At 41.2% G+C, this 576,716-nt stretch overlaps 7 protein-coding genes, 5 long non-coding RNA genes and 1 pseudogene across 81 annotated transcripts in view, besides 29 other annotated features; 6 read left to right on the forward strand and 7 right to left on the reverse strand.

Annotated features, from left to right (window-relative positions):
• Window positions 11,003-11,297: an enhancer, noted in NCBI's record as "tiled region #6534; HepG2 Activating non-DNase unmatched - State 24:Quies". NCBI's record gives its function as "activates a minimal TATA promoter and a strong SV40 promoter by Sharpr-MPRA in HepG2 cells {active_cell/tissue: HepG2}" and the evidence as "EXISTENCE:reporter gene assay evidence [ECO:0000049][PMID:27701403]".
• Window positions 11,704-12,064: a silencer, noted in NCBI's record as "fragment chr5:34621050-34621410 (GRCh37/hg19 assembly coordinates)". NCBI's record gives its function as "represses an EF-1alpha promoter that drives an FKBP-Casp9 reporter gene in an ReSE screen in both phorbol 12-myristate 13-acetate-treated (for megakaryocytic differentiation) and untreated K562 erythroleukemia cells {active_cell/tissue: K562 | K562(+PMA)}" and the evidence as "EXISTENCE:reporter gene assay evidence [ECO:0000049][PMID:32094911]".
• Window positions 39,868-46,932, reverse strand: RAI14-DT (RAI14 divergent transcript). Its single transcript, NR_183264.1, has 3 exons — window positions 46,752-46,932; window positions 43,185-43,542; window positions 39,868-42,483 (listed from the first exon to the last, which is right to left on the reverse strand). It is a non-coding gene; the product is annotated as an RAI14 divergent transcript (long non-coding RNA).
• Window positions 47,045-47,094: a silencer, noted in NCBI's record as "silent region_15966". NCBI's record gives its function as "represses an Ori minimal core promoter by ATAC-STARR-seq in GM12878 lymphoblastoid cells {active_cell/tissue: GM12878}" and the evidence as "EXISTENCE:reporter gene assay evidence [ECO:0000049][PMID:35858748]".
• On the forward strand, window positions 47,087-223,371 carry RAI14 (retinoic acid induced 14). Of its 23 annotated transcripts, NM_001145525.2 has the most exons (20): window positions 75,266-75,534; window positions 75,791-75,840; window positions 77,631-77,714; window positions 78,827-79,007; window positions 148,227-148,357; window positions 186,698-186,786; window positions 194,471-194,535; window positions 198,559-198,616; window positions 199,343-199,413; window positions 201,771-201,877; window positions 202,526-202,704; window positions 202,939-202,967; window positions 204,333-204,419; window positions 205,342-205,428; window positions 209,556-209,610; window positions 212,491-212,609; window positions 213,715-215,250; window positions 217,089-217,238; window positions 220,491-220,556; window positions 221,447-223,371. In NM_001145525.2, exons 4-20 carry the CDS (start codon window positions 78,963-78,965, stop codon window positions 221,522-221,524), a joined length of 2,952 nt encoding a protein of 983 aa, NP_001138997.1. In that variant the 5' UTR covers window positions 75,266-75,534; window positions 75,791-75,840; window positions 77,631-77,714; window positions 78,827-78,962; the 3' UTR covers window positions 221,525-223,371. The 23 variants fall into 23 exon arrangements, with proteins under 23 accessions (NP_056392.2, NP_001138994.1, XP_047273044.1 ...); XM_047417088.1 differs by lacking the exons at window positions 75,266-75,534; window positions 75,791-75,840; window positions 78,827-79,007 and adding exons at window positions 47,250-47,455; window positions 49,755-49,831; XM_011514019.2 differs by lacking the exon at window positions 78,827-79,007 and having other exon boundaries at window positions 75,263-75,474.
• Window positions 90,951-91,452: an enhancer, noted in NCBI's record as "H3K27ac hESC enhancer chr5:34700297-34700798 (GRCh37/hg19 assembly coordinates)". NCBI's record gives its function as "activates a minimal SCP1, AML or CMV promoter by ChIP-STARR-seq in naive H9 embryonic stem cells {active_cell/tissue: H9 hESC(naive)}" and the evidence as "EXISTENCE:reporter gene assay evidence [ECO:0000049][PMID:30033119]".
• Window positions 91,453-91,952: an enhancer, noted in NCBI's record as "H3K27ac hESC enhancer chr5:34700799-34701298 (GRCh37/hg19 assembly coordinates)". NCBI's record gives its function as "activates a minimal SCP1, AML or CMV promoter by ChIP-STARR-seq in naive H9 embryonic stem cells {active_cell/tissue: H9 hESC(naive)}" and the evidence as "EXISTENCE:reporter gene assay evidence [ECO:0000049][PMID:30033119]".
• On the forward strand, window positions 100,161-112,065 carry LOC124900960 (uncharacterized). Its single transcript, XR_007058730.1, has 3 exons — window positions 100,161-100,985; window positions 102,271-106,980; window positions 107,548-112,065. It is a non-coding gene; the product is annotated as an uncharacterized LOC124900960 (long non-coding RNA).
• Window positions 112,154-112,654: an enhancer, noted in NCBI's record as "H3K27ac hESC enhancer chr5:34721500-34722000 (GRCh37/hg19 assembly coordinates)". NCBI's record gives its function as "activates a minimal SCP1, AML or CMV promoter by ChIP-STARR-seq in primed H9 embryonic stem cells {active_cell/tissue: H9 hESC(primed)}" and the evidence as "EXISTENCE:reporter gene assay evidence [ECO:0000049][PMID:30033119]".
• Window positions 112,655-113,155: an enhancer, noted in NCBI's record as "H3K27ac hESC enhancer chr5:34722001-34722501 (GRCh37/hg19 assembly coordinates)". NCBI's record gives its function as "activates a minimal SCP1, AML or CMV promoter by ChIP-STARR-seq in primed H9 embryonic stem cells {active_cell/tissue: H9 hESC(primed)}" and the evidence as "EXISTENCE:reporter gene assay evidence [ECO:0000049][PMID:30033119]".
• Window positions 126,460-126,960: an enhancer, noted in NCBI's record as "H3K4me1 hESC enhancer chr5:34735806-34736306 (GRCh37/hg19 assembly coordinates)". NCBI's record gives its function as "activates a minimal SCP1, AML or CMV promoter by ChIP-STARR-seq in primed H9 embryonic stem cells {active_cell/tissue: H9 hESC(primed)}" and the evidence as "EXISTENCE:reporter gene assay evidence [ECO:0000049][PMID:30033119]".
• Window positions 126,961-127,461: an enhancer, noted in NCBI's record as "H3K4me1 hESC enhancer chr5:34736307-34736807 (GRCh37/hg19 assembly coordinates)". NCBI's record gives its function as "activates a minimal SCP1, AML or CMV promoter by ChIP-STARR-seq in primed H9 embryonic stem cells {active_cell/tissue: H9 hESC(primed)}" and the evidence as "EXISTENCE:reporter gene assay evidence [ECO:0000049][PMID:30033119]".
• Window positions 127,468-128,007: an enhancer, noted in NCBI's record as "NANOG hESC enhancer chr5:34736814-34737353 (GRCh37/hg19 assembly coordinates)". NCBI's record gives its function as "activates a minimal SCP1, AML or CMV promoter by ChIP-STARR-seq in naive H9 embryonic stem cells {active_cell/tissue: H9 hESC(naive)}" and the evidence as "EXISTENCE:reporter gene assay evidence [ECO:0000049][PMID:30033119]".
• Window positions 161,967-162,066: an enhancer, noted in NCBI's record as "active region_22465". NCBI's record gives its function as "activates an Ori minimal core promoter by ATAC-STARR-seq in GM12878 lymphoblastoid cells {active_cell/tissue: GM12878}" and the evidence as "EXISTENCE:reporter gene assay evidence [ECO:0000049][PMID:35858748]".
• Window positions 208,409-208,609: a silencer, noted in NCBI's record as "peak5222 fragment used in MPRA reporter construct". NCBI's record gives its function as "represses an SCP1 promoter by STARR-seq MPRAs in K562 erythroleukemia cells {active_cell/tissue: K562}" and the evidence as "EXISTENCE:reporter gene assay evidence [ECO:0000049][PMID:32103011]".
• A 4,934-nt stretch (window positions 223,372-228,305) lies between the features above and the next one.
• TTC23L-AS1 (TTC23L antisense RNA 1) lies at window positions 228,306-230,091 on the reverse strand. The gene is made up of 2 exons (NR_183259.1): window positions 229,942-230,091; window positions 228,306-229,776 (listed from the first exon to the last, which is right to left on the reverse strand). It is a non-coding gene; the product is annotated as a TTC23L antisense RNA 1 (long non-coding RNA).
• TTC23L (tetratricopeptide repeat domain 23 like) lies at window positions 229,923-316,441 on the forward strand. Of its 22 annotated transcripts, none has more exons than NR_169875.1 (16): window positions 229,923-230,122; window positions 231,424-231,498; window positions 253,657-253,813; window positions 255,196-255,321; window positions 257,651-257,828; window positions 259,664-259,772; window positions 270,940-271,067; window positions 309,123-309,234; window positions 310,599-310,642; window positions 312,976-313,046; window positions 313,298-313,347; window positions 313,454-313,527; window positions 313,760-313,810; window positions 313,892-313,993; window positions 315,606-315,734; window positions 315,985-316,441. NR_169875.1 is itself a non-coding variant. In XM_017009120.3 (12 exons), the coding sequence occupies exons 2-11, from the start codon at window positions 231,431-231,433 to the stop codon at window positions 287,608-287,610; spliced, it is 1,242 nt and encodes a 413-aa protein (XP_016864609.1). In that variant the 5' UTR covers window positions 229,923-230,018; window positions 231,424-231,430; the 3' UTR covers window positions 287,611-287,634; window positions 290,149-291,270. The 22 variants fall into 22 exon arrangements, 19 of the variants coding, with proteins under 19 accessions (XP_016864609.1, XP_011512286.1, NP_001373099.1 ...); NR_169876.1 differs by lacking the exon at window positions 229,923-230,122 and adding an exon at window positions 230,140-230,413; XM_017009120.3 differs by lacking the exons at window positions 309,123-309,234; window positions 310,599-310,642; window positions 312,976-313,046; ... (4 more) ...; window positions 315,606-315,734; window positions 315,985-316,441 and adding exons at window positions 236,246-236,432; window positions 240,944-241,067; window positions 279,214-279,296; window positions 287,529-287,634; window positions 290,149-291,270 and having other exon boundaries at window positions 229,923-230,018.
• Window positions 230,213-230,322: an enhancer, noted in NCBI's record as "active region_22466". NCBI's record gives its function as "activates an Ori minimal core promoter by ATAC-STARR-seq in GM12878 lymphoblastoid cells {active_cell/tissue: GM12878}" and the evidence as "EXISTENCE:reporter gene assay evidence [ECO:0000049][PMID:35858748]".
• LOC124900959 (uncharacterized) lies at window positions 232,917-260,219 on the reverse strand. Its single transcript, XR_007058729.1, has 2 exons — window positions 259,639-260,219; window positions 232,917-233,865 (listed from the first exon to the last, which is right to left on the reverse strand). It is a non-coding gene; the product is annotated as an uncharacterized LOC124900959 (long non-coding RNA).
• Window positions 257,347-258,546: an enhancer, noted in NCBI's record as "CDK7 strongly-dependent group 2 enhancer chr5:34866693-34867892 (GRCh37/hg19 assembly coordinates)". NCBI's record gives its function as "activates an origin of replication core promoter dependent on BRD2, BRD4, P300/CBP, MED14 and CDK7 cofactors, with strong dependence on CDK7, by STARR-seq in HCT116 cells {active_cell/tissue: HCT116}" and the evidence as "EXISTENCE:reporter gene assay evidence [ECO:0000049][PMID:35650434]".
• Window positions 273,836-274,278, forward strand: RPL21P54 (ribosomal protein L21 pseudogene 54; annotated as a pseudogene).
• On the reverse strand, window positions 296,019-306,263 carry RAD1 (RAD1 checkpoint DNA exonuclease). 2 transcript variants are annotated; one of them, NM_002853.4, is made up of 6 exons: window positions 306,175-306,263; window positions 305,454-305,720; window positions 304,229-304,337; window positions 302,313-302,571; window positions 300,017-300,115; window positions 296,019-299,707 (listed from the first exon to the last, which is right to left on the reverse strand). In NM_002853.4, the coding sequence occupies exons 2-6, from the start codon at window positions 305,649-305,651 to the stop codon at window positions 299,524-299,526; spliced, it is 849 nt and encodes a 282-aa protein (NP_002844.1). In that variant the 5' UTR covers window positions 305,652-305,720; window positions 306,175-306,263; the 3' UTR covers window positions 296,019-299,523. The 2 variants fall into 2 exon arrangements, 1 of the variants encoding a protein (NP_002844.1); NR_026591.2 differs by lacking the exon at window positions 304,229-304,337.
• Window positions 305,847-306,452: an enhancer, noted in NCBI's record as "NANOG-H3K27ac-H3K4me1 hESC enhancer chr5:34915193-34915798 (GRCh37/hg19 assembly coordinates)". NCBI's record gives its function as "activates a minimal SCP1, AML or CMV promoter by ChIP-STARR-seq in primed H9 embryonic stem cells {active_cell/tissue: H9 hESC(primed)}" and the evidence as "EXISTENCE:reporter gene assay evidence [ECO:0000049][PMID:30033119]".
• Window positions 305,847-307,058: a biological region, named in NCBI's record as "NANOG-H3K27ac-H3K4me1 hESC enhancers GRCh37_chr5:34915193-34915798 and GRCh37_chr5:34915799-34916404".
• Window positions 305,899-305,958: an enhancer, noted in NCBI's record as "active region_22467". NCBI's record gives its function as "activates an Ori minimal core promoter by ATAC-STARR-seq in GM12878 lymphoblastoid cells {active_cell/tissue: GM12878}" and the evidence as "EXISTENCE:reporter gene assay evidence [ECO:0000049][PMID:35858748]".
• Window positions 305,979-306,878: an enhancer, noted in NCBI's record as "active region_22468". NCBI's record gives its function as "activates an Ori minimal core promoter by ATAC-STARR-seq in GM12878 lymphoblastoid cells {active_cell/tissue: GM12878}" and the evidence as "EXISTENCE:reporter gene assay evidence [ECO:0000049][PMID:35858748]".
• Window positions 306,453-307,058: an enhancer, noted in NCBI's record as "NANOG-H3K27ac-H3K4me1 hESC enhancer chr5:34915799-34916404 (GRCh37/hg19 assembly coordinates)". NCBI's record gives its function as "activates a minimal SCP1, AML or CMV promoter by ChIP-STARR-seq in primed H9 embryonic stem cells {active_cell/tissue: H9 hESC(primed)}" and the evidence as "EXISTENCE:reporter gene assay evidence [ECO:0000049][PMID:30033119]".
• On the forward strand, window positions 306,470-316,755 carry BRIX1 (biogenesis of ribosomes BRX1). The gene is made up of 10 exons (NM_018321.4): window positions 306,470-306,656; window positions 309,123-309,234; window positions 310,599-310,642; window positions 312,976-313,046; window positions 313,298-313,347; window positions 313,454-313,527; window positions 313,760-313,810; window positions 313,892-313,993; window positions 315,606-315,734; window positions 315,985-316,755. The coding sequence occupies exons 1-10, from the start codon at window positions 306,498-306,500 to the stop codon at window positions 316,252-316,254; spliced, it is 1,062 nt and encodes a 353-aa protein (NP_060791.3). The 5' UTR covers window positions 306,470-306,497; the 3' UTR covers window positions 316,255-316,755.
• Window positions 313,472-314,671: an enhancer, noted in NCBI's record as "MED14-independent group 3 enhancer chr5:34922818-34924017 (GRCh37/hg19 assembly coordinates)". NCBI's record gives its function as "activates an origin of replication core promoter dependent on BRD2, BRD4, P300/CBP and CDK7 cofactors, and independent of MED14, by STARR-seq in HCT116 cells {active_cell/tissue: HCT116}" and the evidence as "EXISTENCE:reporter gene assay evidence [ECO:0000049][PMID:35650434]".
• Window positions 316,271-320,440, reverse strand: LOC124900961 (uncharacterized). Its single transcript, XR_007058731.1, has 2 exons — window positions 320,408-320,440; window positions 316,271-319,892 (listed from the first exon to the last, which is right to left on the reverse strand). It is a non-coding gene; the product is annotated as an uncharacterized LOC124900961 (long non-coding RNA).
• Window positions 319,994-320,463: a silencer, noted in NCBI's record as "silent region_15967". NCBI's record gives its function as "represses an Ori minimal core promoter by ATAC-STARR-seq in GM12878 lymphoblastoid cells {active_cell/tissue: GM12878}" and the evidence as "EXISTENCE:reporter gene assay evidence [ECO:0000049][PMID:35858748]".
• DNAJC21 (DnaJ heat shock protein family (Hsp40) member C21) lies at window positions 320,318-349,723 on the forward strand. 9 transcript variants are annotated; one of them, XM_011513965.3, is made up of 13 exons: window positions 320,318-320,675; window positions 324,574-324,667; window positions 326,469-326,592; window positions 326,903-327,025; window positions 328,085-328,389; window positions 329,617-329,768; window positions 331,855-331,942; window positions 335,626-335,784; window positions 336,481-336,562; window positions 340,302-340,436; window positions 340,929-341,101; window positions 344,685-344,760; window positions 345,312-349,723. In XM_011513965.3, exons 1-13 carry the CDS (start codon window positions 320,318-320,320, stop codon window positions 345,471-345,473), a joined length of 2,031 nt encoding a protein of 676 aa, XP_011512267.2. In that variant the 3' UTR covers window positions 345,474-349,723. The 9 variants fall into 9 exon arrangements, with proteins under 9 accessions (XP_011512267.2, NP_919259.3, NP_001335349.1 ...); NM_194283.4 differs by having other exon boundaries at window positions 336,520-336,562; XM_047416722.1 differs by having other exon boundaries at window positions 320,651-321,120.
• Window positions 320,474-320,543: a silencer, noted in NCBI's record as "silent region_15968". NCBI's record gives its function as "represses an Ori minimal core promoter by ATAC-STARR-seq in GM12878 lymphoblastoid cells {active_cell/tissue: GM12878}" and the evidence as "EXISTENCE:reporter gene assay evidence [ECO:0000049][PMID:35858748]".
• Window positions 320,574-320,773: a silencer, noted in NCBI's record as "silent region_15969". NCBI's record gives its function as "represses an Ori minimal core promoter by ATAC-STARR-seq in GM12878 lymphoblastoid cells {active_cell/tissue: GM12878}" and the evidence as "EXISTENCE:reporter gene assay evidence [ECO:0000049][PMID:35858748]".
• Window positions 320,802-321,447: an enhancer, noted in NCBI's record as "H3K27ac hESC enhancer chr5:34930148-34930793 (GRCh37/hg19 assembly coordinates)". NCBI's record gives its function as "activates a minimal SCP1, AML or CMV promoter by ChIP-STARR-seq in primed H9 embryonic stem cells {active_cell/tissue: H9 hESC(primed)}" and the evidence as "EXISTENCE:reporter gene assay evidence [ECO:0000049][PMID:30033119]".
• Window positions 320,914-321,083: an enhancer, noted in NCBI's record as "active region_22469". NCBI's record gives its function as "activates an Ori minimal core promoter by ATAC-STARR-seq in GM12878 lymphoblastoid cells {active_cell/tissue: GM12878}" and the evidence as "EXISTENCE:reporter gene assay evidence [ECO:0000049][PMID:35858748]".
• Window positions 346,455-346,628: a silencer, noted in NCBI's record as "fragment chr5:34955801-34955974 (GRCh37/hg19 assembly coordinates)". NCBI's record gives its function as "represses an EF-1alpha promoter that drives an FKBP-Casp9 reporter gene in an ReSE screen in K562 erythroleukemia cells {active_cell/tissue: K562}" and the evidence as "EXISTENCE:reporter gene assay evidence [ECO:0000049][PMID:32094911]".
• On the reverse strand, window positions 388,861-438,708 carry AGXT2 (alanine--glyoxylate aminotransferase 2). 6 transcript variants are annotated; one of them, NM_001438583.1, is made up of 14 exons: window positions 438,564-438,708; window positions 431,334-431,419; window positions 430,083-430,267; window positions 427,701-427,824; window positions 425,981-426,075; window positions 424,219-424,312; window positions 423,491-423,584; window positions 417,169-417,269; window positions 416,522-416,614; window positions 404,746-404,878; window positions 403,713-403,804; window positions 400,759-400,908; window positions 394,522-394,620; window positions 388,861-389,585 (listed from the first exon to the last, which is right to left on the reverse strand). In NM_001438583.1, the coding sequence occupies exons 1-14, from the start codon at window positions 438,649-438,651 to the stop codon at window positions 389,478-389,480; spliced, it is 1,542 nt and encodes a 513-aa protein (NP_001425512.1). In that variant the 5' UTR covers window positions 438,652-438,708; the 3' UTR covers window positions 388,861-389,477. The 6 variants fall into 6 exon arrangements, with proteins under 6 accessions (NP_001425512.1, NP_114106.1, NP_001425514.1 ...); NM_031900.4 differs by having other exon boundaries at window positions 431,334-431,422; NM_001438585.1 differs by lacking the exon at window positions 431,334-431,419.
• Window positions 394,166-394,215: an enhancer, noted in NCBI's record as "active region_22470". NCBI's record gives its function as "activates an Ori minimal core promoter by ATAC-STARR-seq in GM12878 lymphoblastoid cells {active_cell/tissue: GM12878}" and the evidence as "EXISTENCE:reporter gene assay evidence [ECO:0000049][PMID:35858748]".
• Window positions 439,515-576,716, reverse strand: part of PRLR (prolactin receptor) — a 181,732-nt gene continuing 44,530 nt past the window's right edge. For 3 of the 13 annotated variants that reach the window (NM_000949.7, XM_047417388.1, XM_006714484.3), the window contains 9 exons: window positions 508,820-508,881; window positions 480,310-480,422; window positions 476,967-477,099; window positions 475,229-475,398; window positions 463,334-463,503; window positions 460,883-461,024; window positions 459,538-459,637; window positions 458,975-459,044; window positions 446,461-456,861 (listed from right to left, as the gene is read on the reverse strand). In NM_000949.7, coding sequence (NP_000940.1) covers window positions 455,848-456,861; window positions 458,975-459,044; window positions 459,538-459,637; window positions 460,883-461,024; window positions 463,334-463,503; window positions 475,229-475,398; window positions 476,967-477,099; window positions 480,310-480,379 — 1,869 coding nt within the window. In that variant the 5' untranslated portion in view covers window positions 480,380-480,422; window positions 508,820-508,881 and the 3' untranslated portion in view covers window positions 446,461-455,847. Of the gene's footprint in view, window positions 440,168-446,455; window positions 456,862-458,974; window positions 459,045-459,537; window positions 459,638-460,882; window positions 461,025-463,333; window positions 463,504-475,228; window positions 475,399-476,966; window positions 477,100-480,309; window positions 480,423-508,819; window positions 508,882-526,055; window positions 526,150-543,545; window positions 543,733-576,716 lie in introns of those variants that run through there. The other 10 variants (NM_001204316.1, XM_011514068.3, XM_047417390.1 and 7 more) reach the window with 10 other exon arrangements.
• Window positions 480,231-480,732: an enhancer, noted in NCBI's record as "NANOG hESC enhancer chr5:35089574-35090075 (GRCh37/hg19 assembly coordinates)". NCBI's record gives its function as "activates a minimal SCP1, AML or CMV promoter by ChIP-STARR-seq in naive H9 embryonic stem cells {active_cell/tissue: H9 hESC(naive)}" and the evidence as "EXISTENCE:reporter gene assay evidence [ECO:0000049][PMID:30033119]".
• Window positions 508,201-509,400: an enhancer, noted in NCBI's record as "MED14-independent group 3 enhancer chr5:35117544-35118743 (GRCh37/hg19 assembly coordinates)". NCBI's record gives its function as "activates an origin of replication core promoter dependent on BRD2, BRD4, P300/CBP and CDK7 cofactors, and independent of MED14, by STARR-seq in HCT116 cells {active_cell/tissue: HCT116}" and the evidence as "EXISTENCE:reporter gene assay evidence [ECO:0000049][PMID:35650434]".

Here is a 576,716-nt window from a genome sequence, read left to right on the forward strand (position 1 = left end):
ATGTTTTAGAAGGCAAAAATTATTTCAAAATGTGAAACATATTGTCAGCCTAATTTACTGGAATATGCAGTAAGGCATTTTCTTTCTCTTCTTCAAATTGGCAGATTCTGTTACTTAAACCTTGTGTTAGATCTCTCAGTTGTGAACGAATGCATAAAAATAGCATTCCAGTCTATAGTTGGGTCTAAGCCAATTAATGGGAATGAGGAAATGACTCACTGGAGAGTCTGAGATACTCTGTCTTTTAGGATTTATATTATCCTTTCCCCAGCACACTCATTTAAGAATGGACTTGAGCAAGATCTCAAAAAGCAAAGGCTGTCCCCCTCACATGGATATATATGTTCTAGAGAGTCTCCCAGAGTGAAACAAGTTCCGTGATTAAAGACTCACAAACAGCTGGGTGTGGTGGCTCACGCCTGTAATCCCAGCACTTTGGGAGGCTGAGGCAGGAGGATCACTTGAATCCAGGAGTTTGAAACCAGCCTGGGCAACGTGAAAAAACCCTGTCTTTACAAAAAAATATATAAAAATTAGCTGGGCATAATGGTATATTCCAGCTACTCAGGAGGCTGAGGTAGGAGGATCACTGGAGCCCAGGAGGCAGGGGTTGCAGTGAGCCAAAATCCCACCACTGCACTCCAGCCTGGTCAACAGAACAAAGCCCTGTCTCAAAAAAATAAAAAATAAAATAAAAAAGCAGAGTGAGTTCTTCACCATGCACGCCACATCTTAACAACCATTCACTGTGGCAGAATTCTTTTTCAATGCCCCTTCACATTCTTTTCATTCCACAAGCGAGAGAGACATTAGGGGTGATAGTTTGAGGTTAACACCTCCCTTTAAACATCTTCTGGGTTCTGATTAGCAAATGATATGGTTTGGATCTGTGTCCCACCCAAATCTCATGTCGAATTCTATTCCCTAATGTTGGAGGTGGGGCCCGGTGGGAGATGATTGGATCGTGAGGGTGGATATCTCCCTTTGGTGCTGTTCTTGTGATGGTGAGTGAGTGTATTATTGTGAGGTCTGGTTGTTTAAAAGTGTGTGACACCTCTCCCTCTCTCCCTCATCCTCTTGCTCCTGCCATGTAAGACACCTGCTCCCGCTGTGCCTTCCACCATGAGTCAAAGCTCCCTGAGGCCTATGCAGAAGAGATGCTGCCAAACTTCCTGTACAGGCTGCAGAGCAATGAGCCAATTAAACCTCTTTTCTTCACAAATTACCCAGTCTTGGGTATTTCTTTATAGCAGTGCAAAAAATACAGACTAACACAGTGAGTTTAGGGCTACCAATTTCCTTTTTGACAAGCAGGGTGAATGCCAGCTGAAAACATCTGTAAATGGCAGAAGCAGAGAGAGAAAGAGGTGACACTAGTGATGAGGGGCTTCTTAATGTTCAACAAAGCAACACTGAAAATTCAGAACAACATAGCTTGAACCTACATATCCCTGGTGTGTTCTATACAGAGCACAAAGCTGTTCTTTGAGCTGGGTTTTGCAAGAAAGAGCTAGGGATCCTATTCAAGGGAGGCAGTCATTTAGGATAAGCTGAAACTATATAGTGGGCAGTTTCCTTTTTAAGCATGAGAAGAAAAGGCTTCCTTCATTTTAATCATGCAGCAAACCTCAGTGAAATGTGACAGGCATGGAGAGAAATTAGACCATTGAGAGAAAAATGGAAATAAACATGGTTTGGTTGGGGGGAGGTGAAAAAAACAAGGGAGAAAAAGCTAAGCAAAAAATCAAAACATAAAAGGAAATGTGTTGGAGTTGTTACAAAGGAAACCAAAAAGAGATGTGTACATAAGCTCTTAAGGCAAAGAAAAGTATGTAGGCAAGGGGTTGGAAAAAGAAAACAGTGGTGTGTAGACGAGAAAAGGAAAGAAGACACAAGATGAAAGCAAGAAAACAATATATACTATGGTTAATGGTAAATGGTTCATTTATATTTAATACATTTTTAAAAGGATAAGCCATCGTACCATGGGAATTCTAACACTGCCCACTGTAAAGGTTATATAATCCATTGCACTTTTGTGTAGGAAAATAAACCACAGACCCAAGCCACTAGTCCCTGAAAATGACTGCCAGCATGTCAGTGGGTAATGGTTCTTCCGGACATTAGAATGTATTCTTGGAGCATCATCTACAACCCACAGGGGAGATCTGTCTTTAAAGATGTTGTACATCACACATCCATTTAATAGGAAGCCTCTGTGCGATGGAAAATAATTTCTCAGAATTTTGATTCTTCTCTATATGTATAACCTCTATGCCACATAATAAAATCTTTGCTGATTTTTAAAAAAATGTGAAGGCTTCTATGATTGACTGAGCCTCTAAATTCCAGCTGTGCTTCTAGTAGGTTTATTTGTGTTTCCCTCTTACTGATTTTTTCCAGGAGCCCAGGTGCGGGCCTGTTTTATGGAGGAGGATTATTTATGGATTCCCTAAAGAGAAGTCTGATACACAAATAGATGTGGGGATTATGAGGCTCAGTGTTTGTAAACATCAAAAAGATTTAAGCTGAAATTTTAATTTACGGAAGAAGCTGGAGTGTGAGGAATTTACTTTTGAATGAGCTGACATGACATATGCTTCTCTATGTGACAAAAAAGAAAAATCTTAAGGGTAGCTGGAAGAGGAGAGGGATAGGGAACCCAAACAAGCCAATAATTCCTACTGATTGAGTAAGGAGCAAAAAAAAAAAAAAAAAAAAAAAAAAGGCTTGTTTTTTATTTTCAAATTACAGGACTTGGTTTTAGTGCAATTTTTATAAACCCTGATTCAGCACTATGCGATCACGCTGTTACATATAACCATAAGGTGCAATTAGAGGCTAATAGAACCTCTGGGCAACCTCTTTCTTGGTCGTAATCCCTTTAGGATAATTTTCGCCCCACAGCGGTTGACTAGACTACAAATTATAAAAAACTACATCCATTTGCACCCCATTTTATTGACCACTTGGGGTTCTAGAAACTCCCATGACAGTCAGGAAATTGCCTCTTCTAGGTTTCAATTGCAACCTCTCATCCACCCACAAAACCAAGTCCCCATAAGATTCTAAGAACGCTGCCCAAACTCATAAACGCTGCTGACAGGGATGGAGATTGGTTCAAGATTTCTGTGAGGCCACTGGACAAGTATCTCTCACTACATTCCTATCTTTTACTCAGAAAATTCACTTCTAGAAAATTATTCTAAAGCAATAGTTACGGATAATTTTGAAGGTAGCTCCACATCTGTTCGTCACAGCACCATTTAAAATAGCAAGAAATGATAATCAGTCTAAATATCAAACCATACGAGTTAGTTCGGTAAGCTATAAACTTTATTAAAATTATCTGACAGACTGTACGTGATGTAATAGAACATGTAATGACATGGGACCACGTTCTCAAAATCCTAAATGAAAGAAGCAGCAACTTTGTGATACCATATAGAGTGAAATAGATCATAATCTTGTTTTGTTTTTCTCTAAGGTATAGTCATATGCTGCATAATGATGTTTCTGCCAACTATGGACCTCATATATGATGATAGTCCCGTAAGATTAAACTGGGGCTGCAAATTCCTATCACCTAGTGGCGTTGCAATCATGATAATGTCCTAGCACAAAGCATTACTCATGTGTTTGTGGCAATGCTGGTACGAACCCACTGTGCTGCCAGTTCTATAAAAGTCTAACACATACAATTGTGTACAGCACATAATACTTGATGATAAACTACTATGTTACAGTTTATGTATTTACTATTCTACACTTTTTTTTTTTTTTTTTTTTTGAGACGGAGTCTCGCTCTGTCGCCCAGGCTGCAGTGCAGCGTTGCGATCTCGGCTCACCGCAAGCTCCGTCTCCCGGGTTCACGCCATTCTCCTGCCTCAGCCTCCCGAGTAGCTGGGACTACAGGCACCCGCCACCATGCCCGGCTAATTTTTTTGTATTTTTAGTGGAGACGGAGTTTCAGCATGTTAGCCAGGATGGTCTTGATCTCCTGACCTCATGATCCGCCCACCTCAGCCTCCCAAAGTGCTGGGATTACAGGCAAGAGTCACCGTGCCCAGCCTATTCTACACTTTTAATCATTATTTTATTATTTTATGTATTTATTTATTTGTTTTTGAGATGGAGTTTCACTCTGTTACCCAAGTTGGAGTGCATTGATGGGATCTTGGCTCACTGCAAACTCAGCCTCCCAGGTTCAAGCGATTCTTCTGCCTCAGCTTTCTGAGTAGTTCAGATTACAGGCGCCCACCACCATGCCCAGCTAATTTTATATTTTTAGTAGAGACAGGGTTTCACCATGTTGGCCAGGCTGGTCTTGAATTCCTGACCTCAAGTGATCCTTCCGCCTCGGCCTCCCAAAGTGCTGGGATTACAGGCGTGAGCCACCACACATGGCCTAATCATTATTTTAGAGTGTACTGCTTCTATTTTTTTTTTAAGTTAACTGTGAAACTGCCTCAAGCAGGTCTTTCAGGAGTGTTCCAGAAGAAGGCATTGTTATCAGAGGAGATGGCAGCTCCATGCGTGTTACTGGCCCGAAGACCTTCCAGTGGGGCAAGATGTGGAGGTGGAAGACAGTCATATCGATGATCCTGACCCCTGTGTAGGTGTAGGCTAATGTGGGTGTTTGTGTTTTACCTTTTAACAAAAAAAAAAGTTTGAAAAGTAAAAAATAAAATTTTCAAATAGAAGAAAGCTTATAGAACATGGATATAACAAAAGAAAATATTTCTGTACAGCTGTGCGATGTGTGTTTTTGTTTTCGTTTTTGTGTTCTTGTTTTTGTTTTTTTGAGACAGTCTTGCTCTGTCACCCAGGCTGGAGTTCAGTGGCATGATCTCAGCTCACTGCAACCTCTGCCTCCCGGGTTCAAGTGACTCTCCTGCCTCAGCCTCCCAAGTAGCTGGGATTACAGGCACCCACCAATACACCTGGCTAATCTTTGTATTTTTAGTAGAGACGAGGTTTCACAATGTTAGCCACACTGGTCTCAAACTCCTTACCTCAAGTTATCACCCGCCTCAGCCTCCCAAAGTGCTGGGATTACAGGCGTGAGCCACTGCACCCGGCCAGGAAAGAAACTATTTTTAATAAACTTTAGTGTAGCCTAAGTGTACAGTGTTTATAAAGTCTACAGTAGTGTTTAGTAATGTCCTAGGCCTTCCCATTCACTCACTTCTCATTCACTCACTCACTCACTCACTCACCCAGAGCAACTTCCAGTCCTGCAAGCTCCATTCATGGTAAGTGTCACCTACAAGTGTACCATTTTTAATTTTTGGATTTTGTGTTGTTTGTTTGTTTTTGTTTTTGTTTTGTTTTTGAGACAAGGTCTCTACTCTGTTGGCCAGATTGGAGTGCAGTGGTGCAATCACAGCTCACTGTAGCCTCAACCTCCTGGGCTCAAGAGATCCTTCCACCTCAGCCTCCCAAGTAGGCAGAAACACAGGCATGTACCACCATGCCTGGCTAATTTTTTTTTTTTTTTTTTTTTAGAGACAAGTTCTCCCTATGTTGCCCAGACTGGTCTCAAACTCCTGGGTTCAAGCAATCCTCCCACCTCAGCCTCCAAAAAGGCTGAAACTACAGGTGTGAAACACTGCACCCAGCTTCATTGTTTATCTTTTATACTGTATTTTTACTGTGCCTTTTCTATGTTTAGATATACAAGTACTTACCACTGTGTTACCATTGCCTTCAGTACAGCAGCAGCTGTACAGCTTTGTAGCCTGGGAGCAATAGGCTATACCATATAGTCTGGGTGTTTAGTCAACTGTACCATCTAGGCATGAGTAAGTACACTCTGTGATGTTCGCACAAAGATGAAATCACCTAATGGCACATTTCTTAGAATGTATCCCCATCATTAGGTAATGCATGACTCTTCATATATGTGTATATAAATATATATGTTCATTAAAACATTAACAGTGATCATCTCTAGGGAGTAGGACCATGAGTGATTTCTAAATTTTTTTCTGCTTATCAGTAATGAAATGTGTTTCTTGAATGTAATTTATAATGAGTAAAAAGATTAACAATTTTAAAATGAAAATGCTTTCTAAAATAAAAGGGCAAAAAAATCCCAAAGTTTGGATATCGATTGTTGGATATTGACCGTTTCCTGTCTGCCTGTGCAGCACTCTCAATCAAGAAACTACAGTTTGCATTCCTGAGGACATATCTTCCTGGCATTTAGAGTGGGGCATCAGGCCTCGCTGGCTTCAACTAAGAGAGAACCCCTCTGCCAGGTGGTGGACAGCATCCTCTGTTGCTCACACACAATGAGGCTTTAAGTCCACTAGGTCCTGCTCCCATGCTTTTTTGGATCTGTTAGCCTCATATTCACCTATCCCCAGGCTTTTTGGGGAAACCTAGAATCTGGTAGCATTCTGACTTGGCGGGATCACTGTCTCTGAAGCTGATACGTTAAGCCACCAAGTGGGACCAGCCACATAATTTTAAGGGATCAGGTGTTAAATGGAAACGTGGGCCCCTTTGTCAAAACTTACTGAGAATTTCAAGATGATGAGAGCAGAGCATTAATCAGGTGCAGGCCTTTCTGAGCATGTGGGCTTTTTCTACTGCGCAGGTAGCACGCCTATGAAGCCACCCTGGCACCAGCCTCCTTCTTATGTCCTATCAAGTATGTTCAACTATAAAATGCAAACAAGTTAGTTTATTCGTGACCCTAATCAAGAGAGGCAGTTGAAATGGGGCCAAGACGAGTGTCAGGTAGACAGGACTTATCTTCTACCATCCCAGGATAATGATGCCATTATGGCCACATTGTTCCAGAGTGTGTCTGTGTCCATTTATCCTCCTGGTACCCAGAGGGAGGAGAGGAGGAAGGGAGGAAGGGAGAGAGGGAGGGAGACTGCTGGGTGACCAGGGCAGAGGAAAGGAAAACTTTGCAACTATCAAATCATGCTCTTTTCTGCCCTCTACCCCACTAGAATGGCCAGTTGTGGGTCTCACACATCTTCGAAATAAAAGAAATAAACTTCCCATTATTTAGTAGCCTACTATCCAATGGGAGTATTATCTTGGCCAATTTGTTAACAAGTCAAATTAGAAATTTGTTACTAAGACGTTTTATTTTATTTTATTTTATTTTATTTTATTTTTTGAGGGTCTTGCTTTGTCACCCAGGCTGGAGTGCAGTGGCATGATTTGGGCTCACAGCAAGCTCCACCTCCTGGGTTCAAGTGATTCAAGCCTGGCTCATTTTCGTATTTTTTGTAGAGACAGGGTTTCATTATGTCACCCAGGCTGGTCTCGAACTCCTGAGCTCAAGCGATCCACCCACCTCGGCCTCCCAAAGTGTGGGGACTACAGGCATGAGCCACTGTGCCTGGTGGTTACCAAGACTCTGGTGGCAATTAAAGCTCAAACATTTATTATGCATTTATGCAGCGAACAAAATATCACATGTACTGCATAAATATGTACAAATATTATGTATCAATAAAAATAAAACAAAAATGAAAAAAGCAGTATGTAATTAGCACTTTCTCTTGTTCCAGTTTAAATGTTTCAGAAAATTCTAACAAAAAGATCACATGGTGAGTGGCAGAGCTTGTGCTGCTGGCACTGCAGAGCCTGAAAGTGTAATTGTGGGTCTTTGTTTCTGAAGGGCCAGTGAGTGGTCTGGGACATGCCACTTAATTGATCTGTGTCTCAGTCTCCTCAGTTGTAAGCAAAGATAACAATATTCACAGTATTATTAGGAGAACAAGATAAAATAATATGAATTAAGAACTTTGCAAATGGTCTCTTTTTAAAGCCTATACATAAAAGTATTAATGAGCTATTACCTTAAATAATAGCTGCTGGGACATGCTGGGAAATGAGCAGGTGCTAAATATATAGCCTGGTTTTTTTCTACAAGAAAATAGTTTGCTTTCCTGTATCTAGATTCACATTGTACACTGCACAAAATGTTTATTTAAAAAAGAAAATAACATCCCTTGTATTCTTCAGCCAAAGGTATGTGACCATCTTTTGTTCTGCAAATGTAACAAGCCTAAAAATACCTTCCTGTTAAGTATCATTATAAGAAACCATAGGCTAGGGAAAAGATTGCTGCTCATAGTTGTAGCTCATTTATTTCAAGTGCTGTTTTATGTTTCAAACTACACTACACCAGAAGGCTTCAGACGTAACCTTGGAATATGACTTAACTCATACTTAATCTGATTCTCACAGATACTTTTCCTGAGTACACACCTAGATAACACACACTCAGCCTCTGTGCACAAATAATTCCTGGATCATTTAGGGGTATCCAAGGTAGTATCAAAAGACACAGGCTGTGCTACCATCAACATTTTGAAACCTGGGAAAGAAACAACTAAATCTGTCCATGATGAGGCTACACAGGTAAACTGAAACATGGAGATCCTCTGCATGAGCGGTTCATAAAAATGCTAGTTATGGGCCGAGCACAGGGCTCATGCCTGTAATCCTAGCACTTAGGGAGGCTGAGGAAGGAGGATCACTTGAGATCAGGAATTCGAGACCAGCCTGGCCAACATGGTGAAACCTTGTCTCTACTAAAAATACAAAATTGGCAGGCATGATGGTGGGCACCTGTAATCCCAGCTACTTGGGAGGCTGAGGCATGAGAATTGTTTGAACCCGGGAAGCAAAGGTTGCAGTGAGCCAAGATCACACCACTGCACTCCAGCCTGGGTGACAGAGTGAAACTCCATCTCAAAAAAGAAAAAGTTTGGGGGCTGGGCGCGGTGGCTCACGCCTATAATCCCAGCACTTTGGGAGGCTGAGGCAGCCAGATCACGAGGTCAGGAGCACCCCAAATACCTGAGGGCGGTCAAGTGGGACACACTCTGAACTGGTTTTCTCCTCTGCAAAATGAGGGTCATTTATCTAAGAGCTCCACAGGTGTAAAAATTAAATGAGATCAGGAATTCACACTTCATAATTCTGTAAACTGTAAATATAAGGTATAGAGTGATTGAGGAAGGAAAAGAGTCTCATATTTGAAGGCTGAAATAGCATGAGATGAAGAAACTTTGAGCCAGTTTGGATAATCTGAAGGGGTGTGTGTGTGTGTGTGTGTGTGTTTACCTGTGAAAATTTCACAAGACATTTACAGAAGTTAACTGGCCCATTCAAACCTCCATTAAAAAACATACTTCTTTCTGAAGAAAAAAAAGAAAAAGATAAAAGCAATTGCATCAGATGAATAAAAGCATTTAAATTCCTTTTAAGGTGAACTATGTTTCTAGAATTTAGTGTTTCTAGTAATAAATATCAGAGGGACATATTTTGGAATTCTAGGTTGATGTAATATCCTGCCTTAAGAACTAAAAGAGAGCTCAAAGAAAGGCGAGTAAACTTGAACCACACTTGGAGTCAGTTATCTTAAAAAAAATCAGAAAATTTGTGAACAGAGATTCAAAATATGAGTTGCTATAAGTGACTTGGCTGAATAGTAAGGTATAGATGCTACAACCAGACTTTCAAAAAGGCAACTATTCATAGCAATATAATTTCCATGGTTTCATGTTGATCATTTGGTGCTGGGAAATTCTCATGGTGTGTTAGATCCTGTTTAGAACACATTCCTCTTATGAAAGCTGGTACGAATTTACAGAGGGGATTTTCAAATAACAGGGCTGGAAATGAGGGGACTTCCCAAAAGGCATGGGTTTAGAGTCGAGCCGTTTGGGAAATGGAGCAAGCTTTTGTTAAGTTCTGAAAGATGACAAAGGGCTAAATAATTTTAGGATTTCAGTTGTTTGACAAATATGCATTAACTACCTACTGCATGTTGGCACTGGGCTAAGGGCACAGAGCTGATCAAAACAAAGTCCCTCACTGGGCTCAGTGGCTCACATCTATAATCCCAGCACTTTGGTTGGCTGAGGCGGCCAGATCTCTTGAGGTCAGGAGTTCAAGACCAGCCTGGCCAACATGGAGAAACCCCATCTCTACTAAAAATACAAAAATTAGCCAGCCATGGTGGCACATGCCCACAGTCCCTGCTACTCAGGAGGCTGAGGCAGGAGAATCGCTTGAACCCGGGAGGCAGAGGTTGCAGCGAGCCAAGATGGCACTCCAGCCTGGGCAACAGAGCAAGACTCTGTCTCAAAAAAAAAACAAAAAATAGGCCAGACACGGTGGCTCACGCTTGTAATCCCAGCACTTTGGGAGGCCAAGGCGGGCGGATCGCAAGGTCAGGAGTTCAAGAACAGCCTGGCCAACACAGTGAAATCCCATCTCTACTAAAAATACAAAAATTAACTGGGAGTGGTAGCGGGCACCTGTAATCCCAGCTACTAGGGAGGTTGAGGCAGAAGAATTGCTTGAACCCAGAAGGCGGAGATTGCAGTGAGCCAAGATCGCACCACTGCACTCCAGACTGGGCGACAGAGCTAGACTCTGTCAAAAAAAAAAAAGTCCTTGTCCTCATGACATTCCAACTGTTACAGGAGACAGAACAATAAGCCAGAAAAAAAAAAAGAAGAAACAAATGAGAGAACTGCAATTATTAAAAAGCGCTGAGAAGAAATGTTCGGGGAATGTGGTGGAGGGTGATGGGAGAGGAATTTGCCGCACTGGATGGGAAGGATTTTCGGAAGAGGTAACATAGGAGCTGGAACCTGAGGGTAAAAATGGTGAAAACCCAGGGAATTCTATTTGGGCAGAGGCAACAGCGAGTGGCAAGGTCCTAAGGAGGGGAGGAGAGAAGGTGTGTTCCAGGAAGAGAGAGGAGAGAACTCTGGTTGGAGCCCAGAGGGCAGGGAAGAGGCTGCTGGGAGATGAGGTTGGAGGGGCAGTCACAGCCAGCACTCACAGGGCCTTGAAGCCTTAGATGAGGAGTTTGGGTTTGATTTCCGAGCACGATTGCCAGCCATTGAAGGGCCTAAGACAGGACATTGATTTCTGGTGTTCAAAGATGACTTTGGCTTTGGGTGGTTGGGCAGGGAAGGTGAGCACAGAGAAGAGGGGAAGGAAAGAGACAGGTTGAGGGTTACAGCAGTAGCCCAAGTGAAAATGCAAATGAACAGCAGAGGCCATTTAGGTGTCAGCCATATGGCCACCGGAAATCTGCTCTGTGCTGAAGCCATTAGCCTGTTTGAATCTCTCGTGCTCTGTACTGGCCGCCCAGCCTGTGACTCAAAGACTCCACTGCAGGAATACCCAACCTTTTCCTGACAATTTCCCAGAAACTGTGTCATGTTGGGAGTGTGTATCAAGAAGAGGCTGGCCAGTGATTGCTAAGAAAAGCCGTAAATGGGAATAATGGACAAAGTGTGGCTACAGTTTCAGGATTTTTCCAGCGCAAAAAATTCTAGAAACCCAGGGAGTGGAGCATGGTGGAAACCCCAGGCTGGAGATCCTCAGTGTCAGGTTCTGAGGTCAACGTGTAGATCAGAACCAACATGAGGGGCCTCTGCACAGTGTCTTGGGGTGGAGGGCGTGAGTGGGGGTGAACAATGGCAGGATCTAGAAATGCAGATAATTTGAATCCACCCGGAAGTGACTGCGTCTCTAACATTACCTTCATTTTTCCTTTGTAATTAACTTTAATTTATTTTTACTGGTTTGTAGACTACCCAGAGACACTGTGGGAAGATTTGTCAGATAGAATTCTAAAATTCTCATTCATTTCTTTTTATTTTTTATTTTGTAGAGACAAGGGTTTGCTTTGTTGCCCAAGCAGGTCTTGAACTCCTGGCCTCAAGTGATCTTCCTGCCTCTGCCTCCTAAAGTACTGGGATTACAGGCATAAGCCACTGCACCTGGCCTCATTTCTGTTTTTTTTGTTTTGTTTTGTTTTGTTTTGTTTTTTTGAGACAGAGTCTTACTCTGTCGCTCAGGCTGGAGTGCAGTGGCACCATCTCAGTTCGCTGCAATGTCTGCCTTCTAGGTTCAAGTGATTCTCCTGCCTCAGCCTCCAGAGTAGCTGAAATTACAGGCACCTGTCACCATGCCCGGCTGATTTTTGTAATTTTAGTAGAGACAAGGTTTCACCATGTTGGCCAGGCTGGTCTCAAACTTCTGACCTGAAGTGATCCGCCCACCTCGGCCTTCCAAAGTGCTGGGATTACAGGCATAAGCCACTGCACCCAGCCTCATTTCTGTATTTTCAATATACTTTACCTAAAGCTTATTTCACTGTAGGCTGGCAAGTTTCCTGGACAACATAGCATGAGAAAAGAATGTAAGTTTTGGAGTCAGAGAGGAATTTGCCCAAAGTCTGGCTCAGCCGTATTCTAGCTCTATTGTTTTGGTCAAGTCATTCGAATTCTTTCAGCCTCAGTTTCCACATCTGTGTAATGGGAGTCATAAGGATTATAAATAATAGTTGTAAAGTGCCTGGCTCCTACTAGACACCTGATAAATATCAGAATTATAATCATAGTGCCAAGGAAACATTACTTTCTCATATGAACTAGGGGACTTATACAAAATAAAAGAATGCCCTTTTCCACATCTGCAGGTTGTATCAAGTCCTGATATACACAAGTGGTCACACAAAGGAGTTCAAGGTTAAAGAATGAGGAGACTGAGCACCAACCCTTCCCTGGGTCCCTGCCGTTGGCACAACTCACAGCACTGCTAACAAAGGCTCAGGAACAACATCCTCATCACACCCATTCATCATTTTTCACCTTCCTTTTTGAGGTTAGGGATGGAAACTATTAGAGTTAGGAAAATGACTGTAATATTTTCCCCCAGTCATGATATTCTATCAATATGAAAGTTCCCAGAATATTCAACAGCCTCAGAGCTCACCAGGGTGGTAAGCCTAAACTTATTTGCTTTTAAAACATAAATGAAGTTGGTTCTGTAAATGTAACTTCTCACTGAGCCCAGAAATGAAAAATTCCAGCTTGTCACTGATCTCTTACAAAACTTGGAAGGAGCAATCTCCTTTCGTAGGCAGGATTCATATAAAACAGCCCAACTCAGTTCTTGTTTCTTTGTTTGCTCCATGTTTGGTTATAATTAAGTGTTTCATTCTTGAGGTTTCTTATCCACAGAGCTTCCCTGTAGAAGAGTTACCAGAGAATTATTTCTGCCTTTGCAAAGCAGGGAAGAGGTTCCCCCACCCACCTCTGTCTGAGCATTAAATCCCAGACACCAGCAGTTGGACTGAGCCCCACTTTCCAATCCTTTGATATTCCTTCCAATATTTTAGGGTGCAAGTCACCAAAACCAGAAAATCTTTATTGTAATTTTTTAAATTGCTGTTTGTTTAATTGATACCGACAACTAGTATTTCCTTCTTTAACTTTTCTATTTTAGGTTAGACCATGGAAGTTAAAGCAATGTGTGGAGGAAGAGTGTTGTGAGAAAAGAGAATATTAGAAGTAACTTTTATTTTTGGAGATTTTGAAAATAAATAGAGGGAAATGAGATAACCTCATGAAGGAAAGTAAGACTTAAGATCTGGAAGAGATTGAGTAGTTTCCTCATGTAAGGAAACCATAAACATGAAAGGTATCATGGTGACTTGAGTTGGGTTTTGAGAATGAGAAACTTGCTTTCCTCTCGGGCCTCCCCCACAAGTTGGGGAAGCCCACCTGCATTTTCAGGATGCTGGTCCCATGCCCAACCCAAGCATGTAAAATGGAAGAAATGAGCCCAAAGGGGAAGATTGGAAGCCCCAAAATGATCCAGGCTTTTCTCACAACTTAACTTGGTACATCGTGGCCCCAAATGAGAGCATAAAGTGAACCCAGACAACCATTTAAGTGGTAGACCTTGAAAAGAGCATGCTGGCTCCAGATTTTCTCACAGCAGCCTGCAGTTCTTCCCAAGGCTCTTTTCTGTGAGTTAGCTCATTCGAACTTCCTCCTAAAATGTCATGAGCTATCTGGGAGGAGTACATCGCAATGCCATTATTACCCATTATAATTTTAATTTGACTTGATTTCTCACATCATGGGTGCTGTGGACTGAATGTTTGTATCTCCACAAAGTCGATAAATTGAAGCTTTATTTCCCAGTGTGATACTATTAAGAGGTGGGGCCTTTGGGAGGTAATTAGGTTGTGAAGGATGAGCCCTCATGATGGGATTAGTTCCCTTATAAGAAGAGACATGAGGCCGGCTGCAGTGACTCATACCTGGAATCCCAGCACTTCGGGAGGCTGAGGTGGGAGGATCACTTAAGCCCAGGATTTGAAGACCAGCCTGAGCAAATATAGTGAGACCCTCCTCTCCATAAAAAAATTTTTTTGGCCAGGTGTGGTGGCTCATACCTGTAATCCCAGCACTTCGGGAGGCTGAGGTGCGTGGATCACAAGGTCAGGAGATCGAGACCATCCTGGCCAACATGGTGAAACCCCATCTCTACTAAAAATACAAAAATTAGCTGGGTGTGGTGGTACATGCTTGTAATCCCAGCTACTCAGGAGGCTGAGGCAGGAGAATTGCTTGAACCAGGGTGTCAGAGGTTGCAGTGAGCCAAGATAGCGCCACTGCACTCCAGCCTGGCAGCAGAGCAAGACTCTGTCTCAAAAAAAAAAAAAAAAAATTTTTAAGTTAGCTGAGTGTGGTAGCATGTGCCTGTGGTCCCAGCTACTTGGGAAGCTAAGGTGGGAGGATCACTTGAGCCTGGGAGGTTGAGGCTGCAGTGAGCCCTGATCACACCACTGCACTCCAGCTGGGTGACAGAGTGAGACCCTGTCTCAAAAAGAGGAGATATGAATACGTACAACTAATATATAATCAATTTTTTAATTATTTATTTATTTATTTTTATTTTATTTATTTGTTATTTTTTTTGAGATGGAGTCTTGCTCTATCGCCAGGCTGGAGTGCAGTGGCACAACCTCGGCTCACTGCAACCTCCGCCTCCTGGGTTCAAGCGATTCTACTGACTCAGCCTCCTGAGTAGCTGGGATTACAGGAGCCTGCCACCATGCCCAGCTAATTTTTGTATTTTTAGTAGAGACGGGGCTTCACCATGTTGGCCAGGATGGTCTTGATCTCTTGACCTCATGATCCGCCCACCTCAGCCTCCCAAAGTGCTGGGATTGCAAGCGTGAGCCACCGTGCTGGCCAATTTTTTTTTAAATAAGAGATATGAAAGAAATCACCTGTTTCTCTGCCACATGAGGAAACAGCAAGAAGGCAGCCCTCTGCAAACCAGGAAGAGAGCCCTCACCAGGATCCAAATTGGCCAGTACCTTGATGTTGGACTTTCTAGCCTCCAAAACTGTGAAAAATATTTTTTTGTTGTTGTTTAAGCCACTGGTTCTATGGTATTTTTGTTATAGCAGCCTGAACTAAGGTGAAGATTATGGGGGAGAGTATAAATAAGAGGAACAGTGGACTGCTGTGTTTTAATATCATTGGTAGGCATGGTCTGAGAGTGGCTGGCTGCAGAAGAGGCCCTGGACAGACAGGGGTTGTCCTGCTCAGAAGTGTGCACACTGCTGGTCTGAAAGCGAAAGATCATCCATCTCTCATAGGATTCACAAGTCAATCATTAAGCAAGCATTTACTGAGGACCGATATGATGTGCCAGGCACAGTTCCAGGCACCGTGAACCCAAAGAGTTCTCCAAGATACATTCCTCAGGTAAACAGGTAATTAGGCCACCACATGCTAAGTGGGAAGATACAGATATACACAGGAAGCTACAGGAACACAAGGTGTGGGACTGAGCCCAACTCAGAGGGAGTGCTGGAAGATTGTTAGGACAGGCTCCCTGGAGGAGGTGATAGCTGAGCCAAGGTATTTTCCATAGCAGAGATTACCATATTTCACCGATTATGAGATGCACTTTCTTTTCCACATTGTAACATCTCTAAAACTGGGATTCATCCCATAATTGATGGAGACTTGCCATAGCTCTGATTGTCATTACCTGCACACAGGTAAATTCGGTCATTTTGTCATCAATTCATTTGAGTTATTTGCAACATTAGTACTACGCAAGTGGAGTTTAATCGCCATTTAAAATATCTTCAAAAACATTAGATATAGTTTGGTGTTACAGCAAAAAAAAAAAGTCTACACAGAAAAGTATAGGAATAAAGGAGCTTACATTGGATATTAACAAAGCAGATATTTATGGAGGAATGACCAGAGTTGTGTATTTGTCACAAGTATTTTAATAGAATCAAGAAGAGAAGATACCCACAAGTATGTGAAGCTGTGTTATATTTTGTTACTAAGATACCAAAAAAAAGAATTGTCTATCACACACTAAGCAACACAGCTAAAGGCAGGAAAGTTGCCAAACCCAGAGGAATATACACAGGGAAGTATCAAATGAGCAAAGGCTGGTGGCACTAATTTCATGCACGAGCAGGACTGTTCTTAAAGCATTATATCACAGTTTAATGGGCAGAGTGGTGTTTTTCTTTTTTGGTGATAAATAAACCAGCCAATCAATGGTACCTTAATTTGATATATAGTGGGACATTTGGATCAAGGGACAGAAACCCACCCACTTTAACTTAAACCTAAGGCAGTGGTGTGCTAGAGCCAGCTCGTGTAAGCTCACAAAAGATGAGTATATATGCACAAGTCTACATGTAGTGATGTTACAATAGCGTAAAATAGATCATGGGGGGAGTATTTACATCTTGGAAACTGGCAAGTGCTACAAATCAAGGCTTTGTTATTTGTTTGTTTGCTTTTTAAGAGCTGTTTTACCAGCACACCACTGCCAGAGGGGAATTTGTGGATTATACAGGCATAGCTCACGGAAGCTTTACTAGGGTTTGGAACCAGGTAATGTAAAGTTATCAAGAACAATGACAAATCTTTTCTATGTTTATTTTCCTCTTGGTGTCTCTGGAGCCACATGGTGTCTCTTGTCTTCTTAGATCTCTTTGGTCTTCTCTCTCGGGAGAAAATGGCCACCTCTGGAACAATCAGGTTTGCGTAAAATCATACAGTCAGGCGTCACATAATAACACTGCAGTCACTGATGGACCATGTATATGACAGTGCTCCCAAAAGATATAATGGAGCTGGGAAATTCCTGTCGACTGATGATGTCATAGCTGCCCTAACATCTAGCACAACACATTACTCATGGGTTTGTGGCGATGCTGGTGTAAACAAACCTACTTTGCTGCCAGTCATATAAAAGTAGAGCACATACATTTCTATACAGTACATAATACCATAATACTTGATAATATAATAAACGACTATGTTACTGGTTTATGTATTCACTATACTATACTTTTTGTTGTTATTTTAGAGTGTACTCCTTCTACTTATTTAAAAAAAAAACAACAAGTTAACTGCAAAACAGCCTTAGGCAGTTCCTTCAGGAGGGATTCCAGAAGAAGGCATTGTTATCATAGGAGATGATAGCTCCATGCATGTTATTGCCCCAGAAGACCTTCCAGTCAGGCAAGATGTGGAGGTGAAGACAGTGATATTGATGATCCTGACCCTGTGTAGGCCTAGGCTAATGTGTGTGTTTGTGTCTTCATTTTTAACAAAAAAAGCTTTTAAAGTTTTAAAAAACTGTTCTTAATAGAAAAAAAGCTGATAGAATAAGGATATAAAGAAAGAAGACACCTGTACCTCTGCACAATGGGTTTGTATTTTTCTTGTTTTGTTTTTACACTCCTGCCCCTCCCCCAGGTTCTGTGTTTGTGTTTTAAGCTAAGCGTTATTACAAAAGAGTAAAAAAAAAAAATGATGAGTATCTCAAGTTCATTCTTTTTTTTTTTTTTTTTTTTTTGAGAGAGAGTCTCCCTCTTTCTCCCAGGCTGGAGTGAAGTGGCGCGATCTCAGTGTGATCTCAGCTCACTGCAACCTCTGCCCCCACATTCAAGCGATTCTCCTGCTCAGCCTCCCGAGTAGCTGGGATTACATGTGCCCACCACCACACCTGGCTAAATTTTGTATTTTTAGTAGAGACAGGGTTTTGTCATGTTGGCCAGGCTGGTCTCAAACTCCTGACCTCAGGTGATCCACCCACCTCAGCCTCCCAAACTGCTAGGATTACAGGCGTGAGCCACCATGCCCGGCTGAGTTCATTCTCAAAGGAAATTGGTTAGGGTGAAAAAGTGAGCTAGAAGTGTGTTTCAAGCTGAAGGAATAGAAAATACCAAGGCACTTAGAGTCCCTAGAGCAAAAATTGGAAACTAGGCATGGTAGAAGATGAGGCTGAAGAGGAGGGCAAAGGCCAAGCATGAGGGCCTCATATCCCATGTTGAGGAGCTTGGATCTTATTCTGCACATGACAGAGTTTCAAAGACCAAAGATATCAAGCCTGGGAGACCTGAGGTCTAGATCTATGTTCCCAGTAGGCACACAAACTCCTGCAATGTATCAAGCTGCAATGAAGAGAACTGTCAAGGCAATTGGAAGCTTGAAATGTAGACATGCCCATCAACTGAGTCGTTCCATAATGTGAGCAAGTCATTTACTCTCCCAAAGCCTCAGTTTCTTCGTCTACAAAATAGAGGTAGCTAATACCTACCCTCTCACTACCTCAAAGGGTTGCTGGGAAGGGAAATTACATAATTTGTGTAAAAACCCTTTTAGGAGAGTAAAACATGGTTCAAGGATAAGGTACCTACTCATGTGTAAAATGAGGGGGTTGGCCTTGATGGAATCTAATGTTCTTCAACTTCTAAAGTTTTACAACTCTGTTATTATCCTTATTATCTGATGATCATGATAAAATTATGGGGTTTATGGACCTGAAACACCCTCCTCTCATCTTGCCAAGAAAACTGAATGTGAAGCTCTTAGTCTGGGAAATACCACTTCCTACGTGGTTGTTTCCACAGAGACACCAGTAACCATAAAGTTATGCAGGAATGTGAACTGTTTGGGTTTGAATAGGAAAAGGAAATTGATTTATAAACCAGGAAGATAACCAAACCTCTAAAAAAGAACAAAGGTTTTCTCTCTGTACATTACATGTAAATATGTAACAGAATCCCCCATTTGGTAACCTCTCTGCTTTTTAAAATATTACATATCATGCTACACTGAAATGCCAAGTGACTTAACAGTAGCTTTAGAAAAGTGTGGATAAAACTTAGAGGTTTAGAATGATGAGATCCGGAGGCTTTTTCCTTTCCTAAATTGCCCTTCAGCCACAGTGTTTCACGTTCATTAACTCTTGTGTCTTAGAAAGGGAAAAAGGAAACAATCTCCTTCCTAAAGATATTTCATCCAATGTGGTACAGTTGATGATCAATAATAGATTGGAACCATTGCAACACGCCCAGAAGGCTTCTTATGTGTTAGGCACCAGGCTGACTGCTTTATTTGCATTCCCTCACGTAGTCCTTACAAAATCCCTAATGAACCATGCACTTTATAACCATGGCCCCATTATACAGATGAGACACTGAGGCTCAGATAGGCTAATTGGCTTGCTCAGGGTCCCATAGCCAGCAAGTGGTGCCACTGGAATTGAAAGTCACAGAGCCAGAATTCATCAACCTTGCTATCACCTTGTGATAGCTTGTCTCTGACTGTTTAAATGTGATTCCCTAAAAACAATTTTTCCAGAACAAAAATTAACTTCCTGACCCGTATGGAGGGTGGGGAGAGTGGTTGGAAAAGGATCACAATAGAAATAGAGGCTCTGTGACAATTAATTTGTAACAGTTAAGAAAGAATGAGTGGCATGTTCAATGTTCTCAGTAGATACAAACAATCAATGTTTTCCAGAACAAGCCAGCCTGAAACATCAGAGGCATTAAGTCTCAGGAAAGGCTCAGACTTTCAAAAACCCCTTTGCTCCATAAGTAGATGGCAGGCCTCCTCATCCCAGCTAGCAAGGATTTGAGAGAAGACAGGAATTCTTTATCCAAAACCTGGTCCCTCTCTTAGTGGTTGACCAAAATATCAATTGCAGCTGTTTCTTCCTATAGTCCAGAGTGATAACATTTGTGGAAAGTGAATGAGACCCTATGAAAAAAATTTTCTCCTTATTTTTCCAAGCAAAACCCTCTAATCAAATATCTTTCTTTCACATACATTTAAACAGACTTTTAAAATACACTCAGAGAAAACCAAAAAAATCACATTAGATACTCCTTTTCTTTGGTTAACCATAAATATTTGTGAGGCATAAAAGCCCATAGTAGAGAGGAAAGTAATAATGCAGCTCAATAATTTACTGCTATTTCTAGAACATAATTTCCAAGTAAAGAGATTAAGTGGCATGCATTTATTGAGCATTTACTAAGTACCTAGCTGCATGGGATTAAAAATAAGGGCAGTAAGATCTTAATTAACTGATGTCTGGGAACTGAATTTTGTAAAAACAAAGGACCAAACAAGATTTTGATATAAACTCTGCAAGCAAAACTGCCTAAGGGTAGGAAAGAACATTTTATTTTATTTTTAATGTAATTTAAATTTTTTTAAGACACAGGATCTTGCTCTGTCACCTTTGCTAGAGTACAGTGGCATAATCGTAGTTCGCTGCAGCCTTGAACTCAAGTGATCTTTCCACCTCAGCTTCCCGAGTAGCTGGGACTACAGGTCACACCTTTATGCCCAGCTAATTTTTAAATTTTTTATAGATATGGGATCTTGTCATGTTGCCCAGGGTGGTCTCAAATTACTGGCCTCAAGCAATCCTCTCACTTCCATGTCCCAAAGTACTGGGATTACAGGCATGAGCCACCACACAGAACCAGAAAGAACATTTTAAAGGGATGAAGATTTGCAAAGTGACCCTCTCTTACCGAGTTCGTCTTTGGGAGTTCTTCCACCTCATCAGAGAAATACCTGTATCTTTTCTCAAATTCTCTTTGCTTCTCTTTCACTCATCAGATACTGTAGTGGGCTCCCTGAAACTCTGGCTAGGAGCAGAGAATGCAAAGAGGCAATGGAGGCCACTGATGAGCTATGCTTGTAACCAGTATTAACATAAGCCCTATCACTGCCCTCCTCTCCCCACCTCCCCAGTCAAAACAGAATATGATAACCAGTCATTCACACTGATGAATGGATTGGCCAATTACAAATCAGACAAAGTTCATTCACACTAAAATGTGATCTCCACCATGTTTTGCATTTTAAGTCTGTTTCTTCCAACTTTGGGAAAGGAATTTCAGACACCACAAAGCAGGCTTTAGGATGAAGGAAAGGAGCCTAGAATCCCCCTGTCCTGCTTATCTAGCTGGCCCTGAAAGTCTCAGCTCAAGTGTCACCTCTTCAGAGAACCCTTTCACGACACTCTTTCTAATGTTGTTCCATTACATTAAACTGTTTTATTTTATTCACAGCACTTATCATTATTAGAAATTATCTTGTCTATTTCTTTATTGTATCTCTCTGTACTTTTCTCTAAATCGCACGACAGCATTGACCTTGTGCTATGATTTGAATGTTTGTGTCCCTCCAAAATTTATGTTGAAGTTTTGATGTGATTTTTCTATGTCCCCACCCAAATCTCACCTTGAATTGTAATAATCCGCATGCGTCAAGGGCAGGGCCAGGTGGAGATAATTGAATCATGGGGTTGGTTCTCCCATACAGTTCTTATGGTAGTTGATAAGTCTCATGAGATCTGATGGTTTTATATATGGGAGTTCCCTGCCCAAGTTCTATTGCCTGCCACCATGTAAGACGTGACTTTGCTCCTCATTTGCCTTCTGCCATGATTTTGAGGCCTCCTCAGCCGTGTGGAACTGTGAGTCAATTAAACCTCTTTCCTTTATAAATTATCCAGTCTCAGGTATGTCTTTTTAGCAGCATGGGAACAGACTAATACAAGCTTAATCCCCTGTGCAATGGTATTAGGGGGTGAGGCTGTTAGGCAGAGATTAGGTTGTAAGGGCTCTTTCCTCATGCATGAGATTAGTGCCCTTATAAAAAGGCTTGAGGGAACTAGCTAGTCCCTTTTGCATTTCCATCTCTTCTGTCATGCGAAGACACAGTAAGGTGCCCTCTTGGAAGCAGAGAGCAGCCCTGGCACCAGACACTAAATCTGCTGGCACCCTGATCTTGGACTTCCCAGCCTCCAGAATCATGAGAAATAAATTTCTGTTGTTTATAAATTACCTATCCAAAGTATTTTGTTATTGCAGCAGGAGCAGACTGAGACATCTTGTCAGTTTTGTTTCCCACTCTGTCCCCATGGCATATCATGCTGGCTAGAACACAGAATGCTATCAGTATCATTGTTGAAGGAAAGAATAGATGAATGAATAAACAAGTGAATACATTAGACAACCTGACTCAGTTCCTCCAGTATGGTTGGCATGGGTTTAGAGATCTGAGGGGTCAGATTTGGGTCTTTATGCCCCAGATCCAGAGCACAGATAAATTTTGATAAATAAAGTTTTATTGGAACACAGCCACATCCATTAGTTTACTCATTATCTATGGTCACTTTTGAGATCCAGTGATAGAATTCAGTGTTGCAACAGAGCCACATGATCTGCAATTTGAAAATGTTTAATATCTGGCCCTTTTAGAAAAAAATTTGCTAACCCTCACCCAGTCTCACCCCAGGAGAGCTGAACTGAAACTGTGAGAACCCCAGCTGGTGAGCTGTTGGAAATAAAGGGTCTAGTGCCTCTTCCTCATTCAAACATGTTTAGTCCCCTGCATTAATATGCACGATCTTTCAGAAAACAATGGTTTTTGTTCTTTCCTTTTTTTGAGACAGAGTCTCGCTCTGTCACCCAGGCTGGAGTGCAATAGTACAATCTCAGCTCACTACAACCTCTGCCTCCCAGGTTCAAGCGATTCTCCTACCTCCGCCTCCCAAGTAGCTGGGATTACAGGCACCTGCCACCACGTCCAGCTACTTTTTGCATTTTTAGTAGAGACGGGGCTTCACTGTGTTGGTCAGGTTGGTCTTGAACTCCTGACCTCAGGTAATCCACCCACCTCGGCCTCCCAAACTGCTGGGATTACAGGCATGAGCCACTGCACCTGGCAGAAAACAATTTTAAATAAAAAATCTTTTTATTTAAATTGTTTAAAAGTTTAATGACTTGAAAACAATCTATTTATTGTATTACTAGTCAAGATAGGCTAGGTTGTGCTCCAGTAACAAACAACTTGAAAATCTCAACAGCTTAAAAGGCCAAGTTCATCTCCTGCTCACATTACATTTCCCATGTGGATTGGCAGCGACTCTTCACATTGTAGTTACTGAGGAACCCAAGGTGGATGGAAGCCCATCTCTGCTCTATGATTTCCAAAAACGAGGTTGGGAGTGGAGACCATAGTGAATCGTACACAGAACTTTTAAAGCTTCTACCTGAAACAGACACACATCACTTCTGTTCACATTTTCTTGCCCAAAGGAAGACTATGGCTGCATTTCAATTCAACAGAGTGACTGTATAATCCTTCTACAGGGGTAAGCACTAAATATTTATGGAACTTTATATTTATTTACAGTTAATAATAAAGGTATTAACTTAAAGTACTTCAGTTAGGAGGAGAAGTACTAGTTTAGGACCACAGTTCTAATCCCCAGTAGCACTGGATCTGTGGAAATTATACAAGAATGAGGGGCCCCTTTCCTGAATCTCACCACCTGGGGTACCTCAAGAAACCACAGGCTCCAAGTACTATTGTCAAAAAAGAAACCACTAGAATTTGAGATAGGCTATAATATTCTATTAAGCATATTACTAACTTTAACATTTAAAACTCTATTGAGACCAAAATCATCTAGCAAAAACATTAAAACAATACTCAGTCATTTAGAACTTTTTGCATCGCTTTACATTTTTCTGTAGCTCTCAAGGATACCAAAGCTCTTCCTTTGTCTCCATGTAGTAGGAATCCTCTGCATTCCTTCACATCGCTGCAGCATAAGAAATGTTTGTCTCCCAGAATTTCCATATCTGGGGTAGGGAACTGTCTGGCCTAGGCTTTCGACGTCTTTTTAATCTCACTCTTAGGAATCAATGCAGGCCCTGGAGCCAAAAAAAGTAAACATCTGGGGCATGGATAGTTCAAGGAGCAGAGGTCACGGCACAGCTGGGAAAATTCGTCTTCTGTTCTTAGGGAGTCTGGGTGAGAAGAGCACAGGAGCGATTCTTTGAAAAGAAAGGGAGATCTTACTCAATGATCTGGCTCAACCCCAGGGGTGACCTTGGTGATGGCCAGGCAGGCAATATAATTGACCATTTGCTGGTGCAAAGCAGCCCTCCAGCCTCTTAGAGGAGTCCGAAGGGAGTACCTCAGTCTGTTGGGACCACTTTATGCCAGTTATTCAGAAAATGAATTTTCACCTGGAAAAGTGAAAGCTTTATATCCAGTGACAAAAAGCAGAACTTTTAGATGAGTATTGGAGGGGAGGTACGTCCTGAAAAGAGAAAAGTGAACTGTCTTAGTTTGCTATGGCTGTCATGACAAAAATACCATGAACTGGGTGGCTTAAACAACAGAAATGGATTTTGTCACAGTTCTGGAGCCTGCAAGTCCAAGATCAAGAAGCCAGAAGGGTTGGTGTCCTCTGTGGCCTCCCTCCTTGGTTTGCAGAAGGCCACCGTCTTGCTGCCTCTTTATATGATTATTCCTCCGCGCACATGTACCCTGGTGTCTCTCTGGGTTTCCTAATCTCTTCTTATGAAAATACTAGTTGGATTGCATTAGGGGCCACCATAATGGCCTCATTTTACCTTAATTACCTCTTTAAAGGCCTTATCTCTAAATACAGTTGCATTTTGAAGTATTGGGGTTTAAGGCTTCAACATATAAATTTGGGAAAAGGACACAATTCACCCATAACATGGACTTCTTGGCACATATTAAAAATAAACGGGGCTGGGCATGGCGGTTCACGTCCGTAATCCTAGCACTTTGGGAGGCTGAGGCGGGCAGATCTCTTGAGCCCAGGTGTTCAAAACCAGCCTGGGCAACATGACAAAACCCCATCTCTACAAAAAATAGCCAGGCCTGATGGTGCATGCCTGTAGTCCCAGCTAATAGGAAAGCTGAGGTAGGGGGATTGCTTGAGCCCGGGAGGTTGAGGCTGCAGTGAGCCAAGATCATGCCAGTGCACTCCCACTTGGGTGACAGAGTGAGACCCTGTCTCAAAATAAATAAATAAATAAAGTAAATTGAATCTCCTCAACCTGCTCACAAATCAACAAAAGATATTGAGTATGATTGCCCTAAATTTCCTACTCTTCACAAAAATCTCCACCAGCAGATCCTTCCCAACACTGTGTGTGTGTGTGTGTGTGTGTGTGTGTGTGTGTGTGTGGTGTTAATGTATTGTCAAAAAAACCAAACTCTAGGCTGGACACTGTGGCTCATGCCTGCAATCCCAGCACTTTGTGAGGCCAAGGCGAGTGGATCACCTGAGGTCGGGAGTTCGAGACCAGCCTGACCAACATGGAGAAACCCCATCTCTACTAAAAATATAAAATTAGCCGGGCATGGTGGCGCATGCCTGTAGTCCCAGCTACTCGGGAAGCTGAGGCAGGAGAATCGCTTGAACCCGAAATGCGGAGGTTGCAGTGAGCTGAGATCACACCATTGCACTCCAGCCTGGGCAACAAGAGCGAAACTCCGTCTCGAAAAAATAAATAATAATAATAATAAAAAAACAAACTCTAAAAAGGGGAGACAGGGCAAAATGAATGGCTAGAATTTAGAGATAAGCACCCAGAGTCATCTAACCGAGCTCTTTCTTTCCAGGGACCCATCAGCCTAAATAATTTTAAAGATGCTGCCAGTGGCATCAAATGTCAGCACAGTACTGCCTATAATTTTTATAACCGTAGAGATTTGTGTGATAGAAACAGGTATAAAGGATCCTCTGAAGAAGCTAAGGAGTTCCCAGAGTATGAGGATATCTTCCCATATTCTTCTGAAAACGTCTTTGTTTTGCCCCTAGTCTTGGATGACTGTTTAGTAGGGTATACAATTCCAGAGTGACTTATTTTTTCAGCACTTTGAATTGTTTCCTTGGATTCTGGATTTTCTTGCTCCTGTTGAAAGGATTGGTGTGTAAATTGTTGTTCCTTATTAGGAAATATCATCCTTTTCTCTGCTTCTTTTTATGATCGCTTTGTCTTTAGTTTTCTAAAGTTTCCTTATAGTGTTTGTAGTAATGCATTTGTTTTTATTTGTGTTGCCTATGACTTGGTATACTTCTCCAATCTGAGAAATCACATATCTCCCCAATTCTGAGGATTCACGTTTTTAAAAATTATTATTCTACTTTAAGTTCTGGGACACATGTACAAAACATGCAGGTTTGTTACATAGTTATACACGTGCCATGGTGGTTTACTGCACCCATCAACCCATCATCTACATTAGGTATTTCGCCTAATGCTATCCCTCCCCTAGCCCCCCACCTCCTGACAGGCCCCGGTGTGTGATGTTCCCCTCCCTGTGTCCACATGTTCTCATTGTTCAACTCCCACTAATGAGTGAGAACATGTGGTGTTTGGTTTTCTGTTTCTGTGTTAGTTTGCTGAGAATGATGGTTTCCAGCTTCATCCATGTCCCTGCAAAGGACATTAACTCATCCTTATGGCTGCATAGTATTCCATTCATATTTTTCAATAATGACTTGAGTGTTGCCTGTACTTCCTTCTGCCTATTCTCTCCTTCTGGATTTTCAGTTAGATGCATTTTGAACATCTAGCTTGTCCCCTTTGTCTGTTAGCCTCAGTTTCATAGTTTCCATGTCTTTACCTCCCTGTACAGTGTTATAAGTTGATTATTCAGCCCTCTCTTCCAATTTACTAATTATTTTAGTCCATTTGGGCTGCTATTACAGAATACTTGAGGCTGGGTAAAGAAAGAATTTATTTCTCCAGTTCTCGAGGCTGGGAAGTCCAGAATCAAGGCCCTGGAATCTGATGAAGGCCTTCTTGCCGCATCATCAGATGGTGAAAGGTAGAAGAACCAAAAAGGAGTGAACTCTGTGTCCTTACATGGCAGAAGAGCAGAGGAGAGAGAACCCACTCCCATAAGCTTTTTTACAGTGGCATTAATCCATTCATGAGGGCAGATAAGCACACATGACCTAAACACCTTCTACTAGGCCCTACCTCCTAACATTGTTGCACTGGAGGTTGAGTTTTTGTTGTTGTTGTTGTTGTTGTTTTGAGACGGAGTCTTACTCTGTTGCCAGGCTGGAGTGCAGTGGCGCCATCTCAGCTCACTGTAATCTCTGCCTCTCGGGTTCGAGCGATCCCCCTGCCTCAGCCTCCCGAGTAGGGGTTGAGTTTTTAACACATGAATTTGAGGTGACACATTCAAACCAAAGCACTAATTCTCTCTTCAGTTGCAATTTATCTGCCATTTAATCCATCTAGTACATTTTATATTTTAATTGTTATATTTTACATTTCTAGAAATTCTATTTGGTTCTTTTCAAAACTGCAGTTATTCTTGATGGTCTTTTGTTCATTCCTTAGAGTCATCATTCCCTCTGTTACTTCATAAACAGTTTAAGCATACTCATTTTACATTCTTTTTTAGATAATTCTATGCCCAAAAACTTCTTGGGGTCTAATTTTGCCCACAAATTTGTGCTGAGTGGTGGTTTATTTTATGGGAGCTTATTTTCTCGTGTGTTTGTAATTTTCTGTTCTTTGTTCATATAAAGTTCCTCTTAAATGTAGGAATCCTGAAGAGTCTGAGTTGAAGGTGCTTCCCACCAGATGGCAGGTATTGCGGTGTTATGAACTAGAAATACGTTTCAATTAATTGTTTTGAGAGAGAGGGTCTTGCTCTGTCACCCAGGCTGGAGTGCAGTGGCACAATCTCTGCTCATTGTAGCCTCAACTTCCCAGGGCTCAAGTGGTCCTCCCACCTCAGCCTCCTGAATAGCTGGGACTACAGACACATGCCACTGTGCCTGACTAATTTTTTTTTAATTTTTTATTTTTTGTGGAGATGGGGTTTTGCCATATTGGCCAGGCTGGTCGCAAACTCCTGGGCTCAAGGGATTCTCCCACTTCGCCCTCCCAAAGTGCTGGGATTACAGGCATGGCTTACTATTAAAAATAATTTTTCTACTTGGGGTTTCCTGGACCATGTCAGTAGTGTAGGCACTAAATATCCATGGGGATAGGCTTGGGATTATAAATTCTCAGGAAAGTCTCATTTTTGTTTTTGTTTTTCATTCCTTTGACCAATGCCTGAGACAAACACATTTCCTTGTTGACTTCCTTTTGCCAGAAGATGGATTTTATTTTCCTAACCCAACTTTTCACTTGAGGGAGTTGGTATTTGGGACCCCTAGCTCCTTCCTTTACCCTAATTCTCCCACTGAAAACCAGGTTCCCAGGATCAGCAGATGCTCTGTGCTTCCGAGTTTTCACACCATTTTATTGCAACATTTTATTTCCTTTGAATCTCACTTACTTTCTTAGAAGTGTAGTTGTGCATTTGGCCAAATGTTTGGTGTGTCTTATCCAGTAATTTTTTGTGTTTGTGGAGGGGAATTTTTTTCAGAATTTCGCCAGCTCTGTTGCTAGAGGCAGAAGGTTTTCTCAGGCTCTGGAGGCTGGAGCTTCTGCAACCACTTAGACCTTCATCAGTCATGTATGAAGCAACTGTGCTCTTGCTTCAGTTTAGGGGAACACAGTGCCTCCTTTCTCCTGTGCTTCTGTGAATGAGGTTCCAATAACCCAGGGACATAGTCTGTTGTAGTGTATTAGTCCATTCTCACATTGCTATAAAGAAATAAAGAGACTGGGTAATTTACAAAGAAAAGAGGTTTCATTGACTCACAGTTCCACATGGCTGGGGAGGCCTCAGGAAACTTACAATCTTGGTGGAAGGGGAAGCAGGCACATCTTACATGGCAGCAGTCGAGAGAGAGAGAGAGAAAGAGAGAGAGATGTGAGAGCAAGTAGGGAAAACTTTCTGACAAAATCATCAGATTTTGTGAGAATTCACTCACTATCACAAGAACAGCATGGGGGAAACTGTCCCCATGATCCAATCACCTCCCAGTAGGTCCTTCCCTTGATACCTGGGGATTACAATTTGAGATGAGATTTGGGTAGGAACACAGAGCCAAACCATATCATGTAGCAAACAGATCCTGAGGCTAGGACTCAAAAAACCAGAGTTCTGCCGGCGCAGTGGTTCTTGCCTGTAATCCTAGCACTTTAGGAGGCCAAGATGGGTGGAACATCTAAGGTCAGGAGTTCAAGACCTGTCTGGCTAATATGGTGAAACCCCTTCTCTACTAAAAATATCAAAAAGTAGCCAGGTGTGGTGGCGGGCGCCTGTAACCCCAGCTACTCAGGAGGCTGAGACAGGAGAATTGCTTGAACCCGAGAGGCAGAGGCTGCAGTGAGTCGACATTGCACCATTGCATTCCAGCCTGGGCAACGAGAGCGAAACGCCCTCTCAAAAACACACACACACACACACACACACACACACACACCAGAGTTCTAGTTTTGACTCTTCTCTGTAGACAAATACCTAAGACTCTCTGAAACTGCTTTTCAAATCTGCAAAATAAGGTAGTAATTATTGCCTTAGGTTTTTTTTATAAGTAGGAGGGTAAAAATATGACAAGAGGATGTGAAAGTACTTTGTTAACTCTAAAGAAGACTGGTATAAATGCAAGCTACTCTGTAACTGACCCAAGATAAAGTACCAAGCATTCTCTCTGAAGAGCAATACTCTATGCTCAGATATGCCTGCTCCTAGGGTAGTATCTACCTATTGAGGGTCTTCAGAATCATTTGCCAGGACTAAAAATATATCATATTTTAGTAAACACACATATTGTGTAATATCAATATCTTCCTTTTATTTATAAGCAACACAAGGCTACAGTAGTAAAAAGGAGGGGTTGAAAGAAAACGAACTCTTAAATATTATACAAATTGTATACTCTTGCACCTTAGGTGTTCAGCCTATCTAAATATTTGTGCTCATTTAGTTTCATTTGTTTTGTTTTCATTCCTTGAATTTCTTCCAGATCTTTTCACATCATTTGAGTACCTTAGGCCAGATTCATTAGAAAAACATCTGCCCATTTGTCTCACCTGGACCAAAGGAGCCCACTCTGAACATCTCTAAGCTTTCCCATTTGCCTCTAGACTGTGTCTTTTTCAATGACCTGCCCCTTTGGAAAGGGCAAAGTGTAGATGTGCAGTGGGCATCTCCACCCTCATCCCCCCACTGTTTATGTTTGCCTCTGCATTTTGCAACCCAAAAGGGTTTATTTTTTTCTCCAATGTTTTAAAGATTTACTACCCACAGTAGTTCCTTAGATGAGCAGCTTCACAGAGAGCAGAAAAGGTACAGTGTTTTCACTGTGTCCAATATAAATTGAAGATGTTTCTAGCATGTTAGGGGCACTCACTTTTGACACACTTTGTCCAGCTGTAAGTTCAGTAAATTTCATTTTTTTCTCTTTCACAAATTCCCTTGGAGGATTCCTTAAACAAGTCTCTAGGTGTCAAACTTCTTCCTTAGGTTTTCCCAAGGGCAAATATATTCATTCCACATTTCCTGCCTAATGTGTGCCTTAACCTTTGCCTTCCAGCTGTGTACACTTCATGAAGATGGTCCCAACATTCACTGGATCACCTGACAAGGCAAGCAAGTGAGCACTCTCTCCATACAGTTGTCTGTTTTGAATCTGGTGGGCAGAGATATCACACTTTTCTCTGTACCTCCTGGAGGACGGGGAGGAAGGATAATGACATGAAAAACATGAAAAATATTTCTTTAATGACTATTTTAGTGGCTCCCATCTCCCTGTAACAGAAATGTGCTCACAAACCTTTATCCATGCTAAGATGGCTAGATGCTTACCTATGGTGGGCTGTGACTTTTGTGTCCCCAGTGAACCACGCTTCCCAGCATTCATGCCTGTGTACAGCCCTTCCCATGTGGACCCTGGCCTTGGCCATGTGACTAATTTTTGTCCATGGGATGTTGGCAAGCATGATGTAGCAGAGATTGATAAGCACTTGCACACTGGGGTGCATCCTTGTGGAACACTCCTTCTTGGAATCCAGCTGCCATTTTATGAGGAAGCCCAAGAAACTATGTGAAGGAGAACTGAGGTCCCAGCCAACAATCTCTAGCTGACTCCAGCCAGGGACCACCAGCAGCTACTGAGTGTATGAGTGAGGCCATTCCACATCTTTCAGCCATCCCAGGATCCCAGCTACTACCACATGAAGCAGAATGATCAACCCACAGAATTATAAGAAATACCAAGAAAATCACAAATACCTCACCCCTGACATCATTGAGTCAGTGATCCAAAGCCACCACTTTTCAAAATATGAGGAAAACAAGCCCCTATTTTATTAAAACCACTGTTATCTCAATACAGGCAGCTGCTTTGGATGCTAATCATGTTTCAGTGACCACGTTACTAGCATGGAAGCTCTGTAGTATGGTGTCGTTCTCAACTCTGGCTGCACATAAGAATAGCAATCTCTGTGAGTGGAGAAGAGTTTACAGTACTTATATTTTGGTTCCTGTAGCTTCATAAGATTTCAACAGAGTATTATGCCTCACATTTTCTTTTTTTATTATTATTATACTTAAATTCTAGGGTACATGTGCACAATGTGCAGGTTTGTTACATAGGTTTACATGTGCCATGTTGGTTTGCTGCACCCATTAACTCTTCATTTACATTAGGTATTTCTCCTAATGCTATCCCTCCCCCTGCCCCCGATCCCATGACAGGCCCCAGGGTGTGATGTTCTCCACCCTGTGTCCAAGTGTTCTCATTGTTCAATTATCACCTATGAGTGAAAACATGCAGTGTTTGGTTTTCTGTCCTTGTGATAGTTTGCTCGGAATGATGGTTTCCAGCTGCATCCATGTCCCTGCAAGGGACATGAACTCATCCTTTTTTATGACTGCATAGTATTCCATGGTGTATATGTGCCACATTTTCTTAATCCAGTCTATCATTGGTGGACATTTGGATTGGTTCCAAGTCTTCGCTATTGTGAATAGTGCTGCAATAAACATATGGGTGCATGTATCTTCATAGTAGCATGATTTATAATCCTTTGGGTATATACCCAATAATGGGGTTGCTGGGTCAAATGGTATTTCTAGTTCTAGATCCTTGAGGAATCACCACATTGTCTTCCACAATGGTTGAACTAGTTTACAGTCCCACCAACAATGTAAAAGTGTTCTTATTTCTCCACATTATCTCCAGCATCTGTTGTTTCCTGACTTTTTAATGATCATCATTTTAACTGGTGTGAGATGGTATCTCATTGTGGTTTTGATCTGCATTTCTCTGATGCCCAGTGATGATGAGCATTTTTTCATGTGTCTGTTGGCTGCATAAACGTTTTCACTTGAGAAGTGTCTGTTCACATCCTTTGCCCACTTGTTGATGGGGTACTTTTTTTCTTGTAAATTTGTTTAAGTTCTTTGTAGATTCTGGATATTAGCCCTTTGTCAGATGAGTAGATTGCAAACATTTTCTCCCATTCTGTAGGTTGCCTGTTCACTCTGATGGTAGTTTCTTTTGCTGTGCAGAAGCTCTTTAGTTTAATTAGATCCCATTTGTCTATTTTGGCGTTTGTTGCCATTGCTTTTGGTGTTTTAGACATGAAGTCCTTGACCCTGACTATGTCCTGAATGGTATTGCCTAGGGTTTCTTCTAGGATTTTTATGGTTTTAGGTCTAACGTTTAAGTCTTTAATCCATCTTGAATTAATTTTTGTGTAAGGTGTAAGGAAGCGATCCAGTTTCAGCTTTCTACATATGACTAGCCAGTTTTCCCAGCACCATTTATTAAATAGGGAATCCTTTCCCCATTTCTTGTTTTTGTCAGGTTTGTCAAAGATCAGATGGTTGTAGATGTGTGGTGTTACTTCTGAGGCCTGTGTTCTGTTCCATTGGTCTACATATCTGTTTTGGTACCAGTACCATGCTGTTTTGGTTACTGTAGACTTGTAGTATAGTTTGAAGTCAGGTAGCATGATGCCCCCAGCTTTGTTCTTTTTGCTTAGGATTGTCTTGGCAATGCAGGCTCTTTTTTGGTTCCATATGAACTTTAAAGTAGTTTTTTCCAATTCTGTGAAGAAAGTCATTGGTAGCTTGATGAGGATGGCATTGAATCTATAAATTACTTTGGGCAGTATGGCCATTTTCATTATATTGATTCTTTCTATCCATCAGCATGGAATGTTCTTCCATTTGTTTGTGTCTTCTTTTATTTCATCGAGCAGTGGTTTGTAGTTCTCCTTGAAGAGGCCTTTCACATCCCTAAGTCTGATTCCTAGGTATTTTATTCTCTTTGAAGCAAGTGTGAATGGGAGTTCACCCATGATTTGGCTCTCTGTTTGTCTGTTATTAGTATATAGGAATGCTTGTGATTTTTGCACATTGATTTTGTATCCTGAGACTTTGCTGAAGTTGCTTATCAGCTTAAGGAGATTTTGGGCTGAGATGATGGGGTTTTCTAAATATACAATCATGTCATCTGCAAAGAGAGACAATTTGACTTCCTCTCTTCCTATTTGAATATGCTTTATTTCTTACTCTTGACTGATTGCCCCGGCCAGAACTTCCAATGCTATATCGAACAGGAGTGGTGAGAGAGGGCATCCCTGTCTTGTGACAGTTTTCAAAGGGAATGCTTCCGGTTTTTGTCCATTCAGTATGATACTAGCTGTGGGTTTGTCATAAATAGCTCTTATTATTTTGAGATATGTTTCATCAATACATAGTTTATTGAGAGTTTTTAGCATGAGGGGCTGTTGAATTTTGTCGAAAGCCTTTTCTGCATTTATTGAGATAATCATGTGGTTTTTGTCACTGGTTCTGTTTATGTGGTGGATTATGTTTATTGATTTGCGTATGTTGAACCAGGCTTGCATCCCAGGGATGAAGCCCACTTGATCATGGTGGATAAGCTTTTTGATGTGCTGCTGGATTTGGTTTGCCAGTATTTTATTGAGGATTTTCACATCGATGTTCTCAGGGATATTGGTCTAAAATTCTCTTTTTTTGTTGTGTCTCTGCCAGGATTTGGTATCAGGATGATGCTGGCCTCATAAAATGAGTTAGGGAGTATTCCCTCTTTTTCTATTGATTGGAATAGTTTCAGAAGGAATGGTACCAGCTCCTCTTTGTACCTCTGGTAGAATTCGGCTGTGAATCTGTCTGGTCCTGGACTTTTTTTGGTTGGTAAGCTATTAATTATTGCCTCAATTTCAGAGCCTGTTATTGGTCTATTCAGAGATTCAACTTCTTCTTGGTTTAGTCTTAGGAGGGTGTATGTGTCCAGGAATTATTTCTCCTAGATTTTCTAGTTCATTTGTGTAGAGGTGTTTATAGTATTCTCTGATGGTAGTGTGCATTTCTGTGGGATTCGTGGTGATATCCCCTTTATCATTTTTTATTGCATCTATTTGATTCTTCTCTATTTTGTTCTTTATTAGTCTTACTAGTGGTCTGTCAATTTTGTTGATCTTTTCAGAAAAACAGCTCCTGGATTCGTTGATTTTTTGAAGGGTTTTTTGTGTCTCTATCTCCTTCAGTTCTGCTCTGATCTTAGTTATTTCTTGTCTTCTGCTAGCTTTTGAATTTGTTTGCTCTTGCTTCTCTAGTTCTTTTAATTGTGATGTTAGGGTGTTGATTTTAGATCTTTCTTGCTTTCTCTTGTGGGCATTTAGTGCTATAAATTTCCCTCTACAAGCTGCTTTAAATGTGTCCCAGAGATTCTGGTATGTTGTGTCTTTGTTCTCATTGGTTTCAAAGAACATCTTTATCTCTGCCTTCATTTCATTATTTACCCAGTAGTCATTCAGGAGCAGGTTGTTCAGTTTCCATACAGTTGTGCGGTTTTGAGTGAGTTTCTTAATCCTGAGTTCTAATTTGATTGCACTGTGGTCTGACAGACAGTTTGTTGTGATTTCTGTTCTTTTACATTTGCTGAGGAGTGCTTTACTTCCAACCATGTGGTCAATTTTGGAATAAGTGCGATGTGGTGTTGAGAAGAATGTACATTCTGTTGATTTGGGGTGGAGAGTTCTGTAGATGTCTATTAGGTCCTCTTGGTGCAGAGCTGAGTTCAAGTCCTGCATATCCTTGTTAACCTTCTGTCTCCTTGATCTGTCTAATATTGAAAGTGGGGTATTAAAGTCTCCCATTATTACTGTGTGGGAGTCTAAGTCTCTTTGTAGGTCTCTAAGGACTTGCTTTATGAATCTGGGTGCTCCTGTATTGGGTGCATATATATTTAGGATAGTTAACTCTTCTTATTGAATTGATCCCTTTACCATTGTGTAATGGCCTTCTTTGTCTCTTTTGATCTTTGTTGGTTTAAAGCCTGTTTTCTCGGAGAGTAGGATTGCAACCCCTGCTTTTTTTTGCTTTCCATTTGCTTGGTAGGTCTTTCTCCATCCCTTTATTTTGAACCTATGTGTGTCTCAGCACGTGAGATGGGTCTCCTGAATATGGTACACTGATGGGTCTTGACTCTTTATCCAATTTGCCAGTCTGTGTCTTTTAATTGGGACATTCAGGCCATTGACATTTAAGGTTAATATTGTTATGTGTGAATTTGATCCTGTCATTATGATGTTAGTTGGTTATTTTGCCCGTTAATTGATGCAGTTTCTTCCTAGCATCGATGGTCTTTACAATTTGGCATGTTTTTGCAGTGGCTGGTACCGTTTGTTCCTTTCCATGTTTAGTGCTTCCTTTAGGAGCTCTTGTAAGGCAGGCCTGGTGATGACAAAGTCTCTCAGCATTTGCTTGTCTGTAAAGGATTTTATTTCTCTTTCACTTATGAAGCTTACTTTGGCTGGATATGACATTCTGGGCTGAAAATTCTTTTCTTTAAGAATGTTGTATATTGGCCCCCACTGTCTTCTGGCTTGTAGAGTTTCTGCCGAGAGATCAGCTGTTAGTGTGATGGGCTTCCCTTTGTGGGTAACCCGACCTTCCTCTCTGTCTCCCCTTAACATTTTTCCTTCATTTCAACCTTGGTGAATCTGACGATTATGTGTCTTGGGGCTGAACTTCTTGAGGAGTATCTTTGTGGTGTTCTCTGTATTTCCTGAATTTGAATGTTAGCCTGCCTTGCTAGGTTGGGGAGGTTCTCCTCGATGATAACCTGAAGAGTGTCTTCCAAGTTGGTTCTATTCTCCCCATCACTTTCGGGTACACCAATCAAACGTAGATTTGGTCTTTTCACATAGTGCCATATTTCTTGGAGGCTTTGTTTGTTTCTTTTTACTCCTTTTTCTCTAAACTTCTCTTCTTGCTTTATTTCATTAATTTGATCTTCAATCACTGATACCCTTTCTTCCACTTGATGAAATCAGCTATTGAAGCTTGTGCATGCATCACGTAGTTCTCATGCCATGGTTTTCAGCTCCATCAGTTCATTTAAGGTCTTCTTTACACTGTTTATTCTAGTTAGCCATTCGTCTAATCTTTTTTCAAGGTTTTTAGCTTCCTTGCGATGGGTTCAAACATCCTCCTTTAGCTCGGAGAAGTTTGTTATTACCAAACTTCTGAAGCCTACTCCTGTCAGCTCGTCAAAGTCATTCTCCATCCAGCTTTGTTCCTTTGCTGGCAAGGAGCTGCGATCCTTTGGAAGAGAAGAGGTGCTCTGATTTTTAGAATGTTCAGCTTTTCTGCTCTGGTTTCTCCCCATCTTTGTGGTTTTATCTACCTTTGGTCTTTGATGATGGTGACCTACAGATGGGGTTTTGGTGTGGATGTCCTTTTTGTTGATGCTGATGCTATTCCTTTCCGTTTGTTAGTTTTCCTTCTAACAGTCAGGTCCCTCAGCTGCAGGTCTGTTGGAGTTTGCTGGAGGTCCACTCCAGACCCTGTTTGCCTGGGTATCACCAGCAGAGGCTACAGAACAGCAAATATTGCAGAACAGCAACTATTGCTGCCTGATCCTTCCCCTGGAAGCTTGGTCTCTGCCTCTATGAGGTGTCTTCCCCTGCCTCTGTGAGGTGTCAGTTGGCCCCTACTGGGAAGTGTCTCCCAGTTAGGCTACATGAGGTTCAGAGACCCACTTGAGGAGGCAGTCTGTCTGTTCTCTGAGCTCAAACACCATTCTGGGAGAACCACTGCTCCTTCAGAGCTGTCAGACAGGGAAATTTAAGTCTGCAGAAGTTTCTGCTGCCTTCTGTTCAGCTATGTGCTGCCCAGAGGTGCCCCCAGAGGCCTTGCTGAGCTGCAGTGGTCTCCACCCAGTTCGAGCTTCTCTAGCTGCTTTGTTTACCTACTCAAGCCTCAGCAATGGCGGATGCCCCTCCTACTGCCAGGCTGCTGCCTTGCAGGCCGATCTCAGACTACTGCGCTAGCAGTGAGCAAGGCTCCATGGGCATGGGACCCGCTGAGCTAGGTGCGGGATACAATCTCCTGGTGTTCCATTTGCTAAGACCATTGGAAAAGCACAGTATTTGGGTGAGAGTGTCCTGTTTTTCCAAGTACAGTCTGTCACTGCTTCCCTTGGCTAGGAAAGTGAACTCCCCTGACCCCTTGTGCTTCCCGGGTGAGGCGATGCCCCGCTCTGCTTCAGCTCACCCTCCATGGGCTGCACCCACTGTCCAACCAGTCCCAATGAGATGAACCATGTACCTCAGCTGGAAATGCAGAAATCACTCATCTTCTGTGTCCATCACACTGGGAGCTGCAGACCAGAGCTGTTCCTATTCGGCCATCTTGGAATGGACTCCCCTATGCCTCACATTTTCAAGGGCACAGCTTGCTGGGCAACAAGGCTTGGCAAAACTGCAGAATAGCACCAAAGGACTAGATAGCTGGCTTGGTGTGGTGGCTCACGCCTGTAATCCCAACACTTTGGGAGGCCAAGGCTGGTGGATCACCTGAGGTCAGGAGTTTGAGACCAGCCTGTATAACATGGCAAAAACCCACCTCTACTTAAAATACAAAAACTAGCTGGGTATGGTGGTGGGTGCCTGTAATCCCAGCTACTGGGGAGGCTGAGGCATGAGAATCACTCGAACCTGGGAGGTAGAGGTTGCAGTGAGCTGAGATCGCGCCACTGCACTCCAGCCTGGGCAACAGAGCGAGACTCCATCTCAAAAAAAAAAAAGAGCTAGATAACAACATGAAGTCAGTTGCTGACTTCTTTTGTTGACCATCTGTCCATGAATATCAATATGCCATCTCTCCAATCTCTCCAGACAGGACAGAAGCTCCTTGAGGGTTGAGAACATCTCATATTTCTTTTTTGTGTATGTGTGCAATGTTGTATCTTACATACCAGTCAATAAATAAAGTTTCCATTTAAAACTTAGCAAATGGCATCTTAGAAATGTTAATCTTTGATCTATGACCTTTTTAAAGACAGTTGAATTAATTTCCATAGATACCACTCTCTTATTTCCCCTCAGACTTTACAACTGTCTTATGCTTCTCAATGTTAGTAATATTTACTGATATTATTTATTTAGTTCTTACTCTGTGCCAGACACTATTGTACAGGCTTCGTATATATTAATTATTTAATCTCCAAAATAACCCAAGAGGCAGGTACTAATGTTACCCCCATTTGGCAGATAAGGAAAATGAAGCCAAGGGAGATTAAGTAATCTGCCCCCAAAAACACAGCTACTAAGTGGAGAAACTGGGGTTTAAATTTACTACCTGATAGAGGACTTCTTGTTTCCCTTCTTAAAATAAATTCTTTCATTTTTTTTCTTTAGTCCATATTTAAAAACAAAGAGAAGAGTCAGGCACAGTGGTGCATGCGTGTTGTCCCAGCTACTTGGGAGGCTGAGGTGGGAAAATCCATTGAGCCCAGGAGTTTGAGACCAGCCTGGGTGACATAGCAAGACCCTGTCTCAAAACATAGTTAATAAAAAATACATTTTAGTCTAGACACGGGGGCTCCCAGGACTTTGGGAAGTCAAGGTGGGAGGATCGCTTGCACTCAGAAGTTCGAGATAAGCCTGGGCAACAAAGTGAGACCCTATCTCTATAGAAACAAACAAACAAAGTCCCACAAGGTAAATAATAACAATACTAATAAATAAATACAATATTTTTAAAAAGAGAAAATAAAAGTGATTTTCACCATGAATGCTGCCCAGTAGCTGACAACTGCTTGGGGGTGTAGAAGCCCACTCTTGAGGCCATGCTAGGAGAACCCCTGCCTGGGTGTGCCTTCTTTGTTCTCACTGACCATCTGCAGAACTGGTCTCACTCACACCATTCAAAAATTTATCCAAAATACCACTCTAAACTCTAATGATTTTCCATCCCTCTCAAACAAACATGCAAATCAGCTTGGCCAGACTTGGAGCAGAAGGCAGTGTGGTCAGGAAGGGAGAATCCAGATGAGAAGGAGCACACAGGATGTTCTCATAATTTACATTTGTTCATATGAGCATGTTATGTTGGATGTAAATGGAGAGCGTCCTCTTAAGACACACAGTTTAAGTAAAAATATTTCAAAATGCTTCCCAGAAACCCACAAAGCAAACACGAGACCCACTCAGACCTCTACAACCCTCTCTTTGACCTTGATCCCTGAGTCTTTTGGTGGCAAGTTTCCCAGGCTCACTCGGTGCCACCTTACTTTGTTTTCTGGTTCTCTCCAAGGGCTTCCAAAATTCCCTTCCCTGTTACATAATCTGAAAGGACAAACTTCCCTCTGGTTGGCCAAAAGTGACCTGGATATCCTTAACACCAGAATCTTCCCTCCCCACTTTTGTGGTCTATTATCCTGAAGTCAGTATGTCTTCTTGGCTTTTGTGTTCTCAGCCTTCCAGGAATCCACAAGTGGAAGTCGCATGGCCTCTCTTCCTGCTTCTGGTGGCTTCTGGGACCTTCCACTCTAAACTCTAATCATTTAGAAGGAATGCTATTCATGTGGAAGGAATATTTTCACAGCGGTCTCCCTGACTCCCACAGTTCCATCCCTCTCCTCTTTTCTGGTTCCATGTTCTGGCATGTCACAGTATAGTCAAGCACATTTTCACAGCCTTCATCTTTTTATTCTGGAACTCAAACCAGAAGTCTAAGACAAAAAACTACATGGCTCTTTTTGAAAGAGAAGGCAAAAAAAGAATAATAATTTAGATAGAAGAATTCTCATCCTGAATGTGAGAAACCTGCTTAAAGTGCATAGCTGGATAGTTACAAAAGTTTGTATTAAAGCAAAACAAAGAACTTGTGGAATGTTTTCAGTATCTTCACAGTAGGCCGGGCATGGTAGCTCACACCTATAATCCCAGCACTTTGGGAGGCTGAGGTAGGCAGATCACTTGAGGTCAGGAGTTCGAGACCAGCCTGGCCAACATGGTGAAACCCCATCTCTACTAAAATACAAAAATTAGATGGGCATTGTGGTGTGCACCTGTAATCCCAGCTACTCGGAAGGATGAGGCAGGAGAATCGCTTGAACCAGGAGGCAGAGGCTGCAGTGAGCTGAGATTGCCCCACTGCACTCTAGCCTTGGTGACAGAGTGAGACTCTGTCTCAAAAAAAAAAAAACTATATATATAGATATAGATACATATCTTCACAGTAGTACAGCCATATGTCTTAAGCATGACCAATCTGCTGTGAAAAGTGTCTCTTAAAACTGTGTTCATGGTCGAGTGTGGTGGCTCATACCTATAATCCCAGTACTTGGGAAGGCCAAGGCAAGAGGGTCACTTGAGCCCAGGAGCTTGAGACTAGCGTAGGCAACATGGTGAGACCCTGTCACTACAAAAAATAAAAAATTTAAGTGAACATGGTGGCATATACTTGTGGTCCCAGCTACTTGGGAGGCTGAGGCAAGAGGATCAGTTGAGCCCAGGAGGTCGAGGCTACAGTGAGTTGTGTGCCACTGTGCTCCAGCTTAGGTGACAGAGTGAGACCATCTCAAAAAAAAAAAAAAAAAGAAAAGAAAAAAAATGTTCACTCATACAGTACAAAGATAGATTTTTAAAACTATGTAGTCTACTAAGGATTTTAAAGAAAGCAAACAAAAAATGGAAGAATGAAAATGAATAACAGAAGCCAAATGGATACAGAGCCTTTGAAAAACATGAACAAAGCCGGGTGTGGTGGCATGTACCTGTAGTCCCAGCTACTGGGGAGGCTGAAGTGAGAGGATCACTTGAGCATGGGGTTGCAGTAAGCCGAGGTCGCACCACTGCACTCCAGCCTGGGCGACAGAGCAAGAACTTATCCAAAAAAAAAAAAAAAAGGCTGGGCGCAGTGGCTCATGCCTGTAATCCCAGCACTTTGGGAGGCTGAGGCAGGTGAATCACAAGGTCAGGAGTTTGAGTCCAGCCTGGCCAATATGGTGAAATCTCTGTCTCTACTAAAAAAAAATACAAAAATTATCCAGGCGTAGTGGTGGATGCCTGTAGTCCTAGCTACCCAGGAGGCTGAGGAAGGAGAGTCGCTTGAACCTGGGAGGCGGAAATTGCAGTGAGCTGAGATCATGCCATTGCACTCCAGCCTGGGTGACAGAGCGAGACTCCATCTCAAAAAAAAAAAGGAAAAGAAAAACATAGACAAGAAACCATTAATAGATTTGAAATAATTCATCAGCAAAAGTAGTACACAGATTTACTACCGGTGCACTATTTGGATAAGAAAGAACACAAAATATCTCATAAGCAGAAATTGACCTCAATGAAGAAAACAGGAATCTCAGAGGGCAGGTTTAACTCCATAATAGAAAACAAATGTACCAGAGAGATACCAACAAAAATAGCAACTCAGTTTAGAATCACTCTGTCAAGAAATCTTTCTGGAGCATCAACTTTTGCAAGGTCCATGGCAAGAACCACCCCACCCTTTTTACCTAATTTCCCTCTGCTTGCAATGCTAAGTCAAGAGCCAGATGCTCTGACATGGCTGGGACAACCAATAAAGCAGTGGCCCCATTTAATGATGATCTAGGGAAAGACTGTAAAATACCAATGCTTGGGCCCCACACCAGACCACTTTAGTAAGTATCCTAGGGTATGGGGCCAAGGCAGTTGGTGACTTTTAAAAGCAGGTGATTCTAAATGGGCTGCCAAGATTGTGATCCACTGTAGAGGAAGCAAGAAAAGCTGCACCTGGTGTACTTGTGGCTCCAAACACCACATTATTGCTTCTGACTCTGTGCTTTGTGGAAACCACTTCTCTTAGTCTTCTGATAACCCATTAACTGCCTTCTTGATGTTCATGAACTCCTCATAATACCCTCCTCCAGCACCGTAATTGGAGAATATTTTATGGAATTTCTGATATGCATAGCCGAACAACCAACTTGGCCATACTGATGGCTATTTGGATCTTAAAAATGTCCTTTTGAAGAAGAGAAGGCCACCAAGATTAGCTTTCCATTTTTATTTGCCTGTTCCAAGGCTGATGTCGCTTGGGTCCTAAGTGCTCTCATAGCAGTCTTCTGCCTGCAGAACGGGGAGAAGTAATGAGGTCAATATCAGAGTTTGTAAATACAGGCAGCCTGAAGACAATATACAGAGGAGTGTTTCAAAGGTCCACTCTGGTCAGGCATCCAAGCTTTGATTCTCGGCTCCACTCTTTCTGGTTTTACGACTTGGGCAAGTTGCTGGATCTACTTGAAACTCAGTTTCTGCACCTGTGAAAACAGGGTAATACTACATCCAAGTTGCTGTGAGGATTAAGAAAAATCTCCCACCTACTAAAATTTCAATCCTATGTTAGCTCTTAGCAGAGAGTGTTGCACAGCAGTTAAGAATGATGCCTCTGGAGTCAGCTTACCCTCGTTTAAATCCCAGCATTGCTACTCACTAGCTGAGTGGCTTTGGGCAAGTTACTTAATCTCTCTGTGCTCCAGTTCCCTCTTGTGCCCCAAAGGGATAATTATACCTACAGGGCTGATGTCATGATTAAATGACCTAACATTAGGACGACCTGACATCCCAGTTTGCTTAGGACAGTTCCAGTTTCTGCCTTTAGTCCTAGTGTTCTGGCTGGCTTAGAAGTTACCCATCCTCTTTCACTCTCAAAATTGTCCCAGATTAGACAATTAAGTAGACAGTCATCATAGTTAATATATACATGGCATAGAAAAGTACTTAGTATAGAATAGCTGCTAAATATGTGTTAGCTGCTAATATTAGCTCCTACAGCAGTACTAACCAATAGAAATATGTAAGCCATGTATACTTTTAAATTTTCAGCAACCACATTTCTAAAGGTAAAAAAGAAATAGGTGAAATTAGTGTTGAGATTTAACCCAATATATCCCAAAATTATTTCAATGCCTAATATAAAAAGTATTAGTGAGACATTTTTTTCATTTTGTAAAATACTAACTCTTTGAAATCTGGTGTGAATTGCATTTACAGCACAGCACAATTCAGACTAGCAACATTTCAAGTGTCCAGCAGCCATGTGTGGCTAGCAGCTAACATGCTGCCCAGCACAGCTCTGAGGATTTATATTCCTCCCGTGTGATGATGGACCAGAGAGTCTTACAGCCTTCTCAGGTCTGTAATGCCGAGTTTGAGATGCTTAGCTTCTCTGCCACACTCTGCAAGCAGGGCACTGATGCAGGTCTTCGGAATGTATTTATTGCCAAAGATCTTAGCCTCGTTTCCTCGGCAGGTGCCCAACCTCACTGAGAAGAATATTGTAGTAGCCTCTTACCCTTGGAGAAATCTCTGCTGACTCCCTGGCAAGTGGAAAAACCATGAGCCAATTAGTGTTTTGCAGGCTACTTCATTACTATGGTCTTACTAATTATGAAAAGGAATGCCAAGGTTATTTTATTAATTTTCCCATGTTACAGTTTTCTTCTATTTGGAAACATCCCCAGGAAAATACAAAAAGTGTTTTTTCTATGAATATTTGGACTTTTTCTGGTAGATTATCTCCCTCCAACCTTCTGATTGTGTTATTGCATTTTTATTCTATTCTCTGGACTGGGTCCAATATCTCCACATTCCTCTAAATCATGCTGCCTCTAACTAGACCCAGAAGTACAGTCAGCTCCTGACCAAACACCAAATAAAGTGGAGAATGACTTTTTGGCTGTGGTGTGATATCTATCTCTCCTTCCTCCTGCAGGGGCAGTTTCTTGTTATCCCAACAAGTCTTAGCTTTGGTTCCTCAGACTTGGGCAATCAAGATACTCATAATCTAAGAAGAACCAGTATTGATGAAGGATGAGCAAGGAAAAAGGGATGATATCATTTAATCTCAAGAATAAAAATTGAGCCCACTCAATCAATGAATTTCATTTGTGATGTCCTGGATGGCAACACTCTTTGGAGTTTACAATTGTATTGCTTTGACAAGACTGACCTGCTAGTGTGATCAGAAAACAATGTTTCGTCATGAAATGACAGGGCAGTTTTGCTTATGAAGGGTCTACAAACTAAGAGAATAGGTTTAGGATGTCAGAACTGAAAAAGATCGGGTATGGTGGCACATGCCTGTAATCCCAGCACTTTGGGAGGCCGAGGCAGGCAGATCGCTTGAGCCCAGGAGTTCGAGACCAGTCTGGGCAACATGGCGTAACCCTGTCTCTACCAAAAGTACAAAAAAAAAAAAAAAAAAAAAATTACCGGGTGTGGTGGCCCACACCTGTAGTCCCAGCTAGTGAGGTGGGACCTGGGGGCTGAGGTGGGAGGAAAGCTTCAGCTTGGAGGTTGAGGCTGCAGTGAGCCATGATTGTGCCACTGCACTCCTGCCTGGGCACCAAAGTGAGACAAAGATAGAAAGAAGACAGAGAGAGAGAGAGAAAGGAAGGAAGGAAGGAAGGAAGGAAAAAAAGGAAAAGAAGGAAAGAGAGAAAAAAGAAAACAAAAGAAAAGAAAGATCTTGGAGGTCATGTACTTTGATGTTCCCTTCTACTAATGAGGAAAGGGGGAACAGGGGAAGTTAAAACCCTTGGTGAAGGTCAAATGGCAAGTAAGCAAAAGAAATGGGTCAGGAAACCCAGTCTCCTTGCTCTTGGTGCTCATGGCACTACATATTACACTGCTGTTACCTTGATATTTGGATAAAGGAATGCAACATACTGCTCCTCCCAAAAGGTTTTACTACTTTACACAGGTTAGCTGGTCATTTTATTTTTGCTTCTTTAACTCAACCCCTTTCACCTGGGCCTAGTTCTCATCAAAGGGTGGTATTCAATGTATCCAATGAACCCAATTAGCATTTCTAAAACGCCTGGGCAACACAACCAATAAGAAGATGCTATTGAACCTCTTACTTCCCCACTAATCCCCCTGCAGTTGGCAGAACTTAGCTGCCATGCTCAGTCTACAGACTACAAAGTTGCTTTGAGTTTCAAAAGTGGGGATCTGGAAAAGGATCTTGGCACAGCCCAAAAAAATAAGAATACTTTCACAACGATCCCTCATCCAGAGTTAGACTTGCTGACTTTAGAGGGTGGGAGTGTAAACTAAGGAGAATCATATACAAACCACCTATGGGAATCTAAGAGGTGATAGGCTGGTAGGCTCTTTGGAGGTGGCTGGGACAGAGAAAAAAGAAGAGGGACAGGACCTCTGTGAATCAAAGTCAGATGTGCCTGCCTTAGACAATCATTGTTTAATGTTGTCTAATATTTTAACTCCTTCAAAATGTCAACTGTTCCTACAGAATACACACATGTCAAATTTCCAAGACAGCATCATCTACCTGTACCATGCTCCAAATCCCATCCTCCCAGCTGCCCCTACTTGAACCAGACTGACCTGCAAAAATAGAGCAGAAAACTCACAGGCAGTAATGTTCCCCTTAAATACCCTACAATATGTCATTAACAAGAATCACGATGAAACACTATTGTAGAAATTGCCAGCATTAAACCAAAAGAATGTTGGTCAGTTCATGTTTCTTTTACAGTGTGACTTTGTTTGAGAGGGATAAAGGACAGGAAGAGGAGTGTACATCTTGCTTTAGCTGTTCCTCACTTGGCTAAGGAACTTTTGCTGTAGGAAGTGAAGACCCTGCACCTAGTTACAAGGCTTTTGATGCTTGTTTGTCAAGTTCAACTGTTAAAGGGGAGATAGGCTCTTCCCTAGTAGGGAGAGGGAGGAAGGAAAGGGGGATGGGGCGGGGGGAGGGAACAGGTAATATCTGCCATATAAATATTAGTATGTAGCTGACACGTTATAAACTGAGCTGTTAGGGTGAATTTCAATTTTGTTGGAATCGACCTTTTTTCCCTCTTAAGTTCAATTGACTTACAGTAGATCCCAGAAAGAACTCAATACGTTATTTATTCTAGAAAGCTTTCTTCCCTGAGCAAAGGAGGCAGAGCTAACGAGGAGAAGGGAGGAGCTTAGGTGAACAGAACTGAAGTCACAGCTGGTTAGCATGACTAGAATGCATGGAAAAGCCAGCCCAAATTAGATGAGTGGGTAGATAGAGAGCTTTGAAATCCTTGGAATTAATGGTGGAGTCCATCGTAATTGAAAGGTCGGGCCTTAGTGGGCTGGGATAGGGAGAGAAGCTGTCGGGGACCTGGGGCAGTGAGCCTGTACCCCGTGGCTTCTCACACACTATTTTGAAGGCGTTCCCATGCGCAATCTCGCCTGTCAGTTCAGGCTGTAGGTTTCTCCTTTCTAACTCCTGAGCAGAACAACACTGAACGGTGGTAGTCTTGCCTTGCCACCCAATGAGTGCTAGAAAACAGTCACTTCAACCAATTGGTTCAGTCCGGAGAACGTGAGCACATTCTACTTTACTTTCTGTTCAATGATTTTGGAAAACAACCTTTTAGATTCTGGTCAGAAGGGGCTTGGATCCGTGACTTTGAAACACTCGCCACTACCACAAACGACTTTGGAAGTTAATCAGAAATAAACAGTATCTGGGATCTCATCCGTCCTAAACCCAGGGGTCAGAGCGTGGGGGGCTTCCACTAACTTCAGGTTAAGAGGATGAAACAGATCCGCGGAGAAGGGTCCCACGATCCCTGGAGACTAAAAGCAAGCCACGAACAGCCGGGACGCGCGGGCCGGGGAGATGCGCCGGGGGCTGGAGGGCGGAGAGCACCCCCCGCAGGTCCCGGCCAGAGCCCGGGGCCGGGTCACCTGACTCGCGGAATTTGGGGCCGCGAGGGGTGGAATGGGAGGGGAATGGTTAGCGCCTCCCTTCCCGCTCCCACTGGATCCAGGTCGGCGGGGGCCGGCGCCCGGCGGCCACGTGGTGGTGCTGCCGCTGCCCCCGCCCCGCCGGCCTAGCCCGGGAGCTCGGCGCCCACTGACCCCCGCAGCGGGGGAGGAGGAGGGACTGCGGCGCAGGAAGCCGAGCAGGAAGCGAGCCCGGCGGCCGCGTTTTCCTGGGGAAGCGGCGGGCGGGGTGGAGCAGCCAGCTGGGTCCGGGGAGCGCCGCCGCCGCCTCGATGGGGTGAGTGCGCGGCACGGAGTTGGGAGGCTCCCGGCGCGGGGTCCCGGGCTCGTGTCCCCGCCTTTGTGTCTGGAGCTCGGGCGCGGGAGGCGCTGGGGACGGCGCCCGGGCGGAGCGGCTGAGCGGGCTGCAGCCGGGGTCCCGCCACCTCTCCCTGGTCCACCGCCGGCAGCCCACTGTCTGCGGAGAGCAGATCTGGGGACAAGAGGAAGGAGAGGAAGGTGGAGATGAGGGTAGAGCGGGAAGACCCGGCCAAGTTAGGAGAAGGGTTCTTCCCGGGTCCTCCGCGACTCGCAGGCCGGCTGGGGCGGGGCGCGGGGCAGGGGCCGCGGCGGAGGGAGCGCGGGTGGGAATGAATGAGCAGACCCGGAGATGCACCCTGGAGTCTGCGCCGGGTCCCACCTGTTTCGCCCCGCGCGGCGCCTCGCTGCCCCCGCGTCGGTGCTGCTGAGCCCAATCCGCCTCCCGGCTGAACTTGGAGGAGGTGGGGAGGGAGGTGCGAGCGGGAGACTCCGGGTGGCTCCCAGGACGCGGGGTCCGCTATTGTTCCTCCTCTGACTCCAGGGAGCCCCTCGGCCGGCCCAAGGGCGGGGGCGAGACCCCTCTGGGCCTGCCCCTGCCCCCTACCTTGTTTTCCCCGCCGCAGCTCGGGGAGAACGGATGCTGGAGTTGGGGCAGACTCGGGGCCGCCGGGACTTCGGGAGTAAGGAGGACGTGGAGCCACCAGAAAGGCGCCCGCCATCTCCCGCGACCCCTGCCTGGTGGGGGGTGGGGGGTGGGGTGTCGTCCTCAACCACCTTCGCTGCCTTCTTGGGCAGGTTGGTGTCGGTTTAGTTTCTGCGGTTTGCAGGGTTGACATCCTAACTCCTTTGAGTTTCGCATCCCCCTTTTGTGGAGGGGGCTCAGAGCCTGGAGAAGCAACAGACGGGGAATTAAGGCAGATGCAGCCCAGCACAGCGTGGAGGGGTCCGAAGTGGCCTCACGGGGGCCTGAGCATGGCTGTCTTTCCAGGCTCCTCTTTATTTGCCAGGAGCCCAGCTAAGCCCAACTTTACTCCCAGAAATGTTGAGGGGAATCTGCGGACTCGAGGCCCCTCGCCTCGGGACCAGCGGCTTCTCTTCGCCGCAGCTCACGCATGATCGGGGTGGGATTCCGTCTTCCTTCCGGGAGAGGAGAATGCCCAGCTGCCTGGGATGGGGAAACGTTGCCGGATCTCTGGGGAATGTGGTCTCAAGGCTGCAGGGGCCTGGCAGAGAGGAACTGTCCATCACTAGGACATAGCCGAAGCTCGCCTTAGCGAAGAGAGTCTCACCTCCTCGGGCTTTGCACAGAGTTGGAGAAGAGGTCGGGAATCACAGGGAGGCTGGATTTTGGCTGCTCTGTCCCCAGCCTGCAGGTCCCTGTTCGCCCTGTGGCTCGGAATTTTATTACTGATGTATATAATCTGATAATCTTTTCTTAATGATGCCTAACAAGTGTGATTTTTTTCCCCCTTGGGTTTGTAAGACAGTTGATTTTATGTGAGGAGATTGATCCAGTTCTTATATTTTAGCCAGTGCTTGTCTAACAGAGATTGGGAGAGCTATCCCGTGCTGGGCTGTTGCACAGTTTTCATCTCCATTCACTGAGATGCTTCAGTAATGAATTTATTGTTTTATGGCTTTTTGGAGATGGTGGTGGTGGTGGTGTGATTATAACCCTGCTGGAAAATCTTATTACTGTTATCTGAATTGAAGAGACAGAAAGGATGCTGAGCCCCCTAGGGATTCCGTAGGGGAATGATGTAGTGTCCCGCCCACCAGTAGTGAACCTGACAGTGAAATTCTCTCTCCAGTCTGCTAGTTTTCAAAGCATGTTCTAGGCAGGTACACGTACTATCACCTAGGCTTTAAAAGTGAAGAAGCAGATTTGGAGGTTAAGAACAACTGGGCCTTGGAATTAATAGAATGCAGTGGACAACTTTTGCCTCTCCTTCCTCCACCCCCTCCCTCCCTTCCTTCTTTCCTTTTTTTTCATCCTTTAAAAATAAAAATAAGGGCCAGGCATGGTGCTTATGCCTGTAATCCCAGCACTTTGGGAGGCCGAGGCAGGCGGATCATGAGGTCAGGAGATCGAGACCATCCTGGCCAACACAGTGAAACCCCGTCTCTACTAAAAATACAAAAAATAAAAATTAGCTGGGCGTGGTGGCACGCACTTGTAATCCCAGCTACTTGAGAGGCTGAGGCAGGAGAATCGCTTGAACCCGGGAGGTGGAGGTTGCAGTGAGCTGGGATTGCGCCACTGCACTCCAACCTGGCGACAGAGCAAGACTCTGTCTCAAATAAATAAATAAATAAATAAGTATGAAATATTTCTAACATACATAAAAACAGAGTATAGTAAGCCATTTTGTCTTCTACTTCCTAGGTTTAATAGTTGCTAATATTTTCATATTTGATCCATACCTCTCCCCCCCCGGAAAAATAAACTATAACTTAAATATTTGATCTATTCCTACTCCTTTGCCTCCATCCTCAGGTAACCTCTAATGTGAAGTTAGCGCACACAGTTCTCAAGCATGTTTGGAACTACACTGTATCCACAAAAAAATACATGTGAGTTTGTGTTTAACATTTTACATAAATGGCATAATTCTACCTATGTATAGCTTGCATTTTTAACTTACTATGTTTTTGAGATACATGTGTTAATAGATCTTTATTCACTTTAGCTGTTACAGAGAATCCCAGTGTATGAAAAAAGTATAGTATATTTACTCCCTTGCCAAGAGTAAGTTAGGGTTTCTGGTTTTTCACTGTTTTTTGTTTGAGCTGCGGTCTCGCTCTGTCACCCAGGCTGGAGTGCAGTATCGTGATCACTGCTCACTACAGCCTCAATCTCCTGGGCTCAAGCAGTCCTCCTGCCTCATCCTCCAAAGTGGCTGGGACCACAGGCACATGCCACCATGCCTGGCTAATTTTTTTCATTTTTGTAGAGACAGGGTCTTACTATGTTGCTCAGGCTGGCCTTGAACTCTCAGCCTCAAGTGAGCCTTCTACCTCAGCCTTCCACAGTGCATGAGCCACTGTGCCTGGCCTAGTTTTTCACTGTTACACTTTTTCTGCTGAGTGACACTCTATTTCCATTTTCATTTTTATTTTTATTTCTTTTTACTATAACAGTTTGTACAATAAACATCCTGAGATGTTTTCTTGTGCACACATTTTTCTGTTACACACTTATTTAGTTAGTTGCTGGGTAATGAAGTTTAGGTAATATTGCATTTATTATTCATTCTTCAACAAATATTTAGGGTGCTTGTATGGTCTTGGCTATCTGTTGACTAAAAAAGTGAAACTGATTAAATTCTAAGAAGATTACATAGTTGGCTGGATTATTTTTTTCTTTTTTCTTTCTTTGTTTTAATTAAGAAAAGTGGGACTGGTGTAGTGTTGCATGCCTGTAATCCCAGCACTTTGGGAGGCCAAGGCAGGAGGATTGCTTGAACTCAGGAGTTCAAAACTAGCCTGGGAAACATGGTAAAACCTCATCTCTACAAAAAATACAAAAATTAGCTGGGTGTGGTGGTGTGCCTGTGGTCCTAGCTACTCAGGAGGCTGAGGTGGGAGGATTGCTTGAGTCCTGGATGTCAAGGCTGCAGTGAGCCTAGATTACACCACTGCATTGCAGCCTGGGCGACAGAGTGAGACCCTGTCTCAGCTCCCAGCACTTTGGGAGGCCGAGGCAGGTGGATCACCTGAGGTCAGGAGTTCGAGACCAGCCTGACCAACATGGAGAAACCCCGTCTCTACTAAAAATACAAAATTACCCAGGCGTGGTGGCGCATGCCTGTAATCCCAGCTACTCGGGAGGCTAAGGCAGATGAATCGCTTGAACCTGGGAGGTGGAGGTTGCAGTGAGCCGAGATCCCACCGGCCATTGTACTCCAGCCTGGGCAACAAGAGTGAAACTCCAACTCAAAGAGAGAAAGAAAAAGAAAAAGTGGCTCTTCATTGTAAAATTGAAGCATGAGACAAATCCATGGTGCTGTTTGGGATTCTTGTGCAGAAACCTTTTCTCAGCTACTCACTGGCCGTGTGACCTTGGATTACTCACCCAACCTCCTCTTCCTCATTTCTTTGGTAAGATTAAGGGGTAGGAGTAAGCATTTACAAAGGCACATTCCTGTTCTAAGAGTCTGTGAAAATGTTGCTGTGTTAGTGACGCATTTTTACCCTAATGGTAACCACTCAGGCTGAAAGGAGTTTAAGGCATTTAAACACATTGGCGTCCTCATTCCTTCAAATTGCTGGGCACATTCTTTTTTTTTTTTTTCCCTAAGTTCATGTCAGACACATGTTACACATGCAATCATCATGCTCGTGAATTCTGCAAAAGGATCACCAGGCGTCTTGCCTCAGAGCCTTTGCATGTGCTCTTCCCACTACCTGGAAAGCACTTCTCTTAGACGTCTACATGGCTGTGTCATCCCTTCAGGTGTTATGTTGAGACACCTCCTTCCAGTCCAGCCTGCAACCTCATCCCTGCTTTATTTACCTCCAAGGCACTTACCACCTTCTAGCTTGCCGTGTATAGGTTGAGTATTCTTTATTCCAGAATGCTTGGGACCAGAAGTGTTTCAGATTTTGGATATTTTTAAAATTTTTGGAGTATTTGTATTACATGGTTGAACATTCCTGATCCAAAAATTTGAAGTGCTCCGGTGGGTCTTTCCTTTGGTGTCGTGTAGGTGCTCAAAGAGTTTTGGACTTTGGAGCATTTCAGATTCAGATTCAGATTCCTGGTTTAGGGATACTCAATCTATAATTTATATCAGTATTCTGTACTAGATTATGAGCTCTACAAAGGCATGGGGTTTGCCACTCTTGTTTACTGTTGTATTCATGGTGTCTAGAACAATGTTGACCCCTAGCAGGTAAACAGATGTTTGATGAACAAATGGATATGCTTTTTGTTGTTATTTTTTCTCTGTGGAATTTCGCCTTTAACACTTACTGGATATCCTAAATGGTGCTGGTATGTGCACCATATCTCATATTTACAGATTCCTTCAGGGTAAGAAAACTTATGTCTTCTAGGGAAACCACTCCTTTTAAATCTATGTGATTTATCCTATAAGCCACTTAATGTCTTCAGACTTTTTTTCTCCCAACATTTTGCCTAATCCTGAATTTAGAGGAAAACATAAGTAACACGGTGCTTGGAAGCACACCCATCTTTCCTTTTGTGATAACCTGGTTTCCAATGCGATGAATGTGGAAGATGCATAACCAGTAGATGCTGACTGTATTCCACACGACATCTGCAGTAACAGGCCAGCAGCCATCCCAAGCAACATGAAGCACACTGCATTTCTTTCTTTTTTCTTGAGATGGGATCTTGCTCTGTTCTGGAACTCCTGGGCTCAAGTGATCCTCCCACCTCAGCTTCTCAAATAGTTGTGTCTACAGGCGCGTGCCAACACACCTGCCTAGTTTTTCTTTTACTTTTTACAAAGACAAGGTCTCCTTATGTTTTCCAGGCTGGTCTTGAACTCCTGGGCTCAGAAGGTCCTCCTGCTTCAGCCTCTTGAAGTGCTGGGATTACAGGCATGAGCCACTGCCCCCGGTCCACACTGCGTTTCTAAGAACAAACAGTGTATTTTGTTGGATTGTTGCAGAGTGTACATCATCATTGCCCTGACTTTGTGCTTTTATCTATGAGGATTTTTTTGGAGGGGGAGGAGGGATGTATTTTTCATGATGGAAGGAAAATGAGAACCTTAATCTGAAGATGTTGGAGCAACTAATATGTAGAAAGGTCCCTAGATATACTCTAAGAATTGCCACATCGTACAGTCCTTAATTCATGGCACAAAAAACATTCACTATTATAGCACTAATGCATTGTTTCAGTAGAAGCCAACTGAATTTTTTCTACCTTGCATGATGAGTATAGGAGTTGACAAAACAAAGCTAAATATATCAGAGGCCTCTTGGATGCATTTTATATGGTGATAGGGAAAAGGAGTCTAGATTTTTTTTCCCAGTGAACTATATTAGGTATACGATACTGATGATATCCTTTAAAACATTACTAGAATACTGAAGTACACCATTTACATTTCTTATTGTATCCTCTGTAATAAAATGATATTGAAAGAAATCAGTATATTATGGATCCAGATAGGGTTAAACTTTAAGCTGAAAATCATAAACATAGAATTATATGATTATTAGTAAAATGTTGCACAATTTAAACAGATTTTTTTTTTTTTTTTTTTTTTTTAGACACAGAGTCTCACTCTGTTGCCCACGCGGGAGTGCAATAGGGTGATCTCGGCTCACTGCAACCTCCGCCTCTCAAGTTCAATCAATTCTCCTGCCTCAGCCTCCTGAGTAGCTGGGACTGCAGGTACATGCCACCATGCCCGGCTGATTTTTGTATTTTTAGTAGAGATGGGGTTTCATGTTGGCCATGGCTGGCCAGGCTGGTCTCGAACTCCTGACCTCAAGTGATCCACCTGCCTTGGCCTCCCAAAGTGCTGGGATTACAGGTGTGAGCCACCATGCCCAGTTTAAAGATATTTCTTCCCTTTGTAGTTAGTCATGAGCTGAAAAGTACAGGTGGTTCAACAAAAGATAAAAATTGTTCATCAAATGTCAATTTTCTAGCTCCAGCCATCTACAATGAACAAAAAAATTAGCCTCGTCTTTGACATCAGGCCCACTGAGAGATATCAGCAAATCTAATCAGTATTTTAAAAAGTAACTTTTGGCCAGGCATGGTGGTTCACACCTGTAATTCTAGCACTTTGAGAAGCTGAGGCAGGAAGATCACTTAAGCCCAGGAGTTAAGAGACCAGCTTGGGAAACATGGCGAAACTTTGTCTCTAAAAAAATACAAAAATTAGTTGGGCATGGTGGTGCATTCCTGTAGTCCCAGCTACTCAGGAGGCTGAGGTGGGAGGATCACCTCAACCCATGAGATCGAGGGTTGCAGTGAGCCAAAATCTTACCACTACACTCCAGCATGGGCAACAGAGTGAGACCCTGTCTAAAAAAATAAATAAATACAAATAAAAAGTAACTTTACTGACTTAACCATGTGTTTAAAAACAAAGCAGTACCTTCTTCTGTTTAACTGAAGGAAGCATGCCTTGTTCTTCAATTTTATATTCTATGTGTCCAGTAGAGTATCTGCCACACAGTAGGAGATTAACATCTCTCAACTACTCCTGCCTCAGAGGTCATTAAGCCCCTCATGGCGGTCATCAGATATAGAGTTGTCCTAGTCTAGAGGAGAATTAAACAATAATCAAAAGGCAGAAATCAGCAACAAAGTGCGAAGTCGAAGTTCAGAAGATGTGAAAGAAACACTTTTCCTCCTTATCCACTCTTTGCGGAAGTTTGTGCATTGTGTCTTGATTGATTCACCAGCTGGGTTTTTGTGATCAGTGTCACCTCATCTAACCTTACTTGCGATCTAGGCCAGTCCCTTCTGTAGTGAATGGCATTCACTGGAAATTAGTCTTGCCGTATAATTCCATGACCATATGTCACACCGGGGCAAGGGGACACCTTTGGGAAGTTCTTCATGATTTGCTAATCCCTGCTTCTAAATAAGCAGAATCTAGTTGTGAGAAAAGGTGGTTGTAGTCCAAGAAGCTTACTGTACAGTGGAAGGAAATACATGGGCTCTTTTTTTTTCTTTCCTTATTTATTTATTTATTTTCTTAAATTGACATTTAGGCCAGGCACAGTGGCTGCTGCCTGTAATCCAAGCCCTTTGAGAGGCTGAGGAGGGCAGACCACTTGAGCTCAGGAGTTCAAGACCAGTCTGGGCAACATGGCACAAAACCCCATATCTACTTTAAAAAAAAAAAGTATATTTATATTGCAGTGAGCCAAGATCACACCACTGCACTCCAGCCTGGGTGACAGCGAGACACTGTCTCAAAAAAAAAAAAAAAAGGAAAGAAAAAAATTGACATTTAGTGAACACCAAAGCTTATTATCAAGGAACCAGTTTCCCTTACACTTATTTATTATATTACCTTTTAAAGCTCAACTTAATTTTTCATATCCATTTTAGGTATTGTTATCGATAAGATATTCTGTTTTCTTATGATCTAGATAAGTTCAATTTGCTTAATTAATTTATTTATTAAATTTTTTATTTCCATGGGTTATTGGGGAACTGGGTGTTTGGTTACATGAGTAAGTTCTTTAGTGGTGATTTGTGAGATTTTGGTGTACCCATCACCTGAGCAGTATACGCTGCATCCTATTTGTAGTCTTTTATCCCTCACTCCCTTCCCACCCTTTCCTCCTGAGTCCCCAAAGTCCATTTTGTCATTCTTATGCCTTTGCATCCTCATAGCTTAGCTCCTACTTATGGGTAGGAATGTACGATGTTTGGCTTTCCATTCCTGAGTTACTTCACTTAGAATAATAATCTCCAATCTCATCCAGGTCACTGTGAATGCTATTAGTTCACTCCTTTTTATGGCTAAGTAGTATCCATCATATATATATATATATGTGTATATATATATATATGTGTATATATATATGTATATATATGTGTATATATATGTGTATATATATGTGTATATATATGTGTATATATATGTGTATATATATGTGTATATATATGTGTATATATGTATGTGTATATATATACACATATATATGTGTGTGTATATATATATATACACACATATATATATGTATATATATACACACACCACAGTTTCTTTATCCACTCATTGATTGATGGGTATTTGGGTTGGTTCCACGTTTTTGCAATCAGTTTGCTTAATTTAGCTGTTCTTTTCAAAGAGATAATAACTCTAAAACTAACAAGCAGCATCTACCTCTTTTCACTTTCACTAAGTCTGTCCAGTTCCTTTTGCTGGCTGAAGTGATAGACACTCAGAAAACAGGCAGTGTTAACTGATGGAGAATAAAAGGCCAGAGAAGCCTCCTTTTGCACTAGGGCAGCACAGAGTAAAGTGTTTTCCATTTTTTTTTCTTTTTTTTTTTTTTTCTCTAAGAGGAATCCATTTGCAAACCAGAGAAAACCATCCAGCAGTGATTCTTAAATATTCGTGAGGCATAGATGGACACTTGCAAATCTGATGGGGGTTTTGGACCATTCTTCCTTGGAGAAACTGATGTATGTACAATGATGCTATAAATTCATAATTTTTATCAGTCTCATGAGTTTCATGGAACTCCTTGCCCTAAGGCCATTTATAAACCTCCTTGGAATACCCAGGTTAAGAACCCACAATGACCACCTCTCAAAGTTTGAGAATACAATTACAAGGGCTCTATTTTTCTATCATGTGCCGCTATTCCCCACCCCACTGCCACCCACAGTTCGAAAACCTATCATACATGAGTGAAAAGTAATAATTGTGGGTTTTATACTCTCAATTTGAAAACTAGTCATCGGTTGCTATGTCAACCAGTCAACATACTATTGACCATTTTTAGGATCTATTTCTATTGGATGTAATAAAATGCAATTTATATGCAATGAAAAGGTGGTTTTGTAATATGACTATTTCACAGAGACCTGATGAATTCTAAGGATGAGTCTTAAGTTTCTCACCCCAAGGAGTTGGGTCTGTTCTGTCTTCAGCTTTTGGTGGCAGCAGTTTCCCAGTTTTGCTGTTAACAGGAAGGAATGGAGATGTCCCAGGCCCCACCTGACAATTCTTGTAGTCTCACAGGAGATGTCCTGCGCCCCACTTGACAATACTCCTAGGCTCACAGTAGGTGTCCCAGGCAACCCCTGACAGTACTCCTAGGCTCACAGATGTCCCGGCCCCCCGACAGTACTCCTAGTCTCACAGTAGGTGTCCCAGGCACCTCCTGACAGTACTTCTAGGCTCACAGGTAGGCCTTTGGCTGCTCAGCCCAGTGGGGGAAATATCCCCAACTGGCTCTTCACTTTGCCTTTTTCTTCTTGGCCCCCCAGCCTGATGTGGCTGTCTTGATGGGGACCTGAAGAAGACAGGGCCACACTTTTAGTTGAGGAACTGACCCTCAGCTGGAAGCCTGCTCTTCTGGAGGAAAACATGCTTCTGTGGGAAGTATTGTGCATGGGGGAAGGGACTGCCACGTCAGCTGTACTCAGAACTGCTAATATCAGCATTCACCTTGGGTGACGTCCTCAAGCCATTTCAGTCAAAAACCAAGCAAAAAGGGCTGTGGATCTGCCTGTAACAGGCTGCCTGCCTGACCTGACAGAAGCTCTTCAGATGGGTCATTGTAATTGACTTGAGCACCTTCTCTGCCATAGGCACTTTGCTGCTGGACTGTCCTCGAATAAGGTCAGGGCTGGCCGTAGTCATTGTCAGGTTTCCCATTACCAGTATGTGTTGATGGGATAATTGGGTATTAGAAGATCTCTGGATGAATGACAAGCCCTGCCCTCGGGGACTTAAGAGTTTTAGCCAGGTTAGATATGGTCGCAATCTGCCACAGTACAAGGCGACTGTTAGTGGTGGGAATGGGGTGGCGGTGGTGGGAGGGAATTCTTTTCACAGATGAGGCTGAGGCCTAGAGAAATGGCCCCTTGGAAAGGGACAGTTAATGAGAGGCAGAGATGGATGAGACCCTGGTACTGGCTGCTCAGCACTGCACTTCTACACATTATACTTTTCTGTTTCTCTCACAGGTCAACAGTGACCTTGAGACTCCTGTATGTAGCTAATTATAATTGTTATTTGGAATTGATATCATTTTTCTATTTTGAGAAAATGTTCACGTTTCTCTTTTTTTCTGAGACAGGATCTCGCTCTGTCCCTTAGGCTGGAGTGCAGTGGTGCAATCTTAGCTCACCGCAGCCTTGACCTCCTGGGCTCAAGCAGTCCTCCCACCTTAGCCTCCCTGGAGCTGGCACTACAGGTGTGTACCACCACTCCTGGTGAATTTTTGTATTTTTGTAGAGACAGGGTTTCATCATGTTACCCGGGCTGGTCTCAAACTCCTGAGCTCAAGCAATCCGCCTGCTGTGGCCTCCCAAAAGTGCTGGGATTACAGGTATGAGCCACCATGCCCTGCCTGAGCCTTTTTTATTATTATTATTTTTTTTGCATTGGAAAAAAACTATTTAAAACATAGGCATAGAAATTATAGCCAATAACGGTATATTTACCATCCAGAATTTCCTTGGGCTACTTTTGATTTTTGAGGAAAGACTCCTAAGTCTTAAGTGCAGAAGACTTGTATAGACTTGGACAATTCACCTCGAAGAAGAGGGTAAAAATTGGGAGTTCCAGGGGAGGCCAATGGCATTGAGCAGCAGCACGAAGGTCAGAAAAGGTGCAGGACCCAGGCCCTTGGCTGTGAGAACCGTGTAACAAATGTTTGTCAGGCTTTGTTGGTGAGCTCACAGATTCCATGCTGAGGCTCTTAATCTGACAAGAATGCTCAAGTAATTTGAACATCTCCTCCCATGAAAGCTGACATATTGGTGATTGATCCTTTTTCAAAAATGAAAGGAATTACTTCTGTTGCCGAGACAGGAGAGGCATACACAGTGGCCTCTTCTCAGCCACCCAGAGGATGTGGGAACTTGTGAGACAGGAGGCTCATGGACAACCGGCTGCATTTTCTTTCTTCTCTAGGAAAGACAGCCAAGACAGGGGTGGACTCACGCGTATAATCCCAGCACTTTGGGAGGCTGAGGCAGGTGGATCACTTGAGGTCAGGAGTTCAAGACGAGCCTGGCCAACATGGTGAAACCCCATCTCCACTAAAAATACAAAAATTAGCTGGGCATGATGGCGCACGCCTGTGATCCCAGATTCTCGAGAGGCTGAGGCATGAGAATTGCTTGAACTCGGGAAGCGGAGGTTGCACTGAGCCGAGAGTACACCATTGCACTCCAGCCTAGGCAACAGAGCGAGACTCTGTCTCAAAAAAAAAAAAAAAAGGTGGGCCCCACGAAGGGTTCAGTGTCCTTTATTTAACATGTTAGGAGGCCATAGCACCAGGCAAGGTGCTGAGTATTTCATCTTTCTGTCTCCAAGCACAGGCCCACTTCAGACCCAGTTTCTATTTATCATGGGTGCAAGTTGATTCAAATGCTCTCACAACCTTCTTGGGTCTTTGTTTAAAGAAATAAAAAAATTTCTTAGATTTTCTTTGGAGTTGATATCATTTTTCTCTTTTGAGAAAAACATTTCACATTTTTTATGAGCTTTTTTAAATTGGGAAAAAAAAACTATTTAAAATATCGGCATGGAAACTGTCATCAATATCCATATACTTACCATCCAAGATTTTCTTGGAGTGTGTTTTTTGAGGAAAAACTCATGTCTGCCGCTAACTTCATGATGTATACAGCCACTCAGCAATCTTGATAAATTCCTAGGTAATTAGGTTCTTTTTTTTTTCTTGAGATAGAGTCTCGCTCTGTCCCCAGGCCAGAGTGCAATGGCATCATCTCGGCTCACTGCAACCTCTGCCTCTCAGGTTTAAGCGATTCTCCTGCTTCAGCCTCCTGAGTAGCTGGGACTACAGGCGTGTGCCACCACGTCCAGCTAATTTTTGTATTTTCAGTAGAGACGGGGTTTCACTATGTTGGCCAGGATGGTCTTGATCTCCTGAACTCGTGATCCTCCCGCCTTGGCCTCCCAAAGTGCTGGGATTACAGGCGTGAGCCACCACACCCAGCCAGTAATTAGGTTCTTTCTGTGCTATACAACTTTTCACAGTGTTGGGTGTGCTATTTGTTTCCTTTTGCAACTGCTTTTCTTCTACAGTCTCTAAAAGCCTAATGAGACAGGCACACGATGCACTGATTTCCTCCAGGTGATACCTATCTCAAGCCTGTCTCCCGGCCAATCTGTTGATGGCTTTGTTACTGTTTGTGCCTTGTTTGGCAACAGGCTTTCTTTCTGTCTCTTGTTTAAACCAACCCCTGATTATTTTTAAGTGCATAGTCCCTACAACAAAGGGTATTTGATTCTATGCCTCTTTGACCAAATAAATTGAAAGTAGGTGTTTATATCCACTGTGGCAAAAGAAACAAGGAGCAGCTCACCCTGTCCTGGTGATAAGTGCTACAGGCTCGGGTGGCAGGCCGCTGGCTGTGGGCGCTTTTGTGTGTGGCTTCCCGAACAGTAGCACTGTGCACCTCTGCCCCATTCTTGTCTCACTGGGTGATGTTTTTCAGGATTCCATTTGTATAATATCAGTGTTTAGATTGTCCTGAAGAATTGCAGTATTTTCTTTTTTATAGGGTAGAGAGAGTTGTGCAGGATGGAATAATTTCTTAAGGAACAGAAATGTCCTAATGTTAGAGAAGTACATAAGTATCTAAACGTTCTGCTTTTCCAAATTGTTGCCAAGACATGGAAACCTCCATCTCAGTCTGCTGTCAGCCCAGGCGAACGTAAAAATAGCCACTTCACTTGTCTATAATTCTCTTTATATTTTCTCTGTTATTGACTTTGTATCTTTAGCAAAGCTATATGGAAGAGGATTTGTTGACTCCGTGAATTTAATAAAGTTATTCCTTAAGCATATGCTCTACATGTGAGAACAAAGAAATAAAGATGCTACTCCATTCCAGTGAGGCAGGGGTGCGTGAGGACACACAGCCAGAAGGAATGGAATGCCTTTTGCAAATTGGTCCATTCGTATTTCCTAGAGGGACCTCTATGTGCCAGCAGTAATTCTGAGGACTCGTTCCGTCTTTGAAGGCAACTGAATTTTTTCTATTAAGTACTAAAAAGATTGGTCAGTTGGCCAGACTTTTAAAAATTACTGGTGTTGTCTCACGTGCAGCCCAGTGTCACGTGTTGGGCTTGGAACTTGAACCTTAGTTTAATCTAGCCTCCTCTATTTATAAGCTATGCCCCTTTGGCTAAATAAACTTTCTCTGCTGCAATTTCCTAGTCTGGAAGCTGAGAATAATAACAGTAGAATTTAATTCTGAAGTGCTTGTGGGCATTAAATGAGATGACATTCATTTATAATAAAATAATTTAAAAAATAAAATTTTGCAAAGTAATCTTTAAGGATAGCTATTGTGGCTGTTATTATCATTGCTAATGTCATCATGCTCTTTATCACCCTGCCTTTAAGGAACTGCTGATATATTGGCCAACATGATTATTCCTGCCATTATAATCTATAGCAATAAAGAGAGGTTGCCCCATATGTTATTGTTAACACATCTGCCTTGCATCTTCTGTTCAATTTGCAACTGTTTCTCTGTATTAGCATTCTCCCTATTTACCTTTCTATTATTATGTCATTGTGTAATGTGAACGATGTAAAGATGTAGTTCTTTTATTAGTCCCCAGTCTTATCTTATTCCAGATTGCATTAACAAGGTCCTCAGTCTCACCAGAGAACTTGTGTTGCTTCAACCGTAATCTAGACACAGAGTAGTAACGTCTTGGTTAAACTGAAAATGGTAGCTCTTAGCATGAAGCAATGGTATAGTTAATTCCCTATTGATGTTTTTGGAAAATTTTCAGACATGTTTTCTGAATAGTATATAACAGGGTAATAATTTTTTGTTTTTGTTTTTTTGGTTTTCAGCCTCCACTACAGAAAACTTGGGGCTAGGATAAGCTAACACAGTCTTACTTTGTTAGATGCTGTACAGCAAGTAAAAGCTATAGCTTCTTAAGAACAATAAGGAGGATAAACGTAGCCCCATGGGTGCACCTTGTCAGCCCTAATTGAGGATGGTCTTTTGGCACCAGGTAAAGGGGGTGAGAATACAGGAGAGTCCCTGAGTGGTAAACTAGCCCTTTCATAGCAGACATCGTCTTCTCGGCAGCAGGATAATAGTTGAGTTTGCACACACTAGGAGTCCATCAGCCTTTGAGTGAAATAAAATTGTGGGTTAATTATCCCTTCTACGTGTGGCAGAGTGAATCTTTTAAATTACTACTTTCATTGTTTAATTATTAACCTCCAGTATTTGTTAGACTTGTTTTGTGATCTTATGATAGTAAGTGAATGTTAAAGCTGGGAGCGTATACATTTTCTGCTTAATTTTACATCTGCTTTGTTAGTATTAATAATAAGATGCTATGTGCTTGAAGGGAAAAATCTTAATCATTACTGTCTAATAAAAATGCAAGCAAACCACTAATACAGGCCACATAAATCATAGTAAATTATCTAGTGGCCACAATAAAAAGTTTTTTAAAAATGAAATTAATTTTAATAATTTTATCTAGTGTATCCAAAATATTATTTCCAATATGTAATCCATATAAAACTTACTAATGATGGAGTTGACATTCTTTTTTACTAGTGTTTGAAATCCATTGTATAAATCCCATTTACAGTGCATCTCAATTTGCACTAGTCATATTTCAAATGCACAGATGCCACATGTGGCTATAGTATTGGACAGTACTGGTCTAAATAATATGTCTTCTTATAAAGACATATTATTCTTATAAAGAAGACATATTATAGGTCCTGTAACCCCGCTCCACCTGACATCTAGAATGTCCTCAATAAATGCATATTTGATTAAGCTCCTTCTTACCCAGTTAACTAGGATTTTGCCCTTAGCTTTAAGCATTTCTGTAGATAATTACAATAGCTTCATCACAAACTAATTACACATGGGATAATGGACATTTGAGTTTTGGGTTTACAAATCCATATCTCTACTTTTGTGCAAGTGCATTAACCCATGTGGACTTTTTATTTAAAAAAAAACTGAATGATTTTGTAGGCTGGGGTCCTATGGTCCATATTTCTGTATCACCTGTATACTTGGCTTCTAGTTAAGATTCAGTGCATATGACATGAGTAAGAAATTAGAGGCTTCTTTTCTCATAAATTGTAAGTTCTTGAGTAGCCTTAATGCTATTACCGTGTAAAACTCTTGCATTAGATGCAAGGTATGTAGGTTTGTGGATATGTGTGGGGTGTGGGGGGGGAGCATATTCAGTCTTTACTGGTTAATGGAAGCATTCCCCATCCTTCATGTTAGTGCTGTTTGCTTTTTATGCCTGCACACAGAAAGTGGTTGAAAATTGAAAGTCTAGGGTTTCAAATTTAGTTAACAGGAGTTTGTCTTTATCAGGCAGGAGGATCTAGCTGCCTCCATAGCCCAGGCATAGAACAGCCTGCAGTGTTCTGTGACAGAAAAATATCTGAAGGGCTTTTCTATTTGTAGTGTGGCAAATCCAGGCTGGCATGGCCCCTGGGGAGTGATGCCTTGGTTAGGTGGTATCTCTTCCAGGTGTCTTGTTTAGAATAAATTAGGGTGACAGTGTGTTTTCATATCATACCTTCACCACTATTCAAGGATTAACTGCTATTCATCATTAGGCATTGAGGTCTACTGGTCCAGCTGAGCCCCAGCACCCCTTCTCACCCCATACCCCAGGGAAACTTCCCCACCGTCTGTCCTTCTCACATTGTTTCTGCCTATCCTGAAGGTTTTGTTTTTCCTATTCCTCCTTAGCCTGTACTCAAGGGAAACAAGCTTCCTTGTTTCCCTCCTTTGTACTCCCTCAGTTCTGTGGAGTCAAGTCCCAGGAGAGCAGAGAAGATAGGGTCCAATGCTATTTCCAGACCCCAAGCACCATTTCCTCTTAGACCCAGCTGTTACAGTGGCTTTTTATTTCTTGAGGGTTTAAAAATCATTTAATGCTATTCACTTATAGTTAATTGTGATTGTTTTCATTGTTGGCCTGGTTTCTATAGGAGACCCAAAGAGCAGTACTTACTTTCAGAATGGAAATAGCCCAGAAGACTCACACTTGAATTGCCAGCAAGGTCTCCTTCAGTGACTGCACTGATGTTAGAGGAGGGTAATGAATGGAGGACTTATGAGGTGAGGCTGTGTGAGGGCAATGGGGCAGGACAGATCCACAAGCAGTGAATAGCCAAACAAGTGAATGATAAACATGCCCTCCTTAACCTGCAGATTCAAAGGGGACATTGTAGGTCATCCTATTATATATTTCACTTCTGTAGCTTCGTGAAGTAAATTTAGCTGCTGACTTCAGGAATGGGCTGAGCAGACCGAAATGCAACCTGCAATTGTGCTGTTGAAGATCTAGGCACCTCTTTTACTGTGGCATCTGAGTTGGGTCTCTGTCACTTGCAACCTAAGAGTACTGACAAATACTTTGGTGCCCGAGGGCAAGTGTCAGAGACCCAACTTGAAATAGCTTAGGCTAGAAGGGGCGTGCCTTGCCTTATGTGACCCCACATCCTGTGCCAAAAGAGTGTGGCTATAGCAGGGCCTCAGGGATCCCTGGAATCAGCACCCCTCAACCCCATTCCCACCCCTGCCTCTGTCCCCTCTCTCAAACCAGCTAGAACTGGGTCTTGGGCAGCTACCAGGCTCCTGGTTTCCCAATTCTCACCCAGAGAGGAAGGTCTACCTCCCCTCCCCCAACTCTAAAAACCCCAGAGTCTCTGAATAGCCCTGATGAGGAGACATTTCCACCTCTAGGGGAGTAGCTATTACCAGAATGACCTGGTTGGAGTGGGTGGGGAGGGTAGGAGGGAAGGCTGTGCCCTGTTGATCAGACCACTTATGGATCCACTACTGGAGTACCAGGCCACAGCGTTCTGCTCAAGGAAATGGGAGGCCTACCTTCATGTGAGCCAGCACCCCCTCTCTGTTGGACTGCAGACAAAAAAAAAATCCTTTTTTTGAATACACAGTGTTTGAGTAATGTCCAAATATGATAGTTGGGACAGCAGAAATAATTTCTGGACTTTCCTTCCACTCCCTTCTAGGGCATCAGAGTTCACAGAATCTATGTCATTAACATATTTATATATTCCTTATTCTGAAAAGTATTAAGACACTGGATGCCTGGGTAAGGAAAGAGATTCACAAGCCAAGTGACACCACTGCGATCATTGTAAATGACGTCTCCAACATTCCAGAATGTGAGAGTCCAAGTTTCCTTATTTCAAAACTGAGTCAAAGAACCAATGAATATGTAGTAAGCCAACTTCTGGCAATTCATTCTTTCTAGGTTAACAACAGGGATTAAATATAGCCATGAATAGAACCTGTTCTCTTACTCACTCTAAAGATATTTTTCATAACCAATTCCTTTGTATATGGGTCTCCCTTTTGCTTTTTGAATCGGATCTTTTGTTTTTTTTTTTTTTTTGAGGCAGAATCTCCTTCCGTTGCCCAGGCTGGAGTACAGTGGTGCGATCTCACCTGACTGCGACCTCCGCCTCCCAGATTCAAGCGATTCTCCTGCTTCAGCCTCCCGAGTAGTAGCTAGGATTACAGGCATCCGCTACCATGCCTGGCTAATTTTTGTATTTTTTAGTGGAGACGGGGTTTCGCCATGTTGACCAGGCTGGTCTTGAACTCCTGACTTCAGGTGATCCGCCCATCTCGGGCTTCCAAAGTGCTGGGATTACAGGCATGAGCCACCATGCTCAGACTTCATTGGATTTTTTTTTTTTTTTTTTGAGACTGAGTCTCGCTTTGTCACCAGGCCTGAGTCCAGTGGTGTGATCTCAGCTCACTGCAACCTCCACCTCCTGGGTTCAAGTGATTCTCCTGCCTCAGCTTCCCAAGTAGCTGGGACTACAGGCATGTACCACCACACCCAGCTAATTTTTGTATTTTTAGTAGAGATGGGGTTTCACCATGTTGGCCAGGATGGTCTCCATCTCTTGACCTTGTGATCCACCCACCCCTGCCTCCCAAAGTGCTGGGATTATAGGCGTGAGCCTCCCGTGCCCAGGCCACTGGATCTTTTTAAGAACAACTTCACTGAGTTAGAACTTACTTTCTGTAAAATTCACTAATTTTAGTATACAATTCAACAACTTTTAGTAAATTAACAGAATTTTACTGTCATCACCACCATCTAGTTTTAGAACATTTCCCTCACCCCAGAAAGATCCTTTATGGCATTTGCAATTACTTCCTGTTAGCGTTCCCAGCCCTGGACAACCACCAATCTACTTTTTGTCTTTATAAATTTACCTTTTCTGGATGTGTCTTAGAAATAGAATCCTGGCCAGGCGTGGTGGCTCATGCCTGTAATCCCAGCACTTTGGGAGGCACAGGCCGGAGGAACGTTTGAGGCCAGCAGTGCAAGACCAGCCTGGGCAACACAGAGACTCTGTTTCTACAAGAAATACAAAAATTAGTTGGGTGTGGTGATGCACACCTGTAGTCCCAGCTACTCAGGAGGCTGAGGTGGGAGGATCACTTGAGCCCAGGAGTTTGAGGCTGCAGAGAGCTATGATGGTGCCACTACACTCCAGCCTGGGCAACAGAGAAAGACTCTGTCTCTTAAAAAAAAGAAAAAAAAAAAGGAATGGAATCATATAATGTGTGGTCTTTTCTGTCTGACTTTCACTTAACAAAATGTGTTTGAGCTTCATCCATGCTTCACCATGGATCAGCTTGCTATTCCTTTTTATTGCTGGGTAGTATTCCATTATATGGAATTGCCACAGATTATTTACCTAGTTGACAAACATTTCTGTTTTACTTTTTCCACAATTACAAATGCTACTTCTATAAATATTCGGTCTTTGTGTGGACATATGTTTTCATTTCTCTCGTAGGTGGGAATAGCATTGCTGAGTCATGTGGTAAATGTACATTTAACTTTGTAAGAAATTGTCACACTGCATTTCACAATGACTATACCATTTTACATTTTCACCAATAATGTTTGAGGATTGGATCTCTATGTTTAAACTTGATGGGCCCTTTTGGGTTTCAAGATAGGTGAAACTTAAGGAATGGACTTTGGAGGAAGATGTGAAGGGGCTTACCCATACACGGTCACTTGGGGTCAGTTGCTGGGCACTCTGTGAGGTGGTTTTTCTCTTCAGAGGTGAACACGGTGGTGTGTTTAGACGGTGGTATTGTAATGAACATCAAAAGATAAGTAACACAGAACAGGACAAGCATTTTAGAGATCATCTTAAAAATAACCTCGATTTAAGGGATAATTGCATGGAGTTTCTTAGTCCTAGAGTGATTTTTATATTCCAGAGGTAGCTTGTTTTGATTAAGCCATGCTTTTTAAATTGAATGGAGTTAGGGCAGGAGGTAACCTTGGGACTTTTCTTTGGTAGGCTTATTGGAGCATGTGAGTCGTGGATTTGACAGACCAGAAAGTAGTGCTGCCAGAACCACAGCCAATTTTGTGTCAGTCAGTGCCGCTGGCTCTGGCTGATTCATAGACTAAGATCAATCCTGGTTGATGGCAGGTTTTATTCTCAAAGGAGAATGATATATTTGGTTTCCAAGAGAAATGTCGTCTCCTGGATAAAGGCAAGTTGTGAATATAGGAGATGAATGGTCTCAAAAGAGTTTTACTACGTGATCATTATGATACAGTATCTAAATGACATTTATGGTTTAAAAAGAATGTGCTCATTTATTTTCTTGGAAAAAAATCTGAGATTTTAAAGTATTTTAGAAAGGATTCATTGCCAAGATGACATTATTGTTATGTCTTTCCCCCCCTAACTTTATCTGGGCAGTCTTTTAACAAACCTGTACCTTTGTTAATTCATAAAAGAAAGTTTACTTGTTTATTCATTCATAACGTATCTGGTTTGCTGAATAAATAAGATTTATAAGATAGTAATCATAAAGCAGCTTTGTTTTGTATCCCCCTGTCTGAAAGTTATAATTGTGAGGTTAGTATATTCCTTGTCTCTGGATGAAATCTATGACATTTCTATTTTTTTTTTTTTTTTTTTTTGAGACACAGTTTCACTCTGTCACGCAGGATGGAGTGCAGTGGCACGATCTCAGCTCACAGCAACCTTTGTCTCCTGGCTTCAAGTGATTCTTTGCCTCAGCCTCCCCAGTAGCTGGGATTATGGGTGCGCACCACCACACCCGGCTCATTTTTGTATTTTTAGAGGAGACGAGGTTTTGCCATGTTGGCCAGGCTGGTCTTGAACTTCTGCACCCGCCTTGCCCTTCCAAAGTTCTGGGATTACAGGCGTGAGCCACCACACCTGGCCGTTTCTTTTTTTTTAAAATGGGGTCTCACTCTGTCTCCCAGGCTGGAGTGTAGTGACAATCATAGCTCCCTGTAGCCTCAAACTCCTGGGCTCAAGTGATCCTCTTGCCTCAGCCTCCCAAGTACCTGGGCCTACAGGTGCTCGCCACCATACCCAGCTAATTTACTTTTATTTTTGTAGAGATGGGGATCTCACTATGTTGCCCAGGCTGGTCTCAGGCTCAAGTGATCTTCCCATCTTGGCCTCCCAAAGTGCTGGGATTATAGGCATGAGTCACTGCACCCAGCCTCTGACTTTTCTGATTATTCTTAGATTTTTAAAAAAAGTTCTGCAGTCAGTTTCAACTGCTAAATACTCTTAATTCAGAATTTAGAGTCCTCAATGTTGGTGAAAAAGTAATCGTGGTTTTTGTTATTTTAATGGCAAAAACTGCAATTACTTTTGCACCAATCTAATAACAATAAAAAGTTGTAATTTGATTTAAAGTTAAATAGCTGTCCCTTTTCTCTTTGTCCCTACTTCACCCTGCTACCCGGCCTCCTGCATCTTCCTATCACAGTTTGAAATCCCTCTAGGGATCGCTGTATGGTAAAACTGGGGGTAGGGCAGAGGAAGATAAGAAGTTAGAGGGATAAAAAATTTTGTTTTGTTTTGTTTTTTTTTTTGAGACACAGTCTCACTCTGTCACCCTGCCTGGAGTGCAGTGGCACGATCTTGGCTCACCGCAACCTCCACTTCCCAGGTTTAAGCAATCCTCATGCCTCAGCCTCCCGAGTAGCTGGAATTACAGGTGCCTGCCACCACATCCAGCTGAAAATTCTTATTTGACTGGTACTACAGCATGATAGTGCCATGTTCTGAGTTTGACAGATGTTTGTTTTACTTTTAATTGTGGGTTATTTCTGGGAATGTTACGGACTGAATTGTGCCCCTCCACCCCATTTCTAAGTCCTAACCCCCAGTTTCTCAGAATGTACCTGTATTTGGAGATAGGACCTTTGTAGGGGTAATTAAGGTAAAATAAGGTCATATGGGTGGACTCTAATCCAGTATGACTGGTGTCCTCATAAGATGAAGCAATTAGGATGCAGACACACACAGAAGACCATATGAAAACACAGGGCGAAGGCGTCCATCTACAGGCCACGAAGAAAGGCCTCAGAAGGAAACCAACCCTGTTGACACCTTGATCTTGGGCTTTATTTTGTGTTGTTTAAACTACCCAGTCTGTGGTACTTTGCTGTGGCAGCCCTGGCACACCAGCAGAGGGGCCCCTTGGAGATCTCCCTCTTCTCACTCCATTCCTGGACCATCACTGCAGACCCCTCTTCTGCAGTTCCCTTGTTGAATGTCATGTGATTGCCTCCAGTTTGTTGCTTCTCCACCAGGGAATCCGCTTCCCTCTGCCCTCTTTGTCCTTCCAATCTACCCTATTACACAGAATCTAACACCACTTATTTCCCTCTATTGTGAGTTGCCTACTCATGCTCCATAGGAAACACATATTAATGCACAAATAAACTCCAGCACTCAGGCTGATAACAACACAACAGCAAGCTCTCCTTCATTTCCATCCTTGAAGCATAGGCCAGTTTCTCTCCATTTTAGATTTTTCAGGTGTGGATCAGACACCCGTCCAACCTCTTCAGCCCTGTAAGCCTCTCATGAGGTTGAGTAGGTGTGGTAGGAATCATTGCATAGCTCTCTCTAAAGGAAGACCCTCCCACAATCCACACACATTCTGACCCTTTTAGACCTGGATGTGAGTAAGAGCCCTGTTACCAGTTTTCAGCTGAATCCTTTGAAAATTTGCACCATGGGCTAAAATGACTGTGGTATGTCTGTGTTTCCAGCGTAACCGTAGTGCTCATTCATTCATTCATCATTGATTCATTCAGGCAGTGCAAAGTTTCACTAAGTGTTGACTATGAAGAGAGCCTTGCTGAGGCCAGAGGTGAAACCCTGACCCTGCTAGGATGGTCGTTTTCTGTCTTGAGGAGCTCCCTGACTAGAAGGGGAGTAAGGTCTCACATGAAATAACACAGCAGCCCTGTTGATTTGTGGGGGGAATCCCTGGCTTGCCCATAGTTCTAGAATCAGGCTGAGAAAATCTCTGTCCTAAGAATTTGCCTCCAGGGTACTAGCTGATGATCCTTGCTCTCCTCTGACCCTAACGTTGCATTATTGAAAATGGTCAGCATCTTCAGGTAGGCTTAGCACGTGACTGGGGGGATGCTGCACAAGGACAGCAGTAATGAGAAGGAAGGGGGCAGGTGGGAAGGAAAAAGGAGGGGCATCCTGGTAAGATTTCACAGGCCAAATGAGCTGGGTTTTTAAAAACCTTAGTGCTTTTCTCTTGTACATGGTGAAACCCAATTACTATGTTGCGTTTGTACAAATATCCCAATGACGCTAACCCGTGTCAGAGAGCTCACCCTCCTCAGTACACCTGGGATCCACGAGAGCCTTGCTGAGGTCAGAGATGAGGTCTAAAGTCTATCCAAGCACTTTATCCTATATCTTTGTTCTGCGTGTTCACCTGTAAAACATTTATTGATTATATGCCAATGGCCAGGGCTCAAGTTCAGGCAAAATGAAAATACTCTATTCCAAAGTAAGTAGGTAGTCTGAGATGTAAATTTTCAAATCGGCTTAAAACTGATAACACGGTTCTTGAATCTCTCACTCACACCCAGGGTCCAAAGGAGTCAGACTGGGGGAGGGTCTTTCTTTGCAGAGAACTATGAAGTGATTCCTACCACCCCTACTGTCTTAGTCCATTTTCTGTTGCTATAACAGAGTACCAGAGACTGGGTAATTTACAGAGAAAAGAAGCTTATTGGGTTCATAGTTCTGGAGTTTGGGAAGCCCAAGGACATGGTGCTGGTCCCTAGCAAGGGACATCTGGTGGCATAATGTGGATGCGAAAGAGACCACAAGAGCAAGCCTAGCTCACTTTTATAATAACGGGCTCTGGCAAGAACTAATTCACTCCCGTAATAAAGCATGAATCCATTCAGAAGGGTAGAACCCTCATGACCCAATCATTCTTAAAGTCTTCATCCCTTAATACTATTACATTGGCAATTAAGTTTCCAGCACATGAACTTCTGGAGGACACATTCACACCATAGCTTACGGGACCACTTGGGGAGATTGAACAGGTGTCAGACCCTTACCTGGAAAGTCTAAGAAAGGAGTCCCCTATCTTGTGAGAGAGATGGACAAAATGCCCTTTCCTCCTTCACCTGTCCAAATCCCGTGTTTCCTTTAAGTTCAGTTAGAACCCTGCTCCCATTTAGGAAGACTTCTCTGATCTTTTTCTAGCACTTCAAGATTCTCACTCTTTGAATTTCTACAGTATTTAACACCTACTTATAAGATGATTTTTTAATTATTCTTTATTCATATCCTCAGTTAGTTTGGAGTCCTCTGGGCCTACTCATATAAGCTGAGTGTTTGTATGTATTTAAAATTCTGTCTTTCTAGAACAGTACAAATCTGCTGTAAAGTAAATTGGGCAAGAGGGAACAGTACCCGTTGGGCCCTGCTTCCCATTTTTATGTTCTTCCAGAAGCAGCAACATAACTCACAGCATAGCCCTTGTCTGAGAGGCAGAGATTGAAGCAGCTTCCACCCACTGGGAGGAGTTTGGATGGCGTGAGGTACTGTGTTGTTAAGGTACCTTCATTAGGAAGGTTGGTCTGGAGAGACCTTTGACAGAATGTATTTGTTTTGCTGGATTGAGAGAATTGAATGTTTATATAGCTTTGGTTAAAATTCCATTTTTGTTGCAGAGAGATTATTGTCTGAAGAAATACTCAAGCACTTGAGTGAGAAGAGGTAGATGCTGACAAGGAGAGAAGGAGTGTATTTTAGTTTCTTATGCTTGTTCAGAACTTGGTCTGTGGTATGGATTTTAAGTCTGATGTCCTTTTTAACTTGGAAGAAAATGTCCTGAAGTCTATTTAGGGGCACATGTTAGTTAGTGTTCTGGTTTGGCTGAGAATTCTGTAGATGTATTCCTATATTCCGTGATGGAATATTATTATTATTTTTTTCGAGATAGAGTCTCACTCTTTCATCCAGGCTGAAGTGCAGTAGCATGATCATGGCTCACTGTAGCCTTGAACTCCCAGGCTCAAGTGACCCTTCCACCTCAACCTCCTGAGTAGCTAGGACTACGGGCATGTGCCACCACCCCCGGCTAATTAAAAAAATTTTTTTTTGTAGAGACTGGGTCTCGCTCTGGTGCCCAGGCTGGTCTTGAATGCTTGGTCTCAAGCAGTCTTTCCACCTCAGCCTCCCAAAATGTTGGGATTACAGATGTGAGTTGCTGTGCCCGCCCTGCTGCATTTCTTTTTTCATCAGTCTAGAGGTTTCTAACCTGGAATTTTCTTTCTTTCTTTTTTTTTTTTTTTTGAGATGGAGTTTCGCTCTTGTTGCCCAGGCTGGAGTGCAGTGGCACGATCTTGGCTCACCGCAACCTCTGCCTCCTGGGCCCAAGCGATTCTCCTGCCTCAGCCTCGGCAGTATCTGGGATTACAGGCATGCGCCACCACGCCCGGCTAATTTTGTATTTTTGGTAGAGACAGGGTTTCACCATGTTGGTCAGGCTGGTCTTGAACTTCCGACCTCAAATGATCCACCCGCCTCGGCCTCCCAAAGTGCTGGGATTATGGGCATGAGCCACCGTACCTGGCTAACCTGGAATTTTCTTAATCCTAAAGAGTGGAGAATGTAATAGAGATTATTAAGCTTTTAAAAAAAAAACAGCTTTGTTGAGATATCATTCATATACCATTCACTTCACCTCCTGAAAGTGTACAAATGAATGGTTTTTAGTATGTTCACAGGTTGTGCAGCCATTACAGCAGTAAATCTTAGAACATTTTCATTACACCCAAAAGAAAACCCCATATCCATTGTAAGGGTTTTTTTTTTTAAATACTCAAAGAAGTTTAACTTTTTTGTTTGTGATAAAGCTGTACAGGCTAATATCAAGGTTTTAAAATTCAGGCTAGGATTGGGAGTTAAATTATTTTTTTAAAGGGAAAATGAACTGATAATAAACAATGTTACATCCAGTCTTTCAAATGAGATGGAAACAAGCATGTACATCTCTGCTTTGCTCCATCCTCATTTATCAACGTAACATCCATTCTGTGATGAGTGGTGGCCAGTGATGATTGGTGGCCAGTGATGGATGCCATATTTCAGGGACTTATTTTGAATTAAATGGGTAATAAACTGACTAATATTTCTGCTCAGTGGGTAGGTGTGCTTTATTCTGTTTGAAATGGGAGAACTTAGTTCAGAGAACTTTTTCCATAGATGCATGATCCTTTTTGGTACATACTCGAATTAGGCTGTTGTGCAGCTAATTCAGCTTTGCTGTATTTCTTTTGAAGTAAGCATCCTGATTTAATGGCTTTTCCAAGGACTGCCTTTAGTGTGGCCTTGCTAACCTGATAGATGTCACTTTACTCAACATAGGTTGTAGCTCAGCCTGGGCTTTAGAAGTTTGGGATTGAAAATGAGACTGTAAGATCCCAGTTGGCCCAAGGAAGGCGAGTCCGTTTACTCATGATTCATCTTGAGGAAGAAGAGATGCTGAGACAGCTGGCACCTGGCGTTATTCCAGGGGCCACATTACTTTCCGCCAGCCATGGCTTCCAGGTGTTAGATCCTTTCATGAATACCAGGAAAGCAGTGATCTATTAATAACTTTACCCCAGCTACAGTTCATGCTTCTAGAGTTACCATTGTGTGGATTTCCAGAACTTCTTTTCCTTTGACACTTATCTTTATCATTGTGGAATTATGCCCATGGGCCACCCAGCTCTCACACACCCAAAGCCACGGACTCTAGGAAGACACTCAGTTTGGCGGTTAATCCCTTCCCTTGGGAACTTTTGGAATTATCACTTTATTTATCTAATCCTCTTCAAATAAGAGTTTGTATACTTTTCACTGCATGCTTAAAAAAAAAAAAGAAAAGCCAAAGACAAATACACAGAAAAACTAACACAACACCCACGAAACCCCCATGACCTCAAACAAAAATCTTACCCACTGTTGCCTAAGACTTTGTGCTCTCTGAATATGTGAACGAAGGAATGCTTTGAGTGGCTCTGCTGTGGGGAACTGCACAGTTTTGGGTTATCCAATATATGGCCTTCTTTTCTCCCTTTCCTGCTGGACTGATTTGTCCTGTTTCCTTAGTTATTAGTACTTCCACAAGAAGGGGGAAGGAATTAAATTTGAAGGGCGATTCCCACCTTTTTTTTTTTTTGAGATGGAGTCTCACTCTGTCGCCCAGGGTGGAGTGCAGTGGCGCGATATCGGCTCACTGCAAGCTCCGCCTCCCGGGTTCACGCCATTCTCCTGCCTTAGCCTCCCGAGTGGCTGGGACTACAGGCGCCCGCCATCACGCCCGGCTAATTTTTTGTATTTTTAGCAGAGACGGGGTTTCACCGTGTTAGCCAGGATGATCTCGATTTCCTGACCTTGTGTTCCGCCGGCCTCGGCCTCCCAAAGTGCTGGGATTACAGGCGTGAGCCACCGTGCCCGGCCGGCGATTTCCACTTTCTAGCAACAGTTGGCGTAGAAACCCTGGCCCAGCCAGCGACAGTTAGCCAGCGACAGTTGGGGAATATCTGTTTATCGTTATTTCTACTTTGATTCCTCAAAAGGTGATTCTGTTTTGACGTGAAAAAAACAACCCAACTTTGGTTTATGAACCAGCCCAACTCTGACAAGTGTGTTCCTGTTCCGCCTACATCAGTTCTAGGTTCTCTAACTTCAGTGTGCAGAAGATTCAACCAAGGAAGTTCCTGGGCTCTACCCCTTGAGATTCAGTTTTAATAGGACAGGGGCTAAAAGATTGCATTTAGTCCCCAGGTCCTTCTGATGTGGATTAACTAGGGGCTGACTTTGAGAAACACTGCCCTGGAATGTGCACTTGCTATTCAGGTACCAGCCCAGCCTTTTCTGTGACTAAATGCTTGGCAGTTAACAATGTATAATTATGGTGTGTGTCGTTTCCAAGGCAACATGCATCTGTCACTCCCGCTGAGGCTGGGAAGATTGAAAGGGGCCATGGAGAGGCTGCAGTCACAATGAGGCCTCCAGATTCATGTCATCAAAGTGCTTCATGATGACTGGATTTTCACACCATTTATCCAAGGGCCCTAGTCAATGGCAGCAGCAAGAATGAAAGTAGACACATTGGAAGCTAGAGAGTCACTGGGTGACTTTTGGAGGTAGCAACAAGCTCATGAAGAAGGCATTCAGTGGCTTGCACTCCCCACCCATCCTCTCAAGTCAGTTTTGTTTAGAATAATTAGGATGTGGGGGAATGTGAGAGGACCTGGCAAGGCTTCTGAAAACAGTGGTTAACTGTGGTAAACGTGTGCCTGCTATTCCTCAGTTCTCCTCTGGGATGGTGCTGTTAAAGGTCACCTGTTCTCACTTGCAGTGGGCTTGACGTGACATTTATTTAGCACTTACTATGTGATGGAAACTTTCACATAGATTATCTTGCCTTTTTGACCTAAGTGTATTTTCATTTTTTTTTAGCTACATGCGAAGTTTTCACATCTTGTACATTTCCAAATTTAATGAAAAAGGTAGAGTCTGTACATGTTTGCTGGGCACAGTGGCTCATGCCTGTAATCCCAGCTTTTAGGGAGGGAGAGGCCAGAGGATAGCTTGAGCCCAGGAATTCGTGACCTGCCTGGGCAATATAGTGAGACCCCATTCGCCACAAAAAAGGAAAAAAAAAAAAGATAAAGTCTATACATGTTTTAGCACAGGATTTGGCTTTTTGGTTTTAGTTGTAAAACTGTATAGGGCATTGCTGGATGGAACTGGAGGCCGTTATTCCAAGTGAAGTAACTCAGGAATGGAAAACCAAATACCGTATGTTCTCACTTGTAAGTGGGAGCTAAGTTATAAGGATGCAAAAACATACAGAGTGATACAATGGACTGTCAGGACTAGGTTGGGAGAGAGGTGAGGGATAAAAGACAACATATTGGTTGCATTAAAATCTCAGAATTCATTGCTAAGAAATTCATGTATCAAAAAACTACCTATACCCCCCAAACTATTGAAATTAAAAAAAAAAAAACTATATAGGGCAGTGAAAACATTCAGCCACTAGTCAGGCCTTAGGGTCTGGTTCTGAATCTCATCATGAATAGGCTTTGTGACTCAGGCAAGTTTCTAAACTTGTCTGAGGCTCTGTTGCTACTTCTGTGAAATGAGGCACTTAGACTAGATGAGCAATCTTGACTTTTGAAGGGTGGCAACTACCTTGTAGAATCCAGTGAAAACTCAGAACCTTCCTCCCTGAAAAATGTAAATGTATACTTGCTAAAAGATAATTACATTCCATTTCCAGGGGACCACAGACCCATGTTAAATGAAGTGATTGCTTAAGATTCAGCTCAACTCAGAATTGCTGAGTCCCACAAGACCCTGAGAGTCTTGCATTGTTTAGAGAGGCCCCCTGAGGAATGAGCTATTTGATGAGGGAGGTTTTGTTGTTCCTGGCATTTTTCACTAACTGCCCTGTGCATTCTGGGGAGGGGAGACGGGAACAAACACTGAGAAAAATAAATAGGGAATGAGTGGCATCTGGAATATGAACTGTTTTCCTCATCACTTTTCACAAGGAGGTGGATGGCATGATTGCAGCACAGAAGATATGTTGAGGAATGACTTGAACATAGAGATACAGCATTTTGTACAGTGACAGTTAAGCAGTAACTTAGACTTGCTCTACTTTTAATGTTTGAGAACTCACTGATATAGAAATCTAAGAAGGTCCAGTTCAGAGAAGCAGAGAACAGAATGGAAGTTACCAGGAGCAGGGGTGGGGATGTGGGAGTGGGGGGTTGGGGGAGGTGGATGGGGAGATGTTGGTCAAAGGATGCAGCGTTTCAGTTAAGAGGAATAGATGAAGAGATCTATTGTACAACATGGTAATTATAGTTAGTGTATTGTATACTTGAAAAATTCCTGAGAGTAGATTTAGAGTGTTCTCATCACAGTGAAATAATAAGTATGTGAGGCAATGCATATGTTAATTAGCTCAATTTAGCCATTCTACAATATATGCATATTTCAAAAGTCATGTTTTACACCATAAAAGTATATACAATTTTTATTTGTCAATTAAAATAAATATTAATAAGAAGGAAAAAATTAAGGTTTTGGTTAATTTGAAAATGTCAGAAGCTTCTAGGAAGTATATCGTAAGTGGAAATATGTTATTTACCACTCCTCAGCTGTTAACTGACCACCTTCCCAACGCAACCCTGCTCTGTCTCCTTCCCATGACCCAAGTTGTAATCCAATCAGGAGAGAATACCTTATTTGGAAACCTACATATGTCCTTTTTTTCTCTGCTTAGGTGTTGAAAAGTCTCCTCTAGAGCTTTGGAAGGCTGAATGCACTAAACATGAAGAGCTTGAAAGCGAAGTTCAGGAAGAGTGACGTGAGTATGCGGTGACTCACAGTCTGGCTGTTCCTTCTTCTCCATGGAGCTGCAGAAACGCTCCTCCCCACCTTGATAAGGCGCTGTTGGGTTAATAAACTACAGACACTCAAGTGCTCTTGGCCCCAGCTCAGGGTAGCTTCTGTAGATGGCATGCTCTAGGTTCCTTGCTGTTTGTGTGCATAGCTTTCAAAAACAATGTTTTTTTATTTTTATTTTTAATTTTGGGGATCTGTGCCTTGTAGAGAAAGGAACCGTCACATTAAACATCTTCAAAGGAAGAATCAGTAAAAACCTCAACATTTCTAAAGTTGCCAGAAATCCTGATTCAGAATGTCGTTTTTAGAAGAAGCTAGTCTCTCTCATGCGGGTGGTTTAGGAATGACATATTAGCATGGTTCATCTTTGGCTTTAGGAAACGTGTTCAACTCTCTGTTAAGGGTTTTGTGGTAAAATGGTATCTACTGCTGCCCGTACCTTTCCTCCCCCCGAATTCCAGGGACTCGTACTCATTTGTTATCTAACCAATCCATAAAAGACTCTGGATTGGAGGAAGCAGTTATGATGTCAGAGTTATGAAATAAAGTCTCCCCCAGGAGAAGAGGGAGAAAAACATAGCAGAGGGGTTGTACACGATAATATTTTTTTAAAAGGTCACCCCATAAACCCTTCTATGATCCCAGTCTTGTATTAGCTGCATTCCAGATACTTTGAGCAGAGTTGTGGAGTGGGAGAAATTAATGGAAGGGAATTAGATGGAAGCCAAGGTATGTCACTCTCAAAATGGGCTTGTTCAGCTATCATTTCAGGCGAGGTAATTAAAGATGAACCTGGATTTTATTGCTTTGCCGTGAATTATATTTTGACAGCTTGGCACAGCTGCATTTTTGCAATAAATGGAGGCTGTGTCTTTTATGGCTGATATGTAACTTGCATACCTACTTCTGGCTGAAGCTTATCTCCTGAGGCTGCATCATGACATGTAACTTACTGCCCTGATAAAACCCAGGCTAGATGAGATGCTTATGGGATGATGGTAAAATACCGACCCACTTAAAGAAAGAACTGGGAAGCGTTATGAAAAAAGTTGATCTTACCTTCTTATCCTTTAGGTAAATTAAATAAAACTCATAGAGTGCAAAGAGACTTCGACAAAGACAGAAAACTAGCTGTTGGCCAGAGTGAAAGTCCTGGTCATCCGACTTCCGAGAAACCTCCTTCAACCTCATCGTCTGCTGGCTGTATGTTATGCAGCCTACATATCTCCCGTGGCTTTCAGCTAAGGAGAAAAAGGCAATTAAATGGAAAATGTTGCCCAATTCAGCAGATAGGGGTTTCTAAATTTTGTGACCAGGTTAACAAATGTCTTTTTCTATTCCAAGGGAATCTAGGTAGCTTTCATTTACATAGGTTAAGATTATTTTTAGCAAAATTTCATCAGTCTAGACTTCCATATATATATGAACAGGGGCCCAGAGGAATGATAGGCACATAAACTTTTGGTTTAAAAATCAAAAACTGGTGGCAGTAGGGAGGGTGTTGCTGGAATCTAGTTAGAAAAACTGAAATATTTCCATGATTTAAAAAAATCCACTGTAATAACACTAGTAAAAGCTCTGGGATTTGGCAGCAGAAAAGGCTATGATTTTGGCAGTTAGTGCTAAGAGAAGAAATGTTGAGAAGCAGACCTGGGGGAGGAGAGCCTGGGGAGGAGGAAATTGGTATAATGGAGCCCAACAATTTCAAATGGCTCTCCACATCCAAATTGTTTCCCCAAGCACAGAACCGTACAGCTAAATGGAGGGAATAAAAAATGACAACAACAACAAAAACATTTCAAAGCCTAGTTTGTTAATCAACCATATGATAATAATGCTAATAATAATTAACCATTAGGAAGTATTAACCAAATGTCCAGAGGTATACTAAGCTTTTCATGTGAAATTCATTTAATCTTGCCACAAATCTTATGTGGTGGGTATTACTATTAAGCTCATTTTACAGACGAAGAAACTAAGGCCTTAGGGACATGCAGTCATTTGTCTGGGTTCTTAGAACTTTACGTTCTAGAACCAGTTTTTGCACTAAGGCAGTCTGATTCAAGAGCCCATGTTTCCTGAAAGAGGAATTTTGGGTGGAAAGTCTATTTTAAGAAACTAGGCAATCTGCTGGCACGGTGGCTCACTCCTGTAATCCCAGCACATTGGGAGGCTGAGGCAGGAGGATTCCTTGAGTCCAGGAGTTCAAGAGCAGCCTGGGCAAACATGGTAAAACCCCATCTCCACAAAACAATTAAAAAATTAGCCGCCTATGGTGGGGCACACCTATGGTTCCAGCTACTCGGGAGGCTGAGGTGGGAGGAAGGCTTGAGCCCAAGAGGTCAAGGCTACAGTGAATTGTGTTCACGCCACTGCACTCCAGTCTGGGTAACAGAGCAAGGCCCTGTCTCAAAAAACAAAAACAAACTGAACAATCTAGGGAGTAGCTTTAAAAGCGACTTAAACTCGGACCTAGGTTTGTGGCTCTGGACAAGTCTCTTACTCTTCTGAACCTCAGATTCCTCACTAGAAAAGTGGAGGAAATGATATTAGCCCCGTAAGACTGGGGTGACAGTTAAATGCATTAAATGAATGTTGGCCGGGTGTGGTGACTCACACCTGTAATCCCAGCTACTTGGGAGGCTGAGGCAGAAGGATCACCTGAGGTTGAGAGTTTGAGACCACCCTGGCCAACATGGAGAAACCCCGTCTGTACTAAAAATACAAAATTAGCCGGGTGTGGTGGTGCATGCCTGTAATCCCAGCTACTTGGGAGGCTGAGGCAGGAGAATAGCTTGAACCCAGAAGGCGGAGGTTGTGGTGAGCAAGAGATCACGCCATTGCACTCCAGCCTGGGCAACAAGAGTGAAACTCCATCTCAAAACAAAACAAAACAAAAAAACAAACAAAAAAAGAATGTCAAAAATCTTATGGCCTGGTGCTCAGGAGATGCTTAGTAAATATTTGTTTCTTCCTCCTAATTAGCAACCCGTAATAAAAAGTAGGATTCAAAAAGTTTACACGGTCTGGAGGGTAGAATACTCTGGTAACAGTTGCTGCTGCCGAACAGGGAAACTGAGAGCTGGGGAAGAGAGGCTTGTTTTTCAATGTATGCCTTTGATTTTGAAGTTTTTGATACACGTACATGTGTATCATGCATATATATGTATTGTTAAGGAAAAGCAAGCTTACAAACATTTACATTCAGTTGAATGAAGCAAATTATAATTTTTTTTTAACCTGAAATGTGTGGTCTGTCTCAAAATATTTTAAACCATTGGGCATCATATTCCTGCTTGTCTTTGTGTGAGGGAAAAGGAAGAAGAAAGGATTCTTTGTATTTCTGGGGGGTAGGAAGAAGATAATAGCAGATCAGGTTCTCGCGCTTGCATAAAGAAGACAGGTGACCCACTGGTGTGATCGCATTTCAGCCAGCCTGTGTCTGGGAGGTCTGTGGCCAAATTGGTTTGTGGCCACTGTGAGCAACACCCAGGAGTAAACATAGGATGAAAGTGGCCCAAGGGGGCCTCCTATGGATGGCCTTCAGGTCACTCTGTGACCCGAGAACCATCACTTGGGTAAAGATTGAATGGGAGTGTCGTTTCCGGAAGACTTGACAACTGGCACTGTGTCAAAGGCAGATGTGAGTTTGGTAGGGAATGAGCCTGACTCTGCGGGCTGTGGTTAGACAGTGACATTGTCCGGTGGTTTTGATTCTTAAATCTATTTGGGACCCTGCAGATAACCCACAGAGAATAAACAGCATTATGGAATTTCTATGGTGGATAACCTTTTTTACTTCGCATTTATAACTTTATTTTGGGAGTTCTTAAACTTGAGTTGTTAGATAGTAGATAGGATACAGGAGAAATGCAAATATGGTTGTTGTCTTTAAAAGGTTGATAAACCTCGGTGGGAGGAGAAAAAAACATATAGGAAATAACTAGAGCAAAATACAAGCAGTATAGAATATAGATACTCAAGGTATCTTTAAGATGATATAGCTAACTAGTTGTTAAGTTATAAGGCCTGGTGATAAATGCTGCAGATTTTGAGATGGCTGAATCACTGGGAATGGGAGAATTTGGGGAGCTTTATGGAGGTGGAGCTTCATGCAGGCCTTGAGGGATAGGTAGGAGTTGGAAGGATGGTTGGGAAGAGGGGGAAAGGTCAGAAGGTCAATCAGGGGAGACAGCTTGCAGCACAGCGGGTTAACTCAGTCTCAAAAATGGCCCTTGACATAGAAAATAGTAATATTAATAGTTCAGGAGCCCAGGAGAGTACCTGTGGCATGGCCCTGAGTATTTAAAGAAGAATACTATATAAAGTTTTCATCCTAGTTTTAAAAATGGATAGATTGACTTTTATGCTTATTAAGCGAGCGCAGAGTTCTCAGTCATCATTATTTGTATCTTTTATGACCATAGCTTGAAAAAGTGGCTTCTTTACCTCTTTAAATATTTGCAGCAGCTAGTATGTGGTTCCACATGGAAAAATGAGCTGTCGTCATGAAAAATGAGGCCAAAAAGGCTGGGATTTCCCTTTGCTAATAAAATGCTCAGGCTTCTGGAATTTCTTTGTAGATGCCAATTTTTAGTGACTTGAGTGAAATGGGTGGAGGTTGAGGGATGGGAAATGGGGTTGAAAGATCTTTGTAACACATCTTGAGAAATGCCACTCAAACGTGATCGAGGGCTTCACGGTTTACTTTGAGGGTGTGTGCTTAATTTTACGAAAGATTTATTCCCAATTATATATTTCATTGTAATAGGGAAGTAGCGGACATTCCATTAAAAAAATCAAAACAGCCAGTTTAAAGTGACAGTCTCCATGAGAGATTAAATTGATGGTATACCTTTACATAGCATCTACTAACTACTGTAGCTTTCAGCCAAGGAAATGCACACACCCCATGAATCTTAAAGAACCAGGCATATCCTGCTCAGACAGAGGTTTGAGTTTCTTGCCTATTAAGATAACAGTTGGCGGTGGGGTGTGGTGGCTCACACCTGTAATCCTAGCACTTTGGGAGGCCAAGGTGGGTGGATCACCTGATGTCAGGAGTTCGAGACCAGCCTGGCCAACATGGCAAAACCCCATCTCTACTAAAAATACAAAAATTAGCCAGGCATGGTGGTGCATGCTCGTAATCCCAGCTACTCGGGAGGCTGAGGCAGGAGAATCGCTTGAACCCAGGGGGTGGAGGTTGCAGTGAGCTGAGATCACACCACTTCACTTCAGCCTGGGCGACAGAGCGAAACTCCGTCTGTTAAAAAAAAAATAATAATAAAAGATAACAGCTCTCATGAGGATCAACAACCAACTCTACCAACGTATTTTTTTCAAGGAGTTTTTAGTCATTTATAATAAGTTTTTACAATTGCTCACTCCTCCTTTCGTCACCACACATACATGCACATACACACAATGGGAGTATTTAAAATCCAAGTCTCTGGCGTGAACCTGGGAAGCGGAGCTTGCAGTGAGCCGAGATCACGCCACTGCACTCCAGCCTGGGCGATAGAGCGAGACTCCATCTCAAAAAATATAAAATAAAATAAAATCCAAGTCTCTCTGTAGACATAGGAACTATGGCCAAATCTATTTTAAGCTAAGCCTTTTTTTTTTTTAATAGACATAATTTTAAAAAAATCAGCAATGACCCCACTGGGTGGAGGTAGGAGACTTTACTAAAGTTCTAGAGAGAAATTTGGTCAAATTTGTGCCGTGCTACGTGTTTTCTAGGTCTTTTCAGCCTGATTTAAATGGAGAATCTGCTCACTGCCTGATTTTGCCTGGTATTAGTTTGCTAGGACTGCCATAACAAAGGGTACCACAAACCAGGTGGCTGAAACTAAAGAAATGTATTGTCTCAGAGTTTGGGAGGCTAGAAGCCCAAGATCCAGGTACTGGCACGGTTGGTTCCTTGTGAGGGCTGCGAGGGCGAATCTGTTCCATGCTCTGACCTAGATTCTGGTGGTTGGCTGGCAGTGTTTTTGGCTTGCAGAAGCCTTGCCCCGATCTCTGCTTTCATCTTCAGGTGGCATTCTCCCTCTGTGCATGTGTCTGTGCCCAGATTCCTCCTTTACATAAAGACGCCACTCATACTGGATTAGGGCTCGCTATAATGACCTCATTTTAGCTTGATTACCTCTGTGAAAACCCTATCTCCAAATAAGGTCACCTTCTGAGGTTAGGGGGAGAATTAGGACTCCAACGTATGAATTTTTGGGAGGACACAAGTCAACCCTTAACACAACTCCATGCCCTTCCATCCTAGAACAGTTACACTGAAGCCCTGGCATCCCCCCACTGAGCTGGCACTGTCATAGACCTTAGCTCCACTGTTCATCCTTGGGACTGTTTTCAGCATCTAAGAGAGTGAGGCTGGAGCATCACAGTTTTTCAGTGGGTGCCACTGCATAATATTAATAGCAAGAGTGAACACGTATGGATGGCTGACCTTCTATTACAGGAATAAGGAGTTCTCATGTACTGAATGCTCACTAGGTGCCAGGCACTGTGCCAAGCCCCTTTGCATGCTCTTTGTCATTTAATGCTTACAAAACTCTATCCAGTAAAGACCATTGCTACAATGCATTTGATAGAGGAAGAAATGAATGTTGAGGACAGGTAAGTAACTTGGCCAAAGTCGCACATTTGGTAAATAACAGAGAGATGGTAACTCTCCTGGTTTTTCTGGATGGGAGAGTGTCGCATGCTGTCAACCGCAGCACACGCTTGCTAACAGGTTGCTGGTTCCTAAATTGTGAAGCTTCAAACTGCATAAAATAGATGTTACACTGTTGCTCTAAGCTTAAATAAGACCTCCACAGTGATTTTACATCACCACAAGTCCATCCATAGTGGCAAAGCTCACCAATGTCAGCATTATTCCTCCTGTGACAGGGCAAGATTCTTTGTTTCCTGAGAGCCAAATGCATTTCATTTCTGAAGGGAGGAAGAACAGATGCTGCTTCTGCTCTTCCAGTGGTGCCAGTAAAACATCTCTGTCTACGTGGAGCTCCACTGTGGGCTAAATGGGTCATAGCTTTATTCTATTTACCCCAGACCATAATTCTCAGTTAAACACAATACTTTTCCAGCTAGAAACCAATATGAAACCGAGGGCCTGGCCCTTAAACTTGGGGAAATCTCCTAGTCTACACAAGCAATGAGTCATTTAGACCATTATCTCTTACATCTTTATTCTGCATTAATTACCTGATCATTTTAAATGAAGGCTGTTGTTGTCCTACATGTTTTTAGTTTGACAAATTCTTCTATGAACTTCTCCTTGGGACTGAAACAGAAATTGCTTCTGAATCAGCCTGTGGATATTTTCAGTTGAGTTTCTACTTAAAGATCTTTGCTGTGTGGAGGTGGTTATTTTCAACTATATGGCAATACAGGGGCCAGCGTTGGCCAAAGGCTCAGTATGTCCATAAAGATGAGGTTAGTGACTAGACTTGGCTTTCTTTTTGTTTGAGTCCCTCCCTCCTTTTAAAAAAGGAAAGTCAGTGTGTCCTGGTCAACTTGATTATTCAACTATTAGAGTAGTTTTTATTGTATTCATGAAAATGCTTTCACTTTTTGGGAAGCACTGCCTGAAAGGATTTCATTTTTATTTTCTTAGGAGGCTGAATGATCTGATGGTCTCTAGCTGGCTCCTGCCTCCTGGGCTGCCCAGTAGGCTGGTTAGCTGGAAAGTGTAGAGGTTTATAACGTAAGAATAGAACAAGAAAAAGTTTAAGGAATCACATATTCTCCTTGGATATGTTTGTTCTAAGATGTATTTCCCAATGCTGAGAATGTTTCTGTAGCAACTTTTCAGATTTAGGCTATGGTTTTGGAAGGGGTTTTGATGAGATTCAATGTGAACTCATGAGTCTTTTCATTTTGTCTGGGTGTGTGTATGTGTGTGTGACAGAGTCTCGCTCTGTCACCCAGGCTGGAGTGCAATGGTGTGATCTCAGCTCACTGCAGCCTCTGCCTCTGGAGTTCAAGTGATTCTCTTGCCTCAGCCTTCTGAGTAGCTGTGATCACAGGCGTGTGCCACCATACCCGGCTGATTTTTTGTATTTTTAGTAGAGAGAGGGTTTCGCCATGTTGCCCAGGCTGGTCCTGAACTCCTGACCTCAGGTGATTTGCCTGCCTTGGCCTCCCAAATTGCTGGAATTATAGGTGTGAGCCACCGTGCCTGGCCTGTTCATTCTTTGAAGGGTTGCTTCATAACTGAGAAGCTGCAGGGTCCTTCTGTGAGGTCCCAATGGGTGTACTAATTAGGTATATGATAAGCTGTAATAACAAAATACCCTATACAGTAGTTCTAACAAGGTAGAAGTTGTTTTCTTCTGAAGTAAATGTTTAAAATAGTCTAAGAGCCAGTGGGGCAGCTCTGCTCCATAGATTAACCCAGGAACCCCAGCCTTTCTCTGGCGTCCTCTGTTACCCTCTAGAGCTGCTCTGTGCAGTGTGCTAGCCACTGCCCACATGTGGCTCTTGAGCATTTGAAATGTGCTAGTCCAAACTGAGGTGTATACTGTAGGTGTAAAATACACACTAAATTTCAAAGACATTGTACCAAAGAAAGACTGTGAAATATCATAATAATTTTTTATAATTACACACTGACATGCTACTATTCAGGACATAATTGGATTAAATGAATAGAATAAAATTTATTTCACCTGTTTCTATTTACTTTTTTAATGTGGCTACTAGAAACTTTAAAATCACATAAGTCTTTGGACAGTGCTGCTCTAAGAACCAGAAAGAAGGAAAGTGAAAGTAAAGCAGAAGCACTTTCCTTTTTTTTTTTTTTTTTTCTGTGACAGTGTCTTTCTTAGTGTCTTCCTTTGTGGTCCAGTCTGGAGTACAGTGGTGTTATCATAGCTCACTACAGCCTCAAACTCTTGGGCTCAAGCAATCCTCTTGCCCTGGCCTCCCAAATAGCTAGGACTACAGGCACATAACACCATGCCTGGTTAATTTTCATATTTTTTGTATAGAGACAGTGTCTCACTATGTTTCCCAGGCTGGTTTTGAACTCCTGACCTCAAGCAATACTCCTGCCTTGGCATCCCAAAGTTCTAGGATTACGGGAGTGAGCCACCACACCCATCTAGCATTTTATTTATTTTTTATTATTTTTTATTTTTTTGAGACGGAGTCTTGCTCTGTCACCCAGGCTGGAGTGCAGTGGCACAATCTTGGCTCACTGCAACCTCCGCCTCCCGGGTTTCTGCCGTTCTCCTGCCTCAGCCTCTGAGTAGCTGGGACTACAGGTGCCTGCCACCACGCCTGGCTCATTTTTTTATTTTTAGTAGAGACAGGGTTTCACTGTGTTAGCCAGGATGGTCTCGATCTCCTGACCTCATGATCCACCCGCCTCAGCCTCCCAAAGTGCTGGGATTACAGGCGTGAGCCACCACGCCCGGCCGCATTTTACTTTTTAAAGGATGTGAAACTGAAGGTGCACAAATCATTGCCCTCACAGGGAACTGGTTAGAGCTTGCCCCAACCTAGCTGCAAGGAAGGCAGGAAAACATATTCTCTTGCTGGCAGCCTCGAAACCAGTTAAGCCTCAAGGGAAAGGGGAGAATGGATACTGGGGATGATTGACTCAGCCACAGGCAGTTTCCACAGAAGGTCTTGTTTGAGACTTGGATGATAAAGGTGTGCACAAATGTTCTTAAACCTTAGTGACTTTTACAGTTTTGACTCTTTTTACGCCAGAAGTTAACTATTGATGGCTGCTTTCCCAGGACCCATTGTCCTATTGGTAGAAGTCTGTTGCAGCATGCTGCTGTAGGTGAAGTTAAATGCTTTTCAGTGTTAGAAATGGAAACTGCTGGCTGGGTGCTGTGGCTCACGCCTGCAATCCCAGCACTTTGGGAGGCCAAGGTAGGTGGATCACATGAGGTCAGGAGTTAGAGATCAGCTTGGCCAACATGGTGAAACCCTATCTCTACTAAAAATACAAAAATTAGCCAGGCATGGTGGCATGCACCTGTAGTCCCAGCTACTCAGGAGGCTGAGGCAGGAGAATCACTTGAACCTGTGAGGCAGAGGTTGCAGTGAGCTGAGATTGTGCCACTGCACTCTAGCCTGGCCGACAGAGTAAGACTCCATCTCAAAAAATAATAATAATAATAAAAAGGCCAAGTGCGGTGGCTCACGCCTGTAATCCCAGCACTTTGGGAGGCCGAGGTGGGTGGATCACCTGAGGTCGGGAGTTCGAGACCAGCCTGACCAACATGGAGAAACCCTGTCTCTACTAAAAATACAAAATTAGCTGGGTGTGGTGGTACATAACTGTAATCCCAGCTACTCAGGGGGCTGAGGCAGGAGAATTGCTTGAACCCGGGAGGCAGAGGTTGTGGTGACCCAAGATCGTGCCATTGCACTCCAGCCTGGGCAACAAGAGTAAAACTCTGTCTCAAAAAAAAAAAAGAAAAAAAAAAAAAGAAATGGAAACTGCTCTTGAATGTTAACAGCTGGTGACATTAGGTAACCAGTCAGGCTTTTCCTTTTATGTCCTGTAATATATTGGTGACCTGATCTGATAAGGTGTGGGATGAACAAGGGTTTGTTTTTAAGTACACCATTTTACCGTCATAATCTTGAGGTTGCTTACACAGATAGGGACTATCATGACCTGATCTCACAGCTTCATTGAAAAGTTTGGGAATGGTGTCAGCCTGTAAGTTTATGTTATAAGCTTAGCTTTAAGTTACTCTTTAAAGCAGTGTATTCAGTCAATATGTAATTTATAAAATTGTGCAATATGAGGATTCTTCATTATATTGATTAGTTTAATCTGAACCTACATGACATCTGACTCTCAAATTTTAGGCCTAGAATTCTGAGCAAAACTTTAGAACAAATCTAAAAGAATATTAAAAATGGTAGAATGTCCACTTCCTAGACATGTAACTTTATTAATATAACCTGTGATCTTATTCACATTTTTGGTTGCCATATTGTCCTTTTGGTTCATATTGGGTTTATTGCTGATTCTTTTCTCCCAGTGTTGCTTGTAAAGCCTCCCTTCCCCACCCCTCCCCTTTCTCCCTCCCTTTCCTCCTCCCCTCCTCCCCTTCCCTCCCTTTCTCCCCCCTCCCCTCCCCCTCCCCTCCCCCCTCCCCTCTCTGCCTCCCTTCCTCCCTCCCCTCCTCCCTTCCCCTCCTCCCTTCCCCTCCCTCTCTCCCTTCCCCTCCATCTCCTCCCCTCCCTTTAGTTTTCTCACCTGTAAACTGAGGCTGAGGCCAGCACTTCCCTTTAAAGCATCATCATGAGGATTAGGATAAAATCTGGCACAAAGAAACTTCTCAATAAATGGCAGCTGCTGATATTGGTTACCCCTGGTGCCTAGCACAGTGCCTGGCATTTGTAGTACCTAAAATTGTGTGTGTGATGGATGAATGGTCTCAAAACGTCCCATCTAGTTAAGGTCTTATGACTGACACACATGAAACAATTAAGGCAGTGCCAGGTTTGTGCCATTCACAGTGACTCTGGTGTGTGGCCATTCAACATCGCAGGAGTTTAGAGAAGACTTCATAGAAGGTGAGTTAGGGGCTGAGCCATCACGATTGGGTAGGTTGGGATTAACAGAGGAAACCAGTACTAATGAGTAGAGGTGGGGTGAAGAGACTCTAATGGAGAAGGATATATACATGGGCAAATAACAGAAAATCAAGTGTGATGGGAGGTATGGGCCTCTCTATACGTCATTGAAAGCCTGGAATGGGTGGGGTGGGTGAAATAGAAGAATGAGGTTTCAAGTTGATTACATTTTCACTGTAGGATGATTTGGGGTTTTGAGAGACCGTAACCAGAAAAGGGGGCCAGGACTAGGGCCAGGGCTAGGCTGGTGGCTGCTGTGGGGCAAGAACGACGGGATTTGAGTGTGCGTGGGGATGAAGAGCAAGCAGGGAGGGAGCCTAGATTCCCTGCTGATACACCAAGGAAAGTCTCTCCCTTGCACTGCCACACCCTGTCCTGCCGTGCCAGCCAAGTGTGAGTGCCCCTCATCTCCTGAGAAATCTGGCGTGGCCTTAGCATTTCATTAGGCAACTTGGTGGGAAGACACACTAGAAAACATGAAAGGTGAGATCTCTTTGATTAAACAAGAATGTTTGGGTACAACTATTTACCACTAAAATACACTTAGCTACTAGGCATCATTCTAAGCAACTTAACAAACTGTGATTTATTTATACCTCTCATTAGAGAAGTGCTGTATGTATTCCCAGTTTACAGATGAGAAAACTGCAACATGGTATCTTGCTATGTTGGTTTCCAAAAGTGGCTGTAACAAAGTACCCTAAAGGGAGTGGCTTAAACCAGAGGTCAGCAGCCTCAGCTCCTTCTGGGGCTGTGAGGAAGAATCAGCCGTGTCTCTCCCCAGCTTCTGGTGGTTTGCTGGCAATCTTTGGTGTTTCTTGGCTTATAGGAGCATCATCCTGATCTCTGCCTCATCTTTGTATAGCGTTTTCCCTGTTTGCATGTTTGTTACCAAATTTCCCCTTTAATAAGGACCTCAGTTGTATGGGAGTAGGGGCCCACCTTATTCTTAACTAATTACAGCTGCAGTCCCCCTATTTCTAAACAAGGTTACATTCTGAGACATTGGGGGTTAGGGCTTCAACATATGGATTTTGGGGGAAACACGATTCAGCCATAACTCTTGTCCAAATCACAAAGCTAAAGTAGGGTGCAGAACTTGCACCTGGGAACTCTGGGTGCGGAGCCAGTGTCCTGCCACTGCTGGTGCACACGGGTGTTTGCTGTCAGGAGAACAAAATATGATGATTCCAGCCGGCCAAGTAAAGGCCTGGACTTGAATTTCAAATTCCTCATTCCAATTTCCAGTGGAAACTGACAGATAGTAATCATGGGTAATCTTTGACCAAAACATGCTTCAGTGACAGGGACGCCTAGGAGCCAGGTACTGGATTAGCTTTCTGAAAGCTTCTGGTGCTAGAGATAAGGAGGGTGGGGAGAGGGGCGGAGAATATGGAAATCAAAGCGGTCAGACTTGTTTTGAGCTGGGTGGGGCCTGGAGAAGAGGCCCAAAGCGCAAATTGGGAACTGAGACTTCAGGTAGGTATGTTTTAAAATAACAAAAAGTACATTTTTTGTTTTAAAATAACAAAGGGTATGATTTAGCCTAGGTTGGCTGTGCTTGTGAAGGTTTGGTGCACAGTTTTCCCCTGGGTGGTGGTTTCTGATGCTGGGTTCAGGTCTTTGGGAGTTGTAGGTGCCTGGTGAATAACTGGAGGGCGGACTGTTTTGTAAGCTCTGGTCAGTGTTCAGTGAGTTAAGTCCAGCAGTCATTGGAGTCTATTGCTGTAGACTCTTGCCTTTTTAGGTGCATTTGGAAAATCCACCTAAGCCCTTTCCCCATGGTGAACAAGTGGCTTTAGGTGGCAAGTGGCAGTCTTGGACACAGTAGGACATGTGGGATACTTGTCCTTGCTCTCCCTGCAGTTCCAGCCCAGTTCCTACACTAGTCATTGTGTTGAATGAATGAGTGACTAAATGTAAAATGGAAATACTGACAGTTTATCGTCAACACCCTGTGGCCCCTCTCTGTTCAGCATTTACCACTTTATCCATGTAATGGACAGAAATAAAAGGTCAGTAGGGTTTTCTGGATGTGTTTCCTTTAGGATGCTCTGCATGCCCTCTTGGCCATGTCTGTGCTGTGTGAAATTAACAAGTATCATTGGAGGCCTTGGCTTGTTACCTACAATCTACCTGTGTGCTTATTTTGTACCCAGACTGTGAAATTATTTTGTATCTATAGCTCATTAGCTCAAGTGGTTGAAGAACCACACTAAAGAGCCACAGTTATGAATTTAGACCTTGTGTAGGCTAATTAACTAGCCTGTGTTCCTTGGGCAGAAAATTACCTAAATTTAGACCCAATTTAACTGACTGGCATCTGTGTCTGTGGTCAAAAAAGAGACTGACTTCTTAAGAGCATTGCAACTCCTTACCAGAAACATAAGAAAAGACAGTCCTTCGGTCCTGGTTTTGATGGGGCAGCTATGTCAACCTCATGTAAAGGACACTATTGAGGACGAAACTCTGATTTTTTTATCTTGCACAAATTCCTATGTAGGGGGTCTGGGGAGTCATGCCCTACAAACCATGAATTCCCATCAGATGGGTTTTATTTAACCCTATATATCATGACTTATTTTCCAACCTGACTCTGGCATAACATTACGAGACAAGGAAGAAAATTAAAATATTTTACCCTAAAATATGTTTATTTGCCATATTTTGAAATGGCCCTGCAAAGCTCCTTCTTTGTGGGGGGAAAATGTGCATCTGTAAAGAATCTCTGTTAACATAGTTACATCTTTTTCTTCCAGACCCTCCCAAATTCTAAAGAGATTAAGATCTGAATAGGAAACATGTGTCATCTGTTCCCTCTAAGGACAGCCACTGTAAGACTTCAAAAGAACTTTGGTCTCCACAATCTTTATCTTAACCTGAATGTTCCCTTTCTACCAATCCCAAGTCTTTAGACAAACTCAACCAATTGTCAACCAGAAAATGTTTAAATTCACCTACAGCCTGGAAGGCTGCTCCCCCGCCCGCCTTACAGTTGTCAAACTGATGTATTTCTTAAATGTATTTGATTGATGTCTCATGCCTCTCTAAAATGTATAAAACCAAGCTGTGCCCTGACCACCCTGGGCATATGTTCTCAGGACCTCCTGAGGGCTGTGCACAGGTCATGGTCACTCATATTTGGCTCAGAATAAATCTCTTCAAACATTTTACAGAATTTGACTCTCCCTTTTTTTTTTTTTTGAGACAGAGTTTTGCTCTTGTTGCCCAGCATGGAGTGCAATGGCATGATCTTGGCTCACTGCAGTCTCCACCTGCCGAGTTCAACTGATTTATCCTGCCTCAGCCTCCCAAGTAGCTGGGATTACAGGTGCCTGCTACCACGCCCGGCTAATTTTTTGTATTTTTAGTAGAGACAGGGTTTCACCATGTTGCCCAGGCTGGTCTTGATCTCCTGGCCTCAAGTGATTCACCGGCCTTGGCCTCCCAAACTGCTGGGATTACAGGCCTGAACCACCACGCCCGCCCAAGAGTTCAACTCTTTTCGTCAACACTATGATTTCATTATTCAGTTCTTACACATTTGTGAGTCATTTATCCATAGTTTGTCAGAAAGACTCTAGACAACCTCCTCCTAGCTAGGGAAGAAATTCTCCAGAATGGTCAACCAACTCTCAAGACAGAAACAAGTCTCAATTCCAGCTTGGCCAACACAGTGAAACCCCGTCTCTACTAAAAATATGAAAAATTAGGCTGGTGTGGTATGCGCTTGTATTCCCATCTATTCAGGAGGTTGAAGCAAGAGAATCGCTTGAACCTGGGAGGTGGAGGTTGCAGTGAACCTAGAACGAGCCCCTCACGCCAGCCTGGGCGATCAAGCAAGACCCTGTCTCAGGCGGGGGGCAAGTGAGCGGGGGAAGAAACAGGTCTCAAATATTTAATCAGGTTAAAAGCAGTGAATGTTCAGTATCCCAGGCTCTGTTACCTTAATCAAGCCCATTATGGACCCCGTTCACATTAGCATCTCACTTCTCTACTACAAACCTGTGCTTTATAAACAATGCTCGGGTTGGCCACTGTTATAATTTTGGACACACTTAAGGAAAGCTATGGCAAGTAAATAGTCTTTTTGTTTTTTTGAGATGGAGTTTTACTCTTGTTGCCAGGCTGGAGTGCAATGGCATAATCTTGGCTCACCATAACCTTCACCTCCCGGGTTCAAGCAATTCTCCTGCCTCAGCCTCCCAAGTAGCTGGGATTACAGGCATGCGCCACCATGCCTGGCTAATTCTATATTTTCAGTAGAGACGGGGTTTCTCCATATTGGTCAGGCTTGTCTCGAACTCCTGACCTCAGGTGGTCCGCCTGCCTCGGCCTCCCAAAGTGGTGGGATTATAGGCGTGAGCCACCATGCCCAGCCATAAATAATCTTTAAAAAGGAATTTATTGTAGTATTATTTATATTAATGAGAAACAAAGTGTAACCCAGATGTTGGGAGTAAACAAATTGTTATATCCACAGAGAGGAAAGTTTTAGAGTCATTAAAAATGTTAAGCTTAAAACTATGCAGCAACTGGGAAAATGCGTATAATAAAATAAGTGGAGAGAAATTCAAGTTACAAAATTGTACATTACATTATAATTACAACATATAAAAAATGCATATGGTATACATCAACACCTCTTCTTAGAAATACTAGGGAAATAAGGATGGGCATAAATATTTAGCTTTAAGGATATTCAGCATAAAAAAGACCTAAAAATTAGAAACCACTTAAGTAAAAATTTGTTGAGTATATTTTGGGTATGTATTCCACAACCATTTAAAATGTTGCAGAAATTCATTAAAGAAAGCTGTTTTATGTATTATTACTAAGAGACAAAAGCAAGTTCTAGACATGCTTGTGATGCTTAAAATGCTTTCAATGTGTTTCTATTTCTTAAAAAACAACTTGGAAGATATAAACAAGGGTGAGAAGTCTCCAAAGACAGATCCAAGTTTTGTGGAGCCTGAGGTTTATATAAAAATCTATGGGAATCCTTCTTTAAAAACATCTTACTTTTGCAAATTTTACAACAACAACAACAGAAAGAATATACTATGTGAGCATATTGGTAGGCCTTGCAAGGGGCCCTGAGGTTTAAGCTTTAGTTGCTTTATGGGAAATTTTCTCCTGGGCTGTAGGTCTGCATTTCGGGGGCATCCAGCACACTGCTTCAGATTCTAGCAGTTACCTTGTAGGCACTCAGCTGATAAAGATACAAGCCTCGTAAATTGCCCTAAAGAACAAGCTCCTTTAATGTGATGGTTCTTTTATTTACCTCAATTGAGTACATCCATCTTTGTTGTAGTTCAGTGTTCTCCGAGTGTGATGCCTGGACCATCAGTATCAGCATACTTGAGGAATTGTTAGAAATGAACATTGTGGGGCTCCACCCCAGAGCTACCTAATCTGAAATTCTGGAAGTGCGGCCCAGTGATCTGTGTTTCAAAAGCACCTTCCCACCTTAGGGGATTCTGATGCAAATTGAAGTTTGAGGTCTAATCCGGCTCAGTCGTTGCCAGCCCTCATTACAATACCAGGAAAGCTTCTTAAACTACTGGTTACTAGCTTCTGCATCCAGAGGCTCTGTGTCCAATGAGAGAGAATGTTAACTCACCATGGCAAGCAAATAATTTACAGATTATGGCACTTTGAATAGAAAGAGGTTTAAATGGATGGCTGTAGAGATGAACACTTCCGTCCGGGTACTTTGTCCTGTTTGTCTTTCCTAAACTCCTCCAGATAGTCAGTATCCTTAATTACTTGACTGAATAGCTGGACAGTGTTTTCTGCACAGGTCCACAATTATTATCACTAAGAGTTAGTTTGGTTGATTAGTTAACCTCAAATTCTGTATACCCTACTTAACTATCTTTAAACCCGCTGACGTTCTGTTTCCTTATCAGCAAAATATAAATTTTAGAAGAGTACATCCCTCTTAGGGATATTGTGAGGATTAAATAAGATAGAAATGCAAAAGATATTATTCACTTCCCCTTTTCCAGATACTCTCTAATTCTGTTCCCAGTTATATACTCCTATCTATCAAATCTTTTTAAAAAATCATTATTTCTTCCATTTCTCCATTCGATAAGCAGAATCTCATGAAGGTTTAAATGATGAAGAAATTGTTACCTTTATTTCCTTATAGGATGACTTCAGTTTTCTTGCCACACTTACATTCCGTAGGAAGTTGGAAAAAGAAATACTCTTTCTGTGAGGATGGGACAAAGATGTTAGCTTTGTGCTATCCACTCTTCTAGTCACTAGCTACATGTGTCTGTCTAGCATGTAAAATATGGCTAGAGCTACTAAGGAACTGAATTTTTCTTTATTTCTTTCTTTTAGAGACAGGGTCTCCCTTTGTTGCCCAGGCTGGACTCGAACTCCTGGGCCCAAGCAATGCTCCCACCTCACCTCCTGAGTAGCTTCGGACTATGGACACATGCCACCATGCCTGGCTAATTTTATTTATTTTCATAAATTTAAATTTAAAAACAGATACTCAATGCAAATATTGGAAAATGCTTAAGTTTGGAACAACTTGGGTATGTGAATTTGTTTTTTCAACTCTAAATCTCCTGAAATCTAAATAGATGTCAAGTATTTGCAATAAAAATGTAGCATGGGAATTGAGATGTACAGTAAGTTTACAGGATTTTTAAAACCTAGTATGAAAAAAAGTAAAATATCCCAATAAGAGTTTTCATGGTGATTTCATGCTGAAATCATCATATTTTGCCTATATTGTTATTTTAAAAATATATTATTAAAATTAATTTCACCAGCTTATTTGTACTTTATAAAATGAGGCTATCAGGAAATATAACATGTGGCATTATATTATATATCTCTTGGATAGCACTATGTTAGATCCTAAAAGAAAACTGAAGTGGAATGATACTGGTTACATACTGCTCTCTTAATTAACATAAACAGATGTGAGCCTTTATACCCAGGAGTCACCAGCCCCCCTGCATTTGCCTTTGTGGACAGATGTGTAACCAGTTTCCTTTTTTCTTTTTATTTTTTTTGTGACAGAGTTTCACTCTTGTTGCCCAGGCTGGAGTGCAATGGTGCGATCTCAGCTCACTGCAACCTCCGCCTCCTGGGTTCAAATGATTCTCCTGCCTCAGCCTCCTGAGTAGCTGGGATTACAGACATGCACCACCACATCCGACTAATTTTGTATTTTTAGTAGAGATGGGGTTTCTCCATGTTGGTCAGGCTGGTCTCGAACTCCTGACCTCAGATGATCTGCCCACCTTGGCCTCCCAAAGTGCTGGGATTACAGGCATGCGCCACCACGCCCAGCCCACTTTCTGTTTTTCTTTAGGTTTATGCAAACATCCCCTGTATTTGCTCTCTGTCCTCTGAAGCTGCTGATTTAACATCACTGATTTTCCGTATGGAGCATCTCAATGAAATGCATTTTTAAATGCTGTGATTTTGGACTTTCTGTGTTTTTTTTCTGTGAAGGTTTTCCTGGCATAGGAATGTAATTGTTCTGCCCTAGTGTTATTCTCTGTCCATAGAAGGGAGTTACCATTCTTGGAACTCAGATTTATAACCACTTTCTTATTTTCGTAATGCCTCCTAATATACTTTTTAAAAGGGACTTAACCTTCATATAATTCAGTTTTCCTTAAAATGTTTAATCACCCACTTTAGCAGCCTTGGCTTTGTGTGACTCATGGAATATGTGTATCATTTTATTTTTAAAACTTACTCATTAAACTGAGGACAATGAAGATTTCTTAAAAGGTAAATATAAATAGAATGTCACTTAAGGATTATTTTCTGCTTTTATATGGTTTTTCCCATATTTTGAGGGTTCTTGCTCAAAATATCTCAGGCTGACTAATGAATTTTAGGCTGATACTTAGACATTCATGTTAACATTTGAAAATGATACTCGAACCCGGAGTTTGGGACTTAATGGAAGAAATGTTTTATTTCGGAACTTTATTACATTGATGTTGGGCCTATTGTGTGATTATACTGTATCACAGGAGATTGCAGGCTTTTTATTCCTGATCTGTATAGTTTATTCTTTGTTGCTGCCTCCTATTACTGCAGGAGGGGTTTTCTCTGCTTGAAACACCAAGTTATCTGGACCATTTTAAGGGCACAGAAATAATACTTGTGCCCTTTTTGTATATGCCTCATGTGACTCCTTGACCTTGAACTTTGTATGATGGATGGCATTTCATGAAAAATAGCCCTTTTCTACCCCAGAAAAGTTTTTCATCTTCCTTAACAAGAGGCAATAACTGAGTCAAGACCATCAAAACTTGCAGCTCTTGCCCTACCCCGCATCAAATTGCAGCATATTGAGAGATGATAAATATGTAAAACATGAAGCCAGAGAGGCAAAGACGTCAGCTCAACATTTTACTGTTACTTTCAGATAGCATCAAAACTTGGCACATGATGTTGTGGACAGAACCGCAGGCTATATTTACTGATCTTGGTTCTGCCAATTACTTGTGTGTGACTCCTGCAAGTCAGTTAGCCTCCCTGGGTTTCCACATGGGTGAAATAAGATGCTCTTGGCTGGGCACGGTGGCTCACGCCTGTAATCCCAGCACTTTGGGATACCAAGGCAGGCAGATCACCTGAGGTCAGGAGTTCGAGACTAGCCTGGCCAACATGGTAAAACCACATCTCTACTAAAAATACAGAAATTAGCCCGACGTGGTGTCAGGTGCCTGTAGTCCCAGCTATTTGGGAGGCTGAGGCAGGAGAATCTCTTGAACCTGGGAGGCGGGAGGTTGCAGTGAGCCAAGATCACGCTACTGCACTCCAGCCTGGCGACAGAGCGAGACTCCGTCTCAAAAAAAATGCTCTCAAAAGTCTCATTAAGCTTTAAAATTCTGTATTTCCTGTTCAGGTCTCTTTCCAAGTCCCTCTGCTCCTCATCCATCTTTGTGTCCACTGATAATTGCTTCTGTAAGAGAGTACAAAAGCAGTTCATTTATTTTTACTGGAGTTGTGCAAAGTCCCCCAGGCATCTGGGGGAAAAAAACCACACATCTTAATTGAAGTGTATTCAAGTCTCCCCAGTACCTCGTCAAAATTTATCATCTTCTACTCTTCTATGACATTTCTTGTAATCTCTACTAATTGAGAACAAACAACAGGGAATCTGGTCCTACTGTAAGTTATGATTATAATAACCTTTCCTTGAAATAGACAGTTATTTTTTCACATTTCCTTAAGCACATGGCAGAGCTGTAGACAGGAAATCCTCAAGCCTCTGACCCTCTCTCCAAGGGGAAAATCAAAGCTTTGAAAAAATGGCAGAAGAAGAAAGAGAGGGAATGTTGATACAGGGGCGGGAAAAGAGAAAGAAAGGAAGGAAGTGAAAGTCTATGTCTTTATGTGTCTACTGTATTTATGAGTTTGCTTTGTTTCTAAAGTGGAGTAAGGAAAGGTTATCATGTCAAGAAACTAGATCGTATGAAAGCTAAGCTGCTCCTGAGTGTTATCTAAATATAAAGATATAATTTAATATACTCTTTAGAACCACATTTGAAATAATAAAACCTAAGTATAAGGGAACTTTGGGTTTTTGTTTTTTTTTTTTGAGACCGAGTTTCACTCTTGTTGCCCAGGCTGGGGTGCAATGGCGCGATCTCGGCTCACTGCAACCTCTGCCTCCCGCGTTCAAGCGATTCTCCTGCCGTAGCCTCCCGAGTAGCTGGGATTACAGGCATGCGCCACCTCGCCCGGCTAATTTTCTATTTTTAGTAGAGACAGGGTTTCTCCACGTTGGTCAGGCTGGTCTCAAACTCCCGATCTCAGGTGATCCGCCCGCCCCAGCCTCCCAAAGTGCTGGGATTACAGGCGTGAGCCACCGCACCTGGCCAAAGGAACATATTTTTAAGAAGTCTGCAGAGTTCTGACAGTATAATCATGTCAGCAGTTAAAAAATTGTCAACTAATTAGCCTGCGTCTTTTGTGAAAACAACAAAAAAAAATTTTTAGCTTAAATTTATTTAAAACATATTCCATAGGTTGTGGGTATCTTTGCATTTATATATTTGGATGTTTTGCCAAGTTATAACAGTGAAAATAAAATGTCAGTAGTTAAAAAACCGTGATAAAATTTAAAACCATGGGGGTAATTGATTATAAAAGACCATTATGCCACAGATAAAATAAGTTGCCTGAGAGCCTGCCTGGAGCCATTAGTTAAAACATTGCCAATCTAATAATGATAGAACTGGGCAGCCATGGTGGCTGATGCCTGTAATCCCATATCTTTGGGAGGCTAAAGTGGGAGGATCGTTTGAGGCCAGGAGTTTGAAACCAGTCTGGGCAACATAGCAAGACCCTATCTCTATAAAAACTTTAGAAGATAACTGGGCATGGTGGTACATGCCTATTGTGCTAGCTAGGCGGGAGGAATGCTTGAGCCCAGGAATTTGAGGTTACAGTAAGCTATGATCATGCTTCTGCTCTCCAGCCTAGGCAACAAAGTGAGACCCTATCTCAAAAAAAAAAAAAAAAAAAAAATTCATTCAGAAATTCAGTTTCTAATGCCAGGCTTGCCTGTAATCCCAGCAATTTGGGAGGCCAAGGTGGGCAGATCACCTGAGGCCAGGAGTTTGAGACCAGTCTGGCCAACTTGGCGAAACCCCGTCTCTACTAAAAATAAAAAAATTAGCTGGGCATGGTGGCATGTGCCTATAGTCCCAGCTACTTGGGAGGCTGAGGCAGGAGAATCGCTTGAACCTGGACGACGGAGGTTGCAGTGAGCTGAGATCATGCCACTGCACTCCAGCCTGGGCCACAGAGCAAGACTGGTCTCCAATTAAAAAAAAGAAAATCAGTTTTTAAAGTAAACTTTCAAAAGTCTGTAGCTACTTTGTGTCAATTCTGCACAAGATGGGTTTTCCTAGTATTGGAATTTTGGAGGGTCTGCCCCTCTCTGTTGACATTTGGAAAAAAACAAATCTTCATTCATATAATCTCAGACAGTTCTTAACCCCACTGCACATTAACATTACCTGGGGAGCTTAAAAACAAAAGTTATTCCTGTTCTTCACCCAACTCCCATACAACTGAATACAATTTTCTGGAGAGGAGCTGGGTTGGGTATTACTTAGGCTCTTTGGAAGATTTTCCTGAGCAGAAAATGTTTAGAAGCACTGATCTAGGATAATAAGCAATCATCTAGGAGGGAAGCCGTGTAGATATTTTGTTTTGATCTCAGAGGCATAAGAATGAATTAACCACTCCTCATTCCCCCAGAGATAATGTGTGGAAAAACTTGTTTTCAAACCATCCCGAAGAAAAGCAAATGTGATTTAAGGCCAGATTGTTTCCAAGTGGCCTTTTGCAGTTCCTTTGTTCTGCATTCAGACTGAGTTGTGCGTGGAAATAGTTTAGGTATTAGTCCATGAACATGGAATTTGACCTTGGTAAGGAAATACATCCTCCGCTTTCCTCACTAACCAATTGTATTCATTTGTTAGGGCTGCTGGAATAAAGTGCCACAGATGGGCGGCTTAGAACAACTGAAGTATACCTTCTTGGGTCTGGAGGCGAGAAGTCTGTGTAGCAGGGCCATCCTGCCTCTGAAGTCTCTGTAAGGAAGAGTCCTTCCTTGCTTATTCCTAGCTTCTGGTTTTGCTGGCAGTTGTTGGAATTCCTTGGCTTGTAGGTGCATTATTCTAGTCCTCTGTCCTTACATGGTCATCTTCTCCCTCTGTATGTATCCGTCTTGGTGTCTAAATGTTCCCCTTTATAAGAACAGTAATTTCTTGTAGTGAGACTGGCTTGTTCCCTTCCCATGGCATAGGCTCTCTGTCAGATATTACCTCAGTATGTGAAAGAACTTGCATGCCTCTTGCTTCTCAAGGCTGGATTGGACTGACTCTAGGGCCCTTAGCCTCAGGCATTTGCTGAGGGGCCACTAAGTGGGTGGAAGATTAGATTTTAGTGTTTCCAAACTTTGTTGATGATGAGAATCACATAAGTTGCTTGTTAAGAACAGGGATTCCCAGGTCCTCTCCTTGAAGATTCTGGTTCAGTAGGTCTGGGTAGAACCAGGGAGCTGCATTTCAGTGAGGATCTCCCTGCACCATCCCTCCACCACCCAGCTCTTGCAGGTGATTCTTATCAATGAGTGAGCTTCAGAAACATTGGACTAAGTGACTTCTGCTCAGCATGCCAAGACTGTAAAGTTTCTGACATGTGTTCTTCCAGCAGAAGAGATTTCTAGTAGACTATTCAATATCTTTCCTCTCCTTTCTTAGTAAAAGAACCTTATCTTTTATTTGGGATGCAGTGAATTCAGTTAAAAGAGTTTCCTAGCCTTCTTTGAACTACGTTTGACTGACTAGGTTTGACCTGGTCAAAGAGAAGTGATGGGGGGTGCTATGGACTGAATGTTTGTGTCCCCTCAAAATTACTCTGTTGAAATCCTAATGCCCAAGGTGACTGGTATTTAGAGATGAGGCCTTTGGGAAGTGATTAGGTCATAGGTTTCATGCGCGTCCGTGTGAAGAGACAACCAAACAGGCTTTATGTGAGCAACATGGCTATTTATTTCACCTGGGTGCAGGCGGGTTGAGTCCGAAAAGAGACTCAGCAAAGGGTGGTGGATTTTCATTAGTTCTTATAGGTTTTGGGATAGGCAGTGAAGTTAAGAGCAATGTTTTGCCGGCAGGGGGTGGATCTCACAAAGTACATTCTCAAGGGTGGGGAGAATTACAGAGAACCTTCTTAAGGGTGGGGGAAATTATAAAGAACATTCTTAAGGGTGGCAGAGATTACAAAGTACATTGATCAGTGAGGGTGGGGCAGAAACAAATCACAATGGTGGAATGTCATCAGTTAAGGTTATTTTTACTTCTTTTGTGGATCTTCAGTTACTTCAGGCCATCTGGATGTATATGTGCAAGTCACAGGGGATGCGATGGCTTGGCCTGGGCTCAGAGGCCTGACAACAGGGATGGAACCCTCATGAATGAGATTATTGCCCTTATTAAAAAGGCCCCAGAGAGCTACTTCATCCCTTCTGCCATATGAGGACACAGCAAGAAGACAGCTGTCTATGAACCAGGAATCAGGCTTTCACCAGACACCGACTCTGACGTGATCTTGGACTTCCCAGCCTCCAGAAGTGTCAGAAATAAATGTCTATTGTTTAAGCCACCCAGTCTGCAGTATTCTGTTACAGCAGCCTGAACTGAGGTAAAACAGGTGGAAGGCCCTGTCAAAGCATCCTTGTATGCTGCTGAAAGTTACACCGCCTCTTTTCCTTATTCTATTTTTTTTCCTTTTATTCTATTTTTTTTATTCTATCTGAGATGAGGAATTGATGGTTAGCATGCTTGCTGCCGTCTTGAACCTTGGGGTGATCTTGTTAAGTCAGTGGAACCTATAGATTGAGGGAGCCCCAATTTCAAATTTCCTTAGGGCTATCATGCCAGCTCTGGGCTGACTCCTCTAAGCCTCTCTTTATTTGTGTAGACTTATCTCTAGTTAAAACCACTTTATATGGGGTTTCCTTTTATATACAGTAGAACCTAATCTTTATTGATATATCCCCAAATTTGGAACTTTATGAGTTTCGTTTAAGTTATAAACATCACTAATCAAATCACCTAAATTCTGTCTTCAAGGTACATTTCCTGAGCCTAAAACTTGCCTTTCTTTCCTTAAGAGGAAAAGGAACAATTTGGAGTTTATATTTAAAAACTCTCTGAGTTCCAAGATGATTGGAACAAGTCTCAATGGGAGGAACAGGTCAAGTCACATTGTACCTTTAGTGTCTCCTGGTGACAATGAAAGGGAGCTTTCAGTTGACACGTGCATGAAGGAAGGAAGGAGTGCTGGGTGAGAAGCAGCATAGGACTAGAGGAAAGCAAGAGAGTGATTGCTTTTCGTTATACTTTCCTACTTTTCAAGTCTGTTTATTGAGGGAATTCAGTTGTAATGATGTGTTGAAAGTGCTTTTTAAATGATAAAATGCCTTATGTATGTTATTTACTGAGCACTGAGTTATATATAAGGATGTTCAGATACACTACGACAGTTTTTCCAAGTGACAACTGCTAGATATTAACAGGTGTCATAAGCAAGAAAAGTTTGTGACAAACGGGTTTGGGAAATGTCATGTCAGGTCTCTTTATTACAGGACTTCTCAGTGCCTTTAACGTATTAATGTACATTGTGAGTATCAAAGAAAAAGGAAGGTTGTGGGGAAGGGGATATGCCATGCGGTATTATTTTTTAATATTAAAAATATGGGTGTCTTGAAGAATAGAACAACCTTGGAGAAAGGCAGCTTTAGGAAGAATTATGTAAAGATGTAAGAATACATATTTAGTACCTACTAGATGCAAGGTTCCAGAGCATACATAAAATGAGACACATTGTCCTTGAATTCTGAAAACAAACACTTTTTATGGGTTGGTGGGGCGCAAAACATTTACATGTGGAAGAATAATATTTAGGATAGAATCTAAGTGCCACTTGTACCCAACATTGTACCCAATAGGTAACTTTTCAACCTTCATTCAGTCCCTGTCTTCTGAGAGCTTATGATGTAGGGCTGGTGAGGATGGTGGATAAGGATGAGGCCAAGGATAACATGGAGTGGGATTAGAGAACACAGGCAGTGGTGAAGAGGTTCAAAGAAGACAATTGTCACACCCAAGAGAGGGATTACGGAGGGGAAGGAGAGACTCACTAAAGGGAGGATCTCACAAGATAGGCAGAATTTCAAGAGAGATGGGATTGAGGTCATTTTGTGGGCTGAAGCTATCCTCCTACTTCAGCCTCCTGAGTAGCCGGTCTTGAACTTCTGGACTCAACAGTACTTTCTAATACTGGAGTTATTAGAAAAAAAAACAAACCCAAAACTTAAAAAGGAAGACCCTTATCCTTCACTGAGGATCTGTTTCTTTTTTAAAAAAATTTTAAACATTGTTTTATAAAGATAATGTCTCACTGTGTTACTCAAGCTGGTCTTGAACTCTTGGTCTCAATTGACCTTCCTTCCTCTTGACTCCCAAAGTATTGGGATTACAGGCGTGAGCCGCCGTACTTGGCTGAGGAGCTTTTTAATGGGAAATTCTTAGATGGCTTCATTGTCTATGGGTGTAATTTCCTGAGACAGTCCTACTATCCTGGTCTTTATTGCTGTATTTGAATTTCTTTTCTTTTCCTTTTTTTTGAGATGGAGTCTCGCTCTGTCACCCAGGCTGGAGTGCAATGGCACAATCTTGGCTCATTGCAACCTCTGCCTCCCGGTTTCAAACGATTCTCCTGCCTCAGCCTCTGAGTAGCTGGGATTACAGGCATGTGCCACCACGCCTGGCTAATTTTGTATTTTTAGTAGAGACAGGGTTTCACCATATTGGCCAGGCTGGTCTCGAACTCCTGACCTCATGATCTGCCCGCCTCGGCCTCCCAAAGTGATGGGATTTCAGGCGTGAGCCACCTCGCCCGGCCTTTGAATTTATTTTCTTTTGAGTAATAGGTACAGTTCTACTGTTCTACATGAAGAATGAGTTTACATTCTTCACATAAATTTCTAAGTGTCAACTTATAAAAGCTCTATTACCATATTTCTAATTTTTTTCTGTTCATTAATGTCATTTTAGACTTCTGTTTGATGGTTTCTGTTCCTCAACTCATTGTTCTCAGAATAGCCTTTGAAAGTCACATTAAACACAGATGAGATGTGCAAAATAACTTCAAATTTTTAGAGAAGAAACCACATAAAGGTGGCGTTGGGTTATCTGGGACAGGGATACGGAGGGAAGCAAAACTAAGTATATGTGCCTTCTAGTGGGCATTCCAGCAAAGAAGCCAGATTGATTTTCTATTTGATTTCTTCTGAGTGGTTTCACTCCTTGCTGGAGTCAATGTCATATGATCTTGATCATTTGCCAATATAAGTAAGAAATCTAAGTGTAATTATTGGACAGGAAGGGAAGCAAGAACTCTTCAGCTTTAAAATCCAATGGCATATAATAATAATTAACCCTGTTTTGTGGAATAAAATATCAGCAGGAATATTTAACATGAAGCATACTGTTTCCCAATACCTTCGTTGCATTGTCAAAAAGTTTTAGCCCCAGGATTCTGTTTTTTATTTACTGTTTCTGTCCACCTCTCTGCTAAGGAACTTGTTGGTCTGCTGATTCTATTAAGATTAGCATTGCAGTAGCCCAACCTTGAAAACAGCTATGCTGGAAGGATCAATGACTCTAGCCATCAAAGTGGACAAGGGAAGGGAACCTCACTTGCAGTTCCTCGGTCTACCTGCCCACCTCAGCTTCAGGGCCTTTTGATATGGTGGGCTAGAGGAGGTCCAAATGCTGGTGGGATCTCAACCTCACCTGGTGTCCAGGTGCTTGACACCATCCCAAGAAGGAATTCATGAGTCAGAAAATTGTAGAAGTATGGAGATTTATTGCAAAGGGAAAAGTACACCCTCAAGGGGCAAGGGGAGCGTGGGCATACTCAGGAGAGTTGTGCGTGTGAGGGGGTTTGGGGCTGCTACCTTTATGGGCTTCATTCACCAAGGTGGGGAATATTCATGAAAATTCCTGGAAGGTGGTGGAGATTTCTTGGAACTGTGGTGTCACCGTTTTTATACCAAATGTGGGTGTTCCTGAAACTATCATGGCACTCGTGGGGGAGTTGATTAAGTATGCTAATGAGTGCATAATGAGGTTCTAAGAGGAACCTAGGTCAGATCCAGCATCATTTTGGGTCCAGTTGGTCTTAGCCAGCTTGGTCCACGCCCCAGTATTTCAGGGTCTTATCAGTCCCTAGCTTCTGCAGGTAATTTCAACAGTTTCTTTTTACTAGTCATGTGAAACTCCTGCCTGGAATTTTCTGTTCTCCTGAACCACTCTGTATTATTCCTGTCTCGCTTTGACTTGGTGTTCCCTGCCCCAAAAGGCTCTTTGCCTGGTCTCTGCACAGTTGCTACCTAAAAAGTCTTTTCCTGACACCTCCCACCCCTCGAGTAAAATCACACATTCTTCTGGCTTCCTATTCTTTCATTTTAACTTTTTAAATACTTCTCACCCTTCATGTGTTACCTGTTTGTTCATGATGTATTTGTTTGTGAACTGTCTTCTCCCTAGAGCAGTACCCTATCAGGACTTAGGCTCTGGGGATTTCACTGCTCATTCTCCAGCCTGGCACATAAGAGGTGGTCAGTAAAACTGTCGAATGAATGAGTGAATGAGTGAATCACAGTTAACCTCAGTTATAAAGATGTAATCATCAGTCTTCCCAAAATTCTTACAATACTGGACACTTTAAAGGAAATGAGGCTTTTTTAAAAAAAGAAAAAGCATTTCCTGGCAGGAATTTATGTATTTGTATGCAATATGTGGGTAGTTACAGTACAGTGCAAGAAAAACAACCATATTTCCTGTCCTCTAGGAATTTGAAATCTGTAAAGAACTCTAACATTGGAAATGCCTGATAACATACATCTGCAGTTATTTGTGGCAAAAGACAAGGCAAATAGGCAAATATTCGGTATTATAAAAAATGCACAGATTTCAAAGGACAAGTATAGGTGGATTTACATGCCTACATCTTTTGAGGTGAGTGGAAATTTGTACATGATAATCTAGGTGAGGCTGAGGCTCCCTGGCTGTGACAGTTCCCTTTGGGCTATTCCCCTGTACCTCCTGGGTCAGCTGATCTGCCTCCATCCAGAAAAGATGCTGAGGAAAGTCAGGAGTGGTCAGTAGCTTTTGTCATGTGGGTAGCTAATTACAAGTTTTGGGTTAATTTTTTTTTTTTTTAATTGAGACAGAGTCTCGCTTTTGTTGCCCAGGCTGGAGTGCAGTGGTGCAATCTCGGCTCACTGAAACCTCCACCTCCTGGGTTCAAGTGATTCTCCTGCCACGGCCTCCCAAGTAGCTGAGCCTACAGGTGCGTGCCACCATGCCTGGTTAATTTTTGTATTTTTAGTAGAGACAGGGTTTCGCCATGTTGGTCAGGTTGGTCTTGAACTTATGACCTCAAGCGATTCACCCACCTCAGCCTCCCAAAGTGTTGGGATTACAGGTGTGAGCCACTGCGCCCGGTCAAGTTTTGGGTTAATTTCTCAAAATGTCTTCTCTCGCACGTTTCTTATCTTTTCACTCTTTTCTCCTGCTTTCTAGGTCTTTCTTCTTTGAGAGGAAAGGGAGAGACCCTGGTTAGGCCAGAAATCCATGGAGAAGAGTTTTCTTCCTCTTCTGCCTTCCACTGTGGTTGGTAGATTTTCAAGATTTTAGTGGAGATTGATGGAGGATCCTGCAGGCTGCAGCCTCATCCCCCTCACAATGTATTTTTTGTAATAGGTGAAATGCTGCTTCTTTATTATGGTCAGGAGAAATGTTCTCTCACTGCTGGTGGCCAGTATATAAATCTTAACTTGTATGTTTATATATTCAGCATTATGTATGTGTATGTGCGCATGTGTGTGTGTTTGTGTGTAATGGATTTTAGTTGTGCATTTAGTAGGATAAAACACATGCATTTCTTTCATTTATGACTTATACTGTGACTAATTGTGGTTCATTTTAAGACTATTTATTTTAAAGAGTTACCGCAAAAAAGTCTTTGAATTGTTGGCATGCTAAAGTTAATGATAATAAGAATCAAGATTTTGAAAAGCACACTTCTTAATTTCTTCTTTCCTCATTTAACCAGAGCTGAACAGCTTACAAGTAGAAATCATGGGTTTTGGTATATAGAAATATAGGCTTAAAAATATGGATGCAATTTTAATACAATGCAGTTTTATGAGGCGGAATATCTTAGTTGTTTGACCCTAACCGACTTCATTAGGATGTTGTAATTCCCCTCCTTTAACTTGCCCATTTTGGGCGGGGGGGAATCCTTGTGGAATGCAGTGATTCAAGAGCTTAAGGACAGCAAGAGAGCAGGGGTAGGGATGGTTACAAGGTAAGACGTGTAGTCCCTGAGCAAGGCCTCCTTAAGGATGTGAATTCTGATTACTGCAACTGAAGAAGACAGATGTGGGAAGAGAGTGCAAATCCCAGTCACCCCACCCATGCCCGTCTTTTGCTGGCTGAGGGGTGGCTCTGTGTCTTTTGCTCCACATCCCCTGTGAATGTGAGGGCAAAGAACTCTGCTGAAGTTGTTGGTCTTTTGTCAGAAGAAGGCTTTAAGTACTGGCATTCTTTCCTCATGAGCACAGATCCGGCTCCTGTTTCTCAGGGAGGGCAGTGAACTTGCTCTACATTCCTCATGGGTAATGAAGTTGTTCCCAAGCCTGTCACCACCACATCCTTCCAACCCTGCTCTTAAGCTTCTTTTTCAGAGGGAAGCAGAATGTTTACTCAGTAGGACATCCTAAAGGACAGAGGCAAGGCAAGGAGAGGATGGAGAAAAGCTCATTCTCTTTTGACCACAATCACTGTCACTGGCTGCAGGGTGTGGAAAATGGGAAGGCACAGTATATCATCATTTCCTCAGGACGGAATGCTGGCCAGTGCCCGATGGGAACAACAGCTAGCAAATTAGTGAATTGTGGCTGCCCATTATTTAAGAGAGAACACGTGGTAACCACCTTCAGTAAATAAATGCAGATGAATTTGGTGATTTACAACTCTTGTGTTTTCTTGTGGTAACACAGTTGTCCAACTGATCAGGCATGAATGTTAATTTACACACCATAAGGTACGTGGTTAGTGGTTCTCAACATTTTTAAACATGAGAAACCTGTTCTAACATACACAGAGTTCACAGATCTTTAAGAACTTTTAGCTGTTCTGTTATCTGTTGGTTGAGAAGACACATAATGGTGAGATCAAAATGTATTAAGTGGATTTGAATTACAATTATCATGGAACTTACTATATTTGAAAACTGTGTGTATGTAGCATATTACACACAATGGTGCTCAGGGATTCAGGATCTTTTCTCGTCCCCACCAAACTGAGGACCCTCCTCTGCCCTCCCCCGTTCTCAGTTCAGGGCCAAAGCCCCCAGGTTGGGATCTACTGGGAGAATCAAAAGATTGTGAATTTTGGGTCAGGCAGAGAGGGGATCAAATTTCAACTCTACCACATCCTGTATGATCTTGGGTAAGTTACTAAACCTTGCTGTGCCCCAGCTTCCTCGTCTTTAAAATGGAGATCAGTTCCTATGAAGACTTAACCTCCTAGGGGTTTTGGAGGAATTGAAGTTTTGTTGTACCATGAATAGTGCCTGCGCAGGAAAGGTGGCACTTAAAATTTTTTCCCCACTTCTTGCCTACTCTCCCCACCTCCAGGACAGATTCAAGACCAGTAATGCACAAGATGAAAATCAATAAGTTAATTCTTTCTGCCTCTGAGCATTCATTTAGCCGGTACTGTATGTTCTAGTTAGTAGAGCTATTTGACAAATGACTACTACTTTTAGTGGCGTAAAACAAATCTTTATTACACTCACCAATTCTCTGGACAGGGTACAACAGGGACAGCTCGTCTCTGATCCGTGTTGTGGAACTTCAGCTGGGCAGACTGAAAGGATGGGGGCTAATTACCTGGTGGCTCATTCCCTCAGCATCTGACGGATAATGCTGGCTGTCACCTAAGACCTTAACTGAGGCTTTTGGCCAGAACGCTGGTGCCCCATTGGCCCTGGCTTTCTCACAGCATGGTGGCTGGGTTCCAAAAGGAAACATCCTGAGAGAGCTAAACGGAAACCTCATCCATCCCCTGTCATGGTCTAGCCTTGGAAATCATACAGCATCGCTTCTGCCACCTTCCATCCATTGAGATTGTCACAACATCCCGCTCATATTCAAAGGGAGGAGAAATAGATTATGCCTCTTGATGCAAGGTGGTTCTGGAGAGTATATGGGAACAGAAATCTTACCGCACCCTTTGTGGAAAATCTCTGCCACGGTATGTGAGCAGTTTGTAAATTTATAGAAAGGGACTCCTTGAATGTCCTTGCACTGCTCTTCCCTGAGTTACCGTGGTTGCACGCTGGACTAAAAGCTAAGACCTTAACACAAAGACCTGAAATATAGTATCTGAACTCTGTCCCAGGGCACGTGTCACCTTCTAGCTTTGAACTGGAGCCTGGGTTTTCATCTAAAAGCTGGCTTTTAGATGTCTGGTCAATGGCATGTCAGTAACTGAACTCTGCGCTATATGCTAGGTGGTAATATCAAGGTGTAAGACGCACCAGCGAAGCCAAGGGCTGACTTTCTTTCCAATTCAAAGATATTTTTTGTGGTAACTCTTTAAAATAAAGTCTTAAAATCAGCCCTAACCTGATTTTATTTCTGGACAAGAGCCATATTACCTGTACCCCACTTTGTCTCCATTACTAAAAGTTCACCAATTACATTGTCTTCCTAAGATTTAAAAAAAAATTTAAATAATTATAGAAAAAGTTGTAGTGTTTGGAAAGCTACCTTAGAAGGAGAAGAATTGGCCTCTAGTTAGGAATGAGAATTCTTCCTTATGATATTATGACAGTTACTTTCCCCAGTAAATATTTATTTCTTCTCAGAGCTTATTTGCAAGTGAGATATACTTAAAGCTAAACAAACGATTAGCTCACAAAGTGTTAAACCAAAAAGAAGTTTCGCAGAAAAAGAATGGACACATAATTTTAAAAATGTATATGTATCATATAGTTTGATTATGTGTAAACCAAAAATTTAAGGGAGGATGATGGGTTGTTTATCATTTATATGGAGTCAAGTTAGTCTATAAAATGTTCAATCGCTTCCAGACTCTGAAAGTCATTCTATGACCCTGTCTCAGATTTTTTTTTTTTTTTTTTTTTTTTTTTGAGATGGAGTCTCGCTCTGTCGCCCAGGCTGGAGTGCAGTGGCGCAATCTCGGCTCACTGGAAGCTCCACCTCCCGGGTTCATGCCATTCTCCTGCCTCAGCCTCCCGAGTAGCTGGGACTATAGGCGCCCGCCACCACGCCCAGCTAATTTTTTGTATTTTTAGTAGAGATGGGGTTTCACCGTGTTAGCCAGGGTGGTCTCGATCTCCTGACTTTGTGATCTGCCCACCTCGGCCTCCCAAAGTGCTGGGATTACAGGCGTGAGCCACCGCGCCCGGCAGATTTTTTTTTCTACTTGACTAATAAAAGTAATAGCGCTTTCATGAGGTCTCACTGGGCTGTTTGGAGTATGTGAGGGATAACAGAGGTGAAAAGTTTTTGGAAATCTGCATGTGCTATTCACATGTAAAGTTCTGGCTTTTATTTTTTACTTTTTTTACTTATTAGAGCTAGTTCTCACTATGTTGCCCAGGCTGGCCACAAACTCCTGGGCTCAAGTAATCCTCCGCGCTCAGCCTCCGGAGTAGCTGGAATTACAGGAGTGCACTGTAATTTTTGTTGTTGTTGCTATTATTAGTCAGAGGTGGGACTCCATGACAGCCCACAGAGAGGGGAGGAACAAAGACCTGCCTTCCCACATGGGTTCTCTTCCCCTATTTCTTATATTTCCCCTTCTTCCTTCTCCTCTCTTAAGTCTCTTTCTTCCCATTGCCTTTTTTTCCTTCCCTGTCTTCTGTAAGGTCTTCGGCCTCCCGTTGTTGTCCATAGATATTGCTTCTGGTATCTGGACTCTGAATGCCTTGTGATCAAAACTATGTTGTTTATATAGATATGTGTGTGTATGTATGTAGATGTAGATGTGTATATATATATATATATATATATATATATATATAGATGTGTATGTATGTATATTGTATACATACATATAAAATATGTACATATATTTATGTACATAAATATGTAGATATGTAAAATATGTACATATGTTAAAAATAATACAAGGATCTCACATCATGCCTAGTCCAGAGCTCAAGAGGGATGTAGCAACTAAATGTATTATGACCATCTAGATTGCAGGGAAAATCATTAGCCAGGCTCAAAAAAGTAAACCTCTGCTGCTTTCTAGATTGAGCAATACACAAGATATTGTTCATGTGGCAAATCAATGCCAGCAATTCCGTGTCTGCCTTTATGGCTTGGACTTAGGGCTTTTATTTTAAATGATTTCTTATTTTCTCTGCCAACTGGTCTCTAAATATAAGTTCGTGTTTTTCTTGAACGGACACTTTTTTTTTTGAGGTGGAGCCTTGCCCTGTCACCCAGGCTGGAATGCAGTGATGGAATCTATGCTCACTGCAGCCTCTGCTTCCTGGGTTCAAGCGGTTCTCCTGACTCAGCCTCCCAAGTAGCTGGGCTTACAGGTGCGTGCCACCACGCCCAGCTGTTTTGTAGTTTTAGTAGAGCCAGGGTTTCACCATGTTGGCCAGGCTGGTCTTGAACTCCTGACCTCAGGTAATCCACCCACCTCGGCCTCCCAGAGTGCTGGGATTATTACAGGCGTGAGCCACTGTGCCTGGCCTTGGCTGGACACTTTTAACTGCTCTAGAAGAGAGCTGTTCTTTTGGTGTCTCGCCCTGAAAGTGAGTTTTATGTATGCCATGTAGTCTATATGTAGATCTTTTCAGATAGACCCTTTGTTATGAGCTGAGTTGTGGCCCCGCCCACCCCCAAAGTGATATGTTGAAATCCAAACCCCCAGTTCCTCAGACTGTCACTGTATTTGGACATAAAGTTAACATGAGGCCTTTAGGGTGGGCCCTAATCTAGTATGACTAGTATCCTTATACAAGGAGAAAATTTGGACTCATGAAGAGACACACACAAGGGATGTACATGCACAGAGAAAAGTCCATGTGGTGACACAGTGAGCAGCTGTCTGCAAGCCAAGGCAAGAGGTCCCAGGAGACATCAGCCTGCTGGGTGACACTTTGATCTTGGATTTCCAGCCTCCAGTCTGTGGGATTTTGTAATGGCAGCTCTAGAAGACTAACATCCCCTCCGGTTTTAGTGAAAATTTGTAAAGCATTGTTGTGTGATGTGGTGACAAGCAGAGAAATACAAACTTAATCTCTGCCAGGCGTGATGGCTCATGCCTGTAATCCCAGCACTTTGGGAGGCTGAGGCGGGCAGATCATTGGAGGTCAGGAGTTCGGTACCAGCCTGGCCAGCATGGTGAAACCCCGTCTCTACTAAAAATTCAAAAATTAGCTGGGTGTGGTGTTGTGCTCTTGTAATTCCAGCTACTTGGGGGGCTGAGGCAGGAGAATCACTTGAACCAGGGAGGTGGAGGTTGCAGTGAGCCAAGATTGCGCCACTTTGGGAATCCCAGCACTTTGGGAGGCTGAGGTGGGCAGATCACTGGAGGTCAGGAATTTGAGACCAGCCTGACCAACATGGTGAAACCCCGTTTCTACTAAAAATACAAAAATGTATAAATAAATTAAAAAAAATACAAAAATTAGCCAGGCATGGTGGTATGCACTTATAATTGCAGCTACTCAGGAGGCTGAGGCAGGAGAATCGCTTGAAACTGGGAGGCAGAGGTTGCAGTGAGCCAAGATTGCACCACTGCACTCCAGCCTGGGCGACAGAGTGAGACCCTGTCTCAAAAAAAAAAAAAAAAAAACCCACTTCATCTTATTTTATGGATCCACTGTGGAGTGATGGTGAGGGTATATATTAGAGTTCTCCAGAGAAACACAACCAATAGGATGTTTATCTATATACCTATATATAGATGTGTATATAGGATGTTTATTTATCTATAGAGAGAAAAAAAAAGGAGATTGATTGATTCTAAGGAATTGGCTCATGTGATTGTGGGCTGGCAGAATCGGAATCTGTAGGGCAGCCTGACAGGCTGGAGACTTCAAAGAAGAGTTGGTATTTCAAGTCAAAATGCAGTTTGGAGACAGAATACCTTTTTTGTGTGAGATCTAAGTCTTTTGGTCTTCAACTATTCGGATGAAGCCCACGTACATTATGGAAGGTGCTCCTCTTTACTCAAAGTTTACCGATTTAAGTGTTAATCATATCTAAAAAGTACATTCACAGCAATATCTAGACTGGTGTTTGACCAAATAACTGCACCGTAGTTTAGCCACCTTGACACATAACATTAACCGTCGCATAGTGGAGATGAGGAAGTGGTAGTCTGGGCCTACGTTATATAAGAATAGTGAAATTTCACCTGATTTAAGGAAAGCTAAATGTTAAATGTTAACAATGTGTTTTTACATGTATAACATCACTTAATTATTTGAATCAACCTTTTGTTTTAATACATGAGTGAGTTGACCATATATTTAGTTTTAATATACTCATCACCCATAAATTTCTGTTGATGATATAAGCATTACGTGTGATATAGGCTGTGGACTGGTATTTACATATGCTTCAAAATTTCAATACTCATGCTAGGAAATTGCTTGGTCTATGCTTTTTTGCCTTGGTGTGACTTTTTGCCTTAAGTATTATTATTATCTTTATTATGGCATAAAGCAGTATTTTATACACTAACTCCTTTTATTTATTTATTTTTGAGACGGAGTTTTCACTCTGTTGCCCAGGCTGGAGTGCGGTGGCGCAATCTCGGCTCACTGCAAACTCTGCCTCCTGGATTCAAGAGATTCTCCTGCCTCAGCCTCCTGAGTAGCTGGGATTACAGGCATGCACTACCACATCCAGCTAATTTTTGTATTTTAGTAGAGTCGGGCTTTCACCATGTTGGCCAAGCTGGTCTTGAACTCCTGACCTCAAGTGATCCACCTGCCTCAGCCTCCCAAAGTGCTGGGATTACAGGTGTGAGCCACCACACCCGGCCTAGTTGTTCCTTTCTAGAGGACAGATCCATATCCTTTAAATCTGCTTGATAAGATACCCATTTCTATCCAGATAATGAAATGTTTTGGTTATTAAAGTATGCCCGGTATTTGGGCAAAACTAGAATCTAATAAATTGTAACCCACAAATCATATGTGGGCTATCAGTGAACACTTTCCCCTAACTCCCCATGGCGTGACAGGAAGCCATGGAGAATAAGAGTAAAGTGATAAAACTGGCAAGTGGACCGAGAAATCCAAGCCATGAGAATTCTGAGAACAGAGAGCAAGAAACAGCTCTCTGTCAGCATTCAAGGACAGAACTGAAGTTCAAATAGGAAAAAAGGATGCTGCTTCAAGGATCAGGAGTTGATTCTCAGAGACTCTGATGCATTGCCTTGGTGTCTTAACCTGTAGCTTAGTTTTCCTTGGGACTTTGCACCACAATCCTACTCAGCTACCGTGGGAATTCTTGCTTGAAAGTAAATCTAGGACTATAGTTGTGGTAATATTTGAGCTTTACTTTTCTTCTGTTACTCTTGTCCATTTGATTGAGGCTAAGAAAACTGGCCCTCTGTTAAATTGAAGTTGCTTTTCTAAGGCAATAGGCTCTGGGAGAATGGAGAGGTGGGGTCTCCTAGGTTACCAAGCTTGTGCACTCCCATGAAAAAGCCTGGGTCTCTGTAAAATATGTTGGTAACAGTTAAAGCAGAAGCCATTGGAGAGAGAGAGAGGGAAAAAAAAAACCAACTTCATTATGATTTAAATTAATCTCTACTTTTTATTCTTAGATAGAACTAATTAAAGTTCTAATTATTTTGAGTGCTTTAAAACTAGGTGACAGGGTTTCCCTTTCTCTAAAAGGGATTGGAATTTTTCTTTAGGAACAAAATTGATGGGTAGTCTGCAAAAGGATTCAAATTGTTTAGAAATATATGACCATTATGAAGCATTATTTTCTGTCAGTGTCTATGATTTAGGGGTCGTAGAAGACCTGAATGTAATTAGTGATGTGGTGACTTTGTGAAGCTAGAAAAAAAAGAATTGAATTTTCATTCTATCTTTGAAGGAAGAAAGACATTGTGAGCTTAGAAGCAATAGAAGAAGTCACAAAGTACACTTAAATTAGAAAGCTTAAGTTTATTGTGTAGTGGATAGTCAAGAGGGAAGACTCTCCCACCCCCTTCCCTCTTGGTAGGCAAATACCAGACAGAAAATATTTGTAGCCAAAATGGCTACCAGTCTTTATTGTAAGCGCATCAACTCAAAGATAAAACAAGCAGAGGACATCAGAAGACAACTCACAGCTACTAACTGAACATGAAGAATACGTCACCGATAACCAAGTGCTGCAATTAAAATAAGATGCTGGCCAGGCATGGTGGCTCATGCCTGTAATCCCAGCACTTTGGGAGGCTGAGGTGGGTGGATCACTTGAGGTCAGGAGTTTGAGACCAGCCTGACCAACATGGTGAAACCCTGTTTCTACTAAATACAAAATTTAGCCAGCAGTGGTGGCGTATGCGTGTAATCAGCTACTTGGGAGGCTGAGGCAGGAGAATCGCTTGAATCTGGAAGGCAGAGGCTGCAGTGAGCTGAGATTGTGCCATTGCACTCTAGCCTGGGCAACAGGAGCGAAACTGCTTCTCAAAAAAAAAAAAAAAAGCCACAAATACATTACAATTTTAAAATGTGAATACTTTTGTTATTTGATAATATTAAGGAATTATTCTTAAAATATTTAGACGTTATACTAGTATTTTGTAAAAGATTTCAGAGAGGCCAGACACGGTGGCTCATGCGTATAATCCCAGTGCTTTGGGAGGTTGAGGTGGGAGGATTGCTTGAGGCCAGCCAGGAGTTTGAGACCAGCCCAGGCAACATAGCAAGACCCTTGTGTATTAGCTTCTTCCCACACTGCTATAAAGAACTATTGGAACTCAGTAATTTATAAAGAAAAGAGGTTTAATTGACTCATAGTTCCAAAAGCTGTACTGGAGGCATGCCTGGGGAGGCCTCATGAAACTTATGGTGGAAGGGTGAAGGGGAAGCAAGCACGTCTTCACATGGTGGCAGGAGAAAGAGTGAGTGAAGGGAGAGGTGCTACACACTTTCAAACAACCAGACCTCATGAGAACGCACTCACTATCACAAGAACAGCAAGGGGGAAATCCGCCCCCATGATCCAATGACCTCCCACCAGGTCCCTCCCCTAACACTGGGAATTACAATCCAAGGTGAGATTTGGATGGGGACACAGAGCCAAACCATATCACCCTGTGATACTTGGGTGAATTGTAATAATCCCCATGTGCCATTGGAGGGACCTGGTGGGAGGTAATTGAATCATAAGGGCAGATTTTTCCCGTGCTGTTCTCAGGATAGTGAATAAGTCCCATGAGATCTGATGGTTTTATAAAGGGGAGTTCTTCTGCACATGCTTTCTTTTTGCCTGCCACCATGTAAGATGTGCCTTTGCTCTTTTTTGTGTTCCGCTATGATTGTGAGGTCTCCGCAGTCATGCGTAACTGTGAATTCATTAAACCTCTTTCCTTTATAAATTACCTAATCTCAGGTATGTCTTTATTAGCAGCATAAGAACAGACTAATACAGTAAGTTGGTACTGCAGAGAATGAGGTACAGCTGTAAAGATACCCAAAAATGTGGAAGTGACTTGGGAGCTGGGTAACAGGCAGAGGTTGAGACAGTTTGGAGGACTCAGAAGAAGACAGGAAGATGTGGGAAAGTTTGGAACTTCCTAGAGAAGCCTTGTTGAATGGCTTTGACCAAAATGCTGATAGTGATATGGACAATGAAGTCTAGGCTGAAGTGGTGTCAGATGGATTTGAGGAGCTTGTTGGGAATTGGAGTAAAGGTCACTCTTGTTATGTTTTAGCAAAGAGACTGGCAGGATTTTGCCCCTGCCCTAGAGATCTGTGGAACTTTGAAGTTGAGAGAGATGATTTAGGGTATCTGGTGGAAGAAATTTCTAAGCGGCAAAGCATTCAAGAGAAAGTAGAGCATAAAAGTTTGGAAAATTTGCAGCTTGATGATGCAATAGAAAAGTAAAACCCATTTTCTGGGAAGAAATTCAAGTCTGTTGTAGAAATTTGCATAAGTAACAAGAAGCCGAATGTTAATCACCAAGTCAATGGGGAGGATGTCTCCAGGATGTGCCAGAGACCTTTGTGGCGCTCCCTCCCATCACAGGTCCAGAGGCCTAGGAGAATAAAATGGTTTCCTGGGCCAGGCCTGGGGCCCCCTTGCTGTGTGCAGCCTAGGGACTTGGTGTCCTGCATACCACCTGCTCCAGCCGTGGCTCAAAGGGGCCAAGGTACAGCTTGGGCTGTGGCTTCAGAGGGTGCAAGCCTCAAGCCTTGGCAGCTTCTGCATGGTGTTGAGCCTACAGGTGCCCAGAAATCAAGAATTGAGGTTTGGGAACCTCCGCCTAGATATCAGAGGATGTATGGAAATGCCTGGATATCCAGGCAGAAGTTTGCATGGGGGTGGGGCTCTCATGGAGAACCTCTGCTAGGGCACTGTGGAAGATAAATGTGGAGTGCGAACCCCCACACAGAGTCCCCACTGGGGCACTGCCTACTGGAGCTGTGAGAAGAAGGCCACTGTCCTACAGAGCCCAGAATGGTGGATCCACTGACAGCTTGCACCGTGCACCTGGGAAAGCCACAGACACTCAATGCCAGCCTGTGAAAGCAGTGTGGCCTGGGTGTGAGACTTGTAGTCACAAGGGATCATCTTAAAGATTTGGCTCCCCCTCTGGATTTTGGACTTGCATGGGGCCTGTAGCCCCTTTGTTTTGGCCAATTTCTCCCATTTGGAAGGGCTATATTTACTCAATGTCTGTACCCCCACTGTATCTAGGAAGTAACCAACTTACTTTTAATTTTACTGGCTCATGGATGGAAGGGACTTGTCTTGTCTCAGATGAGACTTTGGACTGTGGACTTTTGAGTTAATGCTAAATGAGTTAAGACTTTGGGGGGCCGTTGGGAAGGCATGATTGGTTTTGAAATGTGAGAACATGAGATTTGGGAGGGGCCAGGGGCAGATTGCTATGGTTTGGCTTTGTGCCCTAACCAAATCTCACCTTGAATTGTAATAATCCTCACTCCATGGGAGGGACCCAGTGGGAGGTAACTGAATCACGGGGCGGTTTTTCCTGTGCTGTTCTCGTGATAGTGAATAAGTCACACAAGATCTCATGGTTTTATAAAGGGGAGCTCCCCTGCACATGCTCTGTCTTTGCCTGCTACCATGTGAGATGTGCCTTTGCTCTTCCTTTGTCTTCTGCCATGATTGTGATGTCTCCCCAGCCATCTGGAACTGTGAGTCCATTAAACTTCTTTCCTTTATAAATTACCCAGTCGTGGGTATATCTTTATTAGCAGCATGAAAACAGACTAATACACCCTGTTTCTACAAAAAAAAAAAAATGTTTAAAAATTAGCCAGGTGTGGTGGCACCTGTACTCCCAGCTACAAGGCTGAGGCTGGGGAGGAGCTCTTGAGTTGAGGAGTTTAAGGCTGCAGTGAGCCATGATGGCGTCACTGCACTCCAGCCTGGGCAACAGACTCTGTCTCTAAACAGATAGACAAAAGATTTCAGAGATACACACTGAAATATTGAGAGTTGAAATTATAAAATGTCTGAATTTTGCTTACATAATCTAGGTTTCTACAGGGAATGAGTGAGGGCATCGATAAAATAAAGGTGAGGCAGATAAGTGAGTTATTTGATAAAGCTAGTGAGGCAAGGTGTGGTGGCTCATGCCTAGCACTTAGTAGGTATATGTGGGTGGATCCTTTGAGCCCAGGAGTTCAGAACCAGCCTGGACAACACAATGTCTCTACAAAAAATACAAAAATTAGCCAGGGGTAGTGGCACACACCTGTAGTCCCAGCTACTTGGGAGGCTGGGGCAGGAGGATTGCTTGAGCCCGGGAAGTTGAGGCTGCAGTGAGCTGTGATTGCACCACTGCCCTCCAGCCTGAGTGACAGAGCAAGTGCCTGTCTATACACACACACACAAGCTGAAGGGTGAATACATGGGGCTTCATTATATTCTTTCCTTTTGTTTGAACTTTTAATTTTTGTAATTTTTATAATAAAACACTAAAAATATTAAAAATCCTTGAAAGACCCCAGTGACTTCAAGAAAAGAGAGAAGCCACCAGACATTTTGTGCTTCCAGATGGAAGTACGCGCTACCTTCTATGAAGTATTTATTGTTGCCAAAATATTCAACTTGAATCTGGTCAGCCTCTAAATCCTATTGCCAATTAATGCGAAATACTGAAGATAGGAAAACATGTTAAATGTCATGGTGAGATAGGATCAGTCAGAATCAAGAGCATGAGCCACTCTAGAATCCACCTGGCTTCTTCAACAAGTAGATTAAAAGAAAAGGGGGTTGGGGCAGGAAGAAGAAACTCATAAATTAAGAGACTCATGAGACAGAGCCACCATTTGCAATGTATGAACCTCATTTGTAACCTGATTTCATCAAACCAAGAAAAATTCATGAGACAGTTGGGAAAATTTGGATACCAACAGAATATTTGATGTATTAAGGCACTAGTATAATTTTTTCTAAAGATGTGTTATTGTGTTCATTTTTTTAAAAAAAGTTCTCATTGTTTAGAGACACATACTGAAATATTTATTGATGCTGTGCTATGTGGTCTGGGATTAATTCAGATGATCTGGCAGGCAAGGGTCTAAAATGGGGTTACAGCTGAAAGGCACGAGACTGACATGAGTTGATAATCATTGAAGCAGGATGATGAATTATCCACTCTATTTTTGGATATATTTAAGTATTTCCATAATAAAAATACTAGTTTTCACCTATTGTTATCGTGGTAAGCATTTTCTACAGTGATTGATATCCAGTGCTCTCATACTTTGCTGGTGTCTTTATATGCACAAATGTAGTACTAGCCATGTCCTGTGTATCACTTTCCTAAAAATAACCTACATGTTAACAAATGAATGTTGAGTTAAATAAGTATAAAACTTTATGGAATTTTATGTATCTTATAAAATAACAATTTATTGGCCAGGCATGGATGGTGGCTCATGCCTGTAATCCCAGCACTCTGGGAGGCTGAAGCAGGCAGGTCTCTTGAAGCGGGAGTTCAAGACTAGACTGGTCAACATGGCGAAACCCCGTCTCTACTAAAAATACAACAATTAGCCAGGCTTAGTGGCATGCACCTGTAGTCTCTGCTACTCGGGAGGCAGAGACACAAGAATCACTTGAACCCGGGAGGCAGAGGTTGCAATGAGCCAAGATCCTGCCACTGCACTCCAGCTTGGGAGACAAACTGAGACCCTGTCTCGAAAAAAAATAAAAAATAAAAACAGGGCCAGGCATGGTGGCCCACGCCTGTTATCCTAGCACTTTGGGAGGCCGAGGCAGGAGGATCACTTGAGGTCAGCAGTTCAAGACCAGCCTGGCCAACATGGTGAAACCTAATCTCTACTAAAAATACAAAAATTAGCTGGGCGTGGTGGTGGGCGCCTGTAATCCCAGCTACTCTGGAGGCTGAGGCAGGAGAATCGCTTGAACCTGGTAGGTGGAGGTTGCAGTGAGCTGAGGCCGTGCCATTGCACTCCCAGCCTGGGCAACAAGAGTGAAACTCCATTTCAAAAGAAAGGAAGAAAAAACAAAAGCAAAAACAAGAAAAACAGAACAATTTATTGCCCCATAAGGCTACCTTTGATGTATCAGAGTAAAAGAAAGCAGGACAAAAATCAGTTATGCTAGAAAAGAGATAACTTAGGGAAGTTCACTTAAGGGAAATACAACAAAATGCTCTTTGTTTTTAGTAGAATATTAAAGTATGGGTGTGGATTTTTATCCCCCTTCTTACAGTGTTTGGTTATGTGGTTATGTTTTGTTTCTAAGGCCTTAAAATAAATAGATAAAAATGTATACTATAGTAAATTGAGAAAATATACTCATATACATATATTTAAATTACATACTTATCTTCACCTAAAATAAAGATACTTTGTCTAACAAAGTAATATTAGGGATTTATTTTATGTTTTAAGTGAATGATAAATTATCTTGCAATGATATACCTCAGATGAACTCTTCTATTAAACATCTGTGTATTTGTGCATCTACTTATTTACTTTAGAACGGGCAAGAGAAAATGGCCTTGGGACTTTTGACCTGTGGAAGTTTTGCATTTTCCAGCCTGGATATGTGGAGGCTGTGGGCAAAGCCATCTTACTTCCACATTGTTTTTCTGTTTCCCAGTTCCTGGGCACTCAGCTGCCTAAGTGCTTCTCTTTTGCAGGAACAAAAAGAAAAAAAGGTAATAAGCATCTCAGAACTCATCTGGGGAAAAAAAAATAAAGAAATGAATAGTTAATTTGCTGCTACTGTGATAAACTTTCTTTGTAAACATTGTCATCTCAACTTCTGTTTTGATAGAGGACAGTTGAAAACACTGTGCTTGCACTGGCTGGCTGAAGTTTACACTTATTCAAAGCAAGGCAGTTGAGAATTAACCCAAAAACGAATGACCTGACCTTCCAGGAGTCCTGATGCGGCCAGGGGGCCATGTGCTCAGGGAGGCTTTGCAGGGCAGTCATCCCAGGAGCTCGGTGGAGTGGAGGGAGAGGTCAGGAAAGGGAATGCCTCGGCCTCCTGCTGTCTGTTTTCAGTCTCCTAAAGACTCCTCGGAGATGACCACAGGCCCTGGAAATGGGAGTGGCCCCTGGAGTTGGGGTGGTCAGAAAAAGCAGAAGTGCAAGTCCAACATGGGATCAGCCAGCATTGGGCATGCCTAGGGACAATCAGTTGTCTAGGGACTGCCCAAGAGGCCTGGGCTCCCTGCTGCCAGGGAAGGTGGTGTTTCTGTTCTGCCATGGGTTTCAGCTGCAGCCAATGGACCCTTGCCCAGGAGGGGTTTTAATCACTACAAAGAGCCAGACAAATGTGGCCCATGGACTCGACAGTATATATAGAAAGAGCAATGGCAATGGGTGTGCAGAGTCACTGTCACTAATTTTACCAAGATAGTTCTAATCTTAACTTATACAGGTACTAGCTCTTACCAATAATCTTGCAAAATATTTACCATGCTTGATTTTTTTTTTTTTTTTTTTGACAGAGTCTTGCTCTGTCACTCAGGCTAGAGTACAGTGGCGTGATCTTGGCTCACTGCACCCTCTGCCTCCCGGGTTCAAGCAATCCTCCTGCCTCAGCCTCCTGAGTAGCTGAGACTACAGGTGTATGCCACCATGCCTGGCTAATTTTTGTGTTTTTAGTAGAGATGGGGTTTTGCCACGTTGGCCAGGCTGGTCTTGAACTCCTAACCTCAGGTGATCCACCCTCCTGGCCTCCCAAAGTGCTGGGATTACAGGTGCCTGGTACCTGCTTGATATTTAAAAGTCATATATATGTATACATATATATATTATATTTATGATATATATTTTAAAGTCATTTATGTATATATATAATATGTATATATATTTTTTCTCTAATAGGATTACTTCGAGGATTTTTCCCCAGTACACCTAGAAACAATGATAATAAGGCTATAATTAACACAAGGCAAACTATTCCTGACTTTCTCATAGCCACTATCCTCACTCTGTCCTGAGAGCCTGGAGAGTAACTTCTCTGTGTTGAGAAGCCTCAGTGTGACTTGTACTTGTGTTTCTGAGACACAAACTGATCTGCTCAGTTTATTTGTTTGAAGTGTATGTTGCTTTGAGAAAAAAGATTGTTTTATTATATTCTATTTCCATGATTTTTAGGAATGGATCAGAGGAGGAATATCAGAGCAAGATTCCATGAGAAATCTGAGGCACAAGGTTAAAGAAATTCTCCAGAATTATATATACACCTGGAATTTAACTTCCCAGAGCACAGGGCTTTGTAGTTCTTGTTCACAGGCCTGTCCAATGCATAGAAGGTGCTCAATGAATACTGCTAAATAAGCGAATGAATGAACAAGCCAGGATCTGAGCCCAGGTCTGTGTTAGTACTCGAATGCTCCTATTGAACATATGCATTTAACCATATTTGAGATGTAATTGATTTATTGAACTGCTCAAGTTAATGAGGTGTACATTTGAAAGGGTCTTTATTTCTCTCTAGTTGCTGATTTCAACCATGCCAGGTAGAACCTCCTTTTCCTGTCCCATCACAATGTTCAACCTCCATAAGCTTTCAGAGTAATCCAGTTCAAAAACTGAATCTCAAACTTGATTTAAATCTCTCTTTCACCTAGAGCATCTGGACCCTTCTCTAAAGCACCTGAAGGGAGAGAAGAGATAGAGGGCATTCTGTCCTTTTTCTCCTTCTGCCTCTTTCTCATCTGGGATCAACCTGTCTCCCGCAAAGGTTGGGGACAGAGAGGAAGCACTGGGGTCACAGGGAAGGTGAATGAACACCTCTCTGCTCAGCTGGATACAGATGCTGTCCTCTTATTGCTGCTCAGATGTTAGCTCAGTGTCCCACATCTCAGCTCCGTGACTCGGGCTCTGCCTTCAGTTGGAACTTTTCCCACTCTTCCTGCTGCCCTCCTACTACTGCAGGGGTCCTCTCCCCCAAGGGCAGCCATCTTGGTTGGGGTACAGGCAAGATAGCACAAGTCAGGCTTCATAACGTAGTGTCCCAGGAAACTCACTCATCCCTGCCGCTCCCAGCTGGGGGTACATAGGCTGCTTCTCTGGAGCTACCACCGTGCCACGCTTTTCTCTCCAGTTCTTTTCTTCTCTGTGGCTCAGAGGAACACAGAGAAATCAGCAACCTACTGCCTTAGCAGATGAGCAGCCAGTGAAAGTGATGTTGGTCTTCCCCTCTTTAGGCCCGCCCCCCTGGTCTCTGTGTGATTCCGTTGATGACCCCACCAGTTGGTGGGCAGGGGGTGGGGTCAGTGAACTGGGGGGGCTGGGGTGCCTGAAGGAACGAGCACTGCTCTTCCCTTGAGGGATTCTGATTGCCCGCTCCCCAGTGTTCTGATATAGTCTAGGAAGCTGGTATTAGCAGGGCTACCTCTGTTATCTTTTAGTAACTTCTAAAGGAGGTATATGACCCCCCTCTTTCTGAAGGTGGTAACTTTGTGGTTCGCTATCCTCAGCAGTAGGCTTTTGTCTCTAATGCTGGTGCAATAGAAGACATACCAAGGCTTTTATCTCAGCCCCTAAAGACTTTTTAGTAGAAGGAGTAGAAGGAAAAGGATTTCTATTGAATGATGTCATTAGTGATCTCAAAGATTAAAAAAATTATAAATGTATGAATTGGGGCATTAACTGGCAGGCCAGGAAGATTCCAGCAGTATTTGTGCATATCTCATTTATTCTTTCTTTTTTTTTTTTGACAGAGTCTTGCTCTGTTGCGTAGGCTGGAGTGCAGTGGCGCAATCTCGGCTCACTGCAAGCTCCGCCTCCCAGGTTCAAGCAATTCTCCTGCCTCAGCTCCCGAGTAGCTGGGATTACAGGCACATACCACCACGCCAAGCTAATTTTTGTATTTTTAGAAGAGACAGCGTTTCACCATGTTGGCCAGGCTGGTCTCGAACTCCTGACCTTATGATCCGCCTGCCTCAGCCTCCCAAAATGCTGGGATTACAGGTGTGAGCCACCACACCCAACCATCTCATTTATCCTTGAAGTCACACTATACTACACAGACATGAAGGTTGAAAGATGCTAGAGGTGGAGCTGCTTATAATGAAAACCTGGTGGCAACCTAGATGTTTAATATCGTTTAGCTTTAAAGAATGTTGATGCAGCTCTTTATTGATAGGAAGAAAGTTCAGCATATGTTACTTGGTGAGAAAACTGGGCTGTTGAGCAAAATATTTGCTATATGCATAGAAAAAATATGGACTGATAGAAAAAATGGGCAGGGTAATTCTTGAGTGATAGGACTGATAGTGGTTTCATTTTTATTTTTAAATTTTCTGTATCTTTGAAACTTGTTTACGGTGAATCTTGTTTATATATGCAAAAGTTTTGTAAAGAAATTATACTATCAAACTTAATGAAAAGCTAGAATATATACTTACACCAGGTCTTTAGCATTTTAGGTGTCCTATGTCCTTAATTACTGAAGATTTTTTTACATTTTTCATCATCTCTGAGTGTTAAAGTCTCTGTACGTAAAAGCTTTTAGTAAGTTTCACAATCTGGCTTATATTTCAACAACTGAATGCACTAAATATTACTTGGCATTTACAAATGCATGTGGTAATTTGGAAAAGTGCCTTTCTTACAACATAAATCTTCCAAGTAACTTTGAAAGTTGTTGTAGTCATCATCTTGAAAACTAGAAAATGTGAACACTCTAACTTGTATAAAGAAATTCCAAATGTTATTCATCTTATGGTCTATTTTGTAATTTGTTGGAATCATTGAAGTGCTTCAGGGAAATTAATTCGGCAGGGTTTATTTAAGTGCCTAGAGCTTGATAAATTAGAGTGGAGTTTTAGCATGCAGAGAAATGGTGCCGTCATAGGACTGCATCTTTTTGTCTGTACAATTCCAGTATCAGCCTATAAGCTCTGCGAGTTAGGAAACTTGGCTGTGGTTTTCCTGTGGTACTCATAGGACCTCACAGAGTGCAGAATACGTGATACAAGTGATCATGACAAAATAGTGAACTTTTACTCAGCAGTTAATATGTGCAAGGCACATACTATGGTTTTTATGCATTATCTCATTTAAACTTCACAGCAGGTCTCGATAGGTGGTTTTCAACCTTTTGGTAGGGGGCAGGGCTGGACTGTGCTTTGCAATGTATAAGAAAAATTCAGCTGGGCGCGGTGACTCACGCCTGTAATCCCAGCACTTTCGGAGGCCAAGGCGGGCGGATCACCTGAGGTCAGGAATTCGACACCAGGCTGGCCAACATGGCGAAGCCCCGTCTCTACTAAAACTACAAAAATTAGCTGGGCATGGTGGCGTGTGCCTGTAATCCCAGCTACTCAGGAGCTGAGGCAGGAGAATAGCTTGAACCCGGGTGGCGGAGGTTGCAGTGAGCCGAGATCGCTCCACCAGGCACTCCAGCCTGGGCAATGAGTGAGACTCCATCTCAAAATAAAAATCAAAATGGCAAGTGTTTTTTGTTTTTTTTTTAATTCCAAACTGCCCTAAATTTCCATAGTTATGGAAATGCTTTGTAAAGCCGTTCATTAAGTAGACTGATATTCAGGTTAAATTAGAGCATTTTCTTAAAAGTCTGTGTCAATTGTGGGTTAGCTTTTTTGTTTGTTTTTGACAGAGATGAGGTCTCACTGTGTTGCCCAGGCTGGTCTCAAATTCCTGAGCTCAAGGGATCCTCCTGCCTTAGCCTCCCAAAGTGCTAGGATTACAGGCATGAGCCATCATGCCCAGCCAGAATGTGGGTTTGAACAAATTGAGATAACAGTGAGAAAAAACACCAGAGTTCTTTAGGGTTACATCGACAACTTTCTTTGTAAGAATGATCTTTTCAATGTTTGCCATGTTTTACTTTGCTGTCTATAATGTGCAGAATTCCTGCTAGTGATTGAGTAATTCAGGAATCCCCAGTCCCTGGGCCACAGACTGGTATTTGTCTGTGGCCTGTTAGGAGCCAGGCTGCACAGCAGGAGGTGAGTGGTAGGCAAGCAGGCATTATCACCTGAGCTCTGCCTCCTGTCGGATGAGTGGCAACATTAAACTCTCATAGAAGAGCAAGTCCTACTGTGAACTGATCATGTGAGGGATCTAGGTTGAGTACTCCTTATCAGAATCTAATTGCTGATGATCTGAGGTGGAACAGTTTTCTCCCAAAACCATCTCCCCCGGCCCCTGGTCTATGGAAAAATTGTCTTCCATGAAACTGGTCTCTGGTGCCAAAATGGTTGGTACAGCCAGGATACTAAATAGAACAATTCAGAGGCCAGGTAAGCACACAGATACTCCTAATGTAGTGCAGGATGTGCTGAGGCTGAAGGTGCTGGCATTTATGCTGGGCTTGAAGGATTTTTGACAAGTTAAGGAAAGTAGTATTAGCGTAAAATTTTGAAGGAAGGTCTTGAGAACAGATTGGTTTTTAAAAATACTGTGGGTAATTATGGAGTTATTGGAATTACTACCTGTTACTCATTCCAAATAGATCACCACCTTTAGGAGAAAGTTCTTTAGATGTCTTGGCACGGTGGCTTACACCTGTAATCCCAGCACTCTGGGAGGCCAAGATGAGGATCGCTTGAGCTTAGGAGTTTGAGACCAGCCTGGGCAACACAGACCTCATCTCTACAAAAAAAAAAAATTTAAAAATTAGCTGGGCATGGTGGCTTGCACCTGTAGTCTCAACTACTCAGGAAACTGAGGTGGGAAGACAGCTTGAGCCTAGGAGGTTGAAGCTGCAGTGAGCTATGAGCCCACCACTGCACTCCAGCCTGGGTGACAGAGTGAGACCCTCTCTCAAAAACAAAAAACAAAACCAAAAAAAGCTTCAAAATTATCTGGATTCCTCAATCTGCTCTTTGCTGCTTCCAACACATTTTAAATTTGGCATATTTCTGATTTCAGATTGTTTTCTAGAGCAGTGTCATGGACATATTTTTTCCTGAATCTAATTGAAAGCACACATTAGAAAACCTGTCTGGTTTCTTAGAGTCATTCTGTTTTGCAGGAACAAATGTTCTCTGATTCCTCAAAGAACTTCTCTTCTTTTGGACTGCTAAAGCTTTTCTTAGGAACTGTGCCATTTCTGTCTGCTCATATTTATAGAGGGAGGGCTATGGAATTGAGGAATGAGATGGGGTCTATTAGAAGTTGTAAGATTTGTATTCAAATATTTTAGTCCAGGCCGACCACAGTGGCTCATGTCTGAACCCCAGCACTTGGGGAGGCTGAGGCAGGTGGATTGCTTGAGCTCAGGAGTTTGAGACCAGCCTGGGCAACACGGTGAGATCCCATCTCTAAAATTTAAAAAAACAAAAACAAAACCCCAAATATTTCTGTCCAAAATAAAAAAGCGGAAGGAAAAGCTGTAGTTATTGTTCTACAGTTTGCTATTTCTACACTTTGCTAATTCAGAATTCTGTCACCCAAGGAATATGTGCATTGGAGGTGACTGCCAGATGCTCTTTTCCTTGCCAGGAGCAGTGTGGAATTCATGGGAGCAGTGCCCTTTTCTTGCTGGGCACCTTGGCACTGGCTGCGCACACCTGTACTCTTGGCCTCCCTTGTTTGCTTGGTGTGCTGTTGGTGTGGTGCCTTTTGTGGTGACACCAAGTGGGAATCAGGTAGACTTGACATACCCTCACCATCACCCTTTATTCCTCTGAATTAGGAACTGTGAATGGGATTTTGTTGGGATCTCTTCCAGACATTTTCCTGGCAGACAAGAAGGCAGCTTGTTGACATCACTGGTCCAATTGGCCTTCCTTCAAATTTGTCCCCTCTGACTTAACACTCTAAGAGATATCCTGAAATTTCTAGCTTGAGGATACCATCTTACCACAGTTTCCTATGCAGATACAAGTTTTCCCTTAATTGTATATTCTGCAGTTTATTTTGATGGGACATCGATACATTGCTCAAGATATGGATGAATTTTCCCCTAAGTTCAAACCTCCTTAGTAGCTTAAAAATCAGTTATTCTCTGGATAAGTATGGTGGCAGCTGAAGCTTCTGGGCTTGTATACAGCCTGCGGTATATCTCATCTGTGCTGTAGACAGTCTGTAAATCTGGGTTTGGCCATGAAAGTATATTGTGAATATGAACATCAGCTAATTCTAGAGAAAAAGAAGCGCTATTCAAAATAACGGAGTGGAATTTCCCATGGGTCTTTGAATAATAACCATACCAGCTAACACTTACTGAATGTTTACCCTGTGCCAGACATGGTTTTCAATATTTTATAAATATTTGATTCATTTAATTCTCACAACAACCCTCTGATAGAGGCTACTCTTATTATCTCGTGTCTTGCAGTTGAGGCACACAGGGGCAACTAACTTGCCCGAGATAATAAGTGGTAGAGCGAGGCTGTGCACCCAGGTGGTCTGGCTTCTGGGTTCTTGCTTTTAAGCACTATATTATACTGCATTTCAAAAGGCGGGACTGAGATTAGAGATCTGTGGTCTTCTAATGCTAGTATAAAGAGTTTGGATTTGCTAGAATAGACAGAAGGGAGCCAGTTTATTCTCAGTAGTAGAGAGGTGTCAAGATGAAACTGTCAAGATAATAACATTCAAATAGTTGCAATGGAGACATAAAAAGGATATTTTGGGGGCAGTTGGGGCAAAAGGAAAAGTTGTGAAAGCTGGCTACTTCCTCAGTGTTTTAGTAGCAATATTATCTGTTAAGCCCAGTGTTCTGCTTGAGTCTTTTCCTCAGGCAAGCATTCATTCACTCAGTAAACATTTATTCATCACTAGCCTTGTGTCAGCCCTTGTGCCAGATGCCTGGGATACAGACGTAAAAGCCATGGTCCCTGGCCAGGTGTGGTGGCTCATGCCTGTAATCCCAGCACTTTGGGAGGCCGAGGCGGGCGGATCACCTGAGGTCAGGAGTTCAAGACCAGCCTGACCAACATGGTGAAAGCCCATCTCTACTAAAAATACAAAATTAGCCAGGTGTGGTGGCACACACCTGTAATCCCAGCTACTTGGGAGGCAGGAGGCAGGAGAATCCAAGAGACAGAGGTTGCAGTGAGCTGAGGTCGCACCACTGCACTCCAGCCTGGGTGACAGAGCAAGACTCTGTCTCAAAAAATTAAAATAAAAGCTACAGTCCCTGTTCTTGAGCTCTCAACTTATGTGACACTACTAGGTATACACCAAGTGACTTTCAGTAAAAAATGTAAGTGATAAGAAGTTGTGTATAGGATGCCCTGGAAATAAAGTTTCAGAATTTCAAAAGCATTCATATTATTATTTCATTGTTTTAACAATAAATAGACTCATTGCTTTTCAGTGTGTGGGGTCAAACTGCAGATTGCTGACAAATGTCTTAGATTAAGGCCTGAATCCATAGCACAAGACCACACGCTAGAGTTCCAGTATTACTTGAGTCGAATTTTCCTGCTTTTGGTGATTTGTGTGTGTGTTCACTGGCTACTTGGCATCTAGTTAAATCACAAAACTCTAAGCCAAGACGGTTTTGGAGAATCCCTTGTGATCTTTAAAAGGGTAATGAATGAGGCTTCCCATATGGGAACCTCAATGACTTTTCCAAAGTTCTCCATATCTGCCAGCATCCTTGGTTTGGCTCCTCTGTTGCTTTTGTTAAGAAATGTTCAGTTGCAGAGTTCAGCCTTCATGGGCTTGCCTTGGAGGCCTGTGTCTTCTGGGGGCTGGGGAGACCGTGATGAAGAGGGCCATCTGTGCACATGCTCGTCTGAAGCCCAGACCAGACTGATACTGAATGTCATGGCCCCTTGTCTCATGCTTTTAAAAAATGCTGACCTCTGCCTTTAGACACCAGGCAGAAGTGATTTCTTGGAACTAGATTTTTCCCCCTGTGGGTGGATATTAGCGTTTATTTTGGGCTTGCTATTATTGGAGTGTAGGAAGGCTATAACAAATATGCCCTTTCTTGAGAACTATAAGAGTTCTGTTTTAAATAAATCAGTGGTGTCTCTTGCCTGAAATATACTAAACTATCCAGACTACTTAAAATTAACCTCTGATAACATTAGACATCGTGCTCATATGTGTGTAGTATTTTGATTATTTAAGTCACTCTGTTTACTAAGGCTTCCAAACCCACTTACATTGCTTATAGAAACTTGGAATGACAATAATGAGTTTGGAGCATTGTGGAACATCCCCTCCAAGCCAGAAAAAATTCTATTTTAATGGAACAATTCATTCAAAAATATCTGGATAGATCTACCAGGAAGGGCATGGTGGAAGAATGTGAAAGTTTCTGCCATTAAGTACAATCTGTTTGGGAATTCAAATATGTTAAAATGTGCTGGCATCCCCTATTTTACAATGGAGAAAACAGAGGCATGCGAGGTTAAGTAACTTCTCCAGGGTCACACACATGGTAGAGCCAAGATTTGAACTCAGGAACCCAGAATCCAGGCTCTTAGCCCTACACTGTTCCCCTCTCTGTAAGCAGATATGAAGTGGGAGCACCATATACTTGGAATGCTAGTGTAAAGCTTTGTTGAAATAGATGGCAGGGAGCAACTTTATGCCTAGTTGGCAGAGAGATGGCCAGATAAAAATGGGAGGAAAAAGTACTCGTAGTTACAATGTAGAAGAGGACAGAATAACTTGGATTCCAGAATCAAGAGCTTGGCTGAGGCAGAGCATTTGTGTGGCTTATATGGCATGGCCCAGAGGGAGCGCTGGGCAAAGAGGGATTTAAGGTTTGAAACTGGATTAAGAAAAGCCTTGAATGGGGGCATGGAAGAGTGTGGGATCTCTTGTTGACCATGGACAGCCACGGATGGTTTTGAATAAGGAAGTGAGCCACAGCAGTGGACAAGAGTACATCACTATGAGGGAAGTTGGCATGGGAAGAGGGAAGAGGGGAAGTGAAGCAGGGAAGACAAGTTAAAAGACAATTGAAATGTCCTAAACAATGATCAGTGTCAGAACCTCTTCCATGGTTTTATGAAGAATCCACACGTGTCATTGTGCCCCAGGAGCTTGGCAAAGAGGAAGTGTCTAGCACGATGCCTGGCAAAAGTAGGAACCAAAAAGGTGTTTGTTGAACCAAATTGGACTGAATAAGAGGATTGGCCATAGGGATGGAAAAGAAGTCAATGCCAGGGAAACGAGAGACGTGGCGCTGACAGTCTTTGATGAGTAATTGGCTGGGGAGGTGGAGGGAGAAAAGATGAAGCTTCTCCAGCTTGGGTGGCCTCGTCGCTAACCAAGGCAAGGGGCTTATGACTCGGGGCTCAGCAAGCCTGGTTCAGGTCCTTTTCTCTCTATGGGGCATCTTGATTGCCCATTGGCATGTATTAAGTCTATATGTGCTGAGTGGTGTGAGTGCTGAGATTTAACCTCTCGTCTTGGTCAACATTTTAATAAATACAGGCGTGGTTAATATCAAGCCAGTGTGTCATCTTCATTGTTGGCAAGCGAAGAGTAATTTTGGCCGACAGTAGAATCGTAGGGAATACCTAAAAGCATTCATACTTTTTTCAGACACCTAGGTGATTCTAATGTGCAGCCTTGAGCCATATTCTTTGAGAAACATTGCGGTAAACAATTGCTTTTTTTTTAATCATAAAAATGTGTTTTCTTTAAGAAATGTGAAAAACATAGAGAGGTAGATTTAAAAACATTTGACGTGTGCAGCAGCCTTGAGCTAAGTGCCATACACTACTGCAGTTTGCTGTTTTTTGTTTTTTTTGTTTTGTTTTGTTTTGTTTTTTAAGATGGAGTCTCACTCTGTCGCCCAGGTTGGAGTGCAGTGGTGCGATCTCGGCTCACTGCAACCTCTGCCGTCCCAGTTCAAGTGATTCTCTTGCCTCAGCCTCCTGAGTAGCTGGGATTACAGGCGCCTGCCACCACACCTGGCTGATTTTTTGTATTTTTAGTGGAGAAGGTGTTTCACCATCTTGTCCAGGCGGTCTTGAACTCCTGACCTCGTGATCCACCCGCCTTGGCCTCCCAAAGTGCTGGGATTACAGGCATGAGCCACTGTGCCCAGCCTGCTGTTTTTAGTGTCTATACCCAAAGCACCACCCGGTGATTTTGAACAAACAGGAAACAAATCAACGTAGCGTGTGGTTCCTGCAGAAGGCTGCTGTCAGACTGCAGTCAGTAGGGGTGGAGTCCTCTGGGGATGTTTGTGCTGGTTGAGCAAACCCTCTCCATGTGTCACCGCATCAGTTTCTTAGGGCTGCCATAGCAGATTACCACCAGCTGTGGCTTAAACAATGGATGCCTCTCGCAGTTCAAGAGGCCAGAAGTCCAAAATTAAGACATCAGCAGGGTTGGTTCCTTTTGGACATTCTGAAGGAAAAACTGTTCCATGTCTGTCTCCTGGTTCTGGTGGTTGCCAGCAATCCTTGGTTCCTTGGCTTGTAGGCACACCACTCTAATCTCTGCCTCCATCTTTACATCGCCTTCTTCCTCATGTCTCTGCATCCTCTGTTCCATTTCTAAGGATACCAGCTGTCAGATTTAGGGTCTATCCCGAGTCTAGAATAATTTAATCTCTAGAACCTTAGTCAGTTACATCTGTAAAGACCCTATTTCCAATTAAGATTGCATTCTGAGGTTCCAGGTAGACATGAATGTTTGGAGGACACTATTGAACCCCCACAGTCACTTAGGACTTACATGTACGTAGGGCTAGCCAACACCAAGTATGGGAAGCTCTCTTGGACTCCTACCCTAACCTTGGGGTCCCCAATTTTTTTCTTAGTGTTCAAACAAGAAACTAGTCATAGGCAATTGAGATACCCTGGGCCTGGGGTAGACCCCAGCTTCATAGAAGATCCCTTCTTTCACATGTTGAACTAACTAGTTCCAAAAGGGTGTGTATGGGGCGGGGGTGCAGAGAAAATACAGATTAATTAGCACTCACGTAGAATTTATAACTTGAAGGACTGTTTCCATGGCATGTGAATTTCTTTAGCTATCTCTTTGCCCTTTGTTAATTCTTTAACATCTGTAAAGGGCATGATCAGGACAGGAGATTACTTTGGTCCTCGACTCTGACTATTTAGACACTTAAAGTGCACTTAAGCAGACTTTGTGGATGAAATCATTTTGTCTGGATACTTCATGTGAAATGTGTAATGTATCGCTTGGGTGAAGGGCAAAGCTCAGGAGTTGTGGCTGCTTATGATGCTCAGACACATGCCAGGAATACTTTTGGAGTGTCCTTGGATAATAGCCAGACCTGTCTCCAAGTGTCTTGTCTGTGGGCAAGGAAGCCTTGCTCAGACCCTAAAATATTCATTGTTACATGCGTACCTCCCTTTAAGCAATGAATGAATGTTTGAGTAGATCAAATCCTATATTTTTTTTTCCGCAAAAGCTTGCTATTCACAGAGGCCTTATGAACATGTTTATAAAGCAAATAATCTTGTTTTAAATGCTTTTGTGTAACTACAAATTTTATATTTAATACTGAGTTTTCTTTAGGTGTGGTTCCTGTGTTTAAAAGGCACTTATTCAGACCTCAGAGTTCCCAGTCTTGATACCAGCAGACTGAGGTCTCTCCCTCGCCCCAGTGACCACTGTGCTGTGATCTGCTGTTCTCTTCCAGTTGGCTTGGTTTTTTGGAAGTCTTCTCAATGTGATGGGCATATGCGGGAGGCAGGAAAGTGCAGTGATAAGAGCATTGGAGTGCAGGGTTTGAATTCCAGGTCTTCCACTCTCTGACTTTGTAACTTTAGGCAAGATGCTTATATTTTCTTTGCCTCAGTTTTCTCATCAGTAACATGAGGATAACAATATCTGCCTCAGGATGGTCTATCAGTTTCCTGTGACCGCTGTAACAAATGACCACAAACTGGGTGGCTTAAAACAACAGAAATGTATTCTCTCAACAGAAATGATTCTCGAAAATCAAGGCATTGGCAAGGCCATGCTCCCTCCCAAGGTTCTAGGGAAGAATCCTTCCTTGCCTCTTCTAGCTCCTGGTGGTTGCTGGCAATCTTTGGTGTTCCTTGGTTAATGGCAGCATAATTCCAGTCTCTGCCTCCATTATCACATAGCCTTCATTCTGTGTCTCTATGCCTTTGAGTCTCTCTCTCCTTACAAGGACACCAATCATTGGATTTTGGATCCAACTTAAACGAATATGACCTCATCTTAACTTGATGATGTTTGCAAAGACCCTATTATCCAATAAGGTTACATTCTGTGGTACTGGGAAAATGTGCATTTTCTGGGGACACTGTTCAACCCAGTAAAGGTGGTTATGGTGATTTAAATGAAATAAATTATTTATGGCACCTGGAAGGTACTAGCACATACTCAAAATTCAGCAAATCACAAGAAGCCACTTTGTCATAAGGCTTGACTCATTTTCTGTACAATCTCATTGCTCCTTTTTCATTTGACATTTGCTGCTCTTGCTTATACTGGGCCACCCTCATCTCATGCTTTTCACCATATTTTGGGGACATCTAAGTGGCTCCCTAATATTTCACCAGGATTTTTCCTTTCTGCCATCATTCTGGGAACTCTAACATTCACATCAATGACCCATCCAACACCTTGCCTCTGATCTATAGGACCAGTCCCTGGACCTTGTCCTTACCTGTCCCCAATCCCATAGTCATTGCAGGTACTCTCTCACTGCCACTTCTCACCCTTTGACCCTGGAATCTCTGCTTCACTCTCTGTCTTTTCAGTCTCCCATGATAGATCAAGCCAACTGCCCCTTTCTCCCATCCTACCCGATGCCTCCAGTGAAAAATCATGTGACCTTACCAAATGGTTTCTCTATGGAGTTACAAATGCTGCTCCCAGCTGGACCTTTGGAGCTGTTCAAAGACCCTTATATTTATTTTAAGCAGGTTTCCTTACTCACTTCCCCCCGGGAGCTATTGGAGCATTACCATGTGTAGGGCTTCTTGGCCCACCACTGACCGGGCTTACTCTGTCTCCCATTTCCCCAAGAAAAGGTAAAAGCCATAAAACACCAACAGTGACTTCTTCTCTGCCACTGCATCTCTGCTCATGCTCCTCTTCCTCTTTACTATTTCAGAGGTAGAACACGACCCCAATTCACAAAGATCAGCCTTCTGCCTTGGTTGAATCCTCAATTCTGCCACCTCCCAGCCCCTTTCATCACACCTCCTCCCCTTATACACCACCCCCTCCCCCCCCCGCCTTTTTTTTTTTTGTTTTTTTGAGATGGAATCTCGCTCTGTCGCCCAGGCTGGAGTGCAGCTGCGCGATCCTGGCTCACTGCAAGCTCCGCCTCCCGGGTTCACGCCATTCTCCTGCCTCAGCCTGCCAAGTAGCTGGGACTACAGGTGCCTGCCACCATGCCCGGCTAATTTTTTGTATTTTTAGTAGAGACGGGGTTTCACTGTGTTAGCCAGGATGGTCTCGATCTCCTGACCTCATGATCTGCCTGCCTCAGCCTCCCAAAGTGCTGGGATTACAGGTGTGAGCCGCTGCGCCTGGCCTTTTTTTTTTTTTTAACGGAGACAGACTCTCGCTCTGTAGCCTAGGCTGGAGTGCAGTGGTGTGATCTCGGCTCACTGCAACCTCTGTCTCCTGGGTTCAAGCAATTCTCCTGCCTCCGCCTCCCGAGTAGCTGGGATTACAGGTGCATGCCACCACACCCAGCTAATTTTTGTATTTTTAGTAGAGACGGGGTTTCACCATGTTGGCCAGGCTGGTCTTGAACTCCTGACCTCAAGGGATCTGCCCGCCTCAGCCTCCCAATCCTTATACCTTTCATGCTATCTCTGTCTCCACTGACTCCTTTGCTTGCCCCAGTGTATGAACACATTTAAACCCCCCTAAAAAGTTTAAACATCCTAAAAAGTTCCTGATATGTCTTGGCTGTGTCCCCACCCAAATCTCAACTTGAATTGTATCTCTCAGAATTCTCACATGTTGTTGGAGGGACCCAGGGGAAGGTAATTGAATCATGGGGGCTGGTCTTTCCTGTGCTATTCTCATGATAGTGAGTAAGTCTCACGAGATCTAATGGGTTTATCAGGGATTTCTGCTTTTGCTTCTTCCTCATTTTTCTCTTCCCACTGCCATGTAAGAAGTGCCTTTTGCCTCCTGCCATGATTCTGAGGCCTCCCCAGCCATGTGGAACTGTAAATCCAATTGAACCTCTTTTTCTTCCCAGTCTCAGTTATGTCTTTATCAGCAGCGTGAAAACCAACTAATACAGTTCCCTCCTTCATTTTCCTTTGAATTGCTTTGGCTTTCTCCTCTGGAGAGAACCAACTATATTGTAAATGGAGTGACTGCATATGTTTTTTAACTTCTTTGTTATTTTCCTTATCTGTAAAGGGCTAATAATAGTACCTACCTCATAGGGTTATTGTAAAGGTTAAATTGTAATATAGTACAGCTCCTCGCACTGTACATTTTAATTTTAGTAGTAATGGTATCCTCTTTGGGCTTTCATAGGACTGAGTCCACAGCACTAGTCTAGCACGGATAAACAATGACATAAGTAGCTATTGGGTATGTTTCTCTTCTCAGAAGTCTGAAGGCTCCTCAAGGAACAATATTCCTGTCAATCTTTCTATGCCAAGCACTTCACATAGTACATAAGATAAACACACACATACTCTCTCACTCTCTAAATAATGAATATAAGTAAATGAGTAGTTGAAACCAATAGAATTGGATGGGATAATTTTTCTCCATGAAGGAAAAAATTGGCTTCACCTATTTTAGGCTTATCTCTGCCCCCATGAGACTGTGCTTTGACTTCTTGTGACATGGTGGGTCTTTAAAATTATTTAATAATTTAAAATTCTTAAAGAGGTTAATTAATAGTAGCTCCCAAGGTAGAAATGAGAAAAACAAAGCCTTTCCATGCACAGCTCTGAACTGAGCCCCTACCATCCAGTGGGCAGTGGGCAAGGGGCATGGGGCTTAGTGGTGAACGAGACAGATGCTAGCCATTGCCCATGCCCTGGAAGTCTAGTCCAGTGGAAGGTGGACAGACCTTTACAGATACTTTGGAAATACTATTTAATTACAACCATGCCAAGGCCTATGGAAGAGAGCATGGGGGACCCCAGCAAAGAGAACTAACCTGGTCCTGGTGGCCATGAAGGGCTGGGGAAAAGGAAAGCAATGAGGAGGAGGAGCTTGCTGAAGTGGGTAGGGCAGAGGGACCAGCCTGTTTCTGGATGGAGGTGTTTATGTATTATGTACACGCCACAGCACTCGGCAGTTATGTAGAAAAGACCTCAGGAAGTGCTGACACTCTTCATTTAGGGAGAGTGATGGATTTCGGGGTGAATAGCAGGGACAGTGTAACCTGCATGTGTGAATAATCTTAAGCAAAAATGTAAGTAAAGGGAAAAGACATTTTAGATAAACTCATCAGGTATTGGTCTGAAGTAACGAACATTATCTGGAACACTCTTTTATGAAACTGCTGGTTAGGTGCTTGCCGTGTTGTATTGGTAATTTTCTGGTTGTAAGGTTTCACTTGTATCAACTTGTTGTTTATGCTCTCTACTAAATACATCCTGTATGTTTCAATCCTTGTGTCTTTTCTTCTCTCCTTTAATTTAAATATTACTTCTTGCAAGGACTGGTTCACAATCCAGTCAGGAAACTCCCTGCTTGCCCAGCTGAGAGTTGTCTTTCCTTGCTAGTGTGTCAATTCACCATTTTGCTCACTTTGCCACTTCTAATATCCTATTTTGCATTGTTGGCGTATTTCTGGTATTACCGTATTTGATCTCTGCAACTATATAGAAAATTTGGGAGCCTCATGCCTATAATCCAGCCCTTTGGAAGGCTGAGGTGGGAGGATCCCTTGAGCTCAGGAGTTCAAGATCAGCCTGGGCAACCTAGGGAGACTCCGTCTCTACAAATTAAAAAAATAAAAATTAAAAAAAAAAAAAGAAAATTTGGGAAAGGCTATACTGCATGTAAAACACACTTATTTGTTGAATAAGTGAATGAATGATAGGGATTAGATCTCACTTATCTGTGTAACAGCTATAGAATCTTCTTTATTACCCTGCACCTAGTAGATACATATCCGTAAGTACTGGTGGATATAGTCAACTGGGGAAAATATTATTTGAGACTGAAGCTTGCCTGTTCCTTGTACCCTTTCTTAAAATGATGAGGTGTGCGCAAGATTTTTTCCTGGACAATGTGAATCTGAAACCTTCCCAGTGAAAACAGTTTACTTTGTCTTTCGTCTTAGACTTGCTGATTATATTGGCAAAACAGTCTCCTCACCGAAAACTGGAGCAAGAAATGCAGCTTTTCTCAAGATAATCTCAGATAGATTCCTCCAGATGGCTGCCCGAGCAGAGGCACAGAACAAGAGCATTCTAATTGGTGATGGTTAGGGTTTTGGCATCTTTTCTCAAGAAAGTCAAAGAAACTCTCTTCCTGGCTTATTCTGTGCCACTGGATTATTTTGATTGAGTTGATATGTTTGAAAACTCAGAACCTCTTGACTAGCCAGATGTCTGTGACCACTGAGTTCCACTGGTTTTTCAGGTCCCAATGATTAAACCAAAATAAAAGAAGGTGATGCCATGTCTGGCCAAGGGCAGACACTGCCGGTTGCCAAATCCCCAGCGTTCATCACCCGGTTGACATGATGTTTGCTATTCTAGATGGAGGCAGGCAAGGCTTCAAAAAGGCCAAGCTTCAAGAGAAAACCTTTAAGTAAGTCAGTGTCATTTGGAAATGATTTGATGAATAGGAAACTTACCGGCCAGCCAATATCATTTGTGATATATTAGCAGGAATGTTTGGAGCCCATATTGAGGGTAAGGGCTCTTTCCCACATGCCGCCCTTCATAGCTGACACATTACACATGTCTCTGCAGCATAACATATGGCTTCCTGAACTTGCAAGTATGGCTTAATGTTCTCTGTTGAAATCGTGTCTGTTTAAACAGTCTCTTGGAAAAGTGAGCCATATTCAATAAAATCATTAATTTCATGTCTGTGAATGTTTCTCTAGAGCCCTTTAAAATATGATTTTGAAGGAGCATAGTAGAAAATTTGCATTAAGCTGTTATCAGCCTCTAAAAGGGTATTGGACTATCAGTCCTAAATTGTAAATATTAAAATATTCATAGAACATTAGTCAAGAAGGAACAGTGCAGCTCATCAAATTCCAGAAGAATCACCATTTTAGGTACCTAGTATGTGCCTGGCTGTTTATGTATGCTGCATCTGATTCTCAGGATAATTTACAAGTAGGGGGGATTTCCTGCCATTTATAGATAAGGACAGGGAGGCCCAGGGACACGGATGACCACCTAGAAGTGATGGAACTGGAATTTCAACTCAATAGCACCGAACTCTGAAGTCTGTCTCTTCTTTTCTACACCAGGAATTTTAAACTTGGGCTTAGGAGTGGGCTGGGTGGGGGTAGATATTTAGGCCAGAAATCATATGCAAGTTTTTGTGTGGATGTGCATTATTCTGAGGAATGTCTGTAACTGTACCAGATTCTCCAGGGGGTCCATGAGGCCTCCAGAAGATTAAGAACCAGATTTTGGCGCCACTCTGCCTTTTTTTTTAAGCGACGAGGAAACAGCAAGTGAGACTGAACCGTTCGAAGGCGTTTGACCTGGTGTTGACCAAAAACTGAAGCACAGGACTTCTTTCTAAATTCTGTGTGTATGTGTTTTGTATGCCTCAAGGGGGATGGTGAGGGAAGGAGAAGGAAATAAAAGAAATAAATCACATATGGAGAAAAGTACACAAAACCATGTACGTTCTAACAAGTAGTTATAAAGTGAGCATCTGAGGAGCTGCTAATCAGACCCTAAAACAGAGCAAGTCCCAGAATGGCCCCGGGTGTCCCTTCCTGATAGGATGCCACACCTTCACCCCTAATCATGACCCTTACTTTTATACTGACCTTATCCTTACTTTGCTTTATCATTTTTTTTTTTTTTTTTTTTTGAGGTGGAGTTTTGCTCTTGTCGCCCAGGCTGGAGTGCAATGGTGCGATCTCAGCTCACCACAACCTTTGCCTCCCAGGTTCAAGTGATTCTCCTGCCTCAGCATCCCGAGTAGCGGGGATTACAGGCTACGCCACCATGCCTGGCTCATTTTGGATTTTTAGTAGAGACAGGGTTTCTCCATGTTGGTCAGGCTGGTCTCGAACTCCCGAACTCAGGTGATCCGCCTGCCTTAGCCTCCCAAAGTGCTGGCATTACAGGTGTGAGCCACCGCGCCCGGCCATAATTTTTTTTTTTTTTTTTAATTTGAGATGGAGTCTCCCTCTTGTCGCCCAGGCTGGAGTGCTTACTGCAACCTCTGCCTCCTGGGTTCAAGCGATTCTCCTGCCTCAGCCTCCCGAGAAGCTGGGATTATAGGTGCCCGCCATGCCTGGCTAATTTTTTTGTACTTTTAGTAGAGACGGGGGTTTCACCATGTTGGTCAGGCTGGTCTCGAACTCCTGACCTCAAGTGATCTGCCCACCTCGGCCTCCCAAAGTGTTGGGATTACAGGTGTGAGCCACCTCACCCAGGCTATAATTTTATCATCTGTATATACATCCCTAAACACTATGGTTCCATGTTTCCTGTTTCTATCTTTATGTGCATGCAGTCATACTATTGTGGGTTTTCTTGTGTGTGTCTTGCTTCTTTCAACAGTACTGTTTTTAATACCCATCTGTGCTGTTGTACCTAGTTGTAGTTTGTTCATTTTCATTGCTGTGTGTTATTCTGTTGCTTGACGACGTGATAATTTATCCGTCGTTTGTTATTGGAAATTTGGGTTATTTGTAATTCTTGCCTGTTATGAGCGATGCTTTCGTTGACATTCTAATGCATGTCTTATACACAGGTTGGGGAAAGACCAATATTTACTCAGCTTTTATGGGAAACAAAATACCTAGTTCTACAAGAAAATAGTGAAGAATTCTTCTCTTCACAGGCCTGCTTCCTTAATGCCTTGTGGAAGAAGAAAATTCTTTCAAGTGAATTCTCCTGTTAGTCTTAACATAGGTTCCAGTTGTCCTCAAGTTAGCAATAAAAATCAAAGGATGCACTCGTTGAACCTAAGTGATTCCAGGGCTCCACCCCAGACTCCTGGGGTCAGAGTCTGCTAGATGGGGCTTGGGAGTCTGCAGATTTAACAAGCACCCAGGTGATTCTTGTGACTGGGAGACATCGCGTTCACCCTGATTGAATTTATAAGGCTGGGCTCCTTAGTTGGGAAGAGATTTGAAGAAAGTATTTGCATGATTAAAATCTTGGAAAATTGGCCTTTTAAAAAAGTTAAGGGAGTTGGATTTATTTAGCCTATAAAAAAACCTGAAACACGATTTAATAGTTGTTTGCAAAAGAATGAAACTTTTGTAAATGAAAAAACAAATATTTGCTAAGTCGAGAGTGATTTAGGCCAATCAACCTCCTGCTAAAATCAGCAGCAAATACTGAGCACCATGGGGGTAAGAAATGAAGACTGTTCTCAGGGCCTTCAGGGAGCTAAACACAGGAGAAAAACCGTAAGCTCTCGAACAAAAACCAGGATGCGATATTTCATCAAGTCTAGACTGTGGGCTTCGGTTGAGATGAGCGAGTGGATGGCCCCCAGGGACGCAATGGAGTAGAGAAACAGAGAGAGGCCACCAGGAAAGGGTGGAGAGGGCCCGCGGGGCTTGAGCTAGGCTTTCGAAATACGCCTTTGCTTAGGCAGATGGGGTGACAGAGCATTCTGAAGCAGTGGCTGCCAGTGTTTTTTCTTGTGATCCTCCAGTAAGAAATATCTATATTTCTTACATATATGTGTGTGTGTGTGTGTGTGTGTGTGTGTGTGTGTGTGTGTGTGTGTATATATATATATATATGTATCTTTTCTTTTTTTTTGAGACAAGGTCTTGGGTTGTCGCCCAGGTTGGAGTGCGGTGGTGCAATCTCGGTTCACTGCAACCTCCACCTCCCGGGTTCAAACGATTCTCCTGCCTCAGAATCCCAAGTAGCTGGGATCACAGGCACGAGCCACCGTGCCCAGTCCAGAAATGTATTTTATATCAGTCAGGATACACATACATGTAATAAATAAAAGCTTCATAAGACATTTAACTTTATTAAAGGTGGTACATCTGATGTTTTCTATTTTATTTTTTTAACATGTGAGGTTAACCGATAAACTATACAGCTTTCATAGAGTTGAAAACTATAAGAGGACCAGAAGCCCAGGGTGGAGGCAGAATCAGTCCTGTCCTATGGAGGGCATGCTAGTTAGAGGAGAGGATTTTCATGGAAAGTGGTGAGAGGTAATTTTGTTAGTTTGATGGTGGTCTCCAAAAGCCTTCTTTGATTCTAGAGTATGAATGAATTACTTTGGGATGTTATGATAAAATTTCAAACTTTACCTATTTATTTGACCAGCTCTACTTTTGGACAGTAGATTGACCAAAGTGACTTTTTGAGATTTTTTTTGATGCTTGGGGGTGGGGGTAGGGGAGAGGATTTGCTTCTGGATTCCAAAGAATGACTCAAAGTGCTTATTGAACATCTGTTTTGTCTCATGTTGTGATTGGCTATGGGAATTTTGGTATAGAAAATGGCACTGGAGCCAGGCACGGTGGCTCACACGCCTGTAATCCCAGCACTTTGGGAGGCCAAGGTGGGAGGATCACTTGAGGTCAGGAGTTCAAGACCAGCCTGGCCAATGTGGTGAAACCCCATCTCTACTGAAAATACAAAAATTGGGCCAGGTATTGTGAGTCACACCTATAATCCCAGCACTTTGGGAGGCCACGGTGGGCAGATCACGAGGTCAAGCGCTCAAGACCATCCTGGCTAACATGGTGAAACCCCACCTCTACTAAAAATACAAAAATTAGCTGGGCGTGGTGGCATGTGCCTGTAGTCCCAGCTACTCGGGAGGCTGAGGCAGGAAAATCGCTTGAACCCAGGAAGCGGAGGTTGCAGTGAGCTGAGATTGCACCACTGCACTCCAGCCTGGTGACAGAGCGAGACTCTATCTCAAAAAAAAAAAAAAAAAAATTAGCCAGGCATGGTGGCAGATGCCTGTAATCCCAGCTACCCAGGAGGCTGGGGCAGGAGAGTCGCTTGAACCCAGGAGGCAGAGGTTGCAGTGAGCCAAGATCGTGCCACTGCACTCCAGGCTGGGCAACAAGGTGAGACTCCATCTCAAAAGAAAGAAAAAAAAAAGAGTATGGCACTGGATAGAATAGTTTTATAGGAGAGGATGAGAGGATGTAGGAAATATCTCCGTGGGCAAGTTTAGGAAGGAAAACTGATGGCCTCTTTATCACTGTGCTTCTGGAAGGAGCATGATATGGCCAGTTGTGCATATCAGAGCTAATTGCAAGTATGATTAGTGGCCTGGCCCAGGACTAGACAACTCTGCTATTTGATCAGAATCCAGATTCCTGGATCAGACGTCTAATTGGGACCCTACTTGGCCTCTAGTTTTAGCATGCTTGTGAGAATTTTAAGAGCAAAACTCTTCTTAAAATTTTTTATTTTTAGAGATGGCGTCTCACTGTGTTGCCCAGAGTGGTCTCGAACTCAAGCAATCCTTCTGCTTTGGCCTCCCCAGTAGCTGGGATTACAGTTATGAGCTACCACGCCCAGGCTCTTACCTTCCCTCCTCTTTTCCCAACCTAGCTCTGCTTACTGTGAACCCCATCTGCAGCACTTCTTGAATGGTGTTGTGGATTATTTATTGAAGATTTGCTTGTGTAGCCATGTTCTCTTCATCTGCTCCAAGAGAAAAGTAAATTCTGGCCTGCACTGAAAAGAGGCTCTAGATAGAAGAGAGGCATTTCAGACCACTAGGAATGTTGCATTGACCTTGTCTTCCAAAGAGCAGGATAGGGAAGATCTCTCCTGCCATGTCTTATAGAAACTGAACTCCCTTAAAGATCCATGTGGAACGAATTTTAGGGAACCCCTGCAATCAGATTTTTCTCTACCTAAGAGTAGAGTGCCTTAGCAACGTTGAAAAGGAAAATCCTTTCATGCGGCCGTTCCTTTGCTTGAATACTTTCAGTCCTGTCCTCTGAGATTTGATCATATCCTTTTGATCTTCCCAGTCCAGTTTTAATTTGTTCAGTTTAGGTTAGAAAAGGATTTGGAAAAACAATACTTTTCTCTTTTAGGATTCTATAGGTAGGGATCATTGGTCCTAAATGTTCTTCCCTTTTTTCTTTGCTTGTAAAGTGCACTCTGGGGGAATAAGCTGCACTGTGTTTCTTGGGGCTTGATCATTTGCTGTAGTTGTTTGTACAGTTGTTAAGTTACGCTTTCTATTCTACTAACAAATGATGGTGTGAGGAACGCCATATTTCTTATGTTTCCCTTCAACAGGAAGCTTGATTGGTAACTAAAGACAAAAATCTCATTTCTTTGTGAGTAAATTGCTGTAGTAGGAGCGTGGCTGATGTTGGTCCAGACACATTCTTACTTTGTTAAACCTATGAGGAGAGTCATCAAGGAGAGCTGCACTGGTCTACATGGTGGCCTCTGGCTAACGTCACGTGAAGTCTCGAGGTTAAAAATTCACTTCTTCAGTAGCACTAGCCACATTTCCAGTGCTCAGTAGCCACAAGTGGCTCATGCAGTATTGACATTTTGGGCCAGATTATTCTTGGTGGGGGTAGGAGGACTGTCTCATGCATTTGTGCATTGTAGGACTTTCAGCAGCACACCTGGTCTCTACCTACTCAATGCCAGTAGCACTCTATAGACATAACAACCAAAATGTTTCCAGAGATTGCCAAATGACCCCACAGGGGCAAAACAAATCCTGGTTAAGAATCACTGGCTTTGTGGCTATAGTATTTGAAAGCCCAGATAAAGAACATTTCCATGACGGCAGACAGTCCTGTTCTAGAGTAATCCCTAGCAGAGTTTGGGGAATTTTATATAATAAGAATTTTGAGCTTTGGTGGAATCACAGTGGACATCCAGTCCAAAGCCTGGGGAAACTGAGGCACAGAAAGATTATGGGTGACTTCAGGTCACACAACATGTAAGTGTCAGTCTGGAGTTCTGGACTTCAAGTTCACGCAGCCCAGAGAACAAGCTGCTGATTTTTGTTCAAACCTGCTTCATTCCTACTGTGCACCTGCACTCAGTGTTGGTGGGGGAGGACAGAGTCCTAAAAACTGGGAATGGTTCAGTCCTGAGACGTTCAGAGATGCAAATTCTGAACACATCTCTTTTATCCCTCCCTGGCTTAAGGCCCTACATATGGGCTAGGGTTGGGAGGGTGACTGAGACATCTGATGGACAAAGACTTGTTGGGTTTCCTCATTTCCATCAGTACAGAGATTGGGAACATACTCCCGGGGCCGTGGAAGACTGTCATCCTGTAAAATTTCTTCTTTTTAGTTTTTAAATCTACAATATCTCCTCTGTCTGCTTCCTTTTAAGGGTCGATCGTAAAGCTGTTAATACGAAATACCTGGAGGTTCATCCCTTCAGAGGCTGCAAGGAAGCAGAGTCTATAGAAAGCTTTGGGAAGGGAAAAGGAGTCTCTCCCAGGGTGTGGTGTCCACAGCCGAAGGGGCCAGAAAGTGGGCTTAGCTCAGGGGCCGGGCGCAGGAGACGACTGGAAGGCAGCCCGGGCTTGCAAAGTGCCCAGAGCCTCTGATATGCTCAACATCTTTCCTTCCTCCCCTCTTTCCCTCATTAATCCCACGTGCTTCAACACCTCCCAATGACTCTTCAGTCACTGGTTCTATAATTCTCTCCCTCCTCTGCTCCCAAACCTTCAGTGGCTCACTGCTGCCTTTCATGTCTTTCTTAGTCTTATATTCAGAGCCCATCTGCTCTTATATAGAAATCGTCTCTTTCCCTCCTAAGTGTAGAAATCAGTTTTGCACATACGAGTGCCTTACTGTTACTGTGGTTTGCAGAATTATTCAGTTGGGGTTTGGCATTGACAGTGATTGAGGCTTTGCTCAAAGCTCTTTGACGTTTAAGAGCTTGCTCAGGAAGAAGTTTTGTTTCTGGTGAGACTTTGTTGAGTCGGTAGCCTGGACAACTACTTAAAATCAGTATCCAGCTCAAAATTCAGGGCCTGGTAAACAGACCAGAAAGAGAGGCAATAAAAGCAGATGAAAAATTATGTGTCTGTAAACCTCGGGTAACCTTGAGCTGCTGGTTTGGTTCTGTAACACGGTGGACAGAGTGAGCTGTGGATGAGGTCAAAGGCCAACGTGCTGAGGAGCAGCTGTCTAGTTCAGCGAGAAATTAGCTAATGTGTAAACTGGCCTTGAGGTCTTTTTACGTTGCTTCATATTCCTAGTGTTAGTTAAAAGAAGTAAATTTTATCTCAGAGTTTGGTGACTAGCCGTGATTTCATTGCACTATTTATGTTTTCTTTTGGGAAAGCGGCCTTCTTGGGTGTCTCCATGGTGAAGGGGAAGGTATTTTAAAACACACTCATTCGGGAGCAGGCTTTAATTTGAGTGACAGGAGGGTGGGGGCTGCGAGGACTGCAGCCCTGCTGGTCAGTGCGGCTGTGGCCAGTGTTGTTCATGACCTCTGTTTCTTCTCTTTCTCTACAGACCAATGAGTGGAACAAGAATGATGACCGGCTACTGCAGGCCGTGGAGAATGGAGATGCGGAGAAGGTGGCCTCACTGCTCGGCAAGAAGGGGGCCAGTGCCACCAAACACGACAGTGAGGGCAAGACCGCGTAAGCTGAAACACTGGTTTGCAGATATGCTGGTTCTGGGTTTTTGGGGTGTTCTCTGGAATCCTTAGTATCCATAGGGGAATTTCACACGTGCTCCCTCTCCACTCCCATGTTGAAATATGTAAGAAGATATTTTAATCTAGTGCCTTTCTCTCCAAATTCCAAGTCACATATGGAGCTCTACCTTGAATGGGTATACATGTTCCCAAGTATAAGCAAAGGTTTTACCTCCTAAGATTGCAACCAATTGTAGATGAGACATGAATTCTCTCTTCGATAAGAAATAGCATAAAAGAGAAAAAAGTATTTTCCTATAACCCTCAAACCTTACTGTGTATTTATCTTAAACTACTTGTTTATTTATTTGATCTTCCTTAACATAGATCATTAAGTACATGAGTAGTATGATTTTGCTTTATGGTTTGCTGTATGTAGTACTCTTCCTTGCCATAATTAAAGCTGTATATTTGATTAAGTATTTGTGTGTGTTTGTGCATGAGCATGTATTTGTTTATATCCATTCTTACGTTGGCAGTGTTGTGGAGAGAGCACTGACTTTGGAGCCAGATAGACATCTCACAGGAACTCTATCACTTACGAGTTGTGTAATCTCTGAACCTCAGTTTCCTTACTATAAAATGGAGATGGTATTAGTTAACTGTTAGAGTAGTTATGAGTATAAAATGAAATAATAATGTAGGTTGGGTGCCCTCAGAAGCAGGCTCTGAGACAAGGATTTAAGTGCAAGTAGTTTTATATCTTTTCTTTTTTCTAACATGTCAAATGATGGTTATTGTGTAATTACTGTGAAACACAAAGTGGTAATATATATTACTTAGGGATGTATACACACATACAATGCAAGTAATTTCTATAGCCGGTGATCCCAGGAAGCGTAAGAAAGGAAGAAACCTCTATTTTTAAGGTGTGTTATTGACAGGTTCCAACTTTGTCACTTTTTCTTGATGAGGATTCTGGGAATCTGTTTAGACCTAGAGCAGGGTTTGGCTATGTTACCGAGGCTAGACTTGAACTCCTGGGCCCAAGCAATCCTTCTGCCTCAGTCTCCCAAATAACTGGGACTACAGGCATGTGCCACCGTGCCTGGCTGTTGTCTGATTTTATAAATAAAGTTTTATTGAAACACAGCCATACCCATTCATTTAGGCATTGTTCGTGACTGCTCCCACACTACAAAGGCAGAGTTGAGTAGTTACAGCAGAGACTACATGGCTCACAAAGCCCAGAGTATTTATCTGGCCTTTTACAAAAAGGGTTTCCTTATCCCAGGTTTATAGTATGCCTCAGAGTTATTCCACCCAAGGGGTAAGAAACCTGGGGTATCTGTCCCTTATCTCCTCTCCCTCAAAGGTTGAGTGCCGACTGGGTACAGTGGCTCCCGCCTGTAATCCCAGCACTTTGGGAGGCCGAGGCGGGTGGAATCACTTGAGGTCAGGAGTTCAAGACCAGCCTGGCCAAAATAGTGAAGCCCTGTCTCTACTAAAAATAGAAAAATTAGCCAGGTATGGTGGCAGGCACCTATAATCTCAGCTACTTGGGAGGCTGAGGCAGGAGAATTGCTTGAACCTAGGAGGCGTAGGTTGCAGTGAGCTGAGACTGCGCCACTGCACTCCAGCTTGGGTGACAGAGCAAGACTCTGTATCAAAGGGAAAAAAAAAAGGTTGAGTGCTACTCTAGGGGACACCAGGGTCATGGCCAGAAAAAGTCTAAGGGGTCCCCAACTCCCAGGTCACAGACCGGACTGGTACTGCTCACAGCAGGAGATGAGCAGTGGTTGTGCAAGCAAAGCTTCCTCTGTATTTACAGCCACTCCCCATTGCTCGCATTACTATCTGAGCTCCGCCTCCTGTCAGATCAGTGGCAACATTAGATTCTCATAGTAGCACAAACCCTACTGTGAACTGCACATGCGAGGGATCTAGGTTGTGAGCTCCTTATGAGAATCTAATGCCTGATGATCTGTCAGTGTCTCCCATCACCCCCAGTTGGGACTGTCTAGTTCCAGAAAAACAAGCTCAGGGCTCCCACAGATTCTACACTACAGTGAGTTGTATAATTATTTCATTCTATATTACAATGTAATAATAATAGAAATAAAATACACAATAAATGTAATGTGCTTGAATCATCCCAAAACCATCCCCCGTACCTGGTCTGTGGAAAAATTGTCTTTCACAAAACTAGTCCCTGGTACCAAAAAGGTTGGGGACTGGTGGTCTAAGGGGATTTGGGAATGGCACCTTCAGCTGTAGGTGCTCTATATAAAGAGTGGCACAGCACCCAGCCCACAGTGAGCGCTTGATAAAGCCAGTCACCTACCCTGCTCGTCCTAGATTAGTGGTTTGCAATCTTGGCAGCTTCTGCGTTCGAATCACCTGGAGTGCTTCTTTGTTGTTGTTGTTGTTTGAGATGGAGTCTCTGTCACCAGGCCGGAGTGCAGTAGCGTGATCTCGGCTCACTGCAACCTCCGCCAGGCTGGAGTACAGTGGCGTGATCTTGGCTCACTGCAACCTCTGCCTCCTGGGTTCAAGCTATTCTCGTGCCTCAGCCTCCCGAGTAGCTGGGACTACAGGCATGCACCACCACACCCAGCTAATTTTTGTATTTTTAGTAGAGACGGGGTTTCACCATGTTGGCCAGGATGGTCTCGATCTCCTGACCTCGTGATCTGCCTGCCTCAGCCTCCAAAAGTGCTGGGATTACAGGTATGGAGTGCTTTTTAAAAATATTGATGCCATGTTGATCAGAATCAACCCCAGATGCTCTGAATCACTTGGTCTGGGGAGAGGCCCAGGAATCTATATTTTTTGTTCTGAGGTGTTTGGTGGTAAATGTTGGGGCTTTTGGTCTCCCTTTTGAATCACTACTCGGCCTTCTTTGTCCCTGTTCTCCCTAGTCCAGGTTTGCACATGTTTGTGCAAGACAACCTCTTCATGTCATCCCAGAGAAAGGGGAGAGAAAGGTTTATGATAATTTTGTCCAAGATAGTACTTACTAAAGAGAAGACAGAAAATTTAGATGAGCAGCTTAGCTACAATTGTGATCACCTTAACAAATTTGAACCTTTTGATCATAAGATATTTATTACATGTGTTCTCTTTATTTATTGTGGTAAAATGCGTATAACATAAAATTTACCATTTTAACCATTTTAAAGTATACAATGTAGAGGCATTAAGTATATTCACAATGTTGCACAACCATTGTCACTTTCTAGTTCTAGAACTTTCTAATCAACCCAAAGAAAACCCCGAACCCATTAGGGAGAAACTCCCCAACCTCCCCTCCCCTTCCTCTGGCAACCATGAATCTGGGTTCTGTCTCTGGATTTGTCTGCTCTGGATATTTTTTATAAATGCAATCATATAATATGTGGCCTCTTGTCTCTGTTCCTTTCACTTAGCATAATGTTTTCAAGGCTCACCCGAGTTGTAGCTTCTGTCAGTACTTCATTCTATTCTCTCTTCATGGTAGACATATACATAGCAGTTAGGTAAGAGTCACCACCTCCCTTTTGCAGATAATAAAACTAAGGCCCACATAACACAGCTCTTCCTGAATTTACCTTTTTGTGTGCATGTGTGTGAGACAGGGTCTCACTCTGTCACCCAGGCTGGAATGCAGTGGTGCAGTCACCGCTCACTGTAGCCTCAACCTCACAGGGTCAAGTGATCCTCCTGCCTCAGCCTCTCAATTAGCTGGGACTACAGGTATGCACCACTGCACCCAGCTAATTTTGGTTTTGTTTTGTTTTGTTTTGTTTTTGTAATGATGGGGTCTTGCTGTCTTGTCCTAGTGATCCTCCCATGTCAGCTTCCCAAAGTGTTGGGATTACAGGCATGAGCCACCATTCCCAGCCTTCTATTTTCTAGAGAGCTTTCGTGGTAATTTTGCGCTGGAATCTACAGTTGCCTGTCTGTCTAGAGGCTTGATTTTGGCCTTCAAGGTCTTTCCTCTGGCTCTGCCCCACTTACCTACATCCTGTCTCCCCGCTGTTTCTTCTGGAAGTGGAGCTGTCTGCTCCCGCCCTCCCCACAGGTCAGAACGTCCACCTGTGCACCCAGGTTCTATGTCCAATCCAAAATGCCACCCTCCCTGGTTCTCTTCCGCCTTTTTGACTTTTCTTCTCTTTGAAATACTAGAAATCTTGATTTAGAACCCATTATATTCGATTATTTTATTCTATTTATTTAGAGATGGGTCTTGCCATATTGCCCAGACTTGATTTGAACGCTTGGCCTCAAGTGATCCTCCTGCCTCAGCCTCCTGAGTAGCTGGGACTATAAGGCATGCACTACCACACCCACCTTTATTCTATTATATCAAATGAACAGGAACGACAACAGAAATGTCTCCATTCTAAGAAAACCTTTGTTTTCTGAAAGACTTGAATCCCGTAGAGTACAGTAAAGCTCCCTAAGGACAGGGATGGTACAATCTTATTGTGTTGGTCTTTCCCATTGTTCTAGGCCCAAAGGAGGCCTTCATTTGGGATTTGTGTAAATAACTTTTCAGTGTGTTCTTGTGGAGAAAACATTCTTTTTTTGCTGATAATATCTTATGGGTAAATTGCTTAGGGGTGAATTAACTTGGATTCAGAGGGGAAAGAATTCTTCTGGTGAACATCACAACCTGACTTGGCCCCCAAGCTTCCACGGCAATTTAAATAGAGAAGTACTCAACCTTTACCACCTAGAGAGCCAGGCAGTCTAGAAAGTCCCAACAATGTGGCAACAAAGGCAGCCATCTCCACAGACGTTCTCCAGAAGCCTCCATAACCCAAGGTCAATAACCAGATGGGTGGTTGGGTAATGCCTTAGACTTTTGAGTTTCTTTCTGGAGTATTTTCTTTCAGGGAAAGATGAGAATGCATGCCAGGAAATTTTCTTCCTCTAAGACTGATCAAAGAGGGGTTAAAAAAAAAGTAAAAGCAATTGAATGACTGGAATTCATTTAGGAAAAGAATAAAGGAAGGGTGGTGTCTTGGGTAGGAAGGGAACAAAATAGAGCAGAGCCAAGAGTTATAGCTGCAGCCTGTGTTTATGGAGTCAGGCCTGGCGTGCCTCTGCCCAGCTGTTCTCTTTCCATGGTGGATGTGAGGAAGTGGGAGGAGGTCAATGTCCTCAAACCTCTTACCGTAGAAGAGTCTAATTGTTTCAAGATGGGTTCCCTACATTTGGATGTGCATTTAATTAAAGTTATGTGTGTTTGTCTTACGAACAACCAGACTAAATAAAATCACTGCCGGCACTGTAGTATTTGAACAAATACCACCTGGGCATGTGTGTGTAGATATAAGGAGTGTGTGCATGTGTGTGTGTGTGTGTGTGTGTGTGTGTGTGTGTGTGTGTGTGTGTATGTGTCTGTATCATTTTATGTTGCCCACTTTTCAGAAACCTGATCTTTTTGGCTATGAAAGCAAGAATTTGTGAGAGTATTTTTAGATGACTCTGTGGAGCTTGACTATAAAGTGGGAGAGGCAGGCCTTGAACTTTAGAAATCACTATAATAAGGGCTTCTCTGGCTGGTGGTTTGTTGCACATTCTCCCTTCCTGTTTTCTCAGTATAGGGATGTATTAGATATTTTACACCAGCAGTTCAGTCTTGGAAATCGAGTTATACCACCTGATCAGCTCTCTCCAGTTCTTCTCACGTACAGCTGCCAAATTAATTTACCTAAAACCACTACATGTTATTTGTGCAATTGCAGCCTCCTACCTTCCCTGTGAAATCACCCTATGTCTTTTCTAAGACCTGTTGATATTTGTCAGAGTGATAAACTGAAGAATGTAATTGCTATATCCACTCTGCTTTGAGTCATTTTTGAAGTTGAGATAACCTCTTCTTATACTTTGCAAATATGCTTAAATGTTGTGTTTCATTAATCTAGTTGGGAGGTACTCCCTGGGTCCAAAATGTTCCAGACTTTTTCATAAGTAAATACAAAAGGAGAAAATATGCTCCTGGCCTCAAGATGCATAACACCTAGTCGGAAAGACAAGGCCAATGAAAATACTGGAGAATAATCAGATGCTAACCTGTAAAATACTGCATGTAAGGGGTTCAGGACAGAAGAGCTCATGAGACACTGGAGATGCTAAGAAATGCTTCCTGCCTGAAGTGTGATATGAGGTCGGCCTTGTAGAATGGAACCAGTAGTGGATTATACTGTAACCAGGGTGGATACAGGCAAATGGGGTTCAGGTAACAGCATGAACAGAGGCCACCCTAAATTGATTGTTTTGGTTTGGTTTTTTGAGACGGAGTCTTGCTCAGGCTAGAGTACAGTGGAGTGGTTTCGGCTCACTGCAACCTCCTGCTTCCTGGGTTCAAACTGTTCTCCTGCCTCAGCCTCCCACATAGCTGGGATTACAGGTACCCACCACCACACCTGGCTAATTTTTTATTTTTAGTAGAGGTGGTGTTTCACCATGTTGCCCAGGCTGGTCTCGAGCTCCTGACCTCAAGTGATCTGCCCGCCTTGGCCTCCCAAAGTGCTGGGATTACAGGCGTGAGCCACTGCACCCGGCAATCACCCTAAATTAAAACAGGAACAATGACACCATGGCCATGCTTTCTTTCCCTTCTTTAAGAGCTCATCAGAGCAACTTGAGTTCAGGGCCCCACTCACTAGATCATTGGTTCTCAGCTTGGCTCCCATTAGAATCACCTGGGCAGCTTTGACAAATGCTGAATTCCACCTGCAGAGATTCTGGTTTCAGTGGTATGGCGGTACTCCTGGGGATGGGGTTTCAGAAAGCACTTTAGGTGATCTGAATGGTTTGTCCAAACAGAACCACTGAGCAGGACAGGATACAGTGAGACCCTGCATTTCCTAGCCCAGAGCGTTCCAACAGGTGCTACATCGTGATACATTATAGGTAGGCTGAGGAAGGCCCAGGAAGCACAGGTGAATTTTCTCTCTCTCTCTCTCTCTCTCTCTCTCTCTCTCACACACAAATACATCCCTGTATACATGCAATATATGTATATAAGACTTGTACACAAAATAGAATTGCAATGAAAGGTACATTTTTGCTTAAAGTAAATTATATTAAAGTAACAATTCTCGAGTTTTTTTTTTAAAGGAAGCAGTGTTGTATGTTAAAGCTGAACTTAATTTATTGCAAAATTGTGCTTTAGAAGGAAGACTTATAACCAAGATTGTGGTGCAAAATTGATGAGAATAGATTTGGAAATTAGAACTACATTGGTTAAAATATTGGTGATATGGTTTGGCTTTGTGTCCCCACCCAAATCTCATCTTGAATTGTACTCCCATAATTCCCATGTGTTGTGGGAGGGACCTGGTGGGAGATAAGTTGAATCCTGGGGGCAGTTTCCCCCATACTGTTCTTGCGGTAGTGAATAAGTCTCACGAGATCTGATGATTTTAGTAGGGGTTTTTGCTTTTGCTTCTTCCTCATTTTTCTCTTGCCGTTGCTATGTAAGAAGTGCCTTTCACTTTCTGCCATGATTCTGAGGCCTCCCCAGCCATGTGGAACTGTAAGTCCAATTAAACCTCTTTTTCTTCCCAGTCTCAGATATGTCTTTATCAGCAGCATGAAAATGGACTAACATAGTAAATTGGTACCAGTAGAGTGGGGCATTGCTGAAAAGATACATGAAAATGTGGAAGTGACTTTGGAACTGGGTAACAGGCAGAGGCTGGAACACTTTGGAGGACTCAGAAGAAGACAGGAAAATGTGGGAAGGTTTGGAACTTCCTAGAGACTTGTTGAATGGCTTTGCCCAGAATGCTGATAGCGATATGGACAATAGGGTCCAGGCTGAGGTGGTCTCAGATGGAGATGAGAAACTTGTTGGGAACTGGAGTAAAGGTGACTCTTGTTATGTTTTAGCAAAGAGACTGGTGGCATTTTGCCCCTGCCCTAGTGATTTGTGGAAATTTGAACTTGAGAAAGATGATTTAGGGTATCTGGCAGAATAAATTTCTAAGTAGCAAAGCATTTAAGAGGTAACTTGGGTACTGTTAAAGGCATTCAGTTTTATAAGGGAAGCAAAGCATAAAAGTTTGGAAAATTTGCAGCCTGACTATTAGATAGAAAAGAAAAATTCATTTTCTGTGGAGAAACTCAAGCCAGCTGCAGAAATTTGTATAAGTAGCAAGGAGCCTTCCCAAGACCATGGGGAAAATGTCTCCAGGCCATGCCAGAGACCTTCACGGCAGCCTCTCCCACCACAGGCCAGGAGGCCCAGGAGGAAAAAGTGGTTTCATGGGCTGGGCCCATGGTCCCTGTGCTGTGTGCACCCTAAGGACTTGGTGCCCTGTGTCCCAGCTGCTCCAGCTGTGGCTGAAAGGGGCCAACATAGAACTTGGGCTGTGGCTTCAGAGGGTAGAAGCCCCAAGCCTTGGCAGCTTCCACATGATGTTGAGCTTACAAGTATACAAAAGTCAAGAACTGGGTTTGGGAAACTACACCTGGATTTCAGAAGATGTATGGAAACACCTGGATGCCCAGGCAGAAGTTTGCTGCAGGGGTGGGGTGCACATGGAGAACCTCTGCTAGGGCAATCCAGAAGGAAATGTAGGGCTGGGATCCCCTCACAGAGTCCCTACTGGGGTACCAGCTAGTGGAGCTGTGAGAAGAGGGCCACAATCCTCCAGCCCCCAGAATGGTAGATTCACCAACAGCTTGCACCATTCACCTGGAAAAGCTGCAGACACTCAACACCAGCCCGTGAGAGCAGCTGGGAGGGAGCCTGTACACTGCAAAGCCACAGGGGCGGAGCTGCACAAGACCATGGGAGCCCACCTCTTGCATCAGTGTGACCTGGATGTGAGACCTGGAATCAAAGGAGATCATTTCGGAGCTTTAAAATTTGATTGCCCCGCTGGATTTCAGACTTGTGTGGGCCCTGTAACCACTTTGTTTTGGCCAATTTCTCCCATTTGGAATGGGTGTAATTGCCCAATACCTGTACCCCCATTGTATCTAGGAAGTAATGAGCTTGCTTTTGATTTTACAGGCTCCTAGGTGGAAGGGACTTGCCTTGTCTCAGATGCGACTTTGGACTGTGGACTTTTGGGTTAATGCTGAAATGAGTTAAGACTTTGGGGGAACTGTTGGGAAGGCATGACTGATTTTGAAATTTGAGGATTGAAATCTCTCCACATGAGATTTGGAGGGACCAGGGGCAGAATGATATGATTTGGCTCTGTGTCCCTACCCAAATCTCATCTAAAATTGTACTCCCATAATTCCTACATATTGTGGGGGTACCCAGTGGGAGATAATTTGAATCATGGGTGTGGCTTCTCCCATACTGTTCTTGCAGTAGTGAGTAAGTCTCACGAGATCTGATGGTTTTAGTAGGGGTTTCCACTTTTGCATCTTCGTCATTTTTCTCTTGCCACCACCAAGTAAGAAGTGCCTTTCACCTCCTGCCATGATTCTGAGGCCTCCCCAGCCATGTGGAACTGTAAGTCCAATTAAACCTCTTTTTCTTCCCAGTTTTGGGTATGTCTTTATCAGCAGCATAAAAACAGACTAATACAATTGCTAAGATCACAGCATTTTTCATTTTAGAGCTATTTTCAAAGTTGGATTAAGTATATTGAGAACAAAGGATTTTAGACACTTAAATGGGTAATTGTTGCCCAGGGTCAAAGCTCTTTGGCTTTGCTTTTCCTCTCTCTGTTCCCTCCACTGGCTGGACCTGCCCCAAATGCAGAGGTCAGGAGAGCCTGGGAAACGTAGTTGGCTGTGATAGACAGCAGAGTAAGGGAGGGTGGAGATGGATCTCAGAACCCACAGCAGCGAGCGACCTGCACTCAGCCGCTATCACACTGGGGCTGCTGGAGCGGGAGATTCTCATGCTGAGCAGCAACCAGCCTGCTCAGAGGCTGGGGTACATGAGATCATTAGCGTGTGCCAGTTCTTTAGAAGCACTTCTGCTTTCCCTGCTCAGTTCCTGCCTTCCAAGATGCTGTCGCTGCCACCGCCACCGCCCCCACCACCCCCACCACCCCCACCACCCCCCACCCCATTCCACCAAGTCTGGCGTATCATTCAAGGCCCAATTTACCATCTCTTTCCTGAAGCCATTTCTAAAATTTCCTGAGTGAGTGCTGTCTTGCCACTGCCTCTCTGAAATCACCTAGGATTTGGTGGGTTTTGGTTTCCTACGTACTTGTCTGATTTCTGTTATCAAATTATCAAGGCGAGAGCCCAATCTTTCCTACTAAGAAAGGAATTGTTTCTTATTAATTATGTTAATACTGAATGTCCCAACACCGGGCTAGGTTCTCATGGAGAGCCTCTGCTAGGGCAGTGCAGAAGGGAAATGTAGGGCTGGGACCCCCTCATAGAGTCCCTACTGGGGCACCACCTAATGGAGCTGTGAGAAGAGGGCCACCATCCTCCAGACCCCAGAATGGTAGATTCACCGACAGTTTGCACCGTTCACCTGGAAAAGCTGTAGACACTCAACACTAGCCCGTGAGAGCAGCTGGGTGGGAGGCTGTACACTGCAAAGCCACAGGGGCGGAGCTGCACAAGACCATGGGAGCCTACCTCTTGCATCAGTGTGACTTGGATGTGAGGGACTCTGTGAGGGGGTCCCAACCCTACATTTCCCTTCTGCACTGCCCTAGCAGAGGTTCTCCATGAGCACCTAGCCCAGTGTTGGGGCATTCAGTATTAACATAATTAATAAGAAACAATTCCTTTCTTATTAGGAAAGATTGGGCTCTCGCCCTGATAATTCGATAACAGAAATCAGATAAATACCTAGGTAACAAAAACCGTGTCATTCATTCAGCCAACAGTTTATTCATTCAACTTAGAGATCTCGTCAATTTCCATCAGGTGTTTCCCATCTGATGCTCTCAATCACCCTGAAGTAAATTTACGAAGAGGGAAGTGGGGATCAGAGAAGTTCTGAAATTAGTACAAATCGCCTGTTCTACATACTGGAGTCTGGGGGTGTGTCAGTGAATACAACATAGAAATCATTTGCCCTAATGGAGATTTCATAATGCCCAAGTACCATTTCCAGACTATCCTTATGAAGCCAAACAATCCTGAAGAAAAAGAGCAAATGCTCTGGTTAAATGTCGTGGGCCCCGGGTGCGGTGATTCACACCTGTAATCCCAGCACTTTGGGAGGCCGAGACGGGCAGATCGCTTGAGGTCAGAAGTTCAAGACCAGCCTGGCCAACATGGTGAAATGCCGTCTGTACTAAAAATACAAAAATTAGCTGGATGTGTAGATGCACGCTTGTAATCCCAGCTACTCGAGAGGCTGAGGCACATGAATCGCTTGAACCTGGGAGGTGGAGGTTGCAGCGAGCCGAGATGGTGCCACTGCACTCCAGCTTGGATGACAGAGTGAGACCCAGTCTCAAAAAAAAAAAAAGGATGAGGGGTGGTTCCTCAGTCCTTGAGTATGTGATCTTCCATCTCAGTGTCCTCTCCCTCCTGTTCCTCAGAAGTAGTACTGCTGATTCTATTAATTAGCACATCACAGGCACTTAAAGGATAGTAATCCTGTTTTTTTTTATAGCATTCATTTTTTACATGCCAGTCATTTATTATACCTTTTGAGCAGGGAAAGGCAACAAATGTTTCCATCTCAAACTTTCTGCTACATCAGTTCCTAATAGAAGCAGTGATCAGCTATTGCAGCTGCTTTTGAAATCACTGAAAGCCGGGCAGCCCATCACTTTTCTGCTGAAAAGATTTGTCTCTGGGCCAATAGAGTTAATTCTACAGAGTAGAATTTAGTTTTTCAAGGCTTTTATAACTAAAGTTATAAGATAGTGCTGCCTTCCTTACCCTCAGTATAATCTGAAATGGGAATCCAGACCTTTTAATCCTATTGTTAGGATTGGCCTGCTGAAATATTCTGTGTGCGCTAAGCCTCATTTGAACTCAGTGACCTAGAATTTAGATATTGCAGCAAATGAGTGCCATAGAACACTTGGTAGGCTGGAATGGAATCCTAGACTTTTAGAGGAGAAAAGGCTTAGTAATTCTGTAGATCAGATGAGTACACTGAAGTAAGTGAATTTGAGTGGCTTTAAATTGTCCCATAGCTTGGGGTTGGCAGAGTTGAGACCAAAATCAAGGACTAATGACTTTTAGTTTGTATATATTTTTTAAGACAGACTCACTCGGTAGCCCAGGCTGGAGTGCAGTGGTGTGATCTCAGCCTCACTGTAACCTCTGCCTCCTGGATTCAAGCAATTCTCATGCCTCAGCCTCACGAGTAGCTGGGATTTCAGGCATGTGCCACAATACTTAGCTAATTTTTGTATTTTTTAGTAGAGATGTGGGTTTCACCATGTTGGCCAGGCTGGTCTTAAACTCCTCACCTCAAGTGATCCACCTGCCTTGGCCTCCCCAAGTGCTAGGATTACAGGGATGAGCCACTGCGCTCAGCTCCAGTTTATACTTCTTTCTACTGTGCCAGTGGTCCTAAAAATCGAATGTGTATAAGAGTCATCTCCCGGGTAGGGGAGCTTGCAGGGCTTCTCCCCTGGCGTCAGGACAGGATCCCGACATTGCGCATGTCCAGCCCATTCCCCGGTGATGCGGATGCTGCTGGCCCGGAAACCATACTTTGAGAACCACTGCACGACACTGTTGGGAAGCAAAATCGAGCTCATGTCATAAAGGACACAGCTTTCTCTCCTAAGAATGTAAATTACAACCTGAGAAAAATATCTGTTTATGCCAGTATATAGGTGTGCCTTGACGTGAGAAAACTCAAAAAGTTCAGGCTAAAAAAGCAAATTCAAAACTAAAGATTTACATGACCTAAAAATTAATTCTGTGTGCTAGGAAAATAAAGTCTCTGCCTTCATGGTACACACAGTCTAATAGGGCAGACAGACAATAAACAGATACCTCTTTACTATAATGTCAAATACATTCAAGAAAATAAAGAAGACATTGGACTGTGCGAATAAACCTGGAGAAGGAAGCCCTCTCAGCAGATTCCTGAATGGAGTGAGGGATTCAGCTGCGTACTTTTCTGCAGGAATGGCTCTCCTGGTGGAAGGAACTGCAAGGCAAAGGCCCTGAGGTGGAAGGACGCTTGATGTGCTCAGGAAACAGCAGAGAGCCCAGTGAATAGGGAGAGTCCTAGAAGGTAGGTCAAAAGGGAGCCAGGACACTGCGTGTAGAGCCTTGTATGCTACAGGAAGGAATTTACCTAATTTTAAAAATATGATCTAATATTAAAAATATTTTAATCCTGTTTTTTAAAATATTATTTAATATCATTAGTTTTTTTCTCTCCAGAAAGACATCATATAAAAAGAGTACAATAAAAATATAAGCAGTTTGAGGTGGTCAGGATACAAGGCTCCTGTTGCAGAACTGAGATGCTGAGGCTCTCAAGGGATTGTGGGAAAGTTGTTATGTACCATGAAGTATTTGAGTCTCTTCCTGATCACAGTCACTCCTTTCTTGGAAATGAAGATTTTTTAAAAGGAAAGAAGGGAGTCGTGGGTGTATTAGGGAGAAAATACCCTTGGGGCAGGGCAGTGATCTTTGACACATTTCCTAACCTCTCTGAGCATCAGTGCTTCCATCTGTGAAATGAAGATGTTGGACCAGTTATTCTTCTGCAACGTCCTAACACTCTGGTATTCTGGGGTGTGGCTAATGCTGGTAGGGTCGTGTATGGTCATTTCTTTGTGTGAGCGTTGGTGGCTTGCTTCATTTGGGGAAGTGAATATTGGTTGCAGAGGCAATGGAAGGAACTGATCATGGTAACAGACGCCCTGGTGGTGAAGAAGGCAAGAAAGACTGGTTTGAGAGAAATTTTCAGTGAATGAATATGCCTGAGAAATTGAAGTCTTGTAAAAGTAGCCAGTGAGTTTGTATTTCCTCCCAATATCTATTTCAGCCGGTAATCAGAAACCAGAATAATTGTGTTTGTTATTATTCTGAAAGATAGAAGGAGCTTTCTGGGTTATAACTTAAGAGTTTTTGAATAGCAACAGTTCAAGCCTCCTTTGGCTTAAGAGCCTTGAGAATTATCCCAGCCTTGTCCCATGGTATTTATTTTGGGAAGGTTTGCACAACTTGTTGAGTGGTTTGGTAGGAAATGAAACCTCTCTTGCAGGCTCTGTTTGCTTCTGTGCTTGGGTTATATCCCCATCTATTTGAGAGCCCTGGCAACCCTAATCTGTCCCACTGAGAACACTGTTTGCTTTTTTGCCAAATACTTCCAGATTTTAGTTTAAACTTTGATTTTTAAAGACTAGCACAACCAGTAGGTTATATTACATAGGGTGTCACTGTTTTTTGTTTTTTGTTTTTTTGGGACAGGGTCTTGCTCTGTTGCCCACGTTGGAGTGCAGTGGCACGATCATAGCTCACTGCAGCCTCAACCTCTCAACCTCCTAGGCTTAAGTGATCCTCCCTCCTCACCCTCTCAAGTAGGTGGGACTATAGGTACGTGGCACCTCACCTGGCTAATTTATTTTTGTACTTTTTGTAGAGATGGGGTTTCACCATGTTGCCCAGGCTTGTCTTGAACTCCTGAGCTCAGGTGATCCACTTGCCTCAGCCTCCCAAAGTGCTGGGATTACAGGCATGAGCCACTGCCCCCAGTTGTGTGCATAGTGATTTAACAAATGGTGCCGTTTCTCAGTAAAATGATAAAGAACCAGCTCTAATTGCAGAATGCCTGGGTTAGAATCCAGAAATTACTTGTAATTTCTGGGACTTTGGGCAAGTTATTAAGTTAGTGCAAAAGTGATTGTGGTTTTTGCCATACTTTTAATGGCAGAAACCACAGTTACCTTTGCACTAACCTAACAGCAAACTTCTCTGCCTCAGTTTTCCTCGTCTGTTAAATGGGAGTAATAAAGTTTACTCCAACCCCTCACAGGCTTGTTGTGAGGATGAAATGAGTTAAAACTTAAGATGTTCCTAGAGTGTAATGTTTCCATAGAGTACCTGCTATTATTATTGATGTTGTTGTTATTCAACTGCCTCAGATTGGTTTAGAAATGAGGGAACTGAAGTTAAGCACTGTAGCAACAAGGCAGCTGACCAGCCTTGTCACCTGGGCCTCCTGAATCACCCTCCAGCCTCCTGGCATGCTCCCTATTGTGCCTCCGTTGGTCCCTCCATCATTCATTCAGGCTGCCACCCGGCTGCTATTTGAGGCTGCTAGGGACATCAGTGAGTTGACTTTCTCTTCAGGAAAAAGAAAATGAGAGCGAGAGAAAGAGAGTGCACTACAAAACTCTTATTAGCACTGAAACCTTGGAATCTTTCCAAGTGACAAGAGTAGGGACATTCCAAATATCAATAAGCAGCAAAGGGATCAAAGTCATTTTGTGTAAATCTTCAGGCTGCTTATTTGTGCCATTTTGCTACATTGCTGCTGAAGGGCCCCAGCTGAGTTTTATAAGCAAATCTAAACATTTCCTATTGTAATGAAATGTAAAACAGCAGATTCCTTTATTTGTGGAACATATCCATAAAATTGTTTTTATGGCTAAGTTTGTTTTCAAACAAACTTTGAAACAATGGGTGCCTTGGCAAAAAACGATGGTGTGACCCTCTTCAATAAATAGTGTGGGAAAATTGGATATCCATATGTAGAAGAATGAAATTGGACCCTCCTCTCTCCCTATATACAAATATCAACTCACAATGGATTCAAGACTTAAATGTAAGACCTGAAACTGTAAAACTACCAGAATAAAACATAGGGGAAACACTTCAAAACATTGGTCTAGGCAAAGATTTCATTGCTAAGACCTCAAAAGCGTAGACAGCTATAACAAAAATAGACAAATCGGATTATATTAAACTAAAAAGTTTTGGCACAGCAAAGGAAAGAACAAAGTGAAGAGACAACCTGTCGAATGAGAGAAAAATATTTGCAAACTATTCATCAAGGAACTAATATCCGGAATACACAAGGAACTCAAATAACTTGACCATCAAAAAATAAATAATCCCATTAAAAAGTGGGCTAAGGACATGAATAGATATTTCTCAAAAAAAGACATACAAATGGCCACAGCTATATGAAAAAAAATACTCAACATCACTAAGCATCAGGGAAATGCAAATCAAAACCACAATGAGATGTTATCCTACCCCAGTTAGAATGACTATTATTACAAAGGAAAAATAACAGATTCTGGAAGGATGCAGAGAAAAGAAAACTCATACACTGTTGGTGGGAATGTAAATTGGTTAAACTACTGTGAAAAATAAAATGGAGCTTCCTCAAAAAATTAGAACTACTGTACATCCAGCACTTCCACAACTGGGTGTTTATCCAAAGGAACAGAAATTGTGAAGTCCTAGCTAAAGCAATCAGACAAGAGAAAGAAACAGCATCCAAATTGGAAAGGAAAAAGCCAAGTTATTCTTGTTTGCAGATGATATGATTTTATATTGGAAAAAAACCAAAGACTCCACCACAAAACTATTAGAACTGATAAACAAGCCTGGGCGCAGTGGCCCACATCTGTAATCCCAGCAGTTTGGGAGGCTGAGGTGGGCAGATCATTTGAGGTCAGGAGTTTGAGACCAGCCTGGCCAACATGGTGAAATCCTGTGTCTACTTAAAAAAAAAAAAAATAGCCAGACATTGTGGCACCTCCCATAGCAGGCACTGTGCCTGTCATCCCAGCTACTTGGGAGGCTGAGGAAGGAGAATCTCTTGAACCCGAGAGGCAGAGGTTGCAGTGAGCCGAGATTGCACCATTGCCCTCTAGCCTTGGTGACAGAGTGAGACTCTGCACAAAAATAAACAAACAAACAAAAAAACTGATAAGCAAGTTCAGCAAAGTTGCAGGATACAAAATCAACATAAAAAATCAGTAGCATTTCTATATGCCAACAGCAAACCATCTGAAAAAAAGTGAATCAAGTAATTCTATTTACACTAGCCACAAATAAAATAAAATACCTAGAAATAAAGTTAACCAAAGAAATAAAAGATCTCTACAATGAAAACTATAAAACATTGATTAAAGAAATTGAAGAGGACACACACAAAAATGGAAACATTCTTTAACAATATTGATTCTTCCAACCATGAACATGGAAGAATGTCCATACTATCCAAGCAGTCTACAGATTCAATGCAATCCCTATCAAAATACCAATGACATTTTTCACAGAAATAGAAAAAAAAAAAACCTAAAGTTCATATGAACCCACAAAAGACCCAGAACAGCAAAGCTATCCTGAGCAAAAAGAGCAAAACTGGAAAAATCCCATTACCTGACTTCAAATTATACTACAGAGCTATAGTAACTAAAACAGCATGGTACTGGCATGAAAACAGATACACAGACCAATAGAGCGGAACAGAGAACCCAGAAACAAATCCATACATCTACAGTAAACTCATTTTTGACAAAGGTGCCAAGAACATACATTGGGAAAAGGACACACTCTTCAGTAAATGGTGGTGGGAAAACTGGATCTCCATATATAGAAGAATGAAACTAGACCCCTATCTCTTGCCATATACAAAAACCAAAATGGATTAAAGATTTAAATCTAAGACCTCAAACTATGAAACTACTATAAGAAAACATCGAGGAAACTCTGTAGGGCGTTGGGTTGGGCAAAGATTTCTTGAGTAATACCTGACAAGCACAAACAACCAAAACAAAAATGGACAAATGGGGATCATATCAAGATAAAAAGCTTCTGCACAGCAAAAGAAATGATCAGCAAAGAGATAACCCACAGAATGGGAGAAAATATTTGCAAGCTACCCATCTGACAAGGGATTAACAACCAGTATATAAGGAGCTCAAACAATTCTATAGGGAAAAAAATCCAATAATCTGATTTAAAAATGGGCAAAAGGTACAGTTGCAGTGGCTCATGCCTGTAATCCCAGCACTTTGGGAGGTCAAGGTGAGAGGATTGCTTTAGCCTACGAGTTCAAGACCAGCCTGGGCAACATGGGAGCCCTCATCTCTATTTAAAATGAATGAATGAATGGGCAAAAAGATCTGAACCGACACTTCCCAAAAGACATACAAATGGCAAACAGGTGTACGAAAACATGCTGAACATCATTGATCATTAGAGAAATCCAGATCAAAACTACAATGAGCTAACTACTATGAGCTATTGTTGCACCCCAGTTAAAATGGCTGACATCCAAAAGACAGGCAATAACAAATGTTGGCAAGGATATGGGGAAAAGGGAACCCTCATACACTGTTGGGGAGAATGTAAATTAGTGTAACCATTATGGAGAACGGTTTGGAGGTTCCTCAAAAAACTAAAAATAGAATTACCATATGATACAGCAATCCCACTGCTAGGTATATACCCAAAAGAATGGAAATTGCTATATTGAAAAGATATCTGCACTCTCATGTTTATTGTAGCATTATTCTCAGTAGCCATTATTTGGAAGCAACCTAAGTGTCCATCATCAGATGAATGGATAAAGAAAATGTAGGACATATACACAATGGAGTACTGTTCAGCCATAAAAAAAGAATGAGATCCTGTCATTTGCAACAACGTGGTTGGAACTGGAGGTCATTATGTTAACTGAACTAAGCCAGGCACAGAAAAACAAACTGCCTATTCTCACTTATTTGTGGGAGCTAGAAATTAAACTCATGGAGATAAGAGCAGAATGATGGTTACCACAGGATGGGAAGGGTAGTGGGTTGGGGGAAAGTGGGGAGGTTAATGGGTATAAAAATATAGTTAGATATTAATAGAATAAATAAGATCTCGTATTTGATAGCACCACAGAATGAGTATAGTCAACAATAATTATTATACATTTTAAAATAGCTGAAAGAGTATAATTGAGTTGTTGGTAACACAAAGAAAGGATAAATGCTTGAAGTGGAGGATACCCCCATTTACCCTGATGTGATTATTCACATTGTATACCTATATTAAAATATCTTGGCTGGGCACAGTGACTCACACCTGTAATCCCAGCACTTTGGAAGGCTGAGGCAGATGGTTCACTGGAGCCCAGGAGTTCAAGGCCAGCCTGGGCAACATGGCAAAAACCTGTCTCTACAAAGAAATAGAAAAATTAGATGGGCATGGTAGTGTGTATCTGTAGTTGCAACTATTCGGGAGACTGAGATGGGAGAATCGCTTGAGCCAGGGAGATTGAGGCTGTGGTGAGCCAAGATTGCACCACTGCACTCCAGCCTGGGTGACAGAGTGAGACCCTTTATTAAAAAAACCCACCAAAACTCATGTGCCCCATAAATATATATACCTACTATCTTCCCATAAAAATTAAAAACAAGGAAAAGAGCTGGGTGCAGTGGCTCATGCCTGTAATCCCAGCACTTTGGGAAGCCGAGGTGGGAGGATCACTTGAGGTCAGAAGTTCGAGACCAGCCTGGCCAACATGGTGAAACCCCATCTCTACTAAAAAAATACAAAAATTAGCCAGGCATAGTGGCATGCACCCGTAATACCAGCAGGAGGCTGAGGCAGGAGAATCGCTTGAACCCAGGAGGCAGAAGTTGCCATGAGCCAAGATTGCACCATTGCACTCCAGCCTGGGCAACAGAATGATACACTATCTCAAGAGACAACAACAACAACAAGAAGGAATTCAGTATATCAAAAGGATATCTGCACTTGCATTATTTACAATTCACAATAGCAAAGATATGCAGTCAACCCAAGTGTCAATCAATGGACCAATAAATAGATAAAGAAAATGTGGTACCATATACACAATGGAATACTATTTGGCCATAAAAAGAATGAAACCCTGTCATTTGCAGCAACATAGATGGAACTGTGGGTTATTATGTTAAGTGAAATAAGACAGGAACAGAAAGACAGATGCCACATGTTCTCACTAACATGTGGGAACCAAAAAAACAAACAAAAACAACAAAAACCTGATCTCAGCTGAGCGTGGTGGCTCACACCTGTAATCCCAACACTTTGGGAGACTGAGGCAGGTGGATCTTCTGAGGTCAGGAGTTTGAGACCAGCCTGACCAACATGGTGAAACTCTGTCTCTACTAAAAATACAAAATTAGCTGGGCTTGGTGGTTCATACCTGTAATCCCAGCTACTCAGGAGGCTGAGGCAGGAGAATCGCTTGAACCCGGGAGGCAGAGATGGCAGTGAGCCGAGATCGTGCTATTGCACTCCAGCCTGGGCAACAGAGCGAGACTCCGTCTCAAAAAAACAAAACAAAACAAAAAAACCTGATCTCATGAAGACAGAGAATAGAATGATAGATATTAGAGCATGGGACAGGTGTGTGGTGTGTGTGGGGGGGGTGTGGATAAAGAGAGTAGAAACATAGTTAGAGCTACAAATGAATAAACCCCACTATTAGATAGACTAGGGTGACTATAGTTAGCAACAATGTCTTGTCTATTGTAAAGTATGTAGAAGAGAGGACTTTAAATGTTACCCATACATGGAAATGATAAATATTCAAGGTGATGGATATCCCAAATGCTCTGACCTGAATTATAATCTATGCATGTAACAAATATTCACATGTACTCCATAATAAGTAAAATATTTTGTGTCCAAAAAAATTTTAAACATATTTTTAAAAGGAAAAAATGACAGTGTGAAGTTTTTAACTTATTCTATGTTTAGTGTAGTGCTACTCAAACTTGGATGTGTACATGGAACCAGCTCGGGATCTTGTAAATGCAGCTTTTGATTCAGTAGATTTGGAGTGGTGCCTGAGAGTCTGCATTTCTAACATGCTCCTGTTCCCCAGGCCACTCTTTAAGTTAGCCAAGACTTAGGCTGTCAAAGTGTTATTTCAGCTACATCAGAATCTGGATAGTACCCTGGCCGGGCATGGTGGCTCACGCCTGTAATCCCAACACTTTGGGAGGCTGAGATGGGAGGATTGCTAGAGTCCAGGAGTTGGAGAATCTGGTTAGTACCTGCTATCCCAGGTAGTGACCAGCATCCCTGTCACTGGGCTTGAGTTAGGAAGTAGATAAAATGTTTTTATACTCTTCGCATCTCCACAGCTCCACTGCATTCTTGACCTATCTAAATGAAGATGTAGGCGGGTTTGGTGGCTCACACCTGTAACCCCAGTTTGGGAGAATCGCTTGAGGCCAGGAATTTGAGACCAGGCTGGGCAACACAGTGAGACCCCGTTTCTGTGATTTTTTTTTTTTTAAAGAAAGGAAAAAAAAAAACTATCTTAATGGTATAAATATATTGGCATATAGACTTTTGAATGACATTTCGTGTCTTTGAAAGGAAAGCCCACACTTCTTAATCCGTAACTCATTTTATGAGGCCAGCATCATCCTGATACCAAAGCCTGGCAGAGACACAACAAAAAAAGAGAATTTTAGACCAATATCCCTGATGAACATCGATGCAAAAATCCTCAGTAAAATACTGGCAAACCGAATACAGCAACACATCAAAAAGCTTATCCACCAAGATCAAGTGGGCTTCATCCCTGGGATGCAAGGCTGGTTCAACATACACAAATCAATAAATGTAATCCATCATATAAACAGAACCAAGGACAAAAACCACATGATTATCTCAATAGATGCAGAAAAGGCCTTTGAAAAAATCAACAGCCCTTCATGCTAAAAACTCTCAATAAATTAGGTATTGATGGGATGTATCTCAAAATAATAAGAGCTATTTATGACAAACCCACAGCCAATATCATACTGAATGGGCAAAAACTGGAAGCATTCCCTTTGAAAACTGGCACAAGACAGGGATGCCCTCTCTCACCACTCCTATTCAACATAGTGTTGGAAGTTCTGGCCAGGGCAATCAGGCAGGAGAAAGAAATAAAAGGTATTCAGTTAAGAAAAGAGGAAGTCAAATTGTCCCTGTTTGCAGATGACATGATTGTATATCTAGAAAACCCCATCGTCTCAGCCCAAAATCTCCTTAAGCTGATAAGCAACTTCAGCAAAGTCTCAGGATACAAAATCAATGTGCAAAAATCACAAGCATTCTTATATACCAATAACAGACAGAGAGCCAAACCATGAGTGAACTCCCATTCACAATTGCTTCAAAGAGAATAAAATACCTAGGAATCCAACTTACAAGGGATGTGAAGGACCTCTTCAAGGAGAATTACAAACCACTACTCAACGAAATAAAAGAGGACACAAACAAATGGAAGAACGTTCCATGCTGGTGGATAGGAAGAATCAATATCGTGAAAATGGCCATACTGCCCAAGGTAATTTATAGAGTCATTGCCATCCCCATCAAGCTACCAATGACTTTCTTCACAGAATTGGAAAAAAACTACTTTAAAGTTCATAAGGAACCAAAAAAGAGCCTGCATTGCCAAGTCAATCCTAAGCCAAAAAAACAAAGCTGGAGGCATCACACTACCTGACTTCAAACTATACTACAAGACTACCATAACCAAAACAGCACAGTACTGGTACCAAAACAAGAGGTATAATACCAATGGAACAGAACAGAGCCCTCAGAAATAATACTACACATCTACAACCATCTGATCTTTGACAAACCTGACAAAAACAAGAAATGGGGAAAGGATTCCCTATTTAATAAATGGTGCTGGGAAAACTGGCTAGCCATATGTAGAAAGCTGAAACTGGATCCCATCCTTACACCCTATACAAAAATTAATTCAAGATGGATTAAAGACTTAAATGTTAGACCTAAAACCATAAAAACCCTAGAAGAAAACCTAGGCAATACCATTCAGGACATAGGCATGGGCAAGGACTTCATGACTAAAACACCAAAAGCAATGGCAACAAAAGCCAAAATTGACAAATGGGATTAATTAAACTAAAGAGCTTCTGCACAGCAAAAGAAACTACCATCAGAGTGAACAGGTAACCTACAGAATGGGAAAAAATTTTTGCAATGTACTCATCTGACAAAGGGCTAATATCCAGAATCTACAAAGAACTCAAACAAATTTACAAGAAAAAAACAAACAGCCCCATCAAAAAGTGGGCAAAGGACATGAACAGACACTTCTCAAAAGAAGACATTTATGCGGCCAACAGACACATGAAAAAATGCTCATCATCACTGGCCATCAGAGAAATGCAAATCAAAACCATAATGAGATACCATCTCACACCAGTTAGAATGGCAATCATTAAAAAGTCAGGAAACAGGTGCTGGAGAGGATGTGGAGAAACAGGAACACTTTTACACTGTTGGTGGGACTGTAAACTAGTTCAACCATTGTGGAAGACAGTGTGGTGATTCCTCAAGGATCTAGAACTAGAAATACCATTTGACCCAGCCATCGCATTACTGGGTATATACCCAAAGGAATATAAATTATGCTGCTATAAAGTCACATGCACACGTATGTTTATTGCGGCACTATTCACAATAGCAAAGACTTGGAACCAACCCAAATGTCCATAAATGATAGACTGGATTAAGAAAATGTGGCACATATACACCATGGAATACTATGCAGTCATAAAAAAGGATGAGTTCATGTCCTTTGTAGGGACATGGATGAAGCTGGAAACCATCATTCTCAGCAAACTATCACAAGGACAAAAAAAACCAAGCACCGCATGTTCTCACTTATAGGTGGGAATCGAACAATGAGAACACTTGGACACAGGAAGGGGAACATCACACACCGGGGTCTGTCGTGGGGTGGGGGGAGGGGGGAGGGATAGCATTAGGCGATATACCTAATGTAAATGACGAGTTAATGGGTGCAGCACACCAACGTGGCACATGTATACATATGTAACAAACCTTGTGCACATGTACCCTAGAACTTAAAGTATAATTTAAAAAAATAATAAAAAAAGTAAAAGCTTATGTAGAGACAAAGCTGAAGGATGTTTCTAATTTGTTTTGCATTCACTCTGTTATATTCCTTTAAGTGCAGATTTCAGCTGATAATTAACCAAAAGAACTACCTCAGAGGGCTCACTGAGAAAGATCTAAACGTTTTACATCTGGACATTTAGGTTGTAATTCAAATTCTCATCTCTTAAATTTTGCAGAAGATAATAAGGCTTGGCTAGGATGTGGAGAAATTGGAGCTCTCATGAATTGCTGATAGAGATGTTAAATGGTGCAGCAGCTTTAGAAAACAGGTTAGCAGTTCATCAGAAAGTTCAACGTAGTTGCCATATGACTGAGCAATTCCACTCCTCGGTATGTACCCATTAGTACTGAAAAATGTGTCTACACTTGCTGAGACCAGCTTGATCATGGAGACCCTAACCCAGCAGCACTAGAGGAATTAAAGACACACACACAGAAATACAGAGTGTGGAGTGGGAAATCAGGGGTCTCACAGCCTTCAGAGCTGAGAGCCTCAAACAGAGATTTACCCACATATTTATTGACAGCAAGCCAGTCATGAGATTTACTAAAAGTATTCCTTATGGGAAATATAGGGATGGGCGGAAATAAAGGGATGGGTCTGGGTAGTTATGTGCAGCAGGAATATGTCCTTAAGCCACAGATCACTCATGCTATTGTTTGTGGTTCAGGAATGCCTTTAAGCGGTTTTCCACCCTGGGTGGGCCAGGTGTTCCTTGCCCTTATTTCGGTAAACCCACAACCTTCAGCGTGGGTGTCATGGCCATCACGAACATGTCACAGTGCTGCAGAGATTTTGTTTATGGCTAGTTTTGGGGCCAGTTTATGGCCAGATTTGGGGGCCTGTTCCCAACATGTCCCCCTTGTCTTTTTTTCTTTTTTTTCAAAGTGATAAAAGCAAAGGCAGCATTATCACGGTGAGCTACTTCTCCCAGGAGTCAGGTTCCGCATCTGCAGACTATACAGAGACAACACAGATTAAAAGCACAGTCATCATTGAAATCACAGAGCTTTTAAGTGTTTTTATGCATTTTAATGGGTTACTAGCTCCTAATGTGTCTGCAGCTCCTTCAAGCACTCCAGTTCCTGGCATTAAGTTCAGGTGTGCCTGGGATGCTTTAAATATTTGTTCTTTTAGTTTTGCAATATCCAAAGACAAATTTGTAGAGTGTCCTTCTAGATGCTTTTTTATTCTTTCCCAAAATTTGATCTTATTAACAGCTATTAATAGTGTCTACAAATCCTTATGTTTAGCTCCTACAGTGGGCCATATCATTTGAGGTTGAGGTGCCACTATACCTCCATGTTTCCAGATAATAGGAACTTTTGCCATATTCCTTATCATTTCTACCATCTGACCATTTTGTTCAGACCAGCTGAACATAGTGTGGCCATGACACACAGACTGAGAGGTGCAATTCAAGCTAAACATCTCCATAGGGGAATAATCAATGATGATTCCACAGGAATCGTTGCACAGCATGTCTGCCTGTTCTGCAATGCAATCTTCCCAAACAGGTACGTTCATTATTTCTGGCCAGGTCCAATTCTGTTTACAAATAGGTTTTTGAGGGTAGTATGCCTCAATTATAGGAGCAGATTTATAATGGTAAATACTGAGATCAGAAAGCATGTGTAACTGTGTCAGATCGATTATATCCAGGCATTATTGCCAGCCAAGATTGATAAATATGCCCAATAAGTATAATTGTTCTCTGTGTCAGCCCTTGCTAAAGGAATACTCAAGGCAGTGGTGATCACTGCTATCGCAGCTACCATTAAATTACTCATTGTGACTGGTTGTCCCGCTTTCCTCTGGTTTTCTTCTGCCATTTGTGACAGCTTCTTGTTCTGTCCTCAAGTAGGTGGCTGTGTTCAATGGGTGTTGCTCATGACAGTTGGGGTCCTCCTCAGCGTCAGTCTTGACATGGCTGCAACCGGGGGGTCCTCGGGATCCTCCTGGTATCTCTTCCTCGGCATCTGGCTCATGATAAGGTTTCAGGTATCTTGATGGTATCCAAATTGGCTGCTGGTTCTGGCCTGGAGAAACACAAGCATAACCTCTACCCCAAGTTATTATTTTACCTATTTCCCAAGTTTTTGTTATTGGATTTCTCCCACCAAACCAGTTGTTCTGCTTCTGTCTTTGCAGCTGGTTTCTGTAGATGCTGTTCAGCTGCTGACAGCATCTGGCCTTTAGGCAGGCTCAAAAAATTTTAAGTCAATAATACGAGATTCAATTGCATATGTGGTGTTCTGTACTCCCTGTTTTCCCCCCTTAGCTCTTGCAACTGCTGTTTCAGGGAGAGATTCATTCTTTCCACTATGGCTTGTCCTTGAGAATTATATGGGATGCCAGTAATGTGTTTAATATTCCATATAGAGAAAAATGTAGCTAGAGCTTGGCTAGTATAGCCTGGGGCATTATCTGTTTTAATAGAAGCTGGAATGCCCATCACCGCAAAACACTGCAAAAGGTGACGTTTAACACAGGCAGAAGACTCTCCTGATTGGCATGTAGCCCAGACAAAGTGAGAAAAGGTGTCCACACATACATGTACATAAGCTAGTCTCCCAAATGAGGGAACATGTGTGACATCCATTTGCCAAAGAGAATTAGGTTCCAATCCTCGAGGATTAACTCCTCCTGGAAAAGATGCGGAATGCACCATTTGGCAAGTTGGGCGTCGCTGGATAATAGCTTTAGCTTCTTTCATCATTTTCAATTAATTGTGTGTAATGAACCACATATGAAGAATCAGAAATCACATTAATGGGCATATTAAAAGCAGTCAATACCTCAATTACAGCTACAAGCTCTGCTTTTTGAGCTGAAGTATAGGGTGTCTGGAAAACTTTATCTTTTGAGCCAGAATAAAAAGCTTTACCATTACTAGACCCATCTGTAAAGACATTTTCAGCACCTTCAATTGGTTTAAATTTAGTTATACTAGGGAGGATCCAATTAGTTAATTTCAAAAATTGAAACAATTTTGTTTAGGAAAATGATTATTGAGAATACCCACAAAGTCAGCTAAATGGGTTTGCTGAGTAAGACTATTTATAAAAGCTTGCTGTATTTGTGCCTTTGTGAGAGGGACAGTAATTTTTCCAGGATCATATCCATGTAATTTAACAATCTGAGTTCTCCCATTTCCTATCATAGTAGTGATTTGATCCAAATAAGGAGTTAGAGTCCATGAATTAGTATGTGGAAGAAAAAACCATTCTACTAAGTCCTGCTCATGGACAATAACACCAGTAGGTGAATGCTGAGTTGGAAAAATTAGCAAATCTAGAGCCTTCTCTGGATCTATTCTATTTATTTGAGCTTTATAGACTTGCTTTTCGATTAGCTGCAGCTCTGGCTCAGCTTCTTTTATTAATTGCCAAGGGCTAGTGAGACTAGGATCTCCTCTAAGAATAGAAAATAGATTACTCATGGCATAGGTAGGAATGCTTAGAGCAGGTCGTATCCAATTAATGTCCCCTAGTAATTTTTGAAAGTCATTTAATGTTTTCAATTGATCCCTACCTATGGCTACTTTCTGTGGCACAATTGTAGTGTCATTTACTAAAGTCTCCATAGGTTGTATAACTGAATTAATGGCTCATAAATCAGTTAACATTCTCCATTTACCTTATTGTTTCTTAATAACAAAGACTGGAGAATTTCAGGGGGAAAATGTTGGAGCTATGTGTCCTTTTCCTAATTGTTCATTAACGAAGTCCTCTAAAGCCTCCAGTTTCTCTTTACTTAGCGGCCACTGTTCTATCAAAATTGGCTTATCTTTTAACCATTTTAAAGGTATAGGTTCTGGAGGCTTAACAATGGCCACCATCAAAAATGATATCCTAAACCTTGGTGGGAACTTTGTCTTTCTGCTTGAAGTGGTTCCTTCAAACCTTGCAAATTTTTTCCTAGTCCCATACCAGGGACATACCCCGTTTCATGCATCATATGTTGACTTTGAGGGCTGTATAATTGTTCTGGAATCAGAACTTGTACTCCCCATTGTTGTAATAAATCTCTTCCCATAAATTTATAGGTACAGGAGTTATAATTGGTTGAATAGTCCCAGGTTGTCCATTGGGCCCTTCACAGTGCAAAATATGACTACTTTGATATACTTCAGGGGTTACCAACTCCAGCTATGTTAAATTGAATGGGTTGAATTGGTCACGTGGACGGCCAGTGCTGTAGAGAAGTGATTGAAATGTCCACTCCTGTATCTACCAAACCTTTAAATTTCTTTCCCTGAATAGTTATTTCACAGGTAGGATGTTTATCAGTAATTTTATTCACCCAATAAGCTGCTTTGCCTTCTTTATTTGTGCTTCCAAATCCTCCTGTTCGTTTAATTTCACTTTTCCCCATTCCCACATACAGCACAATCAGGAGCTGTACTATATGCTCTCCTGGCTCTGCTTTCCAGGGAACAGAAGTAGATAAAACAATTTGAGTTGCCCCATTGTAATCAGAATCAGTGACTCCTGTTTGTATTTGTACCCCTTTTAAATGTAAACTAGACCTTCCTAGAAGTAATCCTATCATCCCCGCTGGCAAGGGTCCACAGACTCCTGTTGGGACCTTTTGCAGGGTTCCCGAGGCAGAAGGCTCACAGCTTTTGTGCAGCATACATCTGTGGCACTACCATCTGTGGCAGGGGACAGACATTGTAAGGGGTGAGGGAACGGCCTAAGCCAGAAATGCCCCGGTTTGGAACGGGGCCCGGGATGGGCCCCTCATGCCATTTCCCAAATTTAAAAGGAAAAGGCTCAAATGTAGCTATAATATTGCCCTGTTGATCTGGGGGGGTGTATCCTAACAGGGAACTGCCAAGCCTCTAAATCACCCTCTTGTCTAGCTTGCTGAATTCCTGCCTGAATAGAACTGAGAGCAGTCGCTCAAGGTGCTGCTCGAACAGTCACTGGGGCAACTACTTTTTGCCCAGTGTCCTCTGGAAAAGAAAGATCTGGAGGGTCAGGCCGTTCTTTTTCTTCAAAATAAGAAGGGGGTGCAGAAGAGTAGGGATGAACTTCTTCCTCCTTTGCCACTTTAGCTTTAGCTGGCAAACAAACCGGCTCTGTTACTTCTTCTGTTACTTCATTATACTCTCCTCCTTCCTCATCATTTGTGAAAAGGTTCCAAGGTGGAACGAACCAGAGCCCACACTTGTCCAGTTGTTACCCTGATGCTTCCGAGCTCCCCTTCCTACTCACCACTGGGATTGCTTAAAAGAGTACTTGGGTGTCCTCCGCTTGGTTCCACATTTTCCAACTGTTGCTCTGGCGACCCTTCGACCTGGGTTTGAGCCTCCACGTTGGGCACCACTTGCCGAGACCAGCTCGGTCGTGGAGACCCTAACCCAGCAGTGCTAGAGGACTTAAAGACACACACACAGAAATACAGACCGTGGAGTGGGAAATCAGGGGTCTCACAGCCTTCAGAGCTGAGAGCCTTGAACAGAGATTTACCCACATATTTATTGACAGCAAGCTAGTCATAAGATTTACTAAAAGTATTCCTTATGGGAAATAAAGGGATGGCCTGAAACAAAGGGATGGGCTCTTGTTAGTTATCTGCATCAGGAACATGTCCTTAAGTGCAGATCGCTCATGCTATTGTTTGTGGTTCAGGAACGTCTTTAAGCGGTTTTCCGCCCTGGGTAGGCCAGGTGTTCCTTACCCTCATTCCGGTAAAACCACAGCCTTCAGCATGGGTGTCATGGCCATCACGAACATGTCACAGTGCTGCAGAGATTTTATCAGTTTTGGGGCCAGTTTATGGCCAGATTTGGGGGCCTGTTCCCAACAGCCATATGACTCAGCAATTCTGCTCCTCAGTATGTACCCATTAGTATTAAAAAATGTGTCTACACAACCACTCGTACATGAATGGTGGGGCATGATAGTAATCCCCAGTAAAAACAACTGAAATGTCCAACAGACAATGAATAGATAAACAAAATGCAGCATATCCATACAATTTATTATTAAGGAAGGAATGAAGTACTAATGCATACTGCAACATGGATGAACCTTGAAAACATGCTAAATGAGAGAAGCCAGACACAAAGGAGCATGTATTATACAATCCCATCTTTAAAAGGAAATGTCCAGAATAGGCAAATCCATAGAAACTGGAAGTAGATTTGTGGTTTCCTGGGAGTTGGGGAAGTAGGGAAATAGGGAGTGACTGCTAATCGATACAGGGATTTTTTTGAGGAGGAGGTGACGAAAATATTCTAGAATTAGGTAATGATGTTGTTGCCAGCTTTGTGAATATACTAAAAGCAACTTAATTGTGCATTTTTAAAATGGTGATTTTTATGGTTTGTGGATTATAACTCAATAAAAAGATTAAATTCTCATTTATTTTGTTTTTTGGTCTTTGTTTAATTTGTTTTTATAGAATTATGTTTTTAGTATATACATTGCCTTTAATGGTTTATTACAGGGTTTCTTAACCTGGATACTACTGATTTTTTTTTTTTTTTTTTTTTTTTTTTTTTTTTTTTTTTTGAGACAGGGTCTCACCGTCACCCAGGCTAGAGTGCAGTGGTGGTGTGATCACAGCTCACTGTAGCGTCTACCTTCCAGGCTCATGCTATCCTTCCGCCTTAGCATCCCGAGTAGTTGGGACTACAAGCATGTGCTACCACACCTGGCTAATTTTTTAAATTTTTTTGTAAAGACAGGATTTGGCCATATTGTTCAGGCTGGTCTTGAACTCCTGGGCTCAAGCAATCTGCCTTCCTCCGCCTCCCAAAGTGCTGGGATTGCAGGTGTGAGCCACCACACCTAGCCCACTACTGATATTTTGGTTTGGATAGATAATTCATAGTTGTGGGGACCTGTCTTGTGCATTGTAGAGATGGTCAGCAGCATCTCTGGCCTCTGCAGATTAGATGCCAATAGAATCTCCCTCCTCTCCTTCTTCCCTAGTCCATGATAAAAAATGTCTCCAGACATTGCCAAATGTTCCAAGGATGGGGTGCAAAAGTACGCCCAGTTGAAACCATTGGTTCTCTTTAGTCTTCCTGCTAAAAGCCGAGCTCCATAAAGGCAGGAACTTTGTTTTATTCATTATTGTTTCCTTAGAACCATGTCTCACACATAGATACCCTAATATTATAGTAAATATATGAATGAGTACTTCTGGCTATAGAAGTAGCAGTACTTGTAAAAAATATATAACTATAGAAATATCAAAATGATACCATACTTGAGTTAATTCCAATGCCTTAGGATTAACATTGTTAAGAATACCATGTTTGGCTGGGCATGGTGGCTCACGCCTGTAATCCCAGCACTTTGGGAGGCTGAGACGGGTGGATCACTTGAGGTCAGGAGTTCGAGACCAGCCTAGCCAACATGGTGAAACCCCGTCTCTGCAAAAACACAAAAATTAGCCAGGCATGGTGGCACATACCTGTAATCCCGGCTACTTGGGAGGCTGAGGCACGAGAATCGCTTGAACTCAGGAAGTGGAAGTTGCAGTGAGCCGAGATTGAGTCACTATACTCTAGCCTGGGCGACAGAGTGAGACTGCATCTCAAAAAAGAAAAAAACTATGTTTAAAGAGGACAAGTAAGTTTTATCAACTTACTGCCCTGGCCCCCTACCCCATCCTAATCTGTAGGCTCTTTTTATTTAGAGTTGCCAGCTATCCAGGACACAGGCCATGAGAGGGCACCAGTCATGCTCTTAATGAGTCATGTGCTGGCCTTGGGCACCATCTGCTTCCTAAGCCTGAGATGACCCCACAGATGCCTTCCTGCCTGCCATCTAGATAGAGCGGCCCCAGCCCTTGAGGATGCTGACATTTATCAGTCACTGCATACATAAGAAGGGAAATCTACCCACCATCATCTACATATCAGGTTCTGTCACTGACTGGTCATGTTTTTCTACCCAACAGAACCTAACTTTCCACTTGAGTATCTTATTCAAAGTTGGCTATGCTTCTGGTTCACATTCCGAGGCTAAATGTTAATGGCTTGCTGCTGCCAAACCCTGCTTTGGGGATGATCACTTCCGTGAGAGGTGCCAAAACGTTAGCTGCTCAAGTGTGGGCGTTAGACAAGGCTGGTCTTGGATGGTTTATTGTGGTTTGCTACTTGTCTACAACTTTGTTCCCAAGTTTCCATTCAATGGAAACACACATAGCTTTTGCCCCTCCTTTCCCCTCTCTTCGTTTTTTAAGCAGTGGTGGTTCTGATTTAACTTCTGCTACTTCTCCTTTCTGAACATTGAAACAATCCCTTTTATCAAGCAACATGTCACAGACTCTGTGCCATGCTTTGTGTTGGTGAGGATACAATAATTGGTGGCATGTTTTGAGTGTTTATTTCACGCTTCACCCTTTATGAAGTGCTTTTACACATAATTCTTGTATTCGTCAACAACCCATTTTACTGATGTGGAAACTGAGATAGAGCCTAATAAGTAAGGAAGCATAGATTCAAACCCAGATAGTCTGAGCCCTTAAGGTTACCAGCACTACCTCCTTAATATCCTGCTTCTTGTTATACTTTACCATCTGACTAGATGTTTTTGTCCCTCTTCTAAGCTTTGATAAAGCTATAAGGTTGGAAGCTTTAATTTTTCAAAATCACAGACATTAGGAATAAGAACCAGAGACCCTGAAGTTAAAACATTAAGACTTGATATCCAAATTAGATACAGAAAAGAAGTTCATAGTGTGGTTTTCCCACCCTGCTCTTCTGTACATTGGTGATTAATAACTGCTTCTAGGCATAGGGTGGGGGAATGAGACAAAAGGAGGCAGGGCTCCTATTTCTAGGAGCTTCCTTTCTCTCTGAGGGGAATAAACTGAGTGAGCCTGCTCTTTCAGTTGGTTGTTTGAGTGTAAGATACCCAGATTGAATACATAAGTGCTTTCATAATACACAGGAGATGGGTTGTTAGGGAACTGCCAACAAAGTCATTTCGTTGTCTGATTTGTGCCTATTTCTTCTGCATTTGCACAGCTTTCATAAAAACAGGACAAAGCTAAAAGAGTGCACTGACCATTTTGGTTTTCTTTTATGTGATAACTCATTGAGCAAACTCTTTCAGGTTATAGATGCTATGTTCCAAGTTAAGTAGTAAAATGATTTTCTGACTAAAATTATGGCAATGATTCACTACTTTATTATATAAAAAGTAAGATATTTTAAAGAGTTAGAGCAAGCAATAGAGATCAAAATGACTTTCTAGATAGTTATTCTTTCTTATTTTGCATTTTTTTTCTAAACCTAGCCTGCACATTTTTTAATAGTAGAATATGGTACAAGGTATTATATATATAAGATGTATAGTGTGTATATGGGTGTGTGTGTGTGTATATATACATATATATATATATATAGTATATAGTATAGAATATTTAGTAAATTTTATTTTACTTCTAATTCATTACTGAAGAACCCTCATTATTACACAGGATATGCCTACAGAACTTATTGAGAATTTCCCCATTGTAGACCACAATTCTAGCATATACTTCAATGAGTAATATGTCAGTGACTCTGATAAAATTAAGTAATTCCATTAGAGTCTGCGTCAAGTAGAATGAATGAAACCTCAGCATGATGGGAGGGTTCAGGAGCTGATACATTTTTGTATTTTCTGAGAGTCTTAATTACATTTTACAAATTACATGGATGGTTGGGTTGGTAAGAAGTATGTGAATTTTGATGGCTTTTTAATTTTGTTTTTGTAGCAGTTGTTTGTATCCATGTGTGTTGGTGCCCATATGTATTGTTTGGGGTTTGGTTATTCTCTCAAAACCAAGTTACCGTAAAAAGTTTGAATTTTAATATTTCTTTATTGAGTAGTGGGACCGTCTAGACTGTGTGCTGGCTCTTACTAAAGTCATTTGTTTTTCTTACCCGTGGAGAGGTGTATTCTTGAACCCTTTAAACGGGTCTCTACTTTGGCCTAAGACCATATTAGAAAACTTTTTTGAAGTCACTTATTATATGCCATATAATTAAAAAGTTATATGGTATATTCTCCCATTACATTTTAGCCACAATGCCCGTATATTAAATAAGCAAACAAACTATATGTGGCAATTAAAACTTAAAAAAAAAAGCCTGAATTGGCTCTTAGAAATATTTAATCAAGTAGTATCCACTAGAACTTAACATTTCATCCTGTGGATCATCACACACAAAATACCCAACCCTGCTGTCATTCAGGGTCCTAGCAGGAACAGGTAGCATCAAATAGGATAATTGATGAGAGCTTAAGAAAGGAACTATTTACAAATATGTGGCCAGATTAGGGGAAACCAGTAAGGTTGGGAATGCCGCCCAGGATTCTAACAAGAGTGAGAATCTATTTCTACTCTTGACCTAAAGGGGCAAGGAGGGAAAGCTGCAGCTGTGGCTGTGGGAGAGCCGGCCTGCAAAGCTGTGGCCTTCACAGAGGAAGACAGCCACTGCCGAGGTATGGCTAGGGAAGGAGGGGAGGAGATGATGCCCTGAACCCCATCGTCATTCTCACTGGGCAAGCCCAACCAGGAGCCAAAGCACAGGGCAGCCCATTGGATGCAGTTCATTAGGGGACTGCCTCTGGGTAGAGGGCAGACCTGGAGGGGCAGAGAGAATGCACAGCGCTAGTGACTATCTCCTCAAGAGCAGACTCACAGACTGTGTTTCCTGGCTTTACTTCCATTTCCCAGAAGCGCATACCCAGTGAGAGGAATGATGATACACAGTGGAGCTCCTTATCTGGAGAGTCTGGAGAAATGAATCATACACTTCTAGCTAAAATGATCAGTTTTTCCCTTTCCTGCTTTTCTTTTCTTTTTTCTTTTTTTTTTTTTTTTGAGACGGAGTCTCTCTCTGTCGCCCAGGCTGGAGTGCAGTGGTGCAATCTTGGCTCACTGCAAGCTCCGCCTCCCTGGTTCACACCATTCTCCTCTCTCAGCCTCCCGAGTAGATGGGACTACAGGTGCCCGACACCACACCTGGCTAATTTTTTTGTATTTTTAGTACAGACGGGGTTTCACTGTGTTAGCCAGGATGGTCTCGATCTCCTGACCTCGTGATCCGCCCACCTCGGCCTCCCAAAGTGCTGGGATTACAGGCGTAAGCCACTGTGCCTGGCCCCTTTCCTGCTTTTCAAGATCATTCCTATGCCTGTGTGTTTTAGAAAGCAGAGCAGAAGCTTTTGTGTGACATCAGAACACAACAAACACCTGGATGTTAGAATTTTCTTGCAGAAACACCTTGAAATAATGTTTAACTGAATCACATGAACTAGCAATGGTTTTACTAGCAAAAAATATGGTATTAGATGCATGCAGTGTAAAATCAAAGCCAAGACTATCTATCCTTATAGAATGAGCTGTTTCTAGTTATTTATATTTGTTTGTACTTTGTCTGTTTTATCTGTAAAAGCAGTAAGTGATGCAGCTTTAGGTAAAATACATGAAGAGAAAATAATGAATTTGGAAAATTCTGTCATTCTGTTTTCTCAGCAGGACACAAGCATTCTGCAGCATAATAGTTGGAAAGTCCCCAGAATAGAGAAAAAAAGTCACTTATTGATCTAAACTCTCAATGGGAGAGGGAGGACAAAATAAAATCTCTCGCTATCACACGATTTATTAAAGCGTATGCAATGAAGCTTTAACTAACTGGATCCCTGAAAATGTATTTCAGCCATCAAATATATAAATTTAGGTTGATATCAGGGATTTTCTTTTACAAAGCTATGTCTAAGAAAATTCTTTTGTGGGACTGGAAATTGAGCGCAGCTTCCTAACACCTCACTTCTGCCTTGTATTGATCGTGGGCCTTCCAAGTGATGATCCTGAAACTCTGCATTTCCCAAATCATTTGTAGAATATCATAACACGTTCATCAGACTGCATTTACCAATGTACAGGAGTGGCCTACAATAATGCTTCACTGTCAGATGGTCTGCAGTTCCAGCCACCCATAAAAGACTATGTAATCCAGAGGTAATCCAAGAAGCCTCAGAGTAGAAAAAAATAAAAATATCACATGGGGAAGGGGGTTAGTAACTAAAAGGGGCATATGGAGAACTTCTGGGGTGCTAGCAGGAGGGTTTTGGGGTCTCTGACCACATTCTGTTTCCTGATTAGTATGAAGGCAAAATATTTCAGTTGCAAAAATTTAGCAAGCTGTACAATTATATGTGTAGCTTTCTTTACATGTTATATTTCAATCAAAAGTTAAATGTAGATAAATATAATTGATTGATTGATTGATTTGGGTGTGTGTATATGCACATGGGCAGTAGACACTTCCTGGTATGGTTATTTTTAGAATGGGATATGGCTACTCTCTTATTTAGATACTTTTGATTTAGTTTTCCTCTTGTCATAGGAGATGGCATAGTGAACAGCTTAGAAACAAACACAAAGACATTAAGAAGCTAAATATTAATCAATTTTAGGGCTTAGTAATCCAGGGGCATTTCAATTAGTATCCCTAAACATGCAATTCAATAATTGAGGAGACTCCATATTCCCAAGAGCAATTAATTATGTTACATGCACTATTACTAAGGCTGGGAAACTTTTAGAAACCTTCCACCAAGATTAATAAAAGACTTACTGCTTAAAGGTGGACTTATTGTAAAATGAAGCTATTCCAACAATGTTGAGAAGTGGAGGAATTATTGCACTGCCAGTATAGTTTGGTTAAGCTATATTGAATGAGGAATTCCATTTAAACAAGTCACTATGGCCAGGCATGGTGGCTCATGCCTGTAATCGCAGCACTTTGGGAGACTGAGGTGTGTGGATCACATGAGGTCAGGAGTTTGAGACCAGCCTGGGTAACATGGTGAAACCCCGTCTCTACTAAAAATACAAAAATCAACTGGGTGTGGTGGCACATGCCTGTAATCCCAGCTATTCAGTAGGCTGAGGCAGGAGAATCACTTGAACCTGAGAGGCGGAGGTTGCAGTGAGCCAAGATCATGCCACTGCACTCCAGCCTAGGCAACAGAATAAGACTCCATCTCAAAAAATATTCAAAAACAAAAAAAAGTCACTACACTCCCAAATCATTGTATGCAAAGTTTTATTGTAATGTGAAATCACTTATAAAATAAATTTTGACTGTAAATAGATATTACACATAGATTGCTGCACAAATACAGAAATAGTTGCGTGAGTAGAGCCAGGTAAGCTAAAATAATTAAACGTTAGAGCCAAGGGAACCATTAGAAATTATTTGACTTGATCCCCAGCCTTTACAATGGAGGAAATTTAGGCACAGAGAGGTTAAAATGACTTCCCAAAACACACAGATAATTATGTTATGGCTGATTTGCAACTAGTACTGAAGTATTCCTATTTGTTGATATGTCCCCCTCACTCAGCCAGGTTATTAAGAGGTCTGGAATCAGACCAACTTGGGTTTAAATATCAGCTATCGGACTTTCCAGTTGAATGTTACCCTGGATTTCAATGATAGATCCTTCCCAGCGAGAAAATATTATCTGGGCATTAATTCAGAGGTACAGACACCAAGGGACTTCATGAGAGGTATCCTGAGGGCACATCCCTAAAACAGGACTGACTCAGGAGAAGAACTAGAAGGCTCATTAACCTCTCTATAGGATGGCAACTGAGAGAAGGGAAACCTGCCCAAATTTTGCAGCCATCTTGGCCTCTGGGCCTGACCACCCAGTGGAATTGTGCTTTGCTTCTTTCTGCATGCAAAAGTGCCCTTCATCCCGGGATCTGGAGGGATGATTGAATTGGCATTTGGATGTTATCCCTTCTTCTAGTGACCAGTCTAAACATGCTGATCATGGTTTGTGCTCCCAAGTTTCACTGAGTTCTGGAGTCTTAATGGTGGGCTTTCTCTAATGCTGTTTGCACCAGAGTATAGACACTTGCCATCTAATGGAGAAAGTAATAGAACTCACCTTAAAGAGCTGTCATAGGAATGAAAAACAATGCATAAAAGTGTGTAGTCAGATGCTTGACCCACATTAGGCACTTACCAAATATTGCATGCAACTATTGTTACTCAGATACAACACAACAGTGGGCATTGAGTTGTCCAAGAACCTTGGCCACTGTTTGACTTAGACAAGATTTTCTTTTTAGAGCATATCACTTTAAAATGGTGAAACAGCTGTGGTGAAAACACTAGACAATAGGAAAACATTGATAAAGACATATTACTTAGAAATTCAACCTAGTTGGGACTTTCTGATTTGTTTCATCAAGAGACAAATATATGGCTGAATCTTACTTTTTTCAAGCCTGGTCTTTGGGGTTGGAAGATCAAACTCCTGCTCCATCCCTTAACTAAAGCTGTCAACGAGGAAATTATCAGACCATCCTGAGCTTCTGTTTCCTCCTCTTTAAAGTGAGATTGATAATAATGCCTAGTCAGTGGGTGCTTGTAGAGCTCAAGGAAGAGAAAGTGTACATGAAATGGCGGGGGGCGGGGGGGAAACTCTGTTGGAGATGAACATTAAAGAGTAGAAATCTCAAGGAGATTGTGTTTACTTCTCTTTCCAGTTTCCATCTTGCTGCTGCAAAAGGACACGTGGAATGCCTCAGGGTCATGATTACACATGGTGTGGATGTGACAGCCCAAGATACTACCGGTATGTGGTTTTTAGTCTCTTAAGTCAGCAGGCCAGCACCAGATTAGGTATCAAAAAGTAATACATATTCATTATGGAAAATTTAAGGCCAGGTGTGGTAACTCATCCTGTAATTACAGCACTCTGCGAGGGTGAGGTGTGTGGATCACTTGAGGCCAGGAGTTCAAGGCCAGACTGGCCAATATGGTTAAAACCCATCTCTACTAAAAATACAAAAAAATTTAGCCAGGCATGGTGGCATGCACCTGTAATCCCAGCTACTCAGGAGGCTGAGACATGAGAATCACTGGAATCCTGGAGGCGGAGGTTGCAGTGAGCCGAGATTGTGCCACTGCACTCCAGCCTGGGCAACAGAGCGAGACTCTGTCTCAAAAAAAAAAAAAAAATTAGAGTCTACAGATAAAATTTAGAGTCCAAAAGAAGAAAAGAGAATCACCTCCAATAGCAAGACTCTGACATGGTTTTGTTGTATAGCCATACTTCTGAGTTTTCATCTTTCATGTGGTTAGTCAACTAGAGACTGTATGCTTCTTATCCTCATTTTTTATATTATTTTCTAAGATTATATGTACAGACCAAGCAATAGTCCCTAATTTTTGTTTTTATGAATCATTGTGTGAGGTGATGAGTGAGTTACTCAGGAGCTCATTTCATCAACTGAGATAGGCTCTGTAGATGGAAGCCTTGAACTTCATCTGGACCAGCTGCCCACGATTCTCACCCCTTGCTGTACTTCAGGGCATCCAGTTCACCTGGGAACTTGAAGGAAGGGAAAAGAGAAGAATAAACAGTACACACACACACAAACACACACACACATACACACACACACAAATATATATACCTACACTTTACCCTCTGAGATTCAGATTCCATTGTCTGGAAGTTGCCAGTCAACTGGTATTTTTTTAAAGCTCGCTGGGTGATTCTAATGTGAAGCCAGTGTTGACAAAAGATGAACAAGGCAAATGGAGAGAAAAGGTAGCGTAGTCTTACCTTGTATAAAACACTGTCCTATAAGAAGGAGCCCCTGGGGTCTCCAGCCTGGGATTCTGCCCCTGCTGGCCACCCCAAAAGACCAAAGCAACCACTGATGGCTTTTCATTTTTCGATTGTACTCGAGAATTTTTGGCTTCTAATAGGTTTCTATTAGTGTTTACTGGGATACAAAATTAGCCTAACTCCATTGCCTTTATCTAGGCTTTTCGTGAATCCGTAATGGATCCCTTTCTTTTCTCCCATCCCCAAAATTGGCCTCTTCAGACTAGTCATCTTGAGGGATCAGCCAGGTATTGCAGGAATGCTATTATTACTCAAAATATGGTTGGGAACAGGTTTAGAATTGTTTTCATTGTGTGAGGACTTAAAAAAAAGAATCTCAGTGGTTGGGAATCTTTATCCTTTGAGAATAGGGTTTTTTTTTAGGGCAAACCTAAGAGCCCTAAAAAAATTTGATGTCAAGTCAGGTGAATGATGTTTCAAACTGGTAAAACCATTTTTGGTCAAAAATAGGGAGTGATTGAAATAACAGAATGATTTTTCTGAGCAGTTCCACAGAAAGTTCCAAAAATATTTTGAGAAATGGCAACACCAATATAGGGGGATAAATGGTTTCCTTAAGTGACTGCCTTGAGGGAAATACTAATTTATGTTTTTCCAATTAAAGTCATCTTTAAACTCAAGACCCAATTATTGTGTTTGTTTTTAAAGTTCATTGTCATTGCTCTTAAAGTTATGCCATAAAACCACATGGTGCAGTATGATTTGCTAAAATACCCCTAATGAGATGTATGTCCTCTTAAGTAGGAGAAGTTTCCCTCTAAGAAACCCATAATCTGAAAGCATTAGCTCAGAGTGAATAAACTGGTGCCGTCACACGGTTTTGTTTCATTGTACTTGATATTAAGAAATAGATTAGACAGGACTGTAGTTATTTTCAGCATAACCAAAATCTTCCCTCACGTCTTTTTATTGTAGGGAAAAATAAGTTGGTTTTTTGTGTGTGTTTTTTTGTTTGTTTGTTTTTGAGACGGAGTCTTGCTCTGTTGCCCAGGCTGGAGTGCACTGGCACGATCTCTGCTCACTGCAACCTCCGCATCCCAGGTTCAAGTGACTCTCCTGCCTCAGCCTCCTGAGTAACTCAGATTACAGGCACCCACCACCACCACGCCCGGCTAATTTTTGTATTTTTAGTAGAGGCGGGGTTTCACCATCTTGGCCAGGCTGGTCTTGAACTCCTGACCTCAGGTGATCCACCCGCCTTGGCATCCCAAAGTGCTGGAATTACAGGCGTGAGCCACCAAGCCCGGCCAGAATAAGTTTTTTTTTTTTTTTAATACATGCTTATTGTAGAAAAGTTGAGAAATATAGTAAACTATAAAGAAGAAGATAACTCAAGTTCCTACTCCTATCAGAAAGAAAAAAAATATTTCTATTTTGTTGTATTTCCTTCCAGATTGTCCCAATACATTTTTACATGCCTGAGATCACATTATATAATAAATTCTATATCCTGCATTTTAATTTATTAAATATCCCGCCAGTTTCATTTCCCCCATTAAAGGCTCTTAAGAAGCATAGTTCTTGGTGGCCTCATAACACCCTGTGGGTAGAGCTCATATTTACCACCAGAGCCCTAACCCAGTTCCTGAGAGGCTGGTGCAGTGCTGAGCAGGAAGACCTGGATGCCCCAAGGCAGTGCCCACTTCCTGCAGACTGAGATGGTACCACTCTCTAAGAAGCAACACTGGAGGGAGTGCTGTGGACACAGCCTGGATATTTCCCAGGATTCGCCAGTGGGAACCAATTGAAATTGGTGGAATCCACAGCACTTTGGGGCCACAGGACATTGTCCAAACATTCCATGGGTTGAAGATGTCTCAGAGCTCCCGTCACTTCCTTCTCACCTGATATTTTTAGCCATGATTCCAGCACTTCCCTCCTTGGGCTTCATCGTTTTATTTTGGCCTGAAGGAGGTACCAGCTTCTTCCCATGATTTCTTGAAAGCATGCAAAGAGAACACGGGAACAAAAGAAGAACACTGCATGGAAAAAAGTGCATCTAGAAAAACACTTCTCATTTTTTTCTGTCCCAATAAACAGGTTAAATTGTAATGGCTTTGATTGCCCATGCCTGTGTCTTACCTGTTGGCTATAATACCCACCTATTCACTCTCCCTCTCAAGAAAGCATATCTGAATACAAGGGAAGGATGAGGTTACGTTAGTAACAGTGCTTAGTGGTCATCACTAGTCCTAAACGTTTGTTGTGGTGGTTAGGGGATGAATTAAATGGCTTAGCTTTTACAGGTATTGTCTTTCCATGTGGAACCTACCTTAAGTTTTGCCACTTTATTACTGAGATGCAGTCACCTTCAATCTGAAGATCCAGTGAGAACTGGTACAAAGATCTGTTACCATAAATCCTGCCCTGTAGAATTTTTGAAAAAAACAAAACACACACACAGACACACACACACACACACACACACACACACACACACACACACACACAAAACCACCTTTCAAAATCTATTACACTGGCTCTTTTTATTCTTTTTATCCATGATTAATGTCTTCAGGATGGTCAAATTGGTATAATTTCCTACTTTTTAAACTTTTGACTGAATTTAAGTTATAGAAGCAAGAATCTGTTAGCATTTTTTTTTTTTTTTTTTTTTTGACACGGAGTCTCACTGTCTCCCAGGCTGAAGTGCAGTGGCACGATCTCGGCTCACTGCAAGCTCCGCCTCCCGGGTTCACGCCATTCTGCTGCCTCAGCCTCCTGAGTAGCTAGGACTACAGGCGCCCGCCACCACGCCTGGCTAATTTTTTGTATTTTTAGTAGGGACGGGGTTTCACCGTGTTAGCCAGGCTGGTCTTGATCTCCTGACCTCGTGATCCGCCTGCCTCGGCCTCCCAAAGAGCTGGGATTACAGGCGTGAGCCACCACGCCCGGCCAGCATTTTTTAAAGCTATTTTTGCAGATGAAATACTTGGAAGTCTGAGAATTTTTATGGATGCTTTACAAGCAATTTTAAGAGCAAAACCCTGTCAGAAGATAAGGCCTTGGATGTGATTATAGTGCAATATCAACTGTCATGTCATTTTAGATTGATACTACTTAATTCTTCCCTGTTTTTTCTAGCTATCTTAAGAATTGAATACATGGTCATAGTCTGAGGTAGTTTTAGGGAAAGGTGCCCTGTGGCCAGAGCAGTTGGGCCATTCTACTTAGATAGCCTTTAAGTAAAAGGGTTCTTAGACTACTTGTAATAGTCCAAGACTCTTAATTTATAAATATCACTAGTCTTTTATTTGCAGGTGGAATTCTGCTGGAAGGCACTTAGGATTGCCCTTGTTATTTGCCCACAGGGAAATTGCTTCCTGATACTCTAGACAGATCCACAGCTATATGGGAGTCAGAGATGCATTGTCTCATCATAGTTGGATTCTGTCACTAAAATAGTATTTCGTCCAGAAAATTTTGCATTTGGAGAGAGAATTTGGTGTTAATAGTAGCAATGAGAGACATCTTACTTCAGTGTTATAGTGTTCAGGGAATGATGCGTCATTCGGATTTTGAGACTATTTTTAGTGAAAAATACTTTTCTGCTGCTCGTTAGAAAAACATCACAGGGCTGGGGAATAAAAGAATTTTTGCTTCTATAGAAACCCGGCACTTCCAGGTATGACTAGAACACTTACTCAAAGTAAAAAGAAAACCTGTTATTTTATAGTAAGTTGTTTACATCTCCCAACCATCTTGTCTTTGGAGAACCAGGTCTTTTTCCAGTGGGTGTTGCTTATGCAGAACAGCTTTTGTTCACAGCAGGGACAAGTTAATGCATTGCGTACACGACATAAACGGTCTCCATCTTACAATCAGGATGTGTTCCAAACCTTCATTTGTAAGGCATTTGTTTAAAACTCAGAATGTGCTTGTCCACAGAAACAGTGGTATAAGTGATGGTTGGAGGGCCAAGCTACTCCACCAAAGCCTATTTAATGCATCATGTAACTAAACTCATACACAGTTATGCTTCATACACTCTGGAAGGAGGGATCTCATATAATATAACAGGAGGAGGAGGAAGAGAAAATCTTTGTCTTCTTACTTCCAAGAATCTCTCTTCCTTCATTTTTAAATTTTGTTCATCCTCCTCCTTTTGGGAGGGGACAGAGGGATTCCTGTCTCTCAGTATCCTATGCTGATGAAACAACTCTCCCCCACACCTACCCTAAAAATCTCTCCGTACAGCTGAATTCAAAATAGAAGGAATCGGATCATTTGACTTTACACATTTTTATGCCATTCACCATAGCCCTATGGCCCACTAGTTTTTAAATACAGTGTTTCCTAGCTATATGATTCTCTAATTAGTGAATTTCTGGTCAGTGTTACAGACTGAAGACTGATTTAGAAAGAAAAATGGGGCCGGGCGCAGTGGCTCATGCCTGTAATCCACACTTTGGGAGGCCAAGGTGGGTGGATCACCTGAGATCAGGAGTTCGAGACCAGCCTGGCCAACATGGTGAAACCCCATCTCTACTAAAATACAAAAATTAGCCAGGCCTGGTGGCACGCACCTGTAATCCCAGCTACTTGGGAGGCTGAGGCAGGAGAATCGCTTGAACCCGGGAGGCAGAGGTTGCAGTGAGCCGAGATGGTGCCACTGCACTCCGGCCTGAATGACAGATAAGACTTTCTAAAAAAAAAAAGGTATTTGGGGCCTGGGCCACCATCATATAAAGAAGTTGTTGGCCAGGAATGGTGGCTCACGCCTGTAATCCCTGCACTTTGTGAGGCCGAGGCAGGAGGATTGCTTGAGGACAGGAGTTTGAGACTAGCCTGGGCAACATAGCAAGACCCCCAGCTCTACCAAAATTTAGCCAAGTGTGGTGGCATACACCTGTGGTCCCAGCTACTAGGGAGTCTGAGGTGGGAGGATCACTTGACATCAGGAGATCTTGGCTACAGTGAGCCATGCTTGTGCTACTCCATTCCAGCCTGGGCTCAGAAAAAAAAAAGAAAAGAAATTGTTCCTCGAAGTCAGTGGTTCTGATGAACTGGGCTTGATATTGCCCCCCAGGGGACATTTGGCAATGTCTAGAGACATGTTTGATTGTCACATTTGGACCTCTAGTGGATAGAGGCCAGCGATGCTGCCTAACGTCCTGTACTGCATAGGACAACCATCCACAGCAATTATCCAGCTTATAAGGTCAATGATGCTAAGGTTGAGAAAGTGCATCTACGGCCATACCACCCTGAACACGCCCGATCTCGTCTGATCTCGGAAGCTAAGCAGGGTCGGGCCTGGTTAGTACTTGGATGGGAGAAAGTGCTTTAAACATGTCCTAAAGTATGGGAGTTATCTACAGGTGTTATATTATGTCAAATAGCTTGGGAAATCCAGGATTAAGAGTTTACTAGGTGTGGTGGGGTGTCTGGTAGTGGTCAGGTCCTCTGCTCTGACCCTCTCCCCAGGTCCCCCCATCCAGACATTTGAAATTAGCATACCCTCTAATTCAGATGGACAGAAATGTATTGAGAGCCTACTGTGCAGCAGCAGAGTTGTCAATACTAGAGATACAGCAGGGAATCAACAGGGGTGTCTGTCCTCACCAAGCTTATATTCTCATGGGGGAAAAATAATTAACTATATAAGTGTGTGTCTGTATAGAGAAAGAGGTAAAAGGGAGTGATAGAAGCTGCTAAGTGCTATGAAGGATAAAGAAATAAAGCAGGGAGTGGGGGTAAAAGAATTAGGGAGAAATTGGAATTTGAAACGAGAAAGTCAGGAAAGGCCTCATTGAGAATTTTACAACTCTCTCCCTTCTGTATAAGAACTTTGAAAATCAGAAAACTCCAGGTAATTTCCATTCAGGGCTGGAGTACATTGAGAGGAGAGGGAAATGAGATGTCAAGAGTAGGGGCTGAAGTGTGTGGATCTTTGATGTATTCTGCTGGCTTGTGGGTTGCCTTCACTGGATTCCTCAGCCTGTGGTGGGCATAGCCTGGCATGGCTCTTATAGACACAGGATGTTTGGCAAACATATTGACAGCTGAAAGCAGAGCTGCTGAGCTGCATTATCATGAATCCACCGCAAGTGTCTAGCCTGGAGCTGCTTTTCACCCCAAGACAACAGCAGTTGGAACCTGTGAATGTCATCCAGTAGGTGGGATAGGGCATGGGGGATGCTCGATTCTTCCCACTCGCAAGAATAACAGTTCCAGCCCAGGCACAGTAGCTCATGCCTGTAATCCCAGCACTTTGGGAGGCCAAGGCAGGAGGACTGCTTGAGCTCAGGAGTTCGAGATCAGCTTGCGCAACGTGGCGAAATCTCATCTCTACAAAAAATACAAAAATTACCCAGGTGTGGTGTCATGCTATTTGGGAGGCTATACTCCCAGCAACTTGGGAGGCTGAGGTGGGAGGATCACTTTAGCCTGGGAGGTTGAGGCTGCAGAGAGCCATGATCGCGTCACTGCATTCCAGCCTGGGTGACAGAGTGAGACCCTGTCTCAAAAAACAAAAAAACAAACAAACAAAAAAACACAGTTCCGTCTTTTTTGGATAACAACCTATTTCCTTATAGCTGTCTTCTCATATATAAGAAAGAGATTTTTTTTAAAGTGTGGCCTTTTTAAAAAAAATTATTATTTGAAAAAATCCATTTAGGACACAGCGCCTTACATCTCGCAGCCAAGAACAGCCACCATGAATGCATCAGGAAGCTGCTTCAGGTAAGCTGGTGACAACTTAGAATTATAAATGTGTCGGTTTTACAATTTGAAAGTAATCATATTTGTGAAAGAACAAACACACCCTCCATACACACTCCTTTAAATACTGTCCCCAAACCTGTGTTTCCTAAGAAGCTTCATGATTGAAATGATAGCCAAGGAGAAGACTGTCTCCATAGCAACTCCACTGGCAGAGAAGAGGATCTAATCAAAATTGGAGTGTCTTTTTTGGGATCTAGCCTTTTTCTCCCCTTTATTTGGTTCCTTCTTTTCTTTGCTGAAGGACTTACACCCTCTAAATAGTGTAAGTTTTTAAAACATCGGTTTCTAAGCTGTTGGAGATCCTTACCACACAGGATCTCCAGTATCCTAGTATTGTGAAATCATCAGTAGAATGCAGCTCTTCTTTGAGAAGCAAACTTTCAACCATTATTTCCTCATATGTAACTTGATGAGCTTCAGTTCTTGGGTTTTGTTTAAGTCCTTGGTTTTATTCTTCTTTATAATTTTCAGCCAACTCCCTGGTTCAATAATCTTGCCAGGAAGTTTGTAATGATCCCTTAAAGTGACAACTTCCATAAATCTTTAAAGATGAATATTTAATGAACTCCCAATAGCCATCCATACGGTAACATCCAGTTGTTGCCAGTCAAAATGCAAACTGGCTGTTTTCAGGAACAGCATAGAGCAATAAAATACGTGTTTGCTTGTACTGTCTGTTCTGTTGAACTGTTGTCTTGGCCTTCACAAGCACTATTTGGGACCCAGCATCTTGCTTTAATTTGGCTTTGAAATTCTAATGCAGAAATGTGATCACATTCTTCAACTTGTCCTGTGCTGTTGATCACACAGCTTCTTGTCTTGCGTTACATGATGCAAGCTATTGCCAGTTCCAAGAATGCTTAACCTTAACAGGTCTTTGAAGCTAAATTCAAGAAAAATAGATTAATGTCTGTGATGTTGTATTATGAGGCTTCCCTTTGAAGACAACTAAAATAGAACTTTTCTTACCTGCCTCTTCTGGGACCAGACACTCTGGATAAGTGAAAATCATTGCTCAAGCTCTCTGCCTCCATATCCTTGGCCCTACCTCAATTTTTAAGTAATTGATTTATGTTTTAAATCTCCATTCCCATTCTGGCTTGGCTATCCAGACTTTGCATCTGACTCTGATTTTAAGGAAGAATTAACCTGACAAGCTGGATGTTCTCGTGGGCAAGAACCAGATATTCTAGTCTCTAATGTAATCTTATATCTGGTTATGCAAATGGATTGGTTTTTCTTCGGAATCTTTGAAGCCTTTAAACAGTTCCTTGTGCTGCTTTAAAATTAGGCCAAAGCATGGTAAGTCGTAACTTAATCTCCATTCTTCTTACCACGAAAGGGCAGACATTTCACTAGCGTGGTAGTGTGTTATTACCTCCTCTCACTGCCAAACCATTCAGATTGTTCTTCTTCCTGGATGGTGGTTAAAACCTCAGCTGTGTCCTCCTGTTGGGCTGTTTTCCCAGGTCCTGTTCCTCTTTGCACTCTAGCCAGTTCTTCACCTCTTGTCTCAGTAGCCCAGGCTCTCTGTGCTGTGATCCCCATTACCTCCTGCTGCCCCCCACTCCTATACTCTCTGCATTTATGGATCTCCCTGGGCTCTCCAGGCTTTTGCTCTTATTGCCCGTCTGCTGGAGCCATTCCCCCTCTCCAGTGGCTACCAAGGTAAAGTTCTTCCTTCTCACGGCAATGAGCACAAATAGAGCCTTTTGAGATTCTTCAAATAAGCTCTCTCAGGCTGGGTGCAGTGGCTCACGCCTGTAATCCTAGCACTTTGGGAGGCTGAGGCGGGTGGATCACCTGAGGCCAGGAGTTCGTGACCAGCCTGGCCAACATGGTGAAACCCCATCTCTTCTAAAAAATACAAAAATTAGCCGGGCGTGGTGGTGCATGCCTGTAATCCCAGCTACTCGAGAGGCTGAGGCAGGAGAATCACTTGAACCTGGGAGGTGGAGGTTGCAGAGAGCCAAGATTTCGCCACTACACTTCAGCCTGGGTGACAGGGCGAGACTCCATCTCAAAAACAAACAAACAAAAACAACAAAAAACAAATGAGCTCTCTCCCTTCCCGAACCCTCAGCTATTCCTCCCGCCCTTTCTCATACTGTGTTTCTTGGGCACTGTGCACCGTGTCAAGCAGTGACAAACAGCAGCCCCTATCCCAGTGGAGCTCCCAGTCTGGTAAACAATCCACAAATAAACATTACAGATTGCACAGCAGTAAAAAGGAAGCTAACGGGTTACTGTAAGAGAGGAATCAGAGGTGGAGGTTCATGGAAGGCCTCGTGAAGGAGGTGATATTTAAGCTGAGACCTCCCAAGGATGCAAAGAGCCACAAGGAAAGCATTCTAAGCAAATGGTACAATGTGTGCAAAGGACCTGAGGTCACAAAGGTGCTGGCCAGGGAGGGAAGAATGCCAATGTGTGGGCCTGGGGCAGAGCAAGTAAGGAGGAAAGCAGCACAGGATGTAGGGCCTTTTGTATGTCATGATGGGCTTGACTGCAGTTCATCCTAAGTACAGCATGGAAGTGTGAGGGGCTTTTAAGTAGACAGTGAGAGTCACAGTTTTAAAAGAGAATTCTGTTTCTTTAGAGAATTGATAAAAAGGGGAAAAATGCAGAACTGGGGAGACGTGCCAGGAGGCTACCTTAGCTGTTCAGGTGAGAAGACGCTGTCCTAGAAAAGGGTGTCGGGAACAAGAAAGGGAAGAGGGTAGAGTGGAGGCGAGTTTTGGAGAAAAAAGTTGACAGGGCATGGTGGTCCACTACATGTGGGGTGAGGAAGAGGGGTCGGGGAAGGGGGTGGAGGATGAGGAGGAATCAAAGCTGAATCGCTGGTTTCTGGCTCAATGTCTAGACTGATGATGATGCTGTTGATGGAGAAGGCAGTCAGGGAGGAGCAGGTGGGGCACGGGGGAGGGGAAGCCAGAGATTTTGGCTGGGCCTTTGAGATGCTAATAAGACATCAGAGCAGAGATGTGAAGTAGGCAGTGGGTTATCAAGCCTAGCGCTTGAAGATGACAACTTTTGTGTATGAGTAAGAATACAGGCCCTAGCCCAGCCTGTCTGAGTTTGAATCTTGGCTCTGCCATTTACTGCGACTTGAGCAAATTATCAACTTTTTTGTGCCTCCGTTTCTTCATCTGAAAGTGGAAGTAATGATAGTATCCACCTCGTGTTGTTAGGGGACATAAAGCAGTTCTTTGAACAGTGCCTGGCACGTGAGAGCTAATACTTACATAGCACTTATTGTTGTCACTGTTAGGACCTCCGCATTTGGGAGTCACTAGCGTTCATTCTTCTAGATGATATTTCAGGTTGTGGGTGTGGAGGAGCTTACCAGGGAAAAGAGCTTAGAGGAAGAACACTGAGGAGCCCTGAGGTTTTCTGTTTGGCTAGAGGAGGAGCCGCAAGAGGAAAAGCAGAATAAGATGAGCCAAGCAGGGCTCTAGGAGCTGAGAGGTTGGAGAGAGGAGGACAGAAATGTTTATCGTCATTGGAAACATGAAGGTTTTTGGTGACCTTGACCAAGGCCATCTCCTTGGACTCGAGAGGGGACACCCAACTGCAGTGGTTTTGGGAGTGAATGGAGGTGAGGGTGCGTGGACTGCATGTGGGTAATCCTTAAGAGAAAGCTGGTTTCGTGAAGGGGGACAGAAAGGGCAGGAGATGGGGGAAAAGAAAGGATTAAGATGAGAGAGCCTAGAGTATGTCTATTAGCTGGTGGGGTGCTGGAGTGATGAGGGAAGGAGAGGAACAGATAGGTGAAGCAGCAAAGAGGGGAGAGTTTGCCCATCCCAAAGACATGAGTCTCCTTCCCCATAGGAGACTGTAGGCCCCTGGAACACAGCAGCTGGGGCTTATTTATGTTAATAGTCTTCCTAATAAGTCACATCATACCTTGCAGGAAAAGTCTGAACTGAATAGAATTGGGGCAGGGTATTTTATTATATGGATGTATTTATTTTTGTCTTATAGTCTAAATGCCCAGCCGAAAGTGTCGACAGCTCTGGGAAAACAGCTTTACATTATGCAGGTAACTTTCATTCTCCTATTTGTCTTCTTCTGCCATTAGAAACACCAACTTTTCTTTTTCCTTATTCAGGCCATTAACCTTCCATACTATTCCTGGTGCTCTTTTCTGTCATCATTTCTAAACATTCCCATTTTACTCTGTTTGTAAAACATACACAGTTTTACCGAGGCATATGCCTAGAATTCATCAATTCCTTTGCCACCTAACCACTGAAAATTATCACGATTAATATATTTTAACTAATTTAAGGTTTCTTTTTAAACTAAGAGATATTCTAAGCATTTGTAGATTTCAGGTAATGTGTGATACAGACTTTTTGATTTGAGGATTATTATGAACATCAGTCAATTTTATTTACTAATATTTTGTTTAGTATGATTACACAACTTGAAGTGACAAACGTTGACACTGAACTATGAGTGATTAGATTTACACATGTGTTTTATTGCTAGTTGTGGAAAAGCTAAGTCCTGTGAAAACCTGAGCCAAATATTTGCCTAAAGGCAACTGGCAGTCATTGGCTTTAGGCCTGCATAACTCTGAAATTAAGCAGTAATTTTAAACACCTCACTCCTAACCTTCCTAATACCATTTCTCTTCAATGCAACTAGAGTGAATATATGTAGAGTGGGTAGAACATGAACATTTCCTTCCTGAAGTATCTGATACCCCTGGTTGTGAATAACTGTGTGATTGGCTGTGGTATTTATATTTTCCTTCCCCCAGCGGCTCAGGGCTGCCTTCAAGCTGTGCAGATTCTCTGCGAACACAAGAGCCCCATAAACCTCAAAGATTTGGTAAGTACCAGGTGGTCACTAGAGGCAGAGGTAGACATTGGTTTCTAGAGCTCAATGGGATACCTCTAGAGTCACTGAGACTTTAGACTAGCAGTCTCCAACCTTTTTGGCATCAGGGGCTGATTTTGAGGAAGATAATTTTTCCATGGATGGGGGTGGGGATGGTTTCAGGATGAAACTACTGCAGCTCAGGTCATCAGGCATTGGAGTGCACAACCTAGATCCCTCACGTGCTCAGTTCACAATAGGGTTTGTGCTCCTATGAGAATCCAGTACTGCTGCTGATCTTATAGGCAGTACTGCTCACTCGCCTGCCACTTACTCCCCGCTGTGCAGCCAGATCCTAACAGGCCACAGACTGGTACTGATCTGCAGCCCCTGGGTTGGGTACTCCTGTTTTAGACAACTAAGTATTGGGCAAATTCTATTGCTTTTCAACCTAGATTCTCTTCTGCAAAATGGATTTATGTATTACTCTTAACCCTTTTCCCATTTGCTCCAAGAATACTCACCAGTGGCGTTTGGGGATACAGCATTTACCTCAAGATAACTTTGCCACGAAATATCTCATTTTTATTATTATTATTTTCCCATCACTCTAGTGTATTGACTTTGGAAACAAAAGACATCATTCTGTTTATAGCATTCTGTTTTTAGTAGTGGTATTTCCATTTACAAAATGTAGTAATTCTCGACCACTGAAAATGTCAAATCCTAGAAAACGTAGCATTCCTATGTGTGATGTTAATATCGTTCTCAAAGAGATCTTGGCTGAAGATTCATTTGATGAATCCGATTTTTCTGAGACAGATGATTCTGGTGTTAGTTCTGTTTAGAAATAACTCCAAGAACAGTTTTTATATTTTATTTTCACATTGAAAATCAGTCAGATTTTCTTCAGCCTCAAAGAGTGTGTTTATATAAAATTAAATGAGCTCTGGCAGAGAGCTGCACTTTTTTTTTTTTTTCTAAACTGGGAAGAAGGTTAATTAGCTTCTAAAACATTAGTAAAACATTTTGCAGCATATATTTCCTATATAGGTATATTTATTTCTACGGCTATACATGTTTTCTACCATCAATGTAATTACAAATAAAGCTTAATTTCTTGATTTTTAAAAATAAGTCTAAATAGAAATTTTACTACTTTCTTTCTGCACTTGGATAACTTCTACGTAGAATCTCCCAACTTTGAAGACCATTACTAGGCTATTTTAACTTCACCAGGCTACTTTGAGAATAAATTTATATACCTATCACATGGTTCTGTCATGGGGTTATATTTCATGTTGCAGCATGAGAACTGACATGCATACACTTATATTTGATGGAGATGCTGTGAAGTGACTAGATAGAATCTGTAAATAAATTCATATTCCTTGAAGTTCAGTACTTCCTAAGCAGAAAGTAGTATAACTTCACAGAGATAGTGCCCAGAAATCTATCTGAAATTCTTTATGACAATACTCAATCTTTAAGTAGCACTTGTATTTTTAAATAGTTGGATATATTGTAACATCTTTTCCCTTTGCCTATTGAATGCTTCTACCTTAAAACTCACTGTCGATGGATTTATAGGGTATATTCCAGAAAAAAAACAAAATAACAACTTCTCTTTATGGTTTGTGTCAGACCTAAGATTACAAAAAATACTTATGTATATTCTTCTAGTATTTTTCATCATTTGTTTTATATTGTAATGTTTAAATGCTTAATCCACCTGACATAGTTTGTATATGAGTTGGAGACCTAGATTTCCTTTTTCCCAAAGGGGTTGCAATTGTCATGACATAATTATTCTTTCTATCCATTTCTTTATCTAGTCATGTGTTAGTAACAGACATAGGCTCTTAATTTATGTTATATTTTGATACATAGCAAGATTACTAAAGGGTACACTTTCGGTAAAAGTGGAATGGCAGGATATATAATGATTAGTGCACTGGGAATAAGCTGCCTACAGGGCAGTGGGATCTTCTGGTGTCGTGCGGAGACACGCCCTTCCTTTCTCCAGCACCGTCCCTCAGTATACCCGGTACACTTGCCTTGAGCCTTTACACACTTTGTGTTCTGTCCTCTCTCACAGTCACCCAAACAGTGATAGCCAAGGGCATAAGCAGCCGCAAGAAGCTGGAGCTCCTATGTAAAAGCTAGCATTCAGTAAAATTCCATAACAAGAGTTGTGCCAACATACAATCGTGACTCTATAGGGGTACAGAATATCAGGTTGGACCAGATACTAGATCAGCAGTCAGCAGTCCAAGTCAGGAGAAAAATGTGCAAAAAACAGGGGCTGACTTTTGCAATTCTGGCATTTTGTGCCTGAGGTAAAATCTAAATCTGAATTTGTCTCCTAGGATGGGAATATACCGCTGCTTCTTGCTGTACAAAATGGTCACAGTGAGATCTGTCACTTTCTCCTGGATCATGGAGCAGATGTCAATTCCAGGAACAAAAGTGGAAGGTACTCCAGAATTAGGCAGAAATCATGTGACTTCAGTGATACCCACATTCTGAGAGTATTTCAAAATATCACAGCTATATTTTGGATCATTTGTTATAAGGGATTTTTAACTTCTTACCTTTTTAAAGTTCTACTGTTTCTGATAATCAAGAATCTATGTTGACTTTAAAGCAATTTTCCCCAGACATCTGTGGACATCATTGCTGGCTAAGTCTGTGAGGAGACTATTAAATGCTAATGTGAATAAACAATTTCCTGTGACTTTCTATGCAAAATAAAACAAACCTATTGGTTGTTTTGGAGAAATGGTCTTAGAAATATATATGTTATTTAAAATGCTTGAGGTAAAACAAGGATAAGATTCATGCCAGTCATATTAAATCCCATCATATTATGCCAAATAGTATAGAAGATTGTGTTGTTTGACAAAATGTGGTTTAATGTTTTGATTTAATCTGAAGTTTAAAAAAAAAAAAAACCACCTAATTTCATCTTGATTGCATTCCACTTCGAATTCCCTGAAGATTAAGTGTAATAAAGGTTTAACTGCACTTAATCTTCTTTTCTCTTTTTTTAAGACAACTGATTTCCCAAGAAAGACTTTTTACATTCTCTTAGTACTAATTTTGTGTCTCTTTTTTCCTTTAGAACTGCTCTCATGCTGGCCTGTGAGATTGGCAGCTCTAACGCTGTGGAAGCCTTAATTAAAAAGGGTGCAGACCTAAACCTTGTAGATTCTCTTGGATACAATGCCTTACATTATTCCAAACTCTCAGAAAATGCAGGAATTCAAAGCCTTCTATTATCAAAAATCTCTCAGGATGCTGGTATGTAAAAGAAAATAGCCAATGTTGTTTTAAGTTTATCCACTCCATTTTCCCCAAAGGATAAAGGAATGTGTGCAATATGATATATTTTATTATTCTTTTAAACATATTCTTGAAAAAAAAAGGAGTGTTAAAAAATATTGTATATGGTGTATGTGTGTGTATCCCCCCACCCAAAGTGAATATGAATCATTATGCTTCTTATAGTTCTTTTTTTCACTTTTTCCTCTATAGATTTAAAGACCCCAACAAAACCAAAGCAGGTATTTATCTTTGGGGGAGGCTTCTATGTTTCATTTATGCTTGTGGGAATTTAAAAATGTTCAGATTTAACCACTCTGGTCCACTAGTAAAGTAATAAAGACTATATTGAAAATACTTAGGGACTGAAATATCTTTGAATAAATAAGTCATTGTTATAAGGTGTTAAAGGTTGCCAGGCCGGGCCGGTGGCTCACGCCTGTAATCCCAGCACTTTGGGAGGCCGAGGCTGGTGGATCACCTGAGGTCGGGAGTTCAAGACCACCCTGACCAACATGGAGAAACCCCGCCTCTACTAATATTACAATATTAGCCGGGCATGGTGGTGCGTGCCTGTAATCCCAGCTGCTCGGGAGGCTGAGGCAGGAGAATCACTTGAACCCAGGAGGCAGAGGTTGCGGTGAGCTGAGATTGCACGATTGCACTCCATCCTGGGCAACAAGAGTGAAACTCCGTCTCAAAAAAAAAAGGTGGTAAAGCTTTCCTTAATAATTTGCTTTATTTCAAAAGCATGTAACTTTAAACTTGCTACTTATATGTTCATCTTTTTCTGAAATGTACTAACTCATACTTCCTATTGGTGTGAAAATGTTTGATGTGGCTTAAACTCTGTGACTGAATAACACTGTTTTAAATACTTGTAATATCACATGAGCTACAGAGCTTCAGCCAGAAAATGTTAGCTATTTAATGAAAATAAGAGAATTTAGCCTTTTCTTTTAATTAGGGTTTTTCTAGAACGTCATGTGGTGTTACACAAAGTAGAAATTGAGTTTGCCCTGTTATTGTGTAGTTTTTTCTAAAAATATATTGTCACTATCTGTTTTTTTGATGAACAGTATATGTTTGGTTGTTTATTTATTTACACATCTACGTTCTTGAAGAAATCATAAACAGCAAATACTCAATACTAAATTTATGTGCTAACTGTATTACTTACCAGTAACCTTCAAAAATGAAGTTATCCCTTTCCCTCATATTTATAGTCTTTAAAAAAAGGAATGGAAGTAATGCAGACGTGTGGGAAATACCATTGCTTTTCATTAATACAGAAAGCTGGCTGTGATTGTATTCTGGATTCTAAGTTGTAGTAGACCTCAACCTCTACTTTCCCAGTTCTCCACACCAACCTAATCTGGTTTTGTCTCATGTGTTTTTATTTTCTTGCTATTAAAGCATGGGCTGCTAGGAGAATACTTGTGCATGCATATTATTTATTTTTATGTTGGTAGCAGATTTCAGATTTTGATAAAGTAAGAAATGTATGAACTTTTGAGGTTTTTCTCATGTGTTTGATAAAGCTACTTGCCCAGACTTTACTAACCAAACTAACCCACCTCCATTCTTTGGACTGTGATAACTTTCAGCATGACCAAGTCTCTAAAATAAGCTCAGAAAGAAGTGGAACTCCAAAAAAACGCAAAGCTCCACCACCTCCTATCAGTCCTACCCAGGTAAAAACAAAAGCAAACCAACAATCAATAAACGCACCACAAGAAAGCCATAAATTTGTCATTTTGTTTAGGCCAAAAAGGAATGTTTTAGAACTGACCTTTAAGTGCATATTTAAAATTTTCCTTAGCAGTTTTAAATTACAAATTGTGGTAAGAAGGATTGATGATTAGTATGGAAATAATGTTGATTCTTATCTATTTTTAAAAAAACAGTAGAATCGAATAGCCTCTTTTTGAAAAGTCTCAAGGAAATTTCTCAAAATCTTATCACAGAAACTTTCCCTTAAGATAAGTTCAATTTATTTTTAGTTCCTTATGTTAAAAGATCTAGTAAGGACTGGGAGAATGAGTAGCCATTGAGGCAATTAGTTGAAAATGAATTTCAGTTCGTTTCTTAAAACATTGCTGCAATACATTTGCCTTTTTAATTGCTTTTAAGGTTGGCTAATATTAAAAGTAGTTTTCATTTCTGAGCTTTATAGTGACGGTTGCATAGAGGAGGAAGCTCAGTAATCTATGTAATGGCAGGTAAAAACACATCGAAATTTGTTATTTAAAAATTCATAGGCCATAAAGAGAATAATCCATATTTAAATAGTAGAGAGGAATAGCTCATCTCATAAGTATTTTTTAAATGTATGTTAGCATACTTATTAATATTCTTAACCTGCAATAGAAGTTTTATAGATTTTTAAAAAAGTGATTCTAATATAGGAGCACAGTTATATTCTGTAAACTTTCAGAAAGTATTTGAAGTAGCTGAATTGCACTGAAAATATTCTACCCGTGAATTAATTGATGCCAAGGATACTTACTGTTAGATTTCATTGCATTGGTTAAACAGGTTGATTCTTCGGCACTGGAGAAGAGGAGTTTGAAGATACATTCTTTATTAATGATTTTCATTTTGTTTCTTTTTTAGTTGAGTGATGTCTCTTCCCCAAGATCAATAACTTCGACTCCACTATCGGGAAAGGAATCGGTATTTTTTGCTGAACCACCCTTCAAGGTATTTCCTTTCTGTATTCAGTTTTGTTACTGTATTTTAAGATACATGATAGACTTGCTTTAAGTTATATAACACTGGGAAAAACAGAATATACTTCTGAATCATTGGTTCACAACCTTTTCACCATGAAGTACCCCTTGATTATTTTTTCTGGCATGGACCCCATAAAGCAAGAATGTGTACAGCTAGTTTGTATCCATAATAATTTAAAATTTTTAAAAAATCATTGAGTGAATAAATTAAATTTACAAACCAATAATTGATTTTCTTCATTTAAAAAAAAAAGAGACAAGAGGGCTGGGTGCAGTGGCTCACACCTGGAATCCCAGCACTTTGGGAGGCCAAGGTGGGCAGATCACCTGAGGTCAGGAGTTCAAGACCAGCTTGGCCAACAAGGCGAAACCCTATCTCTACTAAAAATACAAAAACTAGGCCGGGGTTGGTGGCTCACGCCTGTAATCCCAGCACTTTGGGAGGCTGAGGCAGGTGGATCACGAGGTCAAGAGATCGAGACCATCCTGGCCAACATGGTGAAACTCCGTCTCTACTAAAAGTACAAAAATTAGCTGGGCATGATGGTGCGCACCTTTAATCCCAGCTACTTAGGCGGCTGAGGCAGGAGAATCACTTACACCCAAGAGGCAGAGATTGCAGTGAGCCGAGATCGCGCCACTGCACTCTAGCTTGGCAACAGGGCGAGACTCCGTCTCAAAAAAAAAAAAAGAAAAGAAAAAAATACAAAAATTAGTTGGGCCTGGTGGCAGGCACCTGTAGTCCCAGCTACTCAGGAGGCTGAGGCAGGAGAATTACTTGAACCCAGGAGGCAGAGGTTGCAGTGAGCCAAGATCGGGCCACTGCACTCCAGCATGGGCGACAGAGCGAGTGTCTTGTGGTGGGGAGCAGGGACAAAGTTTACTTATATGGAATCTAAAAAAGTTGAACCCATAGAAGCAGAGAGTAGAATGATAATTGGGGGAGTGGTGGGAGGTATTGGGGAGATGTTGGCTAGACGGTACAACATTTCATCCAGATAAAAGGAATAAGTTCAAGAGATCCATGGTACAACATGGTGACTATAGTTAATAACAATGCATTGGATTCTGAAAATCACTCAGGGAGCAGATTTTAAGTGTTTTCATCACAAAAAATGATAAGTGTGTGAGATTAATTAGCTCCATGGCCTTTTCACATTATGTACGTATTTGCAGACATCATGATGTACATGGTAAATACATACAACTTTTATTTGTCAACTAAAAAATAAATTAATTTTTTCAAAAATAAGGTGTGGAAGTTACCAGCTTCTACCTGTTATTCTCCTCATTCTTTCCTGAATGCAGAATATTGAGGAAATGCCAAAAATTATATTTCAGGAACTTCTCTATTTATAATGAAATATTCTAGATTGGATCCTGGGACAGAAAAAGGCCATTATTCGAAAAACTGGCGCAATTTGAATAAAGTTGTAATTTAGATAGTAGTAATTTACCAATTGACAAATGTATAATGGCTACATCTGTTGTAAACATTAGAAGAAATAAGTGAAGGTTTCTATCTTGCAACTTTTTTATAAATCTTAAATTGCTCCAAATACAAAGTGCTAAAGTTTTTTTAAAAAGAGACAAAGATAAGAACTTACTAGATAAGCAGTCTTCTTACCCAATTAAGTTTATATTAATTCCAATCAAAGAGACAGAAACTTGTGTTATTCTCTGTTGTCTTACTGAGAATTGTATAGTTAATTTTTTTCCTGACTATAAAAGTAATATGTATTTATTTTACAAATGTTAGAAAATCCATTAGGTTTTATCCACCTGGTTCTGTAGATTTGTGGTTGCAAAACATTTTAAGGAAGTGGGAGGATATTTCCATTTAATATCTGTTTAATATACTGAGAAATTGTACTCAAGGGGGAAATAAAATTTATAATTGTTAACATGAAATTTCGATATTTTATATTTACTTACTTTCCCTTATTTAGAATTATTAAAGATGTTTTTTTTTAACTTGGATACACATTAATCTGAAACAGATTCTATCAACCTATCATTTCCCTCACTTTAGACTTTACTAATAAACTCTTCAGATGAATTTCTATGTAAGACAAGGCAACTATACTCTTATAGTTAGTACGATAATATCTTCTGATATGACTGTGCCTCAAAGAAGCAGTGCAATCCGAAGAATATCACAAATTATGATTTTTCAGAGGTAGAGTATAAGACTGTCATTTCTGAAAAAACAACAACAAAAAAAAACAAGATAAAAAGTGACATTTATTCCTACGTTAGCTTAGGGAGGAGACAAAAGTGATATCTAGGCCAGGCTCGGTGGCTCACAGCTCATGCCTGTAATCCCAGCACTTCGGGAGGCCAAAGCGGGTGGATCATGAGGTCAGGAGATCGAGACCGTCCTGGCTAACACAGTGAAACCCCGTCTCTACTAAAAATACAAAAAATTAGTCAGGTGTGGTGGCGGGCACCTGTAGTCCCAGCTACTGGGAAGGCTGAGGCAGGAGAATCGCTTGAACCTGGGAGGCAGAGGTTGCAGTGAACCAACATTGTGCCACTGCACTCCAGTCTGGGCGACAGACACTCCATCTCAAAAAAAAAAAAAAAAAGAAAAAGTGATATCTATTTAAAATGGCTAAAGTTTAAAAAGACTGATACTACCAAGTGAGGATTGAGGATGTTGCAGAACTAGAACTCCATTTCCTGCTGGTGGGAATCTAAAATGGTATAACTATTACCAGTTTGGAAAGCTGGAAGTTTCATTAAAGTTAAATATAAACCTAATATATGATCCAGCCATCCACTCATAGGTGTTTACCAAAATAAATGAAATTGTATGTTTAGACACAATCTTGTATGCAAATGTTTGTAGCAGCTTCATTCACAACCTCCCCAAATTGGAAGCAAACCAAATGTCCATGAACAAGTGAATAAAGATAATGAGATATACCCATATAATGAAATATTATCTGCCAATAAAGAGGAATGAACTGTAGTGCAAGTAACAACATAGTTGAATCTGAAAAGTCATCATGCTGAGAGAAGCCAGCCACCAAAAAATTCATATGGGATGACATTCCATTTATAGGAATTCTAAGAAATGTGAAAAAAAGAGTTGTGGTTGCCTAGGAATGATGCGGGCAAGGACTGGTTGTAATGAAGCATGAAGAAGCTTTTAGGCATAATGAACAGATTCTCTATCTTGACTATAGTGTTGGTTCCATAGGTATACATCTGTCAAAAACTCTTCAAATTGTAAACTTGGCTGGATGCAGTTTATTATACGTTATATAGTGGAAAATATAAAAACAAGTAAATTTGTTATAAAAGTGAAAGGACTGCTTTTTGTAAAGATAAGCACTTAACTAAAAATAAGCTACTTTATTATTTAGCATTTGGGCTTTTACAAAGGTATCTCTGCTGAAAAATTCTCTTATCATTGACTGGCTCATTCGGATGCCACATTGTAATTTTTAGCAAGTCACTGTAATGTTTTGAAATGAGATTGTGGCTTTGAAGTTCCAAGAATTTTTATGGTATATTAACAGATATTCAGGGACAAAGCATTAGAGAAAATCTTTAGGGAATCTATTGCCAATCTGAGACCATATGATATTTATTACCATTTCCCTTAGAAAAGTTAATAGTAACTTTAATAGCAGATAACTTATAAAATGATAAAGCTAAAAAATCTGCTTTAAAATATTTCAATCAATGTATAATGCAGACATATAGAACTTCTCTTTGACTTCATTACGAAAGCACTATTTGCTGTCTCAGTTTTTAGTACATAACTCACTAAATTAGCAATTACATAAAATTATTGTGATCTTAAATATATTTGCATTGTACTCACTAAATGAAACTTCTGAAAAATATTTAGAGAATATGCCCTCTGGAACTTCTAATGTTTTAGAAATTAAACTTAGTAGATAATTGTCACTTTTACTCATTTATAGCTTAAAATATCTTCTTTCTTCGAGATTTTCTAGCTGCTTTTCTAGTAGGATCATACCAGATCTGCTCTGCGTAAGCTCAAGGAGGAAAGTCTGCTTGATTCTTTTGTGTAATGTTACATTTAGAAATGTTCTTTAAGTCATTTTTGTGTTTCAATAGGCTGAGATCAGTTCTATACGAGAAAACAAAGACAGACTAAGTGACAGTACTACAGGTAAGACAAGGAAGCATCTGTTTTTTTTTTTCCTTCAACCAAACTATTTCATGTCCATTTAAAGAGAGCAAAGGCCAAGCTGGGGTACTGTGTAAAAATGTCACAAGCCAGCATGTCCACACAGAGCTGCCAGTAATGCACAAGCTGAAGCGCTCTGTACTTCAGGGTGCCTTCTTCACCTGCATTTTAAAGAGTCTCTGAATTTGAATTTTGAAAAATACATCTTTATTTTCATTTGTCCCAAACTACATGTTAGCAGTTCGTTCAATTATGAGTACAGGCAATAAGCCTCAGTGGTATTAGCAGACCAGTGATTTTGTCACCAAGAGAATTCCTATCACCTTACTGTTATTGCAGATATCTTGAAATATTTACAATATTGCTACTAAAAATTATGGCAGTTATTAGACCTGCTGCCAGATCTTGTTATTGTTACCAAATAAGCTCTTAAGTTACTGTAGCCTATATATTTTATCTTACCCATTTAAAAATATCATGTTCAGATGAGGTCCATAGGCTTCTGCTGTCTGCTAAACGCGTTCTTTGCAGCTGAGCAGCACATTATTTCATGAAGGGAGAACCCACCATGCCACCTCCATGACTGTCCCCATCTAACTTTTCTACTTTGGATTTCAAGTAGACACACGCAAAGACAAGAATGTTCATGAAGTCATATGTAATCATATTGTCTTTATGATCATAGGGTTTAATTCATTGTGTCTCTTATAAAAGAGTGCCTCCTAAGAATTTACCCTTTAAGAATGTAATATAGTACCTTCAGAATCCATTTAAAATGTAGAAGAGACAATTTCAAAGGTCCACTTTTGCTCCAGCATTCAGTGTCTTAATCTGTTGTGTATTTCATAGGTGTTTGGAGCCTTTAATTTGCAGAACTTAGAAATATTTTTTATTTATGTATTTATTGATTTATTTTAGAGATGGGGTCTTACTGTATTGCCCAGACTGGTCTCAAACTCCTGAGCTCAAGCGATCCTCCCACCTTGGCCCCCCATAGTGCTGGGATTATAGGCATGAGCCACCACACCCGGCCCTAGAAACATTAAACTTTCTAATTTCTGGCAGAGATCAATGTTAATATAACTAAACAAATGTTACATTGGGTACTTTAAAAACCATTCACTGTATCTTAGAAGTAATTTTTATTTCTTAGAATTGCATTTAGGCTCCCAGTTCCCTAGTTCATTCCACACTCACCAGACTTCATGTCAAGGAAACTCAGCTGTGATTTAGGCATCAGACTTATGATGAGAAGCAAGGATTTCTATAAAGAAAGGTCATTTTGCATCCTTCCAAGTTAAGATTAAAGTTTTCATCTTTGCATTAAATGGCTGTGAGAAAATAAAAAGCATAGCATTAAAAATTTAGATCAGTGCTTTTCAAAGTGTGGGTAAAGTATTTACTAGCTTATAATAATTAAGGAGTTTGAGCTGGGTGTGGTGGCCCACACCTGTAATCCCAGCACTTTGGGAGGCCGAGGTGGGCAGATCACCTGAGGTCAGGAGTTCGAGACCAGCCTGGCCAATGTGGCAAAACCCCGTCTCTACTAAAAATACAAAAATTAGCTATTACATAAAATTATTGAGATTTTATGTAATAGTTAATTATTGAGCATGCCTGTAGTCCCAGCTACTTGGGAAGCTGACGCAGGAGAATTGCTTGAATCTGGGAGGCAGAGGTTGCAGTGAGCCGAGATCGTGCCACTGCACTCCAGCTTGGGTGACAGAGCAAGACTCCATCTCAAAAAGTAATAATAATATTAAGTTTGGACCAGAAATTCACACAGTTACTTCACTAAGCACATTGTTTTGTTCAGCTGACATATCTTTTGTAGGACTTTCTAGATGAAGGAAGCAGTACATTGCATTGCATTCTGGAGGAAGTTTGCTATCTCTGTGAGCACCTTGAATAGCACTCCTTAAGTTGCAATTTCAGCATGATAATCAGTAGGATGTCCGAAAGTTGTGGTTTACCAACAGGGATTACTGTGGGATTCAGAGAAGAGAAGATAGTTTCATGCTAGGGTGGTCTTTGAATGCTTTAAGGACTGGGCAAAGTTTGACATGATGCTTAAGAATTCTCTAGGCAGAGAGATTCTGCAGGGCAATCCTGTGGATAAAGAATGAAAGAATCAGCCGTGTGTTGAGAATGTAGAGGGTGTGATGGGAACCATGAATCTGAGGAAAATAGGAATCTAGAAAAGTAGCAGTGTCATGAACCTGAAGAAGTAGACTGGAGCCAAATCATAGAGGCCTGAACCCAGATAAAGGAATTTGGAGATTATTTTTGGAGGGAAAACAATTAAAGCACTTGACCCAGAGGAATGACCCAATCAAAGTATGTTTTAGGAAGACTGGTCTGACGTTGCTGTGCAGGCTACAGTTTCACTGGGAAGAAGAGAGAGGCAGAGATTTGTTGGGAAGCTGTTTGCAGAGTTTCCAAGTAAGGTGATAAAGTCTTAACTACAGTAATGGTGGTAGGGGGAAAGAAATAAACCAGATTCCAGAGACATTTCTAAAATGATTCACATAACTGAGACTTACAAGGCACAGGGAAGAACCAAAAACAACCAAGATATGACACTTAAGCAAATGAATAGGAAATATATGACCAAATTCATCAATTTTCAGATTGCCTTGTGTACACATGTATCTAGTATTGTGCTAGCAATACCACAGTAAGGAAACCCCAGTTTCCTTTCTATATAAAATGAAAATTTTAGTTCACCCATCCAGCTGCTAGGGCGTTTTATAATTAGGGCCAGGAAGAAGAACTGGATTAGGCTAGGAAGTGAATTTGTCTCAGGTTAGAGAAATAAGAGTTTAATTGTTTTATATTTTAAATGGCTTTCTCTTTCCCAAGGTGCTGATAGCTTATTGGATATAAGTTCTGAAGCTGACCAACAAGATCTTCTCTCTCTATTGCAAGCAAAAGTTGCTTCCCTTACCTTACACAATAAGGAGTTACAAGATAAATTACAGGTATATAAATAGATTGCTATCATGGACTATTCTGTAGAGTCAAGCTCTTGGTCTTTTCAGTAGTCAGATGTATTTTGTTTTAAATGTGTACATTAGTTTCTTTTTAAATATTAGCTTTAAGCATCTTATAGTTTCAGATTATTTGTTTCATGAGAGTGTTATTCATTAACTCTTTCTGTAAATTATTCAACTGGTAAATTATAAATAATTATACACATAGTATGATCAGTATTAAATATTCTATATGTTTAATAAATTATATAAATAAAACAAAATTTATAGAAAAAATTCTATATAAAATATACTATATGCATAGAATGATGCATAATATATAATTTTATATTTTGATTTTATATATATTAAAATTTTACGTTTTAAATTATATATGTATGTGTGTATGTATATATATATATATATATATATAAAATATTATCCATTTAGTAAAGTTGATCATTTAACAGGTTTAAGTACTTGATAAGAAATGGCTGTACCAAAAAATAAGAAGAAGAAATAGCTGTACTATATATCCATTACCCCTCTTGGCAAGTAGAATGATATAAGAAATAAAGGAAATTTTTGAATTGGAGGCTTTGTAGAGAAAACAATTTTAGTGTTTTCAAAGTGACACAAATCGTCTGTCCCAATAGAACCCAAAGCAAGCTTTGTGTCATTAGTCCCACTCATGTCCCAGACTGTCTTTTTTCATGGCATGAGAATACACAGGCAAAGTGATCATGCTACTCTCCCGTACCAAAGTTGCGGATTTACTCCTCTCATTCTAGTTGCTTGCTTAGCTAACCACGCCTTTGGTATCTTTTTTTTTTTTTTTTTTTTTTTTTTTTTTTTTTTTTGAGACGGAGTCTTGCTCTGTCGCCCAGGCTGGAGTGCAGTGGCGCGATCTCGGCTCACTGCAAGCTCCGCCTCCCGGGTTCACGCCATTCTCTTGCCTCAGCCTCCCGAGTAGCTGGGATCACAGGCGCCCGCCACCACGCCCGGCTAATTTTTTGTATTTTTTTTTAGTAGAGACGGGGTTTCACCGTGTTAGCCAGGATGGTCTCAATCTCCTGACCTTTGATATCATTTAATTCTTGCTTTTTTTTCCTAGGCCAAATCACCCAAGGAGGCGGAAGCAGACCTAAGCTTTGACTCATACCATTCCACCCAAACTGACTTGGGCCCATCCCTGGGAAAACCTGGTGAAACCTCTCCCCCAGACTCCAAATCATCTCCATCTGTCTTAATACATTCTTTAGGTAAATCCACTACTGACAATGATGTCAGAATTCAGCAACTGCAAGAGATTTTGCAAGATCTACAGAAGAGATTAGAGAGCTCTGAAGCAGAGAGAAAACAGCTACAGGTCGAACTCCAATCCCGAAGGGCAGAACTGGTATGCTTAAACAACACTGAGATTTCAGAGAACAGCTCTGACCTCAGCCAGAAACTTAAAGAAACTCAGAGCAAATACGAGGAGGCTATGAAAGAAGTCCTTAGTGTGCAGAAGCAGATGAAACTCGGTCTTGTCTCACCTGAAAGCATGGATAATTATTCACATTTCCACGAGCTGAGGGTCACGGAAGAGGAAATAAATGTGCTAAAGCAGGATCTGCAGAATGCATTAGAAGAAAGTGAAAGAAATAAAGAGAAAGTGAGAGAGTTAGAGGAAAAACTGGTAGAGAGGGAGAAAGGTACAGTGATTAAGCCACCTGTGGAAGAGTACGAGGAAATGAAAAGTTCATATTGCTCTGTTATTGAGAATATGAATAAGGAGAAAGCATTTTTGTTTGAGAAATACCAAGAAGCCCAAGAAGAAATCATGAAATTAAAAGACACACTAAAAAGTCAGATGACACAGGAAGCCAGTGATGAAGCTGAGGACATGAAAGAAGCCATGAATAGGATGATAGATGAACTCAATAAACAGGTGAGCGAGCTGTCACAGCTGTACAAAGAAGCCCAGGCTGAGCTGGAGGATTACAGGAAGAGGAAATCTCTAGAGGATGTCACAGCTGAATATATCCATAAAGCAGAGCATGAGAAACTGATGCAATTGACAAACGTGTCCAGGGCTAAAGCAGAAGATGCACTGTCTGAAATGAAGTCTCAGTATTCAAAAGTGTTGAATGAGTTGACCCAGCTCAAACAACTGGTGGATGCACAAAAAGAGAACTCTGTCTCTATCACAGAACATTTGCAAGTGATAACCACGCTGCGGACTGCAGCAAAAGAGATGGAAGAAAAAATAAGCAATCTTAAGGAACACCTTGCAAGCAAGGAAGTGGAAGTAGCAAAGCTGGAGAAACAACTCTTAGAAGAGAAAGCTGCTATGACTGATGCAATGGTACCTCGGTCTTCCTATGAAAAACTCCAGTCATCCTTAGAGAGTGAAGTGAGTGTGTTGGCATCGAAATTAAAGGAATCTGTGAAAGAGAAAGAGAAGGTCCATTCAGAGGTTGTCCAGATTAGAAGTGAGGTCTCACAGGTGAAAAGAGAAAAGGAAAATATTCAGACTCTCTTGAAATCCAAAGAGCAAGAAGTAAATGAACTTCTGCAAAAATTCCAGCAAGCTCAGGAAGAACTTGCAGAAATGAAAAGATACGCTGAGAGCTCTTCAAAACTGGAGGAAGATAAAGATAAAAAGGTTGGTGAAACTGTATTGCTGTTGGGTTTCTAGCAATAAGTCTTAGTCTCTTTGGCTTTTACTATATTAAATATTTCTAGTGTTGGCACTAAACTGGAGTGAATGCTCAGAGGCTCTGCACATGAACTTTATCTGTCACCAAAGCCACATTAAGAATAGTTTGTTGGGTCGGCCGGACGTGGTGGCTCACGCTTATAATCCCAGCACTTTGGGAGGCCGAGGTGGGTGGATCACTTGAGGTCAGGAGTTCAAGACCAGCCTGGCCAACATGGTGAAACCACGTCTCTACTAAAAATACAAAAATTAGCTGGGCGTGGTGGCACACGCCTGTAATCCCAGCTACAAGGGAGGCTGAGGCAGGAGAATGGCTTGAACCCAGGAGGTGGAGGTTGCAGTGAGCCAAGATCAGGCCACTGCACTCCAGCCTGGGCAACAGAGTGAACAGACTTCATCTCAAAAAAAAAAAAAAAAAAAAAAGAATAGTTTATTGGGTATTTGTATTTTAAAAACACATCTGCTGGGCATAGTGGCTCACTCCTCTAATTCCAGCAGTTTGGGAGGCCATGATGGGAGGATGGCTTGAGACCAGCCTCAGCAATATAGTGAGACCCCATCTGTACAAAAAATTTAAAAATTAGCCAGGCATGGTGGTATGAGCATGTAGTCCCAGCCACTTGAGAGGCTAAGGCAGGAAAATCACTAGAGCCCTACAAGTCAAGACTGTCATGAGCCATATCAACACCACTGCATTCTAGCCTGGGCAACAGAGTGAGACCCTGCCTCAAAAAATAATCAATAAGCAAACATCAATCTTCGGCCACTTCTCCTTATACTAAAGCATTTTCATATATCTGTCCTTTAAAAATCATTTTACAGAAGCTTTGCCAGTATTGGGGATCAGAAGTGAACCTGCAAACTGGAAAGTATTTGTGATCCACCTCAAACTTCAGGTTCTTTTTTTGGATTCAGAACAGATTCCTCCATAATATGAAACTAAAATACTCCTAGACTTAATCCTGTTTCCCTAAGGTCCATGAGCTTCCCCTCAAGTCACTGTAAAAGCTACCCTCGCCGGTCCCTCCTTTGACAGGTATATAGGAGAGGAAGGGGGAGGAATGTGGGGAGCCGGCAATTTGAGATGGCGCTGGACACAAGAGATGGTGCTGGCCGTGCTGCTGGAGGAAGGAGGGAAGCAAAGGGGAAGTTCAGGGGGATGGTTCCACGCCTCAATCGGCTCTGCATCTCTAGTCCCCTGTCTCGGAGGTTCCGAATAGCATTCATGAGAGACTACTTGTCTTTATTCTTTTGTAATGAGTGTTTCAAAAGAGCTTTATCATCCAGGGGAACAGGGATTAGGGAGTGGTGGGGTACGGTGAGGAGTTAGTTGTGTTTACTTTAAAGAAAGACGTCCAGAGATATCAGGCTTCCTAGACCTTATTCCTGATCACCCATGTCAGCAGTATTGGACAAAATATAGCTGTCTCCAAATAAAAGCGGAAATCCTAATTCTGATTTTTTTTTTCAATCATACCCATTTTAAGAGTAAAAGTAGGAAACCAACATCACAGCTTTTGTTACCGCCATCACCAAAACATAATATGTAATTCAAGGGCCTTTATCTGAACCTAATGGATGTAGCGGGCTTTGTTAGTTTGCCTGATTTTGTCATCCATTTCATTTTATGAGTTTTTTAATTTAAATGTATTAAAAAGGAATTGTTCCAAAGTCTTAAGTCCCAGAGGCCAAAAGAGATGACTATGTTTGAGGCTTACAAATATATGAAATTTTGCTTTGTAGACATGTTACTGTCTGCTAATACCATTTTCCTTTGCCCCTAGATAAATGAGATGTCGAAGGAAGTCACCAAATTGAAGGAGGCCTTGAACAGCCTCTCCCAGCTCTCCTACTCAACAAGCTCATCCAAAAGGCAGAGTCAGCAGCTGGAGGCGCTGCAGCAGCAAGTCAAACAGCTCCAGAACCAGCTGGCGGTGAGTGGGCTTGTTTCTGCTGCCTGGTTTGGGGTGGAGGGCCTGGCAGATTTCCTACCATCTCAGCTGCTAGGGCAAGTGGGCGTGAACAAAAAGATTCCCAGCCCAAAGGAATGTACTTCAATGAGCAGTTGACTGATTTCTTCAGTGAGGGCAAAAGAGGGAGCCACTGGTGGAATTCCTGGTCGTTATCAGCAATGCAACGGGTCAGATATTCACTGGGAAGGAAAGAACCGACAGGACAGTAGGAGGAGGCTATGTGCTCACTCATACCCTAACTTTTTACCCCTTCTCCTTTTTCTGCAACAGTCTTTCCCCATCTCTGGCAGTGGCAAGAGCTTTTTCTTGTTAGGGGCCAGGATCTCTAGTAGTTGCATCTCTATATATCTGAAGCTGCTTCTTGGCCCCTCTCCTTATTTCACCCAGGAAAGCCCTTGCTTATCTAAATTTGTTTCCTGGGTCCATTGTAACAAATCACCACAAATTTGGTTTAAAACAACATGAGTGTATTATTTTACAGTTGCATTGAACTGAATTCCAAAATCACTTTCACTGGACTAACTTCAAGTTGTTGGCAGGGCTGGTTCCTCCTCGAGACCATAGGAGAAAATCAATTTCCTTGCCTTTTCCAGTACCAGAGGCTGCCTGCATTCTGTGGCTCATGGCCCCTTACTCCATCTTCGAGGCACATCACTCCAGCATCTGCTCAGTCTTCCCATCTCCTCCTTCAGCCTTTGATTTTCTTGCCTCCCTCTTATAAGGGCTCTTGTGATTACATCTAAAGCCCACCTAGATAATCCACGATAATCTCCCTCTCCATCTCAAACCCTTAATTTCATCTGCAAGATGCCTTTTGCCATATAAAGTTTAACATTCACAGGTTCTGGGGATTAGGATGTGGACATCTTTCAAGAGCCATTATTTAGCTTACCACAATATCTGTTAAGGTTTGAGTTGGCATGGGTACATTCCGTTTTCTACCTAAAGTCCAGGGTTAGTCTGTCCTGGACTGTCTCTAGCTTCCATATACAAACAGAACATGGATTTGATGATTTCTTCGGAATAGACCTAACTGTAGTGAATTCAGGTTTCTGCAGTCCTTACTCTGGCTGGCCACAAAGTTCAATGCTAGCTTTGGAGGAAACAGCTCTAGAAATGGTGGATACTTAGGAGAAGCTGCTCTTTACTGTGTTCTGCAGGTCATTCTTCTCCTGATAAAATGGTATTACAGACTTGTAGATAAAGTGCTATTGGTTTATACAGTAATTCTTATAATTACGCAACATGTGTTTGTTGAGCTCTTACATCAGTATTATACATGGGGCTGATGATATAAAATGAGTAAGACTCAGTCCCTGCCCTCAAGGAGTTTATACTCTATATAAGTTATCAGCAAAGAGATGCCCAGCATACCGTGGGCATACAAAGGAAATGTGTCTACCCAATCTTGCTGAGTCATGAAAAGGTTCCTACGGGAGTTACACTTGTGCTGAGTCTTGAAGGCCTGAGTAAGAATATGTTGTTACTTAGCAAGGACTGACATATGGCACTAGCTGGCTTTTGGGAACCTTGGTGAGAACCATTCCAGTGGAGTGGGGAGGAGGGTAGAATCTGGACCGCAGTAGACTGGCTGCTAGAGAAGTAAGTAAGTAGATAGGTATCTGGTGGGGCTAACCAGTCGCAGTAGGGGTTGGGGGAAGCCTGAAGCAAGCTTGCTGGAAAGATGGGAAGTGGTGGTTAGGGTGTGGGATGCTTTCAGTTGAGATTTCAGAGGTGGTAATGATAGAGGCAGGGCTACAACCATGACAGGAGTTGCTGAACTGAAGAGGAGCATGTTATTAAAGCTGAAGTTGAGGAACTGAGAGGTCCAGGTGTTAGATGGATCATTCACACAGATATCAAAGCCAAGCGAATGATGACAGAGGCAGTGATAGAAAGGAAGCCAGATCAGAAGATAAAATCATAAATAATTGAGTAGAGGTTGCTGAAAGGTGGGGAGGGAACAACACAGAGAAATGCCAAATGTGCCTTCTTATGATGTGAACTTAAAGGACGGGTTTTAAAATGTCCCTTAATAACAGGAAAGATACCTCATACTCTGACACTGATGGGGGGAAGGAAGAATGGGTATTATGGACTTTTGTACATTTTTGAAGTAATCCATATATGATGGTCTCAATTTTCATGATGAATTAGGAGGACAGGTTCTTAGAACAAGAGTTTCAGAGATAAGACCCTTGAAACAGCCACTGAGAGGAACTGGAGTAATAGCTCAACAAGGAGAAATAGAAGCATCAGCGGCTGTATTGAGGAACCACTGGAGATTGGGGCCACCACCCTCTTTGCCTTCTTAGTACACTGATAGCTAAATAATTGAGCTCCCCAAGGATTATACAATGCTGGCCATATAGTGGGTAATCAATAATTCCCTTAAAAATAATAGGCTTTAAAAATTAAATTAGTACATATTTGGTCATTGTAGAAAAGTTGAAAAATAAAGAAAACTCTAACAAGTTCCTATAAATAAAAATTTTCCATAATTCAATAACTCTGAGATAATCACTTTTTACATTTGATATATTTCCTTGCAGTATTTACATTTAATGTAGCTGTATTTGCATAAGTATATGTACATATATACACACACATATATACATATATACACACATATATAGACACACATACACACACACACACATACACACACACATATATATATATATTTTGAGACAGAGTTTTGCTCTGTCACCCACGCTGGAGTGCAGTGGCGTGATCTCGGCTCACTACAACCTCTGCCTCCTAGGTTCAAGCGATTCTCTTGCCTCAGCCTCCTGAGTAGCTGGGATTACAGGTACTGACTACTACGCCTGGCTAATTTTTGTATTTTTAGTAGAGACGGGGTTTCACCATGTTGTCCAGGCTGGTCTCAAACTCCTGACCTCAAGTGATCCACCCACCTCAGCCGCCCAAAGAGCATATATTTTTAAAACCAAATGTGGGGTGATAATAACTCCTTTTTATACAGTTTTTTCTAGAGTTGACATACCAAGACTTTTTTCCCTAAGATGATTGACAAGTATTCAGAAATACACAAGCCAGTAAGGCCACAACAATTTTAGAAGCTTCCAGTGCTAGCATAAAGTGGAGGGGACCACTTGGGTAGCATTTGGCTGCAGCTTTCTCATAGTTTTTTGTTTTTGTTCTTTAAAGATCTCTTAAGCTCATTAATAATGTGAAATATTCCCTTTCTAGGAATGCAAGAAACAACACCAGGAGGTCATATCAGTTTACAGAATGCATCTTCTGTATGCTGTGCAGGTATGGTTATGCCCCTTGAAGTATCTGGACATCCTAAAGAAATACGGCAGCAGATGTTGACAGAACTCCCATCATTTAACTAGGAGAATGAACAAGAATTAGAGGAGAATCCTTTTCACTGGAAAGCCTGAATATGCCTTTTGCATTGCTTTGGATTCTGTGTCAGGAGCCTTGTGCCCTGTTTACCAGGAACAGCCCCATCTTTTAAAGCAGGGCCTCACTCTGTCATGCAGGCTGGAGTGTAATGGCATAATCTCGCCTCACTGCAGCCTCGACCCACGGGCTCAAGTGATCCTCCCACCTTAGCCTCCCAAGTAGGTGGGATTACAGGTACCCACCACCGTACCTGGCAAATTTTTGTATTTTTGTAGAGATGGGGCTTTGCCATGTTGCCCAGGCTGGTCTCAAACTCCTGAGCTCAAGCAATCCACCCGCTTCGGCCTCCCAAAGTGCTGAGATTACACGCATGAGCCACCATGCCCCACCCTCCCATCATTTATTGAGGAATGAGGGATGATGTGGTCCTCCACTGGGAAGACGGGGGCTTTATTTTCCAGCAATGCTGATCTTCTTAGTTACCAGTGCTGCCTTGGCTCTATGATGCTTGGTGTTCTGGCTGCTGGACTCACATTTGCAACTGAGACCCCAGATAGCTTTTGCTGAGGGTTTTGGTAGACACTGCCACCTCATCTTCCAGCTGGATAAAGGCAGGGCCCTTTCTTTGACTCAGTTCCTCATAGAAATTTGGGAAATGATAGGGCTGACATTCCTGTGAAAGATGTGGGAATTAGCCCAGGTCTTCATTGCAGTCAGCCATCTCATTCCCCAGAGAAGAAAGTGCCATGGCTTAATTTAGGTTCTAATGAGTATCTTGTGTTTGAATATCCTAGGGCCAGATGGATGAAGATGTCCAGAAAGTACTGAAGCAAATCCTTACCATGTGTAAAAACCAGTCTCAAAAGAAGTAAAGTGGATTCCTTGGCAGGACACTGCCCCTTGTCATCTGTCTTTGTGTTAGATCCAGAGTTGTCGGCAGCCGCTGCCATTGTTCTCATTCGTGGTATGCACTGTGGCCTAGCGTAGCTTCTTCCCTTTCCAAAGGTTTCTGAGGACTTCTCCCAGGAGAAGACTGCCCGCCTCAGAACTGCTTAGAGACTTCAAACCAGCAGAGGTGAAAGTCCCTGTCATCCCTTCAGATTCCAGAGCTGGGATCAGCCATGCCCAGAGGTCTGGTCCTGATGCTGGCAGGGGGGCCCCCTCCTCCATCCCTGACTGGCTGAGTGGCTTTATCACCACCGAGTGATGTGCTGAGGCCTCCTGCAGTGAATGCTCCTTCCATTCCTGTACTCGGGCAGTGCCATTCAGCACAGGAGAGCTCTTTTTGCCTTTGGCTTTCAATTCCAAAACATGATTTAATTTCTAACTAAATTAGTATGGCACTAGTTATGAAGTATCTGCTTAAAACCCTTCATCATGATATCCTGTGGATTTAAAAACTCTAATTCCATGTTTTCTTCCCATCTGCCTTATATATCTCATCACCCTGCTTATCAATATTCAGTTTGATGAGCACTATTAACTAAAATATGAAACTTAAAAACAAAAGCAAGTTGTCCTTAAAAGTTCTTTTTTTAAGTAAATTGTTGACATACTGCAAATTTTCTATGCAAACTTGCCTCCTGCTGTTATCTGTGAAGCTCAGGAAATCCAAACATTTGTGTTTCAACAAGGGACAGTAAACTGTGTGTTTACAGCCAAAAGAAATGCCTCATAGTTCTTAACCTCAACTTTTGTAGAAGTATTTTTTTCTCTGTAATATTTTTATTGGCTCATAAAGATGTTTTCATATCTGAACTCCTAAATAAGTGAAATTACAGTAGATTATATTAACAAAATACTTTTTAGGTAGCCATGCTTGAGACTTTTTAAAAATATAACTTTTTCCTTAAAGTTTTCAGCTATAGCAAAAGGTAGTTATGTATGCCAGACCTAATATGAGCTGCCACCAACACCCCTAGAACTTTCAGCCATGGTGTCTTCAGAATTGTAGCGCATTTCTGAATCTAGCAAATCCTCCTTTTACCCGTTGAATGTTTTGAATGCCCTGACTCTACCAGCGCCCATAAATGATCTCTAGAAGGACTGTTAGTACCAATCTGTTTTTCAACTTTGAAGCTAAAAACCCTGATATGGTAATATTATGGTGCATAGCAGAGGTCTCGGAAAAAAAATATTTCTGTTCACTTTACTTTCAGGTTAAAAATGTTTCTAACACGCTTGCAACTTCCCTTATGGCATTAATCTTGTTGAGGGAGAGAGACAGAATCCTGGACTCTCCAAAGTATTTAACTGAAAGTAGGGCCTGCTCTGACAGGGCCCATGTCCCACAAGGCTGCTTGGCCTCAGTGGGTGCTTGGCTGTGCTGGATGATATGTTGATCTGTATTGGATAAGGACCAATGACAGCAAAGCAAAAATGGCTTTAAAGCTTGGTGTTACTTTTCTTAAGTTGTTTAATTATAGTTAAGCAATTTCAAAAATGCTCCAAAGAAATGTGAAAGGACCTTTTGTCACAGCACTTCAGAAAATACACAACAGCCCCTTCTGCCCCCGCACAGAAATGCTGCAGAGTATATAAAACTTGAGACATTTTTGTAGGATGCCTGACGAGGTGTAGCCTTTTATCTTGTTTCCGGATGCATATTTATTACGAGTACTCTGGTTAAATATTGAAAAGTTATATGCTGTAGTTTTTAGTATTTTGTCTTTGTAATTTACAGAAGTTATTGGAGAAAATAAACTTGTTTCATTTTGCATTTCTGGTGTTGATTTTTGGTGTATTCAGAAGCATATCTGCGTGGCTTCTGAAGATCAGTTCAATAGCATTTCAGTGTAATAGGTTTTCTAGTCTGTGCTATGCTCAGCTGGTATGAGTTGTCCGCACTGTCTCACACAAAGTCTCACATCATTTCCTTTTCCCAGCTCTTGGATTCGCCCTGAGCTCTGCCCTGAGTATCAGCCGCTTTGGGGCAGTTGAATCACAGTTGCCTTTAATTCACAATTGCCTCTCATTTAATCTGCAGTCTGTTTAACTGTTTGGAAGCCTCCGCTGGATTTTTTTTCCCTCTTGCTTCTTGCTTTTTTTGAAAAAGTAATACATACATATGTAAAAAAAAAATCCAGATACATTTTCCTGCCCCATTACAAAGACAATTCAATTAATTCCTGACAAAACTCTTGTCAGGTGAATTCTGGCAAGGTTAAAATCATAATTAAAATTGTTGCAGGTTATAATCATAATCAAAATTACATGAAATAGGTACAGCTACTTAAGAAGTTAGCATTGTTTATCATACTCCAATGTAACAAGGCCATTTCCCTTCACTTACAACATGATTCCACCTCTACTTCAGTTTCATTGTGCCTTCCTACTATACCCTGAAACTTTATTTCAAAGAAAGCATGTGTGTGATACTCAACTGAACCTTTTATTTCAACTGTGGCCAACCAGACAACTCAGAAGGTGACTTCATGGGGACACTCAGCTGGAGAGGAAACTGAGATAAACCCAAACCAGTCATCTCTGATGGACAGAAACGCCTCATAAGGCAAAATTGGGATATGAAAAGAAACTCTCCTGCCTCCACAATTAGATAGCAGCTGAGATTGTAGGACAAATGAAAGGAACCACAAATAAATCTTTCTCTTACTCCCCAATCCTTAGTGCATCTACCCAGAAGCAACATCTAGTAAGTTTCTTCGGTGACCTGAGACATTCTCTGTCTATATGTACATGTAGGCATGTATTTTTCTTTCTTCTTTAAATATCTTGGATATTATTCTCTGTCAGCATACACATCTCATTCTTTTTAACTGCTGAATAAAATTGCATAGTATGGTGCTATATTTTATCTTGATAATTCCACATTATGGACATTTAATTGCTTCCAGTATTGCAGCTACAAAAATGATGCAATTGACTATCCTATGTATGTATGTATATCTTTACACGTGTAAGGATTTTTTGAATTTTCAAATTGCTCATTTTTACATTAGCTTCCATCAAGATATGGGCAGAAAAAAAATGAATAGAATATTGTTCGTATCATCACATTGAGAAAGAATGGCCTTTCCCTTCATGTTGTTTGAATAAGAGTCATTAATTTGTTTTCCTTACATACACTTTAAGACAAACTCCAAAGCCTTTAATAATTAAACCCACCCATCTTCAGATAAACACATGATACGCTGTGAGGGGAAAACACTCCCTGAACATGTTGAAGCACAACATTTTGCAATGCAGCATAACAAGAATATTGAGTGCTGACAGTAGCAGAAACATTATGCAACAAAGATTGGGGTCATTTTTTGAGCAAAGTTAAGCAGCAGACTGCAAGGCCAAGAGTGAGCTGGAAAAAGCCACAGACCAAAGAACTAGGGCTTTCACAAGAGTAGCAATTTTCTATTCACCAGATCAGGGCAGAGATTTGTCAAGCATTATGGGAGCGTGTGACATATTTGAGAAACAAAAGAACAAGGACTCAGCCATAGGAGCTGGGCAAGGGAACAATCAACATAGGTTCCAGCAGATGGAAAGGCTCCTTTGAGAAGTAAAGCCCCCACGAGGCGAGTAGGAGGAAAGCAGAGACATTCCTGCATACTTACTATAAAGCAGGCTCTAAAATGGGAAGAAACAGCATATTCAAGAACCGTAACTGGATGTACCAGATTATAAAGTGGAGGATACATAAGAGTATTAGTCCGTTTTCATGCTGCTGATAAAAACATACCCAAGACTGGGCAATTTACAAAAGAAAGGTTTCATGGACTTATAGTTCCACGTGGCTAGTGAGGCCTCTCAGTCATGGTAGAAGGCAAGGAGGAGCAAGTCACGTCTTAAATGGATGGCAGCAGGCAAAGAGAGAGCTTGTGCAGGGAAACTCCCGTTTTTAAAACCATCAGATCTTGTAAGACTTATCCACTATCACAAGAACAGCATAGGAAAGACCCACCCTCATGATTCAATTATCTCCCACCACGTTCCCCCCACAACATGTGGGAATTCAAGATGAGATTTGGGTGGGGACACAGCCAAACCATATCAGTAAGGGATGGAAAGAAGCAGGACACAGTCAAATGATGCAAGCTGCTAACAGCCAGGAGAAGAGGGCTCCTTATGTGTCACCTCCATATGTTTTTAAAACCATGCATTTAAGTTACACACTCTAGTAGGCAGAATAAGTCCTCCCAAAGACATCCATGTCCTAATCCTCAGAACCTGTGAATATGTTAGCTGTGAATCTAACCTGTGAATAAGTTACATGACAAGGAGGAATTAAGGTTGCTGATAGAATTAAGCCTGCTAATCTGCTGACCTTTAAATAAGATTATCCAGGTGGGCCCAGTATAACAAGAGGGGTCTTTTAAAAATGGAAAGAAGGGTCAGAGATTTGAAGATGCTGCATTGCTGCTGGCTTTGAAGATGAAGAGAACAAATCAAGGAATGCAGCCAGGCTCTAGAGGCTGGAAAAGGTAAGAAAAAATTTTCTCCTTGAGCTCCCAGAAGGAGCCACCCTTGCAGACAGCTTGTCTTTAGCCCAGTGACACCCATTTCAGACTTTCAACCTCCAGAATTATACAATAATAAAGTTGTGGTTTGTTAAGCCACTGAGTTTGTGGTGACATTACAGCAACAATAGGAAACTGATACACACAGGGAGAATCTCTACTAATGGAGTTCCTAAAGGTCATTTGTAGTTTATGTGTTTTTTTTGTTTTGTTTTTCTTTTTTAACACTGATATATCCCAGGCACTGTGCTGAATGCTAAAGGCTCAATGATAACAACTCCTGCTCACGAGGAGCTCATAGCTGGCCAATCAGGGCCTGCTACCTAGCAGGTATTCTGTATTCACTGAGTGGGTAGATGAATATTTAGACGGATGAATTGCCTATAAGGCCCTCCATGACCTGATGCCCCACCACTTTACTGACACAGTCTTTTGTCTCTTTCCTCCTCATTCTTACTACCCTTGGCTGTTCTTTGACCCCATTAAACTTGTTCCTGCCTCAGGGCTTTTGCACTTGCTGTTAACATCTTAGAATGTTCTTCTCCTAAATATTTGCACAATTTGTTGCACGATTTGAGGTATCTTCTCAATGTCATCTTGTCAGAGAGGCCCTGTTTAACTACACTATGTAAGATGGCACACCCCTCCCGCCATGGCCACATCACCTTCTAAATCCCTTACCTGGTTTTATTTTTCTCCATAACTGTTTATCATGTTTTCTTTTTCTTTTTTCTTTTTTTTTTTTTTTAAGATGGATTCTTGCTCTTGTCACCCAGGCTGGAGTGCAATGGAACAATCTCGGCTCACTGCAACCTCTGCCTCCCACGTTCAAGCAATTCTCCTGCCTCAGCCTCCCAAGTAGCTGAGATTACAGGCACCCGCCACCACACCCAGCTAATTTTTTACTTTTAGTAGAGATGGGGTTTTGCCATGTTGGCCAGGCTGGTCTCGAAATCCTGATCTGGTGATCCACCCGCCTTGGCCTCCCAAAGTGCTGGGATTACAGGCGTGAGCCACTGTGCCCAGCCCACTTTTTCTTAAGGTGACTCTTCTGGCTAAGGGAGTCAGTGAGTCCTGAAATCCAGCCCACTCTCTGTTCCCAAAGCTGTACTCCTTAGCAGGGGTCTGAGTCTGGCTGGAGGAAAAGGCTTTTTCCAAATTCATACACTGTCACTGCATACTCCCTAAGCCTTCTGCCTTTTTGTAACTTGCAGAGACACCATACTGTTTACTAGCAGCTCTGTTTTTCTTCATCTAGTAGAATATAAATTCCTGGAAAGCAAAATCATTATCTTATTTGTTCACTTTTGCTTTCCTACTGCTTAGAACATTATCTGGCACATAGTAGGTATTCCACAAATATTTTTGTCTGGGTGGATGGATAGATGTATGGAGATTGGAGAAACTTGCAAATAAACAGAAGTGCCAGTACAATGTGAGAGTCATGATGAGATTGTGGACAGGGTACTGCGAGGGCTCAGAAGCAAGGCATCTAACCCTCTCTTGAGAGGCCATAAAAATGTGTTCCAAGCGAAAGTTTATTTGGATTTCCTTGCCTTAAATTTCACAGTTCCTGGGATAAGAATAGCTTGGAGATAATCACATTTGATTTGGGGTTGTTAGAGCCTAGAAAAACCCCCCATACTGCTTCCTCTATGCAATTTCTGCAATAGCAATGCTTGCCACCTCTACCTCCGGATCAGGGGAGGGAATGTGAATACACACGGTGGAAACGCACTATCCACTTAGATTAGTGGGATGCCATTCTAGAGTTAGTGAACAAACCTAAAAGTGTATATACTACAACTAAAGCTTACATTTGGGGGACAGGGTTAACATGACAAGGAAAGAAATACCAAAAAACTTCAAGAGTCCTCAAAGTTCTGGCTGGACGGTGGCTCACACCTGTAATCCCGGCACTTTGGGAGGCTGAGGCAGGCAGATCACCTGAGGTCAGGAGTTCGAGACTAGCCTGGCCAACACAGTGAAACCCTGTCTCTACTAAAAATACAAAAACTAGACAGACAGTAGTGGCACACATCTGTAATCCCAGCTACTCGGGAGGCTGAGGCAGCAGAATTGCTTGAACCCGGGAGGCGGAGGTTGCACTGAGCCAAGATCACACCACTGCACTCCAACCTGGGCCACAGAGTGAGACTCTGTCTCAAAAAAAGAAAAAAAATAGTCGCCAAAGTTATTTTATTTTGATTTATAATTTTTACAGATGCAGGCAACATGCTTCCGGTCAGAGCTAATGAAATGGAGGCCGAATTAGAGCGTTGGCTTTAGGAATGGGAATTCAGTGCCTGTTCTGGTTCTTCTCTCCACAATTATCAGCAAAAGCAAAGGTTTAGAAAAGAGACATTACCTTTAATATACTTAGAAACAATCTCACAGCCATTTCCTAGAATGAAAGAACATTAAAACCTTTCAATTTGATGACCAACTTAACAAGGGGTAAAAGAAATAAATGTTGGAGAACAGGAAACAGGTTCTTCCTTTTTACTCCCATACATGTTAAATACTGTTCATAGAGTCACAAAAATCGTTTACCCCTTACAGAAACCTGGAACCAGAAGGCGCTTCAGAAAGCAAGTGGTACAAAAACTTTCACCGTATAGGCAAGAAAATTGGGACCCACTGGCCGTGACTCGGCCCAGGCTACAGAGTCAAAACCAGAACCTTGACATTCTGAAATCAGGTTCATTGCTGTCATCATTGTTCCATGCTGAGAGTTTTCTTAGGAAAAAGAATAAAGTGGGGGAATCTTTCCAAAATTGTGACTATGGAGCTCGAAAGTACAGATTTAAATCTTGAGTTAACAGACCATACAGGTTTTACTTAAGAGATATTCAAGCAAACTCATTTAAATAACTCCTCCAACCTAACTCCAAAAAGGCTTTCTTGGCAGTCTTGGATCAATGGCAATTAAACTTCCAGCCTAGAGCTGGAAATAACAAACACCAAACGTAAACACCATCTTTCACATTCTCAATGTTCTCCTTGTCTCTCTACCTAGTCTGCTCTTTTCTGAAAACAACTGGGACACATTCACTCCAACTTGACTTGCCATAGGCCTAGTCTATGATAGGGTTCATAATAACATCCTTCAACATAGCGTTGCAAGAGCTGGCGCTGTTTCTTTGGGTATGGCCACAATTGCCTCTGCACCTTGTGTGTATTACACACACTGTATTCCATGCCAACGAAAGGGTAAGATATGGCTGCATTATTTAGGGCTAAGTGCTAAATAAATAATGAACAGCTAACCATTAGCAGATCTAGTAGTCGATTTCTTACCCTACTCTCTTCCTGCAATCAGCTTTCCTAACCATGCCTAGCTCCAATCTTACTGGGTAACACAGACGGTGCCAGCACAGTCAACAGCCATATCTAAGCCTTTCCTCTGGGGTCCATAAAAACAAAACTCCCGAGGAGCTGTGGGGGTGCACCGTGGCCAGGATCGTCGCCGAATACAGCCCGCACACGTCGCAGCTTTAAATAAGTAGGGCCGTGGGGCCCGGCGCTCCCTTCCATCCTTGGACGGAATGTATCTTCTCTTCCTACGCCTTCACCTCCGAGGGGTAAGGTCTCGTGAGATACAATATGCAGAGGCCAGTTTTGGGGCGAGCCGGAGGCCGGGCGCGTCTAACCTGCGGGGAAGGGAAAGCGGAGGGTAAGGCAAGGGCTGCTGTAGGCGCCAGACAACAGGGACTCTCCGAACCGGAAGTGCCCCGCGTCGCCATGGCTACAGGCGCTCCCAGCAGAACCCGTAGCGTTCCGTTCCCATGGCAACGGTATTGTCTCCTTGGCCGGACCTGGGCTGCGGAAGGTAACTGGGGACGTCGCAGGCTGTGCAGCTTTCGCGAGGCACCGCTTTGGCGCCCGGACCGAGGTGCGCCAGGGTCAGGAGGCCGACGCAGCGGGAGGAAGCCGCGCCGTCGGGCTCAGGGAGCTGGGAGGCTGGTTCCGGGGCGTGGTTTCTCCGCCTTGAGCCAGGTGCCCTTTGCGCACTCGCGCGTTCTCTTAGAGCCTCCGCGGCAGAGAGGCTCTCAGAGCTCGACCTGCGGCGTCAGGGCTTACAGACTTGCCGCAGAACCACAGCGGGAAAAGAGGAGCGATTCGTCCTTGAGGGGCTCAGGGCCGTGCGGAACGTCATAGGAACAGAGTCCGGGAGTTTGAGAGATCAGAACTCTTTGCTGTGGGCATAGTGTTTAAAGTGGAGGTTAAAAAGAGAAATTAGTGACTCTCCCTTTCTGATTTTCGGATAATGGATGCTCTGGAGCCTGGGTCAGAAAGCCACTCAGGGCTCGGTGGGAATTAGTGATTCTGGAGGGTGAAAGGAGAGGCGACTTGGTGGATGTTAACATTCAATAAGTAACTGCGTTCGATTTGGGTTTGATTTAAGCGACTGGCATAGCCTTCCTTGAGAGTTGAATTTCACAAATACTGTATTTAGAAATCACATTTTTCGTTTTGTGCTTCCGAGGTTTCTCCTATCATCTAACAGCAACAACTAAAACAGACACATGAATTTCATTTTATTGTTTTATTTTATTTTGAGACGGAGTCTCGCTCTGTCGCCCAGGCTGGAGTGCAGTGGCGCGATCTCCGCCTCCCGGGTTCAAGCGATTCTCCTGCCTCAGCCTCCCGAGTAGCTGGAACTACAGGCGTGCACCACCACAGCCGACTATATTTTGTATTTTTAGTAGAGACGGGGTTTCACCCTGTTGGCCAGGCTGGTCTCGAACTCCTGAACTCGGGTGATCCACCCGCCTCGGCTTCCCACAGTGCTGGGATTACAGGCGTGAGCCTCTGTACCCGCCTCGTGACCCCTGTACTAGAATCTGCTATTAATTAGTGAAATGACCCCGGGGGGGGGGGGGAAAGCAGAATTAACCAATACACTGGCTGTGCTTCGTTTACCACTGAGAGTTGGTTGCTTTGCTTAAATCCAACACGCCGTCAGACCTGCAAAAACAATATCTGAGTTAAGTAGGTGACCATAGTTTTGATGACCCAGGAACTGTAAATGTGCTTGCTTTGAGACATAAAGGCCAGGGATTTTGGAGAAGTAGGGTGGAGTTGAAATTAGGGGAAAGAAATTTAACTTAGACATTTAATTTGGCAAATGTCTGTTTTCCAGCGGTCTCCATATCTAAGTATGCGTAGTCTGTGGATTTAGGATGGGTTATATATTTGAGCAGTTTTAGTTTAATGTTAATAGCAAACCAGAGGGGGAAAATAGAACAGACACCCAGCCTTTTCTCTCAAAGCTGACCTTACCTGATTCTTGGTAGGAAGAAGATGCAAGCCAGCCCCATCCGTATCCCAACTGTTAGCAATGACATCGACTGGGATTTCTGCTTCCATATGTAAGTATCACAGCATTTTGACATCACAGGTACTTACTGGGCTGAAACACTGGGACCTCCTGCTTAAGGCAAACCTGGGTGAGGAGCTTTGCATGAGAAGCGTTCACGACCAGCCTGACCAACATGGTGAAACCCCGTCTCTACTAAAAATACAAAAATTAGCTGCGCGGTAGTGGCACGCGACTGTAATCCCAGCTACTCGGGAGGCTGAGGCAGGAGAATAGCTGAACCCGGAGGCAGAGGTTGTGGTGGGCTGAGATTCCATCACTGCACTCCAGTCTGGGCAATAGAGACCCTGTCTCAAAAAAAAATAAAATAAAATAAAAAAGAAGGTTGTGTTTCTGATGTGCTTTAATAATGATTCTGCTATAATATCTGTTTGTATTTACAACCTATGCATGATAGAAGATTGCTTTTTCCCGACTTAAGGAAATTTTAAAAGTTTTTAAAATAAAAATAGGTTAGTTATAACAAGATTGGCAAAATTGTAGAGAGTTAGCTATAACAAAGTTAATGAGAAAATTTTTATGAAATAGAGTAAATAAAACTTTCGTATCGTCTAATACTTATTGAGCACATACTATGTGCCAGGCTCTGTTCTAAGTACCTTAAACGTCTTAGCTGATTTAATCCCCCCAAGCCCTGTGAAGGAGTTACTGTTATTGGTACATTTTATAGATGAGTATGAATCAAAGAGATGTTAGGGAGTTTGCCCAAAGTTGCAAAGCTAGTAAATGGTATTTAAACTGGGCATTCTGACTCTAGAATCCATTCTTGTTTTGTTTTGTTTCGTTTTTAGAGACAGCCTTGCTCTGTCACCCAGGCTGGAGTGCAGTGGTGCAATCACGGCTCACTGCAGCCTTGGCCTCTTAGGCTCAAGAGATCCTCCCACCTCAGCCTCCTGAGTAGCTGGGACTACAGGCACACACCACCATACCTGCCTAATTTTTACATTTTTGTAGAGATGCGTTCTCATTATGTTACCTAGGCTGGTCTGGAACTCCTGGGCTCAAGTGATCCTCCTGCCTCAGCCTCTCAAAGTGCTGGGATTACAGGCATGAGCCACTGTGCCCAGGTAGAGTCCATTCTTTAACCATTCTCTATAGCAGGGTTTCTCGGTCTCTGCACTGTTGACATTGGGGTTGGATAACTGTTTGTTGTGGAGGGCTGTCCTATATGTTGTAGGATTTTTAGCAGCATCCCTGGCCACCATCCACTAGATGCCAGTAGCACTAGCTCCAGTTGTGACAAGCAAAAATGTCTCTAGATGCTGCCAGATTTCCCCTCGGGGCAAAGTCATCCTTAGTTGGGAACCATTGCTCTATACCAGTGTCATCAAATAGAAATATAATGCAAACCACATATGTAATTTAAAATTTTCTGCTACCCATATTAAAAGGTGAAATGAAACACATGAATTTAATTTCAATACTATATTTTATTTCAATATATACAAAATATGCTAAAATTATTAATGAAATATTTTATCTTTTTATACTCTTTAAAATACAGCACATATTTTACATTTACAGCACATCTTAATTCAGACCAGCAATATTTCATGTGCTTGATAGCCACATGTGGCTAGTAGTTACCAAGTTGGATAGCATTTTTTTTTTTTTGAGACAGAGTTGTGGAGCACCAGATTCTGTTGCTGTTTGGGGGGCCCCTATGTAACCTGCCACAATCCCTGGTGGACTGAACAAAGGAGGGGTGAATGTGGGAATAAAAGACAAGAGACAAAAGAGTATACTTGGAAGAAGGGGTCAGGGGGCACCTTGCCTCTAGTGGACGAAGGCCCTGAGCTGTACACAGCCCTCTGTATTTATTAGGCAAAAGAGATGGTGAGAAGGGGGGTGGAAGAAGGGGTCAGCTGCTTAGTCCAGAGTAGGCTTGCAAGACTTCATTCCTCAAACAACAGGCTCTAGATGTCACAGTAGATAACCTCAGCGCTAGGGAGTGATTGCCTCCAGCAAACCCTCTGTCGGCAGGAGCACTCGTGAGTTTGCTCACATCCTGCATTCATGATAAACAGTTTGCTGTTTGATCATATCGTCTCCAGTGGAATGCTGAGTTGGTCACATCCCATGGGCCTTCGGCTCCCAGCACAGAGTCTTGCTCTGTCACCCAGGCTGGAGCGCAGTGGTGTGATCTCAGCTCACTGCACCCTTCGCCTCCTAGGTTCAAGCCATTCTCATGCCTCAGCCTCCTGAGTAGCTGGGATTACAGTCTCACTGTGGTATTTTTTAGGAGATACAGGGTTCCACCATGTTGGCCAGGCTGGTCTCGAACTCCTGACCGCAAGTGATCCATGCACCTCGGCCTTCCAGAGTGCTGGGATTAGAGGTGTGAGCCACTGTGCCTGGCCTGGATAGCATAAGTTTAAATTCATAAAATATCTTAAGGTTAAGGGTTATATGACTATAAAAATTGAAGTTCATAAAAATGTCAAGTTCACAGTAAAATATCTGGGAAATAATCGGATAATTTATATCGAACATTACTAATCAGAATTCCTATTCATGATGGTAACATATGGAATCAATTATAAACCTGGCAAGGCAGACCTTCCATTCAACCTCCTATTCTTTTTATTCTGACCATCCTTTGAGATGTCTGACTGGTCAGGATTCTCCAGCCATCTTTCTCACCTTCTATAACATGATGTTCAAAGCTAGTTCAGGGATTTACATTCTCAAATCATTTGTCAAGACCTCAATGTTTCTCATTCCTTTGAAGTCCCTGAGGTTGAAGCTTGCCACCTTTGGTCTTACCTTAATGTTATTCAAGGCTTAATTTAAAATATTTCGGGCTTATAATTTTTACTATCCATAATTAGCAATCTGGTGACTCCAATAGATTTAACTTCTGCTCTAGGTCTGTGAAATATGCAGCTTAAGCAAAATTTGCTATTGAGATATGATCTCTTTTTTTTTTAACTGCCCCTTGCAGAACAGGGCTAGCTCATAGGCAGCATGCCCAGAGTCAGCCGACTTATGATCTCTTGCCACAGATTTCCTCTCTCCTCAATATTTTTCAAACATTCTAAAGACTGCACATTCTTTTCTCATTCATTTATTCATCATTTAACAGGCCATTATTTGTTTTTACTATGAGCCAGATATCAGGTTTTCAGAAACAAATGAGGCTCAGCCCCTGCCGTATTGGAGTTTACTTTGCCAGCAGGCAAAGAAGACTCAGAAACAAACCAAAGAAACAACAATAAAAAAATCAAACAACAATAAAAAAAAATCACAGTGTACTAGCAGTTTGGGGGAAATTTTTGAAAGCCCTTTGGAGGCTGCCTTTATTGCTACTCCAGTGAAAGACTTCCAGGAATGATGACATCTGAGTTGTGTCTCGAAGGAGGAGTATGGAATTCACCAGGCAGAGAAAAGGAAGTTCATCACCTGTCTTCTGATCAGGTCACATCCCCAACCTTCCCTGGCTGTCCCATCAAATTAGCTTGTCTACTGAAAGCACACTCGTCTGTGGGCAGAAGGCAAGCCTGCCTGCGCTTGGGCCTCAAGAAATGTTGCTTCCCTATCTACACAACCTGGTTTGCCCACGTGCCTCTTGATAAGTTAATTAGAATAGAACTCTAGAAGGATATTAGCATGTCATTTTTCAAACCTGGTGTAAAAGATTACAGTTGGCATACAGCTCTTAAAGGTGGCACAGACCCAAAGAGTGAGCAGCAGCAGCAAAAAAAAAAAAAAAAAGGTTACACTTGGCAGTTATTTTCTTCTTGTGCTTTTCTGATTTTTTTTTTATTTAAACATTGAACATTCACTCTTTAAGCTTTTTGTGCTTTTCTGAATTTTCTTTTTATTTAAACATTGAACATTCACTATTTAAGCAATCAGTGGAAAAGAAAAGTAAATTTTATTTTAAAAACTACTCAGTGGCTGAACTTTTGAGTTATTGTGAGTATAAAGATGAGTCCTTTGGGAGACTTATTTATACTTAAAATTTCTACCGTTGCTCCTAAGATCTCAAAATTCTGTTTCTTCTGTAGCACTTTATTGATTTTTCTGGTGATGTTAGGATATAGTTCTTTTTAACACAACTAGGGATATTTCTCCTCTGAATCTGCACTTGATGTAGCGTGGGGTTCCCTCCCTGTCTCTGGTGGGACCCGTGTCCTCTTTTCTTGGCCACCACATGTTGAAGCTTTTAAGATATGAGAAGACATGCAAAGTCCAGCCTCAAAATGTTGGTTTCCTTTCCCTTATTTCATTGTATCCATTTTCTTTCCTTGCTTGGATCAGAATTTTAGAACACAGATATTCCTGGGGATCCTCCAGTTCAACACCCTCATTTGTAGAAGAAGAAGCCCTGTCCTGGAGCTAATGATATACTAATAGCTAACATGAAAGGAACACTTAGTGAATGTCACACACTGTGCTGATTTATGAGTATTATCTCATTTAATCCCATAACCTCATCAAGTAGGCATCCATATTCTCATTTTACAGAGAAGTAAATTAATAACTTGGTTAGGGTCATGTGATTAGTAAGCAGCAGAGCTGTACCTCTATAAATCGGCTTCTTCTGAACTACCACATTGCTGTCTTAATGCTAGGCTTTGAGGGCGACGTGAGTTTACTGCCTAGCTTTATTCCTTCCGGTTTATGTTAGAAATCATGTCCCTATCCCCTAGTTGGGAGAGCTATGCCCTTCAATTTTACCTTGTTTGAGATGGAGAAGGTTAAATCCTGAATCCTTGCCTCTCTCATACCTACAGGTCACAGCAAACCGAGATCCCAGCTCACCAGCAAACAGATGAGTTGTATCCCACTGGTGGGTGTGGAGAGAGTGAAGAGGAAACTAAAGCTAAAGAGAAGGAGAAGGCCATAGACTGTATGTCTCATCCCAAAGAGAAATTAGCCCAATCCCAGAAGAAAGTAGCTCAGCTGATTAAGGAAAAAATGGTAAAACAAAAAACTCACTAAAATTTTGTTTCCATTTAAAAATATGTTCCTGTTTAGAGAAGCTTTGCCTTCGATGCAGATTGAAGCATATGAAATAGAGGAAGGTGTCATATTTCTTTGTAAGTAGCAGAAAACAAAGCAGAGCCTACTTAGGTAGCCAGCCCACCTTCTGGTTCCATGCATGGTTCATTGTCTGTTCCTCCTTGGGGCATTTCTGGTCCTAGCTTTAAACTAAAAATTAGGCCAGGTGCAGTGGCTCATGCGTGTAATCCCAACACCTTGGAAAACCGAGGCGGGAGGATCTCTTGAGGCCAGCGTGAGTAACATAGTGAGACCCTGTCTCTACAAAAAAAATTAAAAATCAGCCAGGCATGGTGGAGGGAGCCTGTAGTCCCATCTACTTGGGAAGCTGAGACAGGATAGCAGCTTGTGCCCAGGAAATTGAGGCCACAGGGAGCCCGTGATTGTGCAACTGCACTCCAGCCTGGGTAACAGAATGAGACTGTGTCTCTAAGAAAATAAAGTAAAAATTTGAAAAACCTAAAAATTATCATTTGATTGTTTTTGTTGCTGTTACCTTTAACTTAAAATTAAAAAAAAAAATAGCTGGGCGTGGTGGCTCACACCTGTAATCCCAGCACTTTGGGAGGCCAAGGTGGGCAGATCACCTGATGTCAGGAGTTCAAGACCAGCCTGGCCAACATGGTGAAACCCCATCTCTACTAAAAATACAAAAATTAGCCAGGCGTGGTGGCGCATGCCTGTAATCCCAGCTACTTGGGAGGCTGAGGCAGGAGAATTGCTGGAACCCAGGAGGCAGAGGTTGCAGTGAGCTGAGATCATGCCATTGCACTCCAGCCCGGGCCGACAACAGCTAGACTCTGTCTCAAAAAAAAAAAAAAAATATATATATATATATATATATATACACACACATATATATACACACACATATACATATATACGTATATATACAAATACATATATGTGTGTATGTGTGTGTGTGTGTGTGTGTGTGTGTGTGTGTGTGTGTGTATCCATCCTGGAAGGTTTCAGGATGCTATCTCTTAGGTAACAAAAAGGCTGGGATAGTAAGGCAGGAGGTTGAGAACAGGTAGGCAGGCAGGTCTAAGCTCTGGCCTGGAAAGGATATGGGTAAGATGCCCTTGGTTACAGTGGAATCATAAACAAACCAAAGGGCCAGAAACAGAAGGTAGCAGTGGAGGTCAAAGATTCCAAATATGCATTTCTAAGAGCAAGTCAAAGACTTGAGTCAAAGATCTCAGAGCAGGTTTGTAAGCATGAGTATTCAAAATCCAGGAGACTGAGACAGCAAGACGTCGACTCTCATTATTAGAACACAGGCACCAGCCTGCTTCCAGAGCATGATTTATCAACAGAAGAGCTTGTACCTTGACTTCCTGGCTCCTCCTAGCCAAGGGGAAAAAAGTAATCTAGAGAGGTTTCATTTTCTATCATTTGCCTCTGAAGTATCTCTCTAGATGGATATTTGTAAATTTATCTCTGTAAATGACCCAAGGACCTTGCAAAGGACAGTCATCCTGGCCTGGACCCATTAGTGATTCACAAATCCAGGCTAGAAGGATCATTTCTAAAAACACACAAGTACCATCTGCCATGGAGTGTAAGTGGGGGTTTTCAAGGCTTAAAAACTCCTTGGCCAGATTGGATAATGACAAAGATTTAGATCTTAGGAGAGAAATCTGACTCAAATCCCAAGCTCATCAAATTGTATAAAGTGAACAGGTGCAGTTCTTTGTATATCAGTTATAGCTCAATAACGCTGTTTTTTTTTTTTTTTTTTAAATCAAACCCAACCTAGTACTCCTAGCCCTGAAGGGCAGGGGATGCCACATCAGCAGCAGAAGTGCTGGGATGACATCTGGAGCCCGTATTGGTTGTCCCGGTTTCTCCAAGTCAAGGAGTTCGAGGATGAATATACAATGTCCAGAGCCAAAGCTTTGGTCTCCCATTCCAGTGATTTTTTCATGGCATGATGCTTCTTCCTCGAAAGAGAACTTAGTATTTGCTGTGGTCAGCCCATGGTGAACTCTAAAAAATGCTGACTAAATGGATGTTTTGGAAGCATCAGGGGAAGTTTCCTTCTACCATTGCTTGCTTCTGTATATTTGAGCAGGGGGCAGGTAAAACATGAAGTTGGGTAGGAGATAGGAATCAGTAAGGAGTGTATTCCTTGGAATAACCTATGGTACTGCTGTATCTTATCTAACATTACTCTTTAAATGGGTTACTTTGGTTACCTGTACATTATTCTTCAAACGGGTTACACTTAGATCTGACCTAACAACACTGAATCATTTGGACACTATTTTTTTTTCCTTACAGTAACTCCATGAGGTAGATGGTACAGGTTTCCAAACCTCAGAAAAGGAAGCTGAGATCAAAGTGGCCTGCCCCAAAGCAACACAATCAGTAAACAAACATTAGAACCAGGGCTGAAACTTTAGGTTTTTGGTTCCTTGAAGTGCTATTTTCACTTAACCAGGAAAAAAATGCCTGACCCTATCGACTCGTTCAGCCAATAATGGCTGTGTTTGTAAAGTCACTGAAATATATGACTTGAAGATACAGTTCGGTGATTTCTTAGAGAGCTCTACCTGTCATTTCTATAGGGGTAGAGGATTATTTTCCCCAACCCATCTTTAACCTTGCTAATAAATGATTCATTCAGCAAATATTGAATGTGTTACACCTGTGTGTACTGGGCAGATAACAGCGAACATGAGGAATAAACTTCTGTCCTCAAGGGACTTATCTTCTATTTGGGGAGATAATAGACAAACAATAGTAATAGCTAATAAAATATTAGATAGAAGTAAGTACTATGAAGAAAAAGTAAAATAGGTAATGGGATATTGAGTGATGAAGTGGTGTCTATTTTAGATAAGGTGGCCAAAAAAGGCCTGTTGATAAGAAAAGTGAAAATGAAATGAGAAAGTGAATGACATGGAAGAGTGTCCCAAGCAGTGGGAGCAGCACGTGCACAGCCCTACATTGGAAGTTAGCTGGTGATGTTCAGGAACCGCTGGTCAGTGTAGTTCTAGCAGACAGAGTAGGAGGAAAGGGTGGTAGAAAATGAAGTCCAGAGGTGATTGGCATTGGGTCAGATTATGCAGAGCCTTGGAAGCCATGGTGAGGACTTTGAATTATATTAAGAAGAAAAAGCGGGAAGCTGTTGGAGGATTTTGAACAGGAAAGTCATGATCTAATTTATATCTTAAGATATAAACACATAAAATACGTTTTAAAATCCATAAGTTTCTAATAATAATAACAAGCTATTTGATCACAATTAGAGGATGCTAGTGAACAATTCATTTTTCTGAAAGCTAGTAAAGGGCAAGAATAAACCATGTGTCCTGCCTTTCCAACATGAACTGTACTATTGGGTAACCAAAGAGTGGAGGAGGAGAAATTCTCCTTACAGAATTATTCCAGCTAATGTATGAAGAAGGAATGATAGAATTAGTATATTTGCATTTTATAATCTTTTGTTAATTTTCCATGTAGTTTTCCTAATATCAGAGAAAAAAAAGAAAAAACAACCAGATAGTAGATGTATTCTGCTGGAAGAACATACCAGTAGCCATGAAGTCGTTTTGTAAAAAAAAGAATTCAAAGCTGAAATTAACCAAACTTCTAAACCCAACTACTAATATAAAGGCAGAACAGAGAATGGAGGGACATGATGAGACACCATGAGGACGCAGTCATCAAAATTTATGTCTGTGGGAAATACTAGACCAAATGACTCAGCTTTTTCAAATAATTCGTAAGAAAAAGAACTAGAGATGGAAAAGTAACCTATAGATGAAAAGAGACTGATCTCACAGTGTGGACAGTCAAACAAATTATTTAAAAAATTCCATTTCTGTGATTAGATAAGGAATTATTGTTAATATTTTGGTGAGATAATGATTTTGTGGTATGTTTCTAAGTCCATATCTTTTAGAGGTATTTACGAAATGTTAACAGAGGCAACAATGGAATGTCTGATTTGCTTCAATTTAAGGTGAGGATGGGTGGATGAGGGGTCTAGATATGAAACAAGATTGGCCAGGAGTAGATCACTGATCACGCTACATATTCATTTTTCATGCTGTCTGTTTTGTATATTAATAAAGTTTTTCATGATAAAAGGTTAAAAGAAGTCACTCTGGCTATTATGTAGAAAGTAGACTGTGAGGGCCAGAGAGGAAGCAATTGGAAGGGGCTGCTGTGGCCAGCCAGGTCAAAGGTGAGGGTGGCCTGGACTAGGTACTCATGGCAGAAATGAGGAGAAGAGCTTGGTTTTAGGATTTAGGGGGAATGTGGATCCAACCAGACCTGATGGATTAGACACAGGATGAGAAGGAAAGAGAAGAGAAAAAAGATGACAGGTGAATTCAGTCCTGTGTTCCAGTGATAAGTCCATGGGGTAGAGACTTCTCTTCCTTTCCAAAAAGTATAATCACTTCTGTACTCTACAGAATACTCAAGCAAACAAGGAGCTGATTCGATGTGTCATCCTTTCTCGGATTATTTTTGGGGACCATCACTGGAAATGTGCACGAGCTCTGGCCAACCTAGCTTATGGCTACTTGACACTGAGAGGTACTTGGTTTTCCCAGCTGGGTTTGGGTGGCCAGCCTCTGAAGGCTGAACTGACCCACACAACCTCAGTGAGGATGGGCATGACTAGGAGGGCCCCTTCTTGCCCCTAGCTCACACATTATCAGGAAGGAAAGTCCATGGATGAGGGAGACAGTGTGCAAGGATCTAAGTAATAAAGATAATAATGATGATGACAGTTATTGAGTATTTAGCATGTGCCAAACTGGTCTCATTAGTCCTCACAATATTCCTTGGAGGGAGATACTATTAGTAACCTCAGTTTATGGATGAGGACACTGGAGCACAGTGGGCAAAGGGCAGTATCAGGGGTTCCAGCCGGAGGACAGTAGGGGAAGGACAGGCAGGGATGTACACTCAGCATCAGGGAGGCAGACCCAATAATGGGACTTGAATTCCAAAGGTAGAACTCAAGTTCCTGGAAGGTTTGGCTTAGTGAAAGGTAGGACCCTCATCCTAGAGAAATGGTACTTCTGGAAGGTACTCTAGTATAAGAGAATAAGACAAGAATCTATTTGCTAAAACTGAACCCAAGTGAAAGTTCCTTGAGAGTAGAAAGTTTGTAGTACAGGCTGAATAAATATTGGGTGATACACTGAGGCGAGAGCGCATTTCAGGAACCAGGGACATAGCCAGCTCAAGACTCTCTGTTCCTTGACCAGCCATGTCCCCCTGTGTGGTCTGCATACATTTTCACCGTGGAACTCATTGTACTGTGCTCATATATGCTTTAAATGCTTCTTCCTCTGACATAGAAGCTCCCTCAGGGCGGGACTGGTCTCATTTGATCTAGAACAGTCCTTTGTACACAATATGGTTTGGCATATTACTGCTTATGAACTGAGCCACTGGCCTAGGGGTTGTTCAAGTACCTCTGGGACCTCAGTCTGAAGGGGGGCCTAACTTGTAATACAAATTAAATGCTTTATGGGCTTAAGTGATTTGAAGGCTACAGGAAAAGGGAAGCAATATATTTGGGCCATAATGAGGCTGGATATCAGCAAAGCTTTTGAAAAAATTAAAATTGAGTTCACTTCTCAGTTATTGATCTCAGAATATATTCTCCTTCTTAGGGCTCTATAGGCCCTTTTACACCCATTTATTTTTAATGCAACTTTAGATTCATTTATTGATGTGGCAAGATCACAGGTAGCTGAGATCACAGCATTAGGACAGTGATGCTGTGGGTCACAGTGGGGGCACAGCGAGGCCCTTTTATGCTTTAAGAACACGTGTTGTGTTCTGAAAGAAGGTGCTATGGCTAGGGAGAGGAGAATGTCCTTATGTACTGGCAGAGCAGGCAGCCACCTCTATGAAATTTCAGAGTGACCAGGAAGGATCTTCCCCTAGTGGCGTTCCGTGCTTCCTTACTTGGAATCTCTCTATTCCCATCAGACTGATTTTCTCAAAAACTTACTGCCTTCATGATAAGAGTCAAATTTAGGGATTTACTCCTTCAGTACTTATGGAGTTCTTGTTATAAGCCTGGTGGCACTTGCAGTCAGTGCTGGGGATACATAAATGAATATTGGTGGTCCCTATGCTCTAGGAGCACACAGGGGTCTTATGATAGGTACCATTCTAGAGGTAGGAACAAAATTCTGGGGAGGCAGTTCAGTGGTATTGCCATTGAGGAAAGTCAGGGAAGGCTGCCGAGAGAAAGTGATATTTGTCCTGTCTTTGAAGAATGAGAATAGGTTTATCAAGTAGATTTTTTTACTTTTTATATTTTTATTTTTGTAGAGATAAGGTCTTTCTACGTTGCCCAGGCCGATCTCAAATTCCTGGCCTCAAGTGATCCTCCCACCTCAGCCTCCCAAAGTGCTGGGATTACAGGCGTGAGCCATGGCACCTGGCCCCCAAGTAGATTTTGAGGGGAGAAGTAGAGAGTACAAAGTTGGTCCTTTATATATGTTGATCTAAGGCATAGGAAGTGAGAGGAGGGCACTCTGTATAAAACTCGTTACACAGAATATTGTAGCTTCTCTGTAGACCCAGGGGGTTAAGGTAGGACGGAAGACACCTTAGGACAGACAGCTCATGTTTGGAAATGGGACTGAAAAGGTAATTTGGGCCCAGATATCAGGGAGTGTGGAGAGTTATTAAAAGGTTTGAAGTGAGGTGGTAATAATCAAGCTTGTGTTATAAAATGAGAGACTCCAGGATGGGTTGGACTGGGTAGAGAAAGAAGAGGCAAAGACCAGTTAGGCCGTTATCCTGCCCAGATGAGAGTCGATGAGGGCATTGGGTATGGCAGTTGGAATGAAGAAAGATAACCTAAAATGTAGAATGGGTGACATTTAGTGCCCCATTCAGTATGGAGTGGGAAGGACAGGGAAGAATTGAAGTTGAAGTAGGCATGACCTGGACAATTAGCTTAAATCGAGAATGAAAGGGAAAGACCAAGTGGTGGGGTGTATTAGTCTGTTTTCATGCTGCTAATAAAGACATACCCAAGACTGGGTAATTTATAAAGAAAAAGAGGTTTATGGATTCACAGTTTCATGTGGCTTGTGAGGCCTCACAATCATGATGGAAGGCCAAGGAGGAGCAAAGGCACATCTAACGTGGCGGCTGGCAAGAGATCATGCAGAGGAACTGCCGTTTATAAAACCATCAGATCTCATGAGATGTATTCACTATCACCAGAACAGCATGGGAAAACCCTGCCCCTGTGATTGAATTACCTCCCACTGGGACCCTCCCATGACACGTGGGGATTATGGGAGCCACAATTCCTGGTGAGATTTGGGTGAGGACACAACTAAACCATATCATGGAGGAAGGGGGAAGAAGCTACTGAGTTTGGTTTCTGAAAGCAGGTCTAGAGCTCAGGAAAGATGTTAGTCTGGGAGAAATGAGCACATAGGAGCAAGTTGAGGCCATAGGAGTGGATGAGCTTGATCAGAAGTAGTGTGTAGTGGCTGGGTGTGGTGACTCATGCATGTAATCCCAGCACTTTGGGAGGCTGAGGTGAGTGGATCACTTGAGGTCAGGAGCTGGAGACCAGCTTGGTCAACATGGTGAAACCCCGTCTCTACTAAAAATACAAAAATTAGCCAAGTGTAGTGGTGTGTGCCTGTAATCCTAGCTACTCGGGAGGCTGAGGCAGGAGAATTGCTTGAACCAGGAGGTGGAGGTGGCAGTGAGCTGAGATCGCACCACTGCACTCCAGCCTGGGCGACAGAGCGAGACTCTGTAGTAGTGTGTAGAAAGAGAGGGGAAGAGAATAGAGGACTGAAGACTGGAGAGCAAGAGCTTTAAGAATGGGTAGGGTAAAGGGGGGCCAGCAAAGAAAATAGAAGACTCAGGAGGACCCGTGTCATCAAAGCCAAGGGAGGAGAGAGGGTTTTGAAAAGAAGTACAACAGTGGTTTCAACAGTTCAGATGGTAGAGGAAGGTCAAATAAGGTAATGGCTGAGGAGAGACCCATGGATTTGGCGGTTGGTAGGTCATTGCAACTTGGTTTGGTAGAGACAAGTACACTCCTTGGGCCCTGGGAGAGCCCAGATTCACAGAGACTAGCTAAGGGTTTTTCACTGGAATTCAAACTTGAGGTGATGAACTTGAACTGAAGAGGAAGGCATTTGAGAGGGAGATTTCTCTGAAACTAGGCAAGGCCAGATGCTGCCCTCTCTGTCTTGCCTTGAAGATGACTAGGGTAGGTCTAGAAGGAGGTTGGCCTAGATCTTCTGAAATCAATCCCTTCCATAATGAGCCACAAACTGCCTTTGAGTTTTACTTTTCCAATTAGATTCCAAGTTAAGTCAAGATAAGTGAACAGGTTATACCACAAAACATGGTGATAAATCCTTTTCTCCCTAACTGACAGTTTTTCCTGCTGCATGAATAGAGAACTACGTTGGGGCAATAAGTTGGAGGAGACACAAGTTTTCCTGTACGAGAGACTTTTTTGTTTGTTTTTCCTAGATGGGAAAGGCAGCTTGCTGGTCAGATGAAGTGTCCACATGGTATAGTGGAGCCTAGACTTGAACCCAGATTTTCTGATACCAGCCTAGATTTTTTTTTAGAATAGGTTGTGACTGTAAGCTTTCTTTGAGAATAGCCCAGTGCCTCTTTGCTTTCTTCACTTAAGCTTTTATTTCAGTTTCTTCACTTCAGCTTTTTTAGTGTCTGGTCCATGGAATAAGTAAGGCTTTGAAAAATGGCAGATCTTCAAGAGAGATGAAGTGCTTGCTCAGCTCCACTCAGTGTTGTTGTCATTCATCCTCTAACTGCTTTAAAGTGGACAGAATATATAAGCTGGCCTCCTGTGTAGGCGGATGTGTGTGTCTGTGTGCGTTCATGCCTCACTGCACCCATTCATGTTTTATAGTCATCAGCCCTGCTTTGCTCATTTCACTTTGAGCCTTTTCCAGCAGCCAAAAGGCTAATTTCTCTCAATAAACAGTCATTCAGTGAGTAGTGAGAAACTTGTATATGTGAAATGCCATGATGAACACTTTGGGAAATGTAACATAAAGAAGCCCTCAAAGGTTTTACAACTTAGTGTGGAAGGTGAACTACCTGGGGACATAACTATGAGGGAAGGCAGTGTAAGGTAAATGCCATGTAATTGATTTAAATAATGGGCTTCGGGAAGGTTGAGTGAAATCATTTCTGGCAGAGATGATAGATTCAAGGGGGAGGTGGATTCAAGGGTTGTAAAGAAGGAGTAGGGTTTGGGTAGGTGGAAGAAGGGGTGGGCATTTCTGATGAAGAGGAAGGTGTGGGCCAAGGCATAAGGAAGGAAAGTGCCACGTCTGTGGAGACAGCAGTAAGCAGCCTTGTCTGGCTAAGGTTAGGACTGGTAAGATGAACCTGGAAAGGAGAAGGGTACATTGGGCAGGCTAAGGTTAGGACTGGTAAGATGAACCTGGAAAGGAGAAGGGTACATTGGGCAGGCTAAGGTTAGGACTGGTAAGATAAACCTGGAAAGGAGAAGGGTACATTGGGCAGGCCATGGTGTGGTTTTAAATACAGGCTAAGGAATTTGTAATTTATTTGATAGGCAAAGAGCACTAGTGGAGATTTTCCAGCAGGATGATAAAAATATCAAAGTGTACTTTTGGCAGGGTTAATCTAGCAGTGATGGAATGGAAGCCATCTCAGTCATCTAGGTCTAAAACTAGGCTGCCAGAGAGAATGGGTGAGAAGGTAAGGATTCAAGAGTCTACGAACGACAGATACACTTATTTTTAAACCAGAAACCCACTTCTGGGAATCTTTCCTAAATACACACTGATAACATGGACAAGATTATTCTTTGCAGCATCATTCATGATAGGAAAAGATTGGAAACAAGCAAGTATCCATCAATAGGAAACTAGTACATACACACAGTGGGATATATGGAGTTTTAAAAAGAACATGAGGAATCTCTATATCCTTCTAGGGAAAGATCTCTTTAGGGAAAAGAGAATGCACAATGCAGTATGGTGTTTATAATACGCCTCTTTTTGTGTAAGAGGGAGTAAGAAATGAGAATGTAGGCTTATTTTTATATAAAAAACACCAAAGGGTACACAAGAATGAAACAAAAAAAGTTACTTAGAGGGTGGTTGGGGACAAAGGGAACAAGATTGGAAGTGAGACCTCTCAGTGTTTACTTTTTCTTATAATTTTTAACTTTTCAACGATAGAAATGTGTTACCTATTCAAAAATGATTATTAAAAGACAGAGACCATTAAGAAGGAGTAGGCAGGACATGGTGTTCGATTTGGGGTTGAGTGACAGTGAGGCCCAAAGATGACCATGATGTTTTGGGCCCCTGAAATTGCCATTTTCAGAGAGAAGTAGGTCAGAAAGGAAGTGGACTGGGAGAGGAATGCTGAGTCCAGTTTTTGATGTATAGATTTTGAATTGCAATAGAGAATCCACAAGTTGAGAATCGCTAATCTGAAAATCTGAAATCCAAAATGTTCCAAAATCTAAAACTTTTTGAATGCTGATGTGACGCTTAAAGGAAATGCTCACTGGAACATTTTGGATTTCAGATTTTCAGATTTCAGAGATGTTCAACTGGTTATCTGCAAATAATCCAAAAACCTCCCCCCATCCAGAACAAAATCTGAAATCTGAAACACTTCTGGTCCCAAGCATTTTGGATAAGGGATACTCAACCTGTAATACATTTTCACTTGTGCTGGAAATTTGGGACCAGAACTTGGGAGGAGAGAAGGAAAGGCATAAGCATGGAGGAATGTTTGAGACCAGAACTAAAGAGGGGAAATGGTAAATTATAAGCATGGAAGCCAAGGTTGAAGTAATAGGAGTTGATAAAACTTCCAAGAGGGAAAGAGAGAAGTGGAAGAAACAGAAAGATTTGGAAAATGGACACATTAATGGTAGAGAACAAAGGACCTTGATAAAGAGTTAGCAAAGAATCAATTACAGAAGGTTTATAAAGGAGAAGCAGGTTGGTGCAGTGCCTTGGGAGCCAAACAGGTAAGGGTATCTGATGCTGCAGTGAAATGCGGACTGAAAAACTGCAGTTGGATTCATTTATTAGGATGTTTTTGAGGGGACCTCAGAAGAACAGTTTCCCCATAGTGGTTGGAGGAGAAGCCAGATCCCAGGGATGAAGGGAAGCAATAGGGACCGGAGGCTAGTGAAGATGATTTTACAAGAGAAGGAGATGCAGGAAGATTTTAGGCAAAGAGGAAGGAGCCAGTTAGAAGAGAGGGTTTAAAGATGTTTTTAATGGAGTAATTGATGGAATGGGATTCACAAGAGAATGTGAGGCTTTTGCAAAGCAGAGTGTATAAAAGTTGGTTCGCTTGTTAAACAGAACAAGTGACACTAGAAGTGGACCTCTATGGCCCACTGCCCTGGTGATGATCCTAATGAGCCTAGTGATCCAGCAGCTGAGAAAGGGCAGTCGGAGATCACCATGGTAGTTTGGTAACTAGTGGTGAACTGTTTTCAAGTGTTCAGGAAGGAAAATATGGTAACGTGGACAAGCAGTTTTCTGAAATTCTGCTTATTAATGAAACAGTACTTTAGTCAGCCTATTATTACTGGGAATCTTCCAGGTACTGGGGCTCTGTTACAAATGTTGCAAAATCCAGAAAAAGAAGCCTAAGTCATGCTTTCTTTGTCTAGTTGGTTAAAACAAAGACACAAAAACTGGTACAGAAACAACAGGGAATGATAAAAACCGGGTAATCTGACCCACAAGAAGCCTGATACCTACCTGAAGTGAGTCTGCATTTGAGAATGCAAGCCTTTTACAAAGATTCTGTAAACAGTGCTATGAAAAATGTTGAAAATAAGTACAAATATAGTAAATTACTCAATAAGAGAAATGGACCTTGGTAATAATAATAATAATGGCTAATATATCTTCAAACTCACTTCATTCAGGTACTATTTAATCCTTTTTTTATATTAAATTAATCCTTGCGACAACTCTACAGGATATATTTTCATTACCATTTTGTAGGTGAATAAACAGGCACAGATAAAGTAACTTTTTCAAGTCATAAGGATGTTCAAGTCATAATGACTAAACAAGGATTTATACCTGGAAAGTCTGGCTCTAGACCCTGCTCTTTTAATTACCGTGCCACAGTAACTGCTTAAATATAGATGCTGATCAAAGGTGACTGCTTTCTGGTGACAATAACAACCTCCAAAGATTGGGTAGCTCTGAGCAGATTTTCTCTGGCCTGAGTCAGTGTAGCAGAATCGATGATAGAATCCCAACCCAAACTAAAGCAAAATGATTGATATGTTTGTTGGACAATCTTTGGACTCATTTTGCCATCTCATCAATATTTCCTTGTAATTTCTGAATCTTGGGCTCCAGAAGCAGGCCTTGCTGCCCCTCTGCCTTGTACCTTGAAAACTGCTGCACTGTCAGTGCAGGTAGAAGGGTGGTATCCTTGGCTTGGGAGGGCAGATACAGAAAAGTAACTTGATCTATGAAGCATCCTTCATAGATATATACAATAATAAATCTTATATACAGAGAGTTTTTACATGAAAGAGGACGTACTTAGACTTAGTAAATGTAAATTCATTTCAAAGTGTTGCTGATACTGAATTCATAGTACTTTTGTCATTATGAATTTTTTCAAGTAGTATGTGCTATGAAAATAATTATCACAAGTGGAGGAAGCCTTGTGGTTTTTTTAAAATATAAAAAGAGCTCTTTCATACTTGAAAAGGTTGGAAAACATTTGTCTAGGCCAGTGGTCTCCAAACTCAAGAGACAGCTCCCTTATCACTAAAAGAAACTTAAGCAAACAATCAATTACTTTTTATACATGTATTTTAAATAGATTGTGTACAACAGTATTGATGTGTTATGTAATATTATAAATAGTAATAAAAATAGAAAAAGGCTTCAGATAAAAAAAAAATAGAGAAGTTTTGATTTCCCCCTCACACTCTTACGGCATCTTGCATACCTGTAGAGTTCATGCACTCCACTTTGGAGATCAGAGAGGATTCTGGGAAGGTGAAAGAAGTTTTTTCCCTTTAGGGCTTAAAATATAATAAATTGTTTTAAATCAAGATCCTTGTTCAGTTTGCTTAAGCCCCTTGTGGCTCAGCTTTTCCATCAGAAGGCCCACAATGTGGGGCCTAGTCGTGTGAAAGCAAGGAACTCTATGATTGATTAGCTGCTGAGCAGAGAGGAAAAGTATTCCTCCTGGGAATTGCACAACCAGCATGGGATATTTTGCAGGGAGGGTGCAGGCTTTCAAAAGCCTCAGGGACTGCCTCAGAACAACTTTCTTGAGTGGTAGTTGTTTTATTTGACATTCACAAGCCCAGAAGGAGTGTCCGCTCATTTGGGGTGGTTTTTAGTAGCTCCTGCAGTTTCACCTTTCTTCTTCCTAAGGACCCAGGGAACTGTCTGAATTTGGTTTTTATAGTCCTTAATGACACACTCCTAACGGCCCACCTACTTGTGGAAAATGACCTGCTTGATCAAAACACTTTCTCAGTTTTCTACTTTGTTTTCTTGGTCTAAAGTAGCCATCTCGGCTTCCAGTATCCGAAGCAGAGTTTTCTGTGACCTAACTAGTGATGCTGCCTTCTTCCTCCAGACCTGTGAAGACTCCCTGTTACATAACAGATCTAATTCCCCCTCCTCATCTGGGCATCTGCTATGGTTCGAGCATGTCCACTCCAAAGTTCAGGTGTTGCCACTGTGATAGCATCAAGAGGTGGGGCCTTTCAGAGGTGATTAGGCTATGAGGGCCCCTCCCTCATGAATGGGATTAAGGCCGTTATAAAAGAGGCTTTTTGTGGTGTTTGGTTCTTTTTCTCTTCCGTTTTTCATCATATGTGGATGCAGCAAGAGGTCCCTCACAAGAAGCTGGCGTCTTCATCTTAGACTTTTCAGCCTCCAGAACTGTGAGAAATTTCTGTTCTTTATAAATTACCTGGTCTCAGGTATTTTATACCTGACATACAAATTAAGACATCATCCAAGATTTTTTACATATTCAATGCATAGCTTATACGTTTTTCTTTTTTTTCTTTTCTTTTCTTTTCTTCTTCTTTTTTTTTTTTTTTTTTTTTGAGACGGAATCTCACTCTGTTGTCCAGGCTGGAGTGCAGTAGCGTGATCTCGGCTCACTGCAAGCTCTGCCACCCAGGTTCATGCCATTTTCCTGCCTCAACCTCCAGAGTAGCTGGGACTACAGGCGCCCGCCACCACGCCTGGCTAATTTTTTGTATTTTTTTTTAGTAGAGACAGGGTTTCACTGTGTTAGCCAGGATGGTCTTGATCTCCTGACCTCGTGATCCGCCCGCCTCGGCCTCCCAAAGTGCTGGGATTACAGGCGTGAGCCACTGTGCCCGGGCTGCTTATACGTTTTTCAATTCAGAGTTTCCCTTCAGTCATCTTTCTACCTTCCCTAACCATCCTGTATCCACCCAACCTCATCCCCCAGTGCAGCACACATACATACACACACTTGCTTGTTCTGTCTTCAAGGCCTCAAGCTATTTAATCCAAGGGGAAATCCCTCCTTGTATCAGTCAAAATCCTATCCACTCTTGAAAAACAAGATGAGTCCTACTTCTTCGATAAAGATTTTACTAACTATGTATTTCTCCAAGTGTGGTCCTCAGACAACCTTGCATTATTACCAAGATTAGTTCTTACAAATGGGAATCCTTGGTTACCACCTGAAACATGGTTGCTTGTTTTAAATGTGTATTCTTGGTTCTTATTCCAGAACTTGTGAGCTGTAACTACTGGAAGTGTGGGACAGGAATCTGCATTTTAATAGGGTGCTTATAATGCACAGTGCAATTTGAAGGCCACCCTTAACTTAGGACACAGCCCTCTCCAGAGTCCATTTTTCTCTTTAGTTGAAACCTATGGAACAGATATTTCTGAGTATTCTGCAGAGACTTCTTGTCTCTGGATCACTTTTATTTATTTTTATTTTTGCAGTTTTTAATGAAAGGTGTATATAGGGATACTTTCCCCCTACATCTTCTCGAATGTTTCTTCCTCATATCTACTATTTTTCTTTCCTACTAGGTGAGATTTGGCTTTCTGCTCAAGGATCTTTTTCTGTTCTTTTCCAGTTTTAGCCTAGTGATAGCTGCCTTGTTGGGGTCAATGCCCACATGGATAGTTGTGCCGTTAGCCTTTTCCCACTGCACCCTGTCAGTATAGATGCCCTTTTTTTTTTGAAACAGTCTCACTCTGTCGCCAGGCTGGAGTGCAGTGGTGCGATCTCAGCTCACTGCAGCCTCTGCCTCCCAGGTTCAAGTGATTCCCCTGCCTCAGCCTCTCTAGTAGCTGGGACTTCAGGTGCACACCACCATGCCCAACTAATTTTTGTATTTTTAGTAGAGATGGGGTTTCACCATGTTGGCCAGGGTAGTCTCAATCTCCTGACCTTGTGATTCGCCCACCTTGGCCTCCCAAAGTGCTGGGATTACAGGCGTGAGCCACCACGCCCAGCCAGATGCTGTATTTCTTCTGGTAAACCTGGATTACTTTGCCAGTTTGCTGACCTTTATAGTGTCCTTGCACAATCTGAACTTCATCATCCTATTTGGGGGGCATGGATCAAGCATTGTACTTTTGTCTCAGCTCTTTGGAAAGAGGGAAGACATAATCTTGTGAATTTGGAAAGGTGCATTTGAAATGCTTTTTTATGGTTCTTGCTTTGGTCAGAAGTCACAAAAGAACTGAACTTTATTTTGACGACTGCTGCTTATATAATGGTTGCAAAAGGGAGAAGGGACCTGGGTCACCTTTAGAACTCTCCCAGGGAAGACCATGTTCCCTTTCATTGCTATAACTCATTCAGGAGGTGCACTTAGAACACATGAGGGCTGCAGGTATCAAAGACAAACTTTTAAATTTATCCTTATTGCCATTGACTTGCACCCATTCTGTGAAACTAGGCTTCAGGAGCCAAAGGCAGCTTGCTGAGTAGGACTGGGGCTGGTGGTGTGAAGTGAGGATTAGGGGCACAGTGGCCTACTTGGCAGGGGTGAATGTGTTTACCAGCCCCTAGGTACCTGCAGAGAGAGGGCTGAAAGTGAACCCTACCTGTTGTTTTCAGTCTTCCCAAGTCTACCTCTGTTGACTGGACAAATAGCAGCTTGAGTAAGTGCCCAGGAACACCAGCAAAAAACAAGGGGACAAATGAGATGTGGCTGGAAAGGGGGATGCCCTTTCACCCTTCATGCAATGCATATTTGAGGGGAACCTGGTGCTAAATCATTAGATAACCTGCTTCTGGGTTAGGGTTTTGTATGTAGCAGAGCAGCTCCCTCACTGCAGTCTATGGAAAGTCAGCCCTGGACACAGGTTTGTATTTTTAAATCTTTAAAAAGAAAAGAAAAGAAAAAACAAGGGGAAAAACCCCACCAGTTCTGTCTAGCTGGGGTCTGGCCTTGCCTTTGTCTTCTTAGTTTGGGGCCTCCCTGCATTTAGCAATTGCTTTCTTTTTATGTGTGTTGTGTGACCAGTTAGTATCACCAGATTCATCTTAGATTGAAAAAAAAAATCCCCAGATGGAAGTAATTGCATTCATAAGCCCTTGTATTTATAGAATGCCTTTTCCAGAACACTCAATGCACAGCATTCTATGGCATAACCTACTTTGGTCCTGGACTATCTCTGTGTGTTTGGTAAGGGTCAGCTTCTATAATTATTATTGTTGTTCAACAGTTGGAGGATGGAGAAGCGTTGTGGGTTGAAAAGGTCACATGGCATTAGTAGTAGAATCAGGAATAGGATACTCACCTTCCATTCCTGTCTCTGTCTTGAGTTCCAAACTGAGGTACGAAGGCTAATGTTGAGAGGGCTGAATAAGAACCACTTGTGGTGCAGATTAAAATTAGAGATTCCTGGACCCCAATTCTCTAGAGATTCCCCACTCAGTAGGTCTTGAGTGGGGCCCAGGAACCTGTATTCTTTACAAGCATTTCCAATAATTCTGATTCACAGCCAGATTTAGGAACCAATGCTATAGACCATACGACAACTGCACTGCCCACTTTATCCCCTCCCAGGAATGTTTTTGACTGAAGCATGCCTTTTTAATGTCTGTCTTCTTGCTCCTCACCCTCTAACTCCCCCAGGCCTCCCAGTTCAGGCCAAGAAACATGCTACATCAGCCAAGAATACACTGTTGACCTGGAAGGCAAATACGACCTCAAATAAGGAGAAAGAGGAAATCCTGGAAGCTCTGGTCAAGCTGTACTACACTCTGGGCGTGGCCTGGCTCCTGCAGAACCGATATCCTTCCATTCCTAGCTGCGTTTAGTGTTCGGGGCCACAGGCCACACATGCCAGATGGGTCATCTCATACAGGAGGGTGGGAGATGGAACCAAGGCCTTGTAGATCTGTTCCAACATCAAGGCCCTCCATGAGCCTCTCCTCTCCATCTAGAAGGGTGTGTATTCTCTTCCTATGTCTATTCATATAAGCTCTGAGTTGAGCCACGGAAGAGATTTCACTAGTCACATATTACCTAGCCAGCTGAAGGTTTTCTGAGTCTGTTCTGCTCTTCATTGAGCACCCAAGAAAATCAGTGTTAGCAATGAGGATGAGGGTGGTGGTGGTGGTGGTGGTGTAGTGATGGAGAGAATGGGTGATAATTTAAAGCACAATTTGGCAAACTAGGCTGCACATTGTAATCCCCTGGGGAGCTTTAAGAATTTCTGCTGTCTGTTCCTGCCCCAAAGATTTTGACTGAGAGGCTCTGAGGTACATCTGTTCATTGAAATTTTTAAAAGCCCTCCAGAGATTGTAATTTGCAGCCCAAAACCACTGATTTAACTGATTCTCGATCATTTTAGTTTTTTGAAATGCTCTTGTGGATACTGCCCATGAGGCTGGAGGCCAAGCAAAATAGACAAAACAAGTAGTTCTATAAATCCCCAGAGGGGTACTGTTATATGTGCCTTTCCTCAGAACTGGGGATTCTGACAGCCTGTTGTACCATCTCCACTGGAAAGATGTTAAGGGCATTTGATGTTCACGCATCATCATGAGCACTCTTTGAGCCTATGTGTCCCCAGTCTCCTCTCTACACATCCCCCTCTCTACTTTTTTGGTCCTAATGTTCAACTTGCAAAATCTGATATGTGGCCTTCCTCTGTTATACCCTTAGCAGGGGGCTATTGAAAATGTGGGAAATAGAAGAATGTTTGGGAATTAAGGGGATTTTTGCTTTTCTGCTGTTTGCCTTTGGCCCAAAACCTGCTTTGCTTGGACTTTCTAAATGACCCAGAAAGTTCCTTTCAGCGTAATTAGTTCCTCTCTTTTACCATTCACAGGAACAGGCTTGGGAAAAATGAATAACTATTGTCATGCAGTAGATGCCTCTAAAGGAAATCGAGTGTAATTTACAGTTTCCGCTCACTCCTGCAAACACTGCCTACCTACTCTAGTCTTGGATTCAGGCAACCACCACAGGAAACCCAAGCCCCTGTTCCTTTTCTAAAGAATTCTTGCTTCTTGACAACATAATACATGGAAAATAAAGAACATAGTTAAGTACCCATTTTTAATATTGCTTCACTTTTCCAAGAGCCCCTTTTGTTTCCTTATCACCTGCTGTCCCTGTGCAGTGGATGTTAGTTTGAGTGCTTGCCATTTTCCTTGACTATTTCACTGGCAGAGAAGCCTATTTCAACCTGCAGAAGGCAGAGAGAAACATGAAGGAGCTGAAAGAATTATATAAAGGAGGTGTTTGTGAATTACAAGTCTCTGAGAACGACCTAACACTTGCTTTGGGCAGGTAAGATCTGGGCTTGGAGAAGCTGAGGCTTTTATGAATGAGGCTTGGAATTACATGATATAAGGGAGAAAAATATTTAGAGCAAAAAAACCCAGAAACTCAAATGATAATAAAAGAGGCTCATATTTACCAAATGGATACACTGGGCATTTTGTGTACTGCCCCATTTAATCCTCACAACAGCCATTGAGGTAGTTGGTATGATTATTATTTTATTAAAGGGGGGTGGTCAAGGAGACTGAAGCTGAGGTTAAACAAATTGTCCAAGATAACATAGCTTGTAAATATTGGATCTGTGATCTGAACTCACTAACTCTTAGTCTTCCTTATACTTGCCTCTCACACTCACTCTAATATTGTATTTTTCTCTGAATTGCCACCTATTTTTGTCATGACATGTGACATTTTAGATGAAGGAACACTTAATGAAGACAATTAACTGGAAGCTGTGAAAGCCATGCACAGCATGTACATTTTTAAGGAAAGTTCTGTTCCATATGAAAACAAAGTTCATGGAATTGGTTTAAGCCAGAACAAGATTTAACTGTCTTGCTGTTGACTTAGGGATCCTCTGAGAATCAGAATATTTAGAAATGAATGTGGGCCCATCAGATTATTAGAAGAAAAAGAATAAAGAGTTTACTGTTCCCTAGATTTTTCAAATATCTTTACATCCTTGAAAGCAATCTGTTTCCAAAACTGTAAGCACTTGGCACAGTAGGGTATATGACTGAATAGTAAGTAAATGAAATACATGCGTCATGTCTGCGTCCTCTAAACAACCATGAATCTAGAAGTCAGATGGGAAATGGGGAGATGTTGGAATGTCCAGAACTAAATCAAACTATTGACTTAAGTCCACAGGGCAATAAATTACAGTCTGGTGAATGTCTACTCCTGTCACATAGGGCCTAAAGTTTTTCTGCCTTATGTGAAAGATAGTCTTATTCTTTTTTCAGAAAAACTCTGGTGCTCATTTTGTTCATCCATTCTCCAGTATTTATTGAATACCTTTTTTATGCATGTCCTGTTCTAAGTGTTAGAGTGCCTACTAAGTATAACTACATACTAGACACTGTTCTAAGTGCTTTACATAATTTATTTTACTTAGTCCACATGACAGCCAATGAGGGTAGGTATTTCTATTATTTTCATTTAGATAGTTTTTCATTCTGCCACTCAGGCTGGAGTGCAGGGTGCAATCAGAACTCACTGAAACCTTGAACTCCTGGGCTCAGCCTCCTCAGTAGCTGAGACCACAGGCAAGACACCACCACACCTGGCTTACACATATATTTTTAATTCAACTTAGGAATACAAATATTGGAGTCAGGAGGAAGGAATATTGATTGTATATCTACTATATGTTAGGTGATTTTATACTTAATATTATTCTTCACAACAAACTTGCAGTATAAACTCAATTGTTTTATTTAGAAGGAAATGTAGGCTTATAGAGTTTGAGAAAGCTCATAATTACCAGAACCAGCTTTGAACTACCCATGATCTCATTTTACCTTGCTGTCTCTGGAAAGATAAACCTCAATGAGATATTGTTTTATCCTCATTTAAAAAAATTATATTCCCAACTTTGTTGTGGAAAATTTTGAAAATACAGACAGGTATGAAGAACGAATAAGCCGATTGTGATACCACCACACAGACGTAACTGCTATGAACATTTTGAACAGATATATATGGATATCAATAACTATATCTCTATGTGGATCACAGTCTAAGTGCAGCTTTATATCTTTTTCCTTTTAGCACATTTTTAATATCTTCCCATATCTGTCTAAAAAGAAAACATGACTTTTAATGTCTCTAAGGTATTTTATTGTATGATATGCTATAATTTATTTAATCACTCTCTTGGGGGAATATTTACATTTTTTTTTCTATCCTCATTTTTAACTGAGGAGGAATTCGCCAAATTAAATGGAACAAAACAAAGCAAAAACTTTCTTTGGCCTGAAAGAGAGGGAATCAGAGGTAATAAAATTTTATTTTGATTTTAGAAAGTCTATGTTTATGGGTGAATTATCCCATCTTGTGAATTCCTGGAAGCCATTTTTCCATTTGCTTTTTAAAAAAAATTAGACAACAGCACGACATAGTAATGGGTTTAATGAGTGGTCGTCAATGAAATCTGATGGGTAAAATGCAGGATAATTGGAGTTTATTTACAGCAAGGCTAGATTTTTGAGCCAGCTACCAAGATGATGGGCCTGTGAAGGCCAAATTCTTTAATTCTTGGAATCAGTTCCTTTTGTGTCTGCAAAGTAAGTGGCCTCTCTGTGACTTTCTATTTTCATCCCTTTTCTTGCAGAGCCTCCTTGGCCATCCACAGACTGAACCTAGCTCTGGCATACTTTGAAAAGGCAATTGGCGATGTTATTGCTGCCAAGGGTGATAGGACGTCAGATCTGATCAGCCTGTACGAGGAAGCTGCTCAGATAGAGCAGCTGAGGAGGAACCACAACCAGGCCATCCAGTACTTGCAGCAGGTCAGTGGGTTGGCCAGAGCCCAGGCTGGGTTGCCTTGTTTGGCCCCAGGCTTGGTTCTCAGGGCCAGGGAAGCATGGGCTTCTCAGAAGAACAAGGGCTGGAATTGATTCTGTTTTAACCCTGACTTTCCTCCAGATCCACCTAAGAGCCCTTGATCAAACCTTAAATGACCAGGCCAGAGAACACTGACTCAGGTGGGCGAATGTGCTGTGTCATTGGCTGTGCAGACAGCACTTCCCCCTCCCCCTCTTATCTCTGTTGGTGCTGTAAAAAAGAAGCAAAATGTGAGTCTACTCCAAGGAAAAAAGATACAGGGACAACCGAACTTAAATCTTCAGCAAAAACAAAAGGCCTTTTTAAATGAAAAATCATGGTATTTTAGGGTAATGCTGTCATTTGTACTTTAAACTAGTCTAGCTGATTATATTTCCAAACCTAAGGTTAAACTAACAAAAGGGTGTTTCACTTGGAGGTAACTAACTTGACAAATGCCCGGGGGAAAACAAAACAAAACATAGGAAGGAATGGTGAGTCTATTATATTAGGGTACTTTTATGTATCATGTACTTGAAGCTGCTAAATTCACCTTTTCTCTCTCCGAAGGAGAATGCTGCCTGTGGCTTCAGGTATCTCCCACAGTGACAAACATCAAAATACTGGATATCCTGTATCATAGAAAAGGTGCAATGCAATCTAACAGTATACATGAAAACAGACTCTGAAGAAAAGGCATTGCAAACAATCTGACAGTCCACAATTATAAACATCACACAGTGGAGAGATGTCAGAGAATGCTGCTGTGAAGGCAGGGAGTCCACTGCTTACAGAGAAAGCCAGTCTGGTTTTTGTGTTCAAGACTTTCTCAAAGCAGTGGTCAGATCAGAATGAATAAAACAATAAATAGCAGTGTTTCCCAAAAGCACCAAAAGATAAGAGTTAAAATGTATGGAATGCTTTTTCTACGTTCCCTAGAGGATATATCGATTCATTTAATCTGTACAATAGCTCTATGAAGTAGGTACCATTATTATTTTATCTCATTTTAAGGATGAGAAAACTGACGCACAGAGTTATAGCTAACTCAGCTGACATTGTATAGCTAAGAAATAGTAAAGCAGGGATTTGAACTCCACATCTGACCCTACAGCCTGTATTCATAACAACTCTGCTCTGTGTCTTGGCTCCAAAGTCTTCTCTGATAACCCCTCAGCTCTTTGAAACACCTCACAGTATTTGGCCTATGAAATATTAAGCACAGGTGGTTCTTTTGTGGCTGGTGGGTGTGGACTCAATGTTTTTCTCTTTCTCTTTTCTAAGTGTTACTCCTTCCATTTTAGCACAAATAATATAAAATCTAACACTTTTTTAGTGCTTACTATATGCTGGGTGGTGTTCTAACCACTTTACATATATTAACCATTAATTTATTTAATATTTACAACAACTTTTTATAACAAATACTATTCTTATTATCCCTGATTTACATTTACAAGACTGCCTTCAAGACTGGAGTTCAGTCCAGTGAGACTGAGCTAAGGTTATGACTTTATTTTTGCTATGAAATCTAATAAAAATTATACTAGCCAACATTTATTGAGAACTTACCACGTGATGAGCACCGTGCCCTGTGCTTTGCATATACCATCTCACTTAATCCTTCCCAAACCCTAATCAGTGGGAATTATATATTCCTTCTACGAATGAAGGTGAAATTACTTGCACAAGACTCATAGCTAGGAAGTGGCAGAGCTGGGACTCAAACTCACCTCTCATCTAAATCCACAGTGAACACTGTCATTGGGTGCTTACCTTGTCATGATTTTCTTTATTCCAGGCTCATTCTGTCTGTGTTTCTTTGTTCACTGAAGTCAGCCCCAAAACTGCAGAAATGAGTGCGTTACTGGCCAAAGCTTATGCCATGTCTGGAGAGGCCCAGCACAGGGGTAGGTAAAAGAGGTAGCCTTGAAGTTATTTCCCAGTCACATGAGGGAAGCACATTGGCAAACAGCCTATCTAAGATTCTAATTAGCTATTTATTCCTGTAATGGAAAAATTAGGTGGGTCACAGTCTCATACAAAATCAATTACACATTAATTTAAACCTGATAATATACCCCCACATTCGTTGGAATGTCAGTAACAAATAAATCATCTGATTTCTACATCCTCTATTTATTTTGAATCTCAGTGAGATTCACCTTCTTAACTAATAGATATCACACATACTGTGAATGTGGCCTGTGCAGTATCGGTTGATAAGGACATCCAGTGATAAATGGGTAGAGCTTTACCTCCTCCACTTTCAGTCTCCTTGACTCTTTTCCTCTGGCTGACAAGAGAGAATGTTTGTTAGCAGAATTTTCTTGACCCATATTCAATAGTTAGATACTGGGGGTTGCAGAGAAAGCCAACTGATTAATTTATGCTTCAACAATAGTTCTTTGTCTGGCAAGGTCATCTTTTTGAAAGTGGGTGGCTTTGGGAGAGACACAAATGAACCAATGAGGGAGGACAATGTATCATTCTGTGCTGGCTTGATCAGATTAATGGACACTGATGGATTCAGTGGCCTGTCAGGAGGAATTTAGGCTTCATGAAGAATATAATTTGATCATTTTAAAACTGTCTATTTTCTTTGCTTATAAAAGTAACCTTTTTGTGTATGTTATTTTCCAGTTAGAGAGAGGGACAGAATTATAGAGAAAGCTTTCCATCCTACTTTTTTCAATGCTTGTATTCCCCATGTCATTAAATAAACATTTTTTTTCAGTTTGCAAAAGTTTTGATCTTTTAATTATTTTTTAAGCATAAACATCCATTGAAGACTTCCTGATTCTTTGTTTTTCAGCTAATCCTCTTTCTCCTTTTAAGATTTCCTCGTCTATATTCACAGTATATATTCTCCATACAACTTGAGCTTTTTAAGAGTAGTCTTTGTGGTTACAAGAAATTTAGTCTGTAAATATGTACAAATTTTAGCTTTTTTTTAAGTGAGAAAAAACAAGCGTTTATGTTTATAGAGTTGAGAGATTTCAAGGCCACCTCATTATTTTCTTATATACTAATTTTTAACTTTAAAAATATAGATTTTTATATTATATCATTCACTAAATTCCAGGTGGATTAACATTTTATGCACCAAAACTAAAAAAGTAAATTAATGAGAAGAAAATACAGTACTGGAAAACAAATACTAAAATTAAAAATTGGAGGAAAGAATTTTTCTAAGCACACAAAGACATACCATAAAAGAAGAGTTTGATAGATTTCATTACAAAAAGGTCTAAAGTTTCTATCTGTCACAAAGTACCATAAATAAAAGTGAAAACAGTGTAGTCAAGATGAACAGATAACCTGAATAGACCCATAACTATTTCTTTTTAATAAATTTGTAGTTTATCTTTTAAGAAAGAAATCTCCAGGCCCAGATGATTTCACCGGGGAATTCTGTCTAGCATCTAAAGAAGGAATAGCACCAATTCTACATAATCTGTCTCAGAAAACAGAAGAGGAGAAAACACTTTCTATGAGGCCAGTATTACCCTGATATCAAAACTGGGCAAAGACATTACAAGAAAAAAGATGACTACAGTTCAAGACCTTTCATGTGTGTAGATGAAAAAAGCAACAAAATATATAGCAATATATAAATAACATACCATGATCAAGTGAGATCCAGTGTGTTTAGGGTGGTATGGTCACAGACCTCCGTGATCAAGTGAAGTTTTTTCTTAAGGATGTCACACTGGTTTAATATTCAAATCTCAGTCAGTTTACCTCTACCATATTAACAGTCCAGTCATGGAAAGCTCATGATTTTATCAGTTGTTGCAGAAAAAGCATGTGACAATATTCGACATCCATTCATGATGGAAGGAACTTCTTTAATCTGATAAAAGGCATATACCAAAAACCCTGCAGCTGATTTCATGCTTAGTGGTGAAAGACTGAGTACCCCTTAAGATCAAGAACAAGGCAAGGATGTTCACTCTCACTGCTCCTATTCAGCAGAGTACTAGAAGTCCAGCAAATGCAAGAAGGCAAGAAAAATAAAATGGTCCCTATTTGCAGTCAAAATGATTGTCTCTGTAGAAAATGACAAATAATCTACAAAAATCCTAGAACTAATATGTTTAAGTGTAGCAAGGTCACAGGATACAAGGTCAATGCACAAAACTTAATTGTAGTTCTATATAGTAGCAATGAACAACTGGAAACAAAAATTTAAAAAAAATCACAATAGCCCCATCCCTGCAAATGAAATATTTAGGTATAAATCTATCAAAATATGTACAGTATTTATGTGCTGAAAACTACAAAACTGATGAAAGAAATTAAATATGACCTAAATAAATACACATACTATGTATGGATTGGAAGACAATATAGTAAAGATATCAGTCTTCCAAGATTGATCTGCAGATTTAACATAATTATAATCAAAATCCCAACAGAAGCATTTGTAAATATAGACAAGCTGACTAACATTTGTGTGAAAAAGCAAAGAAATTAGGATAGCTAAAATGGTTTTGGAAAAGCATACAGTTGGAGGAATCATAGTACTTGATTTTAAGATTTACTATAAAGCAGTAATCAAGAGAATGTGGTATATTGGTGGAGGGACAGATACTAATAACATATCTCTCTATAATCAGACACCAATAATATCTCTAACAGAGATAGAGTTATTGGAACACAATGTAGTACAGAAATAGACCTGTATAATTATGGCCAATTAATTTTTGATAAATGTGCAGAAGTAATTCAATATGGAAAGGATAGTCTTTAAAACAAATGATACTGCAACAACTGGATACCACATGCCAAAAAAAAATTGGACTCTTACTCATGCCATACACAGACATTAATAATGGACATTGTCCTAACTGTAAGAGCTAAAATTTATATTTACATAGAAAAAAATAGGCTTTAAAAAAGTACCAAGGCCTGGATACAAACTAAATACAGAGGCCAAGGTGAGAAGATCACTTGAAGCCAGGAATTTTATACTGGCTTGGGCAACATAGTGAGACCCCATCTCTACCACAAAAAAAAAAAAAAAGAAGAAGAAGCTGGGTGTGGTAGCATGTGCCTATAGTCCTAGCTACTCAGGAGGCTGAAATAGGAGGATTGCTTGAGTTAAGGGTTCCAGTCTACAGAGAGCTATAAGCGTGCCACTGCACTCTAGCCTGGGTAACACAGTAAGACCCTGTCTCTAAAAATAATAAGACCAAAATTCATGTGGAAAATAAGTTTAAATCATACTAGTAATTACAAAAATAAAAGCAAAGTTACTCTTTTTGTCTAACAAATTGTCAAAATTTTAAAAAATGATAACACCAGGATTGATGAGATTTGATAAAAACTCTGGAGAGCAATTTGGCAGGATGTCACACATTTTAAAATGGTATGTATCTTTAAAAATGCAAGATCAAAATTTCACCCATCCTATGTGAAAATTTTAAAAATTTAAAAATATATAGCAGTTGGCAAATTCATAACTAGTAGGAGTGAGTGTAAATTGATATTAAATTTGGAGTCTAATTTGATAATATCTAGTAAAATTTAAAAGGAAACATGAATAAAGATGTTCACTGTGTCACTGATTATAATTGTAAAAAATAACCCAAATATATATATCAATAAGTAAAAGGAAACTTTGGTGTATTCACTACATGGAATTTTGTAGCTGTTAAAAGAACCGGACTTGGGCTGGGCGGAGTGGCTCACGCCTGTAATCCCAGCACTTTGAGAGGCCGAGGCAGGTATTTTGCCTGAGGTCAGGAGTTTGAGACCAGCCTGGCCAACATGGTGAAACCGCGTTTCTACTAAAAATACAAAAATTAGCCGGGCTTGGTGGCATGCGCCTGTAATCCCAGCTACTCAGGAGGCTGAGACAGGAGACTTGCTTGAGCCCAGGAGGCGGAAGTTGCAATGAGCCGAGATCGCGCCATTGCACTCCAGCTTGGGTGACAGAGGGAGACTCCGTCTCAAGAAAAGAAAAGAAAAAAAAAAAAGGACCGGACTATATCTGTAGATATCAAGGTTAATTTTTTAAAAGTATTAAGGAAAAACAGTTGCATTTTTAGGACATACAAAATAATACTATTGTTTATAGTTACATTTAGGTAAACATTAAACTACAAAGTAAGATTTCATTAAAATGTAAACAGAATATGACTTTGTGAAGAGATCTGTAAATCATATCCACACATACATGCAGTCACACAAACTGTATAAAATGGTCATAACTATTTGATAGTGCTGGAAGTAGATAAAAAGAACAAATTGCAAAGCATTTATTTTGAAAAAACTGCTGGAGCTTTGAGTAAAGAGAAAATCAGTGGCCCTCCTGCCTGGGGCTGCTTCCATCCAGTGCCCCAGGTCGGTCCATGAGAATTGCAATGTTATCACCACGGGCCGCACAGGAGAACCGGCAGCTTTGCTGGCATTGGAGGCAGACTTAATATGATGAAAGGGATAAAAACACACAGGTTTATCAGATAAAGGGGGCAAACTCTGGAGGAAATGAAAAGAGGATCGCCTGCATGTTGACACTAGCCTGAAGTTGCTGTTCTGGTTGGTGTGAGTGGCATCAGAAATTTTAATGGGGAGACCACAGAAGGGCTAAATGAGCTCTCCCCACATCCCTGGATACCCACAAAACTACATACATGTGTAGGGGATACTTGAAAGCCTAATAAAGAGTAACAACCAAAGAAGACTTGAAATGTGTGAGAGCTTGGAATGCATTTTTGTCTACATACAGAGCAGTTGACAGGATGGGCGACGTATAGGCTGAAGGTATTTAAGCACAACCTCTGCCCAAATCAGTAGGTCAACACTAAGCTATGCAGACACAGGAGTGAACCCCAGAAATCCAGATTAAAAATAATAAGCACTAAAATCTGAGCAGAAACTTCTGGTTTCTGGTCTGGTATATAAGGAGTTTGGAAGTCATCACTTTATCCAAACAACAAGTAAAAAGCAAAATGAAATATTAACTCCTCTTAGATCTGTCACAGAGAACTAAGGTCACATGGCAAACCAGTGCCCCACAAATTGGAGAGACAGCAAAATAAAGAGAATCACAATGTACCAAAGTAGAAATCTATCTCCACAGGAACCAGTACCACAGACTTGACGTAAAGAAATATTAAAAGAAGTTCTTCAGAGAAAAGGAAAATGATACAGAAATTCATAGGCACATAAGGAAAGGAAGCTCACTGGAGAAGAAATGTGATCATAAAATAAAAAACTCATTTTTCCTATTCTTAATCTAACAAATAACAGTTTGTTCAAATTAGGAGCAGAAGGCAGGGATTAGGATTATTTTGTTATTATAAGGTACTATATAGTGTTATTTGTAAGTGAACTTGGAATGATTGTAAATGTATATTGAAAACTCCAGGGCAACTACTAAAAAGAGTTTTTTAAAAAAGTGTAACTGATATGCTAAAAAGAGAAACTGGAATATATGAAATGCTCAATTTAACAACAAAAGGAGCTGGGTGCAGTGGCTCATGCCTGTAACTCCAGCTACTCAGGAGGCAGAGGTGGGGGGTTTGCTTGAGCCCAGGAGTTTGAGGCTGCTGTGAGTTATGATCACACCATTGTACTCCAGCCTACGAGACAGAATGAAATCTTGTCTCTAAAAAAAAAATAAATAAATAAAATTTAAAAAGCAAAACCACAAAAGGTAGGAAAAGAGTGAAAGACAAAAATATGAACAAAGAAAAAGGACCAACAAATAGAAAAGTAACAATATGGTAAATGTTAATCCAACTATATTAACAATTATTTTAAACATCAGTGGTCTAAATAAGCCAATGTAAAGAAAGATTTTCAGAGTGATCAAAAAACAACGCCCAACCATATGTTGTCTACAATAAATCCACTTTAAATATAAAGACACATAGATTAAAAGGAAATGGATGGAGACAAATACACTATACTAACATTAATCAAAAGAATGCAAGAGTAGCCGTACTAGTTTCAGCCAGAACAAACTTAGTGCAAGGAAAGTTATCAGGGACAAAGAGGGGCATTACATATGATAAAGGGGTCAGTTCTCCAATAAGACATACAATCCTTAATGTGTACGTGCCTAACAAGAGTTTCAAAATATTTGAGGCAAAAACTGATGGAACTGTAAGAAGAAATAGATGAATTCACTATCATAGTTGTACTCTTCAACACCCCTTGTATTAGTCAGGGTTCTCTAGAGGGACATAACTAATAGGATAGATACATATATATAAAGGGGAGTTTATTAAGGAATATTAAACTCACAGGATCACAAAGTCCCGCAATAGGCCATCTTCAAGCTGAGGAGCAAGGAAGCCAGTCCAAGTCCCAAAGTCTGATGTTTGGGGGTAGGAAGCATCCAGCACAGGAGAAAAATGTAGGCTGGGAGGCTAAGCCAGTCTAATCTTTTCACATTCTCCTGCTTGCTTTTATCCTAGCCACAGTGGCAGCTGATTAGATTGTACCCACCCAGATTAAGGGTGGGTCTGCCTCTCCCAGCCCACTGTCTCTAATGTTAATCTCCTTTGGCAACACCCTCGCAGACACACCCAGGATCAATACTTTGCATCCTTCAGTCCAGTCAAGACACTCAGTATTAATCATCACACCCGTGTATCAGAAATGGACAGATACACAGGCAGAAAATCAGTAAGGACATAATCAAATTCAACAGCACCATCAATCAACTTAATAAAATTGACATCTATTGACTACTGTATCCAAACAATAGCAGAATGCACATTCTTCCCAAGCTCACATGGAACATTCACCATGATAGACCACATTCGGGGCCATAAAACACACCCTAACAAATTTAAAAGAAAATGTACAATGTCTGCTCTCAGACCACAGTGGAATTAAACTAGAAATCAATAACAGAAAGATACCTAGAAAATCCCAAAATACTTGGAGATTAAACAACACATATCTAAATGTGTGGGATAAGAAGAAATCTCAAGAGAAACTTTAAAATGTTTTGAATTAAGATTTTTTTGAAAATGAAAACAATGTAAAAATTTGTGGGATGCAGCAAAAGTAGTGCTTAGAGGGATATTTATAGCATATTAGAAAAGAGATCTAAAATCAGTAATCTAAGTTTCTATCTTAGGAAGCTAGAAAAAGAAGAGCAAATTAATTCCAAAGTAAGAAGAAAAAAATAATAAAAATTACAGTAGAAATCAATGAAATTGAAAACAGCAAGTCAATGAAGAAAACAAAACCAAAAGCTGATTCTCTGAATAGATTAATGAAATTGATAAAGCTCTAGCCAGGCTAAGGAAAAAAGACAGGACACAAATTACCATTATGAGAAATGAAACAGGAGACATCACTACAGATCCAATGGACATTAATAGGACAATAAAGGAATATTATGAAAAACTCTAGGCTCACAAATTCAATAACCTAGATGAAATAGGTCAATCTTTCATGAAAGATACAATCTGCCAAAACTCACATAAGAAAAACTAAGCCATTTGAATAGATCCATTTCTATTAAAGAAATTGAATCAATAATTAATAACCATCCCATGTGGGTTCACTAGTGAATTCTACCAAACATATAACAAATTCTTGACAATCTCTTCCAAAAGATAGAAGCAGAGTAGCCATTTTTAAGTCAATCTATGAAGCCAACATTACCCTAATTCCAAAATTAGACAAAGATATTAAAAGAAAACTATAGATCAGTGAGATCACATGGACACAGGGAGGGGAACATCACACATCAGGGCCTGTCGGGGGCTGGGGGGCTGGGGGAGGGATAGTGTCAGGAGAAACACCTAATGTAGACGACGGGTTGATGGGTGCAGCAAACCACCAAGGCATGTGTATACCTAGTAACAAACCTGCACATTCTGCACATGTACCCCAGAACTTAAAGTATAATAAAAAAAAATTATCAAGATTTAAAAAAAAACAAAACTGCAGATCAATACATCTCATGAACATAGAGGCAAAAATCCTTAACAAAACATCAGCAAGTTGAATCCATCAATGTACAAAAAGAATTATACACTACAGCCAAATGGGATTTATCGCAGGTATGCAAGGCCAGTCCAGTATTTGAGACTCAATCAATGCATCACACCAACAGGCTAAAGAAGAAAAATCACATAATCATATCAATAGATGCAGAAAGAGCATTTGGGAGAATCCAACACTCATTTATGATTAAAAACTCTCAGCAAACTAGGAATACAGGGGGATTTCCTCAGCCTGATAAGTCACATCTACAAAAAACCTGCAGCTAACACCATTGTTCTTTTTTTTTTTTTTTTTTGGTTCTCCTTTGACTAACACTATTATTCTTTTTTCTTTCTTTCTTTCTTTTTTCTTTTTTTGAGACAGAGTTTCGCTTTTGTTGCTCAGGCTGGAGTACAACGGTGTGATCTCAGCTCACTGCAATCTCTGCCTTCTGGGCTCAAGTGATTCTCCTGCCTCAGCCTCCTGAGTAGCTGGGATTACAGGCACCTGCCACCATGCCTGGCTAATTTTTGTATTTTTAGTAGAGACGGGGTTTCACCATGTTGGCCAGGCTGGTCTCGAACTCCTGACTTCAGGTGATCCACCCACCTCGGCCTCCCAAAGTGCTGGGATAACAGGTGTGATCCACTGTGCCCAGCCAACACCATTATTCTTAATGGTGAAAAACTAGAAGCTTTTCTAAGACTGGGAACAAGACAGTTTCCTCTCACCACTCCTTTTCAGCATCATAATGGAAGACCTAGCTAATGGAATAAGAGAAGAAAAGGAAATAAAAACTATACTATAATATTTGTGAAGGAAGAAATATAACTTTTTATTTGCAGATGACATCGTCTGATTAGAAAATTTGAAAGAATCAACAAAAATATCTGGAATTAATAAGTGATTATAGAAAAGATTCAGGATACAAGTTTAATATGCAGAAGTCAATACTTTCCTATATACCAGCAATGAATAAGTAAAATTTAAAATTTAAAACAATACCATTTACATTAGCACTCCAAGAAAATTTAAAACAATACCATTTACATTAGCACTCCAAGAAATGAAATAATTAGGTATAAATCTAGCAAAGTATTTGTGAAATATATGTGAGAAAAACAACAAAACTCTGATGCAAGAAATCAAAGAACTAGCCAGGTATTGTGGTGTGTTCCTGTAGTCCTAGCTACTTGGGAGGCTGAGTTAGGAGAATTGCTTGAGATCAGGAGTTTGAGACCAGCCTGGGCAACACAGTGAGACCCATCTCAAAAAGAAAAAAATAGAAATCAAAGAACTAAAATAAACTAAGATATCTTTAATATCTATTCCATGTTCATGGATAAGAAGACTCAATAAAAAAATATAAAGTTCTTCCAACTTGATTTATAGATTCAACTCAATTCCAATAATAATCTCAGCAAGTTATTTTTTGGATATTAGCAAATTGATTCTGAAGTTTACATGGAGAGGCCAGAATAACCAACAACATGGAAGAACAAAGTTGGAGGACTAACACTACCCAACTTCAAGACTTACTAAAAAACCACAGCAATGAAGACAGTATAGATGAGAAATCATCTTACTGTAGTCACAGTGGCTATTATGAAAAAGACAAAAAAACAAAAACAGATGTTGGTGAGGGTGCAGAGAAAAGGGAACTCTCATACACTGTTGGTGTGAATGTAAATCAGTACAACCTCTATGGAAAACAGTACGGAGATTTCTCAAATAACTAAAAATAGAATGACCATTTGATCCAGGAATCCCACTATTAGGCATCTACCCAAAAGAAAAGGAAGGTATATATCAAAAAGATTCCTGCACTTGTATGTTTATCGTAGCACTATTCACAATAGTAAAGATAACAGAATCAGTCTAAGTATTCAGCAGTGGATGATTGGATAAAGAAAATGTGGTACATATACACAATAGAATACTATTCAGTCATAAAAAAGAATGAAATCATGTCTTTTGCAGCAAAATGGATGGAACTGAAAGTCATTATCTTAAGTGAAACAAGCCAGACACAGAAAGTCAAGTATCAAGGTTTCACTCATAAATGGGTGCTAACAAATGTGTGCACATGGGCTTAGTGCAGTGTTAGATAATGGAGACTCATAAGGGTGTGATGTGGGGTGGATGATGAGAAATTAATGAGTACAATGTATGTTATTTGGGTTATGGATACTCTAAAAGCTGTGACTACTATGCAATTTATACATGTAACAGAATTGCACTTGTACTCCATAAGTTTACACACAAGAAAAGTATGGTATTGGCAAAATTTTCCCATTGTTTCTGTGTATTTTCTAGATTGATATAAACGTATTATGTTTGGAAAGACACAACATTAAAATTAAATTTTCAAGCCATAACAACTATATATTTAAAATACTTATAAAATCACAACTTACTCCCTCCCAGCACCCCCCAAACAGGAACCTTAGTAAACATTACTATCAGAGTTTTATTTAGCTAAAAATATAGTCTTGCAGTATACCTGGGAGTTTAATATGGTAGTTATTTGTAGTATTAGCATAATAAGATTATTCAGACAGAAGCTTTCTTTTTTGCTACAAAAAATTCCATGGATTTTATAAGGAGAATAAAAACCAAAACATCATCTGATGTCATTAAATCACATTTTAGGGCTCGGTGCGGTGGCTCATGCCTGTGATCCCAGCACTTTGGGAGGCCGAGGTGGGCGGATCACGAGGTCAAGAGATTGAGACCGTCCTGGCCAACATGGTGAAACCCCATCTCTACTAAAAATACAAAAATTAGCCGGGCATGGTGGCGCACACGTGTAGTTCCAGCTACTCGGGTGGCTGAGACAGGAGAATCACTTGAACCCAGGAGGCAGAGGTTGCAGTGAGCCGAGGTTGCACCGCTGCACCCCAGCCTGGCAACAGAGTGATACTCTATCTCAAAAAACAAAAGAAAACAACAACAGCAAAAAAACCACACATCTTAGACTTTTAAAGAGTCCTTATGAGACCTGGCTTGAGAACAAGCATGGACTTTAAGCATGAAAATGTCAATTGAGCCAAAGCTGATATTAGACATTTGTAAAGGTTAGCAGCTTGCCTTAAATAATTGTTTCAATTTTTCCAGATGCTGTTGAGATATATTTCATAAGAAGTATCAATGCATATCGAGCAACATTGGGCTCAGAGGATTTTGAAACACTGAGCACCACTGAAGAATTTTGCAAATGGCTTGTCCAAAATGGAGAAAAACAGGTAAATATGATCAATGCATAAACAGAATTGCTAGTTTGTTTATTAGATCACAATAGCATTTTTCATCTTACAATTCAGATACTGGAGATCAGATAGGTCCCAGATAAAACTAGGCAAGAACCACATTGTTTCATTCTTTGCTAGCATTAACCGAATTATTTTTTTTTCAGATTGGTTTCATTCTTTTGATGAAACTGAGCAACTCTGTCCGACAAGATTTAGTTTGTACTTGGAAACTGCAGAGTAGGCTCAAAGTATTTTAGAGGGACTCGATATTGATGGCAAAAGAAAATTGGCAGCCATATGTTTGCTTCTAACGGTTCCCTCTCTGACAAACTTTTTTTTTTTTTTTGAGACAGGGTCTCTGTCACCCAGGCTGTAGTGCAGTGGGGCGATCTCGGCTCACTGCAACCTCCGCCTCTTGGGTTCAAGAGATTTGCCTGCCTCAGCCTCCCAAGTAGCTGGGATTACAGGCATGCGCCACCATGCCCAGCTAATTTTTGTATTTTTAGTAGAGATGGGGTTTCTCCATGTTGACCAGTCTGGTCTTGAACTCCTGACCTCAGGTGATCCACCTGCCTTGGCCTCCCACAGTGCTGGGATTACAGGAGTGAGCCACTGTGCCCCACCAGCATTGCCTTTCTTGTTTGAAATTTTACAGCTATACTTTGTTGTGTAATGTTATGGTTCCCTTTCTGTAAAATGTTATTTTTGGTGATCTAAATAAAGCCTGTCTTGTTTGGAGAAAAAAATAAGAATAAAACTAGGAATAATACACAGGGCTTAGGTGGCTTGGAATATTAGTAAAAAAATATTTTTCTTGTATCTTGATACATGAGATCCTTCAAATCCAGCACACATGATCTCTGGCATTGTAAATTTAATATTTTAAGTCAAAATTGGCTTCCATCTTCGGATCTAGCTACTAGTTCTTTTCTTTTGCAGTAGTGGTTTTCTCTTGATCTGATAGGTTTTTATTAGCCACAATCTTGTTTTCACATTTAAAAAGTTATAGAGAATAATTGTTATTGCTGACCTTTTTACTTAGAAGTCCCATGAGTCTAAGCTATCATTCAAAACCTTTTGACTTGAACTTTATATATTCACTGCAGCATGAACACAGTGAAGACCTTTGTCTGTCATAAGATCCCACATGACTTTGATCTGACCAAGCCAACTTTATACTTCCTCAGAAGAGTGAGAAATATGGATAGATTTGACATGGTCTTATTGGCCATGTAAAAACCAGTTTAAGAGTAGAGTTACAGGCACATAATAAGTAAAAATTTATTTCCAGGAATGAAGAACAGTTTTTTTTATATCATATCTAAACATTTTTTATAAATGATGACGTTTTCTTTATTTCAATTTTAATTGCCATTTGTAAAGACAAAAACCTTATAATGATTTGCAACCTTTTTTCTGTGGCCATGATATTTTCTGTTGGTTTAGAAGACTGTTTTTTTTTTTTTTTTGAGACAGAGTCACTCTGTTGCCCAGGCTGGAATGCAGTGGCATGATCTCAGCTCACTGCAACCTCTGCCTCCCAAGTTCAAGCGATTTTTGTGCCTCAGCCTCCCGGAACAGCTGGGATTACAGGCGCCCACCACTACACCCGGCTAATTTTTGTAGAAACGGGGTTTAATCCTGTTGGTCAGGCTGGTCTCGAACTCCCACCTCAAGTGACCGCCCGCCTCGGCCTCCCAAAGTGCTAAGATTAGAGGCGTGAGCCACAGCACCCGGCCGGTTCAGAAGATTAACATGAGATCCCAATGCCATGGGTTGATCTAATAACTTTCTTTTCAAAGATGTGAAAATACGTTACCAGAATTTAATACCTTATCCTTGTTATATTCTGGTGCAGTGAATACCATGACCTTGGTTGTGACAAACCACCAGTACCACCACCAGTACCAATGCCTGATAATCCTCCACTTCTAACCAAGTACTTTCTAGTATACCAAGCTCCTGGACAAAGCCACCAAAGGACCTGAGTGCCAGGTGGCTCCAAATCTAAACCATAAGCAGGACGGACTATGGACAAGTCAGCTTTACCATTAGGAAGCAAGTGCCATGAGGGCAGGAATTTTTGTTTGTTTTGTTCACTGCAGTGTCCTCACTGCCTGAAACACTAACTGGCACATAGAAGATGCCTGATAACTTTTGAATGAAACTGCTGAATTTTATAACACATTTCCCATATTTAAAAGTAGCTCGTTCTCCTGCCTCCAAGCTTCATGTGAGGCTCTAGGCCTGTCCTAGAGGACCATAACAGAAACTCACAAGACTTGGGAATTGTTCCCATGGACTACACACACACACACACACACACACACACACACACACACACAATATCTTTTGATAAGTAGTTTAATCTGCCATGGATAAAAAATAAAACTCATTCATCTGGAACCACCTTCTTCCAGTAATTCATCAAAATGACAATCACGGCTGGGTATGGAGACTCACACCTGTAATCCCAGCACTTTGCGAGGCCGAGGCAGGAGGATTGCTTGAGCCTAGGGGTTTGAGACCAGCCTGGGCAACAAAGTGAGACCCTCATCTGTAAAAAAATTAAAGAATTAGCCAGGTGCAGTGGTGCATGCCTGTGGTCCCAGCTACATGGGAGACTGAGGCAGGAAGATCACTTGAGCCTGGGAGGTTGAGGCTGCAGTGAGCTGTGATCATGCCACTGCACTCCAGCTTGGGTGACAGAGACCCTGTCTCAAAAAACAAACCAGAAACAAACAAACAAACAAAACAGAGAAAAGAAGAGAGGCACCCCTTACATGTTCTCTAGGGCTTTTAGAAAACATGAAGATGTTCCTCTGGTCACATACATGCAAATCTATAAGAAAGGTGATACTGTGGAAATCAAGGGAATAGGCATTGTCCAAAAGGGAATACCCCACAAGTGTTACCATGGCAAGACTGAGAGAGCCTACATTGTTATCCAGCAAGCTGTTGGTGTTGTCAACCCAAGATTTTTGACAAGATTCTTGCCAACAGAATAAATATGTGTTTGGTGCATATTCAGCACTCTAAGAGCTGGGATGGCCTCATGAAACTTCTGAAAGAAAATGGTTAGAAAAAAAAGGAAGTCAAAGAGATAGTTCCCTGGGTTCAACTGAAATGCCAACCTACTTCATCCAGGGAAGCACACTTTGTGAGAACTAATGGGAAAGAGCCTGAGCTGCTGGAACCTGTTCCCTGAATAGCTAGATTCACTCAAAGGAAAAGAGAGAAGACTAAAATAAATAAAATCAGAAATGAAAGAAGAGACATTAAGCTGATGCCACAACAATTAAAAGGAATATAAGAGACTACTATGAATAATTATATGTCAACAAATTGGATAACCTAAAAGAAAAGGATAAAATTCTAGAAACATATTACCTACCAAGACTGAATCATGAAGAAATAGAAAATCTAAGTAGACATTTAATCAGTAATCAAAAACCTTCTTACAAATAAAAGCCCAGGACCAGATGGCTTCATTGGTGAATTCTACCAAACATTTAAAGAAGAATTAATATTGCTAATTCTTTTCAAACTCTTCCATTTTCTGGAAGAGGAGGACACACTTTCAAACTCTTTTTATGAGGCCAGCATTACTCTGACATCAAAGCCATAAAAAGACACTACAAGAACACTACAGGTCAATATCCCTGAATGCATATAGATGCAAAAATTCTCAACAAAACACTAGCAAACTAAATTTAACAGCACATTAAAAGAGTCATGCACCATCACCAAGTGGGATTTATCCCTGGGATGTAAGAATGGTTTGGCATACAAAAATCAATCAATGAGATACACCACCTTAACAGAATGAAGGATAAAAGTCAGATGATACTCTGAGATGCAGAAAAAGCATTGGACAAAATTCAATACCTTTTCATGATTAAAAAGAAAAACTGCCAACAAAGAAGGAATAGAAGGAAATTACCTCAACATAATAAAGGCCATACATATATGCAAAGCCTACAGCTAATACCATACTTAATGGTGAAAAACTGAAAGCTTTTCCTTTAAGATCAGGAACAAAAGAAGGATGCCCACTTTTGCCACCTCTATTCAACATAGTACTGGAAGTACTAGCCAGAGCAGTTAGGCAGGAAAGATAAATAAAAAACATCCAAATATGAACAGAAGTAGAATTATTTCTGTTTGCAGAATGACATGATGTTATGTAGAAAACCCTAATGATCACATACACACACACACACACACACAAACACACACACACAACCTGTTTGAACTAATAAACTCAACTAAATTATAGGAAACAAAATCAGCATACAAAAATCAGTTGTATTTTTATATGCTAACGTTGAACAATTTGAAAAAAAAAGTAAGAAAACAATCCCATTTACAATAGCATCAAAAAGAATAAAATACTTAGGAATAAACCAAGGAGGTGAAAGACTTATACACTGAAAAAAATAAATAGGAAAATAACAAATTATATGCATGCTTTCCTACTCTAAAAAATGCAAAAATATTACAGTAGTAGCCTTGAGATTCCTGATTTATTGGCAGTGTTCTCTGGAAAGCAGCAATTGACATCCCTTTTATGTTTGTTGTTCTGACATGCCACATTAGGGATGATGATTACATGTTCAACCCAATTATGAAGAAATGTCTGTTACATCTGTCAACATAGATAATTCAGGCAGTGAGTGGGTGATGTACAGTTCTTGAGGGAGCCAGCAATAATACCTCTTCACCTTCCCTAAAGAAAGCACATTGGGAAGGCAAATGAGTACAAGCACCTTTGTCCTATGAATAATTTCCAGTGCATACTTAATTTATTTTTGCTGTATAGTAAGTAGTTAACAGTGAGAGCTTTGCTGAAAGACAATTAGCCTAGACCTTTTAAAAATGTCAATGTTATGAAAGACCAAAAGGGCAGGAGAACTGTAACAGATTAAAGAATCATGAAAACTAAATGCAATACATGATGATTAGATGCTAGATTTTAAGGAGGTGTAAAGAACATTACTGGAACAATTGGGAAATTTGAACATGGAGCTTGTATCAGGAAACGCTGTTGTATTGATGTAAGATTTCTTGAATGATAATGTTATTGTAGATATGTAGGAAAATGTTCTTGTTCTAAGAAGACACATGCTTAAGTATTTAGTGGTGGCCATATGCGATGGCTCATGCCTGTCTGTAATTCCAGTAATTTGGGAGGCCAAGGCAGGAGGATCACTTGAGCCCAGGAGTTCATGACCAACCTGGGAAACATAGTGGGACCCCATTTCTACAATAAATAAATAAATAAATAAGCTGAGCAGAGTAGTGCACAACTATAGTCCCAGCTACTTTAGAGGCTGACGTAGAGGATCATTTGAGCCTGGGAGGTCAAGGCTACATGAGCCCTGATCACACCCCTGCACGCCAGCCTGAGCAACAGAGTGAGGCCCTGTCTAAAAAAAAAAGAAAGAAACCATTTAGGAGTAAAGTATCTTGATTACCTACAACTTATTTTCAACAAAAATATGTGTGTGTATGCATGTATATTTATATATAGAGAGAGACATTACTTTTTAAGAAGAGAAAAATAAAGCAAACGTGGCAAAATTGTAGCAATGTGTGAATCTAGGCGAAAATTGTATGGGTATTTATTTTACTATTCTTTTAGCTTTTCTGAAGGTTTGAAAAAAATTAAAATAAAAAATAGGTGAACAAAAAGAGTGAGGGCTGTGGAATTCAGACTGCCTGGTGTTGGAATTCTGACACTGCTAATCATAGGCTCTATGATCTGGGGCAAGATCCTTAGCTGTTATTAGTTTCCATTCCTTCATCTGTAAAATGAGTATAATAACAGTTCCTCTCTTGTAGGGCAGCCATGAAGATTAAATAGTATTATATGAATTAACTATTATTAATTACAAGCTTGGAACTTTAATTCTTAATACAAATTACTTAGGTGACACATCACAACGGACTGATCCTGGTGGGTTATGTCATTGTTGGGTACAATGCCTTCTCCATAGAGCTCAGGGAACAGAACCAGCATGCTCCTTCGGAATTGCCAGGCTGATTTAAAAAAAAAAAAAAAAAAAACGTTTTATCCCTCAGGAGGCTTACAGACTGCTAAAGGCTTCATTAAAGTCCCAGGTATTCAGCTACAGTGACTATAGCAAAAATGTGGCTGAAACTTTTCATAATACGGGCAGGATCTGCTTTGCCAAAGGAGAGCCCAGAAAGGCAATTCAGCTGCTGAGGAAGGCGACTTTTGGCTGGTTTCGTTACATTTTCCCCTGGGCTTGTAAGCAGGATGTGAGGAGGGATGTATGTACATATGTATGCATGTATATATGTATTTTCCCTTCCCTTCCATTTCATTCCATCTCTCCTTTTCTCTTTTTAAGTGATGTGTTATCTTTTGAAAATTGTCTGCTTTGTTAGATATGCTGAGGGAGAATATGATACAAAAACTTTAGTTGAGTCCCTATCTGGACAAGGGTCTTAAAAGAGTAACACCCTAATCTTGAAATCCAAGTATGATAGTGGCAGCATCTCTTGAAAGCACTTCAAGGTTGAGTGGAATTAGTAATACCTTGTTTAACCATCCATACCCAAGTACTCATTTCCCTTCCAGAGAGCTCATTCCCTTGCAGTGGGGTGTGGCAAGAGGTGTTCAACCAGTCAGTGTACTGACAGAATGAATCTAAAGGCTTAGTAAAATAGGTGGGGATGTCTCTACATAAAACCTAAGTTTATTCAAAGTCAGAGGAAAAGTTGGTAAAGATCAAGTAATACTCAAATGAGCAGAGGGTGGAGTCAGAAGCAGTCTACATCAGGTTCGCAGGGAGTTTCATCTGATTTCAGGGTAACCTAATGTGATCAGAAAATAGTAAATAACAGAAGAAAGAGGAACTCATTTTGAAGATTCAGAGAAAAAGCCCCCTGAATGTAAGTTATAGGAGCCAGAATAGCTTTTCCAGGGAAGCATGAACACGCGGATGACATCTGGGTAATGGGGGCAGAAGCCTGAAAGGAGAGAAAACTTTGAAATGAAAAGATGACAATCTGAGGATAAGAAATGAGATGAAATGGAAAATGATGAGTGAAATGAGCAGGGGTTCCAGGGAAACAAGTCTAATAAAATTCAAATCCACACTGAAAATAATGAAGACTCTTAACATGGAGTGATACTGGAGTATTGTTTCTCAAATCTAGAATTGCAACACAGTAGGAAACAAAACAAAACAAGCAAAAAACAAATTCCTGAGTCTCACCCCAGACCATCTGAATTAGAAGTTTTAAGAATTGTGTACAGAATCTGTTTTTTTAATAGTTCGTGAGGCAGTTTTAATATCCTGCCAATTTTAAGAATCAAGATTGATAAACTTAAAAAGCTCTCTTAGAACGCAGAGTGAAAGAAGAGAGGGGTCTCATGAGAAAGTAGTTGGTATGCAGGACAAAGTAGAGATTCAGCCAAATAATTGTATGTATTTCTGAAGAAATTATGATTGGAATAGAAGCTGTAATCAGTGATATCATTGAAGACAAATGTTCTGAAATAAAAAAAGACCATAGCATATACATTGTAAGGATTTACCATGTTTCACACAAAGTCAGTGTAAGGAGAGGCTCATTTAGATTTTTACCTGGCAATAAATTTTTGTTGGCATGTGCAGTAGATGGAATGCTTGTGTCCCTTCAAAATTCATATGTTGAAACCTAATCTTCGATGTGGTGGTGTTTGGAGATGGGACCTTTAGAAGGTGACTAGGACTCAAGGTGGAGCCTTCATGAATGGGATTAGTGCCCTTTTAAAAGAGACCTCAAAGAGCCTCCTTGCCCCTTCCACCATGTGAGTTTACAGAAAGAAGATGGCTGTCAATGAATCAGGAAGTGGGCCCTCACCTGACACGAAATGGACTAAGACAGCATGGCTACATCCTCCATTTGTAATAGGGATTCAACTTGCAGATTTAGGATGCCATAAGCCTAGGTAGGGGCTACATCTTTGTTATCAGCTTAGGAAACAAATGAAATGTAGTGCAGGTGTTTGAAATGTAAACTTGTGACAAGATCTCAGTTCCGCTGGTCCTTTCCTGAGTTTGGTTTGCAGTTAAGGTGCTTGCTATCTGATTCTCTTTAACCTGTTGTTTCTCACCTCACCTAGTGTCTGATGATTCAAATCTTTGTATATGGAGGTGAACACAGTAGAAGTAGGGAGACAAAGAGCCTCCTTACCCTGTGGCAGAGGTGAGTTCTGGCCCTGGCCATCAGCCATGTCATCAATGTGGATATATGCATGGCATGGCCTCTCCCAGTTCAACCAGGTAGGGGTGATTCACTTCTATCAGTCTTGCTAGTAAGGCAAAATCCTACCTGTGTATGAATTTGACCAAATCCTATACTTGGGGAAATTAGTTGATTTCTTACAGTCTCATAGAACCCAGTATTAATAGGGTCTGCTGCAGTAATATTTAGTATTTATAATATCCCTTTCAATGCTGAGCATTATAGAAAAGCCCCGCAAGACAAGGTTGTTGTTGATCACAGTGTGATAGTTATGATATGGATTCAGAGAAAGTAAATGAGTACCTTAAAATAATTTTTCTTGCTGAACATACAAAGTCTAGGTCCCTAAACATAAGGCAAGTTTTTTTAGGATACAGTTGTCTCCAAAGTTAATAATGACAGAACCTCTTCAGATTCTTTTTTTAAATGTTTAGAATTTAAGTCAAAGAGAGTTTTGTATAGACTTGTCTCAGTCTTTAACCTTGACGTTATCAATGACGCTTATCATTGACATTTGTTTGTCTCAGAATAGTATTGACCTCGAACTGTTCTCTTCTAAGAGGGAAGAGAACAAAAACTTGTTGAATTTATACCAAATTCATAAAACTGAGCTAGGTCCTATTCATAAAGTATTTAATGTAATCCTCACAAATACCCGGTGTGATAGCTCTCATTTAACAGAAGGGAGCTTGATGTTTTATAATGGAATTTGCCTAAATTCACTCAGTCTTGGAGATTTGGACTCAAATAAGTGTGACTCTAAAGGCCATGTGTTTTTCCCTGAGAGCCCTCTAACAGAGGTGCATTGCTGCTGAGAGTTAGGACCCTGAATGTGTTCACCAGCGGTGGCTGATAATTGGTCCCCTTCTCAACAGGTTCACTATGCTAGACAGGTGGGGAAGATCATGCCATGGAGAATACATTGAGCCCTCCTATCCACACCCCCTTCAGTCAGAGCCACACCTGAGGTGGGCCCCACAGGAGACTATCTCCTGTTTTATCATTACCCAGAGGAGGATGTTCTCCAGCCTCTGTCAATAATTCCTGTGTTACAAGGATACAGAGGATCAGCCACAGGACAAAATGGGGAACTTTGCTCCCTGCCTGTTGGTGTATATGAAAGCATGTTTTCTTAATCAGTAACTGTAAAAATATTAATAACTATAATGTAGAAGTTTTTCCATTTCCTTGGCACTGTATTATACATTTAGATATACTTTTTCTGATTTATAAACCACATTATTAGGTGGGGTTTTTTTTTGTTTTTGTTTTTGTTTTTTTGAGACAGAGTCTTGCTCTGTCGCCAGGCTGTAGTGCAGTGGCGCGATCTTGGCTCACTGCAACCTCCACCTCCCGAGTTCAAGTGATTCTCCTGCCTCAGCCTCCCGAGTAGCTGGGACTACATGCGTATGCCACCACGCCCAGCTAATTTTTGTATTTTTAGTAGAGACGGGGTTTCCCCATGTTGGCCAGGATGGTCTTGATCTCTTGGCCTCGTGATCCACCCGCCTCAGCCTCCCTAGGTGAGTGTTTTTATCTTCCATGTTCAGGTGATGAAACTGAAGCTCAGAAAGTTTGGGTATCTTGGCTGGGCATGATGGCTCACACCTGTAATCCCAGCACTTTGGGAGGCTGAGGCTGGTGGATCACTTGAGCTCAGGAGTTCAAGACCAGCCTGGGCAACATGGTGAAGCGCCATCGCTACAAAAAATATAAAAATTAGCCAGGTGTGGTGGCATGTGCCTGTGGTCCCAGCTACTTGGGAGGCTGAGGTGGAAGGATAACTTGAGGCCAGGTCAAGGCTGCAGTGAGCCGCGATTGCACCACTGCACTCCAGCCTAGGTAACAGACTGAGACCCTGTCTCAAAAAAAAAAAAAAAAAAAAAAAAGGTTGGGTATTTTGTTCATAAGATAGCTGGTAAATGTAAGATTTGAATCCGGGTTGATCAGATTTCAAAAATGCCATTTCACTAATGTAATACAGATTCTGACTTTGATGAATTTGAGTATACGTATGAGGATACCTGTTCAGCAGGCAAGGCTCCAGAACCCATTTTACATGTGGGAAAACTGAAGTTTTATGATTTACTGAAGTTAACTCACCCAGGAAGAGACAAAGGTAGAATTTTAATCTGGGTCTCTCTGACTCCAGGATCTGTACTCCAGGAAGTGTAGCTTACAATCTGAAGACAGACTGCCTGGAGTTTTTTTTAAAAGATGAGGTCTTTCTGTGTTGCCCGGGCTGGTCCAAACTTCTGTGGCCGGTCTTCTTGCTTCTGCCTCCCAAGTAGCTGGGATTATAGGCATCTGCCACTGCACCCAGGATTGCCTGGATTTAAAACTCAGGCTCCATCACTCAGCTCTCTGACCTAGGTGAAGTGACTTAACTCCCTCAGCCTCTGTTTATTCATCAGTAAAATATTAGTACTTTCCTCAAAAAGTACGTTTTCTGAAAGTTAATGAGATGATAAATAATACAAGACTTAGATCAGGGCCTGGAAGGTCTTAGCAGGTCTTAAATGCCCAATGAATGTTGAGATCTTAATAACAAAATAGTAATAATAACAATTCTCTATCTGAAGTACAAGAGATAATATGTCAGAATGTTAAAATAAGAGGCTTCTTTGTATCACCGTATTATTGTTTTATATTAAGAGTAATAGGTACAGAGTATACATTACTGGAGTCTGACCTGTGATCTTAACCTGCCTTTTCCACTCACAAAGTATGTGACCTTGGGCAAATGACTTAACCTCCTTGAACCTTGTTTTCCATTGCTAACATCCAGATCATAGTAAACCACAGAGAGTTGTTGTGAGTTTTAAATAAAATCATGTCTATAACATGCATAGTACAGTGCCTGGCAGAGTATGCGCTCAATAAGTGTTCGTAAAACACCCTTCCTTCCCCTTCTTCACAGAAGATTGCCTTTTGCTTTCAGGGCAACAGTTCAGAATATTTGAAATCAGAGATGATTGTTAGCCACTATTACCATAGGTTAGTTTTGAGATTTTGAATCTTTGAACATATCTAAAGTATATTTTGTGCTCTGAAGGTAATAATAATGAAACTAAAAGAACAAAATGTATAATTTCAGAGAAAAAATGCATGATGTTTCCTCAAAACTGAACAGAAGTTCTACTCAGCTTGTATTTAAAAATAGACACTTCAGAATATCTGGAATGAATCTAATTCTTCGGTAGCCTGAGGTTGCTTTGCCTTCCAGTATTTACTGTGTCTTTTAGGTGATCTGAAAAGATTCATAGAAGGAGGAAAAATTAGGAGATCTAATTCAGACCTTAGGTGGTATGAGTTTCTTTAGGTACTTGGAAATTAATTTTTCTTTCTGTAAATTACAACGAAACCAAACCTACCAAGAAAGTCCATATAAGGGGAAAAGAAGAGTCTTTTAAGGACTTTGCTGTGGCAGAAGGTTTTTCTTTCCCTGAAACAAGCCCATATCTCATTCCTCAAGAACTGCTGAGCAAAACCATGGGGGTAACTGCCAAAGCCAGATGTCAAAACCTGGTACAACGATTGCTGTCTCTTTGCAAACTTCAGCATCTTGCTGGAGTAATCAATCCCAGATGTCCTGGAACTCTGCTAGTTTTCCGATGTACTCTCCTGCTTCTTACCTCACCTCTTCCGGAAACTCGTTGACTACACTCACTGGACTTTCATTGCTAGGAGCCCGAATTCTTGGCTTTTGAAGCCTCTGCAAAAAAGCTAAAGTAGAAATGGCTCCTTGAAATCAGAGTTAATTTCAAGGTTAAATGATAGTTGCAAGGGCCTCAAATAAAATTTTGGTGTACAGAAAGGGCATACAAAAATCTCAGATTTAAACTTTCAGGTTGGTTAGTCTAACTTTTACCTAAATGTAAAATGTACTTCTTTTGTACATTTCTAGCTCATTTAAGCACTAGAAATACTAGTATGTTTAAGATATAGTCCCTTACGTGAAAACAGACATGTATGACCAGATTACAAGTTAGTCTGTAGTAAGTCTTTAGTAGAAATGTAAAGGAAAAGGGCAAGTAATAAATCATGAGGTTAGAAATGTGGGTGGAAACTCTGCGTAGGTTGGGGGATGGGTTGCAGGTTCTTCGAAGAAAAGTAGCCATTAGCAGGTAGACAAGAAGCTAGAGGAGAGTATTCCAAGTTGCATGAACAGAAGCATAGTGGCGTAGATACCCGATATTGCTGAGGAAAAGCAAGTGGCCTCGAGTGGTTGTAGTTTAAGGTACCTAAGGAGGGACGTGCTGGACATGAGTTTGGAAAGACAGACTGGGGTGAGATTATGGAATTTTTATGTACTGCGCTAAGGCATTTGGGATTTATTTAGTAGACAGAAAGCAACCATCAAAGAGTTTTGGGTAGATATGACATGATCAATTATTAGCTTTAAAACATTAACTCTGACAGCAATGAGAAGGATAGATGGTACCTAGGGAGAAGTGGGGAGAGCAGTTAGGAGGTAGATCTGATAGTCCAAGGGAGAGATGTTTAGACCCTTAATTATCTAAAGCCGTAGTAGGAAGAACGTGTAGAGGACAGATCGAGAAGCTATATGGAGTCTGTATTGACAGACCGTGGGACCAGTCAGATGTGAGGTTTAATAGAGGCAGGAATCAAAGGTAACTTTGAAGTTTCTAGCTTGGGCAACTGGGTGAATGGCAATGCTATTAAATAGTATTGGCAAGAGGAATAATCTTGGAGGATTTCTAGGGCGCCTGAGGGAAGATGGTTTCCACTTTGGATATGTTTGCAATACCCACAATACATTCACCTGGCAATGGCTGTTAAGTTGTTGGCTGTATGGGCCAGGAGCTCAAAGAAATGATTCTGAAGCTAATGGAATGGATAAAATAACCCATGGAATACATACATGTGAAACAAGAAGGCTTAGGAAAGAACTTTGGAGCATGCTTACACTTATTTCAGAGAGAATATAATATGGTGATTTGGTAGCAGAACAGCTGGGGCTCAAATTTGAGCTTTCCCACTTATAGTGAGACTTCCTAAGGCTTACTTTCTTCATCTGTGAAAATGCACAGAAATAGAGCACTTCATTTTAAGTGCTTTACTTAGTGTATGGCACATAGTAAGCTTCTGTGAAATGTTAATTATTGTAATTATCATTATTGTATTATTTAGGGATCACGCAGAAAGAGGAACTGAAAAGGAGTCTCTGAAAAAGTCCTTGAGAATTAGGAGAGTCAGGAAAAAATAGGAAATCAGAGGACAAAGTTTCAATGAAAGAGAGGCCAGTGTCATTGTTACGAAAGACACGAGGAGACACTTCAAAGAGGAAGAAATGCATATGACCAATAAACACACACACACAGATTTCCAATCTCAGGCAGGATTCAAAACATAAAATGCCATTTTTAACCTATCGTTTTTGTGGTAATGAAAAATACAGGCAAGAAAACCCAGCTCTGTCAAAAGTATGGGGAGCTCAGCCTTCTCAATACTCTATTTATATGGGACTGTATCTTGATTGCACCTTTTTGGTGGATATGTTGGGAAAAGTTAATAGAATGTTTAAATGCCTGTAACCTTTGACTCTGAAAGACCACTTCTAAGAATTTGTCTTTTGAAATCCTTACACAAAATATGTATTTATAAATATAAGTATATATACAAATATACACCTATACATACATAAATATATCTTTTAGATTTGTTTATAATAGCAAACAATGGGAAAAAAATGTCTACCAGTAGAAATACTAGTACATTTTTATTGCCATATAATATGGTCATTCAAAGGCATGATGTAGAGCTTTAAGTGTCATGGAAGAATATTCCCATATATACTGTTAGGGCTAAAAATATGAAAAGTACACATTAGTGAGCAATATATATAGCATAACTCATAAGTATATGTAAATATGTAGTTAGTGCAAAGGACAGTAATTATCTCTAGGACAGGATTATGGAGGACTTTCAAATTCTATGTTATGTATTTCTGTGTCATTTTACTTTTTACAATAAATATTGTGATGATAAAAAAGATACATTTTAAGAGTATGGTATATGTGTCAAATATTAAGAGAGTGCCATGTAGTGGTAAGGAATGGACTAGTGCCAGATGGCCTGGGTTATAATCCCAGCTCTGTCTTTAGCTGTGAGATCTTGGACAAATCGCTTTACTTCTCAGTTTCCTCATCCATAAAATGGGGATGATAATAATATAATATCTACTTCATAGGGTTGTTATGAATAAATAAGTTAATGTAAGTAAAACTGCAAAGAAAGGTGCCTGGCACATAGTATGTGCTAATTAGAGATGATGAGAGTGTTAATGATGATGATGATGATGATGATGATGATGATGTTAATGGTGATGATGAAGATGACAATGATTGCAGATGGAAAGGGAAGGATGACTAATCAGAAGCCATTATATTGGCAAATAGAAAATAATCACTGACATCACTGATATTAGCATGAGCTGTATTTGTAGAGAAGACCTTTGAGATTACTGTTTGTCCAGTACCTGATTAAATACCTCCCATAATCAGGAATTTACTCATTATCTCTCAAAATGGCCCCTTCCTTCCATTACTGGACAGTTCTGATTGTTAGAAGAATGTAGTAGTTAAGGTCATAGACTACATTTAAAGTTAGACATATCTGTGTTTGAATCCAGGCTCTACCACTTTCTATGTGCCATTAGGCAAGTTATCTTAAGCCCCACTTTTCTCTAATGAGGATTAGAATAGTATCTATAATGTAGAAACATAATGAAGAGTAAATGAGATTATTTACATAAAGCACTTAGCACAGTATCTGGTATACTGTTAAGTGCTCAATAAATATCAGCCATTTTAACAACTCTACCTAGTCATCAAACTTACTGGATGTATGAAAGCATGAAGTTATCAACTTTATCTTTCTATCTGTCAGATGTCTCTGGAACAGCTGCATACCGAAAAGTTATTTTGATATACCTTTTGATGGGTATAAAGCTGTAGAAACCAACAGAAGGAGCAGGGAGAACCATCCTTTTCTCCTCATAAGAGGGGAGTAAGGAAGGTGCCTCAATGCCTATTAAACTATTAGTGATATTCAGTCCTCTTGGTCATATGAACAAAATGGAACAGCCTCTTTTGGGCTGAGGGGCTGGAGAAGGAAAGTAGGGTGGAGATGGGGATTTGGGAGGTGATTATTTCCAGAGAGAAGTGAGCAAGGAAAAAGAAAGGAGGTGATATGCTGCAGTACATTTTGTATCAGCCAGACCAGTCTTGGGCAAGACCTTAGTGATGAAATGTATGTTCCATAAGCTGGGTTGTTTCCAGGCTGCTGCATTCATCTTCTTTTCCTATTATTTATTAGTAAACATTCCAACACTCCATCTACAAAATTAAGGAGGAAATATCTGGCCAAACCTTGGTATGAGTGAGTGAGGAGCACAATCTGCTCCACCAGAGCCAGGTAGCCAAACAAGGGGCAGCAGCTTTTCCAAATCAGGATTCTAGGACTAGCTGGAGGCATTGGGGCAGGTAGAGAAGTGAAAACTCAGAAGCCTTTAGTTCCCTGCTTGAGGGTCTCTTTTATGGGGAACAAGGGCTGCTAAGCCACAGTGAGCCAGCTCAGTGTACCTTATCTTTAGCAGAGCAGTGGGGAGCTCTGCAATCCCCAGCTACTCTGCCACGCCCACAGAAATGGTCTGATAGGAGAGGATAGCATGGAATAGGGCAGGCAGAGCTTGAGGTTCCAGAGCAAAAGGCTGGGTTTGGTGGAGCTTGATTATTAGTGTTGTCTGCCCTGGGGTACGGGTGGGGGAACAGCTGGACTTCTACCACATACTTGCTGTTCAGGTATAGAGAAAGAGCACTGTACTCTGAGTCAAGGCACCTTGTGTGTGAATCCCAAAAACCATGCGACCTTAAGTCACTTAAACATTGAGTCTCAGTTTCTTCATCTTCATTCATTCCTTTAACAAACATTTTTTGAGCACCTACTAAGTGCCAGGTGCAGTTAGAGCTGCAGGTGGTAATAAAGATAAATAAAACATGGTCATTAATCTTAAGGGGACAACATTCTAGTGTAAGAGAAAACATGAAGAAATAATAACATGAAATTTAAGTTCTGGAATAGCATTCTCAGTGCAATGAAAGGAGAGACAATCTATGAGAATTGGAAAACACTTCATAGAGAGGGTGACATTTGAGCCATTTCTTAAAGGACAAGTAGCAGTTCATCCAGATGGAGAAGAGAAGCCATTCCTGGAAGAAGGAACTCTACATACAAAGGCACAGAAGCATGACAGAGGGCAGTGTATGGAGGAATGGTAAGTACTTTACAGCTGTTGTACAGGGCAGCATGTCCTGAAAGGGGCTGCAAGAAATGCTGATTCCAAGGGATGTGTGCCAGTTCTCTGGGGGAGGAAGAAAGGCTCTGTAGCAGAAAGACAAAAATCATTTAAGGAAAAAAAAAAACAAAAAAAACAGGTTTAAACAAAGTGACACAGGTTACTTTTCTGAAGGGCTTCTCAGGACTTTTAATATACAAAACCTTCGGCTGGGTGCTGTAGCTCATGCTGTAATCCTAGCACTTTCAGAGGCTGAGGCAGGTGGATTGTCTGAGCTCAGGAGTTCGAGACCAGCCTGGGAAACACAGTGAAACCCAGTCTCTACTAAAATACAAAAAATTAGCCGGGCGTGGTAGCATGCGCCTGTAGTCCCAGTTACTCGGGAGGCTGAGGCAGGAGAATTGCTTGACCTGGGAGGTGGAGGTTGCAGTGAGCCGAGATTGTGCCACTGCACTACAGCCTGGGCAACAGAGCAAGACTGTCTCCTAAAGAAAAATAAAAAAAAAATTAAACATTAAAAAAAATACATATATATACAAAACCTTCCTTATTGGCATGTTGGGAACAAATCAGGTTTTTAACATTTTTATTTTTATATTTTAAATTTGTAGTGACGAGGTCTCACTATGTTGCCCAGGCTGGCCTCCAACTCCTTGGCTCAAGTGATCCTCCCGCCTCAGCCTCTCAAAGTCCTGGGATTACAGGCATGAACACACCATACCTGGCTGCAAATCAGTTTTTTAGAAACCATTGTATTTTACATACCTAAAGTCTTTTTGAAATGATCAGTGATTTAAATTTTGGCAAATAAAACCTTGCCCTGTCTTTAGAATCAAAGTAGAGAAACTAAGGTTTGGTTTTGTTGAAAGCAAAGGGTGTAGTGTATACTTGCCCTGAGGGTATACATGAATACTTTTGCAGTTTGGTAAGGAATTTTGGCCCCACTTTAGGACATAAAGTCTTTATGAACTATGATTATCTCATCAACTATTTAATCTGATCATAGAAATATGACTTCAGTGCATCCCTATGAATTAATCTTTTTGATTCATGGTGGTTAAGAGCTGTAGTTCTGGAGACAGGCAAGCCTGAGTTCAAACCCCAGGACTACCACTTTCTAGCTATGGGCAATCCTGGTTTCTTCATCTATAAAATGGGGATGAAGTATAGTACCTATCTCAGTGTTGTTGTGAGAATAAATGAGATAATGCATTATATGTAAAGTGCTTAGCAGAGTGCCTGGCCCCATAGTAATCATGTACTAAGTAACAGCTATTTTTAGTTTTACTGAAAGCTGGTCTTTGACTTTATTACCTTCTACTGGCACCACTGTTGCACGAAGCAAACGGAGATAGGGGCTGAATATTTTGAAAAGCTACTACCAAGCTGATGTGGAAAATATTTTGCTGGTTAACATCTCGAAAAAGATATAGACTTATCAGGTTCTGGAAACACTGTTAGTCTCATAGACAAGCAGTCTGACACAGTCACCTAAACTCAAAGATAATATATACACTATGGAAATCAGTTGTCCTTTCAGGTTTCAGACAAGGGGAATCCTGCCACCTTGTGGTGCGACAGAAGTAGGCCCGAGGCTGATTCCCACTTACTATCCCTAGCAGAGATGCAGCCCTCTTACAGTTCTTTGCCCACCTCTGAATTTATGAGACCCCTGGGCAACTAACTTAATCTGTGCCTATTTCTTCAGCTAATTTGGAATCTCATTATCTCCTGGTTTACTGCAAAGGAAGTTAAAGTGCCAGATAGCTTTCTATATTTTATACAGTCCAGTAATAGAGAATGAGCCTGTCTTTAGTGCAACTTGCATAGAAACCCCAAGTTCATAAAATTTTGTATTTCATATTCTACAGAACAAATATTCTTTTCAAGTAAAAAAAGGGCTATGAAAACCACTTTTTTCAGGCTTGAGGTAGAAATAGGAGGTGACTAAAGAACACTTAATAGTAACTGTGTTTCTGGAGCAGTCTTTTGGATCATAATACATCAAATTCCTGCTCAGCTCCTTCAGTAATGGGAAATCAGAGGACAGACATCTCAACGGCTAGAAACAAGCAAGAGAGATCTTTCACAGGGCCTCGGGCTGTAAGTCTCCGAGCTCGTGAGAAGAAACCACTTGAAAATCATCAACTATATAAAAGGCCCTAAATTAGATAAGTTTTCCACCTGGGATTTAAACAATCCAGGTGGCTCAAATATCCCTGGTTTGCCATCTGAATCAAGGGAAGAGCTCCCTGCTGTTTAGGAAGAAAACCCGAGACTCTAGTAAGATTTTAGAGGCCTATTAGAAGAGCCAGCATTTTGAGAGTATAGTCATGTGGTGGAATAATGGTGACACAGTCGCCTCAGGCTAAGTTCAGCCTTTGGCTCAGGTAAGGCAATGAGATCTGCTGCTGGGGGAGGCAGGGCCAGTTATGGAGGAAGAGAAGGCAAGAACCAAGAAAAATGCTCAAATGGTTTTCTCCTTTCCTCTAGGTCTTCTGTTATCAAATTGAAAACCTCTATACAGGATAGCCAACAATAAAGACAACCTTGTTGATGATAAAAATTCTCGACCACAAAATGTTTCTCAACACTGATAGCAGTGGCAGATCTAAAACAACGGTTTTTTATTAAGGACTCTGGGAAAAAAAGGTCCACTTAGCAGCAGCATTCCAGGTGAAATACCCAAGAGCCATTAGAAACTAGGATCCTGGCTGGGCGCGGTGGCTCATGCCTATAATCCCAGCACTTTGGGAGGCCGAGGCAGGCCAATCATGAAGTCAGGAGATTGAGACCATCCTGGTCAACACGGTGAAACCCCATCTCTACTAAAAATACAAAAAAAATTAGCTGGGCGTGGTGACACATGCCTGTAAACCTAGCTACTCGGGAGGCTGAGGCAGAAGAATCACTTGAACCGGGGTCGGAGGTTGCAGTGAACTGGGATCATGCCACTGCACTCCAGCCTGGCGACAGATAGAGACTGCGTCTCAAAAAAAACAAACAAAAAACAAACAAACAAACCCAACTAGGATCCTGATCTATGACTTGGGGGAAAGAAATCTTTTAGTCACATGCTTTAAGTTAGTTTTTTGTGTCACTGGAACTCCATTACCTTCCATTTCCCTTTTTCTAACTCTATTCCTTTCAGTTCTGACTTTTTAAAAAATTCTGCGATACCTAAGGAGTTTATTGGTGAACACTTTCATGTACTACAGTTGACCACTGAACAATGCAGGGGCTAGGGCTGCCAATGCCTTGTGCAGTCAAAAATCTTTGTATAACTTTGGATTCCCCCAAAACTTAACTGCTAATAGCCTACTGTTAACTGGGAGCCTTACTGATAAGCTTAACAGTTGATTAACACATATTTTGTATGTTATATGTATAGTATATAATATATTCTTACAATAAGTAAACTAGAGAAAGGCAAAGGTTATTAAGAAAATGATAAGGGGCCAAGTGTGGTGGCTCATTGCCTGTAATCCTAGCACTCTGGGAGGCAGAGGAAGGCAGACTGCTTGAGCCCAGGAGGTCGAGGCTGCAGTGAGCTGAGATTGTGCCACTGCACTCCAGCCTGGATGAGAAAGTGAGACCCTGTTCAAAAAAAAAAAAGAAAGAAAATAAGGAAATACATTTACATTACTGTATTTATTGATTCCGTTAAGTTTACATTGTCTGTTTACAGAAAGAATCCTGGGACTGAAATGAGGGGCATCCACAGCCACAGACCTCAATCTTTGATACATATCAAGCAATTCAGCTTTTTCTTGTAATGTCATGACTTCTACTTCTTGAGAACACTTCCAGCATCACTAGTGGCACTTCATATGGGTCCCATGGTATTATATGAGGTTTATGGTGCACTAAACATGATGAAAAATACTTAAGAATCTCGAGAGAGTACTTTTTTCTGCCACATGAAATTTACTGGAGAGTTGAACTGCTCATGCAGAGATGATTAGCATCACATAGCGTTTTGAGTGGATATTCACAACATCTGCGCGCACTGCCGCAGCAGTAGGAGGCAGCTACAAAATGATTGCAGTACAGTACGTACTCCAGTTGGTTTTATGTGGCTATGATTTAACCTTGCATCTTTACATTTGTTTACATTTCTCTGGACTGTGAATGGCACCATGTACTGTATATGTGTGTAAATTTTGAGAAAATTTAGCTTTTTATAATAGATTTGTGCATATTTTGTAGTAGCAAATGATAAAATAGACTAGTATATACATATATTTTATGCATTCATACCTTTTAAAATGTTTAAAAATATTTCTAGGCAACGCAGTTTGTGTTTTTTCAAATTGTCAAAAAACTCCAAAAAAAAAAACTTCCAATGTATTTATTGAAAAAAATCTGTGTATAAGTGGATTTACACAGTTCAAACCCATGTTGTTCAAGGGTCAACTGTATTTGGAGGTGTTTTTAGTCATAGCCTGTTTGAGGTCACCAAAACTGCCTTGGGAGGAATAGTTTGAACCTTCTGAAACACTTACCCTGATCTGATTTACTGAACTCGTCATAACATGTTCAAAGTCAGAAAGGACCATTTTATTTTATAAAGAAACTGGGGACGGCCGGGCATGGTGGCTCAAGCCTGTAATCCCAGCACTTTGGGAGGCCGAGGCAGGCGGATCATCTGAGGTCAGGAGTTTGAGACCAGCCTGACCAACATGGAGAAACCCTGTCTCTACTAAAAATACAGAATTAGCTGGGTGTGGTGGCGCATGCCTGTAATCCCAGCTACTCGGGAGGCTGGGGCAGGAGAATTGCTTGAACCTGGGAGGTGGAGGTTGCGGTGAGCTGAGATCATGCAATTGCACTCCAGCTTGGGCAACAAGAGCAAAACTCCATCTCAAAAACAAAAACAAAACAACAACAAAAGAAACTAGGGACAAGAGAGTGATTTGTTCAAGGTCAGCTTGGTAATTATAAAGCAGACTTCCTGGATCACAGATGATTACTCTTTCCATCCCACTCTGCTGCCTCCACCAAACTGGATTAAAAAGGCTTGTTTTAGGAACAGAATACTCACTGTGGTTGTTTATGAAGAAAATCCTTAGACTCTGAGCAAGTGTATATCTAGCGAAAGAATTTGCAATCTTGAATAATATTCCTTACTTTCTTGTGAATTTAGCGACAGAGAAATCTCATTTGGGTTTGCACTATAAATAACTTTAATTTTTCTCTCTTCATCTTTTCCCAGTTGTCTAACTTGATTTAATACAGCTCAAATGGCCGGGCGCGGTGGCTTAAGCCTGTAATCCCAGCACTTTGGGAGGCTGAGGCAGGGGGATCACCTGAGGTCACGAGTTCCAAGACCAGCCTGGCCAACACGGCTCTCTACCAAAAATACAAAAATTAGCTGGGCATGGTGGTGGGTGCCTGTAATCCCAGGTGCTTGGGAGGCTGAGACAGGAGAATCACTTGAACCTGGGAGGTGGAGGTTGCAGTGAGCCAAGATTGTGCCATTGCAGTCCAGACTGGGTGACAAGAGCAAAACTCCCTCTAAAAAATAAATTAATAATAATACAGCTCAAAGACCCTGTGTCTTTGGGGATCCAAGTGTATCACTATCAACATCTATATCAACGCACTCAGTGCTTACAGAACCACATTTTGGTTCTTCATTCAGGAAATTATTTCAGTCATTTGTTCAGCCTGTAAAATCTAAGAATCAACCAGTACCCAAGGTATAGTGAGTTGTGTTCTGCTGTGGCAGAAGCACACATATACTAACTAAGCCAAAGCCTTGTCCACTGACTGGTAGGCCTTCTCCTGGCAGTTGCCGACTAACTCCCAGGATGCTTTAGGGTTGGCACTCAGGATCAAGGTCCCACATTGCAGACCTGGCTGAAAGCAGCTATATATTCCATTGCCCTTCTCTGTGGTGCTTATTAACTGGTCACTTGGCCTATCATTGTTCATTTTAGCCCTTTCTGGAGATGGGGCTGCTGTTCTTCCCCAGAATATTCTGAATTGATTACAGTAGCATCAGAAGAGTTGCTTCCATTTTCACATACGTAGTTGAAAATAGCTCTTCAACAATGACTGACATTAAAAAAAAAAAAATACCAGAAAGAAATGGCCATTCAGACTCCATTTTGGGTGGCACCAAAATTTATAAAATGTTACTATTTTGCAATCCTAAGATCTCCAAACTGACAAACCTATATCAATAAACAGTAGCATAACACTGTGAAATAAAATTTTATGGTGTACCTGTTCCTGCATTTGGATTGTTTTTAATGTTTAAAGTTTTTCTTTATTGTCAGTGTAAGGTTGCCATTGTCTGAGGTTTTGATATTAAAATGTTTTATAAAATGGTGGTGATACTGAATCATATAATTTTAACATCCTTATACCTAGTAAAATAAGTTGGCACCTATGTTGGTCCCCAAAGTTTTTCCCAAAGGCATTTTTAGAGCAGTTTTAGGTTCATAAAAAAAATTAAGGGAAAGCTAGAGATTTCCCATTTACCCCCTACCTGCACACATGCCTAGCTTCTCCCTTATCAACATCTCCCACCAGAGCGGTACATTTGTGACAACTGATGAACCCACACTGACACAGCATTATTACCCAAGTCCATAGTTTACATGAGGGTTCACTCTTGGTGGTATACATTCTGTGGGTTTGGAAAAATTATAATGACATATATCCACCATTATAGTATCATACATATTAGTTTCACTGCCCTAAAAATCCTCTGTGCTCTGCCCAAAAGTTTTAAAATTTTACTATTTTGGTGAAATCCCAAAGTCTTAACAAGCCACATTAGAAATATAAAGTTGCATTCTCACTGCAAAACCACAGAAGCTACTTTCTAAATTCAACCAATCTGGATAACCCAATCCAATCAAACACCTGACATTTCTAACAGATCTGAGCTAACATACAGAGCTCTTACAATTCTTCTGAATTAGCTAACAAGCACTGACATTTTTGAGGTGGATGAGGATTAGCTATTTTCCAACAATCTCTGTACCAAGTTAGAAAAAAAAATAATTCAAGCCCAGATCAAGCTGTCTCACATACAGATTTCAATAAATATTGTTATTTTTATTTTATTTTTTGTTGAGACAGGGTCCCACTCTCCTGCCAGACTGGAGTGCAGTGGCATGACCATAGCTCACTGCAGCCTTGAACTCCTGGGCTCAAGCAATCCTCCCGCCTTAGCCTCTGGAGTAGCTGGGACTACATGCATACTCCACACCTGGCTAATTAAAAAAAAAAAATTTTTTTTAGAGATGGAGTCTTGCTATGTTGGCCAGACTAGTCTCAAAACTCCTGGGCTAAAATGGTCCTCCTGCCTCGGCCTCCCAAAGTGCTGGGACTACAGGTGAGAGCCACCACACCTAGCTCAATAAACATTTTTTAGCAAGCAAACAAAAAAGTTTATGTAAACGGCTGGGTGTGGTGGCTCACACCTGTAATCCCAGCACTTTGGGAGGCTGAGGCAGGAGGATCACAAGGTCAAAAGATCGAGACCATCCTGGCCAACATGGTGAAACCCCATCTCTACTAAAAATACAATTATTAGCTCGATGTGGTGGCATGCACCTGTAGTCCCAACTACTCGGGAGGCTGAGGCAGGAGAACCGCTTGAACCTGGGAGGTGGAGGTTGCAGTGAACTGAGATCGCACCACTGCACTCCAGCCTGGCAACAGAGTGGGACTCCATCTCAAAAAAAAAAAAAAAAGTTTATGTAACCTGTTCTGTATGTTCAATGACGTACTACCTGCTGATTTGGTAAGTTCACCCACCACTGCATTAAAGGTCCACTTAAGGCAGGCTTGACAATATTCCAGAAATAGTACTGTCCTAACGTAGTCAGCCACGGCAACCAAAATCCTTGGACAAAATGGCAGGAAGCAAGACCATTTTGGAATCAAGTGTCAGGCACCATGCCTAAGGGTACAGGCCACAGGGTTTACTAGATTGTTACTTCCTTTTTACTTTAGTATGAGGAAATACTCTGAAATAATTTAGTAAGTTCACATATCCTGAATACCTCTAGTTTTGCCAGTGAGAGCCACTACTAGTATCTATTATAATGATCAACAAGCTATGAATTTCAAAAATATATTTCACACATTTACTCTGCTGATTATCGAAATCTCTGGACGTGACTGAGATACAGATACGAAAAGCACTTGAAACCGCTGCTTTTGGTGTTTCTGTTTAGAACACTAGCTGTCCACTCCTGAGAGGGAAATTCTGTTAAAGCTAATGACTCCTCCTGGGGTGCTTGTAACCTGATTCTAGTATAAAAGCAGCACTGCCTATTCCAAAGAGAATGAAAGCAAATTACAAACATAATTGGGAAAAGAAAAAATACTATACACTCCGATTTCTCAGGACCCAATAGATTTTATTTCAGGTGGGGATAAGGGACAAGCAATGTGAAGACAGGGAAGGAAAGAAGGAAGTCTCTATGTTCTGAAGGACTGCCTACCCCACTGTTGAGAGTGCCACATTCTGCCCTTTTAGCAATTTTAATTAATTTTTACTAGGACTTTGGTAACACCACAGAAACCCTGTGGCTTCCTGTTAAAATGACTGTGTTACATGCCTTATTTTTATTAAAGTGGAATTTAACAAATACTTTTATTATTTTGAAGCATTTCATCAATTCTCGGTGGAAGCACTACATCATCGAATGGGAAATCAACAAATGAAAAATGAAAAAAAAGATTATCCATTCACAGTAAGCACCATTTTACTAGAAAGAGAGATAAACTTCAAAAAGACAGAACTAAAAGTCTTTAAATATAAGACTGTATTCTTCTATATACTACACATCAATTTGTAGTGGCACCAAAGTGTCGCCTGCTCTGCCTGAGGGAGCACTCCCCCTAGTGATTTTCCATAGGAAATAAAGTTAAACTTTTATTAAAGTAAAAATTCCTGGGTCAATTAGAACACAAATAAGGAGGAAATTCTTTATAAAATAAGTACCTTGATGTTAGGGTGACTTAGAAACAATTCATTAGTCTTTGAATTCTAAATAGCTGAAGACATGCAGCTAAAACAATAATTTTTATTTTAATTTTTTTTGTTTTTGAGACGGAGTCTTGCTCTGTCACCCAGGCTGGAGTGCAATGGTGCAATCTCGGCTCACTGCAACCCCCGCCTTCCAGTTTCAAGTGATTCTCTTGCCTCAGCCTCTCAAGTAGCTGGGATTACAGACACCCACCACCACACCCAGCTAATTTTTGTATTTTTAGTAGAGGTAGGGGTTTCACCATGTTGGCCAGGCTGATCTCGAACTTCCTGACCTCAGATGATCCCCCTGCCTCGGCTTCCCAAAATGCTGGGATTACAGGTGTGAGCCACCACTCCCGGCCTAAAATAATAGTTTTAAATGTACAAAAATATCCATCCTTACTGAGCTGATTTATATTTGTTTTAAATTCTTTTTAGATTCAACTTTTAAAAAATACATTAGGCCAGGCATGATAGCTCACGCCTGTAATCCCAGCCCTTTGGGAGGCCGAGGCGGGTGGATTGCTTGAGCTCAGGAGTTCAAGATTAGCCTAGGGAACATAGTAAAACCCCATCTCTACAAAAAATACAAAAATTAGCAGGGCATGGAGGCATGCACCTGTAGTCGTAGCTATTTGGGAAGCTGAGATGGGAGGATTGCTTGAGCCTAGGAGATTGAGGCTGGAGTGAACTGTAATCCTACAACTGTACTCCAGCCTGGGCAACAGAGCAAGATCTTGTCTCCAAAAATAAAAATAAAAAAACTGAGATCAAAATAAATTTAGAGCTAAATCATCAGAATTAAGTAGTGACTAATAAGATGCTAAAAGAAAATCTGAAATTGGAGAGTCTTTCATCTAACAGAGTTACTAAATGCCCATTATATGTTAGGCGCCGTTCTTTGTTCACACTAGTAACAAAAGACAAAAAATAACTATGCTATTTCACATTTAACAGTCCTTAGAATGTTGACTGATTAGATATTTTCCCAAGTATCTTTTAGGTTTGTTCTGTTCTTGGTGGTTATCTAAACAAAAAATACTCTGACAACATTTAGTAAATTCATTTGTTTCCTTCTTGAATACAAACATTTTAGAAAATTCCAACTTCTTTTGTAGTCACTGCTAAATTTTGTATGCTGAGATTGAGACACTTACTAGTTATCAGGTGCTGACCCTGGCCACCTCCCAGAATTGTCCATATGCCTGGGAAGCAGTGCCTGCCATTGTGCTGGAGTAGCCTCCTTGCAGCACACTTTGCTGTAATACTCTCCAAACCAATTTTCTCTAATGCTATGTGACCTATATTAAGGTAGGGCATTCCAATATATCCTCCAATTTTGGTGAATACAATTGAATGGTTCTCAACAATGAATAGTTTGGCACACTTTTATTTGGGGGAGGTGGGGTGGTCACAATGACTAGCATCAGTGGGTAAGGGCCAGAAAGGCTAAATGAATCCTGCAATGGGATGACAGGTTTTTATCCTAAAGAACTGTCTCACTCAAAAGGCCAATAGTGACTGTCCATGGAGGGACACTCAGCTGTTGTCACCTGGTACAGTAACAAAGACAGAAGCTTCACTTTACTCATGTAATTTTTTCTACTAGACAGGAAGATAATTTTTGCATTTTATTAAATATATTTATATGCCACAAAAATTATTTTAGTGACAACTACCAGGAAAGTACAAAATCACTTAATAACTGGTTTTCTACACCTTGATTTGTCAAGAAACTCATAAGCAAATGGAAAGTAGTAAGTACTGATTGCAGTTACTTACAGCAAACAGTTTTGAGAAGAAGAAGAAAACCTGTAACACTGAAAATTGCTTTATATCCCATTCATAGATCTCTTCAAAAGGTCTACTTTAAAAATAAATCACATAAAGAATTGTTCAGACTTGTTTGGTGATGCCTCAACTTCAGAACATTTGCAAGGAAATCACATGTAAAAGCAATCATCTCATACAATTAAATGCTATTAAAGAAAAAAAAAGTTTCCTTTAAAACAGTGGTTCCCAAAATTTAGCAGGCATCAGAATCTCCTGAGGGAAGCTTGTTAAAATACAGAATGCTGGCCTCCTCCCCAGAGTTTGCTACAAGTTTGCAGGCCATTCTGATGTTGGTGCGGGCACAACACTTTGAGAACCACTACTTTAAGATCTAGTCTCTAGAATTCAAACTAATAAGCAATGCCCATATGCCTTTGCTTTTTCTAATAATAAATAAATAAAAGATCATTTCAGGTAGCTGCATCAAACTTTAAGCCTTTAGACTTTTTTTTTTTTTTTTTTTGAGGCAGAGTTTTGCTCTTATTGCCTAGGCTGGAGTGCAATGGCGTCATCTCAGCTCACCACAACCTCCGCCTCCCGGGTTCAAGCAATTCTCCTGCCTCAGCCTCCCGAGTAGCTGGCATTACAGGCATGTGCCACCACGTCCGGCTAATTTTTTGTATTTTTAGTAGAGATGGGGTTTCTCCACGTTGGTCAGGCTGGTCTCGAACTCCTGACCTCAGGTGATCCGCCCACCTCGGCTTCCCAAAGTGCTGGGATTAAAGCCACCACACCCGGCCACCTTTAGACTCTTGAAATGTTACGCTGACTCACAATTATTCCCATGAGTTCAAAAGACAGAACTAAAGGACAGTCCTGAATAATCTATGACTACAGGAAAACATTTATTTACATGCCCTCTACAAAATGGATTTACAAAACATAGTAACTATTAGGGTACATGACCTTGCTCCTATCTTCCCCATTGTGCTTCTTCTCTATAGAAAATCCAATATGAAATGACAAAGAGTACTGTACTCAGAATAAGAACTTCATCTATCATAAATGTACACATAAATATCAGTGAATTGTCATACTCAAGACTCAGATTCAGGAACTTCTTCATCAGGGCAGCAGTAATATTCCACAAAACATATTTGTCCATCTTCATTTCTAATCATATACTGTAATGAAAGGAAGCCTCTGTTATCTGTCCGAATAGATACCTTACAAGATAGGACTAATGCCTTTGTAGAGGGTTTCAGTAAGGAAATCTTGTATCTGTAGAAGAAAAAATAAAACGCTGTTATATCAACACAGTGAACACTGCTCAGAACTCCCAAGTAAAGGATAAAAAGTAGCAAATCTAAGAATAAAATCAAGTACTTATCCAATTTGCTAATATTTTCTGTTTTAAAATTCATTCACTGTTAGAACCCTACATCCCCTAGTAAGTCCAGCACTCTACTATTCATTTTTATAAAATGCTGTGCATTTTAATTAACAGATTGAAAGTGTTTTTATTTAACAGAAATCTGGTATTTAACCTCCTCTTTATCACCAATGACAACCTCTATATTAAGAACTGACCTGTTGACTTGGGTCTGATTACAATGAAATGCTTCCATCAAATCAGAATCTTTGGGATAGTCAAGGTGGGAACTTCCTGCATTTCCAAAAGTAGATAACCTATAGAAAATGATTACCTCATTTATTCATTCATCCAAAAATAAACCACATTAGGATCCAAATAAAGAAAACACTTCCTTAAGAAATTCATACTAGTGGGTGAAACAGACATGTACACAAATGCTTATAACACACGATAACAAGTACCATAATAAAGCTCCCACTGGAGTTCAGGACAACTAATCAATGGGTTTGAAGAAAATCAATTGTAAAAGGAAAAGGGTAGGGGACACTTTAATTTCATTACCCTAATCCTACTCTGAAAATGACTTTTCCTCATCCTTAAGTCAGAAATATATAACAGGCGAGAGAATTGAGGACTCATGGAAGACCTTGATCTAAGTCTACTGCAACCCTTAGGTCTGTTCCCAATCCTACACCTAGGAATTACAGCTTTTCTGTATCTTAGACTGCTCTTAAGGCTATTGCATGGTTTTCCTCACTTGGTAATACCAGAAGTTATTTGTAGACAATTTATAAGTGTTAACATGCTGATTTAATTTGCAAGAACTCCTGGAACATTTGCTGCAGGATTAGCACGTTGCTAAGTATTATATGAGCATGGCGATAAGATCCAGGTTGGTTTTCCCTAAGCTCCATTTCTGCCTCCCATCTTCCAGGTGTGGTTTTCCTGGGGTCCATCTTTTCTTTCTTCTAATATAATCTCTCTCTCTGACCCGTCTCATCCATACCCAGCCATGATGATGGTTCCCAAATCTAAATTTCCAGTCTAAATGGATCTCCTGAGCACCATAACTACATATCCAGCCACTCCCTAGTGTCGCAGGTACTTAAAATTTAACATATCCAGGAAAAAATTTCAACTCCTACCTCCCTACCACCAAATTGTTTCCCATCCTGGAGATGAAAGATACCATGGTCCATCTCGTTACCCAGGCTGAGAGAGATCACTGAGGAGATCCCCTGAAATACTGTTTTAAGTACCTGAATTTTTTACTTCATTCCACTGCTAAAGTAAGGTTTCCAATTTCCATTTTGGTTAACTTTCTCAGACCTTGAGCCAAATTTTTAACTCCCCAAAGTCATGACAAGGGCCTGTGATTCTTTTTCTTTTCTTTTTTTTTTTTTGAGACAGATTCTCACTCTGTCACCCAGGCTGGAGTGCAGTGGCGCAATCTCAGCTCACCGCAACCTCCACTTCCTGGGTTCAAGTGATTCTCCCACCTCAGCCTCCCAAGTAGCTGGGATTATAGGCACGTGCCACCACGCCCAACTAATTTTTCTATTTTTAGTAGAGACAGGGTTTCACCACATTGGCCAGGCTGGTCTTGAACTCCTGACCTCAAGTGATCTGCCCACTTCGGCCTCCCAAAGTGCTGGGATTACAGGTGTCTGCCACAGCACTTTTACAGCCGGGCCTGTAATTCTTCTAAAGTAGTTACAAAAAGAATACCTTATTCCTTTTATTCCATATGTATTTAGGGGCTTTAATATTCTGAAATATTTCAAAAAGAGAATATTTAGATCCTCTCTCTAAATTGCTAGAATCTCTGAGTCTAATCCTGAAAAGAGACTTGTGTTAAACTATCAAGAACAGCTTTTTTGACATTGTACTCCTGCTGAAAACTGCCCTCCCTTGGGAAGCCAGCCTTGAGCAATCCTCCCTAAATCCTTATACAGCATTTCCCAGGTATCTGTGTGTGCTATCTTGGTACTTAATGGTTTGCTGTTTCACATTTTCTTGGCTTCACCTTGGTTTTAAGCTGTTCTTCCCACAATGCTTAATAAGATGAATAAGCACACGGTAGGTGATCAACAGATACTTAGTGAATGAATGAGCCACGTGTAGAAAACATCTTCTTCTGCATCCTGAACTAACTTGAAAAAGATACCATAATACAAACACCCTTTCCAAACACTTAAACCCAATTTTCCTCATGATGTAACCTGATCTATGAAAGTAAGGAGTAGTACAATGAAAACACCACCAGTTTATAAATTAGAGGACTGGGCTTCTCATCTAGATGCCACCACCACCTAAATATGAAATAGTGAGTTAATCTTCCTGGGTCTTAAGTTTCTTGATCCATAAAATTATGAGGTAAGAGTACAAGCTGTCTAAAGTTGTGAAAACTCTAAAAATGTGGATAATAAAAATTTTGCATCCTAAGCAAATGTCTAAGTGGGAAGATGGAGTACAGACCACATTAACTATAACTGCACTGCTCTCAAGTACCTGAAATAAGGCTTGTCAGGAGACATGGTAATTTGTAGGACTTCACTCGTCATATCCAATTCAGAAAATGCTTCACGGAGCCCCTCTGACTGCAGAATAATTTTATTAATAACATTGGTGCTGCAGAAATCAAAGTCCAGGGTCTCCTCAGGTTCCTGTGTATTGATTTTGCAGACTGTCACCACTCCTCCTTCTTCCAGGAACAGCATCAAAGGGTAACCATAACCTTGGTAACACATTCGAAGTGCAGTTAAAGTCCCTGCAATGGAAAGAAGTCATACTTGGCCTTAGCTTTATAGTTCTGGGTTCAGCTTCTCCTCGAAATGATACATAAAATTTCTCAAGAATAATTTATTCCGCCCAATTTCTCACATATATGTATCTCCTCATAAAAAGGGATGACATCTTCCCTGATGACAGTTGTGTGTAGAGAATTCCAAAACTACAAGAAAATTGGGAACCAGAACAAAATGTAACATAATTCTTTGGAATCATTTTCAGGTTGTCATACACACCTCAGAAATAGCTTGTTGATTTTATATATGTACAATTTCAGGGTAGAGAATCTATATGGATCAACACAGCAAGTAACTAAATTGCTGCAGAACAGGGTATGCTATTCCTTGAAGGTTCAATGTGTGTAACAGTGGATTGCTGTCATCTGTACTGTAACGTCAGTGTACTCACTATGACAAGGATCCTTCCAACTTTTCCAACTGGGAGATATTCTTTATATTTCCTCGAATTTAAAAATCAAATTGAGAGAAAAAGAGGGTTGTTAATGGTGGTGTAAATTTTAACTCTGCAAACCACTAGAGGGAAGGAGGAATATGACAGGATATTCAAACTCCTTCTCCTTACTGGATTGAGAGCCACAGTGAGGAATGGAAGATGACAGATGCTTCTGTGAAAAACTAGCTGGAGAACACTGTATTAGAAAATGTATAATTAATAATAGTGGAATTGTCTGTGGAAACGTAAAATACATTTTTCTGGAGAACTATATTGAATTTTTCCTAGCTAATCTCCAGGTTGCTTTCCTATGAAATAAAATCATTCTTCTGGGGATTCCTTAGTTTTATACCCACAGCAATTCAATTTCACCATTCTTAAAAATTCCCTTAACAAATAAAAAAATATATATTTTAAAGAAAATCATTCGGCAACCGGTTGCGGTGGCTTATGCCTGTAATCCCAGAACTTAGAGAGACTGAGGCGGGCAGATCACCTGAGGTCAGGAGTTTGAGACCAGCCTGGCTAATATGGTGAAACCCCATCTCTACTAAAAATACAAAAAATTAGCCGGGCGTGGTGGCACGTGCCTGTAATCCCAGCTACTCGGGAGGCTGAGGCAGAAGAATCACTTGAACCCGGGAGGCAGAGGTTGCAGTGAGCTGAGACTGTGCCATTGTACTGCAGCTTGGGCAACAAGAGAGAAACTCTGTCTCAAAAACACCACAAAATCATTTGGCAAAATAGACATAACTTATAAAATATGGCTTAAAAGAAACAAATTTTGAACATAGTAAACTAGGAGTCAGAACTGGCTTTTGTTTTTCTCTGCCACTAACTAGCGGAGTAATTCTGGACAAGTTAGGAAAAAGAAGCAATTAAAACATTTCACAATGCTAAAAATATTTAAGACATGTCCAAAGTATTCTTTTGGCCAGTTCGAATTTACAATCCCTCAAAGCCTTGTAAATTAAAAAAAAAATGCAAATACTTTTACAAATATGAAAAGAATTATAAACACACTTGCAATTAACATTGTGAAATGTTAGAACCCATGACTGTGGCCACTGAAAAATGAATTGGCATTAGCTTTCTGAACCAATGTTTATGTTCCAAATAACTTCCTGTATTTTTCTGACCACTATGTATAACACTTTTATGTCTTTATACTGATCATAGTTTACCTGGCATAGGACTTGATCCAAAAATAGATAAACAGTCTAAAAGGACAGTTAAATTAATTCGAAAAGTAACAGACTCTTCCTGAACTTTAAACTCCTGAAATATTCCAGCCTATGAAAAGAGTAAAAATGAAAATTGTTACATAAAAGAATAAAAACTAATAATATAAGGTCCTAGATTTCACTTTATACGTTTAAAAAATACAATACTGTGCTAATCCCATGAGAATAATTTCTGATTAGCAATCAAAACATCTTAGAGACATCCTTTGAAGCATCCTTATCTCCATTCCTGGATCTAAAACTATCCCTCTGTGACTCTCCCTTGTCTCGTTTTTGTGCCTATCACTACTGCTAAGGTCACTTGGAAAATAGACGAATGACTTGATAATGCATGAGCAACATTAGTTTCAACTTTTATTATGATTTTTTATTGATACGGGGGTCTCACTATGATTACCCAGGCTGGTCTTTAATGCCTGAGCTCAAGCGATCTTCGTGCTTCAGCCTCGGTCTCCTGAGCAGCTGGAAATACAGGTGTGAGCCACCATACCATGCCCCTGCATGAGGACAAGAACCGTGTCTTATTTACCTCTCTATCCCTGAGATCATGCTGTGCACTTACGTGTTAAAAAACGCTTAGTTGAACTTGCAATCCTATCTGAACCACACAAATATTACTTTGGAAGAACAAAAATTCTATTACAACCAGTAAAGGAAAAAAATACTCTTTAGTAATAGCATATCGCAGTGGAAAAAAGAGCATATATTCTGGAAACAAATATTCAGCGTTCTTATCCCAATTCAGCCACTTACCAGCTGTGGGACTGTTGGCAAATCACTTAAAATTGTGCCTCGTTTCCACATATATAAAACGGGAATAATAACAGAACCTACCTTACAGGACTATTGTTAAGATTAAATAAGTTAAACAATAAGAAGACTGTAGCCTAGCCAATAGCCTAGTTTAATAAACTTTAGTCATTACTAACCATTATCTCTGTAAAACAAGATGGGAAAAGAATTTGTTACCGGGAGAGAAAAAAAATTCAAGTAATGACGTTTTGTTCTCTAACTTAAGACTATTATTTATTTATTAAGTTATTTATTATGACTATTGACAAGTTATTATGACTATTAAGTTATTTTGTCTACTGAAACCTTCCGATTTCATTAAATTACATTTAGAGTATCTATGGCACAGGCTTAAAGGCGCCTACTTCCATACCTGAATAAAAGCATTTGCTTGCACACACTTTGCATTTTCCACTGTTACTTTGATACCATTTTTAGTTGCGAAACACGTGGCATGTTCTCGGAAATGAATAGCTTTCAAGATAGTGGAGAGATTCCTAACGTTGTCAAGGCTGGCCACAAGGCTGTACTGATCATCCTCGTCTTGGATCTGTTGGGTCAGAAGGGGCATCGTCCACTGCGCATTCGGCCCCGAGGGATGCTCCTGGGGCCAACAACTTCTCGGCGGATCGCCAAACACCTGAAGGGATTAGACAGTAAAACTCCCATCAGTGCTGGCGAGGTCCGGCGAGCTCCACCTGCGCTGAGAGGTGGAAAGGGGCTGGGAGGCTGAACACGGCTGACCAGGCCGAACCCCACCTATGTCACTTAACTATCTTTGTAATTCTGGAGGAAAATTATCTAAGCTACGGTTTCCTCGTCTCCGTAAGAGGACAATAACGTGAAAAGTTGTGAAGAATGAAGACACGCAACTGACACGGTATCTCCCGGCCAAACAGGAGCTACAAATCCGCGGGGAGTCGGTTTTGTGCAGCCCGCGCCACCAGCCCCGCCTCCAACAAAACAGGCGATGGCGGGGCGGGCCCGGAGTGTCCAGATAATCCTCCAAGAGTCCCAGACAACCCCATTCACCAGCCCGCCCGCGGGACAGCATCGCTTACTAGTCTCGGGGTCCCCGAGTGCGGAAACCCTACCTTTGCGGTGGGGTCTGGACGCCCGAGAGCCCTTCTCAGCAAAGTCCCTGAAGAGGAGCGAGGCGGCTCCGAGGAACCGCGGAGGAAGTGAAGCCAGTCCCGCCACTCTTCAGACCGGCCCTCCACCTCGGCCACCGTCACCACAGAGCTGAAGGAGGCCTAGAGAGCCGCGCGTGCCGCGCCACCGAGACCGGAAGGAGGCGGCACAGACCTGGAGGACGACCGCGGAGCTGAGCGCTTAGAGCCGCCGAACCATAGAGATCGGAAATAGGAGCGAGCGGCAGCGCCGGAAAGGAGGCCAAGAGCGCGGGCGGCGAGGCAAGATGGCGGCAACCAAGAGGAAACGGCGTGGAGGCTTTGCAGTTCAGGCGAAGAAGCCAAAAAGAAACGAAATAGATGCGGAGCCGCCAGCTAAGCGGCACGCCACAGCAGAGGAGGTGGAGGAAGAAGAGAGGGACCGGATCCCAGGCCCCGTTTGCAAGGTAGGAGGGGATGTCCCCGGGCTACACCTGCGGCGGCGGCTCTGTGCGCCTTTTCTTGGGTTACTTACTTGACTACAGCCTTGCTTAATTTCAGAGTAGCCCGGGTGTTAACGGTAGGTCGGTTTTAGCAATTCTCCCGGCCAGACTGGGCACGGAGTTTGCAGCTAATCCTTGTGCACGTGGCCGTCTTCCTGGAGGCGGCGGGTTTTAAAACCTTTACCCGGCCCACGGGGAAGCGACTTACAGGGTGCTCAGATCCAGCGTTCTTTCTTACTAGTTGTTCAGTTGTTTTTTTTTTTTAATGTTTTTGGAGAGTAGTGCTTTTCCTTGGTTATTTCTCGCTATTATTTCTCCAGTGATTAGTATGCCCATATACTGCCATAGTCAGCCACTCTCAGTCAGGGATCCTGAAGTACGTTAGGGGAGCCTTTAAAAAGTTGTTGCCCTTGGGACTGTGACTCTGACTTGTTAACCAGGTCATTAACTCAAGAGATACTGAAAAATAGACTAGGTAGTATGAGCTTTACTTGTATTCAACAGACATTGAATGTGCCATGCACTGTACCAAGTTAGGCTTCCTTTGGGTTTGAGATTGCAAAGATGACTAGAATGTGACCTCTTCCTCCTGAAATGTTGGAGTTTAGGAGGAAACTTAAGAATTCAAATAAGTTGATGGTTTTTATTCAAAAGAAGTGCACACAAGTTGTTAGAATTAGCTTTCATTCAACTAAGAACTCTTCTTAAGCTAGACAGAATACTGTGAACAAGGATTATCTTTGACATTAATTTTTGCGTCCTCCGCACTTAGCATAGTACTCTAGCGCGGAGTAGGTGATAAGTAAATGACCCCGTGTGGTGTGATGGCAAGCTCTAAGAAAGAAGTGAGCTCTGTGGAATGAAAGATAAGTGTAAATTCTAGCCCCGTTATTAACAGCAACATTCTGTGCTCTTTTCTGACCTGCAGATTGGGGGGCAGGGGGAGGGAATATTTACTTTTTATGAAAAATAAGCTGGACTTGTACACTTCCAGTAAATGTTAGTGTTCTCACTCTTCCCTTGAGCTAGGTAGTATCTATAATCTGAGCCATACTTCGATACATTCTATGGAAGTGCAGGAGATATAGATTATTTTTACCCTAGTATAATAAGATAAAGAATCATGAAGGATTTAGCCCGTAAGCTGCATATCAGAGGAAGTGTAGAATTTTGACATTCAAAAAATGAGAGGGAACACTCCAAGGGAGAAAAAAAAACCGATGAAAGACTTTGAAGTAGGGAAATGCTGAAAAATGTAAAAAATAGAGCCAGATTGGATTGCATTAGGCTTCATTTGGGGCAATAATGATGTAGACGTGAAAATCTATTTTAAAATTCAGTGTCAAAGCTATGTCATTTGAACTTTGTTTAGAAAACTCTGGGAAGTAAGGATGTGATGGAAGTATTACTTTAAAAATGGTCCAGCGTGGTGGCTCACGCCTGTAATCCCAGCACTTTGGGAGGCCGAGGCGGGTGGATCACTAGGTCAGGAGTTCAAGACCAGCCTGGCCAAGATGGTGAAACCCCGTCTCTACTAACACTACAAAAAAAAAAAAATCAGCCAGGTGCAGTGGCGGGCACCTGTAATCCCAGCTACTCGGGAGTCTGAGGCAGGAGAATCGCTTGAACCCGGGAGGTGGAGGTTGCAGTGAGCCGAGATCGCGCCACTGCACTCCAGCCTGGGTGACAGAGTGAGACTCCATCTCAAACAAACAAACAAAAAAAGTAAACTGTTGAAAAAGCTAGTCAACCATATCTATTGGAGGTGCTCATGTCTGGGAAGGTTAGCCATTTAGGAGTTTTGCAGTTAATATAAGACTCTAAGTAAGTGCAGTGTGAATAAGAAAGGATTAAGAGTTGTGGGAAATTATTATGAGACATCTGTCATGGAGAGCACAGAAATAAGAGGGCTAAGAAAGAACTTTTAGGGTTGGAAGGAGGAATTGGAGAGATTGAAGTTGAAAAACAAAGAAACCAAGGAGGGCATTTCTGGGTGGCAGATGTGGTCAGTGAATGTTGGTGAGAGATGAAATTAAAGGAGTCAGGATGGTTTGACTTGGTTATGAGCTACTTGGAAGCTCATAAAAAACAAACAGGGCCAGGTGCGGTGGTTCTTACCTATAATCCCAGCGCTTTGGGAGGCCAAGCCACTTGAGCCCAGGTGTTGGAGACCAGCCTGGGCAACATAGGGAGACTCCCATCTCTACAAAAAAAAAAAAAAAAAAAACTAGCTGGACATGGTGGCACATGCCTGTAGTCTCCAGCTACTGTAGATGCTGGGGTGGGAGGATCACTTACTTGAGCCCAGGAACTTGAAACTGCAGTGAGCCGTGAGCACTTCAGCCTGGGCAACAGTGTGAGACCCTGTCACAAAACAAGATCAGTTCAGTATAAGATTTTAAAATCTTTTAACATTTTCTTTTTCTTTAGGGAAAGTGGAAAAATAAGGAACGGATTCTCATCTTTTCTTCCAGAGGAATAAATTTTAGAACAAGACATTTAATGCAGGACTTGAGAATGTTGATGCCTCATTCTAAAGCAGGTGCCTTTATATCATATACTTTAGAAATTTCTATCTATAAACTTACCTATTTTTATGTTTTCACTTATTTTATATATTCTTCATTTGTTCAGTGTTCTCACGAAAAAAACACAATGCCTTTTATCCTTTCAAGTGCCACAATTTTTCCAGTTAACATTTCGTAAGAAATTCTTTAGATTTCATTAGGTAGATTCTTTACTTTTTAAAACAGGTGTCCTAATATTATTGAAACATTTCTTGAAGGTCCAGGAATGCCTTCACTGTAATGCTTCTGAAGGTCCTGAGATAGGTGGGATGGTTTGTCCTAAGTGCTAAGGACTGCCACATGTTGCTTTTTGGGCCTTTTTTTTTTTTTTTTTAACTGTTTTTATTGAAAAATGGACCTGGGATAGAATTCAAAGCACTTTTTAAGTTGGAGTCAGAGCCTATTTCTAAATGCCAGGTTATTTATTTATTTTTAAGCAGTGGGTTATTTTACAGGCAAGAACAGTATGGCCGGGCATGGTAGCTCATGCCTGTAATCCCAGCACTTTGGGAGGCCGAGGTGGGTGGAACACTTGAGTCCAGGAGTTCCAGACCATCCTGGGCAACATGGTGAAACCCTGTCTCTACAAAATAAAAAAAAAAAAAAATGAAAAAAGTAAAGTAAATTAGCCAAGTGAGGGGGTCACTTGCCTGCAGTCCCAGCTACTCAGGAGTCTCAAGCAGGAGGATGGCTTGAGCCCAGGAGTTCAAGGCTGTCATGAGCCGTGATTGCGCCACTACATTTCAGCCTGGGCAAGGAGCAAGACCCTGTCTCAAAAAAAAAAAAAAAAAAAAAAAAAAGTTTGGAACAGTGGAGTGGCAGCGCCATCATATGGCTGTTGTTGTGCTTATGTTGAGAGGTGCTTTGGGGTTTTTTTGTTTTTTGTTTTTTATTTTTAAAATTTTAACTTATTTTAGATTCAAGGAGTATATGTGCAGGTTTGTTACACGGGCATAAAGTCAGTTTTCTTTGACACCTAAGATTAAAAAGTGAAAGATATTTTCATTGAAACTGGTTTCCTTTAACACAGTCTTTGGTTTGTGAGAATTTTCCCATTTTTGAAAAGGATTCCTAGAATACCTAAATATTGAGAAACACTGCTTACACTATAATTTCTAATTCTTACAGACTATATTTTACTTATTTTCTTTACATTTACAAAGAGTCAAGATTTTTGAGCGATTGTTTCCAGCTCTTGTTTTGAAAATTAGTAATAAAATCTCCTTTAAACTGAAGAGTGTAAAAACACTTTATTTTCTGGATAGCATATGTGGTTTGATTGAAATAACTTTGAAATCACCTTTAATTTACTTGCTTTTTCTTTTTTTTCTTTTTCTAGATACTAAAATGGATCGTAAGGATAAGCTATTTGTGATTAACGAGGTAATTTTGGAAAGTAATTGCAACAAAATATTTTTAAAATGTTAACAGTGGCTTATTTCAAAACTAAGTCATTCAGTGACTTTAAAAATTATTTTGTAAAAACTATTCAGACACATTTTATTAACTCTTCAATAACTGGTCTTCCAAATTTTTATCTCTCACAGTTTAGTGCTTCATTCATTTCTGTTTGTTTTGTCTGAACAAGCATATTGAAATTTCCTCAGGAGAAGGATTATGTCCCATTTTTTAACCCTGTAGTGTCTAGTATTATGCTAAATCCATAGTAGGTACTCAAAAAATTATCAGTCAACATATATAAAGTAAAATAAGTCCATTAAACATATATATATATAAAACCCACATGGTAAAAAGTGTTTTGCCAGTATTAAAAGTGATTTGTGTGGAACTGGCTATTAAGGTATTACAAACTGAATAGGTTACATTTTCAAAGTATTGTTTAAGATACTACACTTAGGTATTTTTTTTAACCTCTGGAAGCACAGAACATAAATTTACATTTTAAAGCAAAATTTTCAAAACTTAGAAGAATTAGGATCATTTTTTCACTATTAGCCTTCTTTAGAGCACAAATTTTTGAACCTCTGCTGTAATACCACATTATTCTATGTGCTGTAGAAACTGTTCAACAGAGCAATGTCCCTGTCATTATGGAACTTACATTCTAATGGAGACAGGCCATAAACAAGGTTTATAATTTCAAGTAAAGACAGGAGAAATAAAGCAGGTTATAGGTTTTGGACAGCTGAGGCTACACCGGAAAAACCTGTTCAAAGGGATGGTGTTTAATATTTGAGCAGAGACGTAGTGAAGGAGAAATATGGTAAAAGACCATCTAGCTAGAGAAAATGGCAACTACAAAAGCCCAGAAGTGGCACAAACTTCCTATTTTTGTGTTTATTCTAAGACCAGTAAGAAACAAAAGTTTTGTTTTTTTTTTTTAAGTTGTTAGGGTTTGTTTATTTGTTTAACTGGTTTTGGAGACAAAAGTCTCTCTCTGTTACCCAGGCTGGAGTGAAGTGGTATGATCTCAGCTCACTGCAGCCTCTGCTTCCTGGGTTTAAGCAATTCTCCTGCCTCAGCCTCCCGAGTAGCTGGGACGACAGGCACACGCCAGTATGCCCAGCTAATTTTTTGTATTTTTAGTAGAGATGGAGCTTTGCCAGGTTGCTCAGACAATTCACCTACCTCGGCCTCCCAAAGTGCTGGGGTTATAGGCATGAGCCACCTCATCCAGCCATAAGTTGTTAGGTTTAAAGTCTTAAATAATGTGGAGTTTAAGAGTACTATATTAATTAGAGTTTATGAATACTACAGTAATACAAGCCTTCACTCCTGTAATGTTTTTGTGTCTTCTCAAGTGTGACTTTTGTAAGCCTTCAAGACATTGAAGTTTAATTTGAAATAGGTTTGATATACTTAGGCTTTTCACCCAATCCCTTAGTGATTTTATAGAACCAAATCACCAGAAATGATAGTATAAATGAAGAACAACTTAAGTTTTGTGATCTTAGAATCAAAAAGCTAAAAAGTTAAAAATCAAAATAATCATTAAAAAGGATGTTTTTAGTTCTATAAGTACTGCATTTTCATAAGATTGGCTAAGAAGATTGATTATGAAGGATTAACATAAGAAGATTAGTTGTGGTATGCTTTATCCGTAGGGCATCTATTTTTAGTCTTTGTAGTTTGTCAATGGGACTATGGGCAGAAGAGGTTCCTGGCCAGGTGAGGTGGCTCACACCTGTAATCCCACCACTTTGGGAGGCTGAGGCAGGCAGATCACCTGAGGTTGGGAGTTCAAGACCAGCCAGACCAACATGGAGAAACCCCATCTCTACTAAAAATACAAAATTAGCGGGGTGTGATGGCACAGGCCTGTAATATCCCGGCTACTCCGGAGGCTGAAGCAGGAGAATCATTTGAACCTGGGAGGTGGAGGTTGCGGCGAGCCGAGATCGTGCCATTGCACTCCAGCCTGGGCAACAAGAGCGAAACTGCATCGCAAAAAAAAAAAAAAAAAAAAGGAGGGAGGTTTCCAGTAATCAGAAGTGAGACCATTTTAGATGCTAGGCCCAAAAATATGATAGATAATTTCACCCAAGATATGGGCAGAGCATCTAGTTTACCTTGGGTAGAATACCTAAGAGGAACTTTAAAGGTTCCTTCTGTGAATAAATACATGTTTAGGCCTTTGTAGCCTATTAGCCTGGTTAGGTATTTTTGAGATAATCTGGATGATATTAATCACATATAATTACTTTAGTTCTCATTTATATTATCTACTTCATTTTCCTATACTTTGCTTCCTTTAGGTTTGTGAAATGAAGAACTGTAATAAATGCATCTATTTTGAAGCTAAGAAAAAACAGGATCTCTATATGTGGTAAGAGAATGTATTAAGATTTTGGTTAAACTCATTTAAGTGGATTTGTTCTTTGTACCTTTTATGTTATAGACTCCTAGTGTTTCATGTTAAGGGTTGAGAATGAAGCAAACTTTTGATTTCACGAAACTTGATACCTTTAAAGAAAATTAAATGTATAAATATTATAAGCATATTATTTATGGTGAATAGGTGGTAAGCATTGACTACATTTGCTAATTAGTTGAAAAAGCTTACTCCATATCTTTCAGGCTTTCAAATTCACCTCACGGACCATCTGCTAAATTCCTTGTTCAAAATAGTAAGTTGACTCAATAAATTTTTTTAGATGAGGAAATTAAAAGTAATCTTTTGAAATAGTTGTGCAAAAGTTACAACTATTTTTGTTTTTGTTGTAATTTTTCTAGTTCATACCCTCGCTGAACTGAAGATGACTGGAAACTGTTTGAAAGGTTCTCGGCCCCTTTTGTCTTTTGACCCTGTAAGTTTCTCATTCAGTGTATGAGGTCTAATTTTCTTATCTGGCATGGTTGTTTTTAGTAGATATAGTTGTGTTATTCAATTTAGTTTCACCCCCACCTTGGTTTTATGGATTATCAATTCTTTCAGGTACATTTATAATGAGGTTATAGCCAAGTTATAGAAACAAATGAGCAAACAGTTTTAAACAAGGCAGTCTACTGTTAAATAATATGCTTACCTTATTTTTATAGGCTTTTGATGAATTACCACATTATGCTTTGTTAAAAGAACTCTTAATTCAGGTAAATATCTTTAAAATTAGCTATCCAAAATATACATGATATATCTTGGAATAAGGAACTAACATACACTTTTTTAACTAGATCTTTAGTACACCACGGTATCATCCCAAAAGCCAACCATTTGTGGACCACGTGTTTACTTTCACCATTTTGGATAATAGGATATGGTTTCGGAACTTTCAGGTAAGCTTTACTTGATTTTTAATTATACCTTTTTTTTAATTGAGTTTATTTATTTATGTTTTGAGACAGAGTCTCGCTCTTGTTGCCCAGGCTGGACTGCAGTGGCACAATCTTGGCTCACTGCAACCTCCACCTCCCGGGTTCAAGCTTCTGCTCCCTCAGTCTCCTGAGTAGCTGGGATTACAAGCACCCATCATCACGCCTGGCTAATTTTTGTAGTTTTAGTAGAGACGGGGTTTCGCCATGTTGGCCAGGCTGGTCTCAAACTCCTGACCTCAGGCCATCTGCCCGCCTTGGCCTCCCAAAGTGCTGGGATTCCAGGCGTGAGCCACTACACCCGGCCTAATTTTTTTTTTTAGAGATAGAGTGTCGCAGTGTTGCCTAGGTTGGCCTTGAACCTCCTGGCCTCAAATCATTCCTCCTCAGCATCTTGAGTAGGTGGGATTGCAGTTGTGAGCCACTGTGCCTGGTCAATTTTTAGTTAAACTTTTAGATAAGGATATACAGGGTTTGCATACACAAAAAATGCAAATAATTCTTTTGTTTTAAATAGCTTCCTTTTCCCTAAAGAGATTGCTGCAAGTAACTATGTACTGTCTTATATCTTAAGTGAGCTCTACCTACTTCTATTCATGACTGTTAGTTGATACAGAGTATGGATTTCCTAATAAGCCATTATATATTTAACTTTATAGAAAGGGAATAACTTGAAGATCCATGAGATACTTGGGTTCCTAATTTGTAGAAAGTGCTGTAAAGGATACAGTAAAATAGAAGTTTCTCTCTCAAAGCTTAGAAGTTTCTCTCTCAAAGCACCTCAAAGGTTAAGACCTAGCAAAATGTAATTGCTCTAGAAGGCATTCAATGGCAGCGGTTAGATGATGAGTCACACAGTGACTCATTCAGGAGAAAAGAGGAGGTGACTCTAGAAATCTTGAAGCAGGAGTTTGGCACGATAAGTGCAGAAAGATGAAGAGGTGGAAGAGAACAGCAAGAACAAAATTTTAGACAGTATATGACATAAACTGAGCTCTTTTCTGCATATTTTATATTGGATACCTGGCATGTGAGTTGAACACATCATCCTAACCTCTGAGGGTAGACATGCCTGAACTAATAGATAACATAAATATTTGTTGTTCGGAAGTTGCCTTTTAATTCCATAATCAGTAGCTATTAAATAAATTTGACTACATATCCTTTTAATCTAACTTGAATTAGATTTATAAAAACAATTTAGGGATTGATTTAAGTTTCAAGAGTTCCCCCATAATGTGCTTTAATACATTTTGTTAATAGTGGTTACTGTTTTAAAATCCTGTTTAACCAGTTTTTCAAGGATATATGCATTGTGACAAGCAAGATGTGAACCAAAATCTAATTACTCAATTTTAAAAGAACTCACTGAAAAAACATTTTTCCATGACAACTTCCTATAAGTACTAATAGATTTCAGAAAATATTGATGATTTGCCATTTACCAAGTTTCACCCCCACCTTGATTTTATGGATTATCAATTATTTCAGGCACATTTATAATGAGGTTATAGCCAGTATACCTTTTGGGAATAACGTAACCAAACCAAAATGAAATGTTTCCTTTTTATTAAAGATCATAGAAGAAGATGCTGCTCTTGTAGAAATAGGACCTCGTTTTGTCTTAAATCTCATAAAGATTTTCCAGGGAAGTTTTGGAGGACCAACTTTATATGAAAATCCTCACTACCAGTCACCAAACATGGTAAGCGGTTGTGTCATTCAGTAGTCTTCAATGTACCAGAACCCTTTGGCCAAAATGATTCTGTGAAGTAATTGCTGTTTTATTACCTGTGAAACTGAATTTGGTTTTTGCTGCATAGAAACTTGGAAATTACTCCCTTTTTTCATGACACTGGCTGAAAGGATATATGGTTCATAACTGAAAGTCTTTGCCTTATATAAAATGTTTATTTTTATTTCAAAAGCATCTAATCTTTTTTTTTTTTTTTTAGCATCGGCGTGTCATAAGATCCATCACAGCTGCAAAATACAGAGAGAAACAGCAAGTGAAAGATGTGCAAAAACTGAGAAAGAAAGAGCCGAAGACTCTTCTTCCACATGATCCCACTGCAGATGTTTTTGTAACACCAGCTGAGGAGAAACCAATAGAAATACAGTGGGTAAAACCAGAGCCAAAAGTTGATTTGAAAGCAAGAAAGAAACGGATTTACAAAAGGCAAAGAAAAATGAAACAGAGGATGGACAGTGGGAAAACAAAATAAGTCAATGGAAACCTGATTTGTTTTTCAGTTACTTTATATTTATTTTGTATTCAATGTGTAAATACTTTTATTATCTAATACTATCTTACGTCTAATTAGTGTAGCATTTACAAGAAAGAAAAATTAAGATCTTAAAATCAGTGATTATCTTTTTCTAAATAAAATATCACCAGAATTCATCAGTTAATTTCTGATTTCTTTTTGAAGTTTGTGTTGCTAAAAATGTAGCACACTTAATGTAGCCTGTTCTCTTGGGTTGGAATTTTTGGTTTAGCAAAGCTGAAATTCAGACATTTATTAGGTCATATTATTTGTAAAAGCATTCAACACTTCAAGAGCATCGGTTGTGGATGGTAAAGTAGGAGTAGACTGGTAGAAAGGAAGGCATCTCACTGAAGTTTACTCAGTCATCAGTTAATGAAGCCATGGAAGAACCAACCCCTGATCTGTCACTTCAAAAAAGAGTATATTAAAATGTTGAGGTTTTGAGAATCAAATGCATTAATGGCTGTGTTGAAAGCACTTTGTAAATTTTTTATTTTATTATATTTTATTTGTGAGACGGAGTTTCGCTCTTGTTGCCCAGGCTGGAGTGCAATGGCGCGATCTCGGTTCACCGCAACCTCCACCTCCCTGGTTCAAGTGATTCTCCTGCCTCAGCCTCCCGAGTAGCTGGGATTACACGCATGTGCCACCACGCCCAACTAATTTGTATTTTTAGTAGAGTTGGGGTTTCTCCATGTTGGTCAGGCTGGTCTCGAACTCCTGACCTCAGGTGATCTGCCCACCTCGGCCTCCCAAAGTGCTTGGATTACAGGCATGAGCCACCATGCCCGGCCAAATGACATACTTATTTTAGAAGCAGTGTGTATAGATTACTTATTTAGAAAACTAATAGTAAAAGGAGAGAAAAATAGGACAGTTGTTAAAGGGGATACCAGAACATTTGAATTTTTCCCCACATGAAAGAGAAACTGCCTATTGTGTAAGGGGGCACTAGGCTTAAGATCTTATGGGTAAATTAGTAACGGAAAGAAAAGATTCTGAGTACCAGTGACCATGGAGGTAGGTGGCTGCTGACATGGACAGATAGAAATACAATAAAATATATATCTAATGAAATGACACATGCTGTTTCATCACCTGCTTTTTTGACTTCACACTGATTGTTTTTCTATGTGTTTGTTCCACATGTTTACTTGCTAACTGTTAACTGTAGTATTCTGTGTACCATAGCTATGTAATCAGTATTTTCAGTTTTTCCTCTTTTTTTTGCTGGTATCGATGCTTGTAGTGAATACTTATATAGATGTGTTACATGTCTTTTTACACAACACTTGGTTTCCTAGAAGTGCAACTTAGGTTAAAGATTATGAACTCTAGGCTTTTTGCTTGTTCCCTCCACCACCATAACCTCACTAGAGGCTATTAGAGGGTTCATTTCCTTGTCCCCTTACCAGTTTCACTATGCATGAAAGAATCTGTCAATTCAATAGGTTAAAAAAAAAAAACCACCTTTTTTTTTTTTTAGTTACTGGTTTATCCTTTTTGACTGGACTAATCATGTTTGTTTTTCTGTGGTAGGATTGTCTTTTACTGATTCTATAAGTGCTTTTATATAGTAAGTTTATTATAGAGATCTTTCCTAGTTCACTTACATTTTAATTTTATGTCTTTATTATTTTAAGTATTTAGGCAGAATGATCAATATTGATGGTTTTTTTTTCCTTAAATTTTTTGCTAAGAACGGCCTTCCTGAGTGCTTAATTGGCCTTGAAATAGTCTAAATTAGGAAACTTGAAATCTTGAAGTCATCTAAATTATGCAGGTAATTCAGGTGAGAGGATCACTTGAAATACTTGTATGTGACTAGGGCCAAATCTAGTTAAATGGAAAAAAACCAAAGTGGCCGTTATTTTATTTAGGCAGTTGAATATAGTCTTGGATAAAAATAAGACAGCCGTATTCAGAATTTGTTTTTAAACACCCACATCTCAGGAACAAGTTAATTATAGGTTATAAACTAGATCAACAAATTGTAAGTTTTAGTAGAGATACAAACTTGTACTTTTGATGTGTGCATTGTGGAGTTTTGGTGTAATTTCCAATTTCACAATTTTCAATTAACAGTTTCCATAATAGAGATATCCTTATATCTCAAATTCCCTTTCACAATTATATGGATATCTTATTTGAGAATTCTTCTGGAATGGATCATCTCTAAAGTCTGGTCATTTAAAGGGCACCAGTTTAATAAAAGATGTTCCTTTATTTATTAGCGGCAGGGTCTTGCTCTGTCACCCAGGGCTGTAGTGTGGTGGTGTGGTCATAGCTCACTGCAGGCTCTAACTCCTGGGCTCAAGTATTCCTGCCTCAGCCTCCTGAGTAACTAGGACTACAGGCCCACGCCACCATGCCTGGCTTTTTTTTTTTTTTGTAGAGACAAGTTCTCGCTATGTTGCCCAGGCTCGTCTTGAACTCTTGGGCTGAAGGGATCCTCCTGCCTCGGCTTCCCAAAGTGCTGGGATTACAGGCATGAGCCACCACGCCTGGTCAAGATGTTCCTTTAGACTGAAATTTATATCCAGCATAGTTACCTTTAATTATACAATGTTACAGGCAAAAATCCTTCTTACTTCAGAAGGTAAAAGAAGTAAGTGATTCCTACAGGCTGTATCCAAAACCAAATCAAGTTGGAGGGAGAAAATACTCCAAATTAAGTTGGAGGGAAAAAAATACTTTCCCTTTCCGTTTTTTTTTTTTTTTTTGTCCCTCCCTTCCCCCCGCCCACCATCCCAATTCTGTTCTCAGGAGGGGAAAGGTTTCATTCTCCCCCAAACTCAGACTTCTCAATCCTTATCCATTACCAATTTACCAACTAACTGAGACTGTGTAGAATCTTCCTCTGGAAAAAAGGGAAGTGTATGAATTCTGAGTAGTGAGTTGGTTGGTCAGTGGCGTGTGAAGTAACCTGATGAAGCTTAGCGTGGGTTTTTTATTTTACTGGGGGCAGCATATTGGGGAAGAGAAGGATAACCTTACTAAACCGCTTGGGTACGCCAACCCTGTGCAATAGATATTAGCAACATAGCTAACCATACATGGTTAGTAAATACAACCCACACCTAACTGATGCATGTAAACATTCCACATTACAGTGAAATATATTGGTGTATTAATGCATTTTAATAATTATGGTATTATTTTGATACCTTTCAAAGTGTTTGGAATAATTGTGCAGATAGTCAGATCAACCAAAACCTACCAGTTAAATACTATCCTTTAACTGCTTTCTTAACCTAAACCAATCTTGGAAAGGTAGGATTAGAGGCCAGAAAGTTAGGATTAAAGTGTGTTGGATGGATAGATCAGCACAATTTCATCCATGTTGGTGGTAAGGCTTTTCATTAAGTGTGTTGATGCTTCCCTTTTAAATTGTTTCCGCTTAAATAATCTAACTGTCCTTTCTCAAGCATATTGGTCAAGATGATCAATACCAGATATCTTAAGTGGCAGCTGAAGAGAATTAAAGAGATTAAAAAAAAAACCTGATATTCAGTCCAACCGAATTCTGCTACTGTATTAGCTGAGGAGGCTTGAGCCAACCACTTGACCACTTGGAGTCTGAATCGCCTTATCTATAAAAACGGGGATCCATTGAGAAATTATAATCAGATATTTTCCAGAATCCTCTCCCATCCCAGCTCCTATCTCCCCCTTCAGCCCTCAGGTCGGCTGCCACTCACACTGACCGCCATCTGTGCCCCTCACAATGACACCAGCGTGGCCCTGCCTCCCTTCCGCGCGGCCCCGCCTCTCGCCCCGCCGAGGCCCCGCCTCTCACACCAAGGTCCCGCCTTCCTCCTGTTCTTCCCGGCCAAGGCCTACCTTCCTCCCACGCGGCCCGCCTCTTTCCCCGCCAAGCTCCCGCCTTTCTCCTGCGCGGCCCGCCTCTCTCCTCGCCAAGGCCCCGCCTTCCTTCCTCGGGGCCTCGCCTCTCACCCCGCCGAGGCCCCACCCCCTCCCGCGCGGCCCTTTCCGGCACAGAGCCCACCCCTAGCCCATGCGAAGCGGCGGCCGCCGGCACCGCCCCCGCCGCGCTCCCGCTTGCCGCAGCCTGCGTCGTCTGCCGCCACCGCGCGCCTTCACTGACCTACACCACCGCCGCCGCCGCCGCCGCCGCCGGGCTCGCTGGCTGGCCCGGTGCGGGCGGCGGACTCCCGCCGGAGAGGACTGCCAGCGCCGCCGCCGCCGCCGCTTCGGCCCGGGCCCGGGCCCCGACCCCGTCCCGGGCCCCAGCGCCGGCCGCCCGCCCGGTCGGGCGATGAAGTGTCACTATGAGGCGCTGGGGGTGCGGCGCGACGCCAGCGAGGAGGAGCTCAAGAAGGCCTATCGGAAGCTGGCCCTGAAATGGCACCCGGGTAAGTACCTGTCCCGCAGCCCCCGCGGCCACTCGGAGAAGCCCGGCCCTCCCCGACCTTCCCTTCCCCCGGGCGGACTCCGCGGAGCCAGCAGAGAGGGACCTGGCGGCCTAGGAGCTCCTTGCCCCGCCCGGCCAGTGCCCGGAGCCGCCCTGCCCGTCTCGGTGGGCGAAGCGCTCTGCCCTGGCGCACCCCGGCTCACACCCCATCTCCTCATACCCGCGACCCCGGCCCCGCATCGCCACTGTAGGGGGAAAACTGCAGTCCAACAACCTCACTTGCTCCCGCTACCGGGTCGCAGACACCACGAGGGAGCAGTCGGGAACTCGGAACTCAGACCTGCCCCAGGCTTGCTTTTCCCTGCGTCCCTTGCAGCGCAGCCTCTCGGTGTTTTTCCTCCGCTGCCCTCCACCTCGTCCGGGAATCCCAGATACTTCAACCTGATGTATGGCTCTTTTCGTTTCTTAGTTAAGAAGTTAAGACACGGGAGCTAGTAAAATATCTTTTCAATAGGGATGCGCTTTTTTCGCTGTTTTTTTTTTCTTTTAATAAGCTGTTTAAGCAGACCTTGTACTTCACTTTGGACATGATTCTGCCGGGGAAGGTTTTAATCAGGCGGCTTCCCCAGTAAAGTTTGTATGTTTACTTAGAAGTATCCTTCCTTTGGATGTTTCATTGGTCTGTAATCCAGGCCTGTGTGACTTTTATGAAGTAATCTGATCTTCCAGGCTGGGAAACTAAGAGAGTAGTTGACTTTCAGCTTTTTGAGGTTCATATGAAGAGGCTTTCATATTAGCATTCATCAGTAAACACGGTTACAGAGTATCCAATATATGCAAGTCACTGCACTCTACTAAGTAGATTTGGAAATGCTGAGACAGGGGTCTTAGAGTCTTGTTAGGAAAACAACTTTCTGCCTTACACAAATGAAAAGTTAAATACAACTGCCAGAAAAAAATCGCAACATACATAATTGGTGGTTAGATTAATGGAACAACTAATATATGCTCCAGGAATTCAGGGAGGGAGTTACCATTTTGTATTGAGTCTTCCCCTTCTCAGAGGAGTTTGGACTGGATCGTAGAGGAATGCAATTTGGAAAAGTGAACTCAACAGTATGGAGGATAGCATGGTGGAGGACAAAAGATGTTCCGGGGGACAGTTTGACTGAAGGTGGTGTGTATTGCAGGTCTGAAAAATAGGGATTATGAGAGGAGTGGAAGGAAAGGTCAGGGACCCAAAGTCAAAAGGGAATGGCTATGGTGATGGAGTGAGAGATAGAGGTGTGGGTCTGTTACTTAAAGTTATGCTTACCAACAGAGGCGTGAAAAAATGTGATTATAAATATATTAGAAGAGCAGAAGTAAATGAACTGATGTTCATCATAGCAGTAAGTCAGAAGATACAGCCAAAATTAATAAATGTAAAAATAGTGTAGAAGTATATTCTTAGAGTTTGGGTTAGTGTAGAAGCATATTCTTAGGAGTTTGGGTTGTTACTGTTAGAAATCAAGTTAGGAATTAGAAGGAAGTTCGGAATTCCTTGACTTTCTAGGTGGGAAAGGGTAAATGAAGTAGCGAATGCTGTGACCAAAAGCGTATGTAATTTTCTGAAGAGTGATTTTAAATCAGATTGTATTTCTTGAGTACAAGAGTAGTTTGAAATCAGATTGTATTTCTTGTAATCTTGAATATTAGCCCAAGGACTGTGAAATTTGCTTCGCTAAATAAGGGAGAGTTGTGGCTGGTTTTATTAAGCTGCCATGGGAGAGTACTATGAAGGCAACTTAGTGGATTGAAGAGGGCTGGAGACAGAAGTTAGGGAGAGTCCGCAGTGGACAGACAGGTAAGGGCCCAAGCCAGGCTTGGGGTCAGCGGGAGGGGGAAAGCGCAAGGGGAGGAGATGTTGGGAAGGAAAAATGACCAGATTTGGTGATTAATTAGAAATCAGTGCTAGGAAGAAGCATGCAAATATGACTAAAGTATCAGTTAACTCCTTTGAAACCAAACCTGTTAGGAACTGAATGCAAATATCTTCTCTAAATATCATCATAATTTATGGCATCAGTGTGATGGTATCTGAGAATGGGCAGCAGGAAGCCCTGAAGAGCCATGTTCTAGGGCGGCAAAACTATTTGTAGATAAGACATTGCTGTCATGTTTTCTTGTAACTTCTTAGAAGGGAAGTATTGAGCTGTAGCTTAAAGAACTTTAGTGTGCTCCGGCCAGGTGCGGTGACTCACACCTGTAATCCCAGCACTTTGAGGGGCTGAGGTGGGCGGATCACCTGAGGTCAGGAGATGGAGACCATCCTGGCCAACATGGTGAAACCCTGTCTCTACTAAAAACACAAAAATTAGCTGGGCGTGGTGGCGCACGCCTGTGGTCCCAGCCACTTGGGAGGCTGAGGCAGGAGAATCGCTTGAACCCAGGAGGCAGAGGTTGCAGTGAGCCAAGATCGCGCCACTGCACTCCAGCCTGGTGACAGAGCGAGACTCCATCTCAAAAAAAAAAAAAAAAACGAACTTTAGTGTTCTCCATAGTCAATTCAAAATGCTTTACGTTCTGAATATATTAGTTGTCTATTGCTGTGTAACAAATTACCAATACCTCAGGGCTTAAGACAACAAACAACAAAAACAGCAAGCCTATGTTGACTATATGGACTCCCACAGTTTCTAAGGATGAGAATCTGGGAGCGGCTTTGCTAGGTGGTTTTGGCTTTCTCATTGTCTGAAAGAACCTGCTTCCAGCTCACCAACTCACCAGCTCACCAACCACCAACTCATGTGGTTGTGGCAGGCCTCAGTGCTCTGCCGGCTATTGGCCTCCTTCACCCCATGAGCTTCTCCAGCTTCTCCATAGGCAGCCTGAGTTGCTCATGCTATGGCAGCTGGCCACTCCCAGAGTGATCAAGAGAGAGGGAAAGCCCAAGGTAGAAACTGCAGTCTTTTATAACCTCATCTCGGAAGTGAGGTACCATTACTTCTGCCATCTCCTGTTGGTCACACAGACTACCCTTGCTGACACAGAAGGGACTGCACAAGGTGTGAATGCCAGGAGGCGGGGTGCTGTCTTGCAAGCTGGGTACCACCCTGAGGCAAGGACGCTTTCTGAATTCCATGGTTCAGGAAGCACAGCTAAGGAAATAATAACTAATTAGTGTATATTTTTTAAACTTTATGAGATTTCTTTTGATATACATTGATGAGAAAGAAAAAAACAATGTCAGCACTAAACATAATCTAGTACAAAATAAGTCTTTCTAGAACTGATTTTATTTATTTTACTCCTTTTAAAAGTAAAATTTATACTACTCAGGTTTTTCCTTTTGTGGATATCCAGTTGACTTGTTTTACTTTTATTTTATTTTATTTTATTCATTTTAGAGATGGAGTCTTGCTGGAGCACAGTGGTGCAATCTAGGCTCACTACAACCTCTGCTTCTTGGGTTCAAGTGATTCTCCCACTTCAGCCTCCCGAGTAGTTGGGACTACAGGCATGCGCCACCACACTGGGCTAATCTTTTGTATTTTTAGCAGAAACGGGGTTTCACCATGTTGACCACCAGGCTGGTCTCAAACTCCTGACCTCAAGTAATCCACCTGCTTCGGCCTCCTAAAGTGCTGGGATTACAGTGGGCGTGAGCCATCACGCCCAGCCCAGTTGACTGTTTAGTGATGTACCAAGGCTTAGGGAAAAGCCTGAAATTTCTGCTTAGATTGTTGCTTTTAACAAATCCTGATTATTGACTGTTACGTGGAGTCTTTCTGCTTGGCCCTGGTTGTTTCTTGTTTTGTGCACGTCTCATCTGTTTGTGGCATTTCTGATGGAAAATGTCTTATTTAGATTCTGTCCTGTACGTTTTTGATTGACTTAAATTTCTGTGACTTTAACAGATAAAAATCTGGATAATGCCGCAGAAGCAGCTGAACAATTTAAATTAATCCAAGCAGCATATGATGTGTTGAGTGACCCTCAGGAAAGAGCATGGTGAGCATCACGCTGTCCTTCCCATCCTAGTTTATGATGTTGGGAGCAGTTATCAATATAGGTGGTTGTTTTTTCAAATTTAGTACATTAAATGGTTTTTGGTGTGTTCTGAAACATCTGTCACCTAGTCATCACATAAAATCTAACGTTTGGGTCAGAAGGAAGCTTGGAAATGATTGCTCCAATTATCTGATATCATAGGGGGTGAAACAAAGTTTGGTGATATTATATAGTTTTAATTTTGATACTTTAGGTGACTTCTCATTAAATACCCTTTGGTGTATGATAGATTTACTGATATCAGACAGGTAGAAGGTTTTCGTTTTTTGTTTTTTTTTGAGACGCAGTTTTGCTCTGTCACCCAGGCTGGAGTGCAGTGGCGCAATCTCAGCTCACTGCAACCTCTGCCTCCCAGGTTCAAGCGATTCTCCTGCTTCAGCCTCCTGAGTAGCTGGGACTACAGGTGTGTGCCACCACACACCTGTATTTTTTTTTTTTTTTTAGTAGAGACGGGGTTTCAGCATGTTGGCCAGGCTGGTCTCAAACTCCTGACCTCAAGCAATCCACCTGCCTTGACCTCCCAAAGTGCTAGGATTACAAGTATGAGCCACTGTGCTCAACCAATACAGTGTTTTAATACAAGAATGGTAATCCTCAAAACTACTTTATATGAAGAAATTGAATTAAGCTTCTGCATCTGTGACAGATATTACTAATGATGGTGTGATCATTTAAAATAATTTCCAGATGAAAATTACTATGTTGAAGTTCTGAGTTTTCAGATTCTCAATTAACTTTTTGCTACAAGGAAATAGGTTTTAAGCTTTGACATAACTGTGCAAGATCCTGCTCTTACAAAGAGCTACTGTGCAAGTCATCTTTCTGTTAAACAGTGTACAACCAGGTGGTTGTCAAGAAAGAAAGGCTGCAAAGAAAATTCTTACAAAATTGTGTTTCATAAGAAACTCAGAGAGAGGATCCTGAACATTTCTCTACTCAAGGAATTTGGAGATCTGGTCTTAGAATTGCTTTTGCCTTCTTCCCAGAACTTTGAAATTCTTTCCTGACTTCCTTTTGCCTACTCTCTTCTCAAGATCTTGGGTTGTTTTCTGATCCTTGGGATTCCTTTGTCTTTTTAGTCAAAGCTCTTGCCTAGTAACTCTCTTTTTACCTGGAAGCAGTACCGTGTAGTGGCTAGGAGCTGGTCTTCCCAATGTAGGAGACCTGCTTCTGAATTCAGACTTTGCTGGTTACTGGTTTTATTATTATGGATGACAAATTATGTAATATCACTGAGCTTCCATTTCCTTTTATATCAGATGGAGATAATAACTGCCTTTACAGAGTTATTATGAGAAGCAATTGTGTGTGTGTGAAGCTCCTAGATTAAGTTGACATAAATTTAGGAAGATTCTTATTCCAGTGCATCTTGGTAAATTTCCAAATCACAGATGTGTAATGATTCTGTGGGCCAGATTTCCTATGTCCTGTTTTATGTTTCTTTCCTGTGGAAGTACGGGACTCAGAGACAGTCATGGAAATTCCTTGGCTTTTTAAATTCCCCTGTTCATGTGGGCTAGCATTGTATAATGTATCAGAAGTTGCAGGCCTAGTTATAATTAACAGTTCTGTGAAAGATTATGAACTCTTTTCATGTTAATATTTCATTAAAAATTTTTGGTTATGGATTGGACATATCAACAACCAAAAATGTACAATAATAATATTCAAAAGGAGCAAGAAATCCTTTTGAATTCTTACTTATTCAGCCTTCACAATGATGCTAATTTTTGTTTTTCAGGTATGATAATCATAGAGAGGCCCTACTTAAAGGTGGGTTTGATGGCGAATATCAAGATGACAGCTTAGATTTGCTACGCTATTTCACCGTTACCTGTTATTCTGGTTATGGAGATGATGAAAAGGTAAGATAAATGAACTCACCCTTGATTTCTCATCAAGTACTTCATTAAGACTCACATACAAAGAGAATTCTTAAAACTATTCTGTAATAGAAAGTGAAGCAGTGTTCATTTTGAAAACTGAAGATGCATTGCCTTCATGTTTAAGCTGTCAGTGTATAAAAACCTCTAGTTGAAATCTAAATGTATTGCAGGGACTGAACTTTGTCCCAAAATTCTTCAACATTAAAATTTTTCATTTTGTATTTTAAAATCTTTTTCTGTGATCAGGCTGCAAAAGTATTAAGAATTTGTTTTTGTTACTGTTTTTTAGGGATTTTACACGGTGTATCGTAATGTTTTTGAAATGATTGCCAAGGAAGAACTAGAATCTGTGTTAGAGGAAGAGGTTGATGATTTCCCAACTTTTGGAGACTCCCAGAGTGACTATGATACGGTAAAATAAAAATGCATTGTTCTATAATTAGTATTTATCACTGTGTCATTTTTAAATTTTATTTTACTTTTTGAGATGGTCTCACTCTGTCACCCAGGCTGCAGTGCAGTGGTATGATCATATCTCACAGCAGCCTCAAACTCCTGGGCTTAAGCAATCCTCCTACCTCAGCCTCCTGAGTAGCTGGGAACACAAGTGTGCGCCACGACATCTAGCTAATTTGTCAATTGTTTTGTAGAGATGGGGTCTTGCTAAGTTTCCCAGGCTGATCTTGAACTCCTGGCCTCCCTCCTTGGCCTCCCAAAAGATTGGGATTACAGGCATGAGCCACAGCTCCCAGCTTCTCATTTCCTTGTTTTAAAACAATTGGTTCTAGTTCTCGAACCTATCCCATGACCTCTCTTTGTCTCTCTTCCTTTCTGAAGTAGCTTTTCGATCTCTTGCAACCTTCCCCCTTTACTTTTCCCTTTTTATTTTTTATTTTATTTGTTTATTTTTTTTGAGATGGCATTTCACTTCTGTTGCTCAGGCTGGAGTGCATTGGCACCACCTCAGCTCACTGCAACCTCAGCCTCCCGGGTTCAAGCGATTCTCCTGCCTCAGCCTCCCAGGTAGCTGGGATTACAGGCTCCCACCACCATGCTCAGCTAATTTTTGTATTTTTAGTAGAGACAGGATTTCATCATGTTGGCCAGGCTGGTTTCAAACTCCTGACCTCAGGTGATCCACCCACCTCAGCCTTCCAAAGTGCTGGGATTACAGGCGTGAGCCACCATGCCTACTTTTCCCTTTTAATTTACTAATTGTTTACTGATTATTTACTAATCACCATGGTCCCATCTAGTGATTAGTAAGGCTATTTTTATTTTCTCATTAAGTTTATTTTGAAGAGTGATTTTTTCTGGAAAGCCTTAAAAGTACTGTCTTCTCCAGAGATTATTAGAAGTGTTATATACATGAAAAAAGAAAGGTAAAAGATGTTTCGCATCAGTAATATTTACTGCTTTTCTAAAAAAAAATCTTAAAGCGCAGAAGTTAATCTGTTTTCTTTGTCACTAGGTAGTCCATCCTTTCTACGCTTATTGGCAGAGTTTCTGCACTCAAAAGAATTTTGCATGGAAGGAAGAATATGATACACGACAGGCTTCAAACCGCTGGGAAAAACGAGCCATGGAAAAAGAAAACAAAAAGATTCGGGACAAAGCAAGGAAAGAGAAGAATGAGCTTGTCCGTCAGCTGGTAGCTTTCATTCGTAAAAGAGATAAAAGAGTGCAGGCGCATCGAAAACTTGTGGAAGAACAGAATGCAGAGAAGGCGAGGAAAGCCGAAGAGATGAGGCGGCAGCAGAAGCTAAAGCAGGCCAAGTGCGTAGCGTGCGTGGGGCCCTCTTCTCAGTATCGGTGGGGGTCAGAGGCAGCACCAGAGGTACCTTACATGTTCATGTTGGGTTCAGTCATCAGCCTGGCTTTATCCTGCTTTTTCTTCTTTTTTAAATTGTGGCATTGGATAGTGTTTTTTCATCTACTGTGTAAAAATTATTATTATTTTTGGGACAGTGTCATTCTGTCACCCAGGCTGGAGTGCAATGGTGCGATCTCGGCTCACTGCAACCTCCGCCTCCAGGTTCAAGTGATTCTCCTGTCTCAGCCTCCCAAGTAGCTGGGATTGCAGGTGTAATATGCCACCATGCCCAGCTAATTTTTGTATTTTTAGTAGTGACGAGGTTTCACCCTGTTGGCCAGTCTGGTCTCGTACTCTTGGCCTCAAGCGATCTGCCCGCCTCAGCCTCCCAAAGTGCTGGAATTACAGGTATGAGCCACAGTGCCTGGCCTAAAATTTTTATTTGAATTGGATATTTTCCTTCAGAGACCCTTTACATTTGAGAGATCCTTTAGACTTTTGTAAAACTTAATAATTTTAATTAATAACTAGCGTTAATTGAATTCTTCCTCTGTGCAAGGCCACGTTCTAAGTGCCTTCCTCACAGCAATGCTGTGAAGTACTTATCCTCCTTGTTCTTCTGAGGAAACAAGGCTGACAGGCCTGAGATCACAGAGCCAGTAAATGGTAGAGTCAGGAATTGAACCTGAGAATTCTGACTCCAGACTTTCCTGCTTTAGCCACCGTGCAGTACTGCCTTTTGGTCAGTGTACCCTGAGATACTCAGTTCATTTTAGTTCCTCTAAAGTTTTGTTATTAAAAAGTTACTGTAAATGCATTGTGTCCAGAGCATTATAGCATACTTTTAAAAATTATTCACTTCTTAAGAATTCTACTCATCCCACCCTCATCTTTTGAAAATTAACACTTTACCTACATGACTTAAAATCATCTGAAGACTTTTAATAAGTTGCTGAGTTTCATGTTTCAAAACCTGTTATCTACTACTGGAGCAATTAAAATTAACCATACAACAGGTAACAGGTTTAAGTGACTTTGCCTTGGTTTTAACTAAGCACAGGTTTTAAGTTTGTAAGCGTGGATAGGTTGGGAGCAAGCTCTCTAGTGGGAATGGATTTTAAACCTAAGTAGTAAGTGAAAACCATGCAGAGGCGTGCTTGTCGCTGTGAGACTGTGCTGTATGTGTCTAGACTGGTGGAGCAGTACAGAGAACAGAGCTGGATGACTATGGCCAATTTGGAGAAAGAGCTCCAGGAGATGGAGGCACGGTACGAGAAGGAGTTTGGAGATGGATCGGATGAAAATGAAATGGAAGAACATGAACTCAAAGATGAGGAGGATGGTAATATTATTTTTATTTTATTTATCTTTTTTGTTTTTTAAGTGAAGCTGGAAATCTCCTTGCTTATTTGACATCTCCCAATTTTTAAATGTGGCAAATAATTAAAAATAATGTTGTATGGGCCAAAGGTAGTCGGCTGAGCTAGTCTAATTCAAGTAATTTGATTAACAAATTCTTTTCTGACCATGTCCTAAACAGTGTGTACTTCTAGCTGCATAATATGACAAATGGACATGTTTACAAGTGTGACTATTTTTTTTTTTTTTTGAGACGGAGTCTCGCTCTGTCGCCCAGGCCGGACTGCGGACTGCAGTGGCGCAATCTCGGCTCACTGCAAGCTCCGCTTCCTGGGTTCACGCCATTCTCCTGCCTCAGCCTCCCGAGTAGCTGGGACTACAGGCGCCCGCCACCGCGCCCGGCTAATTTTTTGTATTTTTAGTAGAGACGGGGTTTCACCTTGTTAGCCAGGATGGTCTCGATCTCCTGACCTCGTGATCCACCCGCCTCGACCTCCCAAAGTGCTGGGATTACAGGCGTGAGCCACCGCGCCCGGCCAAGTGTGACTATTAAAGAAAATTCAACTAAGTGATAGGTCAAGTTTTAATAGTAACTATTTCTAGAAAAGCTGATATTGCATGAGAATCTATGTGTTGTGTATAAATTCTTCCTCTCCCTTGTGACTTTATAGAAGGGCTCCTCTTGGTGTGCCAAAATGTTGTTTTTTTTTTGCCGCTATCATTAGAGCACAGGTATTTGACTACCTTAAAAGGCAAGGATTAGGCATTTTTGAGAATAGCTGTATATCTGATTTTCCCCACTGTCTCTATAAAATTGACCCAGTTTTACCTTATCTACAAATGTGATTTTTCAGATTCGTAGCCCAAATAATAAAATGATAAACTTTTATTTATTCAAAATGACTAGGAAGTGAAGCGTTTTATTAATGAATCAGAAGTAATACTTTTGAAAGTACTTTGAAAATTATAAATCACTCTATAAATGTGAGGTGGCCTAATTTCCATCGAGTTTTACAATTTATAAAGTCCTTTCACGTACAAGCTCTCACTGGATCGTCACACAATCCCCCTTACATGGAGGTTTTGCTCATGGAATCGTCTCTGTTTTGCCGTTGTGGAAACTAGGACTCTGAGAAGCTATGAGATGTGCCTGAGAATGTATGACCATTTTTAGATCCAGAGTTTTTGCTTCAAATCCAGTATTGTTAACTATTCGATTAATTAAAATTTCACATACATGATATATTGAAAGTCTACAATACCATAATGGAAAATTAACACCATATATTAAACATTAACACTAGATAGGGTATATTTTGATCATTTATGATTTCAATGAGACAGTCCTTCAAAATCATACTGACATCACTTATAAATAACCAACATGTAGAATATGGAAGATACCTTGAGATATTTATTGGTCCTATAATAAATCCCAAATGACAGTTTACATGTTTGTTTCTTCAAAAATAGAATACGGATTTGTGAAAATAATTTCAATTGAGCTTTTTAGTCAGTTGGTTTTTGTGGACTATACTGATAGTAATTATTCAGTTGTAATAAAGCCAAAAGCTTATTAAAAAAAAGTTTATAATGTTAAACTTTACATGTAATATGTTAACTTATGGCCTATCCGTCTTACAGTGATGGAATGTTATAAACTTATAAACTAAGTTTATTAAGTATTTAAGAGTAAGTCACAGTTGTAAATGTGTTTGGACCAAATCTTGCTCAAGAGGTAAACTAAGAAAAGACCTTTTTTGAAAAACTGCTTCGTGGTAGAACTATGAAAGTGGGATTTAATTTTTTAAACTTAGCTGACATCCAAGACTTTAAAGATGTTTTATATCTTCTTCTAAGTAGACTTAGGAAAAGAACTTGAAAGTTAAGGTGCTTTATTTGGAGCCTTTCCTTATAGTACAGTGCTGCTTTTAAAAAGCCAACTCAAATCCTTAGGATTATTTTTTTTTAGGTAAAGAAATAAAAAAATTTAATTTCTAATTTGTTAGCATATTTTAGATTTGTGCTCTGATCAAAGAGGGTTCTTACTGTAGGCTTCCCTGTCATAGGTAAAGACAGTGATGAGGCCGAGGACGCTGAGCTCTATGATGACCTTTACTGCCCAGCATGTGACAAATCGTTCAAGACAGAAAAGGCGTAAGTTTATTAATTTAATTTAATTTAATTTTGAGACAGGGTCTCACTCTGTCACCAAGGCAGGAGTGCAGTGGCACAGTCATGACTCACCACAGCCTCGACCTGTTGAACTCAGATGATCCTCCCATGTCAGCCTCCCAAGTAGCTAGGGCTACAGGAACCTGCCATCATGGCCAGCTAAAAAACTGCAGTTACTTTTGCACCAACCTAAATATTTTCTTTGGAGATGGGGTTTTGCCATGTTGTCCAGGTTGGTCTTGAACTCCTGGATTCAAGTGTTCCACCTGCCTCAGCCTTTCAAAGTGCTAGGATTGCAAGCGTGAGCCACTGCATCCAGTTAAAAGGAGTAAGTTTAGTATCTCTGAACTTGTGTTTTCTTTTTTTTTTTTTTTTTTTTTTTGGAGACAGAGTCTCACTCTGTTGCCCCGGCTGGAGTGCAGTGGCACGATCTCAGCTCACTGCAACCTCCACCTCCTGGATTCAAGCGATTCTCCTGCCTCAAGCTCCCGAGTAGCTGGGACTACAGATGCAGGTCACCGCACCCAGCTAATTTTTGTATTTTTAGTAGAGACAGGGTCTCACCATGTTGGTCAGGCTGGTCTCAAACTCCTGGCCTCAGGCGATCCACCCACCTCGGCCTCCCAAAGTGTTGGGATTACAGGCGTGAGCCACAGCGCCTGGCCCTTGTGTTTTTTTTTGAGGTGAAGTGTAACATTTTGAAAGTTCTAAAAACAATGTGCTTGTAGCAGTTGATAACTAGCCCCACATACTGTCTCGGGGGATTCCTTTCCAGCAGGGTAGAAAGAGGTATTTGTACCTGCCATTAAACCTGTTGTACTGATTGTCACTCATCCCAGTATTCCTATAGCTGCTTTTAAAACACATGCACTGTCTCCAGAAGCATTGCTTGTTTTGGCAAAGAAGACATAGTCACATGGGCAAAAAGTCTAGACCGTGTCTAATCATCTCCCTCCATCATTGGTGTCAGACTCACTTCCCACCATCATTGTCCCATGCAGGCTGATGCTGCCAATATAGGGGCTTTAAACTTGTCTGGCCCAGAGTATCTTTGCTGAAGTGGAAGAACTTTATCTTAGGGGAACAATGATGAAGAAAGAAGTATTAAAACGGATACCATTATTATAAAGGAGGGAGGAAACAACACGGGAGAAAATGGGAGTAGAATCAGCAAGGGAAAAAAAGCAAAATGGGCAATCAGAGAGAAAGGAGGCCAAAGGATGAGAATGGCGCTGTGAGAGTCATAAATGGTATTACCATATGACCTCAGGGAGAAATGACAGAGTACTAGGGGAAGTGGAAAGAGGCAGAAAAATTAGAAACAAGCAAGAAAAAGGTCAACAATGAAGGAGATTAAAAATTTTTTTTTATTTGGAAATGACACACTTAAAGGTAAATTGCAAGAAGAGAATATAGTGTGTCTGATTGACCTGTTACTAACGTTTTGCACAATTTGCATGTCCTCTTTCTCTCTACACGCTCAACACACACACAGTATTTTTCTGAATAATTTGAAAGTAACTTACATATATAGTGTTCCTTTACCTCTAAATACTTCACTATATCTTAAGAATAAGGTTATTCTCGCTGGGCGCAGTGGCTCACGCCTGTAATCCCAGCACTTTGGGAGGTTGAGGTGGACAGATCACCTGAGGTTGGGAGTTTGAGACCAGCCTGACCAACATGGAGAAACCCCGTCTCTACTAAAACTACAAAATTAGCTGGGCGTGGTGACGCATACCTGTAATCCCAGCTACTCAGGAGGCTGAGGCAGGAGAATCGCTTGAACTCAGGAGGCGGAGGTTGTGGTGAGCCAAGATCGTGCCATTGCACTCCAGCCTGGGCAATAAGAGCAAAACTCCGTCTCAAAATAAAAAAAAAAAGTAAGGTTATTCTCTTATGTAACCATGCTACAGTGACCAAATAAAAGAAATTATTAACATTGATATGGTATTTTTATCTAATTTACTACCTGCATTCCAATTTTGCCAATCAATTATTTATTAATATAGAATTTTTCTCCAATACAGAATGCAGTCTAAGAACATAATCTGGAACAGCTTGTGTTGTCTTTTATGCTGTTTACATTTTAGAAGTACACTGTTTTCACTTTTTTCATAGAATTCTTCTCATTTTGTCTTTGTGCATTTCCTCATGATTAGATTCAGGTTATGCAGCCCCAGGAGGGACGCCGCACAAGCATGTTGTGCTCTCAGGGATTCATAGCTGGAGACACGTAAAGTCCTTCTACCCCTCATTTGTCGTGATAATTTTCATCACCCAATCAAGGTGTCATCTAATTTTACTACTATACTACTAATTTTACTATAGAGTTAGTATTTTTTCCCTTGCAACAGGTTTTCCCTTGTAACATGTTTAATCTGTGAGGAGACACTTTAAAACTATGCAGATATCTTGCTTCTCATAAAAGTTTTCCTCATAGCTTTAGCATCTGTTGATGGTTTTAGCTTGCGTCAGTCTTTTTTATGATGGTTGCAGAATGATGCTTTTCCAGTGCCAGTACCCCCTCAAGTTTTTATCAGTTAGCACTTGGCCTTCTGCTGTAAACAGGAGCCTTCCCTTTTATCCATTTATCTATTATCAGTTTGAATTTATTTCTTTTTTTCAGTGTTTTATAATTCATTACTGACCTTTTCATGCTCAAATTTTTCCAGAATTGGTTAGTGAGCATTCCTTCAAACCACCCTTGTGTCCTTTTGACATGTGCTTATAACTTTTTTGGAGGACTTACTTTCAGACACAGGATCTTCCATTATCTCCAGGGCAGCTTGGTCTCAAGGAGAATTTTAGTAGGAAAGAAAAACAGCAACTAAAACTATAATACCAAAAGCCTGAACAGATGAGATGAAGTAGATAGTTGACAAAGTTTCCTGCTTTTTAGTTGATATAACTCTTGTAGCTTATGTTGTCAACCCTGTTTTGTTGAATGCTTTTTAGTTGCCTGTAGGTGTGCTGAGACAGACATTGCCAGCAGGGTTTTGAACACAGGGATAGAGATGTGTCTGAATGTACGTTACGGTGGTGAGAGTGAGAAAGGAGACCTCTCCTGAGAAGGTGAAAAGCAGCTGTTGAAAAAGCAAGAGGCAGTAAACTGCTCTTGTATTTCAAGCCTTCCCACCACCATTTCTCTAGTCCAGGGGGCTCTTCCTTTTAACATTAAAATGTGTGTCTTCTAATTTCCCAGTGATCCCTCCAAGTCTGTGGGATGGCCTGGAATGTAAAAACACTTAGCAAATACTTAGTGATTAAAAGAAAACAATGGCGGAAGCTTTAAGAATTGAAAAATCAAAATAATAAGTAGAGAATTTGTCCAAACCTCCCCCTGCCGACATTCCCCCATCCCCAGAAAGGAAGAAAATGTATGTAGATAAAAGGACAGAGAAAGACAGGGAAAGCTGTGGTACGGAAAGAAAGAGTGTGGCCACGAGCTTCCAGTATGCTCACTGCCAAGGAATCCTGACACGTTCTGTTTCTCTGTATAAAATCATGAACAAATAAAAAAAAAGAAAAAAATAAATAGAATCAGAAACGTTTTGCTTAGTGGGAAAAAAGCTAATTTTATCTTGGTTGCAGTTATCCAGCAACATTATCTGGACACGTGAACTAATTTTAGCGCAGCTGCTCACGTCAGATTGCTCTTTCAGCATGAAGAATCACGAGAAGTCAAAGAAGCATCGGGAAATGGTGGCCTTGCTAAAACAACAGCTGGAGGAGGAAGAAGAAAATTTTTCAAGACCTCAAATTGATGAAAATCCATTAGATGACAATTCTGAGGAAGAAATGGAAGATGCACCAAAACAAAAGTACTTCTAAATATTAAATGTCACTAGAAATACTTATCACATTCAGAGATTGCATTAAAAGGTTTTTTTTGAGATGGAGAATCACTCTGTTGCCCAGGCTGGGGTGCAGTGGCGCAGTCTCAGCTCACTGCAACCTCCAACTTGTGGGTTCAAGTGATTCTCCTCCCTCAGCCTCCCAAGTAGCTGGGACTACAGGCACACACCACCACGCCCAGCTAATTTTTGTGTTTTTAGTTGAGACAGAGTTTCACCATGTTGGCTAGGCTGGTCTTGAACTCCTGATCTCAGGTAATTCACCTGCCTCAGCCTCCCAGAGTGCTGGGGTTACAGGTGTGAGCCACTGCGCCCGGCCTTAAAGGCTGTTTTATCCCAAGGAAGTTATTCTAACTAGAAAAGATTGTCTCCATATTTTCTAGTTAATGGAACTTTATAGTGTTGAAGTGGATACAGACGTCAACTATAATATTTATAGAACATATTATCACTATATTAAAAGCAGTTTTTATACCTGGCAGTTGATAAGCTAATTACTATCCATTGAACTACAGCCTTGTGTTATTCTCTAAAATGACAATGTGAATACTTTATTTTCCTTTTAATGCTTTAAGATATTAAATATTTTTAATCTTTTACTTCTGTTTTACTACTTTATCACTAGTGTTTCAACTTTTTTTTTTTTCCACTTACTCTTCACAGAGTCAAGTATTTGACATTTCGATTTATATTTGCTCTTAGGCTTTCTAAAAAACAGAAGAAAAAGAAACAGAAACCAGCACAGGTATGTTAGAAAGGTTTTGTTAACATTAAATGCCAACGATAAAGTTGCAGTGCTCTTATTTATTCAGTGTAGTCTGTGTTAAGGAGAGAAACTTATACTCCATAATTTTATGTTGATTGTAAGATTGATTAAAAAGGAATTAGAAATATTTTCCTTTTTTAGTGCTTCCCCCCCCTTGTATGTATGTAATAACAAACTTAATTATGACTGCCAGTGTGTTTAACAAGTATGCATGTAGAATTCCCCTGGTATGAATTAGCTGAATTTTCAGTATTTTAAAAATCTGAATACATCTCACAAAAGGCTTTTAAGTCAAGACAACAATTAAAATCTTGAAATAGGAAAATCTGGGATTGGTCATTTTTTTATCTCAGTTTATTCTGCCAACAACATAAACATTGCAAAAGGAACATTTGGTTAGAAACTTGTAATGATTGTGAGTCTTGAAAAAATGTTTCTATTTTTCTGAAGTTTAAGTAATTTAAATATTTCACAGCTGAAGTCCAAATTCATTCTCTGTCTTAAGGACTATTTTTAAATAAAATGGTATTATGTTGTTATACCTATAAAAATAAAGTGAATTTGTCCATTTTACCAAGGACATTTGGATTTATGGCATTTTAGTATAATCTAGTTATATTAACTTACATTAAGTATTAAATATTTTTAAGAAAACACATTAATGCTTTTTAATAAAACTTCAGATTTGGTTTATTTATCCAAATGGTTATAATAATATATTTAATAGTCTTTTTTAAAATCAGTTTCCTATTCAAAAAATGATATATGACACATGAGTTAATCACTTAAAATTGTAATTTGGAACTTTTTGCTTCAGTTATAAAACCGCATAGCAAATATGTGTTCTTTTTATAAATTGACATCTACCATCATCCATCCAAACACCTTATAATTATTAGTTTGGAACACTTTCTCTTTCCTTTGTGTATGTCAGTACCATTACAGTAAGGACAAAATAAATGGAGAGAGATTTATGTTTAACCTGAGCCTGTATTACCTTGATTAATGGAGCATAGATTCTATTGATTGCAACCATAAACACATACGTTAGTATTTTCTTACTGATGAAAATGCTTCAAATGAACACCCCATCGTTTCTCTCAAAAGCTATATTCCTTTATAGCATCTCTCGTTTATGATTCCTGATTGTAGCAAGTTCAGACCTAGCTTGATGTAACACTTTTCCTGATATTTTCTAAGCTCTTTTTGAAGGGAAGGGCAGTGTGGAGAAATGTACTGATAGATTTAAGAGCAGACGGCAGCAAATAATGAGTATCTTGAAACTTGAGATTGGGGAAGTTTTCTGTATGGCCAGAAAAATTCCATAACCAACAAGGAATTGTACAAGAAAACCCTCCCAGATTAAAACTGAATGTAAATAGAAAGAAATGACCCTGACTGACAGGAAAGAAAATTTAATTCAAGTAACTCAAACATAGTACTCTGACTGAATACCTTCCAAGGGATATAGTTGAAAGATAAAATTAACTGCCAAAAAAGTAAGTCCTGAATTTAGTATGTTTTTTGGTGGTATTGGTGTGGTATTTTTGAAAGTAAATGAGTATATTTTCACCAATTTCATAGAGGAGGCATTGATGTGCAGAAATGTTGAAGTATCACGTAGTTAAATTTTTCTGTTCTTTGTTAATCACATATTTAATGTTGTGTCTAAGAAAATGGTTCCAAGACCCATGTCATTTCTTTCCCCTATATTTTTTCTAAGAGGTTTGTTAGTTATTTTTATGTGTAAGTATTTTATTTAAAATATTTTTTGTATATGATTCAAGGAGAGGATCCAGCTTTATCAGTGTAGACATGCAGTTTTCACCATGTTTTTTTTTTTTTTTTTGAAGAGATTATCTTTTCTCTATCATGTGCTCATGGCAACTTTGTGGAAGATCATTTAATCATATATAGAAGAGTTCATTTCTGTGCCGTATTCTGTTCTGTTATCTGTTTTTCTGTCTTTGTGTCAGTACCACATTGTTTTTGTTATTGTAGCTTTTAATATGTTTTGAAATCAGGAAGTATAATGCCTCCTCTTTTTCGTGAGTGCTTGGCTAGTTATAGTTCATAATCAAATTTAAAAATTTTAAGCAATAGTTCTGTAAAAAAAAATCCTGTGCTATTGGGATTTTTATAGAAATTATATTGAATTTGTTCACAATGTAGGTTGTATTGACATCTTAATAAAATTAAATTATTTGATCCTTGACCCCTCCCCCAAAAAAAGGAATTAAATGAATAAATTGTAGCTGGGAACCATATTCTTTTTGTGGGAAGAGGGAAATACAAATATAAATTGAGGAAAAGAGAAGAAGAATACTGTAGAGTTGGATTGAAGTGGAGATGTTGGTATGAGCCCATGATTTAAAGAAAGTAAGTGTGTGAGCAGTGTGCATTGTGAGGACCTAGAAGCAGTGACACCCCTAGCAGTGAGTACACCTAATGCACACGTTTTGGTTTTTAAGTTCACTTTTCCATGAAAAGGAAACAGGCTTGCTCTTTGGAGAAATACCTGATTTCAGGGCTGAGACTAGGAAAGTGGAACGTGAGCCTAGAGCATCTTATACTAGAAACTAAGGAAGTGCTCAAAAACTGATGGGGATACGTTAGAAGTACTCAAGATCCAGCTTGCGGGGCCTGCCAGTTAGGGAAAACTTGAGTCATCAAAAGGAATAAGGGTAATAGATCTTCATACATTGCATTTGTTAAAAAGAAATTTATGTATCTATATTGACTTTTAAAATAGTGAGAGCTGGCCAGGTGCGGTGGCTCACGCCTGTAATCCCAGAACTTTGGGAGGCCAAGGCGGGTGGATCACAAAGTCAGGAGTTCAAGATCAGCTTGGCCAACATAGTGAAACCCCATCTCTACTAAAAATACAAAAATTAGCCGGGCGTGGTGCCATGCGCCTGTAATTCCAGCTACTCAGGAGCCTGAGGCAGGAGAATCGTTGGAACCTGGGAGGCTGAGGTTGCAGTGAGCTGAGATCACGCCACTGCACTCCAGCCTGGGCAACAGAGCAAGACTGTCTCAAAAAAAAAAAAGTTGGAGAAAGGAGATAGGAAAGCTTTATTATTACAGAAAAATATTAATTAGTACAAGTGCAAATGACACAAGTAATAGAGGGAGAAAATCACTCTTCTACATCCACCAGTATATAAATGTTTCAGGCAAGAATCATTAATAGATGCCAAGTATATTCGGTAAATGGTCATGGGGACAGGATATTCACACAGTCTCAGAGTCACACTCTGCAGATTACTTATTAATTTAAAAAGGGAAAACATACTTTACAGTTGAAAAATCTGGCAATACCACCCTAACCAAATGATCAAACTTAATAATATCACTGAAAAATGACAAACTCATTTTGCTTCCCGGGATTATAGTATTATGCTAGAAATGTTTAACCTGAATCTGATCATTTGGAAACAACCAAACAAAGCCAGATTATGGGACACTCTACAAAACATCAAATTGTCAACATCATGAAAGACAAAAAAAAAGTGGGGGAGCTGCTCTAGAATAAAGGAGATTAAAGGTACCTGACAACTAAATGCAACATGTGATCCTTGATTACACCCCCTATCCTGTATATCCCTATACAGGAAAAGGAGTAATTGGTAAATTTGAATGTGGGTTGTGTAACAGATAATATTAGCATTAGATTCTTGAGTGTGAGTATTGTGCCAGAGAATGTTTTGATTCTTAGGATGTACCTGGCAAAGATTCATATCTGCCTGCAGCTCACTTTCAGATGGCTTGGGGAAAAAAGTGTGTGTTGGGAGAGAGAAGAGATGGAGAGAGCGAGCACAAATGTGCCAAAATGTTGCTTGAAAACAGACAGGTACGCTTAGGATATGTTTGCCAGGCGTCTTTCTTTTATAATGCCTGTTTGTTGTTGCCATTGTTTGTGACTGTAGAAGAATAGTTGCTCATTGCTTATCATTTGGAATATGGAAAAGTATCATCCTTAATTTTACCTGTAGAGATTACTTAATAAAGAATTAAATTGTGATTACACTATGTATAATTTTCTTTCTTCTACTTTTGCTAATATGTTGTAAGTATTTTTTCACATAATTGAGTATCTTTGGAAACATGATACTTAAGCACTTCAGAATTTTTCTTCATATATTCAGCCATTCACTTTTTGAACATTTGGATTCTTTTCAGATTTCCCTTAATTTACTATCACTGTAATGAGCATCCATGTTCTTAACTTACCTGCTTCTCCTTTTTATTTCCCGAAGGTATATAACTATTTGGCAACATAACATAAAAAGCTAGTAGTAGTATTATATTTATTTTGTAACGGCACATATGTTTTATTACCTAGAATTATGATGACAATTTCAATGTAAATGGACCTGGAGAAGGAGTAAAGGTTGATCCAGAAGATACTAACTTAAATCAAGACAGTGCCAAAGAATTGGAAGATAGTCCCCAGGAAAATGTCAGTGTCACAGAGATCATTAAACCATGTGATGATCCAAAAAGTGAAGCTAAAAGGTAAGTCAAAGTTGCATATTATTTGTAAATTACTGAATATTGATAGTAAGGATGTAGCTTTTCATATATCAAATAAAATCTTCTTTCCCATGACTGACCAGGTAATTTAGATGTATCTGTACATATTTATGTATAGATACACACACACATATGTATACAGATGAAGAGCGTTGAGAAGAGGATGCTAGAGGAATGTGCCCACACACATCTCAGCAGCATGGCCAAAATCAGAAAGATGTCACTTTGATCCAGTTCTTGTTTACCTTATCCTGCTGTGGCGCTGATTTTGTCGTGGATCATTAACACTTGACACTCACATGAGAACAAGACTCCTGCTGCGTCCCTGGAGTGTCACTAAGCAAATCTCCATGCTCACGACAGCAGCCTGTGTTGGGCCCCACCATGTTGTGAGGACACATGGCAGCAGCTGGGGCCCTTCCTGCTCAGAGGAGCCCTGGACTCTTGGTGCTGCACAAGGCCATGGTGTGGACTAGGAGGAGGTCTCACCCAAGGGAGGTAGCCAGTCCTGTTCTCTCCTTCCTCCTCTTGTCTGACTTTCTTTTCCCCATCCTCCTCGGTTCCTCTAGAACAGAGAATCATTTCTTATTTCTTGAGGAAAGATCTGATAGTGAGGAGCTTCAAGTTTCTGTCATTACAGAACCCTGAAAAGAATTAAAGTGAGAGAGCAAAGTGGGAGCATGACGTGAAAATGCTAACACTGGAGCAACAGTGATGGGGTGGGGAGTGTGTGTACTTCGGAGTTTAAGGCACTTAGTAGTAGGAAGGAGGAAACAGATGTGGGTGAGACCTACAGTATGACTCTGGCTATAGAAAAAGGTATATAAAGAACTACACAAACTGGTAATGTTGAAGCTTTGAAGAACTTTGGAGAGTTGAAGCCTAGAAAGGGAAATTCACATGTATTTCACTCTGACACCAGGTGTTTGTTCCCTTTCTACAAATGGGGAAACTGAATTTCAGGTTAATTGTCCAAGGACAAAAGCTATTGAGTAGAAAGGCTGACACTTCATTCCATCTGCCTGACAACTTGAAGGCACCCAGATCATCTGACTCCATGGAGCCTGTGTGTCCTGTGGGATGGGCACAAAGAGTGGGCCAGGAGGTGGGGCTCTGGGCCCCTGAACCCCTTTTTCATCTAAAACTAAAATGTTTTCCATGTTACTTCTTTTTTTTTTTTTTTTGGAGATGGAGTCTCGCTCTGTTGCCCAGGCTGGAGTACAGTGGCGCAACCTCGGCTCACTGCAACCTCCGCCTCCTGGGTTCAAGCAATTCTCCTGCCTCAGCCTCTCGAGTTGCTGGGACTGCAGGCATGCACTGCCACGCCTGGCTATTTTTCTGTATTTTAGTAGAGACGGTTTCACCATGTTGCACAGGGTGGTCTTGAACTCCTGACCTCATGATCTGCCCGCCTTGGCCTACCAAAGTGCTGGGATTGCAGGTGTGAGCTACCGTGTCTGGCCTCCATGTTACTTCTACATGAGAATTGATCTGGGGAGGAAGAAGGGTTCTCAGGCTTGGGCAACCACTGATATAGTTCAGCTCTCTAATTTCACTGATGTGAGGAAAGGATTCAGAGAATTCAAGTGACTTCTTCACAGCTGCAGAATGGCAGAGCTAAGATAGATACATTATACCCAGCACCCTCCCCACACCACTCTGCTGTCCCCTGGATCCAGGGCCTTTATGCTGGCAGCTCCTCTGTTGCTTCTCTGGAGTGGTGTGGACACTGGCCACCTACTGAGAAGTGTTTTTTTAAAAAATGTGTGTGTGTGTGTGTGTGTGTGTGTATAGTATTTTTAAAAAATAAAGGTCTTAGATATCAGCTTCAGAGATGTAACTGTCTTTCATAATATAAGTGATGTTTGCCAGGAATATTATCCTAAATTTGTTAGACATATTTCTGACATATCTGTGATGATAGTTTGAAAATTAGTATGTATTATTTGTTGCCTTTTATGCCATTGTGTCCTTTTCTTGATGTTTTCAAAGCTGGCTGAATCCTACACAATATGTTACACTCCTAATCTGCATTTTTTAAATGCATAGGCCGTTTAACTTAGCACAGACTATTGGCCTCTGCTTGAAGAATAGTATACCTATAAACTGGAAGCATTATCATCACTTACTCATTATAACCCATCCTGTCTGTTCTGTACAGTATAGTTGGACCCAGATTTTTACCCTATGAATTTGGTTAGCACAAATGGGGGAAAGTATGAAATGCCAAGGAAAATTGAAATTCATGTAGGAGATGAGTAGAGGAATGTTCAGGAGTTCAAGCAGAACAAGAGGAACCCAACTATACCGTTTCTGATCTAAATGGTATGGTGGGGAAAAACCATCAGATCAACAGAAAGGACATAATTTTTAAATAAAAGTAACTTCCTTATATTGAGCAAATTTAATTTTATGAAAAATGCATTACAAAGTCTTTGTTTCACTCATTTCTCTGTGCGACTATTGAAGTGTTTGTTAAACTGGATCACGTCCAAGAAGTTAATGTTAGGCCAGGCAGGGTGGCTCACGCTTATATTCCCAGCACTTTGGAAAGCCAAGGCGGGTGGATCACGAGGTCAGGAGTTCGAGACCATCCTGGCCAATATGGTAAAACCCTGTCTCTACTAAAAAATACAAAAATTAGCTGAGTATGGTGGCACGTGCCTGTAATCCCAGCTATTCGGGAGGCTGAAGCAGGAAAATCGCTTGAACCCGGGAGGCAGAGGTTGCAGTGAGCCAAGATCGCGCCACTGCACTCGAGCCTGGGTGACAGAGTGAGACTCCATCTCAAAAAAAAAGTTAATGTTTTTGGGGAACCACACTTCATGTCAGATCATTTATGATTACCGTTGGTTAGTTTTGAAGATGGTTTGCTCCTTTAAATGGAGTATTAAGTGCTTTGTGCTTTTTTTTTTCCCCCTGAAACAGTCTTACTCTGTCACCCCAGCTAGAATGCAGTGGTGCAATCTTGGCTCACTGCAGTCTCCACCTCCTGGGTTCAAGTGATTCCCCTGCTCCTCCTCCTAAGTAACTGGGATTACAGGTGCCTGCCACCACGCTCAGCTAATTTTTTATATTTTTAATAGAGGCGGAGGTTTCACCATGTTGGCCAAGCTGGTCTCGAGCTCCTGACCTCAAGTGATCTCCCCGCCTTGGCCTCCCAAAGTGCTGGGATTACAGGTGTGAGCCACCGTGCCTGGCAGTGTTTTTATGAAAACACTGTATAAAACATTCTGTATAAAACACTGTATTAAACACTGTATAAAACATTTATCTCTGTATAAAACATTCAGAGATATTTTAAGGACCTTGTTTTAACTTTGTTTCAACTGTTTTAAGGAAATTCCTTAATTTTTGTGCCAAATTTGATATTCAATTTGATTTCTGAAGTTGCTTTTTAAAGATGTTCATTTAAGATGTAAAGATTATTTAAATTGCCTTTAAAATTAATGAATTAACTTTTAAAGTGCAGTTCACTTTTTTGAGTGTTCTAGAGAGCACTCAAATAATGATGGTTAAAAGGAGTATGTTATTTTTGGATTATGCTGAATTATTTATTTTCCAGTGTTCCTAAACCCAAAGGAAAGAAAACCAAAGATATGAAAAAACCTGTCAGAGTACCTGCTGAACCACAAACAATGGTAGGTCAAAATCATATTCATATCTCTTTAGCATATCTTGCTGTTTAAGCAGTATAATGATCTAAAGATGGAAATGTGTATTTGGTGAGCCATTCCGCAAAGAGCCTGCAAAGATGTGGATCCATCAACAGTTTTGTTTGATATAATGTATCTTTTTTTTTCATTAAAATAAAAAGAAGCACATTGGAAATGCTAGACTGTACCAGAACAGTTACTGTTGTTTTCTATTACTTTTCAATCTAAAGCCTTGGTGATAAGAATTACATGTGTCAAGTTCTGGAGATTAATTGTGAAGCATAAACTCTTCCTCTTTTTTAGTCCATGAGGTACATGCTATTGAAAGTCTCAGGACCCTTAAAGTTAATCGTGTTGATTAGTGGGATTTAACCTCCAAGAACATCTGCCTTTGTTGAACGTGTTTATTACCTGTCCACTCTGTTAAAACATCTTTATTTTACAATTGTTTGATGCTTAATCTTGATATTAAAACCTAAAACACTACTTTCAAGTGATAACGCTTACTTTTATTTATGATTTTTTGCCCTTCTCAGAGTGTTCTTATCAGCTGTACAACCTGCCATAGTGAATTTCCATCTCGGAATAAACTTTTTGACCATCTAAAGGCCACAGGTCATGCAAGAGCACCTTCATCATCGTCTTTAAACAGCGCAACAAGTAGTCAAAGCAAGAAAGAGAAACGTAAAAACAGATAGAGATTCTGCCTGTGCTTTTGTTTGACTGTCTCTAGATTTTGAAACCAAAAAACTGAACTGAAATCATCTAAAGAGTTAAAATTTCAGTGATCTGCAATTAATTACATTGTGGAAGATTATTTTTTATCTTGTAAAAACACTTTTTTGGTTTAATATATATTTTTAAAACATTTCACTAGTGATTGAATTCTACTTTTGCCATCTGAATTGACTTGAATGTCTTAAAACAGGTAAATACTGTAAAGTGTGTATTCTTGATGTTTATTGGCTCATGTGGACAGAAATGTACAGGGAGAATTACATTATTTTAACACACAGAAGTGCAACTTTCTGCTTTATTTTCTGAATTTCACATTACTTTTACTTAATGCTTTTGTGTTTTGTTAATACTTCATAATATGTGAAAAACTCGGATCTTTTAAAAAGCATCATAGATCATTTTTCCATATGACACTGGTTCCGATTTTAAAAATTATTTTTAAATAACCGATTATTGATTACTGTATTTTTTTTCTCAAGAACAGTGATAGGTAGAAACTAATTGAACATTTGGTAGTCTTTCAAGAATAGTGTCTCTTCAAGGTTTTACTTGATTTAATTTGATATTTTACTGGTTTACCAGTAAGGTGTATTGTTCAGTTTTTTGCTCCGATTTGAATTGTGGAGGTGGAAGCAAATTAGTTTACATGGCATGTCCTCCCTAGGCACAGTGACAGCTGTAAAGTATGACGGAACAAGGTAGCAGATGGTACAGAATTTATACTATTTAAGAAGAGATGTGGTGTTCTTCATTGAGTTTTTTTCTTCACTATTTTCAGAAGTTTTTGTTCTTTTTTTTTTTTCCATCACTCAGTGGAGAAAAGCTTTGTTAATGAAAGATTTTGTGATAGAGCTGATGCTTATACATCTATTCTATAACAGTGATGAATATTAACACAAAGGAAATATGGAGAACTGTTATAACTGAGTGTTAGAACAGTCGTGTACATTGATCAGTATTGAGTCCATTTTTAGGATGGATTAGTCAGTTCTTTTCATTGGTCTTGAAAGTAATTTTGGCTGGTCGCGGTGGCTCACGCCTGTAATCCCAGCACTTTGGGAGGCCGAGGCGGGCGGATCACGAGGTCAGGAGATCGAGACCATCCCGGCTAAAACGGTGAAACCCCGTCTCTACTAAAAATACAAAAAATTAGCCGGGCGTAGTGGCGGGCGCCTGTAGTCCCAGCTACTTGGGAGGCTGAGGCAGGAGAATGGCGTGAACCCGGGAGGCGGAGCTTGCAGTGAGCCGAGATCCCGCCACTGCACTCCAGCCTGGGCGACAGAGCGAGACTCCGTCTCAAAAAAAAAAAAAAAAAAAAAAAGAAAGTAATTTTAAACTCACTGGCTTGAAATGTGTGCTTTCTGTACAATGAAGTTATTGCTTTCCATATATCCTTGAATCTTCAGATTAACGAAATGAACAAATTTTCGGTTACAGATCAGCTCTCAAACACTAAAGTCCTTAATGGCAAGGTCTTTTCTGATAGCTTCATGGATAGTATTGATGATCAGATTTCTTCTGTGTTATTGTCTTAAAAATAAGCATTTGAACCTTAATTTAAATTCTTTTCTTTTCCATTTAGAGATATGTTTTTTTCTTTACCTTCATACCTTTCTATTTCTTGCTAATTTCTATCACTAATTCCTTATAATTGTCCCTGCTCCCCTTCTTGATCTCTTCAGGGGGAATACTAGGCAGTTTTGTATCTTCTGATCTCGTACCCTGAGACTTCATCTGAATGTGCTCTGCCGCCTTCTTATCTGAACTAGATGAATTGGCCATAATTATGAATAGGAATATTAATGAACCAGAGGACATACTAGTCACATGTTATTATACACTAAAAAATAGGAAGTCATCTTGAAAGGCAGTTAATGTACTGCAAATGTCCCTATGACTTCTTTGCTTTCTCTTATACCAAACATGCAGGTATTTAATTTGTTTAATGAGGGTTGAGTGGAGTTATGTGTCGCTTTTATTCGGATTGACGAAAATCAACCATAATTTTCAAGGGATCTTCATGGGTTGTGACTGGAAGCTGACCTTAGTCTTGCGTCTCATCCTTTATGATGTTGAGAAATCATCTAATTTCTCAGAACTTTTTCTTATCTCTAACACAGTTATTACCATAATAATATTGTCTCCATTTATCATACAGGATCATTATGAAAGTAAAATGAAGTAGTATATATGAAAATGCTTTTTAAACACAAAAGCTTTATACAAAATATTGTTGAATTTAAATAAGGTAAATCTTTTTTAGTTTATATATTTGCAGACTATACATGTTGGATTAAATGGGCAATTAAGTTTTATAGGAATTTGCTTCCTAAGTCTACTTTTGAAGAGGAAAACAGGAACGTACCATATATTTTGCTAAGGGTAAAATATTTTTGGTGAATTGCAGACATTTAATTTCACTTGTCTGAGGTAAAACAATAAACTAAAATACATGGGCATGCATCTTACACTGATCTTATTAGAGGTCAGTGCTAAGTACCCATCTTGATTGAAGTTAGCTCAGATGTGGAGATTCATAGAATGAGGGTCCAGGAGAAGAAAGTTAGGGGAAATCTCATTTTCTTTCTGTAATTCATTCAGTGGTGCCAAAGCTGGGGGTTCCCTACAATGGCTATTTAGACTTTCCCTGCTTCAAAATAAGAGCAGTATCCTTAGCTCTAGCCAAGCATTTTTCTAATTCCTGCCTTTGGTCACAAAGAAGGAAAAGCAGAGCTGTGAATGAGTTAGTGGAGGTCAAGTCACATCAGAGTTCATGACCTAGTGATTGCTGGTGAAGTAATATTGGAATTTTGGTACCATGAGAAGACTTATAAAGGATTTCATCAGAAGTTTTCATTTTTTCTAAATCCTCCCCTACAAAATTTTCAGATTGGAAATTACTCTTGTATTTGTAGAAGATTGTCTCTAAAATTGTGGTTTAACTCACGCAGGAAGTAAAATTCCTATAGCAAGACATAGTTTCATTTTAGAGGACCCCCAAAATCCCGTGAATTCTCTGGTGATGATTCTAGCCTAACCTTCAACATAAAATAATGAAGAGAACTTTTAAACTTTTTTATGAATTCCTAAACATTACCATTTATGTGGCAGAAGTTCTGTTCCCTATAATCTGCAATGCTGAAGTATCTCTATTCAATTCCCTTCCTTATCTGTTAAATTTAATGTCTTTATACTAAAAATATAGGCTCTTGGGATTGGAGAGGAAAAATTAGAGGTGATTTTCAGATTTCTTGTTCTATGGAAGAGGAAGCTGAGCTCAGGGAGATATGAGCTCCACAGCCACAGCTGGTTAGGGGCGGCTGCCAGTAGAACAGGGCAGATGCCTGGACTCCCAACTCAGTAGGCCTTCTGTTACACCTCAAAATGTGTTACATGGGAAGAAAAAGATTAAGAAAAAGCAAGATAATTTTGAAGAAGGACGAGAGGAAGAGGCATGAACTTGTCCTAACAATGTCAAAGAATATTTTAAAGGTATACCAGTTAAAGTAGTGTGTGGCTGGTGCCAGTAGAGGTCAGTCAAGGGATCCCTGACGAGAATAAAGAGCCCAGAAACAGGTCCATGTTTATATGGGAACTTGATTTTTGACAGATACGGCAAGCTCTATGGGGAAAACAATATGTACTACCTTATACCCTTCCCCAAAAACAAAGGGATTAAAGACCTAAATATGAAGACAAAACTTTTAAATGAGAATCTATAAGGTTATTTTCATGATTTTGCAAATGGGAAGGATTTCTTTAAAGCAAGACACAAAAGCATACACAGGAAAAAATGATGCATAAAAACATGGCTTCTGTAGAACAATAGAGACTGTAAAAGAACAAGCTACAGACAAGGAAATGTTTGCAATGCATGGAACTGTCAAAGGATTCGTATCTGGAATACATTAAAGAAGCAAAAGAACCTCATACAAAAGTCATTGAGTAAATGACAGCCATGCATTAGAACAGCAATTCTCAAAACTTTTGGTCTCAAGATCCCTTTACACTCTTCAAAAGTGAGAACCCCAAAGAGTTTTCATGTATGTGGGTTAAATCTATTGATATTTTCTGTTAGAATTTAAAAATTATGTTAAAAAAATAAGAAGAATGACTATTTTTCAAAACAAAAAATGAGAAGAGTGGTATTGTTTTACATTTTTACAAATCTCTTTAACATTTAGCTTAATAAAAGATAGCTGGCCTCTCATACCTGCTTCTGCAGTCTATTGCTGTGTGTTTTGGATGAAGTATGTGAAGGAGAAAATCAGCCTCACATGGATAGGTAATCGTTAAAAAAAAGGGACCTTGCAGACCCACTGAATGGGTCTCGGGACCGCTAGGGTCCTTGGACCACACTTAAAATTGCTGCATTAGAAAAATGGATGAATTATATGAACAGAAAAAGCCTGAATAGTCAAAAAAAATGTGGAAAGATTATTACTGTCCTGATAATCAGTGAAATGTGACCTAGTTTTTTCATGCTTTCAGATTAGCAAAAGGTAAAAAGTCACAAGATCTAGTGTTGGTGAGAATGGAGCAATAGGAACACATTCACTACTTTTGGAGTAAAAACGGGTTCAATTTGATGATGTCTAAGAAAGTGAGGTTTGCATACTCTGTGACCCAACAATTCTAGGTATACACTTAAGAGTCTCACTTCCCAAAGTGTGGGCCACAGAGCAGCAGCATGGGCTTCACCTGGGAAGCTTGCAACTCTCAGGTCCTGACCTGGACTTGCTGCACCAGACTCTGTGGTTAAGATTTCTTAGGTGACTCATGCTCATGAAACCTTGAGAAGCAATCTTCTAGAGAAACCATGCACATGTGTACAAGGAGATGTACAAGAAGCCTCACAGCTGAACTGTTTGTTTCCAGGAAAAGTTACCTAAATGCTCATGAGCAAGAAAATAGATAAGTAAATTGTGGCCTATTTATAGATGGTAAACAATTGAGCAATTAAAATGAATGAACTTGATCTGTAATGTGGATGGCCCTTGAAGAAATAGTGAATGAAAATAAGCTGTCGCAGAAGATGAAATGCATGCCATTTATACAGTTTTTTAAAAAAACTATGTTGATTGTTATTTATAGAGAGAAAGTATAGAAACATAATGAGAAAGCAGTTGCCTTGAACTCAGAGGAGAGTAGAACTGCTTGTGGTTGCAAAAGGGGTCTCTTCTGTTTCAATTTTTTTTTTTTTTTTTAAAGATCTGAAGGAAGATGTAAGCATTTGTTAAATTCTGGATGGTGGGTCCATGGGGATTTGTTACTCTGGTTCTAACAAAATACTTCAAGTATCAAGAAAAGTACAGATGAATGTCTCACTTTGCTAGCAGAATATACACTTGAATGAAGGGGAAGATGAAGGGATTTAAGTTCTACTTTTTATTCTTGGCATACTCATTAAGCACACTGGCAGAGGCTATGGTCTCTCAATATTCATCCTCCCTTTTAGAACTCTGATTTTCAGATAAGTGCAAGGCCACCCAGAATATAAGGATTACTTTCCCAGCCTCACTTGGATTCAATCAGATCTGGCTAGTGATCTGAGCAACGTTTGGGACATGTCCTTAAAGATAGGAGCATGTCTTTATTCCTTCGCCAGCCAAAATGCAGAGGTAATGTTTGGAGCTCTGGCCCCTATCTGGGATCGTGAAACCACAGAGGGCACAGCAACAAAAAACATAGGAGCTTCTACTCTTGACACCTCAGAGGGACACTAGGAGCCCCAGATTGTCTACGTCTGCACTGGAGAGAAGAAAATTTCTACGTTTCTGAAGCCACTGCTGTTTTGACCTGTCACAGATAACAAAATCCTGACTGATTCATGTTTCCACATGTGTACAGTTAGCTAAGTGAGAGGTCTAGTTTAAACAGGGGCGAGGGCATGTGGGCATTTAACTCTCAGATCTTGCATTGAATTCCAGTCTTGTGTTAGCATACGATTTTAAGCAAGTCATTTAAACACATTGAGCAATGTTTTTTTAAATCTGTAAAATAGAGGTGAGACCAATCTGGCAGAATTGTGAAGATTAGAGTCTTAAATGTGTGCACAGTGCTTGGCACGTAGTAGGCATTCAATAACTTAGCTTTTGTTTACTTCAAAAGTTTCACAGTATTCTTGCTTCATTTAACTGTTCACTTTGTTTTCTGAAAGAATCCCAACAATGGAGTAATCTGGAGAGGTATCAGTGATTAAATTGATCCTGTACTGTATTTTTTTTTTTTGAGACAGTCTCACTCTTGCCCAGGTTAGAATGCAGTGGCGTAATCTCCACTCACTGCAACCTCCACCTCCCATTTTCAAGTGATACTCCTGCCTCAATCTCCCAAGTAGCTGAGAGTACAGGCATGCCACCGTGCTACTTGGGAAATTTTTAAGTAGAGATGGTTCCACCATGTTGGCCAGGCTGGTCTCGAACTCCTGGCCTCAAGTGATCCACCCGCCTCGGCCTCCCAAAGTGCTGGGATTACAGGCCTGAGCCACCATGCCTGGCCCTGTACTGTATTTTTTAAGATACTGTTACATATATGAAATTCTTCTGGCTCAAATGGAAGAAAATTTTTAAAGGCTAAAGCTAGAAGCTGTCTTGAAGATCAGTGATCCTTAATTACCTTAGAAGGCTCAGTACATTTTTACTTTGCTGTTAAAACTAGTTAGAGGGCCCCACATCAGTGATGTCCTTTTAGATACCATGTGCCTTCTGAAAATAGAAAAGGGTCAAATTAAATTATTCTTTGCACTGCAAATCATTTGAATGTTACTTAGGGAAAATTTCTTTTCTAACAATTTCTGAAAATGAAAAGGCCGTAGAAACTCGGCATTTAGAAAAAGTGGTATATAGTTTATAGCTCTCTTCAGATACTTATTTTCAAATTAAATAAGAACTCATACTTTTGTGAGTCCAAAGGTTACAGTTATCTCAGCATATTGTGAAGCAGAATTCCCAACCGTTCCATCCAACAATGGAATCGGTATCAGGATGTGGTTAGCTCCCTGTACCAGCGAGTGTACAGTCAGAGACTGGCCAGTCCCCTTGTTACAAACACTGTAGAAGAATGTGACAGCAGCTGCTGTGGCCAGTAGATTGTCTACCTGTAGTTGCAGAGAAGCCCAAGAGTTTGATGATGAGGCAGCAGATTTGAAATCTTTCTACTTTTTTTTTTTTTTTTTTTTGAGACAAGGTCTCACTCTGTCACCCAGGCTGGAGTGCAGTGGTGCGATCTTGGCTCACTGCATCCTCTGCCCGGGTTCAAGCGATTCTCAAGCCTCAACTTCCTGAGTAGCTGGGATTACAGGTGCATGCCACTGTGCCTGACTAGTTTTTTTTTGTATTTTTTGGTAGAGACAGAGCTTCACTATGTTGGCCAGGCTGGTCTCCAACTCCTGATGTCAAGTGATCCACCCGCCTCAGCCTTCCAAAGTGCTAGGATTACCGGTGTGAACCACCATGACTGGCCTCTTTCTACTTTTTTGACATAGGCTTTTACTGCTATAAAACCTCTCTCTTAGCACTGCTTTTGATGTATCCTATAGGTTTTGGTATTTTGCATTTCCATTTTCATTTGTTTCAGTTTTTTAAAAGTTTATTTAAGAGCATGTTGCTTAATTTCCATGTGTTTGTATAGTTTCCCAAGTTACTCTTGTTACTAATTTCTAGTTTTATTCTGTTGTGGTCTGAGAAGACATTTGATATTATTTCAATTTTTAAATTTTTTTTTTTTTTTTTTTTACTTTTTTTGTGGCCTAACATATTAGGAAACCTTAAATTTGTGAAAAAATGGAATTAAAAGATTTTTAAAAATGTAAACTATATTTCTCAAAAGAAGCTCCTTTCTGGCCAGGCGTGGTGGCTCACGCCTGTAATCCCAACACTTTGGGAGGCCGATGCAGGCGGGTCACTGAGGCCAGGAGTACGAGACCAGCCTGGCCAACATGGCGAAACCCCATCTCTACTAAAAACACGAAAATTAGCCGGTTGTGGTTCTGTGCACCTGTGGTCCCAGCTACTTGGGAGGCTGAGGCAGGAGAACCACTTGAACCCGGGAGACAGCGGTTGCAGTGAGCTGAGATCAGTCCACTGCACTCCAGCCTGGGTGACAGAGTGAGCCAAAAAAAAAAAAGTCTCCATCCTGTTCAAGACACTTTTGTAAGTGACAATACCAGCCATTTAGTTCAACCCTAAAGAACTGAGGAACCTGGGAATTTAACCATGTCAATGCAGTCTTTTTTCAATATTAGCTGAAGAAAAATAGATGTCTTTTAGATTTTTTTTTTAAGATTAGCAAACAAAAAAAAAGAAGGAGCCAAATCAGTACTGTGAGGTGTATGCCTAATAATTTTCCATAGAAACTCACAAAATTCCTCTTACTAGTTGGAGAAATCATCAGAAGCATTGCGGTGGAGAAGGACTCTCTGGTGATGCTATCCTGGGCATTTTTTGACTGAAGCTTTGGCTAACTTTCTCAAAACACCTTCATAATAAACAGGTGTTATTATTCTTTGGCCTTCCAGAAAGTCAACAAGCAAAATTCCTTTACCATCCAAAAAAAACTGTTGCCATGACCTTTGCTCTTGACCAGTTCACTCTCGCTTTGACTGGACCACTTTCACCTCTTGGTAGCCCACTGCTTTGATTGTGCTTTATCTTCAGGATGGTACTGGTAAAGCCATGTTCCATCTTTTGTTATAATTTTTTGAAGCTAGGCTTTAGAATCTTGATGCCACTTAAAAAAATTCTGTTGAAAGCTTTGCTTTTGTTTGTGCCTGATTACAGTGCAATGGTTTTGGTGCCCATCTGGTGAAAGTTTGCTCAACTGTAATTTTTCAGTCAGAGTTGGTTGAAGTCTGAAACAATTGAGATGTCTGTGGTGTTGGCTATCGTTTCTTCTGTTAATTGTTGGTCCTCTTCAGATAGGGCACAGACAAGATGAATTTTTTTCCTTGCACATTAATGTGAATGGTCTGTTGCTGCAGGCTTCATCTTCAAACTACCTTGTCCTTTCTTAAAATGAATTATCCATTTATAAACTGCTAATTTTGTTGGGGCATTGTCCCCATAAACTTTTTGTAAAACATGAATGATTTTATCATCTTCCACCCAAGCTTTACCGTAAATTTGATGCTTGTTCTTCCTTCAATTTTAGCAGAATTTATATAGCTCTGATAGGCTCTCTTTTCAAACTGATGTCTTATCCTTCTTAGTGCCTCAAACTAGATCCTGTTCTGCTATGTTACAGTAAGTTAGTACAAGTTTTAGTGCAAAAAATTTTGACATCCATGTATAGTTTCCTCACGATATACATTTTTTCATGAATTTTGATTACCCCTTGTGTGGTCTCTTCTGGAAAATGTTCTATTTGTTGATGAGAAAAATGTATATTCTGCAGTTGTTGGGTGAAATGTTCTGTAAATGTTTGTTAGGTTGTTAGATTCATTTGGTCTATAGTAAAGGTTTGTGTGTGTGCTTTTTTTGTTTGTTTGTTTTTTGTTTTGTTTTCTTTTTTGAGACAGGGTCTTACTCTATCACCCAGGCTGAATTGCAGTGGTGCATTCATAGCTCATTGCAGCCTCAACCTCTCAGGCCCAAGTGATCCTCCCACCTCAGCCTCCTGAGTAGCTGGGAACACAGGCATGCACCACCATGCTTGGCTAATTTTACTTTTTGTAGATAAAGGGCCTCCCTGTGTTGCCCAGGTTGGTCTTCAATTCCTGGGCTCAAGTAATTTGCCCTCCTTGGCCTCCCAAAGTGTTGTGATTACAGGTGTGAGCCACCATGCCCAGCCTCTAGTGAAGATTAAGTCCATTTTTGTTGCTAATTTTCTGTCTTGATGATCTTTCAAGTGCTGAAAGTGAGGTGTTGGCTTCTCCAACTATTATTATATTAGAGTCTATATTTTTAGCACTAATAATATTTGTTATATATATTTGGGTGCTTTGGTGTTGGTGCATATATATTTACAATATTATATCCCCTTGCTGAATTGACCCCTTTATCATTATATAATGATATGTGATCATTGATGATCATTGTATATATTATTATATGACATATATAATAATATAACCTTCTTTCTTTTTTTGTTTTTATTTTTTTACTTAAATTCTATATATATTTCTTTTCTTTGTTGAAACAGGGTCTCAGTCTGTTGCCTAGGCTAGAGTGGAGTGGCATGATCATGGCTCACTGCAGCCTTGATTTCCTGGGCCCAAGCAATCTTCCCACCTCAGCCTACTCAGTAGGTGGGACCACAGGCATGTGACACCATGCCTAGCTAGTTTTCTTATTTTTTGTGGAGATGGGATTTCCCTATGTTGCCCAGGCTGGTCTCCAACTCCTGAACTCAAGCAGTCCTCCTGCCTTGGCCTCCTAAATTATTGGGATTATAAGCATGAGCCACTGCATCCAGCCTTATATTTTCTAATAAAAGTATAGCTCCTCCTGCGTGTTTTTGGTTTCCATTTGTGTGGAATATTTGTTCCATCCCTTCAGTCTATGTGTGTCCTTACAAGTGAAATGAGTTTCTTGTAGGCAGCTTATAGTTAGATCTTGTTTGGTTTGGTTTGGTTTGATTTGATTTTTTTTTTTTGAGACTGAGTCTTGCTCTCTCGCCCAGGCTGGAGTGCAGTAGCGCAATCTAGGTTCACTGCAACCTCTGTCTCCAAGGTTAAAGTGATTCTCATGCCTCAGCCTCCTGAGTAGCTGGGATTACAGATCTGCACCCCCACATATGGATAATTTTGGTATTTTTAGTACAGACAGTGTTTCACTATGTTGGCCAGGCTGGTTTCGAACTCCTGACCTCAAATGATCCATCCGCCTCAGCCTCCAAAAATGCTGGGATTACAGGTGTGAGCCACTGCATCTTGCTGGGAATTGTTTTATTAATTCATTCAGCCAGTCTGTATCTTTTAATTGGGGAATTTAAGCCATTTACATTCAAGGTTGCTATCGACAGGTGAGGACTTACTCCTGACATTTTGTTGATTGTTTTCTGATTGGTGTATTCTTTGTTCTCTTCTTCCTCTTTTATTGTTTACCTTTACAGTTGGTGGATTTCTGTAGTGAATATGTTTGAGTCCTCTTTCTTCCTCATTTTCTTTCTCATCTGTTCTCTCAGTGAGCTTTATACTTTCATGTGTTTTCGCGATAGAAAATGTCCTTTTGCTTCCAAATGTAGGACTTCCTTAAGCATTTCTTTTAAGATCTGTAGTGGTGATAAATTCCCTCAGTTTTTGCTTGTCTGGGAAAGACTATTTCTCCTTCATTTTTGAAGAATAGCTTTTCTAGGGATAGTATTCTTGGTTGGCAGGGTTTTTTTTCTCTTTCATTTGAATATAGTGTCCCATTGTCTCCTAACCTATAAGGTTTCAGCTGAGAAATACACTGTTAGTCTGATGGAAATTCCCTTATATCTGACTTATGTGACTTGATGCTTTTCTCTAGTGGTTTTCGGAGTTCTCTCTTCATCTTTGATTTTTGACAGTTTGATTATAGCATGCATTGGAAAAACATCTTTTTGGATTGAACCTACTTAGAGATCTTTGAGCTTCCTGTATCTGGATGTCTATATTTCTTGCAAGACTTGAGATGTTTTCAGCTATTATTTCATTAAATAGGTTTTCTATGACTTTGTCCATCTCTTCTTCTGGAACTCCTAAAACTTGAATATTTTTATGATTTATAGTATTCCGATATATCACATAGGCTTCATTCTTTTCTCTCTCTTGTTCTCTTTTTTTTTTTTGTCTGAATGAGTTATTTTAAAAGATCTCTTATCAAGTCCAATTTTTTTTCTGTTTGATCTAGTCTATTATTGAAGCTCTTGATTTTATTTTTTAATTCATTGAATTATTCAACTTCAGGATTTCTGTTTGGTTCTTTTTTATGATACCTATCTCCTTGTTGAATTTCTCATTCAGCTCATAAATTGTTTTCCTGATTTCTTTGTATTGTTTATCTGCATTCTCTTGCAACTTGCTGGATTCCTTTAAGATCATTATTTTGAATTATTTTTTAGACAAGTCATAAGTTTTATTTGGGATCTGTTGCTAGAGAATTATTGTATTCCTTTGGAAGTGTTATGTTTCCTTTCCTTTCCATGTTTTCTGGTGTCCTTATGGTGATTGCTGCACATTTAGTGTTACTTCTTCCAATTCTATCTATTGACTTTCATAGGGAAAGTCTTTATTCCTATACATGTATAATGGTGTTGGTTGGGAAGGGTGCTTTGGCTTTGCTTCTGGGTAGGCACATTAGCGTAGTCTTCATAATGACTTCTTTGGCTGTAATCAGCATCAGTGATAACTGTGAGTTCTTCATTGGCTTAGGTTGCACTTGTTGGTAGAGGCTGGGGCAAGGCTTTGTTGGGATCAGGGACACTAGGCAGCCACTCCTCAGGCACCAGTAGTGGTGGCAGTGAGTCAGATGTGCCAGTCTTCACATGCCTGGGTAGCATACACAGATACCAGTGGTGGCTGGTCTGGGTGGGCTGGTCCTTGAGCCTCCAGGTGGCATGCTCAGGTGCTGGTGGTGGCAGTGGTAGGCTAGGCAGGTAGGTCCTTGGGCCCCTGGACAGTGTGCATGGCATTGGTGGTGACAGGCTTGAAACTATCATTGCAAAATTATGACTGAGACAGTAAAAGAGATCTGACCTAACCAACTCCATCTTGCTTCTAACCTCCAAGCTGTCCTTGTTCATTCTTGGGCATAGGCCAAACTAACTTTGGGAGGAACTTAGTTTATAGTTTATGGTTGAAACATAGATGATAGCCCTTTCCAAATAAGCCCCCTTCCTGCCTGGGGACCAGACTGCCTATGCAGGACTAACAAATTAGCCACGAGATTAGAAATTATAGTTTAGGAGTCATGCAGCTGGAGACTGCAATATTCTAAACCTCCCCAGTTGCTCCTAGGGATAATGTAACTATTGTAAAACCTAAGATCAGAGCTTGAGATATTTTGCAGACTTTGTACTCACTGGATCAGCTGGCACCACCCAGATCGATAAACTGGGTCATCTGGTCTTGTGGCCCCCAACTAGGAACTGACTCAGTGCAAGAGGATAGCTTCAACTACCTGTAATTTCATCTCCAACCGGACCAATCAGAACTCCCAACTCACTGCCCCACTGCTCACCAAACTATACTTAAAAACTCTGATCCCTGCCAGGCACGGTGGCTCACGCCTGTAATCCCAGCACTTTGGGAGGCTGAGGCGGGCAGATCACGAGGTCAGGAGATTGAGACCATCCTGGCTAACATGGTGAAACCCTGTCTCTACTAAAAATACAAAAAAATTAGCTGGGCATGGTGGCGGGCACCTGTAGTCCCAGCTACTCGGGAGGCTGAGGCAGGAGAACAGCGTGAACCTGGGAAGCGGAGCTTGCAGTGAGCTGAGATCGTGCCACTGCACTCCAGCCTGGGCGACAGAGTGAGACTCCGTCTCAAAAAAAACCAAACCAAACCAAAACAAAAAAACAAAACAAAACAAAAAAAACTCTGATCCCTGAATGCTCAGGCAGACTGATGTGAATAATATAGTAAAAAAAACTCTGGACTCTTGTACAGCCAGCTCGGCATGAATAACTCTTTGTCTATTGCAATCCCTCTGTCTTGATAAATTGGCTCTGTCTAGGCAGCAGGCAAGGTAAATCCATTAAGTGGTTACAGTATTGCTGGAGGACAACCCTTGGACCCTCATACAGTGCATGCACATGCCAGCAGTGGCAGTGGTGGCCTTGGTGGGCTAGTGTCCAGCACATGGAGGTACTGGTGGCAGTTGGGGTGGGTCCATCCTGGATAGTGCATGCATGTGCTGGTGGCGGTGGGTAGGGTAGGACTATCCTCAGGCCTCCAGACAGTAGGTACAGGTGGTGGCAGTGAGCAGGAGGAGCTGGTCTGTAGGCCCCTGGAAGGTGTGCATGGGCGCTGGTGGGTGGCAAGCAAGGCAGATTGATCTCCAGGTCCCCCAGTGGCATGCATGGAGACTGGCTCTAAAAGGGTTTTAATCACAGCACTTTTTTTGTAAAAGAAAAATATTCTAAATAACCTAAATACCCATGGATAGCTAATAAGTTATGATACAGCTACAAAATGATTTGCAAGATATAGTATTAAGGTAAAAAAAAGCAGGATGTATTTGTGTAATATGGTGGTCGAAGGACCACTAACAGTGACTATCCATGGTGAGGTAAACTGGGTGATGGAGAGAAGAGATAAGGGCTGGAGACTCTTTTGCTATATCACCTTTTGTGCTTTTGGAATTTCATACCAGCTTCACATATTGGTTATTTCTAGAATTTTATTATTGTGGTAGGCAAAATTTAAAAATTCCCCTCACCTGAGAGTTCTTGTCCTGGAACTCAAAAATATGATTAAAATATCACCCCTCTAATTGTTACGTTATATGGCACAGTTGACCTTAAATGGGAAATTACCTGGAAGACCCATGTAGGCCCTGCAAGTGGGCTTTGAGTCATGTGGGCAGGCAATTCTGGGGTTCTGGGTATCTGGATTATGGTCTAAACCACAGGGCTTTGTGGATTCCTTGTTCCCTAGGAAGGGACATGGCAAAAGGAAGGCTAAGTGGGGGCTCTGGAGGAGGCAAAATTTCCCTTTCCTCTTAGGCTCTCTGGCTAGGCTTGAGAATTAAATTGACATAAGATAGATGAATAACAGAAAAGCATACATACTTTATTTAGTAATTTTTACTTGTACATGGGAGCCCTCACAAGAAAAACGAAACTCAAAGGAGCAATTAGGGCTGAAAGCTTACCTAACAGGCTGGACAAAGAATAGTAAAGTTTGAAAACATGACAAAGAGGTTTGGGGTAGAACACTTAATTGTGGAAAAGTGGCTAGGCAGATAAGGGTTAGTTTAATAAGGTTTTTTGGTACCCGTTTCTCTCTCAGCTTTGACACCCCATCTCTGAGAATAAGAGTGTCTTCCTTCCTCCTGGTCAGGGAGGGTACCTTTCACATGAGAGTTTTATCTCTTGCTTTGAGGAAGAAAAAGGAAGATCAGAATGCCATTCTTGCACCTGCTGTTTCTTAAGTGCCTTTAACTCAAAGTAATAGATATGCCAAAATGGCACATTTTGGGGTGGCATGCTCTTTATCCCTACAAAGCCCGGTCAGGGACCCTGCTACCTGAGCTTTAGGGCAATAGTGTTTACATGACTTCTTTTCCATGAAGCTTTCCTAATATCTCCTCAGCCTGAGTAAGTTTTTCCTCCCCTGAACTCCTTTATCACTTAATTCTTACCATATGTTGCCTCAGGAAGAAGACATTGAAGCTTTTAGAAGGATAAACTCTACTCATGAATAGTTGCATCTCAGGAACAGGAGTAGAAGGGGTAGACAACATGTGTTGTAAATTTCAAAACAAACTTTCAAAAAGCATACATTGCTTCCCATTGTCAGGAAATGTTTCATATGTGTAAGTCACGACTTCTGTACTAGACTGTAAGCTTCTGAGGACAGCAGCATATTGAATCCTTGTATCTACTATAGGACCTAATATGTGTATAAGGATGCTTAATGAATATTCATGAAGTGTATGTGAGTAAGTCAACCTGAGACAGAGAATTCTATCTGCATCTGTGTCAAATAGTATGTTTTTGATGCAAGAAACAAAATTTCTAATGAACTTAGTTAATAAGGAAGTATATTATCTCCCAAAACAGTTAAAAGAAATTGTGCAGGCTCTGGAAACAATCCATGGGGGCTCCAGTTCCATTTGTCTGCTAATATATTTGTCTTCCCTATCTCCTGTGCTATCTTTGTCCTCAGGCAGCCTTCCCTCATGGTCAAAAAATGGATGCCAATATCAACTGGGACAGAATATTGTCCTCTCACACTGTCAGGAGGGGGCTTTGGAGTGGGGGGCTCAGAAAAAGAGAGAGAGAGGGAGGGAAGGAGAGAGAGAGGAAAAACCCTCTTCACCCATCATGAAAAGTCCCTCCTTTCAGTCTGAAAGGGCCAACTTGAGTCACAGGGCCTTTGAAACCTGTAGCCATGGGAATGCCCCAGGAGGACTGACTTCCCACAAGTGGGATGGCATTGCTATAATTGGCTTAGAGTATCCAGGAACCTACCCTGGAGTTGGGGATGGAGTTAGCTTTTCCTGAGTCACTTGGGGAACACTGAGCCAAATCCCAGATCTCTTAGCAAGAAACCTGAGCAAAATCTCGTTATCTTAGGAAGGAGGAAGCAGGAGAGTGGACGCTGGGAAGGGAACCATTAGGGTAAACAACACCATCTAAGAGAGATTAGTCTCCCTCCTTTGCTTCCTTTCTTACCTGCCCTAACCTGGATCTCCCAGGATAAAGAACTAGGACCTTATCTTAGCTTCAGTAAAAGGGCTGTTTTATTATGGTGGCCAAGAGAAATGAGGGGGACTCCAGGAGACAAGGAGAGGCTTTGTAGATAAACCCTTTCAAGGCTACAAAGTAAAAAGAGAATCACTAGAGGAAAGTTCCTGAATTTTTAGGCAGGAGATTAGGTGGTATCCTTGGTAACAAATGAATCAAGTGAATTCTGCAGAACAGGGGATGTTGAATGTAGAATCTGAGCATTCCCACCCTTAGGTTTTTGTTTCTCACCAAGAGGCCAGATCACCTCCCTGAGCCAGCTCTGCAGACAGGACCAACTTCATGGGCATGCGACCCATGCAGACGGTCACCCAGGGCCTGTGCTCAGAAGGGCCAGCCCTTGAGTTTGACTTAATGCTCTTTCGTCACCACTGGCAATTTTTTTTTTTATTGTACTTTAAGTTCTAGGGTACATGTGCACAACGTGCAGGTTTGTTACATATGTATACATGTGTCATGTTGGTGTGATGCACCCATTAACTCATCATTTACATTAGTTATATCTCCTACTGCTTTCCCTCCCCCCTCCCCCCACCCCACGACAGGCCCCAGTGTGTGATGTTCCCCTTCCTATGTCCCAGTGTTCTCATTGTTCAATTCCCACCTATGAGTGAGAACATGCAGTGTTTGGTTTTTTGTCCTTGCGATAGTTTGCTGAGAATGATGGTTTCCAGCTTCATCCATGTCCCTACAAAGGACATGAACTCATCCTTTTTTATGGCTGCATAGTATTCCGTGGTGTATATGTGCCACATTTTCTTAATCCAGTCTATCATTGATGGACATTTGGGTTGGTTCCAAGTCTTTGCTATTGTGAATAGAGCTGCAATAAACATACCTGTGCATGTGTCTTTATAGCAGCATGATTTATAATCCTTTGGGTATATACCCGGTAATGGGATGGCTGGGTGGCAATTTTTAATTTTTGAACATAAGCCCCCACATCTTCATTTTGCTTTGAACTTTGTAAATTTCATAGCTAGTCTTGCTTGTAGGCGAAACCACTCAGTTTCTCTATAAGGAGGTGTAACAAATTCTGCCCTCATAGTTCAAAATACCTTAGCTAGCACACAATAAAATTTGGGGCAATAAATTTGAGTTTTGTTTTTTTTCCAGTTTGTTGGCTTTTTTTAAAATTTCAATAGGTTTTTGGGGAACAGGTAGTGTTTGGTTACATAAATAAGTTCTTTAGTGGTGATTTCTGAGATTTTGGTGTACCCATCGCCTCAGCAGTGTACAATTTACCCGGTGAGTAGTCTTCTATCCCTCACCCCCCTCCCACCCTTTCCCCCAATCACCCCAAAGTCCATTATATCTTTTTTTTTTTTTTTTTTTGAGACGGAGTCTCACTCTGTCACCCAGGCTGAAGTGCAGTGGCACGACCTTGGCTCATTGCAGCCTCCGACTCCTGGATTCAAGTGTTTCTTGAGCCTCGGCCTCCTGAGTAGCTGGGATTATAGGCGCACACCACCACACCCAGCTAATTTTTGTATTTTTAGTAGAGACAGGGTTTGGCCATGTTGGCCAGGCTGTTCTTGAACTCCTGACCTCAAATGATCCACCCACCTCAGCCTCCTAAAGTGCTGGGACTACAGGTGTGAGCCACTGCGCCCGGCCTCATTATATATCATTCTTATACCTTTGTGTCCTCATAGCTTAGCTCCCACTTATGAGTGAGAACATACGATATTTGGTTTTCCATTCCTGAGTTACTTCACTTAGAATAATGGTCTCCAATTCCATCCAGGTTGCTGCAAAAGCCATGATTTTGTTCCTTTTTATGGCTGAGTAGTATTCTATGGTATATATATACCACATAATAAATTTGAATTCTTTTCTACCAGGCTTCCTGATGAGTTTGCAGGTTTTAAAGTACATTATATGCTATGCTGTGTAGTTCTGCTGGTGAGTGCAAAGGCCTAATGATGTGTGGTGTGAAATTGCATTTCAATGTGTGTTCTTTTCCTGCACTCTGTTTTCTGCCCTCATTCCTATCTCCCACTGCATCATCTGAGCCTTAGCCACTTTCTCCAAGGAGTGAGAAAGTGTGGAGGATCAGAGCAGATGTTTCTCTATATCTGTAGAGATAAAGCAAGGTACAGGTAGGTGCTGGGTCAGCAGCATTTGCTTCCTACACAGAGACAAAGGATTCCATGTGATGCACTGAGTTTGAACACAGTTCCTGTGCTTAGCATTGATTTGTTCCCATAAGCATTTGTGAACAACTCGTAGTACCTTGTTTATAGTAGAAGCTCCATAAATAAAATATTAATTAATCAATTTGTTATTTACTCATACATACATTCATTCAACACATTCTTACTGAGCATCTACTGTGTGCCAGGCACTGCTTTGCTTAGCTGTAAGAACATAAAGATAAAACATACAGTTGCAGGCTACAAGGAGTTCCTTCCCTAAAGGAAAACAGCCCTGTGATGAGTGAGGAGGTCACAGTGCTCCATGGAAACACAGAAAGGGCACCTTACCCCAGCCATGGAAAGTGGAGGAGAGGGAGAAGTAAATGCAAGGGGGAGAGTCATAGAAGCCTGGGGTGGGAGAACATCCAAACTGAGACACTGAGAGTTTATGTTTCTATACAAAGAAAGCTTTTTTTTGTTTTTTTTTTTTTTGAGATGGAGTTTCACTCTTGTTGCCCAGGCTGTAGTGCAATGGCATGATCTCAGCTCACTGCAACCTCTGCCTCCCGGGTTCAAGCGATTCTCCTGTCTAAGCCTCCTGAGTAGCTGGGATTGCACGCACATGCCACCACGCTCGGCTAATTTTTGTATTTTTAGTAGAAACGGGGTTTCACCATGTTGATCAGGCTGATCTCAAACTCCTGACCTTAGGTGATCTGCCCACATCGCCCTCCCAAAGTGCTGGAATTACAGGCTTGAGCCACCGCGCCTGGCCATAAAAAACAGTTTTATTGAGATATGATTCCCATACATACAATTCACCCATTCAAAGTGTACCATTCAATGGCTTGTAGTACATTTAAAGAGTTGTGAGGCTGGGTGCAGTGACTCACGCCTGTAATCCCAACACTTTGGGAGGCCGAAGTGGGTGGATCACCTGGAGTCAGGAGTTCGAGATGAGCCTGGCCGATATGGTGAAACCCCGACTCCACTAAAAATACAAAAATTAGCCGGGCATGATGATGCATGCCTGTTACAATCCCAGCTACTCAAGAGGTTGAGGCATGAGAATCGCTTGAACCCAGGAGGCAGAGGTTGCAGTGAGCCGAGAATCACGCCATTGCACTCCAGCCTGGGTGACAGAGGAAACTCTGTCTCAAAAAAAAAAAAAAAAAAAAAAAAAAAAGTTGTGTATCCATCACCACAATCAATTTTAAAGTGTTTTCATTACCCCAGAAAGAAACCTTGCATTCCTTAACTGGCACCCCTTAATAACCCCATGTCCCTCAGCGGTGCCAGGCAAACTGATATACTTTTTTTTTTTTTTGTCTCTGTCGATCTGCCTATTCTGGACATGTCCTATGAATATAATAATACATCATGTAGTTCCTTTTGACTGGCTTCTTCCACTTAATATAATGCTTTCGAGGTTCATTGATGTTGTACCACCTCAGTGTTTTATTCATTTTTATTACCCAGTATGATTTTGTTGTGTGGATATACCAATATTTTATTTATCTACCTTTCAGTTGATGGACATTGGGTTATTTCCACTTTTTAGCTATTATTGAATAATGCTGCTATGAACATTTATATATAAGTATGTGGATATATGTTTTATTACTCGAGTATATACCTAGGAGTGGAATTGCTGGATCATATCATAATTCTGTGATTAACCATCTGAGGAACTGCCAGACTGTTTTCAAAAGCAGCTGTCCCATTTTACATTCTCACCAGCAGTGTACAGGGGTTTTGGTTTTTTACATCCTCACCAAAATGTATTATTATCTTTTTGATTAGACATCTTTGTGGATGTGAAGTGGTATCTCACTGAAGTTTTCATTTGGATTTCTTTGATGGCTAATGATGTTGACCATCTTTTTGTGTGCTTGTTTGCTATTCGTATATCTTCTTTGGAAAAATGTCTATGCAAATCTTTTGCCCATTTTTGGAGGGTATTGATCTTTCTGTTATTGAGTTTTAAGTGTTCTCTACATATTCTAGATACAAGTCTCTTATTAGATGTGTGTTTTACACACATTTTCCCCAATTCTGTGGATTGTCTTTTCACTTTTTTGATGGTGTCCTTCCTTTGAAGCACAAAAGATTTGAATGTTGATAATATTCAGTTTAGCTACCAAACTGAGTTTTGAATGATGAGTCAGGGAAGTGAGGACAAGAGGGAATAGCATTCCAGGTTTAGAACAAGCGGTAGTGCAGAAGCACAAAGATGTAACAGCATAGTTCATTTTAGTCATTCTAGGTAGTTTGGTTTGCCTTGACAAAAGGGCTGTGGGTGAGAAATGGTGGACAAGAAATCAAACTCATACAAAGTGGTCAACCATGTGAAGATACTAGATTTTATTCTATAATCAATAGGGATCACTAAAAATTGTTAAGTAGAAGATATGAAAATCAGATTTGCAATTTAGAAAAATCCCTCTTGTGGAGAATGCATGGGAATAGAGTAATGTTAGAGATAGAGAAGTCAGGGGCACTGATCATGGTGACAAATGATGACTTGAACTCCAGCAGAAACAGTGTAAATAGAGATTAAGGAATGATTTGAGAGATACAAAGGAAATAGAATGGAAAGTACCTGGAGGCCATTGAGATTTGGAGGATGAAGGAAAGAATAAAAAATGATTCCTCAGTTTTTGATCTGGGTGGCTTTGTTAAGAAATACAGCTAGGGAAGATAGTGGAAGGGAATGGGAGTGAAGAAGGTGGGTTCAGTTTTGCAAATGTTGGGTTGAGGTTCCTGAAGAATATCCAGGAGAAGATAGTGTTGCAAGTTGGTTTCTCCCAGAAGCTGACTCTGGAAGGGAGTTAGTATGCAGAATATTTATTAGGGAGTCTTTTTGGGACCACCCTGTGGAAAGGAAAGGAAGGAAGCAGGATTGGGCAGAGGGAGAAGTCAGGTGACAGTCCTGGCCCAATGAGAGCCCTGACAGATGGCTCATCAGCATTGTCCTTTGATAAGCTGAGATGGCTGAGCCTGTATATACCTGGCCGGATCATCTTGGGAAGGATGTGAACTTGGGCAAGGCTGCTCTCTGTGCTTGAGGCAATTCTTAAAGGAGCTGACAGCTGGAGGCATTTCCTGACCACACCGCCTGCTGCTGGGGCAACAAGTCCTTTCTTAAAAGGGAATCTGCAGGGTCCACGTCAGTGTCTTTTGCACATATGCAGTAGGCAGCCCTGTGTGTGTGGATCTGGAGAAAGGTACTCACAGAAGGTGGGCCTGGGACAAAAAAAGAGAGTTGGAAGTGGTCAGCATGCATGGCATTCTTGGTGTCACATGACTGAATAGCATCCCTGAGGCAGAGAGTGAAAAATGAGAACAGAGTGGACGAATGCTACTGGGGTGCTTTCGAACACGCATAACAGAATTCCTCATTTAAAATAGCCTAAGCCATAGGGTTTTCTGTCTCAGATAACAAGAAGTCTGGAAGTGGGCAGTTCTGGCATGGTTCATTTGGTGGCCTGGGAATGTCACCAAGGACCCAGGTGGATTCTTCCATCTGTTCTGCCATGCTCAGCATGTAGGCTTTTATCAGACTTGTCCCATCACAACCACAAGATACCTGCCTCCATTCTGGAAAGGAAGGGCAGGATAACTGAAAAGGAAAAAACTCACTGTTTCCATCTGCATACTCACATTGTCTACACACTCAGGAACACCAACTGCGTGGGTTTTTTCCATACCAACCAACTCTCGAACTATCTGGACACCAACTGGACATCCTATAATTCACTCCTGACATTGGAATTAGCACAGACCCCACAGGTTAAGGACTCGGTCCCACAAGACTGATCCCCACTTCAGACACCAGGTGCAAGTAATGAGTCTCCAGGTTACTCAATTTTTGTCCAACTTAGCTGTAATTTGGGGGTTCCCACAAACCCCTCTTCAGGTTTGATAATTTGCTAAGACATCTCACAGAACTCAGGGAAACAAGTTTACTGTTTTATTACATAAGAAAGGATATGATAAAGAATACAGATGAACAGCCAGAAGAAGAGGTGTACAGGGCAAGGTCTGGAAGCGTCCAGAGTGCAGGAGCTTCTGCCCCTGTGGAGCTGGGGTTCCACTAGGAGTGTCATCAAGGACCCAGGTGAATTCTTCCATCTGTGCTGCCATGCTGGGGTGTGCTACTCTCCCGACATGTGGATGTGTTCAGCGACCTAGAAGCTCTCCAAACCCTGTCAAACCCTGCAGCCATGATCAGTTTATTAATTTCTAGCCCCTCCTCCCTCCCTGGAGGATGTAGGTGGGGCTGGAAGCTTTAAACTTCTAATGATGGCTTGGTCTTTCTGGTGACCAGCTCCCATCCTGAAGCCATCCAGGAGTCCACCAAGAGTCACCTCATTAGGACAAAAGATGCTCTTATCACCTTGGAAATTGCAAGGGACTTAGTAGCTCTGTGCCAGGAACTAGGGTCAAAGACCAAATAATAGAAAAAAAGGTGCTCCTAGCACCTCTATCACTTAGGAAATTATAAGTGTTTCAGGAGCTCTGTGCCAGGGACCAGGGATGAAGACCAAATGTATATTTCTTATTATATCACAATATCACAATAACTTTAGTCATTTCTCTCTTTTCTTTTTTTAAACAGGAATTGGGTATGAAGGGAAGTGGAGTGTCTTTTCCAGAAGCTTCCCACTCCACCCCCAGCAGCCTTCTCCTTACATCTCATTGGCCAGGGATAAATAGGACTACCATGGTGGTTAAGGATTTGCCCTTGGGGCTGGGGATGAGGCAACCTCCGCTTAGGATGGATACCTGAACAGAAGTGGGAACAGGAATAAAAGTAGATAAGTCTGTTGAGTAGGCAGCCACCAGTGTCTGCTACATTGGTTAACACTGATTTTCAATGGAAACAGAAACTGAAAAGGTAAGGGAGACCAAGGGAGAATAGTCAGATAACTAGAAAAAATAGAATTATGAAATCCAAAGCAAGAGGGAATTTCAATAAGGAAGGTACAATCAATTGTGGCAAAGGCTGTAGAAAAAGTTAAGAAAAAAAGCTGTGTAGGACCGATGTGTGCCCACTGGACTGGGCAATTCAAAGGTTACTGGATGTGCCTGTGAACCAGTATCAGTGAAGCTTGCAGGCAGAAACCAAATTACAGTAGATTGAGGGAGGGAAGGTATCAGGACAGAAAATTATTAACAGAATGGGGTTGTTGATGGCAGGCAGAAGGGGAGAAGTCAGAAAACCCCCTGGACAAGGTAAGGCTATAGCAATAAAAATAGATCAGTGATTGCTGGGGCTGGGGGCAGAGGAAGGGGGTTCATTACAGAGGGGCCCATGAGCATTTTAGAGGGTTATGGAAAGATTCTATTCTTGAATTAGGGGTGGTTACATGCCTCTTTGCATTTGTTGAAACTTGAAGAACTGTTCACTTTTTTAAAAGGGTGCATTTTACTTTACATAAATTATGCCTTAATTTAAAAAATGAAAAAAAGAACACGACCCCCACAGCTCCTCTCATTGGGGTCTGAGCCCCCTCTTTGAAAACTGAGCAGTTTGAATGACCACTGTCCCGACCACAATGTCACTCTGCCCACGATGCCACACCCTGCCCAGACACAGTAACCTCAGAGATACACCTGGCAGAGTCAGTGCTGAAGAGCCTGCCCATGAAATCATTCAGCACTGGAGGGAAAGTGGTCAGTTATAAATACTTAGTGGAGATCATTGTCTGTTTTGACTCCATTATCCATTTCCAAATAAAAACTTCAGCTTATTAGACCCAAGTCTAATTTTTTTTTTTCTTTTTTGAGACGGAATCTTCCTCTGTCACCCAGGCTGGAGTGTAATGGTGAGATCTCAGCTAACTGCAACTTCCACCTCCTGAGTTCAAGCTATTCTCCTGTCTCAGCCTCCTGACTAGCTGGGATTACAGGCACCTGCTATCATGCCCAGCTAATTTTTGTATTTTTGTAGAGATAGAGTTTCACCATGTTGGCCAAGCTGGTCTCAAACTCCTGACCTCAAGGTGATCCGCCCACCTCGGCCTCCCAAAGTACTGGGATTACAGGCATGAACCACCGAGCCTGGCCTTAATTTTCTTTAACATTTAATTAACATCAAGTTTAATTCTCTATTTTAATTCTTTGTCATCCTATCAGTATTAACACAGCGATACTTCGGGGAGAATTAGACAATGCCCTCCTCACTCTGAAGTTTTCACCCTTTGGGAGGGGGCCCTAAAATATCATTATATGTTTATGTTTTTCAGTGAATCTATTTTTTTGGAGTTTTAGAAATTTTTATATCATCTCACCCCAGTTGAAATGGCTTGTGTCAAAAGGACAAGCAATGACAGATGCTGGTGAGGATGTGAAGATTGGGGAACCCTCATACACTGCTGGTGAGAATGTAAATTAGTAGAGCCACAATGGAGAACAATATGGAGTTTCCTCAAAAAGCTGAAAATAGAGCTACCATATATCCAGCAGTCCCACTGCTGCATATATATCCAGAAGAAAGGAAATTAATATGTCAAAGAGATGCCTGCACTACCATATTTATTGTAGCACTATTCATAATAGCCAAAATATGGAATCAACCTAAGTGCTCATCAACAGATGAATGGATAAGGAAAATGTGGCATATATGCACAACTGAATATTATTCAGCCATAAAAAGTAATGAAATCCTATCATTTGCAGCAACACTGATGGAACTGGAGGCCATTATGTCAAATGAATAGCCAGGCACAGAAAGACAAATACTGCCTGTTCTCACTCATAAGTGGGAGCTAAAAAAGTGGATCTCATGATGGTACAGAGTACACTGGTGGTTTCCAGAGCCTGGGAAGGAAAGGGAAAAGGGGGTATAAAGGGAAAAAAGGGATGTAAATATATTTATTACCATTGAACTGTATACTTGATAAAGATAAATAGTTAAAAAAATACACACTGACAAATATAGGGAGGAATTGTTAGGGAAGGAGAGCCAGAGTAATACCATTTTAAGTTCAGCTCCATCTTGAGAATAACAAGGCACATTCCTTGCCAGTCATGACCCATAGCCATAAGATGTTTATAGTTGAGGAAAAGCCTAAAGATACCTATAAGGATATACTCCTACAACAGCAGAAAGTCCAGATGTCCCAATACCCATAGCGGTATATGCTTCCAAGATAGTTACAGTTATGCTTTGATGTATTTACACAGTAGAATGTCAAGGACAGTTTTCTTGAAATCAGTAGAATAATAAATTTGTCATGCTGTCTGCCCACCTGCACATAGACACAGGTTAGCTTAGCATTTACATAGACAAAACCCCTATATAAGAAAAACTTAAAGATGAGGCGTTTCTCTGTTTGTTTTCTGAGGATGCCCTACTCTATATCTGAGTAGCTTTCAGTAAACTATCTCTTCTCACTGCACTCTGCAACTTGCCTGAAATTTCTTCCTGCATGAGATCCAAGAACTCTCTCTTGGGGTCTGGATTGGGACCCCTTTTTCCAGCAACAGAATGACATAGAAAGTCCTTATAGACCAAAGGCTACCACTGCTAACTTTCTGGTGTTTTTCTTGTATATCGTTTTAATCCAATATCATATATAATTTCGTTCAAAATGGAATCCTATACATTCCGTTTTAAAACTTGCTTTTTTTTTCATTTCTTGTGTCTTTCTCTAACTCCAATGGTTTTAAAAACCAGACAAAAATATTAAACAATTAGCTAACAAACCTTAAAAAAATGACCTAAAGCTTCATTGTTAAAAAATGCATAGTAACTTTATTAAGCAAAAGTTTCCTTTCATCTTAATCATTTATCATTAGCACCTGGCATTTACGAATTTCATCACAGGGTGAAAAACAATGTAATCATTGGGTACACATGGACATAAAGATGGGAACGATAGACACTGAAAACTACTAGATGGGGGAGGGAGGGGGCAAGTGCTGAAAAACTACCTATTGGGTACTATGCTCACTACCTGGGTGATGGGATCATTCATACTGCAAACCTCAGTGTCACACAATTTACTCATGTAACAAGCCTGCATATGTACCCCCTGAATCTGAAATAAAAGTTGTAATTATTATTATTATTATTATTTTTTGAGACAGAGTCTCGCTCTTTTGCCCAGGCTGGAGTGCAGTGGCACGATCTCTGCTCACTGCAAGCTCCGCCTCCCAGGTTGAAGCCATTCTCCTGCCTCAGTCTCCCGAGTAGCTGGGACTACAGGCACCAGCCACCACGCCTGGCTAATTTTTTGAATTTTTAGTAGAGACAGGGTTTCACTGTGTATCAGGGAACCTGCCCCAATAGTCGCGTAGGTTCTTTTCTATTTTCCCTAAGCATCGGCCGGCTTGAGAAATAAAGGGACAGAGTTCAAAAGAGAGAAATTTTAGAGCTGGGTGTCCGGGGGAGACGTCACATGTTGGTAGATTCCATGATGCCCCACAAGCTGCAAAAACTAGTAGCAAGTTTTTATTAGGGACTTTCAAAAGGGGAGGGAGTGTGCGAATAGGTGTGGGTCACAGACATTAAGTACTTCACAAGATAATAGAATATCACAAGGCAAATGGAGGCAGGGCGAGATCACAGGACCACAGGACCGAGGCAAAATTAAAATTGCTAATGAAGTTTCGGGCACCATTGTCATTGATAACATCTTATCAGGAGACAGGGTTTTGAGAGCAACCGGTCTGACCAAAATTTATTAGGCAGGAATTTCCTCTTCCTAATAAGCCTGGGAGTGCTATGGGAGACTGGGGTCTATTTCACCCCTACAGTCTACAGACCATAGGAGATGGCCACACCTGGGGTGCCATCTATAGGCCTATACCCCCAGGTGCATATTCTCTTTCCCAGGGATGTTCCTTGCTGAGAAAAAGAATTCAGCGATATTTCTCCCATTCGCTTTTGCAAGAAGAGAAATATGGCTCTGTTCCGCCTGGCTCACTGGCTGTCAGAGTTTAAGGTTGTCTTTCTTATTCCCTGAACAATTGCTGTTATCCTGTTCTTTTTTCAAGGTGCCCAGATTTCATATTTGTTCAGACACACATGCTCTACAATTTGTGCAGTTAATGCAATTATCACATGGTCCTAAGGTGACATACATCTTCCTCAGCTGACAGGATTAAGAGATTAAAGTAAAGACAGGCATAGGAAATCACAAGGGTGTTGATCGGGGAAGTGATAAGTGTCCATGAAATCTTCACAATTTATGTTTAGAGATTGCAGTAAAGACAGGCATAAGAAATTATAAAAATATTAATTTGGGGAACTAATAAATGTCCATGAAATCTTCACAATCCATGTTCTTCTGCCATGGCTTCAGCCGGTCCCTCTGTTTGGGGTCCCTGACTTCCCACAACAACTGTGTTAGCCAGGATGGTCTCAATCTCCTGATCTCATGATCTGCCCATGTTGGCCTCCCAAAGTGCTGGGATTACAGGCATAAGCCACCACGCCCAGCCAAAGTTGTAACTATTTTGAAGAAAAACAATGTAATCTAAGAGCAGACTGGCAGAATGTCGACCAGCCATCTTTGGTACATATTTGTTGAGGTTTTCTCTGTGCCAAGCCTATGCCTGGTAGTGTAGAGCATTCAAGAAAAGCCCGAGATATTTATTACTGCCCTCAAAGAGAAAGTCTTCCATATTCCCAGATCTGAGAAATTTCACTCTCAAGTTTCCCCTGTCATGAGCAGCACTCTGGTGTCCTTACAGTCACTTGCAAGCATGCCTGTTCTCAGCAGACCTTAAGCCTCTGTGCTGAACAGTCACAGGGCTTAAGGACCTTCAAGAACTCACTTCAGTAGTTTCCAGGAAAGACTATATTGAGGTCCTCTTACTGTGCCCTGCTGCTGCTTTAAAATATCAGAAAGTGGAAAATGGTAGTGTGGATGTGGACCTTCGTTTATCTATCTCAAGCTTGTCCAACCTGCGGGCCGTGGGCTGCATGCTGCCCAGGACAGCTTTGAATATGGCCCAACACAAATTCATAAACTTTTAAAACATGATGAGGATTTTATTTTTGGCGATTTTTTTTTTTTTTTTTTTTAGCTGATCAGCTGTCCTTAGTGTTAATGTATTTTATGTGTGGCCCAAGACAATTCTCCTTCCATTGTGGCCCAGGGAACCAAAAGATTGGAAACCACTGATCTATCTAGTTCAACCTGCTCATTTTACAGATGAAAGAACTTGCTTTAGGGAGATGATCCTCCACCTACTTTGTTAGGGTGCTTGGTGAACAGTGATCATGAACCAGGCATTTTTGCTGGTATTTATACTCATTTATATATTGATTGGTATCTTTCCTTGTTCCAAGAAGGATTTAAGACCAAATGTCTGGCATTAAGAAACCCACACGTAAAGAAAACAGATGAGCTCTCAGTGTGTGCTACTGAGAACATTTTTTCTCACCTAGATAGGAAGTGGGGCTATTTTCTTCAAAGCAACTAAATCTGTCATTTATTTATATTTATTTATATATTATTTATACAATATGCTATTATTTATTTATGCAATCAAAATCTCTATATTAATCCTTCCCTCTGCCCTCATTGGAAGAAATATTCTGCATACATGAATATATCCTTTAAAAATTTTAATTAAAAAAACTTGTAAAACTTATCATTTTAAGCATTTTAAAGTATACAATTCAGTGGCATTAAGCACATTTGTAATGTTGCACAACCATCTCCACTATCCATTTGCAGAACTTTTTCATCATCCCAAATAGAAGCTCTGTACCCATTAAATAATAATTTCCCATTCCCTCCTCTCTCTAGAAATGAAGAAACAGTTTCTCCATTCCTTCTCTCTATTATACTTTCTATCTCTATGAACTTGCCTACTCTGGGTACCTCACCCATATTAGTGGAACCGTACAATATTTGTCCTTCTGTGACTGACTTATTTTACTAAGCATAATATTTTCTTTTTTTTTTTTTTTTTGAGACGGAGTCTCGTTCTGTCGCCCAGGCCGGACTGCGGACTGCAGTGGCGCAATCTCGGCTCACTGCAAGCTCTGCTTCCCGGGTTCACGCCATTCTCCTGCCTCAGCCTCCCGAGTAGCTGGGACTACAGGCGCCCGCCACCGCGACCGGCTAATTTTTTTTGTATTTTTAGTAGAGACGGGGTTTCACCTTGTTAGCCAGGATGGTCTCGATCTCCTGACCTCATGATCCACCCGCCTCGGCCTCCCAAAGTGCTGGGATTACAGGCGTGAGCCACCGCGCCCGGCCAAGCATAATATTTTCAAGGTTCATCCATGTTGTAACATGTATCAGAATTCCCTTCCCTTTTAAGGTTGAATAATATTCCATTGTATGTACATAACACATTTTGTTTATCCATTAATCCATTGGTGGACATCTTGGTTATTTCCACCTTTTGGCTATTGTGAATTAGGCCGCTATGGACACGGATGTGCAAATATCTGTTTGAGACCCTTTCAATTCTTTCGTGTATATGCTCAGAAGTGGAATTCCTGGATCATGTGGTAATTTTATGTTTAACTTTTTGATGAACTACTGTACTGTTTTCCACAGCAGAAAACATTACCACCAGCAATGCACAAGGGTACAATTTCTGCACAGTTCACCAACATTTGTGATTTTCTGTTTTTTGATAATAGCCATTCCAATAGGTGTGAATTGATATTTCATTATGGTTTTGATTTGCATTTCTGTAATGACTAGTGATATTGAGTATCTTTTCATGTGCTTACTGGCCATTTGTATATCTTTAAAAAAATGTCTATTAAGTTCTTTGCCCATTTTTAAAGGATTTTTTGGCCGTTGAGTTGTAGGACTTCTTTATATATTCTGGATATTAATCCCTTATGAGATATATAATTTTTTTTTTTGAGACAGAGTTTTACTCTTGTTGCCCAGGAGGGAGTGCAATGGCATGATCTTGGCTCATGGCAACTCCGCCTCCCAGGTTCAAGTGATTCTCCTGCCTCAGCCTCCAGAGTAGCTAGGATTACAGGCATGGGCCACCACATCCGCCTAATTTTGTATTTTTAGTAGAGACGGGGTTTTTCTATGTTGGTCAGGCTCATCTCAAACTCCTGAGCTCAGGTGATCCACCAGCCTCAGCCTACCAAAGTGCTGGGATCACAGGCATGAGCCACTGCACCTGGCCCAGATATATAGTTTGAAAATATTTTCTCACATCTTAGGACTGACTTTTCATTCTTTTAATGGTTTCCTTTGATGCACAAAAGTTTTAAATTTCAAATATGCTCAATTTATCCTTTTTCTTTTGTTGCTTCTGCTTTTGGTGCCATATCCAAGAAATCCTTGCCAAATCCAGTGTCATGAAGATTTTCACCTGTTTTCTTCTAAGAGTTTATCCTAATCTTTGCTCCTATATTTAAGACTTTAATCCATTTAGGTTATTATATATAATACGGGAAGGGTCCAACTTCATTCTTTCGCATGTAGATATCATTTTACCAATACTATGTGTTAGAAAGACTGTCCTTTCCCCATTGAATGGTCTTGGCACCCTTGTCAAAAATCAATTGAACATATATGTGAGAATTTATTTCTGGGGCTTCTATTCTATTCTATTGGTGTATATGTCTGTCCTCATGCCAGTGCCACACCGTTTTGATTATTGTAGCTTTTTAGTAAGTTTTAAGATGAAGAAAGTGTCCTTCAACATTTTCAAATATATATTTCAATTGTGCATCTAGACAGCATGCATTTCTGAAAGATATTTTCACAAGTGGCAAAATCTGAATCTTCAAAACTTTAATACAGAAATTAAACTGTTTTCCTTTTCTTTACTCACTTAAAGGATTGAATGAAAATATATCTATCTTACTTCTTTCTACAAAAACCCACCACAAACTCTCCCCATGATACCCTAGAAGAGTTAGAGGAGTCAGGGAGGAGTTGATTCTGAGTTCACAGATTCTCCTTGAGGAAATATGAGAAGCAGTGGCAAAGTAGAAGGAGGCATCACTCCTGGTCAGGGAAGGAGCTCCCTGCTAAAAAGAAGAAGAAGGGTGGGATATCGGTAAAAGAAGGAAGGTGGGTTTACTGTAAATGGCTCTCAAGGTTTAGGAGTTGACGCCAGGGATTTTTCAAAAATAAAAAGGGCACTCCTGCTCAGGTGCGTGAAACTAGCACAGAACCACCTGAGGAGTGTGAATCAGGGTCCCACTGTGGCAGGTCTTGGTAAGTACAGGTGCCCAATGGATCTAGCTAGAGACCACCTCAGCTGAGATGATGGTTATAATAACACACCTACTATTGTACACTTACTATATTGATGTCCCTTATCCCTAATGCCATTTTAGGAAGAACAAATTAAAAAACATATTTTCTTTCTGGCATAATTTCCACTCTCCTCCTACCTCCTTGCTTTTAAAAAAATTTGCTTCAAGTAGCAATCAGTGATGCCTGCAAGTTGCAGCATTGCACTGGAGCAGGGAAAGAGATAATAGGAACAGTCAAGTGCTTAGCTCTTGCATGGTTGAGGATGACAAAAGACATTGGATCAAACAATATCTCCCACAGCCAGGAGTTAATATGCCCTTCAGAGAGGAGGGTGAGAATGCAGTAGGTATCCAGGGGAAAATGTTCAGGCAGTTGGTTGTTGACTATATGAGTCTGTAAGTTCAGGAGGAGGTACCCTGAAGGAGTACTTAGAATCCTCAGCATCTAGACAGTAAAGCCATCATGGAATCTGATGAAATCACTTCAGATAAAGTGTACAGAGAAAGGGAAAAAAAGAGGTCAAGGTAAAATCCCTGGGGCACACCAGCATTTGGGGAGTAAACTAAAAAGAAACTAATAGTTAAGAATGGAAAGGATCTAAGAGGTAGTAAAAGAATGTGTAACTGCCTGATGGCTTCTTCCTGCCTGCTGCACAAATAAAGACCATGGCATTGCAGTAAAGAAAGAGTTGAATAGACACAAGGCTGGCCATGACATGTGGGAGACAGAGTTCATACTCAAGTCAATCTCGTCCAAGTCTTGTAGGTTAGGGGTTTTTCAGAGGCAGGTTAGGGAATAAAAGAAGGGGGTGGCTTGGAAATTGGTGCTTGCTGCTGATTGGTTGGGATGGAGATTAAATCATAAGGGGTTGAAGCTGCCCTCTTGAACTGAGTTGCTCCTGGCTGGGGCCATAAGAGCCATCAGGTCCAAGTGGAGCCATGAGTGTCAGATATGAAAAACATCTGAAAGGATATCTCAAAGGCCAGGCTCTAATAGTGATATGAACTGCAGGATCCCTGTAATAATGGCTACGCTTAGCAAAAATCAGACTTCTTTTCTCCTCCAGCCTGATGGCCTTTCATTAGGTTTACAAAGGTGGTTGAGTTTTGAGGAAGGACTCTTATCATTTACACTATAACCTAAATGTCTTCCAAAGTTAGCTTGTCCCAAAAGCCCAAGGTTAATTAAGGGAAAGGCAAGCTAGGGGTAGTTTAAATCAGATCCATTTCACTGCCATAATTTTCTCACTGTCACAATTTTTGCAAAGGTGATTTCAAAATAAAAGACTGTAGAACCATTAAAAAAAAAGTAGGGAGGGAGAGAATTTCTGGAATAATGTGACAAACAGTCTCAACTGTCACAGAGATGTCAAGTAGGATGAAGGCTGAGGCATTTCTGTTGGATGTGGCAATGAGAGGGTTATTCGGCACTTCTTGCAAGAATTGGTTCACAGGAGCCAGCCTGCAGAGTACAGAGAGAGTAGGAATGAGGGAGTGACATAGCAGAGCCCCTGACAGTTTTCCCAGCAGCATCACTTTTTGAAAGGAATATATGTTTGAAGAAAGTGTTTTCTTTTTAAATGGGAAAGACAAGCACATTCATAGGTAAGTCCCAGAAGGACATAGAAGTTGAAAGTCTAGTAGAGAATGAATAATTTATGCAGCAAGGGCCAGGCGTAGTGGCTCAGCCTGTAATCCCATTACTTTGGGAGGCTGAGGTGGGTGGATCACTTGATGTCAGGAGTTTGAGCCGAGCGTGGCCAACATGGTGAAACACTTTCTCTACCAAAAATACAAAAATTAGCTGGGTGTGGTGGTGCACACCTGTAATCCCAGCTATTTGGGAAGCTGAGGCATGAGAATCACCTGAACCTGGGAGGCAGAGGTTGCAGTGAGCTGAGATTGTGCCACTGCACTCCAACCTAGGTGACAGTGGGAGACTCCATCTCAAAAAAAAAATTATGCAGCAAGATCCTGGAGAATGTACAGGGAAAGGCAAATGTTTACATAAACAGAAGCCTGACTGTGAAAATGAATATAGGCTCTGTGAAGGGTGAAGGGGGCATCAGTTAGTGAAGCCTGGGACTTGGTGGGGGTACTCTTGCAGAGCCCTGCGAGAGGTGGGGATACCAGCAAGACTGGGGAGATGAAGCAGATAGCTGGGAAAAGGCAGGGAGGCACCAGCTGGTGCCACAAGCAAGAGACAGACAGCAGGATGGTAGTAGCAAGTGTTACCCAGGAGAGTGATATAATGTGAATTCCTGTGGACACTTTCATTGTTTTTCTGATAAATTAAATGCAAAATCATTTATTGAGGGTGAGAAGGACAGAGATGTGAGATGGGGTCTGAGGAGTGCAAAGTTTGCAATACCCCCTCGGGGAATGAATAAGAGATTTCCGGGAAGCCTATAGATTCTTCCTGTGGTTATGATGACCTTCTCACAATTCATCTAAGAATGGCTTCTTTTTCTTTCTAAAATAATAGTTGGTACTTAATTACCTAATATTCTAAATATACATATATGTCTAAATACATATTTCTAACTGTGTATATTTCTAAATACAGTCATGTGCTACCTAACAATGTTTTGGTCAACAATGGACTGCAGATAAAACAGTGGTCCCATAAGATTATAATGGAGTTGAACAACTCCTGTCACTCTAGTGCCATCGAGCTATTCTAGTGCAATCATCACTCCCCTGTTTGTGGTGATGCTGGTGGAAACAAACCACTGCACTGCCAGTCATATAAAAGTGGGGACTAAACTCTGACCTGTTTTTTTCTTCTCTTGCCCAAATTCCTATCTAAGGGGCCTGGGGAGTCATGCCCCACAAACCATAAAGTCTCATCAGAGGGGTTTTATTTAACCCTATATAATGTGACCTGCTTTCCAACCTGACTCTGGCATAACATCACACGACAGATAAGGAAGGAAATCAAAATATTTTAACCACAAGTATGTTTCTTTGCCGTATCTTGAAATAGCCCTTCAAAGTTGTCTCTTGTAGGGAAAAACCTACATTCTGTAGATAATTATCTTTCCTTTTTCCAGGACTTTTTCCTGATTCAAAGAGAATCAACTGAGTCTGACACCGTTTTAAATCTGATAAGAAACATTTACAATCTATTCTCTCTGAAGCCTGTTACTTGGAGGCTTCATCTGCATAATAAGAACCTTGGTCTCCACAATCCCTTTTCTTAACCCAGACATTTTCTTTCTATTGACTCTAGGTCTTTAGATAAACTCTTTTAATAAATTGCCAATCAGAAAATCTTTGAATCTGACTATAACCTGGAAGCCCCCACTTCCAGTTGTCCCACCTTTCCAGACTGAACCAATGTACATCTTACTTATATTGATTGATGTCTTATGTCTCCCTAAAATGTATAAAACCTAGTTGTAGTCCAACTGTTGGAGGTGTTTGAACCAGAGCGACTCCATCTTGAACAGGGGCTGGGTAAAATAAGGCTGAGACCTCCTGGGCTGCATTCCCAGAAGGTTAGGCATTCTTAGTCACAGGATGAGATAGGAGGTCAGCACAAGATATGGGTCACAAACACTTTGCTGATAAAACAGATTGTGGTAAAGAAGCCTGCCAAAACCCACTAAAACCAAGATGGCGACCAAAGTTACCTCTGGTCATCCTGACTGCCCATTACATGCTAATTAATAATTAATTAGCATGCTAAAAGACACTCCCACCCATGCCATGACAGTTTACAAATGCCATGGCAACATCAGGAAGTTATGTTGTATGGTCTACAAAAAGGAAGAACCCTCAGTTCCAGAAATTGCCCACCCCTTTCCCTGAAAACTCATGAATAATCCACCCCTTGTTTAGCATATGATCATGCTAAACCGTAAGTATACTCATAGAAATAATCAAGAAATAACCGTAAGTATACACAGTTGAGCAGCCCATGCTGTTGCTCTGCCTATGGAGTAGCCATTCTTTTATTCCTTTACTTTCTTTTTTTTTTTTTTTTCTTTTTTGAGAAGGAGTGTCACTCTGTCGCCCAGGCTGGAGTGCAGTGGCACAATCTCGGCTTACTGCAATCTCCACCTCCTGAGTTCAAGCAATTCTCCTGCCTCAGCCTCCCGAGTAGCTGGGACTACAGGCACACACTGCTGTGCCCAGCTAATTTTTTTTGTATTTTAGTAGAGACCGGGTTTCACCATGTTGCCCAGGCTGGTCATGAACTCCTGAACTCAGGCAATCTGCCCACCTCGGCTTCCCAAAGTGTTGGGATTACAGGGGTGAGCCACCGCGCCTGGCCCCTTTACTTTCTTAATAAACTTACTTTCACTTTACTCTATGGACTCACCCTGAATTCTTTCTTGTGTGAGGTCCAAGAACCCTCTCTTGGGGTCTGGATCAGGACCCCTGTGCAGTAACATGACCACCTTGGGCACATGTTCTTGGGGTCTCCTGAGGGCTGTGTCATGGGTCATTGGTCACTCCTATTTGGCTCAGAATAAATCTCTTCAAATATTTTACAGTTTGACTCTTTTCGTTGACAAAAGTCTAACACATACAATTATGTACAGTACATAATAGTTGATAATGATAATAAATGACTATGTTACTGGTTTATGTATACTTTTAAACACTATTTTAGAGTATATTCCTTCTGTTATTAGAAAAAAGTTAAAACTGTAAAACAGCCCCAGGCAGGTCAAGTCCTTCATGGGGTATCCAGAAGAAGGCATTGTTATCATGGAGGACAACTCCATGCCTGTTATTGCCCTTGAAGATCTTCCAATGGGACAAGATATGGAGGTGGAAGTCAGTGAAATTGATGAACCTGACCTTGGGTAGCCTAGCCTAGTGTGTTTATCTTAGTTTTTAATAAATAACTTAAAAAAATTAAAAACAGACATGTTTATAGAATATATAAAATATAGACATGTTTATAAAATATATTCTATGTTTATAGAATAAAGACATAAACAAAGAAAATGCTTCTGTAAAGCTGTGCAATGTGTTTGTGTTTTAAGCAGTGTTATTACAAAAGAGCCAAAAAGTTAACAAAAAGTAAGTTTATAAAGTAAAAACAGTATAACAGTAAACTAAAGTTAATTTATTATTGAAGAAAGAAAACTTTTAAAAAGTTTGTGTACCCTGAGTGTACAGTGTTTATAAAGTCTACAGTGGTGTACAGGAATGTCCTAGGCCTTCATGTTCACTCACCACGCACTCACTGACTCACCCAGAGCAATTTTTAGTCCTGCAAGCTCTGTTCATGGTGAGTGCCCTAAACAGGTATACCATTCTTTATTTTTTATGCTGTATTTTGACTATATGTCCTCTATATTTAGATATGTTCAAATATACAAATACTTGCTATTGTGTTACAACTGTCTACAGTGACAGAATAGGAACATCACCATCTTGGACAAGCACTGCCATTCTAAAGTTCACCTTGATCAAAAATCACCTAAATCCAAAGGACATCAGCCTAATGGCTAAGGTCAGCATGACCATAAACCACAAATAACATCTCCAACCAGAAATATTTCAGACCTCTCCCCAACCACAGACATGCCAGACCTGAGATAACCCCACTCTGGCTGGAAAGATGTCAGCCCCAAGATAACCTCCCCTCTGCCTGGAGACATTCCAACCCCGCCATAAAACTTCTCCCCCACACAGAAACATTCCAAGCTTGTGATAAGGCCCCTTGCCCTAAAAACAATATATACTGTTAGTCTGTAAGAGAGAATACTCCTGACCAAAATCAGACAGAAGTCCCTCTCAGGTTTATTTCTCTAAAATAAACCTGTTGACTGTTGAGCCACATTTCATGTTTCTTTCCTGTTTCTTTAACTCTTACATACAGTATTCAGTACAGTGACCTGCTGTACAGGTTTGCAGCCTGGGAGCAGTAGGCTATACCACAAGGCCTAGCTGTGTGGTAGGCTCTACCATCTAGATTAGTGTAAGTACGCTCTGTGATGTTCACTCAGTGACAAAGTCATCTAAGCATGTATTTCTGAGAATGTATTTCCAATTAGACGTTACTTTTTCCCTTTCTCTGAGGAGCACTGTGTTAGGCACTAAGCATAAGAAAATAAGAGAAGGTCGCCCTGCCAGTAGTTAGAATTCAGTTAAGGAAATAAAACATATGCACAGAAATAAACATTGGCTCAAGATGGTGACAACCAAGTGCCAACTAAGGGAGTTTCTGGGTGAAAAGGCAGAGAATCCTAAGGAGAAAGTTATTATTGGAGAAGCTGCCAGTGTATTCTTTAAATCCTCACAAGGGTTCAAGGGGGTCCATATGATCGTCTTTTTGGATACAAGGAAGCTTCAGCTCAAATCCAATGGAGACTTTGTGTGGATTCCTTCCACTGCATCATGTTGTCCCCTCCAATTTAAAAATTTGTTTTTTCACTAGCTGCTGTCTGCAATGACCATCCTGACCCTGTTCTTGATTAAACTGTGTTTTTGAGATCTTTTCTAGGGGTGTTTTCCACCATGGGTTCATCTCACAATGTCTTCAGATCTACCAAACACTCCCTACATCTGCCACCAATCAGACCTAGGTTTATCTCCTTTATTTTCATTGAACCAAAAAGGATTAATATAATAAACCTTTTGTTTCTGTGACTTCACTCGTTTTAAGTTCAGTGGTCCTTTGGTTTCTGTTGAGATACTTTGGGGTGTGTATTTTACCATCAGCTTTTCCATGGGGCAAAGCTGTGCCATTTTTACCGATTGTGTCTCAGTTGGAAATGAGCGTTCAGCTTTAATTAACCAGAGCAAAAAACTGATGCAGGGCCCAGCAGTCTTCAACACCACTTCTGAATGATGACTATGATGCTCTGATTTCAACACTCTGATGAGGAAGAAGCAAATGCTGCCATGTTTTCTATTGTCTTTTGTTGTTCCTTGCAGGAAAGGTGAGACTTAAGTGAAACTTAAAGGTGGAAGAAGAATTAAGTCCTCCCATAGTTTAGAGATACCTTTTGAGATTAGCTTGAATTTCCAGAAAGTTAAAAGTTACACCGACATACAAGTTGGAGTGTTACAATACAAATAGGACTGTATTTTATAATAATAAAGTATTACTAATTTATAGGTGTTATTTTACAATAATTAGTGTTGTATTATTACAATAATTAGTAATATAGGTGTTAATTAGTATTACTAATTTATTAAATTTATTTAATTAGTATTACTAATTTATTAAATTTATTAAATTAGTATTACTAATTTATAGGAGTATTACTAATTTATAGGTGTAATTTTACAATAATTATTATTACTAACGATATAAACAAAGCTCAATATGATGGGCTTTTAAAAAATTACTCCCAGCTGGGCGCAACGGCTCATGTCTGTAATCCCAGTACTTTGGGAGGCCAAGGCGGGCAGATCACCTGAGGTCAGAAGTTGAAGACCAGCCTGGCCAACATGGTGAAACACCGTCTCTATTAAAAAAATACAAAAATTAGCCAAGTGTGGTGGCGTGTGCCTGTAATCCCAGCTACTTAGGAGGCTGAGGTGGAAGACTCGCTGGAACCCAGCGATTGCAGTGAGCCGAGATCGCGCCACTGCAATCCAGCCTGGGTGACAAAACGAGACTGTCTCCAAAAAAAGAAAAAAAAAATTTACTCCCTCCTGAGTAGATTGGCATCTGAAGTGTTTTTAAACAGTTGCCAACATTTTAATGCATATTCTAATCACATGATTGACTGTCAATATGTTCCTTGTGTGAAAAAAGTTTACTTGAGCTGAGTGTTCATTATCTTCACTTTAGACAGTCTTAACAAGAAAAAAGTTTTTAAAAATCTTGGCAACAATGTGGGCTCCTTGCCTTATGTAAGCTGGCTCGCATCCCACTGCCTGTGGGGAGAGCAGAAAAAGGAAGGGAGAAAAATGGGGGTGCTAAACCCCTGCCCACGACTCCAAATGGAAAGAGGGAGGAATCTATCATGATTATAAGCCAGTGAAAGAAATGAACGGCCATATGCATTCTATGGCCACATTTTTTGCCCTTCCTACTCCCATGCTTCTGATGATTTGCTCATCTTTAATCTCCAACTGCTTTTCAAGAAAGAGTTGCAGTTTATTCTGATGAGCAGGAACTGGGGTACAGCCATGTAGCCTTCGTAGTCAAGAAATGAGACTCAGGACCTGGCTACCTTTTGGAATTTCATTTCTGACTTTTTGACATTAATATGTCCCTTGGACATAGGAAACTAGCAGGATATACTGTTAGGTATATAAAAGAGTCTGTAGGACTCAGGGAACCACAAGGAATACGTTGTATGAATTTACCTGAATGACTAAATCTCCCAGCTTCCTACTTCCTGGAGAGGATGTCCTGGCACTAGCAAGGATCTTGGCCAGAGACATTTGTTGTTGTTGTTACTGGTTTTAAGTTTGAGTTTCATTGTTTCCTCTTCATATTTTACTAAATTCATAAATTGTGTTTTCAGTGTTCTTCCCTTTTCCTTTATCTTAGAGGAAAAGGAATGTTGGAAGTAGAGGGCTCTGAAGAAGAACTGGAAAGTAAGTGTTGACTTTCTTGTTCAATCTCCTTGACCCTGTAATTTTCACTGGCAAAGAGAAGAACATTCCAGGCAGAGTGAACTACAGAAGCAAAGAACTAAGGTGCATGACATGGAAAGAATGGTGGAAATAAATCTCAAAAAGCTTGTTTGGAGACAAATTGTGAAGGCTCTGGAATGCCATAATAATTGGAGTTTGGACTTTGTTCTCTGGGCAATAGGAAACCCCAAATGCTTCAAGAGACAAGAGACATGATCATATTTATTTGTTAAGTAAAGGACTTTGGTATCAATGTAGAGGAAGGATGGGAAGAGGTCCAGGATACCAGTTAGAAGGCAGTTTAAATAGTTCAGGGAGATGATGGTCCAAATTAAGGCAGTTTTGGTATAAATGGGTCATACTGGAAAAAATTATGTCAGAGAAGGTATTCATGAGACTTAGTCATATAAAGGGCAGAAAGATAACTTGGGGGAAAAATGATCTAAATCATTATGAGCCTGAGATTAAAAGGGTACCATTAATAAAGAAGGGATTCTTGGAGGAGGTATTTAGTAGAGTTTGTGTTAAGTCTGTTGAATTTGAAGTGTTCCTGTGACATCTAAATGACAGAGTCCAGAGAGCTAGAATTTTGGGGTTAGAGCTCAGAAAAACGGTTGAGACTAGAGATAAATATTTGGAAGTCTTCAGCATAGTCAAGATAGGTGAAATTTCAGAAGTGGACAAGGTTGCCTATAGGGAGAGAGTATAGCATGGAAGAAGAGACAGCTCAGGACGGAACGTTATAGTTGAGGAGTTGCCAGAAAAGAGGCTGAGAAAGCCATCCGAGATAGAAGGACCACACTGCAGAAGCTAACGAAGGAAGTAGCAATTGTTCAGAAAGACCGTTTAAAGGAAACATTAAGTTTCGATTATAAAGAAGTCACCAGGTGCCTTCTGAAAAGGCATTTCCAAGGAATGAGAAACAGGAATGAAATCCTAGTGGTTGGGGCTTGGGTAGGAGGCAAAGACGTATAAGTGAGGCACAAAAACTGCTCTTGAGAAAGATTTTGTAGTGAAGGAAAGAGGAGAAATGTGGCTTGAAAGGAAGAAGTTTCTATTTCTCTAGGTCATTGGTTTGCAAAGCACTTTTACATCCACGGGGTCACTTTATTTCCAAGGCAACTCTGGAAGGTAGGAAGGGCAAATAGTTTATACTCTTGGGAACAAACCGAGGTTAAAAAGAAGTTAAAAGGCTGGCCCAAAGTCAATTATAGCAAATAAGGGGAAGAACTGGATTTAGAATTCAGGTCATTTGACTCTTATTCCAATGATCTTTCTACTGTGCCCAAACAGAACATTTCTAGAGTATTTGCTCTATTTGGATATTGGATACTAGGCAGCATTGAGCTCCTTGTTAAAGGGTTTTGACCTCGTCTGGGGTTAATGGCAAGCTGCTGGAAGGTTTTATGCCAGGGAATGCTATGTTTCAGTTAATGCTTAATGGAAACAAATCTGGCAGTGAGGTGTAGGATGTGTCAGCAGAACAGACACCTGGTGGTGGGGGGGTTAGAAAATGAGGACAATTAGCTTCAAACAGAAACACAACTTTTGATACGCATTCAATCACATGCTGAGAAAGTGATTTCCCTTCAGGTCTCCAGACCCTATTCTATTTGTATTCTTCAAGAGAAGGTCTCAGTTTGCCAGTGTATTTTTAACATGTTTCAAATACCCTCTCTCTCTCTTTTTTTTTTGAGACAGACCCAGGCTGGAGTGCAATGGCACGATCTCCGCTCACTGCAACCACCGCCTCCTTGTCCGCAAACAAGCTTTTTGAGCTTTGTTTCCACCATTCTTTCCATGTCATGCACCTTAGTTCTTTGCTTCTATAGTTCACTCTGCCTGGAATGTTCTTCTTCTCCTCTTTACTGGTGACAATTACAGGGTCAGGGACATTGAACAAGAAAGTCAATACTTACTTTCCAGTTCTTCTTCAGAGCCCTCTACTTCCAACATTCCTTTTCCTTTAAGATAACGGAAAAGGGAGGAACACTGAAAACACAATTTAGGAATTTAGTAAAATATGAAAAGGAAACAATAAAACTCAAACTTAAACCTCCCGAGTAGCTGGGATTACAGGTATGCGCCACCACACCTGGCTAATTTTTGTATTTGTAGTAGAGACAGGGTTTCACCACGTTGGCCAGGCTGGTCTTGAACTCCTGAGCTCAAGTGATCCGCCTGCCTTGACCTTCCAAAGTGCTGGGATTACAGGCATGAGCCACCTCACCTGGCATTTTGAGTACTCTCTAATCTCCCTTTTGAACAAAGAAAGAACAGGACTCAGGCTGAGAATCTTTGCAAAAACTTGCATCTTGCTAAAACTGAATTACATTGTTTTCTGTTCACTCTGTTTTTATGGTTACTTTCTACTTACGACAAGTAGGATTGATTTATCATTTATTGTAATTACAGAAAGTTTACTACACATCTTGGTAAAAAAAGTCAAATTGGCTGGCTGAGGTGGCTCACGCCTGTAATCCCAGCACTTTGGGAGGCCGAGGCAGGCAGATCACGAGGTCAGGAGATTGAGACCTTCCTGGCTCAATCTCTACAGTGAAACCCCATCTCTACTAAAAATACAAAAAATTAGCTGGGCGTGGTGGTGGGCACCTGTAGTCCCAACTACTAGGGAGGCTGAGGCAGGAGAATGGCCTGAACCCGGGAGGCAGAGCTTGCAGTGAGCTGAGATCGCACCACTGCACTCCAGCCTGGGCGACAGAGGGAGACTCCGTCTCAAAAAAAAAAAAAAAAAAAAAAAAGTCAAATTAAGGAAAAATAAACCTAAGACAAATGGTGTGCCTCTATGGAGAAATTATATAACTGTGTATTCTAATGACTAAAGTTTGGGAAATTATGGTCTTGGAGAGTATTGCAATAGGAGTAATAAGGGTTCAGACCACAGTGGGATGTGGTAGTAGGTAAGGACCAGAAAAGAAGGCTCTGACAGATGTTTTAAGGGAGTTAAAGGAGAGGGAACTTGTTCTTTCTTTGGGAGTATTTTCTGCCTCATTTCTCAGTATGCTTTTGACCGTAACAGTGAAAAATAAAAAAGCCTTATACAGAACAATGAATTTATTACCTCAAATATCAAGAGGCCCTGAGGTAGGGTGGCTCCAGGAATGCTTAAGTGAGTGCTTCTTTGACATCACTAAGCACTTGGCTTCCATCCATCTTCCAACCTCACCAAAAAGGGTTGTCCTCATGACTACAAGCCGGCTGACATGGTGCCAGGAATCTCGTCATGAACATATGGTGTTCTCAGCGCAACAAGAAGACATCTCTTCTTGAACTGAAGAGTGAGGGTGAAGAAAACTTTCCCTGAAGGCACCTCCACCAAAAGATTTTTCTTCAAGATTCACTGGACAAAAATACATCACATATTCATGCATAAACCAATCACTGCAAAGGGGAATCAAATTACCATACCTAACATAAACTAATTAGGATTTATTCTCTGAGCTAGGGAGATCCTTTCCCTGAAGAATGGAGTTCTCAAGATAAGAGGGGCTCTGCTAACAAATATGGTTGGTAGGCAGTCAACCATGACTTTTACAGCTCCTGTGGAGAGCTGCAGGCTTTCTCTGGATACCAGTGGTTCTGAAATTCTTCAAATTCACCCTTGAACATACGTGGCAAATTCTTGAGACTTGTGGTTTTATTTATTTCTGACAATGTTACTTAGCTCTTCTTTCCATGTGTTGGGTTAAGGCAGAACGAAATACTTCTACTGCAAAATCAACTTCTGGTTTAGTGATGCACATTGAGGGCGCAATGCGAAATGTCTGAGGAGACACCAAAAAATAAGAAAACAAATCATCAGAGAATCAAATATGACTTTGAGGAAATGCACTAAACTAAAAATCCAAAACCTTGTGTTTAGGATGTTTCTCATGTTTCTCTCAGTTTGGTTCCTCCTCCATCCCCAATGCTGAATCCAGGCCATTCACCCTCCAGTCTCCATACAAACCCTTGTACAATTTGGCTCTGCCCCTTTTCCTTTTTGTCATACATTTACCTCCTGGTCATTCTACACCTTCACTGAAGTCTTAGGCCCCTCGCTATACTCCATTTCTGCCCAGGGTGACTTCCATGTCCATATGTGCAACCCAGCAAACTCACTTCTCACTGCCCTTATTGCCACAACTCCCAGAATCTTTATGTCCACCCTTCTGCAACCATTCATACCCATGGCCAATGCCATGAGCCTCCTCTTCACCAGGAACAACTCAATTTCTGATTCCCACTACAGCTTTCCTTTTCATGAAGACTTCAGAATCCTCATTCACCCATTGTTTTCAGGTCTATTGCTCCACTCAGGTCTCCTCCTTCCTTTCTACCCAGCTCAGAACGCAGAGTTGAATGAAGTAGGCTCACACTTGCCCCTCATTTTGCTTGCATTTCTACCCTTTTTCTGCTGCACCCACACCACAGCCAATCCCAGCGCTAATGAAATATTTTATTGAATGGCTTTTTTCTAATCTAGATGGCTGAGAAGAGTTAGAGAAAAATCACACAGCTAGGCTGAGTGATGCCGCTAGATATTCAGGGTCTCCAACTTCTGTGGGTCACCCCAACTTTTCTTGTTCATTGTCAGCGTCCTTTCTCAATCTAAACCTTTATCATTCCTCTCAATTTCCTTACTCAACTCCTGCGCCTCTCCCTCTATTTCATAGACAATCATGCCTCATACTTCTCAGAAAATTGAAGCTGCCACGCAAGACAAACTTGTTTGCTCTCACATCCATTTTTATAAACTTTCCTAAAGGCTCAGAGAACAAGGTGTATTTGCTGTTCAACTCCAAATTGTCCACCTATGCCCTTGACCCTGGATTCTCCCATCTCCTTCACTCCAGGAAACGCCCCTTCAACTTCCCCTTAGCCTATAAACAAGCAGGCTTAAAGCTCTCATAACCCCAATCTAGACCACACCAAATACAAATCTTTGTTGACCCCCTTGTCCCCTATGGCTACCTCGCAAATGCTTTCTTCCTGCTTTTAGCCACATCACTAAAAAGACTGGTTGGTGCTTATTGGCCATTATTTATTACTTTGCCCTTCCCCCATTCACATCTCAATTGGTTGCAGTCTGACTTCTGCCTCATCAACCACTCTACTAAAGTTACCTGCAAGTGTGGAATCCACTGGTCATCTTCCAGCCCTCATTCTCTCTGGCCTTCTCTGCACTTGACTCTTTGGAATTCCCCCACTTCCTGAACCTCTCCTGTCTCTTTCTTCCATGACTTCACACTCTTCTTATTCTCTTCATACCTGTCCACGCTTTCTGCCTCTACCTGGGCAGCTTTTTCCTTCTCCTGCCTTTTATTATTATTACTGTTATTATTTTTATTTTATTTGAGACAGAGTCTCACTCTGTCGCTCAGGCTGGAGTGCAGTGGCACAATCTCGGCTCACTGCAACCTCCGCCTCCCAGGTTCACACAATTCTCCTGCCTCAGCCTCCTGAGTAGCAGGGATTACAGGTGTGTGCCACCACACTCAGCTAATTTTTTATATTTTTGGTAGAGACAGGGCTTCACTATGTTGGCTAGGCTGGTCTCAAACTCCTAACCTCAAGTGATCTGCCGCTTCGGCCTCCCAAAGTGCTGGGATCACAGGCGTGAGCCACCGTGCCCGGCCTCTCCTGCCCGTTAAAAGTCAGTGTTGTGCAGGTTTCTATCTTCATCTCACTGAGCTTCTCATCTAGACATTAGACTTCCTGGGAGATTTCCTCATCTCACTGTGTAAATGCTGATGACCTATAAAACATGATCTTCAGTCATTTCCTCCGAGCTACAGACTTCTACAGATGGTCCCTGACAGAATATTTTTGACTTTACAATGATGGGAAAGTGATACACATTAGTAGAAATTGTACATCAAGTATCTATACAACCTTTCTGTTTTTCAGTTTCAGTACAGTAGTCAATAAATTACATGAGATACTCAACACTTTATTATAAAATAGGCTTTGTCACATGACTTTGCTCAACTGTAGGCTAATGCAAGTGTTCTGAGCACATTTAAGGTATGCTGGCTAAGCTATGATGTACAGTTGGTTAGGTGTATTAACTGCATTTTTGACTTAAAATATTCTCAATTTAGGAGGGGTTTATCAGGAGGTAACCCCACTATAAGTCAAGAAGCATCTGTAGATAGAGTGAGATGTTTATGAACACCTTGAATGGAGCATGCTCAAAGCTGGACTCATTCTTGCCCACTCCAAACCAACATGAGAGCTTCTTCCTCGACTCTCTCTGGTTCTTCATATCCACAGTCTGTGCATTTTCCAGGATTATCCTCAGAATATCTCCTCTATCTCTACTACCACAGCTCAGGTTCAAACAGCCTCCTTGGCTCCCAGAGGGACCCCCTGTCTCCAGTCTTGTCCCCTTAGATTTGTCTTCCTCAGAGGACAGATTCTGAAATCAGACTACCTGAGTTTGGATCCTGGTTCTGTCATTACTTAACCTCTCTGTGTGTCTTTTCCTTTATCTGTAAAATAAGGATAGTAATAGTACTTATTTTATAGGCTTGTTGGGAGCATTAAATGAGTCAGTTCATGCAAAGTGTTAGGACAGTGCCTGACAAGCAGGAAGGGCTTCATACCAGCTCCACTGACTACTCAAGCCTTTGCACCAGCCACATCTGTGTGGTGTGATGTGGTGTGCAAAATTAGTTCTTTGTACTCTGCCACATTTCATGCACAGTTTGGTTGTTTATCTCATTATTTAAGATTCTGCTACCCAGAAAGCCTGGCCTAGAAGTCCCTTCTCTTTCCCCCTTGAATATCTTTTAAAAAATATTTATAGATGAGCTTACTACATTATATTGTAATTTTCTATGTATTTGCCTTTCTCTCCCACCAGCTCCACGAAGGAAGGACCAGATCTTATTTATCACCGTATTAGGTTGGTGCAAAAGTAATTGCAGTTTTTGCAATTAAAAAAAATCACAAAAACTGCAATTACTTTTACAGCAACCTAATAGTTTCAGTTTCCAGAATGACACCTGTTGCTTAGCACATAACAAATTTTGCCAAATAACAAAGGAAGAGCTAAGCAAGTACACAAGTATCTCATGTCTTTATAAATTGCATGTCTTACGATTCATAATCATTAAATTATGTTATCTGGTTTGTACAGAAAAATATTTATGACCTGGACTAGAAAAAAAATCACAGAGCACATCCCAGCAAAAGTGCTCATTCTGGCTTTGTTGTTTGGGCTGGGAGAACTTTAAGTCTGTTTTGTTTAAAGGGGAAGGGGAAGTTGGGGAAAAATTGAAGATGCAAGAAAACATGGGGGTTTCCTTGAGTGAAGGTGGAGGGAGCTTGGAGAAACAAGCACACAGATGGAAGATCTAGATTTGAAAAGGAGAAATGCCTCATTTCTGGAACCTTCAGGGAAGGAAGTGCTATGATCTGGACATTTGTGCCTCTACCCCTTGAATTCCTATGTTGGAACCCTAACTCCCAAGGTGATGGTCTTGTGAAGTGGAGCCTTTGGGAAGTGATTAGCTCAGGAGGGCAAAGCCCATGAAGGCCCAGGGAGCTCTCTTGCCCCTTCTGCAATGTGAGGTCACAGCAGAAAGATGGCCGCTTAGAAAGAGCGCCCTCACCAGACACTGAACTTGCTGGCACCTTGATCTTGGACTTCTCTGCCTCCAGAACTATGAGAAATGAACTTCTATGATGTATAAGCCACCCAGGCTATGGCGCTTTGTGATAGCAGGCTGGGGGGGGGGACTAACACGGGAGGAAAGAATAAATGCGGGGACCGATGAGTTTATATAGAGGTTTTGCCTGATAGTTTCAATTTTATCTGAGAAGTATGAGGCAAGAAGCAGATATTTCAGTATCCACTGAAGTTGTGAGAGGCAGGGATGGAGCAGGGAAACTGGGAAGGATGAGGAATGTTTAAAATGGGAAAGAAAGTTAACAAAGGACAGGACAAATTAGGGAGGAGCAGAAGTTACCTTCTCTCTTAAGTCTCCACCCTGTAGCCCATCCCTGGGGAGAGGCTGTTGCTGTGAGGGGCAGCCTCTCGGGCAGTGTGTGCAGGGCAAGCCAGGGTCCTGACTGTGGAGCTGGGCATGGCTTTTCAAGGAAGGGAGTGGGGAGGGCTCGACCTCTGAATCTCCCAGCCTAAGGGTGAAGGACACTGGCTCTGGCTGATTTTGAGTTTGGCAATGGGGGCTATGCCCAGGTGGTCCTCCATCTCTCCGACAGGCGTCACCCGGGCCTGCAGGTGCTGTCGTGTTGCTCCCAGCCACAGAGGCCACTAAGGCTTAGCAGGGTCACCAAGTCAGAGCCCTGGGCTGAGCTAAGAACGGCCAGAATTGCTTTCACAGGGGTTAGAATTAATTATACAGGAGATAGATTATTTACTGCATGACTGTGATGTTTATCATCCATACTGTTAGTTGTCCGCTTTGACCATCCTCTGTCTGCCTCTATCTTTACCCCAAAGAGCCGCGACAACCAAACCATTTTCACTCAGCGCCCCCTAGTGGCCTGAGAGCTGCACTGTCTCCGCCTTTTTTTTTTTTGTACCCGAGCTTCATCCCTAGATGACATGTGGCTGGGTACCTCGGCACAGTTGTGTAAAAACTGCAACCAGCATTAGGACATCTTCACAGCTGTGAAGAAACTGTGACCAGCATTAGGAAATCAGAGAGACTCCTACCTAGAGCGATAGGTAAAAACCAGTCTTTCTCTTACCTGAGAAAAAATGCTGCCTCTGCCAACGAGGAGTCCCATGTGCTTGCAGTCCTCATGGATCTGATTTACTTCTTCACGGGGAAGAGGCCGACAGCTTATCTGTAAATATATTTTTAAAATTCTTTCTATTTGGTGTTGGAATGGTTAAAGGAATTATTTGCAAGAGAGGAAAAAAGAAAAACCCTTCAGCCATCAATGCCCCTCTTTTTTTTCTCTCTCCCTCTTTCTCTCTGTCCTCTCCTTCCCCTGTAATTAAATGAAGCTGCTAATTGCTGAACCAGATTTTTGGAGGATGTTATTTAAAATGTTTGTTTCTAATCCGAATTCATCCCAAATTCCCAAAAGACAAAATGAAGTTCTGTGCGGATAGCCAGTGAATCTTAGCTTTGCTAATGGCTGCCTTGGGAGTCTGGTTCCTTAATAGCTAAATTTGGAGTCTGTTTTATGTGGAAATTTTCCTTAACTCTTCACTTTGTTCTGCCCATGGAAAGGGCTCATTTCAAAGGCCAGGAAATGGCTCAGAAGTTGTACAAAGGCACCAGCAGCCTGAGCTTTCCCTGGGCAGCGCAGTGGGACAGCTGAGGAGGGGCCGGTTTGTCCTAATTTCCCTGCTTGTAGGACTTGCTCTTTCTCCCCCAAGACTGCATCCTCCAGGGTTAGGAAAGGTAAGTGCTCCAGGAGCCGAGAGCCTGTGTCAGATCCCCAGCCATTCAGAGCAGGTCCCCTCCCTGTGGGGTCAGACATTGGGCTGACTTGCATCCTTTCTGTGCGTCCCCTGTCTTCCCAGTCTGTGAGTACAAACGTCTCCCTCTGACTTAGTCATGTCACACCTGACAGCATGTCTGCATTACCTGGAAGGCTTTCAAATGACAGATATTTGGGCCTCATGCTAGGCCAATCAAATTAGAATATTGGAAGCAGGGCTTAGGCATCTGCATTTTTAAAATGGTCCTCAGGTGACCGGGCTAAGCGAGCTAAGTGAGGTAGACGGGGCCCCTCTAGTGTGCCCAGTTTCATTACATCCTCCACACTTCCTACCCACCCTCAGTCTGGGCTTTGCCATCCACTTCCTTCTTCCCACCAACCCCAGATCCAACTCTTTCCCCAATCCTCCATTTCTTGTAAGGTGTCATTGTCTGAGAACAGAATAAGATGGGACCTCCTAGAGAGATATGTGCATTTTGTTCTGTCTTAAAGCCTTAACATAAGCAAAATACATATTCAAACTTTCAGACTATTGGATCAGAAAGGACCTGAGGGAGAGGGAAGGACTAGAATCCTCTCATTGACTTCAAAATGCTATCATGCATTCCACTTACGACTGATTGGAAAGAGACAATGAAAATAATTTAGGGCTAAACTGTGAGAACTAGAAGGGCATTAAATATGATTTGAGAGGCCAGAGGGATTGGAGAGTAATCCGGAGGGAAGGTTGGGTTGGGGGGGTCAGTTCTTTTGTTGTTGTTGTTGTTGTTTTGTTTTCTGAGTCAGAGTCTCACTCTGTTGCCCAGGCTGCAGTGCAGTGGTGCAATCTTGGCTCACTGCAACCTCTGCCTCCTGGGCTCAAGTGATTCGCCTGCCTCAGCCTCCCCACTAGCTGGGATTACAGGCACCTGCCACCACACCTGGCTAATTTTTGTATTTTTAGTAGAGATGGGGTTTCACTATGTTGGCCAGGCTGGTCTCGAACTCCTGACCTCAAGTGATCCACCTCAGCCTCCCAAAGTGCTGGGATTACAGGTGTGAGCCACCGTGCCTGGCCCAACAGGACAGTTTTGAATGGGTGGAGTCTGTGTGGCTTCACCCCGACCTTGCTCTGGGCCAGCACCCTCTTGGCTCCCTTGCCCATTTTATCCCTCCCTGACCTCAACTGCTATGGCTAATTGAACATCTTGTATGCCATCCTCAGGGAAAAAAAGCAGGGTCTGAAACTCTGCTGAGGCTTAAGCCACAGCGCAGCCTGCCGAGGCCCTTGTGCCCATGCCTGTGCCCCAACTGCTTGATAATGAAGTGGGCATGCTAGTAATTAAACTTCTTGATGAATGTATAATGGACCATCGTGTTTATCTCTTTTGGTGAATCTATGTTTAAAGAATTATAAATTTAAAATTTGAAAAAAATTCAAATGTTCTGGAAGTGCATAAAGTAAAACGAGAACATTTCCCCACTTCCTATCCTATTCCTAGGGACACCTTCTATTGACAATTTGGTGTGAAACAGATACTTTTTCTATGCATGCAAATACATCTATATGCATGTTTTAAAAAATAAGTCATTTAATAACGTTTGGCAATTTCCTTTTAATAATATATGGTATATCTTGGGCATCTTTCCATGTCAGTATATTTGGACTTAGTCTTCTTAAACGTTACCTAGTATTTCATTGCAGTAAGTTGTTCAACCTCCTAATGTTGAGCATTTAGGTTGTTTCCAATTTTTCATGATTATAAACAATGCTGCAAATATTCCTATTCATACATATTTTTAGACAGTTTTGAGGGTATTTCTTTGGGACACACTTCTAGAAATTGCCAGGTATGTTAGGCCATTCTTGTGTTGCTGCAAAGGAATACCTGAGACTGGGTAATTTATAAAGAAAAGAGGTTTAATTGGCTCACAGTTCTACAGGCTGTACAAGCATGGCTCCAGCACCCGCTTCTAGTGAGGGGCTCAGGAACCTTACAATCATGGCAGAAGGCAAAGGGTGAGCAGATGGGTCGTGTGGGGAGAGCAGGAGCAAGAGAGGGAGTTAGGGAGGTGCCATACATTTTTAAACAACCAGATCTCAGATGAAGTCACTCGTCACCAAGCCATTGATGAGGAATCCGCCCCCATGATCCAAATACCTCCTACTGGCTCCACCTCCAACACTGGGGATTACATTTCAACATGAGATTTGGAGGGACAAACATTCAAACCATGTCACCAGGTCAAAATGTATAGATATTTAAAATTTTGAGAGCTGCAGACAAATTACTGTCCAAAGGGCTGTACCTCCTTACCAACAGAATATGAGAGTACCTATCCTGGGTGATGCTGGACAGCATTATAGCAAAGTTCTTGGGTATTATAACTATGCGACTGTGGTTTGATGTGTTGCAGGGGCCTGAAATTAATTGAGAAACACAAAGCACTTACCATCTGTATGTTTCCTGGCCTCAAAAGTGTAAACTTATTTAGGAAAATAAGGTATTTATACATAAAAGGTGAGTCAACAAATACAGGTTAGGTGACACAGAGTGAATGTTTGTGTCCCTCAAAATTCATATATTGAAACCTAATACCCAAGGGGATGGCATAATATTGGGAGGTGGGGCCTTTGAGAGGTGATTAGGTTACAAGAGTGGAACCCTCATGAATGAGATCAGTACCCTCATAAAAGAGGCTCCAGAAAGCTCTTTTGCCTCATTTACTAGGTGAGGGCACAGCAAGAAGGCACCATCTATGAACCAGAAAGTGGGCCCTCGTCAGACACCAAGTTGGCCTGCACCTTGTTCTTGGACTTTCCAGTCTCCAGAACCATGAGGAATACATTTCTGTTGTTTATAAGATATCCAATCTATAGAACTTTGCTATAGCAGCCTGAATGGACTAATATAGTGGAAAAGATCTTTTCAAAGCAGCTCCTTAGACAGTGAGTACCAGAGGAATTCTCTGAAGGGTGGATCTCCTGGATAGAGGAGAAGCAAAGGCAAGCTTTAAGGAGATGCGATGGAGAGCTTGATCTTGAAAAAGACTAGGATTTCCATAGGTAGATATAGAGGGGAGAATACTGTGTTCCATGGTTGAGGAAAAGCTTGAGTGGCATTTGGATTTGGAGAGTAATTGCATTGAGGGGACAGTGAGTAGAATTAGGGGATGTAGGAGCTGGGATTTAAATCCAGGTGGTCTGCCCTTAGAGCCCATGCTTATACTAACAAATGGTTCAGCGAAGAGAAAAAGAGCCCCTTCTATAGATACTATTTTATAACCTTGCTATAGTTTGGATATTTGGCCCTCCAAACCTCAAATGGAAGTTTGATCCCCAATGTTGGAGGTGGGTCCTAAAAAGAGGTGCTTGGGTGGTGGGGGCAGATCCCTCATGAATGTCTTGGTGCTGTCCTCTCCATGATGAGTTGTCACTCCATTAGTTCCTTCTAGAGCTGGCTGTTGAAAACAGCCTGGCACCTACCAACCCCTAATCTCTTGCTTTCTCTCTCTCTCTCTCTCCCTCATCAGTGACCTCTGCATATGCCAGCGCCTCTTCCCCTTCCACCACGAACAGAAGCAGTCTGAGGCCCTCATCAGATGCAGATGCTGGTGTCATGCTTCCTGTATGGTCTGCAGAACCATGAGCCAAATAAACCTCTTTTCTTGATAAATTGCCCAGCCTCAGGTATTCCTTTACAGCAACACAAATGGACTAAAAAAACCTGTTTCATTGTTTCCACAATATGGCTTGCACATATTTCCATGTCAAATATATATCTATGCCATTATAGTGGGGATATGCCACAAGCTAGCTTGCTTTGTATGAACGGTCATCTGGGAGGGGGATTCTGGTGTTTTACTAAGACAAAGTTGTGATGAACATCTTTGTTCATATGACTTTGAGCACACAGAGGTTGGGTTCAGAACAGAGAAAAAGGAAGAACTCCTCCTCTCTCATTGGGCTTTCCTCTCTCAAGTCTACACTTTGAGGAGTATAGATAACTTTCAGGGAACCCCTTGGGTGGAGATTAGGATGAACTCTTCTGAACGTTACAACAACTCTTGTACTTGTCCACACACTGAAATACGTTATGACTTGTGAGCTCTTCTCCATTGTAGAATGCATGTTGGGGTCAAAACAAATAAATAAATAAAATTATGAGCTGGGGACCTTAGTCTCATATTACCCTTTGTTTATTTTACTGGTGTCTTCCCTTGGCTTTCAAATCTTACTTAAACATCCCAGCTTTGTACTGGCTGTGACATGTGGTATGAATTGAAGAGTCTTATACCATGTCTGGTCTAAAAAATTGAGCATCAATCCTTCTAAAGTAGAATGGTGGTAAAACCAAAGAGGTAGAAATTGCTAGGGAAAGCTGGATCCCTGTAGACATGAGGTTAGTCTGGCTATTCCTCCCTACTCCCAAGATTCTCCTGCTCTTTTCAGGCTTTGATTTTATGGAGGAAAGGCACAATTTCCTACAGGCATTTACTATAGGGGCTGCAGTAGAAACAAAGGGAAAGATTTGAGAGACATGGGAGAGAAGAGATATCAATGAGTCCTGTTGTTAGAAACAAGGGAAGAGGAGGAGTCAGATGATTTTGTGCTATTGAGGCTGAGTAATTGGGAGAACGGTGGAGTGTGAGAAACAAACAGTGATCTTGGGAGAAATATCTGGTTTGGGGGAAGATGCTAAGTTCAATTGCTGTTATGATGAGTTAGAGGTCTCAGTGGGCAACATTCCTCCCTGGTTACTTGGGAGGTTGAAATCCATTCACAAGTAACAACATTCCTCCCTGGTTACTTGGGAGGTTGAAATCCATTCACAAGTAAGCATGCAAACAAACAAAACTCAATATAGGCCAGGCTTGGTGGCTCATGCCTGTAATCTTAGTACTTCAGGAGGCCACGGTGGGCAGATAACTTGAGGTAAGGAGTTTGAGACCAGCCTGGGCAATATGGCAAAACCCCATTTCTACTAAAAATACAAAAATTAGCCAGGTATGGTGGTGTGTGCCTGTAATCCCAGCTACCCGGGAGGCTGAGGCTCGAGAATAGCTTGAACCTGTAAGGTGGAGGTTGCAGTGAGCCAAGATCGTACCACTGCACTCCCAGCCTGGGTGACAGAGTGAGACTCTGTCTCAACAACAACAACTCCTAATATATATTTAACCTCCTCACCCCAAACCTTCACCATAACATTTTCCTGGCCCTTCTTTCTTATTCCTTCTGTTTCTCCCCAGATAATTTCCTCCCTTCCCTGTATTTCTAAGTATTCGGTCATTGCCTATGCTATTTGCCTAGGATGGCAAGGATAATGTTGGTTTCTTTTCCCAGTGCTCTCCCTCATCCCTCTAGAATTCTTGATGATCTGCCAGCATTTTGTTCATACTCAACACTCTCTACTAATCTCTAAAGGGCTTTGCTGAAATCTTGCTGTTTGTGTCTGCTCTCTCCTTGAGAGTAAATGAAGTTTAGCTGATGTTTCCTCCTATATCTCCTGCTGGCTCCAAGCAGCTGAGAGAGAGGGGCAGATTAGCACCTACCTTATCCTGCACCATTTCTATGCCTATCATGAGACCTTTGCCTCGGACGTCTCCAACAATTTCAAATTCATCCCGCAGCTTAGCAAACTTTAGTAACATGTAGGTCCCAACTTCTTGACTGTTTTCCTGTAGATTTTCTTCTTTAATCACCTGTTAAGAGAAAGCCCCAAATGATCTTACATGGCAGAAGTTCTAAGATTGACTGAGAATCGTGGAGAAGTCATTTGACATGGCCCTCTTGTAACTTAACCAAACAGAATGCAGAACAAGTCTAGTGTGACCACAAGGACTACAAAAAGATCTGTTGTAAGGAGAGAAGAAAAGTCTTAGGGGAGGGGATATGCTTCTGCCCCCAACTCCCTCACCTTCAGAGGTGGCTAAGTATTTAGGAAATAATAGGCCAGGCATGGTGGCTCACACCTGTAATCCCAGCACTTTGGGAGGCCAAGATGGGTGGATCACAAGGTCAGGAGTTCGGGACCAGCCTGGCCAATAGGGTGAAACCCCGTCTCTACTTTAAAAAAAAAATACAAAAATTAGCAGGGCTCTGTGGGGGGCGCCTGTAGTCCCAGCTATTCGGGAGGCTGAGGCAGGAGAATTGCTTGAATCCGGGAGGAGGAGGTTGCAGTGAGCCAAGATCGCGCCACTGCACTCCAGCCTGGGTGACAGAGCGACACTTTGCCTCAAAAAACAAACAAAAAAGAATTTAGGAAAGAATAAAGGTGTGTCTCAATGCAGTTGAAAATGTAGATTCTGAAATCCCAAGGCTTGTTATTGTCAGGCTTTGCTGAGAACTGGGATATATTTGTGAATAAGATGAATGCTCTGTGGAAAGAAATATCACAGATGGTTTCCCTACTGGAAGATGGTGACCTTTGCTCAGCAGGCCTCAGCCAGACATGGACTCTCATAGCCAAGCAGCCTGGTCTGAGGCTCTGGCCTCTTTGGCTGAGCCCAGAGCCAGGGCACCAGAAGATATAAAAGGATTTTTACCTCAGTTTTACTTACAGCAAACACCTGTGGTTCTTGACAAGATACATGAAATATACTATATTTTTATTTAGCTGACAATAATTGCATGACTCCAGGCAAACCTTGTTATTTTTATAGACCTATTTGTTCACCTAAACCTTCTTGCCTTCTAAATTGGTTGAGGTAACAAAGCACTTTTTAAAAGAAGTTGGCAATGTCAGCTCATGCTTGTAATACCAGCACTTTGGGAGGCTGAGGTGGGTGGATCACTTGAGGTTAGGAGTTTGAGACTAGCTTGGCCAACATGGTGAAACCCCATCTCTACTAAAAATACAAAAGTTAGTTGGGCATGGTGGTGCATGCCTATAATCCCAGCTACTTGGGATGCTGAGGCATGAGAATCGCTTGAACCTGGGAGGCAGAGGTTGCAGTGAGCCAAAGTTGTGCCCCTGCACTCCAGTCTGGGTGACAGAGCAAGACTCTTTCTAAAAAAAAAAAAAAAAAAAAAATTGGCAATGTCTACAAAGTGAAATAAATGACACATTCCTACCCATACTTTCTCATCTCATGACTTAATTGTAGTTGAAAATAACTATTTAATTAATAAAGGCAGTGTTTTCTTATTTATTTTTATTTAAAATTTTTTTGGAATAGGTAAATCAAGTTCATGGTCGAAAATCAGTGAGTGTAACTGCTAGTGGGACTGTAAATTAGTACAACCTCTATGGAAAACAGTATGGAGATTTCTAAAAGAACTAAAAGTAGTTCTATCCTTCGGTCCAGCAATCCCACTTCTGGGTATCTACTCAAAGGAAAAAAAAGCCATTATATCAAAAAGACACCTGCACATATATGTTTATTGTAGTACAACTCACAATTGCAAAGATATGGAACCAACCTAAGAGCCCATCAATTGATGAGTGGATAAAGAAAATGTGGTGTATACACACACACACACACACACACACACACACACACACACACACGCCATGGAATACCACTCAGCCATAAAAAAGAAAATAATGTCTTTCACAGCAACTAATAAGTGTTCTCACTTATAGGTGAGAGCTAAGCTATGGGTACACAATAGACATTGGAGACCCAGAAGCGGGGAAGCTGGGAGGGGGGTGAGGGATGGAAAATTACATATTGGGTACAATGTACACTACTTGGGTGACAGTGCACTAAAGTCTCAGACTTCACCACTATACAATTCATCCATGTAACCAAAACCGACTTGTATCCCAAAAGCTATTGAAATAAATAAATATATATACATATATAAATATATATGTGTATGTATATATATAAATATCAGCAAGTATAAAAGTATATACAGCAGAATGACCCTTGTTGACCCTTGGCCCCCAGCCACCTAGTTTTCCTCCCCACAAAAAAAACCATCATTTACTTCTTAGACATTCTTCCAGAAATTTGTTACAGTTCTTTAAGCAAATGATATTAGGCGTGTTAACAAGAACATTAAAAAAAATCTTTTTTTAAACAGATGCGATCCCAGGCTAAATCAATGGTGTAGGGGTGAACAGCTGAATTACCTTGCTGTAAGCACGTAGAACTCAGTGTCTCCTTAGTCATTCAATTTATAATAGTACAACAAAAGGAAGGAAGAAAAAATACACAAGAGAAGGCCAACATGAAACTAAATACAAGGATAGCAGTTAACATCTATAAATCACTACCAAGATAACAAAGAAATTTCAGCTGGCTAGGAAAATTCTTATATTTCCCATGTATGTGAGGTTTATTATATATTATTTCTTATCCAATACTTTCAGCACCCAAAGTAGGTCTTTAAAAAGGGAGAAGGCAGAATAATAAATGGAAATCTAACTTTAATGGATAAACTATGAATTAACTCTCCCCTTTAACAACTCAGCATGATAGAGTTCTGCTAATGCATGTGTGGTTTTGAAAGAGTCATTTGTGAAATGAGTGAGGTTAATGTGGCCGCTGGAACCAACCTCAAGCACAGCAGATCCAATGGCACAGGCCATGGGGTTCCCTCCAAAGGTGTTGAAGTGCTGCAGGCATTTCGCCAAAGATTTGGCAATCTCTAGAGGGAGAAAATAGAAGGTGTGGAAAGAGGGACACATTCCTGTCCACAATCTCTCATCGCGCCATTTGGACTACAGTTACTTCGTGTTGTAAATGGCATCCAATCCAATTCATCCTTCATTCAACTGATAGTAGATGTTAGGGACTGAATTGTATCGCCTCAAAATTTATATGGCTGAAGCCTTAACCCTGAATAAGACTGTATTTGGAGATAGTGCGTTTAAGTAGGTAATTAGGTTAAATAAGGTCATCAGGGTGGGGCCCTATCTAAGCCCAAGGAACTGGTTTTCTTATAAGAAGAGGAAGAGACACCAGAGCCCTCTCCCACCCCTCTCCTCTTTCCATCTTCTCTCCCTCTTCCATATACCTCAAAAGTGTGGTGGAACCCTGAGTTTCATCATAGGCATGGGAGAATTAGTCTTCCCTACAGGTAGATCAGAATGGGCTGGCTTTCGGATAGGGGTGCAGTGGCTCACGCCTGTAATCCCATCACTTTGGGAGGCCAAGGTCAAACACCTGAGGTCAGGAGTTTGAGACCAGCCTGGCCAACATGGTGAAACTCCGTTTCTACTAAAAATACAAAAATTAGCTGGGCGTGGTGGTGCGCACCTGTAATCGCAGCTACTCAGGAGGCTGAGGCAGGAGAATTGCTTGCACCTGCGGAGGCAGAGGGTGCAATGAGCCAAGATTGTGCCACTGCACTCAAGCCTGGGTGACAGAGCAAGACTCTGTCTCAAAAAAAAAAAAAAAAAAGGGCTGGCTTTCTTCCAACTGTTTCACAGTCAGGCAGACAGACTGTTTCTCTCTTTCATTTGCTTGGGAAATGCATCATGTGGTTTCCATGATTGTCTCCAATCTACACAAGTTCCAACACACGTGTTATACCATAGCCCAATGTACGAGGCCCAGAAGCAAACACAAACTGCCTGTGGGTCCTACCTGGAGTGGTTATGACTGCTGCCATGGGAAAGCCATTCCCAATCCCTTTAGCCATGGTGACAATGTCAGGCAGGACATCGTGGGTTTGGAAGCCCCAGAAGTGAGAGCCCAACCTTCCAAATCCTGTCTGCACCTGGGAAAACAAGTTCAAAACCATTGGAAACCCTTCAAGAAATGCTGTTTTCGACAGGGCGCGGTGGCTCACACCTGTAATCCCAGCACTTTAGGAGGCTGAAGCAGGTGGATCATGAGGTCAGGAGTTCAAGACCAGCCTGGCCAAGATGGTGAAACCCTGTCTCTTCTAAAAATACAAAAAATTAGCCGGGCACAGTGGCAGGTGCCTGTAATCCCAGCTACTCGGGAGGCTGAGACAGGAGAATCGCTTGAACTCGGAGGGCAGAGGCTGCAGTGAGCCGAGATTGCACCACTGCACTCCAGCCTGAGTGACAGGGTGAGACTCCATCTCAAAAAAAAAAAAAAAAAAAAGAAATGCTGTTTTCTTCTCTGTTCTCTTCCCTTTCTTCTTTCTCCTCATCCTCATGATGGCCATCATCAGCCATTATCATGAGCATCCTGTAGTATCATGGACAAAGCGCTTAATTTGTGCCTGAGCTATTAGGCATCAAGAGTCATTTCCTAGCTTTGTGCAATTCTGGGTATGTTTCTTAAGTCCTTGGAACCTCTGCTAACTCATCCGTCAAGTAGAAATACAACAATATGTCACAGGCTCCATGAGGGTCATACAAATATTATGACAGGGATCATTATGATTAACAATCTTTGATGAGCGTTTCCTCTGTGTAAGAAAGCAGGATAGAAAAGTAGAGAAGCTGAGTCTGCCCCAGGATAGATGAAGAGGGAGTTACTGTCAGTCAAGTGGAGCTGGGGCACTTGCTCCAGCCCAGTTAAACTGGTCATCCTCTTCCCAGGGATGCCTTCCCCTTCCTGAGAACTGTATCATGAGGAGGACCCAGACGAGGCAGTTAACTCAGGGTTGAACTCCTCTAATTTAGGAATTGTGGTTTGGACTAAAAGTTGACCTTAGTTTTTTTGTGCATGCTGTTCGCTCTTTCTAGAAGACCCTCTTCTTGCTGCTTTGTCTCACCGACTTCTTCTGTGCTTCAAAACAAACTTTGCCATCACTTGGTTTCTGAAGGTTCTCCTGAGCCTTAGTTAGGCTCCCTCTCAAGGTACTCTGGGAAGGCTGCCATAGAGACTTTCATAGAGGACTGTTATCACCAGTGGGCATGTCCGATGGCAGGGACTGTGTCTTATTCCATTCTGTATCCATAACACCTAGCACAGTGCCTGATACAAAGTAGACACTTAGTAAGCACTTGTGGAATGAATGACAGGGTGGCAGAATTGCCTGATTAAATAAAGCCATACAAACTTCTCCACGCACATTTCTGCCAGAGCCTTTCTGGTGAAGTCTCCTCGATTTCTTTCTGGCTCTCAGTCTCCCTGCCTGTCTCTCTGTCTGTCTGTCTCTCTCCACACATACACAAAATGCAAAATGGGGGTTAGGGATGTGGGCACTAGAAGCCGATTCTGAAATGCACTTAAAAGAGTGAGCTTCCAGGCTGGGCACGGTGGCTCATGCCTGTAATCTCAGCACTTTGGGAGGCCGAGGTGGGTGGATCACCTGAGGTCCGGAGTTTGAGACCAGCCTGGCCAACATGATGAAACCTCATCTCTACTAAAAATACAAAAATTGTCTGAGTGTGGTGGCGGGAGCCTGTAGTCCCAGCTACCTGGGAGGTTGAGGGAGGAGAATCGCTTGAACCTGGGAGGCAGAGGTTGCAGTGAGCCGGGATCATGCCACTGCACTCCAGCCTGGGCAACAGAGTGAGACTCCATCTCAAAAAAAAAAAAAAAAAAAAAAAAGAGTGAGCCTCCTTTTCAGATTCCTTTCTCATTTTCAAGGACAGATTCCAGGGGTTAGAATTAGATGATAGTGACCAGTGTAGGAGAAGAGCTTAACCTGGGAGTCAGACAGACCTGGGCTGGAATCAGAGCTTAATCTGGGAGTCAGACAGACCTGGGCTGGAATCCTGGGTTGCCTCCTTCCTACTAATGAGCCTCTGGGCAGCTGATTGATTTTTCCAAATGGGATAATGTACGAGGAGCTCGTGGAAAATCCATCCATTTTGTCTTCCTGCGTGTCTTTCTTTTTCACTCCATCTAAATACCATACATAAATGGCATAAATGGTGAAAAATCAGATTGCTTGGACAATGTGTAACAGTGAAAAGGAAGCCTAGCATGACTTAATCCATTTTGCTCCTAACCAGCTTGCTCTCATCCTCCCACTGTGATGATGTCTTTTAGGTTAACTGCTTTTGTTTATCTCTGCATATAGGCTAAGCTAACTATGGGAGGAATTTAGTTTATGGTTTAACTTTGAGGCAAGGATGCTTTAAAAAGAATCCCTGAGGAGATAAGAAGGATGAACACACAAGTAACAACATTACATTAAAAATTTATAACAGTATTGTAACCTGACCAAGGATGAAAGTTTATCCTTGCTGCAGCCCAAACGTCTGTGGTCACCAGTCACCTTTTGACCTCAACCCCCTCCCTCTTCCCCTTTCCCTTAACATAAAAGGAACCCACATATGCTTAAGGTGGTTCTTTAGGACATGAGCCTGCCGTCTTCTCGGTTTGCTTGCTCCCCCAAATAAAGTGGTCTTCCTTGCCCCAACATCTTATTGCTTGACTTACTGACTGTTTTGCAGCAAGTGGTACAAGCTTTGGACTCAGTTACAAATGCATGGAATTATGTAAAACCATAAACCATGTTTAGTCACTGAGGAAGTATCAGTTTCATAGACTCTTACAGTAGTACAGAGATGGATCATTCTAAGGTCCACAAACTCAACTGTCTTTGGAGATGAGAAGCATATGTTAGGGACAGAAGCAGGCTGGGTCACAACAGCAAGTGGGGTGGGGACTACGGGTATGCATGTCTTGCAGTCAGTTTCAAATTCAAAATCAGTCTATGCCAATATGGGCCCAGAGGTTTCAGTTTTCTAACTTTAATCCAGATTCCACATTTTAAAGAAAAGAATGCCACTGATTGTTAATTAAGATGACTTGTGTAAGACTGCTCCTTGACAGAACTGGCCCTCTGCACTCAGGTTTTTCTGTCCTCTGTTCCTTCCCTTTCTGCCATGATTTGCCCTTTCTACACCACGCTCTGTCATTTTGGAGGGGCAGCTTGATACGGTGGCTAGTCATGTGGTTTTGGGAGCCTGAGTTTGAGTCTTGGACCTATTCCTACTAACGGCATAAGCTTGACAGGTTGTTTAACCACCTTGGACCTACATTCACTTATATTTAAAATGAGATGATATGGTTTGGCTGTGTCCCCACCCAAATCTCATCATGAATTGTAGCTCCCATAATTCCCACGTGTTGTGGGAGGGACCTGATGGGAGATAATTGAATCATGGGGGTGGTTCCCCCATACTGTTCTCATGGTGGTGAATAAGTCTCACAAGATCTGATGGTTTTATAAGGGGAAACCCTTTTTGCTTGACTCTCATTGTCTCTTGTCTGCTACCATGTAAGATGTGCCTTCTGCATTCCGCCATGATTGTTAGGCCTCCCCAACCACATGGAACTCTGTCCTTTAAACCTCTTTTTCTTAAACTGGAAACTCTAAAAAGCAGAGCACCTCTCCTCCTCCAAAGGAACGCAGTTCCTCACCAGTAACGGAACAAAGCTGGACGGAGAATGACTTTGACGAGTTGAGAGAAGAAGGCTTCAGACGATCAAATTACTCCAAGCTATGAGAGGACATTCAAACCAAAGGCAAAGAAGTTGAAAACTTTGAAAAAAATTTAGAAGAATGTATATCTAGAATAACCAATAAAGAGAAGTGCTTAAAGGAGCTGATGGAGCTGAAAACCAAGGCTCGAGAACTACGTGAAGAATGCAGAAGCCTCCGGAGCTGATGAGATCAACTGGAAGAAAGGGTATCAGCGATGGAAGGTGAAATGAATGAAATGAAGACAGAAGGGAAGTTTAGAGAAAAAAGAATAAAAAGAAACGAGCAAAGCCTCCAAGAAATATGGGACTATGTGAAAAGACCAAATCTACGTCTGATTGGTGTACCTGAAAGTGACAGGGAGAATGGAACCAAGTTGGAGAACACTCTGCAGGATATTATCCAGGAGAACTTCCCCAATCTAGCAAGGCAGGCCAACATTCAGATTCAGGAAATACAGAGAATGTCACAAAGATACTCCTTGAGAAGAGCAACTCCAAGACACACAATTGTCAGATTCATCAAAGTTGAAATGAAGGAAAAAATGTTAAAGGCAGCAAGAGAGAAAGGTCAGGTTACCCTCAAAGGGAAGCCCATCAGACTAACAGCAGATCTATCGGCAGAAACTCTACAAGCCAGAAGAGAGTGGGGGCCAATATTCAACGTTCTTAAAGAAAAGAATTTTAAACCCAGAATTTCATATCCAGCCAAGCTAAGCTTCATAAGTGAAAGAGAAATAAAATACTTTACAAACAAGCAAATGCTGAGAGATTTTGTCACCACCAGGCCTGCCCTAAAAGAGCTCCTGAAGGAAGCACTAAACATGGAAAGGAACAACTGGTACCAGCTGCTGCAAAATCATGCCAAAATGTAAAGACCATCGAGACTAGGAAGAAACTGCATCAACTAACGAGCAAAATAACCAGCTAACATCATAATGACAGGATCAAATTCACACATAACAATATTAACTTTAAATGTAAATGGACTAAATGCTCCAATTAAAAGACACAGACTGGCAAATTGGATAAAGAGTCAAGACCCATCAGTGTGCTGTATTCAGGAAACCCATCTCACGTGCAGAGACACACATAGGCTCAAAATAAAAGGATGGAGGAAGATCTACCAAGCAAATAGAAAACAAAAAAAGGCAGGGGTTGCAATCCTAGTCTCTGATAAAACAGGCTTTAAACCAACAAAGATCAAAAGAGACAAAGAAGACCATTACATAATGGTAAAGGGATCAATTCAACAACAAGAGCTAACTATCCTAAATATATATGCACCCAATACAGGAGCACCCAGATTCATAAAGCAAGTCCTGAGTGACCTACAAAGAGACTTAGACTCCCACACATTAATAATGGGAGACTTTAACACCCCACTGTCAACATTAGACAGATCAATGAGACAGAAAGTCAACAAGGATACCCAGGAATTGAACTCAGCTCTGCACCAAGCGGACCTAATAGACATCTACAGAACTCTCCACCCCAAATCAACAGAATATACATTTTTTTCAGCACCACACCACACCTATTCAAAAATTGACCACATACTTGGAAGTAAAGCTCTCCTCAGCAAATGTAAAAGAACAGAAATTATAACAAACTATCTCTCAGACCACAGTGCAATCAAACTAGAACTCAGGATTAAGAATCTCACTCAAAACCGCTCAACTACATGGAAACTGAACAACCTGCTCCTGAATGACTACTGGGTACATAACGAAATGAAGGCAGAAATAAAGATGTTCTTTGAAACCATTGAGAACAAAGACAAAACATACCAGAATCTCTGGGACGCATTCAAAGCAGTGTGTAGAGGGAAACTTATAGCACTAAATGCCCACAAGAGAAAGCAGGAAAGATCCAAAATTGACACCCTAACATCACAATTAAAAGAACTAGAAAAGCAAGAGAAAACACATTCAAAAGCTAGAAGAAGGCAAGAAATAACTAAAATCAACAGAACTGAAGGAAATAGAGACACAAAAAACCCTTCAAAAAATTAATGAATCCAGGAGCTGGTTTTCTGAAAGGATCAACAAAATTGATAGACCACTAGCAAGACTAATAAAGAAAAAAAGAGAGAAGAATCAAATAGATGCAATAAAAAATGATAAAGGGGATATCACCACTGATCCCACAGAAATACAAACTACCATCAGAGAATACTACAACCACCTCTATGCAAATAAACTAGAAAATCTAGAAGAAATGGATAAATTCCTCAACACATACACTCTCCCAAGACTAAACCAGGAAGAAATTGAATCTCTGAATAGACCAATAACAGGATCTGAAATTGTGGCAATAATCAATAGCTTACCAACCAAAAAGAGTCCAGGACCAGAAGGATTCACAGCGGAATTCTACCAGAGGTACAAGGAGGAACTGGTACCATTCCTTCTGAAACTATTCCAATCAACAGAAAAAGAGGGAATCCTCCCTAACTCATTTTATGAGGCCAGCATCATCCTGATACCAAAGCCGGGCAGAGACACAACCAAAAAAGAGAATTTCAGACCAATATCCTTGATGAACATTGATGCAAAAATCCTCAATAAAATACTGGCAAAACGAATCCAGCAGCACATCAAAAAGCTTATCCACCATGATCAAGAGGGCTTCATCCCTGGGATGCAAGGCTGGTTCAATATATGCAAATCAATAAATGTAATCCAGCATATAAGCAGAACCAAAGACAAAAACCACATGATTATCTCAATAGATGCAGAAAAGGCCTTTGACAAAATTCAACAACCCTTCATGCTAAAAACTCTCAATAAATTAGGTATTGATGGGACGTATTTCAAAATAATAAGAGGTATCTATGACAAACCCACAGCCAATATCATACTGAATGGGCAAAAACTGGAAGCATTCCCTTTGAAAACTGGCATAAGACAGGGATGCCCTCGCTCACCACTCCTATTCAACATAGTGTTGGAAGTTCTGGCCAGGGCAATTAGGTAGGAGAAGGAAATAAAGGGTATTCAATAGGAAAAGAGGAAGTCAAATTGTCCCTGTTTGCAGACGACATGATTGTATATCTAGAAAACCCCATTGTCTCAGCCCAAAATCTCCTTAAGCTGATAAGCAACTTCAGCAAAGTCTCAGGATACAAAATCAATGTACAAAAATCACAAGCATTCTTATACACCAATAACAGACAAACAGAGAGCCAAATCATGAGTGAATTCCCATTCACAATTGCTTCAAAGAGAATAAAATACCTAGGAGTCCAACTTACAAGGGATGTGAAGGACCTCTTCAAGGAGAACTACAAACCACTGCTCAAGGAAATAAAAGAAGATACAAACAAATGGAAGAATATTCCATGCTCATGGGCAGGAAGAATCAATATCGTGAAAATGGCCACACTGCCCAAGGTAATTTACAGATTCAATGCCATCCCCATCAAGCTACCAATGACTTTCTTCACAGAATTGAAAAAACTACTTCAAAGTTCATATGGAACCAAAGAAGAGCCCGCTTCGCCAAGTGAATCCTAAGCCAAAAGAACAAAGCTGGAGGCATCACACTACCTGACTTCAAACTATACTACAAGGCTACAGTAACCAAAACAGCATGGTACTGGTACCAAAACAGAGATATAGATCAATGGAACAGAACAGAGCCCTCAGAAATAATGCTGCATATCTACAACTATCTGATCTTTGACAAACCTGAGAAAAACAAGCAATGGGGAAAGGATTCCCTATTTAATAAATGGTGCTGGGAAAACTGGCTAGCCATATGTAGAAAGCTGAAACTGGATCCCTTCCTTACACCTTATACAAAAATCAATTCAAGATGGATTAAAGACTTAAACGTTAGACCTAAAACCATAAAAACCCTAGAAGAAAACCTAGGCATTACCATTCAGGACACAGGCATGGGCAAGGACTTCATGTCTAAAACGCCAAAAGCAATGGCAACAAAAGCCAAAATTGACAAATGGGATCTAATTAAACTAAAGAGCTTCTGCACAGCAAAAGAAACTACCATCAGAGTGAACAGGCAACCTACAAAACGGGAGAAAATTTTCGCAACCTACTCATCTGACAAAGGGCTAATATCCAGAATCTACAATGAACTCTAACAAATTTACAAGAAAAAAACAAACTACCCCATCAACAATTGGGTGAAGGATATGAACAGACACTTCTCAAAAGAAGACATTTATGCAGCCAACAAACACATGAAAAAATGCTCATCATCACTGGCCATCAGAGAAATGCAAATCAAAACCACAATGAGATACCATCTCACACCAGTTAGAATGGTGATCATTAAAAAGTCAGGAAACAACAGGTGCTGGAGAGGATGTGGAGAAATAGGAACACTTTTACACTGTTGGTGGGACTGTAAACTAGTTCAACCATTGTGGAAGTCAGTGTGGTGATTCCTCAGGGATCTAGAACTAGAAATACCATTGACCCAGCCATCCCATTACTGGGTATATACCCAAAGGACTATAAATCACGCTGCTATAAAGACACATGCACACGTATGTTTATTGTGGCACTATTCACAATAGCAAAGACTTGGAACCAACCCAAATGTCCAACAATGATAGACTGGATTAAGAAAATGTGGCACATATACACCATGGAATACTATGCAGCCATAAAAAATGATGAGTTCATGTCCTTTGAAGGGACATGGATGAAATTGGAAATAATCATTCTCAGTAAAATATCGCAAGAACAAAAAACCAAGCACCGCATATTCTCACTCATAGGTGGGAATTGAACAATGAGAACACGTGGACACAGGAAGGGGAGCATCACAGTCTAGGGACTGTTGTGGGGTGGGGGGAGGGGGGAGGGATAGCATTGGGACATATGCCTAATGCTAGATGACGAGTTAGTGGGTGCAGCGCACCAGCATGGCACATGTATACATATGCAACTAACCTGCACATTGTGCACATGTACCCTAAAACTTAAAGTATAATAATAATAAATAAAAAGAGAGAAGTAAAAAAAAAAAAAAAGGAAAAGAAAAGAAAAAGCACAAGGAAAACCTAGAGCCCTTCCCTTTAGAATATGCTATAATATTAACCAAGTACCAGAGGGAGACAGAACTCTGATAATATTGTTTTTCTTCTACATTTTTCTATGAAGAATACTGTAAACTAGAAAAGGCAGAGTAGTAATTGACGCCCAAAAAGGGAAAGTTAGCATAAAAGAGTCTTGGTGATTTCAATCACTGGCTCCTAAATGTTTGTCTTCTGCAAATTTTTTTTTTTAATTAGTGAGTTTACTTTACAAAACTATTTTCAATTTAAAAGAGTGCCTTTTATTCCGATATTGTTTTATTCATTTGTTTGTATAGGTTTCACATATTCTTTGTCTTATTTGCTTCATTTTTAATAAAATTGTGGTGATGGCAGATGTAAAAAAAAAAAGAAAAAAGAAAAAAGAAAAAAGAAAAACCTCTTTTTCTTTATAAATTACCCAGTCTCAGGTATTTCTTTATCAGCAGCATGAGAAAGGACTAATACGTGGGAACAGCAGCAACAGGGCATACTATAGAACAGTTGATAGGTATGAACTGAGTTAACACATGCAAAGTGTTATGAACAGTGTCTGACACATAGCAGGTACTCAGAGAGTTCCAGCTATTCTTATTTTTACCTAGTCCTCGCGATAGTCCTTCTTGAGGATTGCCTGTGTTAGATAGTTTTCAATTACATTGTTTGAAAGTCATAAAACCACAAGACAGAAAATTTTGAAATTCATATTTCCTTTGAATTCAGCCTACCTTCTCTTTAATTAGTCTGACTGTGACAGCTTCACTATGTGCTGATTTGGAGGCCAAAGTTTATCCTTTTTACTGATGTAGCTAATTTCAAGCTGACTGGATATACTCATTTTTTTAAAGTAGCAGATTAACTTTCTCCAGCCTGGACTTCGATCAGTTTGTGGGCAGATTGGAGAAGGGAGGATGGTCTCAGCAGGAGCAGGCTGGCCCAAGTTGCCTGTGGTACACCAGGGACATCCAATACACCTGGGCATAACAGAGACCCAGCTGCCCAGGCAGAAATTGCAAAATTTCTGCTGATGTGACAGCTCAGTGTCAGCTGTAGGGAATATTTATTTATTTATTTATTTATTTATTTATTTATTTATTTATTTATTTTGAGATGGAGTTTTGCTCCGTTGCCCAGGCTGGAGTGCAATGGCATGATCTTGGCTCATTGCAACCTCCACCTCCTGGGTTCAAACATTCTCCTGCGTCAGCGTCCTGAGCAGCTGGGATTACAGGCATGCACTACCACACCCAGCTACTTTTTGTATTTTTAGTACAGATGGTGTTTCACCATGTTGGCTGGGCTGGTTTTGAACTCCTGACCTCAAGTGACCGGCCTGCCTCAGCATCCCAAAGTGCTGGGATGACAGATGTGAGCCACTGCGCCCAACCTAGCTGTAGGAAATTTTTAGTTGAGGAAGTCTATTCCAGCAATGATGGCTGGACAGAAATAGGTGTGAAACATACTTACAGGTTCTCCACCTGTCCTTGGCTGGTCTAACCACCTGTTAGTCCAATCATGATAGTCACCCAGCAGTGAGACATGGCTTCGGTGGCCCTAGTGATCATCCTCTGGTCTTTTAATCTCCATAGCTACTCTCAGTAGACAGAGGACTGCTTTATTTGATACACTCTAATATGAGGTGTGATTATAAGTAAATTAATCCCTTTTGAAAACACACAGGCTAGAGCTCACATAGCCAACGAATTTTCTTCCCATTAAAGTAATGCCCTTGGGAGTAGTGTGCTTTAATGCTTTAATGCTGCTTTAATTCAACCTATTTTACAATTTTTGGGGAACTATTTTCAAATGCAGTACCTGCAGTTGGTGGTACTCCTCTAATTTAGAGGCTGGATTATTATTATTATTTTAAAAACATTATTTCGGCCAGGCGCGGTGGCTCATGCCTGTAAACCCAGCACTTTGGGACGCCAAGGTGGGCAGATCACCTGAGGTCAGGAGTTCGAGACCAGCCTGACCAACACGGAGAAACCCCAGTCTCTACTAAAAAATACAAAACTAGCCGGGTGTGGTGGCGGATGCCTGTAATCCCAGCTACTCGGGAGGCTGAGGCAGGAGAATCACTTGAACCTGGGAGGCAGAGGCTGTGGTGAGCTGAGATTGCACCACTGCACTCCAGCCTGGGCAACAAGAAAGAAATTCTGTCTCAAAAAGAAACAAACAAACAAAAAAACCCACATTATTTCCAGGCAAGTTTTGTCAGAAAGGTATATGCTGCCAGGTTGGTAAATACTATTTTTGCAAAAATAAAGATTAAAAACTTGGCTATCAGGCCTGGCACGGTGGCTCACGTCTCTAATGCCAGTACTTTGGGAGGCCAAGGCGGGCGGATCACTTGAGGTCAGGAATTCAAGATCAGCCTGGCCAACATGGTGAAACCCTGTCTTTACTAAAAATACAAAAATTAGTCAGGCTTGGTGGCACATGCCTGTGGTCCCAGCTACTCGGGAGGCTGTGGCAGAAGAATCCCTTGAACCCCAGGAGGCGGAGGTTGCGGTGAGTCGAGATTGTACCACTGTACTTCAGCCTGGATGACAGAGCGAGACTTTGTCTCAAAATAACCAAACAAATAAAAACAACAAAAACCTTGGCTATGAGATTAAATTTCCTATGATGTTTGTCAGCCCCTGAAACAATCCCTAGAAAGGAATTAAAAAAATATATTGAGTCACGGTCTAATAACATCACATATGGCTGTTAGCAACTTATTTGATAGACATCAATTTGGAGATTTAAGTTCTGTTATACTTGTTAAACTGATCAGCGAATGTACTAACAAATCAACCAGCCCACTAGCACAAATTTCATTCATTTGTAGGCAAACTTTGGAATTCACAGAGCAGAGGCTTTCTGCCTGGAACACAGAGGAAGTTTAGGAGGTTTCTGTCTGTGCATCTCCTGTTCCCACTGCACTCAATGGCACCCTTACATGCCACTTACTTCATCTGCAATGCACACGCCTCCCCTTGCTCGCACCAGCTCAAAGGCTTCCTTTAGAAACCCCTTTGGGTACTGGACAACTCCATTCACACCCTGCAAAAGACCAGACCAAGAAGACCTATAATAATAGCATCAGCCCTTTCAAAGTATATAAAAAAGTTAGATCATCATTATCATCATTATCATGACAGTAACACTAGCAATTTTAACAACAGTCTGTAGAACAGTTTCCACTGTGGGTGAAAAGAGGACTTATTACTCTATACCATGACTTCTGGAAAAAAGATGCAAACATTGATTATTTTCTGAGATTAGAAAACAGTAGAATAAAAGAAATTGGTGAGACTAAAGAAAGAGTTCTTTGGACAATGCGGATGTTATTAAGCAGCTAAAAATGGCCAGGGTTTCCTCTTCTTAAGAATTTTAGGAGTTCGGTAGTTTCATCTGTCTGGTGAGAATGGAGGAGAGGGTTTTTAAAAGGTCATTTGAAAGTCAGCGTCTTCTTTTTTCAAGGAGACCAAGAGAATGAATTTAGAGAGGGACACAGTGAGCACTTAATTCATTTGGAATTCTCTAGAATATATGAGTTAAAACTTTCTGATAATTGAAGATTCAGCTCCATTAATGTCTAAGGTTCATATACCCACTTGAATAGGTTCTGCGAAAAATCCAGCAATTGACTTGGCCACAGATGTGCTCAGCGTATCTTTGAATTGCTCAATATACTGATCTTTAGCTTGGCAGCAGTCTGCAAAAAGCAAACAACAAAACAAAACAAACCACAGCATTTGAAAATGTGAGCCTGATATTTAGAAACATGGGGAAAAACAGGAAAAAAAAAAAACAACCAGACAGGGTAAGTTAATCAGGGACTTCAGAATACGGTAAACTGGGGTGAGGATATGCATTTCTGAAGGGGGAATGTTCTCTCTGAACAACTTGTACTTTGGTTCAAGGAGGGAGATTAAGATAGCCATAAAGGCATAAACAAACCACTTCAGTTCTTTCCATCTGGGGAAGAAACGTCCCAAAGTGTCATTGAGCTGGTATAGATAGCTGTTTCACCTAAGGATGCCCGTCCTCTCAAACAGGTGGATCTAATTCAAATGTAATTAGAGCGATTTAATTTATTTGAAAATAACTCTATTTACCTTTCATTGCCATTTAATCTGATGTACCGTTTTAAAGCTACAAAGTGTCTTTGTCTTTAGAGTTAGTAAATATGCTTGTAGAACAATTAGAATTCAGTCTAAAGAGAAATGTTCGAGAGCTAGGTGGCTTCCATCCATCGCAGCCCTTGGCACTTGGTCCTGTGCTTGTTTTTAACAGGACTTTCTCCGATTAATCAGGAGGTTTTTGTGGGCAGGGACTATACTTTGTTCATTTCTAAAATCTCTGTGGCCAGGCAAGCTGTTTGGTACACTGTAGGTGGTGCTCAGTAAATGTTTAACGCATTAAGAAGAAAATATTAACAAATAGTAGAAATCATGGCTGGAGTGAGACATTGAGCAATTTTGCTTGAAGGCCTTTCTTTCTTTCTTTCTTTTTGGAGATCTTTCTAATGGGGAAAAGCAGTAAAGTGTCCTTGTTGAAGTGATCTGTCTTTAATTCATTACTTCTCCTTTTGGCTGCATCTTACTGCTGATAAACCCACATGCTGAGTTTTAAATTTCAATAATCACTTTTATATTACTAGAAGGCATATTTGCTTTTAAAACTTGCTTTCTTATTCTTCACAGTGTCCTATCCCTTTCGCATATTTTCAAGCTTATATTTGATTTTCTTTAAATGTATTAAACATATTCATTTTATAGCCTATCTGATAATTCTGTTATTTGAAATCCTTGCTGATCTTTTTCTTGATTGCGGAGTTTTGTGTATTGTATATTTATTTTTGACAAGGGGCAGTTTATTTTCCTTGGAATTTCATTTGTGAGAATTCTTTGAGGCCCAGAATGAGGTAGATCCCTCCAGAGCCTATCTGAGTTTGCAGCTTCCAAGTGCGTAGGGCATTAGAGTCTAAGAGTCCTTTAAATTATGAGCTTGAGGAAGTGAGCGTTCACAATGCAAAGCCTTGGAGGGCCAGTCTGCAGGTGAAACTTTCAGTGGTGGCTCCTCCCAGTCCCTCCACTTCCATTCAGCACCAGAATCCTTGCAGGCCCTTTGGCCTGTGAGGGGTAATATGTTCTTGGTGGTGTATTTAATTCTAGTTGACCCATGGATGAAGATGTGGCCTCTTGGGGGCTCCAGCTTTGTGGCAGGGGAGGGTTTCCTATAAGATCCCTTACTTTGGCTGGGCCCTGGACTTCGTCATCTCTTCCCTGCACTCCACAGAGCCATCAACATGGAAGCTCAAGGTTACCAGGTTCAAGAAATTCTCTCAGGGTCAAAGGGGGCTGCAGTGCCGTAATGATCTATTTGCGTTTCTGAGAATTCGTGCTTTCTTGTATCCATGCTTTGAAGGGAATGCATTTCATTTTATCCAGGATTTTTTAGTTGTTTTCCACTGGAGAAAACCCAGGCTATCATGTTACCAGTACTAGCTGTCCATCCAGCTCAGTTTTCTTAGCACTAACCATGTCTACTTTCTAATCCTGCTTAAAGATACTAGAAACATTTCTGCCATGCTTCACTAGCTGCAAGCCTCACCACACAGACACACAGGCATGAAATCCTGTGGATGGGAGAGGACTAGAGATGAGTGGGAAGATTGCCCAGCAGACTTGCCCAAGCTCCAGAAGCCTTCATCTGTGTGTCAGAATTGGAAGTGGGAATCACCAAGGAAGCAGGAAAGGTGAGAGAGAGAGAGAGAGAGAGAGAGAGAGAGAGAGAGAGAGAGAGAGAGAGAGAGAGAGAGAAATTCTTCTACTCTGGAATAACAAAGGTCCCAGGTCAACTGTATCCATACATGACTGAATCTTCAGAATTTTTATCCACACCTGTTATTTGGTTCTAAACAGTACCATGCAGTCTCTGAACTTAAATTTATATCCATAGATGACCAAAGGAGTGCAGAGAAAGATGTGGAAGGGATGGAAAGCCTCAACCCGAGTGACAGTGAAAGCAGTGTGGGACAGGGCTCCCCACCTACCATCCCAGTGCTTGCTTAGAGGCATGGATGCAGTGCTGTCTCCACGGTGCTAGACAGAAGGAACAGAAACCTTCTGCAATCACCATCAAAACCGAATTTTATACCTCAGCTCTTCATTAAAAGTGAGGAAATACTAGCTGGCCCCAAACATATTTTTAGATTACATGTGATATTCGGAAAAGTTTGATTGACAGAGGTACCTGATATCTTTGGTTAGCTGGAGGTTGGAGGTTAAGGGTGTGAGAAAGGAAGAAATGACAAGTATATGAAACCCTGAAAATATGTTTTTGGCATCACTTGTGTTGTTTTGATGAGAAGAATATAGTAGACAAATAAATCTATGCCTCTAGAGACAGAAATTTCCCGTTTTTATTGGGAAAGGAAGAGAAAACAGCTTCAGATGACCCTAAAAGATGGATCAGACCTATGTTCAAGAGAAGTAATTTGGAAATTTAACAAGCCCATTTGTAACTGGAGAAATCAAAGAGTGGAGCTTAAATTTGGGCAGAACCAAACCAAAAGGTTTTGCCTGAACCTATGCTAGACCTTTCATGACTTTTTTCCCTCTCTGCCCACATGCTCAGCGATGAGAGAGTCATTGACTGTGATGAGCTTTTTACTTTATTTCGCACTAGCTGCATTGACTCATTGATGTAACCCTAGGTTAGGCCACTTCTGCAGAGGCTTGGCAGGAAGAAAACCCCAAGCGGGTGGAGACAGGATGTTCTGTTGGATACTACAACAGGATGACGAAGGAAGAATTTATTCCAGCTAGTGGTACAGAAAGAGTTAAGCTGAGTGAGGAGCCAAGAAAGAACTACAATTTTTAAGAAAAACAAAACTTGCCTTTCAAAAGAAGAAGAATGACATGATCAGTACGAGGTTTGGAACATTGTGGGGGCAGTAGGTGATGAGGAGTGAATCTCGTCATGGATTACACTTGAAACTCAGGGCCTGGAATGAACCCCTGGGGAAAAAATCCTGGGAGGTAGATGGAGTAGGACAAATAAATATACCATATAAACATCTAGATTAGACTCACAAAATGGCCCCCTGCCTCTGTTGGGAGGGATGACATATTTCTGAGATGAGAAAAATCTCTACCATGGTTGGTGCCTCAATTCCTCTTAAGGTATTCCTATCAATAGGTTAAGAGGAATTGAGAACAGGCAACATCTATAGTCAAAGAACTGTACATGTTTGGATGCTTTTGTAAACATATATGAATATTCCAGTTTTACAGCAAAGACCAAACCCTTCCCAGGTCCTAAAGGCAGTGAAGGAGACTGGGGTCTTTCTTTTGTATTCCAATCCTGTTCAAAGATTCCATAAATAGTCTTGTCCCTTGAAGATGTGAGTTAAGAAAACAGCTGGCCGGGCATGGTGGCTCACGCATGTGATCCCAGCACTTTGGGAGGCCAAGGCGAGCGGATCACCTGAAGTCAGGAGTTCGAGACCAGCCTGGCCAACATGGTGAAACCCGGTCTCTACTAAAAATACAAAAATTAGCTGGGCGTGGTGGCAGGCACCTGTAATCCCCGCTACTCGGGAAGCTGAGGCAGGAGAATCGCTTGAACCCGGGAGGCGGAGGTTGCAGTGAGCCGAGATCGCGCCATTGCACTCCAGTCTGGGGGACAAGAGTGAGACTTTGTCTCAAAAAAAAAAATACATAAATAAAAAAGAAAACAACTGACTTCAGATATGCCAAAGGCAACAGTTCAGAGCAGAAATGTACGCCTGTCACTATCATTTAGCCTCTAGATGCCACTAGAGAGATGACCATGGATTTCTGGTATTGTCAAATTGGCTTAAGTAGTCCTATAGAAGGCCTTATAGTAGGCTTGTGTCTCTTCTATGTGGAAAGAGGAACATATAGCAGGAAAAGAAGGAAATGACCACCTTTTAGTGCTTCCGTCTACTAGGCTCTGTGCTGGTGGTTTTGCAGTCAGACCAGGGTCTGGGAGGTGCATCAAACTGATTTTAGTTCTTGATGCCTTACAGATGCAATATTCAAATACGGCTTTACCAGGCATTGCTATGGTCTGTTTTTCTCTACAAAAGTTCTCCGTGCCTCATCTCATGAAGTGCCGTGATGGTGTTGGCAGCAGCCAGATATTGCTGTCTCTGTTTTACAAATGAGAAAACTGAAGCAAAAGGTGAAGCTTTTGCTCATAGCTGAACCATGCCAGGGCTGAGAGTGGAATCCATCTCTTGACTTCATGCAGCTCCTCAGTCCTGGCCTGTGGAATAGGAATGCTTTTTCAGCTTGGGTTTATCTTGACGGCACATCAGTGTGGATGAGGATGGCTATAGGAATTGGGAGCACTGGCTTTGGAGTCAGAAGACCTGGGGTAAAATCTTAGCTCTCCAGTCTCCTCCATGTGAAACTGGCTTTCCTGATGTTTAAAGTGGAGAGTTTGATTTATAGCTTTACATTTCCTTCTGGTTTTAAATTCCATGAGCGTGACATCTTGTCTTCTTTCACTACTTACTCTTTCATTCTCTTACCTCCATTTTGCTATTATGTCATCTGAATTTTAAGACGATGGTGAATTTTTTTCCTTTCAGAGCTGGTTTTTAAGACTTCTGTTTTGTATTTTTCCTCTCAACCCAGTGATTCATACTATTCCATTAAAAATCACTGGGCTGAAGCATTTAGTTATTTCCTTCAGAAGTACTAAGGAGCGGCTATTAAAAAGGTTGTGATGACAAATCAGAGGCAGGGCTTGTTGATTAGCAAGGAACAGATGATGTTTCCTGCCTCCTCTCCCTCCTGTTAAGCGTAGGTAAAGAATGCGAATAAAAATGTGATTGGTAAATGGAAGTTCTCCTTGTGAGAAAGCCTTTAAAACTTTTGCCAGGGTTGTCAGCAGCCTGTAGGAAGGGCAGCCTTGTGTTTTGTTTGACGGATGCTCTCATTTTGGCTGGCAGTCCCTGGAGAACTTTTTGACTGGAGTTTTGAGATTGCCAAAAGCATTATTTTCCCTCTTTCCACTGGTATGGGTTAATAATCCCACCCATCTTGATTTCTTGTTTTTTTTTTTTTTTTGGTTGTTGTTTAGTTTTTTCATTTTAGAGATGGGATCTTGCTTTTTTTTTTTTTTTTTTTTTTTTTTTGAGATGGAGTCTTGTTCTGTTGCCCAGGTTGGAGTGCAGTGGCGTTATCTCAGTTCACTGCAACCTCTGCCTCCCAGGTTCAAGTGATTCTTGAGCCTCAGCCTCCCGAGTAGCTGGGATTATAGGTGCACACTACCATGCCTAGCTAATTTTTGTATTTTTAATAGAGACACCATTTCACCATGTTGGCCAGCTGGTCTCAAACTCCCGACCTCAGGTGATCTGCCCGCCTCAACCTCCCAAAGTGCTGGGATTATAGCTGTCAGCCACCATGCCCCGCCGGGCCTTGCTCTTTCATGCAGGCTGGAGTGCAGTGGCATAATCATGAATCACTGCAGCCTCGACTTCCTCAGCTCAAGCAATCCTCCCACCTCAGCCTCCCGAGTAACTGGGACTACAGGCATGCCACCACGCCCAGCTTGTTGTCTTTTAAAATTGACACCAGAGCTATTGCTATTATAATAGAGCTAATAGAATGCCTTGAATCAAGTACCAGCTGATAGTCGTTTTTTTGAGCTTGGCTCTGATAGCGTGAGATGCTTTTCCTACATGGCCAGACAGATGGTCTGAGAGTGAAGTGATAGCAGACATAAGCGTTGATTCAATGAGGAATAACTTGGTTACTTTCCAGTTTTGCTTCCTCTGGCTTTTCCCTTTTCCATGTTTTCAAATTCAATTGTTCCCTCAGGGATGGGTCTGCCTTTATTCGTGTCCCTTCCAACTTCCAACACTCCACTGGCACCCCCCTTGCCCAGTCGGACCTGGTGCACAGCTGCACTTCCTGATTGTTTGCACTGGAGAATCTCGACAGTGGCTTCCTCCCCAAGGGCCACGAAAAACATCTGGACACATTGTCTGCAAATGACAAAAGAAGGAGTGTGGCAAAGCATGAACACAAGACAGCCAAGTTAGGGTAGCATATGGCTGCCATCAAGACAAGAGGGCTTCTTAGTTTTCCTCCCTCATTCTTCCCCCACTTAAGATGAAAATTGAAGGATCTGCTTTGAAGAGATAATTTTTTCTTAGAAATCAGCTATGTGGGCCCTCTACAAAGGAAACTGATTTCAATGTTAGCCTGGAAACAGCTTGCTCAAGGGTGCAGTGGGTAAGGGCATCTGAAAGAATAAGAATAATTAGGTATCTGATTCAGATGCTGAAAATGTGGGTACAGTAAGTGGGAACAGAAGGTGAGTACAGTGATGACTGCATAGAAGTTTTGTGCATTCAAGATTCTCAGAGCCTTGCAGTTTACTTGATTTTATTTAAAAGCAAAATACATTTTAAAACTCTGTCATTAATTATTACTCAGACTCGGAAGGCCTTTCTAATGGTGTCCTCAAGTGGTCTCCAATTCAATTAGGTCAAATTGAGCCCCTGATTAATGACAGGCTTTATATTAGTTTCTAATCCTTATACCAGGAAAACCTGATCAACTACTTCACATACCCAGCAGTCTTTAAAGAAACAAGAGAAAAATCTCCAAACTCACTGGTTGGCAACCTGTCCCACCAGGGAGTTCCATCTTGTAGGTCCCTACGTTTGTCAAGCCAAGTGTGTAAGGACTGCATCCATGGTAGGCTCCTCTGCAGAGAAGAAACAACAGGAGGATGGGGTCAAGTTCCTGGTCCACTGAGTAGGACAAAAGAGAAAACCCAGGAAGGCTATGAAGATGAAATAGAACATCATTCGCATTCACCTCTGATTTCTAAGAACGCATCTAAGCTTATGTCGGATCAATGTACTTAATAGTCTTTTCTAACTGTTGTTAGAAAACAGATTTGAAACTGTGAAAGGAATTTTGGAGAACATTTGTCCAAGAACTCCAATCTTAGGACCTTCCCTACTCTATTATTCCATAGTAATGAGACTCATCTTTTAGCAACAACATACCAGAAATTGTATGTTCAATGAATACCAGTCTTCGAAGTAGTCGCTTTGGGAAGCCAAATATTTTTTCCTATGATATACCTGTTGTTCAATATCTTTAGGGACTTACACACCTTATAAATCACCTTATTCTCCATCTAAGAAACACAGGTTTTGTTTCTTTTGAACGTGAAACAGTCATATTTAGTATAAATGCTCCTAATCATCAGTGTAAGCTTCAAATGAGTTCGAACAATTTCCCATATCAAAATCACCTTTAAACAAGGATTTAGGACCGTTAAGACTATTCAAAAGAATGGTTGTATTAGGTTGGTGCAAAAGTAATTGTGGTTTTTGCCATTACTTTTAATGGCAGAAATCTCAATTACTTTTGCACCGACCTAATGTATCTTGAAAAAGGAGACAAAATGTGTGTTGAACCCTGGTAGTACCATGACTACTTAATACTTACCTCGACACACATATTCTGGAATGTCATTTAGGTAATACATCAATCACAATTCTTTATTGTCATATTTCTTATTCCTGTAATAACAGCATGCTCATTTGATATGGAATGTGCAGTATTGAATGTGCTGTCATAAGGATTAAATAAAATCTTCTTTTGAATTCACACAGAAATTATAACCAGACAGCTTAAAAATGCAACTGTTTATTCATTCCATCAACTTTTACCATAAGCCACTCCTGTCTTTTACATTAACTTTACAGGAGTCTGTTTAAATATGCTGTATACAATTACCCAAGGGAGGCAACTGTAAGCAAAATGCATAGTTTTCTATTATTTTTAGTGCTAATGTAGCCATTAAGGGTTTATTAATGAATCTATTATCAGTGCTCAAAAGTCACTGAAAGAAGCAGAAATATACAGGGTTATATGTTCATCCTCTGAACTTAAGGAGAATAAAAGGTAAAAAATGGGTGCAGCTGGCACTATGAAATCAGTGGACAGCTCCTTATCATAAGCAGAAATTAAAATAGGCCGGTATTTTTTGGTAGAGCCTTGATCTTCTAAGGTGGGGAACAGTCATTTACCACTTGGTATATGGTGTGGTCCCCGCCACATCTTCAAAGTTAAAAAACTGTCATGTGGGTTTCTCTTAATGTCCACAGGAGGATCTATGACATAATGAGGACTTCAAGCTGGTCGTGACCAGTTGGGGCCCCCTCTCTTGTATCAGGCCAACTTGAATGGTGTTATCCTGTCATAAAATTCAATTGACCTATCCTTCCTTAAAACTTAACAACTAGAAAAATATCCCTGAGAAAACCTCTCTCCCACTCCATGCTACAATGTAAAGCTACACATTTAGAATGGGGGTAAGTCAGTGTTCCTAAAGTTGAATATTCCAAGTTGTGATTACCTGAAAGAAATGATGTCTATGTTGTTTGAGTGCGCCCTGGCCATCAGCATGGCCAGCTCATTGGCTTCTGAGCCACTGTTCACCAAGAAAATGACCTGGAGAGGAAAGGAAGACACGTGGCCTCATAATTTATTTCCTTATTACCCATTCACTTAAAATTGCTGAAGGGCAGGTGTCCAGCCCCTGAGTATTAAGGAGAGTTCCCTTCAGACCAGCTCGGGTTACCCAGCAGTTCCATCATTTAACCACAGTATGAATTCCATAGCCCTTCCTCCAGTAGCCACTAAGTGCCAGACATACAAAAATGGCTAAGAGATTGTCTCAGCTGTGCAACATTCCTGGCTTTTAATGGCTTTATTTGATGGTCTGCAAAATGCCAAGGGAGACTTGCTGAGGGGCACGCAGTGGTGAGTAGCTGATAGATCCAAAGGTTGGGTTTCTTGGCTCCTAACTCTAACCCAGTCACCTGATTCTAAAGGCTTGGAACAAGACAGGACCTCTGACTCTGCAACTCCAGGGGTTGTCCCAGCCTGACTATGCTGTGTGTGTGAATGTTGAAAAAACAAGTAAACAAGCCGGGTGCGGTGGCTCACGCCTGTAATCCCAGCACTTTGGGAGGTTGAGGCGGGCGGATCACTTGAGGTCAGGAGTTTGAGATCAGCCTGGCCATCATGGTGAAACCCCATCTCTACTAAAGATACAAAAATTAGCCAGGTGTGGTGGTGGGCACCTGTAATCCCAGCTACTTGGGGGGCTGAGGCAGGAGAATCACTTGAACCCAGGAGGCAGAGATTGCAGTGAGCCGAGATTGCGCCATTGCACTGCAGCCTGGGTGACAGAGTGAGACTCCGTCTCAAAAAGAAAAAAAAAAGCAAGTAAACAAAAAATGCAGCTCAGCCTGGACAAAAGAATGGGGAGAATGAAAGAGAACTGTGCCCTCCAGACTCAGGGACTGGAAGGCATGTGTTCATGACTCTGCTGACTCTCTGCTTCTGCTCTTCTGTGAACATCTGGGGCTGAACTGAGGTTGCAGCTCTTCCATGTTTCTTTATCTATTCTAGGTAATGTAGAGAACATGGTAAAATAATAATAGATAACACTCGGGACTGAGCATTGTTCTAGGTTCTTCACATGTATTAACTCGTTTAATGTCTAAATGGAAATCTTGGCCAACATTTTAACATCTTAGTTCAATTTAAAAGATCAGTCATTTCAGATGCAGAAAAACAGCTCATGTAGAAAAAAATATCTAAGTGTAATTTGGACCAAATGAACCAAATGGCACTTATTAAAAATGGTTTCACTGTTTGTAAAAGAAATGCAAATAACTTTGCAGAAAGGCTAAGGAGCGATGAGATAAAAACCTCTTGAGGACATAGATGAGAACATCAAGAGGCCTACGGCTCCTGGGAAGTGATTTCTGCTAAGATATGGTGAAGAGAGCAACCAAAGAGAGGCAGAGGCTCAGAGGTGACACAAGGGAACATTGGTTTGTTTCGCCAGCAATTCATAAATTCCCTTCTTCTGTCTGATTGCTTTCAGATGTAGCTATCAGATCACCACTACAGATGTTCAGTGCACAGGCTAAATTCCCTGCCCATGTCCCTGCTTCCTAGGGACGCTCCCCTAGAATCATAAGACTCCTGTCTCTTTGAGCTGGGAGCATCATACCTTTTTTTTTCCCCCATAACATTCACCTCCTGCAGGAAGAGCATTGTACCTTAAGAGGCTCAGGAAGAAGTGCGGCAAGCTTCTCTGCATATTCATGCATTGGAGGGTGGAAGAAGACGGTGCTTGTATGCCACAGGCGGCCGAGCTGCTTTTGTGCCACTGCATTCACCTTTCTGGATAAGCAGTACAGCAGAGTTACCTGCACTGCGTGCCACGTCCCTCCTGCACACACCCTGGTCATTGGACCCAAATATACTGTTTTTTCTCAAAGAGTTTCAAGAGGCAGATTTTATTTACACATGAGAATAAACTCCTTTAACCACTAGAGGTGTCCAGAAATGGGATGTGTTGACTTAAAAGGTAATGAATTCCTCTCCAAGAGCAGGGTTCAAAAGGAGACTCATTGATTACAAGGGATTTTAGAAAAGAAATGCCTAGTTTAGGAGGAAGTTTGGGCTTAGAATTTCTTCTAGCTATGCTTTCTTATTAACCATCTTTTGAAGAGTTTGGAAAAAGAGATGACTAGTTGTAAGCCTGAGTTCTTTCCATTTTATTTTTCTAAAGAAGAAGAGATTCATCAAGCACATGTATGCCAGATCAGTAGTTCTTCCCTCCCTCCCTCCCTTCCCCCCTTCCTCCCTTCCTCCCCTCCTTCTTTCTTTCTTAAGGGATGGGTTCTCACTGTGTTGCCTAGGCTGGAGGGCAGTGGCTATTCACAGGCACAATCATAGTGCACTGCAGCCTCAATTCCTGGGCTCAAGAGATCCTCCTGTCTCAGCCTCCTGAGTAGCTGGGACTATAGGTGCATGCTACCACGTCTGACTAAGATGAACAGTTTTTCTGCAGGGAGATTCTAATATCTGAGTCTGAACAGTGGTTAGTGTGGATGAATATTTTGTAACTATAAAGCCACATTCTTTGAAAGATTGGGCCAACCTTACAGGATTAGAAGGTTCATACTGAGAGATAATAGGGGCTAAGGATGACAGATTTGTGGAACCTGACTTGGCTTTGAAAACACAAACCAAGTTGTCTGAACTTGCTGTAAAGGACATTAATTGCTACAGTTTGTTACAGGCCAATTTTATTTGCTGTTAATATCTTTCACATCAGAAAAAAATCAATTTAGTGGGTAAATATTTTGAGAAATACCAGATTATACAGATTTCTTTACTACAGACATTTTAGTACCTATAATAGACTAGTGTACGCTGTTTCTCTTCAGAAGGGAGATATAGTTTAAAGTGTTTCCCAAACTTATTTTCTCATGGGACCCTTTTCCACGGAAACTCCTGTGATCAGTGTTCCATGAAACTCACTTTAGAAAATTGTGGAGTATCAGTAAATCCTTGAAAAGAAGAGACATTTGACAAAAACATTGTTTAGCAAAATATATGAGAGTCACAGGAGGGGTAGAAAAGATGGCCTCCCATTTCCAGGGAAGACTGTCAATGTTACTGGGAAGATTCAGTGAGAATGTTTGAACTCATTTTCTATTCCATTTTCTCTACTTCTTTCATGTATGTTTGTCCTACGTTTGAAATTGCATCTGAAATTTGTTTTGGATACTTCTTGTGACTTTGCATGGGACTAAGGTCTCCTGATGATGGAAGAGGGTAGGAGAAGTGAAGGGGAGGAAAAGATGAGGGCTGGGCCCCTGAGGCACACTCACTCCTTACCTCCTGACAGCTGCCTGAGGGGGGGGACTCTTTGCCTCCTGCTTTGATGGAAGGGCCCACATCTATTCAGTTTATTTTAGACTTGCTGCTTTATTGCTTTCCCCTAACTTAGTGTGAGGTTGCATTGGTCAGATTATTAAAGAAAAGAGAGAACAGACATGAAATGAGAGCACTGCATGGAAACCAAGAACGCTCCAAGGGTATCTGTGTGGGCGAGTATACCGTCAACACTGCAGACAATCTCTAGATTAATTGATCCATACATTTCCAGGTAAATTTCCAGCTAGGATTGCATCTGTCTCTTATCATTCTTCTTTTCCTCTTCCATCTCTCAGAGGCCATGAAGAAGATTCTCTAGGCTAGAAGTTATTTCTCATCTCTCATCATCCCTCGCCTGACAAGCCTGTCATGTGTTTCTCTGAGAGCCGCCTGCCTTTCTCTTCCTTTCCCTGAATGCACCCCTCTCTTTGGAAAGCTGTTGCTAATGAGAAACACACACAGCAAGACTCCAGTCACATGGTACATGCCACACTACATGTGCCATGAGAATAACAAAATCTTGCATTGTCAAGAAAGGAAAAGTAAGGGTGTCAAGATTTTGTACTCAGGAAATAGCAGGGAGTATGTCAGCCACAATCTGTCATAGATATTTTTAAACCAAGATAAGCAAATCAAGAGTTCAGAGTCACTAACATAATTGTTTTCCATGCATTCTTTTGGAATAAAAATCTCCAGATTTTAAGGATACTCACGGGTGGCAATGGCCAACACTGACAGTAACAATCCCGGAAAAGAAATCCAGGTATCTGCTTCCTTCAGCATCAAAGAGCCACTCCATGTGCCCCTGGTGGAGCAGCAGGGGTTTCTGGAAATATGCCGTCACCACAGGAGAAAGATGTTCCTTGTGGATTTCCAGGACACGGTTGTAGCCAAGGGACTGTAGATAAACAAGATTTAAACCCACACACTTCTTACAAGATCAATAGCAGTCAATCTATGAGTAACAGAGCCCAGGCTCTCTAGTGGACAGAGAAGAGGGCTGCTGGCCTGTAGAGGCTCAGAAGTGCGTGTACTTACCCAATATCGTCCCTGCAAGAAATTAAAGCCTTTTCTCTTAAGGAGGTGAATTATTATTTGTAGCCTTTCGATCTCTTTTCAGAAAAGGGCTGGAATTTCTACCTAGCAATGAAAAGCCTTGGCTCTGAGTTGATTTTAACTATGAAAAAAATAGACTTCGGAAGTAAATGTCTGAACTAATAAGCAATTAGTCTGAACTAATAAGTCATTTTTGTTGTGGTAGTGTTTTAAAAAATTAAAATACAATGAAGTGCTAGTCGTGTTTGTATCTTTATTTATAAAATATCTCTCCTGTATTTCTCTTCTTTGTGGATCCCTCATAAATACCTATTGATTCTACAATTTCTAACCTGTAAGTATCATGTCGAATAAAGGAGTTGCCGTGTGTGTGTGCATGCACGTGTGCATGCATAACAGAGAGAGAGAGAGAGAGAGGGAGAAAGAAAGAGAGAGAAAGAAAGAAAGAGAGAGAAAGTAAGAGAGAAAATGCCAGCTGAATTTTTATTAGCCTGAGAACAAAAATATAACTATAATTTTTGCTGGAGTACCCAGGAAGGTCAGATGGCCACATGAGTCAGTTAAAACAGGAGCAACATTTACTTTAAAGCCTATGTGTGCCATCACATTTGTGATGTGTGTATATCTCCCTGCAGTACATATATTAATTATCATGTGTAGTGTGCTTCTTGTACTTTCTTTGCCTCTGTCTGTGTCTCTATCTCTCACACATGGACACCAATTTATACACTAGCATTAAGGGATTAAGAGGGTTTCAGATGCTTCCAATGACTTAGAGGTACAATATCTGGAATGAGGTAGTTTAGTGGCAAGCAGGGCTATTTTTGTGTCATTCTTAAGGAAACAATCATTTGAGACCTCCCCAGAGAAACTACCTCTTTGAGTTTTCTTAAAGCCCTGAATCTCACCTGGTATCTTTCAGGCATGAAGTCACATGGAGGCATTCTGGGCTTTGTATGAAGACTGAGCTTGGTTACTGATGTCCGGGAAGTACCTACTGAAAGTGAAGTGAGTTAGAATCCTCAACTAAGCATGACATAGGTCTGTTTGTGAAAGTCACCTATAGTTATCCAAATAAAACTGCTTAGATAATTTTATTTCTTAGTTAAAAAATCATGCTAATCAGCTTTTAGTTTGGATTTAAAATCTGAGTATCTCAATAATGAGTTTTCTGGAGGAAAAAAATAGTTCTTCTCAAATATAGTCTGGAAAAAAAATCTACGGCAGTCCCTCACAAACTTGGGAGGCTCAGTTTAGGCAAACTCTCCATGTTACCCTCACCGTGTCGATTCTCTCATCAGTAGGCAAAACTTCTGCTAGTGCAATGCGTTGTTGGAGTCCATCCCCTGTTAATAGAGGTGCTTTTTAGGCTTCAAGCTGCCTAGTGCCTGAATTCTAGTGTGTAGCCAGTGCCTGGTACCTGGTTAGCTCTCAATACACACGGCATTAATGACTGTTGACTATTCTTGTAGGGAATGAGGAGAGGCAGGTGTTAGACAATATACTAGACTAATAAATACATGCAAATAGACCCAGAAGACAAAACCTCCCCCCGCCAAAAAAAAAAAAAAAAAAAGGCTGCCAACATAAGACTGTGATGAAACAGGGATAAGCTGAACCAGATTCATTAAATATTTGGAGCTAGGAGGGACCTTACATTTGTGTGTGTGTGTGTGTCAAAATGCATACTTTATAGATAAGGAAACCAGCGTAAAGTGGTAAATTAATCTGTTTAAGGTTATCAAGCTAGTTAGGTGAAGAACGGGAACAAAACTCCTCTGACTCCTAGCCCAGTAGTCTGTTTTGCTCATTCCTCAACCATTTCCACCCTTCCCTGCCAGCACAGACTTTGGCCCCCCTGCAGCAGTGGGATGGAATAATGGAATCAGAACGTCAGAGCTGGAAGAGTTGTCTAGAGACCTTATAAGTACTCCTAGGAAAGATGCTCCTAATTTTGAAGACTGAAGGTCAACATTAAGATAATTTTATAGGTGGAGAGAGCTAAGGAAATTATGTCTCTTTCTCAGCATGAAGGTTTGAATGCATGAAAGAAGTGTTAGTGCTTTGTGTGGCTATGAAGTCACAGTCCTGAGAAACATAATGAACAATTGTGTTTTTAAATGAAGATGGAAAGTAACAGTTCTGAATATATCTTCTTTCAAAGAGATATATTCAAAGAGATATATATTTCAAAGAGATATATAATCACTAATGTCATTAATTTGCTTTTACTTGAAAAGCAAGTGACTTTTGGTTATCCATGCATAGAAAGGACCAAAAAAATTGATAGCTTTAGTTTTCTGAGAATTTCACCTTTTAAAAAGCTTTTCATTGTGTCTCTCTGCATTCGTTGTGCTTCTGAGATGGAAAAAAAATTCTGAGTGTCTCTAAGAATTCAAAAATCCTTTCGTTTCTTCAGTCTCATTTTTCTATCTGCAAAATTGGAGTTGCCCATTGAGGAGGTTGTAAGCTGTCTTGACTCCAAGGTTATAGGATTTATGAAAGTAGGCTGGAGGGGGAAGGGAGTTGGAGAGAAATACTTGACAAAGAAAAGCTTGAATTTTAAACAGTCAAGGCAGTTTTATTCATTCATTTATTCACAAAAGTCATAAGCACATGATGGTGGAGTGAGGGCTTCAAATGAAATACGTGAAATTCTGCAAGGAAGAAAGAAGAGGAAGAAAGGAAAGAAGGAGGAAAGAAAGAAGAAAGAGGAAGGAAGAAATAGAGACAGTAATGAGCAAGTAGGAGAAAGAATAATAGGAGTCAGTAAGTGAAATAAACCTGGATAATACCTCCAAATCTATTGACTGTCATATCACTCCTCTTAATAAATAACTAAAACTCAAAAATAATAGTAATAATGTTGATATTTGATGGACAGAAAGAAACAAAACTACTTTGGTTTTTATTATTTGCCAGAAAAAAAATGAAAATCTATCTAGATAATTGCATGCAATTTTTATTCAAAATAGCCTGTGTTTTGAGGATGATGTAAGAGTTGAGGGTTCATAAAGCTTTTTTGGGGGCTCCTGGAAAGTGTGTATGTGTATATATGCATATGCATACCTGTGTGTGTGTGTGTGTGTGTGTGTGTGTGTGTGTGTAAGAGATGGAGGTGGAGGGGAAGGAATGAATGAGATTAGGATTAATAAAACTATATCCAAGGTCTATTTCTGAATAGGTATTTGTTTTGTTTTGTCTTATTGTTTTAACTAATCGGATAGTGCCTTTTTAGGCTAACCAGACGACAGCTAATGATTTTCATCCAATTCACCAGTTTTCACTTCAATTCACATGAGCAACTTGAGACATTGAAAGATGGAATTCAATTTGGAGAACAGCATCGCTTTTGCATAATAAATGCCAAGTGGGTAACTAGTGAGCTTTCATTTCCAAGCTGCCTAATTCTCACAGAGTTCTATAGCAGACAGTTCACTGCAACTTTATTTTCTTTCCCCAAAATCATAATATCGAATGACAAAAACTGTTGGGCAAAGTAAATGAGAAAAATCAAATTTTTTTGGCATTTGGAAACTCTAGGGAAAATTCTCTTTGTAATGATAACGAGTTTTTCAGTATTCACAACCAGTTTTCAGCCCAGAGGGAGTATTTATTAAGGGCTTCCTCACCCTTTAAAATGAAAAAAAGATTCTAAAATATTTGAAAATATGCAGTGGACACAGTGTGATTTATTAAAATGCTAATTATTATTATTACTGAGACAGGTCTGGCTCTGTTGCCCAATGCTCATATAATGTGTGAAAATAATGACATGCTATCTCAGCTGCAATAATTTTAAAAATCAAAGAAAAGCTTTCAAAATAAATTATGGCTTTAATTTACAGATGCCCAGGGATGATTTCTTTCTTTTTTTCTTTTTTGAGACAGGATCTCCTTCTGTCACCCAGGCTGGAGTACAGTGGTGTGAGCATGGCTTACTGTAGCCTCGGCCTCCCAGGCTCAAACAATTCTCCCACCTCAGCCTCTTGAGTAGCTGGAACCATAGGCACCAGCCACCATGCCCAGCTATTTTTCTTTTCCTACTTTTAATAGACATGGGGTCTTACATGGAGTGCAGTGGTGGAATCTCTGCTCATTGCAACCTCTACCTCTCAGGCTCAAGCGATCCTTCTATCTCAGCCTCCTTAGTAGCTGGGACCATAGGGGCATGCCACCACACCCGGCTAGTGTTTTGTATTTTTAGTAGAGATCGGGTTTCTCCAGATTGCCCAGGCTGATCTCAAACTTGTGAGATCAAGCCATCTGTCTGCCTTGGCCTCTGGAAGTGTTGTGATTACAGGCGTGAACCACTAAGCCTGGCCCAAAATGCCAATTGTATCTCATTTCTGTATAGCATCTTAGGTAACTTGAAAAAAACCTTGTCACATTTGCAATCTCATTTGATACTTGGGATTGCCAACGAGTTAGGAAAGGAAGATTTCATCCTCCATCCACCTTAGAGGACATCAGTGACAGATGGAATTCGAGGCCTTGGCAGTTTTGAAGTCCCTCACTGATATTGACGTTTGAGACACTGCCTCCCATGGAGGCCTGCTGAAGCTGTGTTGGGGTTTGGACGCCTGAGGGACAGTGTCTGGTCGGTAGAGAAATTTTTCTCCTCTGCTTCTCTGTGCTGGAGCTGCCAGCTTGGAGACTCCAGAGTGGTCGTTTTCTCTTCACACATGGGGCCGCAGTCTGCAGCACGCTGCTGAGGACCCTCACCATTGCTGTTCGGTATCATCCGCTCCGGACATGATCTCTCACAGCCTTCTCTGTGGAGGTCCCCTCTGTCCCATGCGTGCTCTGGGTGCAAGGATGATGGCAGTGAATGCCAGGTGCCTGCATCCGCTAAGCAAAGCTGCTAAGAGGCGGTTCCTACCAGAAGTTACTCTACTCCTGCCTGGCCTTCCTTGGCTTCTTTGCGTGTGGGGTCCTGTCCACGTCCTCAGCCTCCTGTTGATTATTTCAGCTGCCCTCCCTCCTTCCCTCCATTCCTTCATAACCTTCCAGTATATGCCCTTTTGCTGAAGCCACACAGGGGCAGTTGTGGCTGTCCACAAGCAAGAGCACTCCTCGATTCCTGATTCTGAGGTGGGTGGGTCTTCTTCCGCACGTTCGGGAGTAGGCATTCTCTGTGATCACCCTTCCTGGCCCTTGGCATGTGTTAAATCAGTTCTGACTGTGGCAAGGCTGCCTGGAGGGGTGTAGATGGGAGGCCCCCCTTTAGGGCAAATTTTAAATGTTTTCTTAAAATAGGCTTGGCAGGAATGGAGAAACATCTCAGCTGGAAATAGATGACTTTTTGTGCCCTCCTTCCTTTGTGGGAGAGCAGGCATATATTAGGAAATTGGTACATGGGAGCACATACCCCAGCCACCTGCAAATGTTATATATTTCAGTCATTAGCTAATTGTAGGAAAGAATGCCCCACTGAGATATTTCTCCACACTTTTGTACTGAAAACAAATTGCTTCCATAACTTTGTATACACAGTTAGCCCAAAGTGATTGTGCATATCAAAGTGTAAACAAAGCTGAACATTTTATGCATATGAATATTGTACAGTAACTATGTAGATACTATACAAGAATTGTGACTTATTTATTTTTGCATATAAAACAACACTTAAAACGTGGTGACCTCCCTATCACAGCCCCTCCCCTCACCCCCATTATATTTTTCTATTCCCTTTCCAGATTTGGTTTTATTCATGGCATGTGTCTCTATTGGATACATACATAAATACATACATATTCACACACATATATATTTTTACATATTTACTTATTCATTTATGTCTATCTCCTTCCTGGAATAGAGGGCAGGAGCTTTTTCTTGCTTATTGTGGCTAAGTCTGCAGCACTGGTGCATAATAGATGCTCAAATATTTTGCCTGAATGTATATATTGCACATGGCAGGTGCTCAATAAATGTATGTTAGTGAGTGTGTGTTTGGATGAGCAAGCACAAACAGGCACAGACCTAGGTAGAGTAGGTAAGAAAGTAGACATAAAAGTCCCAAAGGTTTTTGCAAGGCCAGGTGATGAGGATAGCATTCAGTCTAGGTAGTGTGGTTTTTTTCTTTTTCTTTTTTCTTTTTTTTTTTTTTTTTTTTTGAGAAGGAGTCTCACTCTGTCGCCCAGGCTGGAGTGCAGTGGCGCAATCTCCGCTCACTGCAAGCTCCGACTCCCGGGTTCAAGCCATTCTCCTGCCTCAGCCTCCTGAGTAGCTGGAACTACAGGCGTTCGCCACCATGCCCGACTAATTTTTTGTACTTTTAGTACAGACAGGGTTTCCCCGTGTTAGCCAGGATGGTCTCGATCTCCTGACCTCGTGATCCGCCCGCCTCAGCCTCACAAAGTGCTGGGATTAGAGGTGTGAGCCACCGCACCCGGCCAGTGGTGTGGTTTTCCAAGACTGCTTCCCTGTAGTGTCCTTGCTGGGCCTATGGTAAGGCGTCGCCAACGAGTTGCTCAAGATCTCTAGGTACTAGGCCTCACCTGCCCTCTCTAGGTTACCTGCTGCTCCACTGTGCAACTCCACAATGTTCAGAGGTTGGGGTAGGGAAGGGGAGGGGGCAGTCTAGGGCATTTCTCTTGCTAGGTCAACAGCTGGTACTTTCAGCATAATTTCCTCCTCACTGAGCATAAGACTGGTTATAATTTTACCTGCTTCTGAGAAAATGTTGGAGTTAGGTGATGTTCTGGCAAAAGAAACTCATGACCAAGGGAAAAGAGCAGTCCAAACAGGATTGGAAGACTAGGGGAGGATAGACAGGGCCTGGTAGAATCTCTTCGAGTTCGGAGTCAGATAGACCTGGCTTTGAATCCCAAGTTATCACATACATGTTTCTGCCTTTGACCACATTTCTTAGATATTCCTTATTCTCTTGTCTCCTCATTTGTGGAATGAGATAATAGTACTCACTAACAAGTTTGGTTGAAGATAAAAGGAGATAATGCATTTAAAGCATCATGCATGTGTCAAGTTTCAAAAAACTGCAATTTTCAGGGGTAAGAAAGCGAAGAGGAGAGGAAGGAAGGAGGGTGAAAGGGAAATATGAGGAGAAAATGAAGGCAAAGTTGGTCACAATGGGGAATGTAAAATGGTCCCCTGTACCTGTTTACGGCCCGTGAAGCACAGGCACATAAATGTACAGACAGTTGCTTAATCTCATGTTTGCATGAGGGAATTTGCTGAGGAGGAGGTGAGGCTCTCGTGAAACAAGATCCATGTGAAAATCACAAGCATATAGGATATTACTCATAAAGCCACCAATGTCTGGTTACCCCACATCTCCTCATATTTTCTGTTCTTGCTGCAGAGAGGAGAGTCTGAGTAGATGGGGAGGGCCTGGGGTCAAGCCCTGGCTTGGATGACTCTGGGTGAATCACAGCACTTGTTGGCAATTGAGAGCGTGGTCTCACTTCCTAGAGGCATGATGAAAATTCATGCAGATGCTTTACATCTTTTAAAATAGTCATCCTAGCCTGGTGCAATGGCTTAGGCCTGCAATCCGAGCACTTTGAAAGACTGAAGTGAGAGGATTGCTTGAGCCCGGGAGTTCGAGACCAACTTGAGCAACATAGTAAAACCCCATGTCTACAAAAGTTAAAAAAGAAAAATAGCTAGGCATGGTGGCATGTGCCTATAGTTCCAGCTACTCAGGAGGCTGAGGTGGGAGAATTATTTGAGCCTTGGAGGTCAAGGCTGCAGTGAACCATGATCACACCACTGTACTCCAACCTAGGTGACAGAGGGAGACCCTGTCTCAAAAAAGAAAAAATAGAAATCATCCTTGGGCATCTGTAAATTGAAGTCACACTCTATTTTGATTGCTTTCCTTTGGTTTTTAAAAATATTGAAGCTGAGATAGCATGTCATGTTGAAATTGTGTATAGTCGGGTTTCATTATCCACGAATTTCATTTCAAAACAAAAAGGAGCATTACAAAATATTGGCTATGAAAATGGGGCATTGACTCAGGGTGAGAACCTGTGTGTCAAAAACATGCCTCATCTCTAAGACCTCACCCAGGTCTAACATTCCAGAATCCCAGGCAGCAGCCTTCGGAGCTCAAGTCTTACCCTCTCGCTGATCCTCTACTGACCCACGTCCCCCTGGTTTCCACTTACGGCTCAGGAAAGGATGCATCTCAAGGATCCTGGGAGCGGAAGTGACCAGGCACAAGGGTCTCAGCAAATGTCTCCAGATTAGAGTCATTTCTCCCACTCAGAAAGCCAACCCCCATGGAAGCAGATTGGAGGCCGGGCTCTAACTGCTCACTATCCTGCTGGACTTTGAGATTAAGATGGGGAGGAGGCGCTAAAAGGGGAATCCTGGAGTGGTGACTGCCCATGGCTTCAGGCAAGCCCCAGAGCTCTCTATTTCTAGTAACAGTGCCTTCAAGGGGGAGAAAAAGAGAGTGAGGAAAAGAGATAGAATGAAAATAGGAAGGAGAGAGAGAAGAGGAGAGAAAAGAAAGGAAAAGAAGAGAACAGAAGGGAAGAGGAAAGAAAGCAGGCAGATAAAGCAAAGGTCATCTGACAAGTTCTGTTAGTTTAATATTCCATCGGAGTTTCATCCGGGTACACTTTTCTCTGCAGGAGGGTGGTGCTGGGTGTGGGAGAAGGATCAGGACATGGTTGAAGGGGTCGGAGATTGTGAAACGAGGTATGTGACTAAGAGAGGAAAAAGGAAGATATGCATGAAGTGAATGAACAAATAAATTGGTTTTGGGGGTCTTAGAGAAAGAGAGGAGAAAACAATGGGGAAGGAGCCATTCCAAAGAAAAGCTGAGAGTACCAAATAGCTAGGTAAGGTTCTGGACAGCTGTGGATCATCTTATGTGTCTGAGGAAGGCAAAAGGTTGAGAGCTAAGGAGTTAGTGTGCCTTATTTTCATTATTTCTTAAATTCCTATTTATCCCACTCCAGCCTCCCCTTACCTTCAATCCCCATAAGCAAGTATTTAGCATGCTTATATATATCCTTTTGTTGGAACGCATTCTTGTAAAATGTGTATTGTTTAGGGTGAATGCAGTTTTAATTTATGTAAATATGTGTAATATGTCTTTTTTCTTTTCAGTTAGAACCATGTTTTTAAGATCCAACCAGGTTGCGAAGAGTACATCTCTTCTAGGTTTCCCACTGCTTCAGAATGGGGGACCACGTGCTTTACATGGCAGTGCCTAAGGGGGACAGTGACAAAGCTGATTGCAACTAGGGGGTCGAGGGACTGGGGATGGGTAGATATCATTAATCTTGGGTCACCCTGTAAGGGAGACAACTGACTTGGCCACATCCTTCACAAACACCTGCATAACAACCTTTTACTCCAAATGCCCATAGGAGGTGAAGGCACTAGGTAAGCAGAGGGAGTATGTTACATTCAATATAATTGTCCCTTTTTGTGTGGGTTTCCAGCTCCCAGTCAATTCTGCTTTGGGGGCAGTAGGGAGTGATCATATGAGCTGGCTGGTCACGTGCTGCAGGAGTAATCCAAGTCAGTGAGGCCAGTGGACACACAGCATCTCCCTGGGGTGCACAGTCTGTCCTGTGGTTGGACAGAGGGGAGAAAATGTTGAGTTCCTGAATTCTGGTATATGCTCTTCAGCTCTACTGGACTGTGGTCAATGTTGCCTTTGTGAACACCGCAAGTCTTCCTTGACTTGAGATTTTTCTTGGTCTGTAAGATTTGAGATTTTTGTAATGAGAGGCACCCAACATCAAGGGGTCACCTGGAGTGGGGAAGAAAAACAGTACATTCTGAATAACTTCTAGAGGGAAAGTGGGAGGTTATACCTCTTTTATTTAAAAAGAAAATAAATTATTCGGATTACCATAACATAATATGTACTTCTGTTAAACAAACTCAAGCCTAGAATTGCATAAAGAAGAAAGAAAAAGATCACAACAAACCTGACCATTATATTTCAGTAAATTTCCTTTCAGAAATCTTTCTCTACATGTGTCTATCTGTGTATACACATGCTGTTTCAGAAACTGAAAGTCTTCATATTTTTTGTTTAATAAGTTCCTTTTGATGGATAGCTGTATTTTCTCTAGCATCCTAGGACAGAGAATTTTCTGTACTTGACTAATTATTTTTTTCTTCAGATAAGTTCCTTGAAGAAGGATTCCTAGGTCAAAATGTGTGTACATTTTAAATGCATCTCAGTAAGATGACATCAATTTATAATTCAACTAAACTAACATTGCACGAAACTACATTCTTTTTTTTTTTTTTTTTTTTTGAGACAGAGTTTCGCACTTGTTGCCCAGGCTGGAGTGCAATGGCATGATCTTGGCTCACCGCAACCTCCGCCTCCCAGGTTCAAGCAATTCTCCTGCCTCAGCCTCCCAAGTAGCTGGGATTACAGCTACTCCATGCCCAGCTAATTTTGTATTTTTAATAGAGACGGGGTTTCTCCATGTTGAGGCTGGTCTCGAACTCCTGACCTCAGGTGATCCGCCCGCCTTGGCCTCCCAAAGTGCTGGGATTACAGGCATGAGCCACTGCGCCCGGCCGGACAAAACTATATTCTAAGATGTTTGTTCTTTTGAACTCTGAGGAATTACGTGATGTCCACAAAATCTGAAAACTGGGATGAAGAGGAAACTTAGACTGCCTCTAGAACTTCATTCTCAGCCTAGGAGTCATTTGGAATATCAATCCAAGATCCTACCCTACCTTCACAGATAAAACTCCAATTAAACAGATATTATTTCTGACTTATAAGTGACACCTGCTGAGTCTCTCTTCTCTCTCCTTTGAGCAGATCAGGTATAATATTCTCCATTTTACATAAGACTAGAGAAGATGAAGAACTATCTCAGTTTGCACAAATGGTAAATAGCAGGGGAGAAGCCTTTCATCAAGTAGGAAAATATAGAAATTTCTCCTTGAAAAAAATACTTCACAAATGGGGAAACTTGGAAATTCTGTTGTCATGTTAGTAATTATCGGGGAGGATTTTTGCACACAGGTTCACCAGTGATTTATCAGTTAAGTCCTGAGTGTAACTGAACTTTGCTCTGCCCCAGGCCTCTGTCAATAATAGAGTCCAGTAAGGCTCTGAAGATAATTAACAGCTTTTCCAAAGTAATTCTTTCCCTCTCTTAACTAATTTAGGAGTTGTGAAATTGAAGGAAAGGAAAATTGTTTTGGAAGGATTTCAGATAAATTTATACAATTTACATGAAACTTCATATTACAGGTGTTCCATTTCACAGTTAATGGATTATGAAGAATGCTGTGTGCAGAGTGTTCAGACTGAGGTGCAGAGATTAGCAGATGTGTAAGAAGAGAATAACTGCTTAAAGATGCGGCTCAGATACTGTAACCCTTAGAATTTCATGGAAAACTGATTTTCTTGAAAAATAATGCAAGGTCAAAGTCCTTTTGTTTATTTATTAGGACTCTTTGAACATGTCTCATCGGAATTATTGGACTTACCGTGTTTTAGGAAGTAACATTCTGGAGAAAGCTAGGGACACATGGATTACCTTAGCCTTCCCACTAGACTGTAATCCCCAAGAGGCTGGAGAGCACATCCGTACTGCTAACTGCATACCTGGCACAGTGCCTGGCATACAGTGTTCAAGTATTATTCAATAATGTATGTGGTAGAATGATTGACAGATAATTTATGTGGGGAAGATTTGTGTTTAAATGGGAGATCCTGAAAATACAACTCAATCTCTTTTTGGTAAAATGTATGGCAAAATCTTTTTGAGCATAGGCCCTTCTCTCAGCAGTTGGGATTTTCTAGTTGTTCATTCTCTTGAACTTTACAATCAAGGCTTAATTATTGTTTTCAATCACAGTGAGATGAGAATCCTTAGAGTCTGGTTCACTATGACTGGGATTGTTCCTGTATGGGGGAAGAGCTATTCCCAAGCTTAGGGCTCTCAGTTACAGTGAATTATCTCACAAGGATCTTTAATTACAAGGACCTTTAATTATATCCTGTTACTATAGTGATTATTACAGAATTGGCTGATTTAAATAATTCAAATTGCAAAAGAAAAATGAAGGAAGGGTGCATCAAATGAGAAGGAGAGAACTGTTTAGCCACCAAAAGGAAAATATTCTCAACCAGAAGAAAACAAAATCTAGCTTATGCTGTTTTTAAAAGACACACCTAAAACATAATGACACAGAACAATTAGGAAGTAAAGGAATGAAAAGAAACTTACCAGAGAATTACCACTCCCAGGAAAATCCAAATTAGCAATATCAGTATCAGAAAAAATAGGTTTTAAGACAAACGTGACCATTATAAATAAAGGGGATTGTATGTAACAATGAAAAGAATAATTTATTTGGAGGATTGAACATTTAAATCTATATACGCCCAATAATACAGCTTCAAAATATATAAAGCAAAAACTGATAGAATTATAATAAATAGAAACTTACTTAATCCTAGAAGATTTTAACTTACTTATAAATCACCTCCAAAAACGATATCTTAAGCAGCAAAAAAGATGAACCTCATTAATGCAAAAATCCTAAATAAAAGTTTAGCAAATTGAACCTAATAATGTTTGCAAAAATACTTCATGTATAAGTGAGGTTCATCTCAAGAATGCAAGGGTACTTTAACCTTAAAATATACTCTCTAAAATAATTTTCTGTAATAAGTTACACATTAATTAACAGAGAAAAGCCATGTGAACATATCAATAGATGTAGAAAAAAATTTGAGAAGTTTTAAAATCAGTTAAGATAAAAAATTGTTAGCAAACTAGAAATATAAAGGCATATCTTTCACATAACTAAGGGTATCTGAAAAATTGTAGGGGCCCAGCAGCAGTTCTCTTTGACCTGCTGCCCTCCTGTCTGGTCCCTCATTCTCTCCAGAGCCTGGCCATAGAAACTGGAATCTCACTTCCCCAAGGCAGGTCATGGAAACTGGAACCCTCTTGCCCCAAAGTCAGCTTTACAGTCTAAAAATATTACTATAACTTTACACCAGACTTTCTGTGTAAAAACTGACTGTAGATAACCTGACCTATCTTGTTTGACTGTAGGTCATAAGACCCCCTTTCCAGAGAGGGTCCTGCCCCATACCCAGAAGGAAGGAATGGTGAGAGGCATTCCTACACAGAGAGGCTAAGAAAAATCTAGACAGACAGGCCTTGCTAGGTTTTCTCACTCAGTCTGTCGGCATTAGGTCCAATCATTTTCCTACAAGGCTGTCCGTACTTTGTTGAAACTAAGCATAAAAATGGACAGTTTCCTCTGTATCTTTGGGTCTTCATTCTGAAGGCTCCCATGTCACATAAAACTATAATCAAATAAATTTGTATGCCTTTTCTCCTATTAATTCAACTTTTGTCAGTGACTTTTAGTGAACCCTCGGAGGGCAAAATGGCAGCTTTCCTTTCCCCTCTACAACACCTACATGATGCCTTATATGTAATAGTGAACTTTTCATAGCATTCTCACTAAAGTCAGGAAGAAGAAAGGATGCCCATAACACGTTTCTATTTAACACTGTCCTGGAAGCCCAATAAAATAGATCAAGAAAGAGACATAAGAGGTATAAAGACTGGAAAAGAAGAAACAGTGTTGTTAGCTTGTGGTGATACCGTTGTAAAAATTGAAAATCCAAGAAAACCTACAAATTATAAGAATGTTAATTAGAGTTCAGTAAGGTTACAGAATGCAAGATCAGTATTAAAACATCAGTGGGACTGGGCATGGTGGCTCACGCCTGTAATCTCAGCACTTTGGGAGGCCGAGGCCGGCGGATCACCTGAGGTCAGGAATTTGAGACCAACCTGCACAACATGGCAAAACCTCGTCTCTACTAAAAATGCCAAAATTAGCTGGGTGTGGTGGTGTGGGCCTGTAATCCTAGCTACTCGGGAGGCTGAGGCAGGAGAATCACTTAAACACGGGAGGTGGAGGTTGTAATGAGAGGGTACCTAGGGATGAATCTAATAAAACATATGCAAACATTTATAAAGAATAATGTAAAGTTTTATTGAAGCCCAATGTAAAGGAAATGATATACCATGTTCAAGATTAGGAGGCACAATATTATAAAGATGTAACTTCTGGCATTAAAACATAAATTCAATCTAGCTCCCAACACAATTTTTTAGGAGACCCGATAGGCTCATCTGAAAATTCATATGATGAGTAAATGGCCAAGAATGGCCACAACAATTTTGAAGAAGGGTATGGTGGTGTGAGAATTAATATACCAGATAACAAGACTTTGTATAAAATATGGTAATAAAACAGTGGAGCACCAGGACAGGAATAGATACACAGAAAAATGGGCCAGAAAAGCCTGGACTAACATTTGGGCATATGTAGACACTCAGAAGATGACAAAGATGGCATAAAAGATAAGCAGGAAAAGGATGAGTTACTCAGATACAAATGGATTCATCAGGGAAATAAAAAGTAAAATAACAATGCATCATTTTATGCTCATTGAATTGTCAAACATTAAAATATCTGACTGCATCAGGTAGTGATAAAGATGACGAGAAATGGAAATACTACACTGATGGCAAGGGTACACATCAGTAAAACTGCTTTGGAGAGGAAGCAATTTGTCAGCATCTAGGAAATATTAAGATATGCATTTTACATGACCCAACAATTCCACCTCTAGGTGTATATTTTGGAGAAACTTTTGCACATATTCCAGTGAGACTGGCATAGGAATGCTCATTGCATAGTCATTTATGGCAGTGAAAATCAAATGTTGCTAAATAGGGGGATTAATAAATAGTATATATGTGTAAAATTATAGCAGTGGTATACACACAACTTTTGTCATTTATGGCAATGAAAATTAAATGCTGATAAATAGGGAGATTAATAAATTATATGTATATGTACAATTACAGCAGCTATATGCATAAAGCAGTGAAAATTAGATGTAGATAAATAGGGAGATTAATAAACTGTATATGTGTATACAACCACAGCAGTTGTATGCATAAAGCAGTGAAAATTAAATGTTGATGAATAGGGAGTTTAATAGATTGTATAGATGTATAAAACTAAGCAGCTGGAGCTATTTGTATCTCAAAAACCCAATGCCGAATGAAAGAAAATCAAAGTGCATAAAGATATCTGCTATTTTTTATGCAAAACTCATAAATACCAAAGTAATTGGTCATATTATTTAGGGATAGATAAATATGAGGTGAATGCATTTTAAAAATAGCTGGGAAGGATATGTAATAACTTTAGGATTGTAGTTACTGCTGAAGAGAGAGGTAGAGAATTTGGTTGTTGAGGGATGTAAATACAGCATCTGTGATATTAAATGAATCTTTGTTAAAGAAAGGAACAGACAAGGCAAAATATGAATATTTAAAGATTTGGATGTGGGTAAATGAGCCTTTGTTATGTTTTTCTATATATGTTCAAGTATTTGTGAAATATTTTATGCAATAAATAAAAGATCACAAATGGATGATGAACTCACAGCTGGTTTTAAGTAAAGACTGAATAATTCCAGTCAGGAAAACACGAACAAAAGAAAATGTGAAACTTTGGTCCTGAGATTTGTGGCTTGTTAAATGAAAGTTGATCATATCTCAGGTTTGGAAACATGGGAAAGTTGATCGAATCTCAGGTTTGGAAACTCTCCTTTTGATTGTTCTTTGTTGTTCCCAGGAGAAGTTCCAAGAAACTTCTGGGTGCTTCCAAGCATGCTTGCATTTTTAAGGCTCGAGTCTGGCAGATGAATAAAGACTGGGGAAATGTGTGTTCAGTTTTGATTTAGAATTAGTAGGAAAATAAACTCAGAGGTGTTCAAAGATGAGCACAAAAATTTCTGCCTGAAAAAAATGCCATGGGTGAGTGTCCTAAGATAAATGTTTTCGCATATGTCTGCATACTTTATTTCCGGAGTTAAAATGCAGTTCCCCCTCCTTCTTTAAAAAAATCTATTCTAATAAATTTTGTTGTGGCAAAGAAAAAAAACTTGTTTCAAGTTAAATTTTTCATGTAATGCATGTTTCACATACATATATAAAGACCCTCCAAAAACCATTGCTCAGGTAATAATTTATTAAGTCAATTTAAACTAAACATTACTACCATTGCAAAAGCATTTGCTCTGAAAAGGGACTGAAAAATGCATCATAAAGTTACATAGTTCAGCAACAATATCAATATTGATTATATAAAGTAAAACTACTGGCAAACGTCATTTAAGCTTACCCTGTAATTTTTAATAACTTTATAAGGAGCAAATGTGTCACCTTAAAAATGTACCAGTGGCATTTACAAATTCCTTCAAACTCATTTACAAATACAGTAATAAAAATTCCTGAGCTCCCTTTTCTTACACCAGTATTCACCAATCAACATCCATGCGGTGTTTTATTTGACCCACATCCTCTTTCCTTTTCTTAAGAAAATATTTTATCACATTCGTAAAAGTATCTGTGCTTCAAGTCAGTTTGTAAGTATCTGTTTTTAATGTGAACCTGATGATAACAAGAGAAAAATGCTTAACATTAGCAGGGGCAGCAGGAATTGAGGGGTGGTGTGGGGGACAGTGGAGGAGATGTAAATACAAGAATTCCAGTTTAGGTGTTGGGACTTCCAAGGTAGAATACATCTGACAATATCAAAAACAGACTCAGTTTCATCTGCATAGTTTCGAGGGACTTTCAAAGGTGAAGCCAGCAGGAATTACTCTGCATATTCTGGCCAGGAAGGTCCCTGGTGGGGGCTTTTCAATAATTCTATTTCTTATCCTTCTCCCTAGTCCCCCCACTGCTCCCTTACCCCAAGATTTCAAAGTTTCTATTAAATGGAAGTTGCATCTTCCAGCCCCAAAGAAACTGGGGAGATTTAGAATGTATAAAACTTGATTAGCAAGTTGTAGGAAACCTGACAAAGTTAAGGTGTCAGATGGGATTCTGGCAAGATGTGGCAATATTTAATTTCTGTTTTCTTTCCGGAAAGTATATTCAATGCTTTTGAAAAATTAGCTACATATTACTTCTCCAGCTCATCATTAATTGTATAGAACCTGTGTCTGGTGACTGAGACTTCAAATTTTGCACCTTAAAAATATAAGAGGGCCCAAGAATTAAAGGCAGTTGGCTTCAATATAAGCACAGGAGAGCCAGCGTTTCTGTGACTGAAGCCAAGTTTTTTAGAGCATGATACTCAAGTAAGAAAGAAATTTCTCATTCTTCTGTAAGACATGGAATTAGAGAATTAAGAGGAGGCAGAGAAGAACTTGGAAAGCAAAACCACACACCATTTCACAATTCTGGAACACGGACATGAACAGTAAGTGAAACTTTCTAGGTTTAGATCCATTAAAAGATTATCCATTTACACTTCATCTGATGGATTTTGTCAGAAAAGATGTTGTTAATAATATGGATAAATAATAACTGTTCAAAAGGATTCCCCACTTAAAAAAATGCTTTGGTTCTTCCTTTATTTCACAATATTTAAATAAGCTTCTCTTATTGGATCTCCTTGTATCTGGTTCCATCTCCCCTCATTTTTCTCAGCCTCCCATGTTATAGGGATGAGGTAAAGGAGGGAAATTTTGTCTTGCAATCATAGGAAGGGTGGACATAAAGGGGAAGAATTTTTTTTGTCCAACTTACATAAACAATGTCCTGATTATAGATCTTTTGGTAACAAGAAATGTCCAAAAAATTGCTTCAGCCATGAATGTGTTATTTTGCTCATCTCCATTTCAAATAAAAAAATAGAGCAAGAGTAGGTAAGGGAATTAAACATTTATTAAGCCAGGCACTGAGCTGGGTATTTTCAATAATGATGTGAATAGAAATATAACTAACATATTATATTGGGATGTCTAAGATTTTGTTTGGCAGGCATTGGTTTTGGCATGCAGTAAAAATGAAGATGTTATGATAATAGCAGTTAGTGTTATCTCCAATACTATTGACAAAGATTTAACTACCCATGTTGTCCCCTCAAAATAGGAGGAGATAAATGAATAAAACCATGGAAAACAGAGAGCACAATGTGCCATAAGCAAAGATTTACAGAATGAAAAATGCAAAATAACAAATCAGATAACTATAGTCTTCTATAAATCTTTAAGTCTAAAAAAATAGACATTACAATAACTACATATAGAAATGAGTTTTTAAAATCAAAATAAGATAATTTCTGGTAAATGGCTGACTTTTCCCATATCATACTATGTTTGATGACTAAAATCAAATAAGGAAAAGGGTTATTTCTAGGGGGGTTACAGAAGTCAATTTGTAAGAGATATCATTATCATGGCTTTGGACAACTATGAGGTGACTTATAGTTAGGAAAAAATCTGCACTCTATGGTTTTGTTGGTTTTTCATATGATGACTTACTAAGTATTCTTTCTGAATCTTTCTTGCAGCCGGTTTTTATAAAATATAAACATGTAAGAATGGTTATTCAGAAACTCTTGCATAACCCTACAAAGTGATGAATTAGAAGGTGTTAAAAAAAAAACCCAGCAACTTAATTATAAAACAATTACTTCTAATTTCTCACTTAGTGTTGGGGAATTTTGCTTGGCATTTTCTAGGGAAAGAGGAAAAGCAGAGGTAGTGGTAGCTTTGAAAATGTGGAACCTTATGCTATTATGTATAACTTCACTTCAATATGGCTTTACAGAAGACACAGTCACCCAACAGGCTGGTTCTAGATTGCTTTGGTTTCCACATGAGACTTTTCAATTGTTTAAAATGAACGATGAAGCACAAAATCCAGCCTCATTATGCAAAGAACACTTGAGAAGTGTCAGCAGTCACATGAAACAAAGCCGAGAGGCTGACTTTCAAACAACTGTTGGATTGTACTTTAAATGTGTAACACCCCAGAGCAGCTGTACAATGAATGACATAGAATCTTTCTTCTAGACAAAGATTAGGAAAAAATTAGTACATTCACGCTTTCAACAGAAATACATTACATATTTTTTCAGTTTTGTTTTACAGTCATAGACACAATCATATTGAAACTACATATGGATAAATTGTAAGTTATTAAGTAATGATTTTCATTTGTATTACATGATGAGTTTCACAACATGAGGATTACATATTTCAATATGGCATATACTATTTTTGAACCACATAAAGCAATATAGTACAAAATAATGTAACAGTTACTGTAAAGTCAGTAATGCCACTTGGCAAATACATCAAATATGCCACCGAAAACCAGTCAAAGCATGAGACATGACATCTTTCATTTCTAAACTATAAGCAGCTTTGAAGGAAGGACATTAGGACACAAAAGGGAGGTAGTTACTTTAAAAAATTCAAAATTAGCTTTTCAGGAATTTCATAAAACAAATTATTTTTCAGCGGTATCTTCGCCATATAGTTTTTCAGATAACGTGGAAAAAAGATTTTTCCCCCAGGATTTGTGAAGTGTGCACAAAAAAACTCAGACTACATTTTGAGGTTTATCCAAGTGAAGCGTAATTTGACCATAACTATTAAAGGTTATTTTTTATATTACTACTTCAGTTGCTGAAGGTTTTAGGGTTTTTTTCTTTTTAATCAGCAGCAAGCAGAATGTTAATTAATAGTCTAAGATGATCTGAGAGTTAATTAATAGACTAAGATTATCTGTGGTCTATTTATTGACCACACCTTATAAACAGGATAGGTTTTTCCTATTTTGAGACTTTACATGTCTCAGTACTTTCTAAATTGAAATCAGAGCATTAAATCAAGGGAATTGATGTGGACAAAACAGCTGCCAGCATGATAGTGTTTGTGAATTATGTACCTCTCTTAGACATAAACTCTTAGACATAAACTCATAAAATCTGTTCAGAACACTGAACAGATTTAGATTTACCATAGCCAATAAAATTTGGATTTAGTGGGTTAGTCTCAGCATTTCATGGAATCCTGAGATGCCCAAATCTCTGGAAACTTCCTATTTCCTGTTTTACTATCTTTTTCCTTTTATCAAAATGGGTGCCATGAGGGTCCCAGACCAAAACTCACCATCCTGAAAAACAAAAGTCTGGGGAGAGAACTCCTGTTTTATTTTCAGATGATATATTTGCTAATCATAGAATAAGTTCAGATCATAATTATAAATAGGATTTCTCTGAAGCAATCAATCTGTATTTTTAAAGCTTCTCCTTCAGACCTCCAGTATCTAGTCATCGAAGTAACTTGGGTTTATTTATTGAGACAAGGTCTTGCTCTCTCACCCAGGCTGGAGTGCAGTGACACAATCACGGTTCACTGCAGCCTCGACCTCCTGGGCTCAAGCAATCCTCTGGCTTCACCTTCCCAAGTGTCTAGGACTACAGGTACGTGTCACCATGGCTGGCTAATTTTTAAAATTTTTGTAGAGACTGGGTCTTACTATGTTGCGTAGGCTGGGCATGGATTTATTAATGGCTTTTGAATTAACTAAATAATTAATGAACATGGGCTTAATCTCTAAGTATGCAAATCTCTAAATGGGATATACTTGTGATCTTCAACTTGGCCTTGGATATCTGTGTGACTGATTTAACCTTTGACTCAGTCTTTTGCAGTGCCAAAGTCATTGTTGATGAATAATTTCATTTCTTGTGGATCCTATGGTTGCTACTAACTCTTAGGAAAATAGTAGGCTCTGGAGAAGGAGTAAAAACCCTACAAATATGTAAAGCCAGGAAGGAAAAGGAGAAGCAAGGATGTTAAATCAATCTGAGTTGGAGGAACAGATCTCTGTTTTTCTCTGAAGCGTTGTCACACAATCTCATGTGCTCACTGCTTCAGGCCAAGGGTGTGTCAGCAAGGCTTTCTTGCACTGCACCAGGGACACTGACCTGAAACCCTGGATTTTACCTAGATCATGAGAGGTCTTAGAAACCTTTTAGGCCAACCTACTTATTTAACAAGTAAGGAACCTGATGGCCAGAGTTTAAAAGACTCATCCCAGGACATAGTGCCTACTTAGTCGTGGTGATGTGATTTAGTCTTGGACATTGAGTGCTCAGTCACTGTCTCAGTGACAGCATTATTGTGCTTGAGCCAAAAAGGAAGAAAAGGAAATTTGTTCACTCAAGAACACATGAGACTTTCGTCAATGGCACATCTACGTTAGCAATGCTTGGGATGGTAATTCAAAGTCATTTATATTTTTCTGTTTGTGTACAAAGTTCCAATGTGCATGCATTGTTCTCTTCAGGTTTAGGCATGTAAGCCAATGACATTCAAAAATGTATCAATAAGTTTTGGTATGGAGAGTCTCAAATCACAGGGTGGCAGGTTTATCCCCAAATCACAGCCAGCCTCAATTTCTTATCAGGCAAAGTAAGTCACACTATTCACAACAGCTCTGTGTTGATTCAATTAAACAATACGTAAACATTCACTGAACATTGCTGGTTGGCCCTTAGACCATTTTGTTGTGCCCTTTCTGGCTTCTTCTCATCTCTCCATTCATACATATCTATATCTATATCTATATATATATATAATCCCTATAAGGCAAATGTTACTTTCTAATCAATACATTTTTCCTTGCAAAATGAAAACTTTAAAAAAAAATAGAGGAAGGCACTTTGTAAAATGTGCACAAATCTGTTTCTTTCTTGTCTACTCTAAGGAGATAGGGAAGTTGCTAAAGGCAGGGCCAAGTCTTTCTGCAAATGATGGGCAGTGGTGGACACTTGAGGAAAGAGAAAGCCAGAGTTTCCCCAGAGCTAAACTGCAACTTGGAATGCAGGGACCTCTGGTTGCTCAATAACTCATAGGCTTTTCACATTCAGCTGGGTCATCACAAGACACAGAGCAAAACTGCCCAGATCTTGTACAGGCAGTAAAGGATTGACCCCTTCAGACCAAGCCAGTTAAAGTGAGTCTTTTGTACTTAAGTGACTACCAGGATTGGTCTTAGGCACTTAGGAAAATGTAGAGTCTGTTATATAGCTAATAAATGTAGGATCTGTTAAATATCTGACACAGCTGATATAACTTGTGCTTATACACATCTGTTAGAATGAATTGGAACATCTTGCTGTTCAGGTTGTAAGCTACACAAATCACCCGTTGCCTAGATTCAGTTTCCATGCGCCTTAAAACTTGAATATTTAGGTATTTGTTTATAAAAATACAACTTATTATAACTCAGAGTGTAAGGATACATGAGCCAACTGTGCAATGGTTGTTAACAATCTAGGATGGTGCAAGGAAAAAAATTAACAGCCAAATATAAGAAAAGAGATTTGGGGCTGTTGGATTCAGCAAGGAATGAGCATGGCTTGATTCAGTAAAAGATCATTTTTCTAAAGATTAGTGCCTCATTCAATATGTCTCTTCTCAATCTCCTGCCTCTTTTTTTAAATGCCTCTTTCTACACATATATTTGCACATAATCTTAGAATATGATTCTGTACACATTTCACTTATAAAATACTTGTGCAATATATTAAGACCAACTGGAATGGACGGTTTAAAAAGCAAAGTATAAAGAGCACATCACTGAAGATTACTTTGTATTTCTATGATGAAGAGCAATTTTTTGTTAGATTAGGATAGAAGGCATTGGTTGGGATTATCTTTGCAGAAAAATATTCAGTGAGTCATGGAATCAAGGAGTCAGTTTCAAAGGACCTTAGAGGTTATCTGGTCCAACATCTTCAGAGGAAACTGAGGCTTAGAGGGGGGAATTAATCTCTCCAAGGCAAAGCAGTTAGGACCAGAATCTAGGTCTCTTCACCGCCCCCCTGCCCCACATGTATCCTTCCATTTGAACAGCTGTCTCCTTGATAGACCACAAAAAAACTTTTTGTTAGACCACAAAAAAGCTTAATTCAGATAAACAGTGCTAATTGATCATAGAATTAAAGTCTTGGCCTAATGAGTGGCTAATTGTTTTTTAGGGATTTAATTCAAGTCCTTAGCTGTCACATTTTTTCATACGTATTATACAAAATTATATGTCAAAAGCAGATTACTTTTATGTTTAGGTTTTCAGACTATAAGAGTGACTGATACATATCTTCTCTATTCTTAGAGAATAGACTATGTTAGGAAAGATTTAGTCTGCATTGGCTTTGAGGGTGACTGTCTTTGGTTAATGTCTCTCAAGGTAGATTATATTCCTTGGCCTTTCAGAAGTTGTGCGTAGTTTTGCAGGTCATTCTTTTATGTGAATTCATATAAGATTCAGCATAATGTGAATCTTAAACTACTGATATGTTTCTTTTTTTGCCTGCTTACATGCAGTGTTGTTCATTGCAAGTCAAACAGACTTGATCTGTCCTTTCCAAAAGAGGATTGTTACTATGAACTAAAATAACCTTTAGTGGAAATGGTTGTCTAGAACAATGCTTCTCAAACTTCAGTGTGCAATTGAATCATTTGGGGATCTTAGTAAAATGCAGATTCTGATGCTTAAGATTCTGCAAATGGAATTTTCAAACACTGCCCAGGTGATGCCTATGCAGTTGGTTCTCAGACAGTTAAAGTATCGAGGATTTAGGGGACTGAATGAGCTTGGACAACTTTCCCACACGCTTCCCTTACTCACATGATATTGTTTATATATTAGAAAAATGGAGCTTCGTATCTATTGCTTTTGCCATTCTCAAAACATTGGCAATGTGTTCACTTTCAAACAGGAGGGGGACCTCTGAGTCCAGTTGCTATCAATATGGGATAGTTGGGGTGGAATATTTAACTCCCAGAGGTGAGCTCAAGTTCTCTATGTCCAGCTAGTAAATGGACATATAGAATGGATTTACCATCAAGTGAAGGGAAAAATAGAGAGGGGCTGCTAGATGAGTCATGGATGCGCCCTTTAAAATGAGGATCCAAGCTTTGACTTCTTTCAGGAAGCCTGGCACTGGAATTGACCGGGAGATTCTCATTACCTTACTCTGACCTTTGGAGCTATTCCCATTGCTCTGGGAAGCAAATACCTAGTTTCCCAGAACTTTTATTTGGACACTTCTGATATGAGCCATTTCTGCCTCTGCCAAGATTTTGCAATTGAATTTACTTCAGAGAGACACTAACTCCTGGCTTTGCTTAAAATTTTTTTGTGGCCCAAGATTTCTCACAAAAGCAAAACCTCTCTCTTTTAAACAGCTGTTAGAAATCGTCGCCCTCCCTTTTTATGGTAGCTTTAGGAAGATTCACCCATTGATGAACAGGAGTCCCAGAGGAGCCTGAAACTCAAAGGAGAAATAATTTCTGGTCTGTGGAGAATCCTAAATCCCTAGGTTGGTGGTGGTGGTAGCAGTTGTTTAAAGTGTCCTGGAGATCAAAAGAATCAGATAAACTATACTATATTGCGTTGAAAACTGAATTTTGTCATTCACTTCATATTTCACAGTGGGCTTTGGGTTGGTATGGCATTTTACTCCACAAACGGGAACTTTATATACTACTATGTACTGTAAATACACATTATAACCTTGCAGCAGAAAATACTGTACCCACTGAATACATAAACAGCTGTACTGGGAAAATAGAAAATAGTCTTTTATTTTACCTAAGTCATAGAAAAATAGTCTTCAAAAATACAGTTAAACTTATGGGTTTATATTAAAGTAGAATTTGTATGTACAGTAAGGCAGTAATTCCATTAGCATCCTGCTGTGGTTTTCTTTTCAAGTTAGTCTTTAGGGAATTTTTTTTTAACTAAGGAAAGACTAAGGTGTATAATAAATTATCTATCATGCTGAAATGAAGGAGGAAAACATCCTAAAGGGATTCACATGAAATTCATTTGCCCCTTGTGTAAGAACATTTTTATTTCCAAACTATATTTTATAGAAGCTTTAGAGTAGAATTTAGGGGGAAAATCCATGCTTAACATATCTAAACTATTTTAAGAAAAAATTGGAGGCATTATTTCTTACTTGCATATCAGCAATGTGTCAGTAAGGTATAGGAACTTATGTAAACAATTTGTTCTGGAATGCATTCTTTCTTTAAATGGTTATATTTGGGTAATCCTAATAAAATGGACGAGGAGTGTAAAGGTTATGCAGTTGTTTTTCAAAAGCAATTTTCATGGCATTTTCCTATGTGGAAAATTTTCTTTTGTCATCTTTCTATGGTAAACAATTTTGACAATTTCATTTCCGTCTGTCCCATGCCAAATCATGAAAGCCTTTTCCAGAGGATATACCTATTGGCATTGTCCCTCAAGAATACTAAGCAGTGTGCTTTTATTTCATTGAACACATAGTTTTATAACTAACAGCAAAAAGTAAATCTACAAATCACAGTTAGGAAACATAATGATTTGTTCTGGAATCAGCTGCTGGAGAAAGAGGCAAGTGGTTAAAAATGGAGCATGAAAGGAGCTGGGAGCTTTAGTAGTGTCAGTCTGACTACATTCTTGAGCATTTCACGTACTCTGTAGTGTTACCTGAAGAAAAATCACATTTTAACCAATCATTCCATTAGTCAAGCTATCAGTGAAAGGAGTGTGTAAAACATGCGGGATCCAGGTAATCCAAACCACCCAGCTGGAGCCTGCACTTGCTTGATGTTGCAGTGAAGTTGGCCAGGGCTTTCTCAGCTTGATTCTGTTCAAGTGATGGTGGGGCCTCTTTGGCTGATTCTTCAAAGCAAGCCACGTTTTTAGCATGTGGATCTGGCACCAACACCAGGATGTTGTTATCCATGACCCCGGACACCTTGGCATACTCCTTATTGTTCTCAGGAGTCCCGGGCTTCTTGGGCTTGCCGCTGTTCTCTCTCTGTTTTGGTAGCAATGATAATGCACCATCTTTGTTGACCTTGTGAATCTCCACATAATCCAAGGGTTTAGCGGAGCCAAAGGGGGTTTTCTCCTGGGGCAGCAGCCAGGGCGTATCCTGGTCAGTCTCAGAATGGAAGCTTTCTACCTCCCTCTGCTGGGTTGCCTTTCCCTCTTCTCTAGACTTAATGGTTTGAGAGGATTTTAAAGCATCTTTACCTGCTTCATTCAACAGAGTGGCCGGTGCACCTGCAGGGCCCACAGCCAGCTCACACACATCAGTAATATTGTGGTAAGAGGATCTGGGGTTGTGCTGGCTGGGCTGTGGTAAGGGCCATGTTGAACATTTGGATCCACCAGCATGAAAATAGGGGATTTTGCCTTCCATGCTTATGCACTGGGGGTCCCAGGTGTGGGTTGTTTCAGGATTCTCTGGCTTCTCAATGACCTCAGGATCATAGAATGTGGAGGGATTGGCCTGGGGTTCCTCACACTTTTCAGACAAAAGGGAAGGGCTGTCACAGCTCCCCCGGCCTGAGTCAGTGTCAGGATCCAGGTATGTGGGTTTCATACCTTGACTTGGGTGTTCTTTTGAATGGACTGACATTAGATGCTGGTCCTCACTATCATCTACTTCTAAATACTCCACCAGCAAGTCCTCATAGTCAGAAGTGGGAGGAAAGTCTTGGCATCCCAAGGCACTCAGTAGTTCTTCAGACTTGCCCTTCTATTAAAACACAGACACAAGAAGAGATGGCTGTTAGCTTCATAACATTCCAAATCAGCATCCCTGCTAAGTGGTGCTGTTCATTGCCACAAGCAGGTGGGAAGATCTCAAACTTCAGACATTTGTGTGCCAGGCCATCTAGAATCACCTTCTGGATACTATTCAGCAGATTTTTTTTTTTAAAGTCAACTCAGGATATTTAACGTAGTCTCTCTCCAAGCAATAATAATCATGAGTTTAATGGGCAAGTAGTATATACACATACAATAATAAACAGATAACTATAAAATGAAGGTTTGTGAAACTTCTAAACCCACAGTGCTTATGCATGCATCTGACACTGCGGCCCACTGGCAGAGGTGTGGTTGCTGGCCTGCTAACTTCCTCTATCACTTTCTAGAGTCTGGCAATAGTAAGTGGATTCTTGTCTTTTCCTTCTGTGGTTCATCTTCCTTCTCTCCTTCCTCTTCTTATTTCCCCTTCCCTTCTCCTCCCTCTTCCTAATCTACTGTTTTCTTCTACTCTACTTCCTCTCCCTCCTTCTCTTCTCCCCCTTCATCACCCTATTCCATATTTCCGCCCTTCCTATTATTCTCCCTGCTTCTATCCTTCCTTTCCCCCTCCTATTTCCTCCTGCCTCCTCCTCTCACTCTTGCCTCTTTTTTTTTTTTTTTTTTTTGAGACGGAGTCTCGCTCTGTTGCCCAGGCTGGAGTGCAGTGGCATGATCTCGGATCACTGCAAGCTCCGCCTCCCGGGTTCACGCCATTCTCCTGCCTCAGCCTCCCGAGTAGCTGGGACAACAGGCGCCCACCACCACGCCTGGCTAATTTTTTACATTTTTAGTAGAGACAGGGTTTCACCATGTTAGCCAGGATGGTCTTGATCTCCTGACCTCGTGATCTGCCCGCCTCTGCCTTCCAAAGTGCTGGGATTACAGGCGTGAGCCACCGCGCCCGGCCTCTTTTTTCTTATCCTCTGACTTGGGTCAGGTACTGACCTAGGTCTTGGCTTTATCACTTATTATAGGGTATGTGACTTTGGACAAGCTGCTCTCTGAACTTCAGCTTCTCCATTTTTAAAAGGTAGAAAATAATATTAATACTACCCATCTGGGAGGGTTCTTTTGAGGATTAGAGGTAATATCATTAAGAATACTAACACATATTTTTGAGACAAAAGTAGCTATTTTATCGTTAAGTCTCTGTGGCTAGCAGGTTAAATTGTGAGCTGGACAGTAACTAGTTTAGTTTGCTGAGACATTCATGCTGGTTCTATCAGGCCAATGCTACACTGGATAGTGGAGGAAGAGCACTGGGTCAGGAGCTGGGACTCCTGGGCTCTAGTCCCTGCTTCGATATTTGCAACCAAAGTGAACACAGACAAGCCAGATTATCCAGGACTCAATTCTTCTATTCTTACACTGTCAGACCCAGAGCAGCTGGGTCAAGTATTTGCCTTAATGTACAGCTAGTTGCTTTTATATATGTCAGTGTTAAGCTTAAAAGCCAAACTGAAACTATTTATTTCAATTTGGAGAAAAATTTAAAACTGTTCTAACCTCTCTTTTCATTCAAAACACTCATTATTTAATTCCCTCTTGAATCAGCCCAAATGGGTCCTGGCAAACAGATGGCCCCACAGTACTGATCTGGTCTCAGCTGAGTGCCCAAAGTGAGAGATAATGGCAATGGGATATTCTGTTACTATGGCTTTATGTAAAGAACATTCAAGTAGAAGCTTTTACCAATGTATGATTGAGGGGGTGGTGGTGGGTCCCTGTTTTGCATTAATCAAAATATTCACTCTCTTTCTAAATTGATTATTTGTATAAAATGTTTATCTCTATGCTTATGAGTAGATCTGATAAATCAATAAATGTGTTTCCATGTTTTCTTGGCTTTCTCTCCTTGCCCTCTGACATTTAGTGTGTGAAAGTAAGTACCCTCATCCTTCACACAACTTTCTGTTAACACACATGCTGACCAGGAGAGACAGTCCAAAAAGGCTGGCTGAAACTACCAGGCTGAACTGACGGGGACTGTGTGTGAGTGTGTAGAGTTAATTACTACAGAGCAGTGAGTCACACTCCATTTTTTTGCCTCCTGTACTTACCTCCAACAGATGAGCATCAAATCCTTTTATTTTTGGCCCAGGAACTGGCGGAAAGATGCAGGTCACCATGCTATAAAATAATTCATGAGATTGGCTAAATGACTCATTTCTGACTTTGTAATTTTTGAAAGGTTAGTATAATAGCCACTATAGGGACTGTGATAGAGATAGGACTTGGTTTGGCAGCTCCATGAAACAATCAATGATGAAAATAAAATTACAGAGGCCTATATTAAAATTAACTTTAGCTAATTAAGGAGGCTGATTTTGAAGTTAGTGGATTATCTGGACTATTTGCTTCTCTTGATTTTAGCTACTCTTGCCAGATTTTTACTGTTTCACAACTAGGAATCTCTGTTTCATAGAAAGAACATCAGCCTGAAACGAGTCAATTTTTCTACTTTTTATAGCACTGATAAAAGATTTTTTTTATGGGCAAACACACTACATCTAATGGCTAAAATGAGGATTATCTACAGGTTTCCATCATCTTTGTATTTTTTTTTTTGTCATTATCCTTGACTATCATGATTGGGAGGAAAAGTTGAGAGACAGTGAAGTACCTATAGCCCTTCAAAGCCACTGCCCAGACAATAATCAAACAGATGACAGCAGAAAGGACAGCCACAGAGATCCACACGGTTGTATCATTCATGGTGAAGTCTAAAAAACAAACAGCCAGAAAGCTTTGATCACGTACAGCATCATTAAAAACAAACCAACCTAATGAATGAAACTCTTAAACCCAAGAGTGTTTTCCTCCATTCATATATTTTTTTGATTTGAACAGCAATCCAAAGTATCATCAATGACAGGGCTATTCTCTTTTAAATATTATTAATATGTTAATATGTTGCGTATATTTTATAGTACTCTAAAAATTTAAAAATCCTTTCATTATTCTTTTTAATTGATCCTTAAAGAGGAAATCCAAGGTCACATGGTCGTTTGCAGTAATAATAATAAAAGCTAACATTAAGTTCTTACTAAAAGCCATCAATGGTGTTAAACTCTTTGCCTACATTGCTTTGTTATAAAAGATAAGAAAACTGGGAATCAAAGAAAGATTTACCAATGGCCACATAACTATAGTGTTGCAGGCTGGGATTTGAACTCAGGCTTTCTGCCTCTAGACCCTGTGCTTTTGTTAAGCAAGAGTCAGGAGTGGACTAGATGCCTGCCTGATTTGCAGTTCAGTGCCCTTTCCAGCATGCCAAGCCAATGAAAGCCCGATACTTTGGTCAGGCAAGTTGTTAGAAAAGCTAGACTTTCCTGTGTGGTTTTGGAAAAGACTCCTAACTTTGCTGAGGTTTGGTTTCTTCACTTTTAATTTTTAATGATAATCATATTCTCTGAATACCTGGGAGGGTTGGGAGGACCAAATAAGGTACAGGCTTTGTAAGCTGTAAAGCATTTTAAAAATGCAAGATGGATTGTTCCCTTATAGAACACAAGCTACTGAATTAAGGTGCTTTGCTGGAGCTGTCTATCTTATATCCTGTGTCTTCACTAAGAGACAAGGTGCCAAGTGTAATCCATGGCAGAGACTGAGCCTTTGAGACACGGTACTGCCTTATAAATTCTGGAAGAACTAGAGGATGACCTTGACCAAATCCTCTAAATGATGGGAATAGGGAAGATGGTGGGAGCATAATAACTGCTCATCAAGCCCCTTGGGGCATCAGACCCATGTCTGTAGCCTTATCCTAAAATTGTTCTCCATTGACAGTAATCCAGGGTGCAATGCTGCTTTTCAAAATGTCTTCGTATTGGGCAGAAAGATTATAAACCCACCTCTATTGTTCTGGCTAAGGCTCAAAATGGTTTCTCTATTAGTAGTTATTATATGCAAATATACCATTTAAAACATATTTAGGGACATAAGCAAAAAAGAGCCAAGACGCTCACCACTAGGTATCTGAATGAAGGTCGCTGGACTCCATGCACTCCAGTATCCATGGTCTGGTTTGCAGCGAACCTGGACAAGGTATTTCTGTCCTGGATGTAGGCTGAGAATCTTAAACTCTGTTTGCTGCCCAGCAAAATGGATCTAAGGTAGAATAAGGAAAACAGAAGTCAATTCTAACATTTGTTGTGAAGAAAGAGAGTTTTCCCCTAAAAAATAAACTAAGTTAGGCTGAACAATCATATACAGAGAATTCCCTGCTGTCACTACTCCACTGTCTTAGCCCTATCTTTTCCTTCTCTTAAAATTGCTCACACAAAAATTTAGCAGGTTTTCTATCTCTCCATTTGGGACTCTACTTCAGAAAAGTCAAATATTCTGCCTCCTTCCCACTTTATGAAAAACAACTACTTAATAAATGTAGAAAGAATAACAAAATTGGCCAGGCATGGTGCCTCATGCCTGTAATCCCAGCACTTTGGGAGGCCGAAGCAGGCGTATCACCTGAGGTTGGGAGTTCGAGATCAGCCTGACCAACATGGAGAAACCCTGTCTCTACTAAAAATACAAAATTAGCCAGGCATGGTGGCACATGCCTGTAATCCCAGCTACTTGGGAAGGTGAGGAAGGAGAATCGCTTGAACCTGGGAGGCGGATGTTTCAGTGAGCCGAGATCGTGCCATTGCACTCCAGCTGAGTGACAAAGCGAAACTCCGTCTCAAAAAAAAAAAAAAAAAAAAAAGAATAACAAAATTAAAGAATTGTTAGCCTTTAAACCCTAATGAAATAACTGATTCAATAATAAATTGGTGTTAAAAACATGAGGTGAAAGAGAATTGGGCATTCATGTATGGTAAAGTAGTAGTATACAAATTAAACATGACCTTACAATCAAGGGATCAGTTTGTCATCTCCTCAATTCAGGGGCCAGTTTTAGCATCACTTATGGTGGGTCAACCAGATAGTTTTTGACATCTGATTAAATACAATATAGAGTACATAATATCACCTCTGAATTTACCAATTCTTGGTAAAAATTGTTCAACCTACATCTAATCAAGTCTGGTTACAGGAAATGGAGGCGTAGAGAAATTAGCTAAATAACCCCACAAAGAACTGATCAGAGAAAGGTACAAGGTGGGATACTCTATGGGACAAGTGGCCCAGTCTCCTCATTACACTGAAACTGAAGGATATAACGACCAGTTACAATGTGTGGTCTACGAGCAGATTCTGGTTTGGACAAAGTAGCTGTTAAAGATATTCGGAAACATTGGGAGGAATTAAACTAGGGACTGGGTATTAAACGATATTAAGGAATTTTAATTTTCCTATGTGTGATCCTATTATTTTGGCTATGTTTGGAAATGTGCCTTTTTAAAAGAGGCATATACTAAAGTATGTAAAGATGGAATATTGTACCACCTGCAATTTAATATTATTTCTTTAGGTCAAAGTATTTTATTTTATTTTTATTTTTATTTATTTATTTTTTGAGACGGAGTCGCTCTTGTCACCTAGGCTGGAGCACAATGGCATGACCTCAGCCCACTGAAATCTCTGCCTCCCAGGTTTAAGCAATTCTCCTGCCTCAGCCTTCAGAGTAGCTGGGATCACAGGCACTCACCACCATGCCTGGCTAAGTTTTTTGTATCTTCAGTAGAGACTGGGTTTTGCCATGTTGGTCAGGCTGGTCTCAAACTCCTGACCTCAAGTGATCCACCTGCTTCTGCCTCCCAAAGTGCTGGGATTACAAGTGTGAGCCCCTGAGCCCAGCCTTTTTTTTTTTTCCAAATGGAGTTTCATTCTTGTTGCCCAGGCTGGAGTGCAATGGCGCGATTTCAGCTCACTGAAACCTCCGCCTCCTGGGTTCAAGAGATTCTCCTGCTTCAGCCTCCCGAGGAGCTGGGATTACAGGTGCCCGCCACCACACCTGGCTAATTTTTTTGTACTTTTAGTAGAGATGGGGTTTCTTCCTGTTGGCCAGGCTTGTCTTGAACTCCTGACCTCAGGTGATCCACCTGTCTCGGCCTCCCAAAGTGCTGGGATTAACAGGTGTGATCCACTGCACCCAGCCTGGTTGAGGTATTTTAAAGTAAATAAAAACACAGCCATTGACTATGGACGGGATATACTGAGACTGCCCCCTCCCACCTTGTGCCATTTAAGTACTCTTACAAGGGTCTAGATCTAAAATGTACTAAGGGAGGCAGGTTGGAAACCTGGTCAAGTGTCTGAGCAGTACAAGAAACTAGCCCGAGGAGAGCTGTGAAGATGAGCCCCCATCAATCCCAATAGAGGGGAAAAGGGCTTTTCACATCTGGGTGGGTCACAACTGCATTGGAGGCCAACACAGTGACCCAGTAATTAGGAGGAATGACCTGTTTTCAGTTGTGAGGGCTTTATCCTTGCCAAAGGCCATAGTTCCTTCAAAAAGCATATGGATCACTCACCTCCCACTCAGCTGCTTTCTCGGGTTTTAATCGAATTTCATACAGGAGCGTGAACCAACCAGTTTTTAAGTCAATCAGGGTAGGTGGAGACCATTTAATCCACAGGTAGGGTTTTCTGTCTTCTGGCTGTTTTACTTCCACAGCCAGCTCCAAAGGAGGGTCTGGCTGAACTGCAGAAATACAGCAAATGCCAGTAGCACTCATTGCTTGCACCTTTTCTTTGGCTTTACCATTTTCTATTAGGAATTCCTTTTTCTGTTTATCATCTCACTCTTCCCACTGTACTATAAGCCCCCCAAATACCCGGGCCTTTTGTCTTCTACCTCTTAGTATGTGACCAATCATATTTGTGCATACAGATGAGGTTTACATGGTAAGAATAATAAGCAGCTGGTATTTCATTCTCCGCATGTTCTCGCTTTTCATCAGTTAGAATCTCATAGCTATCCCCATAATTTTCATGATGACAGAGACCAGGTGATAAAAACTGGGCTGGGATTTGCAAGTGGGAGTTGGCATGGAAGACTATAGGGAAAGAGATTTCAAACAGCTTATTTCCCTCAGCTGGGCATGAGATTCTCCTTAGTTACACACAGTTTTTTGTAAATGAACTATTCATAATCATAACTCTGCAGATAACAGGTTTACAGATTCCATCTTCGTTTCAGCAATTACATCTTATATTCAACATACATATTACACCCTGTGGTAAATGAGATCCACTCTCCCATAAGCTAAATGGAGGTTGAGCTTTTTGGCAATGATCCTTTTGGTGATTTCATAACAGCCTGTTGGCCCAGTCACTCATTCAACAAATGCTTAGCGAATTCCCATTAGCAAAATGACAGCTAATGTTTCTCGAGTATTTACTACATGCCAGGGACTGTATAAAATACTATCTCTGCATCGTTTCTTATAATCCTCCAGCAACTCCATGAAGTACTATTATTGTACCCATTCATTTTACAGAGGAGGAAACAGGCTTAGAAGAGGGAAATTACTCGCCTAAGGTCACATATTTGGTAAAAGTGTTATTTGAACCCATAACTATGTGACTTAGAGGAAGTGGTCTCTACTATTTCACTCTACCATGGTTGTAAGACATTGCGTTTGATGTCAGGTGCTGGAGAGCAGGCCTGGGATTAGGCTGACGTGAGTGAAGTGCATAGGATACAAAATTCAAGGAGGGACAAATGGCCAAGAAGCACATGAAAAGATGCTCAAGGTCATTAGCCTTCTGGGGAATGCAAATCAAAACCACAGTGAGATACCATTTCACATGTACTAGCATGGCAAGAATTAAAAAATGAAACATAACAAGTGTTGGTGAGGATGTGGAGAGATTGGAACCCTCAATACTGCTGGTAGGAATGTAAACTGGTGCAACCACTGTGGAAAACAGTCTGGAAGTTCCTCAAAAAGTCAAACTTAGAGTTGCCATATTGCCCATCAATTCCACTCCTAGATATAGATTCAAAAGAATTGAAAACAGATGTTTAAGAAAATCTTGTATGTGAATTTTCATGGCAGCACTATTTATAATAGCCAAAAGTGAAGAAATCCAAATGTCCATCAGTTGATGAATGGATAAAAAATGTGGTAGAGGCCAGGCACAGTGGCTTATGCCTGTAATCCTACCATTTTGGGAGGCTGAGGCAGGTGGATCACCTGAGGTCAGGAGTTTGAGACCAGCCTGGCCAATGTGGTAAAACCCCATCGCTACTAAAAATACAAAAAATTTGCCAGGCGTGGTGGTGTGCACCTGTAGTTCCAGCTACTTGGGAGGCTGAGGCAGGAGAATCACTGGAATCTGGGAGGCAGAGGTTGCAGTGAGCTGAGATCGCACCATTGCACTCCAGCCTGGGTGACAAGAGCGAAACTCCATTTCAAAAAAAAAAATGTGGAACAGCTACATATTTTTTATGATTCCATATATATATATATATATATATGAAATATCCAGACGAGGCAAACTCCCAGAAACAGACAGTCATTGCCAGGGCTTGAGGAAGGGAGAAATGAGAAGTAACTGCTTAGTAGTGGATGTGAAGTTTTCATTGAGGGAGGTAAACGTGTTACAGAACTAGATAGTGGTGATGGTTGCATAAAATTGTAATAAACTAATGCATTCAATTGCATACTATAAAATAGTTGAAATGGTGGATATGTGTTTTGTGTTTTTGCCACAATAAAAACAAATGAAGTGGCTTCCTGCTGGCAAGAATTAAAAAAAAAATGAAGGAGGCATTTACTTCTGTAGGCTCCTGTAGGTACAGGCCTTGTGAGTACCTTCCTAAGACTTAGGTGCTGGGGTGCTGGCTTGCCTCATCCCAGTCTCAGTTCTGCTGTTCAGTGACATTTTCTCCATTCATTTATCACCTCCTTAAATCAATCTCTGTACCAGATGGGGAAAGAGTGACTGTAACTATAGTGTACTTGGCATTATGAGTTACATTTGCCTAAAAACCAACTTTTAAAAATTTGCCATCCGTGGTCTGGTTCCAAGATGGCTGAATAGGAACAGCTCCAGTCTACAGCTCCCAGCGTGAGCAACACAGAAGACGGGTGATTTCTGCATTTCCAACTGAGGTACCAGGTTCATCTCACTGGGGCTTGTTGGACAGTGGGTGCAGTCCATGGAGCGTGAGGCGAAGCAGGGCAGGTCATTGTCTCACCCGGGAAGTGCAAGGGGTCAGGGAATTCCCTTTACTAGCCAAGGGAAGCCATGACAGATGGTACCTGGAAAATTGGGACACTACCACTGTAATACTGCGCTTTTCCAACAGTCTTAGCAAATGGCATACCAGGAGATTATATCCCATTCCTGGCTCAGAGGGTCCCAAGCCCATGGAGCCTTGCTCACTGCTAGCACAGCAGTCTGAGATCAAACTGCAAGGTGGCAGTGAGGCTGGGGGAGGGGTGTCTGCCATTCCTGAGGCTTGAGATTGTAAACAAAGTGGCCAGGAAGCTGGAACTGGGTGGAGCCCACCCCAGCTCAAGGAGGCCGGCCTGCCTCTGTGGACTCCACCTCTGGGGCCAGAGAATAGCTGAACAAAAGGTAGCAGAAACTTCTGCAGACTTAAACGTCCCTGTCTGATAGCTCTGAAGAGAGTAGTGGTTCTCCCAGCACAGAGTTTGAGATCTGAGAACGGACAGACTGCCTCCTCAAGTGGGTCCCTGACCCCCGAGTAGCCTAACTAGGAGACACTTCCCAGTAGGGGCCGACTGACACCTCATACACCCAGGTGCCCCTCTGAGATGAAGCTTCCAGAGGAAGGATCAGGCAGCAACATTTGCTGTTCTGCAATATTTGCTGTTCTGCAGCCTCTGCTGGTGATACCCAGGCAAACAGGGTCTGGAGTGGACCTCCAACAAACTCCAACAGACCTGCAGCTGAGGGTCCTGACTGTTAGAAGGAAAACTAACTAACAGAAAGGACATCCACACTAAAACCCCATCTGTACGTCACCATCATCAAAGACCAAAGGTAGATAAAACCACAAAGATGGGGAGAAACCAGAGCAGAAAAGCTGAACATTTTAAAAATCAGAGCACCTCTTCTCCTCCAAAGGAATGCAGTTCCTCGCCAGCAACGAAACAAAGCTGGACGGAGAATGACTTTGACGAGCTGAGAGAAGAAGGCTTCAGACGATTGGTAATAACAAACTTCTCTGAGCTAAAGGAGGATGTTTGAACCCATCACAAAGAAGCTAAAAACCTCAAAAAAGATTAGACAAATGGCTAACTAGAATAAACAGCATAGAGAAGACCTTAAATGACCTGATAAAGCTGAAAACCATGGCACGAGAACTATGTGATGCATGCACAAGCATCAGTAGCCGATTTGTTCAAGTGGAAGAAAGGGTATCAGTGATTGAAGATAAAATGAATGAAATGAAGTGAGAAGAGAAGTTTAGAGAAAAAAGAGTAAAAAGAAATGAACAAGGCCTCCAAGATATACGGGACTATGTGAAAAGACCAAATCGACATCTGATTGGTGTACCTGAAAGTGACAGGGAGAATGGAACCAAGTTGGAAAACACTCTGCAGGATATTATCCAGGAGTACTTCTCCAACCTAGAAAGGCAAGCCAACATTCAAATTCAGGAAATACAGAGAATGCCACAAAGGTACTCCTCGAGAAGAGCAACTCCAAGACACGTAATTGTCAGATTCACCAAAGTTAAAATAAAGGAAAAAACATTAAGGGCAGCCAGAGAGAAAGGTCAGGCTACCCACAAAGGGAAGCCCATCAGACTAACAGTGGATCTCTTGGCAGAAACTCTAAAACCCAGAAGAGAGTGGGGGCCAATATTCAACATTCTCAAAGAAAAGAATTTTCAACCCAGAATTTCATATCCAGCCAAACTAAGCTTCATAAGTGAAGGAGAAATAAAATACTTTACAGACAAGCAAATGCTGAGAGATTTTGTCACTACCAGGCCTGCCTTACAAGAGCTCCTGAAGGAAGCACTAAACATGGAAAGGAACAACCGGTACCAGCCACTGCAAAAACATGCCAAATTGCAAAGACCATCAATGCTAGGAAGAAACTGCATCAACTAATGAGCAAAATAACCAGCTAATATCATAATGACAGGATCAAATTCACACAAAACAACATTAATCTTAAATGTAAATGGGCTAAATGCTCCAATTAAAAGACACAGACTGGCAAATTGGATAAAGAGTTAAGACCCATCAGTGTGCTGTATTCAGGAGACCCATTTCCCATGCAGAGACACACATAGGCTCAAAATAAAGGAATGGAGGAAGATCTACCAAGCAAATGGAAAACAAAACAAAACAAAAAAGCAGGGGTTGCAATCCTACTCTCTGAGGAAACAGACTTGAAACCAACAAAGATCAAAAGAGACAAAGAAGGCCATTACATAATGGTAAAGGGATCAATTCAACAGGAAGTGCTAACTATCCTAAATATGTTTGCACCCAATACAGGAGCACCCAGATTCATAAAGCAAGTCCTTAGAGACCTACAAAGAGACTTAGACTCCCACACAATAATAATGGGAGACTTTAACACCCCACTGTCAACATTAGACAGATCGACGACACAGAAAGTTAACAAGGATATCCAGGACTTGAACTCAGCTCTGCACCAAGCGGACCTAATAGACATCTACAGAACTCTCCACCCTAAATCAACAGAATATACATTCTTCCCAGCACCACATCACATGTATTCCAAAGCAGACCACATAGTTGGAAGGAAAGCACTCCTCAGCAAATGTAAAAGGACAGAAATTATAACAAACTATCTCTCAGACCACAGTGCAATCAAACTACAACTCAGGATTAAGAAACTCACTCAAAACTGCTCAACTACATGGAAACTGAACAACCTGCTCCTGAATCACTACTGGGTACATAATGAAATGAAGGCAGAAAGAAAGATGTTCTTTGAAACCAATGAGAACAAAGACACAACATACCAGAATCTCTGGGACACATTTAAAGCAGTGTGTAGAGGGAAATTTATAGCACTAAATGCCCACAAGAGAAAGCAGGGAAGATCTAAAATCGACACCCTAACATCACAATTAGAAGAACTAGAGAAGCAAGAGCAAACACATTCAAAAGCTAGCAGAAGGCAAGAAATAACTAAGATCAGAGAAGAACTGAAGGTGATAGAGACACAAAAAACCTTCAAAAAAATCAGTGAATCCAGGAGCGGTTTTTTGAAAAGATCAACAAAATTAATAGACCACTAGCAAGACTAATAAAGAAGAAAAGAAAGAAAAATGAAATACATGCAATAAAAAATGATAAAGGGGATATCACCACCAATCCCACAGAAATAGAAACTACCATCAGAGAATACTATAAACACCTCTATGCAAATAAACTAGAAAATCTAGAAGAAATGGATAAATTCCTGGACGCGTACACCCTCCCAAGACTAAACCAGGAAGAAGTTGAATCTCTGAATAGACCAATAACAGGCTCTGAAATTGAGGCAATAATTAATAGCCTACCAACCAAAAAAAAAAAGTCCAGGACCAGACGGATTCACAGCCGAATTCTACCAGACGTACAAAGAGGAGCTGGTACCATTCCTTCTGAAACTATTCCAATCAATAGAAAAAGAGGGAATCCTCCCTAACTCATTTCGTGAGGCCAGCATCATCCTGATACCAAAGCCTGGCAGAGACACAACCAAAAAAGAGAACTTTAGACCAATATCCCTGATGAACATTGATGCAAGAATCCTCAGTAAAATACTGGCAAACCGAATCCAGCAGCAAATCAAAAAGCTTATCCACCATGATCAAGTAGGCTTCATCCCTGGGATGCAAGGCTGGTTCAACATATGCAAATCAATAAATGTAATCCATCATAGAAACAGAACCAAAGACAAAAACCACATGATTATCTCAATAGATGCAGAAAAGGCCTTTGACAAAATTCAACAGCCTTCATGCTAAAAACTCTCAATAAACTAGGTATTGATGGGATGTATCTCAAAATAATAAGAGCTATTTATGACAAACCCACAGCCAATATCATACTGAATGGGCAAAAACAGGAAGCATTCCCTTTGAAAACTGTCACAAGACAGGGATGCCATCTCTCACCGCTCCTATTCAACATAGTGTTGGAAGTTCTGGCCAGGGCAATCAGGCAGGAGAAAGAAATAAAGGGTATTCAATTAGGAAAAGAGGAAGTCAAATTGTCCCTGTTTGCAGATGACATGATTGTACGTTTAGAAAACCCCATCATCTCAGCCCAAAATCTCCTTAAGCTGATAAGCAACTTCAGCAAGTCTCTGGATACAAAATCAATGTGCAAAAGTCACAAGCATTCCTATACACCAATAACAGACAAACAGAGAGCCAAATCATGAGTGAACTCCCATTCACAATTGCTTCAAAGAGAATAAAATACCTAGGAACCCAACTTACAAGGGATGTGAAGGACCTCTTCAAGGAGAACTACAAACCATTGCTCAATGAAATAAAAGAGGATACACAGAAATGGAAGAACATTCCATGCTCATGGATAGGAAGAATCAGTATCATGAAAATGGCCATACTGCCCAAGGTAATTTACAGATTCAAGCTACCAATGACTTTCTTCACAGAATTGGAAAAAACTAAAGTTCATGTGGGACCAAAAAAGAGCCCGTATTGCCAAAACAATCTTAAGCCAAAAGAACAAAGCTGGAGGCGTCACACTACCTGACTTCAAACTATACTACAAGGCTACAGTAACCAAAACAGCATGGTACTGGTACCAAAACAGAGATACAGACCAATGGAACAGAACAGAGCCCTCAGAAATAATACCACACATCTATAACCATCTGATCTTTGACAAACCTGACAAAAACAAGAAATGGGGAAAGGATTCCCTATTTAATAAATGGTGCTGGGAAAACTGGCTAGCCATATGTAGAAAGCTGAAACTGGATACCTTCCTTACACCTTATACAAAAATTAATTCAAGATGGATTTAAGACTTAAATGTTAGACCTAAAACCATAAAAAAATCTAGAAGAAAACCTAGGCAATACCATTCAGGACATAGGCATGGGCAAGGACTTCATGACTAAAACACCAAAAGCAATGGCAACAAAAGCCAAAATTGACAAATGGGATCTAATTAAACTAAAGAGCTTCTGCACAGTAAAATAAACTACCATCAGAGTGAACAGGCAACCTACAGAATGGGAGAAAATTTTTACAATCTACCCATCTGACAAAGGGCTAATATTCAGAATCTACAAAGAACTTAAACACGTTTACAAGAAAAAAATCAAACAACCCCATCAAAAAGTTGGTGAAGGATATGAACAGACACTTCTCAAAAGAAGACATTTATGCAGCCAACAGACACGTGAAAAAATGCTCATCGTCACTGGCCATCAGAGAAATGCAAAATCAAAACCACAATGAGATATCATCTCACACCAGTTAGAATGGTGATCATTAAAAAGTCAGGAAACAACAGGTGCCGGAGAGGATGTGGAGAAATAGGAACACTTTTACACTGTTGGTGGGACTGTAAACTAGTTCAACCATTGTGGAAGTCAGTGTGGCGATTCCTCAAGGATCTAGAACTAGAAATACCGTTTGACCCAGCCATCCCATTACTGCGTATATACCCAAGGGATTATAAATAATGCTGCCATAAAGACACATGCACACATATGTTTATTGCGGCACTATTCACAATAGCAAGACTTGGAACCAACCCAAATGTCCATCAATGATGGACTGGATTAAGAAAATGTGGCACTTATACACCATGGAATACTATGCAGCCATAAAAATGGATGAGTTCATGTCTTCGTAGGGACATGGATGAAGCTGGAATCCATCATTCTCAGCAAAACTATCGCAAAGACAGAAAACCAAACACCGCATGTTCTCACTCACAGGTGGGAATTGAACAATGAGAACACTTGAACACAGGGTGGGTAACATCACACACAGGGGCCTGTCATGGGGTGGGGGGAGGGGGGAGGGATAGCATTAGGAGATATACCTAATGTAAATGATGAGTTAATGGTTGCAGCACACCAACATGGCACATGTATACATATGTAACAAACCTGCACGTTGTGCACATGTACCCTAGAACTTAAAGTATAATAATAAAAAAAATTTGCCATCAATTGCAAAAGGACTCATGTTCACAGTCTATGCCATCACTCCACCAAGACTGTTAATGGCCCCTCTGGGAAACTGTGGTGCAACAGCCGTGGGGCTTTCCAGAACATGATCTGTGCATCTGTTGGTGCTGCCAAGGCTGAGGGCAAGGTCATCTCTGAGCTGAATGGGAAGCTCAATGGCATGGCCTTCCATGTCCCCACCATCGTGTCAGTGGTGACCTGACCTGCCATCTGGATAAACCTGCCAAATATGACATCAAAAAGGTGGTGAAGCAGGCATCGGAGGGCCCCTTCATAGGCTGCAGGGTTATACGAGAGTTCCGTGGGCACTTCTTTTATGATTTTGAAAAATATGGTCCAACATAGTCTTTCACCAGAGAATTTGTTTTCCAGAATCAATGAGAATCTCATATACACTTGATTTCTCTTTTTAAACATACTACTTTTCTATAGTGATCCCCTTTTTTGTGGATCACATTTATTAAAACAGTTACTAATTTCAGAACATTTCTTGCTTTCATTGTTTTACCTTCAAATATTATAATGCTTGAGGGTAAGGCAATACACAAACACACACACACACACACACACACACACACACACACCCCTCCTGGGCTACACTAAGCACCAGGCTGTCTCCTCTGACTTTAACAGTGACACCCCCTCTTCTACTTTTGGGGCTGGCATCGCCCTCAACAACCACTTTGTCAAGCCCATTTCCTGGTATGACAGTGAATTAGGCTGCAGCAACAGGGTGGTGGACTCATGGTCCACATGGCCTCCATGTAGTAAGACCCCTGGACCACCACCCCCAGTGAGCACACAAGAGCAAGAGTGAGACCCTCAGCTGCTGGCGAGTCCCTGTGGCACTCAGTGCTCCACCTCAGTGAGAATCTCCCCTCACAATTTTTATGCAGACTCCCTGAAGAGCAGGTGCTTAGGGAGACCCACTTTGCCATGTGCCATCAATAAAGTCCCCTGTACTAAAAAAAGAAAATTGCCATCAAGTCTAAGCTAATATGTTACTGAGTAAATACCTAAGAAAGATTATTTTGAGCACATTTCCTAAACAAACAGCAGCTAATTAATATATGTTTTAAGTTAAATACATACTAAACAATGCTTCTGATAAAAAATTATACAAAAACGCAAATAAAATGTTGAGGATGTATCTTTTAGAGCATACTTTCCCAACCTCAGCACTACTTGCATTTTGGACTGGATATTTCTTTGTTGGAGGGGGATGTCCTATGCTTTGTAGAATGCTTAGCAGGATCTCTGGGCTTTATGCACCACATACAAGTAATACCCCCATCTCCCCACTTTCCTAGCTTGTGACAATCAAAAATGTCTCCAGTCATTGCCAAATATCCTGTGGGAAGAAAAAACAGCTCCCAGTTGAGAACCACTGCTTTTAAGTGTTTTCAATGTAACTAAATATTACTCAACAACAAAGAACTCTACTCCTGAGCAATTATCTTTCAATGTTGTCATTCTGTACTGCAGGTTATTGCTGGATGAGAGTCGAAGTGTCAGAAAATGTACCGTGCATTTTAAAATGAACTTCCGTGGCCTGTCCCAACACTGTAGGCTGCAGGGTTATAGGAGAGTTCTGTGGACACTTCTTTTATTATTTTGAAAAATATGGTCCAACATATTCTTTCACCAGAGAATTTGTTTTCCAGGATCAATGAGAATTTCATATACACTTGTTGATTTCTCTTTTTAAACATATTACTTTTCTTTAGTGAGTCCCTTTTTTTGTGGGTCGCATTTATTAAAACAGTTGCTAATTTCAGAACATTTCTTGCTTTCATTGTTTTGCCTTCAAATATTATAATGCTTGAGGGTAAGGCAATACACACACACACACACACACACACACACACACACCACACTTATATAAAATTTGTCATTCATCATGGAAGGACTCATGTCCACAGTCCATGCCAGCACTCCATAAAGAAGACTGTGAATGGCCCCTCAGCGCAACTGAGGTACAACAACCATGGGGCTCTCCAGAACATTGTCCCTGCTTCACCACCCTCTTGATGTCATCATATTTGGCAAGTTTTTCTAAAAAGCAGGTCAGGTCCATGACCGACACATCTGTGGTGGGGACATGGAAGGCCATGCCAGAGAGCTTCCCGTTCAGCTTGGAGATGACCTTCCTGCAACCTTGGCAGCACCAGTAGATGCAGAGGTGATAAATCTCTCTCTCTCTCTCTTCCTCTCTCTCTGTGTGTGTGTGTGTGTGTGTGTGTGTGCACAGACCATTGGTAGTTTTTAACATTTAAATTCTTTCTTTTCTTTTCTTTTTTTTTTTTTGATGTGGAGTCTCGCTCTGTGGCCCAGGCTGGAGTGCAGTGGCATGATCTTGGCTCACTGCAACCTCCACCTCCTGGGTTCAAGCAATTCTCTTGCCTCAGCCTCCTGAGTAGCTGGGATTACAGGCACGCACCACCACAGCCGGCTAATTTTTGTATTTTTAGTAGAGATGGGGTTTCACCATGTTGGTCAGGCTGGTCTTGAACTCTTGATCTTATGATCTGCCTGTCTTAGCCTCCCAAAGTACTGGCATTACAGGCGTGAGGCACCGCGCCCAGCCTACATTCTTTATTTTCTTGAACACCATGTTTGTCAAGAATTACATGGCACCACCTCATATTATCTTATGTTATAAAAGTAACATGATTACTTTGTAAATGTTTAGTAAAAAAAATTACCAATGATGTATATATATATATACACACACACTAATATATATATCGCATATATGCAACATATATATGTACACACACACATATATGAGTTTGGGGCAAAGCAATGGGAGCAATTGCTGTGGGTGCAGAATCAGATGAACCCTTCTAAGAACTTCTTCTTCATGGAGCAGCTCTGTCTTCCATGAGGAGAAATAAAAGAAATCCCAGCTTGCCAAGGAAGAAGCGGACATCAATTGCAAGGGCAGGGCAAGAAAGAAGAGTTGGCAAGGGAAACATACATAGAACATTTGTGCTGAGTGCAAGAGGATGAGGGTCAAGGGAAAGCACAGGAACACAAGGATCCCAAGTGCCAGCCTTAGTGTCATGAATGACTTGATAAAAAATGATTTGAACTGTTCTGTTGACAAGCATATCGTGAGTTTTCTCATCTTTCTTTTTGGGGATCCATCCAAAACCCAAGAAGACTCAAACTGAGTGTGACTATTGGCTAATACATAGTGGAGTAAGAAATTCCTCACCCACTTTCCTTCCCCTTACCTATGTAAGTCACGTCCACATAAAGTTCATCCGAGAAACTGCTTCCCATCTGGTTAGTGGCATTGACCATCATGATGTATGTCCTCCACATGGAGGTGTACTGCTTGCCAAAGTGGCAGGAGTTGGGGCCACCGGTTATGTAGTCTGGACATTCATGCATGAGTGTCTCTCTGCAATAAGTAATGTATTAGGAATGAATAAGAAAGTAATAAAGAGAGTCTAGTTTTTTTCTTCATAGATCAATACCACTGGCCTTTGGGTATCAGAAATTCCAAGCGCAAAACCCAGAGCTGACAAATGGTTCCTTAGGCTTCCATGTTCTGCCCATTTCAGCTGGGAGTGAGAGAGGGAAGAGCATGTTGGAAAGGTTATTTTAGGGCCTCAAGTATTCTTCTTCCATCAACCCTTCCTTTCTATAAGTGTTCTTGTGGGCTCGGGGACCTATATTCCCTGCTGATAAACACTCGAGCTTTCAATGGCCCAGGCACCACCATACCCAGGTCATGCCCATTGGGTTGCCTCAGGAAATTGGAACTTTCACCTGTCCACACACAGAGGGGTCATGCACAATGCAGCAGCTATTTCACATACGTGTTGAATTACTTTTCGTTTTTTAAAAAAGGGTTCAAGAGGACAAAAACTGATGTTGGTCCATTTCAGACTGCACCAAGTCAGCAATAAAGTGAAGTGACGTTGAGAGGAGGTATTTCAAGCCCACGTGGCTCAGTAGGCTGCTCACATTTAGACTCAGGAACCTCAGCTCAAGATACACTGCACAGGGGTGGAGGCTTGTTCAATTCTGGTTGCATCTGAGTTCCTGAAATCTGTTTACATGATGTCCCTTTGGATTTCAGCCGGGATGACAGTTTTGTGTACAACAAAGTGCAGTCATTGGAAAGTGGGCCAGCTGTCTCTACCAGCAACTAAATATTTTCCTTTCTGAAGAAGAATGCAGCTCTCCCATGATTTTCAGGAGGGTCTCACTGTCAGCGTAACAAAATGCTTGCACAGAGATGATCTGGTTTAGCCCTCATTTCAACCTTAGGTCCCAATATGTCTTCTAGGAGATGGTGGCTCTTGGATGAGCAATGTGCTAAGGAAAAAACCTCACCTTCTTTTCCCTACAAGGTTCTTTATTTTCTTGAACATGAAACAAGTTTGAAAACCTAATATACCACATTTGTCAAGGATTGTATGGTACCACTTCACACGATCCTACTTATTTTGCAAAAGTGACATGTTTAGTTAAAAAAAATACAAATGGCATAAGAATTATAGATGAGCATTTAAGATTAACTAGCAATTAAGAAACACTTCTATGGGGCCTCAGGCTGCAACCTAAGCTGTGAGAGGGGATTTGAAACATTACATCAATATTGGGTCCATTTAACCATTTGACCCTTCTGCTGGTGACAGAAACAGATTGATGGGACCCAAGCAAGTGATGAAGTCTCAGGGTGAGGAGACCTAGGGTGGATGCTCAGAAATGCCAAGCATCAGCATCCAGTAACACTGATATTGTACTGCTATGGCTGGTAACCTTATGTATATTGACACAGCTCTTAACAGACATTAACAGGAGAATGTGGGCATGGACCTTAGACTCCCCTTTCCCCGGTGGTATGAACCTTACTGGTGTAAATTCAGGGATGTGCTGTCACTCAGAACCAGTGTTTCTTTGGCCTGGAGAATGGGAGTACTCATGTGGGGTTTCATAGGAGAGAAGGGAACTTCTTACCCTTCCCTGTGGTAAGTCAGTGAATAATTGGTAGGAAGTCCTCCATCTGTCCCAGGCCTCCACCAGCAGGTGAATGTTTCCTTATTGGGAGAACGACATTTAAAGATCTCAGGTTTTCCAGGAGGTAACTGTCCTAGAAAAAGCCAGAAGCCACTGCATCAATATTGAGGTCCATTTAACCATTTGACCCTTCTGCTGGTGACAGAAACAGATTGATGGACCAAAGCCAGCGATGAAGTCTCAGGCTGAGGAGACCTAGGGTGGATGCTCAGGAATGCCAAGCATCAGCATCCAGCAACACTCCTCTGTGGGCTGCCCTGATGTTGGCATTGCTCTTAGAGAGCATTTTGCTGGTGTGTGTGTGTGTGTGTGTGTGTGTGTCTGTGTACTTTGAGATGGAGATAACAATAGCCTAGTGACCAACTGCAAAATTTCAACAAAGAATGAGCCTTGAATGCAAGATAGACACATATTGGTTGAAGAGTGTGTGGTGGCCCTTTTGTAATCCCACAAGGTCTGTAAAGCTGATACCCTCCCTCAGCCTAAGGGAACCATACAAAGAATCCTTCCCAGGTATGAGCAATCCGCAGACACTCTGGCAAAACACCGCTCTATGGCACTTCTCCACTCAGCTCACCAATCTCCATCTTTCTGCCATCCCCACACAATGAACTCAACTTGTTCCTGATCTTCTGTCCGTTCACTACATCGCTAAAGCTCCCTGTATCTGGGCATCCTTTCCTTCCTCTTTCCCCATCTTCTCCTTTCCTTCCCCTTTCCCTTCACTTTTTCTTGATTTTTTTTGGGATGGAGTCTCACTCTATCGCCCAGGCTGGAGTGCAGTGGTGCGATCTTGGCTCACTGCAACCTCCACCTCCTGGGTTCAAGCAATTCTGCCTCAGCCTCCTGAGCAGCTGGGATTACAGGTGCACACCACCACACCCGGCTAAGTTTTTGTATTTTTAGTAGAAATGGGGTTTCACCATGTTGGTCAGGCTGGTCTTGAACTCCTGACCTCGTGCTCTGCCCACCTTGGCCTCCCAAACTGCTGGGATTAAAGGCATGAGCTACTGCACCTGGCCACTTTTCCTTGATTTTATTCAGCTTTGATCTTGTGACCCAGACTCACAGTCTGTCTCCTCATCCACCCCATCCCCATTTCTGAATCTTGGTTTTTAGTCCTTTTTTTTCTCTTAGATTTTCCTCTCTTTCCTTTGTGTGTGTGTGTGTGTGTGTGTGTGTGTGTGTGTGGTGAGGTTGCAAAGGGCTTCCTTTGGATACGTAGGGCTTCAAGAGTGTGTGGCCCTTTTGTAATCCCATAGGGTCTATAAAACTATAATTTGATGGATCTTTTTGGGGTAGGAGGTGTGGTAAGAGGTAGGAGAGTAGCCAGCTCCTCTCCTGGTTCTGAGCAACCACTGTTATCTAAGAGCTGTACCCAGTTCCAGACTGGATGCTAGAAGGTCTCAGTGAGGTGGTGTGAAAATATAACACCAAGAGTGTAAAATTTTTTAGTTGCCAAATCCCCAAAGCTCTTGGCAAGCGGGCTCCCATTTCTCTTGCTTGGATGTCAGGTTCAAAGAGGGACAGCAGAGCCCTGGGAATTTGCCCTGATACTGTGGGGCTGGGAAGCCACCATGCTCGCCTACATGACTTCAGCTGATCCTCTTTTTTGTCTAGCTGGATGCCCTAGCATTGAGTTTAGGATATCAGGAGCAGAGAGGAGCGCTTTCAGATATGGGTCAGCACCTCCGGGGGTTCTCTCTGTTTTCTCCTCTACCCCTCATGCAGGCTCCAAGGCCAGAGTTTCTAGCTGAGCACCAGAGCAGAAACAGCAGGTTAGGAGGAGACCTCAGTGAGGAGAAATGCGTGGGAAGAGGATTCTCTAGGCAGAGCTGGCCAGAAAGAGGAATTTAGTGGAATGGCATGCTGTGGGACACAGGCTGGAGCCCAGGACACCAGGCTAGTAGTGTCAGCTGAAACTCACCTACCCTCCTGCTCACAGGCCCTGCTAAAACCCGTCCTTGCCAGCCCGGGTCAGCTCTGCCAATATTTGTAACATTGCTCATCCTCTAGGAACAATTTATTCAGGATAATGTGTTGCTGGGAGTTACAGCAAGAATGCAAGTTTTTGTTTTGCTTTGCTTTTGTCATGAGTGGGGAGAAGTGTGTGAAGTAGAAAGAAAAGTTTATTTAAAAAGTTTAAAGCCTATGGTTCCATAATGAGCACACTCGGAAGCCAATTAGGGTGATCATTGATTTCTTGAGTATTTAGTTTCTCTTGTGGGTCATTCTGACCTCTGCTTTCCCCTTTTTCTCTCTCTGAAAGCTTCTCTTTCTTATTTTACTGTTTATTAATAGTACCTTCAGGAAGCTCAAGAGAGGAGGGTAGATTTGTAAAATTACAATTAGACAAATGTTTCCTTCATCTGCATTAGAGGAACAAGTTAACATTAATGGACTTTCTCAATGCACAGAAACACGGAGAAAACCACACAGGAACCACATATACAGGTATGTAGATGCCCACACAGAGCCCGCATCAAAAGTACACACACCACACACACACACAAAAATATACACAGGTGCATACTCATGGAAGTACATACTTGTATGCACACAGGTACCTGCAGAGAAGTGTGCACATACGGATATACACAGAACACACACAGACATACATAAAAGTATATACATACAGGTTCAGACAGAGAGACATTTGAAATCAGGTCCATATAGAAAAGTTAATATATACACAGGTACATATAGAAGTCTGCACACCCAGAAATGCACATGGGTTGACATACAGAAGTGTATAGTCACAGGCACCCACCCTCTCATTTAGCTGTGGACTTCATTTCTCCTGTTAGCACAGATAATAGAGTCGGCTGTACCTGCTTCCCGCCATGTAACAGCAACCTCTTATATCCCATTATGGTTTTTTAAAGAGTTTTCATATACATTATTTCATCTGCAGTAGAGGAAACATCACTGTCCTCACTTTGAGAATTTGGAAACCCAGAGAGTTAGGTAATTGGCTCTAGGTCACACAGCTAGAAACTGGCAGGACCTGGATTAGAACTCAGGTCCTGTCTTCTTCAGAGCTGTTTCATTACACTCCTGAAATGAGGACAAAAGGCAGAGAGCACAGTGACAAGATTTTGCATTAATTGCATTAATTTTTCTGCATTAACTTTAATGCAAAATATTGCAAATAATTTAACAGCAGCACATAACACAGCATTTTCATTTTTCATAATGGCATTGCAAGAAGACTGCATGGACTCTCCACCCTGTTGACAAACACCCCAGGCAATGAAAGAGAGCGTGATAGCCTCTTACTTACCATTCAGAAGGCAGGTGTTGAGAAAAAGTAGCAGAGTGAAAACGGTTGCAGATGCCACATTTTCCTTCATGTTGGCTGCCTTCTCTTGCTGCAGGAAATGTATCAGAAGTTCACTGGAAGAGAAGGTAGCAGGTAACTTTTGTGAAATGGCAGTCTGGTCAGGCACATCCACCACTTTATTCTGGGTATTTGCAACTGATTGTTGCTCCTTGCTTAATGTGAATGACAAAATAGGAGGAAAGGAATGTAGGAAAATGTAACAGGGTTGGATGGCTTGGCACAGAAACATCAATTCACACACGCTGGGAAAATTTCCACCACCAGAGGTCCTCAGATGACAAGGTAGAGAGTTCAAGGGGCAGCAAGGCAGTCAGTTCCTTTGCACACACCCCAGAGAAAAATTGTTCTCTTTCCACCCCATAGCCACCTAACAATATATCATCCATCTTATGTAACATAGATTGTATGTCCTATGGGAGAATCCTACGAGGGCTCTTGCTCTGGTCCATCAGCCAAAAATTGTCCAGGCTGAAAAGTCAGTACCCTCAGTACAATCTCAACATAACCATGCTGATTCCACCAAATTAGGGAGGCTTTGAAGGTTCAAGCTGAGAAGGTTCTGGAAGTCTTCTGGGTTATATGCATTACCGCAAAGCGAACCACACAATGCACTCTAGTGAACCTCCACGTGGTTTCTTTCTCCTGTTTGGAAAGCCCCATAAACAAAAGGTAATAAATTCTGGTAATAATTTAAATTCCTTGGGTTCAGAGTATTAAGTAAATTCTGAACCTGCAGGGGTTGGGAGTTTGGAATAATTTATTATTAATACTAATATTATTACCCTTGGAACAACGTTCAAAGCCTCTAAATGGCCTTGTAAGAAAAAAGGATTTTTAAAGACATTTGGAAAAAAAGGCTCATTAGTCTTGTTGGACTTCAAACAACTGAGAAAACAATAGATTTAATGAACTAAGTGTAAATTCTTAGAAATGCACGGCCTAAATTTCTCTTTAAATTTTTATTGTTTCATTTTGTTGTTGTTGTTGTTGTTGTTGTTTTAATCAAGGGAAGAACATTCAGGATCAAAGCTGCCGATCTTGGGACATTTGAAACGTCTGAGTGTGTTTGATGAGCCCCTGAAAGACCAGCTTTTGCTACTGCTCCTTGTGGGACGTACTCAGACATGGAGAAACGATAGCAACAGTAGAGGTTTGGGCACCCAGGTACCATCAATTAGCTCTTTTTTTTTTTTTTTTTTTTTTTTTTTTTTTTTTTTTGAGACAGAGTCTCGCTCTTTCGCCCAGGCTGGAGTGCAGTGGCGCGATCTGGGCTCACTGCAAGCTCCGCTTACTGGATTCACGCCATTCTCCTGCCTCGGCCTCCCGAGTAGCTGGGACTACAGGAGCCCCCCACGATGCCCGGCTAATTTTTTTTGTATTTTTAGTAGAGACGGGGTTTCACCGTGTTAGCCAGGATGGTCTCGCTCTCCTGAACTCGTGATCCACCTGCCTCGGCCTCCCAAAGTGTTGGGATTACAGGCGTGAGCCACCGTGCCCGGCCAAGTAGCTCTTTCATAATGAGGCTCCAGCTTCAGTAAAGGATCCCGGTCCAGTGGTGGATCCTGTGAGGTGACCCGTATTTTGTTCTTTTGGGGACCTTCTACCTGCTCCTACAAGATTCCTTCCAAGCAAATGCCCTCCCAGGGTGCACTTTCTAAATCACCCACTGCATCTCACCCCTGAGGGTCATCTAATTAAAATCAAGTGGTTAAAGACTCCTACTGGGTTTAAAATAATGCCTAACACTTCTGGAGCATCTATTATGGGCAGGCACTGGGGAAAGTTAAGTACCTTAATCATGTAAATTTCATTTTGTCATCACAACAGCCCCGTGAGCAGCTACAGGTTTTAACAGATGAGCAAATGGAAGTACAGAGATTTAGTAGATTGTCAGTCAAATGCCCATGGGGGAAAGATACTTGGGAAACCTGAGAGCCACTGAGAGATCATCCTGACTTGTGGAAAGTCTGTGATGGGGGTGCAATTATTCCCCCTCTGTGGGAGAGACGGTGGAGACAACAGCCACTGACCCACAGTGAGCAACATCAAGCCTTGGGTGAGTGTGGCATTCTGAGTAGGGGCAGGAGAGCCAGAGCCGAGAGAGGCCTTCTCAGCTACTGCCCTACTTACGCCCAAGGACCTTAAATACTGTTGATCTCATGAATCCAGCCTCATTAGGTACATATAGCCCCAAATAGTTCTTTATCCTGCTGATCTGGTGATCTCAGCCTGGCTTAGAGATGAGAGTCTATCCACTGGCTGAAGACTTTCTATAATATCCCTTTATTGAGACTTCCTTTCTCTTTTGGGCGTTGCACTAACATGCTTAAGATCAACATGCTATAAATCAGACCTTCCTGGTGAGGTTGGGTGCTATCTAGAGAGCTTTGTCGAAGCAGGGCTCCATGCGTTTTGCAAAAGAAACTCTGGGATGGGAAGCAGAGTGGGTCAGGCAGCAGTAGATATTAGATATTGTCATCTGCTTACATGTTCTCATGTGCTAGTACAGGATCAAAGAAACTCTCCTAAATAAAGTTTTCCTATAATAATGTCTTCAGGAAGTATTCTATGAATGAAAAAAAGCTTCCCTTTGGGATTTCCTGAGACACATCCTGGAATCTAGTTACTATTATGCACTTTCTAATGCCTAAAACCCCCATGCCAGGGAATTAGACATACTCACAGTGGTGTCACGGTTGTGTTTCAACAGTGATTTTCCAACTCATCCTGCATTTTCTTCCCAGGAAGGCAAACATAATGGAGGTAATTTAACCTTTAGAGAAAGACAATCACAACTTCTCACCCCTAAAGGGGCTATGCTAAATGTTAATTAACTCTGAACACACAAGGAGATGCTTCTCAGCACTAGGCACATCTCTTGTTTATCCACCGACCTTTTTTTTTCTTTTTATGGCTGGCAGACACTAAGCTGGGGATAAATTAGGTTTTTGTCTCTCTGAGTCCACCCTGCATTGCACTCAAGATCTTGATCGAGGGCAGGCGTGGCCCTTCTTATTCTCTCCCAATTGGGACTGGAATATCCAATGAGGGGCCTCATCTTTTTAAGATGTTATAGCAGCAAATGGCTCCAAATATTTGCAGTTCAGTTAGCAAAAAGTCAGCCCCACACATCCTGGGGACTATCATCTTAGGCATCACTCCTCAGCAGCTCCTTGGTTTTGACTGAGGGTTAAAAATGCAAGTGGTGGATCTGAAGAGCAGGTTTATAGCAAGTTTGCAGCCCCCACACCTTGCCTGTGGCTAGCTGCCTTGGTTTCCTTGCTTCCCAATCTTCAAAGACTCTCTTACCCTTAAGCTCCTCCCCTTACCATATGCAAATATGCCTTCCCACCACACTGTGGCCCACCGTGGTATGAACGCCAAGAAAAGTCCCTTCTCCCTTGTGTTGCTTGGCATCAATGCTGATCCTGTTTAGGCCCTCTCTTTCCAAAAGCCTCTCTTCATTCTCCCTTCCATTAAGCCAAGTCTCTTCCACGTAGGCCAACAGTTGAGAAAAAGGTCCAGCAGCTTGTGCTTTTGAGAAACTAGAGCCAGTCTCCCTACATGGAAAATCGGGGCCACACTCCCATGGCCTGGGCTGACCATACTATCCACATTAGGAAGGGAATAACATAGGAGAGGAGGCAGTGTGGCCTCATGAGAGTTAAAAATAAACCAGATCTGAGCTCCCAACATACCACTCCCCACTGTCAACCCCTCATCCTCTGCAATACCCTCTCTTAGACTTCACCTTTATGTTCTGGCCTATGCAGTCCCCAAGCCAATCCTGCCTGCCAGCAATCTCAGCCCTACCATTCTGTGGAACTTGCTCCCAAGACTGGTATCTGGTGATCCCCCTGAGTACAGTCCCCAACCTGTCCTGCTGTATCTGTTGCTGCAACCTTCTACTCAGGTTTTTGACTCAGTTTTCCTAACTCCAGAAATGGACCTACCATTAGGGTCCAGAAATGGACCCTGCCATCCCTGTTAGGCAGGGATTCTGAGGTTCTTTTTAGCTCTTGCAAACTCAGTTCCTGGATAATCAAGCAAGGCCCAATCCAACATTTGAACTTTAGACTATCATACATATGACATGCACAAATTGTAAGTACAGTCATGTGCCACATAATGACATTTCAGTTAATGATGGACCATATATATGATGGTGGTCCCATAAGATTATAATGCTGTATGTTTACTGTTCTTTTTCTATGTTTAGATATATTTAGATACACAAACACTTACCATTCTGTAACAATTGCCTACAGTATTCAGTTCTGTGACAGCTGTATAGGTTTGTAGCCTGGGAGCAATAGGCTATGTCATCTAGCCTAGGTGTGTAGTAGGCTATACAATCTAGGTTTGTATAAGTATACTCTATGATGTTGGTACAACAATGAAATCTCTTGACACATTTCTCAGAACTTAGCCCTATCATGAAGCGACACTTATGACTGTATTCTGCTCAATGAAGTATCACAAAAAGAATATATCTATGTTACCACTCAGGTCAAGAGATTAACCACCAGTAGCACCCCAGAAATCCAACTTGCAACTCCTCCCAATCTCTACCTACTCCTTCCTGATAGAAACCATTCTTCCCACTTCTAACAGTACAGATTAATTTTACCTACCTTTGAACTTTATATAAATAGGATCATACAACATGCATTTCTTGAGTGTGTGTGTGTGTGGCTTCTTTCATTTCACATGGGTGTAGGATTCATCCTTGTTGTTACATGTAGTTTTACATAATTCATTTTCATTTCATCTCATTCATTTTCATTCATGTTATATTGAATGAAATACCATAACTCATTTATTCATTCTACTGTGTTGATGGACATTTGAGTTGTTTCCAGGTTTTGGCAAACTTTGGGTTTTGCTGAGATTGATCAAAACTCGAATGGCAGGGAAGCCCTGTGCATTTCATAATCACTCTGTGCTACCCGCCATATCTCCTGTTAACCTAAATTAAATTTCAAGTGCTTTTTTTGTCCTAAAAAGGCAAAAAGTCTCATTTCTTGCAAACAAATTTTGAATACATTCATCCGTTGTTTTCAGTATTAGGCATTGTGTTAAGGGCTTCCTTCGGGGTCCTTGGCCCACTGGGTTTCCTTACCTGCCTTGTTCTACCTGGGTTAGATGGCCTGAGGCTAACATAACAGGGAGAAAACCTCACATCAGGTACCATTTGATTTCCAGGAGTTGGGCTTTTTTTTTTTTTTTTTTTTTGAGACGGGGTCTTGTTCTGTTGCCCAGGCTGGAGTGCAGTGGCATGATCACCGCTCACTGCAGCCTGGACCTCCCTGGGTCAGGTGATTCTCCCACCTCAGCCTCCTGAGTAGTGGGGACTAGAGGCACGAGCCACCAACACCCAGCTAATTTTTGTATATTCTGCAGTGATGGGGTTTTGCCATGTTGCCCAGGCTGGTCTCAAACTCCTGAGCTCAGGAAATTTACCCGCCTTGGCCTCCCAAAGGTCTGTGATTACAGGCATGAGCCACTGCACATGGCAAGAAGTTGGAGTTTTCTTTCCAGTACAGAATGCCAACACTTAATCTGGAAAGTAAAGGACATAATGTGCTCAGGGCGGGAAGAGGAACAGCAGGGATTAGATATTACATACCAGGCTAAAGATTAAGACTGTTATACAAGCTCTGCCCAATGTCAACAGTCAATGATTGTGAATAAATGAAGCCCAAAAGGTGAAGAAAACAGAAAAAGATTCTAAGACATGGGACAAAACTCTGCATATAGGAAGACTGGTCCCACGCTGGTATTTCAAACACTAGACTTACAGCCAGCATAGTTTTCAGTATTTGACAGGGGAATCTAAAGAAGTTTTAAGGAGAACATGGCAGCCGCTCTTTCAGGAAGACATTGAAAACTGAGGATATAGTGCCAAGAGAACCCTGGCCTGCAGGTGGGGAGATGAAAGTTCCAGCTGTTCTTGCTCTGCCAATAATTAGCTTCACACAAACATGTGCCCACAATGAATGTTTATCTGCCCATAGTCCAGGCAGCATATCTATGCATTTGTCTGTGAAAGTTCACAAGAGGACACTTGCTCGTGTGGTCATTCATTATTATTTTTTTATCATCACCATTATCCAGTTTACATTTTGCTGTTTCTTGAGCAGGTTTCCATCTTGTACCCTGTTTTGAGGTACCCATTGGGGAAAACATCCAGAACTTTCCATAGTGAATTACTTTTATATAAAACGTTTATCACCTGGCAGTTTAGTCAGGTGAACGTAATTAGAAGTAGTTTAGAGGCTGCTGTAAAGTGTTCACCTCTGATTCCAGATATTCCCCTGCCCCTCTCCTAGAAATCCCAAAGGTTCCACTGAGGAAAGAACTTCCTGAAGACTCTGCACTCTGTGAAGATCATCAAGAGGAGCGCATGTGCTGTGCATGGTGATGGCTGCATTTGGTGAGAGGTAGATGATCAGCAGAGATAGGATTTGTCTAAACGAGAGCTGACTTAGACCTTGGGCCACTCAGGAATACCTGTGAAGAACCATCTCCTGGCTTCTAACCTAGTCAGGGCAAATTACTCCAATACGATATATGTGCCTTTGCACTGGAGTCACTTTAATAACACAGAACACCGATGCTTCCCCATGGCTGGAAGTATTGCTTCCAAATCTAATCACATTAACTCCACTCACTCACTACAGCTTCCTCATCCTAGCAACATCTTTTATCCCAAGGAGGCTTGTTTTCGAGCAGTCTTTTTGGCTTAAAGGCAAGAATAGGAATTGGATGAGTTTCAATTTCCCCCAGCCAGTGCACATGTAGGACAGATGGTGGAAAACCCACGTTGGCCTGATTTTCAGAGGAACTAGTCCCTCATGAGATCATCAATCAGTTACTAACAATCAAAAAACACCCATAAATCATACATTATGTTTTGCAGTTTACAGAGCTGTTCTATAGACATCAGTGGTTTCTAATCCAGGATTCCCATTACAGTCCAAGGAGTGTCTTAAAATTTCTTTTCTTTACTTTCTTTTTTTTTTTTTGAGACAGAATCTTGTTCTGACACCCAGGCAGGAGTGCAGTGACACGATTTCAGCTCACTGCAGCCTCTGCCTCCCAGGTTCAAGTGATTCCCCTGCCTTAGTCACCAGAGTAGCTGAGATTACAGATCTGCACCATCACGCCTGGCTAATTTTTGTATTTTCAGTAGAGACGGGCTTTACCATGTTGGCCAGGCTGGTCTTGAACTCCTGGTCTCAAGTGATCTGCCCACCTCAACCTCCCAAAGTGCTGGGATTACAGGCGTGAGCCACTGTGCCCGGCCTTAAAATTTTTCATTTCTTTGTTTTGTCCCTGGACATTCTCACTAATTGGCTCAGAATTGAGCCCACTTGGAAGGACATGGGCATTTTAAAAAAAACCTTTCTAGATGATTCTAAATTAAAGCTGGGGTTGAAAACCACTGACTTACATGCTATCACCTGACACGTAAATTCTCTGAGTCCTCTAAGGCAGCCTTCCTCCTGATAACAGCTGACTCAGCATGCTCCCCATATAACACCTCCAATAGGAGGCAACTTTATCTCACAAGCCTCCCATGTTCTCAGACCTGTGTGCCAATAAAATCAGCAAACCCTTGTATAGAATACACTTATAAATACATAAAAACATGTATAATATCACACATGAAATGTTTATATGTGATCCACTGCATGCCAGGCACTGTTTTGTTAACTCGCTTCACCCTCACAAGAAGCCTGAGGTGTAGGTATTATTATTATTCCTTTCTAACAGATGAGGACACTGAGGCCCAGAGACGGTCTGCGAGTTGTCCAAGGTCACACAGCTAGTGAGTTGTCCAAGGTCACACAGCTAGTGAGTTGGATATGGAGGAAGAGGAACTCAGGATTTGATCTCTGGGGTCTGTGCTAACTATCACACTTTCAAACGTGCAATGACCCTCCTTCAAGGAGCTCCAGAAGTACAAAATCCATGCTGGCTGTGAGGAGTGGGGACAGGTCAGAGGACCTTGGGGTCGTAGATTCTGAGTCCTCTAAGGCAGCCCTCTTCCTAATAATGGCTCACTCAGCATGCTCCCCCAATCCAAAGGCAGGTCTGATGCTGAAGGCTGTGGGAACCGGGGAGAGCTCTTCAATAGCAGTAGGTATTCCTGGGGCATCATGCCTGGGCACCACTGCCTACTTCAGATCATATGTGTCAAGATCTTTGGAAAGGGGGGCCCTAGGAAGGGGATTTTTAACAAGCACTTAGATGATTCTTATCACGCTCAAGTTTTGGAGCCTGAGCTCAAGCTGAGAGGGGCAGGAAAGGAAGATGCAGTGGAGGAGGCAGAGTGGCTTCCTCTCTACGGGAAATGTTGTATTTAGAACTTAGATAGAGGCATTGGGGGTGTGATCTGTTGGGTTATTGTCCCCAACTATTTGCTTCCTCCCAGCCATAGGATTGCATATTCCTACCCACTGTCATGGGAGGTACTCGTGCATTCTGTGAGAGGAGTACATATCCCACCTCAATCACTTTGGACTTGGCCATGTGAAAAGCTATGGCCCATGGGATGTGAATGGTCGTGATGTTTTTTGCCGTGTTTAACCTGAAGCTTAAATGCAACTGGATGGTTTGTCTTAGGTCTCCTTGCTTTTGTTCTCCACTGCCCTTAGGATGTCACAGATAGTGTCTATACCCTTCGTTTGGGTTTTAAAATGAGAAGACAGGTGGAGCCCCACTGAGAGCCCAGCTGAACCCAGCCAATTCTAGCAGAGCCACAGCCAATCTGCTGCTGACTCACAGTCCCCATGTAAAGTGAGCGGAGAGTAAATGTTGTTCTAAGCCACAGAGATGTCACGGTTGTTTGTTTGTTACTAATTGCAAAACTAATACAGGGCAAGAGTAGGAGGAGGACATAAGTTTTGCAAGACTTCAAACAAGATTATTTTTTCACAGATGGAGCTCTGTGTATATTATATACGTGTGTGAATGTGCTGTTCATCCAAACACAAAATAACTTTACTTTGCCATAAAAGTCACTACTGTATTCATAACAACTTTGTCTATTGTTATATATTAATATCTAGAAACTCAAGCTTTGAAGGTGAGAAGGAAAATTAAAATAAAACATAAATTATTGGCATACTGGCACTGCTTATTTGTCTCAGGGGGAAGGGAACATCAGGGGAATCATACAGAATCATTACAGAATCATGGGATTTTGGATCTTTAAGGGGCCCAAAGACTTGAAAGGTATTCTAATTCAACCCCTCACTTTAACACATGGGGAAACTGAGGCCTGGAAAAATGAAGTGCCTTGGCCAAATGCCTTGTGGGAGAATCTTTGGAGCTTGAGGATGGGCACAACTGAGAACACTGACAAGTCTAAGAAAAAACTCTCAAGAATGTTGCTAAATGTATTTTCCCACTCTTATTCCTGCTTTCCCTACCCTCTCAGAACCTTGGAATACATTCATAGGAATAGTAAAAACATCAGATGTCCATCAGAATTTGGTTTTCTTTTCCTTTCTGGCCACACAGTTAAAGTTACTTCATTGCTTCCCCTGTCGTTAGATGAGGTCAGGTGATGAAGTGGTGGCCTCTGAAAGTGGGTAGAAATAACACACAGTAACGCACTGAATGACAAACTTTGCCCACTGTAGACTGCATATATGGTGGTGGTCCTATAAGATGACAATGGGGCTGAAAAGTTCCTATTGCCTAGTGATGTCAGGGCCATTCTAACATCGTAACGTAATGCTTTACGCCGTGTTTGTGGTGACACTGGTGTAAACAAATCTACTGCACTGCTAGTCGTATAAAAGTAGAGCGCATACAATTATGTGCAGTATATATACTTGATAATAACTATGTTACTGGTTTGTGTATTTACTATACTATACTTTTTATTGTTATTTTACAGTGTACTCCTTCTACTTATTAAAAAAAGTTAACTGTAAAATAGCCTCAGGCAGATCCTTCAGGAGGTATTCCAGAAGGCATTGTTGTCATGAGCTGACAGCTCCGTGCATGCTATCATCCTTGAGGAACTTCAAGTGGGACAAGATGTGGAGGTGAAAGACAGCAATAGGGACGATCCAGACACTATGTAGTTCTAGGCTAATGTGAATGTTTGTGTCTTAGTTTTTAATGAAAAAGTTTAAAAAGTAAAACAAAAAAACTTTTAAAAATAGAAAAAAGTTTATAGTATAAGCATATAAAGAAGGAAAATGTTTCTGTACAGCTGAACAATGTGTTTGTGTTTTAAGCCAAGTATTATTACAAAATAGTCAAGGCCAGGCACGGTGGTTCACGCCTGTAATCCCGGCACTTTGGGAGGCTGAAGCGGGCAGATCATGAGGTCAGGAGTTTGAGACTAGCCTGGCCAACATGGTGAAACCCCGTCTCTACTAAAACTACAAAAAAAATTAGCTGGGCCTGGTGGCTGGCATCTGTAATCCCAGCTACTTGGGAGGCTGGGGCAGGAGAATCATTTGAACCTGGGAGGCGGAGTTTGCAGTGAGCCGAGATTTGCAGCGAGCCATTGCACTGCAGCCTGGGCGACAGGGCGAGACTCTGTCTCAAAAAAAAAAAAAAAAAAAGTCAAAATGAGTTTAAGAAAGTTTATAAAGTTAAGTTACAGCAAGCTAAGGTTAATTTATTACTGAAGAAAAAAATTTAAAAAAAATTTGGTGTAGCTTAAGTGTACAGTGTATATAAAGTCCACAGTAGTGTACAGTAATGACCCAGGGCTTCACATTCAGTCGCCACTCATTCACTGACTCACCCAAAGCAACTCCCAGTCCTGCAAGCTTTATTCATGGTAAGTACCCTTTACAGGTGTACCATTTTAAAAAATCTTTTATACTGTGTTTTTACTATACCTTTCCTATGTTTAGATACACAAATACTTACCATTGTGTTACAATTGCATGTAGTATTCGGTAAAGTAAAATGTTGTATACGATTGTAACCTAGGAGCAATAGGCTATCCCATATAGCCTAGGTGTGCAGCAGATTATCCCATCTAGGTTTGTGTAAGTACACTTTATGATGTTCAAGCAACAACAAGATAACCTAAGGATGCATTTCTCAAAAAGTATCCCCATTGTCAAGCGATGCATGACTGTACTTCTAGCCTAGTCCTGGTCTTTAAAGCTTTTTACATATTCCCCCCTCTATTTCTCTCTCCTCCATTACTGGCCTGAAGAAGATGAAATTGAGGACTGTGAGGTCCTAAAAGCTCAGTACAGCCAACAGATGAAAGGCTCTTGAGTTCATGCTGACCACCAGCAAACTGTCACATGGGTGAGAAATAAACCTTTGGCTGTTGTGCTCTGAGCTAAGAGGCTGGGTGTTATAATGGCTAGCTTTATTTAGTTGGGCAAATCTAGGGACAATCCAGAGACAACCAGTACAGCCTACTGCAGATGGTAACTACTACATTTAACCAAGTAGAAGAGCAGTGATTAAGACGGAAGCCTCCAACGCCTGACCCACTGCCATTGTCCCGTCTGGAATACCATCATCAAAGTTCCAGAACAATCTCAGTTTGGCTTCATCTACATATTCAGCCCCCTACACTGTCACCTGTAAACATGTCTACAGGTGTTCAACAACACCTGTTGGGTGACTATTTTTATAAAGTCATATAGAATGCAGTATTCTCATGTACAGATCCACGGAAACAGCACTTGGCCTTGAGTTGTGCAACTCTTTTCCATTAATCAACAGGCTCTCCATATTCCTAAGGGATAGGTTCTGAGACCTTCTTGATTCCTCCAGTAACCTCTTTGTGTGCATTAATTTGAACTCAAGGGCAGATGGATGATGAAGCCCACTGAGATGTGGCTGCAAGGTGGTTGGGTTAGTAGCTGAAGTGAATAAAAATCGCAATATCAGAAATCAAGGAAATGTGGAGACTTCAAGAACTGGGACAACCTCCATTGTGAAATCTTCAACTAGCAAGGCAATAATAATTCTCAGCCCATTCTTCCTTTTCCTTCATAAATGCACACAATTAAAACATATTTTTCTGGCATCATCATGTCTAAATATCTAAAGCACACCCTTTCAGGAATGAAAACACATATATATATAAAAACATACATATATAAATATAAAACATATATAAAACATATATATAACATATATACATATAAAACATAAATATACCTTATAAAACATATATATAACTTATAAATAACATATATATGTTTTATATATTATATATATATATATTTTTGAGATGGACTCTTGCTCTGTCACCCAGGCTGGAGTACAGTGGCGCAATCTCGGCTTTCTGTAACCTTTGCCTCCCAGGTTCAAATGATTCTCCTGCCTCAATCTCTGGAGTAGCTGGGATTACAGGTGCGTGCCACCATGCCCAGCTAATTTTTTTGTTTTTTTAGTAGAGACAGGGTTTCACCCTGTTGGCCGGGGTGGTCTCCATCTCTTGACCTCGTGATCTACCCGCCTCGGCCTCCCAAAGTGCCGTGATTACAGACGTGAGCCACCACGCCCGGCCAAACTTTTAATCTATTGGGTGCACACTTCTAAAAATGAGGCGCTTCTCTGATTTCCTAATTGAAACTTTTTATGGAGTACTGGGGTCATTTATGAACATAAAAATTATGGTGTGATATGGTGGATATAGGATGTGCTCAGCTGCTCCTAGAGATCAAGGCTTGTTGCCAAAATCAAATGCCTAGGACTTGAGCATTTTAAGATTCTGAGTCTTCTTTTTATAGCCTCCTTCCCTCGCTCCATCCTTTTGCCCATCTCTCCTCTCTCCTTTCCTTTTTAGTGTCTTTTTCTCTTTCTTTTTCCTTTTCTTTTCTTTGCTTTTCTTTCCTTTCCTGTCCCATCCCGTCCCGTCCCGTCCCGTCTCCTCTCCACTCCTCTCCTCTCCTCTCCTCTCCTCTCCTCTCCTCTCCTCTCCTCTCTTTTCTTTTCTTTCTTTGACGGAGTCTTGCTCTGTTGCCCAGGCTGGAGTGCAGTGGCCCAATCTTGGCTCACTGCAACCTCCAATGCCCGGGTTCAAGAAATTCTCCTGTCTTAGCCTCCCGAGTAGCTGGGACTACAGGCACACACTACCATGCTCAGCTAATTTTTGTGTTTTTAGTAGAGATGGGGTTTCACCATATTGGTCAGGCTGGTCTCGAACTCCTGACCTCAGGTGATCCACCTGCCTCGGCCTCCCAAAGTGCTGGGATTACAGGCGTGAGCTGCCACGCCCGGCTTTTTTCTTTTTTAATGTCTTTTTCTTTACATTCAATTTAACAGCTAATAGTTCTCACTTTTGTTAGCTGACTCCCTTCTAGATCACTCAAGATAGTTTCTTCTAGCCCCTTCCACTCTATTGTTGCTTCTGATCTGATGTGAATTAAAAAACCCAATAACTAAATTTTAGAAAATTAAGGTGGTTTCAAATAAGAATAACTAGGTTCTGAGTGATGACTGAAGGAATTTCCTACCAAACCTGTAGGTAAATAGATTTTGTTATATCTATTTTGCTCAAAAACCTATTTACCTTGCTTCCTGGATCTCATATATGTTCCAGATAGTTAAGGTTGCTGGATAGGTGAGTTTTAAATAGTGATGCATTTCTGTGTCCCAAAGTAAGACTACTGAACTTAGAAAAATATGGTATAGTATGTTTAACATTTTAAAAGGTAAGCGCTATTGTCAATTATAAAAGGCTCTCTCTTTTTCTTAATAAGTCCTCCATACCACTAGTGCATATCAGCAAAGGGTACAGCTAACTCCCCGTTGGTTGCTAGGCTTCCTGGGCCAATGGAAGTAGAGTGGGCTTCTGCAAATGTCTGCACATTTGGCCACTAGAATATTGGCTTGGCAGATCCCAGTAAATCTTCATTGACTCACTGCTTTACAATAAAAAGAGCATCACTTTGTACAGCATATAATCAATGATGTGTCTTCCAAACATTCCTCTCTGAAATCATTAATGTTTAAAAAAAGAGATTGGGAAGTCAAAACTCAAAATGTTAGTCAATTTCTTTTTATCTGTGTAAACACTCTTCTTAGTAGTTTACCCATGATGGTTTTTCATCCTTGGCCTAGAAAACATCCTATTGTCACATATCCATGCCTCTACACTCAGTTTGGGAGACAGAAATTAATATTACCATAAGAACAATAGAATTTGGAAGGGAAGTTTGATGCTTTGCCAATGCTCTCAATTATAGCAATTGCCAGTTTATTTGCAAGTCAAAATATAAATGGCTTGGGATGCTTTCATGGGTGTGCCTAAGCAGAAGGCCTGACAAACATCTGAATGTGTTTTTGAATGTCTTTGATTGCCTAAAAGATCCTATTATAATATTTTCCTTTTTTTTTTAAAGCTGTGTAAGTGCATGTGCCCAGGCGAACAGAGCCCAAGTAAGGCTAGTGGGTCAGTATGGGGAGAGCAGTAGATTGTGTTCACTTTTATATCCCGTACAGTTCAAAAGAGGGGTTCCCTGCTTAGCACAAACGTTCTGAGAACACAGTAGCACTTAGCTCCTTACAGAATGAAGGATGAGTAACCAGGCAGGGCTGCCTCTAAATGGCAGCCTTCACTCTCACCCTCCGTCCACATGTAGGGCACACTGAACTGTATGTCACTTGAGGTATTAATAAGAGCAAGGATAGGGGTTCCAAGACGGCCAAATAGGAACAGCTCCAGTCCACAGCTCCCAGCGTGAGCAATGCAGAAGACGGGTGATTTCTGCATTTCCAACTGAGGTACCGGGTTCATCTCACTGGGGCTTGTTGGACAGTGGGTGCAGCCCACGGAGTGTCAGTGGAAGTAGGGGGGTGCATCGCCTCACCCGGGAAGTGTAAGGGGTCGGGAAATTCCCTTTACTAGCCAAGGGAAGCCGTGACAGACAGTACCTGGAAAATCGGGACACTCCAACTCTAATACTGCACTTTTCCAATGGTCTTAGCAAATGGCACACTAGGAGATTATATCCTGCCCCTGACTCGGAGGGTCCTATGCCCACGGAGCCTCGCTCACTGCTAGCACAGCAGTCTGAGATCGAACTGCAAGGTGGCAGCAAGGGTGGGGAAGGGGCGTCCACCATTGCTGAGGCTTGACTAGGTAAACAAAGAGGCCAGGAAGCTCGAACTGGGTGGAGCCCACTGAGCTCAAGGACGCCTGCCTGTCTCTGGATACTCCACCACTGGGGGCAGGGCATAGTGGAAAAAAAGGCAGCAGAAACTTCTGCAGACTTAAATGTACCTGTCTGACAGCTTTGAAGAAAGTAGTGGTTCTCCCACCGCGGAATTTGAGATCGGAGAACAGACAGACTGCCTCCTCAAGTGGGTCCCTGACCCCCGAGTAGCCTAACTAGGAGACACTTCCCAGTAGGGGCCGACTGACACCTCATACACGCAGGTGCCCCTCTGAGACGAAGTTTCCAGAGGAAGGCTCAGGCAGCAACATTTGCTGTTCTGCAATATTTGCTGTTCTGCAGCCTCTGCTGGTGATACTCAGGCAAACAGGTTCTGGAGTGGACCTCCAGCAAACTCCAACAGACCTGCAGCTGAGGGTCCTGACTGTTAGAAGGAAAAACTAACAAACAGAAAGACATTCACACCAAAACCGCATCTGTACATCACCATCATCAAAGACCAAAGGTAGATAAAACCACAAAGATGGGGAGAAACCAGAGCAGAAAAGCTGAAAATTCTAAAAATCAGAGTGCCTCTTCTCCTCCAAAGGAATGCAGCTCCTCGCCAGCAATGGAACAAAGATGGACAGAGAATGATGTTGACGAGTTGACAGAAGTAGGCTTCAGATGATTGGCAATAACAAACTTCTCTGAGCTAAAGGAGGGTGTTCAAACCCATCGCAAAGAAGCTAAAAACCTTGAAAAAGATTAGATGAATGGCTAACTAGAATAAACAGTGTATAGAGAAGACCTTAAATGACCTGATGAAGCTGAAAACCATGGCACGAGAACTATATGACGCATGCACAAGCTTCAGTAGCTGATTTGATCAAGTGGAAGAAAGGGTATCAGTGACTGAAGATCAAATGAATGAAATGAAGTGAGAAGAGAAGTTTAGAGAAAAAAAGAGTAAAAAGAAACAAAGCCTCCAAGAAATACGGGACTATGTGAAAAGACCAAATCTATGTCTGATTGGTGTACCTGAAAGTAACAAGGAGAATGGAACCAAGTTGGAAAACACTCTGCAGGATATTATCCAGGAGTACTTCCCCAACCTAGCAAGGCAGGCCAACATTCAAATTCAGGAAATACAGAGAACGCCACAAAGATACTCCTCGAGAAGAGCAACTCCAAGACACATAATTGTCAGATTCACCAAAGTTGAAATGAAGGAAAAAATGTTACGGGCAGCCAGAGAGAAAGGTTGGGTTACCCACAAAGGGAAGCCCATCAGACTAACAGTGGATCTCTTGGCAGAAACTCTGCAAGCCAGAAGAGAGTGGGGGCCAATATTCAACATTCTTAAAGAAAAGAATTTTCAACCCAGAATTTCATATCCAGCCAAACTAAGCTTCATAAGTGAAGGAGAAATAAAATCCTTTACAGACAAGCAAGTGCTGAGAGATTTTGTCACCACCAGGCCTGCCTTACAAGAGCTCCTGAAGGAAGCACTAAACATGGGAAGGAACAACTGGTACCAGCCACTGCAAAAACATGCCAAATTGTAAAGACCATCAAGGCTAGGAAGAAACTGCATCAACTAATAAGCAAAATAACCAGCTAGCATCATAATGACAGGACCAAATTCACACATAACAATATTAACCTTAAATGTAAATGGGCTAAATGCTCCAATTAAAAGACACAGGCTGGCAAATTGGATAAAGAGTCAAGACCCATCAGTGTGCTGTATTCAGGAGACCCACTTCTCATGCAGAGACACACATAGGCTCAAAATAAAGGGATGGAGGAAGATCTACCAAGCAAATGGAAAACAAAGAAAAGCAGGAGTTGTAATCCTACTCTCTGAGAAAACAGACTTGAAACCAACAAAGATCAAAAGAGACAAAGAAGGCCATTACATAATGGTAAAGGGATCAATTCAACAAGAAGAGCTACTATCCTAAATATACATGCACCCAATACAGGAGCACCCAGATTCATAAAGCAAGTCCTTAGAGACCTGCAAGGAGACTTATACTCCCACATAATAATAATGGGGGACTTTAACACCCCATTGTCAACATTAGACAGATCGATGACACAGAAAGTTAACAAGGATATTCAGAACTTGAACTCAGCTCTGCACCAAGTGGACCTAATAGACATTTACAGAACTCTCCACCCCAAATCAACAGAATATACATTCTTCTCAGCACCACATCGCACTTATTCCAAAATTGACCACATAGTTGGAAGTAAAGCTCTCCTCAGCAAATGTAAAAGAACAGAAATTATAACAAACTGTCTCTCAGACCACAGTGCAATCAAATTAGAACCCAGGATTAAGAAACTCACTCAAAACCACACAACTACATGGAAACTGAACAACCTGCTCCTGAATGACTACTGGGTAAATAAGTAAATGAAGGCAGAAAGAAAGATGTTCTTTGAAACCAATGAGAACAAAGACACTACATACCAGAATCTCTGGGACACATTTAAAGCAGTGTGTAGAGGGAAATTTATAGCACTAAATGCCCACAAGAGAAAGCAGGAAAGATCTAAAATCGACACCCTAACATCACAATTAGAAGAACTAGAGAAGCAAGAGCAAACACATTCAAAAGCTAGCAGAAGGCAAGAAATAACTAAGATCAGAGCAGAACTGAAGGAGATAGAAACACAAAAAGCTCTTCAAAAAATTAGTGAATCTAGGAGCTGGTTTTCTGAAAAGATCAACAAAATTGATAGACCACTAGCAAGACTAATAAAGAAGAAAAGAGGGAAAAATCAAATAGATGCAATAAAAAATGATAAAGGGATATCACCACCAATCCCACAGAAATACAAACTACCATCAGAAAATACTATAAAAACCTCTATGCAAATAAACTAGAAAATCTAGAAGAAATGGATAAATTCCTGGTAACACACACCCTCCCAAGACTCAACCAGGAAGAAGTCGAATCCCTGAATAGACCAATAACAGGCTCTGAAATCGAGGCAATAATTAATAGCCTACCAAGCAAAAAAAGTCCAGGAGCAGACGGATTCACAGCCGAGTCTACCAGAGGTGCAAAGAAGAGCTGATACCATTCCTTCTAAACTATTCCAATCAATAGAAAAAGAGGGAATCCTCCCTAACTCATTTCATGAGGCCAGCATCATCCTGATACCAAATCCTGGCAGAGACACACACAAAAAAGAGAATTTTAGACCAATATCCTTGATGAACATCGATGCAAAAATCTTCAATAAAACACTGGCAAACTGAATCCAGCAGCACATCAAAAAGCTTATCCACCACAATCAAGTTGGCTTCATCCCTGGGATGCAAGGCTGGTCCAACATACACAAATCAATAAACGTAATCCAGCATATAAACAGAACCAACAACAAAAACCACATGATTATCTCAATAGATGCAGAAAAGCCTTCAACAAAATTCAACACCCCTTCATGCTAAAAACTCTCAATAAACTAGGTATTGATGAAACATATCTCAAAAAAAGAAGAGCTATTTATGACAAACCCACAGCCAATATCATACTGAATGGGCAAAAACTGGAAGCATTCCCTTTGAAAACTGGCACAAGACAGGGATGCCCTCTCTCACCACTCCTATTCAACATAGTATTGGAAGTTCTGGCCAGGGCAATCAGGCAGGAGAAAGAAATAAAGGGTATTCAATTAGGAAAAGAGGAAGTCAAATTGTCCCTCTTTGCAGATGACATGATTGCACCTTTAGAAAACCCCATCGTCTCAGCCCAAAAGCTGATAAGCAACTTCAGCAAAGTCTCAGGATACAAAATCAATGTGCAAAAATCACAAGCATTCCTATACACCAATAAGAGATAAACAGAAAGCCAAATCATGAGTGAACTCCCATTCACAATTGCTTCAAAGAGAATAAAATATCTAGGAATCCAACTTACAAGGGATGTGAAGGACATCTTCAAGGAGAACTACAAACCACTGCTCCATGAAATAAAAGAGGACATAAACAAATGGAAGAACATGCCATGCTCATAGATAGGAATAATCAACATCATAAAAATGGCCATACTGCCCAAAGTAATTTCTAGATTCAATGCCATCCCCATCAAGCTACCAATGACTTTCTTCACAGAATTGGAAAAAACTACTTTAAAGTTCATAAGGAACCAAAAAAAGATCCCACATTGCCAAGACAATCCTAAGCCAAAAGAACAAAGCTGGAGGCATCATGCTGCCTGACTTCAAACTATACTACAAGGCTACAGTAACCAAAACAGCATGGTACTAGTACCAAAACAGAAATACAGACCAATGGAACAGAACAGAGCCCTCATAAATAATACCACGCATCTATAACCATCTGATCTTTGACAAACCTGACAAAAACAAGAAATGGGGAAAGGATTCTCTATTTAATAAATGGTGCTGGGAAAACTGGCTAGCCATATGTAGAAAGTTGAAACTGGATCCCTTCCTTACACCTTACACAAAAATTAACTCAAGATGGATTAAAGACTTAAATGTTAGACCTAAAACCATAAAAACCCTAGAAGAAAATCTAGGCAATACCATTCAGGATATAGGCATGGGCAAGGACTTCATGACTAACACACCAAAAGCAACGGCAACAAAAGCCAAAATTGACAAATGGGATCTAATTAAACTAAAGAACTTCTGCCCAGCAAAAGAAATCACCATCAGAGCGAACTGGCAACCTACAGAATGGGAGAAAATTTTTACAATCTACCCATCTGACAAAGGGCTAATATTCAGAATCTACAAAGAACTTACAAATTTACAAGAAAAAAATCAAACAACCCCATCAAAAAGTTGGTGAAGGATATGAACAGACACTTCTCAAAAGAAGACATTTATGCAGCCAACAGACACATGAAAAAATGCTCATCATCACTGGCCATCAGAGAAATGCAAATCAAAACCACAATGAGATACCATCTCACACCCGTTAGAATGGCAATCATTAAAAAGCCAGGAAACAACAGGTGCTGGAGAGGATGTGGAGAAATAGGAACACTTTTACACTATTGGTGGGACTGTAAACTAGTTCAACCATTGTGGAAGACAGCGTGGCGATTCCTCAAGGATCTAGAACTGGAAATACCGTTTGACCCAGCCATCCCATTACTGCATATATACCCAAGGGATTATAAATGATGCTGCTATAAAGACACATGCACACATATGTTTATTGCGGCACTATTCACAATAGCAAAGGCTTGGAGCCAACCCAAATGTCCATCAGTGATAGACTGGATTAAGAAAATGTGGCACATATACACCATGGAATACTATGCAGCCATAAAAATGGATGAGTTCATGTCCTTTGTAGGGACATGGATGAAGCTGGAAACCATCACTCTGAGCAAACTATCACAAGGACAGAAAACCAAACACCGCATGTTCTCACTCACAGATGGGATTTGAACAATGAGAACAGTTGGACACAGGGTGGGGAACAACACACACCAGGGCCTGTCATTGGATGGGGGGAGGGGGTGATAGCATTAGGAGATATACCTAATGTAAATGATGGGTTAATGGGTGCAGCACACCAACATGGCACATGTATACATATGTAACAAACCTGCATGTTGTGCACATGTACCCTAAAACTTAAAGTATAATAAAAAAAAATAAGAGCAAGGATATTGTGAGTAGACAGGAGTGAGGGGCTCTATAGAACATTTCATAGCAGACACTTGGCAAAATTCCTTATTAAGCATCTTTGTATTTGCCCTCAAAGTTCCTCCCCTATCAGTTGTCATATCTTGCCCCTTCATCTTTCCTCACACCGCTCTAAAATCCCCTCTAAAATAAAATAAAATTCTCTCTATAGTCCCAAGCAATCCTGCAATCAGCATCAGCTTGCATATCTCACTCACCAAGAGCAGGCTCATTTCTAGAGACATGGTAACCATCTAGTGTTCCTCAAAGTCAACCCCATGGGGAATCTTAGCCTTCCCACCATGTGGCCTGTTAATGTCTTTTTCCCACAAAAATTGCTGTCTTTCTATGCAGGAATATAGCTGCCAGGAAAATGTGATTTCTCCATACTGTTTCAGAAACAATAGGAATTGCCACATTGTCCCCCAACAGAAAGCTGGGCTGCTTCTCATGCTAACTTTCAGATTACCCTCTTTCAGGCATGGACATCCCTGGGTTCTCCAAAGCTGGATCATGCCCTGTCTACAAAACACCCAGAACCTGACCTTACCGTGGCACTGATAATGAATCTTGACCTATCTTTCTCTGTACCCCCACCCCATCCCAGGCTAGTAGCTCATTGCTGTGTGTGTGTGTTTCTTTCATATCTCCCATGCTTAATGCAAAACTGGAAACATAGAAGGTATTCAATAAATGGTTCTGAATAAATGAAATATATGTGGTGTAGTTGTATTTAGAGGGCAACTGGTAAGAATTTTATGCTCTAAAGAGCTGTTAATCATTGGAATATGTGATTGAGGGAGGTAATGCCTTTTCCATCTTGGATGGTTTAAAAATTGATAATAATGGCAACATATATTTTAATACAATTTTAGTTTTCAAAGTATTTTCATATAAAATATTTTATTTAATTCTCTTCCCAACCCCGTGAGATTTCTGGATGGTAACACTGAGTTTGTAAACACTTCTGGCTGCTAGATGGTAGAGGTGGGACAGATGTTTTATCTTTTGAATATAAATTGGTGTATCCTTTTAGGGTAATATATTTTAAAAGCCGTAAGAATGTAGATACACTTTGAATCACAAAATAGGCTTCTAGAAATTTATCCCAAATGAACAGAAACAAAAACAATTCTGTACAAAGAGAACCCTACCCTCCTACTTCTAGAATCCAATATTCTGCTTTCATTTTGGTATTTATAAAAACAGAATCATGGGGAAGAGATCTAAATATCAAACCATAAGGGATTGTTTACCTAGATCGTGTTACAGTCATATAATGAAATATTATTTAACCTTTAAAGTAATGTGATAAACCAATGATATAGAAACATGGAAAAAGTAAAAAAGAAATTGAATACAGAAAGTAGATGTTTTTGATCCCAATCTAATATACATATCTCTATATGTGCACAGAAGAAAGACTGGAAATATATATTGGGAGTAGTTGTTTCTGGGAGGATGATTCTAAAATAAAATGTGATTACTTTTGTAATAAAATAAAAAGCTATTACTATCGTAATCGAGGAGGAAAATCCCAACAAAAAATTTTAACACCACAAAACAACTCCCAAATGAAAACCTGGCATTCAGTGGTGCAAATACATGGAAAAGCTCCCCTCTAGGTTAGAAGATAGAAATTACTTGTATGTTTGTGGCAAAATTTTCAGCAGTTGCTGACAGCCGACCTCCCTGTGTTAATCAGGGTGAATGGCTGAGCCTGTGCCCTGCTTCTTAGCCTGTGTTGAATGATTTAAAATGCTTTTGATACTCATGGCTTGCCCACTTGTTTTCCCCTACTTCTCTGAATTCCATCACTGTGTCTGTCTTAGGGTTATTTGAAATACCTAAGGCTGGCCATTATTTTTTGTTAAACTTCTGATAAGTGGGTAAAAGGCAATTTCATTGAAAAACTCATTTTTCAGAGCCTCAAAGAAGGGCTGGGTCATCTTATTAAAAAGGCGTTTAATAAATTCAGTAGGGCTCTCTCTGAGAAGCTGGGTGCTTGTTTTACTCTGGCCCCGGGGCTTCTGCTAGTCCTTGTCATGCAAAGCAAGAGGAACCGGAAATTGAAAGAGTGGTAAACCGGGAAAGAGGGTAGAGAAAGAGGAGAAAGCAGGAGGATGTGGAAATTCAAAGGCAGGTGGGCTAGGGGAGGGAAAGCACTGGGCTCAAGGTGAAAACTCCACTTCTTTGCCTATTGCCAGGGGTTTGAGCATCCCTACCACCTCCTGACATTACTACCAGTCCCAAAGTCCCTCTCTCCCTCATGACTTTGGTCCATCTTGTACCAATACAGCCTGTGTCTACCTGATTTAGTCACCTCTCATGAACAATATGGTCTTTCAGACTTGCTTCATTCAAAACATCTGGGCTATTTATCTAGCAAGATAATTGCTTGTCTCTCTTACTGGCTTATATTCATTCTTTTTTTCCCCATTTTATTCAGCTTCCCTCAGGAGCCCTTTCTTTGCAGAAAAGTCATCTGTCCAACCAGAGTATTAATAGTCAGGGCCCTTAGCGAGGCTGGTCTGGGAGTGGGGCAATTCATACTCCCAGAGCAACTTGTGGGGAAGAGGGAGGGAAACCACGATCCAGCTCTTTACAATGCATTTTGAGAAAATGTAGAGTTGACCTATGTAGTGGCTGGAACATCCATCCACCCACCCATCCATCCATCAACCTACCCACCCATCTTTCCATCAATCCATCAACCCGCCCACCCATTTATCCACCCACCCATTTATCCATCCATCTATCCATCCATCCCTCCATCCACCCACCCATCTATCCATCCATCCATCCATTAACCTACCCACCCATCTTTCCATCCATCTATCAACCACCCACCCATTTATCCACCCACCCATTTATCCATCCATCCATCCATCCATCCACCCACCCATCTATGCATCCATCCATCCATTAACCCACCCACCCACCTTTCCATCCATCTATCAACCTACCCACCCATTTATCCATCCATCCATCCATCCATCCATCCATCCATCCATCCATCCACCCATCCATCCACCCACCCACCCACCTATCCATCCATCCATCCATCCATCCATCCATCCATCCATCCACCCACCCACCTATCTATCCACCCATCCATTTATCTATCCATCCATCCATCCATCCATCCATTCATCAATCTACCACCCACCCATCTGTTAATCCTTCAACAAATATCAACTGAGCATCTGTGATGCAGGGGTAGGGTCCTAAGAATACAATGTTTTGCTGAAACAAACCTCCTAGTACTTCCAGTCTCCTGAAGAGAGGAGCTAATAAAACAGTTCAATGTAAATGATGCAAGTGCTAAGGAGGACCCCTGCAGGTACCATGAGAACCCATAGCGGGCAGATTTGACCTGGCCTAGGAGGCCAGGAGGGGTTGCCTGGGGAGGCTGCTTCGGGAGAAGGAGGAGTAGAAAGCCCCTCTTCTTTATCATAGCCCTGAGTATAGCTGGGTCTGGCAGACACTGCTGGTTGCTTCTCCAACACCCACTTCTGCCTTCATTTTTGTTAGGTATCTAGTTTTGTTAGGTATCAGGCATCTAGCCCCAGGGGATGAGGAGGTATCAGTCTAAGCTAACCATGGTGATCTCACTTGCCTTTTGCCTGTGATTGGTTTAGGAATGTTCTTGACATTGAGGCCTAGCAGAAGTCTTCAAGGGCTCGGTTGTCAGCTTGGAGTTGGATGTGAACTGACTTTGCAGCATGATCCATGGGTAGGCACACACTTTGGAGCTGACACATTTAGGGACTTGGACAGGTACCAAGTAACCCCATCGCTTGAGAGAGACAGAATAGGTGGTTGTTTTCTAGAGCTGGTCCTGTCATTCATCAGCCACATTGAATTTGGCATGTCTTTTCCTCTTTCTGAGCATGAGTATCTTTTAATGTAAAGTGTCGAGAGGGTCACATGTGCCCTGCTTTCCTCAGTCAACTGTTGTGAGGATGAAATAAATGATATTTTTGTTCAAGCATGCCACATGGCTGCAAAGTGCTATTGAAGCGTGAACCACTGTCATTGGCAAGGCTTGATAAATGCTCCACCATCATCAGTTGGGGTTACAATTGCTCCTTGGAACCCTCCAGGCTCCTCAGATTTTTCTGAGTGGAGGCCTAATTTCAGATGGACAAGATGCTCCTCTTCCTTGAAATGTCTTTTGACTTGGAAACTCATTGCTCTAAGTGGGCTCCGGGAGACTGCCTGGCTCCTTGTGTCACTAGGGTGGAGATTTCCCTTTGTGTGGGAGCCCAGTGGCTCCCGTATGTGAGTGAAACTCTGAGTCCCTCTTGCCTCAGGATTCAGGATGGGGTCTTTTGCTTCATCAGAAGCCCACAGAACTCAGAGGCCATCCAATGGAGGAAATGGGCTACAAAGCCGACCCCAGTGGCTCCTCTCTTTCCATTTGTTAACATAAAGAGTTTGGGTGCGGCAGATGCATGTTTGCTCAGGGCTGGGCCTGAGCTTTGGCTCCCTTCCCTTTTGGAATTCGGTTCCTTCTACTCTTCTCTATCCCTGCCCACAGAGCTGGTGATGTTGGGCTGCACCTCTTTTCCAGAACTCTCTGCTGGAAGTACCAGCCTCAGTCTCAAGACATGGTATTCAGTAGAACTTTCAATCACGATAGAAATGTCCAATGGATTTCCTTTGTCCAGTGGTGGTAGCCACAAGCCACATGAGGCTGGCAAACATTTGAAATGTACTCAATGTGACTGAGGCATGAAATTTTTAATATCATTTAATTTCAATTTATTTATATTTAAATTGCTACAAGTAGCTACTGTATCAGACAGTACAGGTCTAGAGCTCAATATCCCAATCGTTTCAGTCTCTCCACTGCAATCAAAATTAATTTGTCCTGTGTCCCAATCCCAAGGCTCTCTTCTTAGAGAAGCACCAGCAAGACAATCTCATAAACAAATTGCTGTCTATAAATTAAGGCCTTTCTCCCTTAGGTACATGTGTAGGTTTTGAGTAATGCCACAATTTAGTCAAAGCAGAAACTCAAATGATAGGAATTTGAGAAACTCTAACAGGTAAGTGGTGGGGAAAAATATTATAAGTATAGAGCTTTAAATGAACTTCAAAACACAGCCTATGGGTGGACACATCCTCCCGAGGACCCTGGGCTGCTTCTAATCTCCTCTTGGCTTCTTGCAGTCTGGAGAGAGTTAAGGGCAGAAGTGTGCGGATGGGGGCCTGGGAAAGGGCTGGAGGTGGGAGGGTTGGAATGGGCAGAGCCTGAAGGATGCCAGGGCTCTTGCAAAAGAATCTGGTATGCCAGGCAAAGACAGTTTGTTCCACCCTGGGTGGGTATGGGGCACGAGGGAGTGATTGTTAGGGAGTGATGATTACCACTGGGACAGGACTGGAAAGTTAACAATTAAGTTAGAGAGACCAGACATCATATAAAAGGCTGCAAAATGGACTGCGGCACTTTGGGTCAAGTCTTGGACAGGAATTGCAATTTTACTCTTAACTTTTAATCCCCTCTTTTAAGGAGGGTCCCCCCCTCTGAATTCTTCTATGAATATTGCTTTCTGGATGTTCTTTTCACCCTGAAACTGAGCTGTGTTTCTGTTTCTCTTGGATGACCATGCAACTGCTTTCAAGTTCCTGCCTGTGATTTCACAGATAGCCACTGGAATCAGAAGTATCTTTGTAATCCAAACACCAGGTTGGGAAAGGGTGGAGGATGATGGAGGCTGGGTGCAGGGGTCAGGGAAGATCAATCAGAGGAATAAAAGGTCCATGAGGTGCACTTAAAGATGAATAGGAAGTGTGTGTACAAACCCTAGGGCTTTGGAATTTCCTTTTAGGGCCTTGGTTTGCCAATTGGTACCACAGATAAATCTGCTACTGCCACCTTATCTACTTTATACTATTTGGTTAATTTTTTTTAAAAAAGGATTTCTGGTTAAGCCACTCTTTAGAGTGGTGACCTGTTTGCTGTAAAAAGTTAAAATTATATAAAGTGAAGTGGAGAATATGTCTCAAATCTTTTGAGCAATAATGTTGTCTATGAATACATGTCTATGAATAATGAATACACACACAAATACAAAGTAGCGGCCAAATTTTCCGGGAGCTTTGCAACACAGCTCTGACTACTGGGTGCTTTCTGACCTCTTCAAACTCTTAAAGGAAAGGTCCACTCAGTACTCAGCATTGCCCTGTTCTCCTTCATTTGCCTTTCCTTCCAGTAAATAGCATGAGGCATTTGGCATGAAGGGGTAGAAGCCAAGACGGGAGAAAGCACAGAGAAGTCTGAATGGGTCGATTCACCACTTCCAATGTTACCAGATGCTCCTGGGCAGGGCTATTATGCTGTGGGGCACTCTTGTACCCAGAGCGTTTTGATGACTGATGACACTTCTTCTGCAAGTATTTGCTAATGTTATTGTGAACACTATAAATTTCAGTCGATTTCCATGAAAAACAAAAGCTTCTGCTGGGCTGAGGCAACTTAAAGCAGTGGTTTTTGGTAGGATAATTTTGTCCCCACCTGGAAGACATTTGGCAAAGCCTGGAAACATTATTTTATTGTTACTTCTGTTGGGGGGAGTTTTGTCCTCCTTGGAACTGTCTGGAGATGTCATTGGTTGTTAGAGCTGGGGTGGGGTGGTGTCCTTCTGGTATTTAGTGGGAGACACCAGGAATGCTGCTGAGCATCAAATGATGCACAGAGGAGCCCCACCACCCAAAACGATCCGACCCAGAATGCCTACACTGTTGTTTGAGAAACCCTGGCCCAGAGGGCAAGTTCAGGCTCAGAACTTGACACCAAAGCGGCATGATGGCTCTCAAGGGGCTATCATGTTTCAATGTGGGAAGACTAGTAAGTTTCCCTAGATGGCCCCAAGAAGTCCCAGGAAAATTTTGTCTAGGATTTTCTTCAACCAATAACTTCATTGTTTTCCTATCTTCCTGGCTCCTTAACTTCCTCTGAATGAGAGAGTACAGCCTCAAAGTCGTACATGTCGAGCTCATCTCAGTGGGTCCAGATCCCATTTGCCTGTAGTGTAGACAGAGGGAAGTCAGGGGGCTTGGTTTCTCCATCTGTAAAATGGAGTCGTAATACTTCATGATCTATTTGCTAAGCAGTCCTGGCAGCCTAGGGTTTCCTTGCCACTGGCAGATGAGAGAAGACCCAGAGCCTGTCACACATGAGTCCTGCCATGAGGGCTGGGAGGAAGGAGACACAGCAGTAACATTACGGGGCCCAGAAAGTTGTGGCAAGAATTTATGTAGAGTTGCTTAAGAAAATAAAAGCAAGCACAATATTTCTCTCTCTGATTATAGAAGTAACATAGTCATTGTCGATAATCTCTCAATTACAGAAAACTACAAGGAGAAAATAAAAATCTCTCATGATTGCACCACTAGGAGATATCAGCTATTAAAAGCTTTGGTATTTTCTTTGAGAAAAACAGAAAAGGATGAACATCAGTTTTTCTGAGCTGGACAGGCTGGGGAGACTGAAACAGCCTTTGAAGACAGCAGAATGTGCCAGTGTAGACATTGACTGGTTTGAGATGATATTCTGTAAACCAAGATAGTTGAGCCCCTGCCCTGGATGAAACGGACAGTGGGGCAGATGGGTGGTGTGACCGAGGGGCATGAGAACAAGTCCCCCTTACCTTCAGGGTTCATGTGGAAAGCATCCTCAGTGTTCGCCTCCATGAATAGGAGAGTTCTTTAGCTGAAAGAGGAAATGATTCATTTTAGCTCCAAGATGACAAAACGGGAGATTCCATTTCTGGCTCACTCTGCAGTACGTAGCATGGCTGAACATTGGCCCCTCAGTGATAGGCATGAGACAGCTCTAGTGTTCTGGAATTTGTTTTTTGGCAGCTTTATTTTGAAGTAATTTTAATCTTACAGAAAAGTTATAAAATAGTAAAAAAAAAAAAAAAATCTCATATACCCTCGACCCACATACCTCAATTGTTACTATTTTACCACATCTGATTTATAATCTTTCTTCTCTGTATATAAAAGTTACTTCCTAATTATTTGTGAACTAGTCACAGTCATGATGCATGTTTACCCCTAAATATTTCAGTGTGTTTTCCTAAGAACAAGGACAATTCTCCTACATAAATGTAGTACAATAATTAACGTAGGAAAATTAACATCGACACAGTATTATTACCTAATCTATAGAGCTTACTCAAATTTTGCCAGTTATCCTAGTTGGGATTAGATTTCATAAAATTTGGTCCTGGAGACTTTAATGAAATTTCTTAACAAATTCTGACATAGTTATAGATGAACTGGAATTCTGGGTTTTGTATAAGAACTTTCAGACTCTGGGGACTGACTAGCCTGAGTCTCGGAGGCATGAAGGGACAACTGTTAGAGGTATGGATCTTTTTTTTTTTTGACAGGGTCTTACTGTGTCTCCCAGGCTGGAGTGCAACGGCGCAATCACAGCTCACTGCAACTTCAACCTCCCCAGGCTCAGGTGATTCTCCCATTTCACCCGCCCCCTGCCCCAAGTAGCTGGGACTACAGGCACATGTCATTACACCTGGCGAAGTTTTTGTATTTTTAGTAGAGATGGGGTTTTGCCATGTTGGCCAGGCTGGTCTCAAACTCCTGGCGTCAATGATCTGCCTGCCTCGTACTCCCAAAGTGCTGGGATTATAGGTGTGAACCACCATGCCCAACCTACAGCTACTTTTTAAAATGGGCTTCGATATATATGAACAGCAATTCATAATTTAATGTCCAGTTTTGTCTTGCCCATTCCAAGCAAAGGCAAATAATCTAACCAGAGTAGCAGACAAAATAATGCTTTTTCTAAGTCTTCAAAATCCAGAATCTTCAGGATTATTCCTTGAGGAAGCCAGTGCTGAATATCCTCCATGCTGACTCAATGGACAGAGGAGGAGGTGACTGGCAGGAAGCTGTGGTTGGCCACTAGCACCCTCATGCCATTGACAACCTCTCTCTCTCTCTCTCACACACACACACACACACACACACACACCACTTTCTCAACATTGCTGCTGTTGGCATGATCAATCAAGAGCCTGGAAGTCTTTACAATCAGAGGCTACCATGTGACAAGGGCCATCTGAGCATAAGACAGCCAGCCCCAAGGCATTTGATAATAAGGGGTCTGTTGGATCCAGAGCCTCTGACACAGATGTCTGGGGCACGTTTCTTAGGAGCCACTCATTTTTCTCCATAGGGTGCAGTGACACCAAATTTTCTGTTTAAAAAAATTTTAGATTCTAAGAATTATTTTAGAACTTAAAGTTCTCTCTTTGATTAGAGTTGTCCTGTTCTGTTCAGAGCAAATCCTGCTCCGTTCTGTCATCTCCAAAATAAGATCCAGACTGTTTTTACACTCTTGGCAGAAACACTGAGGGGTCAGCGAGGGAGTGGAGAACCAGGACAAGGGCTGTGCTGGGGGTGGGACATCTGGAACAGCAGATAGCAGCAGTGAGGGCTTCGGGGCAGGCGGGCATAAAGGGATGGCTTCTGCAGTTCAACAAACACTTATTGAGTGACAGGCCCTGGGCCCACTTGGTCCATTCATCTACTATTCATTCAGCATTTAGGAAATGCTTGGCTTACCACTTAGCCCTTGTCATCCTCTGCCCTGGCTCCCACGTCTATTCTTTACCTGCTCTGTGCCCTGTGAGTCTGACTCCTGTGCCCTCCAGCTTCAAGTAGGGTTCTACCCACAGTGGGTAGAGCATGGAGATGGGCATATCAGGGTATCGATTTCCCTCCCTCCCTGACTGCCTCAGAGAGTGGTGCTAGCCGTGGTTGTGTATCTTTTACCACAAGACTAGTTAAGCAGTCATGACTCCAGCTATCACTGGGCCCTGGCAAAATTCTTCCCTCTCCACTCTTCTTTATGCAGATAGGGGGGTGACAAATTCCCTTGTTCTTCTAACCCTACCCCTGGGCATGTAAAGAGTCTCTACATTCTCTTCAAAATCCTAGCTGCGCGTGCCATCCTTTTTCTGTCTGACCCTAAGATGGCCCTTGAATATGTGCTAAATTGTGCCTGATTGCTCTGGACAAGCAAGAAAGGTGTAAAATTTTGTATATACTTCCTAACATGAGGATATACCATTATGGGGTGGGGTCCCAACATGAGGATATACCATTATGGGGTGGGGAGACATAATTTAATAGAAGCTCCTGGGGGAAATAACTCACAGATTTCATCTTTTATATACTTGAGTATTGTGTGTCAGTCAAAGACCAACCTGATCTCTGGTCACATTATTTGAAGTATGGCATCCAGAACAGGGGAGGTGATAGTACTACTTAGTTCTGTGAATTCTACATTAGCTCCCACTTGGAGTACTGTGCTCATTTCCCTGCTCCTCACTTTAGGAAAAAGCATGTTGTTTATCTCCAAATTCTGTCACATAAAGCAGAAGTTGAGAGAGTTTTTCTTCAAGAGCCAAATAGTAAATATTTTCAGCTTTGTAGGCTGAAATGTTCCAAGTACTCTGTTACTGTAGTACAAAAGCAGCCGTAGACAACATGTACATGAATAAGCTTGGCTGTGTTCCAATAAAACTTTATTTATATAAATAAACAGGCTGGATCTGGCCTGCAGGCATTACTTTGCTGACCTCTGATAGAAGAGTGCAAAATGAATTTATTCTAGAGGTGCCCAGAAGGCAGAAGTTTGATCAATGTGTAAAAACCATGGGGGGGTAGATTTGTGCTAATTTTAAGATCATTCTAGTGGTGACTACTGTTCCCAAAGAGAATCATCTGTTTCATAAGTCAGTGAGTTTCTTGTCATTATAGGGGTTCAAAGCAAAGGCTGAGTGTTTTAGAAGAATTTTCTGCAGAGCATGGAGAGTAAGTTGGATGATGTGGGAGGTAACACTGCCTCACATTTCTGTATCTTCAGCATGGTACAGTGCACACATAGTAAATCTTCTCAGTTCTACGTTCCTAGAGGGAAGGGGCTGTGTCATATCCATCCTTGCATCCCACCCCCTCCTGAAAGCCTAGTATAGTGCTTTAAATATGGTGGGTGTGACCAATACATTTTTTTTGTCAGCCTGACTCTTTAAATCAAATCTTGCTGACAGACTAATTGTACTAATTTGTCTTTAGTACAATCATCACTACCAGCCATATTAAATAATTCAATTACCTCTGATAAGCTTCAACATTTGAGGACTTTCACCGAAAATAATACACAACATTTACTAAGTTCTTAAAATATGCCAGCTATCATGCTAAGAACCTTACAGGCATTATCTTATTTAATGCTCCCCAAAATCTATGAGGTAGGCACTATTATTACCCCTACTTTATTGATGAAGAAACTGAAATTCAGAGAAGACTCATAGCTAAGAAGTTGCATATCCAAAACTTGAACCGAGATCTCTTTGATGCCAAAGGCTGTGCTCCAACCACAATTCCATTCTGCTTCTGGGTCATTCATTTATTCTTTCATTCACTCAGTATTCAACCAATAACAATTGGTTGCCTACTATTTGCCAAATAGTATTTTAGGTGCTGATGATAGAGCTGTGGATATAAACAGGTCAAGTCCATGCTCTGAAGAAACTTACATTCTGGGTGGAATAAAGTGGGAGTTGATACACAATTAACAAATGAGAAAATAATACATGGTAATTCATCACAAGACATGAGGAGATTAAAAAGACAATAAATATTTCTTGTCACACTAGAATCACAGATATCATCCTAATTGATGAATTTAGCAAGACATGGAGATTAAAAAGATAATAAATACTTCTTGTCCACACCAGAACCACAGGTATAAACCTAATTGATGAATTTACTGAAGTTCTTTCTTGTTTTTTTTTCTTCAACTTTTAAGTCCTGGGGTACATGCTCAGGGTGTGCAGGTTTGTTACATAGGTAAACATGTGCCATGGTGGTTTGCGCACAGATCAACCCATCACCCAGGTATTAAGCCCAACATCCATTAGCTATTCTTCCCGATGCTCTCCCTCCCCACGCCCTGATAGGCCCCAATATGTGTTGTTCCCCCAACCTCCTGCCCTATGTGTCCATGTGTTCTCATCGTTCAGCTCCCACTTATAAGTGAGAACATGCGGTGTTTGGTTTTCTGTTCCTGAGCTCTTTCTTGTTTACTGACATTAGCCCAAGGTTAGTCTTTTGTCCTGACAAATTGTCAGATAAACTGACGTTAGGCCAATGTTAGTCTTTAGTCCTGACAAATTGTCAGATAAACTCAGATTCAGAAAGAAATCTGCAAGATTTCTGGCAATTGATAGAGATTACATATGGCAATTTATAGACATGCATGTGGAGCTCTTGAATGAAAAGGAAGTTTATCCAATAAAGCACTTGGGAATCACTCTTTTGGGGCAGGCTGAACTTGAGCAGAAGCAAGCACATCCACTTGAGTCAAAGGCATGGGCCTTGTTTAGGAGTAGAGGTACCAGGGTGGCTGAGAGTGGAGGAACCAAAGGGGAATTACAAAATCTTGATTGAGATTGAGATGGAGACAGAGGGAGCAAGATAAATAGGGTAAAGTCAAGTCAACTGTCAGGTCCAATTGGCAAGTGTTGACTGGGAATGGGAGACAGTGCCCAAAGGTCAGGGGTGGAGTAAACACAAGCCCAGATGAGGAAGCGAAAGAATCCAATATTTTGTTTGTGTCTTGATGGGTGCCAACTACAAGGGGTAGGTGTGGGTGGCCTAGTTACAGGTGAAGGATAGGAATTGACAAATAGTAGTAATCCTTTTGCAATTCCAGAATTCCTTTCGTTAGTGGATTGTAAAGTGATTTTCAGAGTAGAGACTCCTGACAGCATCAGCATAATCTTACTTTTAAAAATGGCTAAAAAACAGAAAGACAGCAATTAGTTAACATTTATTGGCTGCCAGACATTGTTTCTAAACACTTTAATGCTTTATTTCATTTAATCTTCATAAGTACACTTTGAGAACCAAGCTTCTTAATAGGGAGCTAATTAAAGAATGACTAAAAACATAAGTGACATTTGGAGGGAACTTGTATAATGTCATCATTGAAAATGAGTCCTAGTTATTCATGTACTGATTTGTCCACTCACATATTTATTCAGCCTATAATAATTGGGCACCTAATACATGTTGGGTGCTATTCTAGGGCCTTTGCCTGGATGATGTTATTGATTTCATTGTTTAACAGAGAGACAGTGGAGGGAGCAAGGGATTTTGAGTCAGAAAATCTAAGTTCTGTTTCTAACTCTAACTGGTCCCGTGGTCCTTGGAAAAGTCAGGCTGCTTCTCTCTTTAATGTGTTCTGATGTAAAACAAGGAGCTAAGCTGCTTGAGGTCTTTTAGAATTTACTGTTAAAGTATTCAGTAGCTTTATAGTACATTGACGCTTATAATAAATACTCACTTATAGTCTGTCATTCTACCCTCCCACCCCCATCAGGGAAATCATAGTATTTATGAGGCTTTAAACGTGGAAACTTGTCAGGGATTGGACCAAGTTCCTCTGCTCTTTTCACTGAATTCCTCTGCCTTCCATGTAGGAATTTGTGTTTAATTTCTGAAAGAATTATAACAGAGCTGGGGGAAGATGTCAGAGGAAAAGGGAAAGATATAGATGATATAGAAGACAAGGAGAAGTTAAGACTGGGAAGGACAATGTACTAGCTCTCAGGAGCTTTGTGCTCTGTCTCTGAAATCATTCAGGGCTGCTATAGTCATCAAAAAAATGTATCCAAAGGCACAAGAAGAGAGACCTTCCAACTGGTGGAAATTACATTAAGGCAAATTTGGGTTCAGTAAAATGGTAGAGGAGTTCTTTACCGGACATTCCGATTGCCCATGGCTGGGCAGAGCTAAAACAAATGGGTCATATTACAAGGCAAAGTAGCTTTTTAATTTTAAGGCCCACCAGTCAATAGATTGCTACGGCCAAGGATGAAATGGGCCACTCTGGTAGGAGGTGAGCTCCTCCTCATGGTGCATGCTTATGCTGAGACAACGTAAAATCCTAGAGGGGTTAGCAACTTGGATCAGGGCTACAAGACCAGAAAAGGGACTTTCAACTCCGAAATGCTATGACTGTAGGAGGCAGGAGGCTTACAGTTTTATCTGTAGTCTATAACCCCTAGTCCAGAGTTTAGATATCCTTATAGTAATCTACTGGGGAATATTGAAGTCCCTTTTGCAGGCACTGACATCCAGGCCAAATTCCTTAATTTATTTATTTTATAAAAGAAGTTCCTTGTACGAATTTTTGACAGAATACTCACCCTAACTCCTATTTTTGGCATTTCTGACCTCTCGTTCTTGACAAATAACCATGATGGCAGACTTCTCTGGGAGCCAGAATTGAAGTTAGAGTTGGATCAACACCCTGAAATTCTAGGCCCACCAGTCAATAGATTAACAGGGTTACCTTTGAATTTGTCCAGAGCCCTTATTTTCCAAAATGTTTTTCATCTGCTATCTTTATCAGAAGTGTATCAGTCAATTGGTGTTCTCTGAGGGTAATAACTTTAACAAGAGAAGGTGTATGGAAGTGCTTTGTAACAGTGAAACACTCTGAAAAGTTAGAAGTTTTATTATTGTTATAACCTGCCAAGGCCACAGTACTGGTTATTAGCAGATCTATATCTAGAGTGGGTTACTTAGAATCCTTTTGGAGGTAAATAAATAACACTACTGATAATTTAAAAAGAAGCAAAGTCCAAGTCTCCTTGATTGACCAGCAAGCAACAGTAAAGTTTAGAGCTGGATTTTACAAGCATGAGAGGACCAAATCAGCATCACTGAAACACAGGTGGTTGTTCCAGTCCAGTGAGTAACTTTGGCCTGAATGTGAGTCTGTAGAAATTGGCCAACGATCATCTTGATTGGGACAATGATGGGTTGGACATGGGGATGAGGTGGCCACCAGCAGTGGACCTGAACGAAATGACTTTCTGCTTAGTTTAGTTCAGAGGTCATGAGTGTAAATCCATCTTTCCCTGATGGTGAGGGGCATTTACAAGCTAGGGCTACACTAATAATTTAAAGTGAACTGGGAACTAGTGATTAAAAAATACCTCCGAGTGATGAAAAGACACTGTTTAGACTTCTAAAGGAAATGGTTTAAAAAATAATTCCCAATTCATTGCAATATTAAGAACATTCTTAAAATGTTATCTTTGTCCTGATCTCTTAATCCCCATAAGGGGTTTTCTGTAAAGGTTCTTTAAGCATTTGAAGCCACTAATACCATGAGTGGAAAAAGAACACACTCTTTTAATTAAAGTGGAAAATTGCTATGTTCATGTTAATTTCAATTGAGAACATCTAAAAGTATAAGAGAATACATATTTCCTGGTCTTAGTATCCAGGGCTTAGGATTATTTAAGATCAGTAGCCAAAATTGTTCCTATTTTACACTGCATAATCAGGAAGACTGTTGAGAGGGGAATGTTAGCAGGCGATGGGTTTTAGTTTTCCAATTATGTCAGCCTGGTTGGGGAACATCTAAATGCCATTTGTCCTTGACCTTTGAACTGTTTTCTCCCTCACTCTTGGGCAACACAGCAAATGACCCTTACGAAGCAGCAAATTAGTAGCATGTGTCAAGGCTGACACTTCTGTTTTTCAATCTAGTTGTCTGTTTTGCTATCCAAAGCTGCCTTCTTCAGGGGTAGCTGCACTTGGCAGAATGATAAACTGTGCTTCTGTTTACTCATTTTTCCCAAGGCTAATTTAAAAGTGCTGTGGGTAGGTAAGTGATGTTGATAATGGGAACATCTTAAGCTATTAAGTTGAGAACTGAAATATTAGCATGGGCAAATAGACTCATCTCTAGCTGATGGAAATGAGTCCATGTACTGTTTTTTAGCCCGAGAGTGCCATGTGTAGTTTCTTTTGGTCTCCATAAGCCAGGGGATCTGGCTCCCCAGAGCTGGGAAGATTATAGCATTGAGCAAATAATGTGCTTTGAGATTCTTTAAGGCCCAAATTTGTCCCAATTGCTTCATCCCAGGTTCTCACTTTTATTTCCCCCTCATCGGTTTTGGTGACATTATTTTCCAAAGTAGTCCAATTGCATCAATCATTCATTTTAATTTTAAAAAATTGGAGGATTTTTTTTCTTTGTGTTACTGTGTGTGAATATTGGCCCACCCGATTCATTACATATAGGCAGCATGGTTCACTGGATGTGTATAGGATTCTGAATCGGACCAAAAGGGATCTAAATACGACTTGTGCCACTATCTAGTCTTGTGACCTTGAGCAAGGCATGTAAGTTCCTTGAGTCTTATTTCTTCACCTGTAAAGTGGAAATATCTATTGCTACCTTTTGCTACCTTTTTGGATGATTGTGAATGTACACAGTATCTAGGAAATAGCAAGTAATTAATATATGCTAATGATTATTAACAGCTAACATTGATTGGACATCTGGTACGTGCCAGGAATTATGGGAATCCTCAAAACATCTCTAGGAAATAAGAACCATTATTATCTTCACTTGCTGATGAGAAAGAGATGGGCTAAATACTGGCTCAATGTCCCAAAGATAGGAGATGGCCATGCCAGGATCGTAGAGCCTTCAGTCGGCCTCTACTCCTCATGTAAGAAGAATGGCTGTGCAGGGTTTTGCCACCTGGAGTAAGAACTGCCTAAATATGTATCCCAGGGAGGATTCTAAGACCTGCAGAACTCCTTGCTCCCAGTCCCTCCTCTTTTTCATGCCTTCTCATTCATACTTAAGCCAGAAGCTGTGAAGGGCAAATCTGATGCCAACAGACAGGACCACGTGGCAAGTAGACCCCTGGAAGACCTGCTGTAGCTTGGCTTCACACTCAGCTGTGAACTTGTCAGCTGAACACACAACTGCAGGTGCAGTGTTCCATGTGCATGCCATTAAGAAAACTCCAGTCATTCAAATGTTATTTTATTAGAAGGGAGGAATGGAGTCTTAAATACAGACCCACTCTATTAAGATAGTTGAAAAACACAGATGTAAATATCATGACATTATTGTGCTATCACCATTACATCATCCTGCAAACCCCAACTCTCCACAAACTTAAACAGAAGTCATTTTTATTATCAATACTAAATACGCTTAAATCTAAGATATTAAGATCAGAAACTGTCATAGTAACTCATGTACAGCTAAAAAGGTGTACAATTCAGATTAAAGAGATCATGGCACTTTGCTCTTTAGTTAAAATACTAGTGTGTTGTCCATCAACTGATGAATGGATATACAAATGTGGTATAACCCTACAGTGGAATTTTATTCAGCCATAGAAAAAAAGGAAGCACTGATACATGCTACAACACGAATAAACCTCAGAAAACAATATCGTAAGTGAAAGAAGCCAGGCACGAAAGACCCCAGATAGCATGATTCCATTTACGTGAAATGTCTAGAAAGCTAATCTATGGAAACAGAAGGTGGATGAGTGGTTGCCAGGGGCTGGGGATCAGGAAGAAAAAGGAGTGGAGAGTGATTGCTGTCATGTACTTCTTGGGGTGACGAAATGTTCTAAAATTAGATTATAGTGATGGTTGCACAACTGTAAATACAGATGGTCTCCAACTTACTATAGTTCCATGATTCCTTGACTTTATGAGGGTGCAAAAGAGATAGGCATTCAACCTGCTTCTTGATGAGGTTAGGTCCAGATAAACTATACGCTGAAAATATCATAAGTTGAAAACATCCTTTTGACTTAAACAATATTTTTAACTTTCAACTTGCAATGAGTTTGTTGGGATCTAACCCCACTGTAAGTTGAGGAGCATCTGTATACTAAAATCCATTGAATTGTATACAGTTGTCCCTCAGTATTCATGGGGGATTGGTTCCACATACAAATTGGTTATATGCAAATACTATAGCATCTTCTATCAAGGACTTGCGCATCTGTGGATCTAATGAATACTAGAATACCAGATCCACAGATGCGCAAGTCTTTGATACAAGACGTTGTAGTATTTACATAAGACCTATTCACATCCTCCCATATACTTTAAATCATCTCTAGGTTACTTATAATACTGAATACAATGCGAATACTATGTAAATAGCAAGTGAATATTTGTTACACTATATTGTTTTACATTTTGTATTATTTTTATTGTATTATCATTTTTTTTCAGAATATGTTTTATCCTTGATTGGTTGAATTCATGGATGTAAAACTTGCGAATACAAAGGGCTGGCTGTACTTTAAACAAGTGAACTTTGTGGAACATAAAGTATATCACAATAAAGCTGCTTAAAAAATACAAGCCTATTATTTCCTCTAATTATTTGCAAAAATGATAATATTCTTTCATGTTCAGCAGCTCTTTTTGAATAAATAGCAATGAACAAGAAGGCATTTCATTCACCTCCTCTGAGACTTGATAATTAATCTTGTCCTCACCTCCTCACTTTTTAACCTGCCCATCAAGTATTTGACTGCTGGGAAGGTGGAGTTGCAGAGATAATTGGCTCTCTGCTTATCAAGCACAACTCTCAGGCAAGACCTGTAAATCTGTCTCCATCTCTGCCTCCTTCCCCGTATTCCCTCTTTTTCCTTTCAACCCTTACTGCTGAGCACCCAGTCAGTGTTCAAAATCAGAGCTGAACTGACTCAGAGCAGGGACTTCTGCCTCTGTGGGTCTTCACTGCAAAGGGAACCAGAGCCATTTGTTAATGACTAAAAAGCAGAAACTGGTGGAGATAAAAAGAGATGGTGTCAAATTCTCTCCTTTCTGGATGCTGGTGGTGGTTATGTAGGCAGCTTTCATTTCTGTAAGTGTGCACTACAGTAGGAGTGAGACAGGAACCAGGATGCCAATTGAGAGAACTAAGAAAAATTGTGATTGGCATTTAGGCATCAAGAGAAAAAGTTCTCTTAGTGTTATTGACGTGCTCAATTTACTGTACAAGCAACTAAGGTGATGGGCAAATTGTATCCTTTGGATTGAAATCTCAATCCAGTTTCTAAATATTGAGGGAGTCTTGTTCTCTGCTCAGATTTCCTGCATCCTTAAGGTATTGGCCAGATGAGTCACTGTGGAACTGTACAACTCAGAACCCTTACTCCACATTCCTCTGGCCTAACAAAGTTGGGAGGATTTACACAAAGGTCAAGGGATCAACCACAGCAAATGTGGGGTTGAAACTTAACTGGTCTCAAGACAGGAGGTGGACCTCAAGTCTGAAAAGATTCCAGAAGCTTTGCCAAATCCACCCTCTCTATCATTCAGAAACATCACCACTGTAGTGATAGGTTTTAAGCACTGTAATCAATTTTTTTTTTTTTACTCATTGGGTACCTATTTCTCATTTCTCCCATTTTCTTCTTCCCTTTACTGTCCCTCCTCTGCCAGTGACAGAGTAACTTTACTCCTTCCCACTTTCCCTAAAAGTGCCAAGCAGTAGGGTGGGAGTGGGCACAAGGCATGGATTCTGCAAACATGCTTTCTCTGCTATCCCCTTGAAGGACCTAGTCCTGAAGCAGAGAAAGAGAAGTGAGCTTGTGGCACAAGGATATCTGTCCAGAATCCAAGAAGCCAGGTGACTTACCCTGGGCATGTCGCAAGCCTGTCAAAGTTTGAATGCTTGCTTCCGAATGCAGAGGGTGAAGTCACAGAGCCTGCCAGATTTACCAAGGGTGCCTGCTGGGGTTTGCTCCTGGCACCGAATATCCTCAACTACCAGTCTGTGCAGCTCTCATGAGCACCAACCTGTTTGCTGATTACCCGTTGGCAAGCTGACTCTTCAGACAGATTAATATTTGCCCTGGGATATACAAGGCTTTTATGACCCCTCCCCATTGCAAAGAAAACAAAAATTGACTAACTTGCTTTTGATGGTGGTTGGATTTGTTTGATGTGGCTTGATTTGGTTTACAGCTCATTTGCGGCAGAATCAAAATGGCTCGATTCAAGGCAGCTGTGGTTTCAGCAAAGCAGGAGGAATAAGGAGTTGGGAGGGGTGGGGCAACCATAGCAAGGGCAAGCTACAGGGTTGAGTCATGAGTCCCTTTCACTTAAAGCTGTAGTCTATGCTGTCATCCCTGTGTCGCCAGCATCTGCTCACCTGGCTTCTTTGGAACATGGCACACAGGATGGGACAAGTGATTCTGAAAGGGCAAGCAATGGCCACAGAACTCGAGTTGTGATCTCAATCCTTGTCAAAAATCACTTTTCAGACAGGAAGTAAATTTTTAGCTCTAAATTATGTAAAATCAGGAATCTAACCACAACAGAGGACAAAAATGGAAACCTTCTCATAATGTCATTTGTTTGGATGGTGTTATGGGTTGAATTGCATCCTCCCGAAAGAGACGCTGAAGTCCTCCAGTACCTTAGAATGTGACCTCATTTGGAAATAGGGTCCTTGCAAATGTAATTGGTTAAGATGAAGTAATAATGGAGTGGGGTGGGCCCTTAATCCAATAGGACGGATGTTTTTATAAGACAGAGAAGAGACACACGGGGAGGACACCTTGGAAAACAGCGGCAGAGATCGGAGTGATGCAGCTACAAGCCAAGGAATGCCAAGGAGTGCTGCCACCACAAGAGGCTAGGGTGAGGCAAGGGAGGACTCCACCCAGCATCTCAGAGGGAGCATGGCCCTGCTGAAACCTTGATTCCACACTTGTTGCCTCTAGAAGTGTCGGAAAATACATTTTTGTTGTTGTAAGCCATCTAGTTGTGGTGCTTTGTTATGTCAGCCCTAATAAACTAATACAGATGATTTATATGTGAGTCAGCTGGATTTGCCTACAAACACCTTTTCTGCAACTTCTTATATGAACCAATTTAAAATTTAATAGTATTTTTAATCAGTGAAAAAAGTTGGATGGTATGGGATTTTGTTGGCCTAATGTGGACACAGCACATGTTTTATTCTAGTGTAGCAGTGATGTGCTGAATCCCTATCAACTCCAAAGGGGATGGCACTAGGTTCAAGAGGCTGAAGAAGAGATCCAGAGCTAGAAAATGAGACACTGGGGTTTTACTGGGGGTTTACATACAGGGGAGAGGGTCTAGTGGTGGCGGGCTGGACAGGAGAACTGCTGGTCCAGTGGCAGTGGGCTGGTAAGAAGAACCACAATCGCTGGCAAAAGGCATGCAGTTTATAAAACATTTTCACTTAACACCCTCCCCCTAGCAACCTCAGCCTGGCAACCTTCATTTAACCCCAAACAAAGGATGCTGATCCCCTGTATGGCCCACATTCCCTGGGACGGGCTGGGGTTCAGATGTTCCTCATAGATAAGGAATGAATCTCTGGGATGGCCACTTCCAATTCCTTAGCTTGGAACTCTGAACATATATTTGGGTGCATCTGCCACACAGGGTCATTCTCAGGGTAGGCTCAAGTGAAGTTATCACAGTCAGGAGCACCTACCATACAAGCATCCCTGACCCCTCCAGTGAGAAAGTTGCTCATGTCCTGTGAAAAGCCAGTGATAGTGCTCTGAGTTCACTGCTATGATGTCTTGTTATTCTTTCTTTAAAGGAGAGCTCTGACCACTAGAAAGAGTTTTAAGAATGAATAAGGAGATACAGGACAGACACAGAAACCCTGGAGGACAAATGGTGCCAAAAGGATACTTATACCTTTGGCATTTCCCCAGCAGGAGGGGAAGGAGGAGTAGAGGGAGGTAGTCATAGTACCTCACCCTTCAATCCTCACTCTGGCTTTGATGTTGTCATTAGCATGTATCCCCAGAAAAGTCACTTATCTCTCTCAGGGTTTCTATTTTATTCAGGGGTAATTGATTTCCACTTACCAACCTATCCAAAACACATGGAGGAGAAAAAGGGAAATAAATTAAACCTTCATGTTCTAGGTCTTTAGGAAAAGCATTTTGTGGTCTCTAAAGTCTCTAGTCTCTTGGTTCTGTGTACAGAACACTCAATACCATCAACATCTGCATACTCTAGGCTCCTGACCCCTCTTTCTAGAACACAGGCACTATATTCAGAAACCTTTCCAGCCCAAAGGAAATCTTGTGAAATCTGGATATATATTATTTTATTTAAAAAAATCCCAGACATCATGTTATTTTACTCCTACCTATTTCAGTATATATCTCTAGCAATTATGACCATATTCTTATGTAACCCGTGTTCTTTTCACATCCAACAGAATTACTAATTTCTTGGTATCAAATATGGATATGTTTATATTTTTTGCAATTCAAAATAGGAAACACATTAGTCCTATTCAAAATAGGAAACACATTGGTGAATTACTCTAAATTGTTGAAGTTGAAGGGACCTCAGGGAAACAATTTCTGTTAGTACCTAAATTTCTCAAGGCAGAAGGCTACATGTCCTATTGTTAAATATCATAGGACATTCGTATGCAATGAGGGACTTTGGGGATTATCCAGCTCAACTTCTCATTTGATAGATGAGGATGCTGACACCCTGTGATGGCTAATTTTGTGTCAACTTGACTGGGTTAAGGGATGCCCAGATAGCTGATAAAATATTATTTCTGATGTGTCTCTGAGGGTGCTTCTGGGAGAAACACCCAGTACACTTGGTATTGAATCCATAGACTGAGTAAAGAATGTCCACCCTCACCAATGTGGGTGGGCTTTATCTAATCTACTGTGGGCCTGAATAGAACAAAAACATGGAAGGGGTGAAAATTTTCCTTCCTTGAGCTGGGACATCCCTCTATTCCTGCCCTTGGACTTCAGACCCCTGGTTCTTAGGGCTTTAGACTCTCAGACTTATACCAGGCCTCTCTCTTGTTCTCAGGCTTTGGCCGTGGAGTGGGAGCTACACTATCAGATCTCCTGGTTCTCAGGCCTTCAGAATAAGACTGAATTACACCACTGGCTTTCCTGGGGCTCCAGCTTGCAGACGGCACATAATAGGACTTCTTGCCTCCATAATCGTGTGAGCCAATTTCCATAATAAATCTCCTCTCATGTATACCTATATATATCCCATTGGTTCTGCTTCTCTGGGGAATGTTGACTAACACAGGCCCTGAAAAGCCATGTAACACCTGGTGAGTCAGAGACCAAAGCAGAATTGTAACCCACCCATTTCTGACTCCCATTCCACAGCAAACTGATTCTTTAGGAATGGAGATGCCATAGACTTTCTTAGCAGCCAAATTTGTTATTTAATTCCAAAGTTATTGTCTCTGGCTCACTATACTCCCAATTAACTGCACTTTAAGCTCACTTCCTCCATGGAAATAGAGACCAACTAGCTTGAATGTTCTTCCTTCTAACCTGTCATAGTTTTGAAGACCATCAATAAGTTGTGTTTCAGGCTTTTCCCATCAGATTAAGCAGTTTTCAATCTGATCCCTTCCTCACAGCATGTTTTCTCTCCTTAAAGACTGTAAACAAACAAATGAAGAACCTGTGGGCTACCAAAAATACATCTGTTGGGAGCAAAAAAATGTCACAGTCTCATTTTTGCCAAGTGGTCATGAGAATGTGCTGGCAAAACAGACCACACTCAGAAACAGGCCCTACTGACCTACTATAGCCTAGTCTTTTCAACCATGTTTATTAAAAAATGAACAACAAATGGAAAACCAAACATTGTATGCTCTCACTCATAAGTGGGAGCTAAACGATGAGGATGCAAAGGCATAAGAATGATACAATGGACTCTGGGGACTTGGGGAAAGGTTGGGAAGGGGGTGAGGGATAAAAGACTACAAATTGGGTTTAATGTATACTGCTCGGGTGATGGGTGCACCAAAATCTCACAAATCACCACTAAAGAACTTAGGTAACCAAACACCATCTGTTCCCCAAAAACCTATGAAAATAAAAAAAATAAACAACAAACAACAAAACCCTTCACATATAAAGAGGAAAAGAAATCAGGAAGCTGAGATTGGGACTTGGGTGAGCTCTTGAAAGATTTACTGAGCAGCTGAGATGTTGCTTGAGTGGCTTGATGGCTCCTCTTTCCTTGGATTATCACAGCAAGATCTGGCGCTGTGAAGATCATATTGCTTTCTGGTCACTCTGGTGAATAAGGGCGGGGAGTGGGGGAGGGGGTTGGTGGGCAGTAAATAAGTCCGGATATCTCCAGGGTCCAAAGTTGTGTTTGGATAAATTTAAACACCAAGTTACAAAGTTGAAGATTAAACTAACAACCACTCATCAGTGGATAAAAACATTGCTTGACTACACGATGCCAAAATGCTGGTCTGTTGTTTTGACTGAAGTAAGCAACTACCCGGCTGGTTGCCTTCTGGCATGAAATTAGAGCACAACCTCAATGAACTGGGATTTAATTTAATTAACTGAAAAATAAAAGGTGTCTTTTGTTACATTCTACTGGTGGAAAAGTAAAGTGGCAAGAAAGCAAGCAAGGATCAGGGCTTTATTAAAATCACCTCCTAGACAGTGAGTCTCCAGTGATGCACATTGGAATCATCTGAGAAACTTTAAAAACTACGGCTGTTTGGCTCCCATCCCTAGATGTTCTGATTTAATGGCGTGGGGTGCCGCCTGAGGGTTAAAATTCTAATGTGGAGCAAAGTTTGAGAACCACTGCTCTAGATATTTCCTGGTGCTGGTGTAACGCAGCCCAGTCATCTAAGCCATCTATAACATTGGACTGAGGAACATGTTTTTTTTCCCCTTTTAAATCTACTGACTGAAAGTAGAACAATCCATTCAAGGCTACATAAATAAAAATGTAATTTAATGTCATTTAGAGATTTGTGTTTTTTTTTTTTCTTAGAGAGTTCTATCCTGTTGCTTTTGAAATGAAGACTTAGGAAACAAATACTTCTTTATCATTCAGTCCGAAAAAGAAAATAATTCTGTCCTAGGGAAATCAGCTAAGGAAAAGGCATGAGGAAGGGAAAAAGAGACAGAGAAGGAATGCAGAGAGAACCAGGGCACAAGACACAAACCAGATCTCTCAGACCTGCCTCCTGTCCTGCTTCTCGACTTCCCCAGCACACGCATGTCCCACTGTCTTGTCCTCGCGGCCTCTCCACTCAGCGTGTACGCGTTGGCTTCTGGTGAGAGAGGAGGGGAGAAAAGGCAGCCAGAGGGAGACACAGCTGCCTCACCTTTGCTGAGCTGTTGGGTTTTATTGATCTGTTTTGTGTCTGCACTTCGGCCTGTTCTGTCCTGATTATGTCCACTGCTTTGAGTCCTGACCCTTATTTCTGGTCCCTGAGTTATTTTTTCCTCGTGGTTCTGCAAAACCTCCTCTTAGGCTTCTGAGGGTCTACATGTGTTTGCCACACCCTGGAGTTTCAGATTGACTCCAGTATCTTCCTGTCTTTCCAGGTGCTTTGTGGCTTCTCTAGCCAGAACCTAACCCTAGGGTTTTCTGACCATCTTTGTTAGACGCGGCAATCACGATGCCTGCCTCAGCCAGTGCCCGTCCTGAGGGAGCCTGCCTTGGGCAGCCATGTTTTGTTCTGGGTGACATTGACTCCCTACTGGCCTTCCTCATCCCATGGGGGACCTGACCAGAACCCAGGGCAGCTGTGGTGTGGGAAGGCCAGGGGCCTATGAGGTTGTCTGGTGGGAAAAGCTTTGTCCGAATAGGGGAGAGCAGGATAATCAGATTCCTTACCTTCGGAATTCGAACTGGGAAATATGGCCACGATAAGAAAGCAGCAATGTGAGAAGCAGCTGAGAAGTTATGAAGTAGAAAAACGGCAGTGTGGCAAAGAGAAGTGATGAATGAGCAGAAAATGTGAGGTAGGGAAATCATACGCAGAATGAACATAGAATACAACCTTTGAGAATTTGATGAAAGCTCCCTTCCCCAACAGGCAGAATAAATACATACACAATAACAGAATTGTGCAAGTTTGTGGACTCTCTGAGGCCCATGTATGAACCCATATAAGGTTCAAAAAAGCCAATTGAATTTCTTAGGTACAAGGTAAAGCCTTAGTTGGTGAAGGAAAAAGAGACGAGCAGCTTGGGAGGACAATCTCTAGAAGAGGCTTCCTCAGCCTCAGCACTGTGGACATTTTGGACTGGATAATATTTTGTCATAGGGGCTGTCCTGTGTACTGTAGGGTGCCTAGCAGCATCCATGGAGTCTACTCACCAGATGCCAGTAGCAACTCCCCAGTCATGACAATAAAAAGTGTCTCCAGACATTGCCAAATTCCCCTGGGAGGCAAAATTGCCCAGGAGAGAATCACTGCCCTAGAAGTTGACTGAGTCATGCATGGGAGAGGCAGCATCAGGGTGAAGACTCATCAACTGCAGCTGCAGAGGTCCTCAGATCTGGTTTCCCTTCCTTGAGAGGCCCAGTTCCTATTCGTTTCCTGTCTCTGCTACTGACTACCTCCGCCCACCCTCAACCTCACCGGCTCCCACTTTAGCTGGCTAGCCCACGTGAATCTCTACTTTTTACAGTGGTTCTCAAACTTCATCAGAATCACCTAGAAGGCTTGAAACATAGATTGCTAAGCTCCACCCCCAGTTTCTGATTCACAGTTCTGGGTTGGGGTCTGACATTTGGCATTTCTATTAAATTCCCACTCGATGTTTATGTTGCTGGTATCGAGTCCACACTTTGAGAACTATTGCCTTCCAGAAAGAAAAAGAAAAAAAAAAAAGCCTAGCTAATACTTTTTCCTGAGCTCCTCTAACAGAGGCAGATGAGTAGAAGGAGACAGAAAAAAAGAAAAAGTGATGCTTCAATAATGTCTGGTACTCTTCAATTTCTAATGCAGAATACTATCAGCAAACGTTTACTGAGGGTGAGGACGCATGCAATAACACTCTACTTTTTAATCCTTACAGCGACTCAGAGATAACAATAGACATTACGATCCTCATTCTACTCACAAAGAAAACAAGGCTTGGAGAAGGTTAGGGATTGGTCTAAAGACCACATGGGTTGTAAGTGACTGGACTGTAGTTTGAATCCAGGTCTGTTTAAATAAGTCTGAACTTTCTCCACTTTTTAAGACTTTTTTTTAAGCAGCATAACTTTCATTACCTTATAGAAAATCTCATGGAGGATCTCCAAACAGAAAAGAGATAAGAGGAGCTGAAAGGGTACCAGAAGGAGCATGCAGTGAGTTTCAGCCATTTGGCCTCCTGTCCTTTGTGGACATGCTGGAGGCATCACCAGAAAGGTCCAGCGTTCCTAGAAATCCAGTAAGAAAGTTCCTGTCTTACAAATTCTGTCTTCCCATTGGTTCATATATTTCAGAATAATCTCCTTTAACAAGGATATGGTTATCTGATTCATCTACACATTTGAGTGCATATCATGAAAGGTTATTCTCTGATGTCAAAGAAGCATTCAGTCATTAAATAACAAGGCAAGACAAGAAAAGAGATATGGAAATGACACTGTAGTGCTTGGGCTCTTTTAATGGAAGGACACATGCATTTTAGTGGGAATCAACCAGGAGGAAACATTCTTAAATATTAACGTGTTAAAATATTCACGAGGCTGAGGCAGGAGAATCGCTTGAACTCGGGAAGCAGATTCGCTTGAACCCGGGAAGCAGAGGTTGCAGTAAGCAGAGATGGCGCCATTGCACTCCAGCCTGGATGACAGAGCGAGACTCCATCTCAAAGCAAAATAAAGGGTTAAAATATTAAAATGTTTAATTTCATTAATTTCATTTTATAGACTGAAATAGCCATTTGTTCTTATACACACATACTTAAAGAGAGTATAGTTTGGAAAAAATGTTTAAAAATTTAGTGGTCCAGTCTGGCCTGGGTTAGGGCTAAATCTCAGGCTTGAGGCTTAGAGCTATTTGAAAATGTTCGACAAAAATTAGAAGGGCTGCATAGCTAAGAGCTAGAGATGAGCTATTTCAATTCTATGCGAGAATTCTTCAGTAAGAATGGCCTTTTAAAAGATACTTTGGAAGTTTCAGTTTTGCAAGATGAAAAGATTTCTGGAGATGGTTGCAAAACAATCCGATATACTTAACACTGCTGAACTGTACACTTAAGAATAGTTAAGACAGTAAATACTATGTTATGTGTATTTTACCACAATTAAAGAAAATGTCATCATGGTAAAACCACAACATTTTCATTGAGGAGATGGGCAGTCAGGAAGTTTTTTATTTTTTGATTTGTTTGCTGTTTTGTGATGGAATTGCTGTGGAGAGATTGGAATTTATGGAAAACAGGACATGCTTCAAAATGATGCACATTTTGGTTTCATTAGTCATGTGAAAGGCACAAGCCAGTGAGATTCAACTGTGTGATTGAGAAAAACACCCTGTGTAGAGAATCAAAAGGAAGAATATCTATATACTTATTCTGTCTTATTTTCCAGTTTCAAAGATTTAAACTTCATTTTGGTGAGGATACAATAGGGCACCAGTCAAAAACAATACATGGTTCACAGCAGGTTTCTGGATCATTCAGAAATTCTTCAAAGGACACTGTCACTGTTGGAGATTACTTTATTTCAATGCATCTAAGAAGCTATCAATTGTTTTATCTGCTGCCATTACTTTATTTACTACCAAGAAAAAAAATCTTCCAGTTAAATCATGATATGCCCAAAATTATAAGATGTATTCCAATTTCAAAGATAATAAAATGTATTTAAAAAGTTCTTGTCAGGGACTGAGGGGTAGGAGAAAGGACAGATATTGGTCAAAAGGTACAAAAAATAAGGAAAGAAAAAAATACATAGCTTTTTGAAATTTGATATGGGAGAGGGAATATTTTCCATGCAGTTAAAAGGTAAATTTTGTAGGCAGTTGAGCTATAGGAGGTTTGAATAAACATATTAGCCCTATAATTTTATTTTCTTTTTATTTTTTGAGATGGAGTCTCACTCTGTCATCCAGGCTGGAGTGCGGTGGTGCGATGTCGGCTCTTTGCAACCTCTGCCTCCTGGGTTCAAGTGATTCTCCTGCCTCAGCCTCCTGAGTAGCTGGGATTACAGTCGTGCGCCACCACACCCAGCTAATTTTTGTATTTTTAGTAGAGACAGGGTTTCACCATGTTGGCCAGGGCTGGTCTCAAACTCCTGACCTCAGCCTCCCAAAGTGCTGGGATTACAGGCGTGAGCTACTGCACCAGGCCAGCCCTACAATTTTCAACAAGTGCTAATAATAAAATGAATCCTGGTCAACAATTATAAACAAAGAAAAAAGTTCCTCTTAGAATTGAAGATGTGTGGTAGAAAGAAAAAACCCCACATACTATAAAATAATCCAGATACAAACATAAAAATAGGGATTTTCCTAGAAGACGACAGATGTAAGCACATACTTCAAATATTAAAAGGAACCAAACTAAAAGGTTAAAGATAAAGTAATGAAACAAAATGCCCATTATAGTCTAACTTTTATTACTCCATAGAATAATTTGCATCTGAGAGGTGTTTTAATGGAAATGATTTCTCAAAAAGATATGTCTTACCAAAGCCAGTTTGGAAATTGGATATTGCATGTATGTATTTTTTCTTGGTAGCCCATTATCAGTTCTCCTAATAATTTAGGATAAACTTGCATCTCAATTCAAGATTTGCATGGAATGGAGAATAAACTGGAGAATTAGAGCAAATAAAAAATATAGATGTTAAAATATCATTTAGAAATGAGCAAGTAGAGAAAATAAAAGTCTTTGAAGTAATTACATTGGTGAAAATTAAACCACAAACATTAAAAATGTAATTTTTTAAAGAATTAGAATTAACACATGAATTTTCCAATTGACCTCAAGCTTTTAAGAAAATTAAATTAACTATAATGCTCCATCCCAACTTCTGAGCATTATGATTACTCAAGATCTGAGTGAAAAGAAATGATGCGCTATTATGTTCATTATAGGCTGGAAGAACCAGATGCAAGTCTTTAAGGAACTGACTTGATTTGATTATTGGGGTGGCTCCTTATTAGTTTTATTCAATGTAATAAATGAAGAAAAAGGGCTACTGAACTCTATTATTCCTGAAGCTTTTCACTGCAGGCAATACTTTTTCTAGTCTGTAATAATCCTTTTGAGTAGCTGTAAGAGATTTGAGCAACCTTCAAAGTCCATCTGTATTGGCCAGGTTTATAATCAATTGTGGAATTTGGGAAGATACAGCCACCAATCACATAAATCATTCATTCCTGAGAAAATAGACTAGGTAATAATTTGAACACTTCTTGGTTGGGTTGTCTCATCCCTGGATTACAATTTGAATAATTCAACAATTAATTCTCTTTCACAAAAGTGAACACTTACTCTGTGTGAATCTTTCTTGAGAGCTGTAAAGAACACATGCAAAGTGTAATCCTGTCCTTGATGGACTTAGGCCTTATGATGTGGGGGGAGGAGAGATGACAACTGTATACAGTAACTATAATGCAAAGCAGAAAAACATCAGGGCTGCCATTCAGCTGGCTATAACATGCTGGCCAGTTTCTGTTCTGATTGGTCAGTGGCTATGCCAGAACTGTTTTAAATATTTTGAATGTTACATCTGAATAAACTTCAGTAAACAATGCCAGTTGCCTGTCTAACATCCCTTCTCTGTTTCTTCTTTATCAGTACAACCCTCATTTTGCTTAGTATATTAATGTACCCAACTGAAAAAAAAGAACATCTTCCAGCCTCCCCTCCTACATCTAGGGGTGGCCTATGACATAGTTCTGGCCAATAAGATTTAAATAAATTCCACTAAGAACTTCTGGGAAAGCTCTTTCAAACTAAGCCAATTCAGCTGGCCCTTGATTTTGCCTTTTTTGCTATCTTTCTTCTTGCCTGGAGTACAGACTTGAAGCTGGAGATGGGGCAGCTATCTTGGGAACAGGGATGACTGAGAACAAAGATAGAAGGAGTCTGGGTCCCCAACACTGTTGTTTGGCTATTTCATCATTCATGTATTGCTTACATCTGGATTCCTTAATACCTGAAAAAAAAAAACAAACCCCTAATGTGCTTAAGTCCTTGGTTAATTAGGTTTGGTAACTGACACAAAGTGTAACACAATTCTAACAGACACACTATCCTAAGGCTCAGAATTGGGAAATGCCGCATGAATCTATGGGGGTCATGAAAGCACTATGACATGGAAGGGGTTTAAAAGGTAGAATTTCAGATGAGGAGAGAACCACAGACATAATTTTGTTCAATATCCCTATGGAGATGAAAAGACTGAGGCTGAGCAAAGTAGTTTGTCCAAAATCCCACAGCCGGTTACTGGCAAAATGAGGAAAGATTGGTTTTCTTGCTATCTTGAAACAAAAAAGCAACCATGAAGAATGAAAGAATGTGTGGCCATTTGAACAGACAGGTATCAACTTCAGGTGTGTCTAGAAACATATACTGAAAAAAGGCTAATAGTTCAACCAAATGTAAATGATGAAACCAGATGTCATCCTTGAATCATTGATTTCCAATCCTCCCCCTCCCCACACTCTAAGTCTAGTCAATTTTACCTTCTAAGTCTATGCTTTAGGGAGCCTTTCTGGACTATGCCCTCCCACCCCCAACTCCTCATTGGATGCCATGCCCCTGGACCACTCTATCATCCTGCATTCATGACAGCACTTGTTACATTGCGTGTTCATTTTCTCTTAACTGGTTCCCGTCTCCTCCACTCTGTGAGGGCAGGGATCCTGCCCACCTGTGTGATTAGGTACTGCTCAGCACCATGTCATAACTCAATAGCTATTCATAACCCACACTCAGAGTTGGAAAAAATGGCAATTCTCGAATGTTTAATTTTTTCACTGGATGTGAAAATGTTTAAGTACAAGTGACTTTTGGAAGCTTACACCAACCTTCGGCAAATCTCTTCAGCCTATTCAGAAGTGAATAGGTTGGCCAAACAAAAAACCTAGAAATATAGATACCTTCCAAAGAAATTAGCAGATATATAGTATCAGGGCTAGGGCTAAGTGTTTGATGCCTAGGTTGAACTGAATATCACAGAATTGGGGCTTTCTGAAATGGACTTTTCAGGTGGGTTTGCACAGGTTGTGCCAAGCATATCCGGGATTTTTGTGGAATCACCTGGCGATTTTAGATGGGGATGCTGAAGTTATGTTGGGGTTTTAGGAAATGGGGAGAAAGGGGAAGGCAATATTTGCTCTAATGGCACATCTTATAGCCACAACAAGAGAGAAGGCTGCAGAATTATCTAGTGAATTTAATAATGAGCACTTCTAAATATCTAAAGAAACAGTCTTGATTGCCAGTGTGAGCAGGACCATTCTTGAAAGCACCAATTATCTACCCAAAGCTTCTTAATGAAGCTTGAGAGGAAATTACTTGGAAACCTTCTTCATATTCTAAATGCTAAGCAAGGAATAACAGTAAAATTTGGCTCCAACACAAATTCTAAATTCTTTGGTGCAAGATGGTGCACGATGCTTCTTCCTTTTGCAAATTAGGAACAGATAGGCAGTATTAAGCGGCAGATCTATTATGGTGGTGAGGTTACAGAATATTAAATGACAGAGGCAGTTTAGAATAGTGCTATGGCCAGGTTGTCTGGTTTTGATTCTTGGCTCCACCATTTACTTGCTGTGTGAGTTACTTAACCTCTGTGTTCTCATTTTCCTCATCTATAAGCTTGAGTGATAATAGCACCTACCACATAGGACTGTTCTGGGCATTACCTGTAATGCATTTCATGCAAAGTACTTGAGTGCCTGGAACATAATCTCACCCAATAAATGTCAGCTGTCTTCACTAGGTATATTTTAACAGAGTTTCTATAAATTGTTGATATGAACTTACAAGTCTAAAAACAACAAAATAAAAAATACAAAAAAGTTATGATTATGCAAATAAGGAATTTAGAGCCAGAGTCGGCAAACTTTTTCTATAAAGGGCAAGATGGTAAATATTTTCAGCTTTGTGGCCCATAGGGTCTTTGTTGCAACTATAAAACTCTGCTATTGCAGTATGAAGACGACTATAGGAAATATGTTAAAGAATATGTATGGCTGTGTTTCAAAATACTTTATTTACAAAAATGGTTCTAAAACTTTATGAAAATAGACCACTGGCTGTATTTTGCAAATCTGTAATTTAGATAAATGTATACTGCTATTTTCCAGGCAGCACTATCTTCTGGAAACGATAGGTAAATATTCTGTTTCTGTCTGACATTCCTCCCCTATCATCATGATTGACTCCCTCTGATCACCTTATGCAAAGTACCTCCTTACAGACACACAAACCTCGTTTGTTTTCTTCATGGCACATATTGCAATTTCTAGTTATCTGGTATATTTGTTCACCTATTTGTTTTCATTGTCCTCTCACCTAAATGTAAACTTGAGGGCAGGACTCTTAATTCCCAATGCTTATAACAATGACTGATTGATCCATGGTAGCAAAAGAAATATTTGTTAAATGAATGAAAGAATTACTGACCACAAAGAACTTGTATATTCTGACAGTTTAATACATATAAATTAAGTCCTACTCTCAGTAAAACATGTTTATGTATTCACGCATTTCTAAGAAAATGGAGCTATGCATTTGCTTTTAATATGCTAAGTTTATAAAACAGATTTTCTTTCTAAAATCAATGGGCCTTAGAATAATATGAGTATGACAAAAACAAACAAAATTTTTAAAAAACGACAAAAAAAAAATCATGGGCCCGATCATAATTTTTTTCCAGCTCATCCGTTTACTCACTGTTGTTAATTGAAATCATGTGTTCTGTAGACATTTTGCCTTCTCTTAGCTCTAACACTCATTATTAATACATTTCTATTTAAGGCACCAGTTTTGCATTCTTTTTTGTTTTGTATGATGCCACAGATTTTCAACAAGCTTCCAAAAAAAAAAAAAAAAAAACCCAGAACAACAGAACAACCAGTCCCTGAATCAGATACTTTTATCTTTCTTTTGTTTCATGCTTAAGATTTAGCATACTGCTTGACACACAGTAGGTGCTTAATAGATATTTGTAAATGAACAAATGAATGAATCTTTATTGGGGTATTGTAGAACATTCTATAGTAACAGAACAAGTGAAAGGGGCTTTGTTCCCTAGAGATGCAGGTAAACATAGAGAAGAATGTAATTTATGTGTTGTATGGGCACCAGAAAGTGAGAATAGGAGGAATGTAAAATCAAATTTTTAAGTAATTTTTTATTTTAAATTTTAATTTAATTTTTTTGAGGCAGAGTCTCGCTCTATCACCCAGACTGGAATACAGCAGTGGCACAATCTCGGCTCACTGCAACCTCTGCCTCCCAGGTTCAAGTGATTCTTATGCCTCAGCCTCCCAAGTAGCTGGGATTACAGGTGCACACCACCATGCCTGGCTAATTTTTTTTTTTTTTTGTATTTTTAGTAGAGACAGGGTTTAGCCTGTTGGCCAGGATGGTCTCAAACTCCTGGCCTCAAGTGATCTGCCCACCTTGGCCTCCCAAAGTTCCTCCAATTACAGGCATGGGCCACCGCACCTGGCCAAATTTTTAGGCAATTTTTTTTAAAGACATAGGGTCTCACTGTGTTGCCCAGGCTGAACTTCAAGTCCTGGTCTAGAGCCTCTGTCTCTTGAGTAGCTGGGACTACAGGTGCGTGAGGTAACTTTGCCTTTGATTTGCAGCATTTAGAAAAGACAGCCAGAGTTCTGGGAATAAAAAAGAGCAATGGGAACACTGTGTCTCTCAAATTACCATATGCATATTATTTACCAGGGTGGTGAGACAAGTAATGAATATATTAGGAGAATGGTGCTCATCTCCTTTGTATTCGTGATAAAATATCAGCCCTGTCAAATCATCCCGGAGTGAATATTATGAACTGTGGAAAGCTAGTTCTCACATCAGCCTGGTTCAGCAGGCACTGAAAATTGATTTTCACAAACGTTTTATGCTGGAAAAGGGCACAGGAGCCTTCTGACTGCACAGAAATACCCATCTGTTTTTTCTATAATCTATTGCTGGAGCATCCGGTTGTCCTGTGGGTGATTTAATAAAAGAAGAACAAAATGAAGACAAGAAGAGATATGTTTCTCTCCAGGGTCTGCTCCTCCATTAGATGAATCATTGCAAGAAAAAGTGGACGGCCCCTAATTTATGTCTACTGCACACCAAATGACTTCTTTCCTTTCCAGCTAAGGGAAGAAGTCCCTACTCTATGAAACCTTAGGATTGGATGAATCTTTGGAGGTTGCCTTTTCTTACCAAATGCACCCTTTGAAGGTCCTTGTTGTGGTATGCCATACATTAGAGGACTCTTTGAACTTGGCTTGAGGATTTCCATGGCTTTCTCTATGCTTTTGCCCTACTATGTACACACCACCATTGTTGCATTATTGCAACTTAAAAAATGTGCTTGCTTTGCCCGCATGAGAATTAACACAGGGGTCTTAATTTACCTTTGCATCTCTAAAACTTTGCCATGTGCCTAGCTCATGTCAGGCCCTCAACAAATGTTCACTGAAATGAAAGAACAACTAAGAGCTTAATATTTCAAAATAACACCTTTCTTCTCTGGTTAGAAACTTCTTTATAAAACTGCATACAAAATAGTCTGCATTTCTGTTTGTCTATCAGTGACTCAGGCAATTGGAGTTTTTCAAAACATGGCTAATGCAGAGGGTATTTGAATGCTGTTGAGTGGAGAGAGACTTCCCTCCAAATTAATTGTCCCTGCTAATTGCTTTAAGCAGGACTGTTCCCAATAGACGACATATAGTTTCCTTAAGTCACTGGTGGTGTGAACTGGTTGACAAAGAACCTCCATAAATCCTAGTACAACTTCATCATGACCCTCAAATCTACGATGATGGCATTCTTATGAAGCTAGACCTGCTTGGTCACTTCCAGAATCTGGTTCTACCAACCAGTCCTTGTAGGCATTTGATTTGACATATTTAGTAACAACTATTTAGAAAGGACTGCACTAGCTGTCAGGGTGGGGGATATCAAAGAGAGTATATATAGATAAAACAAATGAATTTCATGGCCCCAAGGAGCTCATAGTGTAGGAAGAAACAGGCATCCAAATAAATCAATTGCAATGCAGATTTGTACGTGTACTCTTGGGTGTACTTATTGTTTTCATAACATCCATCTCCTTGTAATGTGTGCATCGTTTTATCACACTGGAGATTAAGTTCCTCTCGTAAAGGCCTTTACATTTTTGAGACTCACTTTTAACAGAGCTCTTTCCAAAGCACTATTGTGTTCAGTACATGGGTGGCTGCCTTACTTCCTAACCGAGGGCTGGGGAGGACCTCCATGTCTCATGCATGCATCATTGTCATCGTTATAACTCCTTCTGAGAATAGGAAGTCAGGAACACAATGGGGCACCCCACAGACTGTCAATGGTTTAGAAATGTGGAGACTTAATTCCTCTCTCTGCAGGAGAGGATGGAGGTTTCAGAATGTCTAGACTTAGAGTGATGAAAGACAACCTCAGTACTTTTTGGAGACAAATGCTTTTGCTGGAGTGACAGCTTAATTACCCAGGCAATCAGGTCAGTTTTCAGAAAATCCAGTTTGTGCTCTTATTTAGCCCTCTAAACCTTTTTGAAGCAAGGCTTCTTTCATTCTTTTGCAAATGAGCTGGAGAAGATGCAAGGAAGATAGATGGAAGTGGAGTTATCTAATTGGGTTGGGAACAGGAATCTACCCACTTCACCACACACACACATACACACACACACATGCCCAACTCCTATCTAAACTCAAGGGCCAAGAATGGGAAATGATGTTGAGGAGGAGAGTAGGATGCTGAACTGAGCTCCACTCTCTCTTCCCAAAATTATCCCATCTACCAAGCCATTAGAGGTCAGTCCATTTTGTCCTACCATAGGTAACTGCTCATACAATTTTATGTTTAATAATTTCTTAAATATCAAACCAGCCAGAAAGGACAGCAAAGATTTAATGCAATAAATCCCACTTTTGTGAGGCCAGTTACTGTACCACTGAAATCTCCCTGAGATTTGCTGCATACTCTAGTATCATTGCTTCCAATTGTTCATGAGCAATATCATTGCCACTTCTCCCCTCATTTCTGGAAGCATGAAATGCCTTCTCAGATTCACAGAGGTCTGCTATATTTCCATCTCAAGAATTATAAAAACACAATTTTAAACAGCAAATTTCTTGCTTTGTTGAAATGAACTGCATATTCATTTCATTCAACCATTTTTCACTCAAAGTAGGAGTTGATAATCAGACAATTTATGTCTTGCAGGACAGAGCTTAACTGGAGGCCAAAGGGTAATGGGACTCATGATAGCTAAAAGCTATGATTGTCCAGTGTTCTCAGGATTCGTTGAGAAAAATGTTTTGTGAAAAATCAGGGCCTCAAAATAAAGAATAAATCCTAAAACAAGAGAGGCAAACTTAAAACAACCACAGTTTAAAAGAACCAGAATATAGAAGAGATTCAAAGTACTATTAATTTTCAGAAGAAAGGCCTTGGTTTATACATGCACAAATATATTCTAGTGCTCAAGAAGCATAGGCAATGATATGCAGCAAAAGAGAAAAACAAACAAAAAAACCAATGATTTGTCAAATTCATATGGTATTTTTCATGCAATCAAATGGAGAACAAGATTGTCACAGGGTAGACGTGTCGGTGGATTCACTATGGTGAATCCATAGAAGAAATTAGAAGAATTAGAAGAAAATTGCTCTTGAAATCTCAGGAGGACAATATATAAAATATATTTATATGTATAATACAGATAGAAAAACAACAGGGAATTAATCATAGGTTTAAGTTTTATACTCATTTGTAAGGCAATGAACTTCAGAGGTGTTTTGGCTAAACTCCCTGAATATGACTACCTTAAGTTGGATAATTTTGCAATCTACCCTTCTAAATATTTCAAACTGTCTTTTAAAAAAATTGCAGTTATTTTTGCCTTAATTATCTAGAAAACTGCTTCAATCTCCACTTCACTTTGTATAATTAATTTTTAGATGTGGGTTAATTATTCCATACAAACCAACAATATTCCAACCATTCAATTTGTGTTGAACTTGGGAGTATAGGGTTTTTGAGAATTGGTGATTTTTGTGCCTGTGTGATGCCAATAAAGGGGGTAGAAGATTCAGTTTCTAGCCTCTCCTAAGGAAAAAAAGGCTTAATTTTATCTGGGGTAGATAGCTACTGTTTTCTGAAAGCTACTATGTGAGCTGAGAAGGGGCAAGGATGGAAGAGAGTGAGCTTTGATACTGAACAGATTTGGGTTGGAATCCAAGCTCTCCTAATTGGTCATGTTAACTTGGACAAACTTTCATTTTAGAAGGTTTAGATTTTTCATCTGTAAGAGAAGAATAACAGCGTTTACCTGATACGATTGTTGCAAGGATTCAATAACTGTAGATGAGCACCTGGTATGAAATACATGCACAATAAATCCTAATTCCTTCCTTCTCTTAGAAACGAAAGGATCTTTGAAGCCATTTATAATAGTTCAAATCTTAATTTTAGGAGACTTTTTTAACTCAATATTTTACAAAAATTTGATATTGCAAACAAGGTAATTCCTAGTTTTAAATGTATCACTAACATTACTTGTACTTAAGTATAAAAAAGAAACAAATTACAGGTACCGTGTAAGTTCTAAGGGGTCTTGGAAGTATATATAGATACAGAATTTTAAATATCAAATATATATATACACAAAAATACACATTTACAGAATTTCTTATATTTTTGAGGACAGATGATCCCTCTTAAGTTTTAGAAGAATGCAAGAAGATGGCCTTGAGAAATACAGCTTTAGGCTGTAAAATAGTGCCTTGGACTCTAAAGCACCAAATAAATAAAGTTCATAATCTTTATCTGAAATTCTTGGAAATCAAAATGTCGAGTTGCTTAGTAACTATTTTAGTATAATTAGTAAGCAGCTCTGTGTACATCTGACCAACTTTAAAAGACCCAAGATTTATTACTGTGGGAGTTAAAGTTATCAGAATGTCTATTATCAGTTTTGTTTGTGGTTTTGAGAGCATCTTTATTTCTTCTGACTCAGCCAAATGTGGTACTCCAGATCTGAGGGTTAACTGGCTGACCTAGTTTGGAAGACCTAAGGAAGCTGTATAGTTTTAGCAAATTAAAACCTTTGATAATAATAATATTGTTATTAATAAAATTGTGCTCCATTTGATAATAACCTTTGATAATAATAATATCCAGTTTTCATGCAGCTCACACATATGATACTGCAATAGAGTAGCAGACAACTAAGCTTCTTATGGAATTTCTGATAAGTGTTGTTGCCATTTTAAGGTGCACTTCAAAAGGTAAGGGTCTCTGCTAGAGAGTCTTAGTGACTCTAATTTATAGTTTTATCATCTACTTGTTTATTTAAACACATCTTAAAGATACTACAATATTTGTAGTGTGTGCCTCCAATAAATGCCATTGTATTTCCTACTATTTGCCTTCAAGTCAGAACTTGACCCAAGATATCAATAATTTAGACCTTTTCAGTGGGATATTTCAAAGCATGATTTGGTACATAAATTAATCGAGAGTAAGAGTGATTTTCTACATAGCCAAAACCACCCAGGAAGATAACTACCTAGTCTTTTTTTTTTTTCTGAGACAGAGTTTCACTCTTGTTGCCCAGGCTGGAGTGCAATGGCGCAATCTCAGCTCACTGCAACCTCTGCCTCCTGGGCTCAAGCGATTCTCCTGCCTCAGCCTCCCAAGTACAGGCGTGAGCCAGTGCGCCTGAGTAGCTGGGATTACAGGCATGCGCCACGACGCCCAGCTAATTTTGTATTTTTAGTAGAGACAGGGTTTCTCCATGTTGGTCAGGCTGGTCTCGAACTCCCAACCTCAGGTGATACGCCCACCTTGGCCTCTCAAAGTGCTAGGATTACAGGCGTGAGCCACCACGCCCGGCCACTACCTAGTCTAAAATAGTATTCTTGCTTCAGTCTATCATAGAGCCCACTTCTTTCTCTTTATTCTTTCTTACCACAGAGTGAGGATTGTTCTATGGTTTTCCATCAGAAACACATTTTTTTCTAATTGAAGACTAAAGCACAAACAGGCCCCAAACAGCTCCTGATGGTTTTTGTTGCGGTCATTGTTGAAATGCAACGATGGGCTCTGCTTTTGGAAAATAAGAGCCTTCTGCCTAGACTTACGCATTCTTTGCAGCCTTGATATCTAAATTTCCTTTAAAACAACAACAAACAGAATTGTGCTGTCAGACTAATTATGCATGATAACTCTAAGATGGATTAAAATGATTTAATTTATAAGACAGTTAATTGCCATGCAGTATTGAATTAAACCATCTACATTTTCTGGAAATACAGCTGCGTGCTTAATAGTGGGTCATAAAGTTAAGGCCTACAAGGGGAAAGATATATGATAAATATTGGAAAGATATTGAAAGACATATGATAAATATTTGACTGACAGTAGTGCATGAAAACCATAAAATGGGACCATAGGAGGTAAGAATAGGAAAAAAAAATCTTATTTCACATGCCTTAGAGGAGACAGGACAAAGTCGGAGCTGAAAGAGACATTTTCTCCCCACAATAATCAATGACAAAGCATCTGAAATTTTAGTTTTCTAGAGTGAATTATATGGTGTTTTGGCGGGGAGCAGCTGCATTCCCTCCAGGAACAAGCTACTGATAGTTGCTAATAGTAGGCATATAAAACATCTTTGTTGGATGGATGAAGGAATGAATAAAATGATTTGATAAAGGGCAAAAATCAGAATTGAGGGGAATTATAGGGTTTCACCACGAGGCAATATCTCTGAGGCTATGGTAAACAATATTGCTATTTACCAATATTTCTAGCTCTCCTTCCTTTCTGGGTACACAGGAGGGCCATGCTTGCTCTACTGAATTTGGGCATGGCTATGTGAGCCATCAAATGTAAGCAGGAGTGATATAATTCCCTTCCAGCTGGTGGTTTCTAAGAGTAGTGTGTGATCCTCCATACTACTCTTGCCTCGTAGCAATGGTTGTGGAATCATGAGTTGATATGGAAAAGCTGTAAGATGGAAGCAGCAGCTTGGATTGCTAAGCCAACAAAAGAACAGCTGCTCTGGAGAATTGCCTAGATTCACAGCAGACTTTGAGCAAGAAATAAACCCTTGTTGTAAGTCAATGCATGGAGGAGGGTATATTTCATAGATGAGCAAGATGACCAAGAATAGCTTGCATACAACTTCTGTGTGAATTTGACACTCTCCCATCCACAGGTGGAGTCTGTCTCCTCTTCCCCTTTGATCTGGGTGGCAAAAGTGATGCTGCATGACCACCAAGACTAGATCAGAAAAGGCCAAGTAGCTTCTCTTAGAGCATCCATTGTCTTGGAATTCTTTTCTCTGCATGCTCCCTCTCAGAATCCAGCCACCATAGAGCCAAGGCTCCTGAGAGGGTTCATGTATAGGTGCTTTTGTCAAGAGCCCCAACTAATCTGAGTCATCCCAGCCAGGCACCAAACATATGAATAAGGAAGCCTCCAGCTGATTTCAGTTTCCAAGCCATTTGAGTGTTCACAGCTGAGAACCCAGACATTACACAACAGACATAAGACCACTGTGTTGTGTCTTATTTCCTAACTCACAGAACTTGTGAGCACAATCAAATGATAGCTGTTTTAAACAAATTTTGGGGTGGTTTGTTATAAAGCAACTAGTTGACCGGAACAAACAGGTTGGGCTTGTTTGTTACCACACCGTAATTTATCCCATCATAATAGAAAGGTGTTTTTCAGAAATTCACAAAGGGTACATAACAAAGTAAGATGAAAAATACTATTTTCAGTTTTTTGGTGTTAATATCTTAGTGGTATCAACCTTCTAGGGAAGTTATACAGGTATAATCCGCGTGATCCATTCTCCTTAACTATAAACCACATTTCCAATGTCTCATTCACGTATGTAAGCTTTTGTAAACTGAATTCACTGGGGCATAGCAATTTTTACTATTTTATCCAGGCAGATTTATGCTACAAATAACTGTCCCTCAAGGAAATAAATGGTATATTAAAAGATATTTATACATGGTAAGACGCATGAATAAAACTGGGAGGCTTATATTGTGGGATGATTTATGTTTCAGAAATAGGTGGTGCCTAAGCTATTACTACATTATAAGCAGGTTTCAGATATTGCCATGTAGGTTGAGAGACTTAGTAAATATTGCCCCTCCCACCTTCAAATCATCACAAAAAATTTTAGCATAGGAGATTGCCAATACTGTACACAACAGTAATAGTGATTAATTAGCTGACTTTCAAGGTTCTACACCTCTAAAGACAAATGGACAACATGAACCCACACTAGTACAAGTATTGTCTAAGTAAGCTCTAGTTCACTGCTTCTTAATTAAACTTTGTAGGCCAGTTTCATTCTTCACAATATATTGGGAGTTATGTACCCAAGAGAAACTAGAGCATGCATATTTTTAGTTTGCAGAGAAGTCAAAATAAATATCCAACAAAAGAGAAAAACAATCCAGAGCAAGGAACTAACCATCCTCTGAAGACAGTGATATACATGATCATTTCATGTCATTTATTTCTCACTCACAGCAACAATCCAGGCAAAATGAAGGGAAGTGGATAAAGGCCTCTGCACTGGGGTGATGTGTACATTTCCTAAGTATCACATGACTTAACAGGTGCAAGCTGGCAGGCATGGGACTTGGTATCCGTAAGACCTGGAATGAAATTGCAGTTCCTCTTACCATGCTGTTTGACCTTGAGCAAATAACTTTTGTATGCCTTAGTTTCCCTCTCTTTGATATGGAGACAATAATATTGATCCTTCAGGGTTATTCTGAATAAGGCAAATCATGTATACAAAGTGCCTGGTATATCATAAGCACTTAATAAAGGATGGCTATCATTATCATATTTTAATAAAAGAGATGATTAGTAGCGATCCTTCCAACACAAAGCTAAACAGATTAAATAATCTTTGGATTACAAAATCTAGCAGTTAATTTGCTTCTTGATAACTTGCTGAGAGAACTACAATTTGGATTCTAGGTGAAGTCTTTACAATGTTCTTTTGTCTTGCCTTCTCATGTTGCCCCCCAGGCCAATTCGTCTGGGATTGTCTCTCTCAAAAGATATGTAATGATCAGCTTGAAATCTGCCTGTCCAGATCTGTGGGCCAGAGATTTAGACCCTCATCCTCAAGGCCTTATTCCTCACAAAAGCCATATGTAAAACTGGCTGGTAAGTGGTAATTCCCTTCTGGGCTTTCGTCAGTGACACTGAAATGATTGGTATTATATAACAAGCAAATAGAGGAAGTGATTTGCAAGCCAATTATTCATACACACAGCTAGTGTTGCATTCTAAGAAATTCTTTGATTTGCTCAGGGTAGGTTGCTGCTTTTCTGAGTGTCGTTTCCCATTTCTTGCTCATTGCTCTGCCAACTGTTCCCCACCATTGTACACACACACACACACACACACTGCACACACTACACACACTACACACACACACACACACCCCATTGTTATTTCTGCAAGGCTACAGGAAGTCAGCTGCTTTATGCCAGTGCAGTCTTCTAGACCCAAAGATGATGGGTGCCCATTTGGTCCTGAGAAGGATCCCAACCCCAAATGTCATCCCAGTTTGCCTTATTTGCAGCAAAGTCTCTTGGTAACCAGGATCCTTGCCTCCAGAAAGAGCCCACTGGACAGATTTCAAAACCAATCGCACAAAATAGATGATTCCTTTAATTGGTTTTGATAATAATTTTCTCAGATCCCAGAGGATACGTCAACACCTTCAAATAACAGCAGCTTACCAAAATGGGATTCCAAAGTTTAAGATTAAATAAAATATACTTGAATATATTTCCTAACTGAATGGAAGGAATAGTTTCTAGGTAGAAAACTCATAGAATTATAGAACTGTCAAGCTCAAAGACCTCTGAGAAGTCAGAGGCAAAGGTATCTGACTTCTTGTTTTATATTTAAGGAAGCAAGGACTCTGAAAGCTTGCACTGGATGCTCAAATAATTCAAGGCATAGAAACTCTTGGAGGCTCTGAAAATGATCTCTCAACTATTTTAGTGCCTAAATACTTTTTGATACATCTCTAATTTTGTAGTTATTTAGTATCACACTGTCCTTCCTATTTTTTAACTTATCTATTTATGTATTTATGATCATCATAAAGGATCTGAGGTCAAGTCCTTCATATTTGAAGAAATATTACTGACTCTAGTGAGGTTGCAGAGAAAAAGGAAGGCTTTTATGCTGTTGGTGGGAGTGTAAATTAGTTCAACCACTATGGAAGACAGTGTGGCAATTCCTCAAAGACCCAGAGGCAGAAATACCACTTGACCCAGCAATTCCCTTACCGAGTATATACCCAAAGGAATATAAACCATTCTATTATAAAGATACATGCACACATATGTTTATTGCAGCACTATTCACAATAGCAAATACATGGAATCAAGCCAAATGCCCATTAATAATAGACTGGATAAAGAAAATGTGGTACGTATACACCATGGAATACTATGCAGCCATAAAAAAACGAGATCATGTCTTCTTCAGGGACATGGATGGAGCTGAAAGCCATTATCCCCAGCGAATTAATGCAGGAACAGAAAACCAAACACTACATGTTTTCACTTATTAGTGGGAGCTGAATGATGAGAACGCGTGGACACATTGCAGGGACCAACACACACTGGAGCCTGTCAGGGGAGGGGGTTCAGGGGAGGGTGGGCACCAGGAAGAATAGCTAATGGATGCTGGGCTTAATACCTACATGATGGGAGGATCTGTGCAGCAAACCACCACGGCACATGTTTACCTGTGTAACTAACCTGCACATCCTGTACATGTACCCCTGAACTTAAAATAAAAACTGAAGATAAAAAATATTAAATCATATGAATAAATATACATTTACAGCTTTTATAAAAACATGTTACTAACATGCGGGAATGCTTGTTTTTTGAACTGCTTTCTCAATAACAGTGATAGATCTACACTCTCTTGTCTGATTCATGTTGTAATCAATTCTACTCATTTGTGAAGCTGAGGTGAGGTGTGTGGCCAAGAAACAGAGGGAAGTTAATTTGTATACACATGCAAAAAGAACACCTTATTAATTTCAGAATATAACCAATTGAGCTAACTTGTTTCACCTCTTTGATCACATAAGCCACAGCTAAAAAAAAAACCCATCGACTATTGGGAGCAAGGAAGAACAATGAATAAGGGTATGAATTATAATACCCTTGTAAAACCAAATATTTGTTTAACAAAACTTCTGTTTAAAATGGAAGCCGTTGGTTCTTAACGATACCTGGGACTTGGATGCCATTTCACAGTTGATGAAATGGGCAGCCATCACCTTTAAGACATAGAAAGTGAGAATTCAAAGGATTAAAGGAGTTACCGGAGATTCCAAAGCTAATAGAAGTCACTCCCAGGGCGTGAAGCTAGAACCAGGGCTTATTCCATTGCAACATGGTAGTTTTAGGCTCTCACCTTTAGAAAAAAGGTACAATGGCTTACAAAGGTACTTCTAACTCATTAATAAAATAAAATTCAAACAAAAGATAATTCATGATTTCACAAACAGTTCTCTCCCGCTGTAAATATTAATGACTGAAAAATATATAAATGCACACAGTTTTACAGATTGTTTGCATGGGCAGAACAATACAAGTTCATCTTCCTTACTTTGTAATTTTTTTTAAACCATATTTCAAATCAGCCAGGTGCTTATTTTGATTGCCACCTGTAATACAGTTTATAAGTGTGTTTACTGCCATGTTACCAAAGAACAAAGTAATTTAAAATGTTGTCTCCATCTCTCCAGTTGCTCAAGATAAAAAAAAAAAACAAAAAAAAAAACAAAACCAACTTTGAATCATCCTTGATTTCCCTCTCTCTCTCATTTACTCCAATCCAATCCAATGATGAATCCTGTTGACTCTATCTTTAAATGAGATTTTTATAAATGCAATTTCCTCTCATTTTCCTTACTTGCACCACCGAGGTCTAAGTGATATTTGCCTGGATAAATGTCTGCGTTAGCCTCCCAATGGGTCTCTCCACCTCTCTCCTTGCCCTTCAGTTTATTTTTAATACAGGAGCCAGAATACTTCTTTTAGAACGTAAGTTAAATCATACACTTTTCTGCTCATAAGTGCTTACCATCTCATTCAAAGTAAAAGTCAAAGTTATACAATGACCTACAAGACTCTCCAGGATCTGGCCTCCAGGCATCCCTCTGAAATCACCTCCTACCAACACTTTCCTCACACTTGTGCCATTTGGCCAGTATGGTCTCCTTGATGCTCCTGAATGTACCGGGCAGGTTCCTGAGGTCAGGGCTTATGAACTTGCTATTCCTGTTGTCTACAATGCTCTTCCTCAAATGACTTCCATGGATTGCTCTCTCAGATATTGTGCTCAAAGTTATCATGTCTGCAAGTCCTTTACCAGTTCTGCCTTTTGACCTAGGTTGGAAGGGATCTCTCTCCTCCAAACTTCTAGACAACATTCTGAGTACCAAGAGCTCCTGCCCCTGTGGCCCTAAGCCCACTTGCAAGACATGCAGACTGTGAGATGAAACCTCATGGAAGAATTACACATGCTGGGTGGGTCTGCTTTTCACTAAAGCTTCCTCAAGTCTTGTGACTATACTATTTCTCCCAGGATGTCTCGTTGCATCCTTAATTTAGCTCCTAATTCAGAGCTAAGCTCATGGTCCAGAGCTTGAAACAGTCCATGAGCTTGGCTTTGAATTAGGAGCTAAATTAAAGATGCAATGAGATATCTTGGGAAAAAGAGTGTAGTCACAAGACTTGAGGAAGCTGTTGTCCTGCCTGAGAGTTCTGTCCCTAGATACATCAACACGAGGCTATTCTTTTCCTGCAGGCAGTCCTTCAAAGTTTTCCTTTATGGAAACTGTATGTAGCTGAGGCCAGAGCAATATCTTATATCTGAAATATGCACTTCTTACCAGGTCTGAGGGCAAACTCACTGGTGGTCCAAATTTATATCAGCACAATATCCTCTTGACTTCCTATGGAAGGCCTAGATTTTGTGGGGAGTGGACATCAGGATACTTCAAGGGGGCTGAGGTATAGATGCTACTGTATCCATCCTGACCACCATTTCCTGGTTGATGAGACAACCCCTTCCAGGGAGGACTTGCCCTCCTCCCTTAACAGAGCAGAGTTTTGTGGCTCTTCGGGGTTGCTTATGCCATATTCAATGTAAGCCCAGAACACAGATGAGGAAGCTCAGCACAGGGTTATGGCATGTCCACACTGGACAGGGCCGTGGGTCCTCATTCATTCAACACTTCCTTCTACTCATGGAAACCTGAAGTTCCAAGAAGACACTCTGGCATCTACTTTAAGCACACATACCCTCATCCCCTCGAAGTCAGTGAAAAGCCTGAAAAGGCAAGGGAAAAAACAAATAAATAAAATTCTCTTTCATACTCGGAACTAAAATTTCCCGTCTTGAAAAGACATCTGTCTTCATATTTGAATACTACTTTGGGTGAGTTTTGGCAGCCTTTAAAAGGGCACCTTTAAAAATACTTTTTTGTGTGTGTTCCAGCTAATATCTTCTTCCCAGCTGAGAAATCTGATTTTCAATTAATACATTAAAAATTTGTTCCTTTCTTGCTGTGTTCTAACCATGGTATGAAGCTCCCTCTATAAGCCAAATTTATCTGCTAGCCTCACACTTTGAGTATTTAGAGAACCTGTGGGTTGTGCTGAAAATGGCGGTCCTTTTCTCAAAGTCAGGTCAGGCAGGGATGTTAGCACTGGCATCCAAGTCTTTGCACTGTCTATATTCTCACAATAGCAGAGGAAGATGAATGCTCTTATTCCTGTTGTCTTTGGTCCATGAAAGGTAGACCACGAGCACCCTGGGCAGGCATCACAGTCTACTGAAATTGCTCGTATGCCTGCTGTTTATATGTTGTCTTCCTGAACTAGACCATGTGTGTATTGAGAGCAGGAGAGGGTCTTTTTGGCTTGTGTTATTTCCACTTACAACGCAGTGAAAGGAAGGAAAGAAGATTATCAGGGAATAAAGAAGGAATCCAGAAATGTCTAGAGATAACTGATGATTCACAGGGTGGCTTCTGATTTGCTTACTGTTTATAAAAGCCATATTCATATTAAGTACACAAGAATAATTTACTAGCATAGTGCACAGCTTTGAGTTTTATGTCTGTCCCACATTCTTTCATTTTCAGAACTTCCTTTTGCTTACTCCCCATGATTCGAGTGGGACTGTTAACAGGCTTACCTTGCCCAATGAAGGGTGAATATGTGCCCCTTGCTGGCACGTATTGAGAGTATCCAAGTGAGAGTATCCAAGCCCCTCTGGACTCTGCTAAGTCCAAGAGTGAGAACATGACTCAAGCAAGGACGGTGGCTTCTTTTTATGGAGACAGATGCTGGGAGACAATCTCTTTCCTTCTGGGACCGTGAGCTGCAAGGAACTTAGGAGCCTGGAAAGGCTGGAGCCCGTCTTTCATTCCACATGGAGAAAGCTTATCAGAGCAGGATGTTAACACAGAGGAAAGCAGAGATAAGAGAGAGGAAGGGAAGGAGAGATGGTAGCTGCTGCTTGAACACTGCATGCAATTATGTCTGAAGATCAATCCAGTGAGTTCAGACTTTTGAGCTAATTATATTTATTTATAGATTTATTTTTGCTTAGCTCTGTTTGAGTTAGGTTTCTGACACTTACAACCAAAAAGTCTTGATAACAATGACTACTATAACAAGTAACAATGAACCAGCACAAGTGATTGAGTGGGGTGTCATGTTCTACAGCATGGAAAAAGCAATACGAATCAGGGTTCCTGACCTCATGGAAGAGATCTGGATTACAGTTCTAGTGACACACTCATAGCCCCTCATTCTGCACTGGCTCCAGCCAAAAGTCACCACTGTGACAATTTTTGGCATCCTTCGGCCTTCTTTTGGCCTCCAGAGAACGATTATGGCTCTCCTTTTCCTTCTAAGGGTACTCCAATCAAGATAGGAAAAAAAAAAAAAAAAAGGAAATAAACACGAAAAAGAAAAAAGCATTTTCCTCTTGGCTTAGACCCATTGGCCCCATCCAAGTCAGAAAAACTACAGACCTGCATCTGCTTATAACCCAGAAAAAACTAGAGTGTCACCAGAGAGCCCTCCACTCTACTGATACAAATAAACAGTGTCAGCGGGACAGAAAGTCCTTGAATTTCAAGGGAATGTTTGGCCGTTAAGCAAGCATGTTAAGTTAGCAAACAAACCAGGCCTATCCAAGCAGTGGGCCACCAGAGCTCAGGCAGACCCAAGGAATGTGGCAAATTCCTTGAGGCAGCTGTTTTTATAGAAACCCAAGTAATTCCTTTCATTGTAACAGTTTAGTTCATGATCTTAGCATGGAGTTTGGGGGCATTTTCTGTATTTTCCACTAAAGCTATGTTAACAAGCAAAATTTATACTTTCTTTTGCCCTCTGTTATCAAGTGCAACCCAAGCCACCAATACTTGGGACAATATCACTGGCATTTGTGGCTGGGTCCGCATTTGTCAGAAGGAATTCTTCTCTTCAGTCCTTTTCTAAGTTAGCCCTGGAACTTTAGTCATACCTAGAATGACTTTTATTAAATAAGGCATGTTAGAGATGAAATATAAAAGTGATCCAATTTTACAGTCTAATGTGACAACACTCTTGCAGGGGAAAAGTGACTGAGGTGTAGAAAGGAGCCAGAGAGGAAGAGCATTACCCAAGGTACAGGATCAATTCTCTCATGGGCTCAGATGTGTTACTCTATAACAGAGGCAGGCAAACTACTGCTCTGGACCAAATCCAGTCCACCACCAAGCTAAAAATGATTTTGACATTTTTGAATAGTTGAAAACAATTAAAAATGAAATATTCTGTGACATGTCACAATTGTATGACATTTCCATTTCAGTGTTAATTCATAAAGTTCCACTGGAACACAGTCATGCCTATTCCTTTCTATGGCTGCCTTCATGCTACAATGACACAGTTGGGTAGTGGGTGAAAATGCCTTTGCAAAAATTGTATCAGTGAGAAAATTATGGCAGTGAAGGAGATCTGATTTAGCCATCTCTGCTCTTACCTTTAGTGGTCAAGCTGCCTTAATTACTCCTGGGCTGAGGCCAAGATAACTTTGGAAGACTTTTAGGTTATGGTTTAAATGATAATAGCCCCTCCCCAAAAGTCAACCACCTTTGTAAAGCCATGAGAGAGCCCCAGTCTATGGGGAGGAGAGGAGCCTGAATTCTGCTAAGGTGTAGGCTGGTCACAAGATATGCAAATTCCCCAATTACTCCTGCAGATAACATCACTATTGCAGATTGGCCTTTTGAGATATGTTTTCAGGTTTTTTGCATGTCTGACATGGTTGGCTCCACTTGTACCAGATGGCTTCACCCGGACCTGCCAAATCACCCTTAGGGCCCCACCTATAAGTGAATCAGCTCAAGAGGACAGCTTTGACCCCTTACGATTTCTTCTCCGCTTCAACCAATCAGTGGAAAGCACCCATTTCCTAGCCACCCCCACCTCTTCCCCTAAACTGTCTTTGAAAAACCACTAGCCCACAAGCCTTCGATAAGACTGACTTGAGTAATAACTCTGTCTCTCACATGGCGTGGCCGGCCTTGTGTCAGTTAAACTCTTTACTGCAGTGCTGTGGTCTTTGTGTAGTGGGCAGGAAGAACCCATTGGGTAATTACATTTTATAGAGGCCATTTAACCTGCAAAAGCAAAACTACTTCTATCTAGTCAATTACAAACATAATCTGCTGACCCTTTCTCTACAAAGATCTTTCTTTCAAGACTATTGATTATATTGCTATCCCTTGGAAGACATCAGAGAAGCATAAGATACAATGAAAGAGCAAGTAGAGTTGTCATCCTGGCTTCATTCCCAGTTACCTGCGCAACCCTAGAAAGTGATTTAACTCTTGTCGGTCCTTACTTCCCTCCTGTAGTACCTTATTTTAGAGCTGGTAATAACTTCATTTCAACTCTAAAAATTATTTGATCTCACAAAAGCCTGGTTGCAAAGGGATAGGTTGGATGGTTGGGAGCACATTCATCATGACCAAAGATTAATACTAGGAAAGAGGCCTAGGCAGGATCTTGTTCTACAAAAGAATACAGCATTGTTGTTTTATGAGGCATCCTGATCCCTAAAAATCACAACTCTATCCACATGACTTTATTTTCAAAACTGTGGCCATAATCACAGAAGCAAAGTGAATTCAAAAATCAAAGGACCCAGCTGGATTCCAACTTGCCAAGTACTTTGTCTTGAAAATATCTGATCATGGTGCCAGTAAAAGGAGATGCATTAATCTGGAATAATCGGTGAGGTTCCTTGCTTCATCAGGCAAGTTACTTTTTGTTTTCTCAGAGGGTAGTGTTGGCTTGCATTATCTGGATAAATGCCCCGACTGTCTTTTTGGATCGGCTAATGAAGATCTGGCTAGAGCCAGTATGCTTGGCAGCCCAGATACACGTTGGAAAATAAAACTTGCACAGAAGATAATTTTACAAGTGTTAGATTCTTTTCCTTGTGAGCCTTAAAACACTGTCGATCCTAGTTCTTTTCCAAAAGTCTTGTGAGACAGAAAAAGCTTGAGGTTTGTCAGGTGATACTTTTTAAAGCCAATTTTCCAAGGCTTTAAAAAACTTGAGCTGCTATGGATTTAGCACTTAATCATATTCATCTGTGGACGTGATTCACAGTCACAATAAATAGCTGCCGCTTTTCCAATGAGTCCTGTGCATCAAGAAAAATCCTGGGCATTAAATTCTAACATTTGTCACAAGACCTGCCAACCCTTATCCTTTCCAGTAACAAAAGACTTGTCAATGATTATGGTGAATTAAGTTCTGGTTACAACATAAGTGTGGCACACAAGAAAATCTATCTATCTTAGCATTACTATTTTGTAAACTTCAATGTGATTTCACCTTTCTGCTGGATCAAAAAATATTTTATATTCAAGATTGGCTCCCAAAACAAACCACAAAGTTTGAGTAGCTCAAATTCATAGGGCTCAACATTCTTTCTACCAAAAGGAGCTTCTTGGCCTCTAGGGTGTATTTTGTATACTTTTTATCCATAATTTGAGGAAATATGTACAAGGATTTTCCATTCAAAATAAGTGGGAATACAAAAGTAGCATAAGAATGAATTTTACCGGATTCTTATGAAACTATGTGAGCACACTAAGTACGTAATCACATACATGCCCTCCGAAGAGATTGCTACTTGGGACTGCAGTCTCAGAATGCAAGCCTTCTCCAACAGGAGGGTCAGAGCTGAGCGGGATCTCAGAGATAAGCTGGTCCAGTTGTTTCATACCCCAGATGAAGAAAGGGAGGCTCTGGAGGGGAGCAACAGGTCTGAGTGAGCAGCTCACTGGCTGCAGAACTGGATCCAAGGTCTACCTCTCCACATGCCTCGTCCCTGTGTCTCCCGGGCAGTTTCCTCTATCCTGTCTCCATTGTGACCCCTTGTAAGTAAAATGATTCACTGTTTTAGAAATCATTGCCTTGTGAGTGGAAGGGGAGTACGTTGATATATTCCAATGGACTCCTTGAGTTAATTTGCCTCTATTTTCTGCCAGTGGATCTTGTTGAATCACACATACCTCTGCAACTGGGAGTCCTTTTGAGACAGCCAGGTGGGAAGGCGGTTCCCAGAAAACTCCAACCGACTTGCGCACTGGGAGGAATACACACTGGGGTGGAGCCACAGAAGTTTGCTCTGCTGGCAGAGGGGAGGAGTCTGGCCCCTCCTCTTCCTGGGTGGCACCTGGGATTCAACCTGTGAGGTGGGAAGTACTCTAGCAGGGACTCTGGCTTTGGAGAGGGCCCCTGTTTCTAATTTCCCCATTTTTGCCCAATAAATTTCATTTTTCTCCCCCTCGAAATCGTCTGTGAGCCTAATTTTTCATGGCCGTGCGACAAGGACCTGGCTCTTCGCTGAACTAAGGAGGAAGTCCTACCACACTTTGCTGTTATTTGCACTAGCAGACAACGAGTCCCTAAGTCTTCCTGAAAGCCTGCCAGAATGATGTGGGATTTACTTTGCCTGAACATTAGGACTCAGCAAATCCAGAGGAATGCCATTTCATGAGGAGCAGCTAGGATGCGAGATAATGACAAGTGAATTGTGCATTCAGGCTGCATAAAAGAAAGGCTTACATTAGAACATGAGTGGAAGGAGTGAGGACAGTGGCTTTTTAAATTTCTATTCACTGCTGGTATTATCAGAGTGGAATTTGCAAGGCAAAGGGTCAGAGACATGGTAAGTGCTACAGGGAGATGTATTTGACTAAAGGAAGTATATGTATTGCTGAAATTGTACATGTAAATTGAATAATAGATTTCAATGATAAATTCAAGGAAGGCTTATGTTAATTTCTTAATCCTTCTCAAGTGCCTACATTTTCTAACTTTTTAAACATCAACTTTCTCTGGCCCTAGCATTCCTGAGAAGTTCATTTATTCATGCATGCAGGCATCAAGTATTCACTGATTGCTGACTATGTAGAAGCAGTGTACTAGAGACACTGTGACAAATAGATGGACTTGGCTGCTGATGAAATGCAACCCAAGTAAAGGTACCAGGTTAAGGTAGACACACTATATGACTAGTTGGTAGGAAGCTCTGGCAATTCATATACTGAAAACATGTGGCTGAAAGCCTGCTTATTGAAGCTGAGGTTTGAGATAGAACTAAATAAGTTTTTAGCTATTTTAAGCCGTCAGTCACGTCATTTTTGCTTGGAATAATTCTTCAGATTGGATTAGATATAAATAACTGTCCACGTCTCCTTGGCCACTTGCCTTAGTGGCTTTACTAAGTACATGATTACTATTCAAAGACTATATAAAGAATGGAAACTTATACAACCAATTAGCTGATATCTGGGGCTTACAATCTAGTGGAGGACACAGGCAAGAAACAAGTAAACCTGATGACAAACATAATAATTATAGGCAGTGGTAAGTTCCAATAATACCCAACAAAGCCAAGAACAGTTTACTAAGGGTGCTCAGGGAAGGGATCTCTGAATATGAACCATGTAAAGCTTATACATAAAAAATGCAGAGGAGTCAACTGCTTGAGATTCTCAGAAAAGGCATTCCGGGCAATGAAAATAGCAAGCACAAAAAGTCTCAAATCGAGAAAGCACTTCGATTGCTTGAGATGTTGAAAAGGCAAGCATGGCTGCAATATATGAGAAATGGAGTCTGGTATAAGACTGGGGAGGCAGGTAGGGGCTGAATGCATCAGGGTCTACAAGTGTGGATTTTCTTCTAAGTACACTGAAAAGCCACAAGCGTTTAAATTAGTGATACAGATTTTAAAATATTATTTTGGCAACTGTGTGTACAATGAAATGGAGAGAGACAATGGAAAAAAAATAGAAGCAGTGGAACCAGGCTGCTGGAGGACTCAGTCCAGTTCAGAGTTGATGCCAGGATTAGGATGGTAGCGGTGGAACTGGTGAGGACAGGTAAGACTTGAGATATATTTCAGGGACAAAGATTTCAGGGATAAGATTTGCTAATAAGATTTGATAAGATTGAAAGAGAGTAATCAAAGATGATTCCTAAGTTTCTGGTTTGGGTCTCTGTGTTGAGGATGGTCCACTTACGAATGAGAGGGAAATAAAGAGTCCCCTTAGTACATTTACATTTAAAATGTCAGTTAATGGGTGACTTATTAAAGTTTTATAACTGCACATTTCCTGAATTAGTTTTTACCTAAGCAGTTCTACAATGTGAAGACTTAGAGACTCAAGGAGAATTCTGCTGATCTTTTCTTGGGATCAAAAATTACTCTGGATGACTTTCCCAGGTGTTCTGCTCTTCCATCAACCACCACTTTGCCCTGCCCAAATCAGTGCAGCATCCTACTATAGGAACAAAAACAAACAAGAACTCAAAGCGGGTAAAAACACCAGCAATGAACACCTGCATTCCATGTAGCTGCATAACAGAGACTCTCTGATTAACTCTATCGTTCTTTACCGAATGGCTCACCTTTGAACAGTTTCTCTGCATTGTACCAATAGGCAAGGAGATAGCAAGTTACACCATTCAAAAATTGCTACTGAATGGAAATAATGATTTCTTCTTTTACACAAAGGTTCTTTAGGTGTTCTCAGGAAGTAGAACCACCTATTTCATTTGAGATGTCTATTGAAAGGGGTTTTTGATGGTTCTGTTCAAGCCAATTTATTTCTATGGACTTATTTTCTTAGGTCATAAACAAATAATGCCTGGGTAACCATTGGCCTTTGGAATCTAGTGATTCGGGCTTATTTACAGTAGTACGATCTTACCTTGGGGTAGCTCCAGAGTTTACAGAAGAGGCTAATTCTTATGGAAGAATATGTGAAGTATTTACTGAAAGAATTATATGCCAGGGATAGTCTTATTTGTCTTATAAACCTTTATAAACATATGGTTGAAAAGTTTGAGAAATTAAAACAATACTGTTCCATGACTATTTCAGCAGAACTGAATTCTGCTGGTGAACGTGGAATTCACATTCTAGGAGAGGAGAAACCTGGGACTTGTTAAGGGTTAGTCTCCATGGACAAGCTCTTTCAGACAATCTTTGAAACATGTCCAATATTACCATTTGGTTGATAGTAATAGTTTCTATCCTCATATTCCTACACACAACTTAACTACACATAGGTCCATAGTCAGAAATGATACCATTTAGCATTCATGTGTTGCAAATAATGATACAGAGCTTTGATTGTTGAGGCCAAGGTTTGAGACAGAACAAGACATGCTTGGAGACACTTTAAGATTGAGTCCTCCATAATCATTCTTTTTTGTTTGTTTTGCCTCAGAATAGTACTTCAAACTAAATATGAATTATTGTCTAAGGCTTCATGGTCATGTCCCCTAGTGGTCAATTCTAGATTGTCTGATACGTGTTATAGCCCTTTCACATCTTTTCAATATTGGAATAAATTTCCAGCCACAATCAACTCTGCTTTGGATAGCATGGCTTGTTTAATGTGACAACTGGATTTTGTAATAACAATGTACACAAAAGACACTCTTGGGGAAAAGAATTCATAACTGGAGAATATCTTGTTTTTTCAACTGTGTAATCTTTATTTTTTTCAAATTTCTTCCTCTCTTACATCCATTTAGATTTGGTAGTCCACAGAGTTAACCAGGTAATTTAATTAGCTGGGATGGTTGAGCCTTTGGACTGATTTTGCCAATATCTTGGAATACATTATTGCAGATGTTCAGAGAATCAGCATTCAATATTCTCCTTTCAATCTTGAAGACAAATAGGAGAAGAAGCTCTGATACTCCACAAAAAATGAGGGTAGACTTATTCTTAGATAAAAATTCTCAAAGGAAGCTTACAATGAATACAAGTTGTGAGGCACACATATAATGGCCACACTGCAGAACTCTTACAATCCTTGCAATAAGAGCAACAGCTCATATATCAATTGACTATATTTGCTTTCCCTGTGTATTATATTGCTTTTTAATAGTAATTATTGGTATGTCAGCATCATCTGGAAGTTTGTGGCTAAATTGGTTCCAAATACACACCCTTAAACATATGATAAGAAATAGTGGTTTCTGTTTTTTGTATATGCTAGAGTCTTAGGAGTTCAATTGGCCTGACATTCAAGAATGGCTATGATGGTAAATTCAATTCTATACAAACTTTTTCTCTAAGAAGAAATTACTTCTACCTCTAGCTAAAATGGAGTAGCTTATTCACACTAATGCTGCTGCTAAAAATAACATCAATCTGTTTGTCTATCATCTATCTATCTATCTATCTATCTATCTATCTATCTATCTATCTATCTATCATCTAACTCTTTAAAGATATTGGTCAATGAGAGGGATCCAAGATCCCACAGAAAAGGGAAGTAGATTGAGGCGAGTCTCATACTGGCTTCTCTTCATTTCTTCTTGAGGCATTTGCCAATTTTTGGAGCAAGAATAGATGTGGCATTAAATAAATTGTTCTGGGATTTGAGACAGTGTCACTGGGCTAGGGGCTGCCAATATGACTGAGTTTTGAAAGTCAATAATCCAGGGATGAGAGAATCACAGAAAGTGAGCCCAGACTAAAACTGAGAAAATACATACCAGCAGCTCTGAACTAAAAGAAATATTAATAGGAGTTCTATAGGCCAAAAGGAGGTGTTCATGGAAGTATGTAATGTGGGAAAAAAGAAAGTTCATTGAAAACAGTAAATATAGGGTACATTTTTTAAACTGACTATTTAAAACAACAATAAAAATGTCTTATAATTTTAATAATATATGTAGAATTAAAACGCATACAGTAGTATGGAAGACAGAAATGATGCTAACTAAAGGACTAAGTTAACTTAAGTAGACTGTAATGAGTGAAAGATGGATGCTATAATCCCTGGGTTAGCACTAGGTGAATTACAACAGAGGCCTAATTAATAAGGTAACAAAGAAGATAAATGAAAATGTTTTAAAAATTGTCATTGTTTAAAATTTTTATAAAGCAGGGATTAAAATAGAAACAAAGAATAGGTGAGACAACAGAAAAAGAAATACTAAGATGGTAGGTTTAAATTCAAATAATCCAGTAATTACACTAAATGTAAATGGATTAAATACTCTAATAAGGACCAAGAAGGTTGAAAATAAAGATATGGGAAAAAAAGACCATCATAACACTAACCTGAAGAAAGTTGGTAGAGTTATACATAATATCAGATAAATTAAAACTTAATGCAAGAAATACTATTAAATATAAAAAGTGACATGTCATAATGATAAAAGGGTCAATTCATCAGGAAAATAAAGATCTACATTCATCTAATTACATAGACCCAAAATATACAAAGCAAAAACTTCCAAGACTAAAAGCAGAAATAGACAAATACACAATCATAGAAGATGTTAGCGCACCATTCTCATATCTGATTAAACATGAAAATAAAAAATTAGTAAGGGCATAGATGATTTCTCAACATGATTAAGAAATGACTTAATTGACGTTTATATAATAAAACACTACAGCCAACAACTGTAGAATGTATGTTCCTTTTAAGTACTCATGGAATATTCACCAAGGCCATATCCTGAATCATAACATTGTTTCAGCAAATTTCAAAGGGTTGAAGTCATACAGAACATGCATTCTGACCACAGAGAAACTGAATTAGGAATCAATATCAGACAAGTAACTAAAATATCCCTAAATATTTAAAAATAAGCAATATACTTTTAATAAACCCGTGGGTCTAAGGAGCAATCACAACAGAAATTTAAAAATATTTTGAAGTGAATAGTAATAAAAGTATTTCATTCCAAAAGGAGCAATGAATAGGCTGAGCAATGATTGTTCTTTGTGAACAAAAATCATGGAAGAATTAAATAGCCCTGGGAAGTTTGAAGATCTTGTTTTATTTATGGTGCAGGTACATCATGGATTTCACATACTGCGAGTTGATAAAACGATACTACAAGTTCTAACTTTATTTACATTTTTCTTTATTCATTTGATATATTACTAATATAGGACTTCAGTACAAGATCATCCTGTTCATTTCCTGATTAGGTTATAAGTGAATCTGGATCCCACACCTCAAACCTGGAAAGCAGGATCTTCATGAAGCTGGGTGATTATGGGGCAGAGGAAATACTTTTCTGAAGTGCTTAACTGAGAATCATTCATTAAATGATGATTGGCCGTTTTCCCGCAGTAGCATTGCAGCTAATTAGTTTCATATTAACTTCATTAATGCTAGGTTTTGTATAGGCTTTCATTCCAGCAAGAACAACGAAGAACTGAATGACTCAAGGCAAGGAACTGGATGCTTGTCAAACATAGATTGACAGTGTATTGGACTCGACACCTGATTATTTAGCTCTATTATCCATATCTAGATATGTGTGGCTTGCGGAAAGACCTTATTTTATGAGATATTCAAGTTCTTTCTTATTGGTTTATCAGTAAGGCAAAAATATACTTCAGGCTTATAAATATCTGGGTATAATAGTTAGGTCAAAATGAAATATGATTAATTTCTGCATTCTAACTCTGGTTTCTGAGAATGGCCCAGGAAATCTCAAGAAAATGCTGATGGAACAGCAGGCATTCTAATGATGTAAATTAATATTGAAAACAGGACTTCATGATGGTGGAAACTGGATCCCTACCAAAAGGTTAACCAAGGAGCCATGTTGCATATCCCTTCATGACTTCAACAGTTTGTGTTGTTTGACTATTGCAATCTTGGGAGTCTGTGTAGTCATTACAACAATTTTAGCAATGATTCTTATGAGGAAATATCATGGAAGATCTCCAATTAATTATTGATTTACCAACACCCACGAGGGTTAGCTTTTATCTTGTTCCTTACCCTAGACTTTTTGAATTATACGACTTTTGGACATCACTCAATATTTATTGGAAAGCCAAAATTGCTGGTGGTATGGAAGTTTCTCTACTTCTATATAGATCTCTCTAGGTGGCTGGTTTCTTGCATAGTCTGCGTTTAGCATTCTATAATGCAGATAACCTGAGGTGGCTCTCCAAATTCATCTACAGCATGAGTTTCCTGTGTGCTGCTTACTGTTTTCATATGAGGCTCGGTCTCTGTGATGGAGGGAGTATTTCTTTTAGAAGCTACCACGTAATTTTCTTTAGTATAGCATTATAGAATCTTACTAAGTAAAGCTGTTTCATGGAGGTTTATAAAAATGCAAATTTTGGTTTAGTCAAGAGGCTTCACTGAGAACACATTATTGTCATCCCACAATCCATCATGTAAGAAATCACACAAATTGAAATGGTAAAATAGATGCTATGTGCTGCAATATAAGCAGCCGTGTGTACACTGTGCATTTTGATTGCAAAATTTGAGTCTGAGGAAAATAACTGATCCTGCTGGTGGAAATATAATTCAAGCATCATTAGAAGTTTATCATATGCCTTAAGCAAAGGGGGCCACTATGAAGTCTGGAGTTAGTGGACAGTCAAGAGCAGAGGACACTTCTTCCTAGGACTCTTTATTCATTTGCATCATTTTGTTTGCTTCAAAATAGAAATAAAGGCAGGAGGATAGCTTGAGCCCAGGAGTTTTAGACCAGCCTGGGCAATGTGGCAAACCTCTGTCTCTACAAAAATAAAAAAATAAAATTAAAAAATTAGCCAGGTGCAATGGCATGTGCCTGTAGTCTGCTAGTGAGGAAGCTGAGGTGGGAGGATTGTTTGAGCCGAGAAGTTTGAGGCTGCAGTCAGCTATGATCACACCACTGCACTCTAGTCTGACTGGCAGACACCACTGCACTCAAAATGCAAAATGCACTCTAGTCTGGGTGACAGAACAAGAACCTACCTCTAAAAAAAGAAAGCCCCTTTGCCTATAAATTCCATAGAGATGAACTGACTTCAAAATTTAATATGCCCTAAAACATCTATTGTGAGCACAGATTTAGCACAAGGGTCAGAGCCTGAGTCTAGTTTATTTAATCAGTTCATTAAATAAACATATATTGAGGGCCAACTATGTACCAGGCACTGTAATAGGCACTAAGAATAAAGTATTGAACAAACGGACAAAGTACTGTCTCTGATGAAGGTTTAAAATTTAGTGGTAGGGAAGAATTGCTTATCAGTATTAGAGGGTGAATTTAGTTTCCTCTTTTCCGGCTTGTTTCTGTTTGCTGTTTTTCCCTGTTTTTTTTTTTTTTTAATAGGATCTAATTTTACCCCTATAATTTGTTGAGTGATAGAATTAAGGAGTAATGAACACTAATTCTTTCACTGATGCTAAAACCACTCTGGAAAAATCCTGCCATAATTACTGCAGCAAACACTCCAAGATCTCAAATGAGCCACAGCAGGGAATCAAAGAGTAAACAAATCATGACAGCAACCCTTGCTGCTATGTAACAACTTGAAAGTCCCAGGATCTGTCATCTGAGAGGTTTTTGGATTCATTTCCAGAGAAATTTACCATTGGATAGAGGTGTTATTCAGCATGCTGAGTCCTAAAACTTGAGCCTGCCCAGCAAGTTGTGAGCTAATGGCTCCTACAGAGTGGCCTGTGTTTTTTTATTTGCAGTTGAGGACCATCATCTCAGTAACTCCTGTGTGAGCATAGGTGATGGTCAAACTGTTTAGCAACTGGGCTGTTTTGGGCACTGACCACTCAGAACAGATGTACCTGGCTGTGCTAGACAGGGGAAAGGAGATGCTTTCATTGCTGGCATTTTAATGGGGTCCAGGACACTATGGGGAGGGGATTTAGGAAGAAGGCTAAGCCAGCAGTGGAAGACATTTGGAAGCTTGGGGCAGTGGAATTTGCCAACTGAAACAGGAAGTATTTGGATAAATTGAAGGTATGGGATGATGGGGTATGCCTGGGTTGTAGGACATGGAAGACGTGAGTCTGGGGCCTGCTTAAGTTCATCCCTCAAAATGTCTTGCCTAGGGACCACTGTGATTTTCTAATAATAGCCCTTAATTCTACTCTAGATGATATCTTTTAAAGAACCTTTACTTTTTGAAAAAAGTAAAAACTTATTTTTTTGTGATGCAAAAAAGTCTCACTTAAGTGTGTATTTTGTCAATGTTGAATGCAAATGTATTTATTTATTTTTTGCCCAGTCACAGCCCTCAGGTTGTTTAACATGAGGGGCTGGGGCAGCTTTGTGAAACGAGCCCCTAAAACCTCTAAACCGAGGAAGAGGTTAACAGTGCAAGCTACATGGTTTCAGAAAATGTGAGCATGTCCCGTGAGACTCAAGGCAGGCTCTTTATCTCAGAGGCATCTTAAATGCTGAAAGCAGGACACAGTGAACATTCAGTCTGTACTACAGTGACTGCAGGCATGACAGGGCCGTGAGCTGGAAGACCTGCCCAATGTCTTCCCTTTGCCTCTCCTGTCTTCACCCTTCCTGACCTGCAACCTGCTCTGAACTATGTGGACTGCATCTAGGGGCTCTCTTGCCTTCTGACTCCCAGGATGAGCTTGACCCACAGGGAGGCTTGGTAGGAGGTTGGAGGAAGGGAAGGAGTGAGGCTGAGGGTACTCATCTCCTTGCTGCCTGGCTGTCACCTTGGGCTGACTGAAGGTCACTGCTTCCCTCCAGATGGCCCTTTCTACAGAACTCTCCCTTCTGGGGTTGTGGTGACTGTCCCACCCTCTGACCCTTCCGACATGGGTTGGCTCTGGAACCGTACAGTTGCTAGCCCTGACACTCAATTCTCCTGTGGTTTTGAATACTCTGCTGACACCTTTGTAAAGAGTTCCATTGTCAAGCCCTTCTCAGTTTGTCCTGTTTCCTGTAGGGATCCTGCCCTGTGGAGAAGACAAATCCCTCCTCCCGACTGATGCGGCAGCATGAGCTCCCTGTCCTCCCACCAGGCCATGCTACCTCTGACAACAGTGGAGACTTTGTGTCTGTTTTTACTGCCGATGTACTTTGTCTTCTGGGGTTATAGAGGGGACTTGATTTGTTCTGAGGAAAATTTTATAGTATTTATTTAAGGAGAAATGAGTTCCGGCCCAGGAAATGGTTCTGTGAAAATGTAATAAATTCATTTTGACTTTTTAACCATATGGATAAGAAGATGGTTTCTGATACTTAGGCTGTTGGGTTTAGATTTTTTTCTTTTTTTGGTTTGTGTGCTTTTTGTCTAGTGTTGCAATTGTTCTTAAGATGGTCTCTAGAAAAATTAGCCTTGAAAAACTTGTCTGGTTGGCAAAGCACATCTTGTTCCCACCCTTTGCCTCCACATTGTTCACTCGTTTTGTCCTGATTCAAACGTTCTCCTATCACTCTCCTCCCACTTGCCCCAGCCCATTTGTGGTATAATTTGCCAAGGTCTTGTTTTCCATGGACACCCACATACATGTTGGCTGATAAAATTCAACATCTCCCAGGAGTGGCTTCATTTTTACAAGAGCCTCTTACAATTTAGAAAAGCTTCACTGTGATGGTAGAATGGCAGGTGGAGAAAATGGAATTACTATTTTGGGTATAGGGTCCATTCATGCCCTGCTTTTTCTCTTCCTCAGCCTTGATCTTGTTCCCTGGGGAGTGAGTCAGTTTGGTGCAGAGGAAGTCAAAGCAGGTCTTCAGGACCCCGCACAGCTCAGCTGAAAGAATCTGGCAGAATCATTTAGCAGCTCAAGGGGCAAGACTGACCTGAAGTCCAGGGCACTTTATTTAAGGAAAAAATTGGCAAACAAAATGCAAAACCTTGCCCTCCTCCAAGGCCTCTGGCAAGAGTGACCATCCAGTTCAGAAGCTAAATTCTTCCCTGTTTCTCTTTATTTTTGGCAACCAAAACTTTCCTGCCTCTTATGTCTTCAAAACACATCACATCCAATTGAAAGACACACTGATGCTTCAGTAAGCAAACTGTGAAATGAATGTGAAAGAAATAAATTATTGTTTATATGCATTCCTTTAAAGGGTAGTTTTTTTTTGTTGTTGTTTCTTTTCTTTTCTTTTTACTTTTTTTATTATACTTTAAGTTCTAGGGTACGTGTGCACAACGTGCATGTTTATTACATATGTATGAATGTGCCATGTTGGTGTGCTGCATCCATTAACTCATCATTTACATTAGGTATATCTCCTAATGCTATCCCTCCTCCTTCCCCCCACCCCACAACAGGCCCCGGTGTGTGATGTTCCCCTTCCTGTGTCCAAGTGTTCTCATTGTTCAATTCCCACCTATGAGTGAGAACACTGGGTGTTCGGTTTTTTTTTTTTTTTGCTAAGAGACGGAGTCTCACTCTGTCACCCAAGCTAGAATGCAGTGGCGCGATCTCGGCTCACTGCAACCTCTGCCTCCCAGGTTCTAGCAATTCTCCTGCCTCAGCCTCCCAAGTAGCTGGGACTACAGGCGTAGGCCGCCACGCCCGGCTAATTTTTTGTATTTTAGTGGAGACGGAGTTTCACCATGTTGCCCAGGCTGGTCTCGAACTCCTGAGCTCAGGCAATCCACCCGCCTCGGCCTCCCAAAGTGCTAGGATTACAGGCGTGAGCCACCATGTCTGGACACTTTGGGTTTTTTTCTACATCGACACATGCAGCTCTGGTTTATTAATTTCCTCTGCTGGAAATCTCACTATTTGAAAACACCACAATTAAATTATTCACACCTGCTGATAGACAACAAAGTGTTTTCCATGCCTTTCTCTTTCAAACAACACTGCTGTGAACATTCTCTAGCTTGATGACAGGCCTGAATTAGATGCTGTCCTTTGCCTTATCCACCATTACTCCCTGTCTTCTACCTAGTTTTTCAATGAAACCCTCCCACTTGCCCCACACCCAAGTCCCTCTACTTGGGCTCCTTGCCTCCTGTTGTATGACCAGAACCTTATTCCTATGACCTGTCTGGGGACCAGCCACCTTGACTTTACCCTTGTGAACTCTTTCAGGATGAATTTCTTGTCTCTGCCTTTCAGCTTCTGGGAGGAAATGTTGGGTAAGACCCCCACCCTGAGTACCACAAAGCCTGTGAGACTTGCTCTACTTGGACCAACTCCTTCTGGCTCACACTTGACAAGAGTGTAAGCTCAGAGAGGCAAGAATGGGTCTGACTTAGACAATATTATGTGCTCAGATCATGTTAGGTATAATATAAGGATGGTTTAAAAGTTATTTTGTGACTTAGCAAATGAAATTCCCATACTTTTAGGTATCAGTTGTCTTGTAGACGTATCCCAATTAAAGATAAATGGATGGACAGATGGATGGATAGATAGATAGATAGTTGATATGGTTTGGCTCTGTGTCCCCACCCAAATCTCATCTTGTAGCCCCCATAATGCGCACGTGTTGTGGGAGGGACCTGGTGGGAAATAATTAAATAATGGGGGCGGGTATTTCCCATGCTGTTCTCATAATAGTGAATAATTCTCACAAGATCTGATAGTTTTGAAAGCAGGAGTTTCCCTGCACAAGCTCTCTCTCTTTGCCTGCTGCCATTCATGTAAGACACAACTTGCTCCTCCTTGTCTTCCACCACGATTGTGAGGCTTCCCCAGCCATATGGAACTGTAAGTCCATTACACCTGTTTCTTTTGTAAATTGCCCAGTCTCAGGTATGTCTTTATAAGCAGCGTGAGGACAGACTAATACAATGATGGGTAGACAGATGTGTGCTAGGTCCAGTATATAGTGACTTACGGAGAGTGTAGATGTGGATGCCTTGGGAGAATCTGCTAAGCAAGGAGGAAAAGGCCTTTTGTAAACTTTGCCTGAAGAGTTTCTAAGAACAAGTCTCCTAAGCCTTAATATTTCAGAGGTAGTCCTGTGCCAAACTGTTCTGCAAGTGATGCCCACCTTGCTCTATGCATTTTTTCCAGTGTGAAGACTGGTCTTCTCAAATAGGATGCTATTCGTAAGGAAGACTTCACAAACTGCCCCCACTTCCTCCATATAATCAAGAATACACTTTCTCTAGCAACATCCTTCCACACTCACTTTCTTCTTCTTATTGTTCAACTATCAATGATCTTAGCACACAAAGTTACAAGATACTGAGAGGCCAAAGGGGGAAAGGATCTAAGTCACCTGAAATCCCACTAAACAGGGACAGCTATTGTTAACATTTGGTGGTATATTCTTTGAGAATTTTTCCAGTATGAATATATATTTATTATATGTTATAATATTTCATGTAATATCATGTGTGTATATTAGATGTAAATAAACATATACACACATACGGATGCACATGCAGCCCCCATGTTTATCTGCCTGAGTGATTTGATAAAACTCAGTTGAGTCTTTCTGTACTGTCCCTTGTTATCATCTATTTGTCTCCCAATTTTCTGTGACTCATTCATCTCTTTGTTTATAACTTCTCCCACTTACCATTTTTTAAAGGCTTTTCCAAAAATCAAGGACTAATTTCAGTAGTTACTAATCTGCTTCAAAAAAACCATCATTAATTCCAAGTTTAACATTTTTTAACTTTCTTTTTTATTTTAAAAATTCAGATAAATTTACATACCACAAACTCACCCTTTTACAGTGTACAGTTCTGTGGGGAAAAGCAAGAGAGATCAGATTGTTACTGTGTCTGTGTAGAAAGAAGTAGACATAGGAGACTCCATTTTGTTCTGTACTAAGAAAAATTCTTCTGCCTTGAGATTCTGTTAATCTATAACCTTACCCCCAACCCCGTGCTCTCTGAAACATGTGCTGTGTCAAACTCAGAGTTAAATGGATTAAGGGCGGTGCAAGATGTGCTTTGTTAAACAGATGCTTGAAGGCAGCACGCTCCTTAAGAGTCATCACCACTCCCTAATCTCAAGTACCCAGGGACACAAAAACTGCGGAAGGCCGCAGGGACCTCTGCCTAGGAAAGCCAGGTATTGTCCAAGGTTTCTCCCCATGTGATAGTCTGAAATACGGCCTCGTGGGAAGGGAAAGACCTGACCGTCCCCCAGCCCGACACCCGTAAAGGGTCTGTGCTGAGGAGGATTAGTATAAGAGGAAGGCATGCCTCTTGCAGTTGAGACAAGAGGAAGGCATCTGTCTCCTGCCTGTCCCTGGGCAATGGAATGTCTTGGTATAAAACCCGATTGTATGCTCCATCTACTGAGATAGGGAAAAACTGCCTTAGGGCTGGAGGTGGGACCTGCGGGCAGCAATACTGCTTTGTAAAGCATTGAGATGTTTATGTGTATGCATATCTAAAAGCACAGCACTTAATCCTTTACAGTGTCTATGATGCAAAGACCTTTGTTCACGTGTTTGTCTGCTGACCCTCTCCCCACAATTGTCTTGTGACCCTGACACCTCCCCCTCTTCGAGAAACACCCACGAATGATCAATAAATACTAAGGGAACTCAGAGGCTGGCGGGATCCTCCATATGCTGAACGCTGGTTCCCCGGGTCCCCTTATTTCTTTCTCTATACTTTGTCTCTGTGTCTTTTTCTTTCCTAAGTCTCTCGTTCCACCTTACGAGAAACACCCACAGGTGTGGAGGGGCAACCCACCCCTACACAGTTCAGTGGTTTTTGGTATATTCACAAGGCTGTGGATCCATTACTACAATCAATTTTAAAACATTTTTTTCACCACCTAAGGAAACTAACCATCAGCCAGTCATTCCCCATCCCCACCTCTCCCCAGCCCCTGGCAAACACTCATCTACTTTTTGTCTGTATGGAATTCCCTATTCTGGACATATCATACACATGGAATCATAAAGTATGTGGTCTTTTTTGACTGGTTTCCTTTACTTACCATAACATTTTTGAGGTTCATCTATGTTCTAGTATGTATCAGTACTTCACTCTTTTCTATGGCTGAATCCTCGATTGTACAAATTACCACGTTTTGTTTATCTATTTATCCATTGATGGATATTTGAATTGTTTTCAAGTATGTGGACAGTGTGAATAGGGCTGCTATAAACATTCATGTACAAGTATTTGCTTGAGTATCTGTTTTCAGTTTGGCGGATATATAGCTAGTAGTGGAATTGTTGGTTCACCTAGTAACTTTATGTTCAACCTTTTGAGGAACTGCCAGAATGTTTTCTGAAATGACTATTTCATTTCGCATGTCTACCAATAGTGTATGAGGGTTCTAAATTGTCCACATCCTTGCCAACACTGGTTATTGCCTGTCTTTTTTTTTTTTAATCATAGCCATCCTAGTGACTGTGAAGAGGTGACTCATTGTCGTTCTGATTTGCATTTCCCTAATTAGTAATGATGATGAGTATCTTTTCTTGTGCTTACTGGCCATTTCTATATCATTTTTTGAGAAATGTCTGTTCAGATCACTTTGCCCATTGTTAAACTGGGTTATCTTTTTATTATTGCAAGCTTAACTTTTTGAAACCAAATTTTTGCGACTCAGTTGCAAACTAGGCCTTCAGGAAAGATGATTTAAGAAGTATTTCTACACACAGTAGATCTTCTTTGTCTTCTCACTTGCTCTTAGGAGCTGAGTATACTTGACTCTTATGTGTCATATACATATACTGAGTATCGGCAGTTTGCTCTGTAATTTACATGATTCATAGGGACTGAAGATAGACATATGGCCTATGAAGCAACTAGCTTGTAATCAGAATACACACTGGTAGAATTTGTCTGCGTGTAGAGAACTGCAAAATGTACACTGTATGTTCCTATAGAAACATTATAGGGAAGAGATGGTTGGGTTAACGGTATTAGTTATTACACTGTCTGCCATTACATAAAATGTAATGAACAGATGAAAACTAGCAAAGTTTGCTCTATGATAAATTTAGTATAACTGAGTCCCATTACCTCACTGAATTACGAAATGGAAGTATAGTCTGTTAGAGAAGATTTCTGTCTGTGAATAAATCAAAACCACATTTTAACAATGCACCAAACCTTTTTAGAAATACCATATTTTTTAAAAGTTATATTTATGAAAAAAGTCACAAAGTACTATCAATATTAATATACTAGTTAAGTAAAAATTTAACAAAAAAGTGCAAATATAATCCAGTCCTGGAAATTCTATCTGTGTAAATACAGATCTCACTTTTCTTGAAGTTTTGAGATAGGATTTCTTAAAGTGTTTGTAACCTGGCTAAAGTTTTCAGGAATGGACATCTCCTCATGATGTCATAGGCACTTCTGAGACCTTTAGAGTGACTTTTTAACCTTCCTTAACATAAATTCTTTTGTTGATTTTCACTATCCTCACAACAAAGGTCTCAAGGCTCTCTACACCTAAGGAGCCCTATCCCTCACAGAATCCCAACTACTCCTGATCTCAACCACATACCTCTTCATCTCACTACATACAGGCTGATCTCAAAATCTCTCCAGTTTTGAGAGAGAAAAACACCAATCCACACAGAAATGTGCCCACAGTGTCTAGCACATAGTGAGGGATCTGCAAATGTTTGCTGGGCAAATAAAAGGATATATTTGCCACGCGAAGCCTTGTTTCCTGTCTTGATTCATCTGTTCATCCCATCATTAAATATCCATATCTAAAAATTTTGCCCACCTGTCAGTATTTACTTTCTTTCTGTAGCTTCATCCATGCTGTAATTTTTTACTGATTGCTAGCTACAGGCCACGCGAATAAGGCAGTTGTGGTAATAGATGCGACATGGGCCCTGCTCTCATGAAGCTCCCAATTCAGCATGGTGGGACAACAATAAGCAAGTGAGCAGGTACATTACTACCTGTGCCTCATTGCGAGTGCTCAGTGGGTCACACAGTGACTTGATAACAGCACCTCTCTATGTTCCTCATACATATGACATTTGACATTTATTGCCTATCACACTGTACAGTTATTTAATTGCTTTTATGAAGGTATTGATATAGTTTGGATGTGTGTCCCCACCCAAATTTCATGTTGGATTATAATCCCCAGTGTTGGAGGTGGGGCCTGGTGGGAGGTGACTGGATCATGGGTTTGGATTTCTTATGAGTGGTTTAGCACAACAGTTCCCAAAGTTTTTGGCACCAGGGATTGGTTTTGTGGAAGACAATTTTTCCATGGACTGGGACGGGGCAGAGAGGGGGTGGTTTTGGGATGATTCAAGCACATTACATTTATTGTGCACTTTATTTCTATTATTATTACCTTGTAATATTTAATGAAATAATTATACAACTCACCATAATGTAAAATCAGTGGGAGTCCTGAGCTTGCTTTCCTGCAACTAGGCGGTCCCATTTGGGAGTGACGGGAGACAATGACCGATCACCACGCATTATAGTCTCATAAGGAGTGTGCAACCTAGATCCCTCACATGTGCAGTTCACAATAGCGTTTGCACTCCTATGAGAATCTAATGCTGCTGCTGATCTGACAGGAGGCTGAGCTCAGGCAGTAATGAGCGATGGGGAGCAGCTGTAAATACAAATGAAACTTTGCTTGCTTGCCCGCCACTCACCTCCTGCTGTGTGGCCTGGTTTCTAACAGGCCATGGACCAATACTGATCCGTGGCCTGGGGGTTGGGGACCTTGGTTTAGCACCATTCCCTTGGTGCTCTCTTCGTGATAGTGAGTGACTTCTCATGAGATGTAGTTGTTTAAAAGTGTGTGGCACCTTGTTCTCTCTCTCACTCCTGCTTTGGCCATGTGACATACCTGTTGCCCCTTTGCCTTCTGCCATGATTGTAAGTTTCCCGAGGCCTCCACAGAAGCTGAACAGATGCCAGTATCATGCTTCCTGTATAGCCTGCAGAACCGTGAGCCAATTAAACCTCTTTTCTTTTCTTTTCCCCCCTTTTTTTTTTATTATACTTTAAATTCTAGGGTACATCTGCACAACGTGCAGGTTTGTTACACGTGTATACATGTGCCATGTTGGTGTGCTGCACCCATTAACTTGTCATTTACATTAGGTATATCTCCTAATGCTATCCCTCCCCACTCTCCCCACCCCATGACAGGCCCTGGTGTGTGAGGTTCCCCACCCTGTGTCCAAGTGTTCTCATTGTTCAATTCGCACCTATGAGTGAGAACATGCGGTGTTCTGTCCTTGTGATAGTTTGCTCAGAATGATGGTTTCCAGCTTCATCCACCTCTTTTTTTAATAAATTACCCAGTCTCAGATATTTCTTTATAGCACTGTGAGGATGGCCTAATACAGGTATGGATCTCCTACCTTCTCAATTCAAGATTGAAAGTGTTTTTGAAAGCAGTTGTACATAGTAGGTATTTAAACATATATTGGTCATTAGTATGTCCTTGAGTAAAAGTAATGAGCAGCACATTTAGTCCTAAAATGGCCAATTCTCAAGGCTCTGTGCAAATGGAAATTTGTCCTCATAGCTTCCTGGTATGTATAGTTAAATATCTAGCAACCAGCTAACCTCTGCTGACTTTACATTGGAATTCCACTAGCCATTCAATTTATTTAACCAAGGATAATCTCATTAGGGGTTAAAACTTATCAGAATCATGCTTAATAATCCTGGCATTGTTTTACATTAACTAGGCATTAGAGTTTAGCTCTTAGTCTAAAGAAGGGTGAGCCACATGTTGCAGGTGAAGTAAAAGGGAGAGAAGAATGATTTGGAACCCTTAATTTCAATAAGGTTATGGGGAGAGGTGCTGTGTGCTTATATTAATTTTGAATTATATCATGTGTCCATTAAGTTCAGAAACATTTCTAGGTAGATGTCTATTAAGTGAGAGCTGCCACTCAGACTACGTTATTCTTTTAGAAGAGTCCTTCTTCATCCCTTAATAGACTTAATAACACAATTTGCCATATCCAATTTTCATAACATCAGAACTCATTTACAGATTAACTGCAATTCTTTGTGAAGTAAGGCATAAAGAGGAGGCTAAAATAATTTAGCCCAGCAAATCCCTTTTTTATGATTAATGGGAATAGATCCTCAAGCCTTCTTAAGCAGAAAAGGCTCTTAGGAGAGAAATACCTGTGCCAATAACACAGGCTCTATGTGCCTGTGCTTCTAAGTAGAAGTCGTCTGGGTTGCTTTCCTCCTTGGTCCACACAAATGTGAATGTTTCTCCAGGTTCTTCTGGAGACATGATTCCAGTAGTCCTGATAGCTGTTTGGAGGTCTTCAACTGTTGTTAGGTAGAGTTGGCCAATTATCACACATGATTGAGTGTGTACTTTAAGGATATTGTACTACCTCAAACTCATGACTACCAACTCCCACTGCATTTGTTGATGATTTTTTTTTTTACATGAGAAAGACTAACATGTTGGTCCACGGTCTCATGACAAACAAGGGGCTTTGATGGTACTCTGACCAGATCAGTACTTAGAGTCTTCCAGACAAATGAAACCTTTGTGAAGAGAATTTTGCTAAATTTAACCACCATCTATATATGTGCTAGGTCAAATAAGGAACAACTCATAATGGCTGACCTAAAGAAACTGAGGCACTGATTCTACCTGAGCCTAAATCCCAGAGTTAGGTGGCCAAATAGTGCCTCTTCCAGTGAAATGTTACTGCCGACAAAAATATTTTCCCCTCTGTAAATTGTGATGTAGCGTTCTATATAGCAGATAGATTTCCACACAGATAGATTTGACTGTTAGTGTTATAAACAAGAGAAGGAAGGAACAACAGAGAAAGAAGCAATAAAGAAGAAGGCAATCAGAAGAAGCAATTTCATCTTAAACTTAAACTACCATCCAGAGTAGTCTATGGTCTTGTATTTACTGGGAGCATGAAATAAGCTCATTCTGTCATATGCAGTTGATCATTTAGCACTGGGATGGAGCTGCTTTATTTCACACAGAAACAAAGGACTGGAAAACATTTTGCTCAACAGCAGGAGGCCTTTGCTGTTTCCACAGTGATAGATTTCATTTAGATAATTGAGCAGGTGGGATCTCAAGGGCTGAAAAGTGAAGTCTTAAATAAGTGAGGGAATCTGTCCAAGTTCACAGAATCTAAGAAGGGCAGAGGCAGGATTTAAACCCCTGTGGGCTCAGATTCCACAAACCACGCTCTTAACCTCACTGGGCACTGCCTTTGGGATACAATGATCTCTCAGAAGTATTTTTAAATTATACTGCAACCTTGTTAGCATTCCTGTTTCTCAGATTTTCCATATATGAAACAGTTAATGTGGGAAATAATAGTTTGTGGAATACAGACACCATAAACACACTCTTCTTGTTTACCCACTTTTAAACAATTATAAAACCATGCTCATAGTTAGCAACAACCTGAGACGTTCTCTAGCCCCTCTCCCACCCAAGGAAAAGAATTCCCTCTTCAACTGGAAGTTGCGACACCTACTTCTAGCCGTGGTGTGAACACATCAAATGCGGAGTAGGCACTACCCTGCCAAGTGTCCACTCACTGCAGAGAGCTCCAATTGCTAGAAAAACCCGGCCACCTTATAAGCTCATTTCACTGCTCCTAGTTTTGTCATTTGGAGTAAGGAAGAATCTCCTTCTCCTGCTTTCATATGACAGTCCATTAAAGAACAGACAGTCACCACGTTCCTCTGAGAATTTCTCTTCTACAGGAAACAACATGTAATTAGTTGTCACATTCTCTGGTTTCATCAGTCTGTTTCCTTGTCGCCCCCCAATGGACACCCAGTGAGTTGCCAATGTCTCTTGTCAAAGGTATTAAGACATCACAGAACTGGGTACAGGGCTCTTGATATATCCTGGCCTTAAGTCTCAGGTTCTCCAACAAAGCTGGCAGCCTGTGGTATGCCTTCTGGGGCCAGAGAGTGTGGCATGATCCGAGGTCCTGAGTCTCTCTCTCAATGAGCCCATCATATTGGCTTAACCAAAGCCAGTGGTCTTCAGGACACGGAAAAGGGAGTCCCTTAGGCTCCAGGTTTTTTTCCCTTCAGTTCACACTGGGAGAAGGGTCACAGAGCTCCAGTGAAATCTGGTCCTGTTAGATCATTTGTGGTTGGCTGCAGATGCACATGTGGGCATGTGATAGTTTTGATTTAGATAAAAAGCCCACAACTGAGTGGAGTGTTGAAACCTCAGGGTTATAGACTGGTGTATCTGTGAGAAAACCACAACAAGTATGGTATTTGAAGGACCCTAACATTTTCTTTTGCCAAGTTATTCATTCAGAGCCTAAAAGTTTTCAAAGTATTGTCCCCAACTGAAAGAAACCCTGTGATAACTTGAATTTATTTGTATAGAAGTAACTCTACAGTCGATCAGACTAGATGTCAAATGACCATCTCTACTTAGGGTCTGAATTCCAAGGCATCAGAAAGTTTGCCCTTACCTATAAGACCTTGCTCTTTTAGATTCCTGGGATGATATAAAGAATTCCTGATAATTGGAATAACTGGAATTCCTGATAATTGAGATTCATGATAGTTGGCTGATTAAAAGGTTATCCTCAGAAGAGTATTTGAATTTAAGTGGGAGACCCTTAAGCTTTCAAGATAAAAACTGGCCAGGCACGGTGGCTCACGTCTGTAATCCTAGCACTCTGGGAGGCTGAGGTGGGAGGATTGCCTGAGCTCAGGAGTTTGAGACCAGCCTGGGCAACACGGTGAAACCCCATTTCTACTAAAATACAAAACATTAGCCAGGTGTGGTGGCATGCCCCTGTAGCCCCAGCTACTCGGTAGGCTGAGGCAGGAGAATTGCTTGATCCCGGGAGGAAGAGGTTGCAGCAGTGAGCCGAGATTGAGCCACTGCACTCCAGCCTAGGCGACAGAGTGAGACTCCATCTTATAAAACAAAAGAAAGAAACAAACAAAAAACAAAATAATAACAACCAACCAGACAATCCTACTCAACTAGAATGACTGAATCAGGCATGTGCATGGGATCCATTGCACCACATGGACCCTCGCCTGTTGTGTCTACCTGTAAGGTCAACTCTGCCTGTTTCTTATCCTCTTCCCCTCCTCACAGGGAATGATTCTACTTGGCCAAAGCAGGGACTCACCAAAGCTGTAGGTAAGATGAGGTGGTAGACTTCTAAGCATTTTACATGTGTTTATGCAATCTTTCAAATAACACAAGTATCCACAAGGCAGCTGTGAAGTCACCTGACTGTTACACATGAGGAAAAGGGGTAGTTAAGTTTAGCATAGTGCCACACATATAGTAAATGCTCAACAAATATAGGTGTTACTGGTTTAGAATGATAATATTTTGGCATGACTTAAGCCAAAGTCCACCTCTAGATTATAGCAACAAAGGAAAGTTTTGTTTTGCATAAACACAGTTTCAACCGCTGGAAGGACTTTAGAAAAACAACTTGTAGGACATTGTGAAGCATCCTTTAGCTTTCAGCTCTCCTTGGGCAGGAAGCCCACAGACCAGTGAGTCTTTAGTTTTGCTCTCTAGGCTTGGCCCTTCTCTTCATTTCTGATGCTTCGTCCATACACTGAGAAGGACCAATTTCCATATTCTTCCATCTAAATTCCAGAATGTGTTAATTTCATAGTGGGTATATGTAGCCAGTAGATCAAGTCTCCTAAGAGCTTACCATTATTTAGAGTTATTTTATACAAGGAATGAAATTCTCTTTATTCCACAAGTCTGGCCAGATGACCCCAGTCCCTTCTAAGGTAGTATGCTTTTATTCTCCCCAAACACCTGTTTGATTGAGATGTCAAATAGGAAAGGTAAGTTTCCTAAAAAAAAAAAGCTTCCAAATGAGTTCCCTGAGGTTCTAGGCTTGGGCCTTTTCTAACTAAAATTATGGGCCCAGGGTTTGTGTATCTATCTGTCTGGGGTCCTGAGGAGGAACCCAGTGGGGACAAAAATCCCCATGGCAACGTACTTCTAAAAAACACAGGAGCCTTACAGCAAGACCTAGCTCTGGTTCACTGTGAATTTGCTAATAATTAACTCTAGATCTCTGAGCAGGAACAGTCACATTAGTAGAAGGCAGGAATTCTATCTATACACACAAACTGCTGAGAATTACAGGTGGAGGCCTACTAGGAAATAGAGCAGGTTTCACCAGCCTTGACTAGGTGTCTTTGTCTGAGACCAGCCCATTGATTGCTTGTGGGGAGGGAGTCCGTAGGAGGGAGAGAGTCGTGATTGTATTCTGTGGCGTCTCTTTCTGTTCAGACTATGGGGAGCAAGATAAAAGTGTTCCCAACCATATTAGTGTTCTCTGATTCGTCGAATGTCGGGGTGGAACGGGACCTGAGA

This window comes from Homo sapiens, chromosome 5 (genome assembly GCF_000001405.40).
Source record: "Homo sapiens chromosome 5, GRCh38.p14 Primary Assembly".
Taxonomy (NCBI): Eukaryota; Metazoa; Chordata; class Mammalia; order Primates; family Hominidae; genus Homo; species Homo sapiens.

What these genes read in the sequence shown, in the direction of transcription:
- RAI14 (XM_011514016.3), top strand. Translation starts at nt 148,032, where the DNA reads ATGTTTTCTTTTGGGAAAGCGGCCTTCTTGGGTGTCTCCATGGTGAAG. An exon ending in CCCCAACAAAACCAAAGCAG is followed by an intron (nt 202,968 to 204,332) that starts GTATTTATCTTT and finishes GATAACTTTCAG; the next exon opens with CATGACCAAGTCTCTAAAAT. An exon ending in AGGAAGATAAAGATAAAAAG is followed by an intron (nt 215,251 to 217,088) that starts GTTGGTGAAACT and finishes CTTTGCCCCTAG; the next exon opens with ATAAATGAGATGTCGAAGGA.
- TTC23L (XM_017009119.3), top strand. Translation starts at nt 230,394, where the DNA reads ATGGATGCTCTGGAGCCTGG. An exon ending in ATGGATGCTCTGGAGCCTGG is followed by an intron (nt 230,414 to 231,423) that starts GTCAGAAAGCCA and finishes GATTCTTGGTAG; the next exon opens with GAAGAAGATGCAAGCCAGCC. An exon ending in CCATCCAGTACTTGCAGCAG is followed by an intron (nt 257,829 to 259,663) that starts GTCAGTGGGTTG and finishes TCTTTATTCCAG; the next exon opens with GCTCATTCTGTCTGTGTTTC.
- RAD1 (NM_002853.4), bottom strand. Translation starts at nt 305,651, where the DNA reads ATGCCCCTTCTGACCCAACAGATCCAAGACGAGGATGATCAGTACAGC. An exon ending in AAGCAAATGCTTTTATTCAG is followed by an intron (nt 304,338 to 305,453) that starts GTATGGAAGTAG and finishes CTCTTTTCATAG; the next exon opens with GCTGGAATATTTCAGGAGTT. An exon ending in AATCAGACCCAAGTCAACAG is followed by an intron (nt 299,708 to 300,016) that starts GTCAGTTCTTAA and finishes TTTCTTCTACAG; the next exon opens with ATACAAGATTTCCTTACTGA.
- BRIX1 (NM_018321.4), top strand. Translation starts at nt 306,498, where the DNA reads ATGGCGGCAACCAAGAGGAAACGGCGTGGAGGCTTTGCAGTTCAGGCG. An exon ending in GATGCCTCATTCTAAAGCAG is followed by an intron (nt 309,235 to 310,598) that starts GTGCCTTTATAT and finishes TTCTTTTTCTAG; the next exon opens with ATACTAAAATGGATCGTAAG. An exon ending in TAAAAGAACTCTTAATTCAG is followed by an intron (nt 313,811 to 313,891) that starts GTAAATATCTTT and finishes TTTTTTAACTAG; the next exon opens with ATCTTTAGTACACCACGGTA.
- DNAJC21 (XM_011513965.3), top strand. Translation starts at nt 320,318, where the DNA reads ATGCGAAGCGGCGGCCGCCGGCACCGCCCCCGCCGCGCTCCCGCTTGC. An exon ending in CCCAGAGTGACTATGATACG is followed by an intron (nt 327,026 to 328,084) that starts GTAAAATAAAAA and finishes CTTTGTCACTAG; the next exon opens with GTAGTCCATCCTTTCTACGC. An exon ending in CAGAAGCTAAAGCAGGCCAA is followed by an intron (nt 328,390 to 329,616) that starts GTGCGTAGCGTG and finishes GTATGTGTCTAG; the next exon opens with ACTGGTGGAGCAGTACAGAG.
- AGXT2 (NM_031900.4), bottom strand. Translation starts at nt 438,651, where the DNA reads ATGACTCTAATCTGGAGACATTTGCTGAGACCCTTGTGCCTGGTCACT. An exon ending in TCATGCCTGAAAGATACCAG is followed by an intron (nt 430,268 to 431,333) that starts GTGAGATTCAGG and finishes GTTTATCTACAG; the next exon opens with TCCCTTGGCTACAACCGTGT. An exon ending in TTGGATCTGCTGTGCTTGAG is followed by an intron (nt 400,909 to 403,712) that starts GTTGGTTCCAGC and finishes TTCTCTTAACAG; the next exon opens with GTGATTAAAGAAGAAAATCT.